Source organism: Delphinapterus leucas, chromosome 19 (genome assembly GCF_059928025.1).
Source record: "Delphinapterus leucas isolate spDelLeu-1000000601 "Yukka" chromosome 19, BTC_Dleu_Yukka2, whole genome shotgun sequence".
NCBI lineage: Eukaryota > Metazoa > Chordata > Mammalia > Artiodactyla > Monodontidae > Delphinapterus > Delphinapterus leucas.
Window position 1 is genome coordinate 41,621,638 of NC_143147.1, and position 536,252 is coordinate 42,157,889.

The 536,252-nt window shown below is 36.8% G+C and overlaps 3 protein-coding genes and 3 pseudogenes across 13 annotated transcripts; 3 read left to right on the forward strand and 3 right to left on the reverse strand.

Annotated features, from left to right (window-relative positions):
- The first annotated feature begins 123,595 nt into the window (after positions 1–123,595).
- Positions 123,596–218,660, forward strand: MED13 (mediator complex subunit 13). 4 transcript variants are annotated; one of them, XM_089900958.1, is made up of 30 exons: positions 123,596–124,530; positions 126,355–126,589; positions 134,713–134,881; positions 150,278–150,423; positions 151,260–151,457; positions 152,924–153,118; positions 153,710–153,893; positions 154,089–154,199; positions 162,630–163,313; positions 173,290–173,503; positions 174,507–174,588; positions 176,595–176,716; positions 178,858–178,948; positions 179,081–179,295; positions 179,577–179,773; positions 180,497–181,413; positions 188,728–188,889; positions 192,532–192,755; positions 194,397–194,586; positions 195,496–195,958; positions 197,152–197,371; positions 198,036–198,227; positions 198,789–199,012; positions 201,042–201,184; positions 207,094–207,252; positions 207,371–207,556; positions 209,554–209,702; positions 211,392–211,565; positions 214,188–214,288; positions 214,643–218,660. In XM_089900958.1, exons 1-30 carry the CDS (start codon positions 124,465–124,467, stop codon positions 214,773–214,775), a joined length of 6,546 nt encoding a protein of 2,181 aa, XP_089757084.1. In that variant the 5' UTR covers positions 123,596–124,464; the 3' UTR covers positions 214,776–218,660. The 4 variants fall into 4 exon arrangements, with proteins under 4 accessions (XP_089757084.1, XP_089757085.1, XP_022408445.1 ...); XM_022552737.3 differs by having other exon boundaries at positions 123,597–124,530; positions 153,731–153,893; XM_089900959.1 differs by lacking the exon at positions 207,094–207,252.
- A 104-nt stretch (positions 218,661–218,764) lies between these two features.
- Positions 218,765–279,541, forward strand: INTS2 (integrator complex subunit 2). 8 transcript variants are annotated; one of them, XM_030763152.2, is made up of 25 exons: positions 218,765–227,678; positions 228,792–229,251; positions 230,587–230,725; positions 232,876–232,978; positions 233,813–233,926; positions 235,954–236,084; positions 236,323–236,496; positions 239,507–239,733; positions 241,418–241,543; positions 245,171–245,242; positions 245,330–245,444; positions 247,684–247,752; positions 250,318–250,452; positions 252,040–252,216; positions 253,585–253,693; positions 262,764–262,868; positions 265,048–265,212; positions 266,247–266,448; positions 269,220–269,345; positions 272,806–273,004; positions 275,085–275,336; positions 275,691–275,798; positions 275,931–276,036; positions 277,016–277,192; positions 277,296–279,541. In XM_030763152.2, the coding sequence occupies exons 2-25, from the start codon at positions 228,959–228,961 to the stop codon at positions 277,463–277,465; spliced, it is 3,594 nt and encodes a 1,197-aa protein (XP_030619012.2). In that variant the 5' UTR covers positions 218,765–227,678; positions 228,792–228,958; the 3' UTR covers positions 277,466–279,541. The 8 variants fall into 8 exon arrangements, with proteins under 8 accessions (XP_030619012.2, XP_030619011.2, XP_022408267.2 ...); XM_030763151.2 differs by having other exon boundaries at positions 228,945–229,251; XM_022552559.2 differs by having other exon boundaries at positions 228,945–229,251; positions 277,133–277,192.
- A 1,516-nt stretch (positions 279,542–281,057) lies between these two features.
- Positions 281,058–478,333, forward strand: BRIP1 (BRCA1 interacting DNA helicase 1). Its single transcript, XM_022552603.3, is given in 21 exon segments — positions 281,058–281,143; positions 282,779–282,901; positions 284,570–284,681; positions 286,316–286,489; positions 294,039–294,166; positions 295,717–295,836; positions 340,115–340,405; positions 345,474–345,695; positions 347,775–347,974; positions 354,226–354,358; positions 362,598–362,752; positions 365,204–365,369; positions 365,488–365,628; positions 371,925–372,086; positions 417,709–417,868; positions 418,882–419,003; positions 445,034–445,146; positions 464,265–464,347; positions 466,596–466,829; positions 468,363–469,099; positions 469,101–478,333. Coding segments are annotated over 20 exon segments (3,627 nt in total). The 5' UTR covers positions 281,058–281,143; positions 282,779–282,805; the 3' UTR covers positions 469,179–478,333.
- On the reverse strand, positions 283,668–284,361 carry LOC111163634 (cytochrome c oxidase subunit 7C, mitochondrial pseudogene; annotated as a pseudogene).
- Positions 327,989–328,549, reverse strand: LOC111163694 (LYR motif-containing protein 4 pseudogene; annotated as a pseudogene).
- Positions 368,808–369,825, reverse strand: LOC111163685 (protein tyrosine phosphatase type IVA 1 pseudogene; annotated as a pseudogene).
- Positions 478,334–536,252: the final 57,919 nt, after the last annotated feature.

Below are 536,252 nucleotides of genomic sequence, written 5' to 3' on the forward strand. Positions count from 1 at the left end.
TTTTGGCCTCAAGTATAGCATTATTGAAAGCTACGAGAGTCACAGCAAAATATAGGACAGCATAAAATTAAAAACTGCTGGTGTTTCCTTAGCAGCGGTTACTGTGCTTGCAGTTTTTCCCCCTCTTGCTACTGGCAGAGATCTGAAAGTCACCTCTGTGTACCAGACAACAAACTCTAAGTGTGTTTCTTAAATAATAGCTTTATTGAGATATTATTCACATAGCATAAAATTTACCCTTTTAAAGTATAAAATTCAGTAGGTTTTAGTGTATTCACAGAGTAACCATCATCATCATAAATTTAGAACATATTCTTTACTCCAAAAAGAAACCCAGTGCCCATTAATAGTCACTCCTCATTCCCCCATCTGCCCTTCCACTAGCAACCACTAATCTATGTTCTGTCTCTGTGGATTTGCCTGTTACAGACTTTTCACATAAATGGAATTATACAATATGTGATCTTTTGTGACAGCTTCTTTCACTTAACATAATGTTTTCAAGGTTTATCCATGTTGAAGCCTGTGTCAGTACTTCATTCCTTTTTATTGCCCAGTAATATTTTATCACATGGATATGCCAATATGTTTATCCATTCACCAGCTGATGGACATTTGAGTTTCTCACTTGTTGACTATTAGGAATAACGATGCTATTAACATTCATATATAAGTTTTTATATTGGACATATGTTTTCATTTTTCTTGAGTATATACATGGGAGTGGAATTGCTGAGTCACATGGTAACTGTGCTTAACTTTTTGAGGAGCTGCCAGACTATTTTCTAAAGTGGCTGTACTGTTTTACATTCCCATCAGCAGTGTATGAGTATCCCAATTTCTTCACATCCTTTCCAACATTTGTTATTATCTGTCTTGTTGATTATAACCATTCTAATAGATGTGAAGTGGAATCTTACTGTGGTTTTGATTTGCATTTCTCTGATGGCTAATGATGTTGAGCATTTTTTCATATGCTTATCATTCATTTGCATGTATTTTCTGTAGAAACATCTTTTCAAATGCTTTTTTTAAAAGTTGGGGTTTTTGTCTTCTTGTTATTGAATTTAAAATTTCTTTATATACTCTGGATACAAGTTCCATATCAAATATATGACTTGCAAATATTTTCTCGCATTCTGTAGGTTGTCTTTCACTTTCTTGATGGCATTTTTGAAGCATTAAAATTTTTTATTTTGATGAAGCCCAGTTTATTTTTTTCCTTTGGTTGCTTGTACTTTTAATGTCATATCTTAGAAACCATTCCTCAAGGTTCACAAAAATTTACTTCTATTTTTTTCTAAGAGTTTTACAGCTTTATCTTACATGTAGGTCTGTGATCCTTTTTTTTTTTTTTTTTGGCTGTATTAGTTTTCGTTGCTGCGCACGGGCTTTCTCTAGTTGTGGCAAGAGGGGGCTACTCGTCGTTGTGGTGCCTGTGGTCCTCATTGTGGTGGCTTCTCTTGTTGCAGAGAACAGGCTCTAAGCACGCAGGCTTCAGTAGTTGTGGCGCATGGGCTTAGTTGCTCCGTGGCATGTGGGATCTTCCCGGATCAGGGATCGAACCCGTGTCCCCTGCATTGGCAGGCGGATTCTTAACCACTGCGCCACTAGGGAAGTCCATGCAGTCCTTTATGAGTTAACTTTTATATGTGGTGTGAAGTAGGAGCTCAAGTTAATTTTTTGCATGTGGATATCCATTTTATTGAAAGACTCTCTCTTTCCCATTGAATTTTCTTGACATCTTTGTTGAAAATCAGTTGTCTGTAAATGTAAGGATTTTTTTCTGGGCTGTAATTCTATTCTGTTGATCTGTATGTCTGTTCTTATACAGTAACACACTGTCCTGATTGCTGTAGCTGTGTGGTATGTTTTAAAATCAGGAAGTGTCAGTCCTCCAACTTTGTTCTTTTTCAAGACCGTTTTGGCTATTTTGGGTCCCTTGAATTTCTATATGAATTTTAGGATCAGCTTGACAATTTCTGCAATTGTATGTAGCTTTCATATCTTTATCTATGCATATACAAATATGTCCTCTTCAACACATTTTATACTTTCTTTTTTTTTTGTTTGTTTTTGCGGTACGTGGGCCTCTCACTGTTGTGGCCTCTCCCGTTGCGGAGCACAGGCTCTGGATGCACAGGCCCAGCGGCCATGGCTCACGGGCCCAGCTGCTCCGCGGCATGTGGGATCTTCCCGGACCGGGGCACGAACCCGTGTCCCCTTCATCGGCAGGCGGACTCTCAACCACTGCGCCACCAGGGAAGCTGACATTTTATACTTTCAAACAAAATTACAGTGATGTGTTTTTCTGCAACTTTCTTCCTTCCCCCAACATTTTATTATGAAAAAATTTTAAATATGGAGATTAGTTGAAAGAATCATACAGTGAACACCCATATATCCTCCCACCCCCCAGTCTATATTCTATAGGTAACATTTTGGTATATTCACTTTATCATATAACTAACCATTCCTGTCTGTAACCAGCTAGTCCATCTATCTATCAAATCATCTTATTATTTTGTGCATTTCAAAGCAAATTGCATATGCTATCAGTACACTTCACCTTTAAAGACTTCAGCATATGTATTGTTAACTAGGGTTCAATTTTTGTACAACTTTTTAATGTAAAGTGAAATGCACAAATCTTGAGTATACATTCTGGTGAGTTTGACACATATATTCACCGGTGTAACCCTAACCTTTATCAGAGTATAGAATATTTTCGTAACTCCAAAAAATTCTATATGCTCTCTCCCAGTCAATTCCTGTCCTTAACCCATGCCAAAAGCAATCAGTTTTTTTTTTTCACCATGGATTTAGTTGTTATAGAACTTTATTCTCTTGTGCAAGGCTTATTTCACTCAGCATAATGTTTTTGAGATTCATTCATACTATTCATTCATTCATACTCTTTGAGGTTCATTCATTCTATTGTATGAATCAATAGTTCATTTTTTTTTAATTGCTGAGTATAGCATCCATTGTATGGATTGCCCACAGTTTATTTATACATTCACCTGTGGATGAGTAAATTTCCACTTATCTATATCACTAAAAAGTTCTGATAACTGGCTTTTGTTTATATTGAAGTTATAATTGTTGTAATAATAATATAGTAATAATCATCTGGAAGCTTTGTAAATGTAGAAGTACTTTCTGAATTAAATAAGTGCTTTTTTTTCAGAGTCTTTAAGTAACCTATACTAGAGATTATGAAGACTAGTTGTGTTCATTTACCACAAAGGACTAAAATTTAAATCTAAAATAGCAGAGGAGTCTTAGTAACCTCCCTAACTTTATTGCTTTCTCTTCCTTTACAGCAGGACTTCTCAAACTTTCATGTTTATATGAATAACCCCAATCACCAGGTGATCTTGTTAAAATGCAAATTATGATTTGGTAAGTTTGGGGTAGAGCCCAAGATTCTGCATTTCTAATAAGCTCCCGGGTTATGCCAGTGATTCTCATCCATGGAGTAGCAAATGTTTCCAACCAAATTGCACTGCTTATCTTTCTCTGAATCCATCATAAATTCCCATTGCCATGCCTTAAAATAACTATGCTTAAATTATTCAAGGTCTGAAAGGAAAAGAATCCACAAGGCAAGAATAAGATATTATGAAAAAAGAACAGGCAGATTTTTAAAAAAGCATCAGGTATTCTATAAATGAAAAACATTTTCATTAAAGTTAAAAAATAATACTTCAATAGAAGGGATTGAATCTTCTCCATTTATTTATCCATATTGCTCATTTAGGACTTAACATGTTACCTAAATGATTACATAATATTTTAATAAATCTGTCCTCTTTAATTAGATCCTAAGTCCCTTCAGAGAAGAACAATGGTTTATACCTCCTTTCTTTCTCATTGCCATGTATAATGGGTATTAAATAATGTTTGATGATGATGAAGATGAGGATGTTTTAAGCTGCAATAACAGAAAATCCACCTCAAAGTGGCATAAACGATTTAAGAATTTATTATCTTACTTATCTTACATAAGAATTCTAGAGGTAGAGTTCATGGAATATTTGATTGAGATGCTGGCTCTGTTTCTTTGTGTTTCTTCTGGCCTTTGCCCTCCTCAATTTGTCGGCTTTGTCCTCATGCCCGCTTTCTTCATGGTGGTGAGATGGCTTCTAGCAGCAGCTAAAACTGCAATTTTCCTTGTTTATGTCCCAAAGGACATAAAAACCTCTCCTCTAACCATAGAATAAAAATCTTTCCCTGTAGTGTAATTACTTTTAATACACAGTTGCTAGGGAAATGCCATGCATGGCAATAGGATGGACCATCTTTCCCTCAGTTAGTGTGCTACTTGGGGGAAAGGAGTGAATACCTGAACAAATAAGTTTTCTTTTAGGAAGGGAAGTAGAGGAATGAATGCTCAGTATGCAACCAATAATGCCTCAATCATGAATAGGCAAATTTCAGATTCAATAAAAATTTTGAAAGTTGTATAATGTCATGCTAGAATACAAATGGAAAATAGGGAAAAAAACCCCAACTGCAGTCATTATACATTTGTCTTTCTTTGTATTTGCTAGAATTATTTGGTCGTATGTTAAAAAAAAAAAACCAACTTAAACTGGCTTTAGTTGTAAAAGAAGTTTTTATTGAAAGATAAAGGGGTCACAGACAGAAAAATAATGCTGAAGGCAGAATAGAGATATAGATCAATCTCTGAAAAACCTGGCATCAAGGGTGTAAAAGTCATGAGAGTTCACTTTCTATCTCTTCTCTGCTCCTTTCTGAGCAATTCTCTTTTCTTTCTGTCTCTGCAGATTGACTGCCTTTGCTTCCCTATTCCACCCAAAGGGAAACAAGACTGCTGATAGCTCCAGAATTTTTTACTTATAGCTTTAACAGCTACTGGAGAGTGACTGGCTCAACTCTTTGGATCCAAGGTCCACATATTCTTAGATGTGCTCTGACCCACCCAGATGCCCACTTCCAGAATTAATTATGGCCAGGGGTGCAAGGTTACACTTTGCAAGATGCTTGCTCACACAATAACAATATGGATGCTGGGCAAATAATACTACAGGTGTCCTGTAAACTAATGACAAAAGATTTAGGATATTCAGTATCTTCATATTATGTACCCTATAAAAAAATGACAGTGCTGAAGTAAGGCAGGAGTTAGGAGATTGCATTTTTGGCTACTGAGTAACATTAGGTTTTTAAGTGGCAAGCTGATCCCATATATTTCATTCCCTGATAGAATAATAATTGGCAGTAGGAAATTGACCTTACATGGAATGAGAAAGAAGGAGCACCATAAGTTCTCCATGTTCAAAAATATTTTCCACACATTCTATAAGTTAAAAATTGTTGTGGCTTAATGAGTCTGGGCCTATCAGAGCTGATGCTTAATAAATATTTAGTATGAGGAATTAAATATTTAAAATAAATCCGTATTTTAAATTAAAATGTAACTTTTAGAATTGTAAAAAAGTAAGGTGTGGTTGTGGTTAAAATTTAAGGAATGCAGGGACTTCCCTGGTGGTCCAGTGGGTAAGACTCTGCACTCCCAATGCAGGGGGCCCAGGTTTGATCCCTGGTCAGGGAACTATATCCTGCATGCATGTCACAACTAAGACTCCACATGCTGCAACAAAGATCCCGCATGCTGCAACTAAGACCCAGCGCAGCCAAAATAAATAAATAAATATTAAAAAGTAAAATACAAATAGTGCAAAAATACTTATATTGGGATTTCTCTGGTGGCACAGTGGTTAAGAATCTGCCTGTCAATGCAGGGGACATGGGTTTGAGCCCTGGTCTGGGAAGATCCCGCATGCCGTGGAGCAACTAAGCCCATGCCCCACAACTACTAAGCCTGCACTCTAGAGCCCTAGAGCCGCAACTACTGAGCCCATGTACCACAACTACTGAAGCCCATGCACCTAGAGCCCGTGCTCCTCGACAAGAGAAGCCACCGCAGTGAGAAGTCCATGCACCACAACGAAGAGTAGCCCCCGCCTGCCGCAACTAGAGAAAGCCCGCACACAGCAACGAAGACCCAACACAGCCATAAATAAATAAATATATTTTTAAAAAGGACCTATATTAAAAGTAAAATTCTTTCTTCATACTGACTCCAGAAAGTAACCTCAGTTAGGAGCTTTTGATGTGTCCTCCTTTTTATCTCATTGTTTTTGTTTTATTTTATTTTATGCTTTTTAACTTTTTTTTTTTTTTGCGGTACGCGGGCCTCTCACTGTTGTGGCCTCTCCCGTTGCGGAGCACAGGCTCCGGACGCGCAGGCTCAGCGGCCATGGCTCACGGGCCCAGCCGCTCCGCGGCATGTGGGATCCTCCCGGACCGGGGCACAAACCCGTGTCCCCTGCATCGGCAGGCAGACTCTCAACCACTGCGCCACCAGGGAAGCTCTATGCTTTTTAACTTTTAAAAATAATTTTAAAATTAATATACCTTTATAATGAAGCTAAACAATACAAGAATATATAAAGAGATATAATCTCCCTTTCCTTCCAACCTCAATTGGCTGGCTGGCAAAACAATTTTAACAACTTGGGTTACATCCCTCTATCCCATTCTGCATACTTATGTACACTTATTTGGCTTTTCTGTTAAAAAAGAATGGGGGGGGGCTTCCCTGGTGGCGCAGTGGTTGAGAGTCCGCCTGCCGATGCAGGGGACATGGGTTCGTGACCCGGTCCGGGAAGATCCCACATGCCGCGGAGCGGCTGGGCCCGTGAGCCATGGCCGCTGAGCCAGGGCGTCCGGAGCCTGTGCTCCGCAACGGGAGAGGCCACAACAGTGAGAGGCCCACGTACCACAAAAAAAATAAATAAATAAATAAAGAATGGGGGGGAGCTATGGAGAGAATCACATATTTGAATCTGTAACTTCTGTGCATTGTGGGCTGTCCTCTAGACCTTTGTCATCCAGTACTGTAATCACTAGCCACGAGTAGCTATTGAACACTTGCAATGTAGCTAGTCTGAATTAAACTGACTGAAGTATAAAATACACACCAGATTTCTAAGACTTAGTACAAAAAAAGAGAATGTAAAATATTTCACACAAATTTTTTTTTATTAATTACATGTTATAGTGATAATATTTGGGGTATATTGGGTTAAATAAAATAGATTATTAAAATTAATTTCATCTATCTCCTTTTACTGTTTTTAATGTAGCTATTAAAAACTTAAAATTACACATGTGGCTCACATTACCTTTCTACTGGACAGTGTTGCTCTGAATAGATGAAGATCCTAACACTTTAATAGTTGCACAATAGTCTGTGACAGGGATGTGAAACAATTCATTCACCATTTCCCATTGATTACATCCAAATTTTTGGTAGCTCGTTTTATCTGTTTGTGTGTTTCACTACTGTATCAATTATTTTTTTCTGTGAAACGTCATCTAAATTAGTGACTTAAAGCAACAAATATTTATTATTTTTTACAATTCTGAGTTGGCTGGTCAGTTCTAGTCTGGGCCAGCTCAGCTGGGACTAGATGGTTTAGGATGGCCTCACTCATATCTGGGGCCTCAACAAGGATGGTTGGGATAACCAGGGCCTTCTCCACATGATCTCTCATCCTCCAAGAGGCTGGTTATTAGAAAGAATGAGCAAGCTCCAATTTTCAATTGCTTTCTTTTTTTTTTTTTTTAACATTTATTTGGCTGCACTGGGTCTTAGTTGTGGCAAATGGGATCTTCGTTGCCATGTGCAGGATCTTCGTTGTGGCATGTGGGATCTAGTTCCCTGACCAGGGATTGAACCCGGGCCCCCGCATTGGGAGTGCGGAGTCTTAACCACTGGACCACCAGGGAAGTCCCTACAGTTACTTTTAAGCTTCTGTTTGTGCCACACTTGTATCATCCCATTGGTGGAAGGAAGTCACATGGCCAAGTCCAGGATTCAAGAGGTAGAGAAATAGACTTTAACTCTCAGTGGGAGGAGCAGCAAATCACACTGCAAAAAGGGCAAGCATACCAGGAAGTGTGAACAAGTTAAAGGCAGTTACTACAACAATCTATGATAGCCACAATAGTAATACCCAGTGTTCTCAGTGTATTTATCTTGCATTTCGATGCCTTTATTTCTGCAGGATAGATTCCCCAAAACTGAGACTGTTAGCTCAAATATTTTCCAAATTTGTTGAAGTAATTTATATTCCCACCAGCATCTATGAGTTTCCTTTACTCGCCCTTTTCAGTACCAGATATTATCACTCTTTATGATTTTTGCCAATCAGTGTCAAGTGGTATCTTATTCTTGTTTTTTTTTAAAATATAAATTTATTTATTTTATTTTATTTTTGGCTGTGTTGGGTCTTTGTTTCTGTGCGAGGGTTTTCTCTAGTTGCGGCGAGCGGGGGCCACTCTTCATGCGCAGCGTGGGCCTCTCACTGTCGCGGCCTCTCTTGTTGCGGAGCACAGGCTCCAGACGCACAAGCTCAGTAGCTGTGGCACACGGGCCCAGTTGCTCCGCAGCATGTGGGATCCTCCCAGACCAGGACTCGATCCCATGTCCCCTGCATTGGCAGGCAGATTCTCAACCACTGCACCACCAGGGAAGCCCCTTATTCTTGTTTTTATTTACATTTTCCTGACTAATGAGGCTGAACATCTTTTCATATTTTTATTGAACATTTGAATTTCCTCTTTGCAACGTGCCTATTTGTATCCCTTTTCCATTTTTCTATTGGTCATTTGTTTCTCATTAGTCTGTAGAAACTTTTTGTATGTTAGGGACTGTAACTCATATGTTATAAATATTTTCCCAGTCTATTGTTTGTTTTGATTTTATTTATGCTTCCATGATAGAAAAAACAATTTTCAAATAGTGAAACACTTTCCTTTATGATTCTTCTCCCCCTGCCCAGGTAATCTATCTATCTGTCTATCTATCTATCTATCTATCTATCTATCTTACTAAGTTTTTTTTATTGAAGTATAGTTGATTTACAATGTTGTGTTAATATCTGCTGTACAGCAAAGTGATTCAGTTATACATATATATACATTTAAAAATATTCTTTTCCATTATGGTTTATCTCAGGATATTGAATATAGTTCCCCATGCTTACAGTAGGACCTTGTTGTTTATCCATTCTATATGTAATAGTTTGCATCTGCTAACCCCAAACTCCCATTCCATCCCTCTCCCATCCCCCTTTTCCTTGGCAACCACGAGTCTGTCCTCTATATCTGTGAGTCTGTTTCTGCTTCATGGATAGGTTCATTTGTGTCGTGTTTTAGATTCCACATATAAGTGATATCTTATGGTATTTGTCTTTCTCTTTCTGACTTACTTCACTTAGTATCATAATATCTAGTTTCATCCATGTTGCTGCAAATGGCATTATTTCATTCATTTTTTATGGCTGAGTAATATTCCATTTGTGTGTGTGTGTGTGTGTGTATACATATATATATATGTATATGTACACCATATCTTCGTTATCCATTCACCTGTTGATGGACATTGAGGTTGTTGCCATGTCTTGGCTATTGTGTATAGGCTGCTATAAACATAGGGGTGCATGTATCTTTTTGAATTATAGTGTTGTCCAGATATATGCCAAGGAGTGGGATTGCTGGATCATATGGTAATTCTATTTTTAGTCTTTTGAGGAACCTCCATAATGGCTGCACCAATGATTCTTCTTAATTAAAGTCTCCCCAGACACACCTCCACACTTTTATTATTTTATATTTAGATATGTAATTCATTGAAGTTCATTTTTGTACATGATATGAGGTAGAGGCTGAGTTTATCAAAATTTTCAATCAGCTATATATAATATAATCCCTGCTACAGTGTCTTAATCAAATAGGGTTTTTTGTGTTTTTTTTAAGTATTTTTTAAAATTTTTTATTTATTTTATTTTTGGCTGCGTTGGGTCTTCGTTGCTCCGCGCGGGCTTTTCTCTGGTTGCGGCAAGCGGGGGCTACTCTTCATTGCAGTGCGCGGGCTTCATTGTGGTGGCTTGTTGTGGAGCACAGGCTCTAGGCACACGGGCTTCAGTAGTTGTGGCACACGGGCTCAGTAGTTGTGGCTTGTGGACTCTAGAGCACAGGCTCAGTAGTTGTGGTGCATGGGCTTTGTTGCTCCATGGCACGTGGGATCTTCTCGGTCCAGGGCTCAAACCTGTGTCCCCTGCATTAGCAGGTGGATTCTCAACCACTGTGCCACGAGGGAAGCCCCAGATAGGGCTTTTTTATTTTTATTTTTTTCATGTAACATGAAGAATAGAAGCAAAAGATCAGGACTGGTGTGTGGCTCTACCATGCCATCAAGGATCTAGGCTGCTTCTCACTTTCTGTTCCACAGTCCTTAGATTATGATTTTCTTTCGCATGAAATACAGTTTCTATACTCTAAGCATCACATTTATGTTATAGACAGGAAGAATTTTTCAGGGAGAAGGGTAAGAGGCAATTTCTTTTTTATCAGAAAACAATAGCTTTCCTGGAAGTTCTACCCATTAGACTTATAATTATGTCTCATTGAGTAGGGCATGGCCACCCTTATTTTCAAGAGAGTCTAGGGAGGTGAATAGTTTTGACTGGACACATTGCTGTCCTAAACAAAGTCAGGGTTCTGAATGGAAATTGTGTAGGCAGCTATCAGTGTCTGCCATAAGAAATAGGTTTATTTTCTTCCAAATGTATACTCAATTATTCCAGCACCATGTAATATATAAAACCATCTTGGTCCTTTGGTGGATTCTAATGTATAGTTTAATCAGTTTTGGACTCTCCATACTTTCTGCTGATCTATTTGTCTATTCCTGTGCCAATAGCATACTCTTGTTTACTATAGCTTCATTTTAAGTTGAATTACGGTAAGACATGTCTTCCTTTGCTGGTCTTCTTTTCCAAATATTCTTAACTATTCTCATGTATTCTTCCATATGAATGTTAAAGTTACTGCCCAGTAAAATCAATGTATCAATCAGTACATTATTGAGGTAAAATCAGTGTATTCTGACTGTAATTGCATTTATATGTTAATTTTTAAAAATAAATGTATTCTGGTTGGATTGTTAATTTGGGAACAATTGACATCTTTATGATTTTAATTCTTCTTATTCAAGAACATGGTATATGTCTCCTTTTTTTAAAGTAGTATTTTATGTCATTTTAAAAGGTCTAAGTTTTTTTTTTTTATGTAGCCAAAATTTATAAAAAATTTTTCTTTATACAGTCTGAATTTGGTAACACATGCTTGAAAAGGCCTTTTCCACTCCAGGATTATAAAAATATTCATCCATGTTCCCCTTAGTATTTTTATACTTTCATATTTTATCTTTAAATTTTGATACATATGGACTTTATTTTGGTATAAAGTAATGATTCAGCTTTTAAAAAAAGTCTAACCAGTTGTCTCATTACATTTATTGAATAAGTCATCTTTCTCCCACTGATCTGGAATGCTTATCATATATTGAATTCAATATGTATTTGGGTCCAGATTTGGTTTTGCACTTTGTCCTGTTTCTATACTAATACAGTAAACATTCAGCCTCTTTATAGTAGTAGGTGATTTCATCAAGACGATTAACCTTTAATTCCCTGTGAGTTCAGTATTTTTCTTCCATTTTGAGATAAGGAAGATGAGCCTAGCAAAGGTTATTTCTCATATGTTTGGATTTGGCAGAGAAGTCACTTGTCCTTTCCCCAGGGATGGCAGCTAGTCTTCATTACCTTAGGGTAGGGATGAGCATCTATATTAGAGGACACAGATGAGGTTCTGAGGTATTTTTACGGTATTAATTCAGAGACCAAGGAATGCCTGTGTCCCCTCCTCCCTTTGATGTCCCAGATTGAGGAAGCTTTAGGGAGCTACATACAAGGATGAGAATGCAATAACTCCTACTATGGAGCTGTTATGTCTTTTTCTCCCTTTTCCAAAACTAACATGGCACAATCTTCAGAGGAGACCCCAGTAGCAGGCAGAAAAGGAGAGAGACCTGAGTCAGGAAGAAGAAGCAAATAGGCCCAATAAATGCCTTGGACTCTGACCGGTCATATTAACCACTCATCCTAAGAGCTTATGGGGGACTTCCCTGGTGGCGCAGTGGTTGGGAGTCCTCCTGCCGATGCAGGGGACGAGGGTTCGTACCCCAGTCCGGGAAGATCCCACATGCCGCGGAGCGGCTGGGCCTGTGAGCCATGGCCGCTGAGCCTGTGCGTCCGGAGCCTGTGCTCCGCAACGGGAGAGGCCACAACAGTGAGAGGCTCGCATACCGCAAAAAAAAAGAAAAAAAAAAAAAGAATCCGCCTGCCAATGCAGGGGACAGGGGTTTGATCCCTGGTCCGGGAAGATCCCACATGCTGCGGAGCAACTAAGCACAGCTACTGAAGTCTGCGCGCCTAGAGCCCATGCTCAACAAGACAACAAGAGAAGCCACTGCAGTGAGAAGCCTGTGCACCGCAACGAAGAGAAGAGTAGCCCCAGCTTGCTGCAACTAGAGAAAGCCTGTGAGCAGCAGCGAGGACCCAACGCAGCCAAAAATAAATAAATTAAATACATAAATTTTAAAAAAAAGAGCTTATGGGCCCAGGAAAGCCTTTTAGGGTTGGTAGCATGAGGAGATGGAGCAGAAGTGTTCCCTTCCCTGAAATCTGCAAAAGTAAACCATATACCTCCAGTGTAACCAAAATGTTCCAGAGATTAAAAGTGAAGGTGGGGTTGGTAGTAGTTGTGGTTAGAGCCAACGTCCCCTTAGTCTTTTTGTGTTCTCAGCCTATGCATTTTCACACCTTTTACAAACCGCAGTTCCTCAGAATTTCTCACTAGAAAGTTCAAGAATTACCTTTAGGGTATTTGACCTCCTAGTTGCTGGTATCTTCCTCAGCCTTTCTGAAAATATCATTATTTCAAGATCTTTTTTGAGGTGGTTTTGCTAGGACATAATTCTAGGTTGACAGTTATTTTCCTCTCAGACTTTAAAGATACTATTCCACTGTCTTCTGGCTTCCATTGTTGCCACTGAGAAATATCCTGTTATTTTCATTTGTAGGTAAGCTGTATTTCTCTCTACTTGTTTTAGGATCTTTTTCTTATCTTTGGTTTTTTGTAGTTTCACAATGATGTGTCTTGGTGTGGATTTCTTTTTATTTAGATTGGGATTCATTTAGTTTCTTCAAACTCAGAATTTGAATTTCATTAATTATGGAAGATTCTCAGTCATAATTTTTCAAATATGACCTCTCCTCTGTTCTCGCCATTTTCTCCTTCTGGCTCCAGGTGTACATTGGACCTTTCCACTTTATCATCTATGACCCATAATTTTTCTTTCATCCTTTCCATTTCTTTGTCTCTATGGTACATTCTAGGTAATTTCTTTGGGACTATCTTCTAGGTCACTATTCAGCTGTTTAATCTTTCCATTGATTTTGTACTTTTAAATATTATATTTTTTGTTTCAAAAATTCTGTTTGATTCTCTAATTACTACCCACTCTCGTGCCTTTTTTTTTTTTTTTTTTTGGACATGCAAGATCTCAGCTCAACCAGGGATTGAACCCAGGCCACAACAGCGAAAGCTTCAAATCCTAACCACTAGAACAACAGGGAACTTCCATTGTTATGCTATTTTAACTAAGTCAAAATGCTTTCAGTTTCCCATATGTTGACAGTAGTTAAAGCTGGATGATGGGTATGTGGGGGATTCATTATACTTTTTTACCTACTTTTGATATGTTAAATAATTTCCATAGTAAGTTTAAAAATTGGAGGAGAGGGGGATGTCATCAAACTTTAAAAGGTTGGAAACAATTGAATAATAGGCCACATGAAACCATGGGAATTTATACTGGGGCATGGAGAAGACAGAATTGTGGGACATGGAACTTTTTTTTTAATACAGTGGTGGATTCTGAATGGGTAGAGGACAGCAGAAAGGAAGGCTGTGGTATGTGGGAGATAGGAAAGGGGAAGATGGAAGTAGGAAATGGATTCTAACCCTTGGTGGGAGGACCCCAAAACAGTCTATTCAATTTTCTACAGGGCCTAGAATCAGAGAATCACTAAGAATCATATCATATACTACCTGCATTTGTACATCATGGTTTTGCTGGTGTTTTTGGTTTCAGGGATTTTGGAAAGGTGAAAATGCTGGCTCTGCCAGGTTAGCATCATTGCTCCATTCTGGCTAGTCTAGTATAGCCAATCTGACCTCTTGACTTAACTGGTATCCCCAGCCAATCCATGCCCTGCCTTATAAAGAGAAAGAAGGTAAGAGGCAATGAGGAAAATAATAGTTCAGACTTCTTTTCTTAGGTGACAAAATTCTCTCTTCCCACTTTCTCTCCTGTCATGAAAATTTGAAGAAAAACTTTAATTTAAAGAAGTCAGTAGAGGGACTTCCCTGGTGGTCCAGTGGTTAAGACTCTGCGCTTCCACTGCAGGGGCATGGGTTCAATCCCTGGTTGGGGCTAAGATCCCACATGCCATGCGGTGCGACCCCCCCGAAAGAGAAGTCAGTAGAGCCTCACGTTCAAAGATTTTCCACATGCAAAGCAACCCCTAAAATATGTCCTTGGAATCACCAAGGTTTCTCTTGCAAACATTTTAATAACATTTCTCTCTTTTAAAGATGTGGTTACATATGTTATTAGATCTTTACAATAACTCTCTTGGGTGAGGCATTTATTACTAAGTCATTTCATAAAAGGAGAAAAAAACAGTACTTTTTGCTTTACTTTAGTAACTTTGGGTTCCTCAGTTTGACATCTCATTCCTAGCACATAGTGGGAGCCCTCAATAAATACTTGTTGGATAAATGCCATTTAAAATATTATCAGGTTTATGAGATTTTTTATTTTATGTACAGTTCCAAAAAATGAAATTCTCTTTTGGCTCCCTCCAATACAGTCTTTTTGAGTAGAAAGAAATCTCTTTGCAATCATTTAGACAAGTAAATTTTTATTTGGAAAACCTGAGTTAGGCTCCTTGAGCTGTTATCCACCCCTGAAAATGTATAGTCAGGCTATCACATATAATTAATAACTTAATTGGCTAAATCTTTTCATTCAGGCATGATAATAAAATAACATTATAGTGAAAAACTTATCTTAGAAGTTTTAAGGAAAAAACTCTTTAAGTCATTAAAATTTGAACCGAGACAAATAATAACTTCATTACTTTAGAATAATATTTGGCATATGAAAAGTTTGATAGTGAACTGTCACACTCTTTAACATTTACTGAGTGATACTTGAAGCCATTATAAATGGGAAAATAATTTATAATTGTATTGCTGCTGAGATTAATACTATCTTTTTCAGATATCTAAAACATTACAACAAAGACACACATGAGGGCGCTCTAATCAGTCAGAAACTGGAAGTGCATAAGTATTTGTTACCAGGAATTAGAATTTTAAGAAGTTAAAGCCACTACTATACTTTTAGAGATGGAAAAAGTAAGGTGCAAAGAGATTGTGAGTCTACATGCCCTATTATTTAGAGTAAATACACTGAGTATTAAAAATTTTAAGAAGTCCCTTGTTGGTGAATTTATGCTAGAGAATTTTGACTCTCATCCTGGCAAGTCTTTATTGAAAATCTTTATGCATGGCATGGGTAAAGATTTATCTATAAGGTGTAAGAAGAAACAATTAGTTAGAATATTTATTTTTATGAATTTTTGCTCCACAAAATGTTACTTGTGCTTTGTTTATACTTGAAACTCAACTGATTTCTTTGGTTACTATCCTTAGTCTTTTCCCCATCTCTGATATGTTCCTAGTTTGTTCTTTGGCTTTCAGATAAATATAAAGTTACCAGGCTGCCCACAGATTTTCCAGAGAGAAGGCCTATAAACATCCACAAGTATTTTATTATAAAGAAGCTATAATGAGACTATAGAATGTAGGTGTTTTTCACCCCTAAAACAGTATGTATATGGCAAGATTTGTTTTATAGGCAAATTTTCTTCAACTTAAATACTACCATTGTCACAGGAGGATTTGTTTCATTAGGCACCCCACACAGCTTGGCCAGTTCCACATTTCTTCTTTTTCAAAGGAGTTTCTTTTCATTAAATAATAAACTAATTTTTTTAAAAACAGAACAAAGTAAAAAAAGAAAGAAAGAAACAGAACAAATTAAAAAAAGAAAGAAAGAAACAAAACAAGACTCAGGGCTCTGAATGAAGAAGATTTCTCCTTTACGGTGCTATGTGATGGGAAAGAAAGTATATCATGAATTTTATTTTCTAATTTGTCTTTGTTAATAACATATATATATTTCAGTTCGAGACATGGCTATACATTTGATCACCTGAATTTATTTGTATTTTCCAATCAGAAACTGAGCTTTTTCCTGTCCTTGAAAGTACTTGACAATCCTACAATACAAAGCATAAGGTTTTTAAATCAAGGATGCAAATAACAGATTATATTACAAATACTGAATGTTGTGTTTTTATTCATGTTTTGTCTATATTTAGTTAAATATATCAGACAAGTAAAAATATAATAGTATGCATATGACTCTGTATGATCTGGCCCTGCCCACCTCTTCACTTCCTTTCTTATTACTCCCCATTGAGTCATTCCACATTAGTCACACTGGTCTTTCTACACAACAAACATACCAAGCATCTACCTGGAACAGCACCATTGTACTTTCTGTTCCCTCTGCCTGGAATATTCTTATTAATTTCTCTTCTTTGATCATCGGAATGAAAACTCTAAGCTAGCAGAGGTCTTGTCTGCCTGGTTTAGTAAAGGTCTCAATAGAAAATAGGTTATATGCTCAGAATAATTTTAGGAAGATTTATTTACAAAGTGGTTATTTATTTGCAAAGATGCAATATAGGGAAACCACAAAGACTCCTACAGTATTTTGGGGCTGGTAGCAGCTGTGATGTTACCATCTTTAGGCCCAAAATGGCTAGAGGAATAATTATAGTAGTTAGTAGAACCTAAAAGGGACAGTATGTAAAGTTGCCTCTCTTGGAAGATCAGTGACTTTCATTGGAGAGACACAGCAGGCACAAGGTGCCCTCTCAGTGAGGGAGCTGAAAGAATAAATATCATGATCCCACTTTCCTTCCCACTCTGATCTCCTGCCTGGGCTCCCTGTTGGCCAAATTCAACCAAGGCCTGAGAACCCTTTTGATGTGGTCTGTTAGATCAGCCCCTATGGGCAGAGCACATAATGGAGAAGGGTGGAGAGTGAATCTGGAGGGGTAAATGGAAAACATATGTCAACTGCTGTATTTGTAGTGTCTAGAACATTGCGAGACATTATTTTTTTTAATGTAACAGCTTTTTTGAGGTATAAGTCACATATCATACAATTGACCTATTTAAAGTGTACAATTCAATGGGTTTTAGTATGCTCACATACTAAAGAGTTGTGCAACCATTATCATAATTAATTTTAGAACATTTCATCACCCCTAGAAAGAAACCCCATGCCCTTTACTAGTCACTCCCATTTCGTCCACTTTCCGGCCTTGTGCAACCACTAATCAACTTTCTGTCTCTATAGGATTTGCTTATTCTGGACATTTCATATAAATGGTATCCTAAAATAGATGGTCTTTTATGACTGGATTCTTCGGCTTAGCATGTTTTCAAGGTTCATCCATATTGTAGCATGTATGCATACTTCATTCCTTTTTATTGCTTAAAAATATTGCATTGTATGAATATACCACATTTTATTTATTCGGTCATCAGTTGATGGGTATTTGAATTGTTTCTGCTTTTTGGCTATTATGAATAATGCTGCTATGAACATTCGTTTACAATTTTTTGTATGACTATGTTTTCTTTTTTTAATTTATTTATTTTTGGCTGCGTTGGGCCTTCATTGCTGCGCGCGAGCTTTCTCTAGTTGCGGTGAGCAGGGGCTACTCTTCATTGTGGTGCGCGGGCTTCTCATCGCAGTGGCTTCTCTTGTTGCGGAGCATGGGCTCTAGGCATGCGGACTTCAGTAGTTGTGGCGCAAGGGCTCTAGAGCGCAGGCTCAGTAGTTGTGGCACACGGGCTTAGTTGCTCTGCAGAACATGGGAATCTTCCCAAACCAGGGCTCGAACCCATGTCCCCTGCACTGGTAGGTGGATTCTTAACCACTGCGCCCAGGGAAGCCCTATATATTTAACATTTTAAGGAACTGCCAGGCTGTTGTCCAAAACGGTTGTACCATTTTACATTCCCACCAGCAATGTATTAGGATTCCAGTTTCCCCACACCTCTCCAATACTTATTATCTTTTTTATTATAGCCATCCAGTGAATGTGAAGTGGTATATTACAGTGGTTATGATTTATATTTCCCTGATGGCCAATGATATTGAGCATCTTTTCATATGCTTCAGGCCATTTGTATATTTTCTTTGAAGAAATGTCTATTCAGATCTTTTGCCTACTGTTATATAGGGTTATTTCTCTTTTTAAAATTGAGTTGTAAGTGTTCTTTATATATTCTAGATACAAGTCCATTGTAAATATATGATTTTAAAATATTTTTCCCATTCTCTGAGTTGTCACAAAAGTTTTTAATTTTGATAAAGTCAAATTTATCTGTTTTTTCTTTTGTCACTTGTGTTTTGGTGTCGTATCTAAGATGACTTTGCCTAACCTAAGAGCGCAGAGGTTTACTTCTGTATTTTTTACTTCATATGTTTGGGCTGCTATAACAAAAATATCATAAAGAACAATAGAAACTTGTGGGTGGCTAATAAACAATAGAAATTTATTTCTCACTCTTCTGGAAACTGGAAAGTCCAAGATCAAGATGCTGGCAAATTTGTTGTCTGGTGAGGACCTGTTTCCTTGTTCATAGACTGCTGTCTCTCGCCATATCCTCACATGGCAGAAGGGGCAAGCGAGCTCTCTGGGTTCTCTTTCATAAGGGCACTAATCGCATTTATGAGGACTTCACCTTCATGACCTAGTCACTTCCCAAAGGTTTCACTTCTAAATACCATCACTGTGGGTGCTGGGATATAACATATGAATTTTGAGGGATACAAACATTCAGTCTATAGCAGTTGTCTTCTATGAATTTTACAGTTTTAACTCTCACATTTAGGTCTATGATCCATTTTGAGTTAATTTTATACATAGAAATTTTAATAAATATTGTTGAATAAATTAATAAATAGCATTGTTAGATTTAAACTGTTCATTATATCCAATATTGGTGCAGATATCTAAGAAATAAAAACTCTCGCACAATATTTTTGGGAATATAAACTGTGGCAACCTTTCTGGAGAACTATTTGACAATAGCTGTATATGTTTCAAGTGCATATACCCTCTAATCCACTAATTTCATTTCTAAGAATTTATCTTACAAATATATGGTAGAAGTTCTCTTAATCAGTCTCCACTTAAACAACTCCCCAGAATAACCAACACTATAATTCCCTCTCTGAAGTACACTAACAGATACTGAACTTTACACTGAACTTTACACTGAAAAAAAGCTGAAGTGGGGAATTGTAAAACTTGTGTTTTGGCAATGGTTTATGCAAGAAACATGATATAAAACTACATGTAATTAGTGAACTCATTCTCAAAATAAAAGACCCTATTTGTCAAAATATTGGAGAAGAGCACATTTATGTGTCTTAAGTTAATCTAAAGCATTTAAAACGTGTTGTATCAATTTTTATGATTCCTTGCTTGAACTGATTAACCAACCAACTACTGGTTCCAGTAGAGTTAGATGAGATGGCTTCTACTCTACTCATTCAAGAATATTCATTTGCAGCATTACATAAAGTAGCAAAAGTTTGGAAATAACCAAATGTCCCACAGTAGGGGTTTGGCTAAATAAATTATGAAACACTTACATAATGAAATGCTAAGTGACTATAAAACATGATGTAGATCTACTTATACTGACATCCACAGGTGTTTAACATATATTAAATGAAAAATCACAAAGCAGAATGTATAATATAATCTCATCTTTATTAAAATAAAGCCCCAGTGCTTTTATTTTATTTAAAGATTTTCAATTTTTTAAAAATTAACTTATTTATTTATTTTTGGCTGCATTGGGTCTTCGTTGCTGCTTGTGGGCTTTCTCTAGTTGCGGTGTGCCGGTTTCTCATTGTGGTGGCTTCTCTTGTTGCAGAGCACGGGCTCTAGGCCCGCAGCCTTCAGTAGTTGTGGCACGCGGGCTCAGTAGTTGTGGCGCATAGCTTTAGTCGCTCCGTGGCATGTGGGATCTTCCTGGACCAGGGCTCGAACCCGTGTCCCCTGCATTGGCAGGTGGATTCTTAACCACTGTGCCACCAGGGAAGTCCCATATGCAGTGTTTTTAGATCAAAGCTTTCTCATTGATAATATTAAAACAACCAGCTGGGGGCTTCCCTGGTGGCACAGTGGTTAAGAATCCACCTGCCAATGCAGGGGACGCAGGTTCGAGCCCTGGTCCTGGAAGATCCCACGTGCCACGGAGCAACTAAGCCCATGCGCCAAAACTACTGAGCCTGCACTCTAGAGCCCATGAGCCACAACTGATGAACCCAAGAAGCACAACTACTAAAGCCCATGCATCCAGAGCCCGTGCTCTGCAACGAGAAACCACCACAATGAGAGGCCCGCGTACCGCAATGAAGAATAGCCCCTGCTCGCCGCAACTAGAGAAAACCCGCGCACAGCAACGAAGACCCAATGCAGCCAAAAATAAGTAAAATAAAATAATATAAATAATTTTTTTAAAAAATTAAGAAATGCTTTAAAAAGTACAAAAATAAAACAACCAGCTGCATTTATTTTTTTATTTTTATTTTTTTTATTGAGGTATAGTTGATGTACAATATATGCATCAAGTATACAACATAGTGATACAAAAGTTTTAAAGGTTATACTCCATGTATAGTTATTATAAAATTATAAATTATAAAATATTGGATATATTCCCTTTGCTGTACAATATATCCTGTCAGCTGCCTTTATTTTTGAAGGCATTGACTAAACTTAATTTTCATTACAGATATTTGTTCAAGTACTGTAGCACTTGGGATTGTCAGCTATGTAAGGGCTGTGTGTATGTGTGTGTGTGTGCACATAACCACATATGGTTGAACAACTTTTATCAACTTTAGTTCATAAGCCTTTTGCAAACAGTTTCAATGACTGCTTGCTCATATATAATTTTTTCTTGTTTTAAAAATAGACTATTTTTTAGAGAAGTTTTAGGTTCAGAGCAAAATTGAGAGGAAGGTTCAGAGATTTCCCATGTACACCCTGCCCCCACACATGCATAGCCTTCCCCATTATCAATATCCCCCACCAGAGTGTTACATTTGTTACAACTGATGAACCTACACTGACACATCATTATTGTCCAGAGTTCGTAATTTACATTAGTATTCACTCCTGGTGTTGCACATTCTGTGGGTTTGGACAAATGTGTGATGACATATATCCACCATTATGGTATCATATAAAGTAGTGTCACTGCCCTAAAAATCCTCTGTGCTCCAACTAATTATGCTTCTCTCTCTCCTAAACCCTGGCAAAAACTGGTCTTTTCAGTATCTCAATAGTTCTGTTTTTTTCCAGAATGTCATGTAGTTGAAATCCTATAGTATGTAGCTTTTTCAGATTGGCTTCTTTCACTTAGTAATATGCATTTAAGATTCCTCCATGTTTTTTTCATGGCCTGATGGGTGGCTCATTTCTTTTTAGTGTTGAATACTATTCCATTCTCTGGAGGCACCACTGTTTACTTATCCAGTTACCTACTGAAGGACATTTTGATTCCTTCCAAGTTCTGGCAATATGAATAAAGCTGCTATAAACGTTCATGTGCACATTTGTGTGTGTGTGTGTGGACTTAACACACAAAACTCCTTTGGGTAGATACCAAAGAGCGTGACTGCTGAATTGGTATGGTAAGAATACCTTTAGTTTTGTTAGAAACTGCCAAACTGTCTTCCAAAGTGGCTGTACCATTTTGCAGTACAAGTAGCAGTAAATGAGAGTTCTTGTTGCTCCATGTCTTCGCCAGCATTTGGTGTTGTCAGTGTTCTGGCCATTCTAATTGGTGTGTAGTGATATCTCATTGTTTTAATTTGCATTTCCCTGATGACATATGATGTGGAGCATCTTTTCATGTGCTTATTTGCCATCTATATTTCTTCTTTGGTGAGGTTTCTCTTAAGGTCTTTGGCCCATTTTTAAATCGGGTTGTTTTCTTATTGTTGAATTTTAAGAGTTCTTTGTATATTTTGTATAACAGTCCTTTATCTGATATGTCTTTTGAAAATATTTTCTCCCAGTGTATGCTTTGTCTTTTCATTCTCTTGACAGGGTCTTTTGCAGAGCAGAAAATTTTAATTTTAATGAAGTCCAGCTTATCAATTTTTTCTTTCTTGGATTGTGCCTTTGGTATTGCAACTAAAAAGTCACTGCCAAACCCAAGGTTATCTAGGTTTTCTCCTATGTAAAAAATTATATATATAAATTTATATGTATATAAATAAATTTATAGATAGATAGATACATATGGGTATATATATATTTAATTGAAGTATAGTTGGGGACTTCCCTGGTGATCCAGTGGTTAAGACTCTGCACTTCCACTACAGGGGGCGCGGGTTTGATCCCTGGTCAGGGAACTAAGATCCTGCATTCTGCATGCCGCTTGGTGCAGCCTAAAAATTTTTTTTAAATAAAAATAAAAAACAGAAATGAAGTATAGTTGATTTACAATGTTTCAGGTGTACAGCAAAGTGATTCAGTTTATATATATATAAACACACACACACACACACACACGCATATATATACTAGTATATATATATTCTTTTTCAGATTCCCATTATAGGTTATTACAAGATATTGAATATAGTTCCCTGTGCTATACAGTAGGTCCTTGTTGTTTATCTATTTTATATATAGTAGTATGTATCTGTTAATCCCAAATTCTTAATTTATCCTTCCTCCACCTTTCTCCCTTGGTAACCATAAGTTTGTTTTCTCTGTCTGTGAGTCTATTTCTGTTTTGTAAATAAGTTCCTTTATTTTTTGAGATTCCACATATAAGTGATATCATATGATATTTGTCTTTGTCTGACTTACTTAGTATGATAATCTCTATGTCCATTCATGTTGCTGCAAGTGGCATTACTTCATTCTTTTTTATGGCTGAGTAGTATTCCATTGTATATATATTCCCACATCTTTCTTATCCATTCATCTGTTGATGGACATTTAGGTTGCTTCCATGTCTTGGCTATTGTAAATAGTGCTGCTGTGAACATTGGGGTGCATGTATCTTTTTGAATTAGAGTTTTTGTGTTTTCTGGATATATGCCCAAGAGTGGGATTACTGGATCATATGGTAACTCTATTTTTAGTTTTTTAAGGAACCTCCATACTCTTCTCCATAGTGGCTGCACCAATTTACATTCCCACCAACAGTGTAGGAGGGTTCTCTATTCTGGTCTGTGGTCCATTTTAAGTTAATTTTGTGAAGACTGTAACGTCTTTGTCTAGATTCTTTTTTTTTTTTTTTTTTTGCATGTGGATGTCTAGTTGTTCTAGCACCATTTGTTGAAAAGAATATCTTTTCTCCAATGTATTGCTCTTGCTCCTTTGTCAAAGATCAGTTGACTATATTTATGTGGGTTTATTTCTTTTTTTTTAATGGTATGATCGTTTATAAAAAATATTTATTTATTATTACTTTTGGCTGCGTTGGGTCTTAGTTGCAGCATGCGGGATCTTTTGTTGCAGCGTGTGGGCTGTTTGTTGCAGTGCGTGGGCTTCTCTCTAGTTGCGGAGCACAGGCTCAGTAGTTGTGGTGTGAAGGCTCTCTAGTTGTGGCATGCGGGCTCCAGAGTGTGTGGGCTCTGTAGTTGTGGCATGCAGGCTCAGTAGTTGCAGCTCATGGGCTTAGTTGCTCCGCAGCATGTGGGATCTTAGTTCCCCGACCATGGATTGAACCTGCGTCCCCTGCATTGGAAGGCAATTCTTAACCACTGGACCACCAGGGAAATCCCTATGTGGGTCTATTTCTGCACTCTGTTCTCTGTTCCACTGATCTATTTGTTCTTTTATAAATACCACAGTCTTGATTACTGTAGCTTTATAGTGCGTCTTGAAGTCAGGTAGTGTCAGTCCTCCAACTGGGTCTTTCTCTTTTAATACTCAGTTGGCTATTCTGGGTATTTTGCCTCTCCATATAAACTAAAGAACTTGTCAATATCCATGAAATAATTTTCTAGGGTTTTGATTGGGATGGATTAACTCTATAGATCAAGTTGGGAAGAACTGACATCTTGAAAAACTTGAGTATTTCTGTCCATGAACATGGAATCTCTGCATTTATTTAGTTATTTGGTTTCTTTCATCAGAGTTTTGTAATTTTCCTCATGTATATAATTTTGTATGTTGCAAACTGACCTTAGAAATTGTAACAAATAGTTCACCATATTTACATGGTAGGTCCAGGTTCAAATAAGCTGTGGGAACTGGGATCCAGAAAGCAGTACTAAGGAGCTCTCAAATTTTCTTGTTTGAAAGGGCACTTCTTCTTGGACTTTCATGTTTTAATGGAGAAAGCAGTAAAAGGTTAGCAAATTCTGTCCTTGCATTGAGGTAGTATAACATGATGTTTATCATAGCAGCTCTTAGTTTCAAATCCTAGTTTTGTGACCTTGAGCAAGTTAGTTCACCTATCTGTGCCTCCCGTTTTCTTATTTATAAAATGAAGGAATCATACCCTACTTCATAAGGTTGCTATAAAAGTTAAATAAGGGAATACATATATAGCACCTGTTATATAGTTTGTACTCAATAAATGGTAGCTAGTAGTAGTTTGCTGTTATTGAATTTTCTTTCTCTAGGATTTTTAAGCTGTGTCAGAAACGACAAACAGCTATCAGCTTTACCAAATTGTACACTGAATTCAATCTGATGTAAATCTAGTTGTGATTATGATAAGGTAGTAATGTAAAAGGGTTTTGTTTGGTATTTGCTGTTTTAAAAAAATATTTATGTATTTATTTATTTTGGCTGTGCCAGGTCTTAGTTGCGGCATGCGAACTGCGAACTCTTAGTTGTGGCACGTGGGATCTAATTCCCCGACCAGGGATGGAAGCCAGGCCCCCTGCATTGGGAGCACGGAGTCTTATCCACTGGACCGCCAGGGAAGTCCCTGGTATTTGTTTTTTAAATTAAGTTATGAAAGGAGTTCAAAGGAGCAACAGAATCAAATATATATTTAAGTGGTGGAACAATATTCCCTTCCACCTACTTCCCCATTCCCCTGCAGTCATCAGAATTCAGTGCTTTGAGCAAAGGATGATACAAGTGAAAAGCTTTTGAGTTACAAGAACCTGAACTTTTAAGTTTCAGAAACCCAAAGCCTAAAAGATTCAAAGTATAAAGGTCTTGCCATGAACAGTGTATTTGGTAGAATAGACGCAGAACCAGGCTGCCTACTCCATTCTGGACTAATAGAGTGTTTATGGGCCCAAAAGGTTGTGGGAACAAAGGAATGTTATTCATGAGTGTGAACATGGATTGTGAGGCAATAGGCCTGAGAGAGAGCCTACCTCAGCAAAGGGGCCAGCAGGCCCAAAAAGGTCAGAAGGAGGAAGGCATCCCAATACCTAGCAGGGCCCAGGTAGGAATGGACACATGTCAGCTTGAATAGATGGCAACTAGAGGCCCCAATATCATGTCCATCTCTGGAATTTAGGTGCAGCTCAGGAAAAGTAGGAGAGGGACATTCTGCTTTCACTGAGATTAAGTGCCTGCCCATTGGGCAGAATGGTAGCTCAAAATAGGAATTAAGTGTAGTGATATAAAAATAAAATTAATTTCTTGCACTTCTGAGTTAAGGTCTTAAATGTGTAAAAATCTAAATATGCTCCCAATGTCTTACTAGAATGTTTTGAAATGCAGTATCTTTCTTGGATCTGAAAAACTGTCTGCTGCCTTCCAAACATCATGACTAGAAAAAAGGTGTCATTGTCCATGATGCTGAGTACATAATTACATAAAGAGTAGATGTATTAACCATACTTGTGTAGAATTAAAATAGTACCTTGATATATACTCAACAAAAATATGTACTTATATTCACTAAAAGATATGCTCCAGAATATTCATAGCAGTATTATTTGTAATAGCTAAAATCTAGAAACTAACCAGATGCCCATTGATAGTATAATGGAGAAAGAAATTGTGGTATGTTTAAAAAATGAAATAGTATGTAACAATGAGAAGGAGCAAGCTATATATGACAGTAAGACTACATTTCACAAATCTAAGTTGGGTGGAAGAAACCATTCACAAAAGTACTAATGTATTATCCCGTTTATATCAAGTATAAAAACAAGAAAAACTATCAGTTAGCAGTGCGGATAGTAGTTATCTTGGGAGGTGTGGTGGCTAGTGACTAGAAGTGAGTCTGAGTGCTGCTTCTGGGGAGTTAGTAACATTCTATTTCTTGATCTGGTTGAGGATTATATGGATGTGTTTGTTTTGTGAAAATTCATTCATCTGTACTTGTATGTGCCTTTAAAAAATGCTGTGGCTATTATGTATGTGTTCTTCCTTATGTAAGTCAATTGTGCAGTTTCCAGTTTATGATTTGTCAAAAGAAGATAGTCAGGTAATGAATAAAAGTTAAGGACTTCCCTGGTGGTGCAGTGGTTAAGAATCCACCTGCCAACGCAGGGGACACGGGTTCGATCCCCGCTCTGGGAAGATCCCACATGCCTCGGAGCAACTGAGCCCGTGCGCCACAACTACTGAGCCTGCGCTCTAGAGCCCACGAGCCACAGCTACTGAGCCTGTGTGCCACAGCTACTGAAGCCCATGCACCTAGAGCCCATGCTCCGCAACAAGAGAAGCTACCGCAATGAGAAGCCCAAGCAGCGCAACGAAGAGTAGCCCCTGCTCTCTGCAGCTAGGGAAAGCCTGCGTGCAGCAACGAAGACCCAACGCAGCCAAAAAGAAATAAATAATAAATAAATTTATATTAAAAAAGAATAAAAGTTAAGCCCTGAGAAATAGGATGATCAAAATTAAAAAATTTTTTTTACCTTACATTATATTGATAGGTATTGTCTTCCACTTAAAAGATGATAGATTGCTCAATATAGTAGAGCAATTTTGGAAACACTCCTGAATTTTAAAGAAAACTACATTTTGGAATACCCAGTAGTTAAGATGATTTCTATGTATGGATGCTAAGGGGTCTAAACTTGCTTTATGAAGATGGACTTTCTTGAACACCACCACTCAGATAATACAGCATTCACAGCATCAGTGAAAACTTAGCACTTTAAATCTGGCTGGATTATAGATAGAGACTGTCATGTTAGATTTAGTACAACTGTAGAATTAATACTCAAAACCCCCATGCTGCACAGTTTTCCCATATGCTACATAAAAATGCTATATAGTTTTACACTCACAAGCTGCTATATTAGAGTGCTAGCTGATTTTATGCCTTCAGCTTGCTTAATGTGTTCATTTATATACAACAGAGTTTTACGCCACATTGGTCAAACAATCTATTGCAAAATAGTTTACAGTAAAACTATAATAAATTTGTACAAAGTATTGGTTTAACATTAATTTTCAAACTACGAAAGTCAGTGAACTATAAATCTGTAAATAAATTAGTAAAGCAAAAGACATAAATGACAAAAAATTGGTCACTGTGTTGTGTATGTGTTTTTTAGATAGCTCCATAGGGAAAATATATAGGAGGAAGCTTCATAAAATTTAAAATTAGTAACATAAAAATAACATAATGCACAAAGAAGTAGACTATCTCAACAAAATTGTGAAGAAAACCACCCAAGAATCTGGTTCATAATCTTGACATACTGGCTTCACAATTCAGTTGAATGATACCCCACAGAGGAAAGCATCTTCACACTCTCGCGCTTCCAAAGATTTCTGGAGGCAAATTGATAGCACAGTCTATTTAATTCTTAGAATATCATGTTTCTGTTTGTGTGCATATGTTTGAATATCTTTACTATTTAAAAGACCACGTTGAAGACATCACCTTGGGAATATGATAGTCCAAGCCCCCAGTGGATATTTGAATCCCCTCTACTACATGCTTTAAACAGTCACTCAGCCTCGATTTGATCACCTGCGGTGATGGAAACTCACTACCTCCAGTACATTTTGATCCATTTGTTCTAGCCTTGACTGGTTACTTAGGGATTATGCCAATGCCAGTTCAGTCTCATTTTGTCAGACAAAACTTTTTTTCTAGAAGACCCTTTGAAACCCAATCTCAATGGTATCAACTGGGCACAGGAGAGACCAAACAAGAGAGTCACTATGTTAATGAAGATACCATCATCCTTGCTAAGAAAAAAACATGAGTCCTTCATTTTGACACATTTAATTGATAGCTGCTGTCTTCATTAGGGACTATTAGTGAGAAAAAAAAGTTGGGGTTTTCATTTGGAAAATTATGTCATAAGGATATACATTCCCAAGGATCCCTGAGATCCACTCTGATTGGACTAATTTAGGTTTAGTTCATGTGCCCACCACTGACCCAGGGGCCAGGGGAATGGGATGTACTAGGCCTGGTCATGTGCTCTAACTCTAGGGTGATATCCTGTCAGATCATGTTAACTGTGATAGGGTGAGCAGTGAATCACAAAGGAAAATTACGGCTGTGGCTAGGTCTACTTTGAATGTTGTGCAGGTTGTGTGCTGCACAACTCCCAGGGTTACCTTTCACACAATCGGTAATGTGATTGGGACCCCCTTGGAGTTGTGTGGTGCACAACCTATGCAGCTGTATGCAGTAACTCTGGCTGTGACTTGGAAAAGGAATTATTATTATGCTGGAGAGGCAAATTACAAATATCCACTGTTCTGATTAACTGTATTTGCTTATCAGTTTGTTCCCAAAAGGGTACTTTTTTGAAAAAAAAAAAAAGGTAAAAATTATTTTATTATTATTATTTTTTTTTAATTTTTATTTATTTATTTTTGGCTGCAATGGGTTTTTGGTGCTGTGTGCGGGCTTTCTCGAGCTGCAGCGAGCGGGGGCTACTCTTCCTTGCGGTGCGCAGGATTCTCGTTGCAGTGGCTTCTCTTGTTGTGGAGCATGGGATCTAGGTGCGTGGGCTTCAGTAGTTGTGGCACACGGGTTCAGTAGTTGTGGCTCGCAGGCTCTAGAGCGCAGGCCCAGTAATTGTGGTGCACTGGCTTAGTTGCTCTGCAGCATGTGGGATCTTCCTGGACCAGGGATTGAACCTGTGTCCCCTGCATTGACAGGCATATTCTTAACCACTGCACCACCAGGGAAGCCCCCTATTTTATTTTTTAACTTAATTTTATTTTTTTAAACATCTTTATTGGAGTATAATTGCTTTACAATGTTGTGTTAGTTTCTGCTGTATAGAAAAGTGAATCAGCTACATGAATAAGTATATCTCCATATCCCCTCCCTCTTGCGTCTCCCTCCCACACTCCTTATCACACCCGTTCAGGTGGTCACAAAGCGTTGAGCTGATCTCCCTGTGCCGTGCAGCTGCTTCCCACTAGCTATCTATTTTACATTTGGTAGTGTATATATGTCAATGCTACTCTCTCACTTCGTCCCAGCATACCCTTCCCCCTCCCCTTGTTGTGAGGTCCATTCTTTACTCTGTGTCTTTATTCCTGCCCTGCCCCAGGGTTAATCAGAACCATTTTTTTTTGTAGATCCAATACATATGTGTTAGTGTACAGTATTTGTTTTACTGTTTCTAACTTTCTTCACTCTGTATGACAGACTCTAGGTCCATCCACCTCACTACAAATAACTCAATTTCGTTTCTTTTTATGGCTAAGTAATATTCCATTGTATATTTGTGCCACATCTTCTTTATCCATTCATCCATGATGGACACTTAGGTTGTTTCCATCTCCTGGCTATTGTAAATAGAGCTACAATGAACATTGTGGTACATGACTCTTTCTGAATTATGGTTTTCTCAGGGTATATGCCCAGTAGTGGGATTGCTGGGTCATATGGTAGTTCTATTTGTAGTTTTTTAAGGAACCTCCATACTGTTCTCCATAGTGGCTGTACCAATTCACATTCCCACCAGCAGTGCAAGAGTGTTCCCTTTTCTCCACACCCTCTCCAGCATTTATTGTTTGTAGATTTTTTGATGATGGCCGTTCTGACTGGTGTGAGGTGATATCTCATTGTAGTTTTGATTTGCAATTCTGTAATGATTAGTGATGTTGAGCATTCTTTCATATGTTTGTTGGCTACCTGTATATCTTCTTTGGAGAAATGTCTATTTAGGTCTTCTGCCCATTTTTGGATTGGGTTGTGTGTTTTTTTGATATTGAGCTGCATGTGCTGCTTGTAAATTTTGGAGATTAATCCTTTGTCAGTTCCTTCATCTGTAAATATTTTCTCCCACTCTGAGGGTTGTCTTTTGGTCTTTTTTATGGTTTCCTTTGCTGTACAAAAGCTTTTAAGTTTCATTAGGTCCCATTTATGTATTTTTGTTCTTATTTCCATTTCTCTAGGAGGTGGGTCCAAAAGGATCTTGCTGTGATTTATGTCATAGAGTGTTCTGCCTTTGTTTTCCTTAAGAGTTTTATAGTGTCTGGCCTTACATTTAGGTCTTTAATCCACTTTGAGTTTATTTTTGTGTATGGTGTTAGGGAGTGTTCTAATTTCATTCTTTTACATGTAGCTGTCCAGTTTTCCCAGCACCACTAGCTTTATTGAAGAGGATATCTTTTCTCCATTATATATTCTTGCCTCCTTTATCAAAAATAAGGTGATCATATTATGTGGGCTTTCTATCCTGTTCCATTGATCTATATTTCTGTTTTTGTGCCAGTACCATACTGTCTTGATTACTGTAGCTTTGTAGTATAGTCTGAAGTCCAGGAGCCTGATTCCTCCAGCTCCGTTTTTCTTTCTTAAGATCCTTTGGCTATTCGGGGTCTTTTGTGTTTCCGTACAAATTGTGAAATTTTTCGTTCTAGTTCTGTGAAAAATGACATTGGTAATTTGATAAGGATTGCATTGAATCTGTAGATTGTTTTGGGTAGTATAGTCATTTTCATAATGTTGGTTCTTCCAATCCAAGAACATGGTATATCTCTCCATCTGTTTGTGTCATCTTTAATTTCTTTCATTAGTGTCTTATAGTTTTCTGCATACAGGTCTTTTGTCTCCTTAGGTAGGTTTATTCCTAGGTATTCTATTCTTTTTGTTGCAATGGTAAATGGGAGTGTCTCCTTAATTTCTCTTTCAGATTTTTAATCATTAGTGTATAGGAATGCAAGAGATTTCTGTGCATTAATTTTGTATCCTGCTACTTTACCAAATTCATTGATTAGCTCTAGTAGTTTTCTGGTAGCATATTTAGGACTCTCTATGTATAGTATCATATCATCTGCAAACAGTGACAGTTTTACTTCTTCTTTTCCGATTTAGATTGCTTTTATTTCTTTTTCTTCTCTGATTGCTGTGGCTAAAACTTCCAAAACTATGTTGAATAATAGTGGTGAGAATGGACAACCTTGTCTTGTTCCTCATCTTAGATGAAATGGTTTCACTTTTTCACCATTGAGAACGATGTTTGCTGTGGGTTTGTCATATATGGCCTTTATTATGTTGAGGTAAGTTCCCTCTATGCCTACTTTCTGCAGGGTTTTTATCATAAATGGGTGTTGAATTTTGTTGAAAGCTTTTTCTGCATCTATTGAGATGATCATATTGTTTTTCTCTTTCAGTTTGTTAATATGCTGTATCACATTGATTGATTTGTGTATATTGAAGAATCCTTGCATTCCCAGGATAAACCCCACTTGATCATGGTGTATGATCCTTTTAATGTGCTGTTGGATTCTGTTTGCTAGTATTTTGTTGAGGATTTTTGCATCTATGTTCGTCAGTGATATTGGCCTATAGTTTTCATTCTTTGTGACATCTTAGTCTTATTTGGGTATCAGGGTGATGGTGGCCTCATAGAATGAGTTTGGGAGTGTTCCTCCCTCTGCTATATTTTGGAAGAGTTTGAGAAGGATAGGTGTTAGCTCTTCTCTAAATGTTTGATAGAATTCGCCTGTGAAGCCATTTGGTCCTGGGCTTTTGTTTGTTGGAAGATTTTTAATCACAGTCTCAATTTCAGTGCTTGTGATTGGTCTGTTTATATTTTCTATTTCTTTCTGGTTCAGTCTTGGAAAATTGTGCTTTACTAAGAATGTGTCCATTTCTTCCAGGTTGTCCATTTTATTGGCATATAGTTGCATGTAGTAATCTCTCATGATCCTTTGTCTTTCTGCAGTGTCGTTTGTTACTTCTCCTTTTTCATTTCTAATTCTGTTGATTTGAGTCATCTCCTCTTGATGAGTCTGGCTAATGGTTTATCAATTTTGTTTATCTTCTCAAAGAACCAGCTTTTAATTTTACTGATCTTTGCTATTGTTTCCTTCATTCCTTTTTCCTTTATTTCTGATCTGATCTTTGATTTCTTTCCTTCTAACTTTGGGGGTTTTTTGTTCTTCTTTCTCTAATTGCTTTAAGTGTAAGGTTAGTTTGTTTATTTGAGATGTTTCTTGTTTCTTGAGGTAGGAGTGTATTGCTATAAACTTCTCTCTTAGAACTGCTTTTGCTGCATCCCATAGGTTTTGGGTCATCGTGTTTTCATTGTCATTTATTTCTAGGTATTTTTTGATTTTCTCTTTGATGTCTTCAGTGATCTCTTGGTTATTAAGTAGTGTATTGTTTAGCCTCCATGTGTTTGTATATTTTACAGAATTTTTCCTGTAATTGATATCTAGTCTCATAGCGTTGTGGTCGGAAAAGATACTTGGTACGATTTCAATTTTCTTAAATTTATCAAGGCTTGATTTGTGACCCAAGATATGACCTATCCTGGAGAATGTTCCATGAGCACTTGAGAAGAATGTGTATTCTGTTGTTTTTGGATGGAATGTCCTATAAATATCAATTAAGTTCATCTTGTTGAATGTATCATTTAAAGCTTGTGTTTCCTTATTTGTTTTCATTTTGGATGATCTGTCCATTGGTGCAAATGGGGTGTTAAAGTCCCCTACTATGATTGTGTTACTGTCGATTTCCCATTTTATGGCTGTTAACATTTGCCTTATGTATTGAGGTGCTCCTATGTTGGGTGCATAAATATTTACAAGTGTCATATCTTCTTGGATTGATCCCTTGATCATTATGTAGTGTCCTTCTTTGTGTCTTGTAATAGTCTTTATTTTAAAGTCTATTTTGTCTGATAAGAGAATTGCTACTCCAGCGTTCTTTTGATTTCCATTTGCATGGAATATCTTTTTCCATCCCCTCAGTTTCAGTCTGTATGTGTCCCTAGGTCTGAAGTGGGTCTCTTGTAGACAGAATATATATGGGTCTTGTTTTTGTATCCATTCAGCCAGTCTGTGTCTTTTGGTGGGAGCATTTAATCCATTTACATTTAAAGTAATTATCAATATGTATGTTCCTATTACCATTTTCTTAACTGTTTTGCATTTGTTTTTGTACGTCTTTTCCTTCTCTTGTGTTTCCTGCCTAGAGAAGTTCCCTTAGCATTTTTTGTAAAGCTGGTTTGGTGGTGCTGAATTCTTTTAGCTTCTCCTTGTCTGTAAAGATTTTAATTTCTCCATCAAATCCGAGTGAGATCCTGCTGGGTAGAATAATCTTGGTTGTAGATTTTTCCCTTTCACCACTTTAAATATGTCCTGCCACTCTCTTCTGCTTGCAGAGTTTCTGCTGAAAGATCAGCTGTTAACCTTATGGGGATTCCCTTGTATGTTATTTGTTGTTTTTCCCTTGCTACTTTTAATATTTTTTCTTTACATTTAATTTTTGATAGTTTGATTAATATATGTCTTGGCATGTTTCTCCTTGGATTTATCCTGTTTGGGACTCTCTGCACTTCCTGGACTTGATTAACTATTTCCTTTCCCATATTAGGGAAGTTTTCAACTATAATCTCTTCAAATATTTTCTCAGTCCCTTTCTTTTTCTCTTCTTCTGGGACCCCTATAATTCGAATGTTGGTGCATTTAATGTTGTCCCAGAGGTCGGTGAGACTGTCCTCAATTCTTTTCATTCTTTTTTCTGCTCTGCAGTAGTTATTTCCACTATTTTACCTTCCTGGGCACTTATCTGTTCTTCTCCCTCAGTTATTCTGCTATTGATTCCTTCTAGAGAATTTTTAATTTCATTTATTGTGTTGTTTATCATTGTTTGTTTGCTCTTTAGTTCTTCTAGGTCCTTGTTAAAACGTTTCTTGTGCTTTCTCCTTTCTATTTCCAAGATTTTGGATTATCTTTACTATCATTATTCTGAATTCTTTTTCAGGTAGACTGCCTATTTCCTCTTCATTTGTTTGGTCTGGTGGGTTTTTACCTTGCTCCTTCATCTGCTGTGTGTTTCTCTGTCTTCTTATTTTGCTTAACTTACTGTGTTTGGGGTCTGCTTTTCGCAGGCTGCAGGTTTGTAGTTGCCGTTGTTTTTGGTGTCTACCCCCAGTGGCTAAGGTTGGTTCAGTGAGTTGTGTAGGTTTCCTGGTGGAAGGGACTACTGCCTGTGTTCTGGTGGATGAGGCTGCATCTTGTCTTTCTGGTGAGCAGGACAACGTCCGGTGGTGTGTTTTGTGGTATCTGTGACCTTATTATGATTTTAGGCAGCCTCTCTGCTAATGGGTGGGGTTGTGTTCCTGTCTTGGTAGTTTTTGGCATAGGGTGTCCAGCAATGTAGCTTGCTGGTCGTTGAGTGGAGCTGGGTCTTAGCGTTGAGATGGAGATCTGTGGGAGAGCTTTCACCATTTGATATTATGTGGTGCCGGGAGGTCTCTAGTGGACCAGTGTCCTGAACTTGGCTCTCCCAGCTCAGAGGCACAGGCCTGACACCCGGCCAGAGCACCAAGACCCTGTCAGCCACATGGCTCAGAAGAAAAGGGAGAATAAAAGAAAGAAAATAATTAAAATAATAATAATAATGTTATTAAAATAAATAATTATTTAAAATTTTTAAAATTAAAAAGTAATTTAAAAAAGAGAAACAATAGAAAAGAAGAGAGCAACCAAACCAAAAAACAAATCCACTAATGATAACAAGCACTAAAAACTATACTTAAAAAAAAAAAAAAAAAAAGGACAGACAGAACCCTAGGACAAATGGTAAAAGCAAAGCTATACAGACAAAATCACACAAAGAAGCATACACATACACACTAAAAGGGAAAAAGGGAAAAAAATATATATCGTTGCTCCCAAAGTCCACCACCTCAATTTTGGGATGATTCCTTGTCTATTCAGGTATTCCACAGATGCAGGGTACATCAAGTTGACTGTGGAGATTTAAACCGCTGCTCCTGAGGCTGCTGGGAGAGATTTCCCTTTCTCTTCTTTGTACGCACTGCTCGTGGGGTTCAGCTTTGGATTTCCCTCTGCCTCTGTGTGTAGGTCGCCTGACGGCATCCGTTCTTCGCTCAGACAGGACGGGGTTAAAGGAGCTGCTGCTTCGGGGGCTCTGGCTCACTCAGGCCGGGGGGAGGGAGGGGTACGGATGCGGGGCGAGCCTGCGGCGGCAGAGGCCAGTGTGACGTTGCACCAGCCTGAGGCGCGCCGTGCGTTCTCCCGGGGGAGTTGTCCCTGGATCCCGGGACCCTGTCAGTGGCAGACTGCACAGGCTCCCCTGAAGCGGGGGTGTGGATAGTGACCTGTGCTCGCACACAGGCTTCTTGGTGGCGGCAGTAGCAGCCTTAGCGTTTCATGCCCGTCTCTGGGGTCCGTGCTGATAGCCGCGGTTTGTGCCCTTCTCTGGAGCTCGTTTAGGTAGTGCTCTGAATCTCCTCTCCTTGCGCACCCCGAAACAATGGTCTCTTGCCTCTTCGGCAGCTCCAGACATTTTCCCGGACTTCTTCTTGGCTAGCCGTGGTGCACTATCCCCCTTCAGGCTGTGTTCACGGAGACAACCCCAGTCTTCTCCCTGGGATCCGACCTCCGAAGCCAGAGCCTCAGCTCCCAGCCCCCGCCCGCCCCGGCGGGTGAGCAGACAAGCCTCTCGGGCTGGTGAGTCCTGGTCGGCACCGATCCTCTGTGCGGCGATCTCTCCGCTTTGCCCTCTGCACCCCTGTTGCTGTGCTCTTCTCCGTGGCTCCGAAGCTTCTCCCCACCCACCCCCTGTCTCCACCAGTGAAGCGGCTTCCTAGTGTGTGGAAACTTTTCCTCCTTCACAGCTCCCTCCCAGAGGGGCAGGTCCCGTCCCTATTCTTTTGTCTCTTTTTTCTTTTTTCTTTTTCCCTACCCAGGAACGTGGGGAGTTTCTTGCCTTTTGGGAGGTCTGAGGTCTTCTGCCAGCGTTCGGTAGGTGTTCTGTAGGAGGTGTTCCATGTGTAGATGTATTTCTGATGTATTTGTGGGGAGGAAGGTGATCTCCACGTCTTACTCTTCCACCATCTTGAAGGTCTCTGTTTTGAACTTTTGAGTGTCTAAGAATAGAGGAAATACTGACTCTCCCCCACCATCTGCTTCATCACCTGCCCTTGCCCCAGGTTGAAGGGGCTGTACTGACCAGAAAAGCTGAGTCATATCCCAAACACAGAAGAATGATCAGCTCTCTAGGAAAACTAATAGGATTGGGGAAGGGGTGGCCAAAGGAGACTTTAGCCATAATTCTAGTGCTTGCTTTTTTGCAAAGAGAATGTATTTCAGCATTGCTCATATAATTAGAAATATTGGGCTAAACAAAACCCATAAGCACCTGAGTACATTTTACTATATTTCCCACTAACCTTTAACCTTTATTTCTCACTTAACAATCTTTTGCTGGTTTTCTTACTGGGCTCAGATGGAATTCTGTTTTCTAACTCATCTCAAATACTTGTCTCAGAGTAATGTCCTTTGCAAGGTTCACATAGAAACTTCAGGACTTGAGGCTATTTTACCACTAAATGTCTACTCTGGCTTGTCCTGTCACAGTCACTACCCATCAAGTGACCCTGTTTGGGGGTTGGGTTAAGTAATGAGGTGTCCTGCCTCAGGTTCCACTTCTTGTTTCTTCCCTCCTTCCTCTGTATGGTCCTGTAAGGATATCTCCAAACAAGGAGCCTCTGAGAAAAAGAGCATTTCACTGAAGAATCCAGCTACCCCAGCTATTAGTTTCTCATACAGCATAGAATCACCACTTTAGCAACTGGTAATTTGCCTCTGAGAGAACAATTTATAAAATCTTCATTTAATCCAGAAACTTTTTTCTAAAAGGGTCAACATATATAGCAGAATAAATGCTATCTTTAAGTCAAAATCCAATATTTAAGCCAAAAACATTTTGAAACAGAACTATATAATGTATTTTTATCACAATTCACTAAGAAGAGAGCAAAAGGAGATGGGTTTAGGTCTAGGTTTGCTAAAAGGAAGGACCTTCTCAAAATATAGATTATATATCAAAACAGGTTATTAGGGATTGCCTTCCTTGAGGATCTTTAAAAATAGAATAGATAATCATTCTTCTTGAATGATTTAGGTGCACACGTTAGAAGCAAGAACTGAAATAAATGCTCTCCTTCAGTCCCCTATGGTTTGTCTAATCTATGATTTCTGACAACCCTTGTCCCCACCCACTGACTTTATCCCAGGTCATCATGGAATAGAAGAGATGTGGAAGTTGATGAGAAGTAGACACTGGTAATGACATTTGGGTTACTTCATCACAAGAATTTAGAAGAAATGATTACAGTGCTCTGTCAGTCCACCAACTGAGCCATTAGTGTAAGCTAGCAGTACAGCATAATCCTTCAGTTATTTCTAGAATCTTGATGAATCAATCAATCCATTCTTGAACAAACGAAAGAAAAGAGGTAACCCATCCCCAAAGAAATATGGTAAAGCTGGGATTCCAATCTGAGCATAATATTGATCAGAACACAACAATGATATTCTTTTCTTCATACTCCTATATGATGTCCAACTCTTATTCAAAGTATAATACATATGACATTTTTAGAAAGGTGTTTGGTTTGTGGTGTACATTTATTGAAAGTTCTATAGGATGCATGTAATTGGCATAAATCTCATAATATGAATTAATTTTTCAAGAAATGTACCTTTCTTCATTTTTATTTTTTATTATTTTATTTTTGGCTGCATTGGGTCTTTGTTGCTGCGCGCAGGCTTTTCTCTGGTTGCGGTGAGCGGGGGCTACTCTTCGTTGTGGTGCACAGGCTTCTCATTGCGGTGGCTTCTCTTGTTGGGAGCATGGGCTCTAGGCGTGCGGGCTTCAGTAGTTGTGGCACACGGGCTCAGTAGTTGTGGCTCGCGGGCTCTCGAGCACAGGCTCAGTAGTTGTGGCCACAGGCTTAGTTGCTCCGCGGTGTGTGGGATCTTCCCGGACCAGGGCTCGAACCCATGTCCCCTGCATTGGCAGGCGGATTCTTAACCACTGTGCCACCAGGGAACCTCCTTCTTCATTTTTCTACAACTTAATTTCTCTCTTTCTTTAGTATCATTCTGCCAAGTGACAGATACTAAATCCTAGTCAGTTTAGGGTTCCCACTGCTCTTTTCCTCTGACATCTGGGGCCTTATATAGTGCCACAGCATCAGGGTGGGGATGGGTAGTGTCTTGTTCTTGTTCATCAGTCTATGCTAGCATCTGCTGGAGTGTACCACATCCTGTCCAGTTCCTCTGTCTTTGGCCCAAGTGGCAGTTCCATTGTCTCTCTTCCTGACTGCAGAGCCTCTCTGGATACACTCTCTTTCCCTACTTCCATGTTCCCTCACCATTCCTGGACTGCAGAAAACTAGGTGGGGTGTCTAAGCTTCTGCCCCAAGTCTGTGTTATTCTCAGGTGTGTGGAAAACATTTTGCTTCTCTCCACACCACACTGAGGCCCGAGGGATGCTTCAAGGCTGCCTCTGTCCCACCTGCCAAGGCACAGATATTTCCTCTATGCCCTCACCATGCTGGGTGAGGACTCTGGTATCTTGAAACCTCCTTGGGCTCTATCTGGGGATGCACCACAGGTTTCCTCTACCCCTGTTCCTCACACCACGTGGGAAGAATTGGAGAAGGACCCTGAACTCTTTCTTAGGAACCCACCAGTGTCTAAACCTTCTTCTTTTCTTCGGATTTTCTCTCTTCATCTTCCAGTCCACGTAAACTTTATTTAGTTTCAGAGATGGCGCCTATGGATCTTACAAACTGTCCATGCTCAGAGAGCTTCAGGGTTTGGGTTTGTCATATTCAAAAACCTTTCCTGCTGTAACAGCTCTTCTTCAAGGTAATCAGTGCTTCACAGTATAGCTTTAAATGGGGGTATAAATGAACTAGCAGGAATTATAAACATATCTGTCAATATATCAAAATATGGTGCCCCACTATACTGTTATAAAAAATTTAATGACAAGAGGCAATGAGAGCTGGAAGATTTCAGTGCCAGGTAAGAAGTAGAGCATCCCCTTCTCTGTCTGTCTCTCTCTGTCTCTCTCTCTGTCTCTCTGTCTGTCTGTCTCTCTCTTTCCCCCCTCTCCCCACCTCTGGTACCCAGCTGTTTCTTTTGGTTCAGTCTGATTTTAGTTTTTACTGCACTCTCAGGCAGGTATCTATTACTACATCAGTTGAGGTATGCTTGATTGGCATCTGGAAAACCCTCTCCTGGGAAAAGGAGAGTGTATTTCTCTGCTACTTCAGGGTTTGAGTTAGAGCCTAATCCTACTAAATCTTGAGAGGGGGTGTCCCTCAGTGGATGCATGATGGCTGCCCACATACCCTTAGATAGGAAAACTGGCAAGAAAAAAGTAGAAATAAATGAATCTCCCCTTGGAAATTAGTTCTTTCAACAGATTGCGTTAGCACTTGGAATCACTGCCTTAACTACTAAAATTGATTAAATTAGCAGCTCTGTATTTTGCCAAGATTTTTATAGGCTTTTTCCCCCCTTCTCAACAAATTAAAACCTGGCTTGGAGGGGAGTGTAGTAGACTGGAGACATTTCTCCTCCTGTTGCTGGATGCTGGTGTAGCAAGCTTTTGACAGTTTTAAAGAGAAAATTTTAATTCTTGATTACTACTCCTTATATGTCTTATATCAGGACTGCAGTATGGGTATGTGGGAGGAAAACTGATGTAACATTGAAGAGTTTAATAAATATTTGTAATTTGGGGTTTTTTAATCATTGATTCACAGAAGTCTATTATTATTCTTATAAAGAGAATTATTTCATGTCAAAGGTTATGCTAGATCTTTGGTAATATGTTAATGAGTTGAATAAAATATTCCATGATATAAATGTCAGACCTAGTGCAATCTAACAAATTTAAAACATCATTTTTAATTTGTCATAAAATATAATAACTGCTAACAATCATATTCACTGTGCAAAATGATAACACTCTCCAAAATTTAGAAAAGATATAATGTTCAACTTAAATAATGCAACAAAAGGATGTGGTAGAATGAAGAAATATGTATTACGATGTTCAAAGTGATATTATAATCTTGACTTCCAATTCAAATGAAACACATATTTTTACTAAACTCTGTATTCGCAACTTTTGAAGTATCCATTTTTGCTTGTGTTATAATTGGAAGTGAAAATAGGACACACACACACACACACACACACTATATATATATATATATATATATATATAAAATGACCATAGGAATGTTTTTTAAACTGACATGAATAAAAGACCAAAAGGAAATCCAGTGAAGTATTATTAATGGTTATCTTTTGGATGGTGGGTATATAAACACGATTTTTTATATCTTTCTCCTTTTTGACACTCTCAAAATCTTCTATAATGAGGATGTATTTCTTTTATATTGACCAAATGAATTAAAAACTCTACTTTTAAAAGTAAGTATTTATTTCCCACACTCTCACTTTTGTTTATTAAGTACAATCTTTTCCTTCTTTATGCTCCTCATGATTGTTTGGGAAGGTGGTATGAGCAAGAATTAAATGCTAAAGTGGACTCTGAGATGCATCAATCTGCTCCCTACAGTGTTACCAGGAAGCAGGTATCAGAGCAAGGATCAAACACACTTTGGTCTTCAAAGTAATAAAGACACTGAATAGTCATAATTTCAGTTTAACTCTCCTCCCTCTTTGACTAGATAGATGGCTTTGCCTTTGAACTGCCCACTGTAAGGATCCAGGTGTGTAAATGCTCAGATCTTTCTAAGGTTGACAACTGCTTCCCTTCACATTTCATTTTACACAATGATTTTGGTGTAGGAATGTCATGGTATAAAGTGGTAGGGAAATATAAAGTGCTAAAATAAGGTAAAGCACTATAGCTAAAAGGCTGTGGAGTTGCCTGTTGATTGCCGAGGTTTCTGCAGATTTTATCTGTACACCCAGTGAATTCTACTGATGAGGAAAGCAATAGAATCCGAACAACTAGGATCAAAAGGAGAGGATGTCTTTGATCATCTATTTGACTGAAAGTAGTAGTCACAATTTACTTGAGTATTTTGTAGGTGCTAAACTCATCCAAAATAACTCTTTCTCATCTACTTTTTTTTTTTTTTTTTTTTTTGCGGTACGCGGGCCTCTCACTGTTGTGGCCTCTCCCGTTGCAGAGCACAGGCTCCGGATGCGCAGGCTCAGTGGCCATGGCTCACGGGCCCAGCTGCTCCGCGGCATGCGGGATCCTCCCGGACCGGGGCACGAACCCGTGTCCCCTGCATCGGCAGGCGGACTCTCAACCACTGCGCCACCAGGGAAGCCCCTCTCATCTACTTTTAATGCAGTTGCTGGCATTGGTTTGTACAAAAAATTTGTTTAAGAGTCTAGGAAAACAGGGACTTCCCTGGCGGGCCAGTGGTTAAGAGTTCACCTTCCAATGCAGGGGGTGCAGCTTCGACCCCTGGTCAGGGAGCTAAGATCCCACATGCCTCAGGGCCAGAAAACCAAACATAAAACAGAAGCAATATTGTAACAAATTCAATAAAGACTTTAAAAATGGTCCACATCAAAAAAATCTTAAAAGTAAAAGCGTCTAGGGGACTTCCCTGGTGATGCAGTGGTTAAGAATCTGCCTGCCAATGCAGGGGACATGGGTTCGAGCCCTGGTCTGGGAAGATCCCACATGCCGCAGAGCAACTAAGCCCGTGCGCCACAACTACTGAGCCTGCGCTCTAGAGCCTGCGAGCCACAACTACTAAGCCCATGTGCCACAACTAATGAAGCCTGCGCGCCTAGAGCCTGTACTCTGCAACAAGAGAAGCCACCGCAGTGAGAAGCCCGTGCACCACAACGAAGAGTAGCCCCAGCTCGCCGCAACTAGAGAAAGCCCGCGGTCAGCAATAGACCCAATGCAGCCATAAATAAATAAATAAATAGGTAATTTTAAAAAAAAAGAGTCTAGGAAAACAGGCAAATGCGTACCTTCTATTTCCCTACCACTATTTCTTCAGCCTCTATTCTTCCCCAGCCCTATAACTCTAAGAAAAATCACTATTTTATTAAACTTGCATTGAGAGACTTAGGGGAAATCCCTAGTGCTGTATCTCAGAGACCATCTTTAAAATTTTATAAATAAATTATTTAAATGAATCTCCAAAGATTGTTTCATTGTTTCCCTGTCAGAGAGGAGACCTTGGGTAATTATTTAAGATGTTAAGTAAAAGAAAGATCCAATGTATACAACAAGATGTAGAGTAGAAATCACAAAAATATAGGTTTCCAGGACAGAATGAGCCTTGATGGGTGCCCCACTTGAGAGTGTTCAAAATATGATATAGCTCTGAAGCCTGCGAAAAAAGACTCCCACCTATTTTTTTTTTACACTAACACCTTCTGCACCTCCCAGAGTCCATGTGTTAGGACTAATTGACCAGGGCAGCAAGGAGGGAGAGGACAGGCTGGAATATTGGCTAAATGGGAAACTTTCTAGGTCTGGAACATGGTCAGGAGTGGATAATGACCCCCAAGTTCTGACAGGTGCAGTCAGTCAGGCCCAGGCAGATGGAGGTGCAAGGGTGGAACCAAAAGTAAAGAAATGGTAAAGAGTTGGATAAGGGGTCTACCTGTAAGAAGGATTCTAAGAGCAGAGAGAGACCTGGTAGCCAGAAAGGGGTGGAGAGTTGGAATGGATAGACAAAGACAAAGTCAGGATCAGTTCCTCCTGTATAAAAGCGTGGTAGTAATAAAATCACCCTCAAGATATTGTTGAAAGAATTAAATGAGGAAATGCCTGGAGGAAAAAAAAAACCAAAACCTCACCAGGTAACCAAAAATGGATCCAGAGAAAGAAAGAACATAAAAGAAATAAGCAAATTAGATGCCCAGAGTGGATGTCCAGGATTCTTTGAATGGTTTTTATGTGCCCAAGTTTTCTAATTAGTGCTGCTTCTCATTTCTAGAATCTCAAAGCCTTCTGAGACAGGTATGTTTCCTGTCATACCTTCCAGCTAACACCAACTCTATAGATGTATGATTTCATCACCACAACTAAAGTCAGATTCTACATAGCAAAGCTATTTATGCAGCCCCTAAATAATATATATCAATGGCAGTTTGTTTTCATCTGCTTAGTATTAACTCCCCATAGGGGAATAATCTTTTAGGCAAGTACATCATCTCATACCTGATCATAGTTTCTCAAAGCCAAAGGGATCATAAAAGACAGAATAGTCCAACACAATACCTGAACCATCTATAATATCCCTGTATTTGTTGTCTGGTGCTACATAAAAAATTACCCCAATATTTATCGACTTAAAACACAATTATTATCTCACACATTTCAGAGTGTCAGGAATCCTGGAGTACCTTAGCTGGGTGGTTCTGTTAACCAAAAACTGCGTTCGCCTCTTGGTGGGTGTTGAACCAAAAGATACAACCAAGCCAAATATGGGAAGAAGGGACTTCCCTGGTGGTCCAGTGGCTAAGACTCCACGCTCCCAATGCAGGGGGCCTGGGTTCGATCCCTGGTAACTAGATCCCACATGCCGCAACTAAGAGTTCGCATGCCGCAACTAAAGATCCCGCATGCTGCAACTAAAAAAGATCCTGCACACGGCAACAAAGATCCTGCATGCCGCAACTAAGACCTGGCGCAGTCAAATAATAAATAAATAAATAAATAAATTTAAAAAACCAAATAACAAATAGGAGAACACTATGGGGATCTTTCCCAAAGCAGTGTCTCCCCAAACAGCAAAATTGGGGAAGTTTTAAGCTAAGGTACATGCATATTCATGAAAGGGCTTGGGCAGTCAACAGAGTCCAAGCTTGAGTTGATTGAAATCACAAGGATTAGAAAAGGTCAACATCATCATCCCTTAGGTTCCAGTTGATCTAGTGGTTGAGCACTTCAGGCTAATCTTTACCATTGAAACAGAACTGAGAGTCTTTACAATTGATATATTATCTTAGCTGTTGTTACTTCTCTTCCCTGATAATAGCCATTTGCTTCTGCATTCTTTTGTTCCCTTAAGATCATTAATTACTGAGACCTGTTCAACGGTAGCATTGTGGACAGGCTTAGATCACAAAATGGCTTAGGCCAAAAATGGCTTCTCTTAATGTCAAGAAAGCCTGTGTGTTGAAGGTTTCATAAAAATGCCAATAATATGGGGTTCAGAGAGCTTCCAGGTTGGTGAACACATCCATGTACGTGGAAGGTGATGCACCCTAACTCCACAGAAACAAGCTCCTGTGCTCAGGACCCTCCCAGACCTCTTCCTATGTATCTCCTCAGCTGGCTGTTGTCTGTATTCTTGATCATATCCTTTATTATGGAATAAAACAGTAAATATAAATAAGTGTTTCCCTGAGTTCTGTGAGCCATTCTAGCAAATTATCAAAGCCAAGAAGGGGGTCATGGGAACCCTGATTTATAGCCAATAGCCAGTCTGTCAGAAGTACAGGTGACAAGCTAGGACCTGTCTGTGATTGGCATCTGAAGTGTGGGGGGAAGGCAGTCTTGTGGGACTGAGCCCTTATCTTGTGAGATTTGATGCTAACTCCAGGTAGATAGTTTCAGAATTGAATTATAGGACACCCAGGTGATGTCACAGAGGATAGCTTTGTGGTGGAAAAACATCCACACATTTGGTGACTAGAAGTGTCACAAGTGAAGTGTTCTGTGTGAGTAGTAAAGGAGGAACACACAGGAGGGAAGAGTGAGTTTTTCCTACTCACATGCATAGACCATTATCCCTCACTTTAATTCTTAGGTTGTAAGTAGAGGGCTGAACCTAACTTCCTTAAATTTCCTAAACATTGGAAATTTCCTAAATTCCTGCATCTATATATCTATCTGTCTACCTACCTACAACTTTATTGAGATGTAATTCACATACTATACAATTCAGCCACTTAAAGTGTACCATTCAGTGGTTTTTAAGTATATTCACAGATTTGTGCAACCATCATCACTGTTAATTTTAGAACATTTTTATCACCCCAAAAAGAAACCTCATACCCATTTAACCCAGTAAGCACTCCCCATTGACCCCAACCCCCTAGCAGCCCTAGGCAACCACTAATGCACTTTCTGTCTCTATAGATTTATCTGTGCTGGACATTTTCTATAAATGGAATCATATGGTCTTTTGTGATGGCTTCTTTCACTTAGCATAATGTTTTCAAGACTCATCCATGTTGTAGCATGTATCATTTTTTCATTCTTTCTTATTGCTGAATAATATTCCGTTGTATGGATACACATTTGTCCATTCATCAGTTAATGGACATTGTATTCTTTCCATTTCAGGGCTATTGTGAATAATGCTGTTATAAACATACATATACGAGTTTTTGTGTGGATGTATGTTTTCATCTCTCTTGGGTGGAATTGCTGGGTCACATAGTAATTCTATGTTTAATCTTTTGAGGAACTGCCAGACTGTTTTAAAGTGGATGAAACATTTTACATTCCCAACAGTAGTGAATAAGGGTTTTAGTTTCTCCACATCCTCATCAACACTTGTCATTATCTGTTTTTTGACTCACATAATGTGGGTGTTAAGTGGTATCTCATTGTGGCTTTAATTTGCATTTCTCTAATGACCAATGTTGAGAATCCCTACATTATGAGTATGTTTACATAATGTTGAACATTCCCTAATGGCGAGCATCTTTTCATTTGCTCTTGGCCATTGTATATGTTTGGAGAAATGTCTATCCAGATCTTTTATTCATTTTTAGGTTGTTGGTTATTGGTCCTTTTTTCCTTTTTTTTCTTTTTTACTCTCTTAACTTTCATATATAACATACAACACTGTTAATTATATTTATCATCTGTACATTACATCCCTAGTACTTATTTATCTTATAACTAGAAGTTTGTACCTTTCGACTGCCTTCATCCCATTCTCCCTTCCCGTACCCCTACTAGTCTTTTATTATTGAGTTGTAAGCATTTCTTAATATATTCTGGATACCAGTCCATTATCAGATATATGATTTGCAAATATTTTCTCCCATTCTATTGGTTGTCTTTTGTCTTTCTTAATGGTATATTTTGAAGCACAAAAGTTTGTAATTTTTGTGAAGTCCAACTTACTTTTTTTTCGGTCAGTTGTGCTTTCAGTGTCATACCTAAGAAGGCTTTGCTTAACCCCAAATCACAAAGACTTATTCTTATATTTTCTTCTAAGAGTTTAATAGCTTTAGCACTTACATTTAGGTCTATAATCAGTTTGAGTTGATTTTTGTGTGTGGTGTGAGGAAGGGGGTCAAACTTTATTCTCTTGCATGGTGATATTCAGTTGTTCCAACATCATTTGTTGAAAGACTTATTTTTCCTTTTAAATTGTAGGTTATTTTGGGTAAATATTAATACTGTCTAAAATTTGTTGAGCACTCTGTATGTGCTAAGCACTGTTACAAGGCTTTTACATATGTTACCATATTTAACCCTTACACTAATCTAAGGGACTTTATCTCCCTATGAGACAATGATTGGGGAAACAAGTATGGAGAGAAGGAAGCTGAATGTTAATTGCTTCTCAATGGCAGAAGGAAGAACTAGAAAAAGGTAAACCCAGCTCTTTTATTCTTTTCCTTGCTTTTAATAACAATGGCAGTGACTAGACTTCCTGATGTGGATGGAATAATGTTAAGGGAAAAGCAAAAGCGAAGGATGTGATCTATTCAAATTCTACTTTGCTGCCGTCAAGAATGGTATACTGATCAGAAAAGGTGATAAGATGTTTAAGAGACAAGCAATGGTGGTGGTGATGCTTAGAGAATACTGTATGATCTCAATGAGTTTAAAGCTCTTGGCCCAGAGGGATTATAGCTAAGAATGAAAGATTTTACAGGTGCAGTAACTCAGTTGTTGGCATCATTTTCACTGAAATGTGAACAACAGACATGCTGGAAGACTGAAGACTTGCTGGTTTTTAAAATGAATCAGGTGCTCAATTCTGTCAATCCTAGAAAAAAGGTTGGCAGCCAGTGCGGACAAAATCCTAGAATGGCTTTTAAAGTGGATGGTTTGTGATTATTTAGGAAGAAAAGTGGTGACCAGTGGGAGATGGCATGGGTTCACCATTCAAGTTGACATCAATTCGTTAGTAATCCTCTATCTGTATGTGTACGCATAAGGTGTAATAGTTTGCAGTAACAGCTCTCCATAAATTATATTTTCAGGTTGAAAAACAATATTTGAAGGGATAGGATTGGCAATAATTTGAAGAAGTAGTACTTCTTTTCCAACAACGATTTGGCACTTTAAATTTGAATAAGGTTTAGAAAAAGATTTTATTTCTGTGTATAAGTGCATTCCTTTGTTGACATGATTAATTAGATCTGTTCTGTTTATATAAGAACATAAATATTTTAGAGTAAAATCCAATTTAATAAATGAACAAACTTATTAAGATGTAACTACTTTTCTAAGTTCTATGTTTTAAAAGTCATAATTAAAATGTGGATTGCAAACTATTCTACATGGAACCTTCAGAGAGGTTTGGCTTATATTTCTGTAATTTTATTTGGTTTAAAGCTAAACATGCATTAATCTGGAGTGCGAGATTTATAATTGGAGTCATTTCATACTGATAAAGCAAAGTTTTATTAAAAACAAATTATTGGGACTTCCATGATGGTGCAGTGGTTAAGAATACGCCTGCCAATGCTGGGACACAGGTTCAATCCCTGGTCCGGGAAGATCCTACATGCTGTGGAGCAACTAAGCCCACTAGCCACAACTACTGAGCCTGCGCTCTAGAGCCCGCATGCCACAACTACTGAAGCCCATGTGCCTAGAGCCCGTGCTCCGCAGCAAGAGAAGCCACCGCGATGAGAAGCCCGTGCACCATAACGAAGAGTAGCCCCTGCTCGCCGCAACTAGAGAAAGCCCACGCAGCAACGAAGACCCAATGCAGCCACAAAACAAAAGAAAACAAAAAAGAAAAAACTGTTAAAACAAAAAACAAATTATTGTTTAAGGTGGGGAAATGGGGAAGAAAAGCATCTCAAGTGGAAGGAATTTCTGATTGGGCTTCATGTTTCCCCACACATAAACATATATTATTTATGGACATAAAGTATGGATGTAAATATGGATAGTATGGATATAAGTAGAAACAGTACAAAAGTGTGCATGGAAGTAATGTAAGTCACTTTAGGATTGTGATTATCTCTGGAGAGATAGGAAAGAGGAAGGGAGAGTTTAGGGCTTTAGTTTTACCTATAATATTTCACTTCTAAGAAGAGTAAGAAAGAGGGTGGGTTTCTCTTTTTGTTTTCTGTATGTTTGAAATATTTCATTAATTGAAAATTTGAAAAGAAAAAAAGCAGCTTAGTTTTGATTTTCTAAAGGATCAAAGTGTTTACCTCCTGTTGATTTGAAAATATGGTTAAATAAGGCTTAAAAGGTGCCTAGAGAGTTTATTTTTATAATCTTAGTATGTACTACTAATAACAACAGCTACCTTTGATTAAGTACAATACAGTATGCCAGGCATTATGTGAGGTGCTTTAAATAAGCTCTCTATTGCTCTAACAGTAACTGTGTGAAGAAGGTAGTTCCTTCATTCACATTTAACAGATGGCTAGGTGAGCTATAGTTCCAATCCATTACTGATGATAAAATATGTTAAATGAAGGGCTTCCCTGATGGCGCAGTGGTTGAGAGCCCGCCTGCCGATGCAGGGGACACGGGTTCGTGCCCCGGTCTGGGAGGATCCCACATGCCGCAGAGCGGCTGGGCCTATGAGCCATGGCCGCTGAGGCTGCGCGTCCGGAGCCTGTGCTCCGCAACGGGAGAGGCCACAACAGTGAGAGGCCCGCGTACCGCAAAAAAAAAAAAAAAAAATGCTAAATGAAAATTCAGACTTCTAAATGTCAAGTTTAGTATCCCAAAGATAATTTTTCATGTAATACTTTTCTTTTTCCCAAGTATTATCTCTATATTTTAATATGTTTACTTGAGAAAAATAAATATGGATGGGAAAAAGAAGATAAAAATTGCCTATAATTTCACTGTCACTGAGAGAAAATTACTGCTGGATCTTGATAGGCGCCCTTTCATATGTTTTCCATGCACAAATTTGTATGATCTTTCAAATGCTTTGAGAAGGAACTGTGTCAGGAATTTCTCTATTATTATTGCTTAATGGCATATAATATATTGGGTTGGCCAAAAAGCCCACAATAGAATAAATTTTAAATCTGACTTTTTATTCCATACATGTTCATATTTTTAAAAGCAGAGTTTAGGGCTTCCCTGGTGGCGTGGTGGTTAAGAATCTGCCTGCCAATGCAGGGAATATGGGTTCGATCCCTGGCCCGGGAAGATCCCATATGCCACGGAACAGCTAAGCCCGTGCGCCACAACTACGTTAGCCTGCCCTCTAGAGCCCGCAAGCCACAACTACTGAGGCCAAGTGCCTAGAGCCCATGCTCCGCAATAAGAGAAGCCACAACAATGAGAAGCCTGCGCACCGCAAAGACCGCAACTAGAGAAAGCCCGCGCACAGCAACAAAGACCCAACACAACCAAAAGTGAAAACAAATAAATAAATTAATTTTTAAAAGAAAGCAGAGTTTAAAACTAAAAAAAATATTTTTTTAATCTATAAAACATATATGAAAAACAAATTAGATAGGTTACTTTTTTTAAAATCCTTGCAGGGAATTCCCTGGTGGTCAAATGGTTAGGACTTGGTGCTTTCACTACCGAGGCCCAGGTTCGATCTCTGGTCAGGGAGCAAAGATCCTGCAAGCTGCATGGTGCAGCCAAAAAAAAAAAAAAAGAATAAATAAATAATCCTGGCACTTATTATAACAATATATCTAATTCAAAGACCAACTGGACAATTACTACATTATATCTGCCAGTAAATTTTGGAGTCAATAATGAGGATGTTACTTACTGTGGATAGTTTATTTCAAAGGGCAGGTGGCTCTTCATTTTAAGAAAGAAGGAAAATGGCTGTATAAAATATGAAAAGCAGTATTTCTAAATTTTAAATTCCTATCTTGCAGTTGTAATCCAAAATGCTCAAAAGAGAAAAGCAAAAGTTAAATAGAGAAAAGGTACAACTTATATATTGTTTCTAAAAATCCATATAGATATCTTATATTTTTCCCAAATTTCTTTGCTTAATTCAAGAAATGTGCCATAAGGATTATCATGACATTTCTTTGCTCTTCATTCCTGGAGAATATCCCCATAAGAAATGAAACATTCAATAACAAATATTTATTAAGTACCCTTGTATTCAAGGTATTACGCTTTCATCAATTACATAAATCCAAAGTAACAGTGCAGTTTTAGACCACCCAGGTAGGGTTTGTTATGTGTCATGGACAGGAAACATTGATTTCTACTTTTTCTTTTTTTTTTTTTTTTTTTGCGGTACGCAGGCCTCTTACTATTGTGGCCTCTCCCGTTGCGGAGCACAGGCTCCGGATGCGCAGGCCCAGTGGCCATGGCTCACGGACCCAGCCGCTCCACGGCATGTGGGATCTTCCCGGACCCGGGCACGAACCCGTGTCCCCTGCATCGGCAGGCGGACTCTCAACCACTGCGCCACCAGGGAAACCCTCTACTTTTTTTTCCAATTTTATTTTATCATGGTAGTGTAGATAAACATAAAATTTACTATTGTAACTGTTTTTGTGTATAGTGGAGAGGCATTAAATACAGTGATATTGCTGGGCAGCCCTCACCACCATCTATCTCCAGAACTCTTTTCATCTTGCAAAGGTGCAACTCTAAACCCCTTAAACAATAAGTCTCCATTCCCTCCTCCCCTAGCCCCTAGTAACCACCACTCTACTTTCTGACTCTATGAATTTGGCTAGTCTAGGTATCTCATGTAAGTGGAAGCGTACAGTATTTGTCTTTTTGTGACTGGCATATTTCACTTAGCAAAATGTCCTCAAGGTTCATCCATGTTGTAGCATATGTCAGAATTTCCTTCCTTTTTAAGGCTGAGTAATATACCATTGTTTGTATATAGCATATTTTGCTTATCCATTTGTCTGTTGATGGACACGAGTTGCTTTTATGTATTAGCTATTGTGAATGATGCTGCTATGAGCATGGGTGTACAGATACCTCTTCAGGACCTTGCTTTCAATTCTTTTGGTTATATACTCCAAAGTGGAATTGCTAGGTACGTGGTAATTCTATTTTAATTTTTTAAAGAATTTCCATACCATTTTCCATAGACACTGTACCATTTAATATTCCCATCAATGCACAAATGTTCCAATTTCTCCATATCTTTGCTAACACTTGTTTTTTTTTTAATTGTTGCCATTCTAATAGGTGTGAGGTGGTATCTCTCTGCAGTTTTGATTTATATTTCCCTAATGATTAGTAATTTTGAATATCTTTTCACGTGCTTATTGGCTATATATCTTCTTTGGAGAAATGTCTAGTCAAGTCCTTTGCCCATTTTCGTGTGTGTGTGTGTGTGTGTGTGTGTGTATGTGTGTATGAGTTTTAGGAATTCTCTATATATTCTGGATATTAATCCTTTATCAGACATATTTCCAAATATTTTCTCCCATTCTTTGGGTTGATTTTTTACCATCTTGATTGCGTCTTTTCACGTAAAACATTTTTAATTTTTATGAAGTTGAATTTGTCTCTTTTTCCTTTGTTGCCTGTGCCTGTAGTGTCATATCCAAGAAACCATTGCCAAGTCAAATGTTATGAAGATTTTGTTCCATGTTTTCTTCTAGGTGTTTTACAGTTTTAGGTCTTACATTTAGGTCATGGATCCTTTTAGAGTTAATTTTTGTACATGGTGTTAGGTAAGGGTCCAACTTCATTTTTTTGCATGTGGATATCCAGTTGTTCTGTTCATTATTGAGAATGGGATATTGAACTCCAGCTGTTATTGCAGAACTATTTCTCCCTTCAGCTGTATCAATCTTTGCTTCATATATTTTGATGGTCTGTTATTAGGTGCCAGAATTTCTATAATTGTTATATCTTCTTGTTGTATTGAACCTTCTATTAATATATAATGCCCTTTATCTCTTATAAGCTTTTTTGATTTAATATCTATTTTGTCTGATATTAGTATCGCCATTATACTATTGCATGGATTTTCTTTTGCATCCTTTCACTTGCAACCTATTTATTTCTTTGTACCTAAGGTGAGTTTTGTAGATAGCATATGGTTGGATCATGTGTTTTTACCCATTTTGCCAATCTGTCTTTTGACTGGAGAATTTTATCCATTTACATTTAAAGTATCGATAACTACTGGTAAGGAGGGATTTACTTGTCATTTTGCTATTTGTTATCTATATGCCTTATAGCTTTTTGGCCCTCATTTCTTACATTACTGTCTTTTTTTGTGTTTAGTTTGTTTTTTTGTAATGAGACATTTAAATCATTTCCTTTTTTTGTAAATTCTTTAGCTGTTTTCTTTGTGGTTACCATGGGGATTACAGTTAGCATCCTGTAACTTTAGTTATAACACTCTAATTTGCATTTATACCAGCTTACCTTCAATAACATACAAAACCTTTGCTCCCTTAACAGTTCCATCTTTATCTCATTCAGTTGTTGATGTCAGAAAATTATACCTTTATACATTGTGTGTCTAAAAACATAAGTTAATAATATTTTAATGCATCAGTCTCTTAAATTATGTAGAAAACAAAAAGTGGAGTTACACAATACTAACTTTTATAACTGCCCATGTTTTTACCTTTCCCGAGATCTTTATTTCTTCATATAGCTTTGAGTCACTGTCTAGTGTCTTTGTTTCAACCTGCAGGACTCATTTTAGTATTTCTTGCAGGCAGGTCTAGTGGTCACAAATTCCCCACAGTTTTTGTTTATTTGGGAATGTCTCAATTTTTTCCTCACTTTTGAAAGTCAGTTTTGCCAAGTATAAGCTTCTTGGTTGACAGTTTCTTCTAGCACTTTGAATATATCAGCCCACTGATTTCTGACCTCCGAAATTTCTGATGAGAAATCTGTTAGTTATCTTACTGAGGATCCCTTGTATGTAACGAGTTGCTTCCTCACTGCTTTCAAAATTCCCTCTTTGGCTTTGGGCAGTTTGATTATAAAGTATCCTGGTGTTTGTCTCTTTGAGTTCATCTGGGAGTTCATTGAACTTCTTGGATGTTTATATTCAGGTATTTCATGAAATTTTATAAGTTTTTAGCCATTAGTTTTTCAAATATTCTCTCTGCCTTTTTATCTTTTTCTTCCTTTTAGGACTTCCATGATGTGTATGTCGGTCTACTGGATGGTATCCCATAATTCCCTTAGGCTCTGTTCACTTCAGTCTTTTTTCTCTCTGTTTCTCGGATTCAATAATTCCATTGTCCTGTCTTAAACTATGCTGATTCTTTTTTCTGCCAGCTCAAACTTGCCTTTGAATCTTTCTAGTGAACTTTTCATTTTAATTATTGTACTTTTCACCTCCAGAATTTCTTTCTGTTTCTTTTAAGGTTTTTATCTCTTTGCTAATATTTCCATTTTGTTCATACATTGTTTTCTTTTTTTTACTGAGGTATAATTGACATATTATATTAATTTCAGGTGACATCATAATGATTCAATATCTGTATACACTGAGAGATGATCACAATAAGTCTAGTTACCATCTGTCACCATACAAACTTACAAAAAGTTTTTTTCTTTTGATATGAATTTTTAAGATTTGCTCTTATGGCAACTTTCAAAAATGCACTATAATATTACTGACTATAGTCACATGCTGCACGTTACATCCTCATGAGTTACTTATTTTATACATTGTTTTTTTGACTTTCTCCACATATTTCTTTAGTTCTTTGAGCATCTTTAAGACAGTTGTGCTAAAGTCTTTGTCTACTAGATTCACCATCAGGTCTTTTTCAGGGACAGTTTCTGTTTTTTGTTTTTTTCCTTTTTATTTTTATAAAGTTATTTATTTACTTATTTATTTTTGGCTGCATTGGGTCTTCATTGCAGTATGTGGGCTTTCTCTAGTTGCGGCAAGCGGGGGCTACTCTTCATTGTGGTGCGCAGGCTTCTCTTGTTGCGGAGCATGGGCTGTAGGCGCATGAGCTTCAGTAGTTGTGACACGCGGGCTCAGTAGTTGTGGCTCGCGGGCTTAGTTGCTCCGCGGCATGTGGGATCCTCCTAGAACTGGGATCGAACCTGTGTCCCCTGTGTTGGCAGGCAGATTTTTAACCACTGCGCCACCAGGGAACTCCCTGTTTTGTTCTTTTGAATGGGCCATCTTTTCCTGTTTTTGTGTACTTTGTGGGTTTTTTGTTGAAAACTGTACATTGAATCTTATACTCTAATAATTAGAATCTAATAATGTGATAACTCTGGAAATCAGACTCTTCCTGTTTTTGGTTATAGTTTTTGTTTTTTTGATTATTGCAGGCTCTCTCTGTGCCAAGGATTAGCCTGAGGTGTAAACTTAAGGTCTGCTCAGGTCTTTTCTGAGCATGGGGCTTCCCCTGGCCATGCATGGTGACTTTCTAATTTTTCCTATATATGTGGTTGCTTTTGAATGTCCTAGTCTGGCCGTTTAGATCCCTTGAAAGTCACTTCACTTGGTGGGGGGCATTTACAACAAGGGGTGTGGTGTGTGCAACAACAATGGCCACAGCCTCTTTATCTGCACCTATGGATTAGAAGCAGCAATCAGTGATTAGAGCACAGATCCCTGATATTTGGAGGACAGGGTTTTTTTTGCCCACTCTGGCTTCAGAAAGCTGTGTACAGGCTGCTTCAGAAACACATGCATAGCTACCTGCAATGGGGCTGAAGTGTGGGGGATGCTTAGCTGCTACTGTGCTAAGAGCTGAAACTGACTAAAATTAACCACAATTTACCATTCACCTTTCCTCTGGAAGTTGTGAGCCTTCCTCTAGAGTTCCAAAATTACATCAGACAGATTCTTCCAGTACCATTTTTGTCTAGATGGGGAGACAGATTTCTGTTGCTTTCTACTCTGCCATCTTCCCAGAATCCACTCTCTTAATTTTTTTAAAGCTATTGAGTGCTTACTATGTACCAGGCACTGTTCTAAACATCTAGTAGTTTATTGTAATTTTTTTCTCATTTTAAATAAACGTATTCTTTTACACCTAAAAGTGTTCTTTTTGTTCTTGTAACTTTGCATTCTTTTTCTTTGTTTTTTTAAATGTAGAGTGTGTCTTTATATATATATATATATATATATATATACATTTATTTATTTTGGCTGCACTGGGTCTCAGTTGCAGCACTCGGGATCTTTGTTGCGGTATGAGGGATCCTTAGTTGCAGTATGTGGGACCTTTAGTTGTGGCATGCAAACTCTTAGTTGTGGCATACATGTGGGATCTAGTTCACTGACCGGGGATCAAACCTGGGACCCCTGCATTGGGAGCTCGGAGCCCTAGCCACTGGACTACGAGGGAAGTCCCTGCGTTCTTCTTCTTAAAGAGCATCCCCAACATTTTATAGATTTCAGGATACACAAAGCTTGAATCTGCCCCTGCTGTGGCATCAAGAAAGTGACATGCTTTAATTCAAAATGATCCCTAAATTGTCTAATCTTCAGCGTGGGCCCTGACTTTCATTTTTGCTTCTTGAACACATTATTATCCCTATCCAACTCTCTGCCAATAGAAAAGTGTTACAAGATCTGGAAGGCAAGCTCACTGAAACACATCACCTTTTCCCTGCTGATAGAGTAAATTTGTAGGGTTGCCAGAATTAGCAAATAAAAATATAGGATTCCCAGTTAAATTTGAATTTCAGATAAATGTTACGTGGGACATACTAAAAAATGTTGTTTATCTGAAATTCAGATTTAAGTGGCAACCTGTATTTTATCTGGCAACTCTGTGAATTTCTCAAAAATAGTCCCTCCAGCAAAAGAATTAAGTTTTGTTTATCTTTCTATAGAACTAGAACAGTTCTCGGATCAGTGACAGTGGTGTTGAATATCAACATCAGTGGCTTTTCTTAACTTTTTCTGAGAAATAAATATGTAATGCAATTTATGGATCTTCTTCCCAGAAAAATGCACAAAAACAAAACACTTTCCACACAATTTCAGAGCCCTAAGCCCAACTTGTAAACTATCCCCTCCTGCCCTCCCCCTAACTCAGATCCCTTATGTAGAGCTCCTCGTTTGTATAATGTTTTATGATTTACAAAGTACTTTTATCTTTACAACAGTCTTCTAATAAAACTAGCCCATTTTGTAGATGAAGAAACTGAAACTTGCATACCCAATAATTATGATTAGAGCTTAAATTCAGTTCTTCCCATTTCAGTTCATGGGCTCTTTGCACCATGCTAGCCTGCCTCATAAGTCTTCCCTCTTAAAATGTTCTGATTTCTGCCAGTTTTTTTTTTGTTTTTTTTGTTTTTTTTGTTTTTTTTTTGGCTGCCCTGCACAGCTTGTGGGGGATCTTAGTTCCCTGATCAGGGGTTGAACCTGGGCCCACGGCAGTGAAAGCGCCGAGTCCTAAGCACTGGACTGCCAGGGAATTCCTTTTACCAGTATTTTTTTTATGAAAGTCAGAGTGAAAGAATGAAAAGGACATTCGGATGAGGAGTCCTGGATACTAGTCTTAGTGCCTTCACTAAGAAGCTATATGACTGGCTTCTGGTTTCCAGACAGCCTGCTCTCATCCTTTCTTGAGAGCATACTTCCCCTTTTGCTTAATAAAACTCTTGCTACTTAATACTGCAAAAAACAAACAAACAAACAGAAAAAGAAGCTATATGACTTTGGCCAAGACACTTTACCTTTCTGGGCCTTAGCTTATCTATCTGTACAATAAAGGGGCTGGACAACATTCTCTGAGAAGCGCTAATAGTCTATGATTCTAAAGGCCCTTACGTTGTCCCAATTTTCCTAGCAGGTCAAAATAAAACCTACTTTTTATTATTTTATTATTTACTCTGACCTTCTAAGGTGCAGAGATTGCAGATGTACTCATAGGAATTTGGGGTTGAAAAGGCTTAGGAGTCAGAGAGATATGAAGTTGCTCTACTTGGGGGGTTCCAGGAACTATAGTATAAAAAGTTCTGTCTCCACCCAGTTCTGTTTCCAGCCAGGGTATGAAGGGAGCCTCAAGGCACAGAGGAGTGGGATGAACCCCCCATGCAGACCCTTGGTTTGCAGTGGGAGAAGAGCATTGCTATAGCTAAATTCTAGGCTTTGCTTTTACCATCACTCTTTGGCTCAGAGCCTAAGAGCTGGGAGATCCCACTCAGATCATCAGCTCTGTTCAACTGTCCTTGGCTACCTTACATGGAGCAAATGACTTACAGCCACTAGTACTTGGAGGTACTTTCCCCACTTCCGGATTTAAAGGGAGGCTCTTCCTTTGAAGTTCAAGGGAAGAGGATCCTGGATTCTATTTCCTGGTACCCCAAAGAGCAACAAACTAAATTCCTGTGCCAAAGGCTGTATTTTCTTCCCAAACATTGGTCCAACATGCCTGAGCCTAATAAACATTTGATACCTCATGGGAATCCTAACTAATAACCTTAAGTCAAAATAACGTGTCAAGAAATATCTTGGCAGCTATCTTAGTGGGTTTTCCAATTTGGAACAGTTTCTAAGAAATCCTTACAAAGCAAATTGCTATGCCTCACCTTCATGGTGGTGAAATGGTCAGAGTCAGGAAATGCCATTCCAAAGAGAGAACACAGCGTAAGAAATCAGAGACCTGCTTTGGAAGTTTTAGCCATGGCAATCGGAGAAGAAAAAGAAATAAAAGGAATCCAGGGCTTCCCTGGTGGCGCAGTGGTTGGGAGTCTGCCTGCCAATGCAGGGGACACGGGTTCGAACCCTGGTCTGGGAAGATCCCACATGCCGCGCAGCAGCTGGGCCCGTGAGCCACAATTACTGAGCCTGCGCGTCTGGAGCCTGTGCTCCGCAACAACAGAGGCCGCGATAGTGAAAGGCCCGTGCACCGCGATAAAGAGTGGCCCCCACTTGCCGCAACTGGAGAAAGCCCTCGCACAGAAACGAAGACCCAACACAGCCAAAAATAAATAAATAAATAAAATTAAAAAAAAAAAAAAAAAAGGACTCCAAATCGGAAAAGAAGTAAAACTGTCACTGTTTGCAGATGACATGATACTATACATAGAGAATCCTAAAGATGCTACCAGAAAACTACTTGAGCTAATCAATGAATTTGGTAAAGTAGCAGGATACAAAATTAATGCACAGAAATCTCTTGCATCCCTATACACTAACAACGAAAACTCTGAAAGAGAAATTAAGGAAACACTCCCATTTACCATTGCAACAAAAGGAGTAAAATACCTAGGAATAAACCTACCTAAAGAGACAAAAGACCTATATGCAGAAAATTATAAGACACTAATGAAAGAAATCAAAGATGATACAAACAAATGGAGAGATATACCATGTTCTTGGATTGAAAGAATCAACATTGTGAAAATGACTATACTACCCAAAGCAATCTACAGATTCAGTGCAATCCCTATCAAACTACAAAGGGCATTTTTCACAAAACTAGAGCAAAAAATGTTACAATTTGTATGGAGACATAAAAGACCCCGAATAGCCAAAGCAATCTTGAGAGAGAAAAACGGAGCTGGAAGAATCAGGTTCCCTGACTTCACACCATACTACAAAGCTATAGTAATCAAGACAGTATGGTACTGGCACAAAAACAGAAATATAGATCAATAGAACAGGATAGAAAGCCCAGAGATAAACCCGCACACATATGATCACCTTATTTTTGATAAAGGAGGCAAGAATATATAATGGAGAAAAGATAGCCTCTTAAATAAGGCTAGTGGTGCTGGGAAAACTGAACAGCTACATGTAAAAGAATGAAATTAGAACACTCCCTAACACCATACACAAAAATAAACTCAAAATGGATTAAAAACCTAAATGTAAGGCCAGACACTATAAAACTCTTAAGGAAAACAAAGGCAGAACACTCTGACATAAATCACAGCAAGATCCTTTTTGACCCACCTCCTAGAGAAATGGAAATAAGAACAAAAATACACAAATGGGACCTAATGAAACTTAAAAGCTTTTGTACAGTAAAGGAAACCATAAACAAGACCAAAAGACAACCCTCAGAATGGGAGAAAATATTTGCAAATGAAGCAACGGACAAGGGATTAATCTCTAAAATATACAAGCAGCTCATGTGGCTTAGTATCAAAAAAACACACAACCCAATCCAAAAATGGGCAGAAGACCTAAACAGACATTTTTCCAAAGAAGATATACAGATTGCCAACAAACACATGAAAGGATGCTCAACATCACTAATCGTTAGGGAAATGCAAATCAAAACTACAGTGAGGTACCACCTCACACCGGTGAGAACAGCCATCATCAAAAATCTACAAACAGGGCTTCCCTGGTGGCACAGTGGTTGAGAGTCCGCCTGCCGATGCAGGGGACACGGGTTTGTGTCCTGGTCTGGGAAGATCCCACATGCCACGGAGCAGCTGGGCCTGTGAGCCGTGGCCGCTGAGCCTGCATGTCCGGAGCCTGTGCTCCGCAACAGGAGAGGCCACAACAGTGAGAGGCCCGCGTACCGCAAAAAAAAAAAAAAAAAAAAATCTACAAACAATAAATGCTGGAGATGGTGATGGTGTGGAGAAAAGGGAACCCTCTTGCACCGTTGGTGGGAATGTAAATTGATAACAGCCACTATGGAGAACAGTATGGAGTTTCCTTAAAAAACTAAAAATAGAACTACCATATGACCCAGCAATCCTACTATACTACTGGGCATATACCCTGAGAAAACCACAATTCAAAAAGAGACATGTACCACAATGTGCTCTGCAGCACTGTTTACAATAGCCAGGACATGGAAGCAACCTAAGTGTCCACCGACAGATGAATGGATATAGAAGATGTGGCACATATACACAATGGAATATTACTCAGCCATAAAAAGAAACGAAATTGAATTATTTGTAGTGAGGTGGATGCACTAGAGTCAGTCATACAGAGTGAAGTAAGTCAGAAAGAGAAAAACAAATATCGTATGCTAACACATATATATGGAATCTAAAAAAAAAAGGTTCTGATGAACCTAGGGGCAGGACAGTAATACAGACTCAGATGTAGAGAATGGACTTGAGGACACAGGGGTGGGGAGGGTAAGCTGGGATGAAGTGAGAGAGTGGCATGGACATATATACACTACCAAATGTAAAATAGATCGCTAATGGGAAGCAGCCGCATAGCACAGGGAGATCAGCTCGGTACTTTGTGACCACCTAGAGGGGTGGGATAGGGAGGGTGGGAGGGAGGCTCAAGGGGGAGGGGATATGGGGATATATGTATATGTGTAGCTGATTCACTTTGTTATACAGCAGAAACTAACACAACATTAGTAAAGCAATTATACTCCAGTAAAGACGTAAAAAAAAAAAAAAAAGAAATCAGAGACCTTGGTATAGTGAATCTGGGGGAAAAGGAGGGAGCATTCCTTTTTCTCCTCTTCCTCCTCCCAAACAACCTTCATCCCTAGAGGTAGCCACAAGTCCCCTCCTCTGTGATGCCTTTACCATTCCATTCCTATTCTAGGGAGAGTTTGAGACACAGAGTATGCCAGACAGACTAATAATTTGGTGCCTCTTCAAAATAATGCATTTAGAATATTTATTCAACATCTATTTGGTGGGTTTAGGGAGAAACCAATATTTTTATTATTATATGAAAAAAGACGTTCAACTACTCCCACTGCCTGAAGTAGAGTCAGTGTTCTGGAAAAGAGAAATCTCATTTTTCTGTAATTCTTGTTCTCATTTCTATTTTCTTTTGCAATTTACTGAATCAGACTACTTGGGAGACATACCAAAGAATTTAAAATTTAGGCTTTGTTCAACAATTTAAAATTCATTCCAGTAAAAACAGCTTGGTGCTATGCATGACTTGATTTCAGAATTTCGTTTGACTTCATCTGCAGCTGCTCATGGCAAAACTAATCAACAGACATAGGTCATCTCTAGAGAGGAGGTTTTTGGTTTTTTAATTTTAATTTTTTTCATGACATTTCTTCTTTTTTTAATTTATTTTTATTTATTTGGTTGCACTGGGTCTTAGTTGCGGCAGGCAGGCTCCTTAGTTGCAGCTTGTGGGCTCCTTAGTTGAGGCTCGCTGGCTTCTTAATTGTGTCATGCCAACTCTTAGTTGCGGCATGCATGTGGGATCTAGTTCCCTGACCAGGGATCGAACCTGGGCCCCCTGCACTGGGAGCTTGGAGTTTTAACCACTGCACCACCAGAGAAGTCCCGATTTTTGGTTTTTTTAATTTCCGTGTGAAAGTATTGTCTTTGGTGGAAGCAAAACCAAATTACTTTTTATCAGGAAGGTAAGGAGTTCTGTACAGAAACCTGAGTTAACTAGCACATTTCTGGTTTTCGTGGCATCCTGTACTGGTGCCTAAACAAGTACCTGGATCTCTCATTCCTCAGTACAGCTGTGTCCCTTAAGTGAACAGAGCTGTGTGCTCCCTCTGGCTTTCCACAGCCCTCTACCTTGCCTTGATTAGGGATGATACTTATCGCATGATATTGCGATTGCTTTTATATCTTTGTCCTCTACTAGACTGTGAACTTGCTTAGGTCAGAGAGAGACCATATTATCTTCATGATGACTGGTGAGCCCTCAACAAATGAGTGAATAAATGCCATAGGAAGCTAAGAAAGATTAACAGGCACTAGGGCTGTATGTGGGACATCAATGAAAAATCTGAAGTCTCACTGGGCAGAGCCTTCTATATGATGGTCAGGAACCCTGAGCAATCTTAAGTTGCAGAAAATTCAAAGAATTTAGTCATCCATTGGTCTGTTGTGTGTGTGTGTGCATAGTCCACATTAAGCACTCACCATCTATAATTTGATATAAAGCAAAATTAACTGTAATCCAGGTACTGACCCAGGATCTTTACACATTTCTTGTTAAATAATCATAACAACACTGTGAGGAGGTATTATTCATCTCTGTTTTATAGGTTAAGTAACTGAATTCAGAAAGGCTTAATAAGTTCACAATCACTGAGTCAGGAAGAGATGAAGCTGGCCTTTGAATCCACCTCTGCCTTCTCGTTCCACCATAACTCCTGTTATAGTCACACATTACATATCTCACTGTGGAGCTATACGGAACAAGGAACACTCAAGGGTTACATTAATTAGAACTTTCACATGATATTCAAGAAGTCAGAGACTAATTCTCTCCACCCTCAGCCCTGAAGTTGAAATACAGTAATGTTAGACATAAAAATCTATTTTGGTTTTCCCACAAGGTATCTCCCTCTCTTATCCATGTAGTGAGCATTAACAATTAATGGGAATTGCTTTCCAAACCATATAACATCGTTCTTAATATTTATGATGCCCACGAAACACACAAACATCTGTTCTGTAGAGTGATAGCTATGAAAGGATACTTAAGTGCCAAGCACTCTCATTCATGTAGATGAGGCAAAGCTTTAAGCAGTTGCCCCTCCGGAGATACCTAAATAGCAAGGATTCCAAGAAGATGGGAAGAAGACAATTTTAGACTCAACTAGTCTTAAGGAGTATTAGTTCATTTTATTATGACCAAAAGCATGTAGTAATTTTAAATGGAATAAAGTTATGTTTAAATGGTGGACATGATCTTTCATATTGGGGATGACTTTCCCCAATGAATTTCCCTTTGAGAAATAAAATTAGTAGACTCGGGACTTCCCTGGTGGTGCAGTGGTTAAGAATCCGCCTGCCAGTGCAGGGGACACGGGTCCTATCCCTAGTCTGGGAAGATCCCACGTGCTGCAGAGCAACTAAGCCCGTGCGCTACAACTACTGAAGCCCGCGTGCCTAGAGCCCGTGCTCCACAACAAGAGAAGCCACCACAATGAGAAACCCATGCACCACAACAAAGAGTAGCCCCCGCTGGCCAAAACTAGAGAAAGCCCACGCACAGCAACAAAGACCCAACGCAGCCAAAAAATAAAATTAAAAAAAATTTAGAAGACTCAAAAGTTCTTTTGATAGATGAGATCATTCATCAGCAGGAATGAAAGATCTAAGAAATCTGCTGTTAAAGTAAGACTGAAGAATTGGGCACACCCAAAACCTAGTCAAGGTGGCTCAGAGAGCAGGCTTGGCTTGAAGTATTTACTAAGAAAGTCTTGTACTCTGCTTGTAAGGAGAACATGTTGGGCTTCACTGGTGGCTCAGTGGTTGAGAATCCGCCTGCCAATGCAGGGGACAAGGGTTCGATCCCTGGTCCGTGAAGATCCCACATGCCGTGGAGCAACTAAGCCCGTGCGCTACAACTACTGAGCCTGTGCTCTAGAGCCCGCGAGCCACAACTACTGAGCCCGCATGCTGCAACTACTGAAGCCTGTGCACCTAGAGCCCATGTTCTGCAGCAAGAGAAGCCACCGCAGTAAGAAGACTGCGCACCTCAACAAGGAGTAGCCCCTGCTTGCTGCAACTAGAGAAAGCCCGCACGCAGCAGCGAAGACCCAATGCAGCCAAAAATAAATAAGTAAAATTAATTTTAAAAAAGAAAGAGAAAGAATATGTTAATGGAAGACAGCGGTCAGCTTGGATTTCTGATAGCAGACTTGAGACACTATAGCCAGTACCTTCACAGGAACTTCCTGACTATTGACAATAAATAACTATTTGTGATAAAATAACTAGTATACTTGTATACATACATACATATATGTACAAACAAGTACTGCTACTTAGCCTTTCCCAGCTGACACTTCTTAAAATTGCAACGAACACAAGATTAACATAAGAGCAGTAGCAACAACAACAATAATGGCAACTAACAATTGTTGAGTACTTATCAAATGTCAGGCATACTTCCAAAGCTCTACATATGAATTACTCATTGAGTGTTCACAGCAATCCCATGAAGTAAAAGGAAAACCTGATGCACACATAGGTTCCATAATATGTGCCAGATCATGTGCAAATGAGTGGTGAAGCCTAATTCTAACCTAGGTAGGCTATAAAGCATTCTTAACCACTTGCTGGAGGTTAGAGAATGGGATGAACAATATAAATAAATTTAAATTAGATGTTCAAGCAGGGGTTCTTTTGTTCTTTTGGTTGCAAGATACAGAACTTAAACTATTTTGAATAAAATGTTGAGTGAGGCTCACCCTAAGCCTAGTAAGGTATTCTTCTCCCGTACCATTTTGCATTTATCTCTGTCATTGCATTTACTGCCCTGTGTTATAATTCTCTGTTTACATGTTCATTATAATGACCCCACTTGATCCCAATAACTTCATTTTTTTCCCTTTTATTTACTACCATATTCCTTGTACAAAGAACAGTGTCTGACAGATGGTAGGTGCTGAAGAAATATTTGTTCAAATAAAAAGCAGGGTTGGGACACTGGGCAGGGTCAGGGGTGTTAGTTGATTACTTTAATAATTAAAAAAAGTAAGAAACAAAGTCAGCCAGACTTCGTGGGAACTGAAAATTCAGGAACAGTGCTTATTCCCTTATCCTGCACCCTACCCATGGTGTCTTGCCTCTGCACTTTTTGGCATAAAAGCTCCATTTTCCTTTTTTTTAAATAGCCTTCCTTTGCTTATGTATAATTTCTGCTCCCTCATAATTTTGGCTTTTGGGAAACTTTGGATAGCCTTGGTACAAGTCTTCCAGGCTAATGCTGCAAACTCCAGGCCCCCTCTTGATGAGTCGGAACTCTTCAAGTTCTGGATCCCACTACGGACGCAATGCCTACTAATTTAGATTCTCAGGAGAAAGATTCTGAATGGTTCAGCTTAGGTCAAGAGTTTTCCAGTTGTCCAATAAGCTGTGGCTGGAGTGTTATGTGACAAAACTCGCTGTGTAGGCTTATCTTTTTGTCAAGGAGTCAAGTTTATCAGAAAGGATTGTGGGCTGGGTATGTACCCCCAAAATAGGTCTCCTACAGATGTCAAACTGATATTTCTTTCATTTTGAAATGTAGACAATTTTTAAAACCATCAAGGAGTATAGTCTAAATTACAAAGAAAGTTTATAGTCATACATTTACTATATTTTAACAGGGAATTTCTATGGGCTGCCATTTTCCAGTTGCTCACATTTTCAATTTTGTTCTTTGAGTACTTAAAACACAGATGTATTTTCTTTCTTGTCATGCAATGAAAATGTTCTATTTTGATATGATATGTGTTATTCATAGTGTTTGCATTTTCTTTATGATATCAAGAAGTTAATCTGTTCCACTCTTTCTAACTCGTGTAGTTAAGAGCTTTTGATGGTTTCTTGTGATAATTGCATTATGATTTTCACCCTCTTATGTTTTTGACTACATAATTTCTGAAGCATTAAGAGAATTGCCTGAAATTTTACTTGTAGTTCTTGATTTAATACACATGCTGAAGATCCCTAGATTGCCCTTAATTTACAAATGAATTTCAAAAGATCACTTCTAAGTCAGTTGTTTGAAACTGAAATGCATTCTCCTAGTGTTTCACAAGAGGTTATTTAACCTATAATATATTCACTCAGTTATTCATTCCATTAGGAGCCATTATTTGCCTGGCACTGTGTTAAACAACTGTATGTACAACATGAAAGAAACAGATACAGTCTCTGTCCCCATGAAGCTTATACTCTATGGGAGGAACACAAATTGGCAATTACATTAGGGCTAATAGTAATAGCTGACCCTGGGTGCCTAGTGCTTAATAGGTTCTCCAAAAATATTCATGGATTTGTGACTCAATAGGTTAAAACTGAGTAATTTACATTCATTATATCATTTAATCTTAACAATTCTCTGAGGACTTAACCTTTTAAGATCTCTAATCATAATTAAACTGGTTAGTAATTCCATTCAGAAGACAAATTTACAATGGATATATTTTTAAACTTTTATTGATAAATAAAATATATACAGAGAAGTGTGCCTGTCTCAAGTACACCTCAATGCATTTTCAGAAACTGAAGCTGATCAAGAAACAAACTTTATCAGCATCCCAGAACCTTCCTTGTGACTATTTATAGTCACTACACCCTCAAAGATAAAGAATATTATTTAAAAATTAAAATATATTGGCTTGCAGTCATCTAATAAGGTATTTGAGAAGAAAGATATTTAAGTAAATTCTAATTTGTCCATTTGGAATTCAATAAAATGTGTTACTAAGCTTGTTTATTTTGTTATGATTAGATTCAGCTGAACATAATTAAAAATTCAAAATAACAATGGCTTAAGTAAGGCAGTTCTTTTTCACATGAAAGAGGTTTAGAAGGAGATATTTAGGGTTGGTTTGGCAGCCCCAGAGTTATCAGACACCAGGTTTCTCTACCTTACAGATCAACCATTCTAGTACAGAGCTAGTGATGGTCCAAGATGGCTATTGGAAATCCAACTGTCACGTCCATATTCCAGACAGGAAAAAGAAGGAAGGGCAAAAGGACTCTACCTCCCAGCTGCTTAAGTTCACCTCCGAGGAGTGTGTCCCCAAGTCCCTCATCATATTTCTGCTTTTATCTAATTGTCCAGAATTCAGTCATGAGGCCACATGGTTTTTAAGGGACACTGGGTTTTTAGCTGTGTACACTGATACCTCCAACAACATAGGGATTCTGTTAGTTAGGAAGAAGGAGAGAACATATTTGGAGTAGAAAACTACTAGTGTTTGCTATAGTTATATTAATTTTCATTATAATTACTTACCATACATCACATTGTCTAACGAAAATTTTCCTCCTAGGAAGGAAAAAAAAATGGAAACTTGAGTGTTATATGTAAGAAAGTGAGGGATGAGAGTTCAAAGAAAGTTCATTTACTATACAAAGTGATCTTCTAGCCAGATTCAATTTCTTGCTGGAGGCCCTGGAAGCCTCCCTCAGCCCTAGACTCACTGGTAGAATGTGGAGATATACCTTCCCTTTAATTACAGCACAGAGTCATGGTTAGAAAAATTTCTCTAGGGGCTTCTCTGGTGGCTCAGTGGTTGAGAGTCCGCCTGCCGATGCAAGGGACACGGGTTCGTGCCCCGGTTCCGGGAAGATCCCACATGCTGCGGAGCGGCTGGGCCCGTGAGTCATGGCCGCTGAGCCTGCGCATCCGGAGCCTGTGCTCTGCAACTGGAGAGGCCACGACAGTGAGAGGCCTGCATACCGCAAAAAAAAAAAAAAAAAAAAGTTCGTTTGTAACATCTTACGGAAAAACCCAAACGAACTTTTTGGCCAACCCAATACTTTGCGGCCTTCTTGCATATCGTTTTGTTTTTTTGCATATCGTTTTTTGTTTGTTTGTTTTGGCGGTACTCGGGCCTCTGACTGTTGTGGCCTCTCCCGTTGCGGAGCACAGGCTCCGGACGCGCAGGCTCAGCGGCCATGGCTTACGGGCCCAGCCGCTCCGCAGCATGTGGGATCTTCCCGGACCGGGGCACCAACCCGTGTCCCCTGCATCGGCAGGCGGGCTCTCAACCACTGCGCCACCAGGGAAGCCCTGCATATCGTTTTTGAACAGGTGAAATCTGGTTAGAGTGAGCCTCAAGAGCAGTTTGTACTAGTAGAGTTAAGGATGTAAACATCAGGAAGAGCAGGAGGTAAAAAGGGAGATCAACAGCTGCCAAAATGGCATGTCCCTAAAGAAGTATTGTCTGGGATTAACTAGGAGATGGTGCAGCGAAGCGAAGGTAAGAGATGAGAATTGTTGTAGAGGGAGAGAATGAAGAAAGGGAGGGAAGGGATAGAGGGAGGATCCCAAGTAGGCAAGAGAGTTGCAGTGAGCACATACAGGGCCCCATGCTTCAGGAGAATGGCAGTTGTAGTGGAGCAAGGGCCAAGTGATTGATTCAGTGGACGTGATGGAGCACCTACTATATCGAAGTCACTGTGCCAGGAGCCATGGGGGACACAGATTTAAATCAGACATGGGTCCTGCCCGAAGAGTGCTGTTGGTCACCAGCCTCCATCAAGAGAGATAAGAAGACATTTGCTTAAAGTATGTCACAAGGTTCAAGGTGATCAATGCTGTGAAAGAAGGGTAAATGATGTATTTGAGAAGTTCAGGGGAGGAGGATAGCTGAAAGAACGATAAGGTGAGGTGAGGTAGGGAGAGGAGACTGTAGAAGGTTTGAGGAGACATGGATCTTGGAGTTGGATCTTGAAGGTTGAGCAGGAGGGATAGGAGTCTTAAAGGTAAGAAGAATAGAGTTCTTGGCAATGGGAGGATAGATCTTAAGAGACATAGGGGAGCTGTGAAGAAGGCATGCTAAGAGACATGGCAGGATGTCAAAATATTATTGTCCTGCAGAGCATAGATGGGCGCCCAGGGCCTTATAATGGAGAATCTATTCTTGGGAATAGCCTCTGAAATGAGAGCAAAGAAAATACCTGCTCTTTCCCTCAGTCTGGAGTTTCTGCTTCTCTCCTAATTTCCCTGCCGTACCTCTACTTCGTCATCCCCATCTGCTGCCGTCGTCACAAGGAGACTTAGGGATACTGTGCTCTGTGACCTTTCAGCCTAGATGTAGTGGCTGTAGACACACCTGGAGAAGGTGGAGCAAATTAGAGAGAGACATGGGTGAAAAGAGAAAGTGGGGGGAGAGAGAGAGAGGAAGAGAGAGAATAATGATTACAACAGTTGTCGCTTCATAATAAACTTGGTGGATTTATTCACAAGATTCTCTTGATTTGTATCTTTGAAATCCTTCCTGAGGAGTAATTTCCTTTAAGGTGCAGCAGAAGACACATTCTTCTCAAGTGCACATGAAACATTCTCCAGGTTAGATCATATATTGGGCCACAAAACAAGCCTTAATAAGTTTAAGAAGTCTAAAATCATACCAAGTATATTTTCTATATACCATACTACAATGGTATGAAACTAGAAATAGGTAATAGGAAGAAAATTGGAATATTCACAAGTATGTGGAAATTAAACAACATACTCCTGAACAACCAATGGGTCAAAGAAGAAATAAAGAGAGAAATAAAAAAGTATCTTGAGACAAACAAAAATGGAAACACAACATGCCAAAACTTATGGATACAGCAAAAGCAGTTCTAAGAGGGGAGTTCATAGCAATAAATGTCTACACTTAAAAAAAAACCTCGGGACTTCCCCGGTGGCACAGTGGTTAAGAATCTGCCTGCCAATGCAGGGTTTAAGCCCTGGTCCAGCAAGATCCCACATGCCACGGAGCAACTAAGCCTGTGTGCCACAACCACTGAGCCTGTGCACCACAAATACTGAAGCCCATGCCCCTAAAGCCTGTGCTCTGCAAGAAGAGAAGCCACCGCAACGAGACGCCCACACATTGCAATGGAGAGTAGCCCCCGATCGCCGCAACTAGAGAAAGCCTGTGTGCAGCAACGAAGACCCAATGCAGCCAAAAATAAATAAATAAATACCTTAAATAAACAACCTAATTTACACCTCAAGGAGCCAGAAAAAGAACAAACTAATCTCAAAGTTAGCAGAAGGAAGGAAATAACAAAGATTAGAGTAGATGTAAATGAAACAGAAACTAGAAAGACAACAGAAAATATCTATGAAACTAAGAGTTGGTTTTTTGCAAAGATAAACAAAACAAATCTTTGGCTAGACCAACCAAGATAAAAAAGAGGAATCAAATAGATAAAATTATAAATAAAAGAGGAAACTTATAACTGATACCACAGAAATAAAAAGGATCATGAGACACTACTAACAATCACATGCCAACAAATTGGACAGCCTAGAAGAAATGGATAAATTTCTAGAAACATAAAACCTGCCAAGACTGAATCATGAATAGAAAATCTGAACAGATCTATAATGAGTAAGGAGATTGAAGCAGTAATCAAAAATCTCTCAACTAAGAAAAGCCCAGAACCAGATGGCTTCACAGGTGAATTCCACCAAACATTTAAAGAAGAATTAATACCAATTCTCAAACCCTTCCAAAAAATTGAAAACTCACTTTATGAGTCCAGCATTACCCTGATACCAAAGCCAGTTAAGGACACTTTTCTAAGTGAAAAGAAAATTACAGGCCAAATATCCCTGATGAACATAGATGCAAAAATCCTCAACAAGATACTAGCAAACCAAATTTAACAGCACATTAAAAGGATTATCCACCAGGATCAAGTGGGATTTCTAAGGATCCAATTTTAATTCTTCTCCATGTGATTATCTAGTTTTTCTAATACCATTTACTGTAGGAGAAGGAAACCCAGCAACTACTTTCACCAAACTTCCCTGTTAACAGACTTGCCAAGGGAGATTTGGAAGGTAGAAGAGAAGCAGAAGCCATTATTGTTTCTCCAACATCAAAGGCACATGGACTTCAAGAGACAGCAAAATGAACTTTTTCAGTGGCCACCTGAATTCCCTCTTCCCTGGCCATGCAGGTAGCTGAGAGAGCTTTCAGGATTTCCTTATTTCCTTGGATTTTTGGTGGTTTTCCATGACCTTTGCTCCCCCAACACTTTCCGAAGAGTTATAAGCATATTATTTCCCATATTAAATCCCCTCCTGCCTGAAACACCTACAGTGGTTTCTCTCTTCTTAGTACTTTCTGATTGATACACCTGATGGAATGGAAACTTTCAGAAGAAACTAAGTATTATAGGAAAATAAACTTACATTCTTTGCACACCTGAATTTGTGGTTGAGATACACACATACTCAATTCACCACAAGCAGTTGCATCATGGATCTTTAATTAATAGCAACACCTCCTCCTCTATCTCCCCTCCCCTCTGATTCATTGGACTAGGTCCAATGTAATCTTGAAATCCAAGAGTGGGGTTTAGGAAATGTGCCAGTTTCTGAATCCTAGGTATGACTGTATTTCAGGATGAACAAAATTTTGTTTCATACTTGCCCTCGTTTCCTTTCCATGTTTTCTTTTTTTTTTTTTTAAGAATCAATTTTATTTATTTATTGGCTGCTTTGGGTCTTCGTAGCTGCTTGTGGGCTTTTCTGTAGTTGCGATGAGCAGGGGCCACTCTTCGTTGTGGAGCACGGGCTTCTCATTGTGGTGGCTTCTCTTGTTGCAGAGCACGGGCTCTAGGCACACGGGCTTCCATAGTTCCAGCACATGGGCTCAGTAGTTGTGGCTCATGGGTTCTAGAGCGCAGGTCAGTAGTTGTGGCTAGTGGGCTTAGTTGCTCTGCGGCATGTGGGATCTTCCCGGACCAGGGATAGAACTCGTGTCTCCTGCATTGGCAGGCGGATTCTTAACCACTGTGCCGAAGTCCTCCATGTTTCCTTTACCGTTGGTCTTTACCCATTTGGTAAGTCTGGTACCACGTTCTTTCCATATTGTTTCATCTTTTCTATCCTGGCCCAACTCACCCATTAGTGTTATTAATCCAACTCTACACACAACTAAACAACTCTCCAATCACCCCAGCATGCAGGTGCTGGGAGTAAGGAAAATAAGAAAGACATAATCCCTGCTCCGAGGAGCTTACAGAGTATTTTGAGACACTATATGTGATTTCAATTCTGATGTTACTAAAATGTTAATTGCAAAATGTCCTCTTTAAGGAGGTCTTGCAAAACATAGAATTAGATATGGTGAGACTATAATCCATAGATTTACGACTTGACTGAGTTCTTGTATATCAGGTTTATTTAAAGCATGCCTTCTTGGCTATTAGTGAGCTGTTCTTAATGGAAAGGAGTTGCATCAATTGATTTATTATACATAGGGCAAGGTCCAAGCTAGCACTGGTTTGTATCTAAATTTGATTCCCAAAAGGTATCCAGGTGAAAGAATCATTTTTCATACGAAAGAAGAAAATTCTGAAGAACACATGATAGAGTCATAAATACTTATGTTAGCCTGAGGCAAGCAAAGCTTATGTACTACTCTTTTTGAATATTTATTTATTCCAGGAGTGGTTTAAATTAGAACTTTCACTCAAAGCCCCAAAGGCGTTATATTTTCAGCAAAACTAAAAATCACTTCCTGATAACACTAACTGACTTATGTATGTTTTTCTTCTTATCTTGTTGATTAAGAGAAGGAAGTCATAAAGCTAAGCATCTGGTTTCAGTATTAGGTTTCAAAGAAAGAGATAGACCTATATTGCAGAGAACTGATATATTGAAATCCTTTTACTCTTTTAATTTACCTCCTAAATCTAGTTGCACAGTATAACCTGTGGACCACCCAGATAAGAAGGGGCCACCTTCAGTAATGATGCTCCTTACTTGGTATGTTCACTGAGCCCCAAAATCTTGTTTGCAAAAGTCGGATTGAATCCAACAGGTTTAGGTACCATTCTTTAACAAAAGGATTCTTAACTTTATGACATCAGTAAGATATCAAAAGGATTATGTGTGTATATATATATATATATATATATATATATATATAGTTCAGCATAAATATGTGTATTAGGACTCTTGATGAAGGTAACAGAAACCGACTTAGGTAACAGAAACCAACTTAAAGTAGCTAGAAGCTGAAGAGGGAATTTATTATATCGGTTAAAGGTTATCTCAGGCTGGGATACAGCCAGGTTTCAGGAAACTAGTGTCATTGGGTACAGGGGAATTATTAAGATTCTGGCTCTCTTGTAGTCTGCTTCTCTGTGCACAGCCTGATTTTTCTCTCCATAGACCAAGTTTTGTGCTACAGAGTTTTACTTTTGTTGTTGTTGTTGTTGTTTTGATTGTTTTAAATTTGGGGAATCATAAAGGCCCCTGGACAAATGGCTTGCAAATGTCAAAGTCTACTCTATGTTCACAAACATATTTAAACTAATGAATATCACTTTTAAAAACTAAAAAAACTGTAAAAGGAGTGTTTGAGACCTGGCATACTAGTAAATACAGATTCAATAGGGTTGCATTTTGAGAGCTTAATTACCTATGGGAAAATCCTTTTTACTTTTCCAGGAAATTATAGTATTAATTTCAGATTGTATTACTAATCAAAGGAATGAAAAATTATACAGAAATCTTTTAAATCATGCCTTCCAATTTATAACACATTAAACCACTAAGCTGGTTTACCCTTATTGAAACAAATTAATCTTCATTTCTCATGAAGGGAAAATTGCATGTAATATGTCTACTAAACCCTCTCCTGTACTAAGAGAGTATGAGATGTTGAGATTTTTTTGGTGAAATTCTTGAAGGAAGATCAAGTTTATGGACTTTGATTAGGGAAAGATAGTATAGACCTCTATTATTGCATTAAACATACACACCTATACAAAACAGGTAAACTGAATGTTGGTGGCAGGTAAGTCATCCAACTCAAAGCTACTTTAGTGGTAATCAGAAATTATTAAGGTATGCAGGAAATATAGAGAATAGGAGAAATAATTTTTAAATCGGTCTAGTGATTTTGAATTTATAGTATAAGGATTGAAAAATAAGACAGTATCATCAATATCATTTCAAAGAGTTCTCTCTCTTAAGATGTAGTATGAAAATATCAAACTATTTTGCTTTCTAATTGTTAATTAGTGTTTCTGGCTTGGGAACTTTCCAAACATTCTGAAAAATGTTTAAATAGCAGCAAATATATTTGCATAAAATTGGCTAAAAAAAAAATTTAGAACTTGATTAATATGTAAATTTAGTCCAGTGGAAATACATCTATTTCGAGTTTATCTAGTAAATCTCTCTTGCTGCAATAGAAACCCAGGTGTATTTATTTACTTTAAAATTGAGCAAATTGGTTCATAAAATTTTTGATCTGAGAAAGTGAATTTGCTTTATAATCCTACTACCAAAAAAAATAAATTTTTTTATTTGTTATCAACTTAATTACATGTCCTCAAACACAAAATGAAACTAGCTTTTTCTAATATTGTTATCCTATAACCACTTTTCCTATGTAGAAATTTTTCCTTACCATCTGGAATATAAGGTTAAAGATACACACACAAATGATGTGAATAAAACACCTCTTATTAGAGCTGTGTGAATAGACTGCTCCATTTGGAGAGAACATACAAGACCAGGAATTTAAAATCCCATGCCAGGAATGACTTCCATTATTGTCTTCCAGTAATTATGTAGGAAGCCTTTTTGAGATTCACTACAAAAAATTGGCAGTTAAATTCTAGAGACTAATTATATTCCTCACTTATCAGTCAGAAGGATTAACCAGTGGCTTTTAAATCTACATTGTAAAAGTCCAGTTAAAAATTAGTCCTTTGGCGATTTATTTTTTTAAATTTTTATTATGTAACATTTGATGCATACCAAAGAGTAGAAGTGACATGTCTAAATATAATGATAATGAGTGCCTGCTACCTAACCCCCAATGTAGGAACTAGAACATTACCTTTGCCTTTGCAGTATGTGCTTCTCCCTATCATGTTTTTCTGCTCTACCTCCCAGGCGGTAACTATTACGATAAGTATTGTGTATTTTCCTGTCTTGGTCTGTTCAGGCTGCTATAACAAAATACCACAGACAGGATGACTTATAAGCAACAGAAATTTGTTTCTCACAGTAACGGAGGCTAGAATTCCAAAATCAGAGTGCTCACATGGTTAGTGTCCATGTCTGGTGAAAGCCTGATTCCCAGTTCATAAACAGCCATCTCTTCACAGTAACCTCACCATGGTGAAAGGGGTTAGGGAGCTCTCTCAGGCTTCTTCTAAAGGGCACTAATCACATTCACGAGAGCTCTGTTGTCGTGACCTAGTCACCTCCCAAAGACCCCACCTCCTAATATCATCACATTGGGTTTCAACATAGGAGTTTGGGGGGGAGCATAAACATTCAGACTATAACAATTACTCTCTTGTTTTTAAAATAATTTAATCATATATATGTATTTCTAAGCAATGTATTACTTAGTTTTGTTTGTGTGCCTTATAAAAATGATATTCTGTATGTAGTTTTCTGCCACCTGTTTTTTTTCACCCAGTGTTGTGTTTCTAAGATTCATCCTAAGATTATGTTCTAAGATTCATATGCTGTTGTATATAGCTGAAGCAGTTTTATGACCTACTTTTTCCACTCATTCTTGTGTTTCTAAGCTACATCCTTGTTGCTGCGTATCTGAGTGACCTTGAGCTTTCCTTCTGAGCCAGAGTTTTATTACCTTAAAATATAAACAATAATAGTAACTACCTCATAGGGTTGTTGTGAGCACAGTAAATTATTGTTATACTTCCTTTTAAAAAAGTCTTCTGGTACTTTATTGTTTGTTCCTTGTAGATGCCCTGGCTTTTTTCTCTGAGATTTTTTTTTTTTTTGCGGTACGCAGGCCTCTCACTGTTATGGCCTCTCCCGTTGCGGAGCACAGGCTCCAGACGTGCAGGCCCAGCAGCCATGGCTCAAGGGCCTAGCCGCTCTGCAGCATGTGGGATCTTCCCGGACGGGGGCACGAACCCATGTCCCCTGTATCGGCAGGCAGAGTCTCAACCACTGTGCCACCAGGGAAGCTCTTTCTCTGAGATTTTTAAGGTCTTCACTTTTGGTGTCACACCATTTCATTATCCCAGTATGTCTAGGTGTGGATTTCTCTTTATTTATCATACTTGATCTATGCTGTGCTTTATCTATGCATTTATCTTTAATGACTTCAGGAAAATTCTTGGCCGTTGCCTTTCAATTTCAATTTCAATATTGCCTTTCTCCTATTTTTTTCTATTCTTTTCTTCTAGAACTCTCATTAGACATATATTAAACCTTGTTCTATCCTTCATGTCTTTCAATCCCTCTTTCATATTTTCCATCTCCTGTACTCTCTGTGCTGCATTCTAAGTAATTTCCTCAGATATAGTTTCCAGGTTACTAATCCTGTCTTTAGCTGTTTTTGTTCTATTTTTAACACATTCACTGAATTGTTAATTTCAAAATCTATACCTATACCTATTGGCCAAAAAGTTCTATTTGGTTCTTTTACTGATCTTTTTGGTCATTTTATTTTTTTTTCTGGTCATTTTAATAGTCTTTCGTTTCTTTATCTATTTAATTCCATATTTGATTTCTTTAAGTAGTTCATAAATGGTTATTTAATAATCTGTAAATGACAGTTCCAATTCCAGTTCTTCAGTTCTTATAAATTTATTTTTTATTGTTTCTGTTGATCCTAACTCATGGTGGCTTATGTGTTGGTCGTTTTTTTAAAATTGTGAGCTCACATTTTATTGAACTTAATTTATGGAAATCCAAGGACCCAAATTGGGAGTGGCTTTCTTTCCTCCAGAAAGTACTTACATTTGATTCTGAGGAGTGGTCTGGGATTCAGTTGATCAGAGATCTTTGAAGCTCCTCTTGCAGAACCAGGCTCAAAGCAGGAATCTCAGGTGTAATTCTCATACCTTGCAGTGTGCCCTCATGCTTTGTCTCCTTGTCCTGGACTGGTACTGGCATTTGCCCATGGCAACTCTGACTTTTATGACTGCTTATTGCTTCCTGTTCTTATTTGAGCTCACTTTTTTTCTTTTTGAGCTCTTTCATGAAACCCCAGAAAAGCTTTTAAATGCCTTTTAGTTTTGATTCAAGTCAGTGTTTAACTGTCTCATAGCTAATAGCCCTTCAGGTTATCTAACTTTCCAGTTGCCAGAAATACATGTCTGTACAACCTTTCTAGCTGAGTAACAATTCTAGGATGAAAGCTGTGGAGGATTCTTCCATTAGTATAATATTAAGCTTCTCCTTTCACTAAAGTCCCTGTCACAGAACTTAAGTTCTGTGCAAAAGGAACACTCATTTGAAAGTATACATGTGAATTATTGTCTATGTTACCTTGGGAAAAATCACTTATCCTGGATAAATTATTTAACCTCTCTGTTTCCATTTGTTGTACTATAAAATGGAGATATACTTACCACCATACCTACCCACAAGTTGTAAGGATAAAATGAGAAACTGCTAAAAACAAAAAACAAAAACACAGAAAAAACCTTGAAAAATAATGAGGTGAGAAACAAAATACAATGATAATTTATAGTAACTAACATTTACTGAGCACTTACTATGTTTGGCAGTTTGCTAATAAGCTCTTTATAAAGCTGTCATTGGCTGATTACAGCAACCCAATAAGATGGGTACTAATATCCTGATTTAACAGTTGAGGAAATTGAGACTCAGAAAGACTAAAAGTATAAGATGATGGTACTGTAATTTAGGAGCTCCTTATTTTCATCACATCCAGTTCAGTTGTTATATTAAAGGGCAGATGATTCCTCCAAGTAAGTTAAGTACTGCCATATCTCAATTTTCTGGATGATTTTCTCTCAAGTAATGAGAAGTATTTTGCAAGGATGCATGCCCATAGAGATGCCTGTGATGTTAAAACTTCCACCCTGAAGAAGTGATGTGTTTTTGATAAAAGCAACTTGAGCTATGAAGACTCCATTGCAATTTGTACAGCTGTGTAATCGAAACTACTAAAAAGCAAGTTAATATATTATTCTACTCACAGAACAGCAGTTTGATTCCTATGACTTCTTGGCACATCTGTTTGGGATATAAATCCTAAGCAGACTGAGCAGTCACTTTCTAAATCTTCAAAATGCTTTACTAAGCAAAGCCTTTTGTGTGGTTAAGGGGGAAAAAAATTAATAGACTCGCAAGTGAGTGGAGTAGTCTAGCTCACTGCGGAGTGTTTAGGGTAGGTGCAGGCAGACTGGGAACTTGAAGAAGGTGCACTCTGAGGTAGAGGATGGCATGCAAGCCTAAAATCACCAGAAGGTGAACTCTCTTGCCAACTTGAGATAACTAAAGAGGGTCTTTGGGAAATGGGTTGCCCATGTTTGCAACATGTTTAATTTTTCTTATTGGCAAGAGTTCAAATTATATTCAAGTGGGCTTGATTAGAGATGCCAGTTATTACTGGCCTGCTCACATCCCTTTCTAATAAAATCCCTACCCACTGACCTTTCTGAGTGGTCTGTGGGCCACATGACCATGACCATGGCTAATTGGACACCTGGTCCAAGGGCCTGACCATAAACTATATCCAGTGACATATGCCTCACGTATTTTTGTTTAAAAGGAAAAAAAGAAGTCAAATCTTCTCTCTTGGGAACTTACAATAAGAGACACAAAGGGAAGCTACAATTTTGGTATATCCTGGAACTGGAAGGCCATAAAGGTATAGAGACTAGAGTGGCCACTTTTGTAGACAGGTACAAGATGAGTCAGTGAAGAAGGCTGGTCCAGAGAGAGAGTGGTGCTGATTCACTGAGAGGTCAAAAAGCCCTGAGAGGGATGACGGAGTGGCTGTTGCATACTGTCGCTACAGTTCCACCTCTTCCTTAGGCCTTCTGGTTCAGTTTACTGAAGTTTTAGTGCACGTGTATGTTTTTTCTATAAACCCTCCTTTTGACTTATGTCTTAGTGATGAGTAACTTATCTCTAGTAACTTGACTCAATCTCTGTTTCTTGCAAAGAAAAGAACCCAGTATGGATCAGACAGTTCATCACTATTCTGTCAAATGCTGCTCTGGGTGTTAATACCTAGACTATATTCAAAAGTACCCTACTTGTTTCCTGTTTTAGTAGGACTCCTGCATTGCAAGTGGCAGAAAGCCACATCAAACTGACCTAAAAGGGGTAGTTTATGGGAAGAACTGAAATATCTGCTGAAACTATCAAGTCTGGAGAAGGACAAGGATGCTCCTGAGCCTTAGGAACAACTGGAACCAAGGACTCAAGCCCTGTTGGAATCTAGCTCTACCTCTTGTCTCTGCTTCTCTTCCTCCTTTTTTTATTTTTTCCTCTTGCTGCAGACTAACGTCTTCTGCGTGATAGAAAACATAGCCTCTGAGCATCCCAGTTTTCTACAGAGCTGTATGGTTTAGTGATTAGGGAACATGGGACCCAAGTCAGGTGGTGTGGTTTTGAATGCAAACTTAGCCATCAACTGGTAGGGAGATCTTGACCTTTAAGCTTAACCTTGGCTTTTGCATAACTTCTCTAAGCCTCTGTTTCCTCCTGTGTAAAATGGAGATTAAAAATAGGTGCCTATCCAGAAATAGAGACACAGATGTAGAGAACAAATGTATGGACACCAAGGGGGAAAGGGGAAGTGGGATGAACTGGGAGATTGGGATTAACATATATACACTAATATGTATAAAATAGATAACTAATGAGAACCTGCTGTATAGCACAGGGAACTCCACTTCGCTGTACGGTAGAAACTAACACAACATTGTAAAACAACTATACCCCAATTAAAAAAAAAAGTAGGTGCCTATCTCCCAGCATTGTTGTGAAGATTATGTGTGATAAGGTATGTAAAGCATGTAGCTCAGCATCTGACACTCAATTAAGTTAGTACTTAGCAAAACCAGAAAAGGCTTTTCCTTTGAGAATGTAGATCTTAGCATCTGATACAAATACATTTACAGGAAAAAGGAAGGCAGGACCTTTGGTAAATTTCTCCATCAGCAAGTTGCAGGAGGTTGGATTGCAAGGGACCAGTCAGAAGTAAGGTTTGCCAAGATCTGATAGTAGATTCTGATAGCAGCTCCTTTTAACTGTCACTGGAGGGCCCTAACAGGCCTGGGGATTCTCAAGTAGGATTTAGCTCTGAAACTCACTGCTAGCCAAGGCATAGTCATCCATGACCACCGGAGGGTGCCAGATCATCAGGATGGGGAGTTGGCACTTCACTGGCCTAGGAGGCTGTTTGTGGAGAACAAGCTGAGAGAAGGAAAGAGGAGCAATAAAGAAGTGTGTACCGGGCTTCCCTGGTGGCGCAGTGGTTGAGAGTCCGCCTGCCGATGCAGGGGACACGGGTTCGTGCCCTGGTCCGGGAAGATCCCACATGCCGCGGAGCGGCTGGGCCCGTGAGCCATGGCCGCTGAGCCTGCGCGTCCGGAGCCTGTTGCTCCGCAACGGGAGAGGCCACAACAGTGAGAGGCCCGCTTACCGCAAAAAAAAAAAGTGTGTACCTAACTGGCTTATATATGGAGGTATCAGGCCAGCCAGGGACCCTGGAAACCTGAGAACAAGAAAATCCAGAGCCTTAGGAAATCTCTGTATGTGCTTGGTCTGGGTTGAAGTCTCAAACAACCAAGTCTCAAAGGGAGCAGGCTGGAAAACCAGGGAACTGGTAAAACATCAAGACAAGAGGGTTGTGAGAGATAAAGAATCAAATTTGAGTTGAAGAGCCTACACAGAAGGCAAGCCAAGGCCAAGAAGAAGACAAAGATGGAGCCTAGAGATATGACCTAAAGCAAAGTCAGCAGAGGGCAAGAGCATCTAGGATGCTATCTGGGTGGGGTCTGCTGAAACTGTCAAACCAGTTTGGACTAAACTGTTAGAATGATTATTTCAGCCTTAAAGTAAACCCTGCTAATTAATTCAATCATGCTCCAAGATAATAGATATTAAAACACAGTTATCTAATATGTAATTATCTAATATATAGAATGGATTTGCCAGTTATTATCTAAGCTGCAGCTCTTTGTGCTCCATCAGAAAATTCATCATAGGATAAAGTTGTGGAAAAAAATGAAAGTGCTACTAGTCAGAAGTCCAGAGGCAATTTAAAGGATAACATTTATTGGGCTTCAAAAATGTGGAAAATATAGAAAAGTATAAATAAAACAAAAGTGATTTGTACTCCCACAATTTTAGTTGGTCTTTTAGTCTTATTTTATTTATTTATTTTTAATAAATTTATTTATTTATTTTTGGCTGCATTGGGTCTTCGTTGCTGTGTGCGGGTTTTTATCTAGTTGTGGCAAGCAGGGGCTACTCTTCGTTGCAGTGCGTGGGCTTCTTGTTGTGGTGGCTTCTCTTGTTGCAGAGCACAGGCTTTAGGCACACGGGCTTCAGTAGTTGTGGCACAGGCTCAGTAGTTGTGGCTTGCGGGCTCTAGAGCACAGGCTCAGTAGTTGTGGCACACGGGCTTTGTTGATGTGCGGCATGTGGGATCTTCCTGGACCAGGGCTTGAACCTGTGTCTCTTGCATTGGCAGGCAGATTCTTAACCACTGCGCCACCAGGGAAGCCCTGTTATTCTGTCTTTTACACCTACCATCACTTTACAAGTATCTCTCTATGCAACATAATTTTTCTTTTTGCGGTACGCAGGCCTCTCACTGTTGTGGCCTCTCCCGTTGCGGAGCACAGGCTCCGGACACGCAGGCTCAGCGGCCATGGCTCACGGGCCCAGCCGCTCTGCGGCATGTGGGATCTTCCCGGACCGGGGCACGAACCCGTGTCCCCTGCATCGGCAGGCGGACTCTCAACCACTACGCCACCAGGGAAGCCCAACATAATTATTTTTAATGACTGCATATGGGAGCCATGAATTTCATGTGGATGTACCATAAATTACTTGAACACGCTTTCACTGTTACTGAATATTTTGTTTTCAATTATAAGTTATACTATGATAAATATCTTTTGTGCATAAAACTGTGTTCACATTTCTGATTATTTCTTTAGAAGCTATTCTAGGGACTTCCTTGGCGGTCCAGTGGTAAAGAATCTGCCTTATAGTGTAGGGGACGTGGGTTCGATCCCTGGTCAGGGAACTAAGATCCCACGTGCTGCGGGGCAACTAAGCCTGCTTGCCACAACTACTGAGCTCGTACGCCTCAACTAGAGCCCACGTGCCACAAACTACAGAGCCCATGCGCCCTGGAGCCCATGCGCCACAACTAGAGAGAGAAAACCCCCCACGCCACAACTAGAGAGAAGCCCGTGCACCACAATGAAGAGCCCGTGGGCTGCAACGAAAGATCCCTCATCCCTCAATGAAGATCCAGTGTGCCGCAACTAAGACCCAACACAGCCAGAAAAAAAAATTTTAAATAAATAAGTAAATAAAAAATAAATCTTTAAAACAACAAAAAAGAAGCTATTCTGGAAAACAGAGTTGTTGGCTCACAGAGCCTGAGTGTTTTAAGACTCTTGGTATATAAGGTCAAATTGTTTTACAGAAATTTTGGCCAAATCTACATTTTTCTCTGCATTCTCACCAGCATTGAATGTTTTCTGCTTAAGTAATATGGTTTTTGATAAACAATACTAATAGAACTGTAGATTTTAAAATATTTTTTTATTCATTTGTATTTCATCTGTTATGAACTATCTGTTTGTGTCTTTTACCTATTCTTCTAAATTTGGACCACAGTGTTCTTCTTATGCATTTATTTTTATAAAACATAATAAAGATTTTAAAGTATATTACTCTTTTGTCATATTAACAATTGGCATTTTTAAAAACATTTATTTATTTGGTTGCACCAGGTCTTAGTCGCAGCACGCGGGCTCCTTAGTTGTGGCATGCATGTGGGATCTAGTTCCCTGACCAGGGATCGAACCCAGGCCCCCTGCATTGGGAGTGCACAGTCTTATCCACTGCACCACCAGGGAAGTCCTGGAGTTTATTTTTATGATACCTTGGTTAGAGAAGGTATTTCTTTTGTTTAATTGAATTTATTTATTATTTGGCGTTTCATCTATTGATTTAATGATTATAAAGTTTTTCCTTATCTGAGAGATAAGATGAATATTCTTATCTTTTTATCTTATTGCATTTTCTTTTAGTATTTTAAGATTTTATCTTATATTTAATGCTTGAAATTAGCAGGATTTCCTTTTGAACTATGATATAAGGTGAGAATCAATGTACCCTTATAGTTAGGCCAAGTGCTTGTGACATACAGCCACTGGACCTGGTGAAGGAGTTTCATAGCACTCAGGGTCTCCCTGGCTTACTCCTGGGTCACTCTCGTTCTATGCTGGTTGCCTATGCTAGGCACCATGAACATCACACACTGGATTGCTTCTGTTAGTTGTAGCCACAGGAGGATGTCCAAGGTTTTCCCTACTCCCTGGTACTTTGAAATAGGGAACCCACCTGGCCATTTCACTCCCTAGTTTATAAGAGATAGAAAAGTCAGAACACTCAAAGAAAGGGGTTCACTTGGGTCTATCTCAGCTGTTCCAGGCTCTAGTGGTCCAAGCACATTGTCACAGGATACTGGATACCTTGTATCCAGTTTGATGCTTTCAAACCTCTAAGGTAGCAGTGACAATAAATGATTCCCATTCTTAAATCAGGTAGTTGATATCAACCAGGCCAGCTTCTTCCACGTGTATTGATTGTTGCCAGAGCTATGGCTCTCTTGTGTAATATTTGGGCAACATGGCCCTCACTGCACTGCTAAGGGCATTGGTTTCAATGGTGTAGAGCTGTTTGGATCAAGGGAAGTGAAAGTTGGGAAGGAGACAAGCAAGTCATCAACTGCTATCATGCTTTATCTAACTCTGGATCTGAGGGAAACTTTTTCTTCCTTTTAAGAAGGTTAATTTTGGTCCAGGAAAGGCAGAGGCCTATGAGAATTCCAGGAATAACTCAATGCCTTTGGTGAACCTGGCTGAGTAGAAAGTACGAGGCCACCACGTAGACATCTATGAGGATCTCTAACACAGTTTTTGGAGTTGGCCTGGAGTCAGTCAGCCTGCTACTGCCAGTGGTCAAAGAACCTGTTTTGTGGGCTCATGTCAGATTGGGGAAGTATCTCCTGAAATTGTGCAGATAGAGCATGACCTCCAGGAAGCTGTACAAGTTGCTGTTCATAAATGATTAAGACAATGCATAGGCAACACGGCAATGCCACGTGTTTAGACTTACTCGGTCATAGGCAGTCTTTCTTTCATTTTCCTTCCAGATCAGGGAGAAGTTGCAGGTTCCTTAAATTTTTTATTTTGTAAAGACCTACGCCGGATGTCGGAGATCAGTAGGAGCAGACAGTGGTCTCAGATAGAGGACTTGTAGAAGTTGTAATTCTACAGAGGCAGAATTCCGTATTTATTACAAAGGACACTGGGACTGGGATGAAGGAGGTAAAGAGACTGATAAAGCTGTCACAAAAGGGAGGTGGCCAGTTACACTGCTGAAGGTCTCTGACTCTTAACTCTGAAGGCAATATACGTGAAGGACACTGGATCTGTTGAATGGTCTCACTTATGTAGTAGGGAGGCTCCTAAACTTCTATCTAAAACCACTTCCCTGAAGGTCTCGTGCTCATCCAGAATTCTAGAAACCGAGATCATGGGTGAGATCTGGCTTGGATGGGAGCTGGGGTGATGGGAGGCACAAACTATAATGATGGCAGAAATATGACAGTGAGGAGAGGGAGTGGGTTTTCCAGGATATGGTGGGGTCATGGGCCTCTAGTCAGAGCCAGAAATCCAGGGACAACACACACATTGAATGTCCCCAGTTTCTATCCGTGCTGCAGTGGCCTTATATCAGGTGGGAGAGAGACCAGCCAGACCAGAGAAAGCTGTCTGACCCACTTGAGTCCATCATTGTTTCAATCTAAAGACTGGAACCCACAAACCTATGTTCCACTGGCATGTGAAACATCCCTTCATGAGCCTAAGAACCAGGCTACCCCGTGGGCTGAGGTCCAGCAGACTATCTGGTGGGATGAATGGGACCTCTTTGAACCAGGCATCAATAGATGAAGTAGGCTGCTCTTTTTCAGACAAGCCCAGCCACCCAGCCTGCTAGCAGCGGAATGAATAGAAAATGTCAACTAGTTGAGTTGAAACATACCTCACTTGATTTGGCCAATTGTTTGGTTTAATTAACAGACACTTCCAGACACACTTTGTCTCAGTTGTTCTTTTCACTTTACCATTGAATCTTAATTCAGTCCTTATAAATGATGACAAAGGAATGACATTGCAATTTGCCTGTTTTCCTGAACATCTTTCGGTTACTGTAAATAAATATATTTATTTCTGTAAATAAATGAGATAAAACCATGGTTACTATTGAATACAACCATTGTACTTATTATGTCATCATGATATAGAGCATAGTGCAGGGCTAGTAATTGATAGTCTGCTCCCAGGGCAATGTTTATGTTAACCTTCCCTCTATCCACCCACCTTGGCCCTCTGAGGTAAAAGTGGAGCCCATTACTTCTCAATGACATGAATTATCTTTTTTTTTTAGTTTTTTTTTTTTAGTTTTTTTTTTTAATATTTACTTATTTATTTGGCTGTGCCGGGTCTTAGTTGAGGCATGCAGGATCTTCATTGCGGCATGTGAACGCTGAGTTGCAGCATGTGGGATCTAGTTCCCTGACCAAGGATGGAACCCGGGACCCCGCATTGGGAGCATGGAGTCCTAGCCACTGGACCGCCAGGGAAGTCCCATGAATTATTATTTTTGTATGTGGGGATGACATGGTATAACTATGTCCTCGGTAGATTTATGCTTTGAGTTGCTTTACAAGTTGTAGTAGCAGATTTGCCCTGATTGATCAATGTTCTGCAGTTAGGGTCTATATTAGTTAGAGTTCCTCAACTGTACACAACAGAAACAGACTCTGGAAAATTTGAGTAGAAAATAGATGTTTTAGAAGGATAATGGGGAAGTTGGGGAATCTTCCTAGAGAAGGACAGGAACCAGGATATCTCTAGAGGTTTGGACGGCAGGAAGTCCTCGAGAGTCTAAGGGCACAGCTGCGGGACAATGGGTGCCAACCAGATTTTCAGTGTCTAGGTCACATCATTCAAGATTCATATCTCAGAGGCTTCCTGGTGGTGCACTGGTTAAGAATCTGCCTGCCAATGCAGGGGACATGGGTTCGAGCCCTGGTCCGGGAAGATCCCACATGCCAAGGAGCAACTAAGCCCGCGTGCCACAACTACTGAGCCTGCACTCTAGAGCCCGCAAGCCACAACTACTGAGCCCACGCACCGCAACTACTGAAGCCCACGTGCCTAGAGCCCATGCTCTGCAACAAGAGAAGCCACCGCAATGAGAAGCCCGGGCACCACAACGAAGAGTAGCCCCCAATTCTCGCAACTAGAGAAAGCCTGTGCGCAGCTACGAAGACCCAACGCAGCCAAAAATTTAAAAATATTAAAAAAAAAAAAGATTCACATCTCAGGAGAGCCTGCTGGCCTAGCTCCTTGATTATGGGATAACAAGGCAGTTTGATTTAGTCCCACCAAGACTATACACACTGGGGGCAAGGTAGTTTCCCAATCAGAGTGCTGTTCCAAAATAAGCCTTGTGTGGTACAAGGGCTCCAAGCCCCAATTGTCCACAGTTGCTCTAATCCTGAATGCCCCAGGGCTTGTTCTCCTTCAGTGGCTTCTGCAGCTCTCCTAGGGTCAAATTTGAATCCTCACCGCTTTTCCTGGTCACCAGGACCACCACATGTCATTGTCCTCCACCACTGTGGCTGGGACTTTGGATGTAATGAGAAGATTTCCTACAATTACAACTTTTATAGCCAACAGGCAAGACATTTTGCCTACAGAGAAATGACAGTTCTGTTTTTAGGCCCCCAAAATACCATATGGATCCTAAAGTTTTCAGTTCTCCAAGTGAGCTCCCCAAGTGGGAATATGTGAGTGCGCTCCTCTGTATCACACTCAGGAATATTTCTCCCTGCCAAAGTCATCAGTTTCATAACCTGAAGCATGTTTCATCTTATTCTAACTAACATCAGGGTGAATTCTTTTCTTGATCATGCTGTTCCCTCTTCAAAGGTATTCCTAGGCTTATCCTCCCTCCCAGTGTTTCAGGGGTGGTATTAGTCCCAAAGTCTCCTACGCCACTTCTCTCATGAAATGAGGACTCCTGGTTGTGTCTGCTGATGTCCCAGATATGTGCAAGTGAGGTCCTTAATGTGACAGAGTTTAAGTGTCAGCTTGTGGTAGGGTATGCAAGGCATGTACAAATAAGAGGCTCCATATTGTGCTGGGGAGGCTAAACTTATCATGGGCCAGGATACATGGTGGGGGTTGGGATCGTTTCAGTGGAGATAAATTACTTGGAACTCCAGCTTGAATCCTGTAGCAACAGAAAGCAACTAATCTGCCCTCCACCACATATGGGGCCATTCTGATAAGAATCAGCACTGTGGGAATAAGGTCAAGAGTCCAGAGGACTCCCAGGGCTGAGGAATATGTGTTACTGGTACTAAAACTCTAAATGCACTTTCCCACAGGAATACCATTATAAATAGTGGTCAGGGTCTTTAGTATTATTAGTACAATATTTAGGTACATTAGGGTTCTGTAAGCTTTTGTGGGCTTGCCTTGGGGCAGAGACACAATTTGTAATATTGTTTCTATAGGAAAACTTGTTCCCAGTTCCAGACAACAACCCAACAAATAAACTAATAAGCTGGGAATTGCCTATTTTGAGGCTTTTCACTGGTAAACACAATAGATTCATAAGGCTTTCATAGTCAAAATGAACTTACAGCCTGTAGTCTAAGATATTGGCTCTGAGCCCAGAAGCCCTCCTCTGCCCCTCTGTCCTCTCTCTGCTGAATGTTTTGATTGAATTCCTCGTAGCCTCAAGAGTCCCTCAGAGGCTCTATCCCCAGATCCACCTGCAGGCATTCCACTAAGTTAAAAGCTTAGTACAGTCGGCCCTCCATATTGATGAGTTCTGCATCCAAGGATGCAGAGGACTAACTATGGGATTTGAGCATCCATGGATTTTGATATCTGCAAAGGGTCCTGAAACCAGTTCCCCCACAAATACCGAGGGCTAACTGTACCTTTAATCCTAAATTTTTAAATGGAAACTTTTCAGAATTACAAAAAGGCATAAAGAATAATGAATGCTTATGTCTCCATCTTCAGAAACAAGTATGAACTATATAGTTGAAGCCCTTATGGCCTGTCCCTGGTCTTATCCCATCCTGGCCCTAATCCAAGTGTTTGGGGATGGGGACTCAGCCCATGTTGTAGAGGTATCAATTTTAGGAAATGGAGAAAACAGTCAGTATGTGTCAGGCCCATATTCTAGAAGGAGGCAGGGAAGGCAGTCCAGGAAGAATCAGGACAGGGTGTCTCATGAGCCGGATTTGTCTAGCCCAGCAGTTGGTCTATGTCTGACAAGCATGGAATCAAGGCCAGAAAATCAGTAATCATAGGAAAGGGTGGGCAAAAATGGAAAAAGTCTCATCAGAGAGACCACCTCTCTGAGTTCAACATTTCTAGGCTACAGGAACAGGGCAATAATAGATAAAAGTCCATTCACTCAATCAATCATTCATTCAGTCATTCATCCAACAAATTCATCCCTGTCTAGGTCACAAGCATTAGAGGGGAGAAATATAAACAACAACAACAACAAAAATGGCCCTGTTCTGAAGAAACCTTCATTAGAAGAGGAGAGGACATATAAAAATAGTTACAATATAATATGGTAAGTTAAAAGATAAAAGGGGGCTTGACAGGGCTCAAGAGGCAGGCTGGGTCAACATCAAACCCGTACACCAGGTGTTAGTTTAAGAAATAATCCAGAATGAAGCTTCTTAGGGAGGGAGTAGAGGGTTTGGTGGCACAGTGAGGATCTAAGAGATGTTCTGGGCCAAAGGAAGGAGATGAGATGGCGGAGGTCAGAAATTCAAATTCAGTGGGTAAAGATGAATCAGGAGCAGACAGAGATCTGGAATGAAACTGGAGTTCAGGCACTGGACAGGTGGGACAACTGTCACCTTGTGCTTACAGGTCCTCCTTTAGCTACCATTCTAGATACCACCTTCCTGACACCACCATTTGGATTCCATAAACCGCTCTAATCCCCATACTTCTCTATTTCTGCTTCTCTTTACCCACCAGACATTTATTTGTGTCCTTAGAACTCCTGTCTGTTGGTGAACAATTTCTCCTACTTCTTCAACTTCTTCACAGAATTAACTCTAGTAGACAAAATCTGGAGCACCTCCACAGCTCACAAAGACCTCATAGCACCTCCCCTCACCCATAATGGTTCCTCCCCCAACCCTCTACTCCCTACTGGCCACAGATAGCTAGAGTTGATTTCTGTTACATGCAACTAGAGACCTAGGTAATCTCCCACCACCTTCTAGCCTGAACTGAAACCTGGCTTTCCCCTGAGGTTACCACTTCCCCTGCAGTCCTTTCAAGTAGAAGCTATTTATTCCTCCCTGCCCCACGTAGAGAGAGGCACTAGCAACATTCTTCTAGCTCCTGAAGCTAGAAATTGAGCAGTTTCTCCTCTATTCTAGTATGAAAAACCTGCCCCACTGAGATCCGTGCCATTCAACTAGCCACCTTCTCTCCTGTCATCTACCAACCTGGTTACACCCTCATATTTTGTTAAACGCCTGGCTCATTTCTTCATCCTGTGGGGAGAGGGATTTTGCTGACCTTGTGGAACACCCACTCAGTGTCCCAGCTTCTTAGTTCCTTGACCTTTCAAACTCAGTGTCTTCACTTCCCAGTCTACTTCAGGGTACTCCTGTGACCACACCCTGTACTTTGTCACCACCGGTACAGTTTCACCATGGAAAATGTACATTCTCTATCACTGTGCCTACCTGTCCAGCTCTCTCTGACACAATCTGATGGATTGAGGCCTCTACAAATTTTCAGTATGTTTTCAGCTTATTGGATAAAACTTTTTACTTGTTTCTCATTTTACTTGCCCTTTCATCCCCGGCAGTCATTACAAACCTTCGCTATTCATCCCAAGCTCTACACAATCAGGTGAAACTCTGTTCATTTATTAATTTACTCATTAATACTATTCAACAAATATTTATTACATACCTACTATGTGCCAGGTACTGTGGCTACAGTGGCACAACTTTGCCAGTGAGGAGCTCAGAGTCAATAAGGAGGCCAATCCAGTAATCACAGAACATAATTACAAACCATGATAAGACCTGGGGCTGGAGCCAGGAGGTAGAAAGGAGAATTTCAGGAAGAAACAGCATGAGCAAAACTCTGAGGCAGGGCTTCCCTGGTGGCGTAGTGGTTGAGAGTCCGCCTGCCGATGCAGGGGACGCGGGTTCGTGTCCCGGTCCGGGAAGATCCCACATGCCGCGGAGCGGCTGGGCCCGTGAGCCATGGCCACTGAGCCTGTGTGTCCGGAGCGTGTGCTCCGCAACGGGAGAGGCCACAACAGTGAGAGGCCCGTGTACCGCAAAAACAAACAAACAAACAAACAAAAACTCTGAGGCAGCATGGAGTGTAGTTTGAGGAAATGAAACAAAAAGACCTATATGACTGGAGACAGAAAACTAGAAAGAGAGTGGAACCAGGAGAAGCTGAGTGAGGGGAGTGATAGGGTAAGATCTGCACTTTGAAAAGACCATTGTCAAGGGATGAATAGGTGGAGCCCAGAGCCTTTTTTTTTTTTTTTTTTACATCTTTATTGGAGTATAATTGCTTCACAATGGTGTGTTAGTTTCTGCTTTGTAACAAAGTGAATAAGTTATACATATACACATGTTCCCATATCTCTTCCCTCTTGCATCTCCCTCCCTCCCACCCTCCCTATCCCACCCCTCTAGGTGGTCACAAAGCACTAAGCTGATCTCCCTGTGCTATGCGGCTGCTTCCCACTAGCTATCTGTTTTACGTTTGGTAGTGTATATATGTCCATGCCACTCTCTCGCTTTGTCACAGCTTACCCTTCCCCCTCCCCATATCCTCAAGTCCATTCTCTAGTAGGTCTGTGTCTTTATTCCTGTCTTGCCCCTAGTTTCTTCATGACATTTTTTTTTCTTAAATTCCATATATATGTGTTAGCATACGGTATTTGTCTTTCTCTTTCTGACTTACTTCACTCTGTATGACAGACTCTAGGTCCACCCACCTCATTATAAATAGCTCAATTTCGTTTCTTTTTATGGCTGAGTAATATTCCATTGTATATATGTGCCACATCTTCTTTATCCATTCATCCATGATGGACACTTAGGTTGTTTCCATCTCCTGGCTATTGTAAATAGAGCTACAATGAACATTGTGGTACATGACTCTTTCTGAATTATGGTTTTCTCAGGGTATATGCCCAGTAGTGGGATTGCTGGGTCATATGGTAGTTCTATTTGTAGTTTTTTAAGGAACCTCCATACTGTTCTCCATAGTGGCTGTACCAATTCACATTCCCACCAGCAGTGCAAGAGTGTTCCCTTTTCTCCACACCCTCTCCAGCATTTATTGTTTCTAGATTTTTTGATGATGGCCATTCTGACTGGTGTGAGATGATATCTCATTGTAGTTTTGATTTGCATTTCTCTAATGATTAATGATGTTGAGCATTCTTTCATGTGTTTGTTGGCAGTCTGTATATCTTCTTTGGAGAAATGTCTATTTAGGTCTTCTGCCCATTTTTGGATTGGGTTGTTTGTTTTTTTGTTATAGAGCTGCATGCACTGCTTGTAAATTTTGGAGATTAATCCTTTGTCAGTTGCTTCATTTGCAAATATTTTCTCCCACTCTGAGGGTTGTCTTTTGGTCTTGTTTATGGTTTCCTTTGCTGTGTAAAAGCTTTGGAGTTTCATTAGGTCCCACTTGTTTATTTTTGTTTTTATTTCCATTTCTCTAGGAGGTGGGTCAAAAAGGATCTTGCTGTGATTTATGTCATGTAGTGTTCTGCCTATATTTCCCTCTAAGAGTTTGATAGTGTCTGGCCTTACATTTAGGTCTTTAATCCATTTTGAGCTTATTTTTGTGTATGCTGTTAAGGAGTGATCTAATCTCATACTTTCCCATGTACCTGTCCAGATTTCCCAGCACCACTTATTGAAGAGGCTGTCCTTTCTCCACTGTACATTCCTGCCTCCTTTATCAAAGATAAGGTGACCATATGTGTGTGGGTTTATCTCTGGGCTTTCTATCCTGTTCCATTGATCTATATTTCTGTTTTTGTGCCAGTACCATACTGTCTTGATTACTGTAGCTTTGTAGTATAGTCTGAAGTCAGGGAGCCTGATTCCTCCAGCTCCGTTTTTCATTCTCAAGATTGCTTTGGCTATTCGGGGTCTTTTGTGTTTCCATACAAATTGTGAAATTTTTTGTTCTAGTTCTGTGAAAAATGCCAGTGGTAGTTTGATAGGGATTGCATTGAATCTGTAGATCGCTTTGGGTAGTAGAGTCATTTTCACAATGTTGATTCTCCAATCCAAGAACATGGTATATCTCCATGTATTTATATCATCTTTAATTTCTTTCATCAGTGTCTTATAATTTTCTGCATACAGGTCTTTTGTCTCCTTAGGTAGGTTTATTCCTAGGTATTCTATTCTTTTTGTAGCAATGGTAAATGGGAGTGTTTTCTTAATTTCACTTTCAGATTTTTTCATCATTAGTGTATAGGAATGCAAGAGATTTCTGTGCATTAATTTTGTATCCTGCTACTTTACCAAATTCATTGATTAGCTCTAGTAGTTTTCTGGTAGCATCTTTAGGATTCTCTATGTAGAGTATCATGTCATCTGCAAACAGTGACAGCTTTACTTCTGCTTTTCCGATTTGGATTCCTTTCATTTCCTTTTCTTCTCTGATTGCTGTGGCTAAAACTTCCAAAACTATGTTGAATAAGAGTGGTGAGAGTGGACAACCGTGTCTTGTTCCTGATCTTAGTGGAAATGCTTCAGTTTTTCACCATTGATGATGATGTTGGCTGTGGGTTTGTCATGTATTGCCTTTGTTATGTTGAGGAAAGTTCCCTCTCTGCCTACTTTCTGCAGGGTTTTTATCATAAATGGGTGTTGAATTTTGTTGAAAGCTTTCTCTGCATCTATTGAGATGATCATATGGTTTTTCTCCTTCAGTTTGTTAATATGGTGTATCACGTTGATTGATTTGCGTATATTGAAGAATCCTTGCATTCCTGGAATAAACCCCACTTGATCATGGTGTATGATCCTTTTAATGTGCTGTTGGATTCTGTTTGCTAGTATTTTGTTGAGGATTTTTGCATCTATGTTATTCAGTGATATTGGCCTGTAGTTTTCTTTCTTTGTGACATCCTTATCTGGTTTTGGTATCAGGGTGATGGTGGCCTCATAGAATGAGTTTGGGAGTGTTCCTACCTCTGCTATATTTTGGAAGAGTTTGAGAAGGGTAGGTGTTAGCTCTTCTGTAAATGTTTGATAGAATTCGCCTGTGAATCCATCTGGTCCTGGGCTTTTATTTGTTGGAAGAGTTTTTTGGTTTTTTTTGTTTTTTTTTTTTTGTGGTACGCAAGCCTCTCACTGTTGTGGCCTCTTACGTTGCGGAGCACAGGCTCCGGACGTGTAGGCTCAGCAGCCATGGCTCACGGGCCTAGCCACTCCACGGCATGTGGGATCTTCCCGGACCGGGGCACGAACCCATGTCCCCTGCATTGGCAGATGGACTCTCAACCACTGCACCACCAGGGAAGCCCTGTTGGAAGATTTTTAATCACAGTTTCAATTTCAGTGCTTGTGATTGGTCTGTTCATATTTTCTATTTCTTCCTGATTCAGTCTTGGCAGGTTGTGAATTTCTAAGAATTTGTCCATTTCTTCCAGGTTGTCCATTTTATTGGCATAGAGTTGCTTGTAGTAATCTCTCATGATCTTTTGTATTTCGCCAGTGTCAGTTGTTACTTCTCCTTTTTCATTTCTAATTCTATTGATTTGAGTCTTCTTCCTTTTTTTCTTGATGAGAGTGGCTAATGGTTTATCAATTTTGTTTATCTTCTCAAAGAACCAGCTTTTAGTTTTATTGATCTTTGCTATCCTTTCCTTCATTTCTTTTTCATTTATTTCTGATCTGATCTTTATGATTTCTTTCCTTCTGCTAACTTTGGGGTTTTTTTGTTCTTCTTTCTCTAATTGCTTTAGGTGCAAGGTTAGGTTGTTTATTGGAGATGTTTCTTGTTTCTTAAGGTAGGATTATATTGCTATAAACTTCCCTCTTAGAACTGCTTTTGCTTCATCCCATAGGTTTTGGGTCATCGTGTCTCCATTGTCATTCGTTTCTAGGTATTTTTTGATTTCCTCTTTGATATCTTCAGTGATCACTTCGTTATTAAGTAGTGTATTGCTTAGCCTCCATGTGTTTGTATTCTTTACAGATCTTTTCCTGTAATTGATATCTAGTCTCATAGCATTGTGGTCAAAAAAGATACTTGATACAATTTCAATTTTCTTAAATTTACCAAGACTTGATTTGTGAGCCAAGATATGATCTATCCTGGAGAATGTTCCATGAGCACTTGAGAAAAATGTGTATTCTGTTGTTTTTGGATGGAATGTCCTATAAATATCAATTAAGTCCATCTTGTTTAATGTATCATTTAAAGCTTGTGTTTCCTTATTTATTTTCATTTTGGATGATCTGTCCATTGGTGAAAGTGGGGTGTTAAAGTCCCCTCCTATGAATGTGTTACTGTTGATTTCCCCTTTTATGGCTGTTAGTACTTGCCTTGTATTGAGGTGCTCCTATGTTGGGTGCATAAATATTTACAATTGTTATATCTTCTTCTTGGATCAATCCCTTGATCATTATGTAGTGTCCTTCTCTGTGTCTTGTAACAGTCTTTATTTTAAAGTCTATTTTGTCTGATATGAGAATTGCTACTCCAGCTTTCTTTTGGTTTCCATTTGCATGGAATATCTTTTTCCACCCCCTCACTTTCAGTCTGTATGTGTCTCTAGGTCTTAAGTGGGTCTCTTGTAGACAGCATATATATGGGTCTTGTTTTTGTATCCATTCAGCCAGTCTGTGTCTTTTAGTGGGAGCATTTAATCCATTTACATTTAAGGTAATTATCGATATGTATGTTCCTATTCCCATTTTCTTAATTGTTTGGGTTTGTTATTATAGGTCTTTTCCTTCTCTTGTGTTTCTTGCCTAGAGAAGATCCTTTAGCATTTGTTGTAAAGCTGGTTTGGTGGTGCTGAACTCTCTCAGTTTTTGCTTGTCTGTAAAGGTTTTAATTTCTCCATCAAATCTGAATGAGATCCTTGCTGTTTAGAGTAATCTTGGTTGTAGGTTTTTCCCTTTCACCACTTTAAATATGTCCTGCTACTCCCTTCTGGCTTGTAGGGTTTCTGCTGAGAGATCAGCTGTTAACCTTATGGGGATTCACTTCTGTGTTATTTGTTGTCTTTCCCTTGCTGCTTTTAATATGTTTTCTTTGTATTTAATTTTTGACAGTTTGATTAATATGTGTCTTGGTGTGTTTCTCCTTGGATTTATCCTGTATGGGACTCTCTGTGCTTCCTGGACTTGATTAACTATTTCCTTTCCCATATTAGGGAAGTTTTCAACTATAATCTCTTCAAATATTTTCTCAGTCCCTTTCTTTTTCTCTTCTTCTGGAACCCCTATAATTCAAATTTTGGTGCATTTAATGTTGTCCCAGAGGTCTCTGAGACTGTCCTCAGTTCTTTTCATTCTTTTTTCTTTATTCTGCTCTGCAGTAGTTATTTCCACTATTTTATCTTCCAGGTCACTTATCCGTTCTTCTGCGTCAGTTATTCTGCTGTTGTTGTATTCTGCTGTTCTAGAGTATTCTGCTGTTCTAGAGTATTTTTAATTTCATTTATTGTTTTGTTCATCGTTGCTTGTTTCATCTTTAGTTCTTCTAGGTCCTTGTTAAACGTTTCTTGTGTTTTCTCCTTTCTATTTCCAAGATTTTGGATCATCTTTACTATCATTATTCTGAATTCTTTTTCAGGTGGACTGCCTATTTCCTCTTCATTTGTTAGGTCTTGTGGGTTTTTATCTTGCTCCTTCATCTGTTGTGTGTTTTCCTGTCTTCTAATTTTGCTTATCTTACTGTGTTTGGGGTGTCCTTTTTGCAGGCTGCAGGTTCGTAGTTCCCGTTGTTTTTGGTGTCTGTCCCCAGTGGCTAAAGTTGGTTCAGTGGGTTGTGTAGGCTTCCTGGTGGAGGGGACTAGTGCCTGTGTTCTGGTGGATGAGGCTGGATCTTGTATTTCTGGTGGGCAGGAACGTGTCTGGTGGTGTGTTTTGGGGTGTCTGTGAACTTATTATGATTTTAGGCAGCCTCTCTGCTAATGGATGGGGTTGTGTTCCTGTCTTGCTAGTTGTTTGGCATAGGGTGTCCAGCACTGTAGCTTGCTGGTCGTTGAGTGAAGCTGGGTGCTGGTGTTGAGATGGAGATCTCTGGGAGATTTTTGCCACTTGATATTATGTGGAGCTGGGAGGTCTCTTGTGGACCAGTGCCCTGAATTTGGCTCTCCCACCTCAGAGGCACAGCACTGACTCCTGGCTGCAGCACCAAGAGCCTTTCATCCACACGGCTCAGAATAAAAGGGAGAAAAAGTAGAAAGAAAGAAAGAAAGAAAGAGAGAGAGAGAGAAAGAGAGAGAAAGGGGATAAAATAAAATAAAGTAGAGTTATTAAAATAAAAAATAATTATTAAGAAAAAAAATTTTTTTAAGAAAAAGAAACGGACGGGTAGAACCCTAGGTCAAATGGTGAAAGCAAAGCTATACAGACAAAATCTCACACAGAAGCATACACATACACACTCACAAAAAGAGGAAAAGGGGAAAAAATAATAAATCTTGCTCTCAAAGTCCACCTCCTCAATTTGGGATGATTCGTTGTCTCTTCAGGTATTCCACAGATGCAGGGTACATCAAGTTGATTGTGGAGATTTAATCCGCTGTTTCTGAGGCTGCTGGGAGAGATTTCCCTTTCTCTTCTTTGTACGCACTGCTCGTGGGGTTCAGCTTTGGATTTGGCCCCGCCTCTGCGTGTAGGTCGCCGGAGGGCGTCTGTTCTTCGCTCAGACAGGACAGGGTTAAAGGAGCTGCTGCTTCGGGGGCTCTGGCTCACTCAGGCCGGGGGGAGGGAGGGGTGCGGATGCGGGGCGAGCCTGCGGCGGCAGAGGCCACTGTGACGTTGCACCAGCCTGAGGCGCGCCGTGTGTTCTCCCGGGGAAGTTGTCCCTGGATCCCGGGACCCTGGCAGTGGCGGGCTGCACAGGCTCCCTGGAAGGGAGGTGTGGATAGTGACCTGTGCTCGCACACAGGCTTCTTGGTGGCGGCAGCAGCAGCCTTAGCGTCTCATGCCCGTCTCTAGGGTCCGCGATGTTAGCCGCGGCTCGCGCCCCAGGGCCTTTTTTAGGGCAGTGAAACTGTTCTGAATGACACTGTAATGGTGAATACGTGACAATATGCATTTGTCAAAATCCATTGAACTGTATAATACAAAATGTGAACCCCAATATGAAGATGGGCTTTAATTAATAATAGTATATTAACATTGGTTCATCAACTGTAACAAATGTACCACACGAATATGAGATATTAATAATAGAGGAAACTGGGAGTAGAGTAGAGAGGAGGTATAAGGGAACTCTGTGCTCGATTTTTGTAAACCTAAAACTGCTCTAAGAAATAAAGTCTACTAATTAATAAAAAATAAATAAGGGGAAGGGAGAAGACCACCGGCTGCTGTGAGGAAAGTAGATTGGAGGCAGAGGAAATGTGGGCAAACCATTAGAAAGCTATCTCAGAAGTCCAGACAAGAGAAGATGGTAGCTCGAACTAGAGTGGTTATAGAGAAAAAGGAGAGGGACTTCCCTGGTGGCGCAGTGGTTAAGAATCTGCCTGCCAATGCAGGGGACATGGGTTTGATCCCTGGTCCGGGAAGATCCCACGTACCACGGAGCTACTAAGCCCATGTGCCACAACTACTGAGCCTGAGTTCTAGAGCCTGTGAGCCACAACTACTGAAGCCCACGCGCCTAGAGCCTGTGATCTGCAACAAGAGAAGCCACTGCAATGAGAAGCCTGCATACTGCAACGAAGACCCACTGCAGCCAAAAAATAAATAAATAAATTTTTTAAAAAAGTAAAAGAAAAAAGGAGAGAAATGGATTGAAGATGGTATTGACAAGACTTGGTATTGGATTGGATATGGGTTGGGGACCAAGGACCACTGAGATTTCTGGCTTGCCCTACTTGATGATTGAATGATGTCCCTTGATGATTAAATGAGGATCTAGGACAACTTTATCAACACTGTTACTACTTGCTAAGAAACCATTGAACACAGATTCTCAGCATGCATGTAAATATGACGCTCATACGAAAGACATTTCATTGCCTGCTTTTCAGCTCTGACTGTGATGATTCTCCACCAGACCTTGTTTAAAAGAGGGGGTCAACCCCTGGGCTTTCACAGTGAATGCTAATATAGCCTATTGGTTGGTCATTGTTCTGCTCCTGGCAGAGCTACAGTTCCTGGATTCCTGCTTCTGTGTTCCAGGATCGTGACTAAGGTCTCTGCATGAACCACCATAACCTCAAGTAACTATGGACCAACATCAAATACTTCTCTCTAAGTCAGTTTTGGGACACAATACCAGATGGTCCCAGAGAAACTTTAGTCCTCTGTGTGTTTTTATCTCAAAATCAAGCCTGTCTTCAGACAGCAGAACAAATGTGCTGAAATCCTGTTCCAAAAACCAAAATACGCAAACTCCAAGGAACCACCAGCCCTTTAGTCAATCTGCCTTCTAGAGAATGCTCTTACTATTCAGTACTCCTGGGTTTACCTCCTTTCCAGCCACACCACTAACACAGCATAGCACCTGTAGCCAGTTGAGCCATGCCAACTTTGTTGCCAACCACAATCAACAAGGTAGGGGGCTGCCCCTCGATCTGAATTTCTCCACATAAACTCCTACCTATGGGTTCCTACAGGGGAACTCAGGGTCATATGCTTTAGTTGTGGCCGTGATGCCTTTGCATACCATGGCTTGTCTAAAACACTTCATTGAGGGAATTCCCTGGCGGTCCAGTGGTTAGGACTCTGTGCTTCCACTGCAGGAGGCACGGATTTGATCTCCATGGTTGGGGAACTGAGATCCCGCAAGCCGTGCAGCACGGCCAAAGAAACAAAAAATAAAATAAAATAAAATAAGGTACTTCATTGAGAACTGCCTAAAGTAAACACGATGACATAAGTCTGGCATAAAAACCAGCGCTATGTTGAAAGCTTTGGCACTTAGGCTCAGACTAAGGACTGTCTCAGAGAATCCAAAGGCCTCTTGCTCTTGCCACATCTTCCAGCCAGCCCTAAGAAGCACACCTCATGGAAACCATCACTGATTTATCCCTACCTAAGGCTATGATACCTTCCAGCAAGGAACATGGCAGAGTTTCCCTACACCTCACTCTGGCCATGATTTGAGTGATGAGCTCTGCCTTACGTTATGTTCAAGACCACTCCTGCTCTCTGTCCTGCTTCCTTCTCAGAGTTCCTGAATCAGATAAGTGCCTTCTAACTTTCTATCTCATGAATGAGAAAGCTCCCTATGGATGACATCCTTCCACATTTAGATTACTGCTCTGGAGTGTAAGCTTATTCCCCAGTGGTAAATATGTTAATTCTATATACTGTCTGCTACACTATAATTTCTTCCTTCTATGGGAAGCTTATTATTAATAGTTTGAGTCAAACTGCAGTTTCCTGGCCAGCCACTGTATTAATTGTCCTTGGTCAAATGCCAGCCCTTAGTCTGATCAGCTCTGTCTGGGGAAAGGGGAGTGTTGTAGTAATAAACATGACAACCTATTGCTGCTGCTCCTGAAGGCAGCCAGTTGGTCCACAGAGTTTCCAGCAACTGATCCCAACGCCTGGTTTGAACAAAGAAACTGAGGCAATTGGAATACACCTGAAGCACTTTTGTGATTATGTGATGAATGTCTCTCTTTCTGACTAAACAATAAGCTGCATGGGGGCACATAGTAGGTGGTCAATAGGTATTTTTCAAATTAATGAATAAATGCATAAATAAAGCTGAAAGGCGGTAGGATTAAGAGAAGTTGGGGGCGGGGGGCTTCCCTGGTGGCGCAGTGGTTGAGAGTCTGCCTGCTGATGCAGGGGACGTGGGCTCGTGCCCTGGTCCGGGAGGATCCCACATGCCGCGGAGCGGCTGGGCCCGTGGGCCATGGCCACTGAGCCTGCGTGTCCGGAGCCTGTGCTCCGCAGCGGGAGAGGCCACGACAGTGAGAGGTACGTGTACAGCAAAAAAAAGAGAAGTTGGGGAAGTCAGGAGGAAACTTGAATGAGTCAAAGCTTTGACTAAGTCAAGTTATGAGTAACCTAAGTTATGAGTAAGCAGAGCCTATTATGCAGAAAACACACAGAGTAGATGGTAAGAAAGCCAGGAGGTAGTGAGTGGAGAGTGTGGCGACACACAGGGAGTAGCTGAGTCACTTAAAAGGAAAGATTCACAAAATCTGTGGCTGAGGTCTTGGAACTGCCTGGAATCCATAGCCACTCTCCTATTCCTGTTCTTCCTTACCCTGATTGCTCATCCTTCCCTGGGTTTCCATAAATATGTATCTTTATAATAAACCATTTAGTAAAGGTAACTTGAGTGAATTGCCATTTGTTGGGGGGTGGGTCTCAACTTTGGGCAGCCTGAGGATAGTACATGAGCTCCAAGGAATCCAATTATTTGAAGCACATTATCCCTTTCTGTGGCCAGCCCATATGGAAGTGTCCTGACATGCTTGAATTCAGAGTGGAGCTGAGGCTCAGTCTACAACTCCTGCCATCCATATCTTATTTTTTTACTCCACATTTTAAGAAAACTCTCTTATCATTCTTGAGCTGGGGTAGCCAGATTTGCTTGGCCACATCTGCATTTTAAAATGGAAGATTAGAAGGAAAAAAATAAGTATTATTTTGGAATAATATTTATGAGTTATGAAGATCATTTTCATCATATCATCAATAATTACTGCTTGATTATTATGAGTCATCAATTGGTTAATTAGACAGCCATGCCATCAATTATCCCCATGGTCCTGAGCCATTTTTGGTGCCTGTATATATTGGTTTCTATTGCTGTTACAGCAAATTACCACACCTTTAGTGGCTTAAACAACAGAAATTTATTACCTTACAGCTCTGAAGTTTTGAAGTTCAACATGGGCCCCACTGGACTAAAATCAAGATATCATCAGGGCTTCATTCCTTTCTGGAGGCTCTAGGGAAAAATCTGCTTCCTAGGCTTTTCCAGCTTCTACAGGATGCCTGCATTCCTTGGCTCATGGTACCCTTCTTCCATTTTCAAAGCCAGTAATGGTGAGTCAAGTCCTCTTTCCATCATATCTCTCTGACCCTCCAGAGTCACATGTCCCTCTGACTGACCTCACCTGGAAAGGTTCGCTGCTTTTAAGGACTCATGTGATTATCTTGGGCCCACCTAGATAGTCCAGAATAATCTTCCCATCTCAAGGTGTTAACCTTAATCACATCTGCAAAATCCATTTGCCAAGTAAGGTAACATATTCAACATACTTGCAGGTTACAGGGATTAGGACATGGACATTTTTGAGGAGCAATTATTCTGCAGTTACACACTGTAGTTACAAATTCTTTTATGTTTTATTATCTCCATTTTATAGCTGGGGAAACTGAGACTCAGAGTGGTTAAATAATTTGTGCAAAGTCACATAGCTGTTAAGTGGTAAAGCTGAAATTCAAACTAGATTTGTCAGACACTAAAACCCATGCACTTTCACTATGTCACTTGGCCTCCCAAATTTTCTGTGGAACTTAGCTCATCTATATAAAAATTGATATACCACCAGACAAAAGATTCCTTCAGGGGCTTTAAGATTGACATTTTTGGACTCTTTAAAGATGTACTTGGCATTGCACATCTGAAAGGAAAACATATTTCTAGGGCAATACTCTCTATTTCTCCACTGAGGTGTAAAACCAGAAAAACTACTAGACACATTAAATATTTTCCTTAGAAAGACACTGTGGATAATCCTGCCATTTTATTAACCAGGAACGCTGTGGACCTGAGGACTGCCCATGGGGATTTACTGATCAGATTCATGATCCAATCGAGTTTCTTTCCATCAATGACACTCAGATAAACCTGCCTCTAAGAAGTCAGTGAAGACAGCACTGAAATACTTTTCCAGAGAACTTTGTCAAGTCTCACCCCCACTCCTAATCATACAGTGACTTATCACCAGCAAGAGTACAGACCAGGCTCACTACAGATGCATTCTCACCAGGGTGAGAGGACTATAATGGCTGCTGAGGCTAAGAGAGCGCATTGCTTCTGTATTGAGAGTCCTTCTCTGCTGGATCTGGGTACTGTATGTTCTCCCTTCAACTCTGCCTCTTCCACATTTCCTGTGACCCTCTCTGACGCCAGCTGTTTGACTGATCAACAGCTCTCCTCCCTGCAAATTGTTTGCATGTACTTTGGTCATCCTATCTTGCTCTGCCCTCTGATATTTATTTACTCACTCTTGATTTCTGTCGATTAATTGGCCTGTGTCTTATTGCTGCTCAAACCTTTGCATTTCTTTTTTTTTTTTTTTTTTTTTTTGCGGTACGCGGGCCTCTCACTGTTGTGGCCTCTCCCGTTGCGGAGCACAGGCTCCGGACGCACAGGCTCAGCGGCCATGGCTCACGGGCCCAGCCGCTCCACGGCATGTGGGATCTTCCCGGACCGGGGCACGAACCCATGTCCCCTGCATCGGCAGGCGGACTCTCAACCACTGCGCCACCAGGGAAGCCCACCCTTGCATTTCTTGTTGCTACCTTGTTCTCTCATACCCTCAGCCTGCTGCCACATTCAACCTGAACACTATTTCTCTCTAGAATTCTATATAGGTAGACTGAGCATAGAGTACTTTGGAGCCAACTTCCCTTAGGCCCTTCCACAGTCAACAGCCATTTATTGAGATCAGCAATGTCTTAGGACTGTGACTTTTTCTTGATTCTATCATTTTCTTACTATTTGTGTTTTTTAATGCATAATGTGATTTTGGTGCTTAATTTTTATCCTTGAATTGCATTCTTCTGCACCTCAGAATGTGCTTCTTTGCAGAGCTTGTTGTATATGCTTCTCTTGGTGGATGCTCATAGAGAGGGATTCATTTGTGTGCTTCGCAGCAAATGCATTTTATTTTTCAGATCAGCTGAACTCCTTAACCCTATTCAGTAACTGGGAAGGTGGATAATAACTGTTCTCATAACAAATCTTCCAATAATAATAACAAGCATTTAGTAAGTAGTTCACATAAGTCTCACATAATATTCCTTAATCTTCCCAACAACTCTCCAAGACTAGATCACTGTTTTACAAATGATGAAACTGGGGCTTAAAAAGGTCAGGTAACATGTCCAAAGTCTCCTCACTAGCAGGTGATAGACAGATTCAGGAATTCCACCCCATTTTACCAGTTTCCAAAATGCAGATTTCCACTACCCATTATTGCTGCTGTTGGTTCAGATCCTAGTTTGCAACATTTTAGGAAAGAGAATATCAAACAGCCAGGTAAGCAGCAAAAACTACCATAGAAACAAAGGGAATTTTGATTACCCTCTCCTGATAGGATAAAATGGAACAAAGGTGGCCAAGTAGGGTAGCATCCTAGAGGGACCAGGATACGGTGCCTGGTCCCCTCACTGTCCTAGAGTGGTGCCAAGGTATGGAGCCAATATGGGTAGGAAAACAAGGGGAGGCAATGAATAAGTAGAAGCAAAGGGGACAGAAACGACTATAGCCTGGAGGAATTCCCAGCATGGAAACAGACATTAGTGGACTTTGTTATAAGACTCCCATGTCAACTTGCGTGGATTTGCCAAGTACAATAACACAGTCTGAAAGGGACCAAACTAGAACAGGGACAGAATAAGAGACAGTATATGGTGGCTCCAGCAGCAAAGAAATGATTTTGAGTTCTGAGACAATAGGCTTGTTTGGTTCTTTCTATCAAGGATCTCCTGCACCCCCTATTAGGGTGATGGTGACTGAAGGAGAGGAGTATGGTTGACCTGGGAGGGGTCAGGAGGTTGTTGGCTAATGTGTGGAATTTCTCACCCAAGGCAGTGAGAGATGCCCAAATCATAGAAGCCAGCAGAGCTGAGAAATGTTCAAGGAACCAAAATCCTAGAAGCTAGAAGGAGAGTTTGGAGGTAGGAAGTGAGTGAGGAATGTCACCCACAACAAAGAGCCCAGAAAGGGAGGCTGGGTAGAACAGTGGAAAGAGTACAGCATTTTTGTCTAAAACAGCTCAGCCCTTTCACAGTTCTTTCCCAATCCACTAAGACTGTAAAGGCTCTATGGCCAGCCTGTGGCTGCTCACTCCCATGCTCCATTTTCTACCAAATCCACTTTCTCTGTCCTGATGGTCTCCATATCTATCCTGTCTTCCTTTACCTACCCTCTGCTGCTCTGCCTGTTTCTTTGGCTAGGTCAGATAATTCACTAAGATAAGATAATCTAAAATAATCTTCTTGGTCCTCTATTCCAGCTTCAACCCTTGACAGTGTCCAGATTTGCTATGGCCCCATGCTCTGCAGCCTGCAGGCTGTCTTATCCAGCCAACCTGGTTAACTCATCCCAGAACACCCCCCTGAATCCTTCTTAAAGCTAGTGTTGTTCCTTCCATTCCACCTGGGAACCTGTAGAGTGTTGGCTGTGTGTCATACCACTGACCATGTCCTGCTAAATATTATGATGTTCACTTGGAGGTTGGGGGGAATGTTTTCATTACAGCAGAGGAATCTATAGGCTTTTTAGGTTAATAGGAATTGCTAGGTTTTCCAGAATGACAAATAAGAACACCAGAAAACCCATTTACTGAGCCACTAACCTTGAGTGTCCTTTATAATGACATTTTCAAGACAAGGCAAGGAAATTTTTCTTTCTGTCGTTCACTTTATTCACATATACCATATATAGGAAAATACATGAATCTTAAGTGTACAGCTGGATGAATTTTTGCAAAATGGACACACTAGTTTAATCAGTACACAGATTAAGAAACAAAACATTATCAGCATCCAGTCCTCTCATATCCCCACCTGATTACCACTCCCCATATGGTAACCACTTTTCTGACTTCTAACAACATCGATCAGTTTCTTCTGTTTTAGAATTTCACATAAATGGAATATATATCATGTATTCTTTTGTTTGTGGCTTTTTTGGGTCAACATTGTATCTGTAAGAGTCATCCACATTGTTGGGCATAGTAGTAGTCTGTTCTTTTACATTGTTATATAGAATATTATATGAATATATATTGAATGAACTCTATTCGTTCTACTGCTGTTGGACATTTGGATTGTTTCCAGTTTTTAGCTATTATGAATAATCCTGCTATGAGCATTCTTGTACTTATCTTTTGGTGAACATATGTATGCATTTCTGTTGGGTATATATCTAGGAGTAGAATTGTTTGGTAAAAGTATACGCACGTGTTCAATTTTAGCAGATACTGCTAAACAGTTTTCCAAAGTTGTTGTAACCAAGGATATTTTTTTATCCTTCCTAAGTCTCTTGGATCCAGCAGGAAAGGGGTGCAGCGGCAAGCAGAAATTTGGCTGGCAGTGCCAGCAAGTGCGGGTTAAAAGCAACTCTTCCCTCTCCTCTGCCATTGTTTTTGTCAGGTAGTTTTCTTTCCAAGGCAAAGGGCTTGGAAAATTGATGCCACCCAGCTGCAGTTGGCTGGTGGAATCCACAATACCAGGGCTTAGTATGAAAGAATGTCAGCTAAGTCAATATAGGATACCAAGCCAGAGGAGTTAGAACAACTAAAAACTGGGCAAGAGGTCAAAGTCCATGTGGTCTAGAGGAGAAAGTGGAGTCCCGTGAAGAAAGAAGTGGGATTGACACAAAGAAAGAGGGAGATGCCAACATCAAACTGGCATGTAGGGCCAAGAATCCAGGATGAGGAGAGAAAGAACAAGCAGGTGAAAGGTGAATGGGAATGGGTGTGTGGTTCATGACCAGCTTTTATACACCAGCCTAGAATGGTCAACCAAGTTAAAAGAAATGAGGAAAAAAAAATCAAAACAAAATAATCTCATCCTACTGAAAACCAAAGCTGAGTAAGCCTTGTTTGGAAACGTCTTTTGAGGATAATTGCAAACTTCTGGGAACTTGAATGGAGAATGTGGGGGTGGAACAAATATAGAGTTTTCTGTCAGAGATGTAATGTTTGTGTAACACACATCTCTCCAGACCACTCTAGTTTGACACTACAATTGGATAATATGGACAGGAGCAGCCTCCACAAGAAGGTCATTGGAACCACAGGTCCCTTCTGAATCTCTCAAGGATATAGGGGGGAGACAAAGTCTCACATGCATTTCTGAGTGGCTATTCACTGACTCATATCATTAACCACAGCCGGTGTGCAGCCACTTCTCTGCTGAAGTAGAGAGAGATGCCTTCCTCCCACCTGTTCCATAATTAAGCCACAAAAAAGGGTGACTTTAGGCCCTGTTTCCTTGGGTGTCTTTAACGGTACAGGATGTTCATTTCACTTGAACAAGAAACTGAGATGACAATGTGAGTGATTTCACATTGCGCCATACTCAAAAATCACCTCTTCTTACTGACCTCCCCCAGCCCACCCATGTAATTCCTAATACTAATTATGTGACCTCAAACAAATTACTCAACCTCTCTAATATTTAACTTTCTCATGGGTAATATGGCAAGAAAAATATCTACCTTTCAGAGTTACTGTGAGGATTAAATGAGATAATATGTAAGGGGTCACCCATGGTGTTCCCCTACCTCCACGAGAGGAGTGACTAGTCTGGCTGGTTAGATTTCAAGACACTGACCAGGCCATTTCCCCCAGCAGATAGGGTCATGCATGATGTGTTGGATCATACGCAAGAGAAGGATCACTCCAGGTTTTTCTCCCTTTGTCCCCATGGGACCGAGTGACAATCCAACCCAGGCATGCGCTCAGGCTTAGAGAGAGGGAACAGCTAGGTTGTAGTTACACTGTGAAGGTGTGACCTGGTTCAGCCAGTGTCCATTTTGATTAGGCAGCGTCCTAGCTGTCCTAGTGGTTAGATATTTTTAATTTGGCCCCTGAAAAAGGGCCCTGTAAGCCTCCAGTTCTAGGTATGTGACCTCAGACCACCTTATCAGATAGTGTAAGCCTAGCTAAAATTCAGGTGTTATTTTTCTTCTGCCACTGTCTCCTGTGTGTAGTTCTCTCTCCAGACCTGGAAGGTGGGGGATGGTTGTGGTCTAAGATGGGATTCTGGTATTCTTTTTTTTCTTTAATTTTTACTAGGGTATAATTGATTTACAATGTTGTGTTAGTTTCAGGTGTACAGCAAAGTGAATCTGTTATACGAAAACATATATCCACTCTCCTTTAGATTCTTTTCGAATTCTGGTATTCTTAAGCCTCTTGATCTAATATTAATTAATGGAACTCCAAACCAACCATAACCTTTAACATTATTAGTTTAGTACTGTTTTGGTTATCTATTACTGCTTCATAAACCGCTCAAAAATGTAGTGGCTTAAAACAACAGCCTTGGGTTTTTGTTTGTTTGTTTTTGGCCACACGGCTTGTGGGACCTTAGTTCGCCGACCAGGGATTGAACCCAGGCCCTCAGTAGTAAGAGCACACAGAGTCCTAACCACTGGACCACCAGGGAATTCCCAATCACAGTCTTGTTGGGAATCAAGATCACGCAAGCTGTGCAGCGCGGCCAAAACAAACAACAACAGTCTTTTGTTGTTGTTGTTATTAATTTCTCATGATTGTGTGGGTTGACTGGTTGGTGCTCTGCTGGTCTCATCTGGGTCTCTAACATGGCTGTAGTCAGATGGCAGCTGGGGCTGGAATCTCCAGGATGGCTTCACTTCCAGGTCTGACACCTTGTCAGGGATGTCCAGAGGGCCAGACCCAACTGGGATGGATGTTGGCAAGGCAAGAACTCACTTTCTCACCGTGAAGACCCAGGGCTTCTCCCTCTCCACATGGACTTATCAAATGGTGCTTGGGGCTCCTGCAAGCAGAGCAGTAGAAGCTACCAGACATTCTTAAATCATAGGCTTGGAACAGACACAGTGTCACTTCTGCCATTTCTATTCCTTAAAGTAAGTCACACATCCAGCCCTGATTCAAGGGGAGGGGCTACATAAGGATATGAATGCCATCAAGTGTAGTTGACTGGGGGTCACTGATGTAATTGACTTCCATAAGAAGTATTAGTATCGGTTTCATTTGCAGTCTCTAGATTCAGTAAATGTACACCAGGATTTACCTCTCTTCTGACTCAGGATCAGTTTTCTTCTGCATATGGTACAATCTCCATAAAGAGTTTCCTGAGAGTTGGGGGTCTCGGTGTATAGGACTGGTCATATAACCCCCACATATCCAGTCACTATCTTTTGTATGTGGTTTAATTTAAATCATTCAAATAAAGCCTCTGTTGACCCACCCTCTCAAATTTGACCTCGAAGGGCTGTGTAGAGGATTAAGTAAAATCACCTATGTAAATCGCCTGGCACTCTGTGTCAGTAAGAACTCAATAATGGTAATTATTATTTTATTATTACCAGGGTCCCTAAGGTATTGGGCTGGCCTTGGTAAAAACGTAATGAGATGACTTTGGGACGTCCCAGTTTCCCAGGGCACGTGAGTGATTAATACCCAAGAAAGCGGGTGGAATTGTTAACCTGAGATAATGGGGACAGAACAGGTTATCAGCTGCCCACATGCAAGATGAAAAGAGAATCAACAAGTGCAGTGGCAGGAAGTATCAGAAAAACAACAACAACAAGAAAAAATAGAAATAGTCTGAGATCAGGTGAATTGGAGAAAAGAATCTAGAGGATAGCTATCAGAACAGAAGGAAGAACCATTTATTTCTTAGTCAGCAATAGGCCCCTAACAGGTGATAAGGGTAAGCTAATAGAGAGATTACCTGGGAGGGGAATGAGATGAGGAGCTGCCAGTTTCCACCTTGCAAGGAAGACAGAGCCAGGTACGGACTAGACTGAGAGACAAGTGGGACCCACATTCCCTTTGGAGCAGTATCAGCCTTCCAACACAACCAATTATGGATGATCCAGACAGTGGAGGACAAAGGAAAAAACAGCCCTTGGAAGGTAATAAATCAGCTCTGTCCAGAGTGAGGAACCTGAGCCAATCAAAACAGCTTTGGTCTCATCATGATTACAGGGTTAGCATTTAGTCAGTTTATAACTCACTATCTAGAAACTTCCTTTTCCCACATCTATTACTCAAGCTTTCCTCTTAGTTCTCTGAGAAAAACAAAACAAAAACTAATAATCTGTTTGAGAACAAAGAGATTAAATAAGATGTAAGTAATATCATAGAGGTAAAAAGCATTTTGTAGACTTACAAGTACTCTACAAATGTGAAGTGCTATTATTTTTAAGGGAAGCAGATTCAAGTGTTGCTCAGAGAGGGGGGTGTTAGAGCCCCATGACTGAGGTGAGCAGCTAAAGCTGAACAGAGAGGGGAGTTGTAAAAACCACAGAGAGGTGGTAGTAAAACCATTGCTAATTGTTGACCTTCTGAGCCCTCCTCCAACCTCACCACCCCCAACCCCTCACCTCTGACCCTCACCTCTGTCCCTTTTCCCAACAGCTTTGAGAGAGAAAGTGTTTGGTATTATTTACATTCAACTAAGTTTGTGAACTGAAGTTGCAAGGAAAAAGCTAATGAATATTTAACCACTCTATTAAATTAATAAACAAAAATCTAGATACAAGTAATTCAGAAAGAAGTGCTGAGAGTAAAGCATAGATAATCATCTCTCTCCTAGCTTCATTTCTACCAGAGAAAGAAGAATTTCTGAACAGAAAGGGAGCAAAATTTATGGGGAAATACTTTAGTAGTAGGCTGAAAGGAGGGCAGTCATAGCAATAATTTAATTTTATCATAAACACAGCAGGAGGGTCTTGTAGGGGCTTTTGGTACTAAATTAGCCTGAAGCTACAAAGCTGTAGAACTGTATCAGAAAAGATGTTTGACTTTGTCTATAAGGTTCAGTATAATTTTCATTTATTCTTTAATTCAGCAAGTATTTGTTGAGTATTTATACATATGGTCTGTCTGCCCTCATGGAACTTCTTTTCTGGAGGGTGAGACAGAAAATAAAATAATACATAAACAAACAAATATGTAAGTGGAATTTCAGGTAATGATAAATTCTATGAAGATAATTAAATTGGGAAAGGGGATGGAGAATAATTGTGTACTCATAATATATTTGTTCCCTCTGAATTTAGCACGGTAAGGGTCCATAAGTGCCAACCAAATAAATGAATAAATGACTGCTTCCTCCCAAGTTCAAGTCCTCACTACCTCATGCCTAGTATATTGTCAATTGCCAATATGGGTCATTCTGCGTACGTTCTCCCTTTGTTTTCAGGCATGATGCACACCATTGCCTGATTTAAAATGCAACTTTTTAAAATAGATTTTATTTATTTATTTGTTTGTTTATTTATTTATTTATTTTTGGCTGCGTTGGGTCGTCCTTGCTGCGCGTGGGCTTTCTCTAGTTGCGGCGAGCAGGGGCTATTCTTCGTTGCAGTGCGCAGGCTTATTGCGGTGGCTTGTCTAGTTGTGGAGCACGGGCTCTAGGCGTGCGGGCTTCAGTAGTTGCGGCACATGGGCTTAGTAGTTGTGGCTCACAGGCTCTAGAGCACAGGCTCAGTAGTTGTGGCACACGCGGCATGTGGGATCTTCCCGGACCAGGGATCAAACTCGTGTCCCCTGCATTGGCAGGTGGATTCTCAACCACTGTGCCAGCAGGGAAGCCCTGAGCCCCAGGTTTCTCATCTGAGGGAAGGGAACGACAACACAGTTGTATTGGTGAGGTTAAGCTAAGTTATGCTGCAGGAACAAACAATCCCAGATCTCAATGGCTTAATACACATGAACATGTATTTACCACTTATTTGATATGTCCACTGTGGGCCAGCATGGGCTTTGTTTCACCTGCACTGGTGGAGGCTCCACCCTCTAGTAAATGCCTCAGACTCCACAGCAACTAAGTCACATCATCTCACTAACAGCAAGGGAGCCTGGGAAATGTGAGTGGGTAGATAGAAGCTGTGGGGCATCCCTGGCACACCCTTTCCCATGCCCCACATTCTAGGCAGGAGGCTCAGCGTGTGGTCCTTTTGTTATGTTAAAAAATGGAGACAGTCTCTAGGTCCATCCACGTCTCTGCAAATGGCACAATTTCGTTCTTTTTTATGGCCGAGTAATATTCCATTGTATATATGCACCACATCTTCTTTATCCATTCCTCTCTTGATGGACATTTAGGTTGCTTCCATGTCCTGGCTATCGTAAATAGTGCTGCAATGAACATTGGGGTGCATGTATCTTTTGGAATCATGGTCTTCTCTGGGTATATGTGCAGGAGTGGGATTGCTGGGTCATTGCTGGTAGCTCTATTTTTAGTTTTTTAAGGAACCTCCATACTGTTCTCCATAGTGGCTGTATCAATTTGCATTCTCACCAACAGTTTAAGAGGATTCACTTTTCTCCATACCTTCTCCAGCATTTATTGTTTGTAGATTTTTTGGTGATGGCCATTCTGACCAGTGTGAGGTGGTACCTTATTATAGTTTTGATTTGCATTTCTCTAATAATTAGTGATGCTGAGTCTTTTCATGTGCCTGTTGGCCATCTGTATATCTTCTTTGGAGAAAAGTCTATTTAGGTCTTCCACCCATTTTTTGATTGAGTTGTTTGTTTTTTTGATATTGAGCTGCATGAGCTGTTTGCATATTTTGGAGATTAATCATTTGTCCTTTGCTTCATTTGCAAATATTTTCTCCCATTCTGAGGGTTGTCTTTTCGTGTTGTTTATGGTTTCTTTTGCTGTGCAAAAGGCTTTACGTTTCATTAGGTCCCATTTGTTTATTTTTTTGTTTTCATTTTCATTACTCTAGGAGGTGAATCAAAAAAGATCTTCCTGTGATTTATGTCAAAGATGTTCTGCCTATGTTTTCCTCTAAGAATTTTATAGTGTCCAACCTTACATTTGGGTCTTTAATCCATTTTGAGTTTATTTTTGTGTATGGTGTTAGGGAGTGTTCTAATTTCATTCTTTTACATGTAGCTGTCCAGTTTTCCCAGCACCACTTATTGGAGAGGCTGTCTTTTCTCCATTGTATATTGTATATTCTTGCCCCCTTTGTCATAGATTAGGTGACCATAGGTGCATGGCTTTATCTCTGGGCTTTCTATCCTGTTCCATTGATCTATATTTCTGTTTTTGTGCCAGTACCATACTGTCTTGATTATTGTAGCTTTGTAGTATAGTCTGAAGTTACGGAGCCTGATTCCTCCAACTCCATTTTTCTTTCACAAGATTGCTTTGGGTATTTGGGGTCTTTTGTGTTTCTATACAAGTTGTAAATTTTTTTGTTCTAATTCTGTGAAAAATGACATTGGTAATTTGATAAGGATTGCATTGAATCTGTAGATTGCTTTGGGTAGTATAGTCATTTTCACAATGTTGATTCTTTCAATCCAAGAACATGGTATATCTCTCCATCTGTTTGTGTTGTCTTTGATTTCTTTCATTAGTATCTTATAGTTTTCTGAGTACAGGTCTTTTGCCTCCTTTGTAGGTTTATTCCTAGAGATGTACAGCAAAGGGAAGTCTGCTCAACATTCTGCAAAAACCAGCTCCCCAGCAGCCTGCGCTCTCTTGGTTGTGATAGTCAGAGCCCTGGTTTGGGTGTAAGGGATAGCACCTGGTGCTGGTGCGTGGTGAGCACCCTAAAATGCATCTTTTATCATGCCACTTTTCTACTCCAAAACCTTCAGTGACTTCCTATTGCCTTTTTGTTTTTTTAAACAAAGTTTAAAGAAAATAGTACATTTATCTATCACTGAATCTTATTTATTGATGAATATTATTTCTCTCCTAGGTCTTACTAAAGACATGTGGTATCCTTTTAATATTATTATTAACCTGAACAACTTTACAGGAAAGAAGGTAGTAAACAGTAAACTATATTTATGTCACTCCAAACCTTTGAACTATGAAATCACTAAACGTTAGCACTGAGAATGGCCTTGAAATCAGTCGAGATCAACTCCTTCATTTCATAGGGGAGGAAACTGAGAACAAGCAGATAAATTGCTCAGATATGGATACCCAGCCAAGGGAAGGCCCTGTCACAACTAGAACTCAGCTTTTCTAGTCTCTCTTTCTTTCCACTACACTACATTATATGTATATTTACATATATACATTATACATATATTTCTACATCATTTAATCAGTATATATGCTATTTTGTGTCTCTTCTATTTACATTACTCTGTGTACACATTTCCACGTATGGACATTAAGCTAGGTTCTTGTCATTTTTGGTAGCTACATGGCATTCCATCATATCCCTATAGGCTACTGTCCTTTATAAACCATCATTTTGAGTTGCATAAGAAAGAAAACTAGCCTACACTAATACTTTGTGTTAACTGTTTTCAATAATAAAATAATATCTGCTGCTGCTTTGTAAATTAAGTTTGAAAAAATCATATATTCTTAATCTGGTTTACTCATATTTTCTTTTCTAAAACCGGGCCTGCTCATTTTGTGTGTTTTCTAAGTGCCATTTGTATTTAAGTTTTTTAAAGTATGCAAATAGGTCAAGGTATAAATAATATGAAGTATGAAATTATTTTGCATTGAAAACTGCGAAACCCACTTACTACTGATTCCAAATGTGTGCATATTTATGTTCCTGATCATTCTTTGTAATTCATCTCTTTGATCATGGCTATTCTGCATTTGAATATATAAAAAGGGCTTTGGAAAGTATTATTCTTTTCCACCTTCCATCTGAAAAACAGAGGGAAAGAGTCTTAAACAAAGGTGAATACCTCCAAAGTTCATTCAATACTTCTCAAAATGTCTCAAGATTTATGTCTTTGGGAAAATTAAGCCCAGAGTGGTAATCTAATGATCATTTTGTGGTGTTTCAGTATCTTATTTTTCTTGAAATTCATTACTATAAGAAAAAGCAGATTTAAAAAAATTTTTCTAGTTCATATTTGAATTAGGTATTGAATGGACTGCTTTGCATCCAGAGAAAACTTTAAAGAGCAACACACTCATAAATTGAGCTTTTTAATCATTGTTATTTTTGTAGTTTCTTCATTTTAACATTTGAAAATCACTAACCATGGACGCTGTGTAGAACTAGGAGTAGGTAAGAACTGAAGAGTAGAAGAAACTTCTCACGGGTAGCATTTCTTGCCCAAATTGTTAATAATAACTATCATTCATTGAGCCCTTACTCTAATTGGCATTGTGCTAAGCATTATTACTGCATTATATCATCTAATTCTTATGACAGTTTGGTGTTATTACCCCCATTTTACATATTGGTAAACAGAGGTTTGGAGAAGTTAGGTAACTTGCCCAAGGTCACACAGCTAGCAGAATCAGAATATAGAGCTTTAATACCAAAGCTTATGCTTTTCATACACCACACTGCCTCTGTTTGGCAAATCACTGAGGGAAAGGACAGTAGTTTACCTTTGGAAGGGTCTCATAGGGGAGAACTACATAAAGGGTGCAGTGGTTCCTATGAGAAGAATATAAGTCCTTTTATTAATTGAAATGTAACATCTATTCTGGACATATAATTTAGTAACTTATCCCACATTGAAAGATAAAGGTTTTGAATGAATGCAGTGGGCTTATTAAAGAAAAAGAAATTACTGATTATTTACATAGTTTTCATGTTTTTTAAAAAGAAGCCTTCTAAAATCAAGCATGTCACATATTACACATACCTGTCCCAGAAAAAGACAGATGAATTTGTTTATGGTGAGCAGAGAAATGAAACTGGTATCACGATAATACATTTCCTCATCAATGATGACTCTTCAGCCTTTGGATCAATCTTCATTCTTAAGAGGTTCCTGACTTGCTTAACTTGTGCAATAGGGACTTTTTTTTTAAAAAAAGATAGAAATTCAGAAGGCTGGCTTAATTTGTCCTGAAATTCTTTAAAATTTGACCAGGTAATATGATGTTTTTCAACACGGCATACATGATTTGGCTGCCCAAGATATATCTATTTTGAAAGTAGCTTTGTTGAGGGAAAGAGTATTAACAAAGGAACCTAGAAAGGTAGAAAACATGCTATGGTAGCCAGCCTTCAAGATAACCTAGAATAATCCTCATGTATTGGTATTCCCCTCGTACATTGAATCAGAGCTGATTTGTGTGACAAATAGATTACTGTAGAAGTGACAGTGTAGGATTTCTGAGGCTAGATAATAAAAGACATTGTAACTTCTGCCTTGGCGCCTTAGATCCCTTGCTCTAGGAAAAGCCACCTACCATGGATGCAAGGACCCCTGAAGACAGACCTATGTGAAAAGATTCTGAGGTCTCCTGCCAACAGCCAGCACCAACTTGCCATCCATGTGAGTGAGCCACCTTAGAAGCAGATCTGGTAGCCTCAGAAACTGTAAGAGATAATAAATAGTTGTTGCTTTAAACTGCTAAGTTTCAGAATAATATGTTACATAGAAATAGATATCTAATATAGATGTTGCTACCTGGAAGTGAGATTCAGCCATAACAAAATCCTAAGATGCATAAGTAACTTTGGAACTGGACAACAGACTTTGGGGAGAGTGTTAGTGAAAGCCTAAAGTACCTTGAAGAAACTGTTAATAGAAGTATCCCACTCTTTTATATGGCTACAGGTGAAGGCTTGCAAAAAAAATGAGGTAATGTAATTGGAAACTGGAAGAAAGGCAATCCTTATTATATAGTGGCAGAAAGTTCAGTAACACTGTTCCCTGCAGTAACCAAAAGGTAGAAAATGTGTCTAATGAACTGGGTGATCTAGCTAGGGAGATTTCCAAGCAAAGGTTTCTTCTTGTTGCTTGTAATAAAATGTGAGAGGAGAGAGGTAAACTAAAGGAAGAACTGTTAACAGTTCAAACAAAAAGGAGACAGAATTTGATGGTTTTGAAAATTCTCACCTTCTCTGAATGACAAACAGTGCTAAAATTAAGATGTAGCTTCTGAGCTACAAATCCAGGACACTGCTAGTAAAACACGGTCCTAAGATGAAGCCAAGGGAGTGATTGTAAAATCTTTTGTTACAGTCTCAGAAAGATTTAAGGTTGTGCATCAGAATACTATTTGGCCAGACAAAAAGTCCTCTAAAGAGATTAAAGGTATGTGTCACACAGTCTCTCAATAAAATGATAAAGCACCTAGGAAGCTTAAGGGCATTGTCCATCAGTTATCTCACCAGAAGCCCAAGGTAGAGAAGAGCTTATCTGAAAGATATTTGTAGGTGTGCCTTTCATCTAATGGAGTGGACCCCAATAACATTCATGGAAGGCTCATAACATTTAAAAAATAAATATGTATGAAGAAACATTGCCATCTTGGATCAAAAGGGGTAGAGATAGTACAAAACGAAAAGAGGTCTTTGGACCCTCAAAGTTCCACTGGCAAGAAGTAGGCTGAGAAAAATTCCCAGTGGTAAACATGGACTATCTTTCATTAAAAAAAAAAAAAAAAAAAAGGGGGAGAAAGGGAGGATGACTCAGGGGTCAGATCCAGAACTCCAGAACATGGAGCTGAGAGCCAGGGAGAATTATTCCCAGGATTTGAGACTTAATCAAGGAATGTTCAACATTTGTTCAGCTGGTTTTCAGAATTATAATGGACCAGTGACTCCTTTATGCCCGCCATTTCCCCTCTTTTTGAACAGTTACCCTATTACACCTGTCTCACCATGGTGTGTTGGGTGTACGGAGGGGCACATAAGTTGTTGTTTTAGTTTCACAGGGGGAGAGGAACTGTACTCAAGGGGCTGTACTTAAGGAACTACACCCAAGGAGCCTCAGATGTACCTGGACCTGATTTAGAGGATGAGATGTTGGACTTTAAGCTAATGCTATAATGAGATGAGACTTTTGGTGACTTCGGGAGGAAATGAGTGTATTTTGCATGTGGGAGGGACATGAATCATTGGAGACCAGAGGATGGACTGTGGTAGCCAGCCTTCAAGATAGCCCTTAATTATCCTTCCCTCCTTGTATTCACACCCTTGTGTAGGCCCCTCTATCACAGTTGGTCTGTGTGACCAAAATGATATAGCAGAAATGATGGTAAGTTACTTCTGAGAATAGGTTATTAAAAAAACTGCACCTTCCATTCTGGTATCTCTGTCTTTCTCTATCTCTATCTCTTGGATAAATCCCTATTGGAGAAACAAGCTGCCGTGTTGTATGCAGCTCTAAGGAGAAGGCCACCTGGAAGAATACTGAAGCCTCTGGCCAATGGCCAGCTAGGAGCTATGTCCTGCCAACAACCATGTGAGTGAACGTGGAAATCAAGTCTTCAGCCCTACTCTAGCCTTGAGATGACTGCAGCCCCAGCCAATATCTTGACTGCAACCTCATGAGAGAGCCTGAGCCAGAACCACCTGGCTAAGTCGCTCTTGGATTACTAAACCTCAGGAACTGTGTGAGATAATGAAATGTTTGTTGTTTTGAGATGTGGAGTTTCAAGGTAATTTATTATGCAGCAATAGATAACAAATACACCAGCCCAAGAGCCAGGACTTCACAGCAGAAGCTGAGACCACAGAGGGAGGTCTGATGCACTCTTGCATATTGCCCCGTCATCATAACACCTAGTACAGAACCTTGCTCATAGTAAATTTCAGTAGGTATTAAGTGAATGAATGAGTGAATGTCAAAGCCAGTGATAGAAATGGTATAAAACACTGTTACCTTCGTCTATATTACTATTAAATCCCTTACATACTCTTTGTAGAACCAAGAGATTCTAGAATAATCTTCCTATTTTCTTGGCTGGTCACATCTTTTGAACTCCTCTGAACCTTTTCTTGGGGGAAGAGAACAATAAAATTGCAAACCGGTTTGTATCTTGGCAGGAGTAATTATCCTGCGTGACCAAAGTCCTGCCTGGAACCTTTTAGCAGGAGGAGGAGGTTCAGCAAACTGCACTTGTCTCCTCTCTCAACTTTGGCTATTCTGAGAAAAATCATCAGCTCAATAAGAAAGGAATGCTCAGCATTTTGCAGAAGTGATTTCCTCTACTTCCCTATCTTCCTTGCTGATACCTTGATGGAGGGAATAAATGTGAAACAGAAAGAAAGGATGTTCTCAGATAAGCTCCTCTTAACTAGTTCAGGCCTCTTCACTTCCTGCCTGGATTACGACAATGCCCCCAACAAGTCTCTTGGCATCTTGTTTCTAAAAACAAATCTTAGCTCAGCGCTCTCGCGTTTAAAGTTTTCAGTGGTTATTCATCCTCTTCTGGACGAAATCCAAACTCTTCATGATTTGGCCTTGAGGGTTACTTCTTCAGCCAGATCTTTTCTTACCAACACCAGACTTTCCAGTCCTCCCCCTATTCCTTCTGTCCCTCTCCTTCCCCTCTTATCTGCATCTTCAAGCTCAACCCAACTCATCCTTCAAGATTTAGTTTCAACTGCCCATCCAGGAAGTTTCCCTTGAGCCCCTCACAATAGATTAGCATACTTTACAGACCTCTTTGGCCTTGGGCAAGTTGCTCTCTAAATCTCAGTATCCCAATCTAGAAAATTGGGATAATATAGTATGTACTTACCTTAGAAGCTTGTGACGAGGTTTATAGATAATTAATGCAAAATACTTAGCACAGGGCCTGACATATATTAAGTATAACATATTAGGTGATAAATCATACCAATTATTTAATCCGATCTGTTTATTATGTTTGAGGAAACAGAGATCCAGAGGAGTCCAATGACTATCTCAAGTAGAATAAAGATAGGGGGAGGGGAATATCTGATTTGCTTATGCAGGTTTACAAGCCAAATTTCAAAGTGAGGAAATTAGGGGGAACTGGCTTCAAACTTAATATTAAAATAAAACATTTATTGAGAAATAAATGAGGTTGAGAGTAGATGCTGTACTACTAAGAAAAATGGCAAGTCAGGGCCACTGTCAAGATAATTCAGGACATTTGAGGCTTAAAACTGTGAAGTGTTCTTATTGTCTCAACTTGCTAATTTACTTTATCTGTTTATTTCTATTTTCAACTAAGAGTGTCTGTGCATTCACTAAATAAAATGGTTTGTAATGCCTCAGCCTTTTGTTTTCTATTGAATTAAGTACAACATTAAACCATTAACATGACCTTAAGGAAATCAATATTGTCCCCGGGCTCAAGACCACTCACTCCACAGCTTAATTGGTCCTTAGCTTTAAGCTTTTTTTTTTTTTTTTTTTTGCGGTACACGGGCCTCTCACTGTTGTGACCTCTCCAGCACAGGCTCCGGACTCGCAGGTTCAGCGGCCATGGCTCACGGGCCCAGCCGCTCCGCGGTATGTGGGATCTTCCTGTACCGGGGCACGAACCCGCGTCCCCTGAATCGGCAGACGGACTCTCAACCACTGTGCCACTAGGGAAGCCCAGCTTTCAGCTTTTGACTGTAGACTTGTGTTATCCAACACAGTAGCCACTAGCCACATGTAGCTGTTAGGCACTTGAAATGTGACTGGTCCAAACTGAAATGTGCTATAAGTGAAAGTACATGCAGATTTTAAAGTTTTGGTTAGAAAAGCAAACCATCCCAATAATAAATTTTTATGTTGACTACATGTGAAATAATAGTATTTATGTTACATTGGGATAAATATAATACATAACTAAAATTAATGTCACCTATTTCTTTTTCTCTCTTTTAATGCGGCTACTGAAAAAATTTTTAATTATTTATTTAGCTCTTATATTTCTACTGGACAGAGCTGCTCTAAACCCTGGGATTTTTCAGGATCAGGAGGGGAGCATAAGTCCTAAGGCCAAACATTGCCCTTTCCTGGACTTTCTCAGTCTCGGGTGATGTAAGTCTGTCACCCTTCCTGGAGGCCTGGCACCTCCATTTTCCCATTCAGAATGGAGCCCTTAAAAGGATGAAGAAGTTAAAGAACAGTTTTATTGTTTTATTTTTTAACATCTTTATTGGAATATAATTGCTTTACAATGGTGTGTTAGTTTCTGCTTTATAACAAAGTGAATCAGCTCTACATATACATATATCCCCATATCTCCTCCCTCTTGCGTCTCCCTCCCACCCTCCCTATCCCACCACTCTAGGTGGTCACAAACCACCGAGCTGATCTCTCTGTGCTATGCAGCTACTTCCCACTAGCTATCTATTTTACATTTGGTAGTGTATATATGTCCATGCCACTCTCTCACTTCGTCCCAGCTTACCCTTCCCCCTCCCCGTGTCCTCAAGTCCATTCTCTATGTAAAGAACAGTTTTAAATGTAGATCACTGAGTGAATCCATGTTTCAAAGAGTAGAAGACAATAGGTGATTATTGACTCAAGGCAACCTCTCAGTGCATCTTAAGATTCCTGGTTGGCTCTCCTATTTTACTTGGATTATCTCTTTTAATTTTCACAACAACGGTAACATATATGTGCTATTATTACATGCATTTTTTAAATTAGTAAATGGAAGTTAGGGAGCTAGCAGGCATGGTGTGGAGTTTTGATCCTAGTTTGTCCAACAGTCCAAGTGCCATATCTAGCAAGATTATGAGCTCCTTGTGTATCCTGTACCTTGTCCTTACAGGACCTGACTGACACATTCTAGATGACAAATATGTGTAGTAAAGTGTATATATAGTATGACTTCAACCATATATGTATGTATATATATATGATATGTATATGGAAAGTCATGGGCATATGGAGGGGTAATATACATTTAAAATTTTTTCATCTTTACACTTTTCTGTATCTTCCAAACTTCTGACAATATACATATACTGTTATTTCCCTTATTCTTTAAATCACACAAAATGTCATTTTAAGAGAATGTAGGTGGCTACTGACATGTTCTCTGTATGCTGACATTGCTCTTTTCTCTCCTCCCCATGATGTTTCCAGTCCTCTCACAGTTGGTGTCCCTTTCCTCCACTTTGTTTCTCAATTCTTTTTCTCTCAATCTCTCTTCTACTTTTTCACCTCTCCCTCCTGCCTCCCCGCCTCCCCCCTTCTTTTTGAGAAGATTGACATTCAAATGAAAAGTCAATCAAATGTTACTTCCCACCTGGTGGGTTTCAGGCAGATTCTATCTGCCTCCTCTGAGGAAGGTGCTCAGGTTGGGGGGCGGTGTGGGCAGTGGAGGGCAAGACTTCTAAAAAGGATGGTTTTAGATAAAATAGAAGGTGGGGGAGGACTTTTCAGAGTGACAAAAGCAGTGGGAACAAGGGTCTGAGGATTCTCTCAGGGAAACAGAGATGAGCAGAGGGTCTCTTACCTTACTGGGCCTGGAGATTGCTGTCTCCCAGTGTGGGAACTCAGTTAGAAAGGATGTGAACCTTAGTTGATTTGAACTCCTGGATTGAATTAGTCCTGGTTGTATAATTGACTTTGATATGTGGCCTTTGGATCTGAATTGGGTTTAATAAGATTTAACTGTTTCAAAAAAAAAAAAAAAGATTTAACTGTTTCAAAGGGCTTTATAAGAATTCATTTTATCCTTCAAATCTGATTTCAAATGCTACCTACTTTGAGATGCCTGCTCTGACTTTGGTGCTCCTCCTTCAGCACTCCTGTTGTGACACAGTTGATACATACATATTAAAGCAATTACCTACTTTGTATTTTATCTTTTTTAAAAAAATTAATTAATTTATTTCTGTATTGGGTCTTCGTTTCTGTGCGAGGACTTTCTCTAGTTGCGGCGAGTGGGGGCCCCTCTTCATCGCGGTGCGCGGGCCTCTCACTATCTCAGCCTCTCTTATTGTGGAACACAGGCTCCAGACGCGCAGGCTCAGTAGTTATGGTTCATGGGCGCAGTTGCTCCGCGGCATGTGGAATCTTCCCACACCAGGGCTCGAACCCGTGTCCCTGCATTGGCAGGCAGATTCTCAACCACTGTGCCACCAGGGAAGCCCCTGTATCTTATCTTATTCTGTGGGAAATGGTTCCTTTATTGCCTTGCTTCAGGAATCTTTAGGGATATGCACGTATCTTATTCATATTTGTATCGCAGGCCTAGCACAGACCAGGAACACACTCAGTTGAGCATCAGGTGCTCAATAATGATTTTTAAAAATATATTAATAGCTAACATTTAGTAAATACTGTGGCAAGCCCCATGCCTTCACTGTTTCATCCACGAGACACTTTAGGAGAAAAGTACTTTCATTAGTTTTTAAAAATATTTATTTATTTATTTTTAAATTTTTGGCTGCGGTGGGTCTTAGTTGCGGTGTGTGGGCTCTTCCTTGAGGCTCGAGGGCTTCTAGTTGAGGCACGTGGGCTCCAGAGCGCGAGGGTTCTGTAGTTTGCGGCAGGCAGACTCTCTAGTTGAGGCACGTGGGCTTAGTTTCCCCGTGGCATGTAGGATCTTAGTTCCCCCACCAGGTATTAAACCTGCGTCTCCTGCATTGGAAAGTGGATTCTTTACCACTGGACCACCAGGGAAGTCCTGAAAAGTACTTTTATCATCACTATTTTACAATGAGAAAACTGAGAGTAAGAGAAATTAATTTGCCCTGAAGTCGAAGATCGGCAAGTGGCAGAACTTTTTCTATAGGCCTTTGGCTTCAAGATCTGGACTCTTCACCACCATGCGTGAATCTATATAGGTAGAGGAGGAAAGCTTTTTAATCTGTGGCTGAGGAAGTGACATATAAGAATCCATCATTATTTTACAGAGGCAATTAAAATTAAAAATTAGTAAAGTCCTAACTCACTGATTTCTCCAATTTTTTGAATCACCTTTACTTCTTCCTCCCTCCTTCCTTTCCCCCGTCCTTTCTTTCTGTCTCTCTCTCTCCTCTCCCAGCTAAAACTCTCAGGCAAAAACTGTTTGAACTCCTACGTTGAAGTGTAATCCAGTCAAGAACTAAATGTTTTGTGGGAAAGGGAACTAACGTTTTATTTGACTCCTACTTTTTACCATTCATTCATTTGCAAATTTACATCTATCAAGCACCTACTGTGTGCTAGGAACCTTTTTTAGACACTAGAGATGCAGCGGTGAACCAAAGTAAGTCCCAGTTCTCACGGAGATGACGCTCTAGTGGGCACTTACATACACTGGTTCACTTATTCCTCACAATAACCACACCTAATGATGACAACAATAATAGATAACTCCAAACAGTGTTTATCTGTGCCGGGCACTGGGCTACGTGATTTCTTTGTGTTAACTCAATTACCACAACAACCTGTGAGGTAGGGGATATGTTTTCCTCATTTTGCAGATAAGTAAACTGAGACACAGGGAGGTAAGTGATTCGCTCAAAGTTCGAACCCAGGCAGGGTGGCTCTAACTTCCAGGCTGTTAACCACAGGCTATATTGTTCCGTTTATGTTTCTTAACATCACAACTTTCAAGTGACCGAATCCTCTCTCAGATCATCTGACTCCCAAGCCCAGGGGCTTGCTCTGCACCCCACGGCCTTGTGGAATAAATGAGAATGGCTTGGAATTTTTGCAACACTTTCTCTTCCAAAGAATTCAAACTGATTTCAACGTAATTCTCAGATTTGTGATGTGAGCCCTCTTGTTCTGTAAATTCTCCGGCAAGGAGAAAGATAGCGCCAGGGCCCGGGTCATCTCACACTGGCCGGGGCACCCAGCAGATGGCGCTATTTTAGTGGCCACCAGCTGGCTACCCTGTGCCCCTGGGCTCACCGCCTCTGCTGAAAGCTTCTCGGCCCTCCCTCGCTCCCTCCTCTCTCCACCTCCCCACGGAGACCCGGGCCCATGTGACCTTCAGGCGGCCAATGGGCGAGCAGAGAGGGCGAGCTGGTCCCTGTGGCCGCCATTAAAGCGAAGGGAAAACCCGTGAATTCGGATTAAAGGGGGAAAAACACCGCCCGCTGGGCCCACAAAATGGGGGAGTCTACGGCGTCCCGGAGGTGAGGCCGCAGGAGAGCGGACGCTGGTCCGGCTTGGCTCAGGGACGACACGAAGACACAGCCAGAGAATGGTCTGAGCCCGCAGACGCCGCCACCACCTCCGCCACAGAGGAGACTCTGGGCTTAAGGACATCGCCGCTGCCGGGCCGGGGGCCTCGGCTTCTCTCCCCGTTCTCGCCCTTCCCGCCCCTCTGCGGGCGCCTCTTTGGCCGGGAGAACCCTCCAGGGCTTGGGCTCTGCCCTCTCGGACTCGATTTTAATTATTTATTGTGTAATTTATTATTTTTTCTTGTGGCAGGGGCACACATCCCCTCTGTCCCCCAGAGAGGGACGAGCGTACGCGGGCTCCGCGGCGGCCTCATTCCGGCCGGCGGGGCGAGCGCGGCGCGGCCCTCCCGCCTCCTGCCCTCGGCCCCGGGCGGCTGGGTGCCGGCCGGGCGGCGGGGGCTGCTCGCGGCGGCGGGGGGGTGGGTGGAGAGGGCTGGCGGCCCGGCGGCCTCCTCTTCCACCGCCCCCCCCCAACCACCACCCCCCCGCCCTCCCCGGTGTCTGTGTTTCTCTCTCTGGTCGGAGGCGGCGGTAATGGCGGATGGTGGGTTGTGGCGCCGGCGGCGGCTGCTGTGAGGGACGATGAGTTCCTCCTTCGTGCCGAACGGGGCCAGCCTGGAAGATTGTCACTGTAACCTCTTCTGCCTGGTGAGTGCCGGGCGGGGGCCGCGGCGAGTGGGCGGTGGGGGAGGGGCCGCGAGGTGCGCCCTTGGGCCGTGGGGGAGGGGGTCCGGGTCGGATCCAGATGCCCGAGTCCCCGGGCGAGGCCCAGCCGGAGCCGGCGCCGCGGCAAGCTCGGCACCAGCCCGGAGACGCGTTCCACCCCCGCCGTCCTGGGCTCTGTTTTAGGAGTGTCGGCCTTTTTTCTTGTTTCCGACTCCTTTTTCCTCACCGTAGTCTTGTCTTCAACTTGGGCTCCTTATCTGGCAGGACGCTAGCATTTCCCTCTGTGTTTCTTGCTTAACTGTTGCTTTTCTCCTTGTTGACCGTGTACCCCCTCCTCCCACTTTCCACTGTCGCCCGTTCTCCCACTGCCTCACTCTGCTCATTTGGTTTCTCCCAGTAAACAGGACCCCGGAACTTAAGCACTCTTTTCGTTTTGCGTTTTTTCATATGAGTCAAACTGTAGGGGGCTAGTTTCTTCCTTGGGTGACTTCAGACTCTGTGTAAAAAACAGTAAATGCCATTTCATATGTTTGCTCTTTTAAACTCTGAAAAGAGTTTGCCATTTTGACAATTTCTGGCCGTCTTGCTTTTATTAGAACATTATGTTTGTGTGAGAGTGGAGCGGGCTGATGGAGGAGGTTCTGTGGTTCTGTACTAAATGTTTTGATATTTGTCTGTTCTGCCTGCGTTTTTAGAATGTTTTGAGGAGGCTGCTCCTCCTTTTATTGAAAAGTCAGGGGAAGCTGAATGTAGGGAAGACAATTGTGTAGGTTGGCCCAGGTCTGGGAACATCCAATAAAGACTTTCAAAGTACCAACTGTTGCAAAATTCAGTCTTCAATTAGATAGTAGCTTAGCTTCATAAATGATTTAAAGTTTCGGTAACTTTCTTTTTTCGATTTCCCTGTCCTATGAGAAATATTAAGAGAGTGTGTGATAGGTAAGTGAATTGAGTGGGCGGAGCACAACTAGTTGGCAAGTGTAAACTGCCAGTCGTGTATCAGCAGTTTCATTTTTGGCACCTTAGGCTTTGCACCTTTAAGTTATATTAAAGAGTTATTGAATTTGCTCTGATGAATTACTTTCACAATGCTAAGTAGAGCTCTTTAACGCCTTTCCCCCTTATAAAATGTTTTCTTGTACAATATCCATTAATCAGCATCTCTTCAGATGTAATAAGACAAACGGGTTTTACGTTTCTGTCTTCTTCAACTCAGTCTATTTTTGGTACTTTTAGGATCAGGTTCTTTGAAGATAAGACTAGCACAAATCTGACGGTTCTTTGTAAGCAGCTATTTGACTTTTCCTAAAAGGGATGTGTAAAGATTTAACAAGATTTTTTTCAAATGTAGTTCAGATTTCATTAGAGCCATGACTTCTATAAACATGGAATGATGAATCTTTAAAAGTTAATTTTGGTATAAGTTTGACACCAAGAAACAAATGTAACCAGTTAGAGCAGAACTTAGGACAGAGAGTAAATGTTTACTCAGTGTGCAGCATTAAAGTACATGTTTATATTTAACATTGTTAAGTTTCTTTTATTTCTCCTTGGGACACATTTATTGACTTGCTATTCAGTGACATGTCAGTATTAATTTTTTAACTGTTTTTTTCCTTTAAGTTTTGGTTGCTGAATTATCAGAATAAGCTTTTTTTTTTTTTTTTGGGTCAGTCTGCTTTAATATCGTAAGCATATGTTGAAAAATTGTAATGTCTTAATGAAATCAGGGACTTTAATAGTGAGTACTTTTGATTTTGAGTGAATACGCAGTAATAAAAAAAAATCATGTTTTCTTTTCTTCAGGCTGACTTGACGGGAATTAAATGGAAAAGATATGTATGGCAAGGCCCAACTTCTGCCCCCATTCTGTTTCCGGTGACAGAGGAAGACCCCATTTTGAGCAGTTTTAGTCGCTGCCTTAAGGCAGACGTACTTGGTGTTTGGCGGCGAGATCAAAGACCTGGAAGAAGAGAATTGTGGATATTTTGGTGGGGCGAAGACCCCAATTTTGCTGACCTTATTCACCATGACCTGTCAGGTGAAAGCAACTTATTTCTAACTGACAATATAGCAATGTTGTATACTTTTCTTAAAAACATTTGTATTAAGAATTAAGATTTTTTTGGTGGAACATTGTTGAGTATGAAACCAGATAAAAATTCAGCTTCATGTTTTAGTTCACTGGGGTTATTTTATTTTACTTAAAATTATGCATATTATGGCAGGTTTTTTAAGCCTTGAATAACTTTATTCTTTTACCACCCAGCTTTCTCATGAATTTCTGGCAGACAGGGCCCAAGGAAGGCATGTTACGTTAATTAACTTAAGAAAAATGGAATTGGGGAGCATTTCCTAACAAAGTCATAAAATACTTTGGAAGCCAAGTGTATAACTCATCTTTGAGTCAGTTCTGCCACTGCTGTCTTCTGTATGAATGTGTAAACAGTTGTAGAAGGATCTAGAAATGTTGTATTGTAACTTTCACGTGTTTTTTTCCCCAAGCATATAGTTACTTTATTATTTTTATTTGTGGCTGTTACATTATTAACATATGAAGGCATATGTTAATTTTCTTATTCTTGGAAAGTGATACTTTTATTTTAGATACTGTTCCATCAAAGACTGTCTTTGATATGAAACAGTGCCAACTTGTTAGCTTTTACAGTGGGACATGGAATCATAATCTGAAAAGTTAGAGAAATAATCTTATGAGCAAATCAGTAAAATTAAAGTTAAATGTAAGTTGTTTTGATGTATATTAAAATATTATGTGGGTATTTTTTTCGATGTTTCATGTTATGTGTTTAAATATGTTTTCTCCTGAAACTTCAGTTATATAAAAAAAATTTCTTCTCTAGTTTAACTGTTTTTTAGCATATTTTCTTAAAAATGGTAATATCGACACCTTAAAATACTGATTTGAACATAATGAAAGTAATTTTGGAAGATTAGGCTTTACTTGTCAGATTTTGCTGAATGCCATTGAATACTAAGAGTTTATCAGAGTGAAAGCAATTGAAGTAGTAAAGAAAAATATATTAGTAGTTGTATATAATCATATTTACTGTTCCAAGTCTGTCCTATACTGTTTTAAACAGGTGGTGTAGCCAATGGTATTTTTATAATGTTTTAGCTTTTTTTTTTAACTTGTCATTTACTTTAGAATGTCTTTACCTAAATCAGACATATCTTAGAGAATGATAATGTCTTTGCTGATGGAGTATATTTGTCGTGCCCTTTTGTTTGCTCCAGGGACACCGTCTGCCTCCCTTTTGGGGTAATTAGTCTTCCTCTGTCTCTCTAGCTAACCCCTTTTTCATTTCTTCCCATCTGTGGCACTCTATCCCCTTCTTTTAAGCTCCCCTGAGAAGAGAGCAGCTGGACAGTTGGGGCGGCATCAGCTGCAGGAGGCAATCCTGAGTTCCAAGTGGAGGTGTAGTAGTGAGGAAAGGGGAACCGGAATGACCCAGGTGGTAACAGAAAGCTGCTTAATTCAGTTTCAGCCTGCTCTTCACAGGCAGTGTCCTTCTGTTTGCTTCAGCACCTACCACATCTTGTGACTGAAATATTGGTGATTATGGTGATAATGGTGCCCCTCTTGTTGGTGAGGGAAGGAGGGAGGCATTCCTTTTTGCAGATTAGAATTCTCAGTTTTTCTTATTAACTCAGTAATAAAAGTACAGAGTTGCCTTTGCTTAACCCCCTTAATCTCCTTTGTGTCATCCATAGTGTATTTTTTAAAAGTAACTTTTTGTTTAAAATAGTTTTAGATTTACATAAAAGTTAGAGGTATAGAGAGTTCCTGAATAACAACCCTCATCTAATTTCTTTTATTGTTAACATCTTCCATCAAAATGTACATTTTTCACAGCTAATGAACCAGTATTGATACATTGGTATTACCTAAAATTGATAGTTTCTTTGGTTTTCTTTTATTGTTACCTAATGTCCTTTTTCTATCCTATGATCTTATCAAAGATACCGTATTACGTTTAGTTGTCATGTTCCCTTCAACTGTTCTAGACTGTGACAGTTTCTCAGACTTGCTTTATTTTTGATGATCTTGATAGTTTTGAAGAGTTCGGTCAGGTTCCATAGTGCCTTTTAAATTTCTGCCTGCCTCTTACATGTAGCACATGTTTGGGTCACCTTCCTTTCAAGATTTGCTGATATGTAGAAATAGAATGTAAACTGGTTTTATTGCTAATTGGTGAAAGTCTGTTACAGCAAACCAGATCTGATTTGATACATACTTTAACTCTCAGTTACTTGTTTTGTAGCAGTAGTCGTATTTAGTAATTTGCAAAGACTTGATGATTTTTGGGTCAGGATTTGTGCTAACTAGTACTGGCCTAACTGTTAACATTCCAGAAAGATAATTTGTTCATAATGTCCTTTGAATCCCGAAGCCAAACACTTTTTTACTTTTTACTCTGTTCCCTCTAAGAGAATGGATAGTTGGATCAGTATCCATATGTTTTGATAGAAAAAGAATTGGAGAACAGAACTCCTCTTTGATTACAACCTTTTAAATTTTAATTTTTTTAAAAATAAATTTATTTTATTTTAATTTATTTTTGGCTGTGTTGGGTCTTTGTTGCTGCAGGCAGGCTTTCTCTAGTTGCGGTGAGCGGGGGCTACTCTTTATTGTGGTGGCTTCTCTTGTTGCGGAGCACGTGCTCCAGGGCGCAGGCTCAGTAGTTGTGGCTCACGGAGCAGCAGGCTTAGTTGCTCCGAGGCATGTGGGACCCTCCCAGACCAGGGCTCGAACCTGTGTCCTCAGCACTGGCAGGTGGATTCTTAACCGCTGTGCCACCAGGGAAGCCCTAAATTTTAATTTTTTTTAATTTAAACTTTGTAGCAGTCCTCGTTCAGTGGTTGTGTGATAGAGATGTAAATGTGGTGGTGGGAAAATTTTAGTTTAATTCCTCTGGTCAAAAGTCTATATTGGTTCTTTTAAGTGTACTGTTAGTTTGCTTCAGAGCAAAGTTGTTTCATTATTAGTGTGTTCTCAAAGGAGAAGAGTTTTGTGGGTATTTTTATTCTGTGCCTTACCCTTTTTTGAATTTTATTGCTGTCATCATTGGCTTTTAGTTTTTCCCTTGAAACAAAAATAAAAACAACTGCTCCCTCTCTGAGGTTTGCATCTTAAAAAGAAAATCATAGTAGCTAGAATGTGATAAGACTCTTTGAGAAAACTGATACCTTGAGAACTGAAAAAACAGAATCAGTCTGGGCTAAAAATATTTATTTTTCCTGGCTCTTGTGGTATATATATGGAATTTCAGCAACATGTCCAAATACTTTTCATTATAACAGAATTTCATTGTAAATAGTGTCAAACTAAACAGGCCATTGTTTAGTCTTAGAATTTAATTTTGGATGCTTTTACTGAAGGTTTTTTTTTTTTTTAATTTATTTTTGGCTGCATTGGGTCTTTGTTGCTGTGCACGGGCTTTCTCTAGTTGCGGAGAGAGGGGGCTACTCTTCGTTGCTGTGCGTAGGCTTCTCATTGCGGTGGCTTCTCTTGTTGCTCTAGAGCACAGGCTCAGTAGTTGTGGCTCACGGGCTTAGTTGCTCTGCGGCATGTGGGATCTTCCCGGACCAGGGCTCGAACCCGTGTCCCCTGCATTGGCAGGTGGATTCTTAACCACTGCGCCACCAGGGAAGCCCTGAAGGATATTAATTACAGTGGAATTTAACCTTAAGTGGCAGCTTTAACAAGGTTGACAAATAGGTAAATAGCAGCCAAATATAGGAGTTTAGTGTCAGCCAAACTAAAAAATTGTTTTGTTCCCCAGGTAGCCGAAGAGAGTTAATTCATTTCTGTCTTCTGTTCCATAATTTACTTGTGACCCAACTTTTTATGTTTGCTAATCTCTAGGGACAACTTTGTTTGCCATGCTTTTTTGTGTACTATCAATTTTGAGCAGGAAAGTGTGTCTTTTAAATCTTCAAATCAAAGGTAAGCATATTAGGCTTCTTTTAAACCAAAATTTTTCAGCTTTTGCCGATCACTAATGCTGCCAGTTTAAGGCTGTCAGTAATATCTGTTGAATGAATAGCTTATGAATGGGCAATTGTTGTTCAAGACAGACACTGAGCTACACATTTAAACATTTCTCTTTATTCTTTAAAGCAATACACAGTATTTTCTACAGTGATCATTTTTGGCCCATTTATTATTCATTAGTGTATGTTGCATTTTAATAGTTTGGCAGACTTACTTAGGAAAAGATTCCTTTTTTACTGGCTTACCGCTGTGGAGATATTTAAAGATGTCAGTTTTGAGAAAACTGAGTACAAGTGCTAGGTATATCAACTTTTTTTGTTTTTTTTCCCCCACTCATGGAGAATTATTCTGATGACCTATCACATACTTTTGCATCACTATAATATGTATCCTCAGAAAAAAATTTTTTATGGAAATCAAATTTAGCATTTGAACTTACGCATTGTTTTCTTAAAATACTTTGTAAAATTTTTTCAAGTAATGACGATTAAGAGTTCTAATGCTAAGGGTAATGGAACAGTACTAAAAACACAGAATTGAAACTGTTTTCTCTGGGGATACAGATACAAGAGGAGGAAAACATTTATTTAAATATATTAAGCAGACTTTTTCCAGTAGGCTATGGTTGATTAAGTTCAAAAGAGCTAGGTAAAGATTTGCTATGTGTTCCTCCTCCCTCCCTTTTCTGTTATAATACTGGTGTTGAGCTTCAAGGACTTATTTTAATTAATGTAAGAGGTGCATATCACTATGTCTTGGGTGGCTTAGTTGTACCATTTCACTCTTCTTTTTTTTTTAATATTTATTGATTTATTTATTTGGCTGTGCTGGGTCTTAGTTGTGGCATGCGGGATCTTTAGTTGTGGCATGAGGGAATCTTTTATTCATTTTAAAATTTTATTTATTTTATTTTTGGCTGCGTTGGGTCTTCGCTGCTGCCCACGAGCTTTCTCTAGTTGCAGCGAGCGGGGGCTACTCTTTGTTGCAGTACGAGGGCTTCTCACTGCGGTGGCTTCTCTTGTTGCGGAGCACAGGCCCTAGGCTTGTGGGCTTCAGTAGTTGCGGCTCGCAGGCTCTAGAGCGTAGGCTCAGTAGTTGCTTAGTTGCTTCCCGATATGTGGGATCTTCCTGGACCAGGGATCAAACCCGTCCCCTGTGTTGGCAGGCAGATTCTTAACCACTGCACCATCAGGGAAGCTCTGAGGGAATTGTTTAGTTGCAGCATGTGGGCTCCTTTAGTTGCGGCATGTGGGATCTAGTTCTGGTTCCCTGACCAGAGATTGAACCCGGGCCCCCTGCATTGGAGCGCGGAGGCTTAATCCCACCATTTCACTTTTTATATCTCTGAATACAACATGTAGAAGTACTTTTATGATGGTTATAATATCAAAATAGAAGCTTGGCTCAGTAGGCTTCTTGTTGCTAAGTGACACCCCCCCCCCCACCAAAAAAAACCCTTCAAGCTTTTCACTGAATGTTATTAGGAATTATCTTATTATTTCCTCAGCAATGAAAAATGAAATTATGTTACTTTTGTAATGGTTGCTTAGTTACCAACCATATAGGTGAAGATATACTCAAGGTATTTGTTGGCCTTAGAAAATCCTAACAAGTGGTCTGTTTGTTTTATGCATAACTCCCATTTAGTGTTAATGAGCATTGTGGGCATTTGAGGGTATAATGTAAAATGAGTAGTAAGTTCACCTGAGTTTCTCTAGACAAAAAAATTTAGAGCAATGAGGGAGAAATGCTTGAATATTAATACTGGTTAATTTTCTAAACTATGTTTATATTCTTAAACTATTTAAGTACAGGTTTAACTGAAATAGATTTTTAAAAATAAAACCATAAAATATTCAGAATTTTATGTGAAAATTTATATAAATTGTATTTATGTAATACAGTCGTATTACTTACTAGTCTAAAGATTTTTAATTTACTCTTTTGGGGAAGAAGGCAAATTCAGTCTCAAGTTTGCAGTGAATAATTTTCTGATATTTGAAGTTTATAGTGACTGTACAACTTTGAAATGTAATGGTAAACTGTGTGTCTTGGTTCTTTGTTGGTTTAAAACTTAGAAGTAGTCAGAAAAAAGATTTTGGTAGGGGCTACTTACGTATGACAAATGTTACTCCATTGTGCTTCCTAGAAGGTAAGGATTTTTGAGGTAGAAGGCAATAAAAGTAAAAGTACACTAAATAGGTTATGAAGAAGTGAAGAATTCCGGCATAATTCTCTTGGAATTAAGAATATGTGTACTTTTAGTAATCATAAATCACATAACTTTAGATAAAGCTCTTAATGTTGTAGGTATTTAATTTTGAAATAATAGAACCTGATTAGGCTGAAAGCAGATTGCAAAAGATTCACTTTTTTTTCTCTCAGCAACTCACAAATATGCTTGTGATCTAGACCTTTTAAATAAAGTGAAATCACTATGTGCCACTTCCCTTTTCTTCTAGCCTGTTTTCTTTAATAAAGTGAAACTTGTAAAATTTTGGCTTTAAATGGAAGTACATAAGGATGTCTGTAATATAGTAGAATGTGAAGACCTTTCTCTGTTTATTATTAATGATTTAAAAATTATTTCAACTCTCAAGTATTGTCATTTTCTAAAGCTTACCTCATATTTTAAGAGCTTACCTTTTTTGAAAAAATACAATTAGTTTATTTGAAAGACTTCAACTATAATTTAGGAAACACTTTAAAGAGCAACATAAAATCAACATTAACCTTTGTAGTGGCACAAATTTCTAGTGCAGTTAAAGTCCAGTGTCATGCTTTTGAGTTAATGTTTATTCTGCCCATTTGTTTTGTAAGTTATGAATATAAACCATGTGTCACTCTTAATATGTGTCTCTGCTTTTATTCAAAAGCATCTTAGTTTATTATTTTTCTATTGGAATGTTATATACATTTTTAGTGTTTAATTAAGAAAGATTATTTTTACTTAAATTGAAAGAAGACCCATATTTATAAAATGTTTATAAAGTTATAGAAGGATACTAAATTATATTTGAAATAGCAGTTTAAAATATTACAAAAGTTAAAATGCTGACGGTAGTAGCTATCATTTATAGTAGGATTCCTTGGATACTTTGTTATAGGTATGAGATGGATAGAGAGTAAAAAGCTTTTTCTTCTGAACTACATCCATACTTATATCAAAATGACTGCATTTTTTTTTTTTGCGCGCGCGGTCCGCGGGCCTCTCACTGTTGTGGCCTCTCCCGTTGCTGAGCGCAGGCTCAGCGGCCACGGCTCACGGGGCTAGCCACTCCGTGGCATGTGGGATCTTCCTGCACCGGGACACGAACCCACGTCCCCTGCATCGGCAGGTGGACTCTCAACCACGGCGCCACCAGGGAAGCCCTGACTGCATTTTTTTTGTTGTTGGTTTTTTTGTTTTGGTAACTTCACTTGGGTGGTTAATAGATTTGCTGGAAAAAGTGAGGCTGTATAGTTAGTGAAGATTGCTATAACTTTATATCAGATGTGCCATTTAAAATTTGTCTTTGAATTTTTAAGTTTCTCCCCCCAAGTAGAGAATCCCATACTGAATAGTAAACATGGGAATCATTAGGTTGTAATGAGACCTGAGGTGGCTGATAATGCACTGCTTGTTGGGCTCTTTGCCAAAAGCTTCCTTTTTATCCATCACTTATTTTTATAGTTGAGTCATGGATTAGAATGCTGATGGACATAAAATATTTTGAGTTTAATTTTTACCTGTCTAGTTTTTTTGGCAAGGTCCGTTTTGTAAAGTAACTAACAAGTGAGCCAGCTTAGAAATTGACATGTTAGGCGTAGAATGTGTAATATTTCCCTTGGTTATACAAATGTCCTTTTCATTTATACAGAAACCAAATCAGTCTGTTTGCAGTATATCGTTGCCTTTTTATATGGTGGAAAAATAATTTTCTGGTAATTTAATAGAATACATGGCACTTTGGCCTTTTATTCTCTATGGAGTAGCTTTGAAACCTGATATTTTAATGTCTAGAGAGATACCGAAGTGATTGTAGCTCACTATTCTGAGGTGAAGTAGGGTTTATAAATTTAGGGGTTAAACTGTCACACTTTTTACTTAGCTCTAAGTAGATATAGTGCCACAGTGTTACCTTTTGTTTCTTTCATTTCTTTTATAGAAGAGGAAGATGGAGTGTGGGAGAATGGACTTTCCTATGAATGCCGTACTTTGCTTTTCAAAGCAGTTCACAATCTGTTGGAACGGTGTTTAATGAACCGGAACTTTGTACGTATTGGCAAGTGGTTTGTAAAGCCTTATGAAAAAGATGAAAAACCTATAAATAAAAGGTAAGCTATCTTATTTAAACTCTTACTTGATATTTCTTTAGGCTTGTTAATTTTAATGACTTTATAGAAAATGTGTGATAAACTAATATCTTGCAGACATTCAGGAGGTTAAGTTTGGCAAAGTACTATAAGTATTTAGTTTTCTTTGACCCCTTCATTCTTTCTCTTACACATTTGAATAATTTTCTTGCAGTGAGGTTAGGCTGTGTGTCAATGCAGTGGCCTAAGTTTTGTTCTGGGATGGTAGAAAAAATGTGGGATGAAAAGCAGAGACTTATGCATTGAAGTATACTTTTTTTTTTTTTTTTTTTGGCGGTACGCGGGCCTCTCACTGTTGTGGCCTCTCCCGTTGCGGAGCAAGGATCTGGACACACAGGCTCAGCGGCCATGGCTCACGGGCCCAGCCGCTCCGCGGCATGTGGGATCTTCCCAGACCGGGGCACAAACCCGTGTCCCCTGCATCGGCAGGCGGACTCTCAACCACTGCGCCACCAGGGAAGCCCTGAAGTATACTTTTTTAGTACTAGTGGAAATACAGTCATGGTACTCTGTTAAAATTAAGCAGTATTAATATTTGTTTTTAGATGGTGATCTGTAGTCATGTTTTGGGTTGAGGTAATCCTTCTCATTCTCAAACCTCTGTTTTTGCTCTAATTAAAGTAATTTAAATCTAATTTTCTATATAAGACATGTTTACTTTTGGGGTGTTTTTCAATTTTCTTCAACTTTGAATTAGGCAAATTTAGGACACTTAATTTGTAGGATAATTACAGATGCACAGAAGACTTTAAGACATGTAGTCTTAAAAGCTTTAGGTTACTACAGTTCTCTGATTTAAATAATATAAGGCACGATCTCTTAGAAGATTTAGTCCCAAGCAGTTGTTGAATTAGTGAGACTTGAAGAGAGATGAAACAGTGGTGAGTAAGATGGGATGTGGGAAAAAGAGAAAATGAAGGAAATTTATTAGTTTTCCCTAAAAGATGTGAGGATATGAAGTATTGGTTGTGATTGTAATCATTGTTGAGATGTCATTTTTTTACATCACGTGCACATCTTTTTTCATGCGCACCCGAAATTTTTTCAGACTTCCCTTATTAGTTTCAGTGAAATGGATGACCAGGTAAGCCTGGAGAAATCAAGACTCTCTTCATTTTTTTCTCTCTGAAAATTAAAATAAACCTTTATTGTCAATAGAATAATTAATCGTACAAGTTAGGAGTGCATTCAGTTGCACATGACAGAAAACCTAACTACCTGGCTTATGTAGGAATTGATTTTTCTCAATAGCAAGGAGTCTGCAGGTAGATAATCTGTTCAATAACGTCATCAAAACTAAGGTTCCCTCGAGTTTTCTGCTCTTTCATCTTTAGCCTTTGGGTTTTATCCTCATGGCCCCAGTAAGTGTTGCATCTCGAAACCTCACTCACAGTGGATTCCAGGCAGGAAGAGGAAGGGAGGGAGGAAGTGAGAAGTGGTGACCCTTGGATCAGAAAGTAGATTCTTTTCTGGAAACTTTAGCTGACGTTTAATTGGCTGTATTACTGAGAGAAATATTTTTTTATATGGGAACATTGCCACTCTGAGCAAAATAAGGCTCTGGTTAGTAAGAAATGGAGAATAGATACTAGGTAGGCAGTTAATTAGAGGAAGGGGAATAAGTATCAGGTAGGCAATTAGCATTGTTCACTGTATATATTTATATAGTTTTAAGAAGTCAAGCTGATTACCAAGATTTAAAATGAAATGCTATAATCCTGAACCCAGCTACTAGATGTGCTCCTCAGAGGCAGTCCCTTTTAATTCTTTTAACTGTCTTTTAATTTATGTATTTAAAAACTTATAAGCAAATACTGTGCTGATTCCTGAGCTTTCTGTTATTTCAGTTATTCAGGATTTAATCTATTGACTTTCTATTAATGGTTTAGCTATCTAACTACCCCAGATGCTTAGACATCAGCATACCTATATACTCTCTTCCCTCTTCCCTTCTCTTTTTTCCCTTTTTTGCCAATATAGTTATGAGATTTGGTAAAAACAATACCTATTGTTTCTATTACTATAATTTTATAAATATTATTTTCAGTGAGCCATTTGGTATATTAAGATTACATTCCATTTCCTCTCTATAATTTTGTTTTCCCCAGTGTTAATGATTATCTCTTTTTTCACTTAATTATCTATGTCAGGGGCTGGTAAACTACCACCCCACAGGGCAAATATAGCCTGCCACCTGTTTCTGTAAATAAAATTTTTATTGTAACACAGCCCTGTTCCTTCATTTGGATTATTTTATGCCTGCTTTCACACTACAGCAGAAATGAATAGTTGTGACAAGAGACAGATGACTCCACAAAGCCTAAAATATTTAGCCTAAAATATTTCTCTGGCTCTTTACAGATAAAGTTTGCTGAACCCTGATCTATGTACTTATTGGTAATTTGCCCCTAGGCTATGTACCAGAAGTATAAAGTCCAGTTTGGACTTCTTGTTCTATAAGGCCTGTTTCACAGCAGTCATCTTGGGAATTCTCTTCGCCTTTTTATCTGTGTTGGATCCCTTATTTTCTGGATCTCATGTTTTCTTTTTTTGTCTTACTGTTTTGGTAGTGCCCATCTACCTATAGTTTCCTGAAGTTACATAAGAAGTAATATTTTTGAGATCCTGAATGTCTGAATTACCTCCTTTTCTACTCTTAAGACTTTTGGGCACTAAAATGCTGACTGGAAGTCCTATGTATGTGAATAGCTCTGAAGTTGCAGGCTTTAGTATGGTGATTGGTCAGGAACCTGGCCATTTTTATTTAGAACTCTGCTGTTATTATAGTAACCACCAGCCAGTTGTAGCTGTTTAAATTTCAATTAATTGAAAAAATAAAAATTCAGTTCCTCAGTTGTACAGACCACATTTCAAATGCTCTTATGACTGCTGGCTATTGTATTGGGTAATGTAGGTAGAGAATATTTCTATCATTGCAGAAAGTTCTTTTGGATGGTATTGCTTCCACCAGAGCCTTTACACTTATAATTAAAATAATACCTTAGGAGCATCACTAAAGAAGTCAGTCAAGGTTTTTTTGTTTTATTTTTGGCAGTAAATGAAAGACTATACTTTAAATTTTACCATAAAGCTATGTTTATCTTCTGCCACACCTGTGGCTTTTACACAGTCTCTTTATCTCCATTTTAATTAAATATAAGCACCACAAGATTTAAGGTGGCATATTAGTAGCCATTTTATGTAGCTTTAGGATGTCCTTTGGTTGGGTTCCTCAGTACCTCTGAAAACCTGAACTTCTAGGGAAGCTAAGAGCTATCACTGTTTTGTTTTCTAAGGACTCAGTTCCTTTCTTCTTGTCTTCTAAGGTAGCACTGTCTAATAGAAGTATAATGTGAGTCGAAATATAATGTGAGTCGCATATGTGGTTTTTTTTTTTTTTTTTTTTTTTTTTTTGCAGTATGCGGGCCTCTCACTGCTGTGGCCTCTCCCGTTGCGGAGCACAGGCTCTGGACACGCAGGCTCAGCGGCCATGGCTCACGGGCCTAGCCGCTCTGCGGCATATGGGATCTTCCCAGACCGGGTAATGAACCCATGTCCCCTGCATCGGCAGGCGGACTCTCAACCACTGCGCCACCAGGGAAGCCCGCATATGTGTTTTTAAATCTGGTAGTAGGCACATTAAAGAAAGTTTTTTAAAAAGTGAAATTAATTTTAATATATTTAATCTAATATATCTATTTCAGCATGTAATTACATATAAAGATGATATGAGCGAGGTATCTTCTTTTTTTTTTAACTAAGTCTTTGAAATCTAATATGCATTCTGTACTTAGAGTACACCTCGGCGTTGTCTGGTCACATTTACAAGTGCTGAATAGTCATTTGTATATTGGTTTGCGTTAACAGCGCAGTTCTAGGGCTTGAAGCCCAGCCGGGCTTGGTAGTGCTTATTGGTAAAAGATCTCTTCTCTCTGGCTTATGAACCCTCTTGGAATTGTATGCTAAATTGTGAGTGTACTCTAGCATCTCAGAGGTAGGGGAAACTTCCATCTTATGTCAGGGTATCCACTGTTTGCCAAGTTGGGCATAGTTACTGTCTTGTTTTTCCTCCTTTTAGCCTGTCTGTGCTAGTCTATTATTAATGTCTGTCATCAAGATTATTATTATGCATCCTATTTCTGAAGTCTTAAGTGATGATATAATAGTACTTATAGTACTTATAAGTACTATAAGTACTATAAGTACTTAATAGTACTTATGACCCATGAAATTTCTCTGTGATGCTTGAGTCATTAAGATTTGCATGGTCAGTTTTCCACATTCTCATGCTTTCCAGAAACATTAATGAGAAAAAAAATGAAGTGCTCCCCATTAAGTGCCCTCCCCATTAAGCTTTTCTTACTATCATTTCTTACTATGATTCTTAGAGATTCATACAAATCTGTCTTTTTCAACTGTTGGTTTTAGATATGAACCATAATAGAGAAATTTTTTTTCTGAAGGGGAGAAGGGAATGAGCATAACTGGCCAAGCAGTGTTTGAAATCAGGGCTTAATATGTATTAAATCAATTCTCAAAACAGACCTGTTACTCCAGTTTTACAGTTGATAAATCTGAAGCACAGGGAGGTTAAGGAACTTGTCCAAGGTCATATTTCTTGCAGGTACTGGAGCTGGATTATAGGGCATGAAAAATATGAGACAGATGGTGGACCCTGTAGACCACTATATCTCCTGTACCTACATCTTTTTAAAGTTATTGGAAATAGTGAAACAGAAGACTTGAAAATTTAAAATATTAGGGAGATACGGTATTTCCTGAACACTTGAAGTTGTAAACCAGAATAATATGTCATTGCTTTCTAAGTATTCTTTACTGTATAATGTAAGTATTGTGTTCACTGAGTGAGCAGAAGTATGTACAAAATCACAGATAAGGTGTTTTATTCTGGATTTTAATATAGATCTTTTGTTCATTGAGATATGGCAAGGATGCCTGATACTGAAATTACACTTATAAATTCAAGAAATTTAAAAAGTTACTGAGGGGGCTTCCCTCATGGCGCAGTGGTTGAGAATCTGCCTACCAATTCAGGGGACACGGGTTTCATCCCTGGTCCGGGAAAATCCCACATGCCGCAGAGCCACTAAGCCCGTGCGTCACAACTACCGAGCCTGTGCTCTAGAGCCCGCGAGCCATAACTACTGAGCCTTCATGCTGCAACGAGTGAAGCCCGTGTGACTAGAGTCTGTGCTCCACAGCAAGAGAAGCCACCACAGTGAGAAGCCAGCGCACTACAACAAAGAGTAGTCCCCACTCACTGCAACTAGAGAAAGCCCCGCGTGCAGCAACGAAGACCCAATGCAGCCAAAAATAAATAAAATAAATATATATATTTTAAAAAAAAGAGCTTTAAAAAAAAATTACTCTGAGGGCTACAGAAATACAGATTAATGCAGTGGTTCCCAAACTTGTCCGGATGTGGAATCACCTTGAGAGATTAAAAAAATAACCTGTGTATTAACCTGGGAGTGTGGCCTGGGCTTTGGAATTTTTAAAAGATCTCTGTGTGATTCTAATGAAAGGTTTGAAAACTATTGAATTGATGGAATAAAAATCTAGGAATTAGGATGACTAGGATTTTTGGGGGGGGGGGAATGTTAATTATTTCAAATAATGTTAAAATGGATGATTGTGAAAGAGTTGTGCATAATTTTAAAAGTATCACCATAACGTGTTGCTATTAGATAACACAACATAAATAGAAATATAGGACCAATTACATAAATTTTATCAATCCAATGATAGAATAGGATTCTTTTTTTTTTTCATTGTGGTAAAAGATACATAACAGAATTTACCATTTTAGCCATTTTTCAAGTGTATGGTTCCGTGGCATTAAGTATATTTGCATTGTTGTGCAGCCATCATATTATCTCCAGAACGTTTTCATAATCCTAAACTGAAAATCTGCCCATTAAATGATAACTCCCTGTTTTCTCCCCCTCCCAGCCCCTGGTAACCATCATTTTGCTTTCTGTCTCTATGAATTTGACTGTTCTAAGTACCTTACACAAGTGGAATCATATAGTATTTGTCTTTTTGTGTCTGGCTTATTTCACTTAGCATAATGTCCTCCAGGTTCTCATCTAGGTTGCAGCATGCATTTTCATTTCTTTTTAAGGCTGAATAATTTTCCGTTGTATTTTTATACCACATCTTGTTTATCCATTCACCTGGCATCTGACATTTGGGTTGTTTCCACTTTTTGTCTATTGTGAATAACACTGCTGTAGATAGTGTACAAATATCTGCTTTCAGTTCTTTTGGGAATATACATAGAAGTGGAATTGCTAGATCATACAGTAGTTCTAGTTTTATTTATTTTTTGAGGAATCGCTGAAGTCTTTTCCACATTGGCTGTACCGTTTTATATTCCTACGAGCAGTGCAGGAGGATTCCAATTTCTCCACATCCTCACCAACACTTCTTTTCTTTTTAAAAAAGTAGTAGCCATCCTTAGGGGTGTGAAGTGGTTATCTCATTGTCGTTTTGATTTGCATTTTCTAAATGATTAATGATGTTGAGCATCTTTTCACATGTTTGGTGGCTATTTATGTATCTTTGGAGAAATGTCTCTTCACGTCTTTTATCCATTTTTAATTGGTTGTTAGGATGACTAGAATTTTAAGTCAACATTCCCTTTAACTAGGTTTATGATTTTAAGACAAGTCATTTAACTTCATTGTGCCTTGAATTCCCTACTAGCAAAATGGGGTGTCATCTTTCTGTAACTACCTAACAAAAGTGCTAAAAATAGATAAGATACAGTACCTCCTAAAGCAGTATAGATAATGTTATATTATTAGAACAGCTAACTTTATTAGCATATTTTCATTTTCTGTCTTAGAATAAAGAATCTTTTGTTTAATTTCAGTACTTAAGGAACATTTTTCTACAATAAAAGATTATCTGTTGAGGTTTCATCTGTAAAATTCTGCCTCACTCATGCCTTTTTGTTTTGGTTATTATAGTAAAAGCTCCTGGAGAGCAGTTTTACTGTATACAATACTTTATAGTAGCCTAACGGTACCTTGGAGTCTCATTGTAGTTGCACATATTTGTTTTAACTCCACTTTTCTAAGTGCTAAGTACCAAAAATTAGGTGATGTTATAAAATGATCTCTCTCCTTGAAAGACAAGACATTGTGAATTTAGTATGGCAGTATTACCTAACATTCGCTTTGGCCTATAATATTTTCTGACTAGATTACCTTTAATATAGACATACTTTGGAGATATTGCAGGTTCTTTTCCAGACTACCACAGTACGGCACATATAATAAATCGAGTCGCAAGAATTTATTTGGTTTCCAGTGCATTTAAAAGTTATGTTTACACTAACTGTAGTCTATTAAGTGTGCAGTAGCATTATGTCTAAAAAAACAGTGTATATAGCTTAATTAAAAATACTTTATTTAAAAAATACTAACCATCATCTGAACTTTCAGCAAGTCGTAATTTTTTTGTAATAGTGACATCAAAGATCACTTATCACAGATCACCATAACAAGTATAATAATGAAAAAGTTGGAAATGTGAGAGTTACCAAAATGTGACACAGAAATATGAAGTGAACATATGCTTGAAAAAATGGTGCCGACAGACTTGCTCGATGCAGGGTTATCATACACCTTCAGTTTGTAAAGCACTCAATTATCTGCGAAGTACAATAAAGCAAGGTATACCTCTCTAAGAATTTCAGAAATTTTATCCCATATTTAGAATGTTTAGTTTTTTCCTCCTATATCATGCACAAACTTGGCTTATTTTCAGCCATTTTATAACTAGATCAGGCTGTATTGGAAACATATGCTAGCAGTATAGGAGGTGATGTTTTTCTTAAAATAGGTAACTGAAAGTGAGAGCTTGCTGTTAAGTAGGGCAGTGCAGATAAATAGTGGGAGAAGAGAGATTATTCTCTTTTAGTATTTTATGTATGAAATGAAACAGTTGAAAGCTGTATTTTTTTTAGACTTTTTTTTGATGTGGGCCTTTTTTTTTTTAATAAATTTATTTATTTGTCTGCTTTGGGTCTTCGTTGCTGTGCGCGGGCTTTCTCTAGTTGCGGCAAGCGGGGGCTACTTTTTGTCGTGGTGTGCAGACTTCTTGTTGCGGTGGCTTCTCTTTGTTGCGGAGCACAGTCTCTAGGCATGTGGGCTGCAGTAGTTGTGGCACACGAGCTCAGCATTTGTGGCTTGCGGGCTCTAGAGCGCAGGCTCAGTAGTTGTGTGGCACACGGGCTTAGTTGCTTCACGGCATGTGGGATCTTCCTGGGCCAGGGCTCGAACCCATGTTCCCTCCATTGGCAGGCGAATTCTTAACCACTGCGCCACCAGGGAGGTCAGATGTGGACCATTTTTAAAGTCTTTATTGAATTCGTTATAATATATTTTTTTTATGTTTTGGTTTTTTGGCCATGAGGCATGTGGGATCTTAGCTCCCTGACCAGGGATCGAACCCGCACCCCCTGCATTGGAAGGCAAAGTCTTAACCACTGGACCCCAGGGAAGTCCCGAAAGCTGTATTTTTAAGAACTCTAGTTCACTAATTAAGTATGAGGATATAAAGTTCAGGTCTCCTAGCCTCTTTGTCTTTAAGGATAAAGAACATGAGACTGTTTTAGATTGTTGCATAAACTTACAGATGTTCTTGGAAGTATTTGCAATTTAGATTTGGGAATTTGCTGTTGAGTTACTGAGTAAGCACACAGCAGTCATAATCATTTGTATAGAGAGCATACTTACTTGATCCCTAAAACTAATCAAATTACAATTTCTCTGTGTTTCGATTATTATTGCTTGAGTCATTTCCTTAATAAATGTTTTCCTTGACATAGAGTATTTTTAGTAATTTCCCTTTATACTTTTAAATTTTGCCCCTACCAAGAAATTTATCTTTTAATGTTACCTGAAAAATATGTAAAAAGCTTGTAATGTTAAAAAGTATATATTCGTTCTAACCAGTTTAATATGAAATTTTCTTAACTTTTTTAGCGTGTTGTGTTTTTGTTTTTGTTTTGCGGTATGTGGGCCTCCCACTGCTGTGACCTCTCCCGCTGCGGAGCACAGGCTCCGGACGCGCAGGCCCAGTGGCCATGGCTCATGGGCCCAGCCGCTCCGCGGCATGTGGGATCCTCCCAGACCGGGGCACGAACCCGCGGACCCTCAACCACTGCGCCACCAGGGAAGCCCTAGCGTGTTGTCTTTTAAATTCTCATATCCTTTTTTGCTGTTTAGAGAGAGATGCTTTGAAAATTGATTTCTGCCTGTTTTATGTCAATACACATAATGGGCATTTCCCTCTCAAAAGTTAAACACTAGTGTTTGCTAAGATAAAAATACTATCTAGAAATTGTTATGTATTTATACATTCTGTAACTCAACCTTAACAGTTATAGAAGAATTCTGTCAGAAGACACTCGGAAGAAAAGCACAAATATCGCTTCATAGGCATTCCCGCATTTAGTAATGAGATTAGTTGCATATATGTTTGTTTACTTTAGGTGCATTCTTTGAGGAAAATAAATGTATGAGACTTATGAGTAATTTTAAAAAATTCTAATGTTTCAGCTGGTATCAAGAGTAATGTTTGGTATTAACAAAAGGTACGAGAATCACACTCTTGATTTAGTGTTTTTCTTGAGCTGTGTTATAACGTAGGCCACACCATCGCTTTGTTGAGAAACTTTTTTTTTTCCAGTCCTACAGTTTTTGGGCTGTTTATATTTCCTTAAATTATGGTTGCAAACCAGCAACTTGTTTTCTGAGTTCTCCTCTTTCTTTTAGTACTTTATCAAGTGTAACTAGTAACAGTCAAACTACATTTTCACTTGATGTGTTCCCCCAATTCTGTAAGTTCATTTAGGCATGTTTTCTGCGTTCCAGATTATTTCAGGTAACAGTTTTATGAAGTATTTATCCATTATGTAACATGGGTTACCATTTTCCTCACTGTTTTTCAGTGTTTTATATTCCTTGCTACCAGTCCTCTGATTGCAAAACTAATGCCACATATTTAGGTTTTTGTCATGGTAGTCCCTCACCTTTGCTGCCAGTTTCTGTATCAGCTATTGCTGTGTAACAAACTACCCCAAAACATAGGTGTTTAAAACCACAGTTATGTATTCTCACTAATGTACCTACAGGTTAGCCAGGGGTTAGCCAGTCTAGTCACACTATAAACCATAGTGTGGGTAGAAGTGTATTCTGTATGATTCTCATCCTATTTAGACCAGTGAGCCAGTCAAGGCATGTTCTTATGGCAATTAAAGAAGCACCAGAGGGCAAGCTAAATTGCATAAGCATATTTCAAGCTTCTGCTTGGCCAAAGCAAGTCACAAAGCGAACCTAAGTCAAAGGTTGGGGAAGTATATTTCACTTCTAATAAGAGGGACTACAAAGTCTGGATAAAGGGAGGGATGAACAAAACATGACGAAGCTACAGTAATCAAAACAGTGTGGTACTGTCATAAAGACAGACATGTAAACCAGTGGGAGAGAATAGAAAGTTCAGAAATAAATTCTTGTGTACGTATTCAAATAACCTTTGACAAGGATGCCAGGACCACTCAGTGGGGAAAGGATATTCTCTTCAACAAATGGTATTGGGAAAACAGGGTATCCACATGTAAAAGAAAGAAGTTGGACCCTTATATACAAAAAATAACTTAAAATGGATTAAAAACGTAAGACCTATAACTATAAAACTGCTAGGAAAAAACATAGTGGAAAAGCTTCATGTCACTGGATTTGGCAATGATTTTGTGGTTATGACACCAAAAACATAGGCAGCAGAAGCAAAAATAGACAAGTGGGACTATATCAAGCCTAAATACCTTTGCGTGTCAAAGGACATAATCAACAGGGAAAAGGCAGTTTATGGAATGGGAGAGAATATTTGCAAGTCATGTATCTGATAAGGTGTTAATATCCAGCATTATAAAGAACTCCTACAACTCCACAAAATATCAAATAACCCAATTTAAAAATGGGCAAAAGACTTAAGTAGACATTTCTTCAAAGCATGATATATACAAATGGCCAATAAGCTTATGAAAGATGTTCAGCATCACTAATCAGAGAAATATAAATCCAAACCACAGTGAGATACCACCTCACATATGTTAGGATGGCTACTATGGCGAAAATAAAGAATAACAAATGTTAGTGAGGGCAGAGAAATTGGAACCCATGTGCACAGTTAGTGGGATTGTAAAATGGTGCAGTCACTATGGAAAATGATGTGGAGGTTCCTCCAAAAATTGAAAACGAAACTACCATATGATCCTACTACTACTGAGTGTGTATCCAAAAGAAGCAATCCTACTTCTGAATGTGTATCCAAAAGAATCTAAAGCAGGATTTTGAAGAGATTCTTGCACACCCATGTTCATAGCAGCAGCATTCCTAATAGCCAAGAGGTAGAACCAACCCAAATATCCATTGATGGATGACGGCTAAGCAAAATGTGTTATATGCATAAAATGAATTATTATTCATCCTTGAAAGAAATCCTGTTACGTGCTACACCATGGATGAACCTTGAGGACATTATGCCAAGTGAAATAAGCCAGTCACATAAAGACATACTGTATGATCCTACTTATGCGAGGTATCAGAAAGAAGTAGAAAGAGAAGTAGAAGCAGAAAGTAGAATGGTGCTTTTAAGGGGCTGGTGCGGGGGGAGTAGAAAGGGGAATTGTTGTTTAATGAGTATAGTTTCAGATTTGCAAGATCATAAAGTTTTGAAGATCTGTTTTACAACAGTATGCATATACTTAACACTACTGACTGGTACACTTAAAATTGGTTAAGGTGGTACATTTTATGTTCTGTTCTTTTACAGTGATTAAAAAAAATGAGAGAGGGTTGAAGAATTGGGACCAATAACTCTATCTTCCACAGATACTAAAGTTATGATTCCTTTTATCAAGGAATTTACAACCTGGCAGGGAGTTAAACTAGTAAATAATAGTAATTCTATGATAAATATTATTATAAGCATAGAATATTATGGGAGCACAGAAATCATGCTTAAAGGAGTCTTAAAGAATGATTAAGAAATGGAGAGAAATTTGTGGTAAACAAAGGGGTAGTTCTTGGTGGATTAAGTATCTGTTTAGAGAGTTTGGCAAGGATCAGATTGTGAAGGGTCTAAAGTGCTGTGCTAAGGTTTTATGGGTTTTTTGACTTAGTCCTGAAGGCATTGGGGAGCTGTTGATTTTGAGCCTCCCAGTTACATGATTAGAATTAATTTTTAGATAGCTGACAGTGGTGTAAAGAAAGATAAATTAGAGATTTCAACAGCTACTCAGACCTTAAAAAGGCAAAAAACAAAAAATAAATTATTTAAGAACTAGAATCACTAGCAATTGGTGATAAATTAGCTGAATGTAGGGAGTTTCAGGAAAGTGAAAAATTTGGGATGATTTATGTTACTGGCTTGTACAACTATATACAGATATAGACTTGATAGGAAAAGGAATATGTTTGGGTAGAAATAATAGGTGGTTCAGATGTGGACTTTACAGTATTTAGTACTGTGTGCCAAGGACCTATTCTAGATGCTGGGGATACAACATTGAACAAAGGAAACAGATTCCTCCTCCAATAGCACTTACAATCTTGGTGACTATAAGAAATAAACAAACTGTATAATATGTTAGATTGTGATTATTTTTTTAAGCCAAAACAAATCCCAGAAGAGGAATTGAGGGACAATTTAAAGTAGGGTGATCAGTGAACACCTCATCTAGAAAGTCTTTAAACAAAAACCTGATGAAGGTGAATATAGCTATTTAGAGTGTTCCAGATGGAGTAACAGTAGGTAAAAAGGCCTGATGTGTTTAAGGAACAGCAGAGAGGTCAGTTGAGGGAGAAGGGTAAGTATTAGAGGAAGACTAGTAAGAAATGAGATTGGTGAAGTAATAGGTATTGGGGGGTAGGCTGATGTAAGGCACCATAAGAAATAAGATAACTTTTATGACGTTACCCAAGTGTGATTCTTTTTCCCTTAGGAATTAAAAGTTTATTTTCATTAGGTCTTGTTAAGACCGTATCTTAGTATCCTGTACCTGATTTTTGTTACAGCACTTACCATAACTGCCATAACTGTAATTAAATAATTGTGCTTAGCATAGTGTCATGTGCTTTGCTATAAAATACTTTTTGAATAAAGCATTTTATACTTTTGAATAAAGGAATAACACTTGCCTTCACTTGGTGGTTTAGTATATCTGAATATAATACTAAGTTTAATGCAGAGTTTTGAATGTGTGTGGGTGGGGAGGGTGACATGTATGTTTTGTTTTAAGCATTTAGAGTTAGGTTTGCGTTTGGTTACTTTTTTTTTTTCTTTTGTCTATTTTGTAGTATCGGTTCCTTGCCACTGTTGAAAAGCAATAATAAAATTGAGTTTATTTTAAATGAGCATTAGCAATGGTCTGCCTTTGGATGGATGGTTTTCTAAGTGTATTAGTTAACAAGTCTCTTATCTTGATTTGGTGATTATTTTAGATTTATATGTCGACCCTTGAACAGCACGGGTTCACTTATATGCAGATTTTTTTCAGTAGTAAATACTGTATAGTACTGCATGATCCATGGTGGGTCAAATCTGTGGATTCAGAACCTTGCATATGGAGGATGGACTAGGTTATATGGGGATATTCCATTGCATGGGGAGGGTTGGCACCCCTAACCCCCCTGTGTTGTTCAAGGGTCAACTGTACTCTTATATCAAAGCAAATGTCTGTAGTTTCTGTAATTACTCAACCGTAGTTATTCAAATAGACTTAGTTTTTTAATCAGAAGAAACAAGCTTAATTTATTTATTAAATAATGTAAATAATTTGATTTCCTATAATCATCAATTATATCTCAATAAGGCAGGAACAAAAAAATTGGCTAAATGCAGTGTGGTATCTTGGATTGGACTCTGGAACATAAAAAGGGCATAGGTGGAAAAATCTGGTGAAGAAATAAAAGACTGACGTTAGTTAATAGTAGTAATGTGCCAATGTTAATTACTTGTTTGACAAATGTAGCATGATTATGTAAGATGTTAGGGGAAACCGGGTGAAGGGTATATGGGAACTTTCTATACTATCTTTGTAACTATTCTATAAATTCAAAATTATTCTGAAAATAAGTTTTTTTTTTAAAGCAACAAAAGCTACTGGGATGGGGAAGAATACAGTAATCACTAATTAATGTATAGAATTCATAAATTTTAAAAATTTAAGAGTAAAATGATTCAGGTAGTACAGAATGGTATCATAAATTTAGAAAAAGCAAAGATCCTTGCTTAATTACTCTAGTCCTGTTCCCTGGAAGTAACCAGGTTTTGTTTGTTTTTTATTTTTGTTTTTTAATTTTTTGTTTACTTCTTCTGGTGGTTACTGCCATAATTCCAGAGATGCTTATACCTCTAGGCCTTGATTGATGAACTTTAGACAGTGTCTCCTGACTCTTTACCATGAAAGATTTGTTTTATTAGTTATATTATTATTTTTTTTTTTGCGGTACGCGGGCCTCTCGCTGTAGTGGCCTCTCCCGTTGTGGAGCACAGGTTCCAGACCTGCAGGCTCAGCGGCCATTGCTCACGGGCCCAGCTGCTCCGCGGCATGTGGGATCTTCCCGGACCGGGGCACGAACCCGTGTCCCCTGCATCAGCAGGCAGACTCTCAACCACTGCGCCACCAGGGAAGCCCTTGCATATAACTTTGATTCTAGGATGCCTTCAGTTGTAAGACTCATTGTTGCTTTAAAAAAACTCTTCACTGGGGATGGGCGGGGGGGCAGTACATTAAATGCTTGGTTAATTGAATTCAGCCCAATTTCAGAAATACTAAAATGAGAAAATATATTTGTAGTTAATGTTTTTATATAGAGGGGAAAACAAACAAAAAAATTAGGTCATCTTTAATTCTATTGTACACCTAGATGTTTTTCCACCAAAGTAACCTTTCTTTTTTTCTTTAAAAAAAATTGAGACTATAAGCCTGCCTTTTCCATTAAACCCACTCCCCCACCTTTATTTATTTTGGTGGCTGTATCATAATTGTATGTGTGGGTGTACCTAACTTGTTTAACTGGTTCCTTTCTTTGCAGCTCTTTCTATTATAAGCAGTACTGTGAAGAACATTTCTTATAGCTAAATCTTTGCTCATATCTGTGGTTTTTGGGTTTTTTTTTCCCTTTAGATGATGAGGTGGAATTTCTGGGTTAAAGAGAATGTACATTTTTGTGGTATAACTTCGTAAAAAAGAAAAGCAACTTGACTTTTTTTTGGCTATAAATCATTACTAAAATATAACTTTTTCTTCTTTATTAGTGAACACTTGTCCTGCTCTTTCACCTTTTTCTTGCATGGAGACAGCAATGTTTGTACCAGTGTGGAAATTAACCAACATCAACCTGTATATCTTCTTAGTGAAGAACATATCACCCTTGCTCAACAGTCTAATAGCCCATTTCAAGGTAGATTATTTTATTGGCTTAGTTATTTGATCTTTTATTGTTGTTTCAAGAAAAAATTCTTACTGAAATTGGTAGCGATTAATGAGATTTCCCCCGATCTTTAGCCTAATGATGATTCTGATGTAGTTTACTTCTTTCCCATTTGAGTATTAAGTCAATGAAATAAGTTTTTTAATACAAATATTTAAAAAATTTCTTGTACATGAATGTTAGCGTAATTTAAAGTGTTTCTTTAAATAGCCTCTAGGTGGTGTACATGTTTATATTTTCAAAGTTATCTTGTGTTTCAGGTCACATAAGCCATTTTTAACATAGGTACACAGAACTTTTGATATAATTCTTACTGTGAAAGTGGTTGACCTCTAGAGGAAATATTTTATAAGATTGATGATTTGTTTTTAAGAACTGGCAGTATGTTCTTGTTTTAATTCTAAGCCTAGTATTTGCTCTTTAAAAATTTACATGGCAGCATATAATAAGTACTTAGATTTATTTACACACACACACACACATTATTTTTCCTCAAATTGCTTTTCCTTAGGGGAAAGTCAAGAGAAGTTGAAGGATATACAAGTATTCCCAGTTTATGTAGAAATTCTGTCCATCTGAGATTTTTGGGTAGACAAAATTTTAAGTTTTTTATAATAAGCTCAGTGTTGTACTTTATCTTCAAAATAATGAGGTACAATAAATTGATTTTTTCTGGAATTGATCATTATGGATTTCCTTTTCTTCCTTTTTTTGAATTGCATAATTACTTGCCATACTGTTCAGTGTCATCTTATTTGGTATAATCATCTTTAGGTACTTACTTGATATCTGTTTTGGGTTTCTAGTTATCTTAAGCCCATTTGGACTAAATGGCACTCTCACAGGACAGGCATTCAAGATGTCCGATTCAGCTACAAAAAAATTGATTGGTGAATGGAAACAGTTCTATCCTGTCTCATCTTGTTTGAAGGAGATGTCTGAAGAAAAACAGGAAGATATGGATTGGGAAGATGATTCTTTAGCTGCAGTAGAAGTTCTTGTTGGTAGGGATTCCGAGTATTTAATCCTAAGGGGGGAAATACGTGACTGTATGTATTAGTTAGATTTTGCTGAATAATAATAACTCTGATATCTTAGTGGCTTTTAACAGCAAACATTTATTTCTTCCTTATTTCCTGCTTACAGTACATAAGGGCTGCAGTTTGGTTGTGGTTTGGCTTCTTGTGTCTTCTCATCCTTCAGCCTAGGTTCAAGGAGCACCCCAGTATCTGGGACATACTATTCTTACAAGAACAGAGTCCCTATTATTCAGTAGGGACTGAGCCTAACCATATAAGTGTATTTAAAGCTTCTGCTAGGGATATGATGTATGTTGCATCTGTTCACACTCCATTAGGTAAAACTAGTCATATGACCAAACCAAAGTCATTAGGGCAGGGAAATATATTCCACCTAGAGGGAAAAATGCTAAAGGTGGGAAGAAAATAATTATGAATGAATAACATTTGGAGGTTGACAGCGTGTGTGATGCAGTATTTTAACATTTGGTAAAGCTGTTGCCTCTGATAAAAGACAGAAAATGTATACCAAAAGGACTTGTGGCTTTGATTTGCTTTGTCCAGGTCAGCACTATTTAGGTTGGCTTTATTATATTTATCTTCTTACTTAGGGACCTAGGTTAACAAGGTAAACTATATTTGAGACATGCCAGAGACAAGGCAGAGGACATAAAGTAGGAGAGGCTGCATCGATCCTGCAAGTACATCTGAAGTTCCTATTGGGTTGTGGCATCTATCACATGCGCTTACATTCCAGAGCAAGTTGCACAGCCCAACTTAACAATGAGGTGAAGATGTATACTCCACCTTAGAGAGACATGGGAGGTGTGGGGAATGTATGGGTGAACAGATAATTGGTTGAGCAGATTAGAATTTGCAACACTGTATTTAATGGATTCATATGGTAAATGTTATATATGAGATTACCTTATTTTTTTAATAAAAGAAATATCAGTATTCAATTTCAGTAAATTTATTAACCAGAGTAGTTGTGTCAAAAACAAAAACAAAACACAAACATATATTTGGCTTTTTAAATAGAGGCATATAAAGAAGAAAACAGAAAATGGTCCGTATTTCTAGTGCCAGTTACCTTTGTTAAAGTTTTAAAATAAACTTGGTCAAATTTGCAAATAAAGATCTTTTTTTTAAAAAAGAAACACACATTCATGGTTAGAAAATCCAAAAGCAAAAAGAGAAAGCTGCTTTCTTCTAAGTCTCTGTCTGTCACTAAAGGTAACCACTACTACCAGGCTCTTGTGGCTTGTTCAAGAAAAACCTTATGCCAGAAAGAGTACATTTATAAAAGTACATTAAATGTATTTTTATTTTAACAAGTGTGATCATATTATATCTACTTTTCCGTTATTGCACTTTTGAGTGAAACTAATCCCACTACAGTCACAATAGTAATTGATTTTCTTATCCTTTTTTTTTTTTTTTCCTTTTAGCGGGTGTCCGAATGATCTACCCAGCATGCTTTGTTCTAGTCCCTCAGTCAGACATTCCTACTCCTAGCTCTGTGGGATCCTCTCACTGTTCAGCTTCTTGCTTGGGTGTCCACCAAGTGCCTGCTTCCACAAGAGATCCTGCTATGTCTTCAGTTACTCTTACACCACCTACATCTCCTGAGGAAGTTCAAACAGGTATGGTACTAGTTTGTTTCATTCGCTCTAGTGATAAATCTGTTACCTTGAATATAGTACACTTAAAAAATAATTATTTTGGAATAATTTCAAACTTACTGAAGTGTTTGTAAGTACAGTGCAAGGAACTCTTCTCATTCAGATTCCCAAACTGTTAACATTTGCTCCATCACCCTCTGTCTATGCATCCATTCCTTATAACTGATCTTTTTCTGAACCATTTGAGAAAAAGCTGCAGACATGATGCCCCATCATGGGATGATGCCCCATTACCCCTAAGTACTCAGTCTGTTTCCCAAAATTAAGTACACTTTCCTATATGACTACCATTTAATCTTCCAAGTCAGGAAATTAACATTGATATAACACTATCATCCAGTTCCCATTCCCTGTTCAAATTTTTTTTTTTTGCTTTCTGTATTTTAAGTAAAGTGACATGCTTTTTTGCCTCAAAATATAAGTAGGCTTACCAGATAGCTACTGGTAAGCTATCTATCCAGCTGTCTATCTTACCAGGGCAAGTTATATCAGAAATTTAAAAAAACAAAAACAAAATAATGTTATTTTAAACCTACCTTTATTCTCCTACAGCCTGTTCTTTTTTGTTTTCAGTTGATCCTCAGTCTGCCCAGAAATGGATCACATTTTCTTCAGTATCTGATGGCTTCAGCTCTGATAGTACTAGCCATCATGGTGGGAAAATACCCAGAAAATTAGCAAATCATGTGGTGGATAGAGTTTGGCAAGAATGTAATTTGAACAGGGCACAGAACAAGTATGTATTTTCATCTTCAAGTTTAAAAATTGCATGTTGGTAGTTACTTGTAGATAAGAGATATTTAAAGTATAAACTGTTATTCATATGATTTTAATTGAAAAAATGGATTTTTAAAAATTCAACTTTAATGCTTAATTCAGGGTTACAAAAAATTTTATGAATTCTAAAGAGTTTTATAATTTCAAATCTTAGGAGGAAGTATTCGGCTTCATCAGGTGGTCTATGTGAAGAAGAGACAGCCGATAAAGTAGCATCCTGGGATTTTGTTGAAGCTACACAAAGAACAAATTGCAGCTGTTTGAGGTAGATTTTTTTTTTCTTTTCTGTTTGGTTGATGTCGGTATATACATGTATGTGTGGTAGTTTCTTATGCTGTTGCATACTTAGGCCCCACTTTGTTTGAGATACCTTACGTAAACACAGGATTTTTTCCAAAAGAAAAAAATATGAGGAAAATAAAAATTCAGTAATACGGAGCTGATTATAGAAGGACATACAAATGTATAGGTTCTTATACAGTTACCAGAGCTGGACTGTGAAAGCTTGGATTCATAGCCAAATAAAAGAATTTTATACTGAATTATGGAATATATAGCATCTATCAGGTAAGAGGAACACAAGTCTCTTGAGAAAAGTGTTCATAAATAGCACTGTGCTTGAGAAATTTCTCCCAAGCGTTCTCATAGAAAAGATATATGATACACTGAGGTAAAATTTTTCTCAGTCTTTTTTATAGTAAATACAATATTGGGTTTTGCGCAGCAGTTTCTTATAACATCCCTTTGGTCAAGCTGTAGGTGAAATGCTGAACTAAGATTCAGAAAATAAGATTCTACAAGGGACCAAAGCTGTAATGTAAAAATACAGGCTTTCTAATAGACTGTGTTGGTTGAAAGGTCGGTAGAAGAATGGATGTACTTGGAATTTTTTAGGCAATGATATTTATTTTATATATTGGGGATTTTGATGAGATTTGTTTATCACAGGCATAAAGATTATGTTGCCTAGAGTTTATTATTTTATTCTACAGATTAACGATAGGTCATATGTTTTTGCAGTCAAGTAAATAAATAATGGCATTGACATCCCTAACCATGACTTACAAATGCACAGTTAGCCACCCCTTCTTGTCATGGCCGTGAGCCAAAGGGATGGAGTGCTTGCAGGTTAGGGCTAAGGTTTTTCTTACATTAGCTCTGTTTGATTGAGTGCAGTGACAGACTCTCAAGTGTTCTGATGTGTTTTTGCATAGATTAAGTTTTCTTTTATATAGATTCTTTGGATTAAAGACTGTACAATGTTTTAAAGTCTGGCAACCGTGTTAAAAACTTGCCTCTGTTGTTGACAAGAGAGATTGGAATAAAAATATGGATAGATTAGCTCCTGTTTAACAGTTTAAAGTAGTAAAAACCACACTCACCTTGAGGGGGAAAAAAACCAAACTTAGTCTTCTTTTTTTTTTGGCCGCGTTGGGTCTTCGTTGCTGTGCGTGGGTTTTTCTCTAGTTGGCAGCGAGTAGGGGCTACTCTTCACTGCAGTGCGTGGGCTTCTCATTGCGGTGGCTTCTCTTGTTGCGGAGCACGGGCTCTGGGCATGCGGGCTCAGTAGTTGTGGCTCGCGGGCTCTAGAGTGCAGGCTCAGTAGTTGTTGCACATGGGATTAGTTGCTCTGCGGCATGTGGGATCTTCCCAGACCAGGGCTGGAACCCGTGTCCCCTGCATTGGCAGGCAGATTCGTAACCACTGCACCACCAGGGAAGTCCCAAACTTAGTCTTGAAATGCAGGGCTTCAATGCATTATTTGACTAAGGCCAGGGGTTGTTGGCAAACTACTATCTGTTGACCACATTTGGCTCACCTATTTTGTATGGTGTGTGAGCTGAAATGGTTTTTACAATTGTAAATATTTGAAAAAAATGAAAGGAAAATATTTTGCGAAAGTTATGTGAAATTCAAATTTTAGTGTCCATAAGTAAGAATTTATTGGGACAGAGCCACATCTGTTCATACACATATTAACTGGCTGCTTTTACAGAGTTGAGTGGTTACAAGACAGACTGTATGGCCCCCCAGAGTCTAAAATGTTTACCATCTGGTCCTTTACCAAAAAAGTTTGCCAATCCCTGGTCTAAGACCAATAGAATGCTTAAAAGAAACTAGATTTTTCTTTCACTGTATTGGCATTTTTATCAAGCAGCTCTTCTTTTTTAGTTTCTAACCTAGGCATTGCTTTATTCTTTTTGAAAGATTTGGGTTTTAAGTCTATTTGTCTAGACTAGTTGTAGAGGAAGACACTGAAAATGCATGTTGGTAAACATAAGTTTTAATTCTTGCTCTAAGCCGAACTTTTATTTTTAAAAACATACTTTCTTTCCTAATTCCAGAAATTCCTCCTAGGTATTTAGAGCTTTGATATGATGAAATTTCCTATAATCTGTATGTTCGACTAGCTTTGGTAAATTTACCCTTCTAGTAAATACAGTGTTTCTAATCATTTACTTTTTTATTTTTTTCATTCACTTTTTTTTTTTTAACTACTGCATATTGTAGATTCCTCCTGTACCCCTGCCTCTCCCCCCCAAATCTGGTTCTCTTCTTTAGTTCATAAGTAAGGCTTGAAACAGACTTGGAGCCACCCTATTATGTGTATCCTCTCCTGGTATAGAATATAGGACGTAGCACATACATTGATAACTGACTGTACTGGTCAGCCAGTCTGTTCTCAGATCTATTCCTACATTTTCCTTGCTCTGTTCTGTTTTGCAGGGAGTTAGAATTCCTAGGCTCCCTTGCTTTTAACATGTGTTTTTTGGTTTCCCCCCCCAGTTTTATTGCGATATAACTGACAAATGATATTGTATGATTTTAAGATGTCAGTGTGATGATTTGATTAGGCTCACTTGCTTTTTGGAGTTGGCTAGTTGGAGGCACTAAGAGAAGATTGGTTGATAAGAGGAGGAAAGAAACCAGGGTATTTCCCCACCCCTTTTTCGAGCCAACTTCAGCAGCAGCTCTGTGTCCCATCTGTGGTCCCAGTTACCATTGGGCAGTTCCTGCTGTGGTTGTAGCACCATCCCAAGCTTCTGTGATCTGATGAGACTACTTCATCTTATTGTCCTTTCAGCCATAGAAGTGATTGAAGCTCCCCTGCTGTTACTGCTTTCTCCGTTACCTCATTTTCCTCTGTTTTGTTTTTTGATAAATGTTTGTAGTACATTTACTCTGTGTGAAAGATAGGACTGGACCCTTCTCTTAGAAATTGATTTGAAAAAAAATTGCATAAATATAAGCAGTTTGCATGATATATATGTGATTTTAAGAAATTTAAATTATACAAATAAGGCTGAAGTACTGCTTGACCACTCTCTTTCCAAATCCTACTCTCTCTCCCTAGAAGTAACTACTTGCCAATTAGGTATTATCCTTTCATGCTTTTCTCTGTAATATTGTATGTATATGTGTTTTTCCTCCCAACACATGAACATAATACAGATGTATTTGGCAGTTTATTTTTTCACTTCATGTGCCTTAGATCTCTCCATTCTAGTTACTTGTGGATCTGCTTTACTGTTTTAAAAAAACTTCTTGGCATTCCACTGAATGGAAGTACCATAGTGTATTTAATCATTCTGGGTTTGATGGACAAATAGGTTGTTTCCAAAGGTTTTTTTGTTTTTGTTTACTTTTTAAAAAATAATACTTTTGTGACTATTAGTTATTTATTAGATTTTTTTTTTGACACTCTGATAGACGATGTCCAAGGCTCAGGATACATTAGTGAACAAGGCTCCTGCTGTTGTGAAGCCTGCATGCTAAGGGGAGTGGGGCAGATAATTAGTTTTCAGAAAAAATTCTTAATCCTTTTAAAATTTAAGAGTGGTGAGTGCTAAGAAGGAAATAAAATTAGGTGGGTGATGTGATAGAGAGTTGTGGGCAAGGGGGCTATTTAAAACTTTGCTTGTGACTTCAGAAAGCTTCTACCAGTTTCACTCCCACTTCTTGCATATAAGAGTGCTGGTTTTTCTTATGCTTTCACTTATCTGAGAACTGTCCTTAAAATTATTTTTTTCCCATTATAGTAAGTGAAAAGCATAAAATTGTTCTAATTGGCATTTTTCAGTTGTTAGTGAGATTAAAAACTGCACATTTATGGATATTAGACTTCAGTCTCGTGGAATGTTCATAAGAAAATTAGCACTTAGCAAGCTGTATAAGTAGAAAGCAATACAATAAATTTTAGATATTAACACTAAAATACTAGGAACTTCAACTAATAGGAAAAATAATTAAAGGAATCACTCTGATACTTTCAGGACAACTTCTTTTTTAGAAAGATTCTCCAACTTGGTTGACTTGTAATATGAAATTCAGTTGTCTCTAAAGAAGATTAGCTTTTAGAAAAAGGTCTATATAGAAGAAAGGAACTATGATTTAATGTTACCAAAGTTTTGGAGAGCCATTGCTATTCGTATATAGCCCAAATTAATAGTTTCTTTGCATTATGGAAGGACAAAGGAATGTATGGCTGTTTACTTTTCACATCCCTTGTATACTTGGAATGTAACCAGGTAGCTCACCTCAGATTATTGGAGATTGTTTTTCTCCTTAGTGCCTTGCATAACTTGATGAATTCTTAAACTTTTGGTTTCAAAACTCATTTACACTCTTAAAAATTATAGGGTATCCGAACATGCTTTTATTTATGTGGGTCACGTCTATTTATATCATTTTAGGGAAATTTTAAAGCAGTGCTTAGTTTATTTAAAAAATAACAAAAGCCAGTACAAATTAACATGAATAAAATACTTTTATAGAAATCAACTATATTTTCCAAAGCAAAATGCAGATTAGAGGACTTCCCTGGTGATGCAGTGGTTAAGAATCTGCCTGCCAAAAACGCAGGGGACACGGGTTCAAGCTTTGGTCCAGGAAGATCCCACATGCCGGGGAGCACCTAAGCCCGTGCGCCACAACTACCGAGCCTATGCTCTAGAGCCCGTGAGCCACAACTACTGAGCCCACGTGCCGCAACTACTGAAGCCCACATGCCTAGAGCCTGTGCTCCGCAACAAGAGAAGCCACCGCAATGAGAAGCCTGTGCACCGCAAAGAAGAGTAGCCCCCAGTTGCCGCAACTAGAGAAAGCCCGCACACAGCAACAAAAACCCAACGCAGCCAAGAATAAATTAAAAAAACAAAAAACTATATGTCATAAAATAACCTTAAAAAAAAAACAGATTAGAAGAGATAGTTGACATTCTTTCCTTCATAAATGCCTTTAAAAATTGGTGGATATTTTACACTTACAGCACATCTCAATTTGTACTCTCCACGTTTTGAGTTCCTAGTTAGCCACATGTGACTTTGGATACCATTCTTGGACAGCACAGCTTTAGAAATAGAGTTCAAAATAGGACTAATGTCTGGATATAGGGGAAAAAATTATACATACACACATATATATAAATGTCTGATATAGAAAAGACAAGTTTCTAGTCAATATATTATTTTCTAACAACTGGAGGAGCTGCATTTCATAAGGTAATGTGGTCCTTGTCATTGAAAATATTCGAAGAGGGGTTGGTTAGAGAAGGGGTTATTCTTACATTGGATAGAACCTACTGTTTGTTTTTTTAATGACCAATAACTTTATTAAATTTTTTAAAATGCTATTTAAAAAATTTAAATAATGCACACGAATATAAAGCTTAAAATGACAAGTTCTCCCTGTTATGCATGTATGTAGACCTGCCTGCCTGTTTTCTTTTCCACAAATGGAATCATGCTTTGTATACTGTTCTTCAACGTGCTTTTTTTGAAAAACAGTTATCCTGGGTATCTTTCCTTATTAGCACATATAGTTCCACTCTCTTTTTTCTTTTAAGTTCATAGTACTCCATGACACTGTCGAGGTATAATGCTTTATTTGGCCAGTCACCTGTGCTGCACTCTTGCTGAAGATTTTTTTTTTTTTTTTTTTTTTTTTTTTTGCGGTACGCGGGCCTCTCACTGTTGCGGCCTCTCCCGTTGCGGAGCACAGTCTCAGCGGCCATGGCTCACGGGCCCAGCTGCTCCGCGGCACGTGGGATCCTCCCGGACCGGGGCACCAACCGCGTCCCCTGCGTCGGCAGGTGGACTCTCAACCACTGCGCCACCAGGGAATCCCTCTTGCTGAAGATTTTTAAAGCAAATCTTAAATACCGTCATTTCACTCCTACTTCAGTATGCAACTCTGAAAAATGTTAATATTTTCTTACGTAGCTATAATTCCATTATCACACCTGGTAAAAGGAACAGTGTTTTATTGGTATCATCTTATACCTTCTACAGATATGTCTCAGAAATATTTTTTTGTAGTTGGTTGGTTTGACTAGGATTCAAATAAGGAGTAGACATTGGATTGTTAAGTTTTCGAGGTCTCTCTTTTAATCCTCTTCCTCCTTTTATGACATTGACTTGGTTGAAGAAACTAGGTCAGTTGTTCTATAGAATGTCCCACATTATGGATTTTCTCAATTTGTCACGTATTTTAACTTGTTCTTCTGGTGTCATTTAACTTCTTTTATCCCTTGCATTTCTGTAAATGGAAGGTAGCTCTAGAGCCATGTCCTCTAATACTAGCTATGTTTGTAACCACTAGTGACTATTTAAATTTATTTATTTACTTGGCTACACCACTCGGCATGCAGGATCTTAGTTCCTGGACCAGGGATCGAACTCATGCCCCCTGCAGTGGAAGCATGGAGTCTTAACCACTGGACTGCCAGGAAAGTCGCTGTGGCTATTTAAATTCAGAGTAACTGGATTTAAATAAAAATTTAGCCCCTCCATTGCACAAGTCACATTTCTAGTTCTCAGTAGCCACATATAGAACATTTCTATCATCACAGAAAGTTATTTTGGACACTGCTGATCTAGAGGCTTAATTAGGTTCAGGTTTAATATTTTTGGCGAGAATACTACATAGGCAGTGCTGTGTTGCTTTGTATGGTGTCACATCAGAAGAGACATATGCCCGGTTATCCCACTTTTAATAATGTTAAAACTAAGAAGGTGGGGATCAGCCTGATGCCGTCATTGTAAAGTTCTAATCATGTTTACTATGAATAAAGACAGTTTTTCTTCTTCTTTTGAAATCTCTGGTCTCTTATTTTTTTCCTTGACTTATTGCATTGGCTAAAACTTTCAATAAAATTGTTGAAAAGAAATGTTGAGAGTTAATATTCTTGCTTTGTTCCCAGTCTTAGGGAGAAAATATTTAGTCTTCCATCATTAAGTATGATGTTAGTTGTAGTTTTTCATAGACGTCCTTCATTGGACTAAGTTCTAATACTTGCTTGCTGCATCTTTTTATATGAATAGGTGTTGAATTTTGTCATGTTTTTCTATATTTATTGAGATAATCATATGGTTTTCTGTTTTATTCTGTTATGTGATGAATAATATTGGTTTTTTTCTTGTGAATGTTACACCTTACATTCGTGGGACAAATTCCATTTGGTTATGATGTATTCTCAGTTTATATATTACTCATTTGCTCATTTTGTTAATGATTTACATCTGTTTTCTTAAGGAATATTGATTTCCTTTTCTTATGATGTCTTTGGTTTTGGTGTCAGAGTAATGATGGATTTCTCCTGTGTCCTTTTGACATAACTGCAGTTTTCTTTGATAACTTTCATGCTTTTTTTCCCCTCCTGTACAATAAGAGGTCCCAGGCTCTGTACAAAAGGGTGTCTCAGCATGTTCCTTCAGTAGAGAGGAGGGTTCTTTGAAAAAGTGCCTGCCACTGCTTTTTAATAGTCTTTCAAGTTACCTCTGATATAACAAAACCATTAATAAAGTATATTGTAAAAAGAAAACAAACCAAAGAAACCTAATGAATACTTTTAATGCTTTAACTCCAAATCCCTGCAAATTTTTTTTCTAGTTTTTTACTTAAAAAATATTTTATAAACATTAATATCAGTTGAGTTTGGAAATCTCCAAGTGCACCGTATTTTTACTGCACTGAAAGAAATCTTAAACTTTGAATAAAATTATTAGATTTTAAGGTATATAGTTTTAAATTCTTCAATTTAGAATTGCTTCACATCATGAGGAATAAATTCTTTTAGGTACTTCCTTTTCTTTTTCCTTTCCAGTCAGCTTATTCTTTCTGTATTGGTAAGCCTTGGGAGAAGGAAGGTAGATATGGTATGGGGCATCAACCAGTCAATTCCAGAACTATCCAGATGGATATAACTACAATCTTGATTGATCTAACTTCAGTCCAGTAGAGTAAGTTTCCTAGCTGGTTGCTGTAGGATCGTAGATGATGACTGAGCTCAGCCAAGCTGTGGACATTGATTTATAACAATTACTAATGGTAAAATATCAGGTACATTCATAAATGAATAAATTTGAGGACATTTTATACCTTTTTATATTAAAATAACTAGAATCTTATCTCTGTATTCAGATACTAAGATATTTAGATTATGTAAGGCAGGTCATCTTTGGCTATCTGATCACGTGTTAAATGAGGATGAGAGATTGGCTTTTATGAAGCTTTCTGCATGCTCTTAGTTTTAGGTCACTGAACAAAGTATTTTTTTTTCTATGTAAATTCAAATAATTTTACTTTTAGGATTATGTGTGAAAAACAAATGACATCCAAAATTTCTAATGCCGTTAACTTGTATACTCTGATATAATAGTTATACTATAAATAAACCTTTCTTTTAACTTTTCAGGCACAAAAATCTCAAAGCAAGAAATCCTGGACAACAAGGACAGGCACCAACTTTAAGTCAGCAACAACAAGTACTTCCGAAGCACAAGACCAATGAAAAGCAAGAAAAGAGTGAAAAACCACAAAAACGCCCCTTGACTCCTTTTCACCATCGTGTATCTGTTAGCGATGATGTTGGCATGGACGCAGATTCAGCCAGCCAAAGACTTGTGATCTCTGCTCCAGACAGTCAAGTGAGATTTTCAAACATCCGAACTAATGATGTAGCAAAGACTCCTCAGATGCATGGCACTGAAATGGCAAATTCACCTCAACCACCCCCACTTAGTCCTCACCCATGTGATGTGGTTGATGAAGGAGTGACTAAAACACCTTCAACTCCTCAAAGTCAACATTTTTATCAAATGCCAACACCGGATCCCTTGGTTCCTTCTAAACCAATTGAAGATAGGATAGACAGTTTATCCCAGTCTTTCCCAGCTCAATTCCAGGAAGCTGTAGAACCTACAATATATGTTGGTACAGCAGTAAACTTGGAAGAAGATGAAGCTAATATAGCCTGGAAGTATTACAAGGTCCCAAAGAAAAAAGATTTAGAGTTTTTACCACCTCAACTTCCAAGTGATAAATTCAAGGATGATCCAGTTGGACCTTTTGGACAGGAAAGTGTAACATCAGTTACAGAGTATGTATTTTTTTTAATAGTCACTATTATAATTTAAGGGTGGAAATGATGTAGGTTCTTAATAGTAGGACTCCAGAATGGTTTCAGGGTAGGATTTACAATAATAAATCCTTTGAGTATTTGAGTATTAATTTTGCATAAATTCTTTACTGTGTTTTTTCCTCAGGGGACCTCTTTATTATGAAATATTTTAGTCACAGAAAAGTGGAGAAAATAATAACATTTATCCATCAACAAACTTAAGAATTTTACATACAGTTAGAACCCCTGTGTACTATTTTTCTTCCTCCATTCTTCCTTCCACTGTTCTGAATTTGGTATTTATCATTTCTATACATGTTTTTATTCATGTAGCTCTAGTTAATTCATTTTACTTGCTCTCTAGTATTTCTTTGTTATGAATATGCCATAATTTATCTACTCTCTTGAGATGGACATGTTGGTTATTTTCAATTTTTCACAAAGGATGTAGCAGTGAACTTTTTTGTACACATTTCCTTGTATACTTATATATATAAGAATTCCTCTAGGGAATACAGCAAAAAGTGGAATTGCTGGGCCATGGGGTATGTCGATATTCAACATGAAGGGTTGTTGCCAAGTTACTCTCCAAACTATACTAGTTTACACCCTCATCAACCAGCGGAGTATGGGAATAGCTGTTCTACATTTTCCTCAGTACTTGGTATTATGAGACTTTTAATTTGGCTAATCTGCTGCATGCAGAATGGCCTATTATTGTCTTACTATGTTTTAGATTCCTAGTGAGGTTAAGCATCACTAAAAGTGTTTACAGGCCTGTATATCATATGTTTTAGTCTATTTTCGTTTCTTTTTTTTCCTGATTTATTCTTTTCATATTCTGGTTATTAATCTTATATTAATTATATGTGCCTCGGATATCATTTTTAGTCCATTTTTTTTTCTTTTCTTTTCCTCCTAATTATTCTTTGTATATTCTGGCTATCAATTTTGTATTAGTTATATGTGCTACAGATACCTTCCTCTCTTCTCTGGTTTGCCGCCTTTGTCCACAATATGTATGACATACTTTAGGGCAGAAATAGGGTTTTTTTCAGGTCTCCCTTTACTTTCTGTGTTGTTCTGATTATATTTATTATCTGTCCCACAAGCTTTTTGCATTTTTATCTATAGTGGGTTTTTAAAAAAATTTTTATTGGAGTATTAGTTTACAATGTTGTATTAGTTTCAGGTGTAAAGCAAAGTGAATCAGTTACAGTGTTTTTTTAAAGGGAAAGTCAACCAACCATTATATTCATTTTACCGTTATATTCATTAAAACTGTCTACCTATTTATTAATGCAAGGCCAAGTAGTTTGCAAAGATTACATTTCCTTCTCTATCAGTCTCTCAAACTTTTAGGGTCTTTAGCTTAGAATGTTGAAATTTCGCAAGAATATGTGTATACATAGTAGTCTTTTATTCAGTCCTTGTACTGAACTTTTGAGGAAGGCTGGTTCAATTTGAAGTCTTTTTTGTCCTGTCACTGGGAAGTTTCTCTTTTCTTGGAAAATATCTCCATTTTTTTCCCCCATTCTCTGCAGAACCTCTAGAATGAATTCAGATGTTGAACTTCGGTATTTTCTTTCATTTTCCATCTTTTTTTCCTGAGGGGATTCCTCAACTTCTAGCCCTTTTCTTAAAGTCTTAATATTTGTTTCTCATGTTTTTTTAATTTCTAAGCTTTTTTTTTAAAATAGCAACCCCTTGTTTAATGTCCTGTAACTTTTTTTCCTTTAGAATTACTTTATTTGAGTCTTTTTCTTTACTGATTCTCATATTTCTTCTTACTGTTTGAGCTTACACATTTTAGAATGAGGGAATGAATAGATGAGCTGATTGGAAGTTTTGTGTATAAAGGCAGAGCCTTGTTGATTGGCAGGACTTAACTCACTCAACAAATATTTTAGAATGAACTGTGTATCAGTTCCAGAAACTTTGCTTTATGGTAATGGGGTAGGGGATGTTTAGGAGGGGAGACCTTGTACCTAAACTTCCAGGATGAAAAGGATCTTGTGCCTTCACCAGGTAGTTTATTCATTTTTCTTAGAAAAGGAACCCTTTCAGGACTGGGGGGCAGGGGCAGGGGAATAAATCAGGAGTTTGGGATTAACGTATACACGCTACTATATATAAAATAGATAAACAACAAGGACCTGCTGTATAGCACAGGGAACTATATTACAATATCTTGTAATAACCTATAATGGAAAAGAATCTGAAAAAGAATATATATATACACACACAAAACAGAATCACTTTGCTGTACACCTGAAACACACAACATTGTAAATAAACTATACTTCGATTTTTTAAATGGTTATAAAAAATTAGGAACACTTTGTTTCTCCTTTTTCAGCTTTTTTTCATTTCTGTCTAGAGATGTAAGTCCAGATTTTCTCTGGTTTTTAGGCAGTTTGGCTCTCCTGTTGTTTATATAGTTTGCCCTTAGCCCCTTCTTGCATATTGTAAGCCATGAACTTTCTCTGCTGTGTTTCCTTGATTTTGAGCTTCCCTGAAACTAAGTAAAATTCCTGATCTATTTATAGCTTCTTTCTCATTTTCCCTACTGTTAGAGATGTATTTTCTTTTAAAATTTCTTGGTTATTATTTTAGTAGACAAACCCGTGTGCTTCATCTGGCACTTTGAATCTTAAAAGCATTCTAGTATGACTTTTTTTTTAATTAAAATTAATCTGGACTTGAAATTGAGGGACTTCAGAATATCCTTATGATCATGGAAGATGACTAACTTAGTTAATAAATTAGTCAGCAGATTTCTTGAAAGCAAATGATGTCTTGGAAACAAGGCTTAAAAGGTCTTAATCTGTGCTGGATGTAATATAAAAATCCAAGCTAACTTCAACTCTTGCCTGAAACTGTTGGTCTCCTTGATTCTATACTTCTCTTTATGTAGTCTCTATACAGCAGTCAGAGTGATCATTGTAAGTTAAATATAATGTTACTCATTTGCTTAAAACTCTTCATATTTAGAATAAAATCCATACTTCTGCCCTCATCTGTAAGGTTCTACACAATCTCCTGCATACCTAGTTCTTTACTTGTATTTACTGCTCTCCTATTTGCTTCCTGATTTAACCACACCAGCTTTCTTGCTATTCCTTCAAAAAAGTTAAGGTCATTCTTCATGGCCTTTAGAATTGCATTACGGGGTGGGGGGAATACCTCGCCCCTTACTGTTCAGTTGAACTCAAAAGTTACCTTCTCAGGAGGTATTTCCTTGGCCACAGTACCTAAACTGTGACCTCTCTTTAATCCCCAAGTCACAACGTATCCTGTGTACTGCTTTCATTTTCTCCATATATATAGTTATCTGAAATTATATATTTGTTAATGGTCTCTTCCCTATTAGAATGTAAGCTCTATGAGGGCAAGGACTTGGTCTTGTGCACTGCTGTGTTCTTCCAACTTACGTGCACGCACACGCGCACGCCTTCCCAGAACAATCCTAGGCACATAGACATTCAGCAAATGTTGGATGAATGAAATGACAATATGGTCCTAGATTACTTTACGATTTTAAAACATTTCTTTCTAGGTGTTATATTTTCTTATTTAATGTATGTAAAAATGTAGTGATGTAAATATTTTCAGTTTTAAGAACTTTAAGAGTGAGTTTTTATGGACATATTATATTCATTGGGTTTAAGAATTCTAGCCATAACTTCATTTAGTGTATTGGCTGCTTGTGTGCATGAGCATCTGTAAGTGAAATGAAGGTCTCTTAGAGGTTAATACAGCTTAACCTTAAGAGTCGGTTCTAAAAGTACTTTGGCATTTTTCTCATTGAATAAGAATGAGAAAGAAGCATAGTGTATGCTGAGTAGAATGGTTCTGGGTCATGATTATGTAAATTAGGAAAAATACATGCCTCTACCTGTTCCTGGTCACCATCTTTTTCTGCCTTATAAAAAGAAGACATAAAAGATTGAATAGAGGTTTTTTTGTTTTTAAAGTTGAATATGAATACAGTTTTGGTTATGCTAGTTACTAAAATGTGTGTTGTGTCACAAATTACTTGTAGATAGAATCCTTGTTTTCGTATTGTAATACTACATTAGGATAGGGTAGATATCACAGAAGGTCAGCCATCAGAGTCCTCGCTGCTATATGAACTGAGAAATATTTGTGGAATACACCTGTTTTATACTTGGTAGGTTAGAAGTTTTGGTCTTACGTTTTAATCATCTAGATGATTTTATTTTATCTTCCTGAAGTTACTGGCAGTAGTTCTCAATTGGAGCAGTTTCTGGCCGCTTCCCACCCCTCCCCCCTCAGGTGACATTTGGCAATGACTAGAGACATTTTGGTTGTCACAGCTGGGTGTGTGCTACTGACATCTGGTAGGTAGAGGCCAGGGATGCTGCTAAATATCTTACAGTGTATAGGACTGTCCCCCACAACAAGGAATTTTCCAGCCCAAAATGTTAGTAATGTTGAGGTGCCTTAATGTTACAAATAACTTACTCTAGAGTTCAAGTTTCTGTTAAAAGTTATTAAATTAGATATGCCAAACATGTTTAATGATTAAGTTGCACTAGGGAGCTCTCTCCCATACTGCTTTAGTCTCCCCAAACTACAGTAAAATACCTGGCATGGTCTTCAGTGTTCGTGTTATGCTAAAACAAAAGTTATTTTTTCTCATAGTTAAAAAGATCGTGTTGGAATAGCTTAGTAATTCAAGTACCTGCTCTTAATATTACTTGAGATGGGATATCATGTGAGGGTCAGTCATCTCCCTGTAGCAAGTTGGCAAAGCCAGTTGACAAAGTCAGATGATGTCCCTTGTCATTAAAAATAAATTCTAAGAATTACTATTACGCTTTCTTAATGTCATTTAAACAATCTTAAATTCTTTGTAGAAGCATTCTGTATTTTTAAAGATATAATATGATCAAACATATTTCTGGTAATAAGAGTAATCCATTCAAAAACCTGGTTTGTTTTATATAAAAAAATTTGTGAATTTGTGTTACCCAGTCATTGTAAATTTCTCTTATCTTTTTCCATGCTTTGAGTTTTGAAAATGTTTTAAAATAATATAGCAGTTAATTTTAATGAGGTTAATTAGAGGGCTGCTGCAACTTCTATATTCTTTATCCTTTCTTAGGAAGATTATCGTTCTTTTTTAATTCATACTCCTCAAAGATGCACTTTTTCAGTTTGAATAAAACTGAAATTTCTATAATATACAAGATACTGTAAGGCACTGTTGGGGTATAAAGTAAATTTGGGTCCTGGCCCTAAATGAAATTGTAGTCTAATGGAAAATAGCATTAAATTCTCTGACACAGCTATATATATAAGATATAGTAGGGATGCAGAGCCAGAGTGGAGAATAATTCCATTTATGGAGATCAGAAGCTTTATGTAGTTTTGTATGGATAGATTATAGGGTGCTGCTTAGTGGTTTGGTGTGTTATGGTGAGAAATGAGACCTAAAGAGTGGGGCAGGGTTATATAATGGAGTGGCAAAATATTATTTATAAGGTGATACAGGGGCCTCATTAGGAAATTAGAAAGACATGGTAGGGATGGAGGGATTTTATAGATGTGGAGCAGACTAAAGAACTTTATGACCAATTAGATATATAATGCAGAGGGACAAGAATGCATCAGTAGAAATTTAAAAATGGTTTCTTTATAGTAGTTGACTTCTACAGATGTGTGCCTTTTTAGAAAATTATGGAAGAGAAATTTAGACCTTTGTTTTATTTTTGTTAAGTGACAACTCAGTTTCCATTTGGCATAAATAAATGAAGTTTTCCATTGATTGGTATTAAGGGGTGGGCACTAGGCTTTCATAATAGGTAGATAAAAAGAGGTACTCTTTTTCAGTTTTAGATGGTGGTGGCTGCTTAACTAGCGCAGAGAAATTACTTCATCATTTCTAAGCATTTCCTTTATTCTTAGACTTCACGTGCAGCAGTCGATGCCAGATATTTTAGCAACTACTTTAAAGCAAAATTCCTTTTCTAATTTGTTAGAATTTATTTGGAGGGCAGAGAGAGGTTGGGGCTGGAGCATAGCATATCTCTCACACAAGATATACACATCTGTGGCAAATACCTTTATTTTCTTTTTGCTTCTAATTATTTTTAGTTTATTAGTTAATGATAACATCTACTTTAGAATAGTGGCTTAAGACCTTGTAAGTTTTAAAGAAAGCAAAATTTCTGCCAAGAAACATTACAGTTGTTTTTAAATATATTTTTTCAAGGGTCTAGCACTTAGTTTTAGTAGAATTTGTGCCAGCCTTAAGCAGTCTGTAACTCTTGATTCAGAAGGAACCTTTCTAAACCCTGAACAAAGAACTGTACTTGAGCATAGTTCTTACTATGTCTTGTTCAGTGTAAAAAATACATCATGATATCTTAACCGTAATACCCCTCGATAGAATTAGCTCTTACGTTGTATATAATATGTATATACCAGATTTTTATTGTATGTATCTAGTTATATAATGCATTATTTGATCTCTAAAAGATAGTTTCTAATTTTTTGTTTCATAGAAAGAAGTCTATGATGAAATAAACTTGGTTTGATTTTGTATTCTAAATCTTTTAAGATTTCTTTCTTTTTAAGATTTTTTTTCTTTAAGTCTTCCTTATTTGATATTTTAATGCAATAAAGCTATACTTTTGACAGCTAGCTTGACTTAGTTTAAGGATTGGTTACGAATATTGGAGATGGTACTGGAAAAGTTACTACTAAAATTTTTTTGAGATTTATTGAATTCATTTCTTCATTAACATTTCCTGAACTGTAGCTTATCTCCTGTAATTGCCAATTCTAAAATATTGTCACACCTTGTCTAGAAGAATTTTTATTGAATAAAGACATAAAAGCATATGCCATAGGCCATGTTAAATTCTCTACATTTTAGGGTAGTATATGTAACTGTCACAGTGAGAGGAAGGAGATATAGTTAATGAATAATATAAAAGTAATTTCAGTTTGCTGTGGGCATTGCAAAGCTTCCTGTTCATGGCTGTACCTAATCATTCTTTTCCAGTTTGTCTGTATTTAGCTTTATATTTGATTGAAACTATATCTGTAGTTAACTATTTGGCTATATGTGAAAGTTCCTTTTAGAAAAGGAGAGGTGTGTTGTTCCTATTCACAAAAAGTGTATGTATACTATATAATTGGAGAGTGAAGAAATGCTAACTTGAGTTTTTAATCTGGCATCTCTTAAAAAAATAGCAATTTTAATTTCTATTTTTATCAGTTTTAAATATAGAAGGATGTGTAATGTAAATAATTTATATTTTTAATTTATTGTGACGATACTCTTGATATTATTGACTTCATTTAAATTCTTTGCATATCCCACTGTCTGTGAGAACCGTTCAATAAAGTAACAAAAAGTTGTCTTTAGGTATTGCATTTGATTTACTCATTTTTATTCCTAGTAGAGCCCTGTGCGGTAGGATTTTTCCTTTTAATGTTACTGCCTACTAGCTTAACAATTGCTTGCATAAAGAGTGTGGCAGTTTTTATGCTTCTGCTAGAGGACAACTTAATATGAAAAACAGTTGTTTTATTCACCTCAACACAGAGTAGTCTTTCAGCTTAGTGACTGGGGGTGAGGGGGGTAGGTTCTTATACTTTTCGCCTATGAATAGTTATGTGAATTGGCATACTTAAAATCTTTCCAGCCCTAACTCTGCCACCATGTGACCATTTCTTTCAACATAATTTTCATATCAAAGAGAGCACACCCTCTGGTTCCTGTTTTCATGATGTTATTTTAAGTATTAAATAAGAAAATATATGTCAAAATATATGGAAATGCTATTTTGAAAAGATTCACATTGATATCTGATAGACAATTCAGGAAACATTTAGGGTCTAATATGGTGAGGTACAAAGCTTCTTCTAAGAAATAAATGCTTATTCATTTATAGACCAGAACTATTCTAACAGGTAATTGTAGAATATAGCCCATTGACAGTTATGTTAGCACTATGTTCCTATGGAAGAAAGTTTTTGTAGACTTGGGATTTTAGTTTGGGGATAAATCTGAGGCACATTGAAATAACAGTGACATATATCATATTTGATAGCATGTTTAGAAAATGTCAGTTATTCTTTTGATGACCTCTGTTTCAACCTTAGTTTATAGGGTATAGAGTGCTTCTAGTGCTGGACATTGGTGAATAGATTAACAAGATACGATATCTCTGTCATTCAAAGAATTTATAAACTAGCAAATACCTTTATTGATTCCAAACCTTACTTCTCTTATGATTGTTTTGTCCTGATACTCAGGACAGAAAAGTAGCGGCAGCAGTATCACTTCCTAATGAATAAAGATGATTTATTTCAAAGTACAACATACTGTATTTTAGAATTATTAATGCAAACACAGTATCTCAATCCTGTGTGGCTTTTAGATTTCATGTATTAATTTAGCAGGTATTTATTGAGCACCTATTATGTGCCAGGCACTCTTCTAGGCATTTGGGATAGTTCAGTAAACAAAGTTAAGATCCCTGACATTTAGAGGCTTATAGTCTAGTGGGAGTGACAGACAACCATGAACATAAGCAAATTATATAGTATATTAAGAGATAAATGCTATGGAGGGAAAAACAGAGCCCAGTAAGTGAGATCAGTGTTGAGGCAGTGGGCATATTGCAATTTTAAATAAGATCTCGTAGATAAGGTGACATTTAAAGACTTGAAGTGAGGGAGTTGGCCATGCAGATATTTGGAGGAAGAATGTTCCAGACAGAGAACAGCCAGAAGCATGTCTGACCTGTTTGAGGAATATCAAGGAAGACCTTGGAAGAAGAGTAAGAGAGGGAGGAGTAGAATAATAGAAGATGAAGTTGGAGGGGAAAAGAGGAGACTGATCATGGAAAGCTTTGGTAGGATGTAAGGACTTTGTTTTTTACTCAGGGTAAAATAGTCATTGCAGGATTTTGAGCATTATCTGACTAGAAGCCTGGCTGTCATTATTATGGCAGCATGGGAATCTCAGCTTTGCAAACCATAGAGAACATGAATTTGGGAGTCTAAAAGTGTCATACACAAACCAAAAATGAATCATTTCTCTATTCCCACTCACCAAGCACCTTGGTCTTCAGAGATGTAAAAGTCCTGATGATTTCCAGGGTTCTGTGGTGCAGATCAGCTTCTTTTGTCTTCCCTCTCTAAGCCGTAGATTTCACCTTTCTTTGGTCTCTTTCCAGTAGTTCATCTTTCTAACTTCAGTGTTGTCTTCTCGCCTGTTCTGTTGTCCTTTGTCATTTTATTGGATATTTTAGGAGAGTATAAATATATATTTATCATTCACCATGTGGAACCAAAAAACTAATAATTGATTTTCCAACGTGATTAGTAAAAAACGTCTGAGATACTTGCGCCGAAACTCTGTTTGACGCTGTAACACGTTTTGCTGGATTTATGGTAATAATGTTATTTTTATGAAACACAAGTCATGCTCTTAAGCTTTTTAAACTTAAAAGTATATCCACTCATGGCAGAAGGACAATCACTTTCATTGTATAAAGGTATAAATTGTATAAAAGTAGTGTCTCGCTGTATAGCCACATTTTGAGTTTCTGTGCTGGAACAGTTTAGATTTGAATCCCTTTCAAGTGAATGGATTTGGACAAGTTAATGCAATTGAGGACTTGGGAACAGAGCGGATAACCAAAAGACAGCACATTTTGGTGGAAAGACTATGAGACCAGGATTTTAGCTCCATTTCTCTATTGCTAAATTTGATACTTCAGTAAATCACATAACCTTTCTATGCCTCAGTTTTTTCATTTGTAAAATGAAGGATTGAAAATTAGGTCATCTTTAAATAATTCTTTTTTTTAATAATTCTAAAAAGTTTATGCTACTTAAGTCATTTTGGAAATTTGTTATACTTTTATGGAGAATATGATTAATTTTCTATTTTTATTTTTTTATGCAGGTTAATGGTGCAATGTAAGAAACCTTTAAAAGTTTCTGATGAATTAGTGCAGCAATATCAAATTAAAAATCAGTATCTTTCAGCAATAGCATCTGACTCAGAACAAGAACCTAAAATTGATCCATATGCATTTGTTGAAGGAGATGAGGAATTCCTTTTTCCTGATAAGAAAGAAAGACAAAATAATGAGAGAGAAGCTGGAAAAAAACACAAGGTAAGAGAAATCAAAGTACACCAGAGTGTCACTGATGATCTGTAGCTCTGCATATAGTACCACACTTGTATTTGGAAAAAAAAATTCATCATTTTAACTTAGAAAAACATTTTTAAAAAATAGGTAAATCAGGCACATTGTACACAATTTAAGAGCTTGTATAGGCTTGAAATTGTAGCTGGTCTCTGATAATGAAAAGATCTTTATTTTTTGTTGTAAAAGTTTTGAGGTTGGAGAAAGAGTGCATTAATTTCTGTTATATTGAAATCAGGACATTTAGGTAGACGAACTGTTTTGATTCTGAGTTAAACTATGCTGTAAGTGAATTACCAGTTTTAAAAATTGCAGTAAAATATACATCACTGAGTTTATAAAATACATGATATTTTGAATATGTGAATCAAGAACCTGTAGTGCCCCTGAAAGTAAAATGTTATGAGAATAAAGTGTGAGATGTACAAATACTTACTTGATTAAAATTTTAAAAATCAAATATTTGAGGATCTATTAAGGACAGAGAAATCTATTAAGATAACTCTGCTAGATAAGAATTTTGCTGTAAATACAAAATTGGAAATTGAAAGCTGTAAAATTGCAAAAAGGACCCAATAATATGTTTAATACAAAGAATTCATTTCACAAAGTTTTATTTAGCCTTACTGTGTGCCAGGTACTTGACATTTTGTTCTTCTGTAAATGTGGAAACAGTAGTATCTGGGAAGGCAGTAGGTATTGTAGAAAGAACATGGACTTTGGGATTTGGCAGATTTAGGTTGAAATCCCAGCTCCACTACTTATCAGCTGTATTTCCTGGGTTATCTTTAGAACTATTTTTTGTCTGTAAAATGAGTGTACTACTTCCTTATCATGTAGGTTAGTTGTGAGAGTTATTGATGTCTGTACTACACCCAGCAGAATGCTTGATACATAGCTACTCAATAGTTGGTATATTTTATTATTGGTAAAATATGTATTTCAGTCTAATATGTAATATTGTATGCAGGTAGAAGATGTGCCATCTAGTGTAACAGTGTTATCACATGAAGAAGATGCTATGTCATTATTTAGTCCCTCTATCAAGCAAGGTAAAACTTTTTCTTTTTTAAAATACTGCATTCCAGGATTGTTACTCCAAAGTAATCTGACATTGTTGCACTTTCAGTGTTCCTTTTTGCATAATTCATATGTTTCATAGAAAGGGACCTATCATAAAATGATGGATTTATTGTTTATCTTGTACTGGGAGAAGCAAGTTTAGGTGATAGAAATTCTGTTTTGAATTGTTGGAACTTCTTTCCTTTTTTTTTTTTTTTTTTTTAAATTTTTATTTTTGGCTTCCTTGGGTCTTCATTGCTGTGCGTGGGTTTTTTCTAGTTGCGGTGAGTGGGGGCTACTCCTTGTTGCGGCGCATAGGTCTCTCACTGTAGTGGCTTCTCTGTTGTCAAGTACAGGCTCTAGGTGCTTGGGCTTCAGTAGTTGTGGCACGCGGGCTTAGTTGCTCTGCAGCATGTGGGATCTTCCCGGACCAGGGATTGAACCTGTGTCCCTTACATTGGCAGGCGGATTCTTAACCCCTGTGCCACTAGGGAAGTCCCTCCTTTTTTAACAAATAAAAATAATTTTCAGCTGTAAAATGAAGGGATAGGATAAGATCATCACCTGAGATCTCTCTCAGATCTAAAAACTCAATTTATGAATTAGACTTTACTGTAATTTGGTTGTCCTTTTCTCCCCCTCTCCCCAAGTTAGAAGAACTGTTGCTGAGTTCATTAATTTAACAAATATTTATTGAGCACGTGTTATGTGTAGGCAGTGTTCTCGGCACTGGAGATACAGTGGTGAAGACTCCACTTTGAAAGTGTCTGACTTGTGCTACTTGTGAATAGAATAGAGAGACATGATATATTAGTTCTTTTACAAGATCTATTTAATTTTTGATGGAGGCAGAAGAAGCTGTCCTTTGGTATGTGTCTTTTAGGGGTAAAGTTTTGTTTTAGTATTTGGAATAAATAGAGATCAGTCAGGCTCTGTGCAACCAAAAACAGGAATAAGAAAAAAAGTCCATCTGAATAAGGAAGAGATGGTCTTTCATGAAATAAATTTAGTGGTCAGTGGTTCTAAGTAGCTTAAAGTGAGTTAACAATTTGGGTTTTTTAGCCTGTTTACCTACCCTAGGATATAGGAAATGTGTAATTGTCCCTGTGGTGTGGCTTTCTCAAAATGTGGACCATCTGCCACATTCTGGAGCATGTTTTGAGGTGAAACTGGGAAATCTTGGTTTTTAATAAATATCCTAGATGATTTTTGTACACTCTAAAAATTTCAGAACTACTGCTTTAGTGAATCTTTAGGACAATGTGCAGAGGCACTTGGAAAGTGACTTTCACCTTTCTGAAAGGGAGGGCTATTTCAAGTTGTTTAACCATTCTGAGGATGCTTTGGAAGGTTTATACACCAAATTGCTTTTTTTTTTTCTTTCTTGTGTGGGAATGTAAGAGGAATTTAACTTTCATTTGTATTTTTATTTTTTCTAAAGTCATTTTTTTCACTAAAACTGGGGGGAAAATAAAATTTTAGAACTGAAATGAAACTTAACTAAGAGGTACTTAAGTAAGTACTTAAGTGCCTGGCACTGGGCAAAAGTGCTTTATCTACATTCTATCACATTTAATTCTTGTCATACTGTTAGTGTTGGAGTTGGGATTCAAATTAATTGTCTGTCTGACTCAAGAGCCAGAGAATCTGTGCTTCCTTTATATTTCAGGAAGATAGAAAAATTAAATGTGTGTGTTTAATTCTGTTTAATTCTGTTGTCCTGATAGTGTTTATATTTTTATTTGACATATTATTAATGTAGATTACTTAGCTATGTTATGGATTACATAGCCTTTGGTGAGCTTCCTGGGGAAGGTATGACCATATATTTAAAAGTTTATTTCTGTGAAAAAAAATGGCTAAATTTTAAACAAGTCACCATTTCTTACTGCATAACACCCTTATAAAGTTATATGTCTAGCTTAAATAAATAGAATAATACTCATTTGGTCAGTAGTAGAATTTTTGATTTTTTTTTTCTGGTTGACATATGTAGATGCTCCACGCCCTACTAGTCATGCCCGTCCTCCATCAACCAGTTTGATTTATGACTCAGACCTGGCTGTCTCTTATACTGACCTTGATAATCTTTTTAATTCTGATGAAGATGAACTGACAGTGAGTATCTTATTAATGATTACAATTATAATTTGTTTTCCTTGATTTTATATAAGTTTATTTTTCAGAAGTGATATGTGACTTGAATACTATGTTTTAGCCCTGAACAATAGGATATATTTTGGAAGAAAATTAATTGGTGTCCTTTTTTGACCTCATGTTTGAGCCTTTGTTTTTTTTTCTGGCTGCACCGCCTGGCTTGCAGTATCCCGACCAGGGATTGAACCCGGGCCCTCGGCAGTGAAAGCACAGAGTCCTAACCACTGGACCACCAGGGAATTCCCTGAGCATTCTTGATATAATGTCACCTATAAACTTTGAGGGGTTTTTTTCTTTTTTTTGTCTTTGAAGGACATGTATAATTAAGCTTAATTTGAGCTCTGCCATATGTTCTTTTTCTCCAGTCCCTAGGAAGCAGAATTATTACTATTACTTTAATAACTAGAATTATGACTTATAACATTATATCAGAACATATAAGATTTTTAGAAATTTCATGTAATGTCTGAAACATTTATATTAACATACTTCCAAACAAATAACCCAAAGAAAGTTTAGTATTGTTTTTTGTTTGTTTGTTTGTACTGCAGGTTATTATTAGTCATTAATTTTATACACATCAGTGTATACATGTCAATCCCAATCGCCCAATTCAGCACACCACCATCCCCACCCCACTGCGGTTTTCCCCCCTTGGTGTCCATGTTTCTTCTCTACATCTGTGTCTCAGCTTCTGCCCTGCAAACCGGTTCATCTGTACCATTTTTCTAGGTTCCACATACAAGCGTTAATATACGATATTTGTTTTTCTCTTTCTGACTTACTTCACTCTGTATGACAGTCTCTAGATGCATCCACGTCTCAACAAATGACTCAATTTCGAGGAAGCAGAATTATTAACCTAATCTTTGATCCTCTAGTTTTAGAAATGACTGAAAAATTGACTCAATTAGAGAATAATAAGTAATTAACATTAAAGTTATATGCCTTGTCAATTTGTTAAGGAATACTACTTCTTCTGAATTTGTTTGGCTTCACAGCCCTTATTATAAGACACCTACATACTATAATAAAGAGGAAGAAAAAGTAATACTTAATCTTTAATACCCATTTGCAGGGAAAGGTGAAGATAAAAGAAATTAAAGCTTAAAATGAGATTCCCTAGAATGTCAAGTCTCTGGCAAATTAATGAATTGGGTGCTGCATTATAAAAGGGAATTCCTTTTTCATCTGCATAAAGATAGCTTGGAAACTTCTATAGTACATTTGGTCTCTTCAATTAAGTGACATAAAGCAGATATCACTATACATAAACTTTTACTCCACATCCCGTAATATAGTATATTTTAGGTGAATATATCCCTGAATACTTTGATACTTTTGTACTTTCTCTCTCTACCATTCACGTATCAGCAGTGGCTCTTCTGAGGTCACAGGTTGTAATCAGAGCTCAGTCTACATATCTAAGACAAGGTGGCTAATAGGAGACAAGGAACCAAGTTGTCAGCTCTAACAACACTGGTGACAGATTAGAGATTCTAAAACTTGTTTTGTTCAATGTATTAAAACTACCTTTCGTTAGGGATCCTATTGCTTTGTCGTATGAGATCTTTCTGAAGTTTTGCTTAGTTTTACCTGTTGTAGTGTTTTTGCAGGGCAAGAAGATTATTAAACAAGGTAAAAGTGTAAATAAGAATTTGGAGGGGTGATTGATTATATAGGAATCTTTAATGTCTTTTATTTAAAGGGACAAATGCTTTATGAGTATCTTTTACTAAGAGGCAATTCTGATGTTAATTACAAACCCTTATAGTAGGTTTTCTTACCCTTTTTTTTTTTTAATAGGTTTTAAGTAATAGGTTGTTCTATGTATTTTGAAAGTATTGGTCATTTTCTTGAAGGAACTTTTTCCTCTGTTATTTGGAGCATTATCAAATCAGTAGAAAAACTAATCTGGGTTATTGATTACCTAAAATGTGTTTTATGTCTTTAAATTATTTGGTATCTTTAAATTGTATCTCGTATATATTTGGCTCTAGCACAAATGGGCTCTACTTTCAAGTTACTCTGAATGATTACTGTCTTGATCACATTGGATTTAAATTTCAGAGCAATATGTGTGTGTGTGTGTTTTTTAATAGCCTGGATCTAAAAAATCGGCGAATGGATCAGATGATAAATCCAGCTGCAAGGAATCAAAGACAGGAAATCTGGACCCATTATCTTGCATAAGTAAGCTTCCCAAATCTGTGTTCCAGATAAATCTGCAAACTTAATGTCAACAAAGTTCTCCACCGCTTTGTTTTAAGCACAGAGTAACTTCTTTTTAGTCTTATGTTAAAATGTGTGTTTTATTAAATATAGGCACTGCAGATCTTCATAAAATGTATCCTACACCACCATCATTGGAACAACATATTATGGGATTTTCCCCAATGAATATGAATAATAAAGAATATGGTAGTATGGATACAACACCTGGAGGAACTGTTCTAGAAGGAAATAGTTCTAGTATAGGAGCACAGTTCAAAATTGAGGTTGATGAAGGATTCTGTAGCCCAAAACCTTCTGAAATTAAAGTAAGTATTTTATTTTTCTAGAAAAATAATTCACTTCCTATATTTCTATATAGAATTAGTTTATTGCTAGATTCAAAAATCCTTTCTTAGTGATTCTAACTTTGTTATTAACAAATTTGAATTATGATGACACTATTAAGAATGCATTTAAGAAAAGAGTAGGATTACATTTACATTGTATTATTTTGTTTAAAGACAGGAAAAAAGGGCTAGAGTCAGTTTGTTGTTTTTTTTTCCCCTTGGAAAATAAGATGCTAAAAGTCATGGTCTTTATATTGTAGGATTTTTCTTATGTCTATAAGCCTGAAAATTGTCAAGTTCTAGTGGGATGTTCCATGTTTGCACCTCTAAAAACTCTACCAAGCCAGTGTCTGCCTACTATCAAATTGCCAGAAGAGTGTATTTACCGTCAGAGTTGGACTGTTGGAAAATTGGAATTGCTTCCTTCAGGGCCTACAATGCCATTCATCAAAGAGGGGTATGATTTAAATGTATAGTATTGGTATAGTATATGAATGCTTATATAGCTTTAATTTTTTTCATAGAAGCACCTAGTATGTTGGTACCTGGAAAAAAGATACTGGTTTTTGAAAGTTCTAAAAATCATTTTCTGATTAATAGCTTATAATGGTGTTTGCTCGGTATGGTAAAGTATTGGAACACTTAAGACCAATAAACTTTGTCTTTGGAAGCACCTTTTATTTTGGTCTGAAATCCTAATCACTCTCATTTGTACATTTGCCGTATTTCACACACTTTTTATATTTAAGTATCTCTGAAATTGGGGTGCTTTATAATTTGTAACATCTTAGAATTGCCATTGTCCTTTTTTTACACATAAATATCTCTAAAATTGGGTTTGTTTTTTTTAAACAGTGGCATCTTAGAATCAATGAAATATGGGTATTTGTAGTACAAGAAATATATAGATAGTAATTGTGGATGTCTAGGTGTGGAAGAGTGTATACAAATTTTATTTATAATGGAACTAGTTAGTTGGGTCTCACCCCACAACAATCACCTAGAGTGGATGTACTAACCAAAAATACATTTTAATTGTACTTGTAATTTTTGCACTAATCGTATTTTCGTAATTTTTGGTGTTATTGAAAAACATTTGGGACATTTTTAGTTGTATTTCACATTACTAATATGTTGCTTTATGCATGTTTTTGATTCTCTTTTGCCCTGGTGACACTAGTGATGGAAGTACTCTGGATCAAGAATATGGCCCTGCTTATACACCTCAAACTCATGCTTCTTTTGGGATGCCTCCTAGCAGTGCACCTCCTAGTAACAGTGGAGCAGGAATTCTTCCTTCTCCATCTACCCCTAGGTTTCCAACTCCAAGGACTCCAAGGACTCCAAGGACTCCTCGTGGAGCTGGTGGACCAGCTAGTGCTCAAGGTTCAGTCAAATATGAAAATTCAGACTTATATTCACCAGCTTCCACCCCATCCACGTGCAGACCCCTTAATTCTGTTGAACCTGCAACTGTTCCATCCATCCCTGAAGCACACAGTCTTTATGTAAACCTCATTCTTTCAGAATCAGTTATGAATTTGTTTAAAGACTGTAACTTTGATAGTTGCTGTATCTGTGTCTGCAACATGAATATCAAGGGTGCCGATGTTGGAGTTTACATTCCAGATCCAACGCAGGAAGCACAGTATAGGTGTACCTGTGGCTTCAGTGCTGTCATGAACAGAAAATTTGGAAACAATTCAGGATTATTTCTTGAAGATGAACTAGATATCATAGGACGCAACACAGAATGTGGCAAAGAAGCAGAAAAACGTTTTGAAGCTCCCAGGGCTACTTCTGCTGAACATGTTAATGGAGGACTAAAGGAATCTGAAAAATTGCCTGATGAGTTGATATTATTGCTACAAGATCAGTGCACTAATTTATTTTCACCTTTTGGAGCTGCAGACCAAGATCCTTTTCCCAAAATTGGTGTAACTAACAACTGGGTACGTGTTGAAGAGCGGGACTGTTGCAATGACTGCTACCTTGCATTAGAACATGGGCGTCAGTTCATGGATAACATGTCAGGAGGAAAAGTTGATGAAGCACTTGTGAAAAGTTCATGCTTACACCCCTGGTCCAAAAGAAATGGTAAGTATGCTAATGGAATAATTTTTCTCTTTATTTTCCTTTAGTTGTATGACTTTTCTTTCTTAGGAAAAGGTATTAAAGGCAGTTTCCCATGTACCTGATAGAGACACTTAAATTTGGACTTAAAACTCCTTTAAGAATGATATTTTTAGGGCTTCCCTGGTGGCGCAGTGGTTGAGAGTCCGCCTGCCGATGTAGGGGACATGGGTTCGTGACCCGGTCCGGGAATATCCCACACGCCGCGCAGCGGCTGGGCCTGTGAGCCATGGCCGCTGAGCCTGCACATCCAGAGCCTGTGTTCCGCAACGGGAGAGGCCACAGCAGTGAGAGGCCCGCATACCGCAAAAAAAAAAAAAGAATGATATTTTTAAAGGGAGAATTTCCTAGCCGTATAATTTCACCAACAGAAGTATGGTTGTTAGAGGTCTGTAATTATGTACTTGAGTAGGACTATAAAAGGTACTTTGCACATGTCAATTAGTAGAAAATTACTAGTTGTCTGATTTATTCAACATTCTATCACTCATTATTTATTGAGCAACTAGTATGTGCCAGGCACTGTTCTTTTACAAAGTACAGTATTAAAACAAACATATTTCCTGCCCTTTTTGAGCTTGTAATTCTCAAAATAACAAAATAAACAAAAAAATAAGTAATTATATGATATCAGATAGCGACAAGTGCTTTGAAGGAAAAGCAGGGTAAAGGAGTGGAAAAAGACAAGAATATGCTACTTTAGATGTATGTTTAGAGAAGATATTACTGAGGGACAGCATTTGAGCAAAGACCTACATAGAGTGGGGGAATGTGAGCTGTGTGGCTGAGAGAAGAGTGTTTTCAGGTAGTGCAAAGACTGTGAGGGAGTAGTGTGCCTAATATGTTTGAGAAACAGTAAGGAGGCACTGTTGCTGGAATGAATTGAGTGATGGGGAGACTGTTAGGAGTTGGAAGGCTAAGAGATGGCCGAGCACCAAAATCATGTAGGGTCTTACGTACCATGTAAGTAAGGCCTTTATAGTTTATTCTAAGAGTTACGGAAAGCTGTAGGACAGTTTTGAGAAGAGAAGTAACATGATCCTTTTACTGTTTATTTTTTTAAAAGATCACTCTAGCTGTTGTGCTGTGGGTGGTGAAGGTGAGAGTAGAAGCAGATAGATCAGTTAGGAGGCGGTTACAGTAGTTCAGGTGAAAGATGACAGTACCTTAGACAAGATTGGAAGCAATAGAGATATGAGTAGTAGGTTCTAGGCATATTTGGGAAATAGAACCTACAGGATTTGCTGATATAAGGAAAGATGAGGCATCAAGATAGCTTGAGCGAATGGATGAATGATGGTGCTAATTATAGAGGAGGGGAACAACTGGGGGAGAAGGTCAAGTACTTATTTGGAGAAACGAATTTTAAATTCGGAGGAGTAGTTGGGGCTAGAGATTAAAAAATGTTGTGTGTGAGTTATCAGTATTTTAAGCTATGGAGATGGATGAAAAAACTTAGAGAGTGACTCTAGATAGAGAAGTCCAAGGATGGAACTGACATTTAGAGATGGGGGAGAAGAGGAGGATCCAGGATAGGCAACGAAGGAGGTAGGAAGAAAACCAAGAGAGTGTGTTGTGCTGGTAGCTAAGTATAGGAAATGTTTAAAGAAGGAGAGAAATGTCATCCATGTCAAATACTTGTGTGTAGTTATAAAGATCTAATGAGTTAATACATATGAGCTGCTTAACACAATCCTTGGCACATAGTAAGTACTGAATTTATATAAGCTGCCATTATTAAAGTCATCATTTAGGGTTTTTTTCAGGCATAGCCACTGGGAAACATATTTCTAAAAAGATGTCTCAGTATACCACTCATTAACTTTTTCCTAAGTTTTGGTAATTATGCAGAAAGTTAGCCTTCTTCAGAATGTGGTTTTTGTTAAGAATTTTTGTTCTTAGGTGATATATGCCATTTAATAACTTTTATTTGGTTCCTTATGTCATTTGCTAATCCAGCCATTTTTGGACACATGTGCAAAACAATGTGCTTGGTATTCTGGGAGATATGAAGATATCCTATATTTAAGTTGCTTGTAGACTACTTGGAGAACTAAAACTGTAATACAGGGTTGAAGTAAAAATACTCTGAATGCCCATTGACAGGAGAATGGATAATAATTATGATAGTACAGATAGAATGTTACATAAGCTCTGAAAATGAGTAAAACTCTTGTAACAGATGAATCTTGGTAAAAGTTTTGAGGGGAGGGAGAGGGAACAAGTCCCAGAAGATTGTATATAGTGAGATATTTTTTCATAAAGTTCTAAAACAGGCAAAACTAAATGTATTTTCTAGATGCACATAAAATTCAGGATGGTGGTTAATTCTTAAAAGCTGAGGGATAGGATAGGGAGATGCACTTAATAAGATTGAGTAATCTACTTTTTGGGCAGTGAGATCGTAGTTGTTCATAATATTATTAAGAAAATTTGTGAATAAGGCAAGGCTATGCATGGACCAGTGGTTACATTTTGTTCATGATAATAGTTTGATGATTCATCAAACTCACTATACTCAAGGATCAAATTTTTAAAGAAAAAGGTATAAATAAATGTCATATAGATTTTCAAAAAAAAGGGCAGGATTATTTTCAGCCATAGATAGTAGTTAAGAACATAGGCTGTGGAACCGACTACTTGGGTTTGAAACATGGCTCCATCACTATATACTATGACCTTGGGCAAGTTATTTAACCTCTGTCTCAGTTTCTTGAGATAGTGTCAATAATAGTATTTACCTCAGTGTTAGAGGATCGAATGAACTAATACATATAAAACAGACCAGTGCCTGGCACAAAGTACTCAGATATTACCAGTAGTAACAGTAGTAGTAATAGCAGCAGCAGTAGCATTAGTGGTATTCTGTTTATTTTTATTATTATTATTTGTTTTTAAGGTCCAGCTCATCTTGAAAGTTGTCACAAGAAAAAAAAAATTTTGTAACTGTGTATGATGATGGATGTTAACTGGACTTACTGTGGTGATCATTTTACAGTATATACAAATAACAAATCATCACTTCTTACACCTAAAACTAATATAATGTTATGTCAATTATACCTCAAAAAAAAATCCAACTTATTTGCCAAGTAATAGAAAATATTGAGTTGTTAACCTTGTGTGCATTTTTTCTATAACAATAAAGACTGATGTAAACAGATTACTCTGCTGCCATAAAGATGAATTTCATCCTAAGAATTTATATTGAGAAAATAATTCAAAACAAAAAAGAAATACCTTTATATTTCAATTTAAAATTTCAACATTAAAATAAATAATGCTGCAAAACCTAAATGGGCAATATTTCTCATTCAATTATAACAGCTTCATAAAATAGTATCAAACTCCTGTATTAGGACCTTTGCCCTGATTGTTTCCTCTGCCTGGGACACTGTTCTTCCAAGTATTTACATGGATAACTCTCTTGTCTTTTTAAATTTTGTCAGAAGTCATCTTCTCCATCCTGCTCCTTTTTTTTTTTCCCCGTAGTGTTTGCTTATTACCTTCTAATATACTGTATAATTTATTGATTAATTATCTCTCCATTAAGTTCAGCCTATGCAAGTTCTGTTTAAGAGAAAGGGTTTTTGTCTATTTTGTTTGTTTGTTATGTCCAAGTACCTAGAACAGTGCCTGGCATATAGATGCCCAAGGTGTTGAAATATTTGTTTGAAGGAATTAAAAGTCTACAAACTGTAGTTTGTATAATTTAGTGGTAATGTTTATTTTTCTCAAGATAGAAAAAGCTTTGTTCCAATTATAAAAAATACATACTTGCTGAAAAGAAAGTTAAGTATCTAAACAATACAGAAAAGTACAAGTAAAAATTGCCCCCAATTTTTGCCCATCCCCATCATTACACCACTCCATGATCACTCATTTTTAAGCAACTTTATTGACATACCATACAATTCATTTAAAGTGTACAATTGAATGGTTTTTAGTATTCACAGAGCTGTGTAGCCATCACCACAATCAATTTTAGAACATTTTCATCATCCGCAAAAGGAATCCCATGTTTATTAGCAATCACTCCCCATTTTCCTCCAACCACTCCCTCCCAGCACCAGGCAACCACCAGTGTACTTTCTGTCTCTATAGATTTGCCTCTTTTATACATTTCATATAAATAAAGTCATATCCTATATGGTCTTTTGTGACTGACTTCTTTTTCTTAGAATAATGTTTTCAAGATTTATCCATGTTGTAGCATGTGTTAGTACTTCACTTGTTTTTATTGCCAAATAATATTCCATTTATGAGCTTCCCACATTTTATTTACCCATTCGTCTGTTCATGGAAATTTGGACTGTTTCCACTCTTTGGCTGATATGGATAATGGTACTATGAACATATGTGTACCAGTTTTTGTGTAAACATACGTTTTTATTACTCTTAGGTGGACTTGATAACTCTGTTTTACGTTTTGAGGAACTGCAAGACTACTTTCTAAAGCAGTGCACCATTTTACATTCCCATCAGCAATGTGTGAGGGTTCCACTTTTTCCATATCCTAATTAACACTTGTCCTTGTGTGTTTTATTATTATAATCATCTTATTGGGTTGTGAAGTATTATCTCATTGTGGTTTTGATTTGCATTTCCCTAATAACTAATGAAGTTGAGCATCATTTCATGTGCTTACTGCCCATTTCTCTTTCCTCTTTGGAGAAATGTCTTTTCAGATACTTTGCCCATTTTTAAATTAGGTTTTTTGTCTTTTCATTATTGAGTTATAAGTGTTCTTTATATCTTCTGGATTTACAAGTTCCTTATCAGATTATGATTTGCACATACTTTCTCCTGTTCTCTGGGTTGTCTTTTCACTTTCTTGATGGTATCATTTGAAGCAGAAAAGTTTTTAATTTTGATGTTCAGTGTATTATTCTATTTTGTTGTTTGTACTTTTGGTTTCATATCTAAAAAGGCTTTACCTAATAAGTCATGAAGATTTACTTATATGTTTTTTTCTAAGAGTTTTATAGTTTTAGCACTTATATTTAGCTCTATAATCCATTCTTTTTTTTTTTTTTTGGTTGTTTAGTCTTTGTTTCATAACCATAAACTTAACTTTGCAATTCAGCTAAACTTGGAGGGGAATAAGGAAAATATGGAACCCAAAGAAGTGCAATGAGAGCACAAAGATTATAGTATATTTTGAGCAGATGGGGATGAAGGAGTGCTCTCCTGAGCTACAGAAGGAACTTATATTTAGCTCTATATTTAGCACTTATATTTAGCTCTATAATCCATTCTGAATTAACTTTTGTATATAACATAAGGAAGGGGTTCCATATTCATTCCTTTGCATGTGGATATCCAATTGTCCTAGAACCATTTGTTGAAAAGATTATCTTTCCCCATTAAATTGTCTTGGCACCTTTGTCAAAAATCAGTTGACTGTAGGGCTTCCCTGGTGGCGCAGTGGTTGAGAGTCCGCCTGCCGATGTAGGGGACAGGGGTTTCTGCCCCGGTCGGGGAAGATCCCACGTGTTGCGGAGCAGCTGGGCCTGTGAGCCATGGCCACTGAGCCTGTGCGTCCGGAGCCTGTGCTCCGCAATGGGAGAGGCCACAGCAGTGAGAGGCCCGCGTACCGCAAAAAAAATCAGTTGACAATAAATGTGAAGTTTTATTTCTGGATGTTTACTTCTATTGATCTATCTATCTGTCCTTCACGATCACTCTTAAAAACCATTATATATTCTAAAAACCATTGCTTTCCACCAGATCTCAGTATAGAGACCTGGCACTTGTCATAATATACAATTATATTATTTTTCATGCATTCTCCTGCACAAGATTGTAAGATCCCTGAAGACATGAATAAGAATTTATTTACACAGTATTCCCAGCAGCTAGCATAATTCCTGACCCATAGTAGGTCTTCATTAAATATATATTTTTTTAAGAATGAAAGAGCATCTATGGGAATCTCTCTGAATTAAAATCAAACTGTAGTTTCCTGAGCTTCACTCAGATCAGAATTTCTCAGGGTAAGCTCTGTGTATATGTTTTTTAAAAGTTCCCCATTTGATTATGATAAACAACCTTAGCCAATGACAACTTTTTCTAGATTTTATGTAAATAGTCACATATGAATACACATAGTTCTGTTTGTGTAAAATTATCTTCCATACTTTTAAAACCTGTTTTTTAATTTATTAGTGTATTAGTCATTAGTCCATTTCAAATAGCTCTGTTATCACTTTTAATGACTAGTATTCTATTATGTATATAATAGTTTATTTAAACATAATAATTATTAAGCAGTATATCTGAAATTAAATTACTTCTGATTCTGTACACTATTTAGATATAGGGAATTAAAACAAGAAATAAATTAGGCAATAATAATAATGAATTAAAGTTGAATGATTTAACATAACAGTGCTCAAACAGGTTTAATGATACAGCTGAACCATAATGGAGGGACAGATTACTTATATCAGTAATATTTCATGGTTTTTTAAAAAGCCATTTGACATTTAAGAGCGACACCCTCCATATCCATCCTGATAGTTGGTCAGAAATGTAGGTCATAATAATTTGATAATCTGTAAATCTATTACGTCTAGGTTAATAAAATATCTTCGGATATTACAACACTTTTTAGCAGTATGAACAAGTTTATCTGTTACTGTACAAGTTGTATACTTCAGAGTTGTTACATACAGTCTACTATTTTTCACAAGTTAAGCTTTAATCATTGTAACCAGTCTTGTCCATCTGGTCATTTTACCAAAGTGGTGGTAATGAAGGTGCATAATTTATAACCCATTTCTGTGTGAGGCAAAGTTCTTTCTAGTAAGATACCTATAAGCACCAAAAACAACCAAAATAGGGACTTCCCTGGCGGTCCAGTGGTTAAGACTCTGCGCTTCCACTGCAGGGGGCACGGGTTTGATGCCTGGTAGGGAAACTAAGATCCTGCGTGCCGAGCTGCACAGTCTAAATAAATAAATAGATAAAACAACCAAAATAAATGCAAAAAGGAAGAAATTTATTTGATTAATTTATAAATTGATCAATGAGCTAATGAATGACTTTTTATGAAGACGAGTTACAATAACTTTTTTATTGTCTCTTCTTGGTTTTAAATACCTAGAAAAATCATTTCTACAGATCATTTTAGATACAACTTACTATAGTTCTCTACACAAGCACATGCTTAATCTTGGTGATGAAGAGCTAAACTTCCCTAGATGTCTTGTTATCATAAAAATTTTTGTGTTGACAGTAGCAATTCTTATTCTTTTTTTTTTTTAATGGTTGTAGATGTGAGTATGCAGTGCTCACAAGATATACTTCGAATGCTTCTATCTCTTCAGCCAGTTCTTCAGGATGCTATTCAGAAAAAAAGAACAGTAAGGCCTTGGGGGGTTCAAGGTCCTCTCACTTGGCAACAATTTCATAAAATGGCTGGCCGAGGCTCTTATGGTAAGTAATTTATAGTAATGTGTATTGACTTATTTTATATCATTTCTTAGTTTCTTTGCCCAACTTTAATAAGCACATTTATCTTTAAATATTTCGGTGGCATATGCTTGACTTAAGGCCAGTGTGGTCAATCTTAGCCTTCCTTACTTTGAACGTTTTCAACATTCACTTTACTGGGTTCTCCAATCCCACTTCAGAAAGAACAGCTTGTTTTTACATATTTTACTGACCAGTAAGATTTTATGTGAAGAAAGAATCATACTGCCAAATAAAGACTGAAACACTAGTTTTCTTGTAAGTTTACTATTTTACAAAAGTTAATGAAAAATGGGGTAAAAAAGAGAGGGTAATACTAGTGATAAAAGGCCCCAAGGTATTCATTTAAAAAAAAAAGAAAGAACAAAGACAGAAATTTGCCAGTTGTGACAAGAGTAACAAATGAATACTCTCAATATGGTAAACAGTAGATTCATGGTCAACTGTAATGGAAGGAACATTCAAAATGCTTGAACTACCTGTTGAAGATTATCTCTGGGGGAAAAAACCCAGAAAAGATTGGGGACTTCCCTGGTGGTGCAGTGGTTAAGAATCCGCCTGCCAATGCAGGGGACACAGGTTTGATCCTTGGTCCGGGAAGATCCCACGTGCCGCGGAGCAACTAAGCCCATGCGCCACAACTACTGAGCCTGTGCTATAGAGCCCATGAGCCACAACTGCTGAGCCTGAGTGCTGCAACTACTGAAGCCCATGCACCTAGAGCCTGTGCTACGCAACAAGAGAAGCCACTGCAATGAGAAGCCCGCGCACCGCAACGAAGAGTAGGCCCCACTCGCCGCAACTAGAGAAAGCCCACGCTCAGCAATGAAGACCCAACACAGCCAAAAATAAATAAAATTTTTAAAAACCCCAAAAAACAAAAAAGAGTGTCTCTGAAAGGTGGGATGTAATTGGAACTTTTAAAACATATTTGAAATAATAGTTTTTATTCTGAAGTCCTTGACTTTTTTTGCATGGTTTTAGAACGCATTATGTACAGAAGTAGTAGATGATTTGCTCATATTTTCCTTTTCCTCCTTTTATTAATGGCTGAATAATTTAAATTTCATTTAAAAAAACTTGATAATCAGTGAAAAATGCAGTTTAATTATAGTATTTATATATTTTTTCTACTTTTTAAAAAATATTTCAGTTTTATTGGAGTATAGTTGATTTACATACAATGTTGTGTTAGTTTCAGGTGTACAGCAAAGTGATTCAGTTATACATATACATATATTCATTCCTTTTTAGTTTCTTTTCTCATATAGATCGTCACAGAATATTGAGTTAGGGTTTCCTGTGCTATACAGTAGGTCCTTGTTGGCTGTCTATCTTGTATACTACTAGTGTGTGTGTATGTTCATCCCAAGCTCCTGACCTATCCCTCCCCGCCACGTTTCCCCTTTGGTAACCATAGTTTGTTTTCTATATGTGTAAGTCTGTTTCTGTTTTGTGAATAAGTTCATTTACATGTTTCTTTTTAAAATTGGATTCCACATATGAGCGATATCATATATTTGTCTTTTTCTGACTTACTTAGTATGATAATCTCTAGGTCCATCCATGTTGCTTCAAATGGCATTATTTCATTCTTTTTTTTAATAGCTGAGTAATATTCCATTGTACATACGTGCTGCATCTTCTTTATCCATTCTTTTGTCGATGGACATTTAGGTTGCTTCCATGTCTTGACTATTATAAATAGTGCTGCAGTGAACATTGGGGTGCATGTATCCTTCCAGGTTATGGTTTTCTCCAGATATATGCCCAGGAGTGGGATTGCTGGATCATACGGTAGGAACCTCCATACTGTTCTCCATAGTGGTTGTACCAATTTACATTCCCACCAGTGGTGTAGGAGGGTTCCCTCTTCTCCACACCCTCTCCAGCATTTATTGTTATAGTATTTTTACGTTCTTTTTGAAGCCAAAATAGTAGACACATGCAGAGTTCTACACCTTACTGTTCAGTACATATGAGCTTTTGTTTTTTGTTTTTTTTTTAAATGGCTGCATATATTCCATTGTTCTTTACATATGTTATTTTACCAGTCTACTGTTTATGGACTTAACATTGTTTGCATCATTATCATTACAACTATTCTAGAATGCACACAATCCCTGGCTTAAAGCATGTGTATATTTAAAAATATATATATTGCCAAATTACTCTCTCTGATAGTGGTTTAAACTCCCACCAGTAAAATGTTTGTTTCCCCAAACCCTTGCCAGTAGGGTGCTGAGTAGATGCGAGAAACTGGTTTGTTTCATTATAGTTTGAGACGTAGACTAGTACAGACTTTGAGGGTAGATTTCCTGGATTCTAAATCCCACTTCTGCCACTTCTTATGTGATACTGGACATGTTGTTTAACGTCTCTATTCGTGCTTTCTCATCTCTAAAATAAGGTTGATATTAGTATCTGCTTCATGGTTTTTGTGGGGATTAAATGAGTGAATACATGTAAAGATCTTTGAACATTACCTAGCACATAGTAAATGTTATAATTGTTTGCTATTAATTATTTTAAATTCCTTGCTCTTAATGAGATTGAGCATCTTTTTATGTATAAGAGGCATTTCTGTTTCTGTGGACTTTGTTCATATGCTTTACCTGTTTTTCTGTTAGGATGTTGATCAATTCCTTACGGATTTATAGGTCCCCTTTCTATGGTAAGGAAATTAACCTTTTGTTATACACATTGCACATCTTTTTTCCAATTTATTGTTAATTGTTTGGCTTTGTTTATGGTGTTTTTTCATGCCGGAATTTAAAATTTATGTTGTCAGATTAATTAGTTTTTAAATGGACAGGTTTTACATTATGCTTAAAAAGGCTTTTTCCAGTCTTGAGTTTATTCAAAATAAAATGATGACAATATAGGTGACGGTGATTAAGAGGTACAGACTTCCAACTATAAAATAAATAAATCATGGGGATGTAATGTACACATGGGGAATGTAGTCAGTAATGTTATAACAACTTTGTATGGTGACGGATGGAGACTGGTCTTATTGTGGTCATTATTTCATAATGTATAAAAATATCAAATCACTATGTTGTACACCTGAAACTAATATAATTTTTTTTAAAACCCTCCCATATCTTCTTTTGTACTAATAAGTTTTTCGTTCTAATTCTTTTACATTTAAGTGACGGTATAAGTCACATATTTTATAAAAGGTCATTTAGCAAATTCCTAACTGTGAAAGTCTCAATCACTGGCTTTTAGGTATTTTTGTCTTTAATTAAATATTTTTACTACTAATAATGACTACACTAACTCTTGACATTTAAATGTTCCTCTTGGGACTTCCCTGATGGTCCAGTGGTAAAGAATCTGCCTTCCAATGCAGAGGACACGGGTTCGATCCCTGATTGGGGAACTAAGATCTCACATGCTGAGGGGCAGCTAAGCCTGCGCACCACAACTACTGAGCCCGCACGCTGCAACGGAAGAACCCGCAACGGAGATCCTGCATGTTGCAACTAAGACCTGACATAGCCAAAAATAAATAAAATTTTTAAATATTCTAAAAATAATATATAAAAATAAATGTTCTTCTTTTAAATCTTTTCTTAAAATATGTCTTTTCTTATTTAGGAACTGATGAATCCCCAGAACCACTGCCAATCCCCACGTTTTTGTTGGGTTATGATTTTGATTTTCTGGTGCTTTCTCCATTTGCTCTCCCTTATTGGGAGAGACTTATGCTGGAACCCTATGGATCTCAAAGAGATATAGCTTATGTTGTACTATGTCCAGAAAATGAAGCTTTGTTAAATGGAGCCAAAAGCTTTTTTAGAGATCTTACTGCAATATATGAGGTAGGTGCTTAAAAAGAGGTGTCGTTTTAAAACTACCTTATGATTTGTATGTTTATATATAAAATATACTGGATATCTCAGTTGATTGGTAAAGAATAATAACAACGTCAGACTAGGTGTTTAGTTCTCATACAAGCCAGTTACATTCTTTACAGCTTTGAGCCAGACCCTTTGTGAGATGTGTGCACCATGGGTCACTGTGGAAATTGCCGTACTGGGGGAAAACCATTGAGAGCATGTATGTCCCATTTAAGATAATCTTTTTCTGAAACAAAGGGTAGCATTGTAAATGGCCAGGAACAAATTACATTTATAAAAATTCTAGTCTTGATTCTCTAGGACCTCAGGTTAAGACACTAGGCCTTACTTACCTCATATGTAAAATAAAGCTATGATAGGCCTCTCTAAGATCCATTTTATTTCTGAAATTCTTGGCTGGTCTTTTAAGTTACAATTCTCATGCTGTATCCATCATTGAGTACAATGATTATAAATTTTAAGTACCCTGGAACATACAGTCTTAACCTCATTTTATAGTCATTCCTGAATATCCTCAGGGTATTGGTTCTAGGACCCCTTGCAGACACCAAAATTTATGGATGCTCAATCTTATATAAAATGGCATAGTGTTTGTATATAATCTGTACACATCCTCCCTTATACTTTAAATCATCTCTAGATTACTTATAGATGATATTTACATAGCATTACATACCTAATGCTATGTAAATAGTTGCAGACATGGAAAATTCAAGTTTTGCTTTTTGGAACTTTCTGGATTTTTTCTTTTTTTTTGAATATTTTTGATCCATGGTCGGTTGAATCTGTGGATTCAGAACCTAAGGATACGAAGGGCCAACGGTATCTCCCTTTTTCCACAAATGCTTGGAAATCTAGTCTTTAAAATTTAGTTTCTTTTACAATCTCAATCGTTAGTTTGAGCTGGTTTAGCTCCTCATTAATGTTCTACTTAACTTTAATTGCAAGGTATCTGTAGTGTGTTTTGTAAAAGTAAATATTTCCAAAGAGTGTTATTTAGAACACTAGTCCTGCAAAATCTTCCCAGAAAAAAGTTCCATAGTTAGATAGGTTTGGGGAGACATTTTGTATCTATTTACCTTTTAGAGATTCACTATACATGTTAGCTTATTAAAGCCTTTGAAAGTCTTACAGTAAAGAAATCCTTTGTCTAAACTTTCTTAATCCAGTGTTGCAAACCTGTTTGAGATTGGGCTTTCTGTAACAAACATTAGTGGCCTGCAGAATTGGAGGGAGAGCTGGATAATGCATTTATATACATGAATTGGGATGGATGTACAACTTAAAATGACTGCATATTCATGTTCAGTTATTTCTGTATTCTGCAAGTTTTCGTTATTCAAACTACGTGGATCTAGTGCCATTATTATCTAGATGTTTTATTTCATTGGAGATATTTTAATTTTGGTAGAAATTCAATGGATTTCTAATGTAGAAAAGTAAAAAGACCTGTGGCACCATTTCACCTTGATATTATTATTGCAAATGTTAGTTATAAATGATAAAGCTTATTTTTAAATAGCTTAAATCCTTTATTTTATGATATGAGCTAAAAAACTATAGCACACTCACTAATTCTGATTTCTGTATCTGTATTTGTAGTCTTGTCGATTGGGTCAACATAGACCTATTTCTCGACTATTGACGGATGGGATCATGAGAGTTGGATCTACTGCATCAAAGAAACTATCAGAAAAGTTGGTAGCAGAATGGTTTTCTCAGGCAGCTGATGGTAACAGTGAAGCATTTTCTAAACTCAAGCTTTATGCACAAGTCTGCAGATATGACCTAGGTATTGAATTTATATTTATTGTATAAGGTCATTTTAGCAAAGTATGACCCAGTCCACCAGCTTTTTGTAAATAATATTTTAATGCAACACAGCCATGCTCATTTATTTACAGATGTCTGTGTCTTCTTTTACGCTACAAGATCAGGGCTGAGTCGTTGTGACAGAGACTGTAACTTGGAAAGGCAAAAATATTTACTATCTGATCCTTTACAGAACAAGTTTGTTGATCACTACAATAGGGATCCCATCAAGTAGGAAGATTTGTGTTTTTATTTAAGTTTATTAAAATTAAGATTTTTGATTTGTTAATGGTTTAGAGGTAAAACAACTTGTAGTTCCCTCTGTAACACAGAGAGACAGTTCTTTGTTGGAATTAAGAAATGACAGCTGTTGAAGACTTGCTTTTAACACCCTTGAATTAAATATCAATGGACTTAACTTTAGACTTAATCCAAAGAGACACAGAACCAAAACATTGAACCTCATTAGACATTCCTATAATTTGAACCCCATAACATTCCTCCATTTTATATTTAATTAGTTCCCAGTATAGTCACTATTCAACTTGTGACCTAGGAACTTGTTGAATGGTTTAATGAAAATTTGCTAGATACTGTTATCTTTATTTAATTAATTATGCCTTCGAAATAGAATTTTATTATATTTCATGGAAACCATTTCTTTATTTTGTATAAACTGGTTTATTTTTCAATTCCACTTAAAAATTTTTTTCACTTGTAGGGGAAATAGAAAGCTAGTGTTTGCTACACTGTTAGCAGGCAAATTAGGGGGAGGGTAATGACCAAAAGAGTATAAACTAGAAATTATTATTCACATAGTAGATTAAATAAAGAACCAATCATAGTAGATGAAATAAAGAATTAAATATCCTGTTTTTATTGTCTTTAGGTCCTTACCTTGCTTCCCAGCCATTGGACAGCTCTCTACTTTCCCAACCAAATTTAGTTGCCCCTACAAGTCAGCCTTTGATTACTCCACCTCAGATGACAAGTACTGGAAATGCTAATATTCCATCTGCCACCCTAGCACCTACAGCAAGCAGCACTGTGACAGTAACATCAGGTGTTGCCATGTCTTCTTCAGTTGCCACAGCTAACTCAACTTTGACCACAACCTCAGCTTCATCTTCATCATCCTCCAACTTGAATAGTGGAATGTCATCAAATAAACTACCTTCATTTCCACCCTTTGGCAGTATGAACAGTAGTGTTGCGGGATCCATGTCTACGCAAGCAAGTACAGTTCAGAATGGCCAGCTAGGAGGGCAACCACCATCAGCTCTACAAACAGCTGGGATTTCTGGAGAGTCGTCTTCGATTCCGACTCAGCCACATCCTGATGTGTCTGAAAGGTATATTTAAATATACCAACCTTTGCAGAAGTATAAATATATGCTTCTTCTTGTCCAAATAACATAAAGAGCCTTTGGTCTTATCCTTGAAATTTTAGTTTTTATAATGTCGAATATTTAACCTATAAAATTATAATGAAGACTCTTCATAAAGTCTTTATCATAGAATCTCAGGGTGGGAATGAAGACCTTAAAAACCATTTAGTCTAACTATCCTGTGATGTTTGAGTCTGTTCTGTGACATAACTGTCAAGTAGACTTGCCTATGCAAATCACTCCAGTGATCTAGAAGTCACTATTGAATGACCCTGTTCAGTGGCATAAGAGTTGTACCAGAATTTGAATCTGTCGTTTACTGGCTATGTCACTTTAGGAAAGTTACCTAACGTTTTTGAGCATGTTTTCTTATCTGTAGAGTGGGAGCAATAGGATATAATGCATATTATGCTCTTTACAAAATGCTTCCACTTATTTATAACAACAACGATGGTGACAGCTCTCGTTATTACTTTTATGAAGAAGGCATTCCCTTTCGATTTATAGGTTAAGTTAGCCTAAGCTTGGTTATATCTTTCAGCTACCTGGATGCAGTTTTGCCCAAAGTTATACTTATATGTGATTAAAAGCAGACTCTTAATTACCCAGCTAGATCTTCCATTTTGAACATCTAAAAAGATTTGGAGTTTTAAAAAATCATATCACCATCAAAGAATGAAGCTTAATCACCATTGAAGTTATGAAGTATGAAATGAATATATATATTCTAAAAATGTAATAGAACATTGACTAAGTCTGGAGAATTGGTTTCTTTTTGGTCTAGCTCTGCCTCTAGCCAGCCTTGTGATCTTGGGCAGCTCATTTAACTTATCTTTGTCTCAGTTTTATCACTTAAGCACTAAGCACTCTGACATTTCTGATGCTCTGTGGTTTTAAGAATTCTGTTTCTTCTTTTTAATGCAAGACCTCTTAATGCTAAGGGTCTTTGTACACCATCAAATTGTGAACTTTTTGGTTCTCTTTGGAGAGAAAGATGTCCCTCATTTTTAGAGAGGCTCTCAACACCACACGCCCCCCCTCCAAAAAAAAAAAAAAGAAAAAAGGGAAAAGGGTATTAAGGACCTGTTTTGATGCTCTTCCGAGAAGGTACAGGAGAACTTTTTCCCTAACTGTCTTTTTTCTACTTCAAATTTTAGCACAATGGATCGGGACAAAGTGGGCATCCCCACAGATGGTGATTCCCATGCAATCACTTATCCACCTGCAATTGTTGTTTATATAATTGATCCTTTTACATATGAAAACAAAGATGAGAGCACTAATTCTTCTAATGTATGGACTTTGGGGTTACTTCGATGTTTTCTGGAAATGGTCCAGACTCTTCCTCCTCATGTTAAGAGCACTGTTTCTGTACAGGTGAGAATGATAAATGTTATAAGTTAAATTTATTTAAAACGCTTGATGTTGATAGAAGTTTCAAAGTTACTATTCTGTATCTACATTGATTTTCTAAAGGCCAGGTTCTATTATATTGACTTTACTATAAATAATAATATAATAGAAATCTTAGTTTATAAAAGGTAAACTTGCAATGATACAACAGTAAGAATAGAGAATAAAAAGACCACATTAAGTATGTTAAATATCTCTCCCGTGTTACTTTTATAAACTAATTTTTAAATTCATAAGCTTAAATAGGAAAAGAATGGACTTATATAAACTAGAGTTCTAAATAAGAGGTTACAAACTAGAAGTAGAGAGAAATTAACCATATTAAGTTGTATGCAGAGAATTTGAATTATTCTTTATAGACTACAACAGGACTATGGCAGTCAATGGCAGTATTGATCAGTATAACTGCTATGTAGAAATGTTTAAAGATTTTTACATAGCTTATTAATAAAATTGAGTATTCATTAAAAATCTATATAATAGATAAGAAAATATCATTCTTTAGATTATCATTTTAATTATGTTTTGTTTAAATTTTCTAATAAAATGTTTAGAGTTTTAGACTCATTGTTCTTTTTATTCTCTTGTGGAAAGTCTAACATTTGTAATATTTGCCTGTAATTCTTAGATTGTTCCCTGTCAGTACCTGTTGCAACCTGTGAAGCATGAAGATAGACAAATCTATACCCAGCATTTAAAATCCCTGGCTTTTTCGGCCTTTACCCAGTGTCGGAGACCACTTCCAACATCAACCAACGTGAAAACATTGACTGGTTTTGGTCCAGGTTTAGCCATGGAAACTGCTCTTAAAAGTCCTGATGTAAGTATGTTTTCCATTACCAAAGTTATTGAAGGACTACATTTTATGATTTTATGCAAAACTAAGTGCAAGTCTCTGATTAGCTCTCATTTTCCAGTTATCTTATAATGGGTAGATATACTATATCTTTCTTTTATTTTTATTTTTTAATTAATTAATTTATTTTTGGCTGCGTTGGGTCTTCGTTGCTGTGCATGGGCTTCCCCTAGTTGTGGCGAGTAGGGGCTACTCTTCGTTGCAGTGCGTGGGCTTCTCATTGCGGTGGCTCCTCTTGTTGCAGCTTACAGGCTCTAGGCCCATGGGCTTCAGTAGTTGTGGCATGCAGGCTCAGTAGTTGTGGCTCACAGGCTCTAGAGCGCAGGCTCAGTAGTTGTGGCTCACGGGCTTAGTTGCTCTGTGGCATGTGGGATCTTCCTGGACCAGGGCTCAAACCCATGTCCCCTGCATTGGCAGGCGGATTCTTAACCACTGCGCCACCAGAGAAGTCCCTATCTTTATTTTCAATAAAAGATTTTTCTGTGATTGTATAGTACCGTAGTAACTTAATTTTTTACTTTACAGAGACCAGAGTGTATTCGACTTTATACACCTCCTTTTATTCTGGCTCCAGTGAAGGATAAACAGACAGAGCTAGGAGAAACATTTGGAGAAGCTGGACAGAAATACAATGTTCTTTTCGTGGGCTACTGTTTATCACATGATCAAAGATGGATTCTTGCATCTTGCACAGATCTATATGGAGAACTTTTAGAAACTTGTATCATTAACATCGATGTCCCAAATAGGTACTTTTATTTCCTTAAGTGTATCATTGTATCATCCCTTGAAAAAAAATTCATACATGCACATTATGTTTCATTTTTAATGAATAGAAAATGGTTTGGAAGGTATATATATTAAAATATTAAGTCTTGGGATTGTGGGTGCTTTTCATTTCTTTTGTAGTGAATATTTATATTGTATAATTTAATGGACTCAAAAATAATTTTGATTATCTCGGTTACATAGACAAAAGAGGTTAAAGCCCCTGTATTCTGTGTAATAAACCTTGAGGTGATGATTTTAGCCTAACAAATTTTGGAACATGGAACTAGAAAGCCATCTGCAAATTAAAATCTAGTAAGGCATCCTAGAACATTTACTTTTCTCATATACCATCTAAGATATAGTCCCTAATAAACTGAGTTAACTTTCTTTACTAAAAATTTTCCTCTTTAAATGTTGGAGTGTCTTCTGAAAATGGTGGCCTTCTTTTTAGAATTCTTCTTGATAGTAGTTAGGTATCATGAGCAGTTATTCATGAAGACTGTAACTAATAGGTCACAAAAGATGAGCCTCATTGAATTATCACTTAATAGACACTTGTAATAACATATTTCAAGGCTAGTGAACACTGCCTAAGAGAACCTGAAAAATCCATGAAGTAACTTTAATTTTCAGATTTGGTTCTGTTCTTTATTTTCTTCTTTATTACCTAAACGTTCTGTTCTTTTAAGTTCAGAAATTGGTTATGTGCAAAAAAACTTAGTGATTATTTGGTTATAGTGGCGCTGAAGAAACAGAATATAGAAACATTAATCTGTGAAGGATGAGAAAGAGAATAGAGAAAGAATAATACCACCCTCCCAATAAAAAAATAATGTATTGCCATTTTACTGAAAGTAGAAGTGAGATGATGGTTAAGAGGTCCAACTCTAGAGTCATAGAGATCTGGGTTCAAATCCCAGTCCTGCCACTTACTGGCTGTGTGATCTCGACAAAATTACTTTATCCAACTGAGCTGTAGCTTACTTCTCTGTAAAATTAGGAGGATAATTTTATCTGCCTTATAGGGTTGTTAAGATGAAATGAGGTATTACATGTAAATTGATTGGACATACTGCTTGGTACATAGGAAGTACTCAATAAATGGTAGTTACTGTTGCTCAGCCACAGAGCACTTAATGTTATGTACTTGCCTAATAAAGGACGTGCATGCAGAAAACAGCATTGTTTTGTTCTGGGAAGTGGGGGGAGGGGTTTGTTCGATATTCTTCAATTTAAAGTATGAAGCAAGGGACTTCCCTGGTGGCGCAACGGTTAAGAATTCCGCCTGCCAATGCAGGGGACATGGGTTCGAGCCCTGGTCTGGGAAGATTCCACATGCCACGGAGCAACTAAGCCCGTGCGCCACAGCTACTGAGCCTGCGAACCACAACTACTGGGCCCATGTGCCTAGAGCCCATGCTCTGCAACAAGAGAAGCCACCAAAATGAGAAGCCTGAGTGCCGCAATGAAGAGTAGCCCCTGCTCGCCGCAACTAAAGAAAGCCCGTGCGCAGCAACGAAGACCCGACACAGCCAAAAATAAATTAAAAAATAAATTTATTTAAAAAAAAATAAAGTATGAAGCAAGGGTTGGCAAACTCCAGGCCATAGGCCAAATCTGGCCACACTCATTTGTTTAATTATTGTCCATGGCTGCTTTAGTGCTGCAGCAGGTTGAATTCTTGCAGAAGAATCTTGATGGCCTGCAAAGCTTAAAATGTTGGCCCTTTAAAGAAAAAGTGTGCCAATCTCTGGTATAGAGCAGTGTTTCTGGTGAATTTTGGTGGTTCGTGGACAATTTTTAATTTTAAGTATATATTTTAATATGTATTAAACAAAATACAAACTATCATGTCAAACCTGTGATTTTATATATATTCTTACTTAGGACTTGTGTAAAAAATATCAAGCATTAAAATGAAGGGACCAGTTTTTCACCAATTTGAGCTCTTTTGAAATGTCATCATAGGAATTTTAGAAATATTTATGACTCTATTCCATACAACAGGGCTCGTCGGAAAAAAGGATCTGCTAGAAGATTTGGTCTACAGAAACTTTGGGAGTGGTGCTTAGGACTTGTACAGATGAGTTCATTGCCATGGAGAGTTGTAATTGGCCGTCTAGGAAGGATTGGTCATGGAGAATTAAAAGGTAAAATTGTGCTTTTATTGTTTAATAGTTAAATTTCTGTGTTGTTTTGAATTTTATTTTTTTATACAGCAGGTTCTTATTAGTCATCAATTTTATACACATCAGTGCATACATGTTAATTCCAATTGCCCAATTCATCACACCACCATCCCCACACCCCCCACCGCAGCTTTCCCCCCTTGGTGTCCATACGTTTGTTCTCTACATCTGTGTCTCAACTTCTGCCCTGCAAACCGGTTCATCTGTACCATTTTTCTAGGCTTCACATATATGTGTTAATATACGATATTTGTTTTTCTTTTTCTGACTTACTTAACTCTGTATGACAGCCTCTAGATCCACCCACGTCTCACCAAATGACCCAATTTCATTCCTTTTTATGGCTGAGTAATATTCCATTATATATATTTACCACATCTTCTTTATCCATTCATCTGTTGATGGGCATTTAGGTTGCTTCCATGACCTGGCTATTGTAAATAGTGCTGCAGTGAACATTGGGGTGCATGTGTCTTTGAATTATGGTTTTCTCTGGGTATATGCCCAGTAGTGGGATTGCTGGATCATACGGTAATTCTATTTTTAGATTTTTAAGGAACCTCCATACTGTTCTCCATAGTGGCTGTATCAATTTACATTCCCACCAGCAGTGCAAGAGGGTTCCCTTTTCTCCACGCCCTCTCCAGCATTTGTTGTTTGTAGATTTTCTGATGATGCCTATTCTAATTGGTGTGAGGTGATACCTCATTGTAATTTTGATTTACATTTCTCTAATAATTAGTGATGTTGAACACCTTTTCATGTGCTTCTTGGCCATCTGTATGTCTTTGGAGAAACGTCTATGTAGGTCTTCTGCCCATTTTTGGATTGTGTTGTTTGTTTCTTTAATATTGAGCTGCATGAGCTGTTTATATATTTTGGAGATTAATCCTTTGTCCATTGATTCATTTGGAAATATTTTCTCCCATTCTGAGGCTTGTCTTTTCGTCTTGTTTATGGTTTCCTTTGCTGTGCAAAAGCTTTGAAGTTTCATTAGGTCCCGTTTGTTTATTTTTGTTTTTATTTCCATTACTCTAGGAGGTGGAACAAAAAAGATCTTGCTGTGACTTATGTCAAAGAGTGTTCTTCCTATGTTTTCCTCTAAGAGTTTTATAGTGTCTGGTCTTACTTTTAGGTCTCTAATCCATTTTGAGTTTATTTTTGTGTATGGTGTTAGGGAGTGTTCTAATTTCATTCTTTTACATGTAGCAGTCCAGTTCTCCCAGCACCACTTATTGAAGAGACTGTCTTTTCTCCATTGTATATTCTTGCCTCCTTTGTTATAGATTAGTTGACCATAGGTGCATGGCTTTATCTCTGGGCTTTCTGTCCTGTTCCATTGGTCTGTATTTCTGTTTTTGTGCCAGTACCATATTATCTTGATTACTGTAGCTTTGTAGTATAGTCTGAAGTCAGAGAGTCTGATTCCTCCAGCTCTGTTTTTTTCCCTCAAGGCTGCTTTGGCTATTCGGGGTCTTTTGTGTCTCCATACAAATTTTAAGATTTTTTTGTTCTAGTTCTGTAAAAAATGCCATTGGTAATTTGATAGGGATTGCATTGAATCTGTAGATTGCTTTGGGTAGTATAGTAATTTTCACAATATTGATTCTTCCAATCCAAGAACATGGTACATCTCTCCATTTGTTTGTATCATCTTTAATTTCTTTCATCAGTGTCTTATAGTTTTCTGCATACAGGTCTTTTGTCTCCCTAGGTAGGTTTATTCCTAGGTATTTTATTCTTTTTGTTGCAGTGGTAAATGGGACGGTTTCTGTAATTTCTCTTTTCAGATTTTTCATCATTAGTGTATAGGAATGCAAGAGATTTCTGTGCATTAATTTTGTATCCTGCAACTTTACCAAATTCATTGATTAGCTCTAGTAGTTTTCTGGTGGCATTTTTAGGATTCTCTGTGTATAATATAATGTCATCTGCAAAGAGTGACAGTTTTACTTGTTCTTTTCCAATTTGTATTCCTTTTATTTCTTTTTCTTCTCTGATTGCCGTGGCTAGGACTTCCAAAACTATGTTGAGTAATAGTGATGAGAGTGAATAATCCTTGTCTTGTTCCTGATCTTAGAGGAAATACTTTCAGTTTTTCACCATTGAGAATGGTGTTTGCTCTGGGTTTGTCATATATGGCCTTTATTATGTTGAGGTAGGTTCCCTCTATGCCCACCTTCTGGGGAGTTTTTATCATAAATGAGTGTTGAATTTTTTCAAAAGCTTTTTCTGCATCTATTGAGATGATCATATGGTTTTTATTCTTCAGTTTGTTAATATGGTGTATCACATTGATTTGTGTATATTGAAGAATCCTTGCATCCCTGAGATAAATCCCACTTGATCATGGTGTATGATCCTTTTAATGTGTTGTTAGATTCTATTTGCTATTATTTTGTTGAGGATTTTTGCATCTATGTTCATCAGTAATATTGGCCTGTAGTTTTCTTTCTTTGTGACATCCTTGTCTGGTTTTGGTATCAGGGTGATGGTGGCCTCATAGAATGAGTTTGGGAGTGTTACTTCCTCTGCAATTTTTTGGAAGAGTTTGAGAAGGATGGGTGTTAACTCCTCTCTAAATGTTTGATAGACTTCACCTGTGAAGTCATCTGGTCCTGGACTTTGTTTGTTGGAAGATTTGTAATCACAGTTTCAATTTCATTACTTGTGATTGTTCTGTTCATATTTTCTATTTCTTCCTGGTTCAGTCTTGGAAAGTTATATCTTTCTAAGAAGTTGTCATTTCTTCCCGGTTGTCCATTTTATTGGCATAGAGTTGCTTGTAGTAGTCTCTTAGGATGCTTTGTATTTCTGTGGTGTCTGTTGTAACTTCTCCTTTTTCATTTCTAATTTTATTGATTTGAGCCCTTTCCCTCTTTTTCTTGATGAGTCTGGCTAATGGTTTATCAATTTTGTTTATCTTCTCAAAGAACCAGCTTTTAGTTTTATTAATCTTTACTATTGTTTTCTTTGTTTCTATTTCATTTATTTCTGCTCTGATTTTTATGATTTCTTTCCTCTGCTAACTTTGGGTTTTTTTGTTTTATTTTAAATAAATTTATTTATTTATTTATTTTTGGCTGCATTGGGTCTTCATTGCTGTGCACGGGCTTTCTCTAGTTGCAATGAGCAGGGGCTACTCTTTGTGGTGGTGCAAGGGCTTCTAATTGCAGTGGCTTCTCATGTTACATAGCATGGGCTGTAGACATGCAGGCTTCAGTAGTTGTGGCTCACGGGCTCAGTAGTTGTGGCACACGGGCTTAGTTGCTCCGTGGCATGTGGGATCTTCCTGGACCAGGGCTTGAACCTATGTTCCCTGCATTGGCAGGTGGATTCTTAACCACTGTGCCACCAGGGAAGTCCCTAACTTTGGGTTTTGTTTGTTCTTCTTCTTCTAGTCCCTTTAGGTGTAAGGTTAGATTGTTTATTTGAGATTTTTCTTGTTTCTTGAGGTAGGCTTTATAGCCATAAACATCCCTCTTAGAACTGCTTTTGCTGCATCCCATAGGTTTTGGATTGTCATGTTTTCATTGTCATTTGTCTCTAGGTATTTTTTGATTTCCTCTTTGATTTCTTCAGTGATCTCTTGGTTGTTTAGTAACGTATTGTTTAGCCTCCATGTGTTTGTGTTTTTTAGGCTTTTTGTCCCTGTTACTGATTTCTAATCTCATAGCGTTGTGGTCAGAAAAGATGCTTGCTATGATTTCAATTTTCTTAAACTTACTGAGGCTTGATTTGTGACCCAATATGTGATCTATCCTGGAGAATGTTCTGTGTACCCTTGAGGAGAAAGTGTAACCTGCTGTTTTCAGATGGAGTGTCCTATAAATATCAATTAAATCTATCTGGTCTGTTGTGTCATTTAAAGCTTCTATTTCCTTATTTATTTTCATTTTGGATGATCTGTCCATTGGTGTAAGTGAGGTGTTAAAGTCCCCCACTGTTATTGTGTTACTGTCGATTTCCTCTTTTATAGCTGTTAGTAGTTGCTTTATGTATCGAGGTGCTCCTATGTTGGGTGCATGTATATTTATAATTGTTACATCTTCTTCTTGGATTGATCCCTTGATCATTGTGTAGTGTCCTTCCTTGTCACATTCTTTATTTTAAAGTCTATTTTATCAGATATGAATATTGCTACTCCAGCTTTCTTTTGATTTCCATTTGCATGGAATATCTTTTTCCATCCCCTCACTTTCAGTCTGTATGTGTCCCTAGGTCTGAAGTGGGTCTCTTGTAGGCAGCATATATATGGGTCTTGTTTTTGTATTCATTCATCAAGCCTGTGTCTTTTGGTTGGAGTATTTAATCCATTCACGTTTAAGTTAATTATTGATATGTATGTTCCCATGACCATTTTCTTAATTGTTTTGGGTTTGTTTTTGTAGGTCCTTTTCTTCTCTTGTGTTTCCCACTTAAGTTCCTTTAGCATTTGTTGTAGAGCTGGCTTGGTGGTGCTGAATTCTCTTAGCTTTTGCTTGCCTGTAAAGCTTTTGATTTCTCCATCGAATCTGAATGAGATCCTTGCCGGGTAGAGTGATCTTGGTTGTAGGTTCTTCCCTTTCATCACTTTAAGTATATCATGCCACTCCCTTCTGGCTTGTAGAGTTTCTGCTAAGAAATCAGCGGTTAACCTTGTGGGAGTTCCCTGGTATGTTATTTTTCGTTTTTCCCTTGCTGCTTTCAATAATTTTTCTTTGCCTTTAATTTTTGCCAGTTTGATTACTGTATGTCTTGGCATGTTTCTCCTTGGGTTTATCCTGTATGGGACTCGCTGTGCTTCCTGGACTATTTCCTTTCCCGTGTTAGGGAAGTTTTCCACTATAATGTCTTCAGATATTTTCTCGGGTCCTTTCTCTCTTCTCCTTCTGGGACCCTTATAAAGCGAACGTTGGTGCATTTAATGTTGTCCCAGAGGTCTCTTAGGCTGTCTTCATTTCTTTTCATTCTTTTTTCTTTATTCTGTTTCGCAGCAGTGAATTCCACCATTCTGTCTTCCAGGTCACTTATCCGTTCTTCTGCCTCCGTTATTCTGCTATTGATTCCTTCTAGTGCAGTTTTCATTTCATTTATTTTATTGTCCTTCTCTGTTTGTTCTTTAATTCTTCTAGGTCTTTGTGGAACATTTCTTGCATCTTCGTGATCTTTGCCCCCATTCTTTTTCCGAGGTCCTGGATCATCTTCACTATCATTATTCTGAATTCTTTTTCTGGAAGGTTGCCTATCTCCACTTCATTTAGTTGTTTTTCTGGGGTTTTATCTTGTTCCTTCATCTGGTACATAGCTCTCTGCCTTTTCATCTTGTCTGTCTTTCTGTGAATGTGGTTTTTGATCCACAGGCTGCAGGATTGTAGTTCTTCTTGCTTCTGCTGTTTATAAGCCATACTTTGCAGGAGAATGGTTAATTTCTGTTTTATGTTAATTCATATACTATTCTGACCATATCTAGGAATAGGTACTGAACAAAATGCAAAGGTTATAAGAATCTAGTTTTTTGTTGTGTTTTTAAAGAGTAACCACATATGTCCAGTCCACAAATGGCTTAACTCAGATTTTAAAAGGACATATTGGAACTTTATACCAGTGTTATTACTACTATTCTTGTCATCTTCCATTTTTTTCCCCCTTTCTGCTTAGTGTGCAACTCATCCTGTGTTCAGCAGGTCCTAATTGATATTAATGTACATTAAAGTTGGGATAAAGGATGTTGAGTAAAGTCAGCAATAAGAGTTTTTTGACTTAATGATGACTCTTGAAGAATACATTAATTTTAAAACCATTAGGTTTTAACTTTTTGTTCTATACAGTGTTAACAATGCTGTTACGTTAGATATTTTCTTTTTGTTTTTTACTGTTGATACCCACAGATTGGAGCTGTTTGCTGAGTCGTCGAAACTTGCAGTCCCTAAGTAAAAGGCTGAAAGACATGTGTAGAATGTGTGGTATATCTGCTGCAGACTCTCCCAGCATTCTCAGTGCTTGCTTGGTAGCAATGGAACCCCAAGGCTCTTTTGTTATTATGCCAGGTTAGCTATCTTTAGTTTATATCAGATTTAATTCTTTATGCACTTAAGTTTCTACGTATTTTGTAAAATCGATTTTTCATTTATTAAAAGAAAAAAATACCTTTCATTTTCTTTCCAGATTCTGTGTCAACTGGTTCTGTATTTGGAAGAAGCACCACTCTAAACATGCAGACGTCTCAGCTTAACACCCCACAGGATACATCATGTACTCATATACTTGTGTTTCCTACTTCTGCTTCTGTGCAAGTAGCTTCAGCTACTTATACCACTGAAAATTTGGACTTAGCTTTCAATCCCAACAATGGTAGGTGGATTGTTCTGTACAGGTTTGCAAATACAAAATAAATCTGGATGATTGTGGCTGATTATAGGGTGGATAATACCTCCCAAAACATCTGTGTCCTGTGAATGTTCCTGAAACCTGTGAATGTTACCTTATATGCCCTCTCCCCCACCCCAAAAAAAGACTTGCAGATCTGATTAAATTAAGGATCCTAAGATGGAGAGATTACCCTGGCTTATGCAGGTGGGCCCAAAATGCAATCTTACAGATCCTTATAAGAGGGAGATAGAGAGAAATTTGACTGTACACAAAAGAGGAGAAGGGCATGTGGTGGAAACAAAGGAAAGCAAAGTCAGAAATGACTGTGCCGCTGACCTTGAAGATGGATCTAGATGCTGGAAAAGACAAGGAAACGGATTTTCCCCTGGAACCTCAAGGGAGAACATAGCCCTGCCAGTACCTTCATTTTGGCCTAATGACTAACACTTTGATTTCAACCCAATAAAACTGATTTTGGACTTCTCGCCCCCAGAACTGTAAGAGAATAATGTATGTTGTTTCACGTCAACGAGTTTGTGGTAATTTGTTGAAGTGCAACAGGAAACTAATACAACCATTCTTCTACCTTATTGATATCAGAACTAGTGCTATGAATTATCCCATAAATGTTTACTTATTTTAAAAGTCAACATGGATCATAAAATATTTGTACAGGTTTTTTTTTAAGAAGATGTTGGGGGGTAGAAGTTTATTAATTAATTTATTTTTGCAGTGTTGGGTCTTCGTTTCTGTGCAAGGGCTTTCCCTAGTTGTGGCAAGCGGGGTCACTCTTCATCCCGGTGCATGGGCCTCTCACTATCACAGCCTCTCCTGTTGCAGAGCACAGGCTCCAGACGCGCAGGCTCAGTAGCTGTGGCTCACGGGCCCAGTCGCTCCATGGCATGTAGGATCCTCCCGGACCAGGGCTCGAACCAGTGTCCCCTGCACTGGCAGGCGGATTCCCAACCACTGCGCCACCAGGGAAGTCCCAATGTACAGGTTTATGTACGTGCTGTTGAGTTCCCTGTACATGACTTTGCAGGTCATTTTATATTCTTTTGTATTTTGATTTGCCAGAATAATATAGTAATTTGTAAGTTTTCTAGATGAACCTATTGATTGCATTTTAGTAGAAGAGAAAATAAGTGATATTCCATTGTTGCTCTGAGTGGTTACCTTAGAAAATGGCATCTCTCTAAAATCGCAAGTATGGGTATTAATTATTCTCCTCTTTTAGTGTGTTATACAGTAACTTGAATATTTTAATAGTAAAGAATTTAGGAATTAGTCGTGAATGGTCTCATTTTAAATGTGTTTTCATTTCCAGCATTTGTATTAGTTTCCTATTGCTATTTGTAACAAATTACCAGATAGTTAGTGGCTTAAAACAACACACATTTACTGTCTTACAGTTCTGGAAGTCAGAAGTCCAAACTCAGTCTTACTGGGCTATAAAGTCAAGGTGTCTGCAGGGTTGGTTCTTTCTAGAGGCCGTAAGGGAGAATCTGTTTGCTTGCCTTTGCCAGCTTCTAGAGACCACCTACATCTCTTTCTCATGGCCCCTTTTTCCATCTTCAGTGCCAGCAGTTTAGTATAGTCACATCTTCACTGACTCTTAATGGTACTGCCTCCCTCTTATTAGGACCCCTGTGATTACATTGGACCCACCTGGATAATCCAGAATAATCTCCCGATTTCAAGATCTTTAGCTTGATCACATCTGCAAAGTTCTTTATGGTAACATATTCACAGATTCCTGGGATTAGGATTTGGACATCTTTGGGGGGCCATTATTCAGACTACCACATGCTTATTTATGCATAGTCGATTATTTGGCTCCCAGCACAATAGTTGGCACATAGTAGACATTCGGTAGATGTTGATTAACTCATTTTGGTTAAAGTCCATTAACTCTCTCCTGTAAATGACCATAGGATATGAAAAATGGAGTATTTAATTTTTTTCTTCCTCCTATATAGATGGAGCAGATGGAATGGGTATCTTTGATTTGCTAGACACAGGAGATGATCTTGACCCTGATATCATTAATATCCTTCCTGCATCTCCAACGGGATCTCCTGTTCATTCTCCAGGATCTCATTACCCCCATGGAGGTGATGCTGGCAAGGTAACCTTGTTATAAAAGTTCAGTTTATCTAAGTGTCATTCATTAACTTAGTAACGGATTATATCAATGAAATAGAAGACTTTTTTTCCTTGAAAATTAGCAAGAACATTACAGCAGTACATTCATGTACTTCTACCTTAGAGACATCAGTATGTTGAGTTGTACGTTATTAAGAGAGTCTCTAAGGTTCTGCTTTCTCGGACTTTGTATTTTCTAGACTACTTGGCATTAATCCTTCTTTTATATTTAATAGTTTTCCTGCTACTTCACCATAGCAGGATATAGGATTATATTATCTGAGAATCAGTATATTACTCTAAGAGCTGCCATTCGTATCAGGGCTGTGACAAGGAACATAAAGGAAATAATTTTCTAATAAGAACAGAAAAAACACTGACTCTCGCGTGCGCCCGCCCCCCCTTATTTTTAGCGGCTATGGAAGCAGGCTGTCGTGTCATTCTATTTGAACTCAAAACTAATTGGGCTTCATTTGAATAACATCATTATTTGAATGAAATTATATATAGTGGTTATTTGATTATTGTAATGTACATAAGTTTAAAATAAAGCATCTTTGTCCAACCTTACCTTGCATCCTTTCCTCCTTTTTCTTTTTTAACTGGAAAGAAATGAGATTACGGAAAAAAGAGAAAAAATATATAAGGCAAAGCACCAATCATCATACCTCTTTACTAAAATCAGTTTTACCTTTTTTTTGGCTGCTCTGTGCAGCTTGCGAGATCTTAGTTCCCAGACCAGGACTGAACCCGCGCCCTCGTCAGTGAAAGTGTGGGGTCCTAATCACTGGACCTCCAGGGAATTCCCAGAAACCATTTTTGCTTTTAGCAAATTACCTTTGTTTCACATGTTGCAGCTTTCAAAAAGTATAAGCAGCTTTTTATATTTTTTATTTTTGGCCACTCAGCTTGCGGGATCTTAGTTCCCCGACCAGGGATCAAATGCGTGTACCCCTGCAGTGAAAGCATGGAGTCCTAACCACTGGACCGCCAGGAAGTTCCCTTAGCAGCTTTTTAATGTTACATTGTTGCTTTACCATAATTTGTTATATCATTCCCCAAACGTTGGACATTTAAGTCTTTTATTTTTTTCTGTTTTAGGTAATAATTGCAATGAGCATTTCCATGTATATCATTTTTTTTCTTTTTACGTTTCCTTAAAATAAATACCAAAGAATGCATTGACTAATCTAAAGGATATGAGCATCACTTTAATAGTTGGCTCTTCATGTTGCCATATTTCTTTCCAAAACACTATTAACTGCATTTTATAGATAGTGCTAGATAAACAAAGCTAAATTTAATCCACCTTTTGGATTGGGGTGTGATGGTCAGGAATTAGTTGAGGGCGTATTAGGAAATAAGAAAGTTCATTGAGTATTTTGTATTTTTCAGTCAGATGCAAAGGTTTATATACACACACACTGAACACGGGCTTGACATAATAATACAAACTTGTTAAATACTTGGTATATTCATTTCCTCATGCAACTCTTAAAACTCATTAATGCTAATTATGATACATAGCAATTGACTTCCTAAAATATCCTTCAGTATTTTTTAAATTGAAGTAATAAAATAATGAGACTGATTGCCATAAACCATTCTGTATTTATAGCTAGTGCTAGCTATATCAAATGAACTAACACAGTTTTAATTTTGTCTTTTTAAGGGTCAGGGTACTGATCGGCTACTTTCAACAGAATCTCATGATGAAGTAACTAATATTCTTCAGCAACCATTGGCCCTTGGTTACTTTGTATCAACTGCCAAAGCGGGTCCGTTACCTGACTGGTTCTGGTCAGCATGTCCTCAAGCACAATATCAGTGTCCCCTTTTTCTTAAGGTATTGCTTTTTTTTTTTTTGCCAATTCCTAATTGACAGCTTAAGTCCTAAGAAACAGAGAAGTGGCTTTTTGAACTCTTGTAACTTTTGTCTGAGGTCTTAAATGCATTGCCATATACGACTCTCTAGACAAGATTACAGAGAGAATTATGAATCTAATTATGTAACAACTGTAATTCTTAAATTCATATTAAGTTTAAACCTTTAAATAACTTTAAATCGAATTTCTGGGACCCTTACTCTTAGTTATTTTCAGCTGCACGTATAGACGTTTAGAGCTGGGAGAAACCTTATATTACCCTTAATCTAACTTCTTCATTTTCTCGGTGAGCATATTAAAAGTTCAGGAAAACTCATTTGTCCAAAGTCATAAATTGGTAGTAGACTCAAGATTAAAACCTGGATCTTTTCATGATTATATAGTGTTATTCTTTGAATTATGTCATTCTGCACTCCTATTATGCCTCATTTTGGGAATTAAAGGTTTCATAATCTTTGTAAAAATATTTGATATTTAGATCCATTTACTACCTCCTTAAAAAAGCTTTCTAGCTTTGTGTAAATTGCTGTTAAAACTATTGAGTGGTTTTCAAGTAATGAGATTCTCAGACCCACAGTGACTTATTTTATCGAAACAGATTCATTAGCAAGTGATATAACAAGGTTGAGATAAATCATAAAATGGTAAAACAAGACGTGAAGGCCCTATCTAGAGTTTGTTCCTGCTGCTACTACTACTATTCCAAAATAACAAATTTAGATCTGATTTCACTTATGTAAACCCACCAGAAGTTGACTGATTTAGTCCATAAATCATGCTAACTTAACTACTTGCCAGCTGATTTTTATTTGTAGGGTAAAAATTGAATAGTATGCTTTAGTTTTTTAGGGTTATATTTTAGTGGGTACTTTAACCAATAGGCTTGTTGCTGTCTTTTAAGCCTGTTGCTGTTAAATCTTGGTTCCCTTGGCTCACATACCATTGAGTCAGTGACATTTATGATTAAGCAATGAATTGCTGTGGCACATTCATGAAGAATACAAGAGCTGTTGATCTGAATTGACTATTAGTGAGGTAATATAATTAGAGAGTGTTGGCCAAGGTAATAGTTTTAGCATATGACTTTTCTTCCTCTTCCAGTCTATTCTTTGTGCAATGGCCTATACAGATCTCATTACAAGAACATATTCCCAAGGGGGTTTCTGCATCATAGTAAACCTTGGAGTTTCTACAAAACAAAGTGTTCTTTGGTGCTTTCGGAAGTGCTACATGTGCTTTCTGCCCCCACCCCCCTTTTGTTGTTAGAATACACATTAAAAGCTCTGAAAAACAGCAGCAAATAACATTGTTTACCTGCCATTTACCAAACTTACTTTAATACACAGGAAAAGGGTACCACCTATTAATAGTGTTTCACAGAACATATTTTTAAGAAACACCACTTCACAAAAAGTCCAAGGGACTATCCAGTTTCTTTTCTACTCAATATTTGCAGAGAGGATAGTGTAAAGTGGGCATTCACCCTCAGATACAGTGTAACAAGATTAGGACTTCTGGTCTGAATTATCACATAAGGCATAACTTACCATAATTTTGTTCACCTTTTGTTTTCATACATCCCATTTTATTTCTATACCATAGGCAAATAAAACCATCTGGTATGTTTCTCTTGGCTTGGGGAAAAAATAGGTTGTTACCTAGATGATTAAAAAATCTTTTTATCATTGAAATTAGAGCACTGGTACTAAGTACATTCATTTATTTGTAGTGATCTGCCACATGAGAGACGTTTGCTTATAACTCAAATCAAGAGTTTATGGGCAGTTGAAACATATTTTTGGTTATATTTCTGAATATACAACAAGATTTTATACGTATATTACAATTGTAGAGGAGAGAACACCTAAATATAAAATAGTACCTTTTACAGTAGTATACAGAATGAGACCTGTCAAGAGTTTCTACAGGGACTTCCCTGGTGGTCCAGTGGTTAGGACTGTGCACTTCCACTGCAGGGGGCTCGGGTTTGATCCCTGGTCGTGGAACTGAAATGTGAAATGAGTACCACATTCCTTTCTTTCATTCTTCATTGCCATACCTAAATGGGTGTGCCAGTTGTTATTAAGCCTCCATTGTAAAATTGAGTGGGCAAAAGAATGCATCTGTGCTCACAATTCCACCAGAGGTAGCTCTGCTTAAGATTTATCACTTTATAAGTAAAATATTTGCATATGCTTACTTCTATTACTTTTTTCATTGCTAGACCTAGGTTAATTTGCACAGTCTATGTAACCTAGAGACTGTACTCAGGTTTATCAATTTTGTGCTTTCTTAAACATTTACTTTACATATCTAGGCAGGTTACACTTAGCAAATAATTAGAGATCCTTTTTTCAGGATTATTATGCGGTCTCAAAAGTAATAAAGCTGAAAAAGTTTTAAGTACGCACTTAAAAATTACTTATGTAATGAATTAAAGAAGAAGATCAAACATGTTTATAGTGGCTCCCATTCATTACATAGATCTAAAATGTATTTCATCAAGGAAGAGACCTTGCGAGAATAAAGTAAAACCAACAGATCTTTTCCATTTGGCTGACTGATTACCTGTTATTTTTTAGGCCTCTTTGCACCTCCACGTGCCTTCAGTGCAATCTGACGAGCTGCTTCACAGTAAACACTCCCACCCACTTGACTCAAATCAGACTTCAGATGTCCTCAGGTACAGCTCTTTTTACCATTAAGAGTTCTCCATAACAACTTTGCAAGAATACAATGTTGATCCTTATGTATTTTTCTCATTTTTGGCGGTAGTTTACAGTTATGCACCCTTGGATTGCTAGATGAATTATATATCATTCAGAGTGAGTGCTTTTCTTTCTAACACGTGTAATCTACTTTTGAGAACAATTTTAATGAAAATCAGTTTTCTTTAGTCTCCTCAAGACTCTCTATTGCATACCTTCCACTTTTTTCTTTAAATTGACTTTGAATCTTAGATGCCATCATTGGAAATTGCTTCCAGAATTTAAAGTGCAAGTAAATACGTGACTTATATAGTTTACTTGCTTTTCAGGTTTGTTTTGGAACAGTACAATGCACTCTCCTGGCTAACCTGTGACCCTGCAATCCAGGACAGACGCTCATGTCTCCCAATTCATTTTGTGGTGCTGAATCAGTTATATAACTTTATCATGAATATGCTGTGATCTTCATTTGATGGAACTGTGCAAGAAAAGAACAAGGGAAAAAGATATTTCGCTGCAAGATTAAGTTACAATTATCTTCTCAGTGAAAGTCATTTGTGATGGGGTCTAATTCTTATTACTTCAACAAATATTGTTTTGACTTGGGGGTATGGGCGATAACCCTGTTATTTTTCATTGACTATACTGAACTCTTTAGGATGATGACTGATCATACAAAGCGTATTATAACATTTTCGTAGCAAAATTAACCTTTTTTTTCCAGTCACAGTATTTGTGAAAAGTAATGAGCCATAGTACCCAGTCATGTTAAATGAATATTAAAAGCATGGAGAAGGAAACATGAGGAACAATGAATTTCAACATATGGCTTCAGAACATCAAGATGTTCTTGTATTGGATTATAGTATCTAGTATTCAAAATGCCTGCATCTCTTATTTATTGTAAGTTTTTAAATGTATAAATTGTCTTATATTTCTTAACCTCTTTTATAAAAATTTTCCTAGAAGGTTTATACTGCCTTCTTGCTTTAAAGCAATTGGTCTAAAATATATGTAATCGTCTTAATTAAAAAGTTGCAGTAGGGTTGCTTTTAGAGTATTATTTTTTTGTAAGGGGGTGGGTGGGACAGTAAATTTGTATTGTCTTGATGTACAGTTTAATGGGGATAGAGGGGGAATAATGTCCATACCATTGTGTGTGGAGGATTTACAGCTAAGCTGTAGTTGCAGAGTACATGTACAGTAATGAAGTTCACTGTGTTTATAAATTGAAAAGGTACCAGGTCTTACAACATTTTATATATCAGTCACACCTTTACAGAATAACATGATGGCAATATACAAGTGATATTGTTAGGTGGTTTAACTTAGAATAAAATGAGAATTCTTCAGTTATATTTTGTACTATGGTTTAGGGCTATGACTAATATTTCAGGCCATTTCCAGTGAAAGAAACTTAGTTTTACAAGAAAAACATTTGCTACTGAATGCTTAAACTAATTTTGGTGTTTAATGTTACATGCTTACATTTTTTGTTGTTGTTTTAACAGTGGCACATCTAGGCATGGGAATATTATTACTTATGAAAATTTATCTTCAGGATCTGCTATAAGGTTGAAATTTAGCCCAGCTCTAGGCATTTTACAAATTATTTTAAGAGCAGTCACTCTTGATTGACTTCTTTTTTTTTTTTAATTAAAGATTGGGAATGTGTGTGAGAGTATGCATATGTATGGATGTGTGAGTGCAATCAAACTGTGGTGTAAATAGATCCTCAGTGAATTCTGGTATTCAGACTATTCCACTAGTTAAAGAACCATTTTCTAAACTTAACCTGTTTCCTTTTGCCTTTTTATTTATTTAATTTTCTTGGTTTGGAGATGGCAGTCCCAAACACCAGAGTCTGTACTTTTCTGTAACACAGCTCAGATTAAGGCAGGGCATATGCCAAGGAGGTTCTCACCTCCCTAAAGAAGGGACTTGAATTTTAGGGACTTTAATTCACCCCTTCCTTCAATACAGCTTTCCCTCTTCTTGTTTGCACATGCCAAGATAACTGCTTCTATGCAGACTTTATCCCCTTAAAAAATCCTTTCTACAGTGCTGCTCACAAGAGAGTCTAAGTTAGCCTCCTACCTGTGTCGCTGACTTGAATTCACAGTCGCCAAGTCTACCTGTCTTTCTTGGAAGCAGTCTAGCTAAATTTTGAATTTGTATGTTCACTAATTCTCTACAAGGACAAAATTGATTGTATTTACAAAACTGTAATTTGGTATGTTTTGTTGTTTTTTGGTTGGCTTTTTTTTTAACTGAAACTTGTTTTGTAAATACTATATGCTTAGCTTAAATATCACTTTCTTACGAACAATATAATTTCTTCAAATTGTGTATATTGAAACATTAGCAAGTCTTGTTTTTCCTATAGAAAAAAACAATTGGTAACAGAGGTTTTTGATCATTTCTTCAAAATTATAATGCAATCCCAATGGTCAGCATATTTTGAAGTTAAAATTTAAAGATCACATCTCTGCATTTGTTCTTAAATTATGCTAACACACTACAGATTATGTTGGCATATTTTGTTCTGTACTTTAAAAAAAAACTTGTCTGAGATTTGAGGGAAAAGATGCTTATTTGGAATTTCTATTAAAACAGTATCCTTTTTTATATATTTTATTAACTCAATAGTGACTCTTACAAATAAAAGCTGTATTCTCAATTGTTTAAATCACTAGCCTATAGTAACCACACCTCAGTTTGAAAACAGATTTTTAAAAAATTATTCCCTGATAGTTTCTTTTATATGGAGCCATAAGGAAGGAACCCATTATAACCCTTTTTATCTGGGAATCAGGGAATAGTTCCCAAATATACAGGATTTACTGATAAGATTTTTTTTCTGCCCTTCATATATAAATTCACACTCAAATAGAAAATTATTAAATAGCCATTAGAAAAGGTCAGGAGATTTGGTTCAGGAAAAAAAAATAAATTAAGCCTTTCATGCAGGATGATGGATCTGACTACTAATGTACTGTCACAGACAAGTATGGGTAGTTTTGTTTTGTTTAAATAGGTAAGCAAAGTAATATACTTTATACCAGTTGATCACCAACACCTTGACTTCTTTGTTACAGTGCTAATGTCTGTTTTTTGTGCAGTTATCCATTACAAAGCAGGGTGGGAGTTGAATATTTTGGCATTTTAAAAGATTAGTTATATAATGTCTGCTTCCAGCCAGTGAGAAACATCTAGCCATACCTTTCTTATGCAAGCCATTCAGTTATCAGGACTGTGAATTAACACTGTATGAATAAATTTCTGTACACCTTATTGTTTGGCCAGAAGGCCACCAAGTGTACTTATATGTAATCCTTAAATTTTAAAGTAGCTGTAATTTTTAAATCTTTCTAACTTTTCTTAAACCACTAAAATTAAGCTCTTACTACTTAGTCAACTATCCTCAGCTGTATTCGTACTCAATTGTCAGTATGGCACAGATTACTGTATTCAAATATTCTCCTTTCGTCTTCATATTTACCTTCTGAGGTAATTTTTTAACTTAATGTGTTACTACAAAGATTTTCAGATCTTTAATCAAGCACTATGTTAATACTGTAATATCAAAGTACTATGTTGCATTATTTAAAATGTTCAAATTGAATACATTAAAAGGAAGTTTTTAAATGCTGTTGCATCATATAATTTGCTATTCATCCACTATGGCATCGCATATCAGTCTGTTAATACATTTAATGTTGCATGAGTGATGTTTTGGTCTGGGTTTCCTCTTAAGAGTTTAGTTTGTCTAAATTAAGGAAAAATGTTTTTGACATACATTTTTTTTTGTTTGTTTCCCCCCACCCCTCAAAAAAATCTGCTAGAAATCTTGACTTTTTCTTGGTGTTTTAATGGGCCCAGAACTGTGTTTAAATTTTTATATATATGTTTTCTTTTTTGTGGAGTATTAATTTAAAAACTGGATTTGGGACCTAAAATACTCCTCAGGTTGATGTATTCATGAAGTTTTAAAATAGCTTTAGTTTTCAAAGTAAACTGGATTTGTGGACCTTAAAGTTACTGAGTTTAAACTACAAATTGTAATGTCATTACTGGACATGTCCGCATCAACTCTCTCAAAATAGCTTGGTCACTTTATGAAGGGGCGTTTTAAAGTTGTTTAGCAGTGAGATTTAATATGGTCCAATTGCTTTTTTTTTTTCTTTAACGCAACAAAAAAAGAAGGAACAAACACTATTGCTGCCGAATGCCATAACACTGAGTTGTACAAATTGTGATTGAGGAAATGAAAAGGTTTATACTTTTTAAAAAAAACAAAAACAAAAAAAAAACTTCAAATGGAATAAATTATTCATGAAGCCTTCATTGTGGTGTCTCATTCTGTTGAAAATATTTGTCTTAAATTTGTGTAAAAAGTAGTATTTTTATGTCACTTATAAATGAAAAGGGGCAACCTAAAAACTGACTAATGGAGTTTCAATTTCTTCGTCTGAAGTATTTTATTTTTTTAAAGATTTTAATCATACCTCGGTGTATAATATACAGGAAAATTGTATATGTACCTACGTATTAATTCCTTTTAGGCTGATCGGTTTGATATCAGTTTTCTAGAAGTCTAAACAAGTTACCTTCAAATATTTAAAGCTTAATTGTGTCCTATTTTTTAAATCACACAGATGTTTTTGAAACATAAGAAACGTGGGGTTTTTTTTGGCTGTGCCGCACAGCTTGGGGGATCTTAGTTCCTGGACCAGGGATTGAACCTGGGCTTTTGGCAGTGAAAGCACAGAGTCCTAACCACTGGACTGCCAGGGAACTCCCAGAAAAGTGTTGATCACATATGAACAACCCACTGAAAATAGCTCTGCGCATTTTTTATAAGCTGCTGTTTAAAATATTTTTGTCCAAACTTAAGCTGAGTAAGGACAGATCCCAGAATTGTTGTGGTCATTTTAAAATCGTTTCTGACAGCGGAAGTAAAAAGAAAGAATCCTGTATGTTGTTGGAACTTTTATTTTAAATTTTTTTGTCTTATGGTTTATATTACCTCTGATTTTTTTTCTAACTTTTAAAACAGTTTAACTTTATGTATAACTAAAATAACTGCAGGGACTTCCATGGTGGTCCAGTGGTTAAGACTCCATGCTCCCAATGCAGGGGACCCGGGTTCGATCCCTGGTCAGGGAACTAGATCCTGCATGCTGCAATTAAAAAAAATAGATCCCATGTACAGCAACTAAGACCCAGTGCCGCCAAATAAATAAATAAATAATTTAAAATAAATAAAAAGACCTGCAAATCAAGCTTTTGGGGGGGAGGGGTGCTCACTTGTTGCGCAACTACATACACCCTTTCTTTACTGTTTGTAGTTTTAAGTATTGAAAACCAGTCTCTGAAAAATCCTATTTTGAGTGGCTTACTGATATTTTTTCTTCAATATTTGTTAAGAATTCAAGCTGCTTAGAGACAGACATGTTCCCTACCTTAGGCAAATACACCTTTTACGTTGTGACCCACTGTGGTACATCATGGCAAAATCTAAGACTTGAAAGCTCAAGATGGTAGTGAATCCCTGGGAATCTTTTCTTGCAGAACTTCTGCCAAGTTCTCCATATGAATTAAGAACTACAGATTGAGAGGTAAAATCATGGAATATGGTGAACATTTTGAAATGTTCTACAAGGAATATATTGCACATGCAAGTGACCTTGGCCTCTTGATATTAGCACATTATTTACATAAGTACAAGCATATCTCATTTTACTGCACTTCGCTTTATTGTACTTGGCAGATAATGGGTTTTTTACAAATTGAAGGTTTGTGGCACCCTGCATTAAGTCTATCAGTGCCATTTTTCTAGCAACATTTTCTCACTTTGTGTCTCGGTGTCACATTTTGGTAATTCTCACAATATTTTTAACTTTATTATTATGTTTCTTATGATGGTCAATGATCTTTGATGTTACTGGTACTATAGGCTTAGATGATAGCATTTTTTAGCAATAATGTATTTTTAAATTAAGGTATGTACGTTGCTTTTTTAGACATAATACTGTTGCATACTTAACAGACTACAGTATAGTGTAAACATAACTTTTACATGCACTGGGAAACCAAAAATTTCATGTGACTTGCTTCATTATATTTGCTTTACTGCAGTGGCCTGAAACCAAACCCACAATGTTTCCGAGGTATACCTGTATGTATTTGCTAATGAACTTGATGAGGTGACTTGAAATAATATCAGCTTATTACTAAAGGTACAAATATACATTTACCACAATTCTAAAATCAAAATTACAACATGTTCTAACAATTTTTTTCTGTTTAATGATTTTATTATCAAAATATGCCCGAGACAAAATTGTTACTACAGAATTATTAAATATTTGGAGCTATAGGGTCATTTTAGGTTTTTAAGAAGTCTGGAGGCAGAACATCTACTTCAGGATAAAGTTAGAAATGCTGTTTGAGCTCTATTCAAGCTATTTGTAGTAAATAACCTTTGAAATGTTAGTTTCTAGGGAAACGGGCATTTAATGGAAACCGTTATCTCTCAGGCATGTTAAATGAAATGTTCAGGCTTTGCTTAACAAGATATTCAGGGTGTATTGCTCTATTAACAACTGGTTCAGATAAGTCAATTCCTCATGCCCCCAAGAACATATAGTTAAGAGTATAAAAGTCCCTTAACAAGATATTCAGGGTGTATTGCTCTATTAACTAGTTCAGGTAAGTCAATTCCCCATGCTCCCAAGAACATATAGTTAAGAGTATAAAAGTCCAAAGGGCACACTGGGTTATTTGAAGGGTTCACATAAGCAAAAACAAAAGAGAAAGGAAGAGAGTCTGGTTTCGGCTCATGGTAAAAGATAAATTTAACTGTTGTGAAAGTATTCCTGAGTCATCTATACTGATACTAAGTCTACAGTTTCCAATATCTTCCTGTGTATACGCTAGAAAACAACAATCCTGGACTGAAAACTAAAGAGCCCTTATTCTCAGGGTCCTATAGCTGTAACCAGAAATTCTGTTTAATATTGTTTGAGGTGTTTTTTTTCTTTCAGAGCGACCCACCAGCACTGTTTCAGGAATGACCTTTTGTGAAGGTAAAAGGTTGATGTTTTAAAAACTTCCTTACTTTGCCACTCCCTGCTACAGAGAAAAAAAAATCTAAGTGATACAATTCAGCATTCCCCAAGTCATGTAGTGTGTTATAGGCTTGCATTCAGAATGCCTGAGTTTGTCTTGATTCTGCTTTTGTTGTTTCTTGAGTAAATCTACTTTTAACTAAAATCAACAATCTTCCTCCATAAAAACCACCCGGTCCTTAATAGTGTTCCTTGTCACTGTGAATGGCACTACCATTCATTCAGTTGTGCCAGCCACAAACTCTTCCTTGTAACCAGTCATCAAAAACTGTTGGTCTTCTGTATTTACTATCATATATGTCCATTTCTGTCTCTATTGGCCTGACCTTAGTCTAAATTAGCACTATGCAATGCTATAAAGGTGATTAGGGTAGAAGAACCTTATCTGGGTGGACCACTGCAATATCCTCCTAACTTCGTCTCTCTACTTTCAGTATGTTCTTTACTTGGTAGCTTAAAACCCTTTATGGCTGCTTCTTGCTCTAAAGATAGATACCAAAAGTCTTAGATGATTTGTCCTCTGCCTATTTCTCCACAAGCCCCAGAATGGGCCTTTCTCTCCTGTGTTCTCCTAGCCTCCTAGGCATTTGAGTTCTTTGAAAGTCCCACGGTTATTCTTCCCTTAAGGCCTCCCCCTACTTACCACGTATACCCTTGCCTCAGATCAGGGCCCCTTGTTATATACTCTTATTGTTATATATTCTTATTGTAACACTATATGGGGACTTCATAGTGTTTTTTGTAGTTTATAATTGATTGCCTCTGCTACCAAATGACTCCATGAGGGCAGAAATTTGGTCTATTTTGCATACAGTTCCAATGCAACACTTAGCATGTAGTAAGGCACTGTAATATTTTTCATATAGAGTTCTTGTAACATACCAGAAATTACACAACTTAGCTTTAGTGTGAGTTTTGCAAATAATTTAAATGAAGTTACAACATTTTAATTACTTGGAACTTTTTTCACATTTAGAAGTAGTTTGGCGTCACTGGATTAGGATTCTTGTACTCCTAGTTTTGCCACCTTCTTGCTTGTGACTTCAGACAAATCATTGAACCACTTCGAAGTCTCAATTTGCTCATTTGTACATGAACTCAACCGTAACCATATCTTCCTAACCAGCTTCGTGAACCTCCAAGGAAACTGCAAAAAACACTTTGAAATTTTTAAAATACAAATGTGAGGGATGATTGATATAATACCTATGTTCTCTAGAAGAGTCAAATCCAGAATAAACTAAGGCTTGCAAGAGAAAAAAGATGCTTAATGGCAACAACATACGTTTCTAGCAAGAGCTAGGATGGAAAAGATACAAAGGGTAAAGTATTTAGTACTCAAGCTTTATCTCCCTTCTGTCCCAAGCCACCCCCACTAAAAAGATATCAGCTTGAAGGGTCTTCAGGCTCTAAAATAACATGATGGAGTTAAAATCTGAGAGACAGTTAACTGATTTAAAGGAGTCTCAAGTCTCCACACCCAAACGAATTACATCCTGGGTGCTGAAAAAACTTGCAGATATGAATTCAGAAACACTGTAAAAATGAAGGGTTCTGAAAGAGTGGAAATTACAACTTGCCCAGTTTTTAAAGTTTAAAAAACTTATGTCCTAGGAACTACTAACAAATTTACTTGACTCTAGGAACAAGATCCTCAGAAGCCAGGATAAAGCACTATGCGTTCAATAAACGAATTGATTACCCTAGTAATGAGATACAAACCTTTGACCTTAAGCCCTCAGTCTACTGAGAAACGTTTGTATAAACAGTTTGATAAGCCCTCTAAAGTGGTATGAATGACAATGCAGTGCATATACAAGAGGGAATAGCTGAAATCAAGCTCTTATTTTCACCGCATTGATAACCTGATCACGGAAATCCACATTCAGCAGGTTATTTAAGGTTTCATAATTCATGCTTGAATTAATTTAAAAAACCAATAGTAAGTGCCATACTGTGTGCCAAGGACAAAGAAAGAAATATGAATCCTGCCCTCAAAGTACTTACTTTCTGGTGAGAGGGACAGACTAAAAATTCTAACAATTACAGGGTAATATATGAAGTACTACGATGGAAAGAAGCAAAGGGTGGCTTGGGAGCACTGAAGAAGGGTACTTAAGTCTAATGAATAGATAGGTGATTTGTCAGGAAAGGATTTCTTACAAGGGAACACTAGAAGTGAGACTTAAAGGATACTTGGGGGTTACTACATAAAGAGAATAAAAGGGATTCCACACAGGAAGAACAGTAGGGGAGAAGACCCATGAATAACATGAAGGATTTGGGAAACAAGCAGTTCAAACTGACTAAAATGGAGGCACCATGGTGGGACATGGCAGAAGTCTAGGCTAGAGAGGAGTCGGACCACAAAAAAACTGTCTTTTGAGTGCCACCTTAAAGAAAGTGAACTTTATCCCTTAGCAGGGAAGTGTTTTAGTAGTTGGGATGATTCATAATTGGTTGAACAATTATACCCAAAAAGGCTTGATTGTTGGAGCTATGTCAACTTGGAGGGATGTCTCTAATGTTATGCTACAGAACCTTGGCTGGACCCAATTGTACTCAACAATTTACCTATAAAATTAATGTAGGGCTTCCCTGGTGGCGCAGTGGTTGAGAGTCCGCCTGCCGATGCAGGGGACACGGGTTCGTGCCCGGGTCCAGGAAGATCTCACATGCCGCGGAGCAGCTAGGCCCGTGAGCCATGGCCGCTGAGCCTGCGCGTCTGGAGCCTGTGCTCCGCAACGGGAGAGGCCACAACAGTGAGAGGCCCGAGTACCACAAAAAAAAAAAAAAAAAAAAAATTAATGTAGATATGATATGTTTAGCCAAAGCAGATAGCCAGTATAAAAGAAGAGTCCAAAGGTTCTTGACAGGCAGAAACAATTGAAGAAATTTTGTAAAATAGACACACTGTTGAGGATAATTATAAAAAGAGTTCCATGTTGAGAAAACTGGAGATAGATATCTCCTGAGATCCCTTTACTTTTGAAATTCCGTGATTCTATTTCCAAAGAACATTGGTGCTCCTTTAAATACCTAAGTCTTCTAATTTGTTGAAGCTCATTTACTGGGCAATAATTTACATAAAAGCACCTAGAGTACCTGAAACACAGTAGATACTGTTTTTTTCTCTTCTTTTGTTTCTCTTTTTCTTTCTTCCCTTAGTCTGATTGAAAAATAGTTAAAGTAGGAAAGAATAAATCAAAGTAAGCCAGTCATGGTTGAGAGTCCGCCTGCCGATGCAGGGGACACAGGTTCGTGCCCCGGTCCGGGAAGATCCCACATGCTGCAGAGTGGCTGGGCCCGTGAGCCATGGCCGCTGAGCCTGCGCATCCGGAGCCTGTGCTCCGCAAAGTAAGCCAGTCAGAGGTGAATGTTCACTTCATTCAGGACTTAAAGTATAGGAACTATATAACATGTTTCATCAAATCTAAGACACCAGTAATTGCAAAACATTTTATGTACCACTAAGAAAAAAAAATGCTGTCAAGTACAGCTTAACACCTAGTAATTGTAAGATGTCCCAGTTTCAGAGATGTTAAAATGTGAAAAAAAGTCATCATAGAATTGATGAAACATATCTTTTCATGAGGAGAAAAGGTAATGAGCCTCAGTACCACATTGGTCTTAAAAAGGGATTATTTCCTCAAACATTTAATAACAAAAAGGTATGCCATAATTATATAAGATACTCTTGATAATCCTTTGATAAGATACTCCTTTGATAATCAAAGGCTAATTTCTAGCATTATTTACCATTCTAGAATTTCCCGAATCTGCCTTAAGTAAACATCTGATCTGCCAAGTCTGTAAAAATTGGTTTTAGTATAGTTAGGGAGTAGGCCTCAGAGGAAGCCGATCTAAAACTCAAAAGCTCATGAATAAATCTTTTTTCACTAGGATTTCTGAGTTCTATAGAATGATTCCAAAAATGATTTCACTGGCAAACATTACAATGTAGATTTGAAAGACTTTTGTTGACTAAGTGGATATGAGGGGGAGAGGTTGGAGTCTAGGATGATTTCCAGGTTTCTAGCTTGAGCAACTCTGGGTGTTAGAAATATCCACTGAGATAAAAATTGGAAGAGAAAGGTACTTGGAGGAAGATAAGTATCAATACTCATCACCATTACACTCTAGATATCTCATTCAGGTAGGATATGATTTGCTATTCTCTACAGATCAAGATAGATGTACATGTTGTATCTCCATTAGTGATTACAGGATCATAAACAGAATTGGAAGAGATCTTAAAAATCACTTAGTTCGGGGCTTCCCTGGTGGCGCAGTGGTTGAGTCCACCTGCCGATGCAGGGGACACGGGTTCGTGTCCCGGTCCGGGAGGATCCCACATGCTGCGGAGCGGCTGGGCCCGTGAGCCATGGCCGCTCGGGCTGCGCGTCTGGAGCCTGTGCTCCGCGTCGGGAGAGGCCACTGCAGTGAGAGGCCCGCGTACTGCAAAAAAAAAAAAAAATCACTTAGTTCATATCCACCTCCTCCTCTCATTCATCCCCCAAACCAGTGTTTGAATTCCCTTCACTCTTGTGAAATGATCATCCAGGGAGAATGAAATTGCTTAACCTCTCACTCTCGATTCCCACAACTGTAAAATGGAAATAATATTACCTACCTCAGAGAATTAAATCAGATAACAGATACAAAGCACTAGTGCCTAGCAAGTGTTCAGTAAGTAGGTCCTTAATAGATTATCAGCCTAAAAAGTGACAATGTTGTACAGTTTGTAACCCATTGTGAAATTGATTGTGAAATCAATTTTAGTGTGCAGTGACCAGCAATTTAAAGAAGTGAAATAGAATACATGACATGTAATATGTGTATTATGTCATAAAACGTTTGTTTCCATGTAAATGTGGATATACATGTATATCTGTGCTCTGGGTCACAATGTGAAATGTATTACTGTGCGCCAGGTGGAAAAAAGTTTGAGAAACACTGTAACACACATTAGTTCTTTTCTTCCTTTGCTGATTTTTCGTGTTGAAAGCAGACCTTAGTTTTAGAGAGATTATCCCTTTGTCGAAGCTTTAGAAACTATTAAGTATGAAGTACTGTATCTCTGTAAAATATTTTTGTTTCGGCTCCCCACATAATATCTGCTGAATAGAAGGTGTTAAATACACATTGGTTGAATCAGGAACCAGAAATAATATGAAAATATAGAGAGACTAGAGGTTCTCAATCTACTGGGTGATCAAAACTCCTTTGAGAAGTTGTTGCAAGTTTTGGACCCTCTTTCCAGAACTGTCAAACACTCACAATTTTGCACGGATTCTAGAGAATTCCTTAAACTCCATCCATCATCCTCTAAGGATCTATGATTCCTGAGAACCCGAAATGAAGATGTTTAATTTTAATTGATGACTGTGTGTTGAGGTCGAGAGCAGAAGAAGGCTTGGGATTAGATTGCTTTTTAAATTCTCCAACAAATCCTAGGATTACAAAACTGGTGCTGAAAGGGCACCACAGTTCTATAGGCAGAGATGGAAAGAAATGTGTACAGTCTGGTTCTATTAGTGTTCTGGTCAAAGAATAGTGGGGGCAACTTTAACTTTTTTTAAAAAAATTATTTATTTTTGGCTGCCTTGGGTCTTCGTTGCTTCTTGCGGGCTTTCTCTAGTTGCGGTGAGTGGGGGTTATTCTTCGTTGCGGTGCGCCGGCTTCTCATTGCGGTGGCTTCTCTTGTTGCGGAGCACGGGCTCTAGGCGCAGGGGGCTTCGGTAGTTGTGGCTCTCGGGCTCTAGACCTCAGGCTCAGTAGTTGTGGCGCACGGGGCTTAGTCGCTCCGCGGCATGTGGGATCTTCCCATACCAGGGCTCGAACCCGTGTCCTCTGCATTGGCAGGCGGATTCTTAACCACTGCGCCACCAGGAAGTCCCAACTTTAACATTTCTTTTACACACGTTGTCATTTGAATGCCACGGTAGTCCTGTGATGATGAAACTGCAGTTCGGAGGGCCTTAACGATTTATCTAAAATGATTCAGCTGGTATGCTCTAGAAGAGACTGCAAACAGCACGATCCTACAACTCCCAGGGGCAAGTTGGGTAGAGCACACAGAGAAGGCGGAAAGGGGTGGAGCCGCCCAATGCGTGCCGTTGCATCATCGCCGACGTCTCCGGTTTTCCTTTCGCAGCAACCCTTCTTTTCAGTCCAGTACGGTGGCCGACGGGAGCCAGACGCCGGGGATGAATGAAGGTGCTGTGTGCAGGTTGAAACAGTCTCCTCCGCTTTCCCCTCCCTTAAGTCCGGGCTGTGCCTTTGTGCGGTGTGCTCATCGAGCCCGCATCGCACCGCTGGCCCGATTGGTCCCGGCGACTGGGTTTTTGCTGCCCAGGTCGACTCAGGGCACAGCCAGGGCTGGGGAATCCGGATTATCGCCTAGGCCCAACTTCGGACAGCGCTCTAGATTTCTACCGCGTCCCGCCTCTAGTGCCGCCTCTAGGGCGCCGAATCCCCGTGGGGTCCCGGGAGGTTGGAGGGTAGATTTTAAGGTATGAAGCTTTCACTTCTCAGACGTCAGAGCGTTTCGGGGTCCATGTCCGCAACCTGCCCGACTTTTCTCAGCCAGAGGGATTGGTTGGTTCTCGTTACGCCCGGGGCCAGACCTATGAGCACACATGTCTTGGCGCCTCGGCTCTGTCAGCCCGCCCCTCTGTTAAAAGGCCAGCTCCTTTTGCTTAAAAGCAAAACGTTTCTGCCCAGCCCTCTGTTACCCACGTTTCTGCTAGTCTGTGGGTCTCAAAGGGGATGGCTTTGGCGACCTGCTACTTGCTTTTTCTGTTTCTGATTGCTCTTGAAGACAGAGAAGTGCCCAAGTGGGACTCAGCTTTCTCCCACAGCTAATTGCACCTACACAGCTGGTTTTTTTGTTTGTTTGTTACTAGTAACACAGGGGATATAGGATAGTGTTAAGGTCTCCAGGGCGTTGAATCTGTCATAACTTCTGGCTAGTGAGACGATTTACCAGTGCTTCCACCGACTCGTGGAGGGTGGGAAAGAGAAGCTTAACGGTTCTTCACATATGTTGGGTAGGTGTGTGAAAATAAAGAGGTACAAAAGATGAGCGTCCTTAACTATGCTGTTCTTTTACTTGCCTTGTGGCACTCATAGGACTGGTACAGTGGAGAAATTACTGGACTGGGATTTAGTAGATGAGGGTTCAGCCTTGGATTTTGCCACTGACTAGTAATACTCCTCTGGGCCTGTTACTTAATCTCTCTGGGTTTCGTATTCCTTCTTTGCAAAATGGGAGTATTAGAACAGAAGGTCCCTAAGTCTGAAAGAGACATTAATATACTCTGTTTTCTTTCTCATTTTCCAGGTGGCAGTAGAAACATAGGGAGCCTTTAATTGTGCCAGGAATATTGCCAACATCAGGGCCTATTAAAGATAAACCACGTTTTTCAGAGGTTTTAAAAAGAGGGGAACTCATACATGTGGAGTTATACCCCTACTTTTTTTTTGTAACCACTAGGATCAACAGCGATAATGACCGAGTGTACAAGCCTTCAGTTTGTCAGTCCTTTTGCTTTTGAGGCAATGCAGAAGGTGGACGTTGTTCGTTTGGCATCTTTAAGTGATCCAGAATTAAGACTTCTCCTGCCCTGCTTGGTGCGGATGGCACTTTGTGCTCCTGCTGACCAGAGCCAAAGCTGGGCTCAGGATAAAAAACTCATCCTTCGTCTTCTCTCTGGAGTGGAAGCTGTCAATTCCATTGTTGCTTTGTTGTCTGTGGACTTTCATGCTTTAGAACAGGATGCCAGCAAAGAACAGCAGCTTAGGTAATGTCATACTATATAATGTGGATTGATTGGTATTTATTTCGATTTGCTTAAAAAGAGGGAATCAAATTTTTTTGGAGATTTTAGGGCTTCTTATTGCAGTGCACTCTTCCAAAAAAGAGAAGATTGGGAATCTGAACTTTGGAGAGCATTTTTTTTTTTTTGCGGTACGCGGGCCTCTCACTGTTGTGGCCTCTCCCGTTGCAGAGCACAGGCTCCGGACGCGCAGGCTCAGGGGCCATGGCTCACGGGCCCAGCAGCTCTGTGGCTTGTGGGATCTTCCCGGACCGGGGCACGAACCCGTGTCTCCTGCATCGGCAGGCGGACTCTCAACCACTGCGCCACCAGGGAAGCCCTGGAGAGCATTTTTTAAAGTTATTTTTCATTTATAATTAAAATTCTAGGGTCTTTTGTATTTTTATTTTATTTTTTTTGTGGTACGCGGGCCTCTCACTGTTGTGGCCTCTCCCATTGCGGAGCACAGGCTCCAGACGCGCAGGCTCAGTGGCCATGGCTCACGGGCCTAGCCGCTCCGCAGCATGTGGGATCTTTCTAAGCCGGGGCATGAACCCGTGTCCCCTGCATCGGCAGGTGGACTCCCAACCACTGCGCCACCAGGGGAGGCCTCTAGGGTGTTTTGAATTCCATATTGTAAAATGTTGTGCTGAGAACTTTGGCTAGATACACTGTTGTGCTCAGGCTAAACTGATTAGGCTAATTACCCTCAGTGGGAAGGGGGTAGGGTAAGTTCCCCTAGAGTAGAAGGATTTATTGGAATCTCCTGAGAGGCTTTTATTTTTTTTTTTATTTTTTATTTTTTTTTGGTTCTGCCACACAGCATGCAGGATCTTAGTTCCCTGACCAGGGATCTTAGTTCCCCAGCCAGGGATCTTTGTTCCCCAACCAGGGATCTCAGTTCCCCAACCAGGGATCTTAGTTCCCCAACCAGGGATGGAACCCCCACCCCCCGCAGTAGAAGTGCAGAGTCTTAACCATTGGACCTCCAGGGAAGTCCTGTAGGAGGCTTGTTAAGCTTGTACTGAGTCCCCCAAATTCTGGACATTTGTTTTGTCCTTCCTCCCCCATTGTGGATCCAGTAGTGAGCCACTGTTGTTAATGGAAGTGGGTGTTAACTGTCAGTTGTAATGGAGTCTTTACACAGGTTGTGAATCTCTGAAATAGAAAAACAAAATATTTCAGAAGTAATACATTCATGAAATATATGAAAAGAATTCATATATTCTTTTGTAGATTATTTCTGTAAAAGGTCATTTTTATGCTTTTATTTCTGTGCCAGTGTTCTCATAATTGTTTTACACGTTTGTACTTTATTAGGCATAAACTTGGAGGAGGCAGTGGAGAGAGCATCCTGGTATCACAGCTGCAGCATGGACTGACTTTAGAGTTTGAACACAGTGATTCACCTCGTCGATTGCGTCTTGTGCTTAGTGAACTTTTGGCAATTATGAACAAGGTGCGTCTATTTTAATCACAGCTCAAAATATGCATGACTTGATATCTGCACATAGAAGGTAGAAACAGGCAAGAAGGCAGGCAGGTTGCATCCTCTTGTACACATATTTCTATTTGTTATGTAAGTGTCTTCCTTTCAAAGGCTTGAAAGGATATTAAATGCCTGCTTTTAAAGGCTGTTTCTAATTACTATTTTCTCTAATTTATGCCTATTCTGCATTCTCTATCATAAGGTTTTTTTTGTGTATGGAGTCCATTCAACGGCTTCTTGATATTTAGAAAGATATATAGCTCAAGACTTGTATAAATGACAAAATTTGAAAATATCTCTATAGGATATAATTTCTCCCATAAAATGTTGTGAAGTATGTACGTGATTCCTAAAAAATGTGTGAGATTCCTTTAGATACTGATTGAATTATGTACCTCATACGTAACGGTGACTGGGGAGTATCAAAGCTGAATTGAATGTGGGATATTTGGCTAGCTTCACTCACTAGGTGGCTGAATTGTTCCTGTATACTAAAGAAGGCTATTCAACCTCTCATCTCAGAAAAATGATAGGTTACTTTCTTTCTTTCTTTTATTTAAAAAATTTTTTAAAAATTTATTTATTTATTTATTTTTGGTTGCACTGGATCTTCGTTGCTGCACGGACTTTCTCTAGTTGCGGCGAGCGGGGGCTGCTCTTCCCTGTAGTGTGTGGGCTTCTCATTGCGGTGGCTTCTCTTGCTGCAGAGCACGGGTTCTAGGCGTGTGGGCTCAGTAGTTGTGGCATGCAGGCTTCAGTAGTTGTGGCTCATGGGCTCTAGAGCGCAGGCTCAGTAGTTGTGGCGCACGGGCTTAGTTGCTCTGCGGCATGTGGGATCTTCCCAGAGCAGGGCTTGAACCCGTGTCTCCTGTATTGGCAGGCAGATTCTTAACCACTGCGCCACCTGGGGAGTCCCTATTTATTTATTTTTATTGAAGATTTGCAATGTTATATTAGTTTTGGGTGTACATAGGTTACTTTAGGTCATGGACTTTTGGGTGATAATGGTTAATTGAAACTCTGAATTTTAAATTTGTTAATGTTAGGAGTTACCATACAGAGAACTAAGTTGGATCTTCATATTAAGATGTCTTATATAAGATTGGGCCCAGAGTTTGAGAAGCAAATGTTTTTTACTTTGAGAATATCAAGGTTAGTTAATTTATAATAAATAAAGTTTAGTTTTATCAATTGTGGACCAAAAAAACCTAAATTCTGTTTCCGAAGAAAATACTGATGGGGGCGTGGATTTAGTTAGTTCTAGATAGTTTTTAAGATGTGTTACAAATCTTAATTTTTTTTTCTATTACAAAGTTATTTACTTCAGCTCTTTTCTACTATACTGATAGTCTTTAATTTTTTCTTTTTCTTTTATTTTTGATTTTTCTTATTTTTTTGGTCACACCATGTGGCTTGCAGGCTCTTAGTTCCCTGACCAGGGATCGAACCTGGGCCATCAGCAGTGAAAGCACAGAGTCCTTACCACTGAACTGCCGGGGAATTCTTGACAGTCTTTAATTTTAACTAATATTTTCCTACATCTTTTTCTTAATACTGTACTTGATGCCTCTAATGAAATAAGTGACCTGCCTCCTCTGAGCGGTTTCCAGTTTTTCAGTTCAGCACCCTTCAGCATATGGGAGATGTAGCAATGAAACTTCTGTAGGAAATTTTCAGAAAAGCTGGTTGGTACTTTTGATGACCTAAATTTTTATTCTTTGTTTTTCCCACACTTCATTTAGAACATGAATTTATAGCTGTTATACTGCTTTAAGTTTATAGTTTTTTAGCTTTTTTTTGAACTACAACTTATGTAGGTAGCATTCTTAGTTCATTTCTTTGGCTTGTCTTATCTTTAATTCCAGATGTCTCCAAATATTTGTATAAATATAAATTATCAAGACTCATATTGCATGTCTGGAATAACAATGTGACTTGACTAATTGTGGTTAAATTGGTACATTCATCCAGTACTGCATATTCTACTGTAGTATATTAATGACTTATTAAGAGACACGGTCTGTAAGCTCAAAAAATAATTACAAAAATAGTAAGGGGTCTAATTCATTACCTGAAATTAAGAGAGTTCATCATTTCTTTTTTCTTTCTTTTTTTTAAAGGTATCTGAGTCCAGTGGAGAATTTTTTTTCAAGTCATCTGAGCTATTTGAGAGTCCAGTCTATTTGGAGGAAGCTGCAGATGTACTTTGTATTTTACAAGCAGGTACTATAATGAGTGCTTAGATAAATTTCAGATATAGTTTCTTGTTAAATGATACTGTGTAACTTCTTAACCTGGAGTGTTGTGCTGTTTTAAGGTTCACCTAATTAAGAATGTACCTTAAAAGTTTAGGTCAAAAATGACTAATAGTAGGACAATGATTAAGTAAATTATATTATTTCCATAGTATAGCATACTGTGCAGCCATTAAAGTGGTGTATTTGAAGAAATTTAATCATTTTGGAAAATGTTCACAATATGTTAAATGAAAAAAGCAAGTGGCAAAATGGTAAGTAGAATATAATCCCAGTTTTGTTAAAAGTAATACCCATAGGGGGATTAAAATAAAATCTTTCAAATTATTAACTTTGAGTGATGGGATTAGAGCTGATTTTATTTATATTCTTTGCACTTTTTGTATTTTCTGGGCTCTTTATAATAGGTATGCATGATCAGAATTAAAAGATAGAGGACATAAAAATGCAGAGAAAATTTTCATGAAAGTAACTCTTTTGACCAACACTGTCCACCACAGCGATGACAGTGTTCTGTGTTGTGCTGTCTAGTACAGTAGCCACTAGCCACATGTGGTTATGGAGTACTTGAAATGTGGCTAGTGTGATTGAGGAATGAAACTATTTTTAATTTAATTTAATTTTAATTTAAATAGTCACATGTGGCTACTGGCTATCCTACTGGACAGTTCAACTCTACACTATGAAAAGAAAGTACTTTAATTACTTTTAAATGACATTGGTGAAATGTCAAAAGATGTTTAATGTATGATACAATGAAATATCACTCCTTAGTAGTAACACTGATTTTGTTTTCTTATAGAGCTCCCATCCCTGCTTCCTATAGTTGATGTAGCTGAAGCCTTGCTCCATGTTAGAAATGGTGCCTGGTTCTTGTGTCTGTTGGTGGCCAATGTTCCTGATAGTTTTAATGAAGGTAAATGTAATTTTAAAATGGGATATTGAAGAGATTTGCTTGGGCATGTACAGGACCTTTTTTTTTTTTTTTTAATAAATTTATTTATTTATTTATTTTTCGCTGTGTTGGGTCTTCTTTGCTGTGTGCAGGCTTTCTCTAGTTGCTGCATGTGGGGGCTACTCTTCGTTATGGTGTGCGGTCTTATTGCGGTGGCTTCTCTTGTTGTGGAGCATGGGCTCTAGGCTTGCGGCCTTCAGTAGTTGTGGCACGCAGGCTCAGTAGTTGTGCCCTGCGAGCTCTAGAGCACAGGCTCAGTAGTTGTGGCACACGGGCTTAGCCGCTCCTTGGCATGTGGGATCTTACCAGATCAGGGCTCGAACCCATGTACCCTGCATTGGCAGGCGGATTCTTAACCATTGCACCACCAGGGAAGTCCCTAGGACCTATTGTTTGAGCTAAGAAGAAACACTTATATGGTTTTATTTGAGATTTTAGTTTTTGAAAATTTATTAGTGCGTATTCATTGTAGAAATGCTGAGTTTAGAGAATTCAAAATTGTTTTGAGGTTACAGATTTAAGTACAGTGAGTATGCAGCAAAATTTTCTTTTTTTGACCATTCATCACCAGTGCTATAATAGGGAAGTAAAAAATACTAAAGAAATAGAATATATAATCCCTGTGTTCAGTGAACAAAGGGGAGAGAACATATATCTGTGAAATAGCCAAAGAGCAGTACGAGATATACGTAATCAGAAATACCAGCAATCAGACCTTTGTTTTTTAGCCTTATTGCTATCAGCTTGCAGAAAAGTATAGGGTAGAAATTGAGAAAAATCAACTGAAATTTTCACCACTATTTCAAACTGCTAGTGACTGAAGATTGTTGTTTGGGTCTGAGTGAAATAAAAATTACATTTATTGAGCAAGGTAATTCGTGAATTGAGAGTCAAGCAGAAAAAGATGCTGGATCTGGGGGGCATAATTTCTTTTTTTTTTTTAATAAATTTATTTATTTGTATTTGTTTATTTTTGGCTGCACTGGGTCTCCGTTGCTGTGCGCGGGCTTTCTCTAGTTGCAGCGAGCGGGGGCTACTCTTCGTTGCGGTGCGCAGGCTTCTCATTGTGGTGTCTTCTCTTGTTGCGGAGCACAGGCTCTAGGCACGTGGGCTTCAGTAGTTGGGGCATGCAGGCTCAGTAGTTGTGGGTCGCGGGCTCTAGAGTGCAGGCTCAGTAGTTGTGACACACGGGCTTAGTTGCTCCGTGGCATGTGGGATCTTCCGGGACCAGGGCTTGAACCCCTGTTCCCTGCATTGGCAGGCAGATTCTTAACCGCTGTGCCACCAGGGAAGCCCTGGGGGGCATAATTTCTAAACTTGTCACTCACTCTTTGTGTGATCTCCATCAAGATACTTAACTTCTCATTTGAAAAATGGAGGCATTGATAATATTTCCCTTTTGTTTCTAAGAGATTTACTGAATATTACACGATAGAGTTAGGTTGACCTTTCAGCTCTTTAAAGATGTCATTCTGTTGTCTATGGTAATTTTTATCTTTATTCCTCTGTACATGTTCCTTTTTTTCCTCTGGCTACTTTTATTTGTTTATTTTTTTTTTTATCCCTTCTGGCTACTTTTAAGATTTTCTCTTTATCACTGGTTTTCAGAGATTTGATTGTGATGTGTCTTGGTATGATTTTCTTAGTGTTTATCCTTCTTGGAGTTTATTGAACTTGTGGGTTTTTAGTTTTCATCAAGTTTGTAAAAATTTCTTCAAATATATATATTTGTCTTTCATTCTCTTTTTCTGAGACATTACAAGTATGTTTGACTATTTGATGTTCCACAGGTCACAGTTCATTTTTTTGAGTCTCTTTTCACTCTTGGCTTTATTTTGATCAGTTTCTATTGCTATGTTTTCAAGTTTCCTGATCCTTTTCTTCTGTAGTGTCTAATCTGCATAAATGAGCGATTCTCAAGACTGAAAAAATTGTTTCTGATATCCTACTTACAAAGCTTAAGGTAATGGAGCCTATTAAATGTTCAGTTTGTAGGGGCCTGATCAAAAATGGAGAACGACAAGATGAAGAGAGTCTTGGAGGAAGGCGGAGGACGGATGCCTTACGCTTCTTATGTAAAATGAATCCTTCTCAGGCCCTGAAGGTCCGAGGCATGGTGGTAAGAGATCTTATTATTTTTCTGAGATAAAAGCCTTTATATTAGGACCAGGAACCCTTCTCAAGATGGTTTTAGAATATTATAGAGATTTGGAATTATAGTTATAGACTGGATGTATTACCTTCTTCTCTGGGTTTTTATGTTTTGTGTTATGTCCTCCCCTAAACTTTAGATTCTGGCTCATCCTGGCCCTTTTCCTTATGATATTGAATTCAGTTTGTTTTCTTTGCTCTGTTAGGTGGAAGAATGTCACTTGCCAGGTCTTGGAGTGGCTTTGACCTTGGATCATACTAAAAATGAAGCTAGTGAAGACGGAGTGAGTGACTTGGTTTGTTTTGTTAGTGGTTTACTTCTTGGAACAAATGCGAAAGTCCGGACTTGGTTTGGAACTTTTATCCGAAATGGACAGCAGGTGAGGGAGAAATACGTGTATAGACCAAGGATCATGCTATTTTAGTAGTAAGAGAGGAAGAAACACTTTTAGAATGATGTCATTAAGTCCGTGGTTCTCAAACTTCTTAGTCTCAGGACCTCCTAACATTTAAAATAAATCATTGAGAACTCCAAAGAGCTTTTGTATGGGCTTTTTTTTTTTTTTTTAAATTTAATTAATTTATTTTTGGCTGTGTTGGGTCTTTGTTGCTGCATGTAGGCTTTCTCTAGTTGCGGCGAGCGGGGGCTACTCTTCGCTGTGGTGTGTGGGCTTCTCATTGCTTTGGCTTCTCTTGCTGCACAGCATGGGCTCTAGGTGCATGGGCTTCAGTAGTTGTGGCACGTGGGCTCAGTAGTTGTGGCTTGAAGGCTCTAGATTGCAGGCTCAGTAGTTGTGGCGCACAGGCTTAGTTGTTCCACAGCATGTGGGATCTTCCCAGACCAGGGCTCGAACCCGTGTCCCCTGCATTGGCAGGCGGATTCTTAACCACTGCGCCACCAGGGAAGTCCCTGTATAGGATTTTATCTATTGATATTTACCATACTAGAAATGAAAACTGCAGTTTTTGAAATATTTATTTATAATTAATTGAAAAATAATAATCTCATTAAATGTGACTATACTTTTTTAATGAAAAATAACCGTATTTTCCAAAACAAAAATTTACTGAAAAGAGTGGTATCATTGTGCATTTTTGCAAGTCTCTTTAATGTCTGGCCTTTGGAAAAACTGCACTGTGTACTTGTGGGAGAATGAGTGAAAAAGATCTATAATGTTAAGGAAATATTTTTGACCTTCTGGACCCCCAAAAGAGTATTGGTAATCTCCAGGTTTCTGGGTCAGCCACGTGAGAACTGCTACGTTAGGTTGCTACATTAGGTCATCAATACAAGTTGTTATTGTAGTCTGTAATTTTAATATGTGTGTGTATATTATTATTATTATTATTATTGTGGTAAAATATACATAATGTAAAATTTACCATTTGAATCATTTTTAAGTGTACAGTTCAGTGACATTAAGTACATTTACAGTGTTGTGCAACCAACATCACTATTCATTTTGAGAACTTTTTCATCATCCCAAACAGAAACTCTGTACCCATTAAACAATAATTTCCCATTCCTCCTTCCTCCCAGCGCCTGGTAATCTCTTTTCTACTTTCTGTTTCTATGAATTTGCCCATTCTAGGTACCTCGTATAAGTGGTATTTCTCTTTTTGAGTTTGGCTTATTTTCCTTAGCATAATGTTTATTTTATTTTATTTTGGCTGCATTGGGTCTTTGTTGCTGTGCGTGGGCTTCCTTTAGTTGCGGCAAGCGGAGGCTACTCTTCACTGTGGTGTGCGGGCTTCTCATTGTGGTGGCTTCTCCTGTTGCAGAGCATAGGCTCTAGGCGCGCGGGCTTCAGTAGTTGCAGCGCGTGGGCTTAGTTGCTCCATGGCATGTGGGATCTTCCCGGACCAGGGCTCGAACCCATGTCCCCTGCTTTGGCAGGCGGATTCTTAATCACTGCGCCTCCAGGGAAGTCCCTAGCATTATGTTTTTAAGGTCCATGCATGTTGTGGCATGTGTCAGAATTTCCTTCCTTTCTAAGGCTAATATTTTATTGTATGTATCTACTACATTTATCCATCCATCTATTGATGAATATATATTATATTTTGCAACAGTTTTTAACTTGCAAAATATTGTACTTTTTCAAAAAACATCGCATGGTAACTCTGTGAATAGAGTCCTGTCCCTACAAAGAAACTAATGCAGAATGGGTTTTAACTTCTTGAGGTCAGTGAGCTTGACAGTAACATGTATACTGCTTAGACCCTTCTTCAGTCTTTTTTTTTTTTTTTTTTTTTTTTGTGGTACGCAGGCCTCTCACCGCTGTGGCCTCTCCCGCCGCGGAGCACAGGCTCCAGACGCGCAGGCTCAGTGGCCATGGCTCACGGGCCCAGCTGCTCCGCGGCATGTGGGATCCTCCCGGACCGGGGCACGAACCCATGTCCCCTGCATCGGCAGGCGGACTCTCAACCACTGCGCCACCAGGGAAGCCCCCAGTCTATTTTTTTTATGCCATGAATTCACCATACTTTTCTGTATCCAAGTTTTACTTTACTTCTAGCCCATTTGAAAACTAATTTTAAACTTTGCTTTTGAAAAGGAAGTGAATATTTCTAGTATTTCTTCTATATGTCAGGCACTGTGCTAAGCACCTGGTATGATCCGCTTGTTGGTAATTGTTCTTTGTGTGCAATAAGCTTATTTGAACCTTATATCATTAATAAAACAGGCTTACCATATTTTACTTTGAAACACTCTAAAAATAATAACTAACTTTTGCCTAGTCCTTTACAGTTTAGAACTGCTTTCATATTTATTATCTTTGTTCGTTTGTTCATCTATTTAACAAATATTGAACGCTTGCTGTATGTCAGGCACAATATGTCAGGCCCTGATGAGTAAGAGATGACTGGACGTTATCCCTGCCTGAAGAACTGGGGGGGTGGTAGACTTGTGAACTCCTAACTAGAGCACTCCTGGGAGTTAAATATTATTAATAAGATATTCATCTCCTTGTCATTTAAGACAAGGGGTTCAGAGAGGTTAACTTATATGCCTAAAAGTACATAATCAATTAATAGCAGAGCTTTTGTTTCCACTCAAGCCCTTGTGTCTTCACAATCTGAGCACTTTGTACATATGACTCCACTAGTCATTATGTATTTGAAAGCATCATTTACATGATGTTTTACATCTCAAATTGTTATTAATTTAGTATTTTCTGTACAACCAGTCCAAATTAGGGTGAGTAGAGTATTTGTCAAATCCACTGAATTTGCTCGATGGATTAAAATGAGATTCTGCAGTTATGATAGCCTCAGCCTCCTCAAATGGATCAGTTTCAAGTGTTTAAGTGGAGAGCTTTGTTTGAACTTCCTTCTGACTTAGTAAGTGCTCCATGCTTTCTTCCTTTTGTGGCCCATATTTTACAGAGAAAAAGAGAGACCAGTAGTTCTGTCCTTTGGCAAATGAGAAGGCAGCTTCTTCTGGAGTTGATGGGCATTCTTCCCACAGTAAGAAGTACCCGCATTGTGGAAGAAGCTGATGTGGAGATGGAGCCCAATGTGTCTGTGTATTCGGGGCTGAAAGAAGAGCATGTTGTGAAAGCCAGTGCACTCTTACGTCTGTACTGTGCTTTGATGGGGATCGCTGGACTCAAGTATTCAATAATTTGATATTTTACCTTTTTGTCATTTTACTTTCTTGTTTCTAATCCCAAGAAAGTGAGCCACAGGCCTTTTATTCAGAGGACTTGGGTTTTCTATTGGGCTTAGGTAGTGAGCTCGCCTATATCAAGAATGAAGGCCTCAGGCAAACATTCCTAGCTGGGATTTATCCATCTATTTTGGTCTGATTGTAAATAGAATTATGTAAATACGGGAGGAGCGAGAGCAGTTTAAGAAACCTATGCCTCTACCACAGCTTGACATGGCTCTCATGAGTGATCTGTGAGTTATCCTTTACCTAGCCCATGCAGCTAGTTGAAGTAAATGTGTTCTGTGTTTCCTTTTACAACTGAGATCATAGATTGTTTAAAATTGATATGATGCGATTATTAAGCACGAGATTTCTTAGTCACTGACTACATCCTTTTGAATACTGTCCTCAACTGTTATACATGTAGTCCTCACTTTGCATGTCTCTGTTAACTTGAGTTTCAGTTACCACACTTTAGTTAAGTAACACTGCTCCCTCAACAACTAATGTATCAGTTACCATGATACATTAACCAAATTATTGTATAAAGTACAAACTTTGCTGAGAGCTTTTTAAGCCACAAATCACTGTGTAAATAAAAGAGGCACATCATGAGCAGTGACCAATCACATCATTTCTTTTAAAATCTTTCAGTAACTAGTCCATGTACAAGTATTACTCAGTTCATGAACAGACAGCAAAGTGAGTAGTAGTATCATCTCCTTGTCTCTCAGTGAATAAACCCATGTGATATTTTACAGAAATGGATAATTGAAAGAGGGAATTGGCCAATAAAAATGAAAGTGTAGCAAAGAAAGTAGTTAACGCTGGAAGTGACATGTGAGCCAAACGTAAATAGAAGAAACAGCTGACTGTGAGGATGTTGGCAGTGCTGCCGTTTGAGAGACCCTAGATACGTAGCCAGGTGAGCTTAGTGAAGGCGAACTTGAGGAAAGTCATTGTGACAAAAGGGATGAAGACCCAGAGGACTGATGCTGACAAAAATCTTCACATTAAAGGAACTCTCAGATATTTCATGACTGGAACTACAAAGGATAAAATATTGGAAGCTGATCCAAACTTAGAAGGGGGTATGATAATTCATCAAGGCTTAGAGAAGATGCTCACTCCATATTATAAGTTATACAATGAGAAGATGGCAAGGGCTGTTCAAACTACTCTTGATAAATCTTTTACAAAGAAAACGCTTTAATTCCCAATGTTTCTAATATATCCAATTATAGAATGCTGTATAAATATTAGTTTTACTATTTAAAAAAATTTCCCTATTCATTGTAACCAACAGAGTTTTTAATGTCCTGACAAAAATTTTAAAAGTCGTGGAACAGCTGTAATTTTCCCCATTGATTATTAAGATCTTGATGCAGTTTCAGCTTGCATCGTTATTTTTATGGTCCCACACTACTGTGCAAAGTGGGGACTACCTGTATCTGTGTCTGAGGAAAAACACTAGTTGTGAATTCAACAGTTTTGCTTTTGACGTCTTAAGATATTAAAGATTTTATAAGTAGTGAGGTACATTATAAAGCTCAAGATTTGTATCTGAAAGGTTAAACTGTTGAGAAGTCCCTTCTTCCTTCTCTCAACTGAAAAAAGCAAAACCTAATAATGTATTCCTTTTTTAGACCAACTGAGGAAGAAGCTGAGCAATTACTGCAGTTGATGACAAGCCGTCCTCCTGCCACACCAGCTGGGGTTCGCTTTGTTTCACTTTCCTTTTGTATGCTCCTGGCCTTTTCTACACTTGTCAGGTACCCAACTATATAACTGTACTATTTTCTCAAGGTCTGCTTTTGTTTATTTATTAAAACACATGTACAAAATTAATTAGGAGCTTACTACAAAATGGTCTAAGATAGGGACATTGGTATTATTTAATAAAAGGATATCAGTAGCATCTCCTGTATGCCAGTTATTTTATTTGCCTTTATCAAAGTTTCATGTACACATTGTTTAAAGGAGTCAAAAGAGTTCTTCAAGATTCGAGGCAAATTGTAGTCCTTATTCCCCACTCTCCCTGTTTCCCCTTCCCTAGAAGCAGCTTCTTTCAGTTCTTTCAGCTGATTCTTTTGGTTTTTACTACCGCATCTTTATTAACATGTTTGTATTCGCTACATCCTGATTTTTCGTTTTAGGAGTATTTGTTGACTTCCCACTATGAGAATAAGGAATTAGTTCTCTCTTTTCTCTCTGTCCTCAACATATCTACACATCCTTTCTATCTTTCCATTCTCCCAGTACAGTTATTATTTTGCTTTGACCAATACATAGTTGTTTATGTTACACTAGTGGAAGTGCAACCAAGCAGTAGATGATTACTTTTCTTTTGCAAAACTTGTTTCTCCATTAATAATTATCCTGTGTTTTTGTTCTTTGTTTTTCATTTGCTCTGTATTTTGTGTGCTTACATTAATGCAATCTCAAACACTCTGCCAATCTAAACCTCCTCTCAAGATGTTCAGACTCATTAGATATTCTGCCAGTTTCATTTTCTTGAGGAAATCTCTCCTGGAACATTTTGACCTCCCATCTGAACTGGCTACCTCTGCACCTGGTACACAGCTCTCATCTGGGAATTGCTCTTCACTATTATTTTGGGGACTTGCTTCAGCTGTCCTTTGTTGGGTCTTCTGTTTCCTGCATCTTATGTCTCCATCTTTTTACTTTTATTTATTTATTTATTTATTTATTTGGCTGTGCCGGGTCTTAGTTGAGGCAGTCGGGATCTTCCTTGTGGCATGCGATATCTTTAGTTGCAGCACGTGGGATCTTTAGTTGTGGCATGTGAGATCTTTTAGTTGCAGCATATGGGGTCTAGTTCCCTGACCAGGGATCGAACTGGGCCCCCTGCATTGGGAGCGTGGAGTCTTAACCACCGGATTACCAGGGAAGTCCCTCCATCTTTTTTAATTTGCTCCCTCATTTTGCGTCTTTAGAATGGGTATGCGAGAGGTAAATTATTTTAAGACTGGGTATGTCTGAAAATGTCTTTATTCTGCTTTGACACTTGATTGATAGTTTGATGGGGTATAGAATTCTAAGTTGGAAATAATTCCCTTTGAGGATTTTGAAAGTCTTGCTCTATTGTCTTCTAACTTCCAATGTTACTGTTGAGAAATCTGATGACATTCTGTTTCCTGGTCCTTTTTGCGGCTTGTTCTTTTTAAATATGGAGTCATGTAGGATTAGCCTTTTGTCCCTAGGATTTCTTGTTTTGTTTTGTTTTGTTCTGTTTTGCGGTACGCGGGCCTCTCACTGTTGTGGCCTCTCCCACTGCGGAGCACAGGCTCCGGACGCGCAGGCCCAGCGGCCATGGCCCACGGGCCCAGCTGCTCCGTGGCACGTGGGATCCTCCCGGACCGGGGCACAAACCCGCGTCCCCTGCATCGGCAGGCGGACTCTCAACCACTGCGCCACCGGGGAAGCCCTGTTTCTTTTTTATACTGTCTACTGCTTCATCATGGCATGGTTTCTCTGATATTAATCAAAATGATTGAAGGGGTTTTATTTGTTCTGTTTCTTTTCTCTAAGTTTCTTTTTTTCTGCCTTTTTTTGTTCTATATTTTTCAAGTTAGAAGCTTTTTTTCAGGTTTGGTAATTCTTGATTGTCTGTTCATATTTAAGAGTGGGAAACTAAAAAGCAGGTTAGAACTTCTGAATGCATAGATGGGAAACTCTTGGGCTTTTCAGAGTCTTAGAGAAGACTGTTGTCTTGCTTGGGGAGTGGAGGCCTATAAATAAAGTGAGGGTTAAGGGCTGGGATGTCTCAGACTGCAGTATAAGCATTCACATAATTCTTCTACTTTCAGAAAGGTGCTCTAGATATCCCTGATTGTCCGTCAGTTCAGAGACACCCTTTTTTACTATATCCAGAGAATAGATCTCTAGTCTTCTCCTCTCTACTGGGGGATGGGTATTCATCTAGGTGTGTAGAATGGAGGTGATTTGGAGGTCTACTGCTCATACAGACTGTCGATATTTAGTCTCTGTCTTCATTCTCACTCCCAGAACTGCCTGGAGTTGTCAGTTTCTGAGGCCTTTGGGGATTCTGTGGTGTAAGTGGCAGATTGGTTTTCCCACCTGTCAGTTTAGTGTTCTGCTTTCTCGGGTCTGCTAGGTCAGTTATCACTCATCTGTGTTGGCTCTGTCTTCCAGTATTTTGTGTTGTTGTCCCTCATCATCATCCTATGCATTTATGCCTTTTAAGAAAATCCCTTTAATGTAGTTGGAATTGTGTGTTTCAGGAAGGTATGAAATTAAGTATGTGAAATGAAGTACTTTCTTTTCTCTTTACCTGAAGTAGTTTCTTGCTTTCTTTAAAAATTTATTTTATTAAATTATAGTTGATTTACAATGTTGTGTTAGTTTCTGGTGTATAGCAAAGTGATTCAGTTTTATATATATATATATATAAAACCTGAAGTAATTTCTAAGCATTGTCTGTAATCCTCATTACTTCTGTAAGGTGGGTATTTTTATCTTTATATTATACGTAGGAGAGCTAAAGTTCAAAAAGATTATTTAAATTTCTTGTTCAGGGTCACACTAACAGTGATTAGCAGAGATGGGATTCCCACTCAGATCTGGCAGGCTCTAAAGCTGTAATCTTTCTACTACATAATACTGTCTTTTATTAGAGGAATGATTTAGGTGTGGTTGAGAGTGACCTTTTTACTTTTCTTAGCTTTGGGTAGCAGGCTTTGTAGTTGCTTTTCGTTTTACCTGTTTACACTGCAATGAAGTAGAAGGAGATCAATGAAAATTATTTTTACAAATCAAAATTATTCCCTTTAAACAAGTCATTCTTGTTGGTGTGTTTTTATAACCATTTTTCATATCTGATGAGCCCCTGGCTGTTTCTTTTTACTTTTGAATAGTGATCACTTTTTTCTCTGTCATTTTGAGTTCTGCTCAAAATGCTTCTATAAACTAAATTTCATTTTCCAGGTAAAAGATGGTCTGAGTTATTACTGTCCTTGTACTCAGTTTGTGACTTTTTGATGATTAAGTTTTAACACTAGATTTTTTTCTATATGAAATAAGTATCAGCTGTTAGTATGTACAGTTATCCTAACATTTTAATCCCAAAGGACCTTTGTTTTTCCAAGGAATGTGAGGACATTTACTCTCTCCAACCTTCAAATGCAGTAACTGAGACTTTGAGAGGGTTTGACTATTCATATGCATAGAGAAAAGTAAAGGTTCTCATTCTTCTTCTGTAGAGCTGCTTCATATCTCAATGACAATTAATGTCCAATTCAACAAGCCATTATTTTGAGGAAAAAATAATTTCTACCAAAAATAATTCCAGAATGATCTTTTATTCTTATGCTAGTATATCTGACTTAAACCAGTGACTTCTGATATGTTTTATATAGTACGCCTGAACAGGAGCAGCTAATGGTAGTGTGGCTAAGTTGGATGATAAAAGAAGAAGCTTATTTTGAAAGGTAAGATGACTTTTTGTTTCAGTTAGCTGAGTAAGTTTTTCTTATCCCTTTCTTTGGAAATTCATATTTTCTTTTCTGTTTCAACAGTACTTCAGGCGTCTCTGCTTCTTTTGGGGAGATGTTATTGTTGGTTGCTATGTACTTTCATAGCAACCAACTTAGTGCTATCATTGACTTGGTCTGTTCTACTTTGGGGATGAAGGTAATTTCCTTTTATCTTCTTTCTAAAGACAGTGTTTCTAAGCTGGACATTTTCTTGTAATGTTAAGTAAATAGATTGTTTTCATTTTGAAATAATTTTAGTTGTTTAATAGTTTGAAACTATCAAGAGCTCTTAGGAAAAAATACATTATGAAAACACTATTCACAAGAATAATAGGTGTTCTATGTAGAAAACTTAGAAAACACAATAAAGAAGGGAAAGATATAATTCCATGTTCAGAGATATCAGGTACTGTTAATAGTCTGGTATCTGTTCTTTCTTTAAATTGATATACATACTTTGTAATTTTAATGAATTTACCAATATATGATGAGCACTTCCTCATATCCATAAATATTCTAATACAATATAATTTTTTTTTTTTTGCGGTACGTGGGCCTCTCACTGTTGTGGCTTCTCCCGTTGCGGAGTACAGGCTCCGGACACGCAGGCTCAGTGGCCATGGCTTATGGGCCCAGCCGCTCTGCGGCATGTGGGATCTTCCCGGACTGGGGCACAAACCCGTGTCCCCTGCATCGGCAGGCAGACTCTCAACCACTACGCCACCAGGGAAGCCCTAATTTTTAATGGCTGCATTGTAGTTCATCATATGGACCGATCATGATATTCTTAATGGATCTTTTCTTATTTGCCATGTAGATTTTCCAGTTTCTGAATAATGCTTAGATGAATATCCTTATGTATGTAAATATATGCATAAATATATACATGTATATCTTCAAACACTTTTTGGATTATTAGGATGAAGTTCTAGAAAGCAGTACTAAGTAGAAGTATGGTGATGTTAAGCTGTTTAATGTGTATTGCCATATTATCTTCCAGAGAGATTATACCAGTTTAACTGTTGTCATTAGTGAATGAGAGTGCCTATTTTCCTAAACTCTCACCATCACTGGGCATTACCATTCTTTTTAATCTTTGCAAATACGGTGAAAAATCGTCTTACTTATTTTGCATTTCTTTGATTACTAGTAAAACTATGGTTATTATTTTTTATAGTTACAGTTTATAGAGAAGTTTTTTTGGGTAGTTTTAAAAAATCTATGTGTTTTAGCTGGTTTATTTCTTTTGTGAAAGGCTTATTGACGTCCCAGTTTTTCTATAGGGATTTTTATTGATTTATTTTTCCTTTTACTGATTCAGAAGGGCTCTTTATATGTAAATGATATGCTCTTATGCCTTATATAGCATATTGGGTTGGCCAAAAAGTTCCTTCGGGATTTTCTATAACATCTTATGGAAAAACCCAAAGGAACTTTTTGGCCAACCCAATATTTCGTTGATTTCAAGACATATTTTACCCAATATTGAAACTGGGATTCATTTTACAGTTGATGTGTAATGTTAATGTGGTAGTGTTTCACCTCTTTTTTTCTTGAAAAGCTACTATTAAATCTGTGGTGCATCTTATAATCCTTATTGTCTTTAAAAGTGGAGAAGTACAGGGCTTCCCTGGTGGTGCAGTGGTTGAGAGTCCGCCTGCCGATGCAGGGGACGCGGGTTCTTGCCCCAGCCCGGGAAGATCCCACATGCCGCGGAGCGGCTGGGCCCATGAGCCATGGCCCCTGAGCCTGCGCGTCCGGAGCCTGTGCTCCGCAACGGGAGAGGCCACAACAGTGAGAGGCCTGCATACCGCAAAAAAAAAAACAAAACAAAAAAAGTGGAGAAGTACAATATAATATGTCGCAGTTGATTTTTCCCAGTCTTTTTTGCCATGTGAAAATTATTATTTTCAATGTGTGCAATACATTAAATATTTCTTTTGTGGTTCTTTGTTTTTCTGCTTAGAAATGTTTTTCTTTCCTTAGGTTTATAGAAACGGTCACCTATATTTTCTTCTAGTGTTTTTGTGGCCTCATGTTTTAAATTTAAATTTTTAATACATTTGGAGTTGATTTTGGGTATGGTGTCATGTGCAAATCTTTATAGGTATTATCCAGAAAGATAGCTATCCTACCTCCATTTATTGAATAATCCACTTCTTCCCACTGACTTGAAATGCCAATAATGGTATGTTTACTAAGTACTTTTATATGTTGGTTCAGTTTCTGAGGAAAACCACACTTTAATGTTGGGTTTGAGAAGCTACTTCTGAAATAGAGTATTTGAACATTAATTTTATATATCACAGTCATTTTAGATAATAAATTTACCAGAGAAAATTGTGCTTTATATATTTTATTTTCACATGCTGTTGAAATTCTTTTGATTGTTTTAGATTGTAATTAAGCCAAGCTCCTTGAGCAGGATGAAGACTATCTTCACACAGGAAATTTTTACTGAGCAGGTACTTCTTTTAACTTTATTCTTAGGTACTTCTTTAACTTTCTTTTACAACATTCTTTGGGGAAAAACTTGTATGTTTCAGTTTAGGAGCATTATATAGTTTTTTTATTCCTTTTTAGTTTCCAGTGATGATTTATTTAATCTTAGAAACTTCTGTAAAGAATAATCCTATTTAAAATTTACTTTTAAAGCTATTTACTAATACAGAAGCATGTAATAAATAAATTTACATATTTTGGAGACTTTGAATAGATACTTAAGAATATAGTCTTAGATATTGATGGTAGCTCACATAGGGTAATCAACTGGTATTGTCAGGAGAAAAATAACATAGAAACCTCTTTAAACCTTTTCAGCTGTGAGGTACATGTCTAACTAGATGATAAGCTAGAGTCTAAATTTCTTATTCTAGTATTTACCTGTTCTTATTTAGTTTCAGCACTTTTGTCCATGGGTAATCCTAATGATATTTTATTTTTCCAGTGATGGAGACTATTCTTTTTTTTTTTTTCTTTTTTAAAAATTGAATTATAGGTGATTTACAATATTGTGTTAGTTTTAGATATATAGGAAATGATATGGTTATACATATATATGTGTATATATCTATATTCTTTTTTAAATTCTTTTCCATTATAGTTCATTACAATATATTGAATATAGCTTTCTGTGCTATACAGTAAATCCTTATTGTTTATCTGTTTTATATATGATACTGTGTATCTGTTAATCCTATACTCTCAATTTATCCCTCCCCATCCTTCCCCTTTGGTAATCATAAGTTTGTTTTCTATGTCTATGAGTCTGTTTCTATTTTGTAAATAAGTTCATTTGTACTGTTTTTCAGATTCCACATATAAGTGGTATCATACAATATTTTTCTTTCTCTAACTTACTTCACTTAGTTTGATAATCTCTAGGTCATTCCATGTTGATAAAAATGGCATTATTCCATTCTTTTTTATGGCAGAGTAATATTCCATCTCACACACACACACACACACACACACACACACACACACACACACCATTCATCTGTTAATGGACACTTAGGTCACTTCCGTGTCTTGGCTATTGTAAATAGTGTTGCCATGAACATTGGGGTGCGTGTATCTTTTTGAATTAGGGTTTTTGTCTTTGACGGAGACTATGCTAAAATTTAAAATTAATTCCTGGGACTTCCTTGGTGGCGTGGTGGTTAAGAATCCGCCTGCCGATGCAGGGGATACAGGTTCGATCCCTGGTGCAGGAAGATCCCACGTGCTGCAGAGCAACTAAGCCCATGCACCACAGCTTCTGAGCCTGTGCTCTGGAGCCTGCAAGCCACAACTACTGAAGCTCACGTGCCTAGAGCCCCTGCTCTGCAATTAGAGAAGCCACTGCAGTGAGAAGCCCATGCACCACGACGAAGACCCAACGCAGCCAAAAATAAATAAATAATTTAATTAGTTAAAAAAAATAAATTAAATTAGTTGCCAGGTTCATTTATCGATTTAAATCTCATAATACAAAAATATGTATATCTTAAAAAATGAAATATTTGAAAATACTCATAGATCTGTAATTCTTCTTTTTTTTTTTTTTGGCGGTACGTGGGCCTCTCACTGTTGTGGCCTCTCCTGTTGCGAAGCACAGGTTCCGGACGTGCAGGCTCAGCGGCCATGGCTCACGGGCCTAGCTGCCCCACGGCATGTGGGATCTTCCCCGACTGGGGCACGCGGACTCTCAACCACTGTGCCACCAGGGAAGCCCAATTCTTGCTTCTTTTAGTTTAATTAATGTTCTCGGGAATTCCCTGGCAGTCCACTGGTTAGGTCTCTGCCTTTTCACTGCCAAGGGCGTGGGTTCAATCCCTGGTCAGGGAACTAAGATCATGCAAGCTGCGTGGTGCAGCCAAAAAAAAAAAATTCTCATTCCTTTACCAAACTCTGCCTTCTCCCATCAATGCACATACACTCCCACATAACAGTCACACATAGGATGTAGGAGACTCATAAGTTATTTTTCATGTGTTTAGTTTGAACTAACTGGAAGACACCTTTGGGGAGGGTGTCTGAAAGACAATTAGTGGTCTGTGCATGACACAATGAGAATAACAATAAAAATTCCTGTTTATATTTATGTGATACTTTATAAGTCACATATATTTTTCCAAAGAAATTTATTTCCCTCTCGCAAAAACCTTTTGAAGCAAGTAAGACAATATTGTCTCGTTTTGTAGATGTGAAAATAGACTCAGAAGATAAAATGACTTAGCTAAAGTCATTGACCCCAGATTTTATGATTCCAAATTTTATATATTTTTTAATCTTACTCTAACCCCCATCAACATATCTGTGTTCAGAAGCAAATTTTAAAATGTAGAGAACTTTACAAATACCTAAATGTATGATGCTACCTCATCACTCAAAAATAATTAAATCACGTAATAATTGGTTTTTATCATTCCTTCCTGAGGACCACATTTGTATTAAGTTTTGACAGTCTACCTGGCTAATCCTCCCTCTTTCAGAATAATTTTATATTTGGTTCTGTCATATGTATTAATACTATTTTTCCCTTTTAGGTTGTCACAGCTCATGCAGTTCGTGTCCCGGTCACCAGCAACCTGAGTGCCAACATTACTGGATTTTTGCCTATTCATTGTATTTACCAGCTTCTGAGGAGTCGTTCCTTTACAAAGCACAAAGTATCAATAAAAGTATGACCTAACATTTATATTTCAAGCTACAACCTAAGTTAATGCTTTCTTCCCAGTTCCGTTTCAATTTGTAGACCTTTGCTGTGGGTTTTGTGTGTGAAGTGTGTCTAGTTACTTGTCGTTTATATAGTTATAGTAAATAGGCTCTCAATTTCAGATTTTTTTTAAAAATTTTTTTTTGCGGTACGTGGGCCTCTCACTATTGTGGCCTCTCCCATTGCGGAGCACAGGCTTCAGACGCGCAGGCTCAGCGGCCATGGCTCACGGGCCCAGCCGCTCCGCGGCATGTGGGATCTTACTGGACCGGGGCACGAACCCGTGTCCCCTGCATCGGCAGGTGGACTCTCAACCACTGCGCCACCAGGGAAGCCCAATTTCAGATTTTTAAAACAGTATAACTGTTCAGTTATTTACAAAATGTACACTAGTACCTTTTAAATTCTCAGTAATATCGTTTAGCTATTTCATTAAACCTTAGTAAAAATTGCCGTTTTCTGTACTTGGTTTTGTTCACCAAACTGAGAAAGTTGCTGGTTAGCCATGGCCAGTATTCGTACGTTTGTCATAAGGACATCTAACATCTAACTTGAACATATTTTTGATATGTTTTCAATTTGTTATGTAGTTGGCTATACCAAACAGTTAAAAGGTCCTCTAAAGAAAAGGCTGAACCCCAGGAGGTAAAAGAAATCTGTTTGGACCATTTCTAAGAGGCAATTTTATTTATAAAGAACCATGAACAATATATACATTGATATATCACATTTAATTATCCTTATTATCATGATTTAGTGAAGTTATTTTCCATCTTGATTGTATCGTCTGCTTCTTTATATTTTTAGCAATATAATAGATAAGAATTACGAGTCCAAATGCCCACCCAGCATATCTTCTTGGCCTCTATTTGTGTAGATAGTTAATCTCCCATAAGTGGTTGCCAGAGTCACTTTCTTAATCTGTCTGAGGGTTTGTTGTGAAGAGCTGTCCCTCTCGCTAAATTTCTTTCTGTTGTGGGGTCTTCTACAGCAACACATATGGTGCTCTAAACACTGATATAGAAGGGACTTAACAGTGTTTTTCCCACTACTTGAAAACTAATAGATTAAAAACCCGAAGTCCAAACTCAAAACTCATCATTTTAGATTTATCTTCCACTTCACGGTATTCTCAACTTTAGGGTATAAAAGTATTTCCTATTTTTAGGGGCTTCCCTGGTGGCGCAGTGGTTGAGCGTCCGCCTGCCGATGCAGGGGACACGGGTTCGTGCCCCGGTCCGGGAAGATCCCACATGCCGCGGAGCGGCTGGGCCCATGAGCCATGGCCGCTGAGCCTGCGCGTCCAGAGCCTGTGCTCTGCAACGGGAGAGGCCACAGCAGTGAGAGGCCCGCGTACCGCAAAAAAAAAAAAAAAAAAAAAAAAGTATTTCCTATTTTTAAATCAAAGACAACTGTGAAACTGGATAATAACTGCTAAAAGTTAATAGTTTCACTGATTCATAAATCATGTAAAATTATATGTGCTTTTAAAATTTTGCTTGCCTTTTCTTATTGCCATAATTGATTTGGTGCCTGCAACCTTCTTTTTTAGGACTGGATTTATAGACAGCTCTGTGAAACCTCCACTCCACTCCATCCTCAACTACTTCCTCTGATTGACGTGTACATAAATTCTATACTTACTCCTGCATCTAAATCTAATCCAGAAGCCACAAATCAGCCAGTCACAGAACAGGAGATACTCAATATTTTCCAAGGAGTCATTGGGGTAAAATAGTGGCTTTTCTACATTTATTAGCTTATTTTTCTTTTATTCTTTGGACTGACTCCATGTTTTTTCCCTGATTATTAGAGGAGAACAACTTCTAGGTGGTTCTGAATTTAAGATGGTATTCAGTTTTTTTAGATTACTTATAAATATTAAAAGAATGGTATTAGTTCCAAGTAGTTTGCTGAATAGGCACTTTTTGAGGAATTCTTTCAAGAGCTCCATTTTCCTTTTGTTTTTTTTTGGCCGCGCTGTGCCCCTTGCATTGGGAGTATGGAGTCTTAACAACTGGACCTCCAGGGAAGTCCCAGGAGCTCCATTTTAAAGCTTAAGGAGTGCTGTGGAAGTTGTGTGTTTACCAACGGACTACATGACATTTCCACACATTCAACCAGCTTTATTTAGTTTCCTGGGGATCTAAGATCTACCTAGACTATTAATGGAAAACTTGAAGAAAATCTTTTTTCTCCAAATATACTTAACTGTCCAATATCATTTTTAGGAATTATTTTCTTCGTGGTAATTTCAGATAATACTTGAGATTCCTGTAAAGCTTTTTGAGAAGCAGCCTGATGGGGCTGCTGTTGCCTTTTTTTCCCTATCTTCTTTTTTTTGTGGTACGTGGGCCTCTCACTATTGTGGCCTCTCCCGTTGCGGAGCACAGTCTCTGGACGTGCAGGCGCAGCGGCCATGGCTCATGGGCCCAGCTGCTCCACGGCATGTGGGATCTTCCCGGACCGGGGCACGAACCCGTGTCCCTTGCATCGGCAGGCGGACTCTCAAACACTGTGCCACCAGGGAAGCCCTATCTTCTTTTTTTTTTTTAAAAACAGTAACTTTAAAAAAAATTTATTTATTTTTGGCTGTGTTGGGTCTTTGTTGCTTTCTCTAGTTGCAGTGCGCGGGGGCTACTCTTCGTTGCGGTGCATGGGCTTCTCATTGCGGTGGCTTCTCTTGTTGCTGAGCACGGGCTCTAGGGCGCGCGGGCTCAGTAGTTGTGACACGTGGGCTCAGTAGTTGTGGTGCATGGGCTTAGTTGCTCCACGACATGTGGGATCGTCCCGGACCAGGGTTCGAACCCATGTCCCCTGCATTGGCAGGTGGATTCTTAACTACCGCACCACCAGGGAAGCCCCTTCCTATCTTAAAAACTGTTAAGCATGTTGCTTTTCATCTCCCAAGCCATCTCAAATTTAACTTAGACTTCACATTGTCTCTTTGAGTTTAATGCGAACACAGCAACACTTCTCCCAACTTGTTCGAGCTTGGGAGCAGCAACACTGAATAATCTATTTTGAATGCTTTTGCTATCAAAAAGCACTCATGAAATTTAACAGTATTTTAAAGTATTTATAATATTACCTCCAGGGTGACAACATCCGCCTTAATCAGCGTTTCAGTATCACAGCACAGCTTTTGGTGCTTTATTATACACTGTCTTACGAAGAAGCTCTCCTAGCAAACACAAAGACTTTAGGTAAGTTGTGCATAGGCGAATGTTTCTAGTGATAGTTCATCTTATTTGCTTATATTTTGTTACTCTCTAGGCTGCTGTATGAGAAAATAAGGTCAAATATTCTAGCAAGCTCCAGCATCATTCTGCAGTCTTCGCAATGGAGGCATTGTGTACTCTGATGCATAAATACACGCATGTGTGGGCATATAACCACCTCTTAAGGCTCAGTGCTGCTTTTAGCGGGCTGAATTAACGGGTAACTGAATTGTTTGTATTTTAACAATTTTAGTGACCTTACTAACTAAATGTAAATTAAGAGATAAACCTAAAGGAACTGCAACTGAAATATTTTTACTTGATTTCAATCTGTGCCCTATTCTTCCTTCCATTAGTGTGAAGAGTAACAGTCTAATCAAAGCAGTAGAAAAAAACCAGTAGTAGGTTTTCCTTTGCCATTGAAATTATCACTGAACTAGGCTTTCAGACTTAGCTATTTCATATAATATCAGAAGGTTAGATTTAGCATAAATGATATCACTATAAAGTAGTACGTTTTCCTCTATTTGAAAAAGAATATTCACCTGTATTTTAGGCTTGTTAAATATATTTAGTTCCATATTTGAAACACAAAGAGTGTCATTAAAAAGTCGTAGGCATTGAGTATATAATGCAGGGAGAATTCTTTTAAGGGAGGTTAATATGTCATAGCTGAGTGGTTTTACTTTTTGAAAGTTATAAATTAAAGTTACTCTTCAGTGTGTGGCAGACCAGTTTCTTTTATTTTTCCGAAGTATTGTGTTTTAAGTATTCTGTGCATTTCTCGGCTGCTTTCTTTTCTGACTACAGGTGTCAGGGTTGTACAGATGATACACCACAACTGTAATTATAGCCTTTGTCACATCAGGGACAAGATGGGCTAATAATAAGCATTAGGGGGCTCCCACTTTTATCCACATGTAATGAATTCTTTTAAGGAATATGACCCTTGTGATTTAATGGATAGTAGGGGAATGAGTTACGAGGAGGTATTCTGGGGAGAACTCTGACCGTTAATATTGTAGCAGGGGACTAAGATACACCCTTAGTTTTTGTTTAAATTAATGTCTAGCAAAAAAAAATCTTAATACAGAAAAGTACAGAGACTAGTGTAGCCAACTTTGTGTATATACCATGCAGAATTAACAGGTCACTCAGAATTTTTTGGACTGGAAGGACCTTTAAAGATTATGTATCCCAGTCCCCAATGACATGCTCAGTTCAACCCTGGTTCGTGTGAAGCTGCTGTTCTTTATGCAATAGTCTGATGGATCTTAATTGGAAAGTTAAGGATTTTAGGTTAGGAGTACAACCCAGCCTGGATTGAGTCTTGGAAAAGGAACTGGGAGATTAGAGGAAAGTTGTTAGGTTTTTCTAAGATTCTAGGCAAAAGATGGTGGTGGTCTGGACTGGTAGCAGTGTATATGTATTTTTTTCTTTTTTTTTTTTTTTGGCTGTGCTGGGTCTTCATTACTGCGTGCAGGCTTTTCCCTAGTTGTGGCGAGAGGGGACTACTCTTCGTTGTGGTGCACTGGCTTCTCATTGTGGTGGCTTCTCTTGTTGTGGAGCATGGGCTCTAGGCACGCGGGCTTCAGTAGTTGTGGCGTGTGGGCTCAGTAGTTGTGGTTCGTGGGCTCTAGATCGCAGGCTCAGTAATGGTGCAGGGGCTTAGTTGCTCTGTGGCATGTGCGATCTTCCTGGACCAGGGATCGAACCGTGTCCCCTGCATTGGCAGGCAGATTCTTAACCATTGCACCACCAGGGAAGTCCCTGTATATGTATTTTGAGGGTAGAGCTGAGAGGTTTTGCTGATGGATTCATGAGGTTTGAGAGACAGGAGCCAAGGTTGATGTGGAGGCTTTTGGCCTAACCTATAAAATGGCTATGGACTGAAATAAATGAGCAGGTATGTGGGGGATCAGGAGCTCGTTTTGGACCTATGGAGTTTGAGATGTCTGATAGACTTTCAAGTGGGGATGTTATGGAAACAGTTGTAAATACTGGCTTAGAATTTAGGGGAGATACCAGCACTGAAGCTTTGAGATTCTTCAGCATATATATGGTATTTAAAATCATGACATTAAGTAAGATTACCAAACGGGAAGGTGTAGGAGGAGACTCAGGAGGATGTGTTGTCCTGGATGCCAAGGAAAGAATGTTTCAAAGAGGAGAGAGAGATCACCTGTGTAAAATGATGTTGATGGATCAAGTAAGGTTAGGACTCAGCTGATGACCGCATATAGCTTGCTGGAGGTCCTTTGACCTTTACAGTTTTATTAGTAAAGTGAACACTTGTTTTTAGGATGAAAGCCTGATTGTAGTGGATTCAAAAGAAAATTAGAGGAGATATACTGGAGACAGTGCGTACAGACAGTTCTTTTGAGGAATTGTAAAGAGAAGGAGAGAAATGAATGTGATCATTGGAGAGGAAAATGAGGTCAGGAGAGGACTTTTTTTTTAAGGTGAAAGAGCTAAGAGAATGTTTGTATTCTGTTGGGAGTAATCTAGTAGAGAGGGAAGGCTGATGAGAGAATCCCTGGAGGGATGTCCTTGATAAGTGAGAGGAGATGGGATGTAGAAGACAGATGGAGGGATCAACCTTTCCTTGGAGAATTTTTTCCCATAGTTCAGGAGATTTTTTTCTAGTCTAGTTTCTTATCTCCACAGGGAATAAATAATTGGAGAATATGTCACAACATGAGAGAATTTTGCTTTTCCACAGCCAAAAAAGATAAGTATTCTTCCTCAAATTTATTCGTACCTGTGAAGTTGTGTTGTAGTTTCAGTAGCTTGTTAACTGGTCTGTGGTTTTGGCCTTTATATTAAACATTATTAGCAGCCACCAGGTAGCTGTAGAAGCTCAAATATGGAATTCTGACACTTGAGATAGAGCCAAGTATTAGAATATCATAGTCATTAAAAAATGGGTTTGTATACATACATATTTTTTCACATATGCATATTTTTGATTTGTTTTAAAATATTTATAATACATGTGTATATATTAATTTTAGTTAAATAGTGTATTGATCCAAAAGAATATGTGTAAGAAATAATAATATAATAAATCCCTGTGTACTAATACCCAATTAAAATATGAGCATTACCATTATATTTCCAGTTTTTATACTTAAAAGTGTTTCCTATTTATTACATCTGAAGACTTTATTACTAGGTAAAAGTTTGTTTTTACATGCTTTTGAAGTAAAAACAATACTAATGAATATTGAACATATGAGAAACTGTTTATCTGCTCTTAAAGCAGCCAGTGGGATCCTAAACACAGTCTCACTCTTAAGTAGCTAAAAGTATTACTTGCTTAACTCTCTCCCTCAAGCTTAACTTCATTTAAAAACAGGGTCTGGCTGCCTTTTCTGCTTCTGTCCCGTTTCGTGTGAAGTTTCCTCCTTTGTCAGCAGCAGAACAAGACACATACTGTGGTATTTGGGAAACTGTAATGTTTACTGCCTCTGAATTCCTGAACTTGAAGTTTTTCTTTGCACTCGATAGTTAATTATTTTCTTCCTAGAAGAAAGTTAACTCTAACCGCCTCTATCAAAATGCAGAAACCTTTAAGCAAACACTGGCAGATGTTTTTTCTTGGCAGCTTGAAGTTTCAGTGCTGTAAAATCAAGTTTGACCAAAAAAGGTTCGAAGAGTTAAATGATTGTAGTGTAGAGTAACCGTATAAGAATTTTAAACTTATTTCATTATTTACCTGATTGCTTTCATATCTTAATGCAAAAGAACTGGCTTTTAAAATAAAAACATTTATTAAAAGTGTGTTTACTGGAGGAAATTGAGGAAGTGAAAAATGTACAAAGACCGAAGTAAAACCCATAATTCTGCTGCCCAGAGGTAATCACCATAGAATTTTGCTAGAAAACCCTTTAGTCTTTGCACATATGATAACATATGATAACTTTCACAAAGTTGGAATCATATGTTTTTAATCTACCCTTTTAATTATTTATTTATTTTTTTTGCGGTACGGGGGCCTCTCACTGTTGTGGCCTCTCCCGTTGTGGAGCACAGGCTCCGGACGCGCAGGCTCAGCGGCCATGGCTCGCGGGCCCAGCCGCTCCGCGGCATGTGGGATCTTCCCAGACCGGGGCACGAACCTGTGTCCCCTGCATTGGCAGGCGGACTCTCAACCACTGCGCCACCAGGGAAACCCCAGATTTGAATCTTTGATAAGCGACACGTTGGGAGAAAATTGGAAGTGTGAATGCTCATGTTGAATATATAAAACCAATGATCTTCCCATAGGCCTTTCATAATTATAGTTTAGTCTTTTACTGGAAGATTAAGTATCCTTGATGTTGTATTTCACAGAGATGTTAAAGAGAAATAATTGCTTTAGGTAGGGCTTCATGGGCTGCTAGTTCTTTGATGGAATTATTAAGATGTGAACAGGATTTTGTCTTCAGTTTCATAGGTCCAGAAACTTAAATGTTGATACTTTACCCTAAGTTGATCTTGGGGACTGTAGATCTTAATAATACTGGCAAACATTTGAGTGCTTGTTATGTGCCAAACACTATTTGAAGCTCTTTACACCTGTTAACTCATGTAAACCCTCACAACAATTCTGTGAGATAGGTACTGTTGTCTTTATATTACAGGTGAGAACACTGAGGCACAGGGAAGTTAAGTGACTTCCCTTAGTTGTAAGTGTTGGAACCAGGATTTGACCATCACTGGAACTTATATATATTTAATATTAATCCGTTTTTATTATTCAAAATTATCTTTACTAATAATCTGTCTTTAGCATTTTGCCTAGTTATAATCAATCTATTTATCTTAATACCATTTTATATTCCATTTTTCCTGTTTAATGTTATTTTGTACAAACAGTAATATTATTTTATATCCATCAAGATGGGCCACAGAGTTGTGGTTTCAAATTGGTTTTTAGTATTGAATTTCTTTTTTCTTTCTTTTCTTTTTTCTCTTTTTTACCTTTTGACGCTCTTCCCCTATTTCTTTTACCCCTCATCCCCTGCTCCTCTGGCAGCCACCAATTATTTCTCTGTATCTTTGAAGGTTTTTTTGTTTTTGTTTTTTTATGATTCCACATATAAAAGAGATCATATGGTATTTGTCTTTCTCTGTCTGACTTATTTTACTTAGCATTATGCCCTCCAGTTCCACCCATGTTGTCACAAATGGCAAAGTTTCATTCTTTTTTATGGCTGAATAACGTTCTATTGTATGTATATGTGTGTGTGTGTGTGTGTGTGTGTGTATGTATCTCATATTTTCTTTATCCATTCATCCATTGATGGACACTTAGATTGTTTCTATATCTTGGCTATTGTAAATAATATGGCAGTGAACATGTGGGTATATATAATCTATTCAAGTTAGTGTTTTCATTTTCTTCAGATAAATACCTAGATGGGAAATTGCTGGATCATATGGTAGTTCTATTTTTAATTTTTCGAGTAACCTCATACTGTTTTCTTTCTTTTAATTAATTAATTAATTTTTTATTTATTTGTTTTTGGCTGCATTGGCTCTTCATTGCTGTGTACGGGCTTTCTCTAGTTACTGCAAGCAGGGGCTACTCTTCGTTGCAGTGTGCGGGCTTCTCATTGTGGTGGCTTCTCTTGTTGTGGAGCACGGGCTGTAGGCGTATGGGCTTTAGTAGTTGCGGCATGCAGGCTCAGTAGTTGCGGCACACGGGCCCTAGAGCACGTGGGCTTCAGTAGTTGTGGTGTGTGGGCTCAGTAGTTGTGGTGTGTGGGCTTTAGGGTGCGTGGGCTTCAGTAGTTGTGGCTCACGGACTTAGTTGTGCCACGGCATGTGGGATCTTCCCGGACCAGGAATTGAGCCCGTGTCCCCTGCATTGGCAGGTGGATTTTTAACCACTGCACCACCAGGGAAGTCCTTCCATACTGTTTTTTGTAGTGGCTCCACCAATTTACATTCCTACCAATAGTGCACAAGTGTTTCCTTTTGTCCTTATCTTCATCAACACTTGTTTATTGTCTTTTTGATAATATTCCTTCCAACAGGTATGAGGTGATAGCTCATTGTGGTTTTGATTTCCATTTCCCTGATGATTAGTGACGTTGAGCATCTTTTCATGTACCTGTTGTACCTCTGTATGTCTTCTTTGGGAAAATGTCTATTCAGATCTTCTGCCCATTTATTAAAAATTTATTTATTTTTAATTTATTATTTATTTTTGGCTGCATTGTGTCTTCGTTGCTGTGTGTGGGCTTTCTCTAGTTGCGGTGAGCGGGGGCTACTCTTCTTTGCAGTGCATGTGCTTCTCATTGTGGTGGCTTCTCTTGTTGCAGAGCATGGGCTCTAGGCGTGCAGGCTTCAGTAGTTGTGGCAGGCAGGCTCAGTAGTTGTGGCTTGCGGGCACTAGAGTGCAGGCTCAGTAGTTGTGGCGCATGGGCTTTGTTGCTCCACAGCATGTGGGATCTTCCCGGACCAGGGATCAAACTGTGTCCCCTGCATTGGCAGGCGGATTCTTAAGCACTGTGCCACCAGGGAAGTCCCCTTCTGCCCATTTTTAAATTGGATTGTTTGGTTTTTTGCTCTTGAGTTATTAAATATATTTTGCATATTAGCCCCGTATCAGATATATGATTTGCAAATATTTTCTCCCGTTTAGTAGGTTGCCTTTTCATTTTATTGATGGTTTCCTTTGCTGTTCTGAAGCTTTGTAGTTTGCAGTAGTCCCACTTGTTTATTTTGCTTTTGTTGGTTTTGCTTTTGGTGTCAGATTCAAAAAAATCAGCCAAGACCTGTGTCCTGGAGCTTAACACCTGTGTTTTCTTCTGAGAGTTATATGGTTTCCGGTCTTAGGTTCAAGTCTTTAATCCATTTTGAGTTCATTTTTGTGTGTGGTGTAAGATAGTGGTCTAGTTTCATCTTTTTTCATGTATTTTTATCTTCAATTTCTTTCATTAATGTCTTGTAGTTTTCAATATATAGGTCTTTCACCTCCTTGATTACATTTATTCGTAGGTGTTTTATTCTTTTTGATGCAGTTGTAAATGGGGTTGATTTCTTTTTTTTTTTAACATCTGTATTGGAGTATAATTGCTTTACAGTGGTGTGTTAGTTTCTGCTCTATAACAAAGTGAATCAGCTATACGTATACATATATCCCCAAATGGGGTTGATTTCTTAATTTCTCTTTCTGATTGTTTGTTATTGGTGTATTAGAAACACAACAGATTTTTGTGTATTGATTTTATATCTTGCAACTTTACTGAATTTGTTTATTAATTTTAACAGGTTTTTTCTATCTTTTTTTAAAATTTTTGTTACCTTTATGGAACTTTGACATCCAGAAAAGCCTCCTCAGCCACTCATTTACCAACCAACTCTACTTTACTCTTTAGGAAATTATTTGGTTCTGGCACAAAGCCATGTACCCTAAGGTGCTCCTTAAATGCTAGCTCCCTCATCTTACTGTAGAGGTCCCACGTATTCACCTCAGCGTTTGCATGAGAGTCACTTACATGGGCCGAAATACTTGTCACTTTTACCACCTTTTTTTTTTTTTTTTTTTTTTTTAGTTCTAACAGTTTTTTGATAGAGTCTGTAAGGTTTTCTGTATAATACCATATCTGCAAATGGTGACAGTTTTACTTCTTCCTTTTCAATCTGGATGGTGTTGGGACCAGAATTTGACTGTCACTGGAAGCTATTTATTTATTTTTATTTTTATTTTTTTGCGGTACGCGGGCCTCTCACTGCTGTGGCCTCTCCCGTCGCGGAGGCTCTGGACGCGCAGGCTCAGCGGCCATGGCCCATGGGCCCAGCCGCTCCGCGGCATGTGGGGTCCTCCCAGACCTGGGCACGAACCCGTGTCCCCTGCATTGGAAGGCAGACTCTCAACCACTGCGCCGCCAGGGAAGCCCTATGGTTTTTTTCAACTGTGCTTTGAGATACATTCTTACTCAGTTCATAAAAGATTTGTGTGGAAAACTGGGATGCTAATTTATTAATTTACAAGGGGGATTATATCTAACCAAGAGGTATATGGTCAGTTTAGGCAATGATTGTCAACCTTTATTCTAACACTTGCACTCGTATGCTTTTTATCTTCAATAAAAATTTGTTGAGCTTTACACTGTGTGGTTTGTATTTGGAAAAGAAAAAGTATATTGGAGATGCTTTTTCACACTATGGACGCCTTGGTTGAGATGCTCATATAGTTTTGTTGTGTACAAGCAAAGTACCTTGGAATGAGATGAGGGTGTCAGGCATATAGCATATGGTGGAGATGAGACAAAGAAAGATAGCGTTGATTTGCAAGGACCTTTACTCTGTGGGATCTGGGAATCCATGGAAGGTTTCTGAGCATGGAGCCAGAGACATGTGATCTGGCCAAATCTCAATTTAAATAAGAGGACTATGGCAGCAGTGTGAAGGATGGATCAAAGACCAGAGAAATTGGAGTCTGGGAAATTGAGCCGTAATAGTTATTTAAATAAATGATGAGTAGGCGCTGATTTAGGATAGCAGAAAAAGAACAGAAATTAAGATGGATTTGTTTAAAAAAAAAAAAGCATGTACTTGTTAGCTGAAAGTAGAAGTTGTGAGAGAAGGAAGTCATTCATATTTCCCAACTTTCATCAAAACGAGTCACCACTAATACATAATATGATTAATTTAAGGCTGTTGGCATCATGAAGCTTTAAGCCATGCTGGCATGACTGCATTTGGTCTTCCTAACTAGATTTGGGAGAGTCTTGACTGACTTCTCAGGTTTCGATGTTGTTTTTTTTGTTGTTGTTTTCTAGTGCAGGGCACTTCTGCAGGTGGCTTCTCTCACTCATGATTTTTCTTCCCCCTAGTTTCAGTTTCGGGGCATTTTCTGAGATATTGCCCTTAAGTATGTTCTTGCTTGTCCTGTGTATTCATTATTGTGGTAGTGATTCTTCATCTTTTATGAACTATATTCACAGATTAAGTGAATGGAAAGTAATTTGACATTGTGTTTGTTCCCATTTGTGTTGAAGGTTAAAATTTCTACTGTTACTGACACTATATCTTACATTTTTTAATCTTTGACTGACAGCTGCCATGCAAAGAAAGCCCAAATCATATTCGTCTTCTTTAATGGATCAGATTCCCATCAAATTTCTTATTCGACAGGCTCAAGGACTGCAGCAGGAGTTGGGAGGTATTTGTTTTATTTGCTTTTTACTGCTAACGTTTATTGTTTAAAAGTATCTACCGTTTATGATGTTATAAAGTGTAATAGGTGCTCAATGTTTAAAGCCCAATTCAAGAGTGAAATTCCTCTTTACCTCCCTTGCTGTCTTACTCCCTGCAAACCACTCCTCACCCCCAAGGCCCTAGTTTCATTTTGGTGTGTAATTTCAGATATTCCTTTCTATAGGGTGAATCATATGAAATTACAGGTATTCAACTATTTTTGACCTCCAAAAATGCAGTTTCATATGGTTGAAGCTAATAGATACACAAGTAAAAAATTCTTTTTTTAAGCTTTAAATGGTATTATACCCTATCTCTTCTGAGATTTGCTTTTTTCTCTTTGAGTCTTGGAAATCTTATCATGTCACTTCATCTAGATCTACCTTGTTGTTTTTAATTGCTCCATAACATTCCTTAGCGTGGAATTACTATAATATGTTTACTGTAAAACTTTCAAATAGAAATATAGTACTATTTTTTGAAATTCAAATTTTTTCTTAAATTAACACCTTTTTATAATGTTTGAATGTGTGGGTTGTTTGTTTTTTTCTTTTTGGTTTGTTTTTTTGAAGTTGGGGATTTTCTTTGTCTGTCTTTGTTACGGTTGGTTTCCAGGATGGACGGGAGCTTGCTTTCGTCATCTGTAGCCAGATGTCTGCATTTATTTTTTATATCTTTGCATTATCTCTTTCTAGAGAAATGATGTTATATTTGGCAGCTTTTGGCAACTAGCATGTTTTACTAAAGAGATTATGAAGTGTAGATTAATTTGCACTATTGTAAGCAGTCATTTTTGTGACTGTTTTGGGAAAGTCTTGACTACACATGTACTTGTGCATTAAATTTAATACCACTTTTGATTGTTACAGTGCCTTTTCAAACAGAAGCATTTATTTTAAGCAGTTTCTATGAGAAAGGAAACAGATACTTAACCCTCTTGGGACTAAGCAGTGGTTTGATTTGATCTAAGTTGCATAATAAGGGGGTGATTGGATCTAATGTACTTTTATTACTACTGATACTCTTACTGCTAACTCTTGCAACTTTGGAGATGATGATAATTGTTTAGCAGCAGCAGCATTTATTAGGTAAATAACATAGTGGCGCTTCATATGTCTAAATAGGCATTTTTACAGTATCATCATTTATTTTTCTCATTATTAATATTACACAATAATAATAATGAGTAGTCTAACTGCTGTAAGCAAAAGATTAGAAACAAGACTTAGATTTAGTCAAAGGAAGGTTTCCCGATCCTTTTGAGCTTCCTTAACCCTTCTTAAAAGAAGACAAATGCACCCTCTTGTGGGTATCGTCAGTACTGCTTGGGTTGGGTGACACAGCTGTGTGACTTTGGGAACATTAATAAATATCTTTCAGCCTGTTTCTTCATAGTAGAATGGAGACAATATTGCTTACCTTGTAGGAATGTCAGGGTGAAATGAGGAAATGCACATAAAGTGTACATTTAGGTACTCAAGTTGGGCAACTTTAATTTTACTCATCTATAGCAATGATTCTCAACTGGGTTGGAGGAGAGGACATGTTCTCCTATAGAAGCCTATCAGAATTTCTTCTTTTAAAATCTTTTAAAAGTTTTATTTATTTATGTTTTGGCTGTGCCGCTTGGCATGCGGGAGCCTAGTTCCCCGACCAGGGATCAAACCCGTTGCCCCCTGCAGTGGAAGTGCGGCATCCTAACTACTGGACCGCCAGGGAATTACCAAGCCTATCAGAATTTCTGAGTGAGGCCTTTTTCAAACCATATATGATCTCCCTGAAATGAACATTCTTTTCCCTTCTCTTTTTCTCCTCCCCACTCAACTCTTGAACTACTGCTATGTCAAACTAATTTTCCTGATGGGAGACTTTTATGCTGGGATAGAGTGGAAGAAAGCTTGAGAACTTTTGACAAAAGTAGTGGCTTCCAGCTTCCTGTGTATCAATTCACTTGGCGATCTTTAAGCAGATTCTCTGGCTGAACTACTGAACAGAAGCTCTTAAGCTGTAGTATGCATGCATAAGAAGGGCAGATGCCTTTGGCTTGCTGTAAATGAGCGGGAGAAGAGAGACGGGAAAGAAGAGAGAGCAGATTTTGATGTTTAAGAGTAAAGAATCCAACTGATTTCTTTAAAATTTTCAAGGGTTGCATTCTGCTTTACTTCGTCTCCTTGCAACTAACTACCCACATTTATGCATTGTGGATGATTGGATCTGTGAAGAAGAAATCACAGGGACTGATGCCCTGTTAAGACGAATGCTCCTGACTAGTAATGCCAAAAACCACTCTCCTAAACAACTTCAAGAAGGTATAATAAATTGGTATGCCTTTTACCCCTTTAGTAGTACACAGAGGTGTTAGGCCTGTGGAAATCTTAAAATCATGCAGAATTTTCCTGGAGATATAACAGAGTTTTGGTGAATATATTTAAAGTAATTCTCTTTGAGTTAAAGGATTTTTTACCATTTTTTTCTGACATGCTTGCATCTGTTTCCTCATAGGTTCTACGTTATATCACTAAACAGGTCATGTGGTTTTAGGAAAGTCCTAAAACTGGTCAGAAATAAGTACTGTGGAATAGAACAATGTATCTGCCGTTAATGGATAATAAGCTAGATCAGCACTTTAAAATAGAAATATGATGTGAGCCACATATACAATTTTAAACTTTCTATATATTGCCACATTAAAAAGTTAAAAAGAAGGCAAATTTAAATAATTATTTTGTATAACCCAGTATATCTAATATATTATGATTTCATCACATAATCAGTATAAAAAGACTGTTAGATATTTTATTGTTTTTTCATACTGAGTCTATGTATTTTATACTTACAGCACATCTCATTTTGGACTAGCTGCATTTCAAGTGCTCAGTAGCCAGAAGTGGTTAGTGACTATTCTATTGAAGGAGGACGGTTCTAGCTATTTTTTACTAACAGTTGCTTACAGCCCATAAAGGGCTACCCGAAGGAAGGTGTCAAGAAGTTTGAATTTTTCGAATGAATGTTAATACCAAGAACAATAGTTCAGTATATTTTCATGTTTCAGTCAGTTTTTTAAATCAGTCTGAATTGTTGTCTTTGGGTCACTCTCACTAATGTGATTTTTAAAATGAGGTATTTTTTGTTCTTTACGAAATAACTGCACCTTAACATGAATTTTTCTTAAGGGCCTAATTTTAAGTATACCCACAACTATGACTAGAATGGAAAGTTTTACTTTTTTTAAAGCAATATTGCTTTCTTGATTTGTTTCGCCTATAGTTTGATAGAGCAATATTACTTCCTATTTGGTAAGCTGTATAGTATTTAGATTATGACTATAAAGTTTTCCTTTTAGCATTTTCAGCTGTCCCAGTAAGTCACACACAAGTGATGCAGATTCTAGAACACTTGACTCTACTCTCTGCCAGTGAACTTATACCATATGCAGAAGTATTAACATCCAATATGAATCAGCTGTTGAATTCAGGGGTTCCGAGGCGAATTCTTCAAACGGTCAATAAACTATGGATGGTTCTTAATACTGTGATGCCTAGAAGGTAATTTCAGTGTATTGTTACATGTAATAGATAAGTGTATAGCAGTGATTGTATACAATAACTTAAACTTAAATGTTGAAAAAAATTGTTAAAAAAACTTTTTGACAATATAAATTATTTCTGAAGACCACTAATTAAAAGAGTTGTTATAACTTTAAGGAAAAGAATAAACTCTATCTTAAGAAACAGAGAGAAACCTTCAAGTATTTCCAACTTGGGAAAGTTCTTTAAAAGGGAGTTCTCATGTAGAGTCATTTGTGGCTAATTGTGATTTAGATTACCATTGTGTCTTGCATCATTGCAGTGGCTCCAAATTTTGCTGTACATTAAAATCACCTGGAGAGCTTTTAAAACTCCTGATCCCCAAGTTGTAACCCATGCCAATTAAATCACAGTGGAATGCTGGATTCAGTGTTTTGTCTTTAGTCAAATGGGTCTCTGCTGTTCCATAGATTGCATCAAAAACACTTGGTCTGCTCTAGAAACAAATACTGGGCTGGACTTACCTGAGATTCTGATTCAGTAGGTCTGGGAATATTTATACTTTTTAAGTTTGATTTTTACTTATATCAAATTAATAAATGCACGTAAGTTAAATAGTGTATAAGGTCAGCCCCCACCTTCCCATTTTAGACTGTTGATCCTCAGAGACAATTATTCTTAGCTCCTTTATCTTTTAATTCTGGCACTTATGTCCCACCATGTATCTCAATCATATGCTTATAATTACTATGATTTCCTGACTTTTCAATTTAGAAATTATCTTTTGGCTTCCTACAAAATCCTTCATACAAGATGAAGATTTAGCACTCTTACTTGCTTCCCCTGTGAGTCCCTCTTCTTCCATATATTCTCCCTTCCTCCATTTCTCCCAACACAGTTATATCAGAATTTTTGGTTAAAGAAATATTCAGTGTGCATATTATTATGACTACATAAGTGTTATTTATGTTGATATATATGATATCCTTTGATTACAATTTCTTTCTCAGACAACTGCCCTCCTTCATACCCCACATACAAACCCTGAGTTGTTTGCCTCTTTAACATTTGTTCAGGTTTTTTTGTTTTCTTTGTATCAATAACCAATTCACTCTCAAACTCTATTATTGAGTGGAAATTTACATTAGTTAGTTGTTAACACATCAGGTAACGTATTAGTAACATTTTTCCTTGGAAACCTTCCTTTCAGATCTTTCCACCCTTATGTTTCAATCTGGGACATTCACAGTAGCCATCTGGAATTGCTTTGTCTCTTGGTTTGAGTCCATGTTTTTGTCTTTCTTGATTTAGTTCCTTATTTAAGTGAGTGGAACTAAAGCTCAAGTTGCTTCCTGGGAAAGATGTTTGGGAAATATTTTTTTTTTTGAGGCTTTCGTATGTTTGGTTTTTATTCTTGCCCTCACATGTGATTGATATTAGGCTAGGTGTAGAATTCTAGCTTATTTTTCCTCTTAGCAATTTGAAAGCTTTATTCTATTGAAGTAATTAGAGCTTTCCTGATTACTTTTGAGCAATCTAATCTTATACCAATTCCCAATCCTTTGTATGTGACCACTGTTTTTTCTCTTAAAGGTTTTAGGTTCTTTGTTTCTGAAATTTCATGATGATACATCTTGGTTTGGGTCTTTTTTAATTCATGGTGCTGGGCACTTGGTTGGCCTTTTTTTTTGTCGGGGGACTAATGCTGATGTCTTCACTTCTAGGACAGTTTCTTGTATTTTTTTTTTCTTCAGTAATTTCTTTCCCTCTGTTTTCTGGAATTTTTTGCAATTTGGATTTTAAACCTCTTGAATTTAACTCTGATTTTCTCCTTCTTTCTCCTCTATTTTTAAATTTCTCTTTTATGTACATTTTCTGGATATTTCGTCTATGTTATCTTCTGATCTTTCCTTTGAATTTAAAATATTTCTGTTATAGTCTTAATTTCTAAGAGCTCTTTCTTATCTGAGAATCTATAAATGTCTCCTATTCTTGTTTCATATACGAAATATTCTGTCCTTTAAGGAAATTAATTATAGGTTTAAGAATTTTTTTTTCTTCTCATCTCTATATTCTTTGTTTCTTTGGCATTCCTTTCTTTCTGTTTGTATGTTTTAATCTTTTTCAAAGTAGAAACTTTCTTTAAATGTCTGATGATTGTTGGCTATCCACTCATTTAAGAGTGGGCAAGCTCTGTGTGTGAGGTGGGGTTGGTGGACTCCTGGGCTTCACTGTAAGAAGTCAGATACCCTACATATTGGCATATTCTTCAGTAATTCTGATGTGTAGTCAGGTTAGTAACCACTTTTATAGTCTATTGATGTTTAATCTCGAAGTGGCATCTCATATTTAGATTCTGTGATGATAAATGTAGAACAATAATTTATGGGGCCAGTTACAGTTTCAAAGTGCTTCATTTACAGGTATTATATTCGTATTTTACAGAGGAGGAAACAGTTCAGAGAGGTTCCATGACTTACACAGAGTCATACAGCAAGTATGGTATAACTGAGGTTTTAATTCAAATTCTGATTTTATATGCCATGATTATTCCCTTACAACTGTGAAGATTTTTGAAACTACTTTTGTTTATTGTTTTATCTTCATTTGTTTTAGAAACATAATAATAGGTTAGATTTCTATAGTTTTTAATTTTTCCAAGTTCATTTACACCTGTTCTCTAATTTTTTTCCTGACTATATCTTTCTAAGATAAAAGGAACTGGATGGTGGCTACAGGTTTCAATTATGATGTAGCTGTTTTTGAACATATGATTATTTTCTCATCAGGCTGTGGGTAATGACAGTTAATGCACTTCAACCATCAGTAAAGTTTGTACGACAGCAAAAGTATACTCAGAATGATCTGATGATAGATCCTCTCATTGTGCTAAGATGTGATCAGAGGGTGTACAGGTATGTGTCATTTGAGTTCGTTTTTACTATAGAGTTATGCTTTGGAGAGTCAAAGGAAATTGAAGAAATTCAGTTTAAACTTATGTCTTTGTGTTCTTGCAGGTAAGTTGGCAGCATGACCTGTGAGGTTTTTGTGTTTTCTTTTGGTTGTCTATATTCATGAACTTCAGTTTAATATGTGATTAATAAACCTAGCCTTAACAAAATGTCATCTTTGGTTTTGGCAGCCCTCAATAGTGTTCTTTCTCTCAGAGTCAAGATAGTGAAAAATGATACCATTTCTCATAGCATTGTTGAAAAAAGCTTTTAAAAAACCGGTTTATTATGAATCATTACATGCATTAAAATTGTGATCCTTTTGGAATCCTTAATTGTGATGTTAGCTTTATTGATTCCACATTTGTCTATACTTCCTTGCTAATTGCTTAACTTAAGTCAGTTGCTTTGAAGTAGCTTCACCTCAAGAGGTGGGATTAATTAATTCACATCATTAATATTTGAATTTCTAGTTGCTAAGCTAAATAGTAACAAAGATATACAAGTTGAGGGGTCTGCCTTTAAAGTGATTATCACTTGTATCGGGAAATAAGATAAATACCTGAAAAGTTAAATAATATGGTCATATGCAGATGAATGGTACAGTAAATGAATGGTGTTAAAAGTTTCAGGAGAAAGTGAGACTTTGAGTAGTATTTTGAAGTACAGAAGTAGGGTTTAGATGAACAGATACTGTAATGATGGGGCGTAAGAGGTCAAAGAAGTTATTGTGAGAAAAAGAATAGTGTGAGCAGAAGTGTAAAAGCAAGAGTGAAAAAGGCTTGAGTGGAAGGCTTAGTTTTTGAGAACACACTTTAGAGTTGGAATGTTAGGTTAAGGTCAGGTTATGGAGGGCCTTGAATGTTAGGCTGAAGAGGTCATTTAGGCGGTAACTTACGAAGAGAAGGTTCACACTAGATAGTTCAGAGGGGAAAGAAACTGGAGTAAAGAAGACTAACTAGGATACAGTAATATACTCATCTGTCTTTAACCCTGGGGATGAAATTCTTGAAGAGGCAAAATCTGCAGAATCAGCCAAATATGGTTTGGTGAGATCAAGGTCTCAGAGGGAAGAGGAATCAGAAGAATAAACAGTATAAATGACATTAAGTATCTATTTAATAAAAAGAAAACAACAGTAAATAACATTTCTAGAGAAGAGCCATTTCTAAAACAATTTATCAGTGTTAAAAATCCACTTAAGTAGGTAACCTTTCACCTAAATCACCCGCAGTTGTTCAGGAGGCTGTTAAATTATGCTATCATAATGTATGAAATGTTTTTGTAGCCTAGATCTTTCACTTAACTTGTGAACCTTTTCTCATGTTAATAGATCTTCTTACGTTAATTGGCTACGTAGTATTCCACATAGATATGCTATGCTTAATTCAGTTCCCTATTGTTGGATATTTTATTTCCATTTTTTGTTATTATTGATAGTGCTGTGGTAACTATTGTGTACTGAGTATTTCCTTAGACATGATTATTAAAAATGGAATTATTGAGGCAAAAGGAACATGCTCATTTTTAAGTCCTTTGATTCATGTTTTCATTCTGCCACTCAGAATGGCTGAACCTGTTGACATTCCTATAGTGATGTTTGATATTGTACACTTTCCTACACAGTTTTATATAATTTTTCCAATTTGATAAGTGAAAAATAGATTCCCACTTTAATTTATATTTTTCTTAGATTGAATATTTTAATATGCTTATTGGTTATTGGTATTTCTTCTTTACACTTAGCCTAGTTTTCTATTAGAATGCTTACCTTTTTTGATTTAAAGAGCTCTTTATGTATAAAGGATATCAGCTTTTTGTATATAGAGTGCAGTTTTTTCTTTTATTGTTCTATTGTTTTGCCTTTAATTTTGTTCATTTTTTAAAATTTGATTTTTTCTAAGTGATCATTTAGGTGGTTTTTAAAAATGTCAAACAATATGAAAAGATATGACATTTTTGATTTGCTTTGAACTAACCAGTGGTGATGGTGGGAAAGTGGATGGTGGGGTATGGGTGAAATAAGACTAGCGATGTGTTGATAACTGTTGCTGCTGGGTGATGAGTTCTTAGAGGTTCATTATAATATTCCCTTTTTTATGTGTGCCTGAAAGTTTTCATTATATACATTAATAAGTGCACAAACAAGAAGATTAACAAGGAAAAGGTGTACAGTGAAAAGTCTTGTTCTCTCGTATCTACCCTGCTGCCATTTTTAAAGCAAAGTTCCTCTTTGAACTATTGACCAATCCCAATTCCATCTCCAGAGGAAACTTTATTGTCATAATGGTGTGTATGTAGCTTCATTTTCTATGTATTTACAAATTTATAAACAAATATTTACTTTTTTGTTTTGGGTGGTGTTAAAAAACGTAAGTGGTTTTTGGTAGGCTCTATTTTGTTCTTTTTTAAAAAAAACTTACCATTCTGAACATGTTTTCCATATTGGTATGCATAGTTCCATCTCATTGTTTTAACTGCTACATAGTATTCCATATATACAGGCCTCTACAAACTCTGATCCAGAATGTCTGGTGGAGTTTAGGATTTTTTTTTTTTAAATAAATACTCCAGGTGATTCTTATCTTCAGTTTTGGGAATATTGCCATGGTTTATTTAACCATTGACATGTTTTTTTTTCCACTATTAATACATGCATGTTTACTGTAGAAAATTTGAACATTTCAGAAAAAGTATTGACATTTCCAGTGTTTCATAGTTAAAACCAAAGCTGTACTGCCTGTTTATGCGCACATACTCAGTCTGTGATAGGCTGGGAAGTGGCATTGTCAGGTTTTTCTAAGGACTTGGCTTTTAATATTTTAGTGGTTACTGATTTATCTTTTTTGGTTTCCTTTTTTACATTTAATTCTTATATCTATTATCTCATTTAAATTTAATTGATAACAATTTTTGAGGAATGAATAACTCTATTCATTTTTTGTTTTGTTTTGTTTTGTCTTGACTGTGCTATGGGGCATGTGGGATCTTAGTTCCCTGACCCATGCCCCCTGCATTGGGAGAGTGGAGTCTTAACCACTGGACCACCAGGGAAGTCCCTAGACTATTTGTCTTTGAGGACAGCTGCCTTGCAGGCTCATATCTAAGAGATTTAATGGTAGTGCCATTTTTTTTGTAAGAAGGAATGCCTTTTTACTAGGGTATATATTATATTTGATTTTAGTTGATAAGATGAAATAGATAATACTATTCATACAGTCTTGAGATACAGAGAATTATATATATATTAAGCTTTCATTTTTGAGAATGAATATTTTGGTGGGAAAAGTGTTGACTTTTCTACTCTTTTAATGTTTTCAGGTACTGTTCAGGTTTTTCTAATTATTCAAATTGATTGACCATGTTCTGACTAATTTATAAATTTATATTTTTTCTCACATATTTTTCTTCTTTCTGTGTTTAGATGCCCCCCACTGATGGATATTACTTTACATATGTTGAATGGATATCTTCTGGCATCCAAAGCCTACCTTAGTGCTCATCTGAAGGAAACAGCAGAGCAAGATAGGCTTTCTCAGAATAATACAATAGGTTTAGTTGGACAGACTGATGGCCCAGAAGTTACCAGAGAGGAATTGAAAAATGCATTACTGGCTGCTCAGGTGATAAAGTAAAATTAATCAAAAAGGCCAAGGGCTTTCCTGTTAATATAATCATTTAAATAGATGGCCTTCTATATAAAATGGTGACATATTATACATTCCTTTTATTACAGAAGGTATATTATAATGGTGTTACCTTTGCTTCTGAATTATTAAAATCAGGAATAATCTTCATGGTTTTATTTAATAGCCATTTTAGTGAGATTTATATTTTAACAAAATATAAGATTTTTGTTTCTTAAAATCAAATGGTGGAAAAAAAATCAAATGGTGGAGACAGACAAGAAGTGTGTGTGTGTGTGTGTGTGTGTGTGTGTATATATATATATATATAAAATAAAATGTCAGGCAGTGATAAATACTATAACAACACAAGTAGTTAAAGTTTGTATTTAGAAAAGTTTTATAACAATATAGAATTTACTGCAGCCTTAGGTAGTAATTTTGGACTAATGCAGGACATGCGAGATGATTGAATGTTAAGCAGTTTGAGGTCTTCAAAGTAGAAATGTTTTCTTAGTTTGAAATATATTTTCTGAAATCTTTTCATTGGCAATAAGGGGAATTAGAGTAATAATATAGGTCCACAATCCCTTATCTGTAATACAGAAATCCAAAAAGCTATGAAAACTGAGGCATTTTTTTTGGTAATTCAGTTGGCAGAAAAACCTGACCTGATATGACCTTGTTTGTGTCAAAACTTGACCTGAATTGATGTGAAGCTATTTATGGCCTTTATCCCACTTAATATGAATGTTGGTATGTTTTGTTGCAGAAATATAAATACATTTGATTACAATGTACTGCCTTAGTCTCTGCTGGAGATGTTATATAATATTACAGAAAAAAAAATCTTGAGTCCTAAAATAAATCTGACCCTCAGAGTTTCAGATAAGGGATTGAGGATGGTAATAGCTACCATTTATATAATGCTTATTATATGGTGGGTGCTATTCTGAGTTTTTTATGTATATTAACTCATTTACTCTTTACAACCAACCTATGAGGTATGGAGTATTATCTCCATTTTTACAGATTAGGAAAACGAGATCCAGAGAGGTTAAGTGACTTGCTCAAGGTTATACATTTAGTAAGTGGGGAAGCTGGGATTCAAGCTTGGGGAGGCTGGCTCCAGAGTCTATAAAAAAAACAAACAAACATAAAACAGTAACAACCCAAAACCCGTCAAGAATGATTATAAAGTTTACTTTATAAATGATTATAATGTAAGGCTAACCTTAGTTTATAATTAAGTTATTAAACAGGTAGATGGAGTAATTGTTTTCTTCTATCCCAGGCAGTGGCAGTCTTTCAGAGATGCATGTTATGTATTCATTTTCTTTTTCCTTCTTCCTGCTAGATGCAAGTGATTATAGCTCTCCTTTATAGGCAGGGGCATTAAGTAGATCACCCCTCAAGAAACTACTTTTCTATGAAATGGCACTCAAGCTTGTAGACTGAGCAATAATGAGTTGTACAGTTGGAATGGATGGTAAGGCAGAATCTTTCCAGAGCCTTAAAGAGCCTATCTTCAAATTAAAAGGAAAAAGAGTTTTGGGGAGTGACTTTTAGGCATTAATTATTAACCACCATCTTCAGAGGTGAGAAAAAGAGGGGAATACAAGATAGGATCCTGGGAGAAGTAGGAATTTAAGAGGAAGGAAAGGAGATTCCAGTAGAAGTCATTTTTTGCCCTAGGGCCTGTTTTGGATGACACCAAATTCGAATACTTTTATTCGTATTAGATGTTCTTAAACTCGAGTTCATGTATCTGCCTTAGAGGTGTGTGACCACTCTGAAATTATGCCATATGTTGCTGTGTTTACATACGTTAATTTTTATGCTGAGAGGGTATACAGTTTTCTTCAGATTCTTAAAAGGGTTCATGGCCCTGAAAAAGATGAGAACCACTGGCCTATAGATTGTTCACTTTTTCTCTTAGAAGTACCTCTTTGCTTTTTGTTCTTAAAGAAACAGTTATTTTTATCACATGTGTTCATGTGAAAACAAAATCATATTTGGTTTTCAAACAAACTTCTCAGAAACTTCTTAAATTCACTGTGTTTTTATTTGCTTGTAGGATAGTGCAGCTGTCCAGATTCTCTTGGAGATTTGCTTACCTACTGAAGATGAGAAGGCAAAGCGTGTCAATCCAGACAGCTTGCTAAGGAATGTTCAAAGCGGTATTACTGCCAGCACTCCAACTAAGGGAATGGAGGAAGGAGAAGACAATTTGCTCTGTAACCTTCGAGAAGTTCAGTGCCTTATCTGTTGTCTGTTGCACCAAATGTACATTGCGGATCCCAACATTGCTAAGCTTGTTCACTTTCAGGTCTGGTTTCAAAGAATGATTCTTTATGGTTGAACTTTATTTTGGGGGTAGTTTTGAAGTACTAAATTAATAGGAATCATTTAGAAACTGGAGGTCACACAAATGATCATGGTCCTTTGCAATATGGAGAAAAATCCAGATTTTTAAAATTTGATTTCAGCCTAATAAAGTGTTCATATAATTTATTTGTATTTTAGTGCATCAGAGAGGTGAAATGCCAGGAAACATGTAGGGCATTGTAGCCTTCTGAGCAACTGTTACATAAAGGAAGTGAAACCTTCCTTTATATTTTTATCTGTATTTGACTTGCAGCTATTTTATTTCTAACTTTTCCCCCCTTTCTTGTTGCGATAGGGTTATCCATGTGAACTTTTGCCTCTGACAGTCGCAGGTATTCCATCTATGCACATCTGTCTGGATTTCATACCTGAGCTTATTGCTCAGCCAGAACTTGAAAAACAGGTAATGAGCATTTTGGAACTTTAGGAGAATTTTGATCTCCCTCTAATCTTATAGTTATATAAAACATTTTACAATTTTTAATACTTAAAGACCTTCTTCAGAAACATGTAATATTTGGATTTTGTGTTACAGATATTTGCTATCCAGTTGCTTTCTCACTTGTGTATCCAGTATGCATTACCAAAGTCACTCAGTGTGGCTCGCTTAGCTGTCAATGTCATGGGAACTCTGCTAACAGGTGTGTAGCCAACCGACATCAATAACAAAAATTTCTAACATAAAGTAGTACATATTTTTTCTGACTTTAGTGACACCATGTTTTCTGTGTCACTAATAGTTATGCCACCTTTTGAATTAGTTTTGAAAATTTTCCTATGACAAATGTGATGTATAGTGTAGAGGAGATAAGTAGGTAGGCAAATTGTATCTTTCATTTTTGTGAATGACTGTATATAGATTTATAGTAAATATACTAAGCATTCCACATTTTATAAATGGAAATCAAGTCTACCTTCTGAACATAATTATGTCAATAGAAAACAAGTTACAATCTATTACAAATGCTTAGAATTCCAGAAAAATATAATCATCTGTATAAATAAGAGATAAATATATAAGTTGTTTCCTTAAGTTCTAAAACATACCCTAACACTTTAACCACCTTCTAGGTTGTTAAGTAAAATGGTATGAAAATAAACTAAAAGATATGAACTATAATTCAACCTTTAAAAGTTATGGCTTAGTCAATTTCATATTCTTTCTCAGTGCTCCCATAATAATCTATTCATTTATCTTTCCATCGTATTCACTTCATGTTATAATTATTTGCAGTGGTTAAGATCTTACACTGCCTGAGTTCTATCCCAACTCCACTGCTAACTGGAGTTGAAGAAGCTTCTTAATCTCTCTAAGGTTTATTTAAGAGTTTCCTCATATATTAAATAGTATCATAGAAATACTTTTTTCATTCATAAGATTGTGAGAATTAAATGAAACAATGCATGCAGTGCACCTATCACAGTGTTTGGACATAAGCATTTATGTGTTGGATGATGGCTGACTACTAGATTATGAGCTCCCTGAAGGCAGGGGCTGGCCATGTCTTAGAAAACTTAGTATCCTCAGCACAGAGCATGGTGCTTAGTATATTGTATAAGTCATGTATGTTGAATTTGTATCTGTAAAATGAAAAATTCTGTTTTATTTCTTTCTAACAGTTTTAACACAGGCTAAGCGATATGCTTTTTTCATGCCAACTCTGCCAAGTTTGGTCTCTTTTTGTCGAGCATTTCCTCCACTGTATGAGGATATTATGTCTTTGTTGATCCAAATAGGGCAAGTCTGTGCCTCTGATGTTGCCACTCAGACAAGAGACATCGATCCGATTATTACGCGTAAGTAGTAACTTATTTTCAAGAGTTGTTTTAATATCTCAAACAGAAAGGCCCAAATCCTTTCCAGATTTCTTGCCTTATTTATTTTTCCTTATGTTTTTAGGCCTTCAACAAATAAAGGAGAAACCAAGTGGATGGTCTGGAATCTGTAAAGATCCATCTTACAAAAATGGACCTAGGGACACTGGAAGCATGGATCCTGATGTACAGCTCTGTCATTGTATTGAAAGCACAATAATTGAAATAATAAACATGAGTGTTAGTGGAATTTAAAAAAAAACAAAAACAAAAAGAACTTAAAACAAAAAAATGAAGCTGTTTTGCTGCATATACCCAACATGAATTTGCATCTTATAACAACTAAACTGAATGGGAACAGTAACGTCTTGGAATCACTAAAACGATTCAATTCAACATGAATACAATTTAGAACTCTCTTGAGAATTATGCTTGCTTGTATTTGATTGGCAGTTCTTTGGATCTACTTTGCTGGTATGTTTTTTGTAGCAGCTGAGCTTTTTCTGTTGGGAGCACATTTAAGAAACTCATTACTGGAAAGTGAATATGGCCTTGTATTAAGCTTTTGAAGTGAAGAAAAACTGCCATGCCTTTGATTTAATTTCTTATAAAAATAAGTCTGTGGGTAGCCCTAGTATTTACCTGTCAGCTAGTAACAGAGTATATTGATGCAATGATGAGAGGGAGAAAAAGGGAAGGGAGAATTCAGGAAAAATTAGGAGTTTAGATACCCAAATAGAAACCTCTAAAACTTGCAATGCAAGTAAGAGTAATGCAAGATGGAATTCCTTTTCTCAAGAAATAGTATTGAGAAGGCTTTAAAAAAGGCAAGTAGCTTTTTGTGAATGATTTTCATGGAATTACAGATGAGGATTTTAAGATTTTACATATTTGCTTCAATTTTTACTAATATATGAAGCCATATGTTTAAAGAGATACTTGAATAATTTGGAATTTTAAGATACTGGTTTAAAAGTGTTTACAGAAACATCTTTGTGCAGAGAAGAACCTGAAAGGATGTCTCATTTAGTTTTTTTAAAGTTTATTTTTATAATGGTCAGAGGGGGGAAATACTTTGGTATCTAAAGTTTAGAGCAATAAAACCCACTGGATTAAAGAGTTCTTGGTTTGTCATTAGGATTATAATTCACATCATAATTCTAGATTTTGAAGTACAAAAATATATACAGTGTTTGGACCACAGGAAAAATTAAAAAGGGGAAAATACTGTGTTGTGGAAGGATTTTGCAGTCCTCTTTTAGGAATGTCCATTGATTAGGTAGATGCATTCAGATAACCCATAATCCTCATTTTTTTCTTTTTTTTTTTTTTTTTTTGCGGTACGCGGGCCTCTTACTGTTGTGGCCTCTCCCGTTGCAGAGCACAGGCTCCAGATGTGCAGGCTCAGCGGCCATGGCTCACGGGCCCAGCCGCTCCGCGGCATGTGGGATCTTCCCAGGCCGGGGCATGAACCTGTGTCCCCTGCATCGGCAGGTGGACTCTCAACCACTGCGCCACGAGGGAAGCCCCTCATTTTTATTCTTAATGAAGTATCCAGTGTAGAAGGTACTTCTCTTTGCTTTCTGAGATATACCTGAATGAACCCCCCCTTCCCACCCCACTTGAAACAGACCTCTTCACTTATAAAAGAAATAAGCCAGGCTAGTAAGAAAGTGTGGTTTTTAAGAAAAAAAATTTAATTTCAGCCTTTTCACTAGCAAATAGTCACATCTTATTTTCCTTCTGTGTAAAATGGGATTACTGCTGGCCCTACCTCATAAGGGTATAAGAACTAATTTGTATCTGTTTCAAATCATGAAGTGCACAGTATCATTGATGAGAGTATTTATAACTTTTATTAGATGCTTAAAGTTCAATTAAGTAATTTTGATGCAAAAAATAAAAGCGTACACTTAAACTAGAAGAATTTTCATATTTTTGAACAAGGCAGTTTTGTAGTCTTTTAAAATTAAGTACAACTGCTCCTGTTTTGTTTTGTTTAAACGGAGGCTTTGGAATAGCTTGTGTGAGTAGGTAACCTCTAGGAATTCAGAAAAGTTTTCTAACTAAATGCTGTGCACATTCCTGGATCAATTTTCAAAAACTGGTCAAAACCTGCTGTGTTAAAATAATAACATATGCTGTTTTTCATCACGTTTGTTGATGATGTAAATAAAATGTGTAAATATATTAGTAAATGTTAATATTCATGTATTTTAAGTTAAGGTTATAACATTTGTCACAATGTGATTTTTTTTTTATTCAAGTGAAAAACAGATGTGTGCAGCTATTTTGAATATTGGTTTATAAACATTCATATTCTTTATCAAATGAACTTGTAGTTTTTTGTGTTTCATTTCACCACTGTTAACCTGAAAGGAACAGTTCAAGGCACTGGAATCCAGGACTGTCTGGCTCCAGAAACTATGTGTATCCCTTTTTGTTACGCTACATACATCAAAAGGCAATACAAGGTGAGAGTCAGTTGAGAGCCTTAGGAATTCAGGAGAGGAAAATCAGAGTAGTTACCCTGGAGCAGTTACTTAAAAGATTTTGATATTTTAAAAAAATTGTAAAAGCAGAATAATAATTTGAAGGTATTTTTAAGGATTTATTTTTATAAATTATCTTCCATAGCACTGTCTTACCAGTATTTTTTTTGTACTTTCCCTTCATCTTTGCTTATGCATATGTATTTTCACATAATGGAATTCCATAATACCCAGTTTGGCATCTGCTTTTTTTTCATTTAACTTTATATGGAAAATTTTTGCAAGTTGTTTGGTTTTTATAATTATTTTATTGGCTCCAGAATGACTGAATTGATATAACCATCTCCCTATTACTACTAGACTGGGCAGTTAATGATTTTTTTCCGAACAGAATGGGCACTATTATCAACTGAGGTACTACTACTTTTTCTTACTTTTAGATTACTTGTTTAGGGTAAATTTCTGGGCCTGAGATTACTAAATTAAAGGGTAGAATTTATTTTTATGATTGTACGTTTTGTCATTTTGGGAAGATATAGTAAAACAAAGTGAGGCAAACAAATCAACTCGCCTTTTGCTGCTCCGACCTGCAAGCAAATCTCTGTCCCAAACTGGCTTCTCGGGATGTAAGAAACTGTCTCAGGTTTTGCTTTTGGGGGGCACTAGTATTTGAGCCAAGTTTAGGCTAGAGTTTAAAAAAAAACAACAGTTTCGCGACATCATGGTTAACTCCGTACCTTTGAGGAAACTGAAGTGTACTTGGCAAATAATAAATTGGTCTTAGGAGGGACAGAAGGCTGACAAGCCTTAAAGGAGGTACTGGAGTCCTCGAGAGCGTTTCTCTGGTTGAACGTGGTATCTGAGAAAGCCTTGACTATCAGGAGATTCTGTAGCCAGCTGTCATCGAACCTTTTCGCCTAATTTGGCTCAGCAGTCTGGCAATTCCCTCCTGGGTCTTTTTGATACTCTGGCTTCCGGAAAGTTCGGAAGTTTGAATCGGGTGCCCCTGAGGAATGCTGAGAGAACTCGGCGCGGTTTAACGGTGTTTCATCTTCGTTGGTCTACAGACCTTAAATGTGAGACTTAAGAGTTTCCAAGAAAACTGAGGCACGGATTAAATCACCAGTTTCAAAAAGTCCAACGGACAACGCTGTTTTACTTTAAATCCCTGGGCTCTGCGGAAGTCCATCACTCTCGAGGCAATCGCCTTCCGGTGCCGCCAAGTAGCTTGGGCCCTTTCTTACTGCGGGGGCTTCCGTTGGGTGCCAGAGCGCCCCCTGACCTCGAGCCGGGATTGGTTGCTTGGTTTCTCGTCTTGGCGGGTGATTGGTTGTCTGAGCTCGCCCGGTGATTGGTGCTGGGAGTCGAGGGGGGTGGGAGGCGGGAATTCGTCTGCGCGAGTGTTGTGGAAGTGACTGATGAGAGCTGAAGGGCCGAAAAGGTAAGGCGGCCGCAAGCCCGCAACCGGGCTCGGGAGTCGCAGCCAGGTGAGGAAGAGGGGCTAGGACCTTTCTTCTCTACCAGGGCTCCGCTGTGGTTGCTCGCAGTTTTCAGCTTCCTTTTCTCCCGTGAGTGGGAGTGCAGTAGGCGTTGTTTGGGTTTTCCTCGGGGCGGGCAAGTCTGTCTGGCGGGAAGGGCGCGAAGTCGGCCAGGGGAGTGCCTTCTGCTTTCGTCCACCCGCTTTGCAGGCCCGTCGGTTGACTGGATCACCAGGGCCTCGGGGGTTCCAGCTTGCCGAGGGAGGAGGGAATGTGAGGAAGAAAACCTGGGGAGCGGGGAGACTGCAGCTTACCTCCTTGGAACAGAGGCCTGTTATTAGCCCAGGGCCCCGCGTTACCTCGGGGCAGGAGGGGGCGACGGCGGGAGCCTGATTTTGGTTTGTCCTTTATTCAGTGTGTGGGGAAGCTTCCCCATTTTGAGATGAGTGTAGCCGCAACTGGGGCCGGGGGGGGGGGTCGATTGGTTTCTAGGTTATATCTGAGTTACTAGGCCAGCCTTGAGCTGTTGGTTTAGATTTAGGGGTGAGATTCCACCAAATTTCATCCTCAGAGCTTCACAGAAACACAAAACGTTAGAACTGGAAAAGACCTTAGAATAGTGGTTCTTAACTTCTTTGGGAGCACGTAAGCTTTGGTGATGGTTGTTATTGGCTTCATCATCTGTTGAGTTGGTATTTTAACCATCTCTCCGTCCCCAGATCGAATTTACCTTTTTATCACCATTGCAAATAATTTTTCAGTTGATAGCAGTGTATGTCATTTTCCCTCAGTTTTCAGTTATTTCCTTAGGATATATTTTTGGGTATGAGAAATCTTTGGACTTTCTCTCTAGAAAAATGCAGTCATACACAGAAATTTCTGCATGCAGTATCAAGAGATCACAGTCTTTCAATTACATCTGTGGATCCTAGGTTAAGAAAAGGTGGTTTACAAGAGGTGGGGATTAAAGTAGATCACTTCCTCTGTATCAGATGCTGGAGTTGAGGCACATTCTGTACATTACCTTATTTAATTCTTAAGTCAGTGCCTGGCTAATTTTCATAAAAACCCTATCAGGTGGATATCTCTATTTCACAGATGAAGAAACAGGCTCTGTGAGATTCACAGTGGAATTCAAATTTAGGCTTGCCTTACTTCAAAGTCCATCTTCCTTCCATTATACCCTACTGACCTTTAAGTAAGAATTATTGAGCACCTACCATGTGCCAAAGCGCTTTGTTCCTTACAACAATTTTTAAATTACGGATTTTTACAGATAAGGATCTCAGTCTAGAGAAGTGAAGAGACATGATCAGGGTAGCATATCCAAGTTGTTGTCAGAACCAGATGTAGAACCTGCTTCCTAACTCCTGGTCCACAGCTTTGGCAGAATAAGGTTACAGATCCAGATTTGTTAGATTCCAAGACATGCTCTCAACCACTGTGATTTATAAGAGTAGGAAATCCTTTTACTTCCATTTGTTTTGTTTATACATTTATTAATTCCAATTTTTGTTTCTAGACTTCTGTCCTAGTCTTAGGTATCTGTTTTTCTTTGAATGGCTTTGTTTCAGTATTGACTTTGATTTCTGTTGCAGTTAGGAATCTGAAGTAAACAGTAAAACATGATGTCTTCAGTATGTTCTGAGTATACAATTGGTGGGGTGAAGATTAACTTTCCTTGTAAAGCTTATCCATCACAGCTTGCTATGATGAATTCTGTAAGTATTGTTCAGCAGTTATTTTAAGTCTTTATTAAGAGACAGATGCTTATAATTCATAACATACATTGAGTCTGTGACTACATTTTCTCAGATAGTAAATGGATTGAAAATATTTGCTGGGTTCATTGAAGAACATCTAACCTTTGGAAAAATAATACTGATTGCTGCTAAACTGTATATGTCTATGATTAGGAGGTAAAGGAGAACATCCTGAAAAATGTTCTCAGCTCATTTAGAACTTCTGTTTACTTTACTGAATTACTTTGAAATAGAAAGTATTTACTATCTTTTACGCAGACTACTATACTTTGCACCATAATTTTTTTGAGATATTTCAATCATATAGAAAATTAATATACAAACTTGAGTAAACCAACTTACCAGCTTTGTTAAATCTTAATATTTTGCCTTATTTACTTTATACCTTGTTTATGAGTAACAAGGTAACTAATATCCTGAATTTGTTATTTTTCTTTCCTAGCCATGTTTTTATACTTTGATCGCATATGTATGTATCCATAAACAATATAGTGTATACTTTACGTTTTTATAACTTTGCACAATGATATGATATTATACTTATCTTTCTGGAGAACTTGATTTTTTTTTTTTTTACTTAATATTCTTCTTCTTATTATTTTTTAAGGATTTATGCCATAAGTTTTTTTATAGATGTACCTAGTATGTTGAGTTCAAGAGTTGGATCCTTTTTTCAGAGAGATTGCACCTCTTAAAATGCTCCTCTTCATATTTGTTTCATGGATTATTTTTTGAGCAGTTAGTGTCTTACTATAAAGAAAGGAGAAACAAATCCAGATCAGAAGTACAAAGTCATTGTAACTAGTAATCGCCCCTTGTTTTCCACTGAAAATGGTAAATTCTTCCCTGGACCCTCCTCATAGTGGCTCCTATGGACCACAGAGTTTGTGAACCTCCAGATGCTCTGTCCCAGCGTAGTGCTGTTGGAAGCCTGTGGAAGGTGCAGAGACTGAAGGCGGAAGAAATGGCAGCAGCACACCAAGCCCTCCTTTCCTCACGACCTTGTTCCCTTGTCTAACATTATTTTTAAGATGTAGCCCTATTGATTGATAACTCATTTTCATTGCTGTATGGTACTCCATTGTATGAATATACCAGAATTTTATATTTGCCCATTTTCCTCTTGATAGACATTTGGGTTGTTTACATTATTTTGCAATTATAAACAGTGCTGCTATGAACTTTCTTATACATGTTTCCTTGTGTTCCTGTGGGAAAGGTTTTGGGTGTTTACATAGGACTGGATTGCTGGAGTTCAGTATCTTTAACTTTACTAGAAATTGATAATTTCTATACAGAGTGGTTGTAACACTCCCACCAACAGTATCCTCCATTAAGTTTTCATCAAAGATATTAGTGTATTCTAGTTTTACAGAAATGATGGGGCTTGCATAAGTAAGGCACAAATTGCTTTTCATTTCTTTTGTGCTTGATATGGTTTAAATCTAACAGAATTTTAGGGAGAGATACAAAGGAATAAAGTCTAGATTTAACTAAATTCTAGTTCTCCTTTCTGCTATTGCTCTGTTCCCTGAAGTGCATGCAACTTTACTTCTTGTTGTTGTATGGAGAGAGACTTTAATGAGATAAGTTGTTGATTTTTTTAAATTGTTTTTGTGTCCATAGATTGTCAGAGGATTAAATAGTAAGCAGCATTGTTTGTTGGAGAGCCCCACAGGGAGTGGGAAAAGCTTAGCCTTACTTTGCTCTGCTTTAGCGTGGCAGCAATCTCTTAGTGGTAAGTAGTTGGTTGATGTCTTCAGGTTGCTTATTGGGACCCGAAAAAAAAATCTAATAAAGTACTTTTTACCCAGAATGATTCAGCCATGTTCTAGCTAATTTAAATATTCTCTTTTAAGATATTTCTTTATAATCAGTTATATATCTTCCAAAAGAGTTTCAATGTAGCAAAATATGTTCAGTTAATCCTAAAATAATTTTGAACATAAGATAGTCCTTTATTTGATGATTCAGCATGTATATAAGAATCTAGGATTTTATTTTTATTATTTTTCATAAGAATGATTATGAAAATAATTAGATGATAATTTTTATATAAAAGTTGCAAGAGATGGGGCTGTCATGATTATATAGCATATCAATTCAAATAATTGCTTTTTTTGAGTAAATCCTTTAATATAGCTGCTTATCTCACAACATTAGAAAATGGAATACATAAAAAAGAAAAATTCTAGTTGACCTTTCTACTTGTTTGGATGCCAGATAAGCAGAAGTTTATTGTAATATTTTTATTAATTCATATTATTTCCCATAGCTTTATTGGCTAGCAAATGTCTAGTTACTTTTGTGAAAGACTATCTAATATACATAATGAATCTGAAATACAATATTGGTCACATTTTAGTTACATAATTAGATGGCTCTGTCCTAAAGTATTAGGAGATTTTAAAGTTAACCATGGGTGTATATGTGTATGTATGTATGTGTGTATATATATGTACACACATATATATGTTTTTTGAAAAGAAATAGTTGTGTTACTGGTAAGACTATTAAAAATAAAGAGTAAATATTTTGTAAGCTTTTGGTTGTCCATTTTGTTTCTTACTGATGTTTATCTTTGGGGAAAATGAGATTATCTGTTAATAAATTTTTAGTGGGAGACTCTGGAAAATAAAATTAGTAGTATTTATGTAGTGCAGATGGGAAAATAATGTCAGTACTGTTTATAGAAAATAAAATAAATTATTCAGCTTTTATATATCTATGAATTGTATATTTATACGGTGTAGGCACACGAAGAACTATTACAATTTTGTATTATATTTAAGTATTGAAAATTACCTGTTTAATTTGAATATTGACTTTAAAATGTATTTTGATACATGTATCAGAAATGATATCATGAAACATGTTTTTTGAAATAGAAGTATAATGTGGGAATAATTTAACGTTATGTGTTTACATTATTATTTTATATTGAACTTTCAAATTTTTCATTTAGGGAAATAGCAGTAATTAAGAGTATAAATAATTAAGAATATACTTTAGGTATACTTGGTATTTTAATATATCTCAATATAAATGAATACTCGAGTGGTTGTGCCTCTGTTACATTATTAATCTTTGACTGTTATTAGATTATTGTAAATCATGTAAATTGTTGATAACTTCTCTATAAATGTTTCTGGCATAAGTGTTTCTCACCTGTCCTAATTTGATGCTGCAGGATGGGTGACCAACTTGTCCAGATTTGCCAGGTACTTTCCTGGTTTTAGAACTGAAATTCTGAATCCTGGGAAACCTCCCAATCCTGGGCAAAAAATAAGGTGGTTGCACACCCTAGCTGAAGAGGAAGATTAATGTTTTTTTAATTAGAAATATTATAAATAGAGGTTATTTCATTTTTAGGGAAGCCAGTGAACGAAGGCTTAAGTAAAAAAGCTGAAGTACCATTGTCGTGTTGTTGTACATGCCATTCAAAGAATTTTACAAACAATGATGTGAACCAGGGAACTTCATATCATTTCAACAGTCCAAGTATACCAACTTCTGAAAGAAATGGCACTTTGTCAACTTGTCAAGGTAGTTTATATTTTGTCTGGGTCTTTTGGTATCTGTAATAGGGGTCTTAATTATTGCTGTTATGAGACGTAATGTAGATAAATTTGGTTAGCATAATTGGTTATGTATTTCCACCTAATTTCTCTGGAATTATTTTGAATAATGCATAGAATGGTCAGAAATCCTTGGAATATTTTATTCTTGGCCTCACTTTTAACTGATTCAGACATCTTGCTAGTTTAAATCATTTTTGAGGAAGCAAGGCAAAATAACTGATATTCAGAAATTGATGTTATTTGTAAGCAGTATTAATTATATGTCAGAATTTCATAAAACATTTTGATTTGTATTGTAAGGCAAAATCTAATTAGCCTCATTCACTCTTGATAAGTTTGCCTAGACTTCCGAGACCAGTATCCTATATGAGAATGAGGTATGTTTCAAATATGATCCTTAGATGTTCTTACTAGATTTATTTAAGAGAAATGTATTATCAATAACATAAGATTATTAATTTAAAGAATATTTCTTTTGCTTTGACTGTATGGAAAAGATTGACCATTACTTGCCTAAGCCAGAAACCTAGGAGACATCCTGTACGCTTTGCTATTCCTTATTCCTCCATGCAAATCTCCACCTCCATTGGTAACTTCCCTAGTACAAACTACCATTTGTTCTTTAGACCGTGTAATAACTCCTTTCCTGCTTTCACTCATGCCATTCCTTAACTAATCACTGGCAGGGAGAAAAGAGGTTGCCATGACTGGCTTAAGTCTAAACAGTATCCACTTCCTAAAATCAAGGATCGAGTTGTCTTCCTCTAAAGCACATGACTGTGTGGAGGATGGTAGCTGCTTGAACCGAAGTGTGATTCTTTTAGGAATGAGGAAGAGGAAGTGGAATAGATGCCGGAGAGGTGACCAATAGTGTTGTCTACTCGGTTTTGACCCTTAACATTTTTGGCTTTCTTTCCAAACATTCTTTCAAAGGGTCATGCTTTCTGCTGCCTTCAGAACCTTTGCTTGTGTTAGTGTCTCTTCTGAGGAAAATTTCATCTTCAACTTGTCCTGCTCTTCCTTTAGCTCTCAGCTTAGATATCACTTCTTTAAGGCAGCCATACTGATCTTTCCGTCACACTACATTTGGTTTCCCTATTATATTCTGTCATCTCACTGTGTACCTCTCCTTCATAGCACTTGTTACAATTTGTATTATCCACGTGTCTGTGTGCATCTTTTATTAATCTCTGCTTCCCGTAGCAGACTGTATACTCCATGAGGTCAGGAACTGTGTCAGTCTGCTCACCATTGCATACCTAGCAGTGCCTGGCATATAGTAGGAGCTAGATAAATATTTGTTGTATGAATGAATGGAATTGATTTTAAGCTAATTATTAATATAAGAACTCTTGGCTTATAATGTTTATGTACAACCTGGAATTTTTTTTAAGACAGCTTTACTGAAACATTCTTGACATAATAGACTCTATATATTTAAATGGTACATTTTGATAAGGTTCGACATAAGAGTATTTCCCTGAAACTTTCACTAACATCAAGATAGTGAATATATCCATCAGCTTCAAAAGTTTTCTCATGCCCCTTTATTATCCCTCCTTTCCACCATTTTATAATTTATCCTCCCCAAACAACCACTGAGTGTTTTCGGTCACTGTAGATTCGTTTGCATTTTCTAGAGTTTATATGAATGAAACAATACAGTTTGTATACTTATTTTGCCTAGCTTCTTTCACTTAACATAATTCTTTTAAAATTCATCCATGTTGTTGCATGTATCAACAGTTGCTTCTTTTTATTGCTGAGTAATATTCTAGTGTATGGATATACTGCAAATTGTTTATGCAGTCACCTGTTGATGTGTATTTGAGTTGTTTCTAGTTTCCGGTTGTTACAAATAAAGCTGCTGTGAACATTTGTGTATAAGTCATTGTTATGGACATGTGCTTTCACTTTTCTGGGTACATACCTAGGAGTGTAATGACTGGATCACTTACGTTTAACTTTAAGAAACTTCAAAACTGTTTCCCAAAGTAGTTATGCCATTTTACATTTCCACCAGCAGTGTATGAGAGTTCCCATTTCTCTGCATCCTTGCCAGCACTTGGTATGGTAAATCTTTTTAGCCATTCTAATAAGCTTATAGTGGTATCTTATTGTGGTTTTATTTTGCTTTTCCCTAATGACTTGTGATGTTGAGCATCTTTTCATGTGCTTATTAGCCATTTGTATATCTTCTTTGATGAAATGTCTGTTGAAATCTTTTGCCTGTTTATTGTTTTTTTCTTATTGTTAAGTTTGGGATTTCTTTATATATTCTTGAGTACAAGCTTCTTTTTTTAATCAAGTATAGTTTTAGGTTTTACTTTTAAGTCTAAGTAATTTTTGTATACGGTGTGAGATGTGGATCCAAGTTCGTTTATTTTGCATATAAATATTTAATTTTTCATTAACATTTATTGAAAAGGCTACCCTTTGTCTGCTGCATTGCCTTTGTGCCTTTGTAAAAAATCAGTTTTCAATAAACTTGAATTTTAATATAATTGTGAGTTAGAGTTGTTTAGAGTAGTCTCTTCAAGGATCTGATGGGGTAAATCTGGGTTGTATTCTGATGCTCTCTTTACATTTTTAAGTAAATTCTTTAAAAATATGACCTAAATACAGAAAAATGCACAAATTCTATGTGTATAGCTTGATGAATTTTCACAAAGTAAACACACTCGTGTAACTACCACTAGATGAAAAATAGGACATAGCTAACACCCCAGTGGCACTTCTCATGTTCTTTTCCTGTCACTGTTCTCTCTCTCCACAGGTAGTAGCTATCCTCCCTCTGTCACCATTGATGAGTTTTGCTTCTTTATAGAAATGGAATTATATCTGTACTCTTGTGTCTGTCAGCTTTTGCTTAACATATTTCTCAGATTCATTTGTGTTGTATATAGCAGTAGTTCTTATTGCTGTATTTTATGGTATATAACAAATTATATACCATAATTTATTATTTCATTCTGCAATTGTTAGACATTTGGGTGGTTTCTAATTTTGGTTATTAAAGGTATTATGAACATTCTTGTTCATTCTGGTACAGATAGGTAAACACTTTCTATTAGATATAGATCTAGGAATGGAATTGCTGGTCATAGTGTATGCATATGTTGAACTATAGTAGATACTGCCAACGTTTTCCAAAATGGTTGAACCAATTTATTCATCCCCCCCCGCCCCGACTCTACATCTAGTAGTATATGGAAGTTACATTGTTCAGCATTCTTTTTTTTTTAATTTATTAATTTAATTTATGTTTTATTTTTGCCTGCGTTGGGTCTTTGTTGCTGCTCGCGGGCTTTCTCTAGTTGTGGCGAGTGGAGACTACTCTTTGCTGCAGTGTGCGGGCTTCTCATTGTGGTGGCTTCTCTTGTTGTGGAGCACAGGCTGTAGGTGCGCAGGCTTCAGTAGTTGTGTCACGTGGGCTCTAGAGCGCAGGCTCAGTGGTTGTGGCACACGGGCTTAGTTGCTCCGTGGCATGTGGGATCTTCCCGTACCAGGGCTCGAACCCGTGTCCCCTGCATTGGCAGGCAGATTCTTAACCACTGCACCACCAGGGAAGCCCCCAGTATTCTTGTTAGCACTTGATATTAAAGTCTTTTTAAGTTTTAGTCGTTATGGTGCCTGTGTGTTGTTCTCGTGAATTTTAATTGTTATCTCTGTGGTAACTAATGAGGTTGATAATTTTTTTTTTAAATCTTTATTGGAGTATAATTGCTTCACAATACCATGTTAGTTTCTGTTGCACAACAAAGCGAATCAGCCATATGCATACACATGTCCCCATATCCCCTCCCTCTTGAGCCTCTCTCCCATCCTCCCTATCCCACCCCTCTAGGTCATTGCAAAGCACCAAGCCAGTCTCTCTGTGCTATGCTGCTGCTTCCCCCCAGCCAACTATTTTACATTCGGTAGTGTATGTATGTCGATGCTACTCTCACTTTGCCCCAGCTTTGCCTTCCCACCCCATGTCATCAAGTCCATTCTGTATGTCTACTTCTTTATTCCTGCCCTGCAACTAGGTTCATCAGTACCATTTTTTGTTTTTTTTTAGTTTCCATATACATGTGTTAGCATACAGTATTTGTTTTTCTCTTTCTGACTTACTTCACTCTGTATGACAGACTCTAGGTCTATCTACCTCACTACAAATAACTCCATTTCATTTCTTTTTATGGCTGAGTAATATTCCATTGTATATATGTGCCACATCTTCTTTATCCATTCATCTGTCGATGGACATTTAGGTTGGTTCCATGTCCTGGCTATTGTAAGTAGTGGAATTGCTGGGTCATATGGTAGTTCTACTTTTAGTTTTTTAAGGAACCTTCATGCTGTTTTCTATAGTAGTTGTATCAATTTACATTCCCACCAACAGTGTAGGAGGGTTCCCTTTTCACCACACCCTTTCCAGCATTTACTGTTTCTAGGTTTTTTGATAATGGCTATTCTGACCAGCGTGAGGTGATACCTCACTGTAGTTTTGATTTGCATTTCTCTGATAATTAGTGATGTTGAGCATCTTTTCATGTGCCTCTTGGCCATCTGTATGTCTTCCTTAGTGAAATGTCTATTTAGGTCTTCTGCCCATTTTTTAACTGGATTGTTTGATTTTTGATATTGAGCTCCAAGAGCTGCTTGTATATTTTCAAGATTAATCCTCTGTCTGTTGTTTCATTTGCAAATGTTTTCTCCCATTCTGAAGGTTGTCTTTTTGTCTTGTTTATGGTTTTCTTTGCTGTGCAAAAGCTTTTAAGTTTAATTAAGTCCCATTTGTTTATTTTTGTTTTTATTTCTGTTACTCTAAGAGGTGGGTCAAAAAAGATCTCGCTGTGGTTTATGTTAAAGAATGTTTTTCCTATGTTTTCCTTTAAAAGTTTTATAGTATCTGGTCTTACATTTAAGTCTTTAATTCATTTGGAGTTTAGTTTTGTGTATGGTGTTAGGAAGTGTTCTAATTTCATTCTTTGACATGTAGCTGTCCAGTTTTCCCAGCACCACTTATTGAAGAGGCTGTCTTTTCACTGTTGTATGTTCTTGCCTCCTTTGTCGTAAGTTAGGTGCCCATATGTGCATGGGTTTATCTCTGGGCATTCTATCCTGTACCATTGATCTATATTTCTGTTTTTGTGCCAGTACCATACTGCCTTGATTACTGTAGCTTTGTGGTATAGTTTGAAGCCGGGGAGGCTGATTCCTCAAACTCTGTTTTCTTTCCCAAGATTGCTTTGGCTATTGGGGGTCTTTTGTGTTTCCATATGAATTGTAAGATTTTTTGTTCTAATTCTGTGAAGAATGCCATTGGTAGTTTGATAGGGATTGCATTGAATCTGTAGATTGATTTGGGTAGTATAGTCATTTTCACAATGTTGATTCTTTCAACCCAAGAACATGGTATATTTCTCCATCTGTTTATGTCATCTTTGATTTCTTTCATCAGTGTTTCATAGTTTTCTGAGTTCAAGTCTTTCACCTCCTTAAGCAGGTTTATTCCTAGGTATTTTTCTTTTTGTTGCAATGGTAAATGGGAGTGTTTCCTTAATTTCTCTTTCTGATTTTTAGTCATTGGTGTATAGGAATGCCAGAGATTCCTGTGCATTAATCTTGTATCCTGCAACCTTACCAAATTCGCTGATTAGTTCTAGTAGTTTTCTGGTGCCATCTTTAGGATTTTCTATGTGCAGTATCATGTCATTGGCAAATAGTGACAATTTTGCTGCTTCTTTTGCAATTCGTATTCCTTCTATTTCTTTTTCTTCCCTGATTGCTGTGGCTAGGACTTTCAAACTATGTTCAATAAGAGTGACGAGAGTGACATCCTTGTCTTCTTCCTGATCCTAGTGGAAATGCTTTCAGTTTTTCACCATTGAGTGTGATGCTTCCTGTGTGTTTGTCATATTTTGTCTTTATTATGTTGAGGTAGGTTTCCTCTGTGCCCATTTTGTGGAGAGTTTTTATCATAAATGGATGTTGAATTTTGTAAAAAGCTTTTTCTGCATCTGTTGGGATGATCATATGGTTTTTAATTTGTTAATGTGGTGTATCACATTGATTGATTTGCATATACTGAAGAATCCTTGCATCCCTGGGATAAATTCCACTTGATTCTGGTGTATGATACTTTCAATGTGCTGTTGGATTCTGTTTGCTAGTATTTTGTTCAGGATTTTTGCATCTATGTTCATCAGTGATATTGGTCTATAATTTTCTTTTTGTGTTGACTTTTTGATGATGGCCATTTTGACTGGTGTGAGGTGATAGCTCATTGTAGTTTTTCGTTTTTTTTTGGCCACCCTGCATGGCTTGTGGGATTTTAATCCCCCGACCTGGGATTGAACCCAGGCCCTCAGCAGTGAGAGTGCAGAGTCCTAACCACTGGACCATCATTGTAGTTTTGATTTGCATTTCTCTAATAATTAGCGATGTTGAGCATCTTTTCATGTGCCTCTTGGCCATCTGTATGTCTTCTTTGGAGAAATGTCTGTTTAGGTCTTCAGCCCATTTTTTGATTGGGTTGTTTGTTTTTTTGATATTGAGCCGCATGAGCTGTTTGTAAATTTTGGAGATTAATCCCTTTTTGGTTGCATCATTTGCAAATATTTTCTCCCATTCTGCAGGTTGTCTTTTCGTTTTGTTTATCGTCTCCTTTGCTGTGCAAAAGCTTTTGAGTTTAATTAGGTCCCTTTTATTTTTTTTTTTATTTTTATTTTTTTTTCCTTTTATTTTTTTTTAACATCTTTATTGGGGTATACTTGCTTTACATTGTTGTGTTAGTTTCTGCTGTATAGCAAAGTGAATCAGCTATATGTATGCATATATCCCCATATCCCCTCCCTCTTGCATTTCCCTCCCACCCTCCCTGTCCCACCCCTCTAGGTGGTCACAAAGCACTGAGCTGATCTATGAGTCTGCTTCCAGCTAGCTATCTGTTTTACATTTGGTAGTGTACATCCATTTGTTTATTTTTGTTTTTATTTCCATTACTCAGGGAGATGGATTGAAAAAGACACTTCTGCGATTTATGTCAAAGAGTGTTCTGCCTGTGTTTTCCTCTAAGAGTTTTATAGTATCCCGTCTTACATTTAGGTCTTTAATCCTTGAGTTTATTTTTGTGTATGGTGTTAAAGAATGTTCTAATTTCATTTTTTTACATGTAGCTGTCCAGTTTTCCCAGCACCATTTATAGACTTCCATCTTGAAAGCATATTTCTAAAAATGTTTGCTGTGTCTTTGTCAAAGTATACTGAGTGGTAAATAAGTGCTCTTAAAGATGTTTAGCGTTTCCTATTTTAAACTGTGTTATGAAGTTTATAGAAATAAGTCTTAACATCTTTTTTAAAGTTGAAGCATAGTTTATTTACAGTATTATCTTAGTTTTGGGTGTACAGCATAGTGATTTAATATTTTTACAGATTAAAGTCTTACATCTTGATTTCAATTTTTTTCTAAAAATATTACCTAAATGTAAGTTATTTATACTGATTTTTTATGACTTCTTATATAAGACTCTCCTGAAAAAACTACACTGGCTGCAAAGCTATCTGCTAAGAAACAGGCATCCATGTACAGAGATGAAAATGATGATTTTCAAGTAGAGAAGAAAAGAATTCGACCCTTAGAAACTACACAGCAGGTAAACAGTTTATTGGCGGTGGAATAATCCCGTTAGTTATAGCTGAACAAGGTAGTCAAGTATCAATCATTTTTCAGTGGCATCTGTAGAGATTATTTTGGGTAGTGTCAGATGTGAATTAAATGGTAAATTATTATAATTTCATTGTATAGAGTTACTCATTACAAAGGAGTTTATTATAGTAAATTATTCATAGTAGCATGTCATTAAAGTGAAACTGAATGGTGCTTTCTTATATATAAGGAATTTGACAATAAAATATTTACTTAAGGCATGTATCAGTAACAGAGCTACTTGGTACTTTTTAACTCCTTGTTTTTATCTAATAATGGCATTTTCTTTTGGCCAATATACCTCTGATATGAATATTTAGGTCATAGATACTTTTGGTATTGATAGTTTTAATGTAATGACAAGGTTTACTGTTATTGAGTTTTTAATATCAATACATTATAAAATATGTTTATTTCTAAAAATTATTGAAGAACCGAAATTACTAGAAATTTTAAATGAAATGTTTTCATAGGTGAAAACAGTGTTTTCTCATAGAGTTCATGGCATTGAGGTAAGGAGGATGGACTTTAGACTTAGTTACAAATAAAAAAGATTATTAAATTAACATGTCCTTTGTAGATAATTGTATATTTTTAATTGAATATACTCAAAAGGTGTTTGCATTTTTATGTAGTTTATCTGTTCCATTTACAATGTTTATTAACTTCCATGATTAAACCTTGTTTTTAGAAATAGAATGAAATCATTTTCTAGTTTTATATTTGGAAAATCACCAATTACAAATGAAGTATCTCTAGAGATTTCTTTCCCCCAAAATGTGTACTTAGAGTTGGATGTTCTGAGGTAGAGCTCAACATATAGCATTTATTCCCTGACTTCATTGGCTCTCATTTCTTTTTTGTAGGAATGCAATTATCGACAGAAACGCTTCTTTTCCTCTTTATAATTTAAGTAAATAGGTTTTGGCAAGTAAGAAAAAGCATAGATAGCTTGGAAAGAAAACAGTGGTGTTTATAAAAGAAATTTAGTCAAATACAATTTGGATTATCAAATATCTAGTAAGTAATATAATAATAGTAATCAAGTAATTTATTTCATCAGGTAGGAAATAATGAATATTTACATTTAAAGTTTTTATTCTGTGTGTTTTTTCAATTTAGAATAAGGTTTCCATTTTTATTTACTTTTATTTTCCAATTAGATATGTAATCGGACTTTGCCATAATACTATTCTTAGTATCCATATGGTGGGGCTGTTTTATGGGAAGATCATTTTACAATGCTATAGTTTTGCCACATCATTAATTAAAGCTATTTTGGTCGGAATTTGAGAGGTATTACTGTATTCTGTTTTATTTAAGTTTTATAATAAGGTGCCTATTTGTTTTTAGAAACTTTTTGATTGTTGTCAGTGAGAAATAGTCATTTCTTTTATTGCTGAAAACATACGTTATAGCTATTCTGATCTTTGAGAGCAACTAGCCTCATCAAACTTCCTAGTTACAATAAGTTTTATTTTGGTTCTGTATTTACAGATTAGAAAACGTCATTGTTTTGAAAAGGAGGTGCACCATTTGGATGCAAAAGTTGCTTCAGGAAAGACCACAAAACTCAACTCCCCATTAGGAAAGATAAATTCCTTTTCTCCACAAAATGTATGTATTTATACCATTGTTCAGTTTAAAGAAGGAAAATGTGGAATTTGCTAAATCCATTTTTGAAAAAGATGAAGAATAGTATAATCAAAGAAGAGTAGAAAACAACTCAGAAGTCCTAAGTGCTGTCACATGTCTTCTGCTGTGTGAGATGGTAAACCTATGCTCTTTGTGCCCCAGTTTCCTCATTTATAAAATAAGAGAATTGGACTAGAATGAGATCTGAAAGTTTTTTTCCTCTTTTACATTCTAATGTTTGTGAACTCTACTTCCTAGAGTTCTTTCAGTGTCCTTAGGGCATCACTTCTCAAGGAGTAGTCCAGGGAGCTCTGGAGATTCCTGAGATTTTTTTCCAGATAGTCTGTGAGGTCAAAAGTATTTTCATAGTGATGTTAAGATGTTACTTACCTTTTTTTTTTTTTTTTTTTTTTTTTTTACCATCTTTGACATTTGCACTGATGGTACAAAAGCATAGGTTGGTAAAACTGTTGGTGCTTTAACACAATAAGGGTAGTGGCATCAACCTGTATTAATAGTAATTTTCTTCACCGTCGTTAATGCACAGTTAAGAAAAGCCAGTTTCACTTAAGTCCTTGATGAAGCAGTAAAAATTACTAATTTTATTAAATCTTCACCCTTGAGATTTTTAACATTCTGTGTGAAGAATAGAGTAGTTTTCGTAAATCACTTTTGCATTCAGAAGTAGGATGGTTTTCTTGAGGGAAAGCACTTATAGGATTGTTTGGATTGTGAGCTGAACTAGCCACTTTTTTCACAGAACATTGTTTTTACTTGAAAGAATAACTGAGACTAACTTCGGTAATTCTCGAAAATAAAGTGAGCCTGATAAAATTTCAGATTTCAGTGAAAAATCAGAATTTTGAAAAATTGTGTATACTACTGTGAGCTTAGCAGTTTTCTGATACTTAAAGACTCTGATGATATTTATTGGTGGTGATATTGTATATGTGACTTTTTGATATTGTATAATGAAATATGTTTTAATTATATAGTTTTATATAAATGGAATCATGCCTGGAATTTTTTATTGAATTCCAAATATTGCGAAGTTTACCTTGTTGGGTACTGGATATTATTGTATTTCTATAAGTACTCTTGAGTTTTGCTCTGGGATGCAGTTAAATTACTTGGAATCAGCTTGATCCTTTTGGTTCTTGCTTTTAGGATTTGTTAGGTAGGGCCTGAGCCGGGTTTAGTTTTGGGCTACCTCAGTAGAGGCTACCTCCTTTTGAGTCCTCTACCTAATGCTCCATGAGTTATGAAGTTTTCCAGCCTGGCTGGTGGGAACAGGCACTGTTCCATGCTGTCTGTGAGTGTCTCATCATTTCAGGTGGTTCTTGCCACTATCTTGGATTGTTTCCTCATTGGCATGTGCTGATCAGTACTCTACTAGATACTTGAGAGGTCCTTCTGCAGATCTCTGGAGTGCATTCTTTGTGCGGCACTCTCCATTCTGCTTTCTTCTCTGTGAACTTTAGTCTTCTTGGTCTCCCTGGACTCTCAGCAGTGTCTCTTCACCTTGGGTTTGCTGGGCTATATCTTGGTTCCCCTTCCCCATGCCACAGCATGCAAACTCTCAGGACAACAAGCTGAAAGAATCATAAGGCTTAATCTCATTTGTTTCCCATCTCTCAGGGATCACTCTTCCTTACCTGATGTCCTGTCTTAAAAACTATTGTCTCATATAGTCTGTCTGTATTTTTAGTTTTTCAGGTAGGGGATGGAACAACTCATTGACAAATTCCAGAAGTCTTTAGATGGCTTATAAAGCTCCTGTTTACCTGTACAGTCTTTAGGCCTTTATAAACTTTTTGCATTCTTTTGCCCTTTCTCCTCTTTCCCACTTTTTTTGTCTGACTTCTGATAATCCTTCAGGAAGCCTTCCTTGGTGTCCCCAATTTTGAGTTAGATTCCCATCTGGAATGTTCCTTGTATTTCTCAAGAACATTTTCTTTTTTTTTTTAATTAACATTTTATTTTTATTTTATGTAATTAATTAATTAATTTATTTATTATTTTTGGCTGCATCAGGTGTTTTTTTTTTAATCATCTTTATTGGAGTATAATTGTATGGATATGTATGTTCCTATTACCATTTTCTTAATTGTTTTGGGTTTGTCATTGTAGGTCTTTTCCTTCTCTTGTGTTTCCTGCCAAGAGAAGTTCCTTTAGGATTTGTTGTAAAGCTGGTTTGGGCGTGCTGAATTCTCTTAGCTTTTGCTTGTCTGTAAAGGTTTTAATTTCTCTGTCAAATCTGAAATGAAATCCTTGCTGGGTAGAGTAATCTTGGTTGTAGGTTTTTCCCTTTCATGACTTTAAATATGTCCTGCCACTCCCTTCTGTCTTGCAGAGTTTTTTGCTGAAAGATCAGCTGTTAACCTTATGGGGATTCCCTTGTATGTTATTTGTTGTTTTTCCCTTGCTGCTTTTAATATATTTTCTTTGTATTTAATTTTTGGTAGTCTGATTAATCTGTGTTTTGGCATGTTTCTCCTTGGATTTATCCTGTATGGGACTTTTCTGTGCTTTTTGGACTTCATTGACTATTTCCTTTCCCGTATTAGGGAAGTTTTCAACTATAATCTCTTCAAATGTTTTCTCAGTCCCTTTCTTTTTCTCTTCTTCTGGGACTCCTATAATTCGAATGTTGGTGCGTTTAATGTTGTCCCAGAGGTCTCTGAGACTGTCCTCAATTCTTTTCATTCTTTTTTCTTAATTCTGCTCTGCAGTAGTTACTTCTACTATTTTATCTTCCAGGTCACTTATATGTTTTTCTGCCTCATTCTGCTATTGATCCCTTCTGGAGAATTTTTAATTTCATTTATTGTGTTGTTCATCATTGTTTGTTTGCTCTTTAGTTCTTCTAGGTTCTTGTTAAACGTTTCTTGTATTTTCTCCATTTTATTTCCAAGATTTTGCATCATCTTTACTATCATTACTCTGAATTCTTTTTCAGGTAGATTGCCTATTTCCTCTTTGCATCAGGTCTTAGCTGTGGCACACGGGATCTTTCATTGTGCCGCACAGGCTCTTCGTTTCGGTGTACAGGCTTCTCTCTAGTTGTGGTGTGCGGGCTCCAGAGTGCACAGGGCTCAGTAGTTGTGGTGTGCAGGCTCTCTAGTTGTGTCATGTGGGGTCCAGAGTGCGTGGGCTCTATAGTTGTGGCACGCGGGGTCACCAGTTGTGACACGCAGGCTCAGTAGTTGTGGTGCGTGGGCTTAGTTGCCCTGCGGCATGTAGGATCCTAGTTCCCTGACTAGGGATCGAACCCACATCCTCTGCATTGGAAGGCGGATTCTTAACCACTGGACCACGAGGAAGTCCCTACTTCCCAGTTTTTAACACTCACCTTACTCTTAATATCCTCTCCACAGGCTCTTAGTTCCATTATGGACAACACCAGTTTCTCTGAGACCTCCTTGAAGACTGTGACTGTTTTATTCATCTTTTTGTTTCAAGCACCTAACGTAGTGCCAGGAACCTAGTTGTAGACTGAGTAAATGAATACCATAATCCCTGCCCTCAAAGAGCCTTCTTTTAAATTCTTGAAAATACTGAGTGGGGGAAAAGAATAGTCAGTTATCTTCAGAGAAGCCTTATGTTTGGAGAAGTCATCTCAGGAGTTTTTAATGTCAGTAAAAATATATGCTTTATGTTTGCCAGTGTTTTCTTGCTCATTTTCTTTCACTGTACCTTATTGTCTTCATAGCCCTTACTATTTGAATTTATTAGTCTACTTGTTTATTATCTATTTGCCCTGTTAGAATGTAATGTCAATCTTTTTCACGGGTATCTCGGCTACCTAGAACAGCGTATGGCATATATTAGTTGCCCAATAAGTATTTGTTGGTAGAATCTTATTGAATTCTTATAATGACTTTGAGGCAGGTACTATTGTTATTCTCATCTTACAGATAAGGAAACTCTGAGAAGTAAGTAATTTGCCTAAGGTCACAAAGCTGGCAAATAGTGGGGTTAGATCCTACCTAAGGAGTCTGATGCTCTGGCAAATGCTCTAATTACTTTATTATACATTCTCTAAAATGCCTCAGAAATTCTGGAGCCATGTAAACAGTATTCTAGCACCAAGATAAGGGGAAAAATATGTAGAAGCCTCAAGGCTAAAGAAATCAAGTATAGAATAATATGATTGATAATAGCTAAAATAAGATAAAGTTTTTTGTTTTTTAAGGATTTTTTTTGTTTCGTTTTGTTTTTACTGGTTAAGAGAATGAGCTCAAATCAGAGTGCCTGGGTTTTAATCACAGTTTTGCTCTTTACAACCTTTGTAACCTTGATTAAGGTTTTAAACTATCGCTACTTCATTTTCTCATTTGTTAAATGGGGATGGTAATAGTATCTATCTTACAGGGCTGCTAGAGGATTAAACAAGTTAATACTTATAAAGTGCTTAGATTATACCTGGCATATCTTGGAGCTTATTAAGTGGTAAGTGGTAGTAAAAGTATCATCAGCAGCAGTTGTAGTAGTAGCAGCAAATACTTACATATTTGTATGCTGCTGATAAAAGGTATTATATAATACTGGTTAATAATATTAATTTTCAGAAGTTAGGTTTATAATTAGCAAATTCTTTTAATATGTGTTAAAGATGTTTATAGCTCAGCCTGTTTAGGATCTAGACCACTTGACCATAAGCAGAGCTACTGTGCTCCTGGCTGAGTATCTTAATTTTAAACTAAGTTCTTTGATTGATTTCTTGTTTTGGTTATGTACTATGTTGATCATTTATTATGATCTTCTTATTGGCAAAGTATAATTGTATCTATACATGTGTATCTATATCTTTATATCAGTTTTATTTTTAAACCAGAAGTTACAAGTTTTCTTCCTTGGCTTTAGCTGGTATAGGTCTACATTGCTTTAGAAATGCAATAATTTTTCATAGATGGGTGATTTATTACTCATAATGTTAAAGGTATGGGTTTCTGACAATTTCTTATAAGTTTGAAGATTTATTGAGGAAGCTAAATCTCAACTAACTCTAGTAACTCAAATGGTAACATTTCACTAGTCAACAGAACTTTTGTTTGTAAGAAGACATAAGTGATATATGCCATACTAATTAAGCATGCATAAAGTAAATTTGTCAGACACCAGAATACTTTTGCAATGACAGAAAAGACCATATGGCCGAGCTCTAATATTTGTTCTTTTTTTGGTAGTCTATAGTGAAAAGCATGAATATATAAAGTAACTTTATGAAAACCCCCACAAATACTTAGGTAAAATGATCTGTATTTTCAATGTAATTTTTTTTGTTTCTAACAAAAATAGAGTAAGCAGTTACAATAGAAACATAATTAGTGCAAAATGTAAAGTTTTAGCTAATGTGAATGTTTCTTCCTTTTGTACTTTAGTAAATTGTTAGTGAATTTTAGTAAATTGTTAAGAAAACCTGTAGTTTTTTGTATTTTGGCTGTCATCTTAATTTTAAAAGCTTATGGTAGTATTTTTAATAAATCTTACATGGATATTTAGCAGTAAATAATACTTCTTGTTTTTCAGAGAACCAGGGCTAAACATTTCCATGGATATAATATAATAAAGAATAATGGGGATACGCGTAGGGGTAATTTATTTAAAGAAACGAGTCTTTGAGTATAGTAATATGTTTTTCCCTGCTAGAAATTTACTTTGGTTTCTGGTACAACTTTTTTTCTCTTTCTCTTTTTTAATGAAGGTATAATTAACATTTAATATGTTAGTTTCAGGTGTACAACATAATGGTTCAATATTTGTATACATTGCGAAATGATCACCATAAGTCTAGTTAATATCTGTCACCTTACATAGTTATAAGATTTTTTTTTTCTTATGATGAGAGCTTTTAAGATTTACTCTCTTAGCTGCTGTCAAATATTTAACACAGTATTATTAACTGTAGTCACCATCCTGTACATGACATCCACATGACTTATTTATTTTATAACTGGAAGTTTGTACCTTTTGACCTCCTTCACCCATTTCTTCTGCTCTTCACCGCCATCTCTAGCAGCCCCCAATCTGTTCTCTGCATCTGTGAGCTTGTTTTTTTTGTTTTTGCTTTGTTTTTAGATTTTACATACAAATTTGCCTTTCTCAGTCTGACTTATTCCACTACACATAATATCCTCCATGTTCATCCACGTTGTCCCAAATGGCAAGATTTTATTCTTTTTTATGGCTGAATAATATTCCATTGTGTATATATACATATACATATATATGTGTGTGTGTGTATACACACACACACACACACACACACACCACATTTTCTTTATGCATTCATCCATCTATGGACACATATTGTTTCCATATCTTGGCCATTATAAGTAATGCTGCAGTGAACATGGGAGTGCATATATCTTTTTGAGTTACTGTTTTCATTTTCTTCAGGTAAATTCTCAGATGTGGAATTCCTGGATCATATGGTTATTCTATTTTTAATTTTTCTGAGTAACTTTCATACTGTTTCCATAGCAACTGCATCAGTTTACATTCTGCCAGCAGTTCACAAGGATTCCCTTTTCTCCACACCCTTGCCAATACTTGCTGTTTTTTGTCTTTTTGATAATAGTCGTTTTAACAGGTGTGAGGTGATGTTTCATTGTGATTTTGATTTGCATTTCCCTGATGATTAGTGATGTTGAGCATCTTTTCATGTACTTGTTGGCCATCTGTATGTCTTCTTTGGAAAAATGTCTCTTCATATCTTCTACCATTTTTTGTTCGGATTGCTATTGAGTTCTATGAATTCTTTGTATATTAGATATTCGTCCCTTATCAGATACATGATTTGCAAATATTTTCTCCTTTTCAGTAGGTTGCCTTTTCACTTTGTTGATGGTTTCCTTTGCTGTGCCGAAGCTTTTTAGTTTGATGTAGTCCCCCTTGTTTATTTTTGCTTTTGTTGCTTTTGCTTTTAGAGTCAGATTCAAAAAACTATTGCCAAGACCTCTGTCAAGGAGTTTACCCACCTTTGTTTTCTTCCAGGAGTTTTATGATTTCAGGTCTGAGGTCCAAGTGTTTAATCCATTTTGCGTTAATTTTTGTAGGTAATGTAAGATAGTTGTCCAGTTTCATTCTTTTGCATATGGCTGTCCAGTTTTCCGAGCACCATTTATTAAAGAGACTGTCCTTTCCCCATTGTATAACATTTTAAAATCATTGCAAAGTGGCTTGCTATAAATCATGAAAAATATTTTCTGTAAATTCTGGGATAGGTGATTTCATAAAAAGTAGAAGAAAAATGTAGTTTCATAATGTTTAATATTTATTTTATATCAGTTTCTGAAGTGAGTTTATCACCAAAACTTTTAGATAAAGTAATTTTAGAAATGCAGTCCATATTTTAGAACTTTTCTTATGTTGAAAGATCATATGCCTCATATTTAGGTATCATATTTTAATCTAGATTATCTACAGATTTGAATAAAGTAAATTGAGGAACATGGGAAAGAAACATTTCTTTTTAGGACCTGTTCCTTCAAATGGGAGGAAAAAGAGGGTGGGACTAGATTTAATATACCTTATATCCCATTTAGCTGTAATACCTCTAAATTCTAATGATGCTTTTCCTATTTTGATCCTTATAAGATTATATTAGGGAGCATTTATTTTTTAGAAGAATAGTTATTTGGATTGGTACATTAATTGTTTAGTTGTCTTATCCCTACAAAGATATAAATGTTATAGTTTTCATACATTTAAAAACTGCAGTTGTATTATTATCTGGAAAACTCTCCTCCATAAATTAAATGATAAATTAGTTTAATGATTTCTGTTTTCCTCTAAATTTGACATTAAACTTTTTTATGTTTTTCTTTTAAGTCTTCTTAGTTTTTATGAAAATAATTTAGCTTCCAACCTGTGAATTGAATTGGGTAGTTGTCTTTTTACCTTCCTATCATCTCCAGTTTCCTCACTCTCTTCAAGTCAGAAAATGGTGTCAGTACCTCCTCTCTTAAATGAATTACCTTCCAATGTCCCCTGCTTTTTCCCTTTCCTTGCATTTTACTTATTTATTATTTTTTTAATACATCTTTATTGGAGTATAATTGCTTTATGATGTTGTGTTAGCTTCTGCTGTACAACACAGTGAATCAAGTATATGCATACATATATCCCCATATTCCTTCCCTCTTGAGCCTCCCTCCCACCCTCCCTATCCTACCCCTCTAGGTTGTCACAAAGCACCGAGCTGATCTCACTGTGGTATGCAGCAGCTTCCCACTAGCTATCTATTTTACATTTGGTACTTGTATATATGTCAGTGCTACTCTCTCACTACGTCCCAGCCTCCCCATCCCCCCACCCCCGTGTCCTCAAGTCCGTTCTCAACGTCTGCATCTTTATTCCTGCCCTACCACTAGGTTCGTCAGTACCATTTTTCTAGATTCCATATATATATGCGTTAGCATACAGTATTTGTTTTTCTCTTTTTGACTTCACTCTGTATGACAGACTCTAGGTCCATCCACCTCACTACAAATAACTCAATTTTGTTTCTTTTTATGGCTGAGTAATATTCCATTGTATATATGTGCCACAACTTCTTTATCCACTCGTCTGTCAGTGGACATTTAGGTTGTTTCCATGTCCTGGCTATCGTAAATAGTGCTGTAAATGAACATTGGGGTACATGACTCTTTTTGAATTATGGTTCTGTCAGGGTATATGCCCAGTAGTGGGATTGCTGGGTCACATGGTAGTTCGATTTTTAGTTTTTTAAGGAATCTCCATACTCTTCTCCATAATGGCTGCACCAATTTACATTCCCACCAACAGTGCAGGAGGGTTCCCTTTTCTCCACACCCTCTCCAGCATTTATTGTTTGTAGACATTTTGATGATGGCCATTCTGACCCGTGTGAGGTGATACCTCATTGTAGTTTTGATTTGCATTTCTCTAATGATTAGTGATATTGAGCATCTTTTCATGTGTTTGTTGGCCATCTGTATATCTTCTTTGGAGAAATGTCTGTAGGTCTTCCGCCCATTTTTGCACTGGGTTGTTTGTTTTTCTGATATTGAGCTGCATGAGCTGCTTGTATATTTTGGAGATTAATCCTTTGTCAGTTGCTTCATTTGCAAATATTTTCTCTCATTCTGAGGGTTGTCTTTTCATCTTGCTTGTGGTTTCCTTTGCTGTGCAAAAGCTTTGAAGTTTCATTACATCCCATTTGTTTATTTTTGTTTTTATTTCCATTACTCTATGAGGTGGGTCAAAAAGGATGTTGCTGTGATTTATGTCATAGAGTGTTCTGCCTATGTTTTCCTCTAAGAGTTTTATAGCATCTGGCCTTATATTTAGGTCTTTAATCCATCTTGAGTTTATTTTTGTGTATGGTGTTAGGAAGTGTTCTAATTTCATTCTTTTACATGTAGCTGTCCAGTTTTCCGAGCACCACTTATTGAAGAGGCTGCCTTTTCTCCATTGTATATTCTTGCCTGCCTACATTTTATTTATGTATTTATGTATGTATTTCTTTTTGGTCTCACCATGCGGCATGTGGGATCTTAGTTCCCCCTACCAGGGATTGAACCCATGCCCCCTGCAGTGGAAGCACAGAGAGTTAACCACTGGACCACCAGAGAAGTCCCTCTTTACATTTTAGATTCATGTTTTTATACAGGTAATTCATATTATCAAGGATCAAGGATAATTCATATTGTCAAGGATCTAGTGAGGCATCAGTCTCCGTGTGGTCAAAATATAGTTAAGAAAAAACATATTTTAGAATAGAATGTTAAAATTCTGATATTACCTTGCTCTACCACTCATAACCATTTTCTCTAGAATTTATTTATATGTATTCTCTTAATTCTTTTAGCAAATCCTCACAATGAGTGAGGTATTCTCACAGACACATTCTTATGCTTATACCTGCTGTTTGTTTATTAAACAAGTGCTAACATTGTGTATATACTTTTAGAAAAAGTAGTGTTTATTTTTGCCTAGTGTGTAGAAAAGAGGTGGGTCCAGCAGAGTGCGCTGTTGATCTTCAGGTAAAGGGTTGGTGTTGGGCAAAGCCTTGGGCTGTTTTTCTTCCTCTTAAACCCTGCCTTTACTTTCTTTTCTCTCTGTCTCTCTTTTTCTCTCCCTCTCTTTCCTCCCCCTCTTCCCCTCCGTATCTTTAACATGCTGAAGATATTCTCAGGAGAAAATGACCAATTTATTTTGAAAAGCTGTTATTTTACACGTCATTTTCTCATAGTTTTACTGTACTTTTTATTTAAAATAACTGCTTGTATAGTGAAATAATGCTCACTGTGTTTCAGGAACTCTTAAATAGTCTAGAAATACTAATTTACCTGGTAAATACAGGTTCATGTGAGTTAATGCTTATTGCAGGTCCTTTTAAGTTTTCAGTGGATTTGACAATTTTCAAAATAAAACAAAAGAATTTAATTGAATCCCTATAATAACCTTATGAGGAAGGTGTTAATATTTTCTTCAATGACAGAAGAGGAAATTGAGTCACAGGTAGTTTAAGTTCATGTCACGAAGCTGATGAGTAGAGGCTGGTTTAAAACTCAGGCATTCTCGCTCTAGAATTAATCCTCTCAGCCACCTCACTATTCTGCCTCTGAATCAACTCTTCCCGATGACCTTTAGATTAAAGACAGTTCATTTATATACTTTCACAGGTAATATTATGTAGATATTTCATTTAATATTAGTTCCTCTTTCAGTCTCTCTCTCTCAACACCCTGTTCTTTTATGATGCTTACCAAAGTTTATGATTACATATTTATTTATAGGTTTCATGGTTTTACTTGCCTCCTTGCCAGGCTGTCCATAAGGACAAATGTATTGTCTCTCTTGTTCACTTTTTTTATAACCAGCATCTGGCACAGGACCTGTGCTTATATATGTTGAATAAATGAATGGAAAAATGGCTAAAGTTAAGAAAATGTACTCTTTACCACCATTTCTTGTGGCTTACAGCTTTTACTCAGATCCATATACTTAAAAAGGTGTGACAGTACTGTTAAATAGAGGAGACTGAAAGCAGGTTTTTAAATGTTTTTTTGCTTCTTCTGCAGTACATTTTGGTTGTAGTTTATGTACTAGCACACAAAAATAAAAGATCAAATAATGATTTCGGGACCAAGAGGTAAATTGGTGCTTAATATAAACGAAAGATTAGAAACAACTTTTGTTTTCTGTAGCTACTCTGCGATCACACTGTTAAATAATATAACCATCTAGTTGAAGTATAGTTTATTCAAGACAGCAAAATTTTTGAAAACCGTTATATGCCAAACACTTAAAAACAATAACTTACATTTCTTTGACAGTTAATAATAATGATATAATGATAGCTTTTTGGAACGTGTACATGTGCCAGGCAGTTTGTACATTCTCTCATATATCCTTACGTGAACTCTGTGAAGAAAATAGAGCGGATATTAGTCTCATTTTATAGATAAGAAAATTGGAGCCCAAAGATACTAGATTATTTGACAATGGTCATAATTATGGATATATGGTAGAACTGTGATTTGAGTCTAGTTCTAAAATTGAGCTGAATATAGATTCATGGAAAGGAGAGAAAGGAATGGCTGGGAAAATTTTTTGTTTTCCTGTTGGCTGATGAGGAAAAAACAAAGTAACTTGTCAAGAGAAAAGAGATTTTATTATTCAGCATGTCTGGCCTTAAAATATCTTCTTTTAAATAGTCTGCAGTTGGGGAAGATTAAATTATCTTAAACATTTTGTGTATTTTACCTACTAAAGAGTCAAAGGAAGTTTTAAACTCAAATTTAAAAAAAAATTATGAGGAATATACATTGTTTGAAAAACCTTTAACAATATAAAGCAGTACAGAGTAAAAAGTTAAATATTCTCCCTTAAACTATTACTTCCATCCCCCTTTCTGCTTCCCAGAAGTAAACAAGAGTAACAGTTTCATGAGAATCTTTCTGGATCTTTTTGTATGAATTTACAACAGATATTTTTCATAGTTCTGTTATAGTTAAATTTTGTTTTTTGTTTTTTTTTACATTTAACCTTCTTATTTATAGAGTTTATTTTAATATATGTATGAGGCCAGGTTCTAACTGTATTCTTTTCCAAATAGATGATCAATTGTCCTAGGGTCAACTAAAGAATAATTTTTCCTGATTTAATTTTTCCTTTGCTGTTATCATATACTAAATTGTTATATATACTTGGATTGGTTCCTGGCCTTTTTTTTTTTAATTTTAATATTTTTCAAAACATGTATGTGTATAGTCAGAGTCAAAGAGTTCTACATGGTTTCAAACAAAAAGCAGTAGACCTCTGCCCTAGTTCTAGCCTCTACCAGTTCCCCCATCTGAAGTCAATAACTTAATCATTTTACCTGTTTATTCTGATATTTATCTATTTTTTAAAAAAGTAACAAGCATGTTCTGCCTTTTTCTTGAATTTTCAGTTTTGGATACCTTCCATTGTCTTCCTACTGTCTTTTTTTTTTTGGGCTGCGTCAGCACGCAGGATCTTCATTGAGGCATGCAAGATCTTTCATTGCAGTGCATGGGCTTCTGTACTTGTAATGTGCAGGCTTCTCTCTAGTTGTGGCGTGCGCTCCAGGGCACGTGAGCTCCAGAGCGCATGGGCTCTGTTGTTTGCAGCATGCGGGCTCTCTCGTTGAGGCACGTGAGCTCAGTAGTTGTGGCGGGCAGGCTTAGTTGCCCCACGGCATGAGGGATCTTAGTTCCCCGACCAGGGATCGAACCCACATCCCCTGCATTGGAAGGCAGATTCTCTACCACTGTACCACCAGGGAAGTCTCCTGTCCTTTCTAATTTTCTCATTACTTTTCCCCCCTCAAGCCTCACAATATTTGATGTTTACATTATTGTAATTATGTAAATATCATTAAAAACTGAGCCAAGTGTTAGATTATGATTACAGTTCTTTCCCCAAACCAGGTTTTATTTTTTCTAGTGTTTAATATTTGTCTTGTCATTTACTTAGTTTTCTGTATATCTGTAACTATTTATCTCCAAATTCTGATAGAGCTTAAAATCTGTTAACTCATTCAAATGTATCAGGTCAAGAATGTCCATATTTCTTAGACTCTCAATATTTAGTGAAAATAATGAAAAATACTTTTTTGATGTTGAATTTTATTATATGTATTTTAATGACATTGAGCTTTTTTGAATACAAAAGCATTATCTATTCCTTAGTGAAAATTTGGAAACCACCAAAATGTATACTCAAGTTATTAACATTAATCTGTAATTCAACTATCACCTTAGTATCAACCCCTTGTTATTTTGCTTGCTATCCTTTTACACACAGACACACACACACACACACACAGACACACACACACACACACACACACTTTGTTACCAATTGCTGTGTAACAAATCAACCATTTATTTAGGTTACTATTCTGAGGGTCAGCAATTTAGGCTGGGCTCAGCTGGGTATTTCTTCTGCTGATCTCAGCTGGTCCACTCATGCATCCGTGGTCAGTTGCAGGTCAGCTGCAAGTCAGCAAGGCGGCTCTGCTTCCTAGGCTTGGTTGGCAGTTGACTAGGACCATGGGACCATGGCGTGGGTACCTCTCATCATCCAGCAGACTAATCCCAGCTTATATATATGGTGGCCCCAAGGTTCCAGGAGAGCAAACCCCAATGTGCAAAATACCTTTTGAGCCTCTGTTTATGCCACATTTCCTAATATCCCAGTCACCAAAGCAAGTCACATGGCCAAAATGAGATTTGAGGTAAGGAGTTCACCTCTTTTTTTTTTTTAATTAATTAATATTTTTATTTTTGGCTGTGTTGGGTCTTCGTTTCTGTGCGAGGGCTTTCTCTAGTTGTGGCAAGCGGGGGCCACTCTTCATCGTGGTGCGTGGGCCTCTCACTATTGTGGCCTCTCTTGCTGTGGAGCACAGGCTCCAGACGCGCAGGCTCAGTAGTTGTGGCTCATGGGCCTAGTGCCTCCGCAGCATGTGGGATTTTCCCAGACCAGGGCTCAAACCCGTGTCCCCTGCATTGGCAGGCAGATTCTCAACCACCGTACCACCAGGGAAGCCCAGGAGTTCACCTCTTGGTGAGAAGAGCTTCAAAGTGACCTTGCAAAGGGGGCTTACATATAGAAATGAGAAGAATTTTTGGCCATTAAAAAATATATATGTATATCTGTATATAATATGCATTATGCATATACTTTTTTAAAAACAAAATTTGGATAGGATTTATTATTAAAAAAATTTTTTTAAATTTAGTTGCACTTCAGGTTCTTAGTTCCCCAACCATGAATCGAACCTGGGCCCTGGGAGTGAAAGTGTGGAGTCCGAAGCACTGGACTGCCAGGAAGTTCCCAACAAAATTTGGATTATAGTGTATATAGCGTATATAGCATTTATTTTTCACCTAATATATCATGGTCATAGAAGAGGCTTTTAGCAATCTAACTCTTACTTTGATGCATACTTTTTTGATACAACCTTTTTTTTCTATGTTAGGAGTTGGCAAACTACAATCCATGGGCAGAATATGGCCCACTGTCTGTTTTTATAAATTTTGGGGAACACAGTTTACATTCATTTTCTTACTGTTTGTGGCTAATTTTGTGCTCTAATGGTAGAATTGAGTAGTTGTGACATACGATATGGCTAACAAAACTTAAAATATTTACTCTTTGGCCCTTTAAAGAAAGTTTACCAACCCTTGTCCTATGCTATTTTAATCTTGGTAAGTGAGGCCAGAAGTTGGTGGCATTAGTGAGAACCTCTTGCTTTATCTGCAAATTTGCCTAAGGGCAGGATGATAGAATGGATGAATAATTGCTTGAGTGAGTTTCCTTCAGCTCCAATAATTATGATTTTTTAAGAGCTTGTAGAAGACATAATAGTGACCTCTACAGTGGAAATAGAAAGGATAATTCTCAAAAATTTCAAATCTTCATCATGTTGAATGAACTTGGTGAATGTTCCAGAAAGATTTGACAGTTATTTTTCTTGATCTGTAGAAATATTTAATACGTGTAGCAGTCTAGCTGACGTGTGTACATACTTAGTGATAATAGAATCTATAATTGCCATTTAGAAGCTTTTCACTCATTGATAGTGGGTATGGAAAGATAACTTTACCTCAGAAAACTACTTTAATTGACGAATTGTCTGACCAGTGGACAGACAGACAGATATATAGATTTACTCAGACAGATATATAGATTTACTTATTAAAGTTTTTAAAGATTTTCACATAGTCACAAAATTATACAAAAATTGAAAATACAATACAAATATATATTTTTTCCCCTGAACCACTTGAGAGTATGTTATTGATGTGATGCTCCATCACCCTGGAATACTTTAGTGTCTTATTTCCTAAAGCAAAGACATTCTTCGATATAACCATAAAAATCAGGAAATTATAATTGATTCATTGTTATCTAATACTCAGAATCAGATCAAATTTTGCAAGTTGTCTCTATGAAGTTTTTATAGCAGAAAGATCTAGTTCAGAATCATACATTGCATTTAGTTGTCATTTTGCTATTTTCTTCAGTCTGGAACAGTTCCTCAGTCTTCCCTTGTCTTTCATGACCTTGACACTTAAGAAGATTATAGCCTTTCTAGAATGTCTCTCAACTTTGGGTTTTATTATCATTAGATTAAAGTTATATATCTTTGGCAAGAATGTCACAGAAGTGATGCTGCATTCTACCTACTGCATCCTATGAGGTGGCAAATAGTTTCATTTTGTTTCATTACCGATGATTACTTTGATAACTTGATTCATATAGTATCTGCTAGGCATCACTGTAAAGTTTTCTTTCTCCCTTCATAATTAAAGAGGACTTTGTAGGGAGGAACTCTGAAACTATATAAATAGCATGTCCTCATCAAGCATTCAGTTTATTAATTTTATGTTTATCTTTATGGACTCGTGATTTTACATTTTATTAAGTGAGTGATAATCTGTTACTACATGATTTGTTTAAATGCTCAAGTGCGAGTTCAGTTAAGTTGCTTCTGTCTTTCTGACATGTATCCATTATCTTAGAGCACTTACTTGCTTTCTGGCATAATAAGATGTTCTAGGGTCATCTCCATCTTGTCGTTTCCTCACCCCAGTCCTGGATTCATCCATTTTTTCAGAGAACCCTGGTTTCTTTTAAATACTTATAGAAGCCAAGTTTTCAGCATTGGTTTTGCCCATTGCTATTGGGGTTGCTGTTCCAGGCCCTTTCAGCAGACAGAACTAGGCAATACGTGTGTTTGTAATATGTGTGTATATACACATGTGAACACACACAGAGACAAATATATACTTACAGATATATATTTATATTTTTCTCTATTTATATGTTCAAAATTATGTATTTATAACAATACATCCAATTCCAGTTCAACACCAGAGAGTTCATTCTAAGTTTCTTCCTTTTTATAATTTTCAGTGAAAAATCTATTCCCAGTTTTTCAAAAAGTTAAAAATAGAATTACCATATAATCCAGAAATTCCATTTCTAGGTATATATCCCAAAGGATTGAAAGCAGGTATTGAAGCACATACCTGTACACCAATGTTCATAGCAGTATTATTCACAAGACCCAAAGGATGAAAAGAACCTATGTGTCTGTCGAGAGATGGATGGATAAACAAATGTGGTATATACATGGAATATTTAGCCCTAAAATGGAAGGAAATTCTGACACATGCTGCAACAAAGATTGAAGATATTATGGTAAGAGAAATAAGCCAGTTAGAAAAGGACAAATACTGTATGATTCCACTTATAATTTCCTTTGTGTTGCTATTATAGAAATAGAATTCATTTTTTTATATTGACCATGTAACCTGCAAATTTGCTAAGTCACTTTTTGGTTCTAGCTGATTTTTTTTTTTTTTTTAAGAGCTAGCTGATATTTTTGGAGATTTTATAGGACTTCCTAAGAATACAGAGCTGTATGTTTTCATTCTCTAATAAACATTTTACTTCTTTTAGTGTTTGGCTTTTAATATGTTTTCTTGTTTTATCTCAGTGGCTAGGATATGCCACGGTTGAATTGGAGTGGTGAGAATAGACATCTTTGCCTTGTTCAAATCTTAGGGGGAAACAAAACCATTAAGAATGATGTTTGATGTAGGTGTTTTGTATATGGTCTTTATCAGGTTGAGGAAGTTTCCTTCTGTTCCTAGTTTTTTTCTTTCTTTTTTTCTTGGCTGCACTGTGCAGCTTGCGGGATCTTAGTTCCCTGACCAGGGGTTGAACCTGTGCCCCCTGCACTGGAAGTGTGGAGTCTTAACCACTGGACCGCCAGGGAAGTCCCCCCTTCTATTCCTAGTTTGCTGAAAGTTTTGTAATGAATGAATGTTGAATTTTGTATTTTAAATTTTATTGCATCCATTAGTAGGATCATATGGTTTTACTCCTATATCCTGTGGATATGTTGAATTACATTTGTTTGGTTTTTGGATGATGACCCAACCTCACATTCAAATGAAAGCTGGAGTAAAACCCACTTGGTCATGGTTCAGTACCCTTTTTATATATTGCTAAATTTGATTTGCCAAGTTTTGTTAAGGATTTCTTGCATCTCTGCTAATAAGATACTGGTCTTTAGTGTTTTGTGTGTGTGTGTTATCTTTGTCTGGTTTTGATATGAGGGTAATGCTGACCTTATGAATTGGAAGTATTGGTATTCTTAAATTTTTGATAGAATTCACCAATGAAGCCATCTGGGCCTTGCATCTTATTTTTGGAAAGGGTTTCACTTACACATTTAATTTCTTTAATAAATATAGGACTATTCAGATTTTCTGTTGCTCCTTGAGTTGGTTTTGGTAATTATATCTTTCAAGAAATTTGTCCGTTTCAGTCAAGTTTTTAAATTTATTGGCATAATATTCAAAATATTCTCTTTTTTTAAAAAAAGCTGTAGGATCTATAGTGATATGCCCTCTTCATTTCTGATACTCAGAATTCGCATTTTTTTCTCTTTATTTTTTGATCAGTCTAGGTAGAGATGTATACATTTTATTATCTAAAACGGTTTTGTTTTTATTGATTTTTCTTTAATGATTTTTCCATTTTCTATTTCATTGATTTCTACTACTGTCTTTATGTCCTTCGTTTTACTTTTTTTAGATTTAATTTACTCTTTTTCTAATTTCTTGAGGTTGAAGCTTAGATAATTGATTTTGGTCCTTTCCCCCCCCAAAACAACCATCGAAAGCTATACATTTCCTTCTGCTTTATGCGCATCACACAGATTTTGATATTATGTTACTTTTTATATCATTCCTTTTGATTTCTTTTCTGACCCAAGATTTATTTACAATAAATAAACACTAAATAGTTTAGTTTTTTCCCCAGATATGTTTCTCTTATTGATTTGTGATTTGTGTGGTTAGAGAACATATTTTATATGATTCCAATTCCTTTCAATTTAATAATCAGTGAAAGCACATTCTTAGGAAAAATGTGTATTCATTTATAGACTACTACTCTGTTATTTGGTGTAGTAGTCTATAAATGTCAATTGGCTCAAGTTGGCTGATTATGTTGTTCATGTCTTCTATAACCTTACTGATTTTTTTGGTCTACTTGTAAAGTAGAGAAGAGTGCTAAAGGCCCTATAATTGTGGATTTGTTTCAGTTCTATGAATTTTCGCTTCCTGGAATTTAAGCTCTGATATTAGTTGTATAAACATTTAAGATTATGTCTTCTTGATGAATTAACCCATCTGTCATTAGGAAATGTCTTTGTTCTGAAATCTGTTTTGCCTAATTAATCAAATCAGTCTGGCTTTCTTATGATTAGTGTTTGAGTAGTGTATCTTTTTTCATCCTTTTAACTTATCTGTGTCTTTACATTTAAAACGGGTTTCTTGTACATCGTTCAATCTTCCTTTTTTTTTTGCGTTATGCGGGCCTCACTGCTGTGGCCTCTCCCGCTGCGGAGCACAGACTCCAGACGCGCAGGCTCAGTGGCCATGGCTCACGGGCCCAGCCGCTCCGCGGCATGTGGGATCTTCCCGGACCGGGGCACGAACCCGTGTCCCCTGCATTGGCAGGCGGACTCTCAACCACTGCGCCACCAGGGAAGCCCCCAATCTTCCTTTTTTATCCACTCTGACAAACCCTGCCTTTTTTTTTTTTTTTTCCGGTACGCGGGCCTCTCACTGTTGTGGCCTCTCCCGTTGCGGAGCACAGGCTCCAGATGCGCAGGCTCAGCTGCCATGGCTCACGGGCCCAGCCGCTCCGCGGCATGTGGGATCTTCCCGGACCGGGGCACGAACCCGTGTCCCCTGCATCGGCAGGCGGACTCTCAACCACTGCGCCACCAGGGAAGCCCAACCCTGCCTTTTAATTGGAGTATTTACGCCCTATACGTGTAATATAATAATCAGTATGGTTGCTGTATATTTTCAGCATGTCTCAGTTGTTCCTTATTTGCCTTAAAATTTTTTTTGGCCTTCTTTAGGATCAACTGAACATGTTTTAGGATTACATCTTTTCTCCACCATTTTCTTCTTAGTATAACTCTTAGCTTATTTGTTTTGGGGTTTCTCTGAGGTTTACAATTTCTGTCTTAAATTTATCACATACTTTCAAATATTTTACTTCACATACAGCAGGGGTCCCCAACCCCCACAGCCTGTTAGGAACCGGGCTGCACAGCAGGAGGTGAGTGGTGAGCAAGTGAGCGAAGCTTCATCTGCCACTCCCCATCACTCGCATTACCACCTGAATCATCCCCCTCATTGCTTGCATTACCGCCTGAACCATTGCTCGCATTACCGCCTGAACCATCCCTCTCAATCCGTGGAAAAATTGTCTTCTACGAAACTGGTCCCTGGTGCCAAACAGGCTGGGAACTGCTGACATACAGTGTATAAAAACTTTCTCCCACTATACTTTCATTTCCACTTTCTCATATGTAATTATTTTTTATTGGACTGTAATTGCTTTACAGTGTTGTGTTAGTTTCTGCTGTACATTGAAGTGAATCAGCAATATGTTTACATATATCCCCTCCTGCTTGGACCCCCCCCGCCCCGAATCTAGGTCATCACAGAGCACCGAACTGAGTTCCCTGTGCTATATAGCAGGTTCCCACTAGCTATTTATTTTACACATTTAGTAAAATACTGTATTTATGTCAAACCTAATCTCCCAATTCATCCCACCCTCCCCTTCCCACCCTGTGTCCACGCGTTCGTACTCTACGCCAGCGTCTCTACTCTTGCCCTGGAGATAGGTTCATCAGTACCATTTTTCTAGATTCCATATATATGTGTTAATATATGGTATTTGTTTTTCTCTTTCTGACTTACTTCACTCTGTATGACAGACTCTAGGTCCATCCACATCTCTACAAATGACCCAATTTCATTTCTTTTTATGGCTGAGTAATATATATTATGTATATGTACCATGTCTTCTTTATCCATTCATTTGTCAATGGACATTTAGATTGTTTCCACGTCCTGGCTATTGTAAATAGTGCTGCAATGAACATTGAGGTACATATGACTTTTTGAATTATGGTTTTCTCAGGGTATATGCCCAGTAGTGGGATTGCTGTGTCATATGGTAGTTCTGTTTTTAGTTTTTCAATGAACGTCCATACTGTTCTCCACAGTGGCTGTATCAATTTACATTCCCACCAACAGTGCAAGAGGGTTCCCTTTTCTCCACACCCTCTCCAGCATTTATTGTTTGTAGATTTTTTGATAATGGCCATTCTGACCAGTGTGAGGTGATACCTCATTGTAGTTTTGGTTTGCATTTCTCTAATAATTAGTGGTGTTGAGCATCTTTTTCATGTGCCTTTTGGCCATCAGTATGTCTTCTTTGTAGAAATGCCTATTTAGGTATTCTGCCTATTTTTTGATTGGGTTGTTTGTTTTTTTGATATTGAGCTGCATGAGCTGCTGGTATATTTTGGAGATTAATCCTTTGTCCGTTGCTTCATTTGCAAATATTTTCTCCCATTCTGAGGGTTGTCTTTTCGTCTTGTTTATGGTTTCCTTTGCTGTGCAAAAGCTTTTAACTTTCATAGGTTTCATTTGCTTTTTTTTTTTTTCCCCCCCGATACGTAGGCCTCTCGCTGTTGTGGCCTCTCCCGTTGCAGAGCACAGGCTCCGGACACGCAGGCCCAGCGGCCATGGCCCACAGGCCCAGCCGCTCCGCGGCATGTGGGATCCTCCCGGACCGGGGCATGAACCCGTGTCCCCTGCATCGGCAGGCGGACTCTCAACCACTGTGCCACCGGGGAAGCCCTCATTTGCTTATTTTTGATTTTATTTTCATTACTATAGGAAATGGGTCAAAAAAGATCTTGCGGGGCTTCCCCGGTGGCGCAGTGGTTGAGAGTCCGCCTGCCAATGCAGGGGACACGGGTTCGTGCCCCGGTCCGGGAAGATCTCACATGCTGCAGAGCGGCTAGGCCCGTGAGCCATGGCCACTGAGCCTGAGCGTCTGGAGCCTGTGCTCCGCAATGGGAGAGGCCACAACAGTGAGAGGCCCGCGTACCACACACAAAAAAAAGGGCTTCCCTGGTGGCGCAGTGGTTGAGAGTCTGCCTGCCGATGCAGGGGACACGGGTTCATGACCCGGTCTGGGAAGACCCCACATGCCGCAGAGCGGCTGGGCCCGTGAGCTATGGCCGCTGAGCCTGCACATCCGGAGCCTGTGCTCCGCAACGGGAGAGACCACAACAGTGAGAGGCCCGCGTACCGCAAAAAGAAAAAAAAGATCTTGCTGTGATTTATGTCATAGGGTGTTCTTCCTCTGTTTCCCGCTAAGAGTTTTATAGTGTCCAATCTTACATTTAGGTCTTTAATCCATTTTGAGTTTATTTTTGTGTATGGTGTTAGGTAATGTTCTAATTTCATTCTTTTACATGTAGCTGTCCAGTTTTCCCAGCACCCCTTATGGAAGAGGATGTCTTTTCTCCATTGTATATTCTTGCCTCCTTTGTCATAGATTAGGTTACCATAGGTGCGTGGGTTTATCTCTGGGCTTTCTATCTTGTACCATTGATCTATATTTCTGTTTTTGTGCCAGTACCATACTGTCTTGATTACTGTAGCTTTGTAGTATAATCTGAAGTTGGGTAGCCTGATTGCTCCAACTCCATTTTCTTTCACAAGATTCGCTTTGGCTATTCGGAGTCTTTTGTGTTTCCATACAAATTATAAAATTTTTTGTTCTAATTCTGTGAAAAATGCCATTGGTAATTTGATAGAGATTGCATTGAATCTGTCGATTGCTTTGGGTAGTACAGTCAATTTCACAATATTGATTCTTCCAATCCAAGAACATGTGTATCTTCCATATGTTTTTGTCATCTTTGATTTCTTTCATCAGTGTCTTATAATTTTCTGAGAAGAGGTCTTTTGCCTCCTTAGGTAGGTTTATTCCTAGGTATTTTATTCTTTTTGTTGCAATCGTAAATAGGATTGTTTCCTTAATTTCTCCTTTTGATCTTTTGTTGTTAGTGTATAGGAATGCAAGAGATTTCTGTGCATTAACTTGGTATCCCTCAACTTTACTAAATTCATTGATTAGCTCCAGTAGTGGCATCTTGAGGATTTTCTATGTATAGTATCGTATCATCTGCAAACAGTGACAGTTTTACTTCTTCTTTTCCAATTTGGATTCCTTTTATTTCTTTTTCTTCTCTGATTACCATGGCTAGGACTTCCAAAACTGTTGAATAATAGTGGCGACAGTGGAAGTCCTTGTCTTGTTCCTGATCTTAGAGAAAATGCTTTCAGTTTTTCACCATTGAGAATGATGTTTGCTGTGGGTTTTTCGAATATGGCCTTTATTATGTTGAGGTAGGTTCCCTCTGTGCCCACTTTCTGGAGAGCTTTTATCATAAATGGGCGTTGATTTTGTCAAAAGCTTTTTCTGCATCTATTGAGATATATGGTTTTTATTCTTCAATTTGTTAATATGGTGTATCACATTGATTGATTTGCATTTATTGAAGAATCCTTGCGTTCCTGGGATAAACTCCAGTTGATCATGGTGTTATGTTATGATCCTTTTAATACGTTGTTGGATTCAGTTTGCTAGTGTTTTGTTGAGCATTTTTATGTCTGTGTTCATCAGTGATATTGTTGTGTAGTTTTCTTTTTTTGTGATATCTTTGTCTGGTTTTGGTATCAGGGTGATGGTGGCCTCGTAGAACGAGTTTGAGAGTGTTCTGCCCTCTGCTATTTTTTGGAAGAGTTTGAGAAGGATAGGTGTTAGGTCTTTTCTAAATGTTTGATAGAATTCACCTGTGAAGCCATCTGGTCCTGGACTTTTGTTTGTTGGAAGATTTTTAATTACAGTTTCAATTTCATTATTTGTGATTGGTCTGTTTATATTTTCTAATTCTTCCTGGTGCAGTCTTGGAAGGTTGTACCTTTCCAAGAATTTGTCCATTTCTTCCAGGTTGTCCATTTCATTGTCATATAGTTGCTTGTAGTAGTCTCTTATAATCCTTCGTATTTCTGCAGTGTCAGTTGTAATTTCTCCTTTTTCATTTCCAATTTTATTGATTGAGACCTCTCCCTTTTTTTCTTGATGAGTCTGGCTAAAAGTTTATCAATTTTGTTTATCTTCTCAAAGAGTCAACTTTTAATTTTATGTACCTTTGCTATTGTTTTCTTCATTTCTATTTCATTTATTTCTGCTCTGATCTTTATGGTTTCTTTCCTTCTACCAACTTTGGGTTTTTTTTGTTCTTCTTTCTGTAGTTGCTTTAGGTGTAAGGTTAGATTGTTTATTTGAGATTTTTCTTGTTTCTTGAGGTGAGATTGAATTGCTATAAACTTTCCTCTTAGAACTGCTTTTGCTGCATCCCATAGGTTTTGGGTCTTCATGTTTTTGTTGTCATTTGTTTCTAGGTATTATTTCCTTTCGATTTCTTCAGTGATCTCTTGGTTATTTAGTAGCACACTGTTTAGCCTCCATGTGTTTGTGTTTTTTCCAGTTTTTTTCCTGTGATTGATTTCTAATCTCATATCGTTGTGGTCAGAAAAGATGCTTGATACGATTTCAGTTTTCTTAAATTTTCTGAGGCTTGATCTGTGACCCAAGATGTGATCTATCTGGAGAATGTTCTGTGTGCACTTGAGAAGGAAGTGTATTCTGCTGCTTTTGGGTGGAATGTCCTATAAATATCAATTAAATCTATCTGGACTCTTGTGTCATTTAAAGCTTGTGTTTCCTTATTTATTTTCTGTCTGGATGACTTGTCCATTGGTGTAAGTGGAGTGTTAAAGTCCCTCACTATTATTGTGTTATTGTCAATATCCCCTTTTATGGGAAAATGTAGATTTCCCTGTTAGCATTTGCCTTATGTATTGAGATGCTCCTATGTTGGGTGCATAAATATTTATAATTGTTATATTTTCTTCTTGGATTGATCATTATGTAGTGCCTTTCCTTATCTCTTTTAACAGTCTTTATTTTAAAGTCTATTTTATCTGATATGAATATTGCTACTCTAGCTTTCTTGTGATTTCCATTTGCTTGGAATATCTTTTTACATCCCCTCACTTTTTGTCTGTATGTATCCCTAGGTCTGAAGTGGGTCTCTTGTAAGACAGCATATATATGAGTCTTGTTTTTGTATCCTTTCAGCCAGTCTGTGTCTTTTGGTTGGACATTTAATCCATTTACATTCAAGGTAATTATCGATATGTATGTTCCTATTACCATTTTCTTAATTGTTTTGGGTTTCTTTTTGTGGGTCTTTTTCCTCTCTTGTGTTTCCCTCCTAGAGAAGTTCCTTTAGCATTTGTTGTAAAGCTGGTTTGGGAGTGCTGAATTCTCTTAGCTTTTGCTTGTTTGTGAAGGTTTTGATTTCTCTGTTGAATCTGAATGAGATCCTTGCTGGGTAGAGTAATCTTGGTTGTAGGCGTTTCCCTTTCATCACTTTAAATATGTCCTGCCAGTCCCTTCTGGCCTGCAGAGTTTCTGCTGAAAAATCAGCTGATAACCTTATGGCGATTGCCTTGTATGTTATTTGTTGCTTTTCCCTTGCTGCTTTTGATATTTTTTAAATTTCTGTTTAAATTTTGTTCGTTTGTTAATTATGTGTCTTGGTGTGTTTCTCGTTGGGTTTATCCCGTAGGGACTCTCTGCACTTCCTGGACTTGGTTGGCTGTTTCCTTTCCCATGTTAGGGAAGTTTTCAACCATAATCTCTTCATATATTTTCTCAGACCCTTTTTCTTTTTCTTCTTCTTCTTCTGGGACCCCTGTGATTCGAATGTTGGTGCGTTTAATGTTGTCCCAGAGATCTCTGAAACTGTCCTCTATTCTTTTCATTCTTTTTTCTTTATTTTGCTCCTTGGCAGTTATTTCCACCATTCTATCTTCCAGCTCACTTATTCGTTCTTCAGCCTCAGTTTTTCTGCTATTGATTTCTTGTAGTGTATTATTCATTTTAGTTATTGTGTTGTTCATCACTCTTTGTTCTTTAATTCTTATAGGTCTTTGTTAAACATTTCTTGTATTTTCTCCGTCCTTGCCTCCATTCTGTTTCTGAGATTTTGGATCATTTTTACTAACATTACTCTGAATTCTTTTTCAGGTAGGTTGCCTATTTCCTTTCATTTATTTGGTCCTGTAGGTTTTTACCTGGCCCCTTTGTCTGTAACGTATTCTTTTGTTCTCTATTTTTTTTTTTTGATGGGTGGGCCTGTGTTCCTGTCTTACTGATTGTTTGACCTGAGGCATCCAGCACTGGAATTTTTAGGCTGTTGGGTAGAGCCGGGTCTTTGTGCCGAGATGAGGATCTCCGGGAGACCTCACTGTGATGAATATTCCCTGAGGTCTGAGGTTCTCTTTTAGTCCAGCAGTTTGGACTTGGCACTCCCACCACAGGAACTGAGGCCTCACCTCTTACCTAGGAACCAAGATCCCGCCAGCCACATCATGACAAAAGGGAAAAAAGAGCAGTGCAATAACAAAGAATAAAGAATAAAATAATATTAGGGAAATAGAAAATATATTAGAAAAAAAAAAATATAAGCGAAACAAAAACAACAGGGTTAAACAGAACCACAACAGCAAAAAGAAAAGAGGGGGGAACAAACCAAAAGGAGCAGAAAAATAACAAAGAATAAAAGATAAAATAAAATTAGAAAAATAAAAAAATTATTAGAAAAAATGAAAGTATAAGTGAAACAACAACAACAAGGTAAAACAGAACCACAACCACAAAAAGAAAAAGAAAAAAAAATGGAAAAAGAAAAAAATGCCTGTAAAGCCCTTGGCTGTGGTGGATGGAGTCTAGGTGGGGCAGGGTCTAGCCTCAGATAAGGCCCTGGGTGGGGGTGTGGGGACAGGACTTAGGCCCAGCGTGGCTGGACGGGGCCTCAAGAGGGCAGAGGATCAAGTCTGGGACCTTAGTAGGCTCCTGGGGGCTCGAGGGGGTGGGGGAAATGCTTGCCTATTCTCTTCCAGTCCTCTAATCCCCTGAGGGTCTCTCCCTGTCCCCACTGATCCCCTCATTGTGAGTGGGCCCCTCCTGAGCGTGGGAACCCGTCCCCTCCTGCAGCCACCCCTCAGGGGTGCCAGTCCCATCCCACCTCCAGTTCTCCTCTCCCCTTGTCCTACTCAGTTGCTCGGGGGTTCTTCCTGTCCCCTTAGGTGTCCATGGTCCCCCACCAGTGCCTGGTAGGTGCCCTAGTTGTGGGGAGACGCAAACTCTGTGTCCTCCTACTCTGCCATATTGACTCCGCCCTGGTAATTTTTGTTAATACTTTTGTATGTATTGTGAACCATAGAGTATTTTATTATTATTTTTTCTCTTAAATCAGTTATTTTTTTAATTACGATTTTTTTTTTTTGCGGTACGCGGGCCTCTCACTGTTGTGGCCTCTCCCGTTGCGGAGTACAGGCTCCAGACACGCAGGCTCAGAGGCCATGGCTCACGGGCCCAGCCGCTCCGCAGCATGTGGGATCTTCCCGGACCGGGGCATAAACCCGTGTCCCCTGCATCGGCAGGCAGACTCTCAACCACTACGCCACCAGGGAAGCCCAATTACGAATTTTTAATTGAGACTCTATAAAGCAGTTTAAGGATCACTGTAAAATTGAAGGGAGGGTACACAGATTTTCCATATATGCCCTTCCCCAGCCACCTCATTATCAACATCCCCCACCAGAATGATACATTTCTTACGACTGATGAACCTACATTGAGAAGTCATAATCACCCAATGTCCATAGTTTACATTACCATTCACTCTGGGTGCTGTACATTTAATGGGTTTGGGCAAATGTATAATAACATGTATCTACCATTATATCGTACAGAGTATTTTCACTGCCCGAAAAATCCTTTGTGTTCTGCCTATTCATCCCTTCCCTCTCTCCCTGCAAACCACTGTCAATCGCTGATCTTATTACTCTCTCTATAGTTTTGCCTTTTCCAGAATGGCATATATAGTTGGAATCATACGGTATGTAGCCCTTCAGACTACAGCCCTTCGGTATGTAGTAATATTTAAGGTTCCTCCTTGTCTTTTTATGGCTTAATAGCTCATTTCCTTTTAGTGCTAAGTACTATTCCATTGTCTGGATGTACCACAGTTTATCCATTCACCTACTGAAGGACACAGTGATTGCTTCCAAGTTGTGGCAGTTATGAATAGAGCTGCTCTCATCATTTGTGTGCAGGTTTTGTGTGGGCATATGTTTTCACCTCCTGTGGGTAAATACTAAGGAGCATGACTGCTTGATCATATGGTAAGAGTAGGTTTAGTTTTGTAAGAGACTGCCAAGCTTTCTTTCGAAGTGTCTGTACTACTTTGCATTCCACTGGCAATGAATTAATTCCTTTTGTTCCAGATCTCCACATTCTTGTCAGCATTTGCTGTTGTCATTTTTCCTGATTTTAGCCATTCTAATAAGTGTGTGGTAGTATCTCGTTGTTTAACATGCATTAGTCTAATGACATATGATGTTGAGCATCTTTTCATATGCTTATTTGCTACATTTTAAAATAATTAATTATTTAATATTTTGGACTGCATTGGGTCTTCGTTGCTGTGCACAGGCTTTCTCTAGTTACAGTGAGCGGGCGCTACTCTTTGTTGCGGTGAGAAGGCTTCTCATTGTGGTGGCTTCTCTTGTTGTGGAGCACAGGCTCTAGGCACGCGGGCTCAGTAGTTGTGGCTCGTGGGTTCTAGAGCACAGGCTCAGTAGTTGTGGCACACAGGCTTAGTTGCTCCGTGGCATGTGGGATCTTCCCAGACCAGGGCTCAAACCTGTGTCCCCTGCATTGGCAGGCAGATTTTTAGCCACTGCGCCACCAGGGAAGCCCCTATTTACTACATTTTTGTCTTCTTTGGTGAGGTGTCTAAGGTCTTTGGCCCATTTTTAAATTGGGTTGTTTGTTTTCTTCTTGTTGAGTTTTAAGTGTGCTTTTTTGTATATTTTGGTTAATTCCTTTATCAGATGTGTCTTTTGCAAGTATTCTTTTCCCAGGCTGAGGTTTGCCTTCTCATTCTCTTGACCTTGTCTTTCACAGAGCAGAAGTTTTTAATTTTAATGAAATCTAGATTATTAATTATTTCTTTCACAGATGGTGCCTGTGGTGTTATATCTAAAAAGTCAGCACCATACCCAAGGTCATCTAGGTTTTTGCCTTTGTTCTTTTCTAGGAGTTTTATACTTTAGTGTTTTACATTTAGGTCTGGGTTCACTTTGAGTTTATTTATGTGTAGGTTGTGAGATGTGGATCTAGGTTCATTCTTTTTGCATGTGGATGTCCAGTGGTTCCAGTGCCATTTGTTGAAGAGGCTGTCTTTGCTCCATTGTTTTGTCTTTGCTCTTTTATCAAAGTTCAATTAACTATATTTATGTTGGTTTATTTCTGGACTCTCTATTCTGTTCCATCAGTGTATTTGTCAGTTCTTTTGCCTGTCATACTGTCTTGATTATAATAAGTGTTGAAGTTGGATGGCATAGTCCTCCAATTTTGTTCTTCTCCTTCAGTATTGTGTTGGCTATTTTGGATCTTTCACGTTTTCATATACAGTTTAGAATTAGTTTGTCAGTATTCACAAAATTACTTACTGGGATCTTGATTGAGATTGAATTTAATCTATAGATGAAGTTGGGAAGAACTGACATCTTAATGATACTGAGTCTTCCTGTCCATGAACATGGAATGTTTCTGCATTTATTTTGTTTTTCTTTGATTTTGTTCATCAGAATTTTGTAGTTTCCCTCCTGTAGATCTTGTACATATTTTGTCAGGTTTAGAGCTAGGTATTTCATTTTCGGGGGTGCTAATGTAATTGGTATTGTGTTTTTAATTCCAAAATCCACTTGTTCATTGTTAGTATATAGGAAAGTAATTGACCTTTATAAATGAACCTTGTATCCTTGAACCTTGATATAATCACTTATTAGTTTCAGGAGGTTTTTTGTTGATACTTCCAAATTTTCTACATAGACGATTGGCAAACAGAGACAGTTTTATATCTTCCTTATCAATTTTTTTTTTAAATAAATAAATTTATTTATTTATTTTTGGCTCGGGTCTTTGTTGCTGCGCGCGGGCTTTCTCTAGTCATGGTGAGCGGGGGCTGCTCTTTGTTGCAGTGCATGGGCTTCTCCCTGTGGTGGCTTCTCTTGTTGCACAGGCTCTAGGCACATGGGCTTCAGTAGTTGTGGCACATGGGCTTCAGTAGTTGTGGCACATGGGCTCAGTAGTTGTGGCTCGTGGGCTATAGAGCACAGGCTCAGTAGTTGTGGAGCACTGGCTTAGTTGCTCCACAGCATGTGGGATCTTCCTGGACCAGGGCTCGAACCCATGTCCCATGCATTGGCAGGAGGATTCTTATCCACTGAGCCACTAGGGAAGCCCTCTCAATTTGTATACCTATATTTTCTTTTCTTGTCTTATAACATAAGGAAAGACATACAGTTGAAAAGAACTGGTGAGAGGGAATGTCATTGCCTTGTACCTGATCTCAGAAATCTTTTAAGTTTCTCACTATTAAGTATGATGTTAGCTTTAGGGTTTTTTTGTAGATGTTCTTTATCAACTTGAGGAAGTGCTCCTCTCTTCCTAGTATACTGAGAGTTTTTATCATGTATGTGTGGATTTTGTCAAATCCTTTTTTGCAACTATTGATATGATCATGTGATTTTTCTTTCTTAGCCCACCAGTGTGTGATGGATTATATTAATTGATTTTCAAATGTTGAACCAACGTGCATAGCTGGGATAAATCACACTTGGTCATGGTTTATAATTCTTTTTACATACTGTTGGATTAATTTTGTTAATATTATCTTGCTATTATTTGGTTGAGGATATTTGCATTTGTGTCCATGAGAGATATTGGTGTGTAGCTTTATTTTAATGTCTTTGCCTGGTTTTGGTATTGGGGTAATGCTGGTCTAATAGAATGAGTTGGCAGCATTCCCTCTGCATCTATCTTCTGAAAAAGATTGTAGAGAATTGTTATAGTTTCTTCCTTAAATGTTTGGTAGAATTCACAAGTGAACCTGTCTGGATGTGGTGCTTTCTTTTTGGAAGGTTACTAATTATTGATTTAATTGTTTAATACATCTAGGCCTATTCATATTGTCCATTTCTTCTTGTGTCAGATTTGGCAAATTGTATCTTTCAAGGAATTGGTCTATTTCATTAGATTATCAAATTTGTGGGCATAGAGTTGTTCATAGTATATTTTTAAAATTATCCTTAGCATCCATAGGCTCTGTAGTGATGTTGCTCTTTCATTTCTGATATTAGTAATTTTTGTCTTCTCTCTTTTTTTCTTAGTGAGCCTGGCTAGAGACTTACTGATTTTATTGATTTTTTTTCAAAGAAGCAGGTTTTTGGTTTCATTGATTTTTCTCCATTGAGTTTCTGGTTTCAATTTCATTGATTTAAGCGCTAATTATTATTATTTCTTTTCTTCTGCTTAATTTGGATCTAGTTTGCTCTTTTTCTAGTTTTCTAAGGTAGCAGCTTAGATTATTGACTTTAGATCTTTCTTCTTTTCTAATATATGCTTTCAGTGCTATAAATTCTTCTCACAACACTACTTTCACTGCCTACCATGTATTTTGATAAGGTGTGTTTTTATTTTCATTAAGCTCAAACTATTTTTAAATTTCTCTTGGGATTTTTTCATTGATCCATGTGTTATTTAGCCATGTGTTGTTTAATCCTCACATATTTTGGGATATTCTAGTTATCTTTCTGTTACTGATTTCTAATTTAATTCGATTGTGGTCTGAGTGCAGACATTGTTATGATTTTTATTTTTTTTAACTTGTTAAAGAATGTTTTATCTCCAGAATGTGGTCTATCTTGGTAAATGGTCCACGTGAAGTTGGGAAGAATGTGTATTCTACCACTGTTGTATGAAGTAGTCTATAGACTATGAAGTAGTCTATAGACTACTTCAGTTATGTCAGTTATATCCAGTTGATTGGTGATATTGTTGAGTTCAGCTATGTCCTTAGTGATTTTCTGCTTGCTAGGTTTGTCCATTTCTGATAGCAACTCCACCTATGATAGTGGATTTATCTATTTCTCTTGCAGTTCTATTAATTTTTGCTCCATATAGTTTGCCACACTGTTGTTAGGCACATACATGTTAAGGATTGGTATTTTTTTCTTGGAGAATTGGCCCCTTTATCATTATGTAATGCCCTTTTTTTTTTTTTTAATCTCTGATAACTTTCCTTTCTTTGAGGTCTTCTGTGTCTGGAATTAATATAGGTACTCTGCTTTCTTCTGATTAGTGTTAGCATGGTATATTTTTCTCCCTTCATTTACTTTTAATATGTAAGCTTTTTCATCTCTAAAGTGGGTTTCTTTTAGACATCAAATATTTGGGTCTTGTTTTATGATCTTCTCTGACAGTTTGTCTTTTAATTGGTGTATTTAGACCATTGATGTTCAAAGTGATTATTTATAAGGTTGGATTAATATTTACCATATTTATGACTGTTTTCTATTTTTTGCTTTTGTTCTGTGTTCCTCTTTTTGTTTCCCACTATTTTTATGCATTTTGTAGTTTATTGTCAAGGACCAACAAACAAAATCTAGAAATGCTCTATACAAGTGCTGAGGTGCTACAAAAGAGGGGTGGGGTGGAGGAGACACAATAATACACAACAGTCTTTTGAGGAGCTCCAGCTCTTCATTCTAACACTTGAACCAAGGAGAGACAGCCATCCTTTGTCACTAAGGCTGCAGAAGAATGGAAACCTCATTCAGTTTATCAGTTCTTAGGGCAGATACAGCAAGAGCCTATTTAAAGCTGATGCAAAGGCCACTCGTGGTCTGCTGGGAGCCCCCATGCAAAGCAGAATGGATGCTGAAGGTGGTCCATGGCTGCTGGTGGTGGCTGGTCCCAGCTCCTTAGGTCCTGGGCTTCTCTTGATTCTAACTGACAAGCTTGTCAGTCAAATATAGTTGGCCAATGTGGACCTGTCTGTGGATTATCCCAGGGTCTCTTTTGGCTTTATTATTAGGGCTTGAATTTTTACAGGATCCTTTACATTCTTATTTTCTCTGAAGACATCTCTTATCCTCCTGATGGTGTAAGTTCTGTAGTTGTCGGCACTGAAGTGCTTGCTCTCCCTCAGCATTGCCTGGTACATATCCAGCACTCGTGCGTGGCTGGAGGCTGCAATCTCGGAACGAAAAAAACGGAGATGGTCTTCTTTGCAGAGGTCCCAAGTTCAATGCAACCTGCAGAACTTCTGCCACCGCAGGGAGCACCAGTGGGACGCATGCGTGGGGCTTGGCCCAGGTAGTGGCCCAGGGTCTGGCCCAGGTGGGCTCTGGCCCTGTGCAGTGGCACAGACACTAAATAAGTATTTTATTTGATTCCATTTTCTCTCCTTTCTAGCATAACCATCATATTCCTTCCCTCCCTCCCTCCCTTCCCCTTTTTTACTGGTTGCCCTAGGTTTTGCAATATGTATTTATGGCAAATCCAAATGTACTTTCCCATAACACTATATCACTTCATGGGTAGTGTGAGTACCTTATAATAACAGTGTAATCTTAATTCCTCACTCCATCCCTTGTATGATTGCTGTCATTTATTTCACGCATATACAGTTGACTCTTGAACAATGCAGGGGTTAGGGGCACCAACCCCCCAGCAGTCAAAAATCTGTGTATAATTTTTGACTCCCCCAAAACTTAAGTACTAGTAGCCTACTGTTGACCAGAAGCCTTACCAATAGATAACATAAAGTCAATTAATGCATATTTTGCATGTTATATGTATTCTTACAATAAAGTAAGCTAGAGAGAGGAAAATGTTATTAAGAAAATCATAAGGAAGAGAAAATATATCTACAGTACTGTATCAATACTGTAAGTTTACGTCATCTATAAGATGATGAAGCATCTGTCAATACCTACAACAATATTATCTTATATGATACAAAGCACTGTAAATGTTATATGCATTTCTAACACTGGACATCAAAAATGAAAAGATGATGTGAAAAAGAAATGTATATTTATTTAGAGGTATAAAAATTCATACGTTGATAATGAAAAAGCAGCAGTATGTTTGCTTTATGGTAACTTAGTGTAATTGATACAGTTGCTTCACAGTAGCCTGACCTATACATGAATGAATGAATCATTTAAAATTGTAAGGTATAAAGTATTACAGTCATATTCATAATATGGTATTGGAAACATTGTTACATTTTTTTAAAAAACACTTACCTGTGATGATATGCTGATGTTGCAGGTTTGATTTTGTCCTTGTTTTTTGCTTTTTTGTTTTTCAGAATAACACAAGTCCTGTATGCTTGCTGTTAACATTACTCAGGAGGCAAATAATGTCCAATTATCTCTCCTTGTAATAATAGATCAGTACTGTGTTTTGATGTCATTTGATATTTTTCTACATCATTTTTAATGACTACATTGCATTCTTTTGAATGGCTGTTCTATAATTTGTAATCTCTATGACTGGATGTTTAAGTGAGAGTCTTTTTCATTTACGATGCTAGTTACTTAGTGGGTTTAATTATTATATTGAAGATTCAGAGACGTTTTCAATTTAGGGAAATTCTCTCTTGTTATTTCTTTGATATTTCAACCCCTGACTTAATCAGGAGTGATTTGCTTTTGAAGAATTAGAAGCCTACTCCAGAAGGATCAAGCAAGATATACAGCTGCCCTATTGGAACTCAGAGGTTTTTAGGCAGCTTCTGTCTTCTCTTTGGGGCCTCAAGTGTGTCTTTTCTGCCTCTGTGTGCAGAGTTCTCTCGTTTTTTGTAGATTGTTTTTTTCTGGATACTTATTCTCTGTTATATGACCTTACCATCACATCTCAAAATGAAAGGCTTAAAGTCTATGAAATGTTCTGGTCTGTTCCCTGTAGTTTAATCAACTCAGTCTAAATGACCCAAATACAGATTCCTAGGAAAGTGAATCTTACTGGTCTTGCTATATTTGGGAGTGTGTTTGGGCTTGGTCATGTGGTATTAATGTAGATACTGGGTCTACCTTTTCAGCAGGGGCTATAATTGATGAACTGTTTTCAGAATAAAGAGTTGAACACGTGTCTAAAGAGGTGCCTAGTATAACATCTTTATCATATATACTAAATTCTTACATATATGAGAATATATACTATTTTTAACCATCTTTTTTCTAAAATTTTTTGGTTATTCTCACTAGTTTATTTTCCAGATTAAGTTTAGAACCCACAGTAATAATTAATTGTTAATTTTAACATTGTCTTCATCAAGTAATATAGCTATTTGAAACAGGAGGTTTTAAGAGAGTTGAATACAGCAAACTGAAGGGTTACTCTATTAGGATAGCATCTATGAATTTACTTATTTTTTTTATTTATTATTATTGGCTGCGTTGGGTCTTCATTGCTGCGTGCGGGCTTTCTCTAGTTGCGGCGAGCAGGGGCTACTCTTCGTTGTGGTGCGTGGGCTTCTCACTGCGGTGGCTTCTCTTGTTGCCGAGCACGGGCTCTAGGCGCGAGGGCTTCAGGAGTTGTGGCTCCTGGGCTCTAGAGTGCAGGCTCAGTAGTTGTGGCGCACGGGCTTAGTTGCTCCGCAGCACGTGAGATCTTCCCGGACCAGGGCTCGAACTCATGTCCCCTGCATTGGCAGGCGGATTCTTAACCACTGCACCACCAGGGAAGCCCAGGATAGCATCTATGAGTAAAATTCTTACTATGTGGATTTGAATTCCATTGGAAGTTTGGCACCAGACTGAACACTGGTCTAAGTCAAAATTTTCTCTTTAGTCCTGTGATAATATTTAAAATCTACACTTCTGCTATGGTAGCTGCTAGCCACATGTGACTATTTAATTTAATTAAAATTCAGTTCCTCAGTTGCACTAATCACATTTCAGGTTCTCAGTAGCCACATGTGGCTAGTGGCAAGTACATTCAATAGTTCAGGTAAAGAACATTCCATCATCGCAGAGAGTTCTATTGGGTAGTGCTGCTTTAGAGGCTTGTATATTGATAATAACTTGTCTACTAATTTTTAAAAAAATTTTTAAAATTTATTTATTTAGGCTGGGCCAGATCTTAGTTGTGGCAGTCAGGATCTTCGTTGAAGCACATGGGATCTTCATTGTGGCATGCGGGATCTTTAGTTGTGGCAGGTAGACTCTTAGTTGTGGCATGCATACAGGATCTAGTTCCCTGATCAGGGATCAAATCCAGGCCTGCTGCATTGGGAGCGTGGAGTCTTACCCACTGGTCCACCAGGGAAGTCCCAACTTGTCTACTAAATTTTTTTTTATTTTGCGGTACGCGGGCTTCTCACTGTTGTGGCCTCTCCCGTTGTGGAGCACAGGCCCCGGACGCGCAGGCTCAGTGGCCATGGCTTATGGGCCCAGCCGCTCTGCGGTATGTGGAATCTTCCCGGACTGGGGCACGAACCTGTGTCCCCTGCATCGGCAGGCGGACTCTTCAACTGCTGCGCCACCAGGGAAGCCCTTGTCTACTAATTTTTAATGGTGGTGAAAGACGCAGAAATGTCTATTTTGTATAAGTTTTATTTATAGCATTTTGGTCAGTATGTAGAAGATGATGTCGCAGGATGGCTTTGTTTTCTCATTTTAAAAGGGTCATTGAAGAAAGTTTGAAAAATACCAAAATACTGTACAATAAAGGAGAAAATAAAAATGTCAGGCAATCCCAAGGGATAGGATTTTTGAAGTATAATATACAAGTGCAAATATCACAAGAGTGCAGCTGGATTAATTTTCACCAACTAAATAATATACATATATGTCTTTTTACCACGGGTTCTCTATTCCTGGGTTCTTTTTGATTCATGGCTTGATTGTTTGGATTTCATAATCATGCAGTTTCCTCAAGAAGAGTACATAAATATATTTCTTATTATATCACATCAAGAGGCACTTAATGCCAGTTTGTCTCACTACTGCTAATGTTAAAATTGACCACTTGGTTAAAGTGGTGACTACCAGGTCTCCATTATAAAGGCACATTTTTCTTTTGTAATTAATAAGTAATCTGTGGGGTGATGTTTGGAAACTATGTGAATATCTTGTTTCCCAACAGCTTTTCACCCAGTGATTTTAGCATCCATTTATGTACCTTGCAGGAATCACTTATTACATGGGAGTTGCAAAATGTTGATTTTTAAAATTTTGTCGTTCTATTTATAATTTTTAGCTAGCATTCTTCTTGAAGGAAGAACTTTCCCTTTCTCTCCCATTTCCTTTCTTTTTTTTTTTTTTTTTTTTGCGGTACGCGGGCCTCTCACTGTTGTGGCCTCTCCCGTTGCGGAGCAAAGGCTCCGGACGCGCAGGCTCAGTGGCCATGGCTCACGGGCCCAGCCGATCCGCGGCATGTGGGATCTTCCCGGACCGGGGCACGAACCCGTGTCCCCTGCATTGGCAGGCGGACTCTCAACCACTGCGCCACCAGGGAAGCCCCCATTTCCTTTCTTTGATTCTTCTTTTTTCCTTTTTGTTGTTGTTGTTGTAAATACCCCAGGTATTTCTCATGAAGTTGGTCAGTGTGACTAATCACTATACTTTGAGACTCATTGCTATAGTCACATCTGTATAAGTTCTACTATACCAGGAGATTTTTTGCTTTATACAGGTTGGTCATCTTTATGATGTGTTTGTTCTTAAACTGAGAAGTCTTACAGAATATAATTGTTCTAGTATAAATTTAGATTAAAAATTAAAAATACCATTTTGGGTTTTTCTTGATTATAAACTTTTCAGAATCTGAGGCAACTGTGTTAAGGAATTCCCATTTACACTAGGCAAGAAAGTAAACAGTAAGTGGAGAGTAGGGTAACAAACACTTACGGTATCAAAAAACAACCGTGAAAAGGATCTGTCTTAATGTGCTAGCCCATTGCAGTTTAACATATTGCTTACAACCTTCACAATAGAATTTGAGTGACTTCAGTTACACATTCCAGGAGACTGGCAGTCTGTTACAATCAGAGTCTGAACTTTAGAGCAGGCTAATTTACAGCAATGGGATGAAGAAAGTTGTGGATTTGTATTACACACTCTCACCTGACACTGTATCTGATCCCTTACCTGCCGATTGACATCTTGAATGAGCTCTTTGAAGCAAGTTCCAGCTTAATTAAAACGTTTGCTTGGTTAGCAGTGATCTGTGAAAGCCTGTGATAAATATTGAATCAGGTTCACCTGCTGGTTGCTGTGAGTAGATAAACAGCTGCCTTGTGCAGTTTAATCATGAAACTGGCAGTAGAGTACTACTGTTTGAATTTTTAAAAAAGAATAGTGGAAAAGGTATAGTTATGTCACTTTTGCTATCTTACTAGAGTGTGTGCTTATGTGAGATTTTGCACAACAGGCATTCAGTACCTGTTTAGGTGGCTTGGACAACAGCAAATGGTTGATAAAGATTAACAGTAAACCCTTCTTCATATGCCTCAAAGTATAATTCAGTATTCATTGACTTTTTTACCACTAACTCTTTAGGTGCATGATGCTTTGAAATAAAAAAGGGCAGTATTTTGCTTTTTTGCCAAGTTAAATGGTAGGTAAAAATGATCCTGTTAAAGATTTAAGGTTATGACTTCCAGCTTCTCACAAATTATCATGAATTTCGTAGCAACTTGAAGAACTTTAGATTTTACTTTATCATATGTAAAATGGAGTTAGAAATATACATTAGTGAACTAAGTATTTTAGAATTATGTTAACATTATGTAATTAACAAACATTAAAAGAGAAATTAATTTACAAGCAGTAGGGGAACCTTTATAAAATTATCTTCTTTGGACTGTCAACTTGTTTATTCCTTTACAGAATTAATGTGACTAACCAAGTTGGTTGTTAAGAAAATGCTATTTCTATTTTATTTCCATTGTAAAATCAGACATAAATTCTGGAATAAAGCCTTCATCCAAATAAGTCACAGTCTTCTTTGAGCACATGATGAAAGTTATGGACTGACTTTCTAAAAATGCATACAAAATTGTGTTTGTAGTTTCTGGGTGATCTCAAACTCTCTCCTCTGTAACAGTCCATGGATGTAAATTAAGAACCTATTTCCTAATAAATTAGTTGAAAATTTTGGTCAGGACGGATTAAGATGAAAGTTATCCTGCTAGGTATTAAGCTGCTGAGGACGAACAAGTGTATTTGCTGTTTTAGGTTCCTTTTAAGCATTTTTCAGGTATATTGTCTACTACAGTCCTTAGCTCCAAGGGTTATCTACCATAGTGGGGATTCCTAATTCTTTTCATAAAGTTTTCATAGTTTTATTCCTGTCATCAGTTTGTTTGGAAGTTTATGGGGAAAATAAAATGTTATTTAAGTCATACTCAGCCTGCTCAACAATTTTTTTTGATATTTATGTCAATACATGGGACTCTCTGGTTCATATTTTTTTATTATATACAATATTCCATAGATTAACAGAACTCCACAGTTTATCCATTGTTTTGTTGACACACTTGGCTTATTTTCCTCACTATTAAAACAGTACTGCAAAGAATATCCCTATTGTATCTGTCTTAATTTGCAAGAGTTTCTCTGGCATGTATGCCTAGCAGGGTCATGCTGGATCAAAGGGTCTATGTATCCTTGATTTCACTAGATCACCAATTTGTTCTCCAAAGTGGATGTGCCACTTTATACTTGGATCAGCAGTGTATGAGAGAGTTGCTGTATATCCTCTCTACCCAGTCTGGTGGATGTGAAATGGAATCTAATTATGGTTTTAATTTGCATTTTCCTAATTAGTAATGAGGTTGAGCATTAGGTTGCACATCTTTTCAGATGTTTGTTGGCTTTTCCGCTTTTCTCTCCTGTGGTTTTCTTGTTCTTGGGCTCTTTTTCTTCTATTGGGTTTGTTTTTTAAAAATTGATTTGCTGGAATTCTTTATATATTGTGAATAATGATCCTCAGTTGGTTATATACAGTGCACATATCTTCTCGAGATTGTGTTTTCAGTCATTTGTGCTTTTGGTGTATTGTTTAAGAAATCCTTTCCTATGTTGAGATAATGAAGATATTTTCCTGTATAGGGACAGAGAGTTTATGGCCCACAAAACCTAGAATATTTATTTTTTGGCCCTTTACAGAAAGAGTTTGTTGAATCTTGCTCTAAAGAGTCTCTTATTTGAGAATTTTTGTTTTTTTCCCTTTTGGAATATAATATCCATCCTGTTAGAAAATATTTGACTTAAATGTCAACTAATAATAAGTTAAAATAGTTATTGTGAAATAAATTGTATAGCTTATCCTTAAGAATATTTTGTAGTTGCATTCAGGAAATAATGCGCTTAGAGTACCAACTTTAAACAGTTCTTTACCTCGTGAGCGAAACTGGTATTGATAAACACACCTTGTAGAACAATTAAAAAGTAAAGCCCTCTTTATGTCAGTGGGGTGAAGTGACCCTTGTCATTGTCTTCTACTTGGCTTGATATATCAGGAATTCTAATGTTTCTTGAATGAATGAATGAATGAGAGAGTACATGTAGAGTGCTTAGCACAGGGACAGCCTTAATAAATGACAGCTATTAATAATGAATATATCAGGATATGTGTTTGTCACCCACAACTACCGTGGCCCAGACATTAGCATAACAAGATGATTTTTCTTTTTATTCTTGAAAAATAACAAATTGTCCTGTATTTTTTCTTTTAAAAGCTAACCTTTTTATTTTGAAGTAATTTTTTGATATGCGAAGGACTTCAAATTAGGGCATCAGTTAAGCATCTACAGATAAAATGTGGTACATGGGTACAGTATTTGGTTTAAGGACATTAGTCACAATCTATCAATTAAAAAAAATTAAGTTACAGTTATATGCAAAACACCATGCTCAATGAATGAGTAGATGAAGTAATGTAAGACAGTTTCTGTCCTCAAATAATTTGGAGTGTGGTTGAAAGACAATGCATGCACATATGTTACTATTTCATGGACCTAGTTTTCCCCTTATTTCATACCAGTAAGATTCTTTTTGGTCTCTTTTCCTCTCACTTCTTTATTACTTATCTTTCATATTAAATATATCCTTTTATGCTTGCTTTTAGAATTCAGTTCATAGACAGCTTTTAGATACTCCCCTGATTTATGAATTTACAAAATAACATCTCTGACAATGCAATAGTTTCTAACTACTCCTTTATTATTTTCCTTTTTAAGGCATAGTCACCATGCTAATTTTTATTTTTCCAAGTATTTAGGCATAGTAATTTTTGTTGTTGTTGTGGGGAAAGGCTAGAGAGAACTATGAAACTTTAGAGGTTGATGTAGTTATCTTAATCTACTTAAACTTCTGATTGTAGCCTTGTGAAAGGAATAGTGGCAAGGAATCAGCAGTTGGCCTTTCAAGATCAAATGTTATATTCTTTCTTTATCCTTTCAAAAAATTTCAATATATGTCTCTATGTAGTATGACAAGAGAGGGAATAAATAGAAATTGTTAGACACAAAATTTTCTAAAATCCTTGGTTGTTGACCTAAGAACAGTTTTGGCTACTGTAAATTTGAAATGTATTTTTAAACAATTGACTCCTGCATGTGGAACTAATAATAGAGCTGTCACACCCACATGTATCTCTTGTGTTTCTCTTTAAATGATAATAGATTTTTTTGCTGTTATTTGGGTTAAGTTTTCTTGCCTTTTGTTGAAGTAAAAGAACTCTAGACAGTTTCCAGCTATGGGAAAAGAAGCCATCTCTTAAGGAGTTTCGTTCTACCATACAGTGTAGCTATTTACAGTTCTTAGAGATTACAGGTGTTGGGAGCCCATGTGTTTTGTCTTCTTGACGTTCAGATATATTAGATGAGAGAGAATATTTTTTAATTTATTCTCCATTTTCCTAATATAGTCTCTGTAAATTTAAAGAGCAAAAACAAAAGGAAGACATCCCTATGAAAGATAAACTTGATCATTTGTTAGCAGGAGAAATGCTTAGTGAAAAATATTTAATTTTGTTCATCTATTGTTTCAAAACCCCTAGGTCAAAGGGTTTCAGAGAGAGGCTAGAAAATATTAGCCTATTATTGGAGTGGAGGATATTATGACTTCCTGTCATTGCTGTTTCAGGATTCTTTCTCTAGTTTTCTTACAGAATTGAAACTTGCTGATTTTGGTACAAATAATTCTCTTTTGTTACTAAATAATTGTCTTTTTTAAGCCTCTGTTCTATTGCTACATTCATTTATTTCCATCTTTAAATATGATTATACCGAATCCTTTAAATAGAAACTCCAATAGAAGATCACTTCTGAAGAAATAATTCCCCTTTAATATTGCAAATAAATAAGAATCACCTTTCTTAATTTCTATCTTCTACTCTACTTGTGCAACCACCCACTGAAAAACCATCTTCTTTGAGGAGTCACCCTTGAGTTCATAGATGGTATAATTAATTCAGAGCATTTTAAGACTTAAACAGAAAACATTTTTAGTATAAAATTAGCTGTGGTTTAAAATTTTCTCAGTTATGGAGTGAAAAACTAATTTAAGTTACCTAAATAAAGCTGCTCTAGTGGGAAGAGTTTTCTGAAGCTAGTTCTTGATCTTTTACTTTTGTTAGTACAGCTACTAGCATAATATTTTAAGATAAGCAGATCCCTTTTTAAAATTATTAGTGCAAATACCCCTTTTAAGAATTAAAACATTTGAATACAAGGCAGCAAGTTATAAGTCTATATAATAGCATCCCTTTCTATTTGAAAAAATATGGAAGATATAATTATATGTAGAAGGGTCTGCAAGTTATTTGTGGTGGTGATTGACTTACTTTGTATTTTTCTGTAGCATTTGAATTTTTTGTTTAGAAAAATAGTGGAATGAAAATAAAAGGAGTGGGTGATAAAGCTTTAAGTGGAATTCATGTTGAAAAGTGTTATATCAAAAAGTAGGTTTTCCGAGCTCTGAAAAAAGGCCACATTATTGAGTTACTTTTTATGCTTGTATATAATATATCCATGTGGAATATAACAATGCATTGATCCCTAGCATTCTAATATTCAGAGTGAATTTAACTGTATCATAGGGAAGAGATATAATATAACTGAGTGAAAGATTGAAGGTATGGAAAAGTCAACTAATTCTGCTACCAAGAGTTACCTTAATTCTTTTACTGAGTTAATTAATTAATGTGATCATTGCAAAGGCTAGAAAGGAATTCAGTCAGAAATATCATGATATAGTTTGTATGCCGTTTTCTGTGTGACCATAAATTGTTAGATATTGCAACATATGTAACATAAACCACATGTCAGCTGTTTCCTGCCTCACTGTTGACAAGAGCCCCATTCATAACTCTTCTTTTTATCCTTTCAGTGAATAAGTAATTATTCAATATAGAAGGCAGGATATTTGGAACTGGCTATTTAATGTGGCAGCACTCTGTAATGAAATCTGCTGTTACTGGCAACCTGAGAGGGGAATGTAACAATTCCAGCATGGCTGTAACTTTATCTGCTTTGACTGACTGTTTATTTGGCACATCAGTGAACCTTTTATCCCAGTGAGTGACAGCTCCAGAAGGGTCACATTTACATCCATTCTATCATGTATTGTAATATTTAATGGCGGACAAGGTTGAGCGAGACTGGGAGTAATTTGAACTTGCTTTTCCACTGAGTTGAGGCTAAAAGACAGCTTGATCCCCAGTATTGTGGTGTAACATGCTATGACTTAGCATTTGTTTATGAAGGCTAATCTTACTGATTATAATTTTAAAAAAATCTGCAGTTAAATGGTGTGTTTGTTCTACTAAACTAAAACTCTAGTACAAATTCTCTTAAGCTACTGTGCTATTTAGTTTTTTTCCCTATCAGTGACCATTCCTATAAACTAACCATTTAATAGTCTTTCTCTTAAATGAGGCTGCATTCTGTCTCATAGTAACTGAGGTTGAGAAGGGAGTAGTTATTAAGAATTCCTGGGTTCTAATATATAGCATAAAGCTTTTAAAATTTTTTTATTTTTGAGAGTTTGGAAACAGGAGAGAAAAACCAGCTAAATACTAGACTATACTCCTGATGTTCCATAAGGTGCCTTTATATAACTATTTTAATTATGAAACTGAATTGAGTAAAATTGTCCAGGAAAAGCTATCCTGACTGGTAATTTTACTGATGGATTTACATTTCATGACAGGTAATTGAATTTCAGATGTACTTGTTCCACACAAGCAACCTGCCTTTATTATTAAATATTAATAATTTGCATTCATTTTCATACTTTTGCTAGAGAATAGTTTTCTTGTTTTTGACTGATGCTTTAGATTCAGCTTGATATTTCTGTTCTTCTGTAAGCTATATTTAAAATGCTTTTTAAGATGTTGGTATATTATAGGATATTTGAATGGACTGTGCTGTAAAGAAAAATAGCACTATCAACTCTAAATTGTAATATCACAAGTTCACTTGAAGCCTAAGCAAAAATGAAAATTGTCCTTTGTTTTATCTTATTTTTATAATTTATGAAAGAGGATAATTAAAATATACTTAAAACATTTGGAATTTGAGAGTTGGAGTAGTATGTTAGAATACAATGCAAATATGGAAACATCATTTATAATGATAAAAATGGTTTATCATTTATTTATGAAGGAGAACCAATTTGAATTTGTAGTTTTTTCTTTAATGGCAAGTTTTAGATGATGTAACATCATGAATTTCTCTTTATTTGACAGTTGTGATTCACTGCTTATAGTTTTGATTCCATGAGAGGTTTGATAACAATTTTATGGTAGTCCAGACATTAGTTATCTTTTCTTTCCTTTGTTACAGCCCCCTGGTAACTGTTCTAGGTGCTGTTGTTCTACTAAACAAGGAGACAGTCAAGATTCTTCAAATACCACTAAGAAGGATCATGGGGGGAAGTCCAAGATACCCAAAATATATTTTGGGACACGCACACACAAGCAGATTGCTCAGATTACTAGAGAGCTCCGGAGGACAGCATACTCAGGGGTCCCAATGACTATTCTTTCCAGCAGGGATCACACTTGTGTCCATCCTGAAGTAGTAGGTAACTTCAACAGAAATGAAAAGTGCATGGAATTGCTAGATGGAAAAAATGTGAGTAAGTTAATGTATTTTAGAGGAAAAATTAGCTGAAAAGATTGATTACTTTTTAATGTGTTCATTTTATATGTACATTTACAGCAATAATCAAATAACTTACAAAAATCAAATTGATTGCTAGTGTTGATATTTTTTAAAAAATAATTTTACTATAAGAAAGTCTTTACTCAAGTTTTAAATTATGGGTTTTTGTCCTAAAGCTTGGGGATATTTATTTATTTCCTTGAAAATTAATTTTCATTTTAGTCACCCGTCTTCATACTTTCTTCTTTTAAATCTCTCTACCCAAAATAGTCAAACGTGGATGTCATATGAGGAGATTAAAAACATTTAAGTGATTTAGTCTAACTAGATCTAATTAATGTATTTAACATATTTAAAAACTTCAAAATAAGGTAGTTTACATAGGCCCTCTCTTTGAGCAAATTTTTAAATGTTTTTTAATTGAGAAATGTAATGACTATACTGTCTCATAATTCTGATTAGTACAGACTTCTTTCAAAAAATTATGTTAAATTATTAACTGAAGATATGTTGATGGTTTTGAAATTTTCCAGGGATATTTAGAATAATACAAATTTTAGCTAGGTAGATAAATCTTTCTTACTAAAGACATGATTTTTTAATAATATTTTGGTAGTATTAGTTTGGCAGTCTGTGTACCAGTTTGATAACTAGTTTACTCTAAAATTGAAGTTATAGGTCTGGAATTATACCTAGAAATTATTGGTGAAGCATAAGTTGATAGTATATGAAATGACCAATGATATTTTAATATATTTTGAAAGTTGTTCTGTCTTTCTGTATTTTGTCAAACATAAGTGGTTCTACACAAAAGGCTAAGAGCTATAGCCTCTAGAGTTTCATTTAATTGATATATCACCTCCTACCATATAATGCGAATAGATTATTACGTTTTATGCTTTTCTTTGTCAGTGCTTTCTTTTATGGAAATTTATTCAAGCCTTATTTGGGGTTATTCAAAAGAAACTTCAACAGATATTCAAACCTGATAATATGAAGTATAATTACTAAGGGGCTTCAGTGGGAAAACTTAAGTGACTTGTTCAGAACCAGGAAGAGAATACAGAATAATTGAATCAAAACCGTTGTTGAAATTCTGTGATCATACTTGTTTTCATATCAGTTCTTTTTAATTAACTGAGGAACTGTGAAATCTCTTCACTCTGTATATTTAAAAAGTTATCTTCAAAGAGAGATAAAAATACTAAAAAGCCAAATGGTAAAAAAATAATAAAATAGAGAAAAGGCTCTTCATGATAAAACCCCATAAATTTTATATTTAAGTAGACTTCTTTCTGTAAGTGGCTAACTGATCTACTAAATTCCTCAAATGCTTGAAATTTGTTTTCTGGCTATAATAGTCTATGTAAGAAGACTTGCTGGCGTTGTCATTATCTTTTACTACTTGTTATTGAGAAAATTATTATGTAATTTATTATGTGTTTGTTATCCCATTAGTAAAAACAATTATAAAGTTTAAGATTGTGTATTGAAAGCAAATATTTTATGTAATCCTCTAGAATCGTGCAGTGGTGGTTATGTTTTTTGATTGGTCTTTATCCTCCAAAGTTTGAATCATGTAAAAATAAAAATCCAATAGACTTTTTCATTGGCCTTTGGGTTCTGTTTTCAAGTAAACAATTCTTTTATTTTTGAATATTAGTATTATAAATAATTGAAGATACCTGCTTGTAGTTGTTTTGACCTAATTCTGCCTCAGAATGCCTAGCTCATAGGCGTACATGAACATTCTTTTTCTTGTTCGCAAGCCCTCAGGGTAATTTGGTATTGTAATGAGGGCCAATTACAAAGTCACTAAAGGTGTCTATGTTTACCATGGCTGAATTACCAAAGAGAAATGATAAATAGATACCTGACAGTTTGAGTGAAAAAGAGTTTAAAGTGTGATAACGCTTCAATTGACAGACTCCCCTCAGGGTTATATTACACTGCTAAAATGGATGAGCTTTTCTGGTTTTGCTATCAGCCTCCACAGCAGTGTCATTCTAAGTGCCCTTAAAGTGTAAACTTTCTGAGTTTTTGGCTTGATCCAAAGGCACATGTTTTTTTGTTCACTGTTTCTTTTATGCTCCTATACTGGAAGAGCAATGCACTTATCTGCTAAAAGTTAAATTTTGTTTCAACTAAGAAAAAATAATCTTAACTAGCCCTAGAAATAACTCTAAAAAGTTATTTTAGGTATAGAAGAATATCTATTTTTTGTTAAGATGAGATTTAACAGTCCATAACCATAGACTCTGAAGGCCACCTTAGTGATCATTTTGTACAAATAAAAACTTTCAGAATAGTATGGAAGATACTTGGAATGAAGAAATGGTGAATGTCATATTATTAAGCTCAATCTGTATCAAGCTCAGTATGAAAGATACTTGGCACATCTTCAACTGTCTCTTGACCTCAGAATCATAGAATTTTAGAGCTAGAAGGAACCTTAGAAATGGCATAGTCAGTGGGTCAGAGGAATCTTAAAAGGCTTCTAATTCAACTACTCTTTTGATGCCTAGTCACATGAGAAAAATGGGCCCTGAAGTTTGCCCAGTGTCAGACAACTAATTAGCAAGGAAGGAAGCAAGTCTTCTAACTGCTAACCATTGCTGTTTTTACTACACTAGAAACAAAAATGAAAGATGGCATCATAGTGTGGGGAAGTTGACATGGCATGAAGGGTAAAAAAGAGTAGTAGAGATTAGACAAAGTAAGTGAAAATAATATAAAAATGAAACAAATAAAGAAGGTTAGGTGAGCCCTTTCTTCCTAATTTTTATTTTTAATACCTTGGAGGACCAATAAGCAGCATGGCTTTAGGAGAATTAGCAGTCCTCAGCTGATCATGCCTTGTCCTTGGATTTGCTGACATTCTTTTATAGGTTATGACCTTTTTATGATTTACTCCATTTCTAGCAATGTCTAGATATTTTTGTGTATGTAATGAGGTATGAATGTTTTAAAAACATAGATTTGCCTTTTGTATAGTTCATAGATAAAAATACACACACACACACACACATATGTACATATCCCCCCACTGGTTAAGGACAGCAAACTGGGAAAGATAAATATTGGATTTCAAAATCACATTTAATTTTTTTTCGATATATAAAATTAATGAATTAAAATGGCTCATTATTTCACCACTTAGTCCCAAATGACAATTGAAAAAGAAAAGTAACATATACACGGTTAGAGACTCAAAATTACAGAAATGCATTAAATGAAAAGATCTCTCTTTCCAGTTCTTTCCATCCCCTTAAGGGAACTACTGTAAGGTTTTATGTATATTCTTCTAAAACATTTAAAATATGTATTTTCTATAATGTATGTGTATAGATTATTTTTAAAGCTTAAACCCATCAGCACATAGACAAATCTAACTTATTTTTTAAGGGCTATATCTTTTGTATGAATTTTTGCCACAATTTATTTAACATATCCCCTGTGGGTAGACGTTTGGTTTATTTCCAATTTGGGGGGCTATTAAACAGTACAGTATATATATATTTAAATGGTGAAATTTTATTTGGTAGTTACTGACAAATTTCCAGTGCACTTCTAATAGAAGTAGAAGTTTATACTTCTAATTTTATACATCTTTTAATAGGATATGCCACACCTTTGCTAGGACTGGATTTTATCAAACATCTTATTTTTTGATTGGTGTATGTTAATAAAATTTTTTTACTTCTAATAATAGAATGGCAAAGGACATTAGTAAATAGTACATGAAAGAAGGTATGCAAATTACTGTTGAAACTTTTTAGAATGTTCGTACAATGTAATGTTAAACCTTGCTAGAAAGTGTGAAAAATACAAATCAAAACAACAGTCTTCTATTTTTACCTTTAAAATAGGCAAAGATAAGAAAAGATAATATTAATGTTGATAAAGGTGTGGAAAAAGGATAATGTAAAATGCTATACATTTTCTGGAGAATAATTTGGTGATACGGTTTTCAAGAAACTTAAAAATATTTTTACTCTCTGATCCTATAATGCTATTTCTAAAACTGTATACTAAGAAAATATTTAGAAATGAGCATAAAAATTCTTATTGCAGATTATTTATAAAGCAAAAATTGAGAACAGTCTAAATATCTAGTAATAAACTGGTTCATCAACTATGGCACATTAATCCAGTGTACATATATAGGCAACAGTGAAAAGAAACTTGGCGATATGAAAAAATATTTCTGATAAGATTTTTAATAAAATAGGCTAAGAGAAAAAAGGAGATCCCAGTTTTGTAAAAAAAAATATTTAGTGGCTAGATTGTTAATAATCCTCAGTGCCTGGGGAAAATTTGCTTTGTTCTCATTATTTTAAAGTTGGGTCTCATTATAGAGATATATCCACAAGTATATATGTATAGAAGAAATGTGAAATGAAATACATCAAAATCTTGATAGTACATTGTTTGTATAATGGGATTTTAGGTAACTTAGGGCTTTTTGGTACTCTTATATTTTCCAACTTTTTGTAGTGAATACTCTTTTTTCCCCTAGGACATTTCTCCTGCCCCCCTTCCCAGTTTCCATTCTTCCTTTGTTTTTACTTATTTATATTTGATTAAGTAATACTGTCTCATGGCTCAAATTGAAAAGGTACAAAAGTGTCTATAGAGAAAAATGTCTTTCAGTCCTGTTCCCAAGTCACTTGGCTCTCATCTTTGAAAGCAACTAGTGATACCATTGGCCTTGTGTATCCTTCCAGATCCTTCCAGAAATATTTTTGTCTAATACCACTTTAATCAGAACAAAGTCACAACAAACATACTTTTAAAAATATGTTTCTCAAGTTAATTTGGGATATTTCCAGCTATACTGATCTGGAGCTCTATCTGAGTTAACTAATATAGTTCTTTAAAATGGTTGTATTATAGATGTGGTGTATGTACTCTGTCTCCTCTGTTAAATCTTTACTTTGTGGCTTTAATGATGTTTCTAAAATTCTGAGGTGAACTTGTGTTATTTCTTCTGTTCTAGTATTGCTTCATATTTCAGCTATGCATTTTTTTTTTTTAGGGAAAATTCTGCTATTTTTATCATGGTGTTCATAAAATTAGTGATCAACACATATTACAGACTCTCCAAGGGATGTGCAAGGCCTGGGATATAGAAGAATTCGTCAGCTTGGGGAAAAAACTAAAGGCATGTCCATATTACACAGCACGAGAACTAATGCAGGAGGCTGACATAATATTTTGTCCCTACAACTATCTTCTAGATGCACAAATAAGGGAAAGTGTGAGTAGATATGTAAAAATTAAAAGAACTGTTTTCCTACTATTGGGATATAAGTGATGAATGTAAAGCTTTTAGATGTTTTAACGTCTTTTACTTTATTCTTTGCTTTATATTTAATTTATGGAAATGTGTAAACAGATTAGAGTATTGAAAACATATTCTAGGGGGTATTAAAAACTGAATTTTAGACATTGTCATTTTAATTTCCAAAGTAATAAGCACTTCTAAGGACCTAGTACTGAAGTGGAATCATAACAGGGTTTTTCAACCTTGACGGTAATGACATTTTGGGCTGGATAATTCCTTGTTGTGGTGGGCTGTCTGTGCATTGTAGGATGTTTATTAGCATCTCTGGTTTTATCCACTAGGTGCCAGTGGTACCCTCGCAGTTGTCACAATCAAAAATGTCTCCAGACGTTGCCAAATATCCCCTGGGGTACAAAAAATTTCTCCCATTTGAGACCCTTATATAGCGATCTCTTTATGAATAGAAAGAATGATTTTAAAACATTTATCTAAAGAATCTGTGTTTTGAAGAACTTACGTTGGGAGAATATGCATACTATGCAAATTATGCTCTGTGAAGTTTGAATAAGTGAATTTGGATACAGCATTTGTGTTTATCTGCCTGGTTCTTAGAGAAATCCAGTTGTTACAGCATAAGACAAAAAGTGAATAACTTCATATATTCAGTTGTTATTCCTCTCTTTAGATCTGACTCTACAACTTTCATTAGCTTTCTATTTCTGTAAGTTTAAAATGAATAGGCATTATGTTTAATACCCCTGCTATCCTTCCTCTTATTTGGCTGCCTTTCAGCTAGGTCTCTTTCCGTTGAGCAACGGTGTATATCAATGCCAAGTCAGTCTTCCTCTGCTTAAAAATCTCTTATATCTCTCTTTGCTCATGGGATAAAGTCATATTTCTTAAGCTTACTCCCAAGATGATCAGTAGTCTGACCTAAATCTGCCTTTTCAGCCTTCTCTGCTACAGACTCCCAACTTGAACTCTTCAAAAACTTACCTCAAAGTCCCCTGAGGATACCTTGTTCTTTCCTGTATCTCTGCTTTTGATTACACCTATATTGAATTGCCCTACTCTCTCTTTGTGTATCCAAATCCAAATCCTGCTCATTTTTTAAACCTCAGTATATTTCCTACTCTTTTATGGTTCTTTCTCAGCCATCTACAGCCCTCTGTATATTATTATTTCCTCAGAATAACTCAGTGGCAATTGCTTTGTGACATTTTGTATTAGTCAGGACTCTTTCAGTTGCATTTGACACAAACCCAGCTTCAATAGAGCTTAAAAAAATATACTTGACTATCGTGATGATTTTGTAATCAGGCAAGTTCTTCCCAGTAGGAACAAAGATAACCATAATCAGCTAGCTTTTCTCCAGCTAGGTAACCTGGAAAAAAGAATATGATTTCACATTAGCCACCCATAATTACTCTGATTGGCCTAGCTTGGATCTCATACCCATTCTTGAACCAGTCATTGTGACCATAGACAGATGGAATACTTTATTTAATTGACAAGCCTGGGTTCTAAGTCTACCCACATTATGAGAGTGGTGATGTCCCTTGATTAACAGCTTAACAGTCCTACAGACATCACATGGGAGTTGGGGAAGAGCACTTCTCAAAAGGGTTGCAGAAGAGACTGAAATGAAACAGATACATACTATATTGTATTAGTATTTTGAGAGTCTTTTGAATCTTGTGTTGTTATTTTCGTTTTAAAGGTTTTTTTTTTATTCTACTTTTTATATTATGTTGGAGATCCCTTATACCCCTTTGTGTAACCAGCCATATGTTGATTTTGGCTCACTTAACACATATTATTTTGGTTGATAGGTTTACAAGTATTTTGAGAGTGAAAAATGGAAAACTGTAATGCTGAGCTGATATTTGGTTGGCCTAAGTGCTTTAAAATTTTAAGACTGAGAATCAGTTGCTTATATAGTTGGACTTGTGATATTGGCCTATAGTGTGAATTTTTTAATGAAATATCTTGCCTATTGCTGTTAAATCCATTTTGCTGAATGTTTTACAGGAAAACTCTTTTATCTTATAGATGGATATCAATCTGAAAGAACAGGTTGTCATTTTAGATGAAGCTCATAACATTGAGGACTGTGCTCGGGAATCAGCAAGTTACAGTATAACGGAAGTTCAGCTTCGGTTTGCTCGGGATGAACTAGATAGTATGGTTAACAATAATATAAGGAAGAAAGACCATGAACCCCTACGAGCTGTGTGCTATAGCCTCATTAAGTAAGAACATTTGTCTTTCAGTGTCATTTGTGCTGCCTTTGTATTAAAAACATGTTTTATTGTGCCAAGTATTTTACAATTAGTAAACTTTGACCAGGCTACTTGGGAAATGGATTGTTGTTTGCCCATTAAAGGTAGAGATAGGCTAGTCCAAACTTTTGTCTTGTTCAAAAGAATATAGTGAATGTAACTGATTTTTAAAATTGATAATTGTGAATCTTATTCCTAATTTAGCAGGATAATTTAGTAGTCCCATAAGATGTGTGTAGGATATTGGGCTGAACATTAACTAAACATGGTTTTAATTAACATATTTTAAAATTCTGGACCATGGCTTTATTTTATCGCTTTATCCTACAGTTTGAGTAGGATTCTGGTTTGATGAGTTTCATTTAACCAAGATTTCAATACTGTAAAATAATAGATTTAGTATTTTATTTATCTATTTTTAAAATTATTTATTTATTTGGCTGTGTCAGGGCTTTGTTGTGGCACACAGGATCTTCGTTGTGGAATGTGGGATCTTTTCATTGCAGCACCTGGGCTCTTCTCTGGTTGCAGAGTGTGGGCTCTCTAGTTGTGGTGCATGGGCTCTAGAGTGCACAAGCTCAGTAGTTGTGGCGCGTGGGCTTAGTTGCCCCACGGCATGTGGGATCTTAATTCCCTGACCAGGGATCCAACCCGCGTCCTCTGCTTCGAAAGGAGGATTCTTAACCACTGGACCACCAGTGAAGTCCTGATTTAGTATTTTATTGAAACTTACATTAGATAGTTTCCCTTTAATTAGGCGTTATGTTGTTGATCTAGAATCTCTTTACCTTAGAAAAAAATGTTACCTGACACTACATCCCGTTCCATTTATTGCAGCACTTTTCTGTTCCCTTCACAGTATATATTTTTTAAAATTTGCATGTTTATACATCCACATGTTCAAACATAAGAGGTTTACAAATTTATATTGTAAAAACCTTTTTCCCACCCCATCTTCCATCTGCTTAATTTCTGTCTTCCTGAACAAGTTTATCATTTAGTTCATATTTATGCAAAAATGAGCCAATATAGATACTTTCTCTTATCCCTCCTTTTTACCCAAATGATGGCATCTATACATACACTTTTTTCTTCTCCATTTTAAACATAAAATATATTTTATTTTTGGGTCTTCCCTGGTGGTGTAGTGGTTAAGAATCTGCCTGCCAATGCAGGGGATACGGGTTCAATCCCTGGTCCGGGAGAATCCCACATGCTGCGGAGCAACTAAGCCCACGTGCCACAACTACTGAGCCTGTGTGCCTCGAGCCCATGCTCCACAACTAGAGAAGCCACCACAATGAGAAGCCCACGCGCCACAACAAAGACTAGCCCCCGCTCGCCACAACTAGAGAAAGCCTGTGCGCAGCAACGAAGACCCAATGCAGCGCCCCCCCCCCAAAATATCTATATAGATGTATGTTTTATTTTTTCTGCTGTATAGCAAAGTGAATCAGTTATACATATACATATATCCACTCTTTTTTTTTTCTTTGGTACGCGGGCCCTTCACTGTTGTGGCCTCTCCCGTTGCGGAGCACAGGCTCCGGATGCACAGGCTCAGCGGCCATGGCTCCCGGGCCCAGCCGCTCCGCGGCATGTGGGATCTTCCTGGACCAGGGCACGAACCTGTGTCCTCTGTATCAGCAGGCAGACTCTCAACCACTGCGCCACCAGGGAAGCCCTTATGTTTTATTTTTTAAAAGCCAGTTTATTGAGGTATGATTGACATATATAAAACTATTAATATTTAATGTATAAAACTTGATGAGTTTGAGATAAGTATACATCTGTGAAACCATCACCATGGTTTTTAACATAAACATACTCATTGCCTCTAGAAGTTTCCTTCTGCCCTCTTTATTTATTATTATTTGTGATAAGAACACTTAATATAAGACATACCCTCTTAGCAAATTTTTAAGTATACAATATAGTATTGTTAGCTGTAGGCATTGTACTTTATATGTACATTTTTCTGTATCTTGCCTTTTTTCACTTAACAATATATTTTGGAGATCTTTCCATATCAAGACCCAGAAAGCTTCTCAGTTTTAAAAAAACAGTTGCCTAGAATTCCATTGCATGGATGTACAGTGATTAATTTAACCAGCCTCTGATAGTAGATATTGAGGTTGTTTTACAATCTTTTGCTATTACATTGCTGTAACGAACATATGCCCTTTCATCTGTCTGGGAGTATATCTATAGCAAAATTTTTAGAAGTGGGATTCTTGGGTCAAAGCATAGATCTACATGTAATTTTGATAGGTATTTTTAAAATTTACACAGTAGATGGTTGAGTGGAAGACTAATTTATACTCTGACCAGCAATGTATGAGAATATGAAAGTTGTTTTTTTTCTAACCTGATGGGTGAAAAGTATCCCAGTGTACTTTTCATTTACATTTCTCTCTTTTTTTAAAAAATGTATTTATTTATTTGGCTGTGCCAGGTCTTAGTTGTGGCACGCGGGATTTTTGCTGTGGCACACGGAATCTTTGCTGCGGCATGCGAGATCTTTAGTTGCAGCATGAAGGATCTAGTTCCCTGACCAGGGATCGAACCTGGGCCCCTGCATTGGGAGCACAGAGTCTTAACTGCTGGACCACCAGGGAAGTCCCTCATTTACATTTCTCTTAATGTGTGATTAAGCATTTTTAAGGGCCATATATATGTCCTTTTCTGTCAACTCTCTGTTGACATTTCTGTCTTTGTTCTTGTTTTTATGGTTCTTTTTCTTATTGATTTGTAGATGTTCTTTGTAAATTGACCCTTTGCTTGTGATAAGAGTTGCAAACATTCCCCTCCATTTTGCTATATGCTTGTGTCTTTCCTTGTGGTATTTTTGCCATGTAGAAGTTTGTCATTTCTATTTCACAGCATAATTTGTTGAAAGAGTTGTCTGTAGTTGCTGATTCTATTTTCTCACTTCCCATTCTTTCCTTATCCATCCCAGTAGTGTTGCTGTCTGCATAATTCTACTGAAACTGTTCTTATCGAGATCTCCAGTGATCCAGAGATTGCTAAGTGCAAAGGTTATTTTTCTGTTATTTTACTTAGCCTCTCAGCATTGTTGGATACTGTTGACTACCACCTTTATGAAAAGTGTTTTTGTCTTCTGTGGAATAATAGAAAATATGTATTCAATATATTGGTCTCTGTCCCCAGTTCCTGGCACGGAAGTCCTAAAACCTTTATAATTTCCTAAGTGATAAGAGCACTAAGAGCATTTTCTGTTCTACTATTTCATTTTTGGCCCCAGTTCCTGACAGAGCTCCTAAATCCCCTGGGATTTCCTGGATGACAGGTCTGTCTTTTGTTCTAATGAGGTGATGGGTTTGTGGGCTCCTGGATGGGTCTGGTCACTAGAAAGACCAAGGCATGTTTAAAAGCTTGGAACTTTCAGCCCACCTCCCCTCTGGGAAGAGGAGAAGGGCTGGATATTGAGTTAATGTTCCATCATGTCTTTGTAATGAAGTCTTCATAAAAATACCAAAAGTACAGTATTCAGAGAGCTTCTGCATTGGTGAACACACCTATGTACTTGGAGTGGGGTGCACTTCACCTCCACAAGGACAGAAGCTTCTGTGCTTGGGACCCTTACAGACCTCACCCTATATATCTCTTCATCTGACTGTTAATCCTTTATTATATAATAAACTGGTAAATGTTTTCCTGATTTCTGTGAGCTGTTCTAATAAATGCTCAAACTTGAGGAGGGGGTCATGGGAGCCTCTGATTTACAGCTGCTTGGTCAGAAGCACAGATAACAACCTGGACTTTTACAACTGGCATCTAGGTTGGGGGTGGGAGGGACAGTCTTGTGAGACTGAGTGCTTAACCAGTAGGGTCTGTGCTAACTCCAATTAGTGTCAAAATTGAATTGAATTATAGGACACCCATCTGATGTCTCAGAGAATTGCCTGTGTGGGAAAAAACCCCACATACACGTAGAGACCAGAGGTGTTAGAAGTGAAGTAGTGAGAGTAGAGCAGACACACAGGAATGTGTTTTCCTAGACAGCTTCCATGACATCTTCTGGTTTTCCTCCTCCTCACAGTTCGTTCTTTCTCAGTTGCTTTTGATAGTTCTTACTTTGTTTGATGTCTAAACGTTGAAGTACCTCAGGGCTTGGTCTTGGGACCTCATTTCTTTTCTAGTTCTGCACTCTCCTTAATTTACATAACCCTAGTGCAGTGCAAATGAGGCCTGAATCTGTGTCTGTCCCAACCTCTCCCTGGAATGCCATTTTCATATACACAACTATACTTTCTATCTCTGTTTGGATATAAAATTTCAACTTTCCAAAACACTCCTTTCTTTCCCCTACCTACTCCCCCCCGCTGCCCCTGTCTTCCTTGTCTAAGCAAATAGTACCGACCAGTTCCTCAAATCAAAAATCTAAGTGTTATCCTTGATTACTGCCTCACCTCATGCAATTCATCAGTAAGTTTTATAAATGCCACCTACACAATATATCCCAAATCCTTCAATCTCATACCTGTCACCCCAGAATCATCCCTCAACTAGAACAACTGTAACAGCCTCCTAATAGGTCTCTCCTTTCATTTTTGTCTTTCTCTTATAATCCATTCTGGCTTATAAACTGGAATCATCTTTTAAACACTTAAAATAGATTATCTCTCTCTTATTTAAAATTTTCTGTTTAAAATCTTCCCATTGCACTTTGAAGAGAATCCAGACTTCTTATCCTGGCCCAGCATGATCTGATTCCTGCTTATCACTCTAACGTTGCTCATACCATTATTCCTTTCTGCCCATTGTGGTCCAACTACATTGGCTTTCTTTCAGGTCTTTAAATAAGCAAAATTTGTTAAATCACCTGAGGATCTTTGCACCAGGTATTCTTCTACTTGGAGTACTCTTTTTTCCTTGATCCTCCCATGACTGAATACTTTTTGTATTCAGTTAGAATATATGTCATCTCAAGAAGAGCTTCCTTGACATTCAAATGAAAGTAGCAGTTAGATTACATTAATCCAGTTTATTTTCATTATATCACTGTCACTACCTGATATTGTCTTGTTCATGGAATTGTTTCTGAGTTTATTTCTGTCCCTCTTAGTAGAATCTAATTTCCATGAGAATAAGGACCTTGCCTATTTTATTTACTGCTGTATTTCCGCTATCCAGTATAGTGTCTGGCATAATATAGGCATTTAAGCACTCACTGAATGTACAGATGTCTGTTTGTGTGTGTGTGTGTGTGTAAATGTATATATTTTCTAGTAATTCTCTTTTTTGTGTTAATATTTAACACTATAATCTTTTTATTAAGCTTTTAAATTTTTATTTATTTATTTTATTTTTGGCTGTGTTGGGTCTTCGTTGCTGCGCGCGGGCTTTCTCTAGTTGCGGCGAGCATGGGCTACTCTTGGTTGCAGTGTGCTGGCTTCTCACTGAGGTGGCTTGTTGTGGAGCACGAGCTCTAGGCACGCGGGCATCAGTAATTGGGGCATGCAGGCTCAGTAGTTGTGGCTCATGGGCTCTAGAGCACAGGCTCAGTAGTTGTGGCATGCAGGCTTAGTTGCCCCACAGCATGTGGGACCTTCCCGGACCGGGGCTTGAACCCATGTCCCCTGCATTGGCAGGCGGGTTCTTAACCACTGTGCCAGCAGGGAAATCCCTATTAGGCTTATTTGTATTTCCTTTTATGTGCATTTGGGATAAGCTCCTAAGAGCTGACTGTCAGTTGGAGAGACAGACAAGTAAAGCAGTGTGAGTCCACAAAACACAAATGGGGAACCACACGCATCTTTCTCTTTTTTGAGTAAAAGCTTACTTTTTTAGCTGTATATTTATTTTGCAATGTGAAACATGCATGCTATTTAAAATGTGTCTTGGGCTTCCCTGGTGGCGCAGTGGTTGAGAGTCCGCCTGCCGATGCAGGGGACACGGGGTTGTGTCCCGGTCCGGGAAGATCCCACATGCCACGGAATGGCTGGGCCCGTGAGCCATGGCCGCTGAGCCTGCGCGTCCAGAGCCTGTGCTCCGCAACGGGAGAGGCCACAGCAGTGAGAGGCCCGCGTACCGCAGAAATAAATAAATAAATAAATAAAATGTGTCTTAATTAATCCACATATATGTGCTCAGAGCTTCAAGGAATACAGATCAATGTATCACATTTCTCTTTGCTCTGTTGAAGTAGTGCACATAAGGATGATACTGGTTGATGGAATTGTTTTATTTTATTCCAGTTGGTTAGAAGCAAACTCTGAACATCTTGTGGAAAGGGGTTATGAATCATCCTGTAAAGTGTGGAGTGGAAGTGACATGCTCTTAAATTTACACAAAATGGGCATAACCACTGCTACTTTTCCTATTTTGCAGGTAAGTTTTTTTTTTCTACCTGTGAGATTTATTTAGTGAATTAGAAATGACTTAATAGTGAATAGTTAATCCAGAGTAAAGAAAAAAAAGTAGCAAGTTAATTGTTTCAAAATTTTATTTTATTATGTAAGTTCGATAATCTTTAAGTGATGGCATAAATTATGGAAGAAAAAGTAGCATTATTAGTTTGAAGGCTATATGGCTTAATTAATACAGAATTAATTGCTTTGTTTAAAGCTAAAATAAGTCAGTATTTTTAGGTTATGAATATTTTGTCAATTATAAAAGTTAAAAATTTGGAAAATAAAAAGATAAGAAATTCATGTTTTATTCTCCTTAACTTAGAGGTTATAAACCTGGGTATATAGAGATTATGGGTGGGCTGTGGGATACTGTGAGCCTTATGAAGTTACATTCAAAATTTTATGAGTATTTACTTTTGTACGTTTTTCTGGATAGAACCTTCATGACTTACATTATTCTCAAAAGAGTGTTTGTTTGGGGTTGTTCTTTTGTGTTTTTTGCAGGTGAGAATGTTTTTACTTTCTCTTTTTGTTCTTATTTATTTATATTACTTTACTTTTAAAGTGGTTGTTATAGGTTTATAGAAAAAGTGAACAAAAAGGACGGAATTCTCATATACCAGCACCCCCAACCACACACGTATTCACAGATACTATAGATTCTCTTATTATTAACATCTTGCAGTAGTAGTACATTTATTACAATTGAACCAATATTGGTTACATTATTTTTAACTGAAGTCCATAGTTTATGTTAGGGTACACTTTTTGTGTTGTATGTACAGTTCTATGAGTCGTTATGAAAGCATAAGGTCACGTATCTACTGTTACAGTATCATACAGAATACATTCATTGCCTTAAAAATCTTGTGTTGCGCTTATTCATCCCTTGAACACACTTTATTTCCTCTGCTGAACCTCTGGCAACCACTGATTTTTTGTTTTTCTGACTCCATAGTGTTGCCTTTTCCAGAACGTTATATAGTTGTAATCATACAGTATGTGGTCTTTTTAGACTGGCTTCTTTCACTTAACAGTATACATTTAAGGTTCCTCCATGTCTTTTTGTGGTTTGACAACTCATTCCTTTTTATTTCTGAACTATATTTATTGTATGTATGTACCACAGTTTGTTTATCCATTTACCTACTGAAAGACACATTGGTGGTTTCCAAGTTTCGGCAATTATGACTAAAGCTGCTATAAACATTTGTGTGCATGTGTTTGTATGGACATACTTCCTGCTCATTTGGATAAATACTTAGGAGCACAATCGCTGGATTGTATGGTAAGACTATGTTTAGCTTGCAATAAACTACTAAACTATCTTCCAAAGTGATTGTACCATTTTACATTCCCACAGGCAGTGAATAAGAGTTCCTGCTGTTCCACATCCTTGCCAACATTTGGTGTTGTCAGTGTTTTGAATGTTAGCCATTCTAATAGATATGTATTAGTATCCCATTGTTGTTTTAATTTACATTTCCCTAATGACATATGATGTGGAGCATCTTTTCACATGCTTATTTTCCATCAACATGTTTTATTTGGTGAGGTATCTCTTCAGATGTTTTGCCTACCTTTTAATTGAGTTGTTTGTTTTCTTATTGTTGAGTTTTTTTCTTTTTTTTTGCGATACGCGGGCCTCTCACTGTTGTGGCCTCTCCCGTTGCGGAGCACAGGCTCCGGACGCGCAGGCTCAGCGGCCATGGCTCACGGGCCCAGCCGCGGATCTTCCCAGACCCGGGCACGAACCCGTGTCCCCTGCATTGGCAGGCAGACTCTCAACCACTGCGCCACCAGGGAATCCCATATTGTTGAGTTTTAAGAGTTCTTTGGGTATTTTGTATACAAGACCTTCATCTGATATGTGTTTGCAAATATATTCTTCCAGCCTGTGGCTTGTTTTTTCATCCTATTAATGGAGTCTTTCATATAGCATAAGTTTTTAGTTTTAATAAAGTTCAAATTTTTTTCTTTGATGGATCCTCCTTTTGGTGTTGCAACTAAAAATTCATCACCGAACCCAAAGTCACCTAGATTTTCTCCTGTCTTTTCTTCTACAAGTTTTATAGTTTTGTATTTTACATTTAAGTCTGTGGTCCATTTTGAGTTAATTTTTGTGATGGGTGTAAGTTCTGTGTCTAGATTCATTTCTTTGGATGTAGATGTTACTCTGTCACCATTGGTTGAAAAGACCATCCTTTCTCCATTGGATTATCTTTGGTTCTTTGACAAAAGATCAGTTTACTATATTTGTGTTGGCCCATTTCTGGGCTCTCTATTCTTTTTTTTTTTTTTTTGCGTCATGTGGGCCTCTCACTGTCGTGGCCTCTCCCGTTGCGGAGCACAGGTTCTGGATGCGCAGGCTCAGCGGCCATGGCTCACGGGCCCAGCCGCTCTGCGGCATGTGGAATCTTCCTGGACCGGGGCATGAACCCGTGTCCCCTGCATTGGCAGGCGGACTCTCAACCACTGCGCCACCAGGGAATGGGCTCTCTATTCTTTTCCATTGATATACTTGTCTGTTCCTTCATTAGTTCCACACTGTCTTGATTACTGTAGCTTTATAGTAAGTCTTGAAGTCAGGTAGTGTCAGTCCTCTGACTTTGTTCTTCAGCATTGTGTTTGCTATTCTGAGTCTTTCATCTTTCCATATAAACTTAGAATTGAAACTGAGCCCCTGTGGGGCTCCTGGGCATGGAAGCCTTTCTGTCCCCCATTTCTTGTATATAGGGAACAGACTCCAGCCTCCATGACCTTCCCTGGGTTCCAAAGGGCAGATTGGAACAGTTGTTAGGGTAGGGAGGGGATGCAGAGACAAGGGAGGAGAAGCCAAGAAACTACCAGAGGCAAGATTAAAGGAACCAGAGAAGCTAATCAAGATTAGGAGACCACCTGAGATGAGATCAAAGGAGTTCAGGCCCTGCACACACCCTAATCTTGTCAGCAACCCCATCCTTGAACTATTGCTATAAAACCCCTCACCAAACCCCCCAGGGTTGGGGGACACAGTTTTTCAGGGGCATGAGCCTGCTGTATCTCCCTTTGAGTGGCAAAGCAATAAAGTTATCCTCTTCTACTTCACCTAAAACTCTTGTCTTCAAGATTCAGTTTGGCACGGTGCACAGAAACCAAGCTTTCTGCGTCAGAATCAGTTTGTCAGTATCCACCAAGTAACTTGGTGGGATTTTGATTGGGACTGCATTAAATCTGTAAATCAATCTGGGAAGAACTGACATCTGAACAATATTGAGTGTTCCTATCCATGAACATGGAGTATCTCTCCATTTATTTAGATCTTTGATTTCTTTTATCAGAGTTTTATAGTTTTCCTCATATAGTTTTAAAGAGGTTTTTGAACCAAAAAAGGTAAGAACTGTTGCTAACGTGAACTAGCATTATGGGCATATGAGTATTAAAAATATATTTTAATAAGACTGTACTTATAATTTTTGCCCTGAATTTTTAAAGTACAATGTATCATAAGTAGTTTTTCATATGACACTTTCTTTTTTTTGCATAAACTTTTTGCATTCTAAAGACTTTTCATATCAACAGTAAAATGGGTTAAATAAATTGTGGGATATTCATACAGTAGACTACTGTACAGCAATTTACAAAATGAACCACTGCCACCACAACCATATGAATGAATCTTACAGACATAAAGTTGCATAAGAGAAACCAGCACAAAAGAGTACAAACTGTATGCCTTCATTTTTATGAAATTTAAGAAAAGACAAACATAATTATGCTAATAGAAGTCAGAATACTGGTTACCACTGGTTACCTTACCAGTGCAGGGGTAAGGAGTAGTTTGGGCTGAGATGGGACACAAAGGAACTTTCTGGGATTCAAGGAATGTTTTGAATCCTGATTTAAAATCACACACACAAGTGTGTGCGTGCGTGTGTGTGTGTGTATGTGCTTGTGTTTAGTGACCTATACACTTAAGATTAATGCACTCTATAAAAAAATGTACAAATAAAATATACGTCAAAGGAAAAAACTTGGAAAATACAGAGAAAGGTACAGAGGAAAAAAAACTCGTAAACTTAAAAATGATTATTATTAACTTTTAGATTTGTGTCTACCTATGTCTTCTTCTATGCATATATTCACTTAACATAAATTTTTGAGATGATACATATTTTTTTTACCTCTTCATTTAGTAATATGAGTACTTCCCTATTTTAATAAAAATTGTTTCGCATGATTTTTAGTTGCAGTGTAGCGTTTTTGTGAGTGCACATATTCTAAATTATTTGACTAATCTGGCATTTGAAATACAGGTTGTTGCCAGTTTTCCCAGAATAAGAAAAGGTTCTGATATGAACATCCTTGAAAATATATATTTGTATGTATCTCTGATTGTTTCCTTTATATATGGTAAATATTAATTCTTCGTTGCTTATTGTATTACATGTATATTCTTGTATCTATGGTTTGTTTATGGTATTTTTTTATAAGTTTTTAAATTTTAGTGCATTCAAATGTATCATTGTTTTTTCTTTTATGAATTGTGATATTTGAGTTTAAGCAAGCTTTTCTTACACTCTGCAACATTTTCTTCTAAAAGTGTTAAAGTTTTTTTTAATAAATGTTTTCAGTCAGCCTGGGATTCATTTTTGTTTATGTTGTGAGATATGTAATCCATCTTATTTCCTGTATGGATTTTCTCAGCATCATTACTAAATTATCCATCCATTTCACTCTGATTTGTAATGCCACATCTGCCACATATCTGATTTTCGTTTATGTATAACCTTATTACTGGACTCTATTGTGTTCTTTGATTCTGTTTATCTAAGTTATCCTATTTATTAATCACTGTAGCATTAGAAAAATGCTGATGCATGGTAGGGCATATCTCCTCACTTGATTTTCCTTTGGAATGATCCTGGCTGTTCTTTGCCTTACTCTGCCATCTGAATTTTAGACTTAGCGTATAAATTTCTATGAACAATTCTGTTGGAATTTTGACTGGAATTGCATTGAATTTACGGATTAATTTAGAGAGAGTTGACTTATTTACAATATGAAGTTTTTCCATTCATGAACAAGATAGAATTCGAATCATTTATTCTCTCTTTCTATATATCTTTCAATAACATTTTATAATTTTTGAAAGTCTTAGGTACTTTTGGTTAATTTATTCCTAAGTTAAAGTTTGTTTCTTTTTCAAATGGTATAATTCAAAAATTGCATTTTCTAATTGTTATCGGTGTATAAGGATGGTAGTTGATTCTTATAATCAACCACTTTGGTGGACTATCCTATAGGTTCATCTATAGATTATTAAATTTTCTATGTAGACAGTCATCCTGTCTTATGAATATGACTATTTTCTTTCTTTCCATTTCCTTCACATTTTATTCATTTCTTACTTTGCTAGCTTAAACTTTCAGTACATGGTTCATCACAGTAAAAAGACATCCTAATCTTGTTGCTTACTTTAAAAGGACTGTATTACTAGTATTACAGCATTTAGCAATATGTCTGCTGTATTTAAAAAAAAAATTTTTTTTAACGGTTTGAGATACAATTCACATGCCATGAAATTTACCCCTTTAGAGTATACAATTCAGTGGTTTTTCATGTAGTCATAGAGTTGTGCAACTACCACTGCTGTGTAATTTCAGAACATTTTTATCACCTCAGAAAGAAACCTTGTACCCATTAGCAATTAGTCACTCCCATTTCCTCCTGCCCCAGATCCTGGAAACCACTAATCTACTTTCTGTTTCTGTGGATCTACCTATTCTGGACATTTTATGTTAATGGAAACATGATATGTGGTGTTTTGTTACTGCCTTTTTTCACTTTGCGTAATGTTCTCAAGGTTCATCTATGTTGTAGGTTCAATCTGTCAATACTTCATTCCTTTTTATTACAAAATAATATTACATTTTATGAATATACTGTATTTTATTTATCCATTATCAGGTGTTTCTACTTTTTGGCTGTTATAAACAATGCAGCTATGACCATTCATAGACAGATTTTTGTGTGGACATGTATTTTCAATTCTCTTGGGTATACACTTAAGACTAGAATTGCTGGTCCATATGGTAACTTTATGTTTAACATTTTGAGGAACTGCCAAACTTTTCCAAAGGGGCTGTACCATTTTACAATTCCATCTATAATGTATGAGGATTCTAATTTCTTCCACATCCTCACCAACACTTGTTATTATCTCTTTTTTATTATAATCTTCCCAGGGGGAATGAAGTGGTATCTTCATGTGATTTGATTTTCATTTCCCTAATGACTCATAATGCCAAGCATTTTTTCAACTGCTTATTGTCCATTTATATATCTTCTCTGGAGAAATCTATATTCAAATCCTTTGCCCATTTTGAAATTGTGTTATCTTTTATTGACTGTAAGTTCTTTATGTATTCTGGATATGAACAATGTATTGGATATATGATTTGAAAATACTTTTTCTCATTCCATAGATGCTGTAGGATTTTTAGTTATTTTTAAAATTAGGTTAAGGAAATTTCCTTTGATCTTAAGAAATTCATCATTGTGATTATTAAATTTTTTACAAGTTAATTTTACCACAGTAACATATGAACATAATTTAAAAGTCAATTACTACTATCAAGAAAAGCATTCATTTGTGCCACTCCTCTGTCCCAATTTTCATTCTCGGTGGCTCTTTTAACTCATAGTGGCTTCCTCTGATGTTTAACCCCAATTTTCTAAATAACATGTGGATTCTGCTACTTTCGAGTTTTCAATTTTTGATATTCTCTATTGACTTCCTATTAAGTATGATGATGATTTAGCTCCTTTACACACACTTTTCTCTCTCTGTCTCACACACACACACACACACACACTCATACTCACCCTCTCTTTTCCTCTCTGTCCCTCCCTTTCTCCTTTTCCTCCCTCCTTCTTTCCCTTTCTTCACTCTCCATTTTCTCAGCATAATTGTATTACTATTCAGTGTGCATATCATTATGTATATATATTATCATAGTTTATGATAGTCATCTCATGTAACTTACTTGATTAAATTTTTAATACAACTTAGGTTTCTATGAAGTAATAATTACCTGTCTGTGTCTATGTGTGTTTCCCCATTTGCTTAGTTTTCTATTTGTCTATAAACCCAGCTGTCATTGTTTAGGTAACCTAGCCAGAAGTAGCCTTGGAGTTGTCTCATGATGTAGAATGTCATTCAGTCCTTTTGTTTTTACTACAGTGCCTTACCTTCAGGAGTTCAGAAGTTCTGTAGTTTTACAGAGTAAATTGCCAGTAGTCTGCCAGTGTTGGAGAGGAATAGTAGCCTTCCTGTAAGGTGTTTCTCAGGGAACTTGATTTTTTAAAAAGAACAATTTAATACTTGTTTTTCATTAATATCATTAATAATTTGTAGTGCCGAATGTTTTTCCAAGTTCATGTTGTCTTTTTTGTTCTTTGTTTCTTTTTGAAAAATATATTTGTATCCTTTAAAGTTTTGTTCAGTAGAGACTAATTTTACTTTTTTAAATGTCTGTTATTTCACAATATATCTGAATATTGAAATTTATCTGTCTTATTTATCTTAACTATTTTCCCATTTTATTTTCATTGAACACATATTTTATTGTCAAACATCAGAGTTGTCACCATTATCTTTTATTGCTTCAATATTCAGGGTTTTCTCTTTCACAATCTGGGAAAACATACTTTTCTGTTTTATTATTTTGTCTTAATGTCCACACTTCTTTCTGTATTTAAGCTTACGAGCCATGTAAAAACTAATGAGCCAGTTAGCATACATTTTGTATCTAGCATGTATTCTTTCTTTGAGTTGTTCTTTTACTTTTGCTTGTCACATAGTCATATTGTTCTCAGCATCAGAGTACTCCCTGGAAATAATTCAGGCATTTAAGTGGCATATCAAATCTTTTTAAAAACTATTTGGTACATTTTTATTTAGTTCATTGCTTTTGAAAGGCACTGAATAAAACCCTAATTGCCTGAAGAAGTAATGAACCTCCTAAATGTGTAACTTCTTATTTAAATAAGTCTGAAGAGAATTTGAGAATATATGGAATTCGAAATATATTGTTAGCATTTGTGTATTAATGTTTGACTAAAATTTCAATGTATATTTCATTTGGGTTTTATTACAGTTTTAAGAATTTTGTTTTCCCCCTTTCCCTCCCCCCCCCCTGCCCTGGTACACTTAATATGGTAATTCCTTATAGGGACATTTTTCTGCTATCCTTCAAAAAGAAGAAAAAGTCTCATCAGTTCATGGTAAAGAGGAGGCAAGAGAAGTACCTATTATTAGTGCTTCAACTCAAATAATGCTCAAAGGACTTTTTATGGTGCTTGACTATCTTTTTAGGCAAAATAGCAGGTAAGTGAAGATAATCTGGTCTGTATTCCTCCTCTTAAAAATATTAGCCTTATTGGGTGCTACCATGTGTTTAATACCTACTAATTTTATATGAGTACTTGGGATAGTGATAAACAAGTGGTATAAATATTGCTCTTACTTACTGGCACAGACTCAGTCAATTGATGTTAGTTTTTATTAATGAAAATGAGTATTGAAACCAGTTAATAAATACAATTAATTAATTCAGCATTAAAGTCCTCTAAGACTAAATTTAAGTTTTCTTTTAAGTATAATCTAGATGTTTCTTCCAGTGTCAGAAAGTCTCTCTTATTGTGTAAATCCTCTATTTAATGAAATGTGGGAAATGAAAAGCAGTCAACTCCCCACACACTACTCCTTAAGTTATAGTACTACCCGGTTCCAGTATTTTTTTAAGTGTTCTTTTATGGTAAAATATACACAATATAAAATTTACCTTTTTTTTTTTTTTGCGGTACGTGGGCCTCTCACTGTTGTGGCCTCTCCCGTTGCGGAGCACAGGCTCCGGACACGCAGTCTCAGCGGCCATGGCTCATGGGCCCAGCTGCTCCTCAGCATGTGGGATCTTCCTGGACCGGGGCACGAACCCGTGTCTCCTGCATCGGCAGGCGGACTCTCAACCACTGCGCCACCAGGGAAGCCCAAATTTACCATTTTTAAGTGTACATTTTAATAGCATTAAGTATGTTCACATTGTTGTACAACTACCACCACTGTCAATTTCTAGAAATTTTTCATCATCCCAAACAGGAACTCTATACCCATGGAACAGTATCTTCCATTTCCCTTTCACCACAGCCTTTGGTAACCTCTATCCTACTTTCATGTCTATGGATTTGCCCTTTCTAGGTGTCTCATATAAGTGGAATCATACAATCTAATGTTTTCAAGGTTAATCCATGTAACATATGTCATTCCTTTTTATGGCTGAATAATATTCCATGTGTATATATACCACATTTTGTTTACCCATTCTTACATTGATGGACATTTGTATTGTTTCTAGCTTTTGCGTATTGTGAGTCATGCTGCAGTGAACACTGATGTACTAGTATCTGTTTGAGTGCCTGCTTTCAGTTTTTCTGGGTACATACCTAGCAGTAGAATTGCAGGATTATATGGTAATTCTGTATTTAACTTTTTGAGGAGCCAGTGTGCTATTTGTCATAGCAGCTGCACATTCTAGATTCACATAGTTATGCACAAGAGTTCCCAATTTCTCTACATCCTTGCCAATACTTGTTATTATTTGTTTTTTGGATCATAGCCATCCTAATGGGTATAAAGTGTTACCTCCTTATGGTTTTTTTTTTTAACATCTTTATTGAGGTATAATTGCTTTACAATGGTGTGTTAGTTTCTGCTTTATCTCCTTATGGTTTTGATTTACACTTCCCTAATGACTAGAGATGTTGAGCATCTTTTCATGTGCTTATTGTCCATTTCTATATCTTCATTGGAGAAGTGTCTACTCAAGTCCTTTGTCCATTTTTAAATGGGGTTTTTGTTGTTGAGTTGTAGGAGTTTTTCTGCGTATTAATCCTTTATCAGATATTTGCTTTACAAATATTTTCTCCCATTCTGTGGGTTCTCTTTTCACTCTCTTGATAGTATTCTTCGATGCACAAGTTTTGAAATTTTGATGCAGTCCAATTTATCGAGTTTTTTCTTTTATTGCTTGTGCTTTTGGGATCCATTGAACATAGCCAAATATGATGTCATGAAGATTTTCCCCAATGTTTTCTTCTAAGAGTTTTATGGTTTTTAGCTCCCAGTATTTTTATAAAATTCCCTCCACATAGTGCAGGGTTCCTGACTTGAACTTTGAATTCTGATCTCTCTATGGGTAAAATTAACAGGCAGTATTACTGTGAGGACATGGTAGAGAATACCAAATTTTATTCTGTTTAAGCTTAGGTGTTTATAGCCTCTTATTGAGAGAAATTATAAGCTGGATGGGATCACGGAGATCACCTGGTTTAGTACTTTCATTAAAAATAGATGAAGACTGAGATCCACATTTTAAAGGAACTTAAAAATTAGTTTCCTAAAATTTCAGTAAAAATTGTCTTTCTATTTTCTTATGCAATAAAAAAGTTTAACCCACTTTTTAGTTTCTTTAACAATAATACTGTTAACTATTTTGTAACTAATGATGTAACATAGAATGCAAAGAGCTCTGAACTAGGAGTTAGGAGGCTTGCATTTTAATTCTGGCTCTGCCATGATTTATGTAATGTTTGAACATAGGGATGGGAAGTGATAAAGGGTGATATTTAAGTGATATCTAACCTCTGTAAGGGGGGACTGACTCTAAGGTTTAATGCCTTATTTCTATCAGGATTACTGAATTTTAGTGGTATGGGTTGTTGGTGGGGGACAGTGTTATCTAAAATTTTCCTATTTAATTACCATTTTATTTTTATTTAGATTTGCAGATGATTATAAAGTCGCTATTCAACAGACTTACTCTTGGATAAATCAGACTGATACTTCAGATAAAAATGGGTTCTTGGTTCTACCAAAAAATAAGAAACGTTTACGACAGAAAGCAGCAGTTCATGTGCTGAATTTTTGGTGCTTAAATCCAGCTGTGGTAAGCTTATCATGCTGTAAATGAGAATACTGTCTTCTTGCTCAATACCAACAATTAAATAAATGTGCTTGACTGTTTTAAAGATGATTTTATGTATCTAATGTTGTTTCCCTTTTAGGCCTTTTCAGATATTAATGGCAAGGTTTGGACGATTGTTTTGACATCTGGGACATTATCACCAATGAAATCCTTTTCATCAGAACTTGGTGTTACATTTACTATCCAACTGGAGGCTAATCATGTCATTAATAACTCACAGGTTAGGTTTTTGTTGTTGTTGTTTTGAAGGCTCTTAGTCTTTTTACCTCAGTATAATTTATAAACAAATTAAAAGGTAACTGAAGTACTGGCAAACAAATCCTGATAGGAAAGTCAACATTTCAGTTTTAGAATAAAGGAAAATTTGTCAGCTACTTGGTAGTGTCAACAAAAGGAAATACCAATAAATAGCATTCCTTCAACCCAGTGAGTAAAAATATACACTTTCAAGGCAAAGACCGCATTGCAATTTCCTTATTTAAATAAGTTTTAAGTTTTTTAATGAAAATGAAAAAGAAAACAAAAATTCAACTTTTTTTTTTACTGTAGTTCCTAATAGTTTAATTATTTGTGTTTTTCTTTTCCATTAGACCATGGTATGTCCTTATTCTAATTTTTACATCCTCATCTTTCCACTGCACCTAGATTAATACCTGGTATTAGTTAGCAAGTGTTCAGCATGTTTGAATATCTGAAATGAATTAAAAGTATTCTTATGAGTCCTGTGACTTAAGATTTTAATTTTATTATTTATTTATTTGTTTGTTTGTTTGTTTTTATTTTTGGCTGTGTTGGGTCGTCGTTGCTGTCTGTGGGCTTCTCTAGTTGTGGTGAGTGGGGGCTTCTCCGTTGAGGTGCACAGGCTTCTCACTGTCGTGGCTTCTCTTGTTGTGGAACATGGGCTCTAGGCGCGCAGGCTTCAGTAGTTGTGGCTGTGGGCTCTAGAGCACAGGCTCAGTAGTTGTGGCGCACGGGCTTAGTTGCTCTGAGGCATGTGGGATCTTCCCGGGCCGGGGCTTGAACCTGTGTGCCTTGCATTGGCAGGCAGATTCTTAACCACTGCGCCACGAGGGAAGCCCAGATTTTAATTTTTTATAACAATACCATGTAAATGTTACTTTAATTTTCCTAAGAATGTTTGAATTGTCATTTGTCAGTCTGCCTTCTACTTCTTTTTAGGAAGTAATTTAAAGTGGTTAGCTACATGCTTAATACCACCTGTGGGCCTAATATAATTCTAGTTCTTTATAAAGAGCTATAGTTTTCAACCAAGAAGTATTTTTGGAAATTACTGGCATTTAGTAGGTGAGAGCCTTATGCTAAACTCCTATATAACCAAGGATTGTGCTTTCCAAAATCCAGAATGCTCCTGTATAGAAACATTGCTATAAGCAGTAGCAAAGGAAAAATATATGTTGCACATTTTCAAGATATTTCCTTAGAGGTTCAAATAAATACGGGAAATTATTAGTAAATTCAGCATATATTTTTTCAAAAGAATGTTATTATAGGTTCTGTGTTCTCAATCTACTGCACAAAAGCCCGTTTAACCTGTAATGTCACTAAATAATAATTAACAATAATAATAATGCTAGTTCAGCTGGATCCTGTTACATTTCCCCCAACTTTTAAAAAGTTTTTTATTTTAATTGTGGTAAAAAACACATGCCATAAAATTTGCCATCTTAACCATTTTTAAGTGTATAGTTCAGTTTTGTTAAGTATATTCACACTGTTGTATATAACCAATCTCTAGAGCTTTTTCATATAGCAACACTGAAATTCTATTCTTAAACAACAATTCTCCATTCCCCCCTCCTCTCAGCCCCTGGTAACCACCATTCCACTTTTTGTTTTTATGAATTTGACTATTCTAAATACCTCATGTAAGTGGAGTCACAAGGTTTTTGTGATTAGTTTATTTCGCTTAGCCTGGTGTCTTCAAGGTTCATCCTTGTAACATGAATCAGAATTTCCTTCCTTTTTAAGGCTTAGTAATATTCCAGTTGTGTGTGTGTGTGTGTGTGTGTGTGTGTGTGTATCACATTTTGTTTGGTCATTCATTCCTTGATCACCCCAAATTTTTACTTAAAAAATTATAACTTGAAAAATGGAAAAAATAGTATTAATATAGTGAATATCTTTATACCCTTAACCTAGATTCATCAGTTTTTAACATTTTGCATCTTTATATATATGAGACAAAGGAAGAGAGGAGTAATATTGCAAAATGTTGATGATTACATTAATTTTGGTTATGGTATTAGAAAGTAATTTGTAGACATAGTGACACCTTGCCCTTAATTAGTTTAGCATGTTTCTCCTAAGAGCAAGTACATAATCTTGCATAACCACAGTATCATGATCATATCCAAGCAATTTAATATTGATACAATAGAATCTATATTTTTCCAGATACTCCCAATGTGTCTTTTTTTATTTTTTGATGATAAATGCATTTCACCATTTATTTAATGTTTAAGCTCTCACACTAGATTTTTACAAGCTGGTGAACACTGACAAATTATTTCTCCCACAGAAGTATAACCACATGTTCTGGGACAGTATAAATATATGGTTGAGCTAATGTTAATACTCATCACCATTTTATCTATTACATAATAAAACAAATTGTCAAGTATCCACATATTAAGTTACACAGCTCAAAAGACATAAAACATTAAATGTCTGCCTAATTCATTAGCAGAAACCCACCTTTTTTTTTGGCAAGAGAGGTTGGGAATCACACTTCAAACAAAAATAAGTTGGTAAACAACTTCAGATAAGTTTGAAAAAAAATTACAAGAATTTCAGAAATTTTATGATTAAGAATTGTTTTAGCTACAATAACGAAGTATTTCTACCTTTTAAAAACATATTTATAAATTAAAATACATATTCTACATGTTCTTCACAAGACAAAGGCAACATTTTACTAAAAATACTTAATATCCCCCTCCCATTCTTTTTTCAGGCCCTCCCTGTAAGTTACACCCCAAAGTGCAAACATTAAAATTAACTGTAAGGCTTTTTTGTCTGGAGACATTAAAGACATGTGCTTCCGTACAATGTAGATTTTCTATAACAGCACAAAATGAGTTTTATAGAAAGACATTAAATAATCACTGTAAGACTTGGTTAATTAAAGAAAAAGGAGCAAATCTCACGTATACTGGTATGAATGTAGAAGATGTAAACATATCGTGAGCAAATAACCTCATAGGCCCTACTTTCTATGTTGGAAATGCTGGAAGGAATAAACCACATAAGGTCCAGAGTTTTCATAGTTCCTGGGATTTTAGTTCTATATCATACTAAAAATATACAAGAACTGTGCTGGGTATTTTGGCACCTAGTCTTTCTAAATTTCTTATATATTGATAAGATTCTGGCATGGAAACAGATTTAAAGACATGACTCAGTACTGCATGATTTCAGGAAAGGTAATTTGGTACAAATGATAAGCACATTTTAAATGCTGAACAGAAAGAATCCTTTGCTAAGTGGCTAAGTAGGTTGATCATAACCCAAACATAGAGGTTGCAATTCTGCCAGGCTTGTGGCCTGGTAAAACTGCTTTTCGACACTCCTATGGAAGTTTCATCAGACTTTACCAAGCCAACGTGCTGGCTAACATGTACGACAGATTCTGTCTGTCTAGGTTCCACTTCTAAGCAATGGCATCAGGCACCCCAGTTTTACTGAATGCAACAGTTGTTTCTATGACCATTGGAGTCTTTGAAGCGCAGCCACATTTTAGGACGATACTTCTCCAAATACAAAAGTTGCTTGCTGTTAAAAGCTCCATGCCGCTTTTGTCTTATGAACTGTACTGCATCTTCATATTTCATTCCACCTTCAATTAATGCTAGGACGACAAGCAATGGACCTCTCCCAAGGCCTGCAACACAATGAAAGGCAGTACAACAACCAGGGTCTTCATGAAACTTAATTTTCACGAGACTTAACCAGTCATCAACCATCTGGTTACATGGTGGTACACCATCATCAAAAGGCCAATCGAGAACATGGATGCCTTCTTTCTCTACAAGAGTAGTGTCATAAGTTGCTTCACGTACTCTTACTATTGTGGTAACCATACTTCTTAAGTTCCTCTATAAATTTGTTTAAGGTTGCATTAGTTGGATTGTGTGTAATGAGAAATCTCACTTTCTTGTAAGTGACTTCCACAGGAGCTGGGCGGTTCATTTGAGCCATGTTAATTTAGTTAAAAAACACTCAGTAGGATTATGAAAGAATTTTAAAAATTGAATACAGAAATGATGCAAATAAACTGAGTCTACTTCAATATACTCCACTTGAAATTCTCAGTGCTTTCGAGTATGAAGTTGGGAGTAATGGGAAATGAAATGAACCTCCTGACAAGAAGCAGCAATTCTTCAATCCAGTAATACTGAGGCAACAGAAAAGGAGTGCACTGAGGTTTACCCCATCCAGGTCAGAACTCTTGTAAAAAATGCTCTGTGGATTTCAATTCAACACTTCTGTGTCCAGGTTAGCCACTCTTATGGGGGCTTCTTGGTGGAGTAATAATGAATTTCTACAGTTCACTTGTCTGCATAGAGGTTGTGCTGTGCCTGGCAGTAGTCTCCACTGCCGTTCAGAAACTCCATAAATGTGTGACCAAGAACACCACAGAACTGCCTCTCTCTAGCCTGTTCTCTTGGCATAGGTTTGGTTATCCCAAGAAAGGTCCACTCTTGTAGCTTCACTCTCAGGGCACCGAATGCTCCCAATGTGTCTTTTATACCTGTTTATTTTTCTTATTCTTGATTCAGGATCCAGTCAAGTATTATATATTGCATTTGGTTTTCAAGTCTCTTTAGTTTTTTTTTTTTTTTCTTATTTTAAACTGAAGTATAGTTGATTTACAGTATTAGTTTCAGGTGTACAACATAGTGATTCAAAGTTTTTATAGATTATAAAAACTCCATTTAAAGTTTATACTCCATTTAAAGTTATAAAATATTGGCTATTATCCCTATGCGGTACAATATATCCTTGTAGCTTATTTATTTTATACATAGTAGTTTGTACCTCTTATTTCGCTACCCCTATCTTGCCCTTCCCCCCACTAGTAACCACTAGTTTGTTCTATTTGGGAATCTTTTCTGTTTTGTTATATTCATTTGTGTTGTAATTTTTAGATTCCACATGTAAGTGATAACATATAGTATTTGTCTTTCTCTGTCTGACTTATTTCACTTAGCCTAATACCCTCCAGGTCCATCCATGTTGTTGCAAATGGCAAGATTTCATTCTTTTTTATGGCTGAGTACTCTTCCAGTGTGTGTGTGTGTGTGTGTGTGTGTGTGTGTGTATATATATACCACATTTTCTTTATCTGTTCATCTGTGATGGACATTTAGGTTGCTTCCATATCTTTAACTATTGAAAATAACACTACTATGAATATTGGGGTACATGTATTAGTGTTTTTGTTTTCTTCAGATATACTCCCAGAATTGGAATTGCTGGATCATATGGTAGTTCTAGTTTTAGTTTTTTGAGGAACCTCCATACAATTTTCCATAGTGGCTGTACCAGTTCATGCCTCTTTAGTACTTAAAATAGTTTCCTTGCCCTTTTTTTCTGTCTTTCATGACATTTTTAAAGAATTCAAGTCACCAGTTGTCCTTAGGAATATTTTATAATCTGGAATTTTCTGATTGTTTTCTCATGATAAGATTCAAGTTAAAGTGTTTGGTAAGAATACTATATAAGTGATATTGTTGCTTCCCATTGTATCATATCAAGAAACACATACTATCAGTTTGTCTTATTACTAGTTGATCATTTGGTTTAAAGTTGATTAAACTGGTATCCATCAGATGTCATCTTGCAAAATGTACCTCAATCTTGTATATCATTTCCAAATATAAGACTGTTACATTTTTCAACAATCTGAAGTGTTTATATTGTCTTTAGAATACTAATAAAATTTGTACTTTCTCTTAGTCAAATTAACTATACTAAGGCTAGACCTATGTGAATGTAGAGGAATTGCACATAACTGTAAAATTTGGTGGGTCTGATTTTCTGACTATAGATCTTTGAGCATCAGGGAATTTGTGAAACAGTAGTTCCTGTCATAATTGAATCTTAGAGACTTAACTATAGCAGATCGTACCAGCCCTCATCTCTTATTTTGGATTCATTTCTGATTTATTCATTTCATTTGTTCCTATCATCTAACAAAATGTTGTTACCTGCTTAATTTTGTAAAGCTGTTGAGGAAATACATAAATATAACCTGTTTTTCTTTCATCCTAAGAGAATTCAGTGGTCTACCTAAAGTAAAACTTTCATAAATTAAATCTATATATAATTAATTAAAGGTAATAGGAAAAACCCCCAACAATTTAAAAGTAAATTTTCTCTAAACTCATTGCTTGATCTTTTTTTGACATACACGTAATTAAGGCTCCCAAATTAAATGCTAATTTGCCTGCCTCATTTAAGCATAACTCTAATACTGACATATTTATATTCTAGGTTTGGGTTGGCACCATTGGGTCAGGCCCCAAGGGTCGCAGTCTCTGTGCTACCTTCCAGCACACGGAAACATTTGAGTTCCAGGATGAAGTGGGAGCACTTGTGTTATCTGTGTGCCAGACTGTGAGCCAAGGAATTTTGTGTTTCCTGCCATCTTATAAGGTAAAGGAATATTTATTTTTTCTTTTGCCTTTAAAAGATCATGTGGCATAACCACCACAAGCAACAGGGGAATTACAGTTTCCTAAACTTCATATATTATTTTACTTGTTTACTAAGATGCTGCCTGATTGTTCTACCACAGATTTTTATTCTTAGAGGCAGGTTGATATTTTCATGGTTAAAGGAAAAAGCATTATTTTCACTTTGATAAGTTACACTATTTGAATGTTTCAGTAATCTGAATAAGACTTTCTTTGTTGCCCATCTTTTTTTTTTGGAGTATAATTGCTTTACAATGTTGTGTTAGTTTCTGCTGTACAATGAAGAGAATCAGCTATATGTATACATATATCCCCTCCCTCTTTGACCTCCCTCCCACCCACTTCCCCCCATCCCACCCATCTAGGTCATCACAGAGCATGGAGTTGAGCTCCCTGTGCTATACCGGAGGTTCTCACTAGCTATCTATTAGGTTGGCCCAACCCAATATTTTACACCTGGTAGTGTATTTATGTCAAACCTAGTCTCCCAATTCATCCCACCCTCGCTTTCCCTCCCTGTGTCCACATGTCCATTCTCTACGTCTACATCTCTATTCCTGCCCTCGAACTAGGTTCATCTGTACCATTTTCCTAGATTCCACATACATGCATTAATATATGATATTTGTTTTTCTCTTTCTGACTTACTTCACTCTGTATGACAAACTCTAGGTCCATACACATCTCTACAAATGACCCAGTTTCGTTCCTTTTTATGGCTGAGTAATATTCCATTATATATATGTACCACATCTTCTTTATCCATTCATTTTTCAATGGAAATTTAAGTTGTTTCCATGTCCTGGCTATTGTAAATAGTGCTGCAGTGAACATTGGGGTACATGTGACTTTTTGAATTATGGTTTTCTCAGAGTATATGCTGGGTCATATGGTACTTCTATTTTTAGTTTTTAAAGGAACCTTCATACTGTTCTCCATAGTGGCTGTATCAGTTACATTCCCACCAACAGTGCAAGAGGGTTCCCTTTTCTCCACACTGTCTCCAGCATTTACTGTTTGTAGATTTTTTTTTTTTTTGTAGATTTTTTGATGATGGCCATTCTGACCTGTGTGAGGTGATACCTCACTGTAGTTTTGAATTGCATTTCTCTACTAATTAGAGATGTTGAGCATCTTTTCATGTGCCTCTTGGCCATCTGTATGTCTTCTTTGGAGAAATGTCTATTTAGGTCGTCCTTCCTTTTTTTTTTTTTGCGGTATGGAGGCCTCTCACTGCTGTGGCCTCTCCCGTTGCGGAGCACAGGCTCCGGACGCGCAGGCTCAGCGGCCATGGCTCACGGGCCCAGCCGCTCCGCGGCAAGTGGGATCTTCCCGGACTGGGGCACGAACCCGTGTCCCCTGCATCGGCAGGCGGACTCTCAACCACTGCGCCACCAGGGAAGCCCGTCGTCCTTCCATTTTTTGATTGGGTTGTTTGTTTTTTGATATTGAGCTGCATGAGCTATTTGTATATTTTGGAGATTAATCCTTTGTCCGTTGCTTCGTTTGCAAATATTTTCTCCCATTCTGAGGGTTGTCTTTCCGTCTTGTTTGTGGTTTCCTTTGCTGTGCAAAAGCTTTGAAGTTTAATTAGGTCCCATTTGCTTACTTTTGTTTTTATTTTCATTACTCTGGGAGGTGGATTTAAAAAGATCTTGCTATGATTTATGTCATAGAGTGTTCTTCCTATGTTTTCCCCTAAGAGTTTTGTAGTGACCGGTCTTACATTTAGGTCTTTAATCCATTTTGAGTTTATTTTTGTGTATGGTGCTAGGCAGTGTTCTAATTTCATTCTTTTACCTGTAGCTGTCCTCTTTTCCCAGCACCACTTATTGAAGAGGCTGTCTTTCCTGCATTGTATGTCCTTGCCTCCTTTGTCATAGATTAGGTTACCATAGGTGCTTGCTTTTATCTCTGAGCTTTCTATCCTGTACCATTGATCTATATTTCTGTTTCTGTGCCAATACCGTACTGTATTGATTACTGTAGCTTTGTAGTATAGTCTGAAGATAGGAAGCCTAATTCCTCCATCTCCGTTTTTCTCTCTCAAGATTGCTTTGGCTATTCAGGATCTTTTGTGTTTCCATACAAATTGTAAAATTTTTTGTTCTAATTCTGTAAAAAATGCTTTGGGTCGTATAGTCATTTGCACAGTATTGATTCTTCCAAACCAAGAACATGGTATACCTCTCCATCTGTTTGTGTCATCTTTGATTTCTTTCATCAGTGTTTTATAGTTTTCTGAGTACAGGTCTTTTGCCTCCTTAGGTAGGTTTATTCCTAGGTATTTTATTCTTTTTGTTGCAATCGTAAATAGGATTGTTTCCTTAATTTCTCTTTCTGATCTTTCGTTGTTAGTCTATAGGAATACAAAAGATTTCTGTGCATTAACTTGGTATCCCTCAACTTTACTAAATTCATTGATTAGCTCTAGTAGTTTTCTGGTGGTATCTTTAGGGTTTTCTATGTATAGTATCATATCATCTGCAAACAGTGACAGTTTTACTTCTTTTCCAATCTGGATTCCTTTTATTTCCTTTTCTTCTCTGATTGCCATGGCTAGGACTTCCAAAACTATGTTGAATAATAGTGGTGAGAGTAGACATCTTTGTCTTGTTGCTGATGTTAGAGGAAATGCTTTCAATTTTTCACCATTGAGAATGATGTTTACTGAGTTTGTTGTATATGGCCTTTATTATGTTGAGGTAGGTTCCCTCTTAGCCCACTTTCTGGAGAGTTTTTATCATAAATGGGTGTTGAATTTTCTCAAAAGCTTTTTCTGCATCTATTGAGATGATCATATGGTTTTTATTCTTTAATTTGTTACTATGGTGTATCACGTTGATTGATTTGCATATATTGAAAATCCTTACATCCCTGGGATAAATCCCACTTGATCATGGTATATGATCCTTTTAATGTGTTGTTGGATTCAGTTTGCTAGTATTTTGTTGAGGATTTTTGCGTCTATGTTCATCAGTGATATTGGTCTGTAATTTTCTTTTTTTGTGATATTTTTGTCTGCTTTTGGTATCAGGGTGATGGTGGCCTCGTAGAACGAGTTTGAGAGTATTCCTCCTGCTGAAATTTTTTAGAAGAGTTTGAGAAGGATAGGTGTTAGGTCTTCTCTAAATGTTTGATAGAATTCACCTGTGAAGCCATCTGGTCCTGGACTTTTGTTTGTTGGAAGATTTTTAATTACAGTTTCAATTTCATTACTTGTGATTTGTCTGTTTATATTTTCTAATTCTTCCTGGTGCAGTCTTGGAAAGTTGTAACTTTCCAAGAATTTGTCCATTTCTTCCAGGTTGTCCATTTTATTGTCATATAGTTGCTTGTAATAGTCTCTTATAATCCTTTGTATTTCTGCAGTGTCAGTTGTAATTTCTCCTTTTTCATTTCTGATTGTATTGATTTGAGTCCTCTCCCTTTTCTCTTGATGAGTCTTGCTAAAGGTTTATCAATTTTGTTTAATTCCTCAAAGAGCCGACTTTTAGTTTTATGTAATTCCTCTTTGATTTCTTCAGTGATCTCTTGGTTATTTAGCAGTGCACTGTTTAGTCTCCATGTATTTATGGGGTTTTTTTTCCTGTGGTTGATTTCTAATCTCATAGCATCGTGGTCAGAAAAGATGCTTGATACAATTTCAGTTTTCTTAAATTTTCCAAGGCTTGATCTGTGACCCAACATGTGATCTATCCTAGAGAATGTTCCGTGTGCTCTTGAGAAGAAAGTGTATTCTGCCACTTTCAGGTCGAATGTCCTATCAATATCAATTAAGTCTATCTGGTCTGTTGTGTCATTTAAAGCTTGTGTTTCCTTATTTATTTTCTGTCTGGATGATCTGTCCATTGGTGTAAGTGGGGTGTTAAAGTCCCCTACTATTACTGTGTTACTGTCAATTTCCCCTTTTATGGCTGTTAGCATTTGCCTTATGTATTGAGGTGCTCCTATGTTGGGTGCATAAATATTTATAATTGTTATACCTTCTTCTTGGTTTGATCCCTTAATCATTATGTAGTGCCCTTCCTTATCTTTTGTAAGTCTTTATTTTAAAGTCTATTTTATCTAATATAAGTATTGCTACTGCAGCTTTCTTTTAATTTACAGTTGCATGGAATATCTTTTTCCATCCCGTCACATACAGTCGGTATGTATCCCTAGGTCTGAAGTGGGTCTCTTGTAAGACAGCATATATATGAGTCTTGTTTCTGTATCCATTCAGCCAGTTTGTGTCTTTTGGTTGGACATTTAATCCATTTACATTCAAGGTAATTATCGATATGTATGTTCCTATTACCATTTTCTTAATTGTTTTGGGTTTCTTTTTGTGGGTCTTTTCCTTCTCTTGTGTTTCCCACCTAGAGAAGTCCCTTTAGCATTTGCTGTAAAGCTGGTTTGGGGGTGCTGAATTCTCTCAGCTTTTGTTTGTTTGTGAAGGTTTTGATTTCTCCATTGAATCTGAATGAGATCCTTGCTGGGTAGAGTAATCTTGGTTGTAGGCGTTTCCCTTTCATCACTTTAAATATGTCCTGCCAGTCCCTTCTGGCCTGCAGAGTTTCTGCTGAAAAATCAGCTGATAACCTTATGGGGATTCCCTTGTATGTTATTTGTTGCTTTTTCCTTACTGCTTTTAATATTTTTTCTTTGAATTTAATTTTTGTTAGTTTGATTATTATGTTTCTTGGTGTGTTTCTACTTGGGTTTATCCTGTATGGGACTCTCTGTGCTTCCTGGACTTGGGTGGCTATTTTCTTTCCCATGTTAGGGAAGTTTTTGACCATAATCTCTTCAAATATTTTCTTGGACCCTTTGTCTTTCTCCTCTTCTTCTGGGACCCCTAGGATTCGAATGTTGGTGTGTTTAATGTTGTCCTAGAGGTCTCTGAGACCATCCTCATTTCTTTTCATTCTTTTTTCTTTTTTCTGCTCCTCGGCAGTTATTTCCACCGTTCCGTCTTCCAGCTCACTTATTCGTTCTTCAGCCTCGGTTATTCTGCTATTGATTCCTTCTAGGGTATTTTTCATTTCAGTTATTGTGTTGTTCATCATCATTGTTTGTTCTTTAGTTCTTCTCGGACCTTGTTAAACATTTCTTGTATTTTCTCGATCCATGCCTCCATTCTATTTCCAAGATACTGGATCATTTTTACTATCATTACTCTGAATTCTTTTTCAGGTAGGTTGCCTATTTCCTCTTAATTTATTTGGTCTTGTAGGTTTTTATCTTGCTCCTTCATCTGTTAACATATTTTTTTGTCATCTCATTTTTCTTGATGGGTGGGGCTGTCTTCCTGTCTTACTGGTTGGTCTGAGTCATCCAGCCCTGGAGTTTGCAGTTAGTTCGGTAGAGCTGGGTCTTGGAGCCGAGATGAGGACCTCTGGGAGACCTCACTCTGATTAATATTCCCTGGGGTCTGAGGTTCCCTGTTAGTCCAGCTGTTTGGACTTGAAGCTCCCATCACAGGAGCTCAGGCCTGACTCCCGGCCTGGAACCAAGATTCTGCAAGTTGCACAGCACAGAAAAAAAAAAAAAAAAGGAGCTGAACAATAAGAAAGAATAAAAAATAAAATAAAATTGGAAAAGTTAAAAATGTACTAGAAAAAATTAAGATATAAATGAAACAACAATAACTAGCCAAAACAGAACTGCAACAGGAAAAATAAAAGGGGTGGCCAGAAAATGCTTTGGCTGTTGGGAAGTGGAGTTTAGGCGGGAGGTGGGGCCTAGGCTCAGGACCAGTGTGGCTAGAAAAGGTCCTGGGGGTTGGTGGCAGGACTTGGACTCAGCACAGCTGGAGGGGGCCTCAGAGGGTGGAGGTTCAGGCCCAGGACCCCAGCAGGCTCCCTGGGGTCCAGGTGGGTAGGGGGAAATGCTGGCCCCATTCCCTTCCAGTCCTCTGATCTCTCAAAGGTCTCTCACCATCCCCGCTGATCTCCTCACTGTGAGTGGGCCCTTCCTAGCGTGGGAACCCTTCCCCTGCCCCAGCCACCCCTCAGGGGCACCGGTCTGGTCTCGCCTGCACTTCACCCCCCTCCCTCCCCCCTATGTCGTACCTGGTTGCGTGGGGGGTTCCTCCCATCCCCTTAGGTTTCTGAGGTCCCCCACCAGTGCCTGGTAGGTGCCCTAGTTATGAGGAGATGTGAACTCTGCATCCTCCTACTCTGCCATCTTGACTCCGCCTCCTGTTGGCCGTCTTTTTACTTCATGTATTTGAGTAGAAAAAAATTTTTTTTCTTGTTTTTAGAGTCGCTGTGAGTTTTAATAATATTTTCTTATGTTAAATTGAGTTATATCTTGTATTTTAGTCCTCCTAATACTCAAAGCATTAAAAGCACATATAATTCCTGAGAGTAATATCATACTTTATGAAAATCTAAGCTAAATTTCAATGTAGAGAAGTGGCATTCCCTTTTCTTTTTTCATAGGAAGTTTTTATATATGTAAGGACATTAGCATAAGTAATATATTTGAATGGGAATATTGATACTTTTGGCTCTTCTTCTGTCTACATACTGCTATGGTCTGATGTTTCTCCCCAGATTTCATATGTTAAAATCCTAACCCCCAAAGATGATGACATTAGGAAGTGGGGCCTTTGGGAGATGCTTATGTCATGAGGATAGAGTCCTCATGAATGGGATTAATGACTTACAAAAGAGGCTCCAGAGAGATTCCTTGTCCTTTCCACCATGTGAGGACACAGTGAGAAGGTGCCCACTGTGAACCAGGAAGAGGGCCCTCACCAAACATGACCATGCCGGTGCCTTGATCTTGTACTTTCCAGAACTATAAATGATAAATTTCTGTTGTTTATAAGCTACCCAGTTCCTGGCACTTTGTTGTAGCAGCTGGAATGGGACTAAGATGCATAGTTTGTTTGCCAAATATGCAGTAAATTAGTTCTCCTGTAGATAAATTGAAGGAATTACTTTCAGAAGAAATTTATTCATATAGGTTTTTTTTTAAATAAGAATGTCTAAAAATGCACATATACATATTCAAAATTCTTAATACAAAGCAATATTTATTCCAGAGTGTAAACACCTACACCAAAAGTTATGTTAAGGAAAACTAATAATTAAGCCTGGAATTAAAGAAAAACAAGGTCTCAGCACATTAAGAAAACATTTTAAATTAACACCACAATGTAAATCAACTATATTTCAATAAAATAAAATTTAAAAGAAAGAAAACCTTTTTATATTTTTATAGTTTCCAATCACAATCACAAAAAGTGAGCCAGGAATTGCCCAGTTGAGTAAATGAACAATTTCATTTTCTGTTAGGCTTCAACAAAGTTTTTAATTACTAATTCAATCTTCTCACTAGCTTTAAAATTCTTCAGATTGTCTATTTCTCCATGATTTGGTTTTTGTAGATCATGTTTCTAGGAATTCATCCATTTTGTCTAGGTTATCCAGTTTCTTTCCTTCTGCTAGTTTTAGGTTGTTTGCTCTTCTTTTTCTAGTTTCTTAAGGTGTAATATTAGGTTATTGATTTAAAATGTTTTTCAAGTGTGTGATTACAGATATAAATTCCCCTCTTAGCACTTCTTTCTTTGCATCCTATAAATTTTGGTATGTTTTGTTTTCATTTTCATATTTGTCAAGGTATTTTCTGATTTCTCTTGTGATTTCTTCTTTGACCTATTGGTTGCTTAAAAAGTGTGCTTGGTTTCCTTACATTTGAATTTTCTAGTTTTCTTTGTGTTATTTATTACTTGTTTTATTCCATTGTGATCAGAAAAGGCATTTTGTATGATTACAGTCTTTTATTAAGACTTGATTTGTGGACTAGCATGTGGTCTCTCCTGGAAAATGTTCCATGTGCATTTGGGGAAAATGTGTATTCTCCTGTTGTTTGGTGGCATTCTATATATGTCTGTTAGGTCCAGTTGCTTTACAGTGTTGTTCAAGTTCTCTATTTCCTTATTTATCTCTGTCCAGTTTATATGCATTATTAGAAATGGGGTATTGAAATCTCCAACTGTTATTGTAGAATTATCAGTTTCTCCCTTCAACTCTGTCATTGTGTGCTTCATATGTCTTGGGTACTCTAGTTTTGGTTTTGTTTACAATTGTTATATGTTCTTCTGAATTGACCATTTTATCAATATGTAGTATCCTTTGTCCATTGTAACAATTTTTGGTGTATTTGTCTCATATTAATAATGGCATCCTACCTTTCTTTTGGTAATCATTTGCATGGAATCCCTTTTTCCATCCTTTTACTTTTGACCTTCACATCTTTAGATCTAAAGTGAATCTCTGTCTCTTTTTTAAATTGAACTATAATTGATTTACAGTATTGCATTAGTTTCAGGTATACAACACAGTGACTTGGGTTATTACAAGATGTTGGGTATAATTCCCAGTGCTAAACAGTAAATCCTTGTTGCTTATCTATTTTATATATAGTAGTTTGAACCTGTTAATAAAGTGAATCTCTTGTAGTCAACATATAGTTGGACCATATATATTTTTAATCCATTCTGCCAATGTCTGCTTTTTGATTGGAGAATTTAATTCACTTATTTTTAAAGTAATAAATGTAAGAAAAGACTTCAGCCATTTTATTATTTGTTTTCTGTATGTTTTACAACTATTATGTACCTCACATTTCCTCCATCATTACCTTTTTTGTTTGGTTGATTTTTTTGTAGTCACACATTTTGATTCTTTTCTCATATTCTTTCATGTATATTTCATAGGGTTTTTTTTTGTGGCTAACATGGGGATTGCCTATAACATCATAAAGTTATAACAGTCTGAGTTTTAAAAAATTTATGTTATTGAAGTATAGTTGATTTACAGTGTTGTGTTAATTTCTTCTGTATAGCAAAGTGATTCAGTTGTGTGTGTGTGTGTATGTATATTTTTTCATATTCCTTTTCATTATGGTTTATCACAGTGCTATGCAGTAGGACCTTGTTTATCCATTCTGTATATAATAGTTTGCATCTGCTCATCCCAAACTCCTGATCCATCCCTCCCCCCACCACACTTGGCAACCACAAGTCTGTTCTCTATGTCTGTGAGTCTGTTTCTGTTTCGTAGATAAGTTCATTTGTATCATATTTTAGATTTCACATATAAGTGATATCCTATGGTATTTGTCTTTCTCATTCTGATTTACTTCACTTAGTATGGTAATCTCTAGGTCCATCCATGTTGCTGCAAATGGCATTATTTCATTCTTTTTTATGGCTGAGTAGTATTCCATCGTATATATGTACCACATCTTTATCCATTCATCTGTCAATGGACATTTAGGTTGTTTCTGTGTCTTGGCTATTGAGAATAGTTCTGCTATGAACATAGGGGTGCAGGTATCTTTTTGAATTATAGTTTTGTCTGGATATATGCCCAGGAGCAGGATTGCTGGATCAAATGGCAACTCTAGTTTTAGTTCTCTGAGGAAGCTCTGTACTGTTTTCCATTGTGGCTGCACCAACTTACATTCCCACCAACAGTGTAGGAGGGTTCCCTTTTCTCCACACCCTCTTCAGCATTTGTTATTTGTAGCTTTTTTAATAATGGCCATTCTGACTGGTGTGAGGTGGTACCTCATTGTAGTTTTTTTTTTTTTTTTTGTGGTATGTGGGCCTCTCACTGTTGCGGCCTCTCCTGTTGCGGAGCACAGGCTCCGGACGCGCAGGCTCAGTGGCTATGGCTCACGGGCCTAGCTGCTTCGCGGCATGTGGGATCTTCCCAGACCGGAGCACGAACCCTTGTCCCCTGCATTGGCAGGTGGACTCTCAACCACTGCGCCATCAGGGAAGCCCCTCATTGTAGTTTTGATTTGCATTTCTCTAATAATTAGTGATGCTGAGCATCTTTTCATGTTCCTATAGCAGTCTGATTTGAATTGATACCAACTTAACTTCATTTGTGTACAAATACTCCACTTGTAGACAGCTCCATCTCCCCCGTTATGTTACTGATGTTACAAATTATTTCTTTATACATGTGTTCCTGATAACTCAGGATTATAATAATTTTTATGCATTTGCCTTTTAAATCCTGTAAAAATTAAAAATAGAGTCATAAACCAAACTTACAATAATAGTGGCTTTGTATTTGCCCATATATTTACCTTTACCTTTATTATACCATTATATGGTCTTAAGTTGCTGTCTTGAATCCTTTCATTTCATAATGAAGGACTCCCTTTAGCATTTCTTGTAGGGAAAGTCTAGTGTAATGAACTCTCTCAGCTTTTGTTTATCTGGATATGTCATAATTTCTTTCTCATATTTGAAGGACAGTTTTGTCAGATGTAGAATTCTCAGTTGATAGTTTTTTCTTCAGCACTTTAAATATGTCATCCCACTGCTTCCTGGCCTCCAAGGTTTCTGATGAGAAGCGAGCTTATGATCTTATTGAGGATCCTTGTATGTGATGAGTTGTTTCTCTCTTGCTTGCTTTTATAGCTTTTAATGCTTATTAGAAAAAAGAGAGAAATATCTTAAAATTATAATCTAAGTTTGCACATTATCTATAAAAATAGAGGAAAATAAACACAAAGAGAGAAGGAAATAAGAACAAAACAATAAAATAGAAAACTGATAAATAATAGAAACAAATAAATGAAACTAAGAGCTATAGTCATTATTAAAGTATAAAATGAAAAACTTAACCAGACCGGGCTTCCCTGGTGGTGCAGTGGTTGAGAGTCCGCCTGCCGATGCAGGGGACACGGGTTCGTGCCCCGGTCCGGGAGGATCCCACATGCCGCGGAGCGGCTGGGCCCGTGAGCCATGGCCACTGAGCCTGCACGTCCAGAGTCTGTGCTCCGCAATGGGAGAAGCCACAACAGTGAGAGGCCCGCATACTGCAAAAAAAACCACAAAAAACTTAACCAGACCAATTAAGAATAAATAAATAAATAAATAGAATAAATGTTACCAATATTAGGAATTAAGAGGGAACATGGTTACAGATTCTGTTGAGTTAAAAAGATAATAGAGAAATAATTTCAAAAACTTTATGCCAGGGATGAAGTAAGAGAGTGGTATGGACATAAAAACACTATCAAATGTAAAATAGCTAGTGGGAAGCAACCACATAGCACAGGGAGATCAGCTCAGTGCTTTGTGACCATCTAGAGGGGTGGGATAGGGAGATGCCGGAGGGAGGAGAAATGGGGATATACTTATATGTATGGCTGATTCACTGTTGTAAAGCAGAAACTAACACACCATTGTAAAGCAATTATACTCCAATAAAGATGTTTAAAAAAAAAAAAAAAACTTTACGCCAAGCAGTTAAACGCCTTACATGAAATAGACAAATTCCTTGAAAGACACAGATTATGAAAATTGACTCAACAAGAACTAGGTAATTCAAATAAAATATCTGTTGAAAAAATTAAAGTAGTAATTCAAATTTTTCAACAAGGAAAAGTGTAGGCTCAGATGTCTTCATTGCTGAATTCTATCAAGAATACACACATTTGGGGGACTTCCCTGGTGGTGCAGTGGATAAGACTCCACGCTCCCAATGCAGGGGGCCTAGGTTCAATCCCTGGTTAGGGAACTAGATCCTACATGTATGCCGCAACTAAGAGTTCACATGCCACAACTAAGGACCCCACAAGCTGCAGCTAAGGAGCCCACCTGCCACAACTAAGGAGCCCACCTGCTACAACTAAGACCCAGTGCAACCAAATAAATAAATACTAAAAAAAAATACACAAACTCAAAAAATAGAGGAAGAAGGAGCACTTCCCAACTCATCAGGCAAGCATAACTCTGATATCAGAGCCAAACAAGGACATTACAAAAAACAAAATTGTAGACCAACACAGTCCTAAAAGTCTTTAACAAAAAATTGGTAAATTTAATCCATTAATATAAAAAGGATCATACATAGTGACTAAGTGGGATTCATTCTGGGAAGCCAATAATTGTTCAGTCTTTAAAAATCAAGCATTATAATTTACCAGAACAGGATAAATTAGAAAAAATACATGTTTATCTAAATTTTTCAGGTAAAGCATTTTACAAATTCATTGCCAATTTATGATGTAAACTTTTAGTAAACAAAGAACAACCTGATAAAGGGGAATCTATGAAAAACTTACAGCTAACATCCTGCTTAATGTTGTAAGAGTGAATGCTTTTTTGCCTAACTAGGCACAGATATCCATTCTCACTGCTTGCATTCAACATTGTATTCAGTGCAGTAAGGCAAGAAAAGGAAATAAAAGATATAAGGATTTGAAAGGAGGTAAAATTGTTTTTGGTCAGACTTTGTGATTGTGTACTTAGAAAATCCTAACGAATCTACCAAAAAGCTATTAGAATTAATAACTAAATGTAGCAACCTCTCAGTCTGGAGCAGGTCAATATACATAAACAGATTGTATGTCTATACTAGTAATGAACTATTGGAAAATAAAATTTAAAACAATACCACTTAAAAACACTTAAAAAGCATGAAATTATGTGCATGACATGTATGACCTGAACACTAAAAAGTATAAAACATTGCTGAGAGAAATTAAAGCCTATATAAAAAATCTATGTAAATGTGGAGACGTACCACGTTAATGAGTTGGAAGTCTCAGTATTGCTAAGGTGTCTGTTTTCCTGAAATTTATCTATACACTCAAGCCAATCTTAGTATAAAAATAGAAATTTCAATAGCCTTTTTCTTTAGAAATTGATACGATTCTATAATGCACACAAAAATGCAATTACTTTGATTTTTTTAACTTAGAAAAATAAATAAACAGAAAGCTAGAAGTTGTAAAATACTTGGTTTCAAGATTTACTGTAAAGCTACAAAATTCAAGACAGTTGGGTATGGGTATAAGAATAGACAATACAGTTGACCCTTGAACAATGTAGGGGTTGGGGCACCAACTTTCTGAGCAGTCAGAAATTTGCTATCACTTTACAATTGGCCCTTCGTGTCTGTGGTCCTGTATCCTCAGATTCAACCAACCACTGATTGTGTAGTACTGTAGTATGTATTTACTGGAAAAAAAATCTGCATATTTAAGTATGAAGCAGTTCAAGCCCATGTTGTTCATGTGTATATCAGTGGAACAAAACAGAGTCCAGAAATAGATCCACATGTATATATGTATGGTCAACTGACTTTTGACAAAGATGTCAGGGTAATTTAATGGAGAAGTGGCAGTCTTTTCAAGAAAACAGAACACTTGTATATCCATTTGAGATAAAATGAATACTGATACCTTATAACCTTTTATAACCTTATAAAAATTAACTCAAAAGTGATCACATACCTAAACATAAAAGCTAAAACATAACTAAAATCACCTCTTCAAAGAGCTTATCTCCAAATGTAGTCACATTCTGAGGTACAGGGGGTTAGGGCTTTAACATATGAATTTTGGGGAAGAACAACTCAGCCCATAACAGGGCACAAAAGAACTTTTGGGGGAAACGTAAATGTTCCATATTTTGATTATGGTAGGAGTTTCTTGGGGACATGCATTTGTCAGAACTCATTGAGCTGTTTGCTTAAAATGGTTGTATTTTGTTATGTGTAAATTATACCTCAATAAAATTGCTTTTTTAAACAGCAAAACATCAACTCAAATAAAACAGAAGAAATAAAAATTCTCATTGCAAATCTGATTAAAATTTAATTAAGATAGGGACTTCCCTGACGGCCCAGTGGTTCAGACTCCACACTTCCACTGTAGGGGGCAAAGGTTCAATCCTTCGTTGGGGAGCTAAGATCCTGCGTGCTACACCATGCACCCAAAAATTTTAAAAATAAATAAATAAATAAAATATGTTTATCTGGAAAGGATAATATAGGATTTTCCCACACAGGAATATGGTGTGTGACTATACTACAAATTGTTTTTGTATCCTTCAGTAAAATTAGGTAGTTAAACCAACAATGAAACAATGACCTTACCACTTTGCCTTTAACAGAAGTACATAAATAGATACATTCTGCTTTTCATTAGGTTAGCTGGTATTCTACTATAAATAAATAGCTGAAAAATTAACTTTTTGATATGAAAATCTGTGTGTTTGAATGTAGTTCAAATTCACTTATAAAATGAATGTTGAATTATTTATACAAATTGACATGCCATGAGTTTTTAGTTAATCAATCTTATGTTATAGTTTATATTCCCAACAAGCTTCTACTTCACCTTCATGAAGTCGAGAATGTTTAATAATGTAGGTGCAATAGGCAGGTAAGAGTTCAGCTAAAGCAAATCATCAACCCAAAAAAAAAAAAAGGGAGGGAAAGATGTTATAAGATTTTAAAATGGTAAACAAAATAATGAAATTCTATTTTTAATTAATGAATAATATGTCTATATATACAACATTAAGACTAGAATGCTATTAACATCTAATATTAGATACCAATCCATAATTATGACATAATGAGAATAATTGATGAAGTATTTTTTTAATGTTCTTTTTAAAATTTATTTATTTTATTTATTTTTAGTTGCAGTGGCTTCTCTTGTTGCAGAGCACAGGCTCTAGGCATGTGGGCTTCAGTAGTTGTGGCATGCAGGCTCAATAGTTGTAGCTCACAGGCTCCAGAGCGCAGTAATAGTTGTGGCGCACGGGTTTAATTGCTCCGTGACATGTGGGATCCTTCCGGACCAGGGATCAAACCCATGTCCCCTGCATTGGCAGGTGGATTCTTAACCACTGTGCCACTAGGGAAGTCCCGATAAAGTATTATTATTGTTTTACAGATGTATAACTCACAATTTTAAAACATATCTAATTCCAATGGCATAGTAAACAGCTTCCATAGAAACATCAGTAACTGATGATAAATCAACTGAAGTTTATAGGCATTAGCCCTTTTCTCTTTGTTGGATACTTTGTCTTTGATAAGGTAACAGGTCCCAGGACTTTTTACATCTTAATGTAGACAGATTGATGACTTGTACACTAATGGTTTTTATCTTAATCTTGTTTAAAAGCATCTTTTTACTTTCTGATACTCTGATACCCTTTGAGTATCAATTCTGATACTCATTTTCAAAAGTTACTTTTGCGCACTGCTACTTATTTTACCATAGATACATTTTTTTTTAGTGTATGTTCACCTTGTCTTGTAACAGTAAAAAAAATCTTAAAAATGACAATTGTAACATAGCTTCCTAGTAAAAGTACATTTTCTAAATAAGTGAAAATTTTAAGTAAAATTTTAAAAGTGCTGGCTTTATTATAATAAACATTGCATACTTAAATATCCTACTTTTTGTTTCTATTGATTTTCCTTTTCCAGATGTTTCATGTAAATGGAATCATACAATATGTGGCCTTTTGTGTGTGGCTTCTTCACTTAGCATAATGTTTTCATGGTTTATCTGTGTTGTAAGATGAATCAATACTTTATTCCTTTTTATGGATGAATGATATTTTACTTTCAATCTGTTTGTATCTTTGAATTTAAAGTTTGTCTTTTGTAGATAGCATGTAGTTGGATCATTTTAAAAAGTCTGTTCTGGGGCTTCCGTGGTGGCGCAGTGGTTGAGAGTCCACCTGCCGATGCAGGGGACACGGGTTCGTGCCCCGGTCCAGGAAGATCCCACATGCCGCGGAGCGGCTGGGCACGTGAGCCATGGCCGCTGAGCCTGCGCACCCGGAGCCTGTGCTCCGCAGCGGGAGAGGCCACAACAGTGAGAGACCAGTGTACCGCAAAAAAAAAAAAAGTCTGTTCTGCTAGTCTCTGCCTTTTTAAAGTGTTTACTCCATTTAAATTTAACGTAATTATTGATAAGGTAATTTTTACATCTGCCACTTTGCTATTTGTTTTCTGTATGTTATCTTTCTCTCCCTCTATTCCTCCATTACTTCCTTCTTTTCTGTTAGATATATATTTTCTAGGGTGCCATTTAAAATTTTCTAGTGTGCTCTTTTAATTTCATTAGCATTTCTTTTACTATATATTTTTGAGTTATTTTCTTAATGGCTGTCCTGGGAATTACAATAAACAATTTATACAATGTAGTTTGAATTGATACTAAATTTCAATAGTATGTTAAAACTTAGATCTTCTATAGCTATATTATGTCCCACTTTCTTTGTGCTATCGTTGTCATAAAAATTACATATTTATACATTGTATGGCTATCAGAACAGATTTATAATTATTGCTTTTTGCATTTGTCTTTTAAATGAGACAGGAGACAAAAAGTTACAAATAAAAAATATATTTATACTGCCTTTCTTTGTTTACGTATGTTGTTACTTTTACCAGTACTCTAATTCTTCCTGTAGATTTCACTTACTGTCTAGTGTCTCTAAACACTCATTCTTAAGTAGAGTCTGCCTTGCACCTCTCTCAGTTGTAATCCATTGTCATTATCATGGAGCCCTTTTGATCTGATGGTAAGGTATTGGGAAAGGCAAAGCATCCTCTAATTCTTTGATTAAGTCTCAGTCCTTTAGTGGGCCTGTGTCCTTGGGCTATAACCTTCACATGTGTTTCTCAGCTCTTTATTCATCTCCTTAGATGAGTCAGGAAGTCTAGAGGGAGCTGAAGTTTGGATAATTTTCCTTTTCCCCAATTTTGGATAAGACTGTAGCAAAGTCTTCTCCCTCACTGGGAGATTGGCATTTGTTATGGGGAATGCCTAGAGTATATTTCAAAATGGTTGTTTTCCCCCTCTCCCTGCCAGAAAAAGGAGGGTTTTTCTTAACTCTTTACTGTGATAACTTTGGGGGGGATGTTCCTGGAGGTAGTATCTACAAAATATGGGGGCCCCCTAGGGATGTGGCCCATAGGAGTTTCTCACTATTACACTAGTATACACTGTGCCTCTGGCAATTAATCCAAATTATCATTTAAGCTTTCCTACCAATTTATGGTTTTAGTGTCTTCTGCGCCCAGTAGCAGTTCTGGACTGTGATTCTCTGTATTCACTACCTCTTCAGATTTTAGGATAGCAGTTTGCCTTATGACCTCAGTTCTCTGATGTGTCCAAGTCATTGATTTTCAGTTTGTTCAGCTTTTTTCTTGGTGTAAGTTGGGTGTGATGACTTCTGAGCTCTTTACATATTGGAGCTGAAAGTGGAAGTCCTAATTTTATCTTTTAAAATATATTTTCAACTGAGTTTCAGAATATAGATAGAATTTACTTAAAAGATAGAACCAACACATTGTAATAGTCTTTGTCTGTATCACTGTCAACTCTTACACGTTACAGTGGCTAGAGTCATTGAATGTCATCTCTTTTGCATTTTGAAGGGGTTAGACATTGGACATGCAGAAGACATGAGAGCTTACATTAGAATTTATTTCGGGGGAAATTTGGGACATACAAATTTAAGTTTTCAAATCACACATTGCAGTGGTAAATAATTTTTTCCTGTATGTCTAGATAATTACAATCCATGTTTTACTCAAAACTTTACTCTTTTACTGAGAGAAATGAAATGAATTTCCTTTTATTATAAACTGCAGCATTTGTGTAAGGATAAAAATGAGAAAGTTGTCGTTCTAGATTCCCCTCCCACACACACAAACACACACACACACACACACCCTTCTTTCAGAACCTTCTAAAGTTACTAAATATTGTAATAGTTTCATGAAGAATACCATTCCTCCACTAAGATAAATTTGATTTTGACTCTATTGTCATTTAACTAGTGGCACCACTGCTTTAGAACTCTCTGAGAGATCATTTTTATGGGTACAAGAGTTTTTAAACTCTTTTTATGGATAGAGAAGTTTCCATTAAATCATTTTGAAAAGAGACTCTCTGGTGCCAAAGTAGCAACCTGGATCTTTTTATTTGTACATTGCAGACTGTGATTTTCTTTTACATCTTTGAGTAAAAACTATTTTCTCTGAGGGGACATTTTGCATCCACCACTGATTGTCAGATAAGGAATAAAATGCAAAATGTTTCAGTCTCTATTTACAATTTTTATAAATGTTGTTTAATATTAAGCTTGTAAGTTGAGAAATTTGCAATGCTACTAGTTTGACATTTCTCATTTTTAAGCTATACTGCATTTAATTTAAAGGAGAAACCAAATTGTTCCACATAAAACATTTTTCTTTTTTCTTGTTTAGACACTTGAAGTTTCGGTAGATTATGGATTTGCCCTATTTTAAGTGATCAACTGAGCCTTTTTAAGGAATTTTTTCCACTGTGTTAAATAAAAGGAATCTTGATGTTGTTGAAGCCTTTGGGATGGTGATAAGGAGGTTTTACATCTCTGAGAAGTGAGGAGTAGTTCTTAAGAACTTCTGCTCTTTTTTATTCACTCATTTGTTTATTCCTTCATTAATGTATTCATTTGACAAACATTTATTGGGCACATACTGCATTCTGGGTAGAGAATTCAAATGACTTGGCCAAGGTCATATGTTTAATTAGTGAATGTACATGCCTTAGAACTCTTGATTTTCTAGTCCAGTTCTGTCTTCATAATAGTATTTCTAGAGTTTGATATATGAAATATAGTTGATCTGATAAAATTAATTTGATCCATTACTTTTTGTTTAGAACAATATGCACATGTGTACAAATACCTGCATATTGGTATATTTCAGTATGTATATTTGCTTTGCACATTTGGCTTTGCTTGTGAGCTAAACTGTTATTGTTAGGAAGATAGATACAAGAGGTACACTGAAGGAATAGGTTGAAAAGCTGCTTTAATGAGTAAGTGATCAAATATTCTGAAAAATAGAGTAATTGGAAAGTAGCTATTTAAATAACCATTTTTTTGCTTTGTTTTGTTTTATATGCATGTACGGAGTCATGTATACCCTTCGTCTATACATGCATACATCTGGCTCCAAAAAAGCATTATAAAAATGTATTGGTTATATGTATAACTGATTCACTTTGCTGTACACCCGAAACTAACACAACATTGTAAACAACTATACTCCAATAAAAATTTTAAAATATATATTTATTGGTTATAATTTTTAAGTGAAAAATCTAGGGAGAATAAGAGAAGTTAAGATTAAACTAGAGTCAAGGATGGCCATGTAACAGTTTGGCAAAGGATCAAGTAATAAATCTGTATTCATTCTAACTGCTTGTGCATCCCTCACTCCCCAACATTGGTTCTAAATTGTATTTTCCTTGAATAAAAGCATAGTTAGAGAAAGCACTTTTGGGGGAATAACAGACAAATTGGTTAAATTTAACTTATGATTAATTTACTATACATTTCCATATTAAAGCAATTTATTTGAACTTGATGTGGGCTAGACAAAGTTGGAGGCTCCAGGCATTCATCTTGGTTACAGTCTTTTAATATCCATTTATAGTTAATCTTTGTAAAAGAGACCAATGGATTTTTCCTTGTGGCTGATACTCTCAGATTGGCAGCTTTTGAATTTAGGTGATTTGGGTATCACCAGTTGGGAAATTACCTTGATGCAATAGTTACCCCTAAATACACTCATCAGACAGGCTGTCCCAAAGGTAATGAGACAGAGAAGCTAACAGACAAATTAAGATGCTTGAATCACAAAGTTTATTTAAATAAATTTCAAACACGTACTTAGAAGTAAAAGGAAAGAGTTGAGGGTAAGTTAACACATTTAGGAGAGGATACAAGTGGGTGGTAGGACCACATTACCTAAATCCTGGGTTACACAGTGTTCATATGTCTTGTCTTTCATTCTCTGCCACATCAGCATTTTTTGCTGATACTGTAGCTACAAAGACTAGAAATGAGTTTGAGCAGCTTGGCCCAGTAGATGGAAAGTGCTCAAGGCTAATGACACAGTCTTACTTTATTAAAGAAAAGCAGGGACAGGTGTACTTGGCCAGAGCTCTAGCCTACCAGTTAGCCTACTGAGCAACTATGGCTTTTATTTGCCTTTCTTGGGGAAGGGGATACATGGGGCCAGGATGGGTTTCAACAATTAAGAATTAAGATTTCATGAATAATTGAGTGTTTCATATGCCTCAGATATATTTGGTATATCTTGACTATTTATTGCTTCATGTATATATAGCATATCTTGAACACTTAGTGTCAACTTGATCTAACCATCCCTTTCCATCTATGTACATACATATGTGCTGTACTTATTTTATCTGTTTAACATGTCTTATATGTTTCCAACTTCTATCTATAGTTTAAACATCTTACAAGTTTCACATATCCATTTGGTTTCTTGTCTTTTATAATAGAATTGAATATTCTCAAATACTACAACAAATGCAAATTACAGATGTGAATTCCCTCAATTTCTTGCCTTCAATTTTAAGGTGCCAGATTCTCAAGGGTTACCACGTTTTAAAACTTTCAGAAAAAAATATGGCATTTTCTATAGGACATAGTAAATGAATAGTTAGAGCCCATACCAGTGCATTGGTATTTACCTTGGTACAAAGTACTATTTTTGAAGAGTTTTTAGAAATAACATTTGCCTCAGTTACCTGGTTTAGATAATGCTAGCTTGAAGATGGTATAACTAGGAAATCATGGTAACATAACAGATCATAAAGGGAAAAATATCATCAAGGAAAAAATTCTACAGATAGCAGCTTAATGTAGAAAAGTCTATTGATTATGTAATTTTTTTAAAAATAGAGTTTATTTTTTTAGAGCAGTTTTGGGTTCACAGCAAAATTGAGTGATCAGTACAGAGAATTTTTGTACTAGTCTCACACATGCATAGCCTAGGACATTATCGATACTCCTCACCAAAATGGTACATTTATTATACCGATGACCTTATATTGACACATCATTATCACCTGAAGTCCATAGTTTAATTTCGGGTTGCTCTTGGTATTATATATTCTATAATACTTATAGAATGAGTTTTTATAAATGTGTAATGACATGTTTCCACCATTATAGTATCATACAGAGTAGTTTCACTGCCCTAAAAATGTCCTGTGCTCCTCCTGTTCATTCCTCCCTCCCCCTAACCCTTAGCAAACACTGGCCTTTTTACTGACTTCATAGTTTTGCCTTTTCCAGAATGTGATATAGTTGGAATCATATAATAAGTAGTCTTCTCAGATTAGCTTCTTTCACTTAGCTGTATGCATTTAAGTTTCCTCCCTGTCTTTTCATTGCTTGAATAGCTCATTTCTTTTTAGTGTGGAATACTATTCCATTGTCTGGATGTACCAGTTTATCCATTTACCTACTGAAGGCTTTGGCAGTTATGAATAAAGCTGCTGTAAACATCTGTGTGTAGGTTTTTATGTGGATGTAAGTTTTCAGTTCATTTGGGTAAATATCAAGGAGCATAATTGCTGGATCATATGGTAAGCGTATGTTTGGTTTTATAGGAAACTGTGAAATTGTCTTTCAGTGTCTGTATTATTTTGTATTCCCACCACATCCTTGTCAGCATTTGGTGTTGTCAGTGTTTTAGATTTTGGTCATTCTAATAAGTGTGTAGTGCTACCTTGTTTTTTTTGATTTGCAATTCCCTGCTGACCTAAAATGTGGAACATCTTTTAATATACTTATTGGCCATCTGTATACTTCTTTGGTGAGGTGACTCTTCAAATCTTTGGCCCATTTTTCAATTGGATTGTTTTCTTATTGTTGAATTTTAGGAGTTCTTTGTATATTTTGGATAATAGTTCTTTATCAGATGTGTCTTTTGCCCAGATGTGTATTTTCTCCCAGTCTGTGGCTTGTTTTCTCATTCATTTATTAAATACTGTTTCTACTGTTAGCTTTGGTTTGGTCCTCATCTCTAAATAAAATTATCCTTAACTGATCTTTCTCCCTTCAGTCTTTCCCTCACCAGTTTTTCCCCCATATTGATCATCATATTACTCTCCTTTTTAACCCTCAGTAAACCAGTAAAAAGTCATAACCATTTCTCATTTTTCTTTTTTATATTTTAAGTCATTATAGGAATAATTTATAGAAGTAAGAAAAAAAAGAATAGTAAAAAACAAAAGCCAACATTATTAGAAACTAAAGAGGTTAGACATAAAATCTCTTTGTAGCAAGTAAATTTTGGTGTATTAATATAAAAAAATCAAAGATTGTCATGAAGTCCTTCCTGCTGAGTAATTAACTGGATGAGAATACCATTGTTTCTTCTTGTCCTTAGATATGTATTGATCACATATCAATTCTTGAATTTGAGAAGTTTTGTGCAGTATATTGTTATCTGAAGATTCATAGTCTGAGATTTCACTTACACCATCCAATTTCACCATTGTCACTAGAATTGTAGTGTTGCTCTGACTCTTTTGTCTTCTTATTCATCTAATAATTATGATATATCTTCCTTTGTTGATTTCCTTTTCTTTGCTATTGTGGACATAAATGAAAAATTTTCAGTTCTCAACACTTCAGTGAAAGCTAAAAACAGCTTACAAATATGGTGTCCTCAGTTTTCTTTTCTACTTTCTGGAAAGATGATGCAATACTTTGAACAATACTGTAAGAAGAAAGAATGGCAGATAATTATTGCATCATCCTAGGTGACTCCATCATTCTTCTCTTATTATTTTAGTTTTTTTAGAATTATTAGGAATAATTTGATCAGTAATAATGGGTAATGATGGAATTATTTGTAGGATATTGAAACAGCTGAATGTTTCAAGATGTAGGAAAAGTAATGCCAGTAAGATCCCATAATTTCTTAGAATTATAGAAGAGTTCAGTTAACCCATATGGTAATTGCAAGATACAGTAGGTTTTATCCTATTTTATTAAAGTACATTTTCTCTTGGTTTTTTTTTAGAAGTGTGCTAAGAGAAAAAAGTGATGAAATATCTTTACAAATAGTTAGAAATGTTCAGAAATGAAAAATGGATCCATTGGACCCTAATGGTATACCAAGGGTTAAAAACCTTTAATAATTCCCAGTTTTCTTTTCTTTAATAAACTTATTTATTTATGGCTGTGTTGGGTCTTCGTTGCTGTGCGTGGGCTTTCTCTAGTTGCGGTGAGTGGGGGCTACTCTTTGTTTCCGTGCGTGGGCTTCTCATTGTCGTGGCTTCTCTTGTTGTGGAGCACGGGCTCTAGGCGCGCAGGCTTCAGTAGTTGTGGCACGTGGGCTCAGTAGTTGTGGCTTGCGGGCTCTAGAGCTCAGACTCAGTAGTTGTGGCACATGGGCTTAGTTGCTCCGCAGCATGTGGGACCTTCCCAGGCCAGGGCTCAAACCCATATCCCTTGCATTGACAGGCAGATTCTTAACCACTGCGCCACCAGGGAAGCTCCCCCTCTACCAGTTTTCTAAAAGAAAATCCATTGCACTTCCTGGAAGCCTTGGTTATTTTTCAGCCTTATGCCTAGAACTCCTCCATCCTATATATACTCTTTTTTAAGGCACATTGTATTATTATGAGTGCTTTCAGCTGCCGTGTATTTTCATACCTAAAAAAATGTGGTAGGCAGAGTTCTAAGATGGCCCCCCACAATTCCTGGCCCCTGGTGTACACACTCCTTCCCTCATTTATTCAGTCAAATACTAATCTAGGTACTGTGAAGGGATTTTGCAAATGAAATTAGTTGACTTTAAAATAGGGAGATTATTTAGCTGTCTCTTATATAATCATATGAACCCTTTAAAAGCAGAGAGTTTTCTGAAGCTGGTTGCAGAAGAGAGTGTCAGAGGCATGACATCTAGCTGGTCGGGAAGAAAGCAGCATCCATGTTGAACTGACTGGTGGGAGGGTGGGGCACATAACAAGGAATTGCAGGTGGCCTCTATGAGCTGAGAGCAGTCCCAGCCAACGACTAGCAGAAAAATGGGAGCAATTGTCCTACAGCCAGTAGGAAATAAATTCTGCCAATAACCAGTGACCTTGGAAAAGAACCCCAAGTCCCAGATAACTGTAGCCCTGGCCAACAACTTAATTTTAGCCCAGTGAGACCCTGAGCAGAGAATCCAGTCTGTTTTGCTATGCCTGGACTTCTGACCTACAGAAACTGAGATAATAAAATGGGTGCTGTTTTTATGCTGCAGCATGGATGAACCTGGAGGACATTATGCTAAGTGAAATTAGCCAATCACAAAAAAATAAACACTGTATGATTCCATTTGTGTGAGAGATCTAGAGTATTCAAATTCATAGAGACCAAATGTAGAAGGGAAGTTGCCAGCGGCTGGGGGAAGAAGGGAGTTGTTTAATGGATATGGTTTCAGTTTTGCAAGATGAATAGAGTTTTGGAAGTTGGTTGTACAATAATGTGAATATACATAACACTACTGAACTATACACTTAAAAATGGTTAAGATGGCAAATTTTATGTTATGTATATTTCACCAAAATTTAAAAAATTATTTTATAAAGTGGGTCTTGTTTTAAGGCACTAGATTTGTGGGTAATTTGTTATGCAGCGATAGTGTTCATAGTGTTGTGTCTGCTTGAAATCCACTCTCTGACTCTTTTATTATCCAGAAATTTTATACTCTATCCAGCTCAAAGGTTTGCTCTATTAAACCATCCTTAACCCTCAGGCAAAGTTAGTCACTCTTTCCTCTGCCTAACCATATACATCTATAATAGCGCTTACCACATTGTATTTTAAGCATTTTTCTTTTAGGTCTTCTCCACTAGGTTGTGAAGTGGTGTTTTTTCCACAGCATTTCACCTTCAAGTTTTATAACAACAGGTTTACAACAGATTCAGGTTGGCAATACCTGAAAGTAGTAGGTTTTAGGAAACATTGTAGTGGTTGCTTATTACTCATTTTCTTTTCTCCGCCTGGATTCTACCTTAGATTCTAATAGTGCAGGAGCACTGACCTTGTTTGGTTTACTTTAATTATTAGCCTTTTAACGAAGGGATAGAAAATGAGTTGCTTCCCCACCCCCACACACACTTTTAAACTACAATCAATCTACTCAGGTAAGAAATGAAACATATAAATGAATTTGTGTGAATAAATTTATTGATTCGGATTTCAGCCAACATTTATTAAGCCAACAGTTCTTGACTCTAAAGTAGCAAAACTGGTTAAATACATACTTTTTAACCAGATGGTTACTTCAGACATTGATGAACCAACTATGTTGATCAATCAACAGAAATTCAGAATTCATGTTTTAAAGAGTTAAGAATTTGTTCCGTGCATAAATAGCTATTGGGTTCTTAGTATCTTCTTTTCAAGAGATTTCAACAAAGTAGGTGAGGAAATGTATGAGTTATTTCTGAAATTCAGTTTTCTTTGAAAATTTTTACAATGTAAGTATTGTATATTTTTATTAAAATATATCAATAAATGACTCCAAACAAACATATCAGTATCAGTACTGCAGCTGTAACATTTTCATAGTCCTCATTCTTTTAACAGATTTGTGAGAGGGACTATTCCTTGTCAGAGACTGTATGACCTTTCATTTCCATATAGATAGCCAACAACTACAAGTGATCTTACTTTCACTTCAGGACAGTATTCCTCCATATTATTCTTCCTAGTATATTACTGACTGCATGTATATTCATTGAATGTTTGATCCTGAGCTATAACCCAGCCTGTTGAGATATCACCAAATAGTTAGAGTATAGGAAATTGTTTCAATAGAAATTAATATTTTTGGTTTTCTCATGTTTTAGATATGAATACAGCAAGAGTTAAGGATGTACCCATTTTTCCTTTAAAATGTTATAAAATACACTACCACTTATTTTCCATGTTTATTACTATTTAAAAGGAACTGTATATCAGGTGCCAAAAATTATACATATGGATACATATCAACTGAATAAAAGAAAGTAGGTATTTCTTAAATATTAGTACCTCATGAAATGAATGTGAAGAATCATCTTCAGATGGAAAAGTGTGACAGGTTTTACCTATGAAATAAATTATGTGAAAAAGATTACAAAAGATGGTAGTCTGTTTAGGCAGCCTATTAAAAGCATTAAGACTTGAGTACTGGCTATTAAAGTGAGTAAATGGCAATATTATAAAGTTAAACACATGCGCAAAAACATTTTCCAGAGGACCGGGATTGTAACAATACCATTAATGAGGGCAAAGAGGTCTTAATGCAGTCTGCACTTTCTAAAGTTTCAAAAAGAGCCTTTGAGTTAGTGCATTATTAATGTACTGAACATCTGGAACTGTGTAAAACCTATAGACATTGAGCAAATGCAGGATTTCCCCACTAGGCTGCATTCTAACTTACTGCCTCCCTAGTGAGAAACTGGTTTTAAGAAGTTTTAAAATGACAATATCCAGATAAGGCATAAACATTCCAAAGTGTCTTTTAATTTTTGAGATCTGACTCAAAAAAAAAATTCTGAAGTTATCAAATCTAAGTGATGTGAACATCAGTTAGTAGATTAAACCATCTGATCACTATATGTAGCTAGTCTCTCTGTATGTGAATAGTATTTGCTCTTTATGAGCTAAATAAACTATTTTATAACAGATACCTCACACTTTTCATATATTTAAATCTTAAAACTTGAGAGATGGTTCTGTGTCAGTGTACTTTCTTCAAGTTATTTGATTTTTAGTTGGGATACTTAAGAAAATTTTAGAAGTTGAGGTATGTGTGTGTGTGGTTTTTTTTGGTATGAATTTTCTGGCAAGGGGGAAATAATTAAGATGTATAGATGTGCAATTTGAGTGTCACCTGTAATGAGAATGGAAAAACTATAGACCTAAATTTTTTTTTTTACTTAAAACTGAGAATTTGCCACAGACCATTTTCACCAAAATAATCAGTATGTTTTTGCTGTAGAAGCTATACTCTAGATTTGCATGTAGCCCTTGTATAATCCTGAACAGAAGGCTTTTAAGTTGCTTTTAAAAAAATCTTCACTGAAACAGTTAAAATAAACACATTGTGTTCTGTGGGAATGTTGTCTCATAGTTACCAAATTCCCCTACCCCTTTTTCACAGTGTTCCTTGTACCTCCATACCTGAACTAAAACCTGGATATACCCAGAGGACATGTCATTTTCTTGTCAACCCTTTCATGTTGTGACCACTTTTTTCTCTCTAGTACCTCAGGTTTGGTATCCTATTTACTCTCCATTGCTCTTTCTAAACCTTAACATCTCCACCTTTTTCTGAAGGAAGCAAGGAAGGAAAGAAGGAAAAAGAGAGAGAGAAACTCACTGAAAAAAAAAAGCTTTGGTCTCTGAGCTCATGTCTTTTAATCATGTCATTCTTTCCCCTTCATCTTTACTGACATCTTACAAATCACATGAATACTCTTCTTTTATTATGGACTTTGGCACCTGATCTTACAGGGTTTTTTTTTTCCTCCTTACTCCCCTCTCTGACCTTCCATTCTTTTGAATCTTCCTTTTTTATTCATTTATTAAATTAGTTCAAATATTTGTTGCCTACTTTCTATGTGTCAAGGTACTGTTCTAGGTACTGGACAGTCAGCAGTGAGCAAAACAAACAAAAATCATTGTCCTTATGGAGGTTATATTCCAGGGGTGAGAGACAGAAAATAAACCAGACACATAGAAAGGTACTTATATATTAGCTGGTGTCATGGACTCAATGTTTATGTCCCCCTCCCCCCAAATTCATACATTGAAACCCTAACCCCCAGTGTGGCTGTGTTTGGAAATAGGGTCTCTAAGGAAGTAATTAAGGTTAAATGAGGTCATAAGGGTGGGACCCTGGCCTGATAACATTAGTGTTCTTATAAGAAGACATACTAGAAATCTTGCTGTCTTCCCACAACATGAGCACAGAGGAAAAGGTGTGTGAGGATTCAGTGAGGTGGCCATCTGCAAGCCTGAATGAGAGTCTCACCAGGAAATGAATCAGCCAGCACCTTGATCTTCGACCTCCCAGTGTCCAGAACTGTGAAAAATAAATTTCTGTTTAAGCCACCCCATCTGCGGTATATTTTTTTCCAACTTTATTGAGATATTATTGATATATATGTAAGTTTAAGGTGTACAATGTGATGAGTTGATACGTGTATATGTTGTGAAACGATTATGTGGGTTTTTGTTCGTTGTTGCTTTTTGTTTTTGTTTTTTTTAATGGTAGCCTGAATGGACTAGTATGGATAATGGTAAATGCTGTATAGAAAAATAATGCAAAGAAGAGGGAAATGAGACTCCTGGGGGAGTGGATAGAGGTAGTTTCAAATTTTATGGTTCTGGAAGGCCTGTCAGAGAAGGTGACATTGAGTAAAGGCCTATGGGGGAAGAATATTCAGACAGAGGGAACCTTATGGTAGGAGAGTGTCTGGTTTGTTTGACCAAAAGGAAGGCTACCTGGGCTGAAGCAGAGTAGGAGTGGGGTGAGAGGTGTAGCAGAACATGAGGTCAGAGAAGTAGCTATGGTAAAATCATGCCACAGAAGGGATTTGGATTTTATTCTAATGCAATAGGAAGCCATTGGAGGCTTTAGACTTAATTTTAAAAGGATTGTGCTGGCTGCTATATGGAAATGGACTGTAGAGAGTACAAGAAGCAGCACGTGACCGTGTAGGAGTTGACTGTAATAACTCATGTGAGAGATGGTGGTGGCCTGGACTACTGTGGTAGCGGTGTTTGGAGTCTAGGTATCATTTGAAAGTAGTGCTGGCAGGAATTGCTGATGGATTGGATGTGCAGTGTGATAGAAAGAGAGGGAGTAAGATTTTCTTGCTGGGCTTTTTTCTTTATCTGTACTCTACTGCTGGTCAGTCTCATCTATGTTCATTCTTTTAGTTATGTCTATTTGTCTTGGTTTCCCAATTTATAATTCACTTCTGACTTTTCCTCTTTAAGTACCATAGTCAAGAGAAAAAACACCTTTTTTGTGTCTCCTCTACTTTCAGTAATCTACTACAGCACAGCTTCACTTCTGATACCTGATGTGTGGATTTTCATACATTAAGCAATTCTGTGACACCAGCTGGGTGTCCTACATTTTAACTCAGTTATGACAATATCTACCTAGAGCACAGCATCAGATACCAGAGGTTAAGAGCTTCATCCCACAAGGCTGCCGCCACTTCAGACACCAATCTCATGTCCAGGTTGTTACCTTTGTGTCTGACTGACTGGCTATAAGTTAGAAGTTCCCACAACTCCCTTCTCAAGTTCAATTAATTTACTAGAGTGGTTCACAGAACTCAGAGAAACATTGACTTACATTTACCAGTTTAATATAAAGGATATTATAAAAGATATAGATGAACAGCCAGATGAAGTATATAGGGTGAGGTCCGGAAGGGTCCCGAGCACAGGAGCTTCTGTCCCCGTGGAACTGGGGTATACTACCCTCTGGCATGTGGTTGCATTCACCAACCCAGAAGCTCTCTGAGTTCCATTCTTTTTGGGTTTTATGCAGGCTTCATTACATAGGCACAATTGGTTAAATCATTGGCCATTGGCAGTTGACTCAACCTCTAGCCCCTTTCCCCTCCCTGGAGGTTGGGGGTGGGGTTGAAAATTTCATATGGTTGGTTCCTGAAAAGAGTTCCCAACTCTGTTCCAGCCTGTGCAACGTCTGTGTGTGTGTGTGTGTGTGTGTGTGTAAGTGTAAGCTTCCCTACACCAACAAGCAATTCTTAGATGCCAGCAGGATGTCCAAGATTCAACTCAATTCTGACACTATCTACCCAGAGATAGAATCAGATTCCACAGGTAAAGGGCTCATTCCCACAAGACCACCCTCTACTTCAGACACTAGTTGCAAGCCCAGATTGTTACCTATACTTCTGACAGACTGGCTGTAAACCAGAGGTTCCCACGACCCACTCCTTGGGTTCAGTTAATTTGCTGGAACAGCTCACAGAATTCAGGAAAACTCATTTACTCACTAGGTTACCAATTTATTATAAAAGAGTATCAATCAATAGCCAGATGGAGAGATACGCAGTGCGAGGCTCTGAACAACCGAGAGGGTGGGACTGATAGTTTCATCCCGCTAATCAGGTGGTTGGCTCCATTGACAACTAGTCCGCATCCTAAACTGTTTTGCTCAAGTCACCTCATTAGTATAACAAAAGACATCTTTATCACTCTCAACACTTAGGAAATTCCAAGGATTTGGGGAGCTGTGAGCCAGGAATGGTGGATGAAGACCAAATATATATGAGCAATATATTTTGGTTACCTGAATGACCAAATGTCACTTTTGTGGCCTCTCCCGTTGCGGAGCACAGGCTCCGGACGTGCAGGCTCAGTGGCCATGGCTCACGGGCCTAGCTGCTCCGCGGCATATGGGATCTTCCCGGACCAGGGCATAACCCATGTCCCCTGCATCGACAGGCAGACTCTCAACCACTGTGCCACCAGGGAAGCCCTGTAACTTGCTTTTTTAACTCAACATCTATAGATCGTGTTCATCCTTGTTGATACATGCGTTAACTAATTTATTCATTTATGCTACTGTTAACTAATTTGTTCATTTATACTACTGTGTAGTATTTGTCTTTGCATGTGTGGGTGTGTTTATATTTTTTCAATTTACAAAATGGTGGTAAAATATACATAACCTAAAACTTGCTGTTTAGCCATTCAGTGTCATTAAGTAGATTTACAATGTTGTACAACTATCACTACTATCCATTTCCAAAACTTTTTCATCATCCCAATCAGAAATTCTGTATTCACTAAACAGTAACTCCTCATTCTCCCCTCGTCGTTCCCTGCCCCCCACCCCACTGTCCCTAGCAACTCTATTCTACTTACTTTCTCTATGAATTTGTCTATTCTAGGTACCTCATAAAAATGAAATCATACTACATTTGTCCTTTTGTGTCTGGCTTATTTCATTTACCATGTTTTCAGGGTTCATCCACATTGTACCATGTATCAGGATTTCACTCCTTTTTATGGCTGAATATTATTTCATTATATGTATTTACTACTTTGTTCACCCATTCATTGTTGACGGATGCTTTCATTGTTTCCACCTTTTTGCTATTGTGAATAATGCTGCTATTAATATTGATGTGCAACTATCTGTTTGAGTCCCTGCCTTCAGTTCTTTTGGTGATATACCTAGCAGTGGAAATTGCTGCTGGGTCATATTGTAATTTTATGTTTATAAGAACTGACAAACTATTTTCCATAGTAGCTATACCATTTTACATTTTCACCAGCAATGTATGAATATTCCAATTTTTCCACATCCTTTCCAACACTAATTTTCTGTTTTTTGGATAGCAGCCTTCCTAATGAGTTTGAGGTGGTATCTCATTGTAGTTTTGATTTGCATTGCCCTAATGATAAATGAAGTTGTGCATCTTTTCATGTGCTTATTGGCCATCTGTATACCTTCTTTGGAGTAATGTCTATTCAAGTCTTTTGCCCATTTTTGAATTGGATTATTTGTTTTTGAGTTGTGGGAATTCTTTCTGTATTCTGGATATTAATCTCTTAACAGATAAATGACATGCAGATATTTTTCCCATTCTGTGGATTACCTTTTCACTTTCTTGATAGTATGTTTTGATGCACAAAAATTTTTTAATTTTGATCAAATCCAATTTTTTCTTTTCTTACCTGTGCTTTTTGGTGTTGTATCCAAGAAATCATTGCCAAATCCAGTGTCCTGAATATTTTGCCCTATTTTTTTTTCAACTAGTTTTATAGTTTTTAGGTCTTATACTTTGGTAATTTTGAGTTAATTTATATATGGTATAGGCAAGGGTTAACTTGATTTTTTTTTTTCTTGGTATGTGGCTATCCAGTTTTCCCAGCATCATTTGTTGAAAAGACTTTTTTTACCCCATTGAATGGTCTTGGCACCCTGGTTGAAAATCAGTTGACTGTATATTCGAAGGTTTATTTCCGGGCTCCCTATTCTATTCCTTTAGTCTATATGTTTGTCCTTATGCCAGTAGCACACTGTTTGATTGCTATATCTTTGTAGTAAGTTTTGAAATTTGGAAATGTTAGTCCTTCAACTTTGTCCGTTTACTTTCAAGATTGTTTTGGCTATTTGGGATCCCTTTTGATTTCATATGAATTTTAAGATATGTTTTTCTCATTCTGCAAAAAATAAAAAGTTGTTATTTTGGTAAGGATTGCACTGAATCTGTAAATTGCTTTGGGTAATATTGTCACATTAACAATATTAAATGTTCCAGTCCATGAACATTGGATGTCTTTCCATTTATTTATGTTTCTTTAATTTCTTTCAACAGTTTTGTAGTTTTCAGTATACAAGTCTTTTATCCCTTGGTTAAATTTATTCCTAAGTATTTTATTCTTTTTGATGATATTGTGAATGGAAATTTTTTTTTAGAACTTTCCTTTTATGGTTGTTCATTGTTAGTATATAGGAATGAAACTAATTTTTGCATGTTGATTTTGTATCATGCAACTTTCCTGATCTCATTTATTAGCTCTAAAAACTGATTTTTTTTGTTTGTTTTAGTTTGTGTGTGTGTGTGTGTGTGTGTGGATTCTTTAGTGTTTTCTAGATATAAGCCCGTGTCATCTGTGAACAGAGGTAGTTTTACTTCTTCCTTTCCAATTTGAATACCTTTTATTTTAGGGGAAAAGCTTTCAGTTGTTCACCACTGAGTATGATGTTTGAAGTGGGCTTTTCATATATGACCTTTAATATGTTTAGGAAATTCCCTTCCATTCCTAGTTTGAGTGTGTGTGTGTGTGTGTGTGTGTGTGTGTGTGTGTGTTTTTAATCATGAGAGGGTGCTGAATTTTGTCAGATTACTTTTTTGCATCAATTGAGATGATCATGTGGGTTTTTTTCTTCATTCTATTAATGTAGTATATTACATTGATTGATTTTCATATGTTGAACAACCCCTGAATTCCAGGAGTAAATCCCAGTTGGTCCTGATGTATAATACTTTTGGTATGTTGCTGAATTTTGTTTGCTAGTATATGTTGAAGATTTTTTTAAATCAATTTTTAAATTTGTTTATTTTTTGGCTGCATTGGGTCTTCATTGCTGCCCACAAGCTTTCTCTAGTTGCAGCAAGCGGGGGCTACTCTTCGTTGCAGTGTGCAGGCTTCTTATTGCAGTGGCTTCTCTTGTTGCGGAGCACAGGCTCTAGGCACGTGGGCTTCAGTAGTTGTGGCGCACGGGCTCAGTAGCTATGGCATGAGGGCTCTAGGGTGCGGGCTCAGTAGTTGTGGCACACGGGCCTAGTTGCTCTGTGGCATGTGGGATCTTCCTGGACCAGGGATCATACCCGTGTCCCCTGCATGGGCAGGCGGATTCTTAACCACTGCTCCACCAGGGAAGTCCCATATGTTGAAGATTTTTGCAGTGATATTCGTAAAGGATACTGGTCTGTAGTTTTCTTTGCCTGAATGTCTTTGTCTGCCTTTTGTATCAGGGTAAGCCTGGCCTCTAGAATGAGTTAGGAAATGTTCCCTCCTTTTCATTTTTTTGAAAAAGTGTGAAAAGGATTGATATTAACTCTTCTTTAATATTTGATGGAATTCATCAGTGAAGCCATCTGGTCTAGGGCTTTTCTTTGTTGGAAGGTTTTCGATTACTGATTCAGTCTCCTTACTTGTTATAAGTCTATTCAGATTTTCTATTTTCTTCATGATTCAGTTTTTTTTTTTAGACTTATGTGTTTATAGAAATTTATCCATTGCATCCAGATTATTAACCAATTTGGTGGCATACAGTTGTTCATAGTATTGTCTTATAATCTTTTTATTTCTGTAAAGTTGCTCGTAATATCTCCACTTTCTTTTGTGGTTTAAGTAATTTGAGTCTTCTTTTTTTCCTTAGTCAGTCTAGCTAAATATTTGTCAGTTTTGTAACTTTTATTTGTCTATTTTTTCTATTCTCTATTTTATTTACTCTGCTCTTTCTTTTTTCTTTCTGCTAGTTTTCGGCTTAATTTGCTATACTGTAAAATGTACAGTTAGGTATTTGAGATCTTTCTTTTTTTTAATGTTTGCATTTACAGCTAAAATATCTTTCATAGCACTGTGTCTCTAAGTTATGGTATGTTTGTATTTTTGTTTTCATATGTATCAAGGTATTTTCTAATTTTCCTTGTGATATTTGGTTTGATCCAGGGATTGTTTAAGAGTGTGTTGTTTATATTGTATAGCACAGGGAATTATAGCCATTATTTTGTAATATAAGGGAATATAATCTGAAAAAATACTGAATCACTATGCTGTACACCTGAAAGCAATATAATATTGTAAATCAATATACTTCAATTTAAAAAAAGAGTGTGTTGTTTAATTTTCATTTATGTGTGAATTTTCCAGTTTTCTTTGTTATTGATTTCTATTTCATTTCATTATAGTCAGAAAAACCACTCAATCCTTTTAAAATTTGACTTGTATTGTGGCCTGACCTATGGTCTATCCTAGAGGACGTTCTACACACACTTGAGAAGAATGTGTATTCTGCTTTGTTCGGTGGAGTGTTCTATATATGTCTGTTAGGTCTAATTAGTTTATGGTATTTTTCAAGTCCTCTTTTCCTCCTTGAATTTCTGTCTGTTTGGTTTTTCCATTATTGACATTGGGATATTAAAGTTTCCTACTATTATTATAGAACTATATTTCTCTCTATTCTGTCAGTTTTTGTTTTATATATTTTGGGGCTCTGTTCTTATGCATTTCTATGTTTATAATTATTATATCTTCATGAATTGACACATTTTCAATATATAATATTATTCTTTGTCTCTAACAGTTTTTGACTTAAAGTCCATTTTTTATGGCTTTGTGTTACTGTCTAGCATGTTTTGATTTGAACTGAGGGACTCCCCTTAGCATTTCTGGTAAGGCAGCTCTAGTGGTGATGAACTCCCCCAGCTTTTGTTATTCTGTGAAAGTGTTTCTCCTCCTCCTCCTCCTCCTCCTCCTCCACCTGTCCCCTTCCCTTCCCCTCTATACTCCTCCCCCTCCCATCTTTCCTTCATTTTTTTTTTTAAATTTTTTTTTTTTTGCCATACGTGGGCCTCTCACTGTTGGGGCCTCTCCCGTTGCGGAGCACAGGCTCCAGATGCGCAGGCTCAGCAGCCATGGCTCACAGGCCCAGCCGCTCTGTGGTATGTGGGATCTTCCCGGACCAGGGCATGAACCCATGTCCCCTGCATCAGCAGGCGGACTCTCAACCACTGCGCCACCAGGGAAGCCCTTTCCTTCATTTTTGAAGGGCAGTTTTACTGGACATAGTGTTCTTGGTAGGTAGACTTTTTTTTTCTCTTTCAGCACTTTGATTATATCATCCCACTCCCTTTTTGCTTTACTCTTGCTGCTTTCAAAATTCTCTCCATCTTTGATTTTTGACAGTTTGTTTATAATGTGTCTCAGTGTAACCTTCTTTGGATTCATCTTTTTCGCTGTCTGTTGGCTTCTTGAACCTGGATATCCATTCCCTCCCTCCACCCTTTTTAGGAAGTTTTTGGCTACTATTTCATTAAATAAACTTTGTACCTTTCTCTCACTTTTTTCGCCTTCTGAGACTGCCATTTGTGTATATTTGTCTGCTTGAGGGTGTCCTATAAATCCTCCAGGCTTTCTTCATTCTCTTTCATTCTCTTTTCTTTATACTTGTCTGACTGGATCATTTAAATGTCCTGTGTTTGAATTCACTGATTCTTTATTTTGATTGACCATGCTGCTGTTGAACCCCGCTAGTGAGTTTTTTATTTTAGTTACTGTATTCTTCAGCTCCAAAATTTTTGTTTGGCTCTGTGTTTTGTCTCTTTTTTTGAAATTCTCATTTTGTTCATGTATCATTTCCCTGAGCTTGTTAAGCATCTTTATGATGGTGATTTTAAATTCTTTTTCATGTAATTCATATACCTCCATTTCTTTATGGTTGATTCCTGGAATTTATTTTGTTCCTTTGATTGGGCCATTTTCCCCTGTTTCTTCATGTTCCATATAACTTTGGGTTTGTATCTACACATTTGGAAAAACAGCCACCTCTCCCAGTTTTCTATGAACTGGCTTTGTACAGGGAAAGATCTTCACCAGTTAACTCAGCTGCAGATTCTGGAGGCCTCTCAAACCTTATCTGTGGATGTGCCTTCTCTTGACTTGAGTGTGTAGATTCCTGATTAGAAGGATATTCCAGTTTTTTTTTTTTTTTTCCAAGAGCTTGTAATTTTTTGTTCCCTCTGGTTTTTGTCTGTGGTACTACAGATTCTCTGGAACTGCTGCAAGCCACCCAGCTCTCTTTTGTTCTCTGCAGGTCTTTAGAATATGCCAGGTCCCATCAGCTCTCTGAGTTAAGCAAGCAGAAACTCGTCCCTCAGGACACTCCCCCCACCCCCACCCCAAAAAAAGGTGGAATGTTGTACATTCTCCACTCTTCTTTTCTCCCCATCCAAGGTAGAGGCCGCCAAGCTGTACTAGCCTCTTTCTCCTAGTCCTCTGGAGTGGCAGCAAGCTGCTCAGCTCTCTTTTGTTCTCAGTGGCCCCTTGGCACCTAGAGTATGCTGTACCTTGTCAGTATTCTGAGATATGTGGCACAGAAACCAGTCCCTCAGGCAGCTCCCTGCCTGAACATTGGACGTATGGTCCAATAATTTCCATCCTCAGGGAGAAGCTGGGAGTTGGGGATTTTATCACAGTAGTTAAGTGCTGAACCAGCGGAAGAGACTATGGCAAATGAGTGCATGCTAGCTTAAACCTTTGCCTTTGTACTCAGCGGCCCCCAACCTGGAACATTTCCTGTTAGTGCATAGATTCAGGCAAGACAGAAACCAGTCCCCTGGGTAGCCCCCCTAAAAGTCTGCACATTAGACATATGTTTCAATCTCCTTTTAACTCCCTTAGGGAGAAGCTGGGAATTGGAAGTCTCCCAGTTGCACCATGCTGAGCTGGGTGGGGGGACAAAGACAAAAGTTATGCCACAAATTTTCCTACCATCTTCAATGCAGCTGGTTTTATATTCATCTGGGAAGTAGGAACCTCTTAACTGTTTTCTGGATTTCTCACAACAGTAACTGGTCCATGTGTTGTTGAATCAGGGTTTCCATGGAGGCAAGGAGAAGCTGTTGACTTACCCCTTATTGAATTTTTAAAGTGGAGATGTGAGTAGATGAAGTGGTAGGATTTGTATTTTGAAAATATTGCTCTGGCTGAAATGTAAAGATCTAGGAGTGATAGATAAGAAACAGAAAATCCAGTTAGGAACCTATCAGAGTAGTCCTTCAGGAGATTATGATAGCTTAGATTGAACTGGTGGCTTTGGATATGGAGAGTTATTTGGAAGACAAATTAATAAGCCTTGGTAATAGATTGAATATGGGTGATGAGGGGGAGAGGGAATCGTTAAGGATGATTCATTGTTCAAAGCAACTCAGTGGATGGTGATATCCTTTGTTGATAAAAAAAATACTAGAATAGTATAAATTTGGTCTTTTATGAAACATTTCAGGTGCCTTTGAAATATCTAACTGGTGAATTTTATTAGGCCATCGGACATATGAATATTCATGTAGAGGAGCAGTTGGGGCTTTAAATACATACAAAATTTGGAGTTTTAGGCTGTGTTTATTCTGCATCTTTAGGTATGTAATATTCTCTCACAATAAGTGCCATGAAGGCAAGGACTTTTTCTGTCCTGTTCTCTGCTTTATTCTTAGATTTCTGATGTTGTTTCTGGCACATTGTAGCGATTAATATTTTTGCTGTTGTTTGTTTTCTTATCTTCATCCTCTATCCCCACTGTCTTGGTATTACTAAAAACATAAATAAGAAATAGATATTTCATATTTATATAAGATCACATAATGTATCATCTATATATGAATCATAAATTATATTAATAAAATGAAAACATCAGAACTATCACTTGAGAACTAAATATTACTGTTAAAGTTATCTGGATGCTCCTTCAAATTCCCATCACTTTGTTCACTCCCACAGAATTAATAATTGTCCTAAAGCAGGGGTCCCCAGGCCACAGACTGGTACCAGTCCATGGCCTGTTAGGAACCAGGCCACACAGCAGGAGGTGAGTGGTGGGTGAGTGAGCAAAGCTTCACCTGTATTTACAGCTGCTCCGCATCGCTCACATTACTGCCTGAGCTCTGCCTGCTGTCAGATCAGTGGTGGCATTAGATTCTCGTAGGAGCGCAAACCCTACTGTGCATGCGAGGGATCTAGGTTGCACGCTCTTTATAAGAATTTAATGCCTGATGACCTGAGGAGGAGCTGAGGCAGAGATGCTAGTGCTGCAGAGCGGCTGCAAATACAGATTATCATTTGCAGAGAGGTTTGACTCCACAGAGACCATAATAAATCAGTTGCTTGCAGACTCATATCAGAACCCTATCAGTAAGTGGCAAGTGACAATTAAGCTGCATCTGGTGGCAGGCTTTATAGTTGCAAGTAATTTGAGGTACTTCAATTGTACAGCTGCATCTGGTGACAGGCTTTAAGTCAGAATCCGACACTTATTTTAGTCCACGCATGGCCTGCCCATTATTTTATTTACCACTTCCATTTACCACTCTTTCCCGCGCTGCACTCTTGTGTCAGTCACAGTTTTGGTAAGCCGACAAGCTAACCCTAGCCAAAATGACTAAAAAACAAACGTCACTGGAGAGCTTCTTTGAAAAGGGGGAAAGACCCAATGATGAGACAGCAGAATACTCTAAGACTGCCAACAGAAAGAAAGCTGCATTTGAAAGAAAATACCAAGAATCCAACTTAAATTATGGATTCATTGCTACAGGTGATTCACATTCTCCAAGCCCGCTTTGTATATAATATGTGGTGACAGGCTATCCAGCGAAGCCATGAAAACTTCAAAACTGCTTAGCCACTTGGAGACAAAGCACCTTGAATTAAAAGACAAGACTTTGGAGTTTTTCAAAAGAAAAAAACGTGAACACGAACAGAAGCAACTGTTGAAGGCCACCACTTCATCAAATATGTCTGCACTGAGAGCATCATTCTTAATGGTAAACCGCATTGCTAAAGCTAAGAAGCCCTTTACTATTGGTGAAGAGTTGATCCTGCCTGCTGCTAAGGACATTTGTCATGAACTTTTAGGAGAGGCTGCAGTTCAAAAGGTGGCATGTGTTCCTCTTTCGGCTAGCACCATAACTGGACGAATTGATGAAATAGCAGAGGATATTGAGGCACAGTTGTTAAGATTAATGAATCACCATGGTATGCAGTCCAGGTTGACAAGTCTACCAATGTTGACAGCAAGGCAACATTGCTTGTTTCTGTGCGATATACTTTTCAGAAGGATGTACATGAGAATATGTTATGTGCACTTTTGTTGCCAACCAACACCACAGCTGCAGAACTATTCAAGTCCTTGAATGATTACATATCAGGAAAGCTGAATTGTCCATTTTGTGTTGGTATATGCACTGACAGAGTGGCTGCCGTGACTGGACGGCTTTCTGACTACTCGGGTCAAAGAGGTCACTTCTGAATGTGAGTTTTCGCACTGTGTCATCCATAGAGAAATGCTGGCTAGCCAAAAAATGGCACCTGAATTTAACAGCGTTTTGCAGGATGTGATCAAAATTATCAGCCACATTAAAGTACATGCCCTTAACTCACGTCTGTTCGCGCAGCTCTGTGAGTAGATGGACGCAGAGCACACATGTCTTCTCTTATACACAGAAGTGAGATGGCTTTCTAAAGGTAGATCACTGGCCAGAGTTTTTGATTTACGAGAGCTGCTCCAGAGATTTCTTTTAGAAAAACAGTCATCATTGGCAGCACATTTCAGTGACACAGAATGGGTCGCAAAACTTGCTTACTTGTGTGACATATTCAACCTGTTCAGCAAATTCAATCTGTCACTTCAGAGAACGACAACTGTATTCAAGTCAGCAGATAAAGTGGGTGCATTCAAGGCAAAATGGAATTATGGGGGCGACGAGTGAACATTGGGATTTTTGACATGTTTCAAACATTAGCAGAGATTTTGAAAGAGACTGAGCCAGGGCCTTCTTTCTCCCAGCTGGTGCATGACCACCTATCTCAGCTTTCAAAAGAGTTTGAGCATTATTTCCCATCCACAAAAGACCCCCGAACTGGGAAGGAATGGATCTGTGACCCATTTGTGATATAAGCCAGGTGAATCGACTTTGTGCTAGAAGAGAATCAGCTTCTTGAGATCGCAGATGACAGTGGCCTTAAGAGTATGTTTGAGACAACTTCAAATCTCCATACATTCTGGATTAAAGTCAAGGCAGAATATCCTGAGATTGCCACAAAAGCACTGAAAAGCCTGCTTCCATTTCCAACATTTATCTTTGTGAAGCAGGGTTTTCTACAGTGACAGAAACCAAAATGAGATTACAGAGTAGAATGGACATAAGCAACACACTTCAGGTGTCACTGTCCCCCATTGCCCCCAGATGGGACCATCTAGTTGCAGGAAAACAAGCTCAGGGCTTCCACTGATTCTGCATGATAGTGAGTTGTATAATTATTTCATTATATATTACAATTTAATAGTAATAGAAATAAAGTGCACAATAAATGTAATGTGCTTGAATCATTCTGAAACCATTCCCCCCCGCCCCCCCAACCCCCCCAGGTCCATGGAAAAATTGTCTTCCACGAAACTGATCCCTGGTGCCAAAAAGGTTGGGGAATGCTTTCCTAAAGTTTATCATTTTCATTATTTTTTTAAAGTGGCTTTACCACATACACATGTATTCCACAATACATATGTATTTCTAAACAATATGTTACTTAGTTTTGCTTTTTTTTGAGTTTTTAAAAAATGGCATGATATTGTATATAATTTTTACCATTTTGCTTTTTTAAATCCATGACAAGTTCATTTATTTTCATTACTTATTATATTGTACTTACACTTGTACTTGTACTTATACTTATTATATTGCATTGTATTCCTATAGCACAATTTACACATTACCTTTAATAAATATTTTTAAGACCTTTCTAGTCTTATTTGTTTTTATGTTCTCCTGTTTAAATAATGCTGTTATTGACATATTATAGAAAATGACAAGCTGATTCTAAATTTCATATGGAAAAGCAAAGGACCTAGAATAATTACAGTGTTTCTAAGTTATTTTTTTTCCATTTTGTTTTCCTCTTCAACCTAGAATTTTATGGGAGTTTTTTCAGATTTCTATGTAGATAAATTTGTTTGTTTTGGTATGAAGGACCCTTCTGTTAATATCTATTTCCAGTGAATCTGTATGATTCCAGATTTTTTAAATTTATTGATGTCGTTTGTGAATTTATGTATATTGTTCCACATGTAAAAGAATTATTATTTTCCATTCAGCGCCAAGTTTCCTATATATATTAGAATAAGGTTGATGATTCTTATAAATTTAAATCTTCTATATTCATATTAATTTCATCTAATTCATTTGTAGATATCTTAGGTATGTTGAAGTCCTCTGTAGTATTTAGGGAGTTGGTCAGTTTATCATTGTATTTCTTGCCAGTTTTTTCTTTCCATATTTTCAAACTATGTCTTAAGTACATAGAGATTCATGAGTGCTATATCTTGTTGGTGGATGCACTTTTTTTTTTTGTGTGTGGTACGCGGGCCTCTCACTGTTGTGGCCTCTCCCGTTGCGGAGCACAGGCTCCAGACGCAGGCTCAACGGCCATGGCTCACGGGCCCAGCCGCCCCACAGGATGTGGGATCTTCCCGGACCGGGGCACGAACCCATGTCCCTTGCATCGGCAAGCAGACTCAACCACTGCGCCACCAGGGAAGCCCCTTTCATCACTCTTAAAAGAAGCCCCATACTCTTTAATCCCCTGTCTTCCACCACATTTTCTCCTTTCTCCAGCCTTGGGCAACCTCTAATTTACTTTTGTCCCTATGCATTTGCCTATTTTGGAACTTTCATATAAATGGAATTACACAATAGGTGGTCTTTTGTGTCTGGCGTCTTTTACTTAGTATGTTGTTTTCAGGATTCATCCATGTTATTGCATGCATCAGTACTTCATTCATTTTTATGGCCAAATAATATTACATTGTATGAATATATCATGTTTTACTTATCTGTTAACCAATGGAAAGATATTTGGATTTTTCTACTTTTTGAATGTTATGAATAAGGCTGCTGTGAACACATATATAAGTTTTTGTGTGGACATATGTTTTCATTTCTCTTGGATATTTGATTATGAGTGTAATTGCTGGGTCATATGGTAGCTCTATGTTTAACCTTTTGAAGAACTGCTAGACTTCTTTCCCAAGCACCTTCACCATCTTATATTCCTACAACAGTGTATGAGAGTTCTAATTTCTCCATATTCTCACCAACACATTAAAAATAGATACAACTGAAGAGCAGATTTCTGAATAAGAGTTCTCCTAGTCATGATCGATATTTTGTCTCTTGCTGCCTCAGCTTTGCTAGAGTTGCCCAAAATATACCTCTGGACCTGGCTCTAAATATACCTTTGGAAAGGGCAATAGGTGTCAGATTGCATTAATTTTTTCTTGAAACAAATTACTTTAATAACTTCTTACTATGTTTAGATAGTTTAAATAGTCTTTCCTTTTTAAATTAAAGCAAATTTGAATGATTTACATAGGGAAAAAATTTTGCCCAAGTTATAAAATTTGCATTAACGATAAAGTTTTTCAGATCTAATGCAAACCTAGAAAAAAGTAGTTTGTTTTTGAGTCGCCCACCTTTCTCCTTTTCGTTGTCTTCTATTCTCCAAATTGTAATCTTATATGTCAGTATTATACCCTGACAATTCGGTTTTTAAAATTTAATAGAATCAAAGAATTTTAAAGCTAAAAATTCCTTCAGATATGTCAACAAGCTTAACAGCTTTATTTTGCAGGTAAAATTTTTTAAAGACCCAGTAACATGTGACAGTTTAATCTGTATTTGCTATAGAAGTTTTCTGAAGTGATTGATAGTGCATATCGTACTTTTTAATTCTGATATGCACGATTTATTTACAAACCTGTGATCATTTTCATTGTCCATAAATTTCTGAAGTTCTTAGAATCCAAAATCAGTGGATAAAATGTCTTTTTTTGTAACAAATTTTGAAATATTGCATATATCATACCTGCTTTAAAATGTTCTAAGCTTTTGTGAACACAAAGTTAGACGTTTTCTAAATCATGTATAACTCTTTGATATTCTGAATTCTGTTCTGTATAATGGGGAAAAATTCCCTACTGGATTTCTTTGGGGGGAATTTTGTGCATTGAACCAGTTTCTTTCTTATTTCTCAGGTTTCCCTTCTTAAATAGATGTTAGTCTATTAAAATGGAATATATTTTGGAATCATCAACTTAATGGTCTTCCTTAAGTAAAACGTTAGGTATTTCTCCAGATCTTGAATGTTCAAAACATTGAAATTGCTATTATCTCAGACTCAAGGAAAAAGAGTTGAAATATTATCTGTGTTTTCAGAAAAAGGTATACCACCATTGAATTTCATTCTACTAAGAATCAACAATTATGCAAATTCATGACACACTTCATCTGGTTTTACATCCTTGGGATATTTTTACACTCTTCTAACTGAATTACAGCAGCCAGAACAGACTAAGAATTTGCATGGTGAGAAACTTTGATTCAGAAAGTGCATATTCAAAAAGCAAATTCTAATAGCCAACGTTGAGGCACTCGAAGATTTTTAAATTAATAATATCCCTATGTTTTTTTACCTGTTAACATGGTGTTATGGGGAATTTTTATTTTTATTGATCAGGACACCATGATCAATGTATAATATGCAGTGAACTATTTTACCAATTAGTGATTTTCTTAGTGATTAGTGTGTTCTGGCTGCTATAACAAAATACCACAGACTTGGTAGCATGTAAACAACGGAAACTTATTTCTCACAGCTCTGGAGGCTGGAAGTCCGAGATGAGGGTGCCAGCATGGTTGGGTGAGAGCCCTCTTCCTGTCAGAAGCCAGTGGCTTCTTGCTGTGTCCTCCTGTGGTGGAAGGAGCAAGGGAGCTCTGTGGGATCTTTTTTATAAGAGTACTAAGCCCATTTGTGAAAGTTTCGCCCTCATGACCTAATCACCTTTAAAGACCCCACTTCCTAATACCTTCATCTTTGGGGATTAGGATTTCAAAAAATGATTTTGGGGCTTCCCTGGTGGCGGAGTGGTTGAGAGTCCGTCTGCCGATGCAGGGGACGCGGGTTCGTGCCCCGGTCCGGGAAGATCCCACATGCCGTGGAGCGGCTGGGCCCATGAGCCATGGCCGCTGAGCCTGCGCGTCCGGAGCCTGTGCTCCGCAACGGGAGAGGCCACAACAGTGAGAGGCCCGCGTACCACAAAAAAAAAAAAAAAAAGATTTTGGAGGACCACCAACATTTAGACCATAGCAATGATTTTTTTGAAAAATTTGTTTTATAATCTTATTAAGATTATTTCTGAAAATAGATAAGGTAAAATTCTGAGGAAATAAACCATCTTATAAAATTAGTTTTTGTTCTCTAGAGAATTGGAGTAATTTCTTGGTGCTTGCCTGTATTGTAATAATTGGTCCATATTGCATAGAACTCTGCATAAAACAAGTAGGTAAAGCAGTTCAGTTTAAATCATAATAATCTCTACTACTGGCTTTTGTCTTTTTTAATTTATTTCAGCTCTTATGTTTATTAACTTCTGCTTTCTTTGCATTTTCTGTTTAATTTTCTAGCTTCTTAAAAAGAATGCTTAATTCCATTAGTTTAAAATTTTTAAACTACATTTCAAGTTATAAGCATATTTCTAAGTATTGCCTTTACTGCATCCCACATGTTTTGAATTATGAGTGCTTTTTTATCATTCATATCTAAAGATGTCATGAATTTTATCGTGTTTTCCTCTCTAAACCATATGTTCTTGGGAATTCCCTGGCTGTCCAGTGGTTAGGACTTTGTGCTTCCACCGCAGGGGGCACGGGTTCAATCCCTTGTTGAGGAACTAAGATCCTGCATGCTGTGTGGTGTAGCCAAAAAAATAAAATATATTGTAAACCATATGTTCTTTTTTGTTGTTATTTATTTTCTTTTTCTTCCAGTTTTATTGAGATATAATTGACATATAACACATGCTCTTTCAGAATACAATCTTTAGTGTTGGGCTTGTATGTTTGTTTTTTCCCACTAACTTTATATTATTGACTTTTAATCTAAAATTGCATTGTTGTTAGAATATGTGGTTAATCTGATAAGGATTCTTTGAAATTTGTTGAAAGTCCTTTTGTAATCTAGCACGTTTATTTTTGTAAATGTTCCATTTGTGCCTTTATATTTTCTCCTTGTTGGCTACCTGAGTCTCTGTTTATATATTTACTCAATTCAGTTTATTAATGATGATCAAATTTTAAAACAGCATAGCTGCCTATGGACTAGGTAAAATGATCTTAAAGAATCTTCATTTAAAGTATCTTTAGTTAAAGATATTAAGAACTTCACCTTAGATTTAGAGATAACTTAAAATTTATGAATTTTGACAGAAGTAATTTTTTCCTGCTTTTGAAATCCCTAAGATAGCAATGATAGAAGTAGTAACAGTAGCAGCAGTAATGTTAGTAGTAATAGTAATGGTAACAGCAGCCACAACAGCTAACATCTGTGGAGCTCTTACTGCGTGCCAGACATCATTCAGAGCTTTCTATATCGGTTAGTGAATTTACCCAATAACAACTCTATGACATATAATTGTTTTCCTCTTTTTATGGAGTCAAACACAGAAAGGTTAATACTCTTGCCATTGTAGTCACATTGTCTTTCAACAAATAAATGTAAGTTCAGTTGGACACACACACAAAAAAACATTTTTTTTCTTTCCCCTTTCCAGTTACTAGAAAAGTTAAAAGAACGTTGGCTCTCCACTGGTGTATGGCATAATCTGGAGTTGGTGAAGACAGTCATTGTAGAGCCACAGAGAGGAGAAAAAACTGATTTTGATGAATTACTGCAGATGTACTATGATGCGATCAAGTACAAAGGAGAAAAAGGTAATTGGAAATTATTTGATGGTCAGTGAAAAAAAATTTTTCCCATAAAGTGAAAAGTTGGTGCTGTTAGAATTTTATTTGTGTTATCTTTTTTAAATGAATTGCACTTGAGGAAAATTATATTTTATAATCCTGAGTGAAAATAAAATAGGTTAAAGAAATTCTTTTATTTGGAGTTGTTCTCCTATGAATATTTTCATTTGAAGATGCCAGTTCAGTTTTATGAAATGGCATGCGTTCAGGTATTATCCCAGAGACTTCCTTACGCTAACTAAAATGTTTTGTTAAAGAAGGTAGGTAGAGTATGCATTAATATTTTCCTTACTAGCCAAATGAGCCCTACATTTTTATGTAAAAAATATACTTTGTGCTTATATTTTATTATATAAGGTAAACTTGAGTTTTCAAAACATAACTGAAGGCTAAATTTCAAAGTTAGAGAATGCCCATAAAAAGTTTGACAAGAAGGGCTAACAGTAATTTATGAACAGTGCAACATCATAAAGATATTATAACATAATTGTCAATATCCTTGTATGGTAAGATTATACACAGAGTATTCTGTGTATGTGTGTTTTAAATACTTTTCAATATAATATTGATTCAGTATGATATATAGTATATATTAGAGTTATTTAAATCATTCTGATAACTTTATATTCTGGTGGTAAAGATAGTGATTTCAATTTCAGTATTTTAAAGTTAAAACAGTTGGTTCACAGTTGCTCAGCTCACATGCAAGTTACTACTCTGACATGGTTTTTCTATATAGTTTAACTGGGAGATACACAGTTTATAAATTGGTTCTACCATGTTGCATCTAAATGTAATTTTGTTTCTTTTATTTATTTGAAGACATTGAATTTTAAAAACTTTATAATAGTTTTTAATTTTGTTTCTTTAAAATTTGGTATTATAATTACTTAATAATCAGGTCTTTTCAAAACGACAAGAATAAGAATTTCTGGGAATTTTGAGTGTGCTTATAAAAATGTTGATTTTTGTTGCTTAAGATGGCGCCCTCCTGGTGGCAGTTTGTCGTGGTAAAGTGAGTGAGGGTCTGGATTTCTCAGATGACAACGCCCGTGCTGTCATAACAATAGGAATTCCTTTTCCAAATGTGAAAGATCTACAGGTAGGCCAGCAAAGCCTTAAGAAGTTTTATTTATCACAGAAGTTGTTGATTTTGTGTAAGGTTAATTAGACATTTTTCTTGTATCCTCAGGCATTTTATTTTATTTTATTTTTTAATTTATTTATTTTTGGCTGCATTGGGTCTTGGTTGCTGCACACAGGCTTTTCTCTAGTTGTGGCGATCGGGGGCTACTCTTCATTGCGCTGCACGGGCTTCTCATTGCGGTGGCTTCTCTTGTTGCAGAGCACAGGCTTTAAGCGCACAGGCTCTAGAGTACAGGCTCCAGTAGTTGTGGCACACGGGCTTAGTTGCTCCGCGGCATGTGGGATCTTCCCGGACCAGGGCTCAAACCCATGTCCCCTGCACTAGCAGGCGGATTCTCAACCACTGCACCACCAGGGAAGCCCCAGACATTTTATTTTAATGCTCTAGTGACTCAGAATGAGTGAGAAAGGTTTAGGAGATACGGGTTTATTTTATTTTTAACTTACCCTGTCTTCTGCTTAGTAAGAGTGATTTTCAAAGTGTGGTCCTGGGTCGGGAGCATCACTATTATCTGGGAACTTAATAGAAATAGATATTTCCAGGCTCCATCGAGACCTACTGAATCAGAAGCTTTGGAGGTAGAGCCCAGCAGTTTGTGTTTTATCAAACTCTTAGCCACAGACTGACAGGGAGCCCCCGGGGAATTCTAGGGCCCTTTCTCTATCTATCTCCCTTCTCTCCAATGCCATGCCTTGCCCTGCAGATTTTAGTGATTTTCGCTGTTTCAAGTTCTGATATTTTCCATTTCATCTCAGCAGAAACACCATACTTTGCTTGTACTTCAGTGCTCTGTGCTACTGTCGGAAAATTATACCTAGGAAGAGAGCTGAGAATCATAGAGTTCACCTAATGGATCTTATGAGATTATTTTATCTCTGAGATTACAGTTTTAGGCTGCCTGGTGTCTACTCCCTAAAATCAGTTGCTTTATCTGTTTTGTCCAGTTTTACAGTTACTTACAATGGGAGGGATATTCCTAAACCAGGTATTCTGCCTTGGTCAGAAACAGGAGTTTTGCTTCATTATCACTAATTGTTTGCTAAACATACTTGAAAAATTATTTGTAGTAATAATTTGAAGCCTAAGGTGATGTTATGTTTATCGGGGGGGATTTTCTTTTACTTCCTACAGGAATTTGAAGTTGCTAGCAACCTGAGACCAACACTTGAGGTTTTCTGGCCACTGAGCTGACTCCATTGAGTATAATCCATATCCCTCCCAGGATACAACCTGTTAGGATCTCATACTAAAACAAGAATTCTTTCCCTAGGCAGTTATCTTCTTTATTGATAATATTTTACTAGACACTGTGAATTATATAGTAGTAACAGTAATAATATTTCTCTAATTAGCTTCTACTCTTCCCTGACCTCTGGACCTTGTCAAAATTTCTGAAAGTCCTCAGGAGGTATTTAATCCTTTCAGCCTACAGTACTTTGGTGGCTTCTACTGCCTTTCTCCAGCCACCAGTTCTACCACTGAGAGTGCTGATGACCATTCCCAGGGCTCCTATTCTAAAGTGGCTAATGCTGCCTCTGACTACTACTACTGATGAAACAGTAGACATCCACTCAAGAAAACTGTTGTGTTCACCATCAATAGTATTAGTGTTCATTCCACTGAAGCTGAGTTCTGCTGATTGCACTGCTGTCGGCAGTGGTACTGTCTTTTTTTGATGTCTTATCATTTTACCTTGGCCCTATATTACTGTACTAACGCTGCTTTGTTTAAGTGGAGAGAATCTCTTTCCCACATTTTCTACTACGCATTCTTCCCACGTCTTAAATATAAATTTTCCCCCCTAAAACTAGCTCTTTCAACTTTTGCTTGTATCTTATTTCATTCTTGGACCTATGTATGAGTCCTTGAGAGCTGGAAAAGGAGCTTTATGGCTAATAACTAGGTTGTACTAAATATTGCACTCACAAAGTAACAAGTCCTAAAAGAATTCACATCAAACTCATAATAGTGATTGTGAATGAGAAGAGAAAGGAATGATATTGGGGGTCGTTATCAAAAGGGCTTTAGCTTTTCCTATAATAGCTGTTTTACTAAAAAACAAGCTTAAAGAAAATATGGGGAGAACACAGGTGTTTATTGTGTTATTCTTTGAAAAATCCTTAAAATTAAATAAAGTGTTACTTGTGAAGGAAAAAAAATTACATTTACCTTCTGTTTTCTCTACTGTCATTCCCAACAACTGTGATTCTGGGTGTTGTTATTGCACCAGTCTTGGATTTCTTAATGCTTTCTTTCCTCAGGATAAGTTCTTCCCAGGCAACATCTCAGTCTGTCGTTTAAAAAACAAGATACCAGTGACCTGCTCTGACATCCCTCAGTAATGGTCCTACTTGTAGTTGTGCTTATTTGAATTCCAATGGCTCTAGTTGTATAAAATAGCAAAATAACAGAAGCTTCAATGAGGTCTGCATAGGGAGGAGAGGAGGGTGATTCTAAAGGAGTTTCCCTAGTGGTTCCTAAAAGGGACAAGTAGGGTGGACCCAAGAGTAGTCTGAGCTGCAGGATCAAGGGACAGACAGAAAAGGAGGAAAAGTCATTATTGGAAAGACTTGGACGTGTATTTCTTGTTGCATATGTCTGGATCACTTCTTCCTGTCTAACAAACAATTCTAAAACTCAGTGGCTTAAAATACCAGTCATTTACTATGGGTCAGCATCTATGAGGGTGGGGTGGGCAACAGATGATTTCAGCTGGGCTCAGTCACCCTGCTATGGTTTGACCAACATAGGTTGCACTCAACTGGATCAGCTCTGCTGATGGATCTCATCCTTTGTGGACCAAGAGACCAGCCAAAGCATGTTATTGCAATGGCAGAGGTACAAGAGAGCAGGCTTGACTGTGTAAGCACTTTTCAAATACCTGTTTATGTCACATCTACTAACATATTGCCCAAAGTATGTCATATGCCCAAGCCCAAAGTCAACAGCAGTGGCGGGGCTGGGGGAAGGGGGTATTTTCCACCACACATGGCAAAGGGCTTAGAATAAGGACTCCAAAAAGGAGTCCTGGCCTTTTTTTTTAATAACTAAAGGATATTTATAAAGCATTCATTCAAAAGACTGATGTTTATAAGCTTTAAGAGTATAGATATGCAATTTTTATAATAATTAAGGACTTTTATCTTCTGGAAATGACCAGAATATAATAGTACCTGAAATATCTGAGTATATGAAATAACTCATAGCACCATTATGGATTTCTTAAAATTTATAAATGATCAAACAAGTTATTGAAAATAATAGTACACTTCTATAAGATATAAAAGAAATACAAAGTTTGAAATTTTAATAAAGCTCACTTCATTTTTTGTTGTTGTTGCCTGTGTTTTTGGTGTTATATTTAGGAAAACATTGCCAAATCCATGATCATGTAGATTTGCCCCTAATGTTTTTTGTCAAAGAGTTTCATAGTTTTTGCTCTTAAATTTAAATATTTGATCCATTTTGAGTAAAGTTTTGTATATGTTGTAAAATGAGTCTAACTTCCTTATATCTAAAATGAGTCTCTTGTAGACATCATATAGTTGGATCATGTTTGTTTTTTTTTAATTAATTAATTTATTTTTGGCTGCGTTGGGTCTTTGATGCTGCTCGTGGGCTTTCTCTAGTTGAATCGAGCAGGGGCTACTCATCGTTGCGGTGCACGGGCATCTCATTGTGATGGCTTCTCTTGCTGCGGAGCACGGGCTCTAGGTGTGTGGGCTTCAGTAGTTTTGGCATGCAGGCTCAGTAGTTGTGGCTCGTGGGCTCTAGAGCGCGGGCTCAGTAGGTGTGGCACATGGGCTTAGTTGCTCCACAGCACGTGGGATCTTCCCAGACCAGGGCTCGAACCCACATCCCCTGCATTGGCAGGCAGATCCGTAACCACCGCGCCACCAGGGAAGTCCTGGATCATGTTTTTTAATTCATTCTGCCAATATCTGCCTTTCTGTTGGAGAGTTTAATCCATTTACGTTTAAAGTAATTACTGATAAGGAAGGGCTTGTTTTACCATTTAACTATTTGTTTTCTGCATGTCTTATGTGCTTTTTGTTCCTCAGTTCATTCATTATTGCCTTTTTTGTGTTTAGCTGTTTTTTGCTATGTACTATGTTGATTCCCTTCTTTCCTTTTGTGTATATTTTTCAGTTATTTTCTTAGTGTTACCTTGGAGTTAATCTCTGCCTCTCCCTTTTTATATTGTTATTGTCATAGATTACATCTTTATATATACATTGTGTACCATTAACATAATTTACAGTTATCGTTTTATGCATTTGCCTTTTAAATCACATGAAAAAAAACAGTTACAAACCAAAAGTATGATAATATTGGCTTTTATATTTACCTACATAGTTATTTTTACCAGTGTTTTTTATTACTTCCTAAAGCACATACTTACACTGCCTTCATTATATTATATTTTAGTGTTTATAAATATGTTTTATAATCTGTTAGATTACCTCAAGGATTAGGACAATTTCTTAAATATCTTTGTCTCTACAATTAAATATTGCCTTGGAATATAGTGAGTGTTCAATAAGTTGATTTAATTAATGATTAAATATGTTTATTATTTAATATATTTATATTTAAAGTCTTAAATATATGTATACTTATATATTTAAATATAATTAAGTATTAAATATATACTAAATATTAAAGTAAAATTAATTAAAATAAAACAAAGTTCAGTATATTTAATATAAGTTATCAAAATAGTATTTGGTTTTGTTGTTTGTTTTACTTGACATTGTTATTAAAAAACAACAACCCTCCATTCCTGGACTCTTTAATTAAGGCATCATAATGATAGTAATCATTATTTGATGATAATCATCAAATAATGATGAATATCATCAAATAATCATTATTTGATGATAAAGACAGTATAATAAGGCAGTACAGTATGTTGTTACAATCATAAATCATTAAAGGAGTTATGAAGGGAATACTCAATTCCAATTGAGTATTGGAATTGAATACTCAATTCCAATAGCATTTTACACCCTAATACATAGTAGAACGTAATAATGGAGAGAGTATATTAATTATACTGGCTATCACTCTTTATATTAGTGTTCTCTTGTTGTGTTACAAATTACCACAAACATAGTGACTTAAAACAGCACACATTTCTTTTGTCACAGTTTCCATGGGTCAGGAGCCTGGGTGTGGCTTAGCTGGGTCCTTTGCTCACGTTTCCGCAAAACTGCAGTCAATGTTGTTGGCTGGGCTTTCTCATCTGGCTCTTGGGGTCTTCTTCCGAGTTCATTTAGGATGTTGGCAGGGTTCAGTTCCTTATAGTTGTAGGACTGATCTAGCCAGGGGCTGCTCTCATCTCCTGCAGGCTACTCAGAATTCCTTGTTATGTGGCCTTCTCACAGGTCCTCTCACAGCATGGCAGGTTATTTATGCAAGGCCAACAAGATACTGTCTAGCTCCAGTCTCCTAAGATGGAGCCATACAACAACATAATAACAGGAGTAACTTCCTCACACCTTTGCGTTATAACATGATCTAATCAAGGGAGTGACTACCCCATCACCCTTGCCATATTCTGTTGGCTAGAAGCAAGTCACAGGTTCTGCTCACACTCAAGGTGAGAGGATTATACAAGACATGACTCTCTGGGAGTCACCTCAGGGTGTGTCTGCCATATTCTGGTTTTCTATGAAATGAATTGATGAACTAAATGATTTCCATAAATGGTTCTTCCAAACCTAAAACAATACTTCAAATTACTGGACCATAAATTAGGACTTCACAGTTTTCTTTTACATTAGTACTCAGCCTATCATGCAGAATAAGTGGAAATTATTTGTAAATGAGAACCTGAAATATTCTATCTTATGAAAACAAAACAATCTATTTCTGTCTTGTTTTCTCTATTGTTTTATTTGAATTCATATTTTAAAGAGTTAAGGTCAGTGTCCGAGTTAGAAAAGTGATTTGAGTGGGACAAAGAGGGCAATGACCTTAATTTTATGATACTAAAATTTTTTCTTAAATTTGAGACAGATTATGGAAGTAAAAATTAAAATACAGTTTAAAATACTAACTTAAGACTCTTGTAGTCTCAACTGCAGAGTTAGGCTTTTAGAGAAGCAGGAAAATGTATGTTAGAGCCAAAAATATGACTTCTTTGGCTGTGACCAGGATTTCCTCTTCCCACCTTGGGGACTAGAAAGTAGAGGTAGGAAAATTTCATTTTGGAGCCAAGTGTGACTTGTTTAGTTCAAGTCATAATTTATTGCACATACCTCAGGGACCTGAAAATAAAGAAACCCACTGTGAAATGTTGATAACGGGCCACTCTGAAGGACAGGCATTAAGCTAACTTTCCTGGTGAGGATTTTTTTCACTTCCACCTTTCCCAGATGCTTCTGATCATTCTATAAGGACATACTTAATCATGTAATAGCTAAAAAGGAAACTTTCTGTGCACTAAAGCAAAGTATTTGAGGGACAGGAGAGTGAACCAAGGCCTTTATATGATTAGATGTTGGTGGAAAAATATAACTAAAAGAAAAGTTGTTTTCTTTTAATGCAATTAAGTCACAGTATAACAACAATGCCCTTTTAGTGGATATCTAAAACACATCCTTTGGCCAATTAGTGTGATATAAAAACTTAGAGAGCCTTCAACTTTATAATTCAGGCATCCACATCTCAAGTTGGTGGCATGGGCATAATTTGTGAGACGTTGTAAGGTACGATATTTAGAGTTTAAAATTCCATTTTATTTGTATTCTTTAGCACAATTTAGTAGTATATAAAAATATCCTCCCTTCATGGGTATTGTGCCTTTTCCTCTGAAGAAGAATGCATAAAACCATGGCATGTGCCTAAAAATTTTTATGCTTTAAAAATGTTCCAGTTGGTATCTTAGATTTCTACAACAAGTTTAGTAAAATTTGATGGTAATATTCTATATCAGAAGAGCTCTTACAATTATTAAAATAACTAAGATATAAATTTTATGTTTGTGTATTATTTTGCTTTAGTAATATAGTATGTTGAGCCACCAAAATAGATTTCATTTGGAAACTATTTAAAATTCCGATAGTGATCTGATTAGTTATCTCAGTATTGGCATATGATAATCATTATGAATTCCTTTTTTCATTTGGGAAACTTCTTTTAGCTCTGAAGATACTGGACTATTTAAGTATATTATTTTTTAATCAGTTTTGAAAAATTACATTAATGATTGAAAGATACTGGCATCTATTTTAATTTTGTTAGTTATTGACTTTATATCAAACACACATAAATTTATAAGCTACCATGCATTCTTGGCATTTTATAAACCTCAGAAAAGGGCTGTTATCCCTTGCTTGCCCCAGAGGATAACAGCATTAATAAAATTGAGTGCACATTAAACCAGTGCTTTCAAGTGTCAAAATATTATTAGATGATGGCAGTATTAGAATTCTTGAATCTGACATTTCTTTTTAAGTAGACTGTTGTTGTTCCTTCATTATTCTTGTTGCTTTGACAGCAATATGAATATTCCTGAGTAGATGAATGGAGGTGGGAATGCAAGGGATTATAGTATATCAAGACAAACTTGATTTCAGAAACAAAAACCTTTACTAATAATTTTGAGTAGGTTCATATTTTCCTTTTGAATCACTTTTATCATTGTGTTAATGATCTTGAGTGTTTTAGCATTCATTTATTCATTCAGTAACAAACTTTCACTAAGAGCCTGATTTGTACTAAATACAGTTAAGTGTGGAAATAAACAAGATGCTACTTCTAATGATGTCTATAATTTAGTAAAGTACTTGAACGTGTAACAGGATGTTTTGGTTGGACAGGGTCTGGGTGTTCCAATGCTTAGGGAAAGTGAAGTTGAGCAGCACCTTTCACCTCCCATCCAGATATCCATTTACTTTGAGTGATTTGCCTAAAATAGATGGAAATTCAGATCTCAGAGAAATGAGATTTGAACCTTGTCTATGTTGAGATTCAAACATACAAACATTTGATCAAGTGGAATGGCCTCATCAAAGGCCAGATTATAAAACTATTCAAGTTATTAAGACTATTCAGAAAAGTGAAACAACCATTTTTTGAATATCTGGCTAGAGTACCAAGTACTTTATAGACTAGTGACGTGGTGATACATTCACAGATTATAGCCCCTTGTCTCATGGAACTTAACGCTCTTGTGAGGAATGTTGAAATTAAAGTAATAAAGAAGCAATTAATTGCAATTGTGATGAAGACTGTAAGAAAAAAGTCACAGGAACTATGAGAATGTATAACAGGATCCTAATCTAGTCTTTAGGGGTAAACAAAGACTTCCTGAGGAAGTGATATTTCACCTGACACAGGAAAGGAGGCTCGGAGTTATGTAGGTGAGCAGAATGGGTAAGAGTATTCTCAGCAGATAGAACAGCATATGCTAAGGCCCTGAGGTGTGAAAGAGGATAGCTATTCCCAGGAATTGAAAGAAGCTGAGGAAAGAGAGTGAGTTGGGGAGAATGGCATGTGAATAGAGGCTGGGAGACTTATTAAGGAGCCAAATCATTTAGGGCACTGTGTGCCATTTTAAGGATTTGAGACTTTATTCTAAGCTATGGGAAACCAGATCCAGTAATAGAGCCCGAGGTCAGAATGTAGTGGGGTTCCGGTTATAGTGTAGCATCTGATACAGAAACCCACCTGGATCTAGCCCTGATAATAATATGTGGATACCCAAGGGAAATGGCTGTGTATATAAACTTAAAGGGCTGTAATACTAAACTCTAACATTTAGGAGTCCAGCAACTGGCTTTTGGAATTGTTAGAAACATTTAGGCCAAATCACAGATATGGAAGAAAAACCTCGTCACCTCTGAATGTCTGGAATAAGTTTATCCTCATTATTTAAACCTTTTTTTCCTCCTCAGAAAACTTTTTTTTCTAGCTTGTTTTTTTTTAAGATTGTTTGGCCAGAAGTATTATTAAAGCAGGTTCTAAGTATATCTTGAAATTCAAAAATTAAAATCTAGTTTAAATCTAAGTATTCCATCTACACTGACAACTTATAATTTGCCTTGGACAGAGAAAAATGAGATAACCAAACTCTTTGTTCCCATCCATCCTGCAAAACAAACAAACAAATATAAAGTTACAAAATAAATGGATGAATTGCTGAGGTATTTTTAAATTAAAAAAATTTTTCCCCATATTTATTAAAGGAATCTTTTGGGTTTGGGGGAGGAAACATTTAAAATCACAAAATTTTCATCAAGTCTGATTGATAGCCTTTTCTTTCCAATACTCATATCATTGTATTTCCTTAGGAAAAAAGCCATACCTGAATATAGCTACAAGTTAAACCTTTGGATAATTAATAAAGCAAATAAAACTTTTGTTTGTTTTTTGAAAAATTCTGAAGTTATTTTCCTGTGTTTATCTCTTTTTTTGGTGAGAACAGGAAATTTTTAACCTTTATATTTTACTTCTGCTCTCATAGTAGGTTGAAGGTTTTAAAAGTGAGTTTATCACGCTGGGGACTTGTAAGGTTGATTGACACTTAACTTATTCTGTTGGCACAGAGCATAATCAGTAGCACTACCTCAAGGGAAACAGTGGAATTGTTTCTTAACCTCTCTGAAAATAATTTTTTTTCTTCAGAGCAGAATTTTAGTTGTAGTAGATTTTAATCAATTTACTTAGATTCTCTTAAAGCCTACAGGGTGCAGATACATAGATGGGCTTCAGGTGAGTGTGTCACTTGTTTTTTTTCCAATTATAAAGTCTTACGGTCAAAGATAATATAAACTGTAGTAGACATCAGTGTTTACAGCATCAGTCTTTACTGTTTTTCACTGAGATTAAGGTTTGATACCTTGGGAATGAGTTCAATTTATGCTTTCTACCTTTGGGACAGATAATCCCGGTGTGCCAAGGAATATAGTAAGCTATGTAATAAGTCACAGTGTAATTTCCTATCACATCAAAATGACCAGATTTGTTCTTTAAAATTACTTAATAGCAGGGTTTCTCTAGCTTGGCAGTAGTGACATTTTGGGCAGGATAATTTTTTGTTGTAAGTGATGTCCTGTGCATTGTAGGGTGTTTAGCTGCATCTCTGGACTTACCTGTAGATGCCAGTAGCAAATGTTTCTCCCTCACCAGTTGTGACAACCAAAAATGTCTTCAGATAGTGCCAGTATCTTCTGTTAGGCAATATCACTCTCAGTTGAACACCATTGTTTTATATAGTGAAACATACAAGTGTATGTCATGAATTAAAATGAACAATCTACATTTATTTTTTTCTTATTTTTTATCAAGTTGAAAAAAATCCAATAAAACTTTTACTAAGAGCCTGATTTATACTAAAAACATTAGATGGTTTCTTATATTAACAATCTCTTGGCTTCTTCCCCTTTCCCCGCCCCTGCTTCTGAGAAGCAGTGACTTTCACTTCTTTTATCTATTTCCTCTGGTATTTACATCCATATAATCAATTTTAGACATTAACTATTTACTTCCTACGTGAGATAGGATTTTAGCTCACTTACTCCGCCTTTCCCTTCTTACATCCTCCCAATATCGTTAAATCACAATTTTTTATTAAATCCATAGTCAATATTCACATTATCATGACTATGAAAATATTGTTCACTGTAGTCAAATGATTTCCTTTAACTATTTTATTTTTTCTTTAGGGACTTCTCCGGTGGCACAGTGGTTAAGATTCTGCACTCCCAATGCTGGGGGCCCGGGTTCGATCCCTGGTCAGGGAACTAGATCCCACATGCATGCCACAACTAAGAGTTCGCATTGCCACAACTAAGGAGCCAGTGAGCCACAACTAAGACCCAGCACAACCAAATAAATAAATAAATATTTTAAATATATATATCTTTAAAGAAATCTTTAATAAATCTGCAACACCTCTCAATACAGTTTTCCTATGAGACCTGTCAGATAATAGGTCAGTTCTTTTTCTCCCCCTGAAGACATCCCTTTTGGAGCCTTCTGATCTCCTGCTTCAATCAAGACTTAAGTTGCTCTTTAAGCTCACTTAACTGCCAATATCCTGAGATTTCCCTTTGCTGTCATCCTAGGAATTTGATTTGCTTGTCTTCTGTGTTAGGTCCCAAGTTTCCTGGATCTCAGACCTTGTTCCTGTTTCTTGTTTCTTATTTCATCTTTGTGGTACATATCCTCCAGCAGTTTCCCTATGCATCAATTTCCTCAGCCTTTCTGGACTCCTGCTGGCCTAACTGGCTTATTTCCCATCAGTAGCTCTGTGGGTACTTCGGTTTGAACTTTCACCTCTCTGCTTAGTCATTTAGTCTGCTTTTCACAGTCATATATTTGGGTTTAAGGTTACAGATGTCTTAGTTTCATTGAAGATAGAAACTATTTCTCTTTCTTATTTATCTTTTAATTTGGGGTCGGTTTTTAAGAGGCAAGGAAAGAAGAAAAAATTTTGCCTTCCTGAAACCAGAAGTCTTCATTACTTTCAAAGATAAAATAGGAGACTTTGAAGTGCTATGATCCCACATGCTTTATTCCCACACTCACACCTTCACTTTTGAGAAGCTCTGAATCAAACATTCCTAACAATAATATTGCAAAGGTAGAAAGTAACAAATGTTTTTTAAAAATCAAACACTTACTTACGTTTGAAAGATGTTTCGATATAATAATATAAAAATCTAGATGGCAAAAGTGTCAGAATTCATTTGTTGGGCTGTGGAGGTAATAAACAGAGTTTTAAGTATGTTTTCAGTGTTTTCTAGTACTCACGTAATCTTTTACCTGCACATTTTCTCTTGCTCAAGTTCATTTTTAAAGGTATTTTAATCATGTGAACTCTTGAGTCTGAGCCTCCTCTCACTGGGATTAGCTTCTACTTTCTATGCCTGCCATTGCCACTAAACTTTTGTGGAGTCCTCCCAGAGCCTCAGTGCTTAGTTTTACATCTTCTCACATCCACAAGCCTCTTCCATGAGAGACCTCCTTATCTTCCAGGGTTGTATAGGAGCAGGTGCAGATCTCTATCACTTGCTGAATGCAGCACTACTCATTTCCCTTAACAAAACCTCTAAATATTGGTGCATTCCTTCAAGAGCCTATGGTTCCATATACAGTCTCACATTGCTTTCTTATGTAAGACAATATTTCATTTTGTTGGTTATTATTGCTAGAAGGGTTTTATTCATAGTATTTGGCTCTTGTATGAGACTTTAACAAGGGAAGCTCTAGATTGTAAGATATATGTAAGGAATAATATTTAGACTAATAGAGGACAATCAGGTACTCATTCTGTAGATTACACCACTAACGTATTTTATATAGTTCTCTTCAAATACAGCTCATAGGTTGCAAAGTGGTCAAAAAATATTTTGAAGGATATTAAAGAGTGCTAATGATAGTTATAATTTCTCAGAAAATTTAAGATCAATTGCAGAAGTCATTTAGAAAAAGGTATGTTTCAAAACTAAATACTGTTCTCTATGAGTCTTGCCAATGTACATATTTTCATTGATATATGATGAAAAAGTAGCCACTCCATAAGCCGAAGAAACTTTTAAGTCACATAAAATAATGTGTCCTTATGTTGAGTAGTATAGGTTAAGCGCCTTCAGAGACAGTTGATCTAAGTGTCAGAACTCTAAGGTAGATGACCTACGTTGTCTGTCAGTCCTATGACTTTTTTCATTTACATGCGACAATATATATATATATATATTTTTTTTTTTTTGGCGTCCCTGGGTGGGCACGAAGCGACAATATATTACAACAGCATGCCACCCAAACCTATATTGGTTTTTAGAAATACAGGATAAGTAATGACTCTCCAGCTTGCTTACCTCTAATATATGATGCTTTACAGTTTTGTGTCCATTGTCATTTCTTTCTTGAACCAGCTCTATGAGGTAATGCGGACAGGAATTATTTTCTTCCATTTACAGAGGAGGAAACTGAGAAAGGAAGCTAAATGGGGTACTGTGACTTACCCAAGGTCAAACAACTAATAAATGTCAAAGCTTTGACTCTAAGCGGTGTGCTTTTTCCATATCTCCTTCCCTCAAAAAAAAAAAAAAATATATATATATATATACACATATATATAGTATTTTCTAGAGATGATAATTTAAGCATTTTCAGGTTTATCTGGATAATATTTTATTATGGGTAGCCTAACTAAATTGCAACAAAGCCTATTTTTCTTTAAAAAAAATTTTAACCTTAGCCCTTTACAGAATAAGCATATATTGTTGTTTCTTGCATGTCTTAAAGTATTAACTGTCTTTTTTTTCTTTTAATAGAAAAATATTAATTTCTACTTTGTTCCTGGGCTCTTATCTTGACAAATTATTTTCATAATTTAAAAGAAACACTAAGATCTACTGCTTCATACTGACAGATGTTTTTGCATTATTATTATCTAAAGCCTTTATTCAGAATTGCTTGAATGTTACTGTGTTACCAATAAACTATTCTGGGCTAGTAGCTAAATTATTTTAACCATTTGAGGTTGAATATGTTGAGAGCAAGAGATGCTTGATTTGAGGGGAATATATTTTGTTCTTTTTTTTATATTTGAAATTTTTAGGCTGTTTATTTCAACACTGACAATTTATGACACAAAGTATAACAGGTTTCTCTGCAAAAAGTGTCTTATTCAAAGCAACCTTCAAGCATATGTGAGATAAGCTATATTATTCTTACTATGTCTGTTACCATGCCTTGATTCTTATTTCTTGGTAGATTACTGTGGTCACCTCCTAGCATAGTGTAACAAGGAGAGTAAGTAACAATTGAAAACCATTTTGAGTGTGTGTGTGTGTGTGTGTGTGTGTGTGTGTGTGTGTTTATTTAAGTCTAAAAGGGAGCCTGGCTTCTTAGCTCTTGGCAGAAACCCATTTTTCCCCATTTAAAACAATATATATTCTATATTTGGTTAACTTGGTGTTTCAGAAATTTTGAAAATATGCCAGATGAAATAAAACCAGCTATATTCCTTTATCTAGCTAACTTATTTCATATACAAGCTCTTACGCTGAATTTAGAACTCTAACCATTGGAATTTATATTGTGATACCCTGATAAAAGTGTTTACACTGTGATGATATGGAGCAATAAATGTCTAATGCACAGTCTCTGTCTTCCAGATTTGGTTTGCTATAAATGTTTACATTTTAGGTTCTCTACCTTGGCTAAATATAAAACTGTTCTTCTTGAGTGTTTGCTAGACAAATGTGTTTATTTTTCTGAGGCAAAGTTTTCTTAATATTTTTAATTAGTAAGTTTAGCTGATCATTTGTTCTTAGTCTTATTACCAGGCTTGAACTTTTGTCATAAAGCTTACATACAAGAAAATAGGGGCTACCCTGGTGGCGCAGTGGTTGAGAGTCCGCCTGCTGATGCAGGGGATGTGGGTTCGTGCCCCGGTCCGGGAGGATCCCACATGCCGCGGAGCAGCTGGGCCCATGAGCCATGGCCACTGAGCCTGTGCGTCCGGAGCCTGTGCTCCGCAACGGGAGAGGCCACAAAAGTGACAGGCCTGCGTACCGCAAAAAAAAATAAATAATAATAAATAAATAAAGCTTACATACCAGAAAATAAAAGTATATTCTGCCTATATTGATTGCTTTTAGGAAAGCATTTATTACTGAAATCATAATACATATGTATACAAATTGGGACAAATTCCACCGTCTTTCATATGAGGCAGTAGTAAAGAGATGCATTTATAGTTCCAGCTCATATTTATCACACCATTTATTTCTTCAGACGCTACTTATAAAACTTGTAAAAGGCTACTCTTGTACAGAGCTATTTAAAGCCAGCACTGTTGGGCTTGACTAAGTGGAAAAAATAATATTCAAAATTGTGACTTAAATTTTTTGTTGACATATACAGTATGATCCTTTTGGTTATTTTATATATACTGCTGCTATCAGTAGTATACTACTTATACTGTCTCCAATAAAACTGAGTCATTGGAGGACTTAAGGAACTTACTATTTGATCTCAAGCATTTTGTAATGTTAAAATCAGAATCCAAACCCATATAACTTCTGCTTGAATGCTATATGGGTATTTTAACATAATTCCCTAAGTCCCACTTCAGTCTTGATTATCTTATCTTTGCTATTCAGGATCTCATCTCTACTTATATCAGGTTAGCCTGTGATGCAGAGATATTTTCAGCTGTCTAGAAACTACCATATTAAGGGTGTTTTTCATTTTGTATGAATGTTGAACTCCAGTTATGAAAAAATGTTCTGTGAATCAGTGTAGCATCTGAACCAGTGGGTTACAAACACAAGCTGCTACAGGAGTTAAATAGATTATTTAAATGAGTGAGCTAGTTGAGAGTTGGCATGGGCCTTCAGTTTGCAACCTCTGATAAAATAGTTTGCCTTCTCTCTGCTGTTCGCATACTCCTCCAAAATTACACATACACTAATTTATTGGGGATGGGGAGCAAGTGGTTTAAACTCCTTCCAGAGTATACAATTAAATATAGCTTTCTAATTTGGGAAAGCCTTGTAAAATGTATTTGAAAAGTAATATTAACTGGTTTAAAAGATCATCTTTCCAAACCACACTTGAGCTCACTTTATGGTGTTTACTTTCTGTCAAAACTTAGAAAAAACATTCACAGTTAACTTCCATAACATAAAATGTCTGTCTCATTAGGCATTAAAGAAGCATTGGTCAACAGGTATAATGCTATTAGACTGTATAGCTAATGTGAATGTGGACATGACCTCCCAAATAGATCAAAGACTAATCTCTTTGACAGTTACAAGATGGCAGAGCTTGCCATGGGCCTTTTGCTGCTGCACATTGAAACTATTTGTTTGGAAAGCATGCCTGAGGGATGAGAGTCTGTTTATAAGGATGAGCAGGTAAAAGTAAAATGTTGTCTTTTGACATTTCAACTAATCCCTTCTAGCCTTTGGTTTACTTAACATTTAGGCTATTTGCTGGCAGGAGAAACTGGCTTTTTCACATATGCTTTATGTCATTTTAAATTGGGCATTGATTTTCGTACCTGATAATTCCTAAGTGTACAATGAAATAGATTCTGATGTCGTTAAAAAGAGGTGTACTGTCTTTCTACCTTTTCCAAACCCTTAGTTTTGCTTTCCCTAATTAAATGTGTTCACCCAAAGACAATTTTTAAATTTATTTTTTTAAATCTGCTTCTTTATATAATAAAAAATATTTCAAAGTTAGCCTTTATATATATTTACTTTCAAAAGTTTTTTTTCTTTACTTTTTACCTAAATTAATTTCCCTAGGTAAAATATTGGCAGTAATTTAAAGGCCATTTGGATTGTAAAAAATTATTTGAAAATTTGCAAGAAGTTGAAATAATGTAGTCATACATAAAAGTTAATTCATTTTAATGAAAAACAAAAGACCAAGGAGAGAGAATTTTTTTTATTTAATCTAATATTTGCTATATTACCTGTAAATATTTCAATTATAACTAATATTTCCTAAAGCAACTGTTGTCATAGGCAGAGTGATCATTATAAAGTATTTGTTTCAGCATGGTATAGTAAATTTTGAAAATCCTTAAGCTATTATGTCTGGCAAAGGATAAATGCAAATTTGGGGGAGGGGAAATAATGTTAATATAGATAAATGCTTAGTTACATTTTGAGAGATAGGTAGGAAATGTATAGTTGGATAGAATTTTTAAGTATTCTTATCTCTAAATATTATAATATACTTTATTGCTGAATTGTCAAATTATTTTTTTAATATTACCTAATATTTCCTATGGTGCCGTATTATTCACTATACTGCTTTAAAAAGCATATTCTCTGATGCTTAAAGGAAAGTTTGCTTTGTATTCAAGTTATAAAGTTTTAATTTAGAAATTTTACAGGTTCTTTTGAGGGGATATAAAATAAAATGTCTTATATACCAATTTGAAAGCTACTTGTCAGAAGTGTACATATATATATATATATATATGTCAGAAGGTTAATAGTATACAGTGTTTTGAAGAGATTTTGTTTTCTCTTAAGTAGTTTTACAACTTCTTAAAACTGTAAATTGTTAATTGATCTTGAAAGTCTGAAATTTTTAAAGAAAATAACTTTATACCTTTGATTAGGCTTATATTACAAAAATATACTATTTGATAAATACTTGCCCAGAAATACCACATAGGGGATCTTTAAAAGCTGACTGACTGAAAAGAACAATTCCTACTGTTTCACATTGGATTAACTAGTTACTAGGAATTATAGTCAGTTTGTGAACTTACAATGCTAGCAGTTTGTTATGTGAATAAATTGTTGATATTAAATTTGAGAACCATTTTTTATTTTAATTAGATTTTAATACTCATTCCATTTTTAAATAGGAGAAAGCCACAATAGAATTGAGTTACCTAAGATCTCACTCAGAGAAGCTGTAGGGTGTCCTGACGCTTGGGTTTTTACTCTTAAGAGAGCAAGCTCTGGAGAGAGACAGACTAGATTCAAATCCCAGCTTTACTACTTACATACTGGGTCACCTTCCACATGTTACTTAATTTTTTAAAACTTATTTTTCTAATCTGTAAAATGAGGTAACAGTACCAACTTTCTAAGATTGTTATGAGGATTAAATGAGATAATAATACCTATTAAGCACTGCACTGTGCATGGAATGTTATAGCAGCTTGACAGATATTGTTATCATTTATTAGTAAGATCTTTGGTTCCCTACTTTTCCAATTTTGACTTTCTGATTAGCTAACTCATTATCAATTTCTATTCTTGGTTTAGAAATTTTTTTTTTAATTTTTATTTATTTATGGCTGTGTTGAGTCTTCGTTTCTGTGTGTGGGCTTTCTCTAGTTGTGGCAAGCGTGTGCCGCTCTTTATCACAGTGCGTGGGCCTCTCACTATCGCGGCCTCTATTGTTGCGGAGCACAGGCTCCAGACGTGCAGGCTCAGTAATTGTGGCTCACGGGCCCAGTTGCTCCGCGGCATGTGGGATCTTCCCAGACCAGGGCTCGAACCCGTGTCCCCTGCACTGGCAGACAGATTCTCAACCACTGCGCCACCAGGGAAGCCCTAGAAATTATTTCTTTAACATGGCTTGAGCCAAGTTTATCTTCTTCCTTAAACATACTTTTCTTTTTGTCTTCTCTTGGTGGGTTACTGGATTCCTTCTCTCAGTGGCTGGAAGCTTTGGAGTCATTTTTGACTTTTCCCCCTTTAATAAACCCACATCTACTTTGTCACTTAAGTTCTGTAACTCCACAATGTGTTATGAACTGGGTCTCTTTTCCATTCCCTTTGGCTTTCCAGGTAAGGCCCTCATTACTCTCGTATCAAATTCATAGCATGTCTTCATTTCTCAACTCCTCTTACTTTTATACACTGTAATCAAAGTTAATATTTTAGCACTTATATTTACTTGATGGCCATTTGTACTCAATCGTTTCTGTTCTTGTAATCTCTTGCTGGGCAGAAAATATTTTTAACTTGTCTTTGTATTCCTAGTGCGTATCACAGATACCTTACACACAGCCAAAACTATAAATATTGAATGGAATTAGTATTTTTTTTAAGTTATCAAATATTTCTTCTTTTCATTATATCAATTTTTATACTTTAAATGCATATTTTTAATGTTTCTACAGCATTCTTTTTTATTTAGTTTCTTTTTTTAAGCTTTATTGAGGCATAATTGACTCTATAGCATTCTTGAGAGCAGAACATAACTCACTTTTTTCATTCAGTTAGTATATGAAAAATGTGAAATCATAATACATAATTTTCTCGCACTCAAAACTTGCATTTTCTAACACATTGTAAATTAACTATACTTCAGTAAAAAAGAAGGAACTTTTATACAAGAGAGCTTTTTACAGGAAAAAGCTCATTAACTTATATATTTGAATAGGTCAATCTGATTTGTGTATACCATACATTCTGACCTTGTATAAAAGTAGTTCACTTTTGAGATGATGTAATTTTAAAGATTTTTATGAAGACCAGATGAAGGCTGGGTATGTGGTACCCTTTGGTGTGACATTTCTTTTAATAGGAATGTAGTTTTATGCCCTGTAATTAATTATGAGTCTTTTTGAAAGGGATATGATTATAATATCAAATTCAAGGACTAGATAGCAGAATTTATTATGATTTCTGTTCCAGAAAAGAAGCAGAAGTTTAATTTAACACAGTCTCTGTGTGTTATTACCTAGATAGAAAATGAACGTACATTCGGTCACTCGGAAAAGTGAGAAATTCTTGATGTCCTTTAACAGTGGAGCATTTGAGTCAATAAATATTGTATCAAATGCATTAGTACTGTTTCAACTCTGATTTTTAAATTTGTTTAGATCATCATTGACTGCTTTTTATTTATTTATTTAATTTTTGGCTGTGTTGGGTCTTCATTGCTGTGCATGGGCTTTCTCTAGTTGTGGCGAGCGGAGGCTACTCTTCGTTGCGGTCCGTGGGCTTCTCATTGCAGTGGCTTCTCTTGTTGCAGAGCATGGGGTCTAAGCATGCGGGCTTCAGTAGTTGTGGCTTATGGGCTCTAGGGCGCAGGCTCAGTAGTTGTGGCGCATGGGCTTAGTCGCTCTGAGGCATGTGGGATCTTCCCGGACCAGGGCTTGAACATGTGTCCCCTGCGTTGGCAGGTGGATTCTTAACCACTGTGCCACCAGGGAAGTCCCTCTGACTGCTTTTTTATGCTTTGATTCTTTTACACCAACCAGTGTCTTTGGTGTGTATGAAGTTATTTTGCTCCAATTGATGTGTTTCATTATTTCTATTGATCTGTCTTAAGATTTACTGACTAATTCTTCTGCCTTCTCCAATATGCTGTTAAATCCATCCAATGAATTTTTTTAAGTTATTGTATTTTGCAGTTGTAGAATTTCTATTTGGGTCTTTTTTATATTTCCGTTTCTCTGCTGAGATTCTCCAAATTTCAGTCGTTAAAACATATGTTTTTAAGTTATTTAAATATATTTATAACAGCTACTTTAAAGTCTTTGTCAGCTAATTCCAGTAGCTGAGCCCTTTCTAGATTGGTTTCTGTTGACTGCCTGTTTTTCCTTGATTATGGATCATCTTTCTAGTAATTTCTATTGTATAGAAATTATACAATTTCTATTGTATAGAAACAAAAATATAATTTTGTTTTTGTAGGCAGTTCAATTAGTAGGTGATCATCTTGAACTTATATGGACACGATTTGACAATATATTAGGGGAGATCTGGGAAAAGCTCAAAGTACGGTCTTTAAATTCTGTTTCCCCTGTGGTTCTTGTTAGAGTTTGGTTTAAGTCTTTTGGGGGGCTAGTTTAAAATTGGTATTGCTCTATATTGTGGTCCTTATTCCTAACATGACACCTGGCCATTTGTATGTGTGTGTTTAACTTGATTTTTTATTTAAAATATATATCTTGGCTAAATTTCTATGTCAAAACATATAGATCTGTTTCTTTCTATATAATAGCCCAATATTTATCTCAGAATAATTGTAGTATATTTCATTGTACTTGATGTACATTTAGATTGTTTCTTAATATTCTCCAATACAAAGATGCAATGAGTATTCTCGTACATATTATCTATCTGTACTTATTGGAAAATATAAATACATTTGGTAAATATTTGTCAGTATTCTACAGACAAAAACAATGGAAATATTAAATTTGCATTTCTTGGTTTACTAGTAAAGTTGAGCATCTTTTCATGTGGGTTACCAGCCATTTATCATTCAATTTGATGACTTGCTTTCTCACAGATTATTTACTTTTAGTAGTTAGATTTTGTCATTGATTGTGTATGAGTTCATTGTATATTAGTTAACAGAACTTTTTCTCCAGGTTTTCATTTGGCTTTCAATGTTATTTATGGTATTTTGAGGCCATGAAAGGTTTTTACTAGGGAAATAAGAGGTCCATCTTTCCAAAACCAGGATCAAGGCCAGCAGAAAGTTTGCCACAACACTGTATGGACCTCTTCCCCCCCACCCCCCAATTTCTTTGAGATATAATTGACAAATAAAAATTCTATATATTTAAGGTGTAAATTGTGGTGACTTAATATATATTAATTACTGTAATCAGGTTAATTAACACAACCATCACCTCACATAGTTAACCATTTTTTCAGTGTATGATGAGAACACTTAAGGCCGTAGCATAGTTCAAGTATACAATACATTACTGTTGAGTATAGTTACCATGCTATACATTCAAATCCCAGAACTTACTCATCTTATGACCAAAAGTCACTGATAATTTATACTCTTTAACCAGTATCTCCCCATTTCCTCCACCCCTCACCTACTGCCAACCACCATTCTACTCTTGGGTTCAATGTGTTTAACAGTTTTAGATGCCACGTATAAGTGAGGTCATGGCTATGTTTCTCTGTCTGGCCTATTTCACTTAGTATAATATACTCCAGGTTCATCCATGTGGTTGCAAATGGCAGGATTTCTTTTTTATGCCTGAATAATATTCCCTTATATATACGCGCGTGTGTGTGTACATATATTTTACATTTTCTTTGCCCATTCATTCATTCATCAATAACATGTTGTTTTCATGTCTTGCCAATGTGAAGAATGTTGCAATGAACATGAGACTGCACACATCTCTTCAAGACTGATTTTATTTCTTTTAGATATATACCCAGCAGTGGGATTGCTGGATTATATGGTAGTTCTATTTTTAATTCTTTGGGGAACGTCCATACCATTTTCCATAATGGCTATACCAATTTTACGTTCCCACCAACAGTGTATAAGTGTTCCTTTTACTCCATACCCTTGCCGACACTTGTCATCTCGTCTTTTTTTTTTTTTTTTTTTTTTTTGCGGTACGCGGGCCTCTTACTGTCGCGGCCTCTTCCATTGCGGAGCACAGGCTCTGGACGCGCAGGCTCAGCGGCCATGGCTCTCGGGCCCAGCTGCTACACGGCATGTGGGATCTTCCCAGACTGGGGCACGAACCTGTGTCCCCTGTATTGGCAGGCAGACTCTCAACCACTGTGCCACCAGGGAAGCCCCTCTTGTCTTTTTGATAATAGCCATCCTAACAAGTATTAGGTGATATCTCATTTTTGTTTTAATTTGCATTTTCCTGATGATTAGTGATGTTAAACACCTTTTCATATACCCATCGGCCACTTGTATATCTTCTTTGAAAAAATGTCTATTCAGGACTTCTGCTTATTTTTTAATCAGGTTTTCTTTTGTGTTTTCCTTTTTTTTTTTTTTTGTGGGGCGGGGTGTTGGTTTTGCATGAGTTCCTTATATATTTTAGATATAAACCTCTTATCAGATTATGGTTCTCCTGTTCCATAGGTTGTCTTTTCATTTTGTTGATTGTTTCTTTTTCTGTGCAGAAGTGTTTTAGTTTAATGTAGTCCCACTTGTTTATTTTTGCTTTTGTTCCCTGTGCTTTTGGTGTCATATCCAAAAAATCATTGCTGAGACCAAGGAGCTTTTTCCTGTTTTCTTCTAGAAGTGTTATGGTCTCAGAGTATAAATTTAAATCTTTAATTCATTTAGAGTTGATTTTTATATATGGTATAAGATAAGGATCCAGTTTCATTCTTTGGCATGCAGATATCCAGTTTTCCCACCACCATTCCTAAAGAGACTATCTTTCCCCATTGTCTATTCTTGGTGCCCTTGTCAAAGATCAGTTAACCATATATGCATGGGTTTATTTCGAATTCTCTCTTCTGTTCCATTGGCCTGAGTGTCTGATTTTATGCCAGTACCGTACTGTTTTGATTACTAAAGTTTTATAATATAGTTTGAAATCAGGAAATGTGTTGCCTCCAGCTTTGTTCTTCCTTAACGTTGCTTTGGCTATTCAGGATCTTTTGTGGTTCCATACAAATTTTAGAATTCTTTTTCTATTTCTGTAAAAAAATGTCACTTGGGGCTTCCCTGGTGTCACAGTGGTTGAGAGTCCACCTGCTGATGCAGGGGACACGGGTTCGTGCCCCGGTCCGGGAAGATCCCACATGCCGCGGAGCGGCTGGGCCCGTGAGCCACGGCTGCTGAGCCTGCGCGTCTGGAGCCTGTGCTCCGCAACGGGAGAGGCCACAACAGTGAGAGGCCCGTGTACCACCAAAAAAAAAAAAAAAAATGTCTCTTGGATTTTGATAGAGATTTTACTGGATCTGTAGATCACTTTGGGTAATAAGGACATTTTAACGATACTAATTATTCCAATCCATAAACAGGATATTTCCTGTTTTATTTGTGTTTCTTCAATTTCTTTCATCAGTGTTTTATAGTTTTTAGTGTAAAGATTTTCACCTCCTTAGTTAAATTTATTCTAAAGTATTTTATTCTTTTCGATAGTATCGTAAATGGGATTGTTTTCCTAATTTCTTGGATAGGTTGTCGTTAGTGTGTAGGAACACAACTGATTTTTGTATCCTGCAACCTTACTGAATTTTATTCTAAGAGTTTTTTGGTGGATCTTTAGGCTTTTCTACAAATAAGATCATGTATCTGCAAACAGACAATTTTAGTTCTTCTTCTCTGTTTTGGATGCCTTTTATTACTTTTTCTTCCCTAATTGCTCTGGCTAAGACTTTTAATACTTTGTTGAATAGAAGTGGTAACAGTGGGCACCTCTATCTCATTCCTGACCTTAGAGGAAAAGCTTTTAGCTCTTCACTATTAAGTGTGATGTTTCTGTGGGCTTGTCTATATGGCCTTTAGTATATGGAGGTATGTTTCCTCTATGCCTAATTTTTGAGAATTTTTATCACGAAAGGATGTTGAATTTTGTCAAGTGCTTTTTCTGCATCTATTGAGATAATGTGATTTTTATCCTTCATTTTGTTATAGTGGTGTATCACATTTATTGATTTATGTATGTTAAACCAATGTGTATTTCAGGGATAAATCACACTTGATCGTGGTGTATGATCCTTTTACCGTGCTATTGAATTCAGTTTTGTTGTTGTTGTTGTTGTTACTGAGGATTTTTGCCACTATGTTTATCAGGATGTTGGCCTGTAATTTTCTCTTTTTAAAGTCCCTACATGCCTTTGTTATGAAAATAATGCTGACCTCTTAAAACGAGTTTGGAAGTGTTCCCTCCCCTTCAGTATTTCAGAAGCATTTGAGAAGAACTGGTGTTAATTCTTCCTTAAATGCTTAGTAGAGTTTCAGTCTCACCAATGAAGTTATCTGGTCCTGAGCTTTTCTTCATTTGGGAGGTTTTTGATTACTGCTTTAATGTCCTTACTTGTTATAGGTCTGTTCAGATTTTTTATATCTTTATGATTATTCTTGGTAGGTTGACTTTTTCTAGGAATTTATCCATTTCTTCTAAGTTATCCTTTTTTTTCACATATAATTGTTCATAGTAGTCTCTTAGGATTCATTGTATTTCTGTAGTATCAGCTGTAATCTATGCTTTCATTTGTAATTTTATTTGAGTCCTTTTTTTTGCTTAATTAATTAGCAAAGGTATATCAGTTTTATTTATCTTTAAAAAAACAACTCTTAGTTTCATTGATTTTTTTGTTGTCATTTTTTCTGGTCTGTTTCATATATTTTTGCTCTCATCTTAGTAGTTTCCTTCCTTCTGCTGAGATTAGTTTGTTCTTTTTTCTAGTTTCTTAAGATGTAAAGTTATGTTGTTTATCTGAGATCTTTGTTTTTTCTTCATGTCGGCATTTTTTGCTATAAACTTCTCTCTTAGAACTGCTATTGTTACATCCCATAGTTTTGGTTTGTTGTGTTTCCATTTTCATTTGTATTGAGATAATTTTTTTAAATTATTTATTTTTGGCTGCATCGGGTCTTAGTTGTGGCACATGGGATCTTCCTTGCGGCATGTGGGATCTTTCATTGCAGCATGCGGTCTCTTCATTGCGGCACTTGCGCTTCTCTCTCTAGTTGCAGTGTGTGGGCTCCAGAGCACATGGGCTCAGTAGTTGCAGCATGGGCTCTCTAGTTGCGACGTGCATACTCAGTAGTTGCAGCACGCAGGCTTAGTTGCCCTGTGGTATGTGGGATCTTAGTTCCCCAACCAGGGATTGAACCCGTGTCACCTGCATTGGAAGGTGGATTCTCAACCACTGGACCACCAGGGATGTCCCTCAAGATGCTATTTGATTTCTCTCTTGATTTCTTCTTTGACCCATTGGTTGTTCAGGTGCATGTTCTTCAATTTCCACGTATTTGTGACTATTTCAGTTTTCCTTATGTTATTAATTTCTAATTTCTTACCATTGTGGTTGAAAAAGATACTTGATGTAATTTCAGTCTTAAATTTCTTAAGACTTATTTTGTGGTCCGACATATAATCTATCTTGGAGAATGTTCCATGTGCACTTGAGAAGAGAAGAATGTATATTCTATGCTGTAGATTTAAACTAAATCATAACAATAATTAACATTAAATGTAAATGGTCTAAACATCCCAATTAAAAAGCAGAGATTATCAGGCTGGATAAACATAAAATAATGAACTATTTTGGAATGAATTCCAAAATCATTATGCTAAATGAAAAAAAACAGACACAAATGATTACATACTGTATAATAACATTTACATAGAATTCTAAAAAAGGCAAAACAGAAAGTAGACCATTGGTTGACAGGGTCAGCAATAAAAGAGATTGCCTGAAGAGGGATAGGAAGGAGTTTTTAGGTAGTGAAAATATTCTAAATTATGATTGTGGTGGTGGTTACATGACTATACATTTATTAAAATTTATCTACATGTACATTGAAAGTTTGTGAATTTTGTCATATATAAATTATTTCTCAATAAAACTGATTGATATCACACAGCTAATTAACTAAGTTCATGTAGGCATTTAGGAAATGTAAAGATGAATAGAAATGTTTTAAATGAACTGAAAAATGTTTAGTTCTGAAAAACAAATCTTTCTACCCTAATTAAATGATACTCAAAATGTTAGAAGTTAATGAGTTTTTAAATGACCTTTAATTACCTACTATCTTTTTTTAATATATTTTTAAATTATTAGGTTGAACTAAAGCGACAATATAATGACCAGCATTCAAAATTAAGAGGTCTTTTACCAGGTCGTCAGTGGTATGAAATTCAAGCATACAGGGCCTTAAACCAGGCCCTAGGTAGGTAAGTGGAGTGAAATTTAATGTAATATTATCTCTGACCAGGACTATTTGTAGAGCTAGTCTTGCTACTTTATTCCTTATAGTAAATTTGATGGAATTTTATTTCACTAGAACCCTGAGAACTGGTATATTTTCAGTGATAGATGTCAGGAGTGAAAGTTGAAAGAGTCAATGGAATAATTGAAACCCAAAATAAAACTCAATATTTGCTAAAGGTTAAAGATTTATGATTGGTCAGTGAGTGTACAACAGTGCTCAGTAAATGTTTATAATAAAGAAGCTCACCACCAAACAATAAAATTTTATCTTGTGAACATCAGAACCTAAATGATGATTTTATGGGTAAAAAGCAAACCATTTAAGAAGAGTTAAAACAAACTGTGTTCATGGTACTAAAGAATTCACACCAACTAACAGTAAAATTTAATTATAATACTCTTTTTTCTAAAGATTCTGGTCCATTAAGATTTGTGCTTTGTGGAACTAGTTTTTAAATCACCATTTTATACCATAATTTCACAGGACATCAACACTTTAAATTTATAAATACTATAATTATTAGATTATTTATAATCTAATTTAACACTTTATGTTCTCTATTTATGAAATTATAATTAGTTTAACCATATAATAGTTTTTTCCTGTGAAGCTGTACAAATAAAATTCAGATAATTCAAATAGAAGAACACAGGTTAAGAGTAAAGTCATGAAAATATGGCCATTTGACACGTTTTCAGATCAGCCAGAAGACCCACAGCTAACCATTATCTGCCCTAACCAATCTAGAAATTGGACTTTTCTCAAGTGTCTTGTTTACTCACATTAGCTCATTTAAACATAAGCAGACCAGCTTGCATTTGAGTTCAGATTTACATATGCTGATGACATGACTGCAACAGCTGGCTTTAAGTCCCAGAACACATCACCCACTCCCCTCCCCATCATTTCAGAATGATATTCTGCATTTGTTTCTCTTCAAACTGAGTGATTCAGTTATATGTTTAACCTACTGCCCTTCTCTGCCTAGAAATCCCACTGGTACTTGGCATCAGGTTTCACTGGAAATTGTTCTTGAAGCATTTCATCTACTTACTTTGTCTCTCCCTGTTGACTGACCTGTTTGTTTTATTTTAATATTCAGCAAATAGTTTCTAGGGGAGCCTTAATGTTTGTTTTAAAATTCTTGCCTTTTAGTCAGTAGGCTTAATTTCAGGAAAATAAATATTTTTACCTCAGTTGATTTTTTCTCTTAATATAAGCAATGCCTTGAATTTTAAAAAACCATTTGAAGCAAAAGTACATTTGTATCCTATTTTGTCATTTATAAACCTTTTCTACATATATTAAACAGGTTGTGAAAGATGAAATTACTTGTCTAATGTTACATAGCTACTAAATGCACCTTCATGTCTTGACACCACCTACATTTAAAACCTTAAGACTTGGTTTTTCATCCTTATGCCTACCTGTATCCACTAAAATTCTCACTATTAAATATAAACATCTCACTATTAAACTGTTAAATGTACCATATCCTTTCATTATTCTTTGCCTTGGCATACAAGTTACCATACAATTCATTTGGCAAGTTTACCAATCAAAACCTAGTTGAAGAGGTCATGTCCTTTATGAAGACTTTTTTTATTTCTCCAACTAGAGTTATTTACTCCTTAGGAAACCCATAGCACTTTATACTTATCTCTATTATAGCATATATCTCATTGTTTTGGAGTAGCCTGTTTATCTGTCTCCTTCCCTAAACATGTATTAGACATTTCTCCATTCTCAGCAACCACCTGTGCCTCATCTTGGGACATAGATGCACAATAAGTACTTGTTGAACTAGTGAAAAATGCCAGGTTCAGTGCTTTTCCAGCTATACCATATTGGCCAGAGAGCTTCTAGAGCTTCAAAACATACTTTTCAAGAATTTCAGAAAAAGCATGTGTTTATAATGTTGATGTAGAATACTATAGTTTCAGTATTTTATTAGTTAAAAAATGGATAGCCCAACTGTCATTGTACTGATTTTCAGGGAAACAGTATCAACAAGTAGCAACTTATTCCAAAGAAACATCCACTAAAAAAAATCAAGTGAATGTTTTACATCATTTGATAAAACTCATGTGTATTGATTGACATAAAAGGTGCTTATACTAATGCACTGTTCTTATAAGGCATATGTCTAGAAGGACTAAAGTAAGCAGAAACAAATTGAGTTTAAAAAAATGTTATCTTTTTTTTAAGCTCACATGGGGCTGTTAGAGTATTTGAAGTAATGTAAATCCATAAAAAGTAATAACAGCTTTCAGGAATGTACCAGGTGGTTTTGTGACCAGGTTACAACTGCACTATAAGTTTCCTAAAGGGTCTGCTTTACTAAAGTATAATCTTTGTCTCAAGTGGGCATAATTCATTTGAGCAAGGCAGTATGAAAACAATGGAAAAAAGAGAAGGTGAAACCTTTTTCTCTGAACTGTTTTGTTAACTTAAATGCCTTTCTGCCGTAGGACACTTTAAACATAAACCAAAATAGAATAGCACCCTGACTTTGCATTGATTTTCAACACTGTTATATAATATTGGCAATATACATCTTCCTATCCTGCCCAATTTTATGGTTGGTCTGATGCCTCAGAACCTATGGATTACTTTAAAATATCACACAAGAACGTCATATAAAATTTAGATTTTTTATGTCCCTATGGAATAATCAAACCTTTGTGTTAATTTTCACCCCCCTTTCAAAATCCCATGATAGTTAAGGAATAAAAATGTCAAACCTATAAAGTTGAAAAGAGTGGGAGAAGAGACAATGACAGATGAGCTGTCAATAAATTTTGAACACTGGAAAACAGATGAATAATTGAATGACTTAGCAGGCAAGAGAAAGCTGAAATTTAAATCTGTAATCATGAAAGCTAACAAGATCTTCCAGATTCAAGCATGGAAAAGCTTAGGACTTGGGGGTACTCTAAAGTGTTGGTTAAAGCACTGTTAAACTAAAGAGGATTGGTTACAAGTTAGTATATGTAGTAGTTAGACAGCCCCCTCCCCCACCCAGGTTTACTCTCTGGATAGAATGAACTAGAGAGTCTATATATTCTTTAACTACAGTTACAGCTAAGGATGTATTAAAGATGTGGGGTAAGGAAAGTCTACCTACTGAATGTGAGAGCTCCATTCTCTTTTTCTTCTCAGCTCTGAGTAGGCTGACAATCAATCTTATATCTTCACGGCAGGAAAGTACAGTGTTCCTGTCTAAGAAAACTGACCACCCCATGAATAAGGGCCTACAGGTAGTAACAAAGTGGCCCTGTTCTTACCTTACTGCAAGCCTCCCAGGCTATAAGTCCCACCCATGTACACAAAGCTACCAATCAGCACTTTAGTGCCTTACTCTTAAATAAGTGCATGGAGTCTTCACCAGATATTCAAAGAATGTCTGTAATATGAAAAACAGAGACCAAAACAATACCAATGAAACAAAAGCAGGGTGGAATAACTTGTAGAAAACAGAAACAGTGCAGTAGAAAAAAAATTGGCAAACTTTTTCTGTAAAGGGCCAGATAAGTACATATTTTATGTTTTTCAGGCCACATACAGTCTGCATCCACATTCTTCTTTGTTTTTTCTTTAACCTTTAAAATGTAAATACCATTCCTAGATTGCAGGCTATACAAAAACATGATATGGACCAGATTTTCCCTGTGGACTATAGTTTGCCAACTGTTGGATAAAAGAAAACTTTAAAAAATTTTATCAGTAATACCCATAGGGGGAGGTAAGATATTGCCTCCATAAAACAAGAACAGAAAATAAGAAAAAACTCCTAGACATTAATATGGTAGCAACAAATTTTAAATGCAGAATTGGGCTTAGGAGAGAAAATTGAAATTTCCCACCTCCAAAAATCAAAGAGAAAGAAAATGGGAAAGAATAACTAGAAAACTAGAGGATCAGTATGCAGGAAACAACTTCTGATAAATAGGAGCTCCATATGAAGAGACTAGAGAAAATAGAGAAAGAAACATGTCAAAGGAATAATTCAAGAAAAATGCTCAGAATTGAAGGACATACTTTCCTGATGAAAGCATCCACTCAAGTACCAGTAAAGGGGGAAAAGCTACAAAGCTCCTCACTATGCAGTTTCAAAGTACCCAAGGTAAAGAAAAGGTCCTGAAACCTTCCAGAGAGAAAAAGAGAACTCTCATACAAAAGATATAGAATCAGTATTGAAACAGACTTCTTAAAAGCAACACTAGAAGCTGAAAGACAGTTGAAAATTATCTTCAATTATTTGAGGGAAATTTTTGACTTGCAATCTAAGTTCTTAGCAATGCAAATGATCAATAAACTGTAAGACAGACTAAAGCATTCAGTATTCAGTATTAAAGGACCTAAAACATTTGCTTCAAATGCACACTTTCTCAGGATCCAACTGAAAGATATTCTCCAACAAAGAAGAGAAAATTCAGAAAGAGGAATACTAAGGATGCAGGAAACCGGAGTTCCAACCCAGAAAAGTGAAATTCCCAAAACAACCAAGGAAGAAAGCTCTGGGATGAATCTGTGTGGCAGTCCCATAGTAGTTAGTCTAGATTGGTTTTTGAGGATGGAAGGTTTTGCCCTTATTGAGAAAAATTCTTGCAGCTGTGACAAAGTGGAAATTAATTAATGATAGAAACATAGAAAATAAAGCAAAAAAGGAAAGAGGGAGTTATTAACTCCAAGGCAGACAAAAACGTCTTGTATGGGAAAGGACATGTAATCATACTGGATCATGTAATTCACCTTTAAATGGTAATCCACTGAATATTGATTTACAAAAGAATTGTGATATAATGCTGCTGGAAGAATGGAGAGGTAGTGAAGTTATCAGTGATATGAGATAAACATCTTCTGTAGGAAGAGTCAGTAAATGATTTCTAATGGTTAAAAAACAGGAAGTAGTAATAGTATGTTATTTAGAAATATGGAGGCAAATGACCACAAGAACTATGTAAAATATTTTCAATTACTTGTTTCTGAGATTGGGAATTGGAGGTGTGGTGTGGGTAGGCAAAAGAAAATTCTGTTTTTATTAAAACAATTATAATACTATTTGACTTTTAAACTATGCTTGTGTATTTGATTAAAAATAAAAATTTACAAGCTAAAATTAACTTTTTAAAGAGTCTGGAGATTGGTTCAAGATGGCGGAGTAGAAGGACATGCTCTCATTCTTTCGAGAACACCAGAATCACAACTAACTGCTGAACAGTCATCGACAGGAAGACACTGGAACTCACCAAAAAAGATACCCCACATGCAAAGACAAAGAGGCTGCAGTGAGACAGGAGGGGCGCTATCACAATAAAATCAAATCCCATAACTGCTGGGTGGGTGACTGACAAACTGGAGAACACTTATACCACAGAAGTCCACCCACTGGAGTGAAGGTTCTGAGCCACACGTCAGACTTCCCAACCTGGGGACCTGGCAACGGGAGGAGGAATTCCTTAGAGAATCAAACTTTGAAGGCTAGTGGGATTTGATTGCAAGACTTTGGCAGGACTGGGGGAAACAGAGACTCCACTCTTGGAGGGCACACACAAAGTAGTGTGCGCATCAGGACCCAGGGGAAGAAGCAGTGACCCAATAGGAGACTGAGCTAGACCTACCTGCTAGTGTTGGAGGGTCTCCTGTGGAGGTGGGGACAGCTGTGGCTCACCAAAGGACAAGGACACTGGCAGCAGAAGTTCTGGGAAGGACTCCTTGGTGTGAGCCCTCCCAGAGTCCACCATTGGCCCCCACCAAAGAGCCCAGGTAGGCTCCAGTGTTGGATCGCCTCAGGCCAAACACCCAACAGGGAGGGAACTCAGCCCCACCCATCAGCAGACAAGAGGATTAAAGTTTTACTGAGCTCTGTCCACAAGAGCAACAGCCAGCTCTACCCACCACCAGTCCCTCCCATCAGGAAACTTCCACAAGCCTCTTAGATAGCCTCATCCACCAGAGGGCAGACAGCAGAAGCAAGAAGAACTGCAGTCCTGCAGCCTGTGGAACAAAAACCACATTCACAGAAAGATAGACAAGATGAAAAGTCAGAGGGCTATGTCCAGATGAAGGAACAAGATAAAACTCCAGAAAAACAACTAAATGAAGTAGAGATAGGCAACCTTCCAGAAAAAGAATTCAGAATAAAGATAGTGAAAATAATCCAGGACCTCGGAAAAAGGATGGAGGCAAAGATCAAGAAGATGCAAGAAATGTTTAACAAAGATCTAGAAGAATTAAAGAACAAACAAACAGAGATGAGCAATACAATAACTGAAATGAAAACTACACTAAAAGGAATCAATAGCAGAATAACCGAAGCAGAAGAACGGATAAGTGACCTGGAAGACAGAATGGTGGAATTCACTGCCATGTAACAGAATAAAGAAAAAAGAATGAAAAGAAATGAAGACAGCCTAAGAGACCTCTGGGACAACATGAAACGCAACAACATTCACGTTATAGGGGTCCCAGAAGGAGAAGAGAGAGAGAAAGGACCCGAGAAAATATTTGAAGAGATTATAGTTGAAAACTTCCCTAATGTGGGAAAGGAAATAGCCACCCAAGTCCAGGAAGCACAGAGAGTCGCATACAGGATAAACCCAAGTAGAAACACAGCGAGACACATAGTAATCAAATTGGCAAAAATTAAAGATAGAAAAATTATTGAAAGCAGCAAGGGAAAAATGACAAATAACATACAAGGGAACTCCCATAAGGTTAACAGCTGATTTCTCAGCAGAAACTCCACAAGCCAGAAGGGAGTGGCATGATATACTTAACATGATGAAAGGGAAGAACCTACAACCAAGATTACTCTACCAAACGAGGATCTCATTCAGATTTGATGGAGAAATCAAAAGCTTTACAGACAAGCAAAAGCTAAGAGAATTCAGCACCACCAAACCAGCTGTACAACAAATGCTAGAGGAACTTCTGTAAGTGGGAAACACAAGAGAAGAAAAGGACCTACAAAAACAAATGCAAAACAATTAAGAAAATGGTCATAGGAATATACATATCGATAATTACCTTAAATGTGAATAGATTAAATGTTCCAACCAAAAGACACAGGCTTACTGAATGGGTACAAAAACAAGACCCATATATATGCTGTCTACAAGAGACCCACTTCAGACCTAGGGACACATACAGACTGAAAGTGAGGGGATGGAAAAAGATATTCCATACAAATGGAAATCAAAAGAAAGCTGAAGTAGCAATACTCATATCAGATAAAATAGACTTTAAAATAAAGAATGTTACAAGAGACAAGGAAGGACACTACGTAATGATCAAGGGATCAATTCAAGAAGAAGATATAACAATTATAAATATATATGTACCCAACATACGAGCACCTCAATACATAAGGCAACTGCTAACAGCTCTAACAGAGGAAATCGACAGTAACACAATAATAGTGGGTAACTTTAACACTTCACTTACACCAATGGACAGATCATCCAAACAGAAAATTAATAAGGAAACACAAGCTTTAAATGGCACAGTAGACCAGATATATTTAATTGATATTTATAGGACATTCCATCCAAAAACAGCAGATTACACTTTCTTCTCAAGTGCACATGGAATATTCTCCAGGATAGATTACATCTTGGGTCACAAATCAAGCCTCAGTAAATTTAAGACAATTGAAATCATATCAAGCATCATTTATGACCACAGCGCTATGAGATTAGAAATCAATTAGAGGGAAAAAAATGTAAAAAACACAAATACATGGAAACTAAACAATACATTACTAAATAACCAAGAGATCACTAAATAAATCAAAGAGGAAATCAAAAAATACCTAAAGACAAATGACAATGAAAACACGACGGTCCAAAACCTATGGGATGCAGCAAAAGCAGTTCTAAGAGGAAAGTTTATAGCTATACAAGCCTACCTCAAGAAACAAGAAAAATCTCAAATAAACAATCTAACATTACACCTAAAGGAACTAGAGAAAGAAGAACAAACTAAACCCAAAGTTAGCAGAAGGAAAAATATAAATATCAGAGCAGAAATAAATGAATTAGAAACAAAGAAAACAGTAGCAAAGACCAATAAAACTAAAAGTTGGTTCTTTGAGAAGATAAAATTGATAAACCATTAGCTAGACTCATCAAGAAAAAGAGGGAGAGGACTGAAATCAATAAAATTAGAAATGAAAAAGGAGAAGTTACAACAGACACCACAGAAGTACAAAGCATCCTAAGAGACTACTACAGGCAACTCTATGCCAATAAAATGGACAACCTGGAAGAAATGGACAGATTCTTAGGTATAACCTGCCAAGACTGAACCAGGAAGAATTAGAAAATATGAACAGACCAATCACAAGTAATGAAATTGAAACTGTGATTTAAAATCTTCCAACAAACAAAAGTCCAGGACCAGATGGCTTTACAGGTGAATTCTATCAAACATTTAGAGAAGAGCTAACACCTATTCTTCTCAAAATCTTCCATTCAAAAAAATTGCAGAGGAAGGAAAACTCCCAAACTCATTCTGTGAGGCCACCATCAGCCTGATACCAGAACGAAACATACTACAAAAAAAGAAAATTAAAGACCAATATAACTGATAAATACACATGCAAAAATCCTCAACAAAATACTAGCAAACAGTATCTAACAACACATTAAAGGGATCATACACCATGATCAAGTGGGATTTATCCCAGAGATGCAAGGATTCTTCAGTATACGCAGATCAATCAATGTGATACACCATATTAACAAATTGAAGAATAAAAACATATGATCATCTCAATAGATGCAGAAATAGCTTTTCACAAAATTCAACACCCATTTATGATAAAAACTCTCCAGAAAGTGGGCATAGAGGGAACCTACCTCAACATAATAAAGGCCATATATGACAAACCCACAGCAAACATCATTCTCAATGGTGAAAAACTGAAAGCATTTCCTGTAAGATCAGGAACAAGACAAGGATGTCCACCCTCACCACTATTATTCAACATAGTTTTGGAAGTCCTAGCCATGGCAACCAGAGAAGAAAAAGAAATAAAAGGGATAGAAATTGGAAAAGAAGTAAAACTGTCACTGTTAGCAGATGACATAATACTGTACATAGAGAATCCTAAAGATGCCACCAGAAAACTACTAGAGCTAATCAATGAATTTGGTAAAGTTGCAGGATACAAAATTTATGCACAGAAATCTGTTGCATTCCTATACACTAATGATGAAAAATCTGAAAGAGAAATTAAGGAAACACTCCCATTTACCATTGCAACAAAAAGAATAAAATACCTAGGAATAAACCTACCTAGAGAGACAAAAGACCTGTATGCAGAAAACTATAAGACACTGATGAAAGAAATTAAAGATGATACCAGCAGATAGATATACCATGTTCTTGGATTGGAAGAATCAATATTGTGAAAATGACTATACTACCCAAAGCAATCTGCAGATTCAATGAAATCCCTGTCAAATTACCAATGGCATTTTTTACAGAACTAGAATAAAAAATCTCAAAATTTGTATGGAGACACAAAAGATCCCGAATAGCCAAAGCAGTCTTGAGGGAAAAAAACAGAGCTGGAGGAATCAGACTCCCTGACTTCAGACTATACTACAAACCTACAGTAATCAAGACAGTATGGTACTGGCACAAGAACCGAAATATAGATCAATGGAACAGGATAGAACGCCCAGAGATAAACCCACGCATCTGTGGTCAACTAATCTATGACAAAGGAGACAAGGATATACAATGGAGAAAAGACAGTCTCTTCAGTAATTGGTGCTGGGAAAACTGGACAGCTACATTTAAAAGAATGAAATTAGAACACTCCCTAACACCATACACAAAAATAAACTCAAAATGGACTAGAGACCTAAGTGTAAGACCGGGCACTGTAAAACTCTTAGAGGAAAACATATGCCCCAGCAATCCCACTACTGGGCATATACCCAGAGAAAACCATAATTCAAAAAGACACATGCACCCCAATGTTCATTGCAGCACTATTTACAATAGCCAGGTTATGGAAGCAACCTAAATGCCCATTGACAGATGAATGTGTAAAGAAGATGTACATATATACAATGGAATATTATTCAGTCATAAGAAGGAAGGAAATTGGGTCATTTGTAGATACATGGATGCATCTAGAGACTGTCATACAGAGTGAAGTAAGTCAGAAAGAGAAAAACAAATATCGTATATTTACGCATATACGTGGAACCCAGAAAATGGTACAGATGAACTGGTTTGCAGAGCAGAAACTGAGACACAGAAGTAGAGAACAAACATATGGACACCAAGGGGGCAAAGCGGCAAGTGGTGGGGGTTGTGGTGTGATGGATTGGGAGATTGGAATTGACATGTATACACTGATGTGTATAAAATGGATGACTCATAAGAAAATAAATAAATAAACATTAAAAAAATAAAGAGTCTGGAGGTTTCAATTCTAGATAAGATGGAGTAAGTACATTCTGTACTGTCTTTAAAAGCTAGACAGAATGCATGGAGCAGCTATTTGAGTACTGTGAAAAGTGAATAATAGTAGACAGATTGCGGAAGAAGACCAGAATTCAAAATACCAATGAACTGGTTGGAATAACTATATTAATATCAGGACAAAGTAGAATTAAGAGGAAAGAAAATTATTGGGGTGTTAGAAGAAAATTTACATAATGCTGAAAGGGTCAGTTTTTCAGAAAGACATAACAATCCTAAATGTGTATGCACCTAAAAATAGAGCTTCAAAATACATGACACAAAAGCTGACATCTGAATAGAGAAATAGACAAATCCACAAGCATGGTTGGAGTCTTTAAAATCCCTCTCTCAGTAATAGATAGAAGTAGTAAACAGAAAACCAATAAAGAGATGGAAGACTTAAACAATATTATTAGCCAGCTAGATTGAATTGACATTATAGAGCACTCCACCCAACAATAGCAGAATAAACACCAGGAATATGTACCAATTTAGACAATATCCTGGGTGATAAACTTAAAATTTTTTTTAAGGATTTGAAATCATAGTGTGTTCTTTGACCATGCTGCAAATAAACAAACTAGAAATCAATGACAGAAAAATAACATTAAAATGTCCAAGTACTTGGAAATTAATAACATCTTAAAAAATCCATAGGAAAAACAGGATGTCTTAGGATAATTAGAAAATATTGTGAACTCACCAGAAATGAAAATCATCATATCAAAATTTGTGGACCACAGGTATAGCAGAGCTCACTGGGAAATTTATATCATTAAATGTTTATTTTCAGAAACAAAGATCTCTAATCAGTTATCTAAACTTCTACCTTAAGAAGCTAGAAAAGAAGAGCAAAATAAATGTAAAGCAAACAGAAAAAAGAAAAGAATATAAATCAAACTAAAAAATCAATAAAATCCATTTTTAAAGCAATCAATAAAATCTACTAACTTATAGGTAAACTGACCAAAAAAGCTGCAAATTGCCAATATCTGGAATAAAGGAGGTGATATTACTACATATCCTGCAGACATTCAAAGGATAATATGGGGAAATTTTTACCTGTCTCAGAGCTCACTTAAGCAGTTGTTTAACTTCACAGCTTCCTGAGACAATGAATGAAAATTGGGACAAATAACAAACTAACTGAAAACTTAAAGAGAAAAGCTGGGAAATGAGATTTCCATGGGGGCTTTAAAAGTTCCGACATATTCCTGAGACTCTAGTAGGAATGTTTAGGACTGTGCACATGACCAGGGATGTGCACATGCTCATAAGACCTGAGAAGGCCCTAAGCTCTCACCTCTGTGTGACCTTGAGGCTCTGCTGAAGCAGGAAGTGAAGACTAAGGTAGAGTTATTGCCTGCCTGATCAAGGCTCAAAAATGTATCCAAAAACACATGCAAAGCCTCTTGGCAAAGAATGGGAGACTGTGGATTCCAGATGTTTAAGGAAATCTCTGTCTAATCATTAGCTGACCACTAAGCTGAGCTAGCAATGGTCACACATGACAGAATACAGACTTTACAAAATGATTTCAGAAAAGTCACAGCAACAACAACAGCAGCATCAACAACAAAAATCCTTGGGGAGGGAGGAAGAATCTGATTTCTACAGTTGCCAGATTACATTATTTTAAATGTACTCTTTTCAACAAAAATTATGGCATGTGCAAAGAAGAATATATTCCCCATACACAGGGGAGAAAGCAGTCGATAAGAATTATCCCTAAGGGAGTCCAGATGTTGTAGTTAGTATATAAAGCTATTTTAAATATGATCAAGGATCCAAGGAAATTATGTCTAAAGAGCTATAGGAAACTATGAGAATGATGTTTCACCAGATGGAGAATATCAATAGTTAGGTAGAATTTTTTTAAAGAAAAAACCTAACGGAAATTCTGTAGTTGAAACCTACAATAAGTGAAATGAAAAATTTATTAGAGGGGCTCAACAGCAGTTTTGAGCAGGAAGAAGAAAGAATTGGTTTTCAGTCTGAGGAACAGAAAGAAAAAGAACGAAGAATAATTAAGATAGCCTCAGGAACCTGTACAACCCCATCAAGCATACCAACATACACATAAAGAGAGTCTTAGAGGGAGAGAAGAGAGAGAAAGAAACAGAAAGATTTTTTTGAAAAAGTAATGGCTGGAAACTTCCCTAATTTGATGACACATCTAATTTGATGACACATCTAAGAAAATCAGAAAACTCCAAGTAGTTTGAACTCAAAGAGATCCATACATAGAAATGTCGTGATCAAGCTGTCAAAAGACAAAGAGAGAATCTAGAAAGCAGCAAGAGAAAAACAACTCATTATACAAGGTATCCTCAATAATTTAAGTAGATTTCTCACTGGAAACCATGGAGAGAAGAAAGCAGTGAAATGACATGTTTAAAACGCCAAAAGAAAAAGACTGTCAGTTGAATCTATATCTAACAAAACTATCCTTCAAAAATTAAGGAGAAACATTAAGGAAGAAAATTAAGGAAAAATTAAGGAGAACATTTCCAAATAAACAAAAACTGAGAGAATTAATCTCTAGAAAACTTATTGTACAAGAAATACTAAAGGGAGTCTTTTTCTGGCTGAAATGAAAGGACACTAACCAGTAACTATATCCACATGAAGAAATAAAGAGCATCTGTAAAGGTAATTTCATAGGTAAATATAAAAAACAATATAACTTTTTTTTGTTTTTGTTTTTTTTTGCGGTATGCGGGCCTCTCACTGTTGTGGCCTGTCCCGTTGCGGAGCACAGGCTCAGCGGTCATGGCTCACAGGCCCAGCTGCTCCGCGGCATGTGGGATCTTCCCGGACCAGGGCACGAACCTGTGTCCCCTGCATCGGCAGGCGGACTCTCAACCACTGCGCCACCAGGGAAGCCCAATATAACTATATTTTAATAACTTTTTCTCCTGTTTGATTTTTGAAAACAACTGCATAAAGCAATAAACTTAAGTCTGTGGTAATAGGCATTGTATTGGCAGTCCCAAAGATGATGTTTAGGTTCAGTTATTCACCAGGAGCAGTGATAGACTCAGCATATAGCTGTATGCACACCTAGGATTTATTACAGTGAAAGGATACAAAGCAAAAACAGCAAAGGGAATAGGCATATGGGCAAACTCCAGGGGAAGCCAGGTACAATCTTCTGAGGGTCCTCTCTCAATGGAGTCACACAGGGCACACTTAGTTTCCCAGCAATGAATTGTGGTAACGTGTGAAATAATAGCTAATCGGGAGAGCTTGTTAGAGACTCAGCACCCGGTTTTTTTATTTGGGCTGGTCGTATAGGCAGACTCTGCCTAACATTTCCCCAAAGTCTAGACTCTCAGAAGCAAAGCAGGTATTCAGCATTAACCATATTTTTCCACAGACATTGTAGACACAGTGAGAGTTTCTTTTAGTTAGTGATTGGAACCCTCCCTGAAATCTAAACACCAACCAAGGGCTACCTTATATTCAGGCCTTTCTAGGGATAAGCAACTTGGCCTGCTGTATTAACTCTTTTCTGCACAGGTGTACAATGTTTAAAGATATAATTTATATTAAAGTAATAGCACAAGGGTTGGGGGGAAGAAACAGAGTTATACAGGAGCAGTGTTTTTGTATACTACTGAAATTAAGTTGCTATCAATCCAAAATAGATTTTTATAAATTAAGGTGTTTATTATAATCCTCAAAGCAACCATTAATAAAATAACTCAAATATCTATTGCACACAGAAGAAGGCAGTAATGAAGGAATAGTGGAAGAACAATAACAAAAAAGACATAGAAAACAAATAGTAAAGTGGATATTTGCAAAATAGCTAAGTAAATTCTACCTTATCAGTAATTACATTAAGTGTAAATGGACTAAGCACTCCAATCAAAAGAAAAAGATTGGCAAAATGAATTTTTTTAAAAAGAACATGATCCAACTTTATGCTGCCTGAAAGATAAATGCTTTGGTTAAAAAACACAACTAGATCTCAAGTGTAAACAGAAAAAGACATGCAAGCAGTAAACAAAAGACAACTGATTTGGTTATACTAATACCAGACAAAATAACCTTTTTGTTACTAGAAATTTTCTAATAAAATTTTCACTCCATAAATTCAACAGTTATAGTTGGAGACTTTAATACCCCACTTTCAATAATGGATAGAACAGTTAGAAAGAAAATCAACAGAAAAGGAAAGTCTTGAACAGCACTATAAACCAACAGTTACAAACCTAACATATTTATTAAACTCTACCCTACAATAACAGAATGCACATTCTTCTTAAGTGTACATGACACATACTTCAGGATAGACCATATGTTAGGCTACAAAATAAATTTCAATACATTTTAAATGGTTAAAATCATAGAAAGTATCTTTTCTGATCACAGTGGAATGATAGTATAAATCAGTAACAGACAGAAAATTTAAAAACTTAAAAATACGTGGAAATTAAAGAACATACTCCTAACCAGTGGATCAAAGAAGAAATCAAAAGGGAGATTAGAAAATACCTTGTGATAAATGAATATGATAACACAGTGTACCAAAATTTTGAGGGTAGAGTGAAAGCAGTGCTCAGAGAGAAATTTATTTTTATAAATGTCTATATTTAAAAAAAAAAGAATATCTGAAATCAGTACTCTAACCTTCTACCTTAAGGAATTAAGGAAAGAAGGGCAAATCAAACCCAAGACAAGCAAATCAAAGGAATAGTAGAGATTAGAATGGAAATAAAGGAAATAGAAAATAAAGTAGAAAAAGTCAGGGTAACAAAAGTTGGCTCTTTGAAAAGATCAAGAAAATTGACATTTAACTAGACTGACCAAGAAAAAAATGCAGAAAGGACTCAAATTACTAAAATTAGGAATGAAAGAGGGGTTGTTACTGCCAAACTTACAGAAATATAAAGCATTATAAGAGAATACTTGAACAATTATATGACAACAAAATAGATAATTTAGATAAGTTGGACAAATTGAGGACTTCCCTGGTGGCACAGTTGTTAAGAATCCTCCTGCCAATGCAGGGGACACACGTTAGAGCCCTGGCCTGGGGAGATCCCACATGCTGTGGAGCAACTAAGCCTGTGTGCCACAACTACTGAGCCTGTGCTCTAGAGCCCGCAATTCACAACTACTGAGCCCACATGCCACAACTAATGAAGCCTGTGTGCCAAGAGCCCATGCTCAGCAACAAGAGAAGCCACCAGCTTATGCTTGCCGCAATTAGAGAAAGCCCATGTGCAGCAATGAAGACCCAACACAGCCAAAAATAAAAAGATAATAAATTTATTTTTTTTAAAAAAAGATGGACAAATTCATAGACACAGCTATGGAAACTGACACTCAAGCAGTAGAATGTCTGAATAGATCTATAACAAGTGAAGAGGTGGAAGAATTAGTAATATGAAAATTTCACACAAAGAAAAGCCCAGGAAAGAATGACTCCACTGATGAATTCTAGCAAACATTTAAAGAGAATCCTTTACAAATGCTTATGAAAAATAGAACAGGAAACATGTACCAGTTTATTCCATGAGGCCAGTGTTGCCTGATACCAAAAGTAATCAAAGACATCACAAGAAAGCTACAGAGCAGTATCTCTTATGGTTATAGATGCAAAAATCCTCAACAGAAAAGTAGAAAACTGAATCCAGCAACTTACTAAAAGGATTGTACGCAGTGACCAAGTGGAATTTATCTCAGGACTGCAAGGTGGTTCAACACCCTGCCAGTTTATTGGTTCAGCTAAAATCAGTGTAACACCATATTAGAGTAAAGTACAAAAACCACAAGATCATCTCAAGATGAGAAAAAGCAATTGACAATATAACACTCAACAAAGTAGGAATAGCAGGTACTTCCTAAACCTTAAAGGGCATGTATGCATACAATAGTTAACATCATACTGAATGGTGAAAGTTATCATTTTTCTCTTAAGTTTGAGAATAAAATAAGGATGGCCGCTCTCACCACTTGTATTCATTATTGTGTTGGAGGTTCTAGCCAGGGCAATTAGGCAAGAAAAAGAAATAAAAGATATCCAGATTGGAAAAGAAGTAAAATTATCTTTAAATTTGCAAATGACATGATATTCTACATAGAAATCCTAAGGAATCCATAAACAATAACTATTTAGAACTAAAACAAGTTCAGCAAAGTTATAGGATGCGTATTCACTATACAAATATCAGTTACATTTTTATACACCAGCAATGAACAATCCAAAAATGAAATCAAGTTAATTCCATTTACAGTAGCATCAAAAAGAGCAAGATACTTAGAAATAACTTTAATGAAAGTACCCTGAAAGCTTCAAAATATTGTTGAAAGAAATTTCTAAATAAATGGGAGAATTCCATGATGACAGATTGGAAAACATTATTATTAAGATAACATTCTCCCCCAAATTGATCTACAGATTTAATATAATCCCAACCAGAATTCCAACTGGATTGGGTGCAGAAATTGAGAAGCTGATCCTAAAATCCATATGGAAATTGAAAGAGACCCAGAATAGCCACAAAAAATTTGAAAAAGAAGAACAAAACTGGAGAACTGACAATTCTCAATTTCAAACTTACTGCAAAACTACAGTAATCAAGACTGCATTGTATTGATGTAATACAGACATGTAGAACAAGGGGTAAAATTGAGGGTCCAGAAACAAACCCATGCATTTACAGTGAATGGATTTTTGACAAAAGTGTCAAGACAATTTAATGAGGAAAGAATAGTCTTTTTCACAGATAATTCTTGGATAATTGGATATCCACCTGGAAAGGAATGAAGTTAGACCCCTACCTCACACCATATACAAAAGTTAACTCAAAATGGATCAAAGACTAACAAGGTACAAATTTTCTTGACCTTGGATTAGGCAACAGTTTCTAAAATATTTGCAAATCATGTATCTGATAAGGGTCTTATATCCAGAATATATAAAGAACTCTTACAGTTCAACAATAAAAATATAAATAATGCAATTTTAATTTGGACCAATAATTTAAATAGACATTTCTCCAAAAAGGATACACACGTGGCCATTGTGCACATGAAAAGATGCAGAACATCATTAGTCGTTAGGGAAATGCAAATCAAAACCAGAGTGAAATACCACTTCATACCTCCTGGTACATCTATTGAAAAAGATGGACAGTAACAAGTGTTGGTGAAGCTATGGAGAAATTGGAAATCTCATACATAGCTAATGGAAATGTAAAATTATGTGACTGCTTTGGAAAAAAAAAAATGTAGCAGTTCCTCTAAAAGTTATAAACGTAGAGTTATACAACATAGCAATTCTATTCCTAAGTATATACCCAAAAGAATTTTTTAAATGTATCCATATAAAAACTTGTACACAAATGTTTATAGTAGCATTATTCATAATAGTCAAAAGGTGGAAACAACCCAAATGCCCATTAACTTATGAATGGATAAATTATGGTATATCCATATAATGGAATATTATTCAGCCATAAGAAGGAACAAAGTACTGATGCACGATACAAGTAACCTTGAAAACATCATGCTAAGTGAAAGAAGCCAGACACAAAATGACATAAATGATTCTAGTTATATGAAGTGTCCAAAATAGGTATATCTATACAGACAGAAAGTAGATTGTGGTTGCAAGGGGTTAGGGGGAATGATCTGGGTAATTGGGAGTGACTAATAGGCATGGGGTTTCTTTTTGGTGAGGTAAAAATGTTCTGTAATAGACAGTGGTATAGGTTGCAGAACCTTGTAAATGTAACCACTGAATTTTATTTTTAATTTTTTTTTATACAGCAGGTCCTTGTTAGCCATCAATTTTATACACATCAGTGTATACATGTCAATCCCAATCGCCCAATTCATCACACCACCACCACCACCACCACCCCCCGCTGCTTTCCCCCCTTGGTGTCCATACGTTTATTCTCTACATCTGTGTCTCAATTTCTGCCCTGCAAACTGAAAAACCACTAAATTTAAAAAATTTTAATAATGTTTAAAATTTTAAAAATTAGCAAATTGAACCCAACAATCTATAAAAAGAATAATGCACATGACCATAGTGGTTATTCTAGGGATGAAAGAAAGGCGAGCTCAGTATTTGAAATTTTGCCAGTATAATCCACCATATTAACAGTCTAAAAAGAACAACTACATGATTATATCAATTGGTGCAAAAATTTTTTTACAAACTTATTCATTTATGATAAAAACTTGTTAAACCAGAATAAAAGTTATGTACATAAAATCTACAGCTAATATAATACTTAAGGTAAAAAATATTGTGTGTGTAAAGAATGTTTTGGGAAATATTTTCTATAATTTTCTTGTCTTTCAAAATAGAATGCATGTAACATTTTTGGGTATGTTATCAGTAGTTGGCAAAAGTAGGAGAGTTTTTAATACACCTACTTTGGTACATTGTACTGAGTAGTTTCTGAAAACTTTACTCATAATAATGACTTTGATTAAAGGACATGTCATTGATTTTGATACCTGACAGACACATCATTGATTTTCTCAACCTTCTGTCTGTCCCACTAGAAATGTGGCTTTATTTTCACTGTTATGTTTATTTCATTTTCTCCCTATTTTTTATAGGTGTATTCGACACAAAAATGACTGGGGAGCTCTTATTCTAGTGGATGATCGCTTCAGGAGTAACCCAAGTCGATACATATCTGGTAAGATTCTCTGCTGGGCTTAGAGTACGAATTAGTAACAATCTTTGGTATTTAATGACTTCTATTTTTAAAGCAAAGAATTGGATAGAGAATTTGAATTACTAGATCGAACATGGAAAAATTCACATTGACTGGAAATCTAGCCTTTTAATGCTTCTGTGTTTACAAAAAATCTTTATAGAGGAGAATCTGGTTACTGATGTAGTATTAATCAATCAAGATCCTTCAATTTCACCAGAATGTGGGATTTGATTCAGTAACATAGCAATAATTTATTTACCATTGTCAGGGAAAAAGCTGTTCCACAGAAATGAGTTTTCCAAGAAATATTAAGTTTTTACATTTAAGCACACAAGCAATCCTTTGGTGCTTAGGATTCTTTTTATTCTTTCATTCTGGATTATTTGAGTTTTATTGTTGTATGTGTGTGTGTTTGTTTAGAAATGCTTCAGTTGTTATAGAGTTTATATTAGAGCTAGTATTTTCTAAAAAGAAAAAAAAGCACCACTGCATGCTGCAAGATCAAGTACATGGTCATTTTTCTCCACTCAAATGAACAAATACTGTGTGCCTGTAGTTTTCATCCGAATTAATACCAGGAATCCATCTGTTATTAAAGAACTGTTGGAAGTACTTGCGTTTTTATTGTTATCTTTAGAGCTAAAAAGTTCATACCATACTATAATGAAAAGATGCTAATTTTTTAATTTGTTTCAGATTAGCTGTCTATGGGTATGGACTCTACTTTTTATATTTCAGAGCCTAATTATTATATTTGGTTCAATATTAAAACATATCCACCTGGATTGAAGCAGGAAATGCTGCCTTATTAGTCTTTTCTTCTCTTCCCCTGTAAAGCAAGCCAAGGCCAAGATATAACCAAAAACAAATGTTAAGTGCTTATGTTTAGTCAGCAGGTGGAGCTCAGATTCTTTCAAGTTTTCAAAAGCAAACTGACATTTTACACTGAAAAGGCTTTCTTTGATCACAAAAAGTTCGAAATGAAAGCAATAACTATAACGCTAAAATTTTTCAATTTGGGAAATTTTCATATTCTTATTTGGTATAATTATTATTTCCCCAAGCAAACAAAAATAAAGAACTTTAAAAAAATGCTGTTTAAGTTTTTTTTTCTTATTTTAAAATCTAGAACTGAAATTTTTACCTTGTAGTTCAGATTTGTTGAGAGATTTTTTTGAATTAAGTATTTTCCATTATTTTCTGTAAGGTTTTTATTTTTTCTGAGACTCATAAGCTTTGAAATCTTATCTAGGCAATACAGCACAACAACATACAAATTCCATTTGATGACTAATTTTTGTTTAAATTCAACACGCAAAAGAATAGTTGATAGAAAAGCTCCATTAAACAAAAAAACTAAAGGAATGTATTTGAAATGAAAGAATAATAGTTCAAATTGCTTGAAGCCCTGTCTTACCTTCCTCTCAACTTAAAATACCATAGTGACTTTTAAAATTTCTCCAAAAGATGATGTTTTAGTAACATCAGCAGAGAATATTTATTTTCTAAAGTCCAAATATCTGAATTTCATTCTGAAGTGAGTCATACTCCAAAACACCTTATACTGTTAATATGGTTTATTTTTATGCAGTTTTCACATGTCACAGGGTCAAATCTTGTCCCTTACAACTTGATTATTTATATATTAAAAAATAATTATGTAATAAATATTCAGATAGGACATGATTTGCCCATAAAACAGTGTTATTCCTTTTACTCCCAGAATAGTTTGATATATTTGGAATTGGAAGGAGAAGGGAAACAAAAAAAAAAAAAAACCTATGAGACTGTAATCTTGAATTTATTTTTGCTAAAGGAGTCAAATTTAAAAGTTGGAATAAAAGATTGTGTTGTTTAGAACTTGTATTTTCTCTGCAATTAAAAGGTAGGTAATTTTTTGTGGGGAATTATGATAAAATTAAATTTGCCTTATTCCCCAGTTATTCTTAATTGACAAATAATATTTTCCCATCTCCATTCTACTCCCACTGCCTCTTCCCTCCATCCAGTTGGCAATCACTGCATGTAAAGAGAAATGCTACTGATACAAGAGCATATTGTACACATGAAGGTAAAAAGGCAGGAAAAATGTAGAGAACCACCCTGTATCCTCTAAATTCAAAGTAGATTACCTCACCAGAGAAGTTATCTAATTTTTTTTTTCTTAATACATAATATCTTCACTGAATAACCAAAGTTTCTTTGCTGGGTTTACTTTTTGCCTTAGGACTTTCTAAGTGGGTTCGGCAGCTGATTCAGCACCATTCAACCTTTGAGAGTGCGCTGGAGTCCTTGGCTGAATTTTCCAAAAAGCACCGAAAGGTCATTGATGTATACAAAGAAGACAGAAAATCTATACAGGACAATGAGTCTCCGCTTGCAGTGGCTTGTTTGAAGGATAATACCTCAACTTATTTATTAGAAGCAGCAAGCCATCTATCACCAGAATATCCTAGGGAAGGTAAAGTAAAAATGTGTCTAAGAGCTACAGTGTCCTAAAATGATAGATAAAAGTCCATCTTTACCAAGAGACATCATCTCCAGAAAGGAGAAAAATATGAAAAGTTCTAACCATTTACATTTGGTAGAGAAGTCTTTCATTGTGTTTAGTGAAATGATATTTGTTATGCTACAGATTAATGTCCTTAAATATGTTGGTTATTATAAGGTGTTATCATAAAATAATTTGTATCAGAATGGGAACAAATTTTTGAGGAGATCTACACATATTTTCTGGTTTTCCACTTAGAAGCTTTGCCACTAACTAACTTTGTGACCCCCACTCCCGAGCAAGTCACTTAACTTTTTGAGTCTTAATAGAAGGGATATCTGCCTACCTATCCCTCCAGGTTGGGTTGTAAAGATCTAATAAGATGATAAATATCACAACATTGTAAAGCACTATGCAAATGGTAATGTTTTTCTAAAGGTGATATTAAAAATTGACCTAATTTATAGATAATTGTCTTACATGAATTTCTTATTTTAGAGAAGTGAGAGTCATTTATTCTAAATGATAAAAAAATAATATTTTAAAATATCAGAATATACTGGATTAAAATATAATTTAGAAAATTAAAATATAGTTTAAAATATATTAGAATATAATACATCAGGGATTAGCAAACTGTGGCCTGCGGACCAAATTTGGCCTGCTGTTTTTGTAAGTAAAGTTTAATGGAATACAGCCACACCCAATCATTTATATATTGTACACAACAATAGAGTTGAGTAGTTGTATGTATTGCACTAGAACAGCATAATTGAGTAGTTGCAACAGATACAATGTGATCCACAAAGCCTAAAATATTTACTGTCTGGCCTATTATAGAAAAAGTTTGCCAAACTGTTCTGTATCATTGGATATCATTTTAATTGTTTTAATTAATATATAATAGTAGTTTAATATATTACTTTTTAACTATTTTATAGTATATGCTTCTATCCTAGCTAAATGTCATAGTGAATTCTAGGCCATTATACTGATAATCAGGAAAGCTAGGTTCTAGTCCAGGTCTGATTACCAACCAATTCTATAACTTTAAGCAAATAACTTAGTCTTGGTGGTTGTCAGTTTCCTTAAGGGAATTAGTCTAGGTCAGTTTTTCTCAATCACTGGTGAGTGGATTTTTAAGGCATTTTTACAGCCTGTTCCCTCCTTTACTCATCCCTCTTCCTCTTCCTTTTTACCATTTCTTTTATTGTTCACTTCTGAGGTCCCTGGTGTGGAATTTGATAGTTTACCAGACAGCATTATAACTTGGGCTGGGAACCACTGGAGACCTAAGATTCCTTTCAGAGTTAACATGTTGTGCTTGAAGATGGATTGCTTAGAATGCTTCCATTCTAAGATGGAAGTCCTGCTACTACTTGTTATGGGCTCTCAATTATGTATCCTATACAGTTATTTCAGTATTTCTAACAAAAATTGTTTTAATATAACAAATATTACATTAGGAACAGAAAGTTAACACTCATATCTTTGTATTTGTAGATGATCCATTATTATTGGAAGAGTCTGCCCAGGCAGTAGGAGCAGAAAAAATTGTGATTTCCAGATCCACAAGCCCAACCTTCAACAAACAAACAAACAGAGTTAGCTGGTCTGGCAGTAATTTTCTGGAACAGTATCATACTGGTAAAATTCTGACTGGAACACCTAAGTTTAGGTCATCAGAGGACTGTGCCTCTAATTCTTCCACTTTCAAAACAGAAAAGGGACGTGAAGCAGCTTTGCCACTCACTGATAAATATGAGTCCTCCTCTCTGACAGTAAACACATCACTTGGACCATGCCCTCAATCGGAAACCATTGTTCCATCAATAAAGATTAATGCTACTCTCCTGAATCCAGAAGATCCAGACATTCTGTTATCTCTAGTAAGTGAAGAAGCTGAACTTTCTACTTCAAATACAGCTTTTGAAACAGAAGCAGAGGATGAATCTATCTATTTTACACCCGAACTTTATGATCCCATAGATACAAATGAAGAAAAGAATGAACTAGTTGGAACTGATAGAGACAACAGATTGGCTAATAATTCAAATTGCATTTTAGCTGAAGATCTTTTTGAAATTAAAACTATGAAAGGAATGGATTCAGTCAGAGAAATGAAAGCTGAGGATTGCACAGGCACAAAGTTGAATAGACTCACGCATATTAAAGAAAGTAAAGTTGATGACATTGGTAGTAATGTAAAAACGACTCATATAAATGAATTGGAACTGGGAAAAAACTCATGAAACGGATATAAAGAACTTTAAACAGTCTCCTCCCAAAAATAAAGATGTGTTCCCTGGTGTTAGGTAATAATACTTAACTGTCAAGGTATAAAAACATGTCGTCATGCTTATATTAAACTCTATTGTAAATGATAATTTGTACATTGGATAAGTGACATAGCTTTTTTTAAAAATTTGAGATATATAATTCACTTTAATCCAAAGTCTATATTATGTTCAGAAATATAAGTTTTACTATTCTCAAGTTTTGATAAATTGATTCATAAAAAATATTTTCCTCCAAGTCTTCCTTAGCTAAATGCAATATTAAATTAATCAATCTGGAAGATATGTAGTTTCCTAAGGCACTTTAAATTTCACATAAATAAAAAAAAAAAAAATTCACATAAATATTTGTATTTTGTAGTCCTCTTCATCCATTTGTTTTCATACTGCTGCGTAAAAATTAATAGCAATCTAATCCAGTCACCCCTCAGTCATGTTTCACTGTAGATTTTACCTCAGATCAGTCTGAGGTTTTTTTTTTTAGAAATCAGTTTTCTTGAAAAGTATATTCCTGTATTAAACTGCCTACTTATAAGTAATTAAGAATTAAGGAAGAAAACTACATGTATTTTTAATTGAAATTGTTTTACATTTTTGTTTGTTAAATCAAAACCAAGCATGTTTTAAACAAATTTATGTAAAATTATAAAATGCCAAATGAAGGACTCCAAATTTTCAATTCTAATTATTTAGCTTCATCACCATTGCGGAAAAAAGTGACATGTTCTAGCATAAAGGCTTCAGTTATGCAACTAAGATAGAAAACTTCAAATATAAATTTAATAAGTAAAGCTAAACGTGTAACTGTAGCTGAAAAATGTTCCCTTATAGCTCAGTAAGCTTTTCTGTAAATTTTGACTCTTTGTTTTTGTGAATGAAGCTACACTTCTGATCAAAAATGGTTATAAAAGTAGCTCTTCTCTGACATCATTCCAAAAATACATTCACCAATCTTTTCCAAGAAACATCTGTTACTCAATAGACATTTAGCCTTCTTGGAGTGATTTGAATTGAAATTTTATGAGCTGTTCAAGTTGTTGATGCGGTTTATTATTTTCAAGTCAAAATTCTCAGCAGTCAGGTATCTTTTATATTCATTTGGAACAATGATTTATTATATATGCATATGTTTACTTTCATTTTGATGACATTTATATTGAATACAGCTTAATTGTTTCTATAGCATTGGATGTTACAACTCTAAGCATAGTTCAAAGAAATTTAAATTGATAATTTACCAGTTAAAGAATTTATCTGCAGATTGGGATATATTCAGTCCCACCTAGTATTAGATCTTTTTCTTAGGTGATCAGTAAAAAGTTTCAAGCACTGGATTAATTTTTAAATTGTTTTGAAAGGGTGAAATCATTTGTCATCTTTGGAATAGTTCTTAATCCACACATCAAGGGTGGTGTGGTAGTAGAAAAAATACCAGGTGGAAGACAAGAGACTTGGGCTCTATTCTTGGCTCTGCCACTAATTTGCTAAGTCATGCTGGCAATCACCATGCCTTTTGGGGAATTAGTTTCATCTGTGAAATGTGTAGTTTAGTACTATAAAATCATGCAAATCCCTTTCAGCTTTAAAAATCCATAATTTAAAGGAATATATGTTGATATTTTATTCTGAATAAATTTTCATTTGGTTGCAAAATGCTTTAAATAAAGCAAACCATTTGTATAAAAGGTAACATGAATAATTGTATGAATATGTACATAATAACTTGGGAAGCAAGTATTTATTTTACCAGTGCTGCAATTAAAATATTTTTGAATCCTTAAAATTGCCCTTAGAAGATTTGGTAAACTACCTGAGAAAAATCAAACACATTATTTTTTAGTCATATCTTAGTGTTATTATCCAGCTTGATCTCAAATACCATTCCTTTCCCTAGATATAATTTATTCTTTCCAAAATCTAATTCTCTCCAAGGCTAAAAATTTCCATTACTGAGAATGTACACAGAGATGTGGCACAAGCTTTTAGTAATTCCAAGAGGTGTTTCAAAAATTTTGTACAATGGTATCATGGTTGAATCAGGTATATAGTCTCCTCAGATCACAGCCTTGACCAGGTTGGTATTGCAAGAAGTAAAGTCTAGCCTTTATAAAGAGTGTGAGGTAAAACATTTTCATTAGTGATAAAATACTTTTTAAAGAGATGTTTTAGAAAGTTTAAGTTAAAACATGTAAAAGCATTTAAAAGAGTATCTGGCACATGGCAAGCCCTCAATTATTACTTGGTAAATCAGTCATGTATCTGGAGTACACTCTTGCTTTATACAAAGACTTCCCTAATGATGATAGATAGATAGACAGACAGACAGACAGACAGACAGATAGGAGATAAACTGACAATAAAGAAGCATTGTATAGTAGGAAGGGTAAGTTACTTGTCTCATTTATTTTTTAAGGCTGAGATATATAAGATAGAAATTGTTCATCAAGTAATTTGCCTTACCCATTCCATGCATATGAAATAATCATCTAATACTGAATTTATTTAAGGGCTGAAAATACATAGAATATACAGGCCACGAATCAGGAAAACTACCAGCTGGAGAAGGGGCTTGGTTCATGGAAGAAAGGTACATTGTGAAGAGTAGATGCTTCATGACTTGACTTTTAAAGTTTACATGAATCATTTAAAACCTTTAATAATTGTGTTGGAAATTAATGATAACTCTTTGTGCTACTACTATGCATTTAATTATTAAGTGGTTTTTAATTTTGTATTGTTTCTAAGTTCACATGCTTTTCCATATTATTTTTCTGCAATATGACCTTCTCATGCTATGTTCCTGTAGTAAAACACATTCAAAATACTTAATTCTTTGAAATTGCTTATAAAACTCCATGAAGTCAAAACACCTATTGTAAAATCACTTGAAAGACTGGTTATTTAGTTATTTAATCTCTGATGGCATTATTTTGGTATTTGCTTACTACACAATTATTCTTGCTCATGATCTTTTTAGCCTCAGATTTATCAGTAAGATGCACAAGATTTTACTTTAACTGTTACGAATTTGTGGTAGAGCCTTGTCTATTTTTATAGACAAATGCAGTCAATTTTTTGTAAATAAAAAGGCAGTATTAAAACTGAACTTATTTTTTCTGAACTTTTTCATAATAAAAAATAAATGTAATACCACATCAAACAGTGAATGTCTAAGGAAGACAAAACTTTAATATAAAGTATCTGTGCAGCGATTAAGCATAAAGACATCACTTCAGGAAATGGAAATTTAAATAGATGACCTAGGCTTATGATTCTCTAGCCTGAAACAATTTTCATGTCTACCAAAAAAAAAAGCATTTTGTTTCTTAAGGTTTCATTTGATAGACCATTAGCTGCCTGGCTTCCTGTACTCTACAATGGGGCCTTGTTGTAATATCCATGTGATCTGAGCCAGTGGATCACCTTATTGGTGAAACCATCTTATAATGAAGTGCTTTCAGTAACTGAACTCCTGGACAAGATCCAAAACAACCCATCTTATACCAAATTCTACTCTATAATAAACAAGTTTCAATGTATTACAAGGAAAACAAAAATTGTATTCCCAGAAATTAACCTTTGAAAATCTAATGGTAAATTCTGATTAAAAGGAATATTTGTTCACAAGGCACAGTGAGGTACATATTTTAGTATGCTTTATAGTTTGTGTTTTTTAATTTTGGTCTTTTGTGATTTTGATTCTCTTGTGCTTTTACCCAAAATTTCACCATTTCACATTATTTTACATTTGTATTTACAAAGCTTAATTTAAAAGGTTTCCTTTGTCTCCTTTCTGTTACAAAGTACTGATTGTACAGGTGGCATGTCATGTATGTAAACTAAGTTAGATGCCATCGTCTTTTATGTATGATTCATATATAGTGAAAAGATTTAGAGATATTAAATACTGACTGTTGTTATTTTGGATCAAGAATTGTCTTGGTATATTTTCCCTTTTTTTCAAACTAGTGTTATGGTATTCCTATTTAAATGTTAACCATCCTTTCAAACATCGATCTCTTTTATTGTATCTGTTGTAAAAGGACCCAAGTAATCCACCTTGCCAGTCAGGATTTTATTGCTTGTGGTTACCTAAAGCAGAAGGCAGTAGGAAATATAAAAAATTACTCTGTGCCATCCTTAGTATGGACCAACCTAAATTACAGTAAGGTAGATTGATGTATTAATATTTCCATATTTCAGTCTTTAAAGTTGATTGGCAATATACATGGGCTTTGTTACCATTAGACATGGAAACATGTTCTGATACCACCTGCTGACTTACTTTGGGCACGTTACTTATCTTCTCTGAACTTCTGTTTTTTCACCTTAAAATGTTAATAAATAATAATTTCATAAGAAATCAATCAAACATTATGAGTATCAGATGCAATAGAGTGCATAAAAGCTTTTTTTTTTTTACATCAGACAAGGAGACAGATAACAGAATTAGGGGTCAAAAGTGTGAGTTTGAGTTTTGGTCCTGCTATTTACTGAGTGGCCTTGGTCATATTATTTTAACTCATTGAGCCTCAGCTTTATTTTCTGGGGGTGAAAAAAGTGAGCAGTATCTACCTAAGAAAAGTATTGTGATGATTAAATGAGATGATATGCAATATGTGAAAGTACTTTATAAATGTTGAACCACTGTCCAAATGGTAGTTGTTAGGAAACTGCAACAGTAATCTAGTACAATTGTTTTCTCAGTATCCTGAAATTGCACCTTCAAAAGGACTAATAAACCTGTTAGAATTTGGTCCAAGCACTGAAAGGCACTTGGAGCTTTATTTAAAATTCTGTGTAGTTAAATATTGTGAAAATGTATTTTCCATTTTTTACATTTCATTTTTATATCTTAAAATGTGTACACATTACAAACAAAAATGTCATCAGCAGAACACTGAAATCTGTAATTTGCCCTGAGAACATTCTATGTACGATTCATAGGGCAGGGATTTTTGTTGGGGGTGGGGGCAGTCTGTGTTGTTTACTGCTGTACTCCCAACATTATATTTACTGACTAAATTAATTGATACATTCTATTAATAATGTATTTCTATCAGGACTTTATATATGGATACTTGGCTTTCATAAATGCCTATTTCATTTGACTAATTTCAAGACTAGTGACCCTTCTCTTTCCAAATTTGTTATTCTTACCCTAACAGCATTAAATCCCTTACATTTTCTCTAATCCTTCAGCTGTGGGCCAGAAATTGTCTTTTCTCTTTCTTTTTTTCAAAGGGTGTGATTTTACCAATTTTAACTTACAAAGAATGTTGGATTTTTGTACATTCTCTTTGAGATGTTCATAAACAGTACTATTCTGACACATTGGATTCTAAAATAGGAATTGAATTTCATGTTAACTAATTGATTAGCCAAAAATGACAGCTATTTTGTAAACCTTTTAATCCCATTATGACCCTGGGACAAAGTTAATTTTTCCTGCCTTTGTCCCAGTGTAGTATTTGTTGTTTGGTACTGCAATTAATTGTTGAGAAGTCTGTCTCTCTGGCCCACTGTGACCCCTAAGAATCCAGACACTTTTCATATTACCTGGCATTTAATCATTCATCTACTTTTTCATCTGCGTATTTTGAGAGCCTACTTTGTATTAAGAGCAGTGCTATACTCTAGGGATACCAAAGATGAGTATGACGAGGATATATCTACTAGGAATTCACAGCCTAATTCACATATAAGTAAACATTTATAGTACAATGTGATAGGAGCTGTAATACAGGCAAGGCAGTGTTTGTTGAGTATATGCATACTGTTAAGCACAATTAAGATTATAGAGGATCTGTAAGTTAACAGCATAATCTGTTTAACACAGGAAAATTCTTAACAGATTTTTTTAAATTTTAATGGAAAAATGCTCAATTTTAAAATATATTCTTGAGGAATTTCAGGATATGCTACGTTTCCTGAAGTGCCCATCTTCAGATCTCTAAACCTCTCTATTCTGGATTATTGAGTGTTAACTTACCCAAACAGAACAAAACAAGAACATAACAAGTACATCTGTAGTGCCTTAGAGTATAGCATGTAGTATAGTGTATCATAGAGCTTTGACAACTGTTAGTTCATTTGGTTCTCAAAATAGCCTGCCAAAGTCAGCAACACAGGTGGTATTATCCTCATTCTTATAAATGAGGAAAATAAAACATTGTAATGAGACCACAATCAAGGTCTTGGTTGACATATTTTTGTGCTTTGTATTGATTTTATTAGTCCACTTTTGTTTTTCAGAATCTCTCTATGAAAGGTATAGTCTTGGAATTCTGAAAGCAAGCCTCACGAGCCTACTTTTTATCCTAAGGGGCATTTTCCAGAATAATTTTACAACATTTTAATAATATTAAATGAAGGTACATTAACATCCATTAAAGAGTATTAGCTTTTTGAGGGTAGAAACCATCCTGGAGAATAGTATACTGCTTGACACGTAGTACGTGCTTAGTAAATATTTTTCGATGAAAAAAAGGAATCTCCTTAAAACAACTCAAAAAGCTTAACATTACCTTGGGTAACATAGCTAACTAGTGACATTCGAGTCAGAACTAGTACCAAAGTGTCATAACTTTCAATTCCAGTTTCTTAACACCTTACCAGCATACCTAATACCAAAGCCTCAGTTTCTGACTTCAACTCCTATGATTTTACCTCCATTTCATCTGCCCTTTTCCATTGACTATACCCTACTCCATTCCTCCTCCTATACCTACTCCCTCAGTTTTCTCCCAGCTTATCAGCCTCCTTCCTTCAGTCTTTCTTCCTTACTTCCAGGTTTGGACTTCATAATCAGTCACTGGAACTATTCTCCCGCTGGTGTCCTGAACTCCTATCCACCTTTGTCATTCTATCCCAGTCCTGCAGAATCCCCAAACCTAGTTTAATATCAGTTTGTCTTTGCTGTTACTACACTGGAAAGTTGAGCACTGCTGAAGTTTATGTATAGTAGTGTGGATTGGTGCCACTATAGTAGATGGCTTCTAGTCTTGATTGGATTCTCAGCATTGCTTTTCAGCTCATGTATTTTCCCTGACTAGTTCCCCTCTCTTCCCTAACCCACCAGTAACTGGACTAAATTTACATGTTGCTTCTTTTCTCACCCCTGCTCCCTTCCCAATTTATATGCTTCCTCTGGATAATCATATCCTGTTTTGAACTACTTGCTAATGATTCCTGACCCATCATCCAGCTGACTGCTCAACATCCTGGATATCCCATAGCATCTCAAACTCAATTTGTATAAAACAATTCTTTTCTGAAACCTGCTCTTCCTGTTTCACTGGTGGCACCATCATCCATCTAGTTCTCTAAATATTAAATATCAGGTCATCCAAGTTTTTGAGTTGAGCAATATCGCTCAACTATCCCCTGCTTTCCATCTTCACAGTGACTGCATTAATTCAGACCTTCATAATCTCTTTTCTAGACTAGTATAATGGTTGTGTTTTTTTTAATATTTATTTATTTGACTGCACCGGGTCTTAGTTGCAGTACGTGGAATCTTCGTTGCCGCGTGTGGGATCTTCAGTTGCGGCATGCTGGATCTTCACTTGCAGCATATGGGATCTTTTAGTTGCAACATGCGGGATCTAGTTCCCTGGCCAGGGATTGAGCCCAGGCCTCCTGCATTGGGAGCATGGAGTCTTAACTGCTGGACCACCAGGGAAGTCCTAGACTAGTGTAATAGTTCTTTACTAGTCACTTTGCCACCAGTCCATCCCCGAAAGTCCCCCTTCTACTTTGTTGCCATTTAACTAGTCTAAAAAACAAATCACTTCACTCACCTGTTTAAAATCTTTTTATATACAAGATCAAGTCAAAACTCTACATGAAAACATAACAGACTTTTTTTTCATTTTATTGAAGTATAGTTGATTTACAATGTCATGTTAGTTTCAGGTGTACAGCACATTCAGTTTAATATATATATATATAAATATAAATACAAACATATATATATATGTTCTTTTTCAGGTTCTTCTCCCTTATAGGTTATTACAAGATATTGAGTACAGTTCCCTGTGCTATACAGTAGGTCCTTGTTGGTTATCTATTTTATATACAGTAGTGTGTATGTGTTAATCCCAGCCTCCTAATTTATCCCCCTGCCCTTTCCCCTTTGGTAACCATAAGTTTGTTTTCTAAGACATACCAGACTTTTGTGATCTGGTCTCTGCTAACGTCTCCAACCTCATCTCCTGGCGCCCTGTGCTAACTTTATACTTAAGAATAGTTTTTAAAACAAACCATGCTGTTTCACATCCATTGCCTGTGCTAATGTTCTTCCATCTGTGCAGAGTTCCCTTCTCCTTTACCTGACAAACTCATACTCATCTTGAGAAGTTCAACTAAGGCATTAGTCCTCTGAAAACTTACCATGTCCTCCCAAATGCATTAAGTATACTTCATCTAACTTTCTTGCTCCCCCCTGCAGTGCACAACTTCAACATAGTATTTTCAACATTAAGTTGTTTATTTTTGCTTCTGTCTTTTGTACCAGACTTGTATGCTTGTACAAATTAAGACCTTGTTTGCTTTGGCACTCTTGCATCTGGTACATGCTTTAAAATAGTAAGTACCCAATTTATGGCACTGTTTAGTTCCACAAACTGAACTGAATCATGTTATCTTGAGACTGGCAACTTCTAGTTAAGTACTGCTTTTATTTGTTTACTATACTTTTATTACTGTTTTAATATTCTAGAGTAGGCCAGAACTTTAGAAGTCATCTACTTCCCTTATATTAAACATGAGGTAACTGAGGCCCAGAGTGATTTAGTACCTAGACAAAAGTCATTGATAGCAACACGCCACACGGTTTTTAACATAGTTTAGTTCATATTAACTTAGCCTCTTTCTCAAGGCACTCTAAGAGAAAGGTACAATTTTAGACAACTAAGAATATAAAAATTAAGATACCAGTTATAAAGCCACTCAATCTCATTCTTTGGACTTCATCTAACTAAAGAGTTTTTTATGAGAAGCAGTACATATTGCTGATAATATATTTTAATGATAATATACTTGTTTTATTGTTACCACTATGTGCAATAATTCTCCATTGAGCTGTCTTCTGATTGACATACATATACAAACACCTTAATAAATTACTGCATCCAGTAGTTTTTTGTTTGTTTGTTTGCTTTTAGGAAACTAATATCATTGTTAGTGTGCTATGCCTTTCCTAAATACTTTTCATCTTATTCTTTTCTTAGGAATTTTTGTGGAAAGCTTTTTCTAAGAATACCATGCTGATGAGACTCCAAAGAATCTTCCTGAATGTTAAATTGTACAAAATCCTTATGCCATTGCTTAACTGAGTTGAGTACAGATCAGAAGAAAAAAATTTATTTTATGTCACCAATGACATTGCTGCCCTTAACCATTTAAAAGCCACATAAATGGTTTATCAGACTTCAGTGAATAATGAAGGTAAACTTAATGACTACATAGCTTCCTTGTTTTCTAAAGTCTTCAGGTGTAAATAAGGCACCTTTTTGATTTTCATGTGACTTCTAAAATGAAAAGCAATTTTTAATTCGCTTTTTAAAATAAGTTCCACTGTCTCAAGAATTGCAAAGGAAGAAAAGATAAAACAGAATCTCAAACTCTGTTCAAAACAAAAATGTATAAATAAGAAATGTCACATTGGGACAGATGAGGCATTGATCTATCTGTGTCTGATAATGACTCCCAAAAAATATTCCCAAGGGCTACGAATCCAGATCTCATGCATGTGTTGACAGTCTTGACCTGGGTAAAGGATGGGCAGTAACTCATGGAAGCAACCTATAGGATAAAAGGTACTGGGTTCCACCAGCTCCTCCTAAAAAACAATGGGATGTATGCTTATTATATACAAACAAATGACCTATAAACCCAAGTCCTTTTTCTCTTGCATAAATAAGTCTCAGGTTGTCTACTGCCCTTTTACAATTTCTTGGCCACTTTCAAGCCTGTTCATCATGTTCATTTTTATTCTGCCAATACCTGTTTTTAATGTTGGGGAGAAGGGACTAGGCCACACATTATGATTTATCCCAGGCCCTGCACTCACTCAGAAATAATCCTAAACTCCACTCATTCCTAGAAGCAATATGGCCAGGTAGAAACATTACTTTTATTCCAAAGTCCTGTCTTCAGATAACCAAGCACCTATTATTTACCCATTTTCAACATCAGTGGATTCATCTAAACTTTCTTTTCTACCCATTTAAAAACTGAGAGTCATAAGTTCTGTGATAATGTCCGTTCATTCAATACTTAAGCATAAAAAACACTTAAAACTATAACTTGGGATTTTCCCTGCTGCTACCCCCTCAAAGGTGGACCATTCATGACAAGTCTGAATGTTTACTTAGGTTACAAATGTCTGCAGAAACATGTTCAGATCATATGGTTCTAATAATGTCCCTTTAGTATTTTGCAGCTTTGACCAATTTCAATATTTTTTTCTGGAATTGGAAATTCTTTCTTGCGAGAATGTACTCATTTATCAAAAAATGAATATGAAAAAAAAATGAATATGAGGTTGTTAAGAACTTTTGGGCTTAGTGCAATATGGAAGACTATAAGAAGTTTTTTTGAGAACTACAACTCTGCGTAGATTCATAGTCTTATCATTACACAAATCCTTCCCATTTCATCTGTATACCCTTAAGCTTGAAGTGAAAGGCTATGTTGTTAATTTTTTTTCCTAGCTACATCATGCAATGTCTCCTCATTCTCAGTTTCCACTACACTTTTTTCAGTGACTTCCAGACACAAATGCAATTCAGTCCCAAAAGAGATTGGGAGAGTGGAGTGTATAGGAGAGGTTCTCTCTTGATCTATTGTCTTCTCTCCGCCATAACTGAACACCTGTTGTATAGCACCATTAATTCCTACCAAAGATAGCGAATGCTCATTTAACCCCTGGAGCTCTCACTTCATAAAAACTTGGAGTTTTACTCACTTTATTAAAAAGTCAGTCCAACATAAAATATTGTCCTTGCATATTTGAGGTTTGTTTGGTGGATAGTTCAACTAAAGAATATGGAGAAACTTTTTGTCCTGAAAGCAGATGTATAATGGTGATACCTATTATTGTTATGAATGTACTGTAAAAGGAACAATGCTACTCCCACAGACATATTACAGTGTAGAAGCTTGAGCAAAATTACTTTGCTTTTTCTAATTGCTGAGGAACTATTTGCATTTAAAGTAATATTCTTTTAAAATAGTCTTCTCTTAGAATATGAATCTTCATGTATTTTCTATTATAGCTTCTATTACGGGAAAGATTGCATTCTCATATTTTTATGTGATAATCAAATTTCTGTTTTAAAACTAACTGGTGTTAAAATTTTTAGAGGTACCGTTTCACAATTAATGTAAACAGATTATTCTTATTGTACAATAGACTATAGAGATTTGTTCATAGGTCTCTCAATTATACATGGTTTTATTTGAAAGCAAAGAATTACATTTTTCTCTTGAAAACAATTTTGATTCTTAGGAGGGCACTAAGCTGAAGGGATCGCGCATGAGTTTTGGATTTGGACATGTTAAATCCCAGCCTACTGTTTTCTAACTTTAACTTATACTCCCTGAAACCCAGTTTCTTTATCCATAAAATGAGGGCAATAATACTTACCTCAGAGTTGCTATGAGAGTAAAATTAAATAATGAATTTACACAATAGACATTAGCAAGTGTAAGCAATGACTCTTTTTGTAAACTTATTTTCTGTACTTGTCTATGTTAGACTAAAGATTATTAACGTTAAAATTTTCCCTTTTTTAAAAAAATACGTTAAACTAATGGTTTCAAAAACATTATCCAGTCTTAACATGCGGTTCACTTTCTATTAGACTTTTATAAGTGAAATTGAGATGTTGAATCTGGTAGTTCAGGGTTTATGAAAGGCCTTTTTAAATTTTCTGTAGGCATGGAGACAGGTTTATCTTTAAATGCCATCTGGAATATGGAAGAATGTTCTTTAACCATCTACCTGCAGTGTAGAAATTGTATCAAACAGTCTCTATTCCTGTGTCCTTTAATTGGTGCTGAAATGAGTGACCCTAGAAACCTTGCTGAATCAAGGGTAAGTTTATATATTTTTGTCCTTGAAATTTAATATGGAGCTGCTTATGCATAACTATACTGCTATGCTGATGATAAATATAATTAATAAGGCCCATTCTCTCTTTTAATTGAAAAATATATAAAGTATGTATACTATTAAAGATGACCTATTCCTAGTATAGTACTTTAGTATCTGGCATTAAAGCAGAAGTATTAAAGCTAAAACTAAAAAGCCATTTAGTATGGCAGCATAGAAAAATTAGACACGTTGTGCTTCCATATTGCGGTGAAATTCTACTTTAAAAATTTGCGTTATTAAAGTAATTGTCTTATCTCTGTGTGTTTTTTAATCTGTTCATTTAAGCCTAATCAGGATGAAATATACATTGGAGACAAAGACATGAGCCAAAGATCAGCCTTGTAAGATAAGGATCGGATTTCCAATTCAAGGTACACTGCCAGTACACATCCTAAACCAAGCAGAGTCAAAGTTGTTATAGTAATGTAAGCAATTTGTTATAGACTTTACAGTTCCATCAGAGGATGGAAGTACTTTCACCAAATATGTTCTATGAATAAGACTAAGTATGTTCTTAAAGAACTATGAATAACATCACTTTAAAAAGTAAAATAATATCCCAGGTAACCAAGTGTAGTACGATTTTTAAAAATATTTTCCTAGTGTAATATAGTGTGTCAGGTAAGAATGTGAACTCTGCAGTGAGTGAGACTGGTTGGATATCAAATTCTACTTCTGCCTCTTTATTGGCTCCATGACCTAGAGCCAGTTGCTTAACTTCTCTGTGCTTTAGTTTATTTTTGTGCAAAACTGGGGAAATAATAATACCTAATCAATACGGTTGTTTTAAGGATTAAATGAGTTAATTCCTATAAACCACTTAGAATGGTGCCTGGAATGATGATGCAAGAGCTCATGCAACAATAATCATAATGATAATAATGGTACATTATTATTGTTATTAATATTGCTTTAGAAGTCTTTAGTTATTAAAAAGAACAGGATCTTTCATTATCCCAGCATTAGCAAAATTAGAGGTCAGAACATTTACCATTTTAGTTTTTAAGTTGTCTGATGATAGCTAGGTATATGAACAATTCAAACTATAATGTTCCTGTTTTAGCATCATGAAATGGTATCATAGTCCCTTAGCAACAAGAAATGCTCTACTGCTGCGGATTTTATAAGGTGAGTTTCAATACACATTCAGAGGAAATGCCATTTATAAGCATACAGTTAATTGAATGCTCACAGGAAGACCATAGTTAAGTACTATTCCTTGGTGGGCTGGTGAATTATGCCTTACAATTAATACTTCTCTGTGGGAAAAAAATAGAGCTAGTCTTTCTTCCAAGGAAGGTAAAATTGGCAGTATGGGAACATTGAAAAGTTCTGGCAGGGTTATATATTTTATTTCTTTTAATTTACTCTTCCCAACTGGAAATGTAATAAAGATTTTGTAACAAGGTTTTGTTCCATTGTCTTGCCTGATAAGAAATTTAGACAGGAGGGTAAGCATAACCTTATTTTGGTTGGGACCACTGGGGATTAGCTTTCAAATATGGCTTTCTCTTTTATAGTTATGCCTATATCATATCCATCCATATCACACACTTTATTAATAAGTTAGGAAATTATATCATTTATCATATGTTAACCGAACATAACCATCACCTGTGTTGCTGAGACATAACTCACTTTTTATTCTCTTGTTTAATCTTACCTAATAGTAGCACAACAAAATTCAGATTTTTTTTGCTTGTTTTAATATAATGATTCTTTTTAAGCATTGAAGATATTTGGAGATCTAAAATCTGAAATGACTGTGTAAAGGTACTACATGCAAATGAAAGATTAGTTCTGCTGTTTCTGGCTTTACTGAGGGTGGTTTTTATAGCTATTGTTGGCATCTTATTGAGGAAAATGAGGTGTTCTCTAGAGATGTTGATATTTTTAACCTAGATGCATCATATGTACCTTAATAGCTTGTAGAAGATATATTTTTTTATATTTTTATTACCATGCAGGATAAACAAACTACATTTTCTCTGATTTACAATTCTTAACATCTCCCTTTTTCCTTTTATCTTTAAAACACCCACTGAATAATATTAGTTTTTAAACATTTTCTGTAAATCTGTTTTTTCTTGTTGCCTTATTTCTCTCATTTATGCCTATTTATAACCCTCTCTATTTTTTTGCTCCTATTTATACTAAATTAGTACTTGAATACTAGTACTCTTTAAATGACTGCATCAATAAAAAAAATCACATTACACCATAAGAATATCTTGTCTGTTTTAGGTGGTATAACACTCTTATGTCAATAGAAAAGGTGGTAGGAATGTTTTTGCAGTTCACATATATGGTTTGATTATAGACCTACATGTATATAGCTTGAAACCTTTATTTCACTGGACAGCATTAGAAAACCAAGAGTAATTCAGTGGTGAGTAAGAAAATCTGGAGGGAAAAAACTCCAAAATATTATAGCAAACACTTGCATCCTATTTGGCAACTATTAGAACATTGTGTCAATCGAAAACATACAAATCCTCCTCAGTTAAGATAGCACTTCTTCCTAAGAACTAAGCATACGCTGGGATCACTGTATCACCGCCATGGCAATATCTCTAAAGCAGAATGAAGGATGAACCAAAAATCTCGAGTTGCATTCAAAGAGCAACAAGAGTAATGATCCGTAGGGAACTGGTAAAAACCTGCTTTCTTTCACATCTCCCAGTTTGGTTTGTGTTAAGGAAAGAAAAAGTTAGTTCTAAATAAATGATTTTAAAAAGCTCTTTTTAATTCATCCTTTACTCATATTTCATTAAAGCTTCAGAAATTTTGGTGTTATCCTTAGAATTTGTCTTTGTAAACTTTTAGACTGTTTAGAAGATACCTTAATACACCTGAGAAACCATTCACACAGTCTTAGTAATCTTTAGTTAAATGATTAAGCAACTATATTATAATTGATCACTTAAATGTTTTAGTAATTATTTTAAATAATTGCCTGATTCAGTTTTTCTATTTTAATCTTAAGCTTGCATACTAGCTCCATAATTTCAAACTAATTATTTCAAATATTTCTTAATGAGTATATAAATAAATGTTTAAGAATGCAAGTCCTTCAGAAAGAGAAAAACAAATATCGTATATTAACGCATATGTGTGGAATCTAGAAAAATGGTACAGATGAACCTGTTTGCAAGGCAGAAATAGAGACACAGGTGTAGAGAACAAACGTATGGACATCAAGGGGGGAAAGTGAGGTTGGGGGGAGACGGTGGTGGTGATGGGATGAATTGGGAGATTAGGATTGACATATATACACTAATATCTATAAAATAGATAACTAATAAGAACCTGCTGTATATAAAGTAAATAAAATAAAATAAAAAAAAAAAAAGAATGCAAGTCCTGATTTTTTTTATTTTGATTTTTTGCGGTACACAGACCTCTCACTGTTGTGACCTCACCCGTTGCGGAGCACAGGCTCCGGACGCTCAGGCTCAGCGGCCATGGTTCACAGGCCTACCCGCTCCGTGGCATGTGGGATCTTTCCGGACCGGGGCACGAACCCGTGTGCCCTGCATCGGCAGGCGGACTCTCAACCACTGCGCCACCAGGGAAGCCCCTCTCTGAATGATCTTTAAGCAGTGATTTTCAAGTGGAGGGAAGAGTGTGAACATCTACTCCCAAGAATTTCTACATAATGAGAGCTACTACTGATGGAATTGTGTACATATGTAAATGACATAGAGGCTGAGAAGTTTGAGGATAAAAGCTTTAAATAGATACTGTGTTATATAGGATGAGAAAAATAAATGTGAAGATGTCAGTTCTTTACAAATTAAGGTATAGGTTTAACTGATTCAAATATAATAACTAATGAAGGAATCTCACCTTTACAGATGTTAAAAACATACAGCAAAGTTAAAAATAATTAAAACAATATAGGAGATCAACTTCTGGAATGGTGGAATGAGGATCTTGACAAACTCACTCTCCCACAAAAATAATGAAAATACCAGCAAAACAACTTACAGCTACTACAGAACTCTGGAAATGTAGCAAAGCCACAGAATGAACTGAAAAAAATCATCTATCCAAATCATCTATCCAGAAAAATTACCTCAGTAAGAAAACAGTGTCAGTGACATTTTAACGTGGGGCTATACCCATCCCCTGTCCTTCACAGTAGTGCAGTAACCATGAAAAGCTATCAGTTTTAGAGTCATTGGAGAGGACTGACCTCTCTAAACCTCAATTAAAAAGCAACATTACTCCTTAAAAAATTAAAAATTAGAATTACTATATGATATAGCACAACCTCTTCTGGATATATCCAACAGAATTGAAAGCAGAGTCTTGAAGAGATAGCTGTACATTCATTAATTTAATCATAGAAGCATTATTCACAACAGGCAAGAGGTGGTATCAACGTAAATGTCCATTGGCAGATGAATGGATAAAGCAAATGTGGTAGATTAATCCTTTGTCAGTTGCTTCATTTGCAAATATTTTCTCCCATTCTGAGGGCTAAAATATTTGCAAATGAAGCAACTGACAAAGGATTAATCTCCAAAATTTACAAGGAGCCCATGCAGCTCAATATCAAAAAACAAACAACCCAATCCAAAAATGGGCAGAAGACCTAAATAGACATTTCTCCAAAGAAATTATACAGATTGCCAACAAACACATGAAAGGATGCTCAACATCACTAATCGTTAGAGAAATGCAAATCAAAACTACAGTGAGGTATCACCTCACAGGGGTCAGAATGGCCGTCATCAAAATATCTACAAACAATAAATGCTGGAGAGGGTGTGGAGAAAAGGGAACCCTCTTGCACTGTTGGTGGGAATGTAAATTGATATAGCCACTATGGAGAACAGTATGGAGGTTCCTTTAAAAACTAAAAAAAGAACTACCATATGACCAAGCAATCCCACTACTGGGCATATACCCTGAGAAAACCATAATTCAAAGAGTCATGTACCACAGTGTTCATTGCAGCTCTGTTTACAATAGTCAGGACATGGAAGCAACCTAAGTGTCCATCAACGGATAAAAAAGATGTGGCACATATATACAATGGAATATTACTCAGCCATAAAAGGAAACGAAAATGAGTTATTTGTAGTGAGGTGGATGGACCTAGAGACTGTCATACAGAGTGAAGTAAGTCAGAAAGAGAAAAACAAATACCGTATGCTAACACATATATATTGAATCTAAAACAAAAAAAAAAAACGGTTCTGAAGAACCTAGGGCCAGGACAAGAATAAAGACACAGATGTAGAGAATGTACTTGAGAACACAGGGAGGGGGAAGGGTAAACTGGGATGAAGTGAGAGAATGGCATGGACATGTATACACTACCAAATGTAAAACAGCTAGTGGGAAGCAGCTGCATAGCACAGGGAGATCAGCTCGGTGCTTTGTGACCACCTAGAGTGGTGGGATAGGGAGGATGGGAGGGAGATGCAAGAGGGAGGAGATATGGGGATATATGTATATGTATAGCTGATTCATTTTGTTATAAAGCAGAAACTAACACACCATTGTAAAGCAATTATACTCCAATAAAGATTTTTTTTAAAAAGTGGTATATATACACAATGGAATATTCAACCTTAAAGAGGAAAGAAACTGACACATTACCTTGAGATTATGCTAAGTGAAGCGAGCCAGTCACTAAAAGAAAAATGCCTTATGATTACACTTGATTACACTTAAACTCTTAGAAAATAGAAAGTAGAATGGTGGTTGCCGGTGGCTGAGGGAGGGGGAAAATGAAGAGTTGTTGTTTAATGGGTATAGAGTTTCAGTTTTGCAAACTGAAAAGTTCCAAAGATGGGTTGCACAGCAATGTGAATATATTTACCACTACTAAACTGTACACTTAAAAATAGTTAAGATGGTAAATTTTACGTTATCTGTATTTTACCACAATTAAAATAAGTAAGATCCCCACAGCACAGTGAAGATTTTGTTTGAATTTCCAGATCCCTAGGAAATACGTATTCCCAGAGTGTTGTAGTTATTTGATTTAAATGAGTGAAAATTTTAAAAACACTGACAAATCCCTTCCTCTAGGACATTACTGAAAGAATAGCTACTTTCTAGCAACCTTAGAACTACCTAAGGCTTTGATTTCAGTTGGAGTAAAGAGCCTAGCCAGGAATTTAGCAGGAAATCCTGGAGAAGCAGAAAGCCATAGGGAACTTTGAAAACTTATGTTGTATTCCTGGGGATTTAAAAGGCTGCACACATGAACAAGTCTATGTGCTTGTTTATGAAAGACATGGGAAAGGAGAAAGCCTCAGTCAATCATCTCTAGGTGACTTTCAGGTCCTACACAAGAAGGAAGTGAAGGGTAGGTCTGTCTTATAAACTGCCTGAAGTTTGAAGTTATCCCTTCTTACACAGATTCCCTTGGCAAAGGGTGGAAAACATAAAAGTCAAGGTATTTTAGGAAATCTTTTGATTGGTTATTAACTGATCATTAAATTATAGTGACCTAGAAGTGACTACTAGGAACCCAGGCTTAAAAAAAAAAAAGTTTAAGAACTTAAAGGGTGGGGGGGGAAGCTAGAGGAGAACTCAGTGACAGGGAATACAGAACCTACACATTTAGACCACAAAAGTTACTAAACAAATCAACAACAACAACAAACCCTAGGGAGGAATGGACCAAATGCCAGAGTTGTTACTTACCTAAAATATCCAGTTTTCAACAAAAAATTACTAGATATGCAAAGAAACGGAATTGTGGCAAAATGCACAGGATAAAAGCAGCCAAGAAAATATCCTTAAGCTGCCCCAGATTTTGGATTTAGTAGACAAAGACTAAATATATATATATACTAATAATATATATAATATTATATATAATATTTATACATAATATATATGATTACAATTATATATATAATAATATTAAATTATATATAATTTCATATATAATATTTTATAATATATAATATTACATATATACTAATAATATATAATATATATACTAATTGAAAGTCTTTACTATATAGACAAAGTAGACATATATAATATATGATATACGTATTATATATTATATATTAGTATATATAAAATATATATACCAATTGAATATATAATATATATACTGATATATAATACATATAATATATATATATACTAATTGAAAGTCTTTGTCTACTATATCTATATACAGAATTAAAGGAAACCATGTCTAAAGGGTTAAATGAAAGTATAGCAGTATTATTCCATGAAATGAGAGAATACCAACAAACACATAGAAATTATTAGAAAAAAAAAAAACCAACATCATGGAGTTAAAAAGAGCAATAAATTGAAAAATTCACTAGACTGGCTTAATAACACATTTGAGCTGGCAGAGAAAAGAATCAGCAAACTTGAAGATGGGTCAATAGAGATTCCCAGTAAAAAAAACAAATTTAAAAGAATGAAGAAAATTAACAGCTTCAAAAACCTCTGGGATACCATCAGGTATTACAACATATGCATAATGGAAGTTCTAGACGGAGAAGGAAAATAGTAAGGTAGAGGAAAGTCATTTAAAGTAATAATGGCTGAAAATTTCTAAACCTGAAAATTTACAGATCTAAGAAGCTCAACCAACTCCAAATAGGATAAACTCAAAATATCTACACTTAGAGACATCATAATCAAATTGACAAAAGTCAAAGACAAAGAGAAAATATTGAAAGCAGCAAGAACAACATATACAATGTATGCTCAATAAACTAAGAGTTGATTTTTTTATCAGAAACCTTGGGGGCTAGGAGGCAGTGGGATAATGTCTTCAAAATGTTGAAAGAACAAGACTATCAACCAAAAATTCTATATGCAGCCAAACTTTCCATAAAAAATGGAGATGTTTGAATATTAAATTATTTTGTACATGGAAATTGCAAGGGATTAAAAAAACAAAGACAAACAAACAAACAAAAACAACCTCCTAAAACTAATGAGTTCAGCAAGGTCATGAGATACAAGATAAATATATAAAAGTCAATTGTTTTTCTATATACTAGTAATTAACATGTGGACACCAAAGTTTAAAATACAATACCATTTATAATTGCTCAAAAAATGAAATACTTAAATGTAAATCTAACAAAACATGTATCAGACTTGTATGCTAGAAACTATGCAGCATAAAAGTCTGATATGAAAGAAGCTGATGAAAGAAATCAAAGATCTAAAATAAATAGATATAACATGTTTATTGATTGGAAGATGCAACGTTTCAGTTATCCCCAAATTGATGTACAGGTTTAATACAATTCCTGTCAAAATCCCAACAAGGATTTAGTTGACAAAGTTTTTCTAAAATCTGTATGGAAAGGCAAAGGCACTGGAATAGCTAAAACAATTTTGAAAAAGCAGAATAAAGTGGAAGAGGTCAGTCTACTTGATTTCAAGACTTTCTATATACCTACGGTAATGAAGACCTTGTGGTATTAGTGGAGGAATAGACACATACATCAATGGAACAGAGTAGAAAATTCATAAATATATCCATGCAAATATGCCCAGCTAATTTCTGAAAAATATGCAAAAGAAATTCAATGGAAGAAAGATTACCTTTTCAACAAGTGGGGCTAGAGCAATTGGACATCCATAGGCAAAATAAAACAAACCTTGACATAAACCTCACATCTTATACAAAATTTAGCTCAAAACTGATCAAGAATTTAAATGTAAATTATTAAACCTTTAGGGAAAAAAATCGTAGTTAAATCTTTGGGATTCAGAGCTAGGAAAAGTGTTTTAGACTTTACCCCAAAAGCATGATTCATAAAAGGAAAAATTAATAAATTGGACTTCATTAAAATTTTTTGCTCTGCAAAAGACCCTCTTAGAATGAAAATTCAAGCTACAGTGTGGGAGAAAATATCTGAAACCACATTTCTGACCAAGGACTACTATCTCAAATATATGAAGAACTCTCAACAGTAAAAAGCAAACAATCCAATTAGAATTTGGGCAAAAGACATGAAGAGATATTTCACTAAGGAAGATATACAAATGACAAAAAAGCACATGGAAAGACATTTGACAGCATTAACCATTAGAGAAATGCAAATTAAACCAAAATGAGATATCACTACATACCTATCAAAATGACTAAAATTTTTAGGGGCTTCCCTGGTGGCGCAGTGGTTGAGAGTCTGCCTGCTGATGCAGGGGACACGGGTTCAAGCCCTGGTCTGGGAAGATCCCACATGCTGTGGAGCAACTGGGCCCGTGAGCTACAACTACTGAGCCTGCGTGTTTGCAGCCTGTGCTCCACAACAAGAGAGGCGCAATAGTGAGATGCCTGTGCACCACGATGAAGAGTGGCCCCCACTTGCCGCAACTAGAGAAAGCCCTCTCACAGAAAGGAGGACCCAACACAGCCTAAAAATAAATAAACAACAAAAAAGAGACTAAAAGTTTTAAATTGTGACAACAAATGATGGTGAGAATGCAGAGAAACTGCATCACTCCTACATTGCTGTGGTAGTATAAAATAGTAAAACCACTCTCAAAAACAATTTGGAATTTTCTTTAAAAACTAAGAATGAACATTCACCAAAATAGACCACACTTAAAAAAAATAGAAATCGTACAATATCTGCTCTCAGACCACAGTGGAATTAAAATAGAAATAACAGAAAGATAACTGGAAAATCCCCAAATACATGGAGATTAAGCAACGCACTTCTAAATAACATATGAGTCAAAGAAGAAATCTCAAGAGAAATTTTTAAATATTTTGAACTAAATGAAAACGAAAACACAACTTATCGGGCTTCCCTGGTGGCACAGTGGTTGAGAGTCCGCCTGCCAATGCAGGGGACACGGGTTTGTGCCCCGGTCCAGGAAGATCCCACATGCCGCAGAGCGCCATGGCTGCTGAGCCATGGCCGCTGAGCCTGTGCATCCGGAGCCTGTGCTCCGCAACGGGAGAGGCCACAACAGTGAGAGACCCGCGTACCGCAAAAAAAAAAAAAAAAAACACAACTTATCAAAATTTGTGGGATGCACTGAAATCAGTGCTTAGAAAAAAAATGTAGCATTGAATGCATTTATAAGAAAAAAAAGATCTAAAAATTTAAATCTAAGTTTCAATCTTAAGAAAGTAGGAAAAAGCAGGAGAAAAATAATAATTAGAGCAGAAATCAATGAAATTGAAAATAGAAAATAGAGAAAATCAATGAAACCAAAAACTGCTTCTTTGAAAATATCAAAAATTGATAAGCCCCTAGCCAGGCTAACTAGAAAAAAGAGGACAGACTCTGCAGCCCACCAGGGTTCCAGAAGGCTGTGGCTGTGCGGCTTCTGCTGCGCAACCCCTTGTCTGCCAAGGGGCAAGGCCCCAGAGAACCCCAACGGGTCATTCCATTCTAAAATCAGAAAATAAGGTGTGTAGTGCCTGCAGAGGGCCTGAGTGAGAGCTGGCCTGATGTCACCACGTGCTGTCTTCTTTGGCCACCTTCTCTGGCCATCTTCTCCACCCGTCCAGTCCACAGCCATCCTCCTCCTCCCCTTCATGCAGGTGTGAATGAAACAGCATGTGGACGAGGATGGTGCTGAGTGGCATTGAGATGTTGGTGGTGGTGCAACAGTGAGAAACGGTTGAGGTGAGCAGGTGTTTTGAAGTTCTGGCCAACAAGGCTTCTGATGTCTTTTCCTGTCATTAAAATCCAACCTATAAGTTACAGAGACCAACAGCTCTCTCCGGGGAGCTACATCATCAATCCGTGTGGCTGGCAGGGTCTTGGTGCTCCGGCCTGGTGTCACGCCGGAGCCTCTGAGGTGGGAGAGCCAAGTTCAGGACATTGGACCACCAGAGACTTCCCAGCCCCGTGTTATATCAATCAGCGAGAGCTCTCCCAGAGATCTCCATCTCAACGCTAAGACCCAGCTCCACCCAGCAGCCAGCAAGCTCCAGTGCAGGATGCCCCATGCCAAACAACTAGTAAGACAGGAACACAACCCTAACCATTAGCATAGAGGCTGCCTAAAATCATAATAAGGTCACAGACACCCCAAAACACACCACTGGACATGGCCCTACCCACCAGAAAGACAAGATCCAGCCCCACCCACGAGAACACAGGCACCAGTCTCCTCCACCAGGAAGCCTACAAAAGCCACTGAACCAACCTCACCCACTGGGGGCAGACACCAAAAACAACGGGAACTACGAACCTGCAGCCTGCGAAAAGGAGACCCCAAACACAGTAAGTTAAACAAAATGAGAAGACATAGAAATATGCAGCACATGAAGAAGCAAGGTAAAAACCCACCAACCAAACAAATGAAGAAGAAATAGGCAGTCTACCTGAAAAAGAATTCAGAGTAATGCTAGTAAAGATGATCCAAAATCTTGGAAATAGCATGGAGAAAATACAAGAAATGTTTAACAAGGACCAAGAAGAACTAAAGAGCAAACAAACAATGATGAACATCACAATAAATGAAATTTAAAATTCTCTAGAAGGAATCAATAACAGTATAACTGAGGCAGAAGAACAGATAAGTGACCCGGAAGATAAAATAGTGGAAATAACTATTGCAGAGCAGAATAAAGAAAAAAGAATGAAAAGAATTTAAGACAGTCTCAGAGACCTCTGGGACAACATTAAATGCACCAACATTTGAAGAAAAAGAAAGGGTCTGAGAAAATATGTAAGAGATTATAGTTGAAAGCTTCCCTAGCATGGGAAAGGAAATAGTCAATCAAGTCCAGGAAGTGCAGAGAGTCCCATACAGGATAAATCCAAGGAAAAACATGCCAAGACACATATTAATCAAACTATCAAAAATTAAATACAAAGAACAAATATTAAAAGCAACAAGGGAAAAGCAACAAATAGCATAGAAGGGAAGCCCCTAAGGTAAACAGCTGATCTTTCAGCAGAAACTCTGCAAGCAGAAGTGAGTGGCAGGACATATGTAAAGTGATGAAAGGGAAAAACCTACAACCAAGATTACTCTACCCAGCAAGGATCTCATTCAGATTTGACAGAGAAATTAAAACCTTTACAGATAAGCAAAAGTTAAGAGAATTCAGCACCACCTAACCAGCTTTACAACAAATGCTAAAGGAACTTCTCTAAGCAGGAAACACAGGATAAGGAAAAGACCTACAATAACAAACCCAAAACAATTAAGAAAATGGTAATAGGAACATACACATTGATAATTGCCTTGAATGTAAATGGATTAAATGCTCCAACCAAAAGACAGAGACTGGCTGAATGGATACAAAAACAAGACTGTATATATGCTGTCTACAAGAGACCCACTTCAGACCTAGGGACACATACAGACTGAAAGTGAGGGAATGGAAAAAGATATTCCATGCAAATGGAAATCAAAAGAAAGCTGGAGTAGCAGTTCTCATATCAGACAAACTAGACTTTAAAATAAAGACTATTACAAGAGACAAAGAAGGACACCACATAATGATCAAGGGATCAATCCAAGAAGAAGATATAACAATTGTAAATATTTATGCACCCAACATAGGAGCACCTCAATACATGAGGCAAATGCTAACAGCCATAAAAGGGGAAATTGACAGTAACACCATAATAATAGGGGACTATAACACCCCACTTTCATCAAGGACAGATCATCCAAAATGGAAATAAATAAGGAAACATAAGCTTTAAATGATGTATTCAACAAGATGGACTTAATTGATATTTATAGGACACTCCATCCAAAAACAACAGAATACACTTTCTTCTCAAGTGCTCATGGAACATTCCCCAGGATAGATCATATCTTGGGTCACAAATCAAGCCTTGGTAAATTTAAGAAAATTGAAATCATATCACATATCTTTTCCAACCACAATGCTATGAGACTAGATATCAATTACAGGAAAAATTCTGTAAAAAATACAAACACATGGAGGCTAAACAATACACTACTAAATAACCAAGACATCACTGAAGAAATCAAAGAGGAAATCAAAAAATACCTAGAAACAAATGACAATGAAAACACGATGACCCCAAACCTATGGGATGCAGCAAAAACAGTTCTAAGAGGGAAGTTTATAGCAATACAATCCTACCTCAAGAAACAAGAAAAAAATCAAATAACCTAACCTACAAAACTTCTAGAAGATAACATAGGAGAAAACCTAGATGACCTTGGGTATGGAGATGACTTTTAGAGAAATATTTATCTTAATATTTGAGAAAACATTAGCAAAAGACACATCTGATAAAGAACCGTTATTCAAAACGTACAAAGAACTCTTGAAACTGAACAAGGAGAAAACAAACAACCCAATTTAAAAATGGGACAAAGACCTTAACAGACATATCACCAAAGATGATATACAGGTGGCAAATAAGCATATCAAAAGATGTTCAATATCCTATGTCATTAGGAAAATGCATATTAAAACAACACTGAAGTCTTCCCTGGTGGCGCAGTGGTTGGGAGTCTGCCTGCCGATGCAGGGGACACGGGTTCGTGCCCCGGTCCGGGAAGATCCCACATGCTGCAGAGCAGCTAGGCCCGTGAGCCATGGCCGCTGAGCCTGTGTATCCGGAGCCTTTGCTCCACAACGGGAGAGGCCACAACAGTGAGAGGCCCGCGTACCACAAAAAAAACCAAAAAAACAAAACACTGAGATAACACCACACACCTATTAAAATGGCCAAAGTCAGGAACACTGACACCAAATGGTGATGAGGATGTGGAGCAAGGAATTCATTCATTGCTGGTGGAATGCAAAATTGTACAGCCACTTTGGAAGACAGTTTAGCAGTCTTCTTACAAAATTAACATATATTTACCATAGAATCCAGCAATTGCACTGCTTGGTATTTACTCAAAAAAGTTGCAAACTTGCACGTGGATGTTTATAGCAGCTTTATTCATAACTACCAAAACTTGGGAGCAACAAAGATGCCCTTCAGTAAGTGAATACATAAATAAATTTTGGTATATCTAGTCAATGGAATATTATTCAGCACTAAAAAGATGAACTATTGAGCCATTAAGAGACATTGAGGAACTTTAAATGCATATAACTAAGTGAAAGAAGCCAATCTGAAAAGGCTACATACTGTGTGATTCCAACTATATGACATTATGGAAAAGGCAAAACTATGGAGACAATAAAAAGATAAGCTGTTGTCAGGGTTTGGGAATGGTGGGAAAGGATGAATAGGCAGAGCACAGAGGACTTTTATGGCAAAGATAGTATAGTACAGTGTGATACTATAATGATGGATACATGTAATTATTATAGTATCATTATGCATTTGTCCAAACCCATAGAATGCAACACCAAGAGTGAACCATAATGTAAACTGTGGACTTTGGGTGATTATGATGTGTCAATGTATGTTCATCACTTATAACAAATGTACACTCTGGTGGGGGATGTTGGTAAGAGGGAGGCTATCCATGTGTGGGGCCAGGGAATATATGTGAAATCTCTGACCTTCCTCTCAATTTTTCTGTGACCCTAAAACTGCTCCTAAAGTTGTCTTAATTATTAAAAAAAAAAAAAAACTAAGGGTGCAACACCCATATAACAGCAATTGTACTCCTGGGTATTTATCCCAGAGAAATGAAGACTCTGTTCACCCAGAAATCTGTACACAAATGTTTATAGGAGCTTTATTCATAGTGGTTAAAAGATGAAAGCAACCCAGGTGTTCTTCAATAGCTGACTAAACAAACATTATATACATACTATGAAATACTACACAGCAATAAAAGGAATGAGTTATTGATACACACAACAACCTGGACAAGTCTCCAGAAAATTATGCAGAGTAAAAAGCCAATCTCAAAAGATTGCATAGTGTTTGGTTCCACTTATATAAAATTCTTGAAATGACCAAACTTTTCAAGTGGTGAACAGACTAGTGGGGGATTAAGGAGGAAGTTCAGGTGGGAGCTCATTGGGTGTGGCTATAACAGGCCAACACTAGAGATCCTTGTCACGATGGAAATATTGCATATTGACTGTTTCAATGTCAACATCTTAGTTTTGATATGCTCAAGTTCTGCAAGATATTACACTTGGGGAAACTGAGTAAAAAGTCATGGGATCGAGACTTCCTTGGTTGTCCAGTGGTAAAGAATCCTCCTTCCAATGCAGGGGACACGGGTTCAATCCCTGGTCAGGGAACTAAGATCCCACACGCTGTGGGGCAACTAAGCCCTCACACCACAACTGCTGAGTTTGCGCGCCTCAGTGAGAGAGCCCACAAACTACACAGCCCGCGTGCCACAACTAGAGAGAGAAAATCCATGTGCCACAACTAGAGAAGCCCACATATCACAACGAAAGATCCCACATGCCTCAATGAAGATCCCACAACTAAGATCCGATGCAGCCAACAACAAAAAATAATAATAATAATAATTAAAAAGTAATGGGATCTCTCTACTATATCTTACATATCAGTCTATAATTATCTCAAAATAAAAGGTTTAAATTGTTTAAATGAAGGAGAAATTCTGACATTCTCAGGTGAACAAAAACAGAGAATTCATTACTAGCAAACTTTCTCAACAAAAAATGCTAACTGGAGTCCTTCAGGCTAAATGAAAACACTGGGTGGTAACTCAAATCCTCATGAAGAAGTAAAGAGCACTGGTAAAAGTAACTACAGAAATAAATATATATAACAGTGTAAATGTATGTTTGTTCATAATCCTTTTTATCTACCTCTTTTCAATAACAACAACATAAAATAACAATTATAAAACTGTTGATGAGCTTATAATAAAGATGTAAATTGAGTGGTAATAGTACAAAGGAGGAGGGAATGGAGATATCAGAGAAAAGATGGTGTATATTATTAAAATTAAGATACTATTAATCTGAAATAGATTGTTTTAAGATGCTAATTGTAATCTCCAGAGTGGTCACTAAGCAAGTAGATAAAAAAATATGGGAAAATATGAATTTTGAGGAGAACACTATTTAGCCCATAACACTGAGCAAATTTTTTTCTTTTTTTTCTGAAGAATTTCTTCTAACATTTCTTGCAAAGGCTAAAAGTTGTCTACTGGCAACAAATTCCCTCAATTTTTGTTTGCATGGGAAGGTATTTTTTCTTCTTCACTGTTGAAGGATAACTTAGCTGGATACAGAATTCTAGGTTTGTTTCTTTTTTATTTTAACACTAAATATTTCACTCCACTCTCTTCTTGCTTGCATATTTCCTGAAGAGAAGTCCAATGTATTTATTATCTTTGCTCCTCTATAGGTAATGTGTTTTCTTCCTTTGGCTTCTTTCAAGATTTTCCGTTTGTCTTTGATTTTCTGAAGTTTGAATATGATATGATTTGGTGCAGGTTTTCTGGAATTTTTCTCTCTAGTAGTTTATGAGCTTCCTGGATCTGTGGTTTGATGTTTATCATTGATTTTGAGAAATTGTCAGTCATTATTGTTTCAAGCATTTCTTCTTCTCTTTTTTTTTCCTTGTGCTATTCTCATTACACATATGTTACACCCTTTGTAATTATTGTACATTTCTTAGATATTCTGTTCTCTTTCATTCTTTTTTGCTTTTAGCATTTCACTTTTTGAAGTTTCTGTTGACATTTCTTTGAGTTCACTGACTCTTTCCTGACCTGTGTCTCCAATTTGTTGATGAGCCCATCAAGGCATTGTTTATTCCTATTACAGTGTTCTTGATTTCTAACATTTCCTTTAGATTATCTTTAGAATTTCCATTTCTCTGCTTGTATTATCCACCCATTCATGCATGCTGTCCACTTTTTCCATTAGAGCCCTTAATATATTTATCATATATGTTTTAAGCTCCCAATATGATAATTTCAACATCTCTGCCATATCTGAGTCTGCTTTTAACACTCTGTCTCTTCAAAAAAAAAGTTTATGTCTTTTAGTATACCTAGTTGTGTTTTATTTTTATTTTTTTTAACAATCTACTTCACAGGTGTTATTGTATTCTTTTCTTTTGATGGTGTTAACAGCCATTGATATTCAACACCTACAGCCATTAATTCATTAGGGATTGCAAAATAGTGATATTCTCTCATTCGGTTTTTTACAGAGTACTTTTATGAAGAAGAACTTCTCCTTATGTGCTATTTAGTTCCCAGAGGTACAGTTTAGATAGGAAAGTCAGGGTAAATACTTGATATCTTCCTTTACCACAATTATTATAATGAGTTGGTTCACTAGCATCCTACATTTGTGATGATTTTTGGTTGTTTGTTTTTCAGTTTCACTATAAGCTCAGAAACTTAAACATGGTGACATATTTCAATTCCTTTCACATTTTAAAAAAAGAATAGGGGGCTTCCCTGGTGGTGCAGTTGTTGAGAGTCCACCTGCCGATGCAGGGGACGCGGGTTCGTGCCCCAGTCCGGGAGGATCCCACGTGCCGTGGAGCGGCTGGGCCCGTGAGCCGTGGCCGCTGGGCCTGCGCGTCCGGAGCCTGTGCTCCGCAACGGGAGGGGCCGCAGCAGTGAGAGGCCCGCATACTGCAAAAAAAAAAAATAGAATAGGGACTTCCCTAGTGGTGCAGTGGTTAAGGATCCGCCTGCCAATGCAGGGGACACGGATTCGAGCCCTAGTCCGGGAAGATCCCACATGCCATGGAGCAACTAAGCCTGCAACTGAGCCTGCTCTCTAGAGCCCACGAGCCACAACTACTGAGCCTGCGTGCTGCAACTACTGAAGCCTATGAGCCTAGAGCCCGTGCTTCACAACAAGAGAAGCCACCACAGTGAGAAGCTCATGCACTGCAATGAAGAGTAGCCCCCGCTAGCCACAACCAGAGAAAAGCCTGTGTGCAGCAACGAAGACCCAATGCAGCCAAAAATAAAATTAATTAATTAATTAAAATATAATAAAAACTCAAATTTTATTTACATGTTGGTTAATATAATCACTTTCAGCAGATGTTGCAGTTTGGCTTGGAAGGCAAAATGTAGACCAAAGACTTGAATAGGTACTTCACAAAAAGAAGGTATTCAAATAGCCAATAAATATGTGAACCTCATCATCAGGTAAATGCAAATTAAAACCATAATGCAATACCACTATATACCTATAAGAATGGCTAAAATGAAGGCAGAAAAATGCTAAGGATTGGCAAGAGTGTAGAACAGCCAGACTCTCATGACACTGTTAGTGGGAATGTGAATTGGTATAACCATTTTGGAAAACTGTTTCACAGTTTATAATAAAATTGAATATATGTATATCCTAAGCCCCAGAAATACTTTTTGATATATGCCCGACAGAAATGTGTATATATGTTTAACAAAAGACATGTACAAGATTGTTTGTAGCAGCACAATTCATTATAGCTATAAAGTGGCAACTGTAGTAGAATGGATAAATAATACAAAATTTACCATTATAGTAGAATGGGTATACACATATTGTGATCTATTTGCACAATGAGACTGAATGAACTATAACTGTGCTCAGAAACATTGAAGAATTTCACAAATATAATGTTGAGATAAAAAGCCAGACACAAGTTCAAAAACAGGCCAAATTAATGTATGGTGTTTAAAGTGATGTTAATGGACTGGAAGGAAGTGATATATGACCAGAAGGGGCCTTTAGGATGCTGTTTCTTGATGTTTAGTGTTTTTAATCCAGTTATTGGTCAGTGGGTGTGCTCACTCTGTGAAAATCAATGTGTTTGACTTTTTATTTGTGCACTTTTCTATAGGTATGCTATACTTCAATAAAACATTTAAAAAATACAGTTTGAGATATCCTCACCTAATCTCTTTCATACTTTATTAATTAGTGCTTATTTAGATAAGAAACAATTCTCAAACCCCGTTGGATCCAAGGCATTTTAGGAATATAAATCTGAGTGAAACAATCCCTTCAAGTTGCTCAGAAAGGACCATAGGTAGAAAAACTTAAGCAATGGGACTACTAAATCTCCGATGGCATGATTTTATCATGTTTTTAGTGTTTGGAGAGCAAACCAAATTGATTTAAAACTTCTCTAAAAAATTAAATACATACAACTCATAAAGAAGTTTGGTCTTTTATTTTCCTAACTGATCAGACAAGTCAGCTGTTACAAAGGTGACCTTTGTGTAACAAGGATTTTGTGTTTTTTTAGGGGAATCCATGTTAACACATTTGATAAACTTTTATTTTAATGCACCTTTCTGGAATACCAGTCTGACCTCAATCTGAGCAAAGCCTTAGTTGATGTTTGAGGCAGTAGCTTGGTCATTTTCTCAGCCTGTACGTTTATTATTGAATGTTAATCAGATTCATCATTAAAGATTTCATCTGCCACACAAATGCATAATTGGTTATGTCTGAGTGGCCACATTTTGTCTTGAGCAGATTGCTAAAACTGCATTAAGCATCATTAGACCAAAATGATGATGTTATTAATTTGTCCTTATTTTCTAACAGATTGCGTCTTATTATTATTGCAAACACACTATAAATAACAGTCTTAGGAAAAGTTCATATGAATTCTTAGTTTGTAACAGGCTTTCATATTGAAAAATGCATGAAATAATTGCTAATTATGTTTATTAAACTGTTTCCTTTTGTGTATATTATAGCACACCATTCAGAATCCATGGGTTAAAAGTAGGATGAAAGTGAGAAATTTGTAAGCATTGCTCTTCTACCTTGGTATATTTTATCATCCATTTTTATGAATGAAATAATATAGAGGGAAAAAAGATTAAATATATTATTTAAACTTACATGTTAGTTTTCTCTTAAAATGAATCAATGAGATAGAAATAAGCAAAAAGTAATCATAAAATATAATGTTTAAACAATATATTTATATCTCTACATTTTCCTACAACATATTTTTCTTAAAATCTTATTTGCTGACCCACAGAATTTTATTTGTAAAATATCTATCTAAGATTTTGAATTATATGTAATGACATCTTTCTTGTTCAATTTCTATTACTGTTGTGATTACATAAATTCAGTGGCTATGAAATGCATGAAATTGGCTGTCATTTGTGATATGACAATTTCATCATAATTGGTTTATGCAGAATGTGCTTCATAATGATCTAGAACATCTTTGGTAATCTGTCTGCTCCTGGAGCTGAGACTTGGCCACAAATGAAATTATTGCAGCCGTGGAAATGAAATCCTCACCCGTGAAGAGTTCAGGTCGACTTAGCTTTATAATCTGGTTTAAAAGTTTTGAGTAGGTGGAATTAGATGATTGTCTTTCATCTTTTCTCACCAGTTAGTTTTAGGGAAGAATATTTATTATCTTATATTTTATCAAGGAGCTGAATCCCCTCAAATTCATAAATTACAAATTTTACTAAGAATGAGTTATTGTCAAGCATTTTATACGTAAAGCAATTATTATAGGCTGTAAAATTTATTACTATAGTACCTATTTGAGTGAAAATATTCACTTTAAAAATTATCTAGTACCTTTGTTTTTTTACTATTTTCATTTAGATTTACAATACATCTCAGTTTTTTTCCAGCTTCATTGAAGTATAATTGACAAATAAAATTGTATATATTTAAGATGTACAATGTGTTGTTTTGATATTTGATACATTGTGAAATAATTACTACCATCAGCCTAATCAATATATCCATCATCTCACATCGTTACCTTTTTTGTGTGTGTGGTGAGACAATTAAGATCTACTCTCTTAGCAAATTTCGAGTATGCAATACATTATTATTAACCATAGTTACCATGTTGTACATTAGGTCTCTAAAACTTATAACTGAAAGTATGTATCCTTTGACCAACGTCTCTCTGTTTTTCTCACCTCTCCCTGCCCTACCCCTGGTAACCACCTTTTAACTCTCTGATTCAATGAATTAGACTTTTTTGGATTCCACATATAAGTGAGATCATGCAGTATTTGTATTTTGTGTCTGGCTTATTTCACTCAGCCTAGATGCCCTCCAGATTCATCCCCGTTGTTGCAAATGGGAGGATTTCTTTCTTTTTTAGGCTGAGTAATATTTTATATCATATTTGAATATATATGCATATAACATATATACATATACATACACACCACATTTTCTTTACCCATTCATCCATTGACAGCACTTAGGTTGTTTTCATATCTTGGCTATTGTGAATAATGTTGAAATGAACTCAGGAGTACTCACATCTCTTCAAGATAGTGATTTCATTTCCTTTAGATATATACCCAGAAATGGGATTGCTGGATCACATGGTAGTTCTATTTTTAATTTTTTTTAGGAACTTCCATACTGTTTTCCATATTGGCTATACCAATTTACATTTTCACTATAAGGTATAAGGGGTCCCTTTTATCTATACCCTCTCCATCACTTATCTCTTATTTTTTAAATAATAGCTGCCCTAACAGATGTGAGGTGATATCTCATTGTTGTTTTGCATTTCCCTGATTATAAGTGATGTTGAGCACCTTTTAATATACCCATTGCCCACTTGTATGTCTTCTTTGGAAAAAATGTCTGTTCAGTTCCTCTGCTCATTTTTAAATGGAATTATTTTGGTTTTTGCTGTTAGTAGTATGAGTTCCTTATATATATTTCTGGATATATAGTTTCCAAATATTTTCTTCCATTCCATTGGTTGTCTCTTCACCCTGATGATTGTTTCCTTTGCTATGCATGAGATTTTTTAGTTTGATGCAGTCCCACTTATTTATTTTGATTTTGCTATGCTTTTGGTGTCATATCCAAAAAATTATTGCCAAGACTAATGTCAAGGAGATTTTCCCCTATGTTTTCTTCTAAGAGTTTTACAGTTTCAGGTCATACATTTGAGTCTTTAATCTGTTTTGAGTTGATTTTCATGTATGATGTAAAATAAGGATCCAGTTTTATCTTTTGCATGTGGATATCCAGTTTTCTCACCACCATTTCCTGAAGAGGCTAACCTTTCGTCATTGTGTATTCTTGACTCCTTTGTCAAAGAATTAGCTGACTGTATATGTATGGGTTTATTGCTGGGATCTTTGTTCTGTTCCATTGGCCTTTGTGTCTGATTTTATGTCAGTACCATACTGTTCTGATTACTATAGATTTATAATATAATTTAAAATCAGGAAGTGTGATGCCTCCAGTTTTGTTCTTCTTTCTCAACATTTCTTTGGTTATTTGGGGCCTTTTCTAGTTTCATATGAACTTTAGGAGTTTTTTGTTTTGTATTTCTGTCTTAAAAAATGCCATTGGAGGGGCTTCCCTGGTGGCGCAGTGGTTGAGAGTCCGCCTGCCAATGCAGGGGACATGGGTTTGTGCCCCGGTCTGGGAGGATCCCACATGCCACGGAGCCCCTGGGCCCGTGAGCCATGGCCACTGGGCCTGCGTGTCCGGAGCCTGTGCTCCGCAGCAGGAGAGGCCACAGCAGTGAGAGGCCCGCGTACCACAAAAAAAAAAAAAAAAAAAAAATGCCATTGGTATTTTTATGGGGATTGCGTGAATTTGTAGATCACTTTGTGTAGTATGGAAATTTTAACAATAATAATTCTCTCAATCCATGTACAGATATCCTTCCATTTATTTGTGTTTATTTGTGTCTTCTTCAATTTCATTCATTAATGTTTTATAGTTTTCGGTGTGAAGATCTTTCATGTCCTTGGTTAAATTTATTCTTAAGTATTTTATCTTTATGATGCTCTTATAAGTGGGATTGATTTCTTTTTTGGATTGTTTGCTGTTAATGTGTAGAAATACAACTGATCTTTATATGTTGACTTTGTGCCCTATAACTTTACTGAATTTATTTATTAGTTCTAACATTTTCTTGATGGAGTCTTTAGGGTTTTTATATAGAAGATCATGTCATCTGCAAACAGAGTAATTTTACTTATTCCTTTCCAATTTGAATGCCTTTTATTTCTTTTTCCTGCTTGATTGTTTGGGCTAGGACTTCCAGTACTATGTTGAATAGTAGAGGTGAGGGTGGATATATTTGTCTTTTTCCTGACCTTAGAGGAAAATTCTTCAGATTTTCACCATTGGGTATGTTATTAGCCATAAGCTTGTCATATATGGCCACCATTATGTTGAGGTACAGTCTTTCTACACCTAATTTGTTGAGTTTTTATCATAAAAGAATGTTGAATTTTGTCAAATGCTTTTTCTGCTTCTATTGAGATGATCATATGATTTTTATCCTTCTTTCTCTTAATGTTGTGCATCACATTTATTGATTTGCATATGTTGAACCATTCTTGTATTCCAGAGATAAATCCCACTTGATCATGGTGTATGATCCTTTTAATGTGCTGTTGAATTCAGTTTGCTAATATTTTTTGAAGATTTTTGCAACTATATTCATCAGGCATTTGACCTGTAATTCTTTTTCTTGTAGTATCCTTGTCTGGCTTTTTTGGTAGGGTAATGCTGGCCTCATAAAATGAGTTTGGAAGTGTTCCCTCCACTTCAATTTTTATGAGTTTGAGAAGAATTGATATTAATTCTTCTTTAAATATTTTGTGTATTTCACTTATAAAGCATCTGGTGCTGGGATTTTTTGGGGTGGAGGCGGGACAGTTTTTGATTATTGCTTCAATATCCTTAATAGTAATTCATGCGTTTGGGTTTTCTATTTCGTCATGATTTAGTCCTGGTAGATTGTACATTTCTAGGGATTTATCCATTTATTCTAGGTTACCCGATTTGTGTATAATTGTCCATAATAATCTTTTATGATCCTGTGTACCTCCGTGGTATCAGTAGTAATGTTTGCACTTTCATTTCTGATTTTATTTGAGTTCTTTCTCTTTTTTCCTTAGTCTAGCTAAAGATTTGTCAATGTCATTTACTTTTTTAAAAAACCAACCCTTACTTTCATTGATCTTTTCTACTGTTTTTCTAATCTCCGTTTCATTTTTTTCTGCTCTGATATTTATTTCCTTCCTTCTGCTGACTTTGAGTTTAGGTTTTGTTTGTTTGTTTGTTCTAGTTCTGTGAGGTGTGAAATTAAATTTTTTAGTTGAGGTCATTTTACAGTTTTTTTTTTTTTTGGGCTGGGCTGAGCAGCATGTGGGATCTTAGTTCCCCAACCAGGGATGGAACCCGTGCCCCCTGCAGTGGAAGTGTGGATACTTAACCACTGGACCACCAGGGAAGTCCCTCATTGTACTTTTTTAATGTAGATGTTTATTGCTATAATTTCTCTCTAAGAACTGTTTTTGCTGTATCTCTCATGATTTATGTTGTGTTTCCATTTTTGCTTGTCTCAAGATAGTTTTAAATTTCTTCTTTGATTTCTTTTTTAACCCATTGGTTATTCAGGAACATGTTTAATTTTCACATATTTTGGGATTTTCCAGTTTTTCTCCGGTTACTGATTTCTGGTTTCATATCATTTGGGTCAGAAAAGATACTTGATAAGATTTCAGTCTTCTTAAATTTCGTAAGTCTAGTTTTGTGGCCTTACATATGATTTATCCTAGGAAAATTCAGTGTGCACTTGCACTTGAAAAAAATGTGTATTCTGCTGCTGTTGGATGGATTGTTCTGTTAGGTCCATTTGGTCTGAAGTGTAGTTCACGTTCATTATTTCCTTATTGATTTTCTGTCTGGATGAACTATACCTTGTTGAAAGTGGAGTATTGAAGTCTTCTACTATTATTGTATTGCTGTCTACTCCTCCCTGCATATCTGTTAATATTTGATTTATATATTTAAGTGTAGTGATGATGGGTACATGTATATTTACAGTTGTTATACCCTCTTGATGAATTCACCTCTTTATCATTATGAGATTATCTTCATTGTCTCTTGTGACAGTTTTTGACTTAAAGTCTATTCTGTCTGATTTAAAAATAGCTGCCCCTGGTCTCTTTTTGTTTCCATTTACATGAAATATCTCTTTCCATTTCTTCACTTTCAGCCAATGTGTGTCTTTATTTTTTTTTAATATCTTTATTGGAGTATAATTGCTTTACAATGTTGTGTTCGTTTCTGCTGTATAACAAAGTGAATCAGCTATACATATACATATATCCCCATATCCCCTCCCTCTTGCATCTCCCTCCCACCCTCCCTATCCCACCCCTCTAGGTGGTCACAAACCACCGAGCTGATCTCTCTGTGCTATGCAGCTACTTCTCACTAGCTATCTATTTTACATTTGGTAGTGTATATATGTCCGTGCTGCTCTCGCACTTCATCCCAGCTTACCCTTCTCCCTCCCTGTGTCCTCAAGTCCATTCTCTACATCTGTGTCTTTATTCCTGTCCTACCCCTAGGTTCTTCAGAACGATTTTTTTTTTTTTTAGATTCAATATATATGTGTTAGCATACGGTATTTGTTTTTCTCTTTCTGACTTACTTCACTCTGTATGACAGACACTGGGTCCATCCACCTCACTACAAATAACTCAATTTCGTTTCTTTTTATGGCTGAGTAATATTCCATTGTATATATGTGCCACATCTTCTTTATCCATTCATCTGTTGATGGACATTTAGGTTGTTTCCATGTCCTGGCTATTGTAAGTAGTGCTGCAGTGAACATTGGGGTATGTGTGTCTTTTTGAATTATGGTTTTCTCAGGGTATATGCCCAGTAGTGGGATTGCTGGGTCATATGGTAGTTCTATTTTTAGTTCTTTAAGGAACCTCCATACTGTTCTCCATAGTGGCTGTATCAATTTACATTCCCACCAACAGTGCAAGAGGATTCCCTTTTCTCCACACCCTCTCCAGCATTTATTGTTTGTAGATATTTTGATGACGGCCATTCTTACCCCTGTGAGGTGATACCTCACTGTAGTTTTGATTTGCATTTCTCTAACGATTAGTAATGTTGAGCATCCATTCATGTGTTTGTAGGCCATCTGTATATCTTCTTTGCAGAAATTTATACTTAGGTCTTCTGCCCATTTTTGGATTGGGTTGTTTGTTTTTTTGACATTGAGCTACATGAGCTGCTTGTATATTTTGGAGATTAATCCTTTGTCAGTTGCTTCACTTGCAAATATTTTCTCCCATTTTGAGGGTTGTCTTTTCATCTTGTTCATGGTTTCCTTTGCTGTGCAAGAAGCTTTTAAGTTTAATTAGGTCCCACTTGTTTATTTTTGTTGTTATTTCCATTTCTCTAGGAGGTGGGTCAAAAAGGATGTTGCTGTGATTTATGTCATAGAGTGTTCTGCCTATGTTTTCCTCTAAGAGTTTTATAGTGTCTGGCCTTCGTTTAGGTCTTTAATCCATTTTGAGTTTATTTCTGTGTATGGTATTAGGTAGTGTTCTAATTTCATGCTTTTACTTGTAGCTGTCCAGTTTTCCCAGCACCACTTATTGAAGAAGCTGTCTTTTCTCCATTGTGTATTCTTGCCTCCTTTATCAAAGATAAGGTGACCATATGTGTGTGGGTTTATCTCTGAGCTTTCTATCCTGTTCCATTGATCTATATATTCTGTTTTTGTGCCAGTACCATACTGTCTTGAGTACTGTAGCTTTTTAGTATAGTCTGAAGTCAGGGAGACTGATTCCTCCAGCTCCCTTTTTCTTTCTCAAGATTGCTTTGGCTATTCGGAGTCTTTCGTATTTCCATACAAATTGTGCAATTTTTTAATTTAAGTTCTGTGAAAAATGCTATTGGTAGTTTGATAGGGATTGCGTTGATTCTGTAGATTGCTTTGGGTAGTATAGTCATTTTCACAATGTTGAGTCTTCCAATCCAAAAGCATGATATATCTCTCCATCTGTTTGTATCATCTTTAATTTCTTTCATCAGTGTCTTATAGTTTTCTGCATACAGGTCTTTTATCTCTTTATGTAGGTTTATTCCTAGGTATTTTATTATTCTTGTTGCAATGGTGAATGAGAGTGTTTCCTTAATTTCTTTCAGATTTTTTATTATTAGTTTATAGGAATGCAAGAGGTTTCTGTGCATTAATTTTGTATCCTGCTACTTTGCCAAATTCATTGATTAGCTCTAGTAGTTTTCTGGTAGCATCTTTAGGATTCTCTATGTATAGTATCATGTCATCTGCTAACAGTGACAGTATCACTTCTTTTCCGATTTGGGTTCCTTTTATTTCTTTTTCTTCTCTGATTGCTGTGGCTAAAACTTCCAAAACTATGTTGAATAACAGTGGTGAGAGTGGGCAACCTTGTCTTGTACCTGATTTTAGTGGAAATGGTTTCAGTTTTTCACCACTGAGAACAATGTCGGCTGTGGGTTTGTCATATATGGCCTTTATTATGTTGAGGTAAGTTCCTTCTATGCCTACTTTCTGGAGGGTTTTTATCATAAATGGGTGTTGAATTTGGTTGAGAGCTTTTTCTGCATCTACTGAGATTATCATATTGTTTTTATCCTTCAATTTGTAATATGGTGTATCACATTGATTGATTTGAGTATATTGAAGAATCCTTGCATTCTCAGGATAAACCCCACTTGATCATGGTGTATGATCCTTTTAATGTGTTGTTCGATTCTGTTTGCTAGTATTTTGTTGAGGATTTTTGCATCTATGTTCATCAGTGATACTGGCCTGTAATTTTCTTCCTTTGTGACATCTTTGTCTGGTTTTGGTATCAGGGTGATAGTGGCCTCATAGAATGAGTTTGGGAGTGTTCCTCCCTCTGCTATATTTTGGAAGAGTTTGAGAAAGATAAGTGTTAGCTCTTCTCTAAATGTTTGATAGAATTCACGTGTGAAGCCATCTGGTCCTGGGCTTTTGTTTGTTGGAAGATTTTTAAACACAGTTTCAATTTCAGTGCTTGTGATTTGTGTACTTATAGTTTCTACTTCTTCCTGGTTCCGTCTCAGAAGGTTGTGCTTTTCTAAGAATTTGTCAGTTTCTTCCAGGTTGTCCATTTCATTGGCATAGAGTTGCTTGTAGTAATCTCTCATGATCCTTTGTATTTCTGCAGTGTCAGTTGTTACTTCGCCTTTTTCAATTCTAATTCTGTTGATTTGAGTCTTCTCCCCTTTTTTCTTGATGAGTGTGGCTAAGGGTTTATCAATTTTGTTTATCTTCTCAAAGAACCAGCGTTTAGTTTTATTGATCTTTGCTACTGTGTCCTTCATTCCTTTTTCATTCATTTCTGATCTGATTTTTCTGGTTTCTTTCCTTCTGCTAACTTTGGGGTTTTTTTTTTTTTCTTCTTTTTCTAATTGCTTTAGGTGTATGGTTAGGTTGTTTATTTGAGATGTTTCTTGTTTCTTAAGGTAGGATTGTTTTGCTGTAAACTTCTCTCTTAGGACTGCTTTTGCTACATCCCTAGGTTTTGGGTCATCATGTTTCCATTGTCATTTGTTTCTAGGTATTTTTTGATTTCCTCTTTGATTTCTTCAGTGATTTCTTGGTTATTTAGTAGTGTATTGTTTAGCCTTCATGTGTTTGTATTTTTTACAGTTTTTTTTCCTGTAATTAATATCTAGTCATAGCATTGTGGTCGGAAAAGATACTTGATACGATTTCAATTTTCTTAAATTTACCAAGGCTTGATCTGTGAGCCAAGATATGATCTATCCTGGAGAATGTTCCATGAGCACTTGAGAATAAAGTGTATTCTGTTGTTTTTGGATGGAGTGTCCTATAAATATCAATTAAGTCCATCTTGTTGAATGTATCATTTAAAGTTTGTGTTTCCTTATTTATTTTCACTTTGGATGATCTGTCCATTGGTGAAAGTGGGGTGTTATAGTCCCCTATTATTATGGTGTTACTGTCGATTTCCCCTTTTATGGCTGTTAGCATTTGCCTCATGTATTGAGGTGCTCCTATGTTGGGTGCATAAATATTTACAATTGTTATATCTTCTTCTTGGATTGATCCCTTGATCATTATGTAGTGTCCTTCTTTGTCTCTTGTAATAGTCTTTATTTTAAAGTCTAGTTTGTCTGATATGAGAACTGCTACTCCAGCTTTCTTTTGATTTCCATTTGCATGGAATATCTTTTTCCATTCCCTCACTTTCAGTCTGTATGTGTCCCTAGGTCTGAAGTGGGTCCCTTGTAGACAGCATATATACAGTCTTGTTTTTGTATCCATTCAGCCAGTCTCTGTCTTTTAGTTGGAGCATTTAATCCATTTACATTTAAGGTAATTATGGATATGTATGTCCCTATTACCATTTTCTTAATTGTTTTGGGTTCGTTTTTGTAGGTCTTTTCCTTCTCTTGTGTTTCCTGCCTAAAGAAGTTCCTTTAGCATTTGTTGTCAAGCTGGTTTTGTGGTGCTGAATTTTCTTAACTTCTTCTTGTCTGTAAACGTTTTAATTTCTCTGTCAAATCTGAATGAGATCCTTGCTGGATAGAGTAACCTTGGTTGTAGGTTTTTCTCTTTCATCACTTTAAATATGTCCTGCCACTCCCTTCTGGCTTGTAGAGTTTCTGCTGAAAGATCAGCTGTTGACCTTATGAGGATTCCCTGTTTGTTATTTGTTGCTTTTCCCTTGTTGCTTTTAATATTTGTTCTTTGTATTTAATTTTTGTTAGTTTGATTAATATGTGTCTTGGCATGTTTCTCCTTGGTTTTATCCTGTATGGGACTCTCTGCACTTCCTGGACTTGATTGACTATTTCCTTTCCCATATTAGGGAAGTTTTCAACTATAATCTCTTCAAATATTTTCTCAGTCCCTTTCTTTTTCTCTTCTTCTGGGACCCCTATAATTCGAATATTGGTCCATTTAATGTTTTCCCAGAGGTCTCTCAGACTTTCTTAAATTCTCTTCATTCTTTTTTCTTTATTCTGCTCTGCTGTAGTTATTTCCACTATTTTATCTTCCAGGTCACTTATCCGTTCTTCTGCCTCAGTTATTCTGCTATTGATTCCTTCTAGAGAATTTTTAATTTCATTTATTGTGTTGTTCATCATTGTTTGTTTGCTCTTTAGTTCTTCTAGGTCCTTGTTAAACGTTTCTTGTATTTTCTCCATTCTGCTTCCAAGATTTTGGATCATCATTACTAGCATTACTCTGAACTCTTTTTCAGGTAGACTGCCTATTTCCTCTTCATCTGTTTAGTCTGGTGGGTTTTTTGTATTAAGTTGGTTGGCTACGTTTCCCAATCTTGGAGAAGTAGCCTTATGTAGGAGACATCCAGTGGGGCCCAGCAGCGCACTCCCCTCTGGTTAACAGCGCTATGTGCTCTAGAGGTGTCCTCTATGTGGGCTGCATGTGCCCTTATATTGTGGTGGGGCCATCTACTGTTGGCATGCTGTTAACCAGGGCTGGCCCCTGACCCAGGTGGCTGTTAGTTCCTACCTCATGCAGAGGCTGCTAGCTCATTGGTTTGTGTGGCTGGGTCCTGGTGTGGCTTGCTGCTTGGCCTTGGGGGTCCCAGGACTGGAGTCAACCACCTGGTAGGTGGCTAAAACCCTGGAACTAATAGCCTAAAGGGAGGAGTCCAAAATGGTGTTGCCAACACTAGTGTCCTCATGATAGAACAAGCTCCCCAAAATGGCTACTTCCACCATCTATATTGCCAGGGGGAGTCCAGCTGCCTCCTGTCTCTCTGGGAGGCTCTTCCAGATCAGCAAGTGGGTCTAACCTAGGCTCCCTTCAAATTACTGCCTCTGCACTGGGTATCACAACATGTGAGACTTTGTGTGAGCCCTTTAAGAGTGGATTCTCTGTTTCCTGCAGCCCTCATGCTCTCCCATACTCAAGCCCTGTTGGCCTTCAAAGCCAGACATTCTGGGGTCTTGTCTTCCTAGTCCAGGACCCCTGGATGGGGGAGCCAAATTAGATCCCTTGCTCATTGAGGAGAACCTCTGCAGTTGTGATTATCCTCCCATTTGTGAGTTACCTACCCAGGGATGTGGGTCTTGACTGTATCCTGTCTCCTCCCCTCCTACCCATCTTGTTGGTTCCTTCTTTATTTGTTGAAAATGTTTTCTTCTTGTCTTTGATAGTTGCTCTGTAAATAGTTGTAATTTTGGTGGGAGGTGAGCTCAAGGACTTTCTGTTCTTCCATCTTGGGCACACACCACCCCCTCTCACTCCCATTTAGGATTATTTTTGAAAACTTTAAGCTAACCTCATACTTAATGATGAGAAACTCAAAACTTTCCCACTAAAATCAGGTACAAAGCAAGGATGTCCTCTCTCATCACTTCTCTTCAACATTGTTCATTGAAATACTTAGTTATAAATCTAACAAAATATGTACAAGATCTATATGAGGAAAATTATAAAACTCAAGAATGAAATCAGAGAGCAATTAAATAATTAGAGAGATATTCCATGTTTATGGTTAGGAAGACTCAATATTGTCAAGATGTAAGTTCTCCCCAACTTGATCTATAGATTCAATACAATCTTAATCAAATCCCAGCAAGATATTTTGTAGATATCAATAAATTGATTCTAAAGTTTATATGAAGAGGCCAAAGACCCGAATATCCAACACAACATTGGGAACAATATGTAGGACTGAGACTACCCAACTTCAAGACTTACTAAGCTACAGTAATCAAGACAGTGTGGTACTGGCAAAATAATAGACACATAGATCAATGGAACAGAATAAAGAGCCCAGAAATAGACCTCCATAAATATAGTCAACTGATATTTGACAAAGGAGTATAATGGAGCAAAGATAGTCTCATCAACAAATGATGCTGGAACAACTGGACACTCACACGCAAAATCATCATCATGATCATCATGATCATCATGATCATCTAGATACAGACCTTACATCCTTCACAAAAGTTAACTCAAAATGGATCACAGACCTAAATGTAAAATACAAAAGTATAAAACTTCTATAAGATAACATTAGAGAAAACCTAGATTACCTGGGGTATATTGATGATGTTTTGTTTACAACACCATGAAAGAAATAATTGATAATCTGAGCTTCATTAAAATAAAAACTTATGTTTTATGAAAGACAATATCAAAAGAATGAGAAGACAGTTCATAGCCTCAGAGAAAATATTTGCAAAAGATTCATCTGATAAAGGACCATTATCCAAAATATACAAGGAACTCTTAAAAACTCAACAAGAAGAAAACAATCCAATTTTAAAATGGGCCAAAGACCTTAGCAGACACCTCACCAAGGAAGATATACAGATGGCAAGTAAGCATATGAAAAGATACTCAACATCCTATATCATCAGGGAAATGAATATTTAAACAATGAGATACCACAAGACACCTATTAAACTGGCCAAAATCAGGAACACTGACAACACCAAATGCTGACAAGGATGTGGAGCAACAGGAATTTATTCATTGTTGGTGGAATGAAAATTGTAAAGCCACTTTAGAAGACAGTTTGGCAGTTTTTTACAAAACTAAATATACTCTTAGCATGCAATCCAGCAACTGTCCTGCTTGGTATTTATTTAAAGGAGTTGAAATTTTAGTCCACACAAATTCTGCACCAGAATGCTTATAGCAGTTTTATTCATAATTGACAAAACTTGGAAGCAACCAAGAGATAACAAAGAAAGATACATTCAATAGGTGAATGGATGAATAAACTGTGATACATTCAGTCAATGGAATGTTATAATGGAATATTATTCAGCACCAGAGAGAAAGGAGCTATTAAGCTTTGGAAGGACACAGAGGAAACTTAAATGCATATCACTAATTATAAGAAGCCAATCTGGAAAGCCTACATACTGTATGATTCTAACTTTATGACATTCTAGAAAAGGTAAAACTATGGAGACAGTAAAATGATCAGTGTGGTTGCAAGAGTTGGGATGAGGCAGATAAATAAGCAGAGCACAGAGGATTTCTGGGGCAATGAAAATACTCTTTTGATGTTATAATGAAGGATACATGTCATTATATAATTGTCTAAGTCCAAAGAATATGTAACACCAAGAGTGAACCCCAAGGTAAACTATGGATTTTGAGGGATTATGATGTGCCATTGAACTTCAACTATGGTAACAAATGTACCACTCTGGGAGTGTTTTTGGTAATGGGGGAGGCTATGTATGTGTGGAGGTTGGAGGGATAATGAAAATCTCTGTACCTTCCTCTCAATTTTGCTGTGAACCTAACACTGCTATTTAAAAAAATAGTCTTTAATAATATTAGTAATAAGTTCAATCAGGAATAAACTTAATTATGGTGAAAGATTAAGTACTTTTCTCTAAGAGGAGCAAAATAAGGATATCTACTCTCACCACTTCTGTTCAACATTGTACTGGAGGGCCCAGCAGTGCAATTAGGGAAAAAAAAAAAAAAGTAAAGCATACAGATTGTAAAGGAATATGTAAATCTGTTTTTATCCACAGACATCATGATCACCTGTGTAGAAAATCATAAAGAGTATACAAAAAAAAAAAAGCTACTGGAACTAATCAGTATGCTTAATGAGGTCTTACAATACAAAATCATTACAAAAATAAATTATATTTTTATATAGTACTATTCCTTTTAGTATTTGTCTCCCAGTGATGAATTTTTTCAGTATTCATTTGTCTGAAAATTCTCTTCTTTCACATTTATTTTTGAGGGATATTTTTACTGGGTATAGAATTCTAGGTTGTAGTTATTTTCTAGAACCATTTTGGAAAAAGCAATCTATTGTCTTCTGACTTCCATTGTTTTCATTGGAATGTCATCTGACCTTTCTTTCCTCTGGCTACTTCTAAAAATTTTTTTCTTTGTCTTTGGTTTCCAACACTTTTACTGTGATATTCCTAGTACACTTTTCTTTGTATTTATTGCTCCTGGGTATTAGCACTTCTTGAAAGTGTGGCTTGACATCTCCTGTGAGTTTTAGAAAATTCCCAGGAATTATCTCTTCAAATATTTCTTCTGTCCCATTCTCCCTTTCCTCTCCTTCTGGGACTTCAAAAAAGGCTCAGAATTTTTGTACCCAGCTTATTCCATGTTTACTGGAAAAAATTGACTAGAAGTGCCCTCATCTCTCTATGTTAATATTTTTTAGACTATCATGCTATAATTTTGTTGCATATTATGACAAAAATAATTCCTTACTTAAGATGGGTACCAAAGCTTTTGAATAACTTTCAAAAGAGTAAGTGTAATTTTTCTTTATTTGATTTATATCTTCTTGTGAATTAAATGAATGTTTCAGCTTTAAAAAAGAAGCATCAGGGGCTTCCCTGGTGGCACAGTGGTTGAGAGTCCGCCTGCCAATGCAGGGGACATGGGTTCGTGCCCCAGTCCAGGAAGATCCCACATGCCGCGGAGTGGCTGGGCCCGTGAGCCATGGCTGCTGGGCCTGCATGTCCGGAGCCTGTGCTCCGCAACGGGAGAGGCCACGGCAGTGAGAGGCCTGCGTACCACAAAAAAAAAGAAAAAAAAGAAGCATCAATCTCAAATACTGTTTTCGTAGTTTGTATTTTATAAGCATTAACTTCTATTCACCCACACTTATGGGAAAAGTCTGTATCCTTCATTTATTATTACCAACCAGGACTATACGATTGTGGATGCATATTTCTGTTTCAACTTTTGTTTGAGCAGCTTCCAAAACATCATCCTATAGGTTTTTAGAATCTGTGCCAATTTTAGCTCAGATTAAGTTTCTTTGTTAAAATTGCTTTTTAAAGCATCTGGATCAGAAATCATATACCTCTGCTGCATAGCAAAGAAACATTTGGAAATCATCACAGACATCATAATAGAGGATGATGGTACTGTATGTTTTTTCTCAGTGTAGGTAAAGGCTACAACAAAAAAATTTATTAAGAATTTAGAAAGTGTTGGGTTGATATGGTTAAAACATCTTAAGCAGCTGATAGCTTGCTTTGAAAATAATAATATTGTTCCTAAAGCTATCATGGAGTATTTCTGAGTAAAAATAGATATTTCTGCTTTTGCCTATTTTTAGTGCTACACACATACACACGCACGCTCGCATTAAGAAGGTATGCAAGATTAAAAATTTTAGTTTAATCATAATTTTATCTTTGTTTCTTGCTCAAATTTGAATCAGAGACCTAAATTATTCTCATATCATTTCAACAAATAGCGTCCATTTGAGAAAAGAGGTTTTCTTGGGATGGTTTAGATTTCATTAGATGACAATAATCCATGTGCTCTCCTAAAGAGAAAGACCCATCTTTATTTAAAACAAACAAACAAAAAAGGAAAACAGAAAAACAAAACAAAACAAAATCTTCAAGGGAAGCCTTCCATTTCTAATATAGTATATTGTGTCATTTTCATAAATGGGCTAGAACTTTAAGAATAGTCTCAGAACTTTTTTACCTATGAAGCAAACTTAAATCTATGGTATTTAGGCTCTCCAATAGTTTCCAAAATGATTAACAGGTTTTGGAGAGATCATTTGATTATCCCATATATAGCCATAAGTAGTTACGTTTAGGTTGTGGTCTGGAAATCAAAATGATTTAGTGGATAAGCTCCTGACTGTGGAGCCAGAAGAAAAGAGTTCTTTTTCTGGCTGGAGTGTGACCTTTGTCATTCTTCCTTCTGTGCTTTTCTTAAATTTAGAAATAATTTCTCTTCTATGTTTACTTCCAAAGGATAGCGCAAGCCTATGAAGTTATCAAGGTACATCACGACCTAAATGTACCTACTCATGGCTATAACTGGTATAATCAAATGACACCTCCAAATCTTATCAATCATGAAATTATACTAATTATGATTAGTATGACCATTTTGGTGCCAGTTAAAATGTCTGTAGTTCTAATGTTTGTGAATCAGAGCCTTCATATTGGTAGAGCTATTTTTTCAAAATCCCTGATACATGTTTTTTTTTCTCATCTTATTAGTCAAGGAAGATATTAGAGGAAAGGTGGACAGATTCTTCAGAGAGTAAAGAAATACACTTTTGCTTCTTTATAGTCTACCTTATCTCCACCTAAAAGACATAGCTAAAATGTGATGTCTGAAATATATGTAGCAATGAAGTTTTTATTGATTGATATAAATATGGGTGGCTTTGTTCAGCTGAATACTGCTGGTAGGAGTTAGTGGCGTATGTAATACATTATCTTATTACACTCACTTTATGGAAGCTGATCCTGATGGGACAGTGGAAGGAGAGCTTACTCTGGCTTTCTGGAAAAGCAATTAATCCTACTGCTTATGTATCAACCATGTCTTGGATCTCATTGGTGTGCTGGCACCCTTTCTCCTTTTATTAAAACAAAAATGCAGCTGCTGACCAGAAGGGCAGCTCTACAAGTGGGGCTTTCATTGTGTTAGTAAGAGATTCATATCCAGGGTTGACATCATTTCAGTTATGGCCTTTTCATTATTAAAGTTTGGAATTTCAAGTTTGTTTATTAAAGATTTAAAGCTATAGATTAAATTACCAAATTGAAATCCACTTATTTTCCTATACTATGATAAGTGGATAGGTGTGCAGGAAAATGTATTTTTCAGATTTTACCAGCAGATGAATTATTTTAATTGTGAAATGCATTGTATCATAAAGAAACTGACATTTTTTTCCTGAATCTTTAGCATTTCTTCTTTATGAGTAACTCTCCACATCCCTCAGTTTCTAGTAAGTAAATTTAGCAAATAAATTTAGCTCTAAGAAGAGCTACTGACTATTAAATGTTGGCAAAAATAGTAGCCAGGGCTTCTACTTAGCCCTTGTGGCAACTTTACTGTGCACATGATCTGTTTCTCATCAGTCTCTAAAATTGATAATTCTTTAAAACGTGTGGCTTTTACCTCAGTATAGTCTTGTATATAAGGACTCTTAATTTGTAATCCTATCTTTTTCATGGCAGTGCATTTTTTTTGCAAAACAAAAATTAGCAGAATGCTTTTTATCTAAGGTTTAATGTAAATTCTATTTTAAATAGCAGAATTAACACTATAGTTAACAAAGACAGTTTCACAAAGATATTAATGAAACAGAAAGTCCCAACTGCAATATGGTTTATATTTTTAAATTCCTAGTGTTTTGGGTTTTTGGCATTTTAGTTCTTGCTTTTCCATTAAATCAAAGGCTATTGGGCTTCAATTTTTATCTGTATAAAAAATAATTGTAAAAAAGACCATTGAATATATATATACAGTGGCTTTTATTCCCATGCCCCATGCATTCTGCATATGTATTAGTAGATGATAGTTGGTTTTTTAAAAATTGTTGCTGTTATTTATTTTTTCTGTTATTTAAGATGAAAATAACATTTAGAAAAAGCAACTGGAGTAATGGCTGTGATATCACTCTGACATATTTTCTTTAAAGACTATTTAAATTGTTTGGTTACATATTGAAGGGAGCAGGGTGGAAATAAATCCAAAAGTTTATAATTCTTTTCTTTAATATAAATGTATTTATTTATTTATTTACTGGCTATGTTGGGTCTTTGTTGCTGCACATGGGCTTTCTCTAGTTGCGGCGAGCGGGGGCTACTCTTCATTGCGGCTTCTCATTGCAGTGGCTTCTCTTGCTGCAGAGCACAGGCTCTAGGCATGTGGGATTAAGTAGTTGTGGCACGCTGGCTCAGTAGTTGTGATGTGCAGGCTCAGTAGTTGTGGCGCACAGGCTTAGTTGCTTCTCAGCCTGTGGGATCTTCCTGGACCAGGGCTCGAACACATGTCCCCTGCATTGGCAGGTGGATTCTTAAGCACTGTGCAACCAGGGAAGTCCTTACAATTCTTGAGATAAAATTGTTTGTTGCTGGGTTCCAACACCAGTTCTCTGACACCAAATTGGTGGCCTGCAATTCAATTCAATTCTGATACCAATTACCCAGAGTTAGAGTCAAACTTTACCGGTTTAGGACAACATCCTTTACAAGACTACCCCTTCAGATGTCAGTCACAAGTTTTGTGTTTTCACCAAAACACCCAACTTCTGCCTGGTCTATTACAAATTCAGGCAGGGCTTCCCACAGCCTCCTCAGGTTCAATAATTCAATAGAATGACTCACAGAACTCAAGAAAGTGCTGTTCTTATGACTGTCATTTTATTATAACAGGTACAAACGAACAGTCACATGAAGAGGTACATAGAGCAAAATCTGGAAGTGCCTGGAGTGCAGGGCTTTTGTTCCTGTGGAGTCAGGGTGTGCCACCAGTAAATCTGTATGTTCACCAACCAGGAAGTTCCCCTGGGCCTGGATGTCCAGACAGTTTAATTACATAAGCAAAATTGCTCAAATCGAAGGATACTGGTTGAATGTTCAAGCCTATCTCCTTTCCCTGAAGGTTGGGCTGGCCCAAAGTCTCAACCTTGTTCTTTTTGGTGATTAACCCTATCCTGAAGCTTTCTTGGGTCCTGTCTTGAGTAACCTCCTTAGCATAACAAAGACACTCCTATCACTCAGGAAATATCCAGGGTTTTTGAAGCTCTGTGCCAAGAACCAGGGACAAAAGTCAGATATAGGTTTTAATTATACTACAGTTACATATTATAATGGCCATAATTATAAATAGTTGTCAGTGGGATAAAACACAAAGAGATATTTAAAAAGATAATTCTGATGGAATTTCACATGCAGAGGTACTCAGTAAAGTAATGGCCGTCACACTGGGTAAGTCTCTTAATGGGAGTTGCAAGTTTTTAATTTCTATTTCTACGTTTAAAGTAGATTTAAAGATCCATTATAACTGGATACTTATTTGATGCAGAATCATGAAAATAATGTTCTGATTACAATCTTACATTTAAAAGACAACTTAAACTTCATAAAGTAAATGACAAACATCATTCAGGGTACTTGAAATATGCAGTTTGTACCCACTGAAAACTTTTTATTTATCATTAGGCAACTTGTGTTTATGATATCCATGTCATTGCAATTTGCTAACATAAAGATCAGTTTATTTCTTCAGCCACACGTTGTTAGTGCCAGAAACTCAGATCTGAAAACTGATTTTCCACAAGCCTATGCTCAAAATGCTTATCCATAGTATAATTCAAGTTATTAAACTACAATTTTCTGTAAAATAATTTGATGTTCAGATGATAGCATGATATAATAATATTGCATTGTACGTATCACATTACCAAATCTTATTTTCCTTTTGTTACCCAAAAAACTGGGTTCGCCTCTTGGAAGGTATTAAGCCAAAAGACACAACCAAGCCAAAGGGTGGGAGAAAGAAGGATTTATTACTTGCAGCAAGTAAGGAGAACGCCGGGGATCTGTCCCAAAGCAGTGTCTCCCTTAACAGCAAAATTGGGGTAGTTTCAAGCTAAGGGTACACGCATATTCATGAAGAGGCTTGAGCAGAGGAAAATTCAGCATAGAATTGGGGCAAAGGTCGACAGAGTCCAGGCTTCAGTTGATTGAAGTCAAGAGAGTCAACATCATCATTCCATCCTCCACCTGGGAGGGGGCCTTAGTTTCTGCAGAACTCAAAGACATGTATCAGATCGTTATGTGCATCCCTTGAGGAGGAACCAGGACTCTGCTTTATTGCTGAACTGTTGTTTCTTGACCGCTTTTTTCCTTTGCTCCTGATTTCCCTCACTTCCCTTAAGATCATGAATTACTGAGACCTGTTCAAGGACAAGCACTGTGACCAGGCTTAGATCACAAAATGGCCTAGGCCAAAAATGGCTTCTCTTATGTCAAGAAAGCCATGCCTGTTCTCTTCCTCCAGGGACCCCCTACGCTATCTGCTTACACTTTTGTTAATATCATTTCCAATTGACATAATAGATTTACTTATGAATAATGAATGAATGAATGTGTTCAGATCTTACACACATAGATACTGAACAACCATGCTGTTTTTATTTTAGAAGGGTAGGAGTTGAATTTAGGTTTCCTACTAAATTCCGGGTCTGTGTATAAATTGCTATACTAAATGTACCTCCTTTCTCCTAAAACAATCATAGGTTACAGAAAGATAGGAGGATTTATAATCTATGAATGGCTGAGCATTAAAGTTGAGATAAGGCTGCCAACACCACCATGAGAAGAAATCAAGAATGATTTTTTTTTAAAATCCTATTTTATCAGTAACAACCATTTCTTTCTTCCAATGGAATTGGCAAATGTAGTAAAACACATGGTTTTCAATAAATTAATAAAATTAAATGTTTTAAGTAGTGAATTATTTGAGTGAAATTATTGCTGTATTATGGGATAATGTAGACCAACCATTAGAAAAGAGGATCAGTGATTTTAGTGGGAAAAATCAATTTCAGATAACCTAAAAAAAAATATTTATTTAGTTTTTTAGATTTCTTGTAAGGCAATAAGATAGGAACAAAGTATACTTACTATTTATATATAAAATTCTAAACAATTATATATTATAATATATTTTAGAGTATATAATTTTTGTTATTATTTTTAAAATATTTTTGTTATTTTTTAAATATTTTTAAAAAATATTTATTTATTCATTCATTCATTCATTCATTTGCCTGTGGTGGGTCTTAGTTGCAACATGCAGGATCTTTAGTTGCAGCATGCGGGATCTAGTTCCCTGGCCAGGGATCAAACCCAGGCCCCCTGCATTAGGAACGTGGAGTCTTAACCACTGGACCACAAGGGAGGTCCCAACAGTATAAAATTTTGGAGAAATGTTATATACTTTGTATTTTGTGTGTGTGTGTGTGTGTGTGTGTGTGTATCCTACCTAGGGAGTGATTGAATTAAAGTGTATAAGACAACTAGAGAAGTAAGTTATATGATATTGGTGTGGAATGAGTTAGCCTCTCCAATGAGGTAGAATTTGTAAGTTTTAAAGAAAAAGCATGCAAATTTCTTCCTGAAATTTTATACAAACATTCCTGAAATCAGATCTTCTTTGTTTTCATTAGGAAATTATAACTTCTTTCCTAAAACTATGGTTACCACAATTCCTTTTACAGAGAAGCAGGTCTATTTTAATGCTAAAACATCACTATTTTTTGTTTTTCTAGAGTGTAGCTGTTAAAGATTTAAAGCCCTGCTTTTGCAACCCTTCCTGTTCCTGCTTCAAGAACCAGATAAAGTTAAGTTGATGTTTTTATTCAATCCCTGATATTAGGCTGCAAGTTCTCCTTTCTCTTTTGCCCCTCCCCTTTGTATAATAGATGAAGAAAAAAATATCAATAGAAAGTACATACAAAAACACTAATTATCAATGGAGATAAATTTTCAAGAAATAATCCCTCATGTTATTCCAAAACTATTAAAATTATTTCAGAAAACATCAATTTTTAATATGAAAACTTTAAACTAAAGTTAACATCCATTTGGTGAGTGTTATTAACTAGAATTGTATAGATCAAGATTGTTTTACAATAGAGAAGTCATTTGTGGTCAGTGGGGCATAAAATGTGGTTTTAGATGTCAAAGTGTAATGAAATTAAATTTATGTCACTCTTTTTGCTTTCTTTTCTGTGGACTAATCATGAATCTACTATGTCACTCGAGTTTGTTTAACAGCTGGTGTTGATGAAAAGATATTGGTCTTCATATATAGTAAGGGTGGTTATAATAAACCTAGTACAATATGCTGAAAATTTTTATGAGTCAACTCATAATGTACATGTGAACTTGTCAAAAAAGAAATCAATACCTTAGGGAAGGATAAAGTTGGAAGGGATGGCTAGCATCAGAGTTTTTTGATTATTCTACCATTTGTTTTTAAATTTTTTGAAAGTAGCTATTTTAAAATTATATGTGGATTACATTTGCATATTTTCAGATGACTATTTTGTCTTATTAGATTAGTAAACAAATCAAAGATACCTTATTAGAGAACTTTTCCCAATCTGATAGCTTCTAGGTGTTAAGAAAAATTAGGTATGATGATATTAATTTGCTGTTAACTAATGTCGTACAACATTGCTAAATGACAGTCCATCTATCAAATTAACATCATGACATCCTACTGGTTATTTTAATATGTTATAAGGATGAAATGTGTTTTTTAGATATGTTTTACATTTGCACTAAGTAATGGAAAGTACAATATATTATGTGCCTCTGCCCAGAGGAGGGTTCTTAACAAAAATAATTGAAGGTAATAAATCTTACCCCCTTTCCCTCTGTGTTGCCCCTACCCCAATATACCTTCTACATTATTCTATTATTCTATTTCCTATACATAGCAAGCTTGCTAGATAGTAACAAAGGCTCAGCACTATTGTGTTTATTTTAGAATAAAACCCATAATACTTGCCAAAAATTTGCCTTGCCCTGAAATGTGACTTTAATAAAAGCTCTCTATGATCACTTTTATAATGATTTGATCCCAGCTTCTAAGATTGAAATGTGCTCTTGAATGATGTTGCTATTGAACATAAGACAGGTTTTTCAAATAATTAGGAACATCTACAAACTAATAAATCTCTCCTACAGTTTTAATTTGATTGTATACCTGGTAGGTGTTTTTGCTTAAGAGAGTGTGTATGAGGGTGCATGATTTATAATGTGCTTGAGTTTTTTGTTTGTTTGTTTAAATTGTCATAGGCAGCAGTGATAAAATTTGGTACAAAGAAGTGATGCAATTCATATTTGGTGTATAACTTACCATTATCTTTAATCATGCCTTAATCTTGCCAATATTACATAATGTGAATTTTTAAAATTTGAAGATAGCTCATTTTAAGACACATTATTCTAACAACTGGTGTTCTTCATAATGCTTTGTTTTCATGTGTAAATATATAGCACATATGATTACTTTTAAAAATGATTACAGAGTTTCATAGCTTTTGTGAAACAATATCCAGAGCATTTTCAGTGTATATTTGTCACATTTAATGTGACAATGTATTGTGAAAAGTGATTTTTTAAACTATTTAAATGGGATACTTTTCAACAAGAAATAATGTTGTGAATGAAAACTAATCCAATATATATGAATGTAGCCCGGGCTTGCAATATTGGTTTACCCATTAATTTTCTTAGCCCAGGTGTTTGTTTAGCGGGAAGTCATCTCACAAAGTGATGATAGATGTATTTTACTCAGAACTGGTTATACAAGTCCAACATCTTGTACTTTTCATGCTCAAAACTGTTTGGTTAGGAACAATTGCCTATAAATGTTTAAAAGTCACAATTCAAGAAAATTGCTCATGATCTTTCAATAGAAGAAACACTTTCTAAAAGCTTTCAGTGAAAAAATTAGAACATTTAAAAACCTAGGTAGGAGTCAATTTTATTCATAATTTCATTATAAAAATATTATTAAATAACATTAGAACAGAAATTTTTCTAAAATGGAAACACTTTACTGATTTTTCACACTTAAAAATATTACATTTTTGTTGTAAAAATCAAGCAATACAAAAATCTCAAAACTGGAAATTTTACCTATAATCTCACCTATCAGAGAAAACTATTGTTAAAACTCTGCTGTTGGGCTTCCCTGGTGGCGCAGTGGTTGAGAGTCCGCCTACCGGTGCAGGGGACGCGGGTTCCTGCCCCGGTCCGGGAAGATCCCACATGCCGCAGAGCGGCTAGGCCCGTGAGCCATGGCCGCTGGGCCTGCGCGTCCGGAGCCTGTGCTCCGCAACGGGAGAGGCCACGGCAGTGGGAGGCCCGCGTACCGCAAAAACAAAAACAAAAACTCTACTGTATATCCATCCAGGACATTTTTTAACAAAATACTTTTAAAATATACTTATGCATACTACTTTGCAAGCTGCTTTTTTCACTTAATATATCATGGGTATCTTTCCATGTCAATACAGATAGCAATGATAATTTTTAATGATGACATAGTATTCTGGAGATAGTTAACTCCCTATAGGTAAACCACAATTTATTTAATGAATCTCTCTATTGACGGACCTTTAGGTTGTGTCCAATTTTGTGCCATTATAAACAATGTTGCATTTGTTTAATGATTTCTTTGGAATAAATTTCTAAAAATTGAAATTACTGGATTAAGTGTTTAGATATTTTAAAGTTTTATATATCTTGTCAAATTGCTCTCTGAGAGTTATGCTCAGTTATAATCAGTTATGCTGATCGATATACAAATTTACAGTGCCACCAACAGTGTTTGAGAGTATATACCCTACCCTACCCTGAGTACAGTCCATGTTTCTAATATTTGCCCATTAGATGTGATGGAGTAGCACAACTTATACATTTATTGATAATTTTAGATTTCTTTATTTGTGCAGTACCAGGAAATGCATAGCTTTTCCCTAGCTTTCTAAGTATTCATCTTTTTCTTATTGATTGGTAAGAGGCTTGTAATGACAATACCAACCCTCTGTATATCATATATTGAAGTTTATCCTTTAACTTGATTGATGTTATGTGTCAATTTGTGGTCCATTATGCAGCCAATTTTGTTAGTCTTTTTTTTTTTTTGCGGTATGCGGGCCTCTCACTGCTGTGGTCTCTCCCATTGTGGAGCACATGCTCCGGATGCGCAGGCTCAGCAGCCATGGCTCACGGGCCCAGCCGCTCTGTGGCATGTGGGATCTTCCCGGACTGGGGCACGAACCCGTGTCCCCTGCATTGGCAGGCGGACTCTCAACCACTGCGCCACCAGGGAAGCCCTTGTTAGTCTTTTTATTGATAGTTTATAGCTTTAGTGCATGCTAAGAAAGTCTTCCTCACCTAGGTTATGAAAATAATATATTTTATTTTCTTCTAGTGCTTTGACAGCTTTGTTCCATTTATGTCATTTCTATTCATTTTTAACTGATATATAATTAACATACAATAAATTGGACATATTTAAAGTGTACAATTTGACATGTTTTGATATACTTGTAACCCATGAAATCATCAACACAATCGAGCTAATGAACATAACTGCCACCTCAAAAAGTTGTTCCATGCCTCTTTGTAGTCCCTTCGTCCCTCTCCTGATCAGCTTTCTGTCACTGTAGATTAGTTTTCATTTTCTTATATGAATGGAATCATAGAGTATGTTTTTTTTTTTTTTGCCTAGCTTCTTTAACTTAGCATAATTATTTTTAGATTCATCTGTGTTTTTACATATAACAATAGTTCATTCTGTTTTATTGCTGAGTGGTGCTCCATTATATGAATATACTAAACTTTATTTATTCACATGTCAATAGATGTTTGGGTTATTTCCAGTTTTTGCTATTACCAATAAAGCTGTTATGACCACTCGTGAACAAGTCCTTGTATAGACATATAATTTCATTTCTCTTGGGTTAACATGTAAGAGTGGAATGGTTGAATACTATGCTAGGGGCATATTTAGCTTTTTGAGAAACTGCCAAACTTTCCCAGTCATTGTACCATTTTACATTCCTACCAACAAGGCATAAACGTTTCAGTTCTTCCATGTTTTTGTCAACACTTGGTATGATCGGTTTTTAAAATTTTAGCCATTCTAGTAGGTGTGCGGTAGTATTTTATTGTGATTTTGTTTTGTATTTCTCTAATAATTAATGATATTGAGTATCTTTTCATGTGTTTTCATGCTGTCTATATATTTTATTTGGTGAAGCGTCTGATCAAATCTTGTGCCCATTTTAAAAAGTTGGGTTGTTTTCTTATTATTAAGTTTTGAGAGTTCTCTCTGTATGATCTGGATTCGAGTCCTTTATCAGATATATGCTTTGCAAATATTTTGTTTCAGTCTGTACCTTGTCTTTCATTCTCATAACAGTGTTTTTCTAAAAAACAGAAGCTTTAGATTTTTGATGAAGTCAAATTTGTTGTTTTGTTTTTTGGATCATGCTTTGGTATCATAAGAAAATCTTTGCCTAACCCCAGGTTGCAGAGATTTTTCTCCTACATTTTCTAGAAGTTTTGGGTCTATGACACACTTTGGGGTAGTGTTTGTATATGGTGCAAGATATGGGTCCAAGTTTATTTTTTTATATCCAATTGTTCCAGCAACATTTGTTGAAATGAATTTCTTCTCTCCACTGGATTACCTTTGCATCTTTGTCAAAAATAAGTTGTCTGTATATGTGTGGGTCTATTTCTGAACTCTCTATTTTGTTCCATCTATTTATTTATCTCTCTTCAAAATGCCACACTCTTGATTACTGTAGCTTTATAAATCTTGAAATCAGGTAGTGTTACTCTTCCAACTTTATTCTTCTTTATTGAAGTTGAATTTACCATTCTAGATCCTTTGCATTTCCATACGAATTTTAGAATCAGCTTGGCAATTTATACAAATAAGTTCACAGGAATTTTAAGATTGCAGTTGGAAGAACTGACATCTTAAAAATATTGCATCATCCGTGCATGAACAGGTATATCTCTCCATTATTTGGGTCTTGTTTAATTTCTCTCAGCAATGTTTTATAGTTTTCATGTATAGGTCTTGCACATCTTTTGTCACATTTATTCTTAGATATTTCATATTTTATGCTATTGTTCTTAAATTTAAATTTCTGAGTGTATGTTGTCAGTATGTAAAAAAGACATCACTGATTTTTTTACACTTACCGTGTGTCCTGCAACCTTGCTAAACTCACTTACTAGTTCTAGTAGAGCTTTGTATGCTGCAATGGATATTCTCCATAAATGATCATGTCATCTGTGAATAAAGACTTCCTCTCAAACAAGAAGCTTTTAAATTCTTCTACTTGTTTATTACACTGGATAAAACCTCCAGTACAATATTGAATAGGCATGGTGAGAGGAGACAAATTTGTCTTGTTATTGATTCTAGGGAGAAAGCATTCAGTCATTAACCATTAAGTATGATGTTAGATATAGATTTTTTTTTGTAAATAATTTTTAACAACTTGAAGAAGTTTTCTTTATTCCCATTTGCTGAGTGTTTTTTTCAGGAATGAATGTTGGATTTTGTCAAATGCGTTTCCTGTATCTATGAGATGATCATGTAGTTCTTTTTTTCATGTGTTGATAAAATGATTTACATTGATTTATTTTTGAACGTTAAACCTACCTTTCATTCCTGGGAGAAACCCAACTTTACTGTCACATATATCCTTTTCATATATTGATGGATTTGATTTGCTAAAATTTTATGTATAATTTTTTTACATCTATGTTTGTTAGGACTATTAGTCTGTAGTTTTTTCTTGTAATATTTTTGATGGCTGTGGTATCAAGGTGATGCTAGCCTCATAGAATGAGTTGACAAATTTTACCTACTCTTCACTTCTCTGGAAGTTTGTGTAGAATTGATGTTATTTCTTCCTTAAATGTTAGGTAGCATTCACAGTGGAGTTTTCTTCATGGGATTGTTTTTTAACAGTTTCACTTTCTAGATGTAGGTCTATTCAGGTTATCTATTTATTCTTTTTTTTTAAATTTATTTATTTATTCATTTATTTAATTTTTGGCTGCATTGGGTCTTCGCTGCTGCACGCGGGCTTTCTCTAGTTGCAATGAGTGGGGGCTACTCTTTGTTGCGGGGCGCAGGCTTCTCATTGTGGTGGCTTCTCTTGTTGCAGAGCACAGGCTCTAGGTGCATGGGCTTCAGTAGTTGTGGCACATGGGCTTCAGTAGTTGTGGCACATGGGCTTCAGTAGTTGTGGCTCGCAGGCTCTAGAGCACAGGCTCAGTAGTTGTGGCACACGGGCTTAGTTGCTCTGCAGCATGTGGGATCTTCCTGGACCAGGGCGCGAACCCCTGTCCCCTGCATTGGCAGGCGGATTCTTAACCACTGCACCACCAGGGAAGCCCCTATCTATTTATTCTTTACTGAGTTTTAGTAGATTGAGTCAAGGGATTTTTTCCACTTAATTTAAGATATCACATTTATGAGCATAAATTGTTCATAGTTTTCCTTTATTATCTTTTCAATATCTATAGGATCTATAACAAAGTACTTTTATTCCAATATTAGTAATTTGTGTCTTCTCTCTTTTTCCTGATTAGTCTGGTTAGAGGTTTATCAATTATATTGATTTTCATACAGTGCCGGCTTTTGGTTTTATTGATTTTCTCTATTGCTTCCTTTTCTTTTATTGATTTCTACTCTGTTATTTATTATTACCTGCTTTTGCTTACTTTGGGTTTAATCTGCTCTTCCTTTTCTAGTTTCTTAAGGTATAAGTTGAGGTCAATCATTTGAGACCTTTCTTATTAAAAATTTCTCTCTAGGGACTTCCCTGGTGGCACAGTGGTTAATAATCCACCTACTAATGCAGGGGACACGGGTTTGAGCCCTAGTCCAGGGAGATCTCACATGCCACAGAGTAACTAAGCCCATGCACCACAACTACTGAGCCTGTGATCTAGAAGCCTGCACACCACAACAAAGAGTAACCCCCACTCACCACAACTAGAGAAAGCCTGCCTGGCAGCAATGAAGACCCAACACAGCCAAAAATTAATTAATTAATTAATTAATTAAAATTAAAATTTCTCTCTAGTCAAAATACATTCTAATTTCCCTTGTGATTTTTTCTTTGACCCATGTGTTATTTAGAAGTATATTGTTTAGTTTCCAAATACCTGGGGTTTGTAAAGATGTCTTTCTGTTATTGATTTCTAATTAAATTGCATTGTGATAACAAACCATACTTTGTATTATTTACATCATTTTAAATTTATTGAGACTTATGTTATGGCCCAGAATGTGATCTATCTTGGTAAATGTTCTATAAACACTTGATATGAGTGTGCATCCTGCTGTTCTTGGTTGGAATGTCCAAGGTTGATAATGTATTCAAGTCTGTGTACCTATACTGGTTTTCTGTCAACTTGTTCTATCAATTATTGAGAGGGGTTTTAAAATCTCCTATATAATTGTAGGTTTGTCTATCTTCCTTTCAGTTTTATCAGTTATTACTTCACGTATTTTGGAGCTCTGTTGATAAATTGGAAACATTTAGGATTGTCATCTTGATGAACTGAAATTATTTTTTAAAGGTTATAGTCCATTTATATTTATTATAAAATATTGGTTATTTTTTAAGATTCCACATATAAGTTATATCATACAGTATCTGTCTTTCTCTGTCTGACATTTCATTTAGCATAATACCCTCCAAGTCCATCCATGTTGTTGCAAATAGCAAAATTTCATTCTTTTCTATGACTGAGTAGTATTCCATTGTATGTATGTGTGTATATATATATGTATATATGTATACCACATCTCTTTATCCATTCATCTGTTGATGGACACTTAAGTTGCTTCCATATCTTGGCAATTGTAAATAACTCTGCTATGAACATCGGGGTGCGTGTATATTTTCAAATTAGTATTTTCGTTTTTTGTTTTTTTCGGATATATACACAGGAATGGCATTTCTGGGTCCTACAGTAGTTCTAGTTTTAGTTTTCCAAAAAACCTCCATACTGTTTTCCACAGTGGCTGCACCAATTTACATTCCCACCAACAGTGTATCAGGGTTCACTTTTCTCCACATCCTCTCCAACGTTTGTTGTGTTCTTTTTGATGATAGTCAAACATGAGCACCATGTTTGAAGTCCCTGAGAAAATAAAGAGCTTATTGTATTCAAAGCCAGACTTGCTGCAGCTCAGTGAGCAATGCTGTAAGACAAGATTGGTGAAGTCATCAGGGACCAGATTATGAAAGGTCATGTAAGCTCTCTTAAGGATTTTAAATTTTATCCTAAGAAAAATGGGAAACAGTTGAAGAGTGTTAGACTGAGGACTAGCACGATCACATTGGAGTTTTGTTTTTGTTTTTTCTTTTCTCTAGTAGCTTTTCTTTTTTATTATTTATTTATTTATTTATTTTTGGCTGCATCATGTCTTAGTTGCAGCACGTGTGATCTTCATCGTGGCATGCAGGATCTTTCGTTGCCACACATGGGCTTCTCTTTAGTTGTGGTATGCGGGTTTTTTCTTCTTTAGTTGTGGTGCACAGGCTCCAGGGAGCATGGGCTCTGTAGTTTGCGGCACACAGGCTCTCTAGTTGTGGCACGTGGGCTTAGTTGCCCTGCAGCATGTGGGATCTTAGTTCCCTGACCAGGGATCGAACCTGCTTTGGAAGATGGATTCTTTACCACTGGACCACCAGGGAAGTCCCCAGATTGGAGTTTTAAAAGATCTCTGTGGGGGGAATTCCCTGGTGGTCCAGTGGTTAAGACTCCAGCGCTTTCACTGCCAAGGGCACGGGTTCAATCCCTGGTCAGGGAACTAAGGTCCTGCAAGCCTCATGGCGTGGCCAAAAAAAAAAAAAGATCACTGTGGTTGCAATATGAAGAATGGATTAGATTTGAGGATGACCATAGTGGAAGCATGAAAGCTCTTGGCAGTGGTCTGGATAAGAAAAAAAGATTGTGGGTTAGATTAGGGGTGATGTCAGAATAGCTGTATAGAAATGAATCTAGATCTATCTTGGAAATAGAATTAACAAGACTGAATGATGAATAAAACATGTGGGAAAAGGGATAATGAATTAATTAGAGTTTTTTTTTAAGGCAACCTTTTTCTTTATTTCATTTTCAACACAATTTTAGCTCAGACAGCAATTCACAGAGGGTTTCCCAGTAACCGATCTAAGTGGTCTTTTTTTTTTTTTTGAAATATAGTTGATTTACAACATTGTGTTCATTTCTACTCTACAGCAAAGTGATTCAGTGTTATATATATATACACACATATGTATATATATATATTCTTTTAAATATTCTTTTCCATTATTGTTTATCACAGGATATTGAATATAGTTCCCTATACAGTAGGGAACTGTATAGGGCACTATACAGTTGTTTTTTATCCAGTCTATATATAATAGTTTGCACCTGCTAATCCCAAACTCACAATCCATCTCTCCCATGTCCCCTTCCCCCTTGGCAACCACAGTCTATTCTCTGTCTGTTTTGTATATAAGTTCATTTGTGTTATATTTTAGATTCCACATATAAGTGATATCACATGGTATGTCTTTCTCTGACTTACTTCACTTACTGTGATAATCTCTAGGTCCATCCATGTTGCTGCAAATGGCATTATTTCATTCTTTTTTATGACCGAGTAGTATTCTATTGTCTATATGTACCATATCTTCTTTATCCATTCACATATTGATGGACATTTAGGTTGTTTCCATGTCTTGGCTATTGTAAATAGTGCCATTATGAACATTGGGGTGCACGTATCTTTTCGAATTATAGTTTTCTCCGGATATATGCCCAAGAGTGGGATTGCAGGATCATATGGCTAGTTAAGAGTACTTGGTTGCAAGATATAAACACCAACTCTGACTAACTTAAAGCAAAAAGGGAATTTTAAAAATAACGGTTATGGTCAACCCACAAAATTGATTGAAAGATTAGAAATGATGGAGCAAGGTCAGCAGGAACTAATTGAGAGTCTTATCAGGCTACCACCACCAGAATGAACGAAGTCTAACTGATTTTTCCATCTTTGTATACTCCACCTGTTACTCAGAGTCCCAGAAAAGGCACTCCAACTAGCTGAGCATGAGCTATATGCCTGGCTTTTGATATACCAAGACAATAAGAGTGGAAGAAAGCTTTGATTGAATCTGGGAACCCCTTTAGCTTTCATAGAGGGAGGGCAAGTTACCTTAACTTACAGTCCTCAAAATTGCACAAAATTTAGTGAAGGATATCCCCCCCTACCCCAGCCCCCCACAAAACTAAGGTGCTGTTAGAAAGGGAAATTGAATTTGGGTTAGCCAAAGAAATATCGGATGCACACCACAGAGAGGGAGGTGGCAAGGATGACTCCTTTTCTCAGACTTAAAAAACACAAATGTCTGGCTAATCCAGTTAAAGAGAAAAACCACGGGCCAACGTGATGTCACTTGTGCTAAAACCTGTGATATCAAACCTAGATCTTAATACCTAAGGTAATTGCAATTTTGACCTTCCCCAGAAATGTAATCTTAATCAGGTTGAAATTTTCTGGTCAGCATCAATCAGGTTAATCTGTCATGTGGGCCTTCTCCATCACCCCCCAGAGGAAGAAGAGGCAATCTGCATGATAAAACGCTTGCCAGTTCTCTTCTCCTCCAAAGAAGATGCATAGCCCCAAATAATCCTTTCTTTTCTTTTGCTGATTACTTCCTTGCCCCACCCTCCTTTCTACAAAAGCTTTCCATTTTGTATCATTTCTCTGAGTGCCCTTCTAGTTGCTAGATGGGATGCTGCTTGACTCATGAATTGTTGAATAAAGGCAATTAGATTTACAAATTTGCTCAGCTTAATTTTGTTTTTTGACAACCCTATTCAAGTATTAAGAGGGGGCTTCCCTGGTGGCGCAGTGGTTGAGAGTCCGCCTGCCGATGCAGGGGACATGGGTTTGTGTCCCGGTCCGGGAAGATCCCACATGCCGCAGAGCGGCTGGGCCCGTGAGCCATGGTCCCTGAGCCTGCGCGTCCAGAGCCTGTGCTCTGCAACGGGAGAGGCCACAACAGTGAGAGGCCCCATGCCGGAAAAAAAAAAAAAAAAAAAAAGTATTAAGAGGGTCTAAATGATAGAAACATAAAAGGCCTCTTCACCCAAGGACATGAACTCTTTGCAGACTCTCTAGCCTAAAAAAAAATATATATATATATATATAAAATAAATAATGAAGGGCACCCTTCTACAAATGGAAAAATAAGCAAACTTGGGAATAAACTGCAGTCCCCAGGGTATATTAATGATTGGAGGCCAAGTACTTCTAACCATTTGGGTCCTTATAGTCCTCTTTAACCCTCTTAAAGACTAGAAAACATTTTATTTAGTTCTCCTATTATCAAAACAATTAACTTCAGCTTCCTAGTGACCCTTAAGTCTACACGGTTTTCCTATTCTCTTCTCTGTCCCACCAAACTAAATATTAAATATCTTTCTGTTGCAGAAAGGGGGACCCCTTCCAGGGCCCGAGAGTGGGCTCTTGTCTAACACTGAGAAATGAATTGTCCGAGGAGACACACATGCCGACAAAGCAAGAGACTTTATTGGGAAGGAGCACCCAGGTGGAGAGCAGGAAGTTAAGGGAACCCAGGAGGACTGCTCTGCCACTTGGCTCACAGTCTCGGGTTTTATGGTGATGGGATTAGTTTCTGGGTTGTCTCTGACCAATCATTCTGACTCAGGGTGCTTCCTGGTGGTGTGCTTAGCCAACATGGATTCCAGTGAGGATTATGGGAGGACATATGGACTGGCATCTCCTGTCTCCTTTTGACCTTTCCCGAATTCTTCCAGTTGGTGGTGGCTTATTAGTTCCGTGTTCCTTACCAGGACCTGCTGTTGTTAAGATAACTCATGCAAATGTTTACTGTGGTGCCTGGCCAGGGTGGACTGTTTCAGTCAGTGTTTCCCCTAACATTTCCTCCTGTACAATGTCCTCCCTTTCTCCCTTCCTTTTCTTCCTTCACTGATTCAAGTGAGCAATGCTGTGGAATTTGAGGTTTGCACAATTCAATGTTTCTTAGAAGTACTCTATTGAGAGGGATAACTTTTAGATTTGGGGACCTGCTATCTGCAACCAAACAACATCTAGAGATTTATGCATCTGATATTCCACTTTGTGAGTATGGTGGGGGAACAGTATTGGTACTGTGGTCAAAAGCCCAGTTATTAGGAGTTCTGGAGAACAGATGCCATATGGAAATTCCTGGAGTCTTTAGAAAATTAGAATTGGTCTCTAAGTCATGATTATATCTTTGATCCTTTTTGAAGAAATAACACTACTATCTGGACACAGCTATGGGAGGTATTGTCATGAAGATGAACCTGGGTAAATGGGAATCACTCTAAATAAACTGAGATCCTTTAACAAACATCTTGTGGGCAGAACTAATGATGAAAGACTTATCCTTTGTAGTTATGAGACTATAGTCTTTTTATCTCTTATCCCACCATCACCTATTGATGCAACACTTGGAAGCCATTTCGGATGCTTTCTTAAGATTTTGCAGCTTTTCTTTCCTACCTATAAACGGGGTCTGAACCATGCTTCAGCTTGCCCTATTCCCTTTCTTAAATCTATCCTTGTCCCTAATCTTGTCTCAATCTGTCTGTTGCTTTAGTGAGTTCCAGTCTAAATTAATCCCATTGTTAATCCCGTTGTTTGTGCATTTTGCTGTTGTTGTTTTGCAATCACATTTTTCCAGGTCCTGCCATTTGACCATGCCACTTGCTTAATATTACTGCACCTCCAACTTGTCTGCATAAAGAAACTAATGTGGTATCTATTAGTATTTGCAGGCAGGTCTAACAGAGAAGCCTACACTGGTTGATAACTTCCTACTCTTTTTGAAGGTCATCATTACAGTTAAATCAATGAACACTTCTTTAAGGATGTAATGCCTGAAAAGTAATATGCTAGTATAAAAGTTAATAAACAGGAACCTCAATTAAAATAGAATCAGGCTTTGTAAATCAACTATACTTCAGTTATACACACACACACACACACACACACACACAGTGACCTCAACAACAACAAAATTGGAGTTGGGAGGCCAGAGGGGGAGCTTTCATGCCCAACAACAATAGCAGAACCCAACAGGAAGAAGAAAGACCTCTTCTTCTTGCCTGGCAATAGTACAACCAATGAGAGACTGTCACAACACAGCCAGCGAAAAGCCACTATACTTCAAACTCTCAAATCCTCCAATGGACTCTTTACTGTAGGCCTCCCAACTTCCCTTTCCACTCTTTAAAAGAATTCTCCTCTCCTTGCTGTGTGGGGACTTACATGTGGCTTGCCAAAGTTGCAGACCCTGAATTGTAATACTACGTTGATCCTGAATAAATCTTCTTTTTTTCTGGAGAAGTAGCTGAAAGTCTACTTGTTTTAGGTCAAGACTAGGCACTGGGGAGGAGGATAATTCAAAGAAAATTCATGGTTCTTGCCCTCAAATAGCTTACTGTCTAGTGAGGGGGAGGGAAAAATAAATTAAGTTCAATATAAGTAGAAATAGGAAAACAAGCCCAAGAAACTCATGGTTGTACAGGGAGGAGTCGCCAGATGAGGATAAGGAAGACTTCGCAAAGGAGTTGGAATAAAACTATATTAAAAGTTTATATAGCTTTTCCGGGCTGCGGGGACGGAGGTGGGCCTGGCGGGTCCGCGCGGCCTCGGGGCCAGAGCCTGGGTCACCGCCCGACCCAGCGCCCGCCGGCCGAGCCCCGCACCCCGTGCCTCTGTCCTGGGTCACGGTGGCCGGAGGTGCGCCCAGGTCCGCGGGACAGGCCGGCCCAGAGGTCGCTTGTGTTTGGGGGTGGTGCGGTGAGGTTTTGGCGCCTCCGCGGAGCACCTCGGGTCTGGGGCTGGGGGCGCCGCGACTTGCTAT

What these genes read in the sequence shown, in the direction of transcription:
- MED13 (XM_089900958.1), top strand. Translation starts at nt 124,465, where the DNA reads ATGAGTTCCTCCTTCGTGCCGAACGGGGCCAGCCTGGAAGATTGTCAC. An exon ending in TATTCACCATGACCTGTCAG is followed by an intron (nt 126,590 to 134,712) that starts GTGAAAGCAACT and finishes TTTCTTTTATAG; the next exon opens with AAGAGGAAGATGGAGTGTGG. An exon ending in CATCCTGATGTGTCTGAAAG is followed by an intron (nt 195,959 to 197,151) that starts GTATATTTAAAT and finishes TTCAAATTTTAG; the next exon opens with CACAATGGATCGGGACAAAG.
- INTS2 (XM_030763151.2), top strand. An exon ending in GAAGAAGCTTATTTTGAAAG is followed by an intron (nt 245,243 to 245,329) that starts GTAAGATGACTT and finishes CTGTTTCAACAG; the next exon opens with TACTTCAGGCGTCTCTGCTT. An exon ending in GTTCTACTTTGGGGATGAAG is followed by an intron (nt 245,445 to 247,683) that starts GTAATTTCCTTT and finishes TGATTGTTTTAG; the next exon opens with ATTGTAATTAAGCCAAGCTC.